This window comes from Chlorocebus sabaeus, chromosome 10 (genome assembly GCF_047675955.1).
Source record: "Chlorocebus sabaeus isolate Y175 chromosome 10, mChlSab1.0.hap1, whole genome shotgun sequence".
Classification (NCBI taxonomy): Eukaryota; Metazoa; Chordata; class Mammalia; order Primates; family Cercopithecidae; genus Chlorocebus; species Chlorocebus sabaeus.
Genome location: NC_132913.1, coordinates 126,442,741 through 126,942,399, shown reverse-complemented (window position 1 = coordinate 126,942,399; position 499,659 = coordinate 126,442,741). Strand labels below are relative to the sequence as shown.

Genomic DNA, 499,659 nt, shown 5'->3' with positions numbered 1-499,659 from the left:
ATCAGATCTCAAGACACTTGCTCACTATCACAAGAACAGCATGGGAAAGACCGACTCCGGTGATTCAGCTACCTCCCACAGCATGTGGAAACAGTGGGTGCCACAATTCAAGGTGAGATTTGGGTGGGGACACAGCCAAACCATATCACTGGGTCATATATATGGTAGGTGGATGTTGATCAATGGGAAAAAACTGCAACACAATCCTTTTTTTTTTGGATTGGCTGCACCACCTTGCGTTCCCATCAGCCAGGTGTGAGAACTGCAGCTGTTCTGCGTCCCCATCAGCATCATAGTCTCCACCGTGTTTTCTTTCCAGCCAAGCAGATAGGTGTGAAGCGGCAGCACATTGTGGTTTGAATTTGCATTTCCCCAATGGCTAATGATATTGAACAGTGATGTCGAATTTGTTAATATTTTCCTTTATGGCTTATGGCTTCTGTGTGCTATAAAAGAAATCCTTTCACAGGACGTAAAACTATTCCTACCCCATTTCCTTCTAAGACGCTGCAGTTTTACTTTTTCATATATAGATTATTTTTCTGCCAGGTTTATGTGTTTGATGGGAAATAGTAACTTTATTTTTCTTTTGTTTAATAGGGAGAACCCATTGTCCAAGTATCAATGATCAAAGACGACTGTCTTTCTCCTCTGCTCCGTAATGCAATCTCTGTCATAGATCAAGTTTCCATACATACATGTGCTGCTCGCCTGGACCCTGTGCTGTTACGCCGCTCTATTTGTCTATCGCCCGTGCCAAGGCCATGTGGCACAATTCCTAAAGCTTAGAATAGATCTTGACATTTGGTTAAAACACCTCCCCTCCACCACCCATGTTATTTATCAAAATTGCCTTGCCTATTCTCAGCTCTTTGCTATTTAATGATCTTCAGAAGTGACTTGCCAGAAATTGCATTGAGATTTTCAAATGCATCAGAGAGAATTGTCATTTTTACAGTTTTCAGCTTTTCTATCCATGGATATGGTATTCATTTAATTGAATCCAAGATGCTATCAAGTAAAAGATGCACCATTATTTTATGTGCTATGAGGAGACAGAAAGTGTTGCCAATTGATCTACAACACGAAACTATGACACAGTTAATTTTAAGACATATTTGATTTCTGAGATGTTAAAAATGTGAAAAAATGCATGTTTCGGAATTGATGAAATTCGGTGTATACCATCAGTTATTTGGTTCCATTTAAAATATATTTCAGTAAGTTTCACAACTGTTTCCGTAAATATCTTTTACAAGTTTTGTTAGATCTATCCCTAGGCATCATGAAGGTTTTGCGTTGTAAATGGCGTCTTTAGAATTCTGAGTGTTTCTGTGTATAGAAATACGATGAATTTTGATGTATGGATCTTACGTCTGGAAAACTTCCTGAGCTTCCCTATCAGGTCAAATAGTTTGCCTATAGATTCTCTCGATGTCATCTTTTTTGCCATTGATTTCTAGCCCTATCACAGTTTGGTAAAAGAAGATATTCTGTACGATATCGATTCTTTGAAACGTGTTGAGATTTGCTTTGTGGCCTAGTGTGTAACCTTGGCCAGTGTTTATATGTTCCATGAATGCCTGAAAAAAAAGGTGCTTCCTCACTTAGGAGTGTAGGGTTCTTTTTGATATGGGGACATTAGTATAACCATGTTAATTAATTCAAATCTTGTATATATCAGTTACCAAATGAATAGTATTCTCCAGTATTATGGATTTATAAATTTCTCCTTAGAACTTTTAAATTTTTTGTTTTATATTATTTTGGGGCTAAATCACTAAATGCAAAAAGCTTAAATTGATTTATCTTCCTGGTAAATTGTCCCTCTTACCATTATGCAGTGGCCACCTTTATCTCCAAAAATGCTTTCTTTCCTTTGGGTCAATTTTGACTGATATTACAACAGCAGATACTTCTTGTGATTAGTGTTGGCTAAAAACATCATTTTTTCCCCCTCCCAGACTATTAGCTTTGCAGAATTTTCATATTTCATGCTATCACTTATTAAAAAAAAATAGGGAGATGGATTTTATTTTTAAGCCCAACCTGGCAATCTGTTTTTAACTGGCAAATTTAGTCCATTTACATTCATCGTGAATATTGATATATTTGGACGTATTTTCCGATTTCACTTTTGGTTTTACCCTACTCTTTCTATGCCTTTTTTCTTCTTCCCTGTTTGGATTGATTGATCTTCCCACTTCTTTTTCTCCCTTCTTTTTTTCTGTCCCCTATGCTGCTTTGGAAGTTATATATTTTATTTCAAGTGGTTTAGTATTTTCTTTAAAAATTTGAACAAACATTTTTTGCTTAACAAAATATAAATGTATACTTCCCACCAATACTAGGAATGTAGAAAGCTTCAGCTGCAGCATCCCTTCATGTCTTATAAGCTGTATTATTGTACGCCAGACACCACCCATCCCCTTGTGTTATATCATGTGTGCTATAGCTCATGCCTGCTTCGATTTACTCACAGTATCTCTTTGCACTCCATTTTCTTGCAACTGATTTACTGTCTTGTCCAGGGCAGGGGTCCAGAGAGCAGGGAGGCCACTTCAAAGACTTATGCTGGGCCATTCCTACCATGACCCTTGTTGCCCAACAGGTGAAGGCTCTGCAATCTACTAAGTACATCCATCCTAAACTTAAACTGATGTTTACATATCACAATAATTTTGGCTGGGTGTGGTGACTCATGCTTGTAATCCCAGCACTTTGGGAGGCCAAGGCAGGCGGATCATGTGAGGTCAGGATTTTGAGAACAGCCTGGCCAACATGGTGAAACCTTGTCTCTACTAAAAATTACAAAAATTAGCTGTGCATGGTGGTGTGTGCCTGTAGTCCCAGCTACTTGGAAGGCTGAGTCAGGAGAATCTCTCAAACCCGGGAAGCGGAGGTTGCAGTGAGCAGAGATTGTGCCACTGCACTCCAGCCTGGGCAACAGAGCGAGACTCCATCTCGAAAATAATAATAATAATAATAATAATAATAATAATTTTGCACTTCTAAATTAGGAAACGCATTCTTTTCAGGCATACATGAAACATTGATAAACACTGATGATGACCATACATTAGGTCACAAAAAAATTATTAACATGTACCAGTGAATCAGTACCACATACAGTCAAGGGCTAGAGAAGTGGGCACAGGGAGGTCTGCAAATCCTTTAGACCCACTGGGACAGACGTGGTGTGGGCAGGAGAATTCTTTGAGGGCACCAAGATTCTTGCCCGTAGTGACGGGTGGCAGGATTTGCGAATATGATGGGCTATCCCTCCCACAATTATGCAACCGTAGGAGAGGCAACCCTTTACTTCGACCTCTTAGGGTTCTCAGGTAGGCCTGAGAATTCACTTGGCATAAGACAGATTAACAGGAGAAAAGCATATTGATTTATTTAATCTAAATTTTATGTAACACAGGAAACCTCATTAGGAAATAAACAGAAACACCTGGCAAAAACAAACGTATTTCTATACTTTCTTGAGCAAAAAGAGGCAATTGCAGGAAAGTAACTAAATTATGTGGGATGCCAAGGGAAGATAAGAATTATTTTAACAAGATCCATTTGTACAGCACTTTCTCAGCTCCGACTTCCACTGAAGAACATTTCTTCTGCTGCTGGGACAAGGGAGGGCATCTTTCACACAGATTTTATCTCCTGTTTTCAGGACTCAGTGGAGAGGTCAGAGCACCCTTCCTGTGTCTGCTGTTTTTCAGGTGCCTTTAGCTCGAAATGATCCTTTACCAAAGTGACATATTTGGGGGTGGCACAGTCTGCAACCCTTCATTACCTTGTATGTCAGAAAGGATACTGCAGGTGTCATTAACATCCCTAAGCAGTGGACTTTGAGACAGTCAAAGGGAGATTGTCCTGGGTGACACTGAACTAATCGAGTGAACTCAAAAGACATCAGAGGGATGCTGAGCTAGAGGGAGCCTCCTCCTGGCCAGGCAGAAGCAGACTGCTTTGTTGTGGAGGGGACAGGTGGCAAAGAATGGCAAGTGGCCTGTAAGAGCTCAGAACAGGCCCTGCCTGACAGCCAGCAAGAAAGCAGGAGCTTCAGTCCTGCAACCACAAGGAATCAAATGCTACCATCACGAGTGAACTTGGAAGAGGACCCCAAGTCTTAGCTGAGAACTCAGTCCTGGCCGACGCCTTGATTTCAGCCTGGTGAGACTGCACAGAGGACCCAGACTCCTGGCCCACAGACACGAAAGAGATCATTCATGAGGGTTATTTCAAGCTGTTGAGTTTGTTATGCAGCCATAGATAACTCACACAGCAAGACCCACATACCACCTGCACTGTGTGTGCCCTTCTCGAACAAGGATTGTAGGGGCATCTCTGATTTCAGTGTCAGCTCAATCCTGTATGCAGCAGTTCTCCCCAGGCCTGGGTCTTCCCTGCTCCCCAGGGGACACTTACTCTGAATGGCTGGAGGTCCTGTGAGGAAGCATGGGGAAAAAAGCTAGTCTATCAGCTGGTTGTGGCACCTCAGGACCTTCATAACTGGACTGGTGATTGAGAACTGGCTCAGGTCCGAACGTCGGGTGAGGGGTTGTGATTTTCCTTGTGGCAGCTGACACCAGCCTCTGTCCACCCACTACCAGCCTTTATTGATTCTATATTAGAAAGTAGTGCCCCCATTGGCTGCTGTCTCTAGGCCCCCCAGGACCTCCCTGGTCTGTTGGCATCACCACCAACACCTGTGAATTGAGCACCTTGTCTGCTGTCCTGGTTTGCTGCCCGTCACGGAAATTACGCGCACCTTGCCCCAGATGGTGAACTGCCACTGCCCCTGCGGTTCAGGATCCTGCCACCCGCAAGAACACGCGAGGACTCATTTTCATCAAGGCCCCCCCTTCTTCCGCCCTGTCCTACTGACGACAGACACCTCCAGCTTTCTCAATGATGCTCATGCCTCTCCTAAAATTTCTTTTCTTGCCACCCGAATGCAGGGAGAGTCCTGTGTTCCTTATGGGAACTTCATGTGATCCATCTACCTCACTGCGTCCACCCCTTGGACTTCCTGACCCCTTCCTTACTGACCCCCAAGGCAGGCCTGGCGGCTCCCCTCCACCACTGTTGGCCATTGTCTCCATGCTTCTAGGAACATTCTGGCAACCCACCAGTTCTTGTTCGCTGATGGGGTGTGAAATCCTGAGTCACAGAGAGGGACCTGCGTGACTACATCTTCTCTCTCCCGGGTCTGTGCTGCTCCCATCGGCACCATCGGGATCTGTGCTCCTGTTCCTGCCCGTGTTATATCTGTCAGCTCCCAAGGTTCTGTTGAATAATCCCTTTCTTCCTGTAACTGGGGCTGTAAGCCTCCTGCCTGATCCAGAGGAGCTGACAGTCGCCCTAGAAACAATGAGGGAAGGTAGCTCCTCACCTTGGGAGGCACTGTCTGAGCCAAGGCTTTGCAACCCTATAGGTGCTGAGCGAGTTTCTGCTCTGGCATGGGGAAGACCACTTGTGCTGACCCAGGGCCCATAGGAGAGTCTGTAGGTTCCAGGACCTCACAAGCATCCTCTGAAATGTTCCTCTCCTACATCTAGGATCCCACTCTTTCCCCACCAAAGACCCTACACTTGACCTTAATACCAGAAGCTCGCTGGAGTATGAAGTCAGCCTCTATCACTTTGTAATCCAAGCTTGGGCCTAATTTTCAACACAGTTTGCTCTCTAACTGCAGAAGCTACTAAAAATAAGAATTAAAAAATTAGCCAAGCATGGTGGTGTGTGCCTGTAGTCCCAGCTATTTGGGAGGGTGATGAGGTGGGAGGATCACTTAAGCCCAAGAGTTCAAGGCTGCAGCGAGCCATGACTGGGCCATTGTACTTCAGCCTTGGTGTCAGAGTGAGATTATGTCTCAAAAAAAAAAAAAAAAAACCCAAAAAGCAAATAGTCTGCCATCAGTCCAGTGATCATTCCTCAGGTGGCCACCTGCTATTTCTTTGTGGCTGCTTTTAGGAAAGCTTTCTTTGCATTGGCATTCGGCAGTGTCGTTACAATAGGTCCAGTGTATCATTATGTTACTTACCATCCTCAGGGCTTGCAGGACTTCCTGAGCCTGAGGATCTCCCTCCTTCAGTAATGCTAAGAACTTCTCAGCCATTATCTCGCTCCTCCTCCATTCTCTCCTCCTGGAACGCCTTGTTCTAGATCAGATACCCAAGAGGCTGAGCATGAGGTGAGGGCTCCTACACAAATGCTTTCTTGAGGATTACTCGCAGGAGGACCCTGCCAGGAAGTGAGGGGAGGATGGCAGGGCAGGGAGTAGGGCCAGAGGAAGGACTGTGCACAGCAGGGGTGGCGGGAAGTTAGGAAAGGTCCTGATTTAGGCTCAAGCCAGCCAAGGCTCAGCCTGAGCCCATGGGAAGCTCAGGAGCATGACTTGCTGCACGGGGAGCTGGGCTTCCTATCCCTAGGGGTCAGACATGGGCCATCCCGGAGCAGAGAGAGGTAACCTCCCAAGCATTCCCAGGTGAGGTGACTCCCCTTTGACCAATGACAGCTCTCTGGAAAAGTACATACAGCTGTAAGTCATTCACAGGCCACACCTCCAGGTAATGGAGATCTATCCCAAACACCCATATGGCCACCACTCTCCCAGTAAAAAAGAGGTGCTTCCATGTCTTTTATCTTGTGGTCTGCATTTGGATAAATTCCTTGGTCTCATTTTCCAAGTTGCTAATAAGGTTTTCTAAGATGCTTTTTATTTTATCCACCAAATGTTTAATTTTAATGACTACATTTTTCATGTACAGGTATTTTACGTGGTTCCTTGAAAAATTCCACTCTCCTTTTTCCTAGTGTCTTATTCTTTGGTTCATAGTCAATGTAACTTCCCTGATGCCTTTAGCAATTTCTAACATTTATTTTTAAGCTCTCTTATAATCTCAGTGCCTTGGCTGGAGGCATCATCCTGTTCTTCATCTGCTGACTCTTGCTCATGGTAAATTGCTTCCTTTGGGTTTTATAAACTTATATAATATTTTATATGTTTATATAAAATCTTTACGTCCTGTCATTTTCGGTTGTGAGCTCATTTCCCGTGAGGCTCTATTCCTGGGAATCTTGTGTACCCTAGGCTGAGGGTGTTTCCCTCATTGCCACTGTTGCTTCTGCCAGAAGTTCTAAGAGTATCCCACAACTGGACTACTTTTCATGTTATTTTTGGGGCCTGAGAGTTGCTGGATTGTGCAGGTAGCATGTATCAAACCCAAGTGAGGGTAGACCCTGCTACAAATTTGCAAGAAACCTGTTCCCAGAACCAAGGTGGAAACAGATGCTCTTCCTTGTTGTCTCTGTGTTCCACTTGGCAGATTTTTTTCTAATCTGTCCTTTCAGTAAGGATATAGAATTCAAACCTTAGTCCCTGAGTTAGTGGTATCAGGAATGGCTTTTCCCTAAGGCATCAGTTTAGGAGATTTCTTGTCTTGACGGAGTTCCCTTACTTGCTTGTATATACTCAGCCATGTGTTCTTCAAAACGCAGCCTTTTAGGCAGCACTCCTAGGTCCTTTGTAATGAGAATGCTTTCAGGTAAGCGAGTCAGCCCCCTTGCCAGGATCCTGAGCTTTGTCCTCTCCCCTACCGCTGAAATCTTAAGCTGAAAATAATAATGTCTTTCCACAAGTCTCTGGGCTCCAGCTACTCAGCCCGGGCACTGAGCTCACTGGAACCTCCATGTCCTCACCCCTGCCCTTTTCCCATCCAACTCTGCCCTTTTGCCCTTCCCATCCTCTGTGGCCTGGACCCCACAGTGAATCAGGCCCACCACCATAGGTAGTACTCCTAGGGCTTTGCTCCATTTTCTTTCAGCCCTACCACCAACCTTGCATCTATCCAACAATACAAGATTTTTGCAGCTGGCCTTCTCAGTGCTACCAGAAAAGATAAATGACCCCGGCGCCATTACAAACACTGCATTTGACTGGGTGGGCCCTCAGCACCACTCAGCAATGCTTTTTTTTTTTTTTTTTTTGAGACCAAGTCTCGCCCTGTCACCCAGGCTGGAGTGCAGTGGCGCGATCTCAGCTCACTGCAAGCTCTGCCTCCTGGGTTCACGCCATTCTCCTGCCTCAGCCTCCAAGTAGCTGGGACTACAGATGCCCGCCACCACGCCTGGCTAATTTTTTGTATTTTCGGTAGAGATGGAGTTTCGCCGTGTTAGCCAGGATGGTCTTGATCTCCTGACCTCGTGATCCGCCCACCTTGGCCTCCCAAAGTGCTGGGATTACAGGCATGAGTCACTGCCTGCTCAGCTCTCTCTTCAATACCCTGCCAATGCCACTCCAGCAGTGCCTGGCTCATAGCAAGCACATAACATGTTGATTATTGCTGTCATCACCCTATCTCTACTCCTGGGTCTCAGCTCAGGACCATATCTATTATAAACATAAGGCTGCCATCCTCAGCCTCCAGCCCCCACCTGTAGACTCATCTCTGTTCATTCTCACCACCTCCCCTTTCCTTCAGAGGCCCCCTCCTGTTTGAGGATTTTCCTGCTTGGGGTTTTCAGAGCCTGTCTGAGACCTGAGCACGAGGGCCCTGACCTGGCCTCCTGCTCCAGGACCCATGCTATCGAAGGCGGCTATCCGGCCCCTCCAGGGTATCTTTCTGTCGAACTTCCCCCTCCTTCCCAAAGATGAATAGTCTGGCCAACTGCACATCACAGCCCAGGACTGGCTGCCCTTCCTTTCCTGTCCCATCTCCAGCCCCCAGATCTGTCACTTCTGCCTCCTGGGGCCTCCTCCCAAATCCAGGCTGCACCTATGTCCTTGTTTCAGGTTCTGCTTTTGGACCCGAGCTAAGACAGCTGGCACTTAAATTCCTCAAATAGCAATCACGTGCAAACTGACTTCCCTGAACAGCAAAGGCCTTGTCCAGAGGACTTTTTCCCAGTCCCCCAGCCTCCAGTCTCTCAGCTCTCGGCCTCTTGTCTCTTCTCCTCCTGGACTCCACTGCTGCTGCCATTTCTACCCGCTCCCTACCTGGCCTTACCCCCTCTAGTGACTTCAGCTCCTCCTTACGTGCTAATGACCCCAAGATTTTATCTCAAAAAACATAAACTAAAGCAAAAATCTCAAGCGAACGTTGGTAGCTTCTAAATGTGTGTGCTTGGTCAAGGTCACTTCCATCGAATCAGTCACCCAAGACTGAAAGCTGGGCAAGGGGAGCCAGGGGAGCGTCCGTTAGCAGCTATTTTGTTGGTCTCTCGCTACTTATTTCAATGACCTGGTTGAGTCATCCGTATCTGGAGTGGGTCTTGGGATAAAGTGTTGGAGGGCAGAGGGTCCACTGAAACATGTGGATGAAGCTGGAAGAGTTGAAAGTCTTAGGACTGTGATTTTCTGTTCTTGCGATAGCTTGCTCAGAATGATGGTTTCCAGTTTCATCCATGTCCCTACAAAGGACACGAACACATCCTTTTTTACGGCTGCATAGTATTCCATGGTGTATATGTGCCACATTTTCTTAATCTAGTCTATCATTGATGGACATTTGGGTTGGTTCCAAGTCTTTGCCATTGTGAATAGTGCTGCATCACTCATAGGTGAGAACTGAACAATGAGAACACTTGGACGCAGGGTGGGGAATATCACACACCGGGGCCTATAGTGAGGTAGGGGGAAGGGGGAGGGATGGCCTCAGGAGATACACCTAATGTAAATGATGAGTTAACGGGTGCAGCACACCAACATGGCACATGTATACATATGTAACAAACCTGCACGTTGTGCACGTGTACCTTAGAACTTAAAGTATATATACATAAAAAAAGAAAACAAAAAGTCTTGGGGCTGTGAGATGAGCCCTGAACTACCCCACCCCTGCTCCCTCCACTGCAGCCCAGGCTGCACCTCCCGCATCCGTCCTACAGCCCCCCAGGTCCTGCCCGCTTGACAGAGGCTCTCAGACCTTGCAGTGTCCTTAGTGAACTTCATGTCCTTCTTGAATTTTTTAAAAGAATTATCTTTACAAAAGTAAAACATGTTCACTGAAGAATTAAGAAAACAGGTGAGCAAAAGAAAACAAGAATCTCTCATTTTCCACTTAGGACACATATTTTACCTCATTGTTTTTGTGTCTATAAATGTTTTCATTTGTAAAAATTACATCACATTGTAATGAGGTCTTCTTGTCTTTCTTTCCCCTTGAAACTATAAAGTGAATTTCTTTCCATGATATAAAACCCCTTATTTTTGGTGATTTATGCACACATACTCATCCCAACCAACCATTGTTTCTGTGGACCTTTGAGCTAAATGTTTACCAGCATCCATGTTTGTCTCTTTGAATGAGGTTCTAAAATTGAAATCACTAGGTGAAAGAAGGTGCAAATTTTGAGGGTTTTATTTATGAGTGTGGTTAAGCAGCTGTCTGAAAGTTTCTATCAGTTGACACTCAGTTGCTGTATTATAGTGTTTATTTCCACACATTCTCTTTTATCAAAGCATTGCACTTCTCTTATTACAGAACATCCTGTCACGTTTATGGGCGTTTCTTCTTCTGTATTTGCCTGTCCTTGTCCCTGCCTGCTTTACTTACAGGCTGCTCTGCTCTGAAAGCCCTCCTGCCTGGGAAGATCAGCCCCTACGAATCCCATACAAATGCTTTCCCCACTCGTCTTAATTTTATTGTGTTCTGAAGCACCAAGTCTCCCTTTTCCCGCCAAACTGGGGCAGCCACTGCCTTCAGTATTTTTTTCTTCTGAATTAAAATCTTCCTGAGAAAGGCACAACTCTTAAATTCAATGAGTTTTGGTCAGTACGTACCCCTATGCGATCTACACCCCAGAGAGAAAGTATATTATCTCCATTGACCAGGAAGGTTCTCGTGTCCTTCCCAGTCCACCCTCTGTAGGCCCCCAATCTGCAGAGAACTATTCTGATCTCTACCCCATATTTGGCTGAATTTTGTATTAACAGAGTCATACAGTGTAAACCCTTTTGTATCTGACATCTTTTACGATGTTCTTGACATTCAACCATCTATAACAGTTCATTCTTTTTCATAGATGAGGAATATTCCCTTGTATTTTGCAATTGGGGTTTATCCATTTTCCCACTGATTGCACACTAAATTTTAATAACAACATAGCTAAATTCTCAATTATTTCCCTTGATGACTGTTGATGATATTATTTATATTCCACAACCCTATAGAGATGTCCAGAGTTTTTCCTTAGTACTTTTTTTTTTAAACTTAAATCTTTACTCCATTTGATGAGTAAGGATTTCAACTTTAATCTCTTCTCTTCAAATGATTAGCAGGTACGCTACCATATTGCTTTCTCACTGATTTGAAAAGCCACTTTCATTGTATTTTAAATCCCTACAGGGGTGGTATTAAAACTAGTCGATAGTTGGTAAGGCACAGACACTGACCGGCCTGCACAACTGCCCATCAGAGCAGCTGGAGCACACTGGTCATGCACATACTGGCTGGGTATCAGCCTGGAGTCAGTACATTTGCTTGGGGCAATTTCTTTACTTTCTATTATTTTGCATTGATCTGGGCCAATATCACGTTGTTTTCATTTCAGAGCCCAGATGATATGTTTTTATTTTCTGGGAGCACAGTTTCTCCCTCATTACTCTTCTTTTTGACTGCTCTTAAATCTTTATTCTTCAAGATGAACTATTTAACGATTTTCACAATTTCCCGGAAGTTCTGTTGGAACTCAGTGTTACATTTAGGTACTTAAAATGTTCTTTTGCTAATTGAGATTTTTTCCCTATTTTCTAACACATATAAAGTGCTTAGCACAATGCTCACCACATGCTGAATATGCAACAATTACTTAATTACTGATTGAATGTTACGAATCTGAAAGTTACTGTTATTTGTATATTTTATAATTGGCCAGCTTGCCGATCATAACCAGTCTAGGAGTTCTACCAATCTATTGGATCTACCAATCCTAGATTTTAAAATTTGAGTCTTTGGTGCTAGTTTCTTTCAATTGTGAGAACACTGAGATTCCTTTGACTTTGGGACTCTGTCAAATGCCTGTATGTGAAGTCCCAAGCGGATGCTCCCAGGCATTCGGGTCGTCACTCCCCCTTTCTCCTTATACACAGCTCACAGTATAGCGTGTTTGCTTTCACTGCACACTATCGTACTGAACTCCTCTGCATTGGCCGTGCACCGGTCTCCTTCAGACAGCCCCTCTTACACATAATGGCGGACACAGCCACCCACGCCAAGTTTCTCTTTTCCAGACATGGTGAGTGAGGTTCTTGCACCATCCACCCAACGTCTGCGTGGTGCCTCACGCTGCTGGACTGCCTCTCAGGACTCACGTGAGGTCTCAATGGCACGCGGCAATGGGGATACTCATTCCTTCTAATGGAAATCTACCTTTTAAAATTACCTCCGCCAAGCGATAGATCCCAGAGCTCCTTCACGTGACTTTTTGCTCAGGTACTTTTCTTTATCCGTGAAAAACTAACTTTGGTAGACTTATAGGCAGGTTTTAATATTTTCTCGTGATTGTATGTTTTTGATAATCCTGTCGAATGGTGTTGAATCTCATCTAGATGTTAGCTAGCTACAGACCCTGTTTCATTCTTTATGAAAATTTGATAGTGCACCGTTTCCATCAGCAGCCAGGTCGCCAAAACCCCATAATTGCTCTCCTTTTCTTCAGCTGTATCTTGTTTTAAAATCCTCTAATTCACCATTCCTTTCCTTCAAAGTTCAGCCATATCAGAGTAAGCACTTCTTACAATGACCAAAGTTTTCTAATTATTCGTTGAGATATTTAAAGAAATGCAAAATTGGCATTTTTATTTTGCTAACTGTATTTTTATCCACACAACTACAGTTTCCCCCCCAAGAATCAAAGGTCGAGAATGCTGTAAAAACGGATCCTTGCTCATCTAAGAGGAATGGCCCACAGTCGAAGCGAACAGTCATTTCCGCCAGGTCCGCGTCCCCGGGCCCACGCCATCAGGCCCCACGCACCGGCGCGCGCTGTCAAAGGCGCTTCCTCCCTGGAACGCGGGATTCCGGGGACAGTGTGTGCACCCAAGTTTAAAAGTTGTCACACTCTTGTTGGAAAGAAATGGAAACATCACCAGCAGGAGGGTGGCCACTGAAGACTCGCGCCCACACCAGCTGGCAACCAAAGGCGCTTGCGGGGATCTACGGGCCGACCTTTAACTCAACACAAGCCCCCCAAGCTCTGCGGCCTTAAAACAACACCCGCCCGGCCGGTGCGGAGTTCCCGCCACCTCCACGCCTGCCTGGCCCGTGACTCGAGACCCTGACGGCGGGCCGGGCTCCCTCCGCCTGAGCAGGGACCCGACGAGCGCATCCCACGACCCTCAGCAGCAGTTGCAGGCCTGGCCGACCTGCACCCCACGAACACCCAGACAGCCGCGTTCCCGCCGCGGGGCTGGGCGAGGCCCGCGGCGCCTGCGCACTCGGTGCCCGGGCCGCCCTGCGCCTCCGTGCGCACGCAGCACCACGTGACCCACTGCCAGTACCCAAGATGGAGGCAACGGCGAGGCCTGGCCAGCTCCCCGCCTCAACCTGCACCCCATTGTGTGCCCTCTAAGCGCGAATTAGGCTCGCAGACACGCGGTATTGACCGCTAGGTAGCCATGCGGGCTACCGAGTGGGACTAGACACGGCCGGGCCCGTGTTTACGGTCACTACTGGCTCCGGGTCTCTGCGCCTCCTCAACCGCGAAGCACCCAGCGGCTGGCGCCTGGAGCGTCTTTTGGTACGCCCCGCCCCCTAGAATTGGCAGCTCCAGGAGCCAATGAGGTCCAGGATGCCTGCGGGGAGGCGGGCAGGGGTGGAGCCTCTCCGCCGCTCACGGGGCGTCCGGCCCCGCGGTTGGGCAGCCCCTGGGCGAGGGGTGGGAGCAGACGGGCCGTGCGCAAGTTTCAACGGACCAATGGAAGGCCGGCCAGGCGCCCGGGGCGGGCGGGCGGGAGGCGGGGCCGAGCCGTAATTGACGAGCTCTTCATTAGAAACCAGGCGGGAGGGCGGGGCCCATATGGGGAGGTGACGCAAGGCTGCCGCAGCCAGTGGTTGCCGAGCCGCCGGCGGGCGGGGCGGGGCCGGGTCGGCTGACGGGCGTGCAGGGTGGCCTATCGCCGCCCGGCTCGACGCTGGAGGGGGGAGAAGCATCATGGTTCAACGTGGGTCAATTTTTTGTGAATGAGGAGGGGAGGTTGTGGGGCCGCCGCCGCGGAGCACCGTCCCCGCCGCCGCCCGAGCCCGAGCCCGAACCCGCGCGTCCGCCCCCGCCGCCGCCGCCGCCGCCCGAGCAGCCTCCCAGCCTGGGCCCCCGGCGGCGCCGCGGCCGCGTCCCGGCTGTCGCCGCCCGAGCCCGAGCCCGCGCGCCGGCGGGTGGCGGCGCAGGCTGAGGAGATGCGGCGCGGAGCGCCCGAGCAGGGCTAGAGCCGGCCGCCGCCGCCCGCCGCGGTAAGCGCAGCCCCGGCCCGGCGCCCGCGGGCCATTGTCCGCCGTCCGCCCTGCGCCCCGCGCAGCCTGCAGGCCTCGGAGCCCGCGGCAGGTGGACGCCGCCGGTCCACACCCGCCCCGCGCGCGGCCGTGGGAGGCGGGGGCCAGCGCGGGCCGCGCGCCGTGGGACCCGCCGGTCCCCAGGGCCGCCCGGCCCCTTCTGGACCTTTCCAGCCGCGCCGCGAGGCGGCCTCGCCCGCCGGGGCGGGGGCGCGGGGGTGGGCACGGCAGGCAGCGGCGCCGTCGCCCGGTGCGGGGCCCGCGCCCCCCGAGCAGGTGGGCTCCGGGCCGCCGGGAGTGAGGGCGGGGGCGGGCGGGCGCCGGGGCCGGGCGGGCGCCGTTTATGTAACTTTGTCAAATGCTGTGAGTTTGCAGAAAAACGTCCCTGCCGGGGTCCGCGGCCCCTCGCGTGTCGTCGCCGCTGCGAGCGCCTGGGGGGTCGCAGGAGGGCGGGGGGGCTGCCCGGGACCCCCTCGGCTGAGCCCGCAGGGCGCCCGCAGGCCGAGACGGGGCCCGGTCCAGCTCGAGGGTGGGATCCGCGTTTCCCCGCGTTGCGAAAACACACCACGGAATCATAAGCAAATTATCTCGTATTTACATTGAGCGTTGAATTATTTGACACTGTTATAGCAGGAGACCGTGCGTATCAGTTGGAAAGGCCGGGGGTGGAACCCAGTGTACTCGTTTAATGCACATCAAAAATTTGTAATAACTTGAGGCAGCTGATATGAGTGTTTTCTTTATTGCATGTTGTAAATTGACCTGCTGTGACACAATTTTCAAATAAAGCGTTGCAGAAATTAAACTTAAGTTATTTTAAAACTAATGACTTTCTTAACTAAATCCTAATTGCGTGACTGTAGAGACCTACCTAATTGCTTGCTGAGAGCAGTTCTGCTTGCTCTCCGTGAGGGAGGAAAGGGCCTGTGTAGTCACTTTGCCGCCCCGTTTTTCTCTATTCAGGCTTTTCTGTTTATTCCCACAAATCACCAAAGCAGTTAAGGCCTGGGAGTAAACCTGTAAACAGCCCTGGCCCAGCGCCAGCCCAGCAGGACTGGGGGGATACTGGCAGGTTTGCACCTTGACCTGGTTTCACTTTTTCTTTTGTAATATGATCGTGGTTGCCTGGAGTTTTAATTGCTTCTGATAATTCTGTGCATTATTTTCGGGACTGTCCAAAGAAGGCTGGTGTGGTTTCAGGACCCAGCCAGGAAAGGTGGTGGTGGTGACTGGGTAAAGGGAGGGTGGAAGGGAGGGAGATCGAATTAAGAAAACTCAGCTGCTTGTACACAAATATACACTACAGCAGTTACAAAGCAACAAAAGTTATTGCAGAATTTTGCAGTAACTATGGCAACACAATTACTCTATTATAATTGGAAATGCAGAATGCCACCCAGTTAGAAGTTTCATCAGAATGGAGTTTTGGATATCAAAAATATGTGAAATTTAATTTTTTTTCAGGTAGCTCCTGTGAATTCTAAAATCTGTGTTCAATTACCTATTTTTAAGACTGATCGAGCCTTCCCAGATATTCTACTCTCTGGGATCTGTGGCATCTTTCCCCAGAAGAACTCATATTTGTGTAGGAGGGAAGTATTTTCATGCCTTAAAAACACACACCCCAACACATTGTAAGACTTCTATAGCTTTCTGTGTTCTGGGCTTTTATTTTAGAGATCAGATCCCATCCTAAAGAGAGCAGTAATCAATTAGAAAAGAAGCCGGCTGTACTCAGCAGGCAGAGGCAACGCTGCCCTCTTTAGGGTTCTTTCTCCTGCAAGGGGAGCTGGCAGCAGGCATGCCCCCCCGGGGAGCCCTGGGCTAAGGGGCGGGGCAGAGGGAAGATGACTGGACTGCACATAGGCCTGGAAGGCCTAGGGACGAAGGACAGATGTGGCCTCGGAGCCCCGAACCAGGGAGAATGTTCTGTGTTCAGCAGCTTCCCAGCCATGCAAAATAAAAATCCCCAAATGCCATGTTCTCGGAGGCCTTGGGGGCTGTTGCTGTAGCAAGATGGGCAGTACACTGGCCACGTGCGGCTCAGGCAGCCCATCTGGACTCTGTGGCCAGAGACCTGCTTGGGAAGGATGCTCTATGGATGTTTACCAGGAGGGTTCTAGTGCTGGAAGTTTCCACACATTGTGGGGTTGCTGCATTTAATTTCGTTGTAACTCTTTCCTTTTAACTACTGCATATTTATGCCCAGTAATCGACTTCCATTCTCCAGCTTCATTGTGAGGTTTCAATGCAGCATGAATGGCTTTGAATTCCAATCCTTTGATGTTGGGGGTGGCACCAAAGGAAAGGCGACTTTATGCTGTCTTAATTGCCGGAGCAGAAGAAACATTTCATCACTCCTGTAGAATTCGTCCATACCGTTCTCTATTGAAAACGGCTGGGCTTTCATAGCTCAGAAGCTGCCATGAGTAATATATTAATACCTGATGTAGGGCGCGAAGGAGCCGCAGAGGTCGAGAGAACTGCCGCTGCTGACAGGCAGCGGGGCGACAGGCTGTGGCCGGGCTTTCCCTCCGAGGCTCAGAATTGTTGACTGTAGCTGGGGATGGCGGACATGAAGGGCAAAGGGGCCCAGTCTCCACCTAAACTTGTGGCTGTGGAACCGGGACTGAGCCCCTGCCCCGTTGTTTGCAGCCCCCAGTGTGTCCTGGGATAAGGAGTTGGAAAGGATGGATTTGGAGGGAGTGTTTGTTTTGATCTCAGATGGTCAGCACATGCCCTGCCGTGTGGTGGGCTCTGGGTGTTTGGCCCTGACATTAGAGGCGGGTACCGCACCTTCTGGTTCATGTCAGATGATGGGTGCCATGTCGAAAGTGATGCTACCTTTGAACAGACCTTAACTCATTCATAAGCGTTTCTGTGGGAACAAGTGTCACTGAGGTCATTAAGTTCTCTTTATACGGTCAGTTTTCTTCTCTTGGGCTTCTGCGAGTGGGAAGAGTGGGACCTGTTTCCGGGTGGCATGAGGGCTGTGGTGCCTGCAGCCTTAAATGGCCAGGTCCCCTTGCTGCGGCCTCGCTGACACACGTCCTACTCACTTCCTAGAAGGAAGGTCGGGGTTCTATATAGATTGGCTGCACCGTGACTCTCAGTGTCACTGTCGGGATGAGGATGTCTCCCAGAGCAAGGAGATGATGCCACGAGCAGCTGTCACACGCTCCCATAGCTGATGCCAGATGGGCACCTGCTTGGGGTTCGTGCTGTTTCATGCACTCACCGCATAGGTATCAGCACAGCCCTGCAGGTGGGCTCCACCTCTGGAGGAACTGGGGGTAGAATGAAATGGGCCATCTGCCTCCCCCTGCGTCTCCAGTCCCAAAGGCCAGTTCCTCTCCGTGCCTCTGCTTCTGGGCCGGTGGTGACCTTGACGCTGAAGTTCAGCTTGTCGAGGTGCTTGGGCCAACACAGCCTCTCAGAGAAGAGGACAGTTTGGAATACCTTTCTAGTTCAGTGTCGTTAGACTTTCTAGTGCTGTGTCGACTGTCCTTGGGGCTGTTACAGGCGTGTTTCACAGGGTCTGGGAAGTACTTCTGGCTTTCTCATGCTGTCTTAAGTCACGTGTGATGCTGCAGAACTGGAAGACATCGTGTTCTTCTCCTGCAAAGTCCCCAGGACGCCTGGAGGCAGGTGGGGGTGATGGAAGGGAGCCGGTGCTCCAAGTCCACTTCAGCCAGAGCAGCTTTTAGTGTTTGCTGTTCAGTCTGTTGATTACCTTGGAAGATGTTATTGGAAGAAAGCATTTGAGGACCAAGTTAATCTACTCTTACAATACCAACCCAGAAACCTTAAAGAAAATCTTGACAGATTTAATAGGATAAGAGATTTTTAAAAATCTCTTTGGCAAAAGACCCATTAAGCCGGGTTAAGAGACAACAAGAGAAAAAATATATAACACGTTATGCCTGTGTGAGCTTAATAGTCAATATATAAAGAGCTTGACAGACCAATAAGAGAGCATGAGATCACCATTGCAAGGTGAGCGGAGCATATGAATACTGAATCATCGTGGCTAATCAATTCGGTGTAAAGGAGATTCTCTTTATGCCTATCATATTGGCGAGTTTGATGATACCTGTTGCTGGTGATAATAATAATTCTGGTTCTGTAAGGTTTTTGCAGAGTTTAAGTTAATGTATGGAAATTGCCTTGAATAGGGCCTGGCATGGAGTAAAGCATGACATAAATGCTGGCTCTTATTTATTATCATTTGCTCTCTGGAGGGACCGATATGTATTATCATATAAAATATAATAGGGCTGGGCAAGGTGGCTTATGCCTGTAATCCCAGCACTTTGGGAGGCCAAGGTGAGAGGATCACTTGAGCCCAGGAGTTCAAGACCAGCCTGGGCAACATGGTGAGACCCCATCTCTACAAAAAATAAAAAAAAAATCAGGCACCCGTGGCGTGTGCCTGCAGTCGCCATTACTTGGGAGGCTGAGGCAGGAGAATCAGGTGAGCCTGGAAAGTCAAAGTTGTAGTGAGGTGTGATTGCGCCACTGCACTTCAGCCTGAGTGACATAGCGAGACCTGTGCTGTCCCCCCAAATTTATATATATGATGTATAAATATAAAATAGTAATTACTGAATTGCTTTCTAGAAAAGTCTTAGGTGTCAAAATCTTAAATGCCATTCCCCTTGTCCCCACAATTCTACATTTCGAAATCCATTCTAAGGAAGGAATATAAGTGTGTGGCTATCCAGATGTGTGTGGAGGTCGGGGCTGCATTATTTATAAAAGCAGTACTTGTTAAACCCGCTGGCATTTCTGCACTGTGGCATCCTCCATATGTAGACAGGCAGAAGTGTGCAGTTTAAGAGGGAAAGGCGGGGTCTGGAGCAGTCCCCCGGCCACTTCTTCTGGTTTTAAGTACTTGGGTCTCTAGGTAACCATCAGAGGTGAGGAAACGGGGTTCACTTTTCTTTTATGCGTGGTGGTATTGTAGAGATTTTCTTGGCAAGTGTGTATTACTTTTTTACAGTAGCAATTTGAAAAAATGTAGATATCTCCATTGGAAAGAAAAGTACTCTAAGTCCTTGGTAAGTTGATAAATATGCTTTGCAATAGAATAATTTAGGGGCATTTGTTTTTCTGACTCACATGTAAGCTCTTCAAGGTGGGGACTGACCCTCCGGGTCTGGGCGGACTCTGGTACAGCCCGTCCTGCAAACAGTCTCCTGGGTTTCCACCAGAAGCAGGTTTGTACTTCTCATTCCCTTGCTTGAAACCCTGGCATGACTTTCCCATATTCTTAGGATCCTAAGGTCTCAGGGCCCTGGAAGGCCTTCCTGATCCTGGCCTCTGTTTTACCAGCGTCATCTGATAGCACTTGCTCTGTTTGTGGAGTTTCAGCTGCCACCTGCTTTGCTTCCTAGCTCTTTCTAAGTCCCCTTTGACCCCAGGGCCTTTGCACACACTGTTCCCCTTCCTTGGAACGGCCTCCCTTTACCTCCCTCTTCTCCAGCCCCTCAATTCATGCTCATCCTCTCATCCTTTGTCCCCCTGTTAAACTTAACCTAACAGCTTCTTTCCTCCTTTCTAACAGCATCCCGTTGTGCAATTTCAAGAGTACATTGTGACCTTAGTTGTTTAATGCCACCTCTTCTACCAGCTGGGGCTCTGTAGGGTTGAGGGGCCCTGAGGGCCTCATGTCTGCTCTGTACCCTGTGCTTGGCAGTTTAGGTGCTCGAGGAGTGGAAGAAAATGAATGAGTGAATGAATGAATGAATAAGTAGCCAAGTGAATGGCACAGTGTGGGCCTTGGGTGGGAGAGCTGGGGTGAGGCCCCACCTCTGGCCTGGCCCCTCTGCGGGGTTCTTGCCAGTGCTCTGGAATTGCCTGTTTCCTGACACACCCTGCCCCCATCTGGGAACTTCTTGGTCCTGATTTTGGAGATTACATGCTCTTAATGAGATGTCATAAGTGCAAGTGAAGGGGACTCTGTGATGCAGAAAGGAATGGGAGGGAGAAGGGCCTTCAACACAGCTGTCAAGTGGCAAATGCGACTGTTGTGCCAAGGCCAAGGCAGGTGTGTGCAGCTTGTTCTCCAGCCACTTCGCCCAGGGCCCCAGCGCGCGAGGAGGCGGGTGGTGCTTTTATGAAGGAGTATTTCTCTGCTTGTTTTAAATTAGAATTAATGACATTATTTAATCACTTGTTATTTAGCATCATAATTTTAATGTGATACCTTAATATGTTTGCGTACATAAACATTTTGGAGTCTGCTCTGTTTAAAAACGTGAGTGTTGGGCTTCGTTAGTTTACTGTTGTTTATGAAGCGCTCCCTCTGTGTGAGCCAAGTGCTTTTGCTGGATTGATGTTTAAGCTTGAAACAATAAATCAGTTCTTACGACGTGAAAGTCTGAACCAGCGTTCCAAGCCGGAGTGTTGCTCAGGCAGTGATGGGATTGCATTTTCCCTTGGGAACGGCCCGTCATCTGGTTTATGTGTTGCTATTTGCTGGAGCGGTTCTGTTTTAAACTGAGGAAGAGAAGTTTTTGTGGTATCTCCACTGGCCTCCCTGGTGGTGGGGTTGGGGGTGGAGGGGTGGTGGTGCCTGGGGGCCATGTTCCCTAAGTATTTCTAATTGATTAGTTATTATTTTGCAAATTCTCATTCTACACCCCAGCCCAAGTGCTAGGTTTTACATGAGATGAGACTCAGTTGAACACATTCTCTGTGCCAGATGCAGTGGCCGGTCCCATGACCCCAGGCTTGGTCAGGAAAACTGGCCTCTGCCCACAAGAGGCTTTGGTGTTGGTAGGCACAGAGGAGAAGAAGGAGCTAAACAGGCAGGTGCACACAGGTCACCATCCTGAGCACCAGGGCTGTGGCTGGAGGGCTTGCTTGGTGGGGAGAGCTGTGGTGCAGGAGCCAGGCCCAGATGAGGAGGAGGGAGAGGAGGGTGGGTGGGTGGGAATGGGATGTGGTCCTTTTTAGCTAGAGCCAGGGTTTTGGGGCCACAGTAGGGTGAAAAGGGCCACTGAGGTCTCTGAGGCCAGAGCGCGTGAGCCAGCAATGAGCCGGGCCAACTGGCAGGCTGCCTGGGTGGGACAGAGGTGTGGCCTCCACAAAGGGCTTCCTTGCTTTTTCATGTATGTGTAGTCTTCTTGCATTTAATGGAGGGTTTGCTTCTGTTCTTTCTGTTTTGTGCATTGGTGCCTCGCTCCAGCTGGGTGATGGGCCTGATCTCTCTTGTTCTAACTTGGTCGAGGCAGGCCCGTTCAGATGCATCCCCAGGAGGCCTCCAGGTGGCCCATGGCGCGGCTAGACCTTCCCTGGGGCACCTGCTTGTTGGTGGTGCTATCGTGGGGGCCTCTGCATGAAAAGCAAGGGCAGCTCCCAAAACAAGGGCATCATAATTTTAATATGATCATAATTTTAATAATATGTTTGCGTACATAAACATTTTGGAGTCTGCCGGGGGTCCCAGCCCAGTGGCTCTGAGACGGGGGCCGCATCCAGAAGGGAGGGGGTTCCTTCCTTCCTTCCAGCGGTGCTGGTGAGAGCTTCCTCTGTGCCTAGGTCCAGGATTCTGTAGAGTAGCTGTTAGGACTGAAGCCTGCTGGGAGTTCGTGTAGAATCCGTGCTGGAGGGGACCCCCTGGAGGACCTGAGCTGGCACCCCAGTGCCACTGGTTTACACACCAGAATTCCGGCTGTGAGGCTGAGCCTAGCCTGGCCCATCTACAGGGGCCTTGCTGGCTGGCACTGTGCCATTTAAGTCGAGTGGCAGAAAGTGGGGCCCCGGCAGGTCAGCAGAGCATGGCCAAGGGCCTCTGAGCCCCAGTCCTCCTTGTGGCCTGGGGCTCATCCCAGCTGACTGTTGAGGACTTGCCCACCCCCAGGACTCATGTCCGAGCCCCGTAAGCTCGGGGGTTAGAGTGTGCTAAGGATGCTGACCCCCATTCCGCCTCTGGGGGTTGTGGACAAGAAGGGGAAGATGGCCTGTGGGTCCACACAAGTGGGGCGTGTCTTCATTAGTGATGCCAACTGTGCCTCTTTGCTCACAGGATGTGGGTGGCCCTCTCACCCTTTGGACCTTTAAAGGGAGCTGTAAAGAAACCACTGGGAGGTTCTGTCATGTTAAACCCCCTCTGCTCTGAAACTGACATCAGATTTTGCCCTGAAGAGATCCTCAGAGGTTGTCACAGTCCCCATTCTTTGGAGAACACTTGTTTGCCAGCTCAAGGGCTCTGTGTTGGAATCTGCCCCTTGGCTCTCCATCAAAGGGTATGTCACTGGGGTGCCTCTGTCCTTCCTTTTGCCTCCTTTGGAGTGCCTACCCTGAAGCAGCTTGCTCTCCTTTGCCCCTGAGTGTGCAGTGCAGCCCAGCGTAGCTCGGTTGCCGGCTGGGGCAGCAGCTGACCTGCAGAGCCCTTCCGCGCATGCCCGCTGCCATCAAGGGTAGCAGCTGGGCTGGGCCGTCCCAGCCTTGCCTGCCATGGTGGCCCTGGGCAGGATGGGGCCTGGTGTGGGAGCATCCAGCTCACCTCCCAAGCTGGTGGGGATGTTGACCTTTTGGGCTTTGGAGTTTACAAGCAACCATGTGCAGTGCTTCTCTTGGTCCCTCCCTGAAGAAGAGTGTCTTTCCATGTCAGCGTGCCAGCTTCAGCACATGCGGGCTGACAAAGTTCTGTTTTCAGAATTCTCCTGGTTAAGCGGTGGCCAGAGCTGAGGAATGTGGGGGCTGCAGAGGGCCTCCTCTCTTGTTTCACGTGTTCTTCTCCTGGTTCCTTGGTGCTCTCGTGGGTGTGGGGTGAAGGGTCTGATTGGTGGATGGGCTCACTTCTGCTCACCACACTGCCAATGTGCCTGCAGTGGACAAGAGTGATTGGCAGTGATGTTCTGTGTTCCATGGCTCTGGGGTGTTGAGTAGGCATGGACTGAGGTCCCAGCTTCACTGTCATGACCCCATCACCTCAGTGAGTCCTTTGTCGTCTGCCGAATGAGTGTCTCTCCCACCGAGACTCAGCTTTCCTCTTCCTTCTCCCCCGGTGGCTCTGAGGACACGCAGCCCTCTCTGCTGGCACGTCTTGGGAGGACTGAGGAGTAGGGGATGTCCCCTGCCAGGGGCCTGCTGCCGACCAGGCCTTGGATGCACCTGCGGGACTTTCTGAGGCCCCTGCGCCCACTCAGGGCATCTCTGCGGCTGCTGGAGGTCATGGTGTGGTGGACGTCTCCCCAAAGGACCTTAGTACCATTTGAGAACAAGCTCTTACCTGCCTTTGTCCTTGCAGGGACTGTGTCGTAGTTTACAGGGATTAGACTCTTGAAAGCTCAGAAGCACCATGATGCTTCCCACGGACACGGTCAGCCCCCAGGGCATGCTGTGCTTGTCAGGGATCTGAAGGCCAGTGTCCTACCCAGTATGCGGAGCCCGGCTCGTGATGGTGGCTGAGCTGCTGTGGCATGTCCAGATTGTGCCTTGGCCACCGTGTGATTCGTATCGAGACCAGTGGTGCCGAGCCAGTCTGATGGACACTCTCTGCCACGGCTTTGCTGTCCATCGTGCTTCCCAGTGTGCTGGGAGAGGGAGCTGCCCTGAGACTGTGGCTGTGTGTGTAAATCCAGTCTGCCCCGCTTTCCCTCCCCTTGATTCTTCTGTCCCATCTTCACTGCCTCTGATTTGCATGAGCAGCGAGCCTGAAGGGCAGTGTGCATTTTGCCCGCTGCTTTCGTCAGAAGGCTACTGGGTATGGCTGCCGTGTCTCAAGGGAGGCTGCATGGCTGGGTGCTCGGGGCCAGGCTCTGGGCTCCAGGCATGTGGCAGCTCCTGGTAGCAAAGTGAGGGGTAGTGCCGCTGTGGAGGGCAGTGAAGGACGGAGAGATGGGAGAGGTCAGGGCTGGGGCTGTGGCCGTGTGATGCCACTGTGGGCACAGCTCCTCCCCAGGTGGAGGGTGGGAAAGGCACTCTAAGGGGATTTTGGGGGGTGGCTTCCAATATGTATATGTATATTTTTGAGACAGAGTCTTGCTTTGTTGCTCAGGCTGGAGTGTACTGGTACAATCACCACTCATTACAGTGCAATTTCCACTCACTGCAACCTCGATCTCCCAACTTAAGCAATTCTCTCGTCTCAGCCCCCTGATTAGCTGGGACCAAAGACGCATGCCACCATGGCTGGCTAATTTTTTGTATATTTTGTAGAGATGAGGTTTCGCCATGTTGCCCATGGCTGGTCTCAAACTCCTGGGCTCAAACAGTCTGCCCACCTCGGCCTACCAAAGTGCTGGGATTACAGGCATGAGGCACTGCCTGGCTGGCTTCCAGTATTGAGCAGGGAGGTATTTCTGGTAGCTCCCCATCAGGTAGGATCTCTCTATGGAAGGTACAGGTACTGTGGCCTCAGAGAATTGATTGGCTTGTTTTCCCAGAAAGTGCTGGAGAAGAAAGTATTCAGGCACGGTTTGATCCACCTCCTCCACTGTGTCATCTGGGGCTTCTTTGCCCTACCTTGGGAGAGTCAGCTTCATGGGATACATGGGCCCTGCCTGCTGCTCCCAGGGTTATACACTGGCTGGTTCACACCCATCAGGAAGGACAGCATCTTTGTCTTAGCAATTCTTGGATTCACTCTCCTTTGGTCTGGCTCCAGTCACGTATTGAACTCTAAACCAGTCACCGTGACCGGGGTGCAGAGTGCACTGACTCAGCCTGGGTGCTGGATGTGCCTCTTCCGCAAGCTGGCTGGGGTATGGAATTCACTGATGTCAGGAAGGAAAGGGGAAGCGGACAGATGCTGAGGAGGGAAGCTGCCAGTAGCGTCCTCAGTGAATTTTGCTTCTCGTGCCTCATGAATCCCAGCAGCAGTTCCAGAACAGCCTTGGTGTGGGCTCAGTGTGCATGGGCACTACACTGAACGTTCTGCGGACCTCGCCTCAGAATCCCGTAGCAGGCCTCTAGGAGGGAAGGGTGGGCCCCATCCTGTGTCCAGAGTTGGTTCCTTCCAGTGGGTTCTTGGTCTCGCTGACTTCAAGAATGAAGATGCGGACCTTCATGGTGAGTGTTACAGCTCTTGAAGGTGGTGTGTCCGAAGTTTGTTCCTTCAAGTGTGCCGGAGTTTCTTCTTTCCAGTGGGTTCATGGTCTTGCCGACTTCAAGAATGAAGCCGTGGACCTTTGTGACAAGTGTTAGGGCTCTTAAAGCTGGTGCGGACCCAAAGAGTGGACAGCAGCAGGATTTATTGTGAAGCGCGAAAGAACAAAGCTTCCACAGCGTGGAAGGGGACCAGAGCTGGTTGCTGCTGTGGTGGCCAGCTTTTATTCCATTGTTTGTCCCCGCCCACGTCCTGCTGATTGGTCCATTTTACAGAGTGCTGATTGGTGCATTTACAATCCTTTAGCTAGGCACAGAGTGCTGACTGGTTTTTTTTAACAGAGTGCTGATTGGTGTATTTACAATCCTTTAGCTAGACACGGAGCACTGATTGGTGCGATTTTACAGAGTGCTGATTGATGCATTTACAATCCTTTAGCTAGAACAGAGCACTGATTGGTGCATTTTTACAGAGTGCTGATTGGTGCATTTATAATCCTTTAGCTAGCCACAGAGCACTGATTGGTGTGTTTACAATCCTCTAGCTAGACAGAAAAGTTCTCCAAGTCCCCACCTGACCCAGAAGTCCAGCTGGCTTCACCTCTCAATCCCAGAGGCGGATAGGGGGCTCCCAGGGCTTGTGGTTTCGAAGGCCTCGGCAGGGTTCTCTGGCAGTGGAGACTGACACACAGTGGCCTCCCTGTGTCTCTGCTGCTTCCTGGGAAAACCTGGGGTCCTGGAAGTCAGAGCCTGAGTGTGCTAAAATGGCCAATGGGAAAGGTGGGTAGAAGTAATGGTAGCTCAGCAGGGAGATTCCTCCACGCACTCCCTCCACTGATGGCTGACTGGATGCAGAGAAGCCTGGGGCCCTTAGAGTGGGGAGTGGGGGCCGGGAAGGGAGGAGGCTGTGTGGCAGAGTCCCTGCAGCTGCAGCCCAGTGACCCCGAGGGGCAGGGCGGGGGCTGCAACCCACAGGATGGTGGAGGACAGATCAGGGTCACGGCTGCCAAAGTGGGGACCAGAGGGTGGTCCTTCTAGCTGTCTGGTCCAGCTGCCCTCTGGGGCCAGGCACCCAGGTCATCCAGAGGACCAAGGCTCTGCTGGTCATCTGAGGATGCTCCGGAGAGGGGTTGAGCCATGCTGGCTCATCTGCCCTGTGCAGGGGTGGGCAGGTGCCTGAGAAGGCAGATGCAAACGTGGCCCAGGCCCAGATAGTTCTGGAAGCCCCACTGACCGCATCTGCCTCCCTGCGGGTGAGGGGTGTGTGAGAAGGAATGTGCTTTGGGATCAGGCAGATGAGCTTCGAAGTCCAAGCTCGTGGCCCTCCAGCGAGCGGAGAGCCACAGTGGTCAGTTTGCAGCCTGCCTCATCCAGGTCCACCCAGCTGCAAAGCAGACGTCAGGGTTTCCTCCTTGGAGGATTGTTGTGAGGATAAGCAACACAGGAGGTCAACGGCCCAGCCTTTCCCCAGCCACAACTAGGTGGCATGAGGTGAATGAACTCGCGGCCTCCCTCAGCTTCAGGGAGGACCTGCCCGGCCGCCTCCTGCCATGTTTCTGCAGTGGGCGTCTTCTGCGTGCTGGGCCCAGTGTTAGGACATGTGATCTGTTAGTCCCTGCACACCTGTGGCGAGGATACCCTTCCTCCTGTCTGATGCTTGTGGCCGCTGCGGCCCCAAGCAAGAGCGGTGGGGTGGGGGTGTGGATCCGACCTGGCCACTGCTCCTGAGCCCATGCCTTCCGCTCTTCTCAGTGCCCGCTGCAATGCGCTGTGGAACCATCTGCCCCAGGCGGGGGGTGCGGCTCCTCCAGGCGTGCACTCTTGTTGGAAAGTAGAGTGAGGAGGGGCTCGGCTTTTTAGGGCCCAGGTGCATCCCGGTGGAGCCGCGTTCCAGCTGCTCTGGTGCCACTGGCCCAACCACTCTAAGCCTCGCTTTTCTTCTCCACACAATCAGAATTGCAGTATCCCTGCCCTGGCTGAGTTGTTTTGGGTATAAAGCATATTGTCCCTGTCAGCTGGGGCACAAGGCTGGCACAGATGCTGCCTGAAGACAGGCTGGAACTATCTCTGCTCACAGAGTGCTGTGCCTTGTCCTGTCTCTAGGCTGGAGGGAGAGGCAGATAACATCCAACCCGCACACCTCTACAGAGGAGGTTTCTTCCGGGCTAAGGTGGGGCGTTTTTGTAAAGTAAGGGGTGGGAGGCTCTCCTGGGCATGGCGTTGGTGGCGGCCGGCCCTGTGGTCCTGGCCAGGCACACAGCGGCGGGACTGAGGCTAGAAGTGGCCTCCTGTCCTGGGCGCACAGGGGGATCTTCTGGCCACTCTCCAGCCCCTGCTGCAGGAATGCTGGTGCTTGTGGGCCCGCGGCTGCTTCAGTGGGTGACCCCATCCAGGCCACTTGTGGGCAGTCCCCTCTTCCCTCTGTCTTCAGCTCCCACTGAAGTTCTAGGATTACAGCCCTGGTGAGTGTTCTTCCTCCTTAACACACATGTACATGCATGTTTGTGCACATGCCGCACACAGCAAGCATTCCCACCCACACACTCGTGTACTCTGGACACGCACACACGCACATGCAGATACACGCATGGACAGACATGTGCACACGTCATACACTGGAGTCGTATGCAGTCTGGCTCCTCTGGTGTGATTCCTGGTGAACCGAGAACAGCCACTCACCTCTGATCGCGGCCACCTAATGAGGAAGGGTGGAGTTTCTATAAAATGGGTACATCTGATGGTGGCGAGGTGGCGCCCTCCCTCATGCGTGGCTCTCACCTAGCTTCTCTTCTCTCCAGGGAGACCGCTGTGTTTTAACTGTTAGAGTTGTTTTAACTGTTAGAGTTGGGCTGTCTCTGGACAAGGGCCAGCCTTGTTCCAAGCGGAAGTTCTCGGTGTTGTCTCGACAAAGGGTCTGGGGGATCAGAAGCCAGGACGCATGCGGCCATCCTTCCCGGGCCCTGGGACGTGGCTGTTGCTCCTCTGGGTGGTGACTACATTGTTTATGAAAGTCAAGCTGTTCCACCTAAAGCTGCTGCTCATGGGATTTCCGTACGGTGTTAGTAGTCTTAGTTTCCCAGCATTACGTTGTTAAATTCCAGGCTCAGACGTGGTCTGGTGGCTTGTCTAGAACACACAGTGGTGCTCCAAGCATGGATCTGCACGGACACTTCACCTGCCAATATCTGTGGTCTCCAGCCTGTGGGCCCGCAGGAGTCATCTGGGCTCCAGAGGCCTCACACCCTCCCTGGCCGGCCACCCCAGGTTGCCCCTAGGACCTGCACCCTTAGCTGATGCTCCTCTTGGGAAGATGGCTTTGAACCTGTGTCATGTGGTGCCTCCCGTGGCCAGGACACACTGTCATCTGCCTCTGGTGTGACCCGTCTTTCTTTGGTCTTTCCTCGTCCCTCTGGTGCCACCTATGTTCATACAGAACCTGAGGAGGGCTCTGATTCCCTGTCTGAGCATTTGAGTCTCAGCGTCTGTGACCTTGACTCCCACTGTGTGGCCGCCCCAGCCCCAGCAGTGCAGTCAGGGCTGGGACCTGATTGTCGCTCTGAACCTCCGAGACACAGGCCCCGCCTCTCTTCCCTGTGCTCCGGATTGTCAGCCTTTCTCCTCTGCCCTCGTCCTGGCATCCGGCGGCTCACCATTGTCTAGAGTAAAACGCAGGCCCCTCTGCCATGCCTGCAGCGTCTTGCAGGGTTTGACCCAGCCACCGCGACCCAGATTCCTTCTCCGCATCTTTGGGTCTGGCCACATTGCTTAGACCTTGTTTAGGGCACACCTGAGCTTTCCTGTCCCTGGGCCTGTGTTCACCTTGTCTCCAGGGCTTGTTTGGGGCTCCCAGGGCAGAGCTGTAGGAGACTGTCTTAGACTGCTTTCAGGGCCAGGTGGCCTCTTTTTGATTCTGTAGCAGCAAGAAGGGTCATCATAGCCTCTGGGCTTCCTCGGCACTCACTGTGGCTTCCCTGGCCTCCTGTCCCCTTTGTGAGTTTTAGTGAGTAATAGATGAGGCTGCAGTCAGGCTCCTTGTGTCCTGTTGTGTCACATGGTCCTTCTGGGGCTCCCAGGGTGGCGTCTGTAGAATCAGGGACAGGCGTTCGCGTGTTCTTTATCACAGGCTGGCTTTGCCCGCTGGTGGGCTGTGCTTATCACAGGCTGGCTTTGCCCGCTGGTGGGCTGTGCTTATCACAGGCTGGCTTTGCCCGCTGGTGGGCTGTGCTGCATACCTGAAGCTGCACGGGCTCTGGCACAGGCAGGCGGGAGGCTTGAGGCTGAGACTTCAGAGGGAACAGGGGACCCTGTGGTCACTCATTTCCATGCTCTAGCTCTGCCTTCTGGCTCTGGCCACCAACAGGGAGCCGGGTGGAGGCAGAGCTTCCCTGCTCCTGAGCTGGGCAGAGTTGTGGGCCAGGAGCCTCATTTTCTTCCTTCCTCAGAGGTGGCCCGGAGGCCCCTGGAACCTCCTGCCACTGCCAGCCAGTGCTTCCTGCTGCTGAGGGCAGCCAGCCCGCTGTGTACCCCCAGGTACTGAGCTCCAAGGCTGTCGCCTCTGGCTAAGGGAAACTGAGGGCAAGGCTTCTTCTTGAGGCTTGGGGGAGGCCATTTACCTGAGGTGCTGGGGAGAGGGCCTCCACTCTAAGCAGTCAGGGGCTGTGGGCCTCCCTTCGTGCCAGTCCTGTGGAGGCAGCTGGGAAGCAAGCTGCCCTGCTCGGGAGAGAGAGTCAAGATGGAAGGGAAGGGATGGGAAGGGCTCTTCCATGGAAGCCTTGTCCCTGTGCCTGTGCGCAGAATGTCCACAGTGCTGTTCTGCATCCTGACTCGCTGGAGCCCTTGGGTGTGAGCCTCCCCATCAGTTTCTGGACGTTGGGGGTGCAGAGAGGAGCCCTGAGCCTCTCAGGGCCTGTGTGTGTCACACCTTCTTGGTGCTTGGTTGAGGGCGGATGCATTTGGAAGTTTTGTTTAGGCTGTTGTATTGTTAAAATGTCATCTTTGTATGTGTTTGAATACAAATCGGCATTTTAGGGTCAGAAGCAGGGGAGAGAGCCGTGGGGTATATGGTGCTGGGGCCGTGTCCACTGAAACAAACCAGACTCATCGATACCGCCTAGGACCCATTCCTTCGGATGCAGGGCAATTTGCCTCTCTCCTTCTTCTGTTTCCGTTGCCTTTTTCTGAGATAGAGCCTTGCTCTGTTGCCCAGGCTGGAGTGCAGTGGGACAATCATGGCTCACTGCCTCCTTGACCTCCTGGGCTCTATCCATCTGCCCACCTCAGCCTCCTGAGTAGCTAGGGCTACAGGCATGCACCAGCACATCTGGCTATTTTTTTTTGTAGAGACAGGGGTCTCGCCATGTTGTCCAGGCTGGTCTTGAGCTCCTGGCTTCAAGGGATTAGGCCACCCAAAGTGCTGGGATTACAGGTGTGAGCCACCATGCCTAGCCTCAGTTTTCTTTTTCATTAAACATTTCCATATGATAGAGAGAGGTGCTAAAATATGTCATTTTGAATGTGGCTTTAGGGAGTTCATGGATCTTTTCAGCCCGCGCAGGTATCCCAGATTACGAACACCTGATACAGAGGACCTGCGATACGGGCAGCCCCTAATATTAGCCTGGGCATCTTTCCCATCGCCGTGGTGTACAGCCAGATCCCCCTGGGTTTTCTGCCTTTGCAGAGCACGATGGAGGGTTGCCCACAAGCTGCTTCCCTGTCTGTGTCCGGGCTGTTGCTGGCTTCCCATTAGAGGTGAGAGTGGACTGCACCCCGTTACTCACGTTAGTGAGCCTCTTGCACGGTGCCCAGGTGCCAGCAATGGCAGCTCTTCCAGCCATCCTGCCCTCCGGTAGCTCTCACATCTGTTCTCGTCTGGCCTTGTTGGCAGGGCCGAGGCTGTCTGGGGCGCTCTATGGGACTGTGTGGATGAGCTTCTTCCTGCCTGCGTCCTGTTTCCACTTTGTATCATTTTTCTCACTTTCCAGTCTCTGTTGTCCATTCCTGCCCCGGCCATCGTTGAGGGAGGGGCCGTCAGCTGGCCTGAGGCACTGCTCTATCCCCCACCCTGTGCCTTCGAGTGAGAGCTGCCAACGCGGTGTCCTTGCCGCACTCTCCTACCGGGAACAGAGAGGGAATACATGGTAATGGAGTGATCGGGCACTCTTTGAGCGTATTGGGTTTGGAAAACTAACTCTTCCTTGTTGCTTCATCGTAGCCCAGACTGCACTTGCCGTGGGTTTCTCTGTGGCGCTCAGAGGAGCCAGGTGAGGAGGCACCTGTTCTGGCTGAGTGCTTAAGAAGCCGACCTCTGCCACCCCTGCCCCTGCCGCCCACGTGTCATCACATCTGTTTCCAAGCCCTGCTCCGTCTCCTGAGAGGCAGCTTTATCCTTCTTTCGGATTCTGAACTCACAGACGCTGACGTTTGTCCAACCTCCAAGCAAGGGTCTGCTCAGCGGTCGTGCACTTTCCGGGAAGACGCAGGGCTCAGAGCAGTGTCAGGGCCTCCTGCTGGCGAGGGGCATCATGGTGGAGGATTCCCCCTGCGGGCTGGAGCCAGAGTCAGGGGTGGCCATAGGAAACAAGCGCATCTTCCTGGACACTGGGAGCCTTGGGTGAACGCGGCGAGGTCCGTGAACTGGCCTGTGAGACCACGATGGAGAATGCTGGGTATTAAGCCAACCATGCCTGTAGCGTGGATAGTTACACAGTGAAATGAACACTTCACGTGAGTTTTTAGAAAGTGTAGGCTGTGGCTCACGCCTGTGATCCCAGCACTTTGGGAGGCCGAGGCGGGTGGATCCCCTGAGGTCAGGAGTTCACGACCAGCTTGGTCAACGTGCTGAAACCCCATCTCTACTAAAAAAAAATACGAAAAAGTTAGCCAGTCGTGGTGGCACATGCCTGTAATCCCAGCTACTCAGGAGGCTGAGGCAGGAGAATTGCTTGAACCTGGAAGGCAGAGGTTGCAGTGAGCCCAGACTGCACCATTGCACTCCAGCCTGGGCAACAAGAACCAAACTGTGTCTAGAAAGAAAAAAAAAAAGAAAAAAGAAAGAAATACACAGTGTAAGCTGTTAAAGAAAGCTCCCATCCCGGTGGGCTGGCTTTTCCTGGCCTGGCCCTACCCACAGGAGCCCTGGGCTGTTTCTCCCCTTTGTGGGGAGGAGTCAGGGAGGCCCTGTGTGGGGGCCCATGTAGAAGGCAGAGCACTGTGGCTCTGGGGTTCAGCTTCTGTGATGTGGCCCATCTGGGTCACTCTGGGTGGTCCTACCCATTACATGATCAGAAAGGCACAAAGTAGCAAATGTGTATCTTGTATTGCCTGAGAGTTTTATTAAAGCATTTCCAGTATCATTAATATTAGAGGAACTAAATTGGTAGAATAGATCAGCAATACAAATAAGCAGTTACTGTAATTGGGAAAAATACTAATGATTTAATTTGCATATGTGGCAGGAGCAACGTTTTATGATTGCTTTGATAATAAAAGACAGGCTGAGTATCACCAATGCAAGCAAATAAAGAATCCATTAATTCTATTCATTTAAAAAAATGGTATTCCCAGCTTCTGCAGTGACAGTTTAATAATTAGGGTGCCTAATTTTAATCTGTTACGTGGGTGCAGGCCCTGACTAACTTGGGAAGGCAGCTCCTGCTGGCGTGAGTCTGTGCTGTCGTTGATTGCCCTGAGGAATATGGAGATCCCAGCCCTCAGCGAAAGCAGAGCCCTTGGCCCTGGGGAGCTGTGTGTGATCTGCCGACTTTGGGGTCCTGAGCAACTGGGACTGTGTTGCCCCGGCCCCCAAAGCCCAGTGAGCAGTCTCAGCTGATGGAGTGTGTGTGTGTGACGTGGAACTGGGGGGTGGTGACTTAAGTCTCTCTGGCTTGAGTCTATTTTAGGGGATCTCTTGCCTAGGAGGTTTTGCACCCTCCTCCCCCAGGGGACATTTGGCAATGTCTGGAGACAGTTTTGGTTGTCACATCTGGGGGCGTGGTACTACTGGCCTGTAGTAGTTTGAAGCCAGGGTTGCCACTGAACATTCTACAGCATATGGGACAATGAATTTTACGTCCCAAGATGTCATTGGTACCTAGGGTGAGAAGCCCTCTTGTCATCCAGTCCGGAAGATGAGCATTTATTTAGCATTAGAAGTAAATGACACTGCATTTGCCCAGTATGGATTTTGTTCCACTGTACAGTCATAGAACTTAAATAATCATTTTGAAAACTCTTGGGGCAAGTTACATACATCATTTACCAGCTTGGGGGTGAGGAAATGAAACCAGCTTTCATTTACATTTTTTTTGCATGTGAATAACATGTACCTTTATCCTCTCCTTTTCCTTTCTTTTCATTTCTCCATCTCTTTCAGATTTGAAAAATGGGTTTCGATTCCCCAGAACTTACATTTTCCTAGCCGGAGCGTGTTTTGCATGCAGATGTAGTTTGAGATAACAAAGAGGCATGTTTGTGTTGTAGTGACTACATAAAAAGAAAGGATATTGCTGAATTGTAAATTGCATTTTTAGAATATGCTAAAACGAAGCACTGAGAGTCATTTGTCTTCACTGCAGCTCAGCTCGCTGCGTGTTTTCATTGTAGTGATTGAGGAAGGCGGTCGCGGGAGGCAGCTCCGTGACTCCTGGCTCCTAGACGGTTTCCTTCCTCAGAGCATCGCGTGTATGTCACGTGTTCAGGTGACAGCTCAGTCACCATAAATACACTTTAAACATCCTGATGTGTGTGTTGTGTGTGGGATGCTGTTGTTTCAGTCACTGCCAGTCATTTTCTCAGCTATCAGGACGTGAACCTGTGTTGGCTCCTCACATCCGGGAGGCGCTGCCGAGGGGTGACCTCGATCCGCAGGAAGTGTGCGCTGTGGACAGGGACGTTTAAACCAGGCGTCCCTCGTGTTCTGAGATGGGACGTGAAGGCCGACTGGAGCTGGGTAGGCAGCGATGCCTCTGAAGTTGGGGACAAAGCAGGAAAGAATCCATGTGAACAAGCAGTTTGGGCAATTTATTTGATTGTGTGTGTGTTTCCAGCTTTTAAATATTAAAAAAAAATTTCAGTTGTGGTAAGAAACACCTAACAAAATTTACCATCTTAACCCTTTGTTAGTGTACAGTTCAGTAGTGTTAATTATATTCACATGGTTGTGCACCCAATTTCTGGAGTTTTTTCATCTTGCAAAACTGAAACCATTAATCTATACCCATCAAATAGCTATTCGATTAGAGTTTTTAAAGGCAGGTGGTTCTTCCAAAACACAAGGTTACTGTCAATCCCGTGGTGAACTCAAATGTTTGTTGACTATAGAGGGAAAGATGGGAAAAAACAAATGTTTATACATACAATAACTAGAGATACACATATATAAAATATGTATGTATTTTACCAATACAGAATACATAGTAAATGTGTATTTATAACACATATGTACAATTTAATATAAATGCGTATTAAATATGCATTAATTATATAAGTTAAATGTGTGCATAGATGTGTGTGTGCATATGCACATCCTTGATTTACCCAAACACGCAGGTCACTGCAGAGCGCGTGCATTCCTCAGTAGTATTTCTTCTTACCCTGGTCCAGATCTCCAGCACCGACTGTGCTGTTTTCTTTCTCTGAATGAATCAAGCCTCATGAGGGCCCTCTTGGCTCTAGACCCATGGGCCCATGCCGCGTCCCCGACCCCAGGTCCCATCCCCTTTTTTGTGCACGCCATCCCAGCCCAGTGGAGTCTTGGTGCCCCCGGCCGGACAGCAGGCTGGCCACGCCCCACCACCGGCCAGATGGAGCCTGCAGTCTGCATCCTCTTCTCCCGGAGTCACCCTGCAGCCCGGTCTGGAGTGTTCCACTGTCTCCTTATCCCATTGTTGGTGTCTGCGTGCAGGCGCTGAGCCTTGCTGGGTGTTCTTCTCTCCTTTGTTTCCTGTGACCCTGTGGTGAGGCAGGGGCTGCTGTCTGGCCTTCCCAGTGGAGAGGATGAGCAAGGGGCCCCAGCAGCCGAGGGGGACTTGGAGAAAGGGCGCTTACCCCAGCCTGGGGCTCCTCGGGGCTGCTGGGGGTATGGTGCCCAGCCTGGGTCTAAAGTTAGGTTAAGATGACTGGGCCACCAAGATGGGGGCTCTGGGGAGCACCAGAGAGGTCCTGCCAGGAGTTGGTGCCCTGAGAGCAGGGTGGGCGCTGGGCTAGCTCAGGCCGAGGGGACCTGCCAGACCCCTCCTGGGAGCTTGGACTTCCTTGGGTAAGAAGGAGCAAACCTTGACGGGGCTGGGCTGGGGCTGTGCTTGAGGGACTGGAGGGTGACAGGCAGAAGCGGGCAGTGGCTCCACAACAGGTGGATGGGGTGAGTCTTGGTGTTTGTCAGTGATTGCCAGCATGCCCAGCGTCATCACACACTCTGCTTTCTCCTGGCACCCACCTGGCACATTTCCCTGGAGCCCGCTTACCTGCACGGGAGCCAGCACTTGCAGAGGCCCACCTTCCTGGGTTGGTCACCTGTCTTCCTTCCTTCCCACCCCCAGCGCCCACTGGCCTCTGGCTGGACTCTCCCTCTGTCCTCAGAGGAGCAGCTTTTCTTGGCCTCCGCCCCCAGCTCCTGCCTTCCCGGAGTGACTTGCCCCTGGGCTCCCTGTCACTTCTAAATCCCTTGGCCCGAGGTGTGTTTCTTCCCTTTGTGTCTCCTTTTCCCTACGGCACTTCCTCTTTGCCTTCCTGTCCTGCCCCTGCGGCGGACACCGAAGATTCTGCCGTGTGCCAGTGAGCCAGCGGGCCCAGCATGGGGCACTTTTCCTTGGAAATGAGGGGAAAGAGGGCTACTTCCTGGGGAACTAGACAGAGCTTGGCAGTCTGCGAGGAGGCCTGTTTGTGTCCTCTTTGTTTGAAAGACTATTTTGCCTCAGGCCAAATTGTCCAAGTCTGCCAAGGCAGGAAGGAGAGGAGGAGATCCGTGGATCCCTCAAGTGAACAAAGGAAGAGCCCAGGACGTGCCTGGGTCGTTGGTTCCCAGGGTCGTTGGTTCCTGGGGTCGTTGGTTCCCGGGGTCGTTGGTTCTTGGGGTTGTTGGTTCCTGGGGTCATCGTTTCAGGCCCCTCTGGTTCCTGAGAGCCAGGGGAGCCCACGGAGGCCTGTAAAGGAGAGTGGGAGGTGAGGACAGGGACCTCTGGATGTGGCCCTTATCAGTACGATGGTCCTTGTGATGCTGCCATCTGGGTGGTGCACGTTCAGTGTGGGTGCCAGCCTGGGCGCGTGTTAGGACAGCTGTGCTCACGTTGAGCCTGTGACTTGGCTCTTCGTTCCCCAGGGCCCACGACTTCCCTCTTCCAGTCCATCATCGTGTGGACCCCAACTGCCAACTCCATCTCCATCCAGGACTCTGCTTTAGTGTCCTCCCTGCCCTCGTCACCCCTGGATGTTATATGCCTGGGTGCTCATCTCCCCCAGGAAGGAAGGACGTCCCCAAGCTGTCATGGATGCCCACTGGGCTGCTCTTCCACAGACGCCTCAGGGTCCAAGGGGCGTCTCCCGGGCCAGATCCATGTGCACAGGGCACGCCCTCAGGCTGAGAAGGGCACCCACCTGCTGCTGGTGTTCCCCGGATGTTGGCTGAGTGGAGGGGCACTGCGTGTTGCTGGTCAGAGGGGCTGCCTCAGGATGCAACGTCTCCCCCAGGGGACCATGGCCTCCTTATTCTTTTTGAAAACCAGGCATTTGGATGTCCATAGGACTCCTATTTCAGGGAAAATTAGAGGTCCTTGAGGTGGGTGTAAAGCCAAGCAGGTGGGGTGCTCCCCCTGTGGCATTTGGAGACAATCCCAGCAGAAAGTGGCGGCGGCCGAGCTCAGCACGGCAATCAGTCTTGGGCCTGGGCTTGTCTGCCTGGACGTGCCCATTTGTGTCTGAGGTGTCCGCCCTGGGCCCTGGCAGGTGCTCTAGGGTCCTGGGGGTCTCTTCACCCCGTTGGGTCTCTGCACAGAATACTGGGTCCAGCCGGGACTAGCTGTCAGCCCTGCCCCTTGTGAGAAGACAGTGGTGAGACTGTGGCCTTGGGGCCTCCTGCCCATGCCTTGGCTGCTCCAGGTTTGTGGTCTGGGCGAAGTGAGGCAGGATGCATCGTAGGTCCCTTTTGGGGAAGAGAGTCTCGTGCTCCCTCTCTTGTGGTGACACACTGAGAGGTGTGGAGATCTCCATAGAAGACAGGGCCTCCAGCAGGGTCCAGAGAGACCCACTGGTAGCGGGGAGGATGCCGGCGTCGGGGCAGCCCTTGGGACAGGTGCTGTGTTGCAGCCTGGAGCAGACCTCTCATGTTGCCAACACGCGGACTCATGGAGTCAGGGGCCCTGGACATCTTGGGGCCTCCAGAGGCACACATGGCCTGTGAGCCAGCACCTGTGTGGACAGTGTCCTGGCAGTGGCTTCGGTTAATGGACGGCTTTGTAACCTGCGGTGGCAACGCCTCCTGGGCAGGGGTAGCCCGATGCCTGGGGCACTGCTTTTGGTTTCAAGTTCAGAGTCAGAGTGAGCAGAGGTAGCCTTTGTGCTGCCATCGAGGCGCGCAGCCCATCTCGGCCTTGGGAGCACAGCATCTGGGCACTGAGGGCAGAGGCCTCGCAGGCTGGGGGTGTCTCTGGAGCATGCTCACAGGTCAGGTGTTGGTTTCAAGTGACCGTGTCTGGCAGGGCAGGGGTGTGAGTAAGGAAGTGGTCTATGTCCAGGAGGGACAGGCGTGGAATAGCTCCCTTTCCAGTAAGGACTTGCACTTAAAGCCACTTATTGAAGCTTACTGTCATCGTGCAACCCCATTTTGTGCCGTAGTTGTCATCAGTGTGTCAGAAACATTTTGTGCTGCGCTTACTCATGGAGTCAGGTTCCGCTAAGACCCTGCCACCCAGCCGTATGCCTGCATTATGAGGATTTGTCATAGCAGTGGCATGTTCTGTTGAACACTGTGGCTTTTTAATTGTTCCTTAAGTGTGGCCACTCAGGCTGTATTCAGGAACGCACAGTCTGAATTCACAAGAAAGAACTAGGGGTCCCAGGCAATCTGTGACTGGATGGCGTTTGTCACTTCCCCCTGGGGTAGGTGTTGTGCTCCTGGCAGGTGGTGTGTGTGGTGTGGCCAGGAAGCCGTGTTACTGATGGGGGTAGACACATGCCCTCGGGCCAGGGCGGTTGACAGAGTCTGTTTCCCACCTCTAATGGCGTGGTGGTGACATCCGGGGCACCATCAGGAGGGTTCTGAGCACCCAGCACCTTCCTTAGTTTTTGGATGGTGGAACATCGTTGCCCAGAACCTGCCAGCCCTGTTTTAGGTACCGTCGAAGGACACACTGAAGCAGAGTCAGACAAGGCTGGCCCCAGGGCGTCCAGCAGGCTGTGGACAGGATGTGACGTGGTCCAGGTGACACTCGCAGTCGGGCAGGGTGACTTCCAGGCACCCCCCTCTTCTCCAACACCCTCCCCTGTGAGGGCCGGCAAGAGGCCTGGGCTGGGCAAGGTCGTCTGCAGTCAGGTGGGCACTCACTGGTTGAGGGAGCCCAGACTCCTCAGGCCTCCTGGGGGCCGCGGAGGAAACGCCCGTGCAGAGCACCTGGCAGTGGGTGCTCCATGGCAAGCAGTGTCCCCATGCGACCTTCCACCCCAGACTGCCCTTCCACTGCACCACTGGAGCCTGTGCTTGATAGAGTCGGCAGGACCTTCCCCTGCGGTCATCCTGGGAGGCTGCGATGGCCTGTAGCGTCCGTGGTGTCTGTGTGCCAGGTAGGCGTGAGTGCCATCCTGTGGACGCTGTGAGGCGTCACCGCTTGCTGAGGTCAGCAGCGTTGCTCTGGCGGGGCTGAACCTGCATGGAGGGTGCTCAGGCCTGAGGCAGGGGCTTCACTTCATACATCCTCACGGTGGGATCGGGCTGGTCGTGGGCCACCAGGCGTCCTCGCTGGCCCTGTGAGGACAAGCGAGTGGACGGTCCATGGCCTGGCACCAGACTCGGAGCAGGTGTTCAGGGAACGTTTAGGGACATGCGTGGATGGGAGGGTGGGTGAGCAGAGTCCCCAGGCCTGCAGGAGAGCAGAGAGACCAAGCTGGCTCTGGCACCTCCCAGGGCACCCTCCGCTCCTCTGGTTCCCAGACCCTGGCTCTGCTGACTTCTTCCTATCTGGCTGCCTTACCCCAGGCACCTCTGGGCGTTCCTGCTGCCTGGTTCCCAATGTCAGTGTTCTTCACAGCTCTGTGGACCCTGCCTGGCTCTGCGTGTTCTCCCAGCGGACCCGTCAGACCCCTGCAGCTGCCCTTCCTGCCCGCAGCAGACAACTCCTGAGTTTGTCTAGCTCACACCCACCCCTCCAGGTACCCTGGTGGCGTTTCCCCTCACCTGGGTCTTCAGGCCGTGAGCCTCAGGGACCGTCCCTCTCCCTAGATCGGGGCTCTGATTTATGCAGGGTGCCCAATTTGCACGCCGCCCTTCATGTACCGCCAGCGTGGGCCTGTGCAGCTGACAGGGAACTGAGGACAGCTTGGCTCCTGCTCAGTTTTAGGTGTCTTATTTTCATTTTATCTGAAATTTGAGATCTTCTGTTTATCTTTGATACTGTGAAATTTAAAATTGGTCCCAGTTAGCACATGAGTTAACTGAATTTTTAAAGCCTTGTTTTCTGTGCATCTGGGGAGGGTTCCTCATCTCCTGGTCACCCTCATCACCCTTGTCAGCGTGCTTGTCATTTCCCTGCAGCACCTGTGGCCCGCGTTTTCCTTTGGCAGGATTCCTGTGAATGCCGTTTTGGCTACTGGTTTATTTCTCTGATATTTACTCCGTGTGATCTCCCAGGTCGTCTGTGCAGTTTTGTTGTGCTGTTCACCGGCTGATGTTCCAGGGGCTCTTTCCTGCTGCCAGTGGCTTCTGCTTTGCCTCCGTTGGTGCCTGTTGTGGACGCCATAGCATCACTGTTCTCTCTGTCACTCCTCAGAGGGGCTTGAATTACCTCTTTGTCTTCCAGGCTCAGTTTTTCCTCGTATCTTGGTCATTCTTTTTCTTGCTTCAACTTTTTAAGTGGCTGGTAAATTGTTCATATCTAAATATGAGGGGAAGATACGTTTCAGATGGATTCAAGGCTTAACGGTAAAAAGTGAAAAGCAAGAGAAATCTCCAAAGACAGTTGGGACATCAGGGACCCGTCCTCATTGACCCAGGATCTCTAGAAGCGGAAAAACACGCAATTGACAGAATAAAAGTGGCAACTTTTGAGTGGGTATATTAATATATTAGCAACAAAGTCCATGAAGAAATGAGAGTTGTGGAAAAATATGTGTAACATTTGACAAAGCTGAGGCTGGCAGATCACCTGAGGTCAGGAGTTCAAGATCAGCCTGGCCTGCATGCTGAAACCCCATCTCTACCAAAAATACAAAAATTAGCCGGGCGTGGTGGTGCACACCTGTAATCCCAGCTACTTGGTTGGCTGAGGTGAGAGAATCGCTTGAACCTGGGAGGTGGAGGTTGAACCGAGATTGCACCACTGCACTCCAGCCTGGGCAACAGAGTGAGACTCTGTCTCAGCAAACAAACAAACAAAAAACCCATCTACTATGGAGAGTTCTCTTACAAACTGGAGAGAAAGACCAATATTAGAAAATGAACGGTCAGTGTGACTGGGCAGCCCAGGGAAGAGGGGTTGGCGCAGACGTGCTCAGACTCCCCAGCGCCCAGGGAGATACCCAGAAAAGTCAGCACAGATGGTGCTTTTTACCCAGCTTGGCAGAAGATGGAAAGAGAGATGGTGTCCATTGCAAGGGAGGATGTAGAGGCCGCAGCAACATTGGGCATGGCTGGAGGAGGTGCGCATGGCTGCAGCCTCTTTAGAAGTCATTCTGCTCACACGTCCTGACGTGAGCAATACGCAGACACTTCACTCAGCCCCCACTCTCAGGGCTGTGCTCCACAGGGGCACAGACCCCAGGACATGAGGCTGTTTGCACCCAGCAGTCTCTTGCCGTGTTGTGGTGAGAGTCAAACGCTTGGAGGAAAGTCTGTGCCCGTGAGTAGGAGAATGCTTGGCTAAATGTTGGCACAGCCACGTGGCGGACTCCTCCGAGAGGTGGTATTGAATGAGAAAAGGAAGATGCTGAGAAGACTATAGGATACAGTTTCATTTTGGAGGCAGTGACCACTTGTGAGTGTGTGTGCGTGCGTGTGTATGGAATGGAGAGAAGTGTGGACAGCAACCATGCAAAGGTTTCTGTTGGGTGTTTGATGGTGGAGAGAGCAGGAAAGAGAGAAAGAAGCTATTGCTCTGAACATGAAGCGGTGTGTCTGTTCTGTCCCTGTGTGTAAACTGCTTGCTTGTGCGCATTGCCGCATACCCTGTAGAGAGGGGGATCCGAGCTCCTGGTGCACTGGGAGGCTGGGATGTAGGAGTGGGAGCTGCAGAGCAGCGTGTGGGGTGTGAGTCTCTGGGCACCCACAGAAGCGAAGCCCATCTGTGTGTGTGTGCATGCACGTGCAGGAGCCCAGCCTGAGGAAGGACCCTGGTGGCCTTGGCAGGGGAGCCAGGGACAGAGATCACCTGTGTGTGTCTTTGTGTGGTGGTGTTACACGTGTGGTAACAAGTGCTTTTGTAAATAGAAATACGTGGCTGAGACATTGCTTCTTAAAGGCAGGAGTAAGGAGGGCCCAGGGATGGGGAGCAGTGGGGCGAGTAGGTGGGCCCTTCCAGTGCCGGCTTGAGGGCCTTTCCTCTGGGACAGAAACTCCCCGCCTGCTGCCTCGAGCAGTGGGTTCTGTTCTGGTTCTGCAGAGGAGAGTCCGGGGGCCCACTGTCCAGGAGTTCCTGAGACAGAGACCCTCAGGGAGACTCCTCATCATGCATCATGTTCCTGTGCGTTCTTGCTTCACGCTGCTACCCTCGTTGGAGAGGCCCCCAGCAGCCTGGGGCCTTGGGGATGCCTCTGGTCCAGCAGCCACCCCCGCTCCCTGCCCTGGTCTGCTTTGCAGCTCTGTGGGTGCAGCTACTCCCGTCTGCCAGCTGCTGGACGTTCGTGGGGCGTTGTTGAAATCTCTGATGGATGCTGCCCCCTGCCCCTCTGTGGGCTCTTCACTGTTTTGGGTCCATGCCTGTGCTGTCACTCGATTCTGATTTAATGAGACAGGTGAATGAGGCGGGGCCGGACGCACAGGCCCAGATCCTCATCTTTGTGCAAAAGCTTTGAGGAACCACAGGTAAAGGCGTGGGCCACGCCGAGACCAGGGGCTCTGGTCTCCTTCCTGCTTTTGCGGCCATGCCTGAGCCAGGTCCCCTGTGCTGTTGCCACACACGTGTGTGTGAGAGTAAGTCCATATGTATGAGGTTATATGAGTGCATTTGTGAGTGTGAATATGTTTGTGTGTGGATGTATTAAACTGTGAGTGAGCATGAGTGTGTGTTTGCGTGAATGTGATTGTGTAAGGTGTGTGAGCATGAGTGCATGTTTGCGTGTTTGTTTTAGCGTATAAATGAGTGCATGGGTGTGAGTGTGCAAGTGTGAGTTTGAGGTTGTGTGTGTAAGTGCATGCTTGTGTTTGTATTAGTGTATAAATGTTAGTATATGAGTGCATGGGTTTGAGTGTGCATGTTTGAGTGTGTTTTGTGATTGTGAGTTTGTGGTTATGTGAGAGTGTGTGGGTGTGTAAAGGTGTGTGTATGTGATTGTGTGAGTTTGAGGTCATGTGTGAGTGAGTTTGTGTTTATATGTTAGACTCCTTGTTGGGGCCTGGCCTAAATGGACGGGGCCCCCCGTGGTGCAGGCCAGAACAGGTGTCTGCACAAGGTGGCCTGAGGCGCAGGGTTCCTGCCTGGGCGAAGGTGGAGCTCTGTCCTAGGTGATTCCCTGTCCCAGCTGGGGCCTGCCCTGTGGCTGCCAGGAGCTGAGGGTGACTGACTCTGGGGGCCACAGGCTGTGGGAAGCCCTGTGGTGTGGACAGCAGCTGCATGTCACTTTATTGGTGGCTCCAAAGGGCAGAGAGTTAGAGCAATTGCCCTAGATGGCAGCTGTCATCGACCATCAAACTAGGAGATGAGGGGCATGTTGGCCCTTCACCTTTATGACTTATCTCACTCTCTGTAATTCATCCCAGGAACATTCTTAAAGCAATCGTAATCATTTTATAAAGACCCAGCATGATGCAGGGATTAGCTGCGAAGACAGGATTTGAAGCCTAGGTCCAACGCGTGCTCAGCCAGCTCCTCTGCTCGGCTCCTCCAGGTGCTGCAAGGCTGCAGGTGCACCAGCCTTTCCACCAGGTGCCTGGCCGGCACAGGAGTCCTGCTCTTCTGGAGGCCGCTGTGCAGGATCAGCTCTGCACTGTCTGTTGCCGTTAATCGCACAGTGCATGACCTCCTGAAAAACACCAGACACACTTCACAGGCCCCAGGGCTGGTGAGGCAGGCAGCAGGGAGGCCTGGATTCAGGTGGGAGCTGCGGGTAGTCCAGAGTGCCCTTGCTGACTGGGTTTGGTCTGTCTCTGGGCGAATCCAGTTTTACAAGTCTGCTAAGTGGCGGTCTTTTAAAATTGCATCTTGGTTGCTGTGTCACCTGTCTCTTGCCTGCGAGGACCATACCTGCTCTTACTCTACCCTTTAACAGGAGAGCCCCGAGCCGCGTCTTCCAGTGGGATCAAGGGAGCTGGAACATTCCAGAACCGTCGGGTGCCTCCTCAGCGCAGCATTTTCAGCCTCCAGCAGCACTCTCTGATGGCTGTTGGTGGCCTGTGGCTGAGGGTTGCATGGTTGTCTTTGCATTTGTAAACTCTGTTTGACCCGCAGAGCCGCTTGGGAAAGGTTGGGATGCCAACCTTACTGACCTGCCAGTCCCGGGGACACAGGGCAGATGGCCTGCCTGCCCATACAGGGCCCCGTGCGTCTGGGCATGCTTTTCTCTGCCTCATGAAGTGTGTAGCCAGTCATGCTGCAATTGTCTGTTCTTTCAGAGAAAGAAAAGTGGAGATGCCAGGATGAGGCGGTCCTGTGATTCTCTCTGCCCACCGGGGAGGAACGGGAAGTTCCCATGGGGACATAACACCACTTTCAGTGCACGCCTTCGGGCGTCATCTGTGCCACTTCCTTTCACGCACCCCGCACTGTCCTCAGCGTCTTTGAGCTTTTCATTTCTGTTGTTCTCTGTGAAAGGTGGCTACGATTCTGTGAGTCCTGCTTGAGAGAAGGTGGCCCAGGCCTGCTGAGATGTCATGGGCCGTGCCATCCAGCAACCTGGCTTCCAAGGTGCTGTGTTGAACACATCGTGACTTCATGAGATTATAAGTACTTCATGCCCGGCTACACCGCATACTCTGAAATGAGAGCAGGGCTTGACCTGTCTCTTGATTATCTGCAGCAATTTTAATTTGTTTTAAAATAGAAATAGCTTTGCTTTTTACATCAAAATAAAAATGCTTTTTGTAAACAATTGCAACAATGAAGAAACTTAGAAAGTAGGAGTTTAACGAACGTCTGGGTTTCACTCACACACCTGGGAAACCAACCGGGTTAGCAGTGGGACTGTAGCTTGGAGTCATTGCAGCCTACACGGCTGTCTCTGGGGAGCCCTGTGGCTCCCGGGCTGCCCACCCCACCAGGCAGTCTGCTTGCTGCCATCAGCAGGTGTGAGCTGTGACCATAGACATGCTGTTGCTCCAGACGTCCATTTGTTGGGACCAAAAGCTCAGAACTGTGGGCAATTCAGACCTGGAAAGATGAAAGGGGACTGGCGGGGGACGGGCTGTGTTGCTGTCTACTGTCCCGCTTGTTGGCATCGGTCCAAGCCTTCTCTCCTTTCTTGGAGACTGTCACCAGAGAGGGCCTGTCTGCATCTTGTCAAACAGAGAGGATTCCTGCCCGCCGGCGAGCCCGTCCACTGCCTGTGTGTGCAGGTCCTTTGTCACCTTCCAGTAGCTTCCCTGGGGTCACCAGGGGAGTGGTGTGCCGCCCGTGGGGTGGGCATTCACCTCTTCCCAGGTGAGGGCTCTCTGACGTCCGTGAGTAACCAGAGCAGTGGTACCGCGATTGTCTGTGGGTTCCCATCTGCAGGGCAGCCTCAGCTGCCGATGCCAACCCTGATGGTTTTGAGTACAGTTGGGGAGGAACTTGGGCCATCACCTGGAACCAAAGCACATTTACTGCTTTGATCCCAAAGAACTCGGTACTTAGGAGGGTCCACTCCAGCAGTGATGAGCACCTCACCTGCGGAACAGGGAGGGCTGCCTGCCCGGGTCTCCCACCTCACCTGAGCAGAAGAGGCACCTGCAACTTGAGACTGGCATGGAGAGGACGGTCCTGACTGCCATGGAGTGTCTATGTCTGGAGGAAACAGCCTGTGTCCCTCTCCTCAGGAAGGAGGCCCTTCACTTTCCCCCTGATGACCCCCCAGTGGAGAAGGAAGTGGGTGGGCAGCTGGGACATGGCAGTTTCCAGTTTTTCTTGGCACCTGTCAATCTTGAGTTTGTTTCAAGAAGCTCTTCTGTTGCGTTGATGAGACCTGCTCCACGTGAGGAAAGGTGAAGTGCAGCAGCGCCGGCCGCGCCAGACGGTGCTGTGCTTTGGACCGGTGCTTTCCAGGGTCTTCTCATTGCCTCCTTTGCTAGTCCCTGAATCCCTCACAGCCAAGTTCCTGTGTCTCTGCGGGCCTCACATCCCTCCCATCTGACATTCAGGGCCCTCCTGTGTCTCCGAAGGAAGAGGGTTGGAACACACCTGCAGAGCCACGGTTCTCAGACTCAGGAGCCCTTCACGCTCCTGCAAATTAGCCTGGACTCCAAAGAGCTTTTGCTTAAATGACTTAGATGCACAGGCTGACTGTCCTTCTGACGTGTTTGGAACCAGAAGTGTTTAGGCTTTTAGAGTTTGTGGATTTTGAAGTATTTGCATATACATAATGAGATATTTTGGGGATGGGACCTGAGTCTAAACAAGAAATAAATAAATAAATAAATTTATTTATTTAGAGACAGAGTCTTACTCTGTCGCCCAGGCTCGAGTGCAGTAGCGTGGTCTCGGCTCACTGCCACCTCCGCCTCCCAGGTTCGAGCAATTCTACTGCCTCAGCCTCCCTCCTGAGTAACGAATTGCATACACCACCATGACTGGCTAATTTTTGTATTTTTAGTAGAGATGGGGTTTCACCATGTTGACCAGGCTTACCACAGGTGATCCACCGGCCTCAGCCTCCCAAAGTGCTGGGATTACAGGCTGAGCCACCACACCCAGCCTAAACATGAAATTTGTTTTTCACGTTCACCTTATATACATAATGTGAAGGTAATTTCATATAGTATTTTTAATAATTTTGTTTGCAAAACAGTTTTGACTGTGACCCATCGCATGAGGTCAGGAATGGAATTTTCCACTTGGGGCTTCATGTTGGTGCTCAGAAAATTTCAGATTTTGGATCATTTTGGTTTGTGGATTCTTAGATTAGGGATACTCAACCTGTATTGGTATTTATTGTATTAGAAACTAACACACATCTAAAAAATGTTCTTACTCATTTAAAACTAAACCCATTACATGTTAAATAGATAGGTAACATTTTTAATGAAAAATAACTGTTTGGTAAAACACAAAGTATCATGAGAAGAGAGGCATCATTTTACCCTTTGCCAGTCTCTGGAAGGTATGGTTTAACAGCCACAGCATTTCTGCTTCTCACACCGGCTCTCATTCATTCCATTTCACGTGGCCTCTGGAAAACTCCGCTGTACTCCCATGAGAGAAGGGCACATGACATTTTTCTATTATGAACAAAGATTTGACTTCACACACCCCTTGTGAGGGTCTCGGGGACCCTCTGGGACCCCAAATCGCATTATGAGGACCACTGTTTTAGAAAAGGGTTTCTGGGCCGGGCGCGGTGGCTCAAGCCTGTAATCCCAGCACTTTGGGAGGCCGAGACGGGCGGATCATGAGGTCAGGAGATCGAGACCATCCTGGCTAACACGATGAAACCCCGTCTCTACTAAAAAAAATACAAAAAACTAGCCGGGCGAGGTGGTGGGTGCCTGTAGTCCCAGCTACTCGGGAGGCCGAGGCAGGAGAATGTCGTGAACCCGGGAGGCGGAGCTTGCAGTGAGCTGAGATCCAGCCACTGCACTCCAGCCTGGGCCACAGAGCGAGACTCCGTCTCAAAAAAAAAAAAAAAAAAGAAAAGGGTTTCTGTGTGGCTGAGGCCTGGGGGCTGATCACTCATTTGACTGATAGTGTCTTTTGTCAAAGGGCTATTTTCCATCCTCAAGTGCCTGTCAGTGATGGAGGCTTTCAGGCATGCTGTTGGTGGAGCTATGTGTGCTTGCGTTAATGGTGGTTATGGCGGAAGATATCTTTCCTTACTGAGTCTGGTACTGACATAAGGTTCTGGGGCTGTTTGTCACCTGCCCCGGGGGTGCCCTGTGTAGGGCAGGGATAAGTCATGTGTCCTTTGTGGGGTTGCAGTCATCTGCCTGGGACCCCGCTGGCCTTTTGCTCTCTCGGGGGGTTCGTGGCGGTTGATGTTTAATGATCCATTGAGCCCAGTGTTGCATACTGTAAGTCGACTCCCTGGGCCTCCTGTGTGTCTGTCTGAATCTTTTTCTCTGAAATTCTTTTATTTCACAGCGAACGGAAGCAAGTCTTGTTTTAGCTGGATGCCTTCTCCATTTGGACTCTTCATCTCCAGAGTTTATTTTACCAATAAGTTTGTACATGCTAGAGATCGTAGGCCAGAATGTGGATCTTTATCTGCCCTTACGCTTATGCAGGCTGGCAGTAAACACACCTGGGTGTCTGCAAAAGGGCCTCAGTGCTGACATCTGTTTTCCTCCATGGAGAAAGTTCAGTGCTGACGTCTGTTTTCCTCTATGGAGAAAGTTGATGCTCTGTTGCTGCTAATGGACAGTCGTTCTTATGTGTTCATCTGTGTGTCTGTGTCTGCCAATGCCATGTGCATGACCCTGACGACCCTGCTTTATGCACGAGTGTCCGTATGTGTCCCCCGGTGCCACGCGCATGACCCTGACGACCCTGGCCTGTGCTGCCTGTCCGTGTGTGTCCCCCGGTGCCACACGCATGACCCTGACGACCCTGGCCTGTGCGTGCGTGTCCATGTGTGTCCCCCGGTGCCACGCGGATGACCCTGACGACCCTGGCCTGTGCTGCCTGTCCGTGTGTGTCCCCCGGTGCCACACGCATGACCCTGACGACCCTGGCCTGTGCGTGCGTGTCCGTGTGTGTCCCCCGGTGCCACGCGCATGACCCTGACGACCCTGGCCTGTGCGTGCGTGTCCGTGTGTGTCCCCCGGTGCCATGCGCAGCATGACCCTGACGACGCTGGCCTGTGCGTGTGTGTCTGTCTGTGTCCCCCGGTGCCACGCGCATGACCCTGACGACCCTGGCCTGTGCATGCGTGTCTGTGTGTGTCCCCCGGTGTCATGCGCATGGCTCTGATGACCTAGCCTTACTGGCTCCCATGGCCCCTCCTCTTTTTCCTCTTGGCCTCCGATCTTCTGAATGTTCCAGGTTGGGTGGAGGGAGTCAGAGCCTCAGATGGAATGGTGGCCTCAGCTCAGCAGAGCCTGTTTTGCCTTGTTCAGCATAAGCCTGTGGATTGTGTGAAATGCTTCCTATCTTATTCCTGTTACAACACGGCGAAGTGGAATTTTATTACTTTCAAGTGTAGAGTCCATTATGAAACTAAAGTATAAATCTGTCCCAACAAATTATGGGGGAAAAATAGCTGAAGCCTTGTGCCATGTGGCCGTGTATCATAAAATGACACTCTTATAAAACCCAATAGCCAGACCTTGCACTCCGCATTTCACTCAGGAAAACAGTGCTTATTAAACTCACTGTACAGACAGGAGTCAGAAATGTCATATAGCAACAGTTCGCTTTCTAAAGCTTAAAATTTATTTCAGTTTTACTTACACTAAATTCAAATTAAATTAATCATTTAATTACACAAATTAAAATGATTTCATTTATATTTTGTCTGATAAAGCTGACTTAGTACCTCTTAGGGAATTCCCTGTTTTTTTCTCCGTTTAAAATCTGCACTCTGTGTTTGTACCCTCGTGGATTCTGAAATAATTCTTTTCTGTTTCTGTGAGGTTTCTTTTAAGAATAGTATGGCAACTATTGCTCCTACATGTGCTGATTGTAAGAAAATGGTGGCAAGAACTATAAAATACTTCCTCACTGTCCAGAAAGTCCAGGTAAGATCATGCAAGTTGAATGGACCAGTCAGTTGGGTGTTACTATTTGGATCTTTCTTGGTGCAAGATGGCTTTGAGTCATTGGTCTGCACCAGTTTTTTATCGAATTATAAAATATATGAATTATAAAATTATAAAATACATGAGAAAAGTACACAAGCCAGGAGGAGTATGCGGGTGCTGACTTTCCACAAGTGAAGGCTCTGGCTCCTCTTCCACGGATCAAGGAGCAGGCGTTCCAGCCCCCCACCGCTCCCTTGTTCTTCCTTCAGTGGCCATCCCCCACCCCTCCCAGGGGAACCGGTCTGGACGTCTCCCACCGTGGAATAGTGTTGCCTGTTTTCACATTTTATGCACATGGAGCCGTACAGTAGGTGCTGCTGCGTGTGTCTGCTTTTTCTCAACATGATGTTTGTGTGATTTATCTGTATCACTGCATATAGGTGTAGTTTGTTTATTTTTACTGCTGTATGGTGTTCTGTGGTGTGATGATATCATAGCGTATTTATTCATGCAGCTCTTGGCATGTTTGGGAGGTTTCTAGTTTTTGACTATTACAGATAATGCTGCCGTGTCGTTGTAGATGTCTTTCTGTTGGGTAGATGCTAGGGGTGGCGTTGCTGGGGCATGGCACTTGTATGTTTGGCTGTAGTACCTGCCACTGAGGGGTTTCCCACAGGATATGTGCCATTCACTGTTTTGTGGCCCCGTGTGCAAGTGCCAGCCAGCCACACCCTTACCAACACATAGTATCTTTTCATTTATAGAGTTTAGTCATTTTGAAGGGTATGGAGTGTTCCATCGTGGCTTTGTTGCATTTCCCTGCGGTCACAGATGGCGGAGGACCTTGTATGTGTTGATTGACCACTTGGAATCCTGTCTTGTAAAGTACCTGTTGATGTGTTTCGCTTATTTTTCATTCAGGTTGTCTGCCTTTTTTTCCCTTGTGATTTGTAGGAATTATTTACATATTGTGAATATCCGTCCCTTGCTGGGTGTATGTGTGACAGGATCTCTTCTATTTTGTGGCTTGCCTTTTCTGTCTTCTGCATCTTTTGATAAACCGATGTTCTTAATTTATCATTTTCTTTCCTTTATGGTCAGTACCTTTTTAACATCTGTCTATCTTTGCCCACCTGAAGATATTTTTTGTTGTTGTCTTTTAGACCAGGCTTCATTGCCTACCTTTAACATTTAGGTCGGTGATCCAGCTCACACTAATTTCCAGCATGGCGGGCTGTATGGGCTGCGGTTCATTTAGCATAAAAGAGCAGTTGACACAAGCACTGCATCTTGAAAAGACCCTGTTTTCCCTATGGATTTGGGGTGGAATCTTCACTATAATCAGATGACTCTGTGTTGGTCTCATCCTGGCATGTTCGCCTTGGTTTCCTTTAATTACACAGGTTTAGAAGAAGTCTTGATATTTGGTAGTGTGTGTCCCCCAAGCTTGTTTCTCTTCCAGATTGCTATTTCAGGTTCTTTGTGCTTCCATTTAAAATGTAAAATTGTCAGTTTTCAAAAAAATTCTGCTGGGATTTTGGTTGCGATTGCATTGACTGCCGATTACTTGGCAAAACATTGACATCTGAATCTCACTGGGTTTTCCAGTCCATGCACGTGGTATATTCCTCCATGTATCGAGATCTCTAATTTCACTTACGTTTTATAGTTTTCTATGTAAAATTCTTGCATGTCTCTTGATAGATTTAGTCCTCGATATTTGCCAATGTTGTATGCTATTATACATGTTATCTTGTTTTCAAAGCTTATTTTGTATTTGCTTATTGCCACTATATAGAAATACAATAGCTTTTAATTTTGGTACATCATTAACCTTTTACTCAGCAATCCTGTAAAATTCACTTGGTTATTTTAGTAGTTATTGGTAGATGGTTTTGAGTTTTCTGTGTATACACTGTATCATCTGTGAAGAGTGACATTTTCTTTTCTAATCTTTTTGCTTTCTTTTCTTTTCTTGCCTTACTGCCCCGGCTAGGATCTCTGCCAGGGTGTTGAGCGGAAGTGATGAGAGTGGGTATCCTGGCCTCACTCCCTGTTTGGGGAAGGCTCTCTGTTGCCAGGAGATGGTCTGTATTTGCCGTTGTGGACTGGGTTCTGCAGGCTGCTCTCCTTTGTGTGCCTCTGGGTTCTCCTTTTGGTTCTCTAGCGCTTGCCGTTCCTTCACCAGCATGGCAGGCTGAGGCCATGGTGAGCACTTTGAACCACAGTCCCTGCCTGTGAAATGGGGCGGGGAGGATCTGTGGTAAGGGACCAGACTGGCCCTCCCCGCGCTGTCACGTTTCTTTGTGGTAGCTTGGTAAGATTTTTTAGAATGTTCTCTGATGGATTTATAGCTTCTAAGAGTTTTGCTCTTTGGAAGGTTTATGCCTTATTCCATGAAAGTAAGTCAACTAAAATTTCAAAATTTCCAAGCTGCAGGAGGGAGGAACCATAGGTAACCTTAGACTCCAAGTGTTTGGTGAAGGAAATACACCCACACTTAAGCATTGGTGATGCATTTGCTTTCATTTATTCTGTGTGGAGCAGAAATGAAAATAAAGAGACGTCTTTATATAAATAGATGCCCAGTGTCAGAAACTGCTCACTTGGCAGAGTGACCATGCCCGTCTTGCTAAAGGTGCTTGTAAATTAATATCACAGGCTCTGAGGCTCAATGTGGACTTTTAGTGCATCTGGTAAGTTAGGGTAAAATACAGTCATGAAAGCCATTGTGTTTGAAAGTTGTAGTATGTCTACATTCGTCTATTATTTATTAGAATGTATTTTAGTTAGGGATGTGCAGATACATACATTTCAAACGTCCTTCAGAAACAAATGGATTCTTGAGATCTTAGTAGCATGTGCTTTCCATGTGTTTTCTTAGAAAAGTGATCATCGTAGTTGTCTAATCTGGTTAGTGAAGTTATCATTAGACACATACGTCAAGATAAAAAGAACTAGATCATGCTTCAGTCTTATTAAACCATTTAATTTGTAGTACGTTTTTATGTTGTGAGTGTTGCATTGGGTTGTTCAAAGACACACCACCTAAGGGGAAGGTGACGGAACGGGCACACAGCGGAGAGGTATGACTAAGCTAGGCAGACAGCTGACTGACGGGTTTCATCCCAGATCCAATAGAAAAGACTCTGCTTTCCTCGTGGGCTCGAGATAGCACTGCTTTCTTTATGAGGGGTTTCATTTAGTTTTCAGCTGTAGAATTGTTTGTTCTTAACTCCTTAATTTTTCTCCTCTCTGCCCTGATCTTCATGAAGATGTATGTGAAGTTTTTCTTTTAACCCAGATATTCTGAGGGCCAACAGCAGTTCCCTGCATTGTATGTGCCTCTGGTTTTCTCATGGCAGCCCTCTGCAGGCTCTCAGAGGCTTGGGAGTCCTGAGGCTTAAAGTACCACCAACTTGTGAATTCCTGGAATCCTTGATACCAGATCCTTAAAACTTAACTCTAGCCCCCAGAAGGCAGAAAACGGTTTCTTTTGCCATTTGTTTTCAACTTCAGCCCCGCTGTGAGGTCGTTTCTGAGGGGAATCCAGGAAGACCTTAAAAACGTTCATCCAGTTCACAGTTTTGTTGTGTGCCTACTGTGTGCCTTGTGTCAGGGATTCAGCAGGAGGTCACATTCCAGCCAGGGACAGGCAGAGGGGCCGACAGACAATGAGAAAAGAAACAACTACTTAATGTCAACATAGAATGAAATATCAGAAAAAGGAAAGAACTTGGAAGGGCAAGAAAGTAGGGTGACAGGAGTGAGCGTCTGGGGCGGGGCGGTCAGGAGCAGCTTCTGGGAGGTGGGACATGTGGGTGTGGAGGTGGAGAGAGAGGGGCCTTTCCTGGGCTCACCTGTAGCCTCTCAGCCATCTGGAGAACTTCCATTTCCCAGACAGCATGGCCCCAGAGCCTTTTTCCTACAGCACACCAGGGATGCTGATAACTCCAACCCAGTACTTAGGTGGGGAGAAGAGAATCAGGCTCAGGGGTGACAAGGAACTGGTCCAGGGTGCAAGAGCCCTCTGGGGTAGTGCCGGGGCCAGGTGGAGCTCAGGCGTCCCCGCTCCCTGTCCAGTGCTCTTTCTCGAGGGACCAGGTGGAGCTCGGGCGTCCCCGCTCCCTGTGCAGTGCTCTTTTCCAAGCCAGGGTCCGGGGGTGCGAAGAGACGGTCCGGGGGTGCGAAGAGACGCATGTCCTCGTTTGCTCTTAGCAGAACTTGCAGCCAGGCACGGGGCAGGTGCTCATCAGATAAGCCAGCACATGGGTCACAACAGACCCAGCCAGAGCCAGAACAGCTTGGAGTCCTGCTGCAGGAAGGCGGGGCACCTAGGCAGACCCTGATGGTCCTGTCTGTGGCTACTTTTTTAGCCCAACTGAGCATCATGACTGCTGACTCAGTCTCCCCAGCTATAACACGGGAGCCGGGGTCTCCAGGTCCCCTTGCGACTCTCTGGCATCTGTCTGCCTGGTCATGTTTCCCCCTCTGGTAACAACACTTTAGCTTTCCTTCGAGGAATGACCCTTGTTCCCACTGGACTCACCTTGGTGGCGCTATCTGTCAGGGTGTCCTGGCCTCCCCAGTCAAGGGGTGTGGCTCAGTGCAGGCCATCAAGTGTGGCTGGACAGTGTTCTGAAGGGATTCTCTGTCAATTCCTGCCTCTGGGTCCCTCCACCTGTTTTGCCAGCTACCCCGTTCCCTCCCAGGAGCTTCCTCTGTTTGCCTAGACTATCCAAAGTCCATTTCTATTGCTTGCAGCCGTGAACTCCTAACAGGTGTCCCTTCGGTGCAGCATGCCTGCTCTGTAAAACCTGAGTTCTCACTTCCTTTGGCTCAAGCACTCTGTGTTCTCACCGGTGTCCAGAAGGAAGGGTTCACAGACCGTGGGCATTGATGTTCTGCCCAGCAGGTTCTGGAGCTGGCTTCTTAGCCTCCTCATGTCAGATGTACTGGTCTGCAGAGTTCCCCAGTCTTCGGCTTCCTCTCTGAATCTCAGCTCCCACTGGCTTCCTCCCAGGAGGCTGTGGGTGGGCCCTGGTGACCCGGCTCTCAGTGAGCCTTCACCAGAGGCACCAGGGAACGACCATTTCTGGCTGAAAAGGAGACTCGGAGGCTGAGTATGTGACCCAGTGGTGGGGATTGTTCTCCAAGCACTCCCCAGTGGCTAGAGCCCCTACCTGCCAGCTCTGGGAAGGGGTCCCCGCCCAAGCTGCTTCTGTCATCTCAGCCCAGCCCCACATCCTCTGTCCTGCTCAGAAGCCTGCAGTGGCTTCTGCTTCCCTCAGCGCAGAGGACACACGATTCCGAGAAGCCCTCTTGTTTATGACACAGCCGGATTGTGGACACATCATGCCGTCAACCGTATTTCTCATTAGCTTGGCTGTGCATTTAAACGTAAGGAAAAACTCACCTAGTAATAGGGTTGCACGGGTATACCCATTTTCAAAATGGTGCGGTTAACTTGGACATTTCAGTGTAGGTGGAAGGAGGCACCGATGGAGCGTGAATGCCAAGGTGTTGGCTGGCGTCGAAGCTAGGGGCTGTGGGCTGTAACACAGTTCTCTTTACTTCGTGTGTGTTTGAAGTTTTCATAATATAAAAGCTTTTTTTTTGTTTTTAAAGGGAAATTCATGTTAAAACCTGTGAAATCTTAAATTGCAAATATCAATATCAACACGTTTTTTACTTAAAATATTTATACTTTTTACATATCCAAAATATAAACAAATGACTAAAACTAACCAGTATGTGGGGGACCCAAAATGAAATACATATACTAACCAAGGAATTTAACTCTCTTGCAAATGCACTCAGCTGATAACTCTGGAAACCAGCGCCTTACCTGGATACGGTAAGGCTGAGAACGAGAATTGTCTATAAATGGTGGTCTCATGAATGTGTTTCTCATGTGTACAGGTTAGCCGTTCTGAAATGACTTTATGTGTGGACCAGAATTGAACAAATGAGAAAAGATACTGTAGCTAATAGGAACCAGGTTTCCCACTGTTAGAAAGACAGTTAATAAAAACAAGGAAAGGGGAAGACTAAAATCCACCTTGTAATGCTGGCATCTGAGGTCTCAGTATAGACTCGTGATTGTTCAAGTGTAAACTCGTACGGAAATACTGAGGTGTGAGTGAGTACCTACACGCACCGCCTGCTAAGAGGGCCCTGCGCGTTCTGTCGCCCAGCAGCAGTGAGCACATCTAGCACTAGATTGGGTCTGAACACAGTCCTCCCAAACAAGGAGCCAGGGTTCCCTGGAGAAGCCATTGATTCTGGGGCTGTGACAGGGACATCTTGTAAAATCAGAAGGTAAGCAAATGCTCCAAAAAAAAAAAAAAAAAAAAAGACTGGAGTGGAGGCTTGCCAGAAAAACATATGAGCTGGCTTGCAGGAGCTCCCAATGGCCGGCGCTTCAGCAGCAACACAAATGGGGACAGTATTGGACTAATAACACAGGATAACGTAACTGTCTGTGAGTCTATACGAACGGAAGTAGATTACTGAGTCACTGGAAAGATGGAGCAGTGAAAACTCATCCTTGCATTGGAATTCTAAGTAATAAGTGCAGAAAAAAGGAGGTGATTTGGATGTCAAACATCGTGACAGTGAGTGTCACGGGCCGGCCACCCTGATGGATCCAGGCCCACGAAGACGTGTGTTGATGTCGTGTCTGTCTCTCAAATGAGCTTTGGTAGCTTGGGTTTTTCAAGGCATTTGTTTATTTCATCTAAGTTGTCAAATTTATTGGCATAAAGTTTTTCTTAATATTCCCCATTGTCCTTTTAATATGTATGCAATCTATAGTCAATTCCCACTCTTGTTCTTTTTTTTTTTTTTTTTTTTTTTGGGGACAGAGTCTTGCTCTGTCACCCAGGCTGGGTACAGTGGCGTGATCTTGGCTCACTGCAACCTTGACCTCCTGGGTTCAAGTGATCCTCCCACCTCAGCCTCCTGAGTAGCTGGAACTGCAGGCATGCGCCACCACACCTGGCTTGTTGTTTTTATTTTTTGTAGAGACGGGGTTTCACAATGTTGCCCAGGCTGGTCTTGAACTCCTGAGCTCAAGCAAGCCACCCACCTTGGCCTCCCAAAATGCTACGATTACAGGTGTGAGCCACCACACCTGGCCCCCTCTCTCATTCTCAATGTTGTTAATCTTTGTCTTTTCTCTTTATCAGCTCGGCTAGAGGTTTATCAATTTTATAGTCTCAAAGAATCAGCTTTTAGTTTCATTGATTTTTCTCTTTTCTGTTACATTGATTTCTTCTGTTATTTTTTTCTTCTTCTTATTTTGAGTTTAATTTGTTCTTTTTCTAATTTTTTAAAGTGAAATCTAAGGTCATTGAATCGAAGCCTTCTTTTCTAACACAGGCATTTGGTGCTTACATGTCCTCCTCAGCACTGCAGATTTTTATATGTTGTATTTTCATTTTTATTAATTTCAAAATGCTTTCTAATTTCTTTTAAATTTTTTCTTTGACCTGTGATGTGTTAGTTTGCAAATACTTAGGATTTTCAGATATCTTTGTTATTGATTTCTAGTTTAATTTCAGTTTTGTCAGAGAACATACTTTATATGACTTGACTTGTGTCCTTTTAAATTTGAGACTGGTTTTATGGCCCAGAAGATGTTCTGTCTTGGTAAATGTTCTGTGCATGTTTTCAAAATAAGAATGTGAATCACATGTATTCAGCTGTTGTTTATGGAGTGTTCCATGAATGTCATTTTGGTCAAGTTGGGTGGTAGTGGTCGAGTCTTCTCTGTTCTTACTTATTTTCTGTCTACTTGTTCTAACAGTTACTAAGGGCAGGGTGTGAAAATTCGTAGTTATAATTGTAGATTTGTCCATTTCTTCTTAGGCTTTTATTATTTTATATTTTATTATTATTTTATTTTTATACCTTGTGATGTTGGGATCTGAGGTCTCAGTATAGACTCATGATTGTTGAAATGTAAACGCGTATGGAAATATCGAGGTGTGAGTGAATACCTGCGCACACTGTTTGCGTCAAGTATGAAGCTCTGCTAGCAGGTGCATGAATGTTTAGGACTGTGTGTCCACTTGGCGAACCAACCCCGCTATCACTATGAAGTGGTCTTCTGTATTGCTGGTAATGTTCTTTCTTTAAAATTTACTTCAATATAAATATAACCATTACCGCTTCCTTTTGATTAGTTATATGATATACATTTGTCCATCTTTTAATCTGTTTGTGTATTTGAAACATAACTTGAGATAGATTCCTTGTGAGCAGCACATAGTTGGGTGTATTGTGTTTGGGGAAGAGTGATTGTACCTTGTAAAACACATAGCCTCCTCTCTCCAAGTGCTTTTTAGTCCTCCTCACAAGATTCCTCTTTATACTCTGGGAAAGTGGGATTTTGCTTTTTTATCCAGTCTGACAACCCCTGCCCTTTAAATGGGGTGTTCAGACAGTTTGATATGCTCACTGATATAGTTGGGTTTAGCTGTCCCTGATTCTGTAACTTAGATGCTTTAATTCTTCCTTTTATTGTTCCATCAAACTGTTTTCACCTTTTTAAAAGGTAAATTTCTAAGTTTACTGGATGTTTATTAGGACTATTAGATAGATAGATAGGTAGATAGATAGATTTTTAAACTGTGTCATGTTTTTCTTGAGTTATTAATTTTTGTAATACCTTGGTGATGAAATAGCATAGTTTTGAATAGTCTACTGCAACTTTTCTGTTTTTTTAGATAAGCCCTTGTGTTTTTCGTATACAGTTTTGCAAGAGCATGAGGTTCTTCCAGAACGTTTCTATTATAGTGGAAACGCCTGTGTTCTGTTGAATCCGCAGTTGGGAGAAGAATCCGTCTCTAGCTGTCAGTGCGATGTTAGGTGAAACCTTGCTAGACACTGGACATTTGGCTGGGAACTGTGCATGTCAGCTTGCCAGAACAGTAGCTTTGAGGAGCATAATTGACCAGTGTTAAAGTGAACACAGAACAGAGTAGGAGTGAGCACACATAGGCTCTTGGCAATCCTCAGGTCTGGACTAGAGCTTATTCTTATTTGAGGATAAATAAACAGAAATAAACCTCACCTTTAGACCTGTCAAAAAAAAAAAAAAAAAAGGTATCCCAGAATGTGTGGGAGAGGGAAATATTCTGAAGTGCAGAAGAATATGCCTCTGAAAATGAAATTAAATCAGGAAAAAATATTTTCAAAAGACTTTGGCTAAAAGAAGACCTGGCTTAACAGAGAGGCAGAAGGTGATGCATGAGGAGGGACTAGGCTGAGTGAGAAGATGATGGGATGAGTTCAAAGGGAAGTGGTTGAGAACAAAGAGTTCATGGCTTAGTTAAAATCTGTATTTGAAACCATAAGTAGTAAAATGGATATTGTGGAAAATAGCAGCAGTGAAGTGAAGGACATACTTGAGAGGCTGCCTGGGAATGCAGAATAAACAACAGATGTGTCACCGGTGAAAGAGGCCAGATCTGATGGGGAGACTTCAGCCAAATAGCATAGGAACTCTGAAGAAGCCAGAACAAGTTTAACAGAAATAATAATCAATGATGTAATTGAAGAGCATTTTCCTGAGCAGAAAGAAGACCTATATTTGTTGAAAGAGTCATGTTTTGAACAAAATAAAAGACTCTTACTTATGTATCTTCTGACAACATTTTTGAATTTTAAGATTCAAGAAAAAAATGCTAGTAGATTCTAGGTGGAAGGAAATGGCAACAATCACAACATCAAGACTCGGCCCCCAAAGTTTTACCTGGAAAGAAGCTGTGGTTGAGCTGGACTTAAACTTCTCTACAATGTTGAGGGGGGAATGACATCCAAAGATTTCGAGGGGGACATATTTCTGATATAAGATTTTTATACCCAGCCAAGGTGTTTTTTGTGTGAAGGATACTGTTATCTGAGATTTGTGAGGATTTGCAAAATATGCCATCTACATTCCCTTAAAGAAAATGTCTCTTTCTGACCAAGAGATGAATAAACATTCTGACCCTGAAGACAAATAAGTCATTGTTGTTCCTAAGGAGATAACCAGATACAGAACAACAGTCATGAAGATATTAATCAGAGTTGTAGATACAATGAACATAAAATTGGAAAGCATCTAGATAGCCAGCCTTGGGAGCTGGGGTGATTCTTTATATGATGAATTGGTTAGAGTTCTTTGGTTATAAGCAATTAGTTGGCAAAAAAAAAAAATGTTCTAGACTAATTAAGAAAAGGAATTTGTCACTTTTTTAAAGAAAGATGAACACAGAAGCACTTGAGCTGGGATCAGCCAGGGACTCTCGGTGGTGGGAGTTCTGAGACTTGTCTCTTTTGGGTTCATCTAGTGACTGATCTATTGAAGGGGTAGGCCTTGGAAAGGGAGCTGGACGAGCTCAGCTGGTACCACATGCCACTCTTTGGCCTGACACTTCCTTGGGAGCATCAGGCTCATCCGAAGCTCCTGAAGTGGGACGGGGCAGCTGTCTATCACACATGGGATAGGAAACAGCCCTTCAGAGTGAAGCTTACCAGGTATTGTTAATGCCATTGGAAAACGCCTGGCTTTAATATCAGCCCAGAGAACATGGCAGACAACCGTATCACTAGAGGTTCGTATGGGCAAAAGGCAAAGAAAAACAACGGCAAGGAAGCACGTCAGAATGTTACCGAGGGCTTGTCTCTGTGTGATGGCATCATGAATGGCTTTTTAAATACTTGCCTGTGATGAGCATGTATTGTTTTTATAATCAGAAAATGAAAAAGAAAACGGTCATTACGAAGACAGAAGCATGAGGGAACTATTTTAGGTTATCATGTTACGTGAGGAAAGCGGACTTTAGAATTAAATTCTGTGATTACACAGACATTGTGAATATGAATGTCTATGGATCGAGGCTGATGCAAGCGTGCAGTAATGACATTCTGTGGTGGGAATGTGCTGAAAGTGAGTTTTCTTTTAAAACATTTTATTTCATATTTATTTCATAAGCTAATATAACTTAGAATAAATTTATATTAGTTGGAAGATACTCTGCTTCCTCTCAAAAGCCTAATGTTGGGGAAACTTCTGGAATGAGTAAGGAAGCTGTCTCTAGATCAGAGATTTTGAACCAGGGGATGATATTGTCCCCAAGAGGACCTTTGGCACTCCCTGGGGACATTTTTGGTTGTCATGACTTGGAAGATGCTACTGGCATCTGGTGTGTGGAGGCCCAGGATCCTGCTAAATGTTTTATAACGTGTATGGCAGCCCTAAACCCCAACAACTAAATACGCAAACCAAAATCCCAGTGGTGCCGAGGCTGAGAAACCCGACTCTCCGGAGACGTTTTTACACGTCTGTGATTTACTAACAAAAATCCCAACTGCTCGTATTTGTAGAAATGATTCCATATGAACTGTTCTATCAGTCCTTGGTCAGAACAAGGATAAAGAAGGAAGCTGGTGGGGCACGGTGGCTCATGCCTGTAATCCCAGCACTTTGGGAGGCCGAGGTGGGTGGATCACTTGAGGTCAGGAGTTCAAGACCAGCCTGGCCAACATGGTGAAACCCCGTTTCCACTAAAAATACAAAAATTAGCTATGCCTGGTGGCATGCACCTGTGATCGCAGCTACTCGGGAGGCTGGGGCAGGAGAATTGCTTGAACCCAGTGTTGTGGGGGTGGTGGAGGTTGCAGTGAGCCCAGATCGTGCCACTGCACTGCCGCCTGGGCGACAGAGCAAGACTGTCTCAAAAAAAAAAAAAAAAAGGAAGTCATCTTTTCCCTAGTTGGATGTTATTTTCCAAATCGGAACTTCCATGTTGTAACTCCAGTCTCTTTTCTCCGAACCTTGCAGGTTCATCTGCAGAAGCCAGCAGACGCCTCTGCTCTCCCTGTGGGTTACCTGGCTCATGAGACCTTGCCGGCGAGGCTCTGCGCTTGAACGTCTGTGACCCAGCCCTGACTGTCCCGGTACTTGTATGTGTTGGTGGGAGTTCGGAGCTCGCTGGAGCTGTCGTTTCTGTGGAAATTTTGAGCCATTTCGAATCACTTAAAGGAGTGGACGTTGCCAGCAATGAGCTCCCAAAGCCATCCAGGTAAGGCCTGGTCCTTTCTTCTCTGGGCACACAGCGGGGCTTTCTTTTCCCAAAGTAGACTTTCTTGTGGCTGCAGCTTGCTTTCTGAATTCGAGACTTTTGTTTTTCTTGATAGTGGTCACTGTTGGTTTTTGACAGCACACAGTGCAGAATGGATGGTTTGTTCTTCCTCTTGGTGAAAGAAGAATGATAAAACCTGGGAGGATCTGGAGTCAAGTCTGCGGCCCTGGTTTGCAGGCTGACTTGAGTGGCACACAGGTTTCGTCGCTGGCAGGAGAGAAGTGCTTTTTGACGAGGGTGATGTTTAAAGGTTAGGTTGTGATGTGGAGAGCTGGTTTCTTGCCCAGTGTCTTTGTTGTTTTATGAGGGGTTGTGTGAGGGGTGGGAGTGCTCCTCCGACCGCGCGTCTGGGCTGCCTGGGAAGAAGCTCACGTTCCCATTCAGGTGGTGGCCATGGTTGCTCCTGGTGTTTGAGTGCCTCTGTGAGAGGCTGCGCTCAGCATTTTACATATAATTCTATATGCATTTAGTACAGCCCCAGATCATCTCAGGCCTGGAGGGAAGAAGTAACTTACCTGAGGTCACAGAGCTGGCAGGTGGGGGACCCACAGGATTGGGAGGCAAGCCTGTCCTGCTCTGAGCTTCAGAAGCATGTCATGGGCTCATGTATTTACGACTTCACACCGTCCATCCTCGGAAAGTCACCGAAGCACGTCATGGGCCCATCCTTTTACGACTTCACACTCTCCGTCCTCGGAAAGTCACCGAAGCATGTCATGGGCTTATCCATTTATGACTTCACACTGTCTGTCCTCGGAAAGTCACCGAAGCATGTCATGGGCTCATCCATTTATGACTTCACACTGTCCGTCCTCGGAAAGTCACCGAAGCATGTCATGGGCTCATCCATTTACGACTTCACACTCTCCGTCCTTGGAAAGTCACCGAGCGTGCGCCATAACGAAACCTTGCGGCCCACCACCGACCTGCCTGAGTGTGGGGCTCCTACACAGCCACTCCTTTGCTGCCCAGCCTCCTGCCACTTCCAGCGCACCGTGGCCTTCAAGGGCACTTAGCCATCGACTTCTGTCTTGCGTCCACCTGAGAGAGAAGACGGTGGCCACTGGACAGATGCTTGGACAGGCACCTGAGGCTCTGTTAGCTTTGGCTGTGGGTCCAGCTCCTTAGAGCAGAGGCAGAGGCTCAGGGTCTGGGTCACTCTCTTTGAGATTGCCTGGAACGCTTACACACGTCTTTCCCTGAGTGGAATCGGCTTTGTCTGAAAATTCCAGAGGGCAGGATTCTGGGTTTTTTTAGACATGGAAGTTTTATTGAGTTACATTGTTTGTGTATTGACTGATGTAAAGAAATGGTTTATGATGATTCCAAGACAAAATTAAGCGCTGTGGATCAAGGCGTCTAAACAGACGTTGAGTGGAGCTGGCTCTCCCCCTCCTGCACTGGGCGGCTGTTGGGTGAGAGCGTGTCTTTTTTCTGTGTCTAAACATAGTGTTGTGTGTGTGAGCATTTTCATAGAGTATAATTCTATATGCAAGGCCCTGTGTTTTACATTCTGTCCATTTTAATGTGTTATAAGCATCTTTTGGTATCAGTATGTGTGTAACTGTAACTTGCTCTTTTTGATCCCTTGCGAATGGATATTTATGTGGTTGTAGCAGTGTTTATACCAATCCCAAATTGGCATCAAACAATTATTATACATATATTTTGTAAACTTCTAAGTATCACTACTAGACAAGTTCCAGGAAGTGGAAGCTGGGTCAGCGGGCCCATGCACTTAAAAACAGCATTAGGTTTACTGTCGGATTGCTCCAGAAGCCTCGTTCCAGCTGATCTTCCTAATTCCAGTGTAAGAGGATGCATGTTTTTCATTTGTGCTGTACCAGCACCAGGCAGGTTCAGTCTCTTTCATTTTTGTCCGTGTGCTAGGGGAAAATTATTGTTTGAGTTTTCTTGATTATTTTAATGGGGGTGCATATTTTTGTATGGCTTGGTGTACACATAATCATAACTTGTACATGCTCTGCAGGCATTTGAAGAGAAAGTATGCTTTTATGATTTTGTTTTAGCCTAAAGACATCTATATGTATATATCAATGTTGTATTTAAAGTTCTTGGCTGGGCGCGGTGGCCCACACCTGTAATCCCAGCACTTTGGGAGGTCAAGGTGGGCGGATCACGAGGTCAAGAGATCGAGACCATCCTGGCTAACATGGTGAAACCCCGTCTCTACTAAAAATACAAAAATTAGCTGGGTATGGTGGTGTGTGCCTGTAGTCCCAGCTACCCAGGAGGCTGAGGCGGGAGAATTGCTTGAACCCAGGAGGCAGAGGTTGCAGCGAGCCAAGATGGCGCCACTGTACTCCAGCCTGGAGACAGAGCGAGACTCCGTCTCAAAAAAAAAAAAAAATTCTCTCATTTATATATATTTTACTTATATGTAGGAGAATATGTATGCTTTATATGTTATTTTGTTTCTATATTAACTCGTTATTTAAATCAGTATAGCTTTACTTATTTTTTTCTGTCCGATTTCTTGGAAAAGTGTGTTTTTCTACTGTGATTATAGTTTTGTAATGTTCTTTTTACATTAATAACCTTTTTTTTGCTTTATATAGTTCAATGTTTTCTTCAATGCTTAAAAATTAATGACTGTTCTTTTGGTATATCAGCTCTCTTATCAAAATACAATATATTTCTCTTGGTTTAATGTTTCTTTGACCAAGAGCTTACAGTGTTTCATGAGGTATTTCTACCCTTGGTTTCTTTTGGCTAACAAATATTTCTCCATCCACTTGTCTCTAACCTTTTCAGGCTGTGTTCTTTGAGGCTCAGCTCTGGAAACCGCAGGGTGCTGGGTTTGGCCTTTTCTGTGGGAATTTCAGTCGCTGCAGTTCAGTTTGATCACCGGCCTGCCCGGGCCTGTCCTGCCCCTGTGAGTTGGGTTGTGTGCGCCTCGTTGCCACCCACGACCTCTCCATTCTCTGTCTCAGTGGGTCAGAGGCTGAAGACAGGCCGCGCTGGCGAGGGCAGTGCCCCTCCGCCCAGCCCATTCTCTGCTCTCCGTCTGTGGGGAGGGTGCAGCTGGGGTGGTTTGCCTGGGGCCTGAAGTCCGCTGGCTGCCTCCTCTGCCCTGTCCACTATCATCTTTCCCTGACGTGTCTGCCCTTCCTCCCAGAGGACCCTGGGCGGCAGGACCCCCTGTGCCAAAACACGCGCGTGCCACCACACGCACACACCGGCTGGTGGCCCAGCGGCCTGTGTCCACGTCTCGGGCTGGGGATGGGGCTTGCCCGGATCTGTGTCCCCCCTACCATGCGAGGCCCACTTGCTGATGTGGCTTCCCCGGCAGCTCCATCCCCAGAGAACTCTAGTTTCGGGAAGTTCCTCTGCGTTTCTTGTCAGCTGATGCACCTGTTCGTCCACTGCCAGGCATTGCTGGAAGTGCTTTCCAATCTTGTCTTTCATCATTTTAGTGGGTTTTGGGAAGAAGAGAAATCATTAATACTGAAGGATTCAGTCTGCCGTCTTGAGCGGGAAATTTCTAGGTGTGTCAGAGCACAGCCACGGAACCACTGTTCCTTTTCCTTGAGTCAAGGAGCCGGGTCCTGGGCTGCCTTGCCATCACCGGGCAACGCGGTGCTCGGGGCCTGCCTGGCCGTACCTCCCCTCCCTCTATGCGTCTCTTGTGCCGTCCTCTGCTGGCTGGCCCTGTCCTTTGCCCTGCCTACCCGGCTCACTCTTGCCTGCCTGGCTCACCCTTGCCCACCCACCTGGCGTGGGGCTCTGCTCCTGTGTGGCCTGGTGTGGGTGACCATGCTGCCCCTCACTCCCTGGGCAGGCCGGGCTGGGGGAGTCCAGCTGCCCGTGGGCCCCCTCTCACATTTGGAGTGTGACTTGGCTTTGCCCTGAGGATGAAGTGCCCTTCTAGTGCGGTGTGCATGGCTTTCCTCTCCCTGTGTTCTGTGAAAGTCGTCTGCTGCTGGGTGAGTTTTGTGTTATGGTTTTATTGCTGTTCCCGCTGAACTTTGCCAGAGCCAGGCCCTGGTTCTCTGACGTCAAAGCTGCTTAACTGTTGGGATTTTATTGCTCTAAATAACGATTTCTAATGATGTGAGCGGCCTGAGGGAAGAACCTGGATTGACTTAGCCTAGAAGAGCTCTCCTTTGAAAGGAGGCCCTGGAGCCTTACGCCCCTTGCCCGGCCAGCCCTCCCTGTGGGGATGCGCCATGCAGGGCACAGAGCCTCTGCCCTGAAGCCGAGTCTCCGGCATGAAACCAGGAGCGTGGACGGGAAACCTACAGGGGCCTGCTGGCAGGACAAGCCAAGGCTCCTTTTTCCTCCCATTCGCTTGTTTTCCTCCAAGGACAGTTCCCCAAGTAACTGTCCTTGTCTTTCCTTGTGGTTAAGGGCTTAGGATACTGGCGATTTGACTGGCTAGCAGCAAAGGCAGACGTTGTTACTTGGCCACCCACTTAACACTACCCTGTCCCTCCAGTGTCATTTACTTTCCCTTCTGGAACGTTTGTGCCCAGAGAAAGTCTTGCCCAGAAATGTTCTCAGTGTCAAGGAGCCCCGCAGCGGATTTGCCGGGACGTGTTTGTGTCACCTGGATGATGCTCTCGATAGGAAGCTGGTTGAGCAGGCAGTGGTGGGTAATTTGAGTATCCTCTCGCTCCTGGAATCTTGGTGCGAGGTACGGATAATGTTGAGTTCAAGACAAAATAAGTGGCCAGGCACGGTGGCTCAAACCTGTAATCCTGGTACTTTGGGAGGCCGAGGTGGGCAGATCATTTGAGGTCAGCAGTTCACGACCAGCCTGGTTAACATGGTGAAATCCTGTCTCTGCTAAAAATGCAACAATTAGCCAGGCGTGGTGGTGCGCACCTGTCGTCCCAGCTACTTGGGAGGCCGAGGCAGGAGAATCGCTGGAATCTGGGAGGCAAGGTTGCAGGGAGCCGAGATGGTGCCACTGCACTGTAGCCTGGCTGACAGAGCAAGACTCTGTCTCAAAAAAAGTAAAAAATAATAAAAAAAAGGATGTTGTGGGAAACTTGTGTAATTTAAGATCAGTGTTTTAATTTGGGCCATTCTATGACTTCTTAATATTCTGTTCAGTCTGAACTACCCCATCCACACAAAAGCAGCTAAAAAGTCTCTGTCAACAATAACTTGGTGATTAGTGAGTTCCTGGTAATCCAATTGCTTCAAACCACTGTTAAGTGTTAATCCTGTGAGTCCCAGGGAGAAGGCTCTTGCTCTGGGGGTGCTTCCAGTCCTCATGTCCTGCTCTAACTTTATGTGATCTTGAATCTGTTTATTTTAACCATTGTGGCTGCCAAGATTATTATATTTTAATATAATAATTTTAATATATAAAAAATAGTATCAATTTTAATATAGAAATGATCTCATAAAGATGCATTTTTATGGCATTCAATGCTCTGCAGTGGTGGAATGTTTCAGGAATACCGCAAAGTGTGTGTGTGTGTGTGTGTGTGTTAGGGTGTTTTTGTGTTTTAGACACAATGTGTATGTGTTAGGGTGTGTGTGTGTTTTGGACAGGTTATGTGTGTGTGTTTTAGACAGGGTGTCTATGAGATAGGATGTGTGTGTGTTTGGGTGTGTGTGTTTTAGATAGGGTGTGTGTTTTAGGGTGTGTGTGAGACAGAGTGTGTTAGGGTGTGTGTGTGTGTTTTAGACAGGGTGTGTGTGTTTTAGGGTGTGTGTGTTTTACACACTGTGTGTGTATGTGTTAGGATATGTGTGTGTTTTAGGGTATGTCTGGTGGTTTTAGACAGGCCGTTTGTGTGTGTGTTAGGGCGTGTGTTTAGACGGTGTGTGTGTCAGGGTCTGTGTGTGTTTTAGAGTGTGTGTGTGAGGGTATGTGTGTTAGGGTGTGTGTGTTTTAGACGGGTGTGTGTGTGCATGCGTGTGTGTTTTAGGGTGTGTGTGTGTTTCAGACTGTGTGTTAAGGTTTGGGTATTTAGACAGGATATGTGTGTGTTAAGGTGTGTGTGTATGTGTGTTTTAGACGGGTGTGTGTGTTATGGTCTGTGTGTGTGTGTGTGTGTTAGGGTGTGTTTGTGTGTTTTAGGGTGTGGTGTGTGTGTTAGGGTGTGTGTGTTAGACTGTTAAAGTATGGGTGTGTGTTTTAGACAGGATGTGTGTGTTAAGGTGTGTGTGTATGTGTGTTTTAGACTGTGTTTTAGGCAGGGTGTGTATGTGTGTGTGTGTTTGGTGAGTGCATGAGACGGGTGTGTGTTTGAGGCAGTGTGTACGTGTGTGTGTTAGGGTGTGTGTGTGTGAGGGTGAGTGCACGTGTGTGAGACGGAGGTGTGTGTGTTTTAGACAGGGAGTGTGTGTGTTTTTTAGACAGGGTTGAGAGTGTTGTGTTTTGCACAGGGTGTGCGTTGGATGTGTGTGTGTGTGTTGGGGTCTTGCTGTCGCCCAGGCTGGAGTGTGGTGGTGATGTGTGTGTGTGTGTTAGGGTCTTGCTGTCGCCCAGGCTGGAGTGTGGTGGTGATTGTGTGTGTGTGTGTGTGTGTGTTAGGGTCTTGCTGTCGCCCAGGCTGGAGTGTGGTGGTGATGTGTGTGTGTGTGTGTGTGTTGGGGTCTTACTGTCGCCCAGGCTGGAATGTGGTGGTGATGTGTGTGTTAGGGTCTTGCTGTCACCCAGGCTGGAGTGTGGTGATGTGTGTGTGTGTGTTAGGGTCTTGCTGTCGCCCAGGCTGGAGTGTGGTGGTGATGTGTGTGTGTGTGTTAGGGTCTTGCTGTCGCCCAGGCTGGAGTGTGGTGGTGATTTGTGTGTGTGTGTGTGTGTGTGTGTGTTAGGGTCTTGCTGTCGCCCAGGCTGGAGTGTGGTGGTGATGTGTGTGTTAGGGTCTTGCTGTCGCCCAGGCTGGAGTGTGGTGGTATGCAGTGCAGCCTCAGCTTCCTGGGCTTCAGCGATCCTGCTACCTCAGGCTCCCTAGTAGCTGGGATCACAGGTGCCTGCCACCACTCCCAGCTAACTTTTACAATTTTTTGTAGAGACTGGGTCTCACCATGTTGTCCAGGCTCGTCCCCAACTCCTGGACTCAAGCAATCCTGCCCCCCTCGGCCTCCCAAAGTGCTGGATTACAGGTATGAGCCATTGTACCCGGCTAGCAATACTACAAAGTTTTAAGAGGCAGAAAAGGAATTTTGAAGACCTGCAGTTAACCCAAGACATTGATTCTGAACTTCTGGTCGCAGGTGGGTTGCAGATTCTGAGCATGGCCCTTGCTCAGAAACACGGTGGCGGGAGGTAATGAGAAAGCCTGGGAGCTGAGAGTGGCTTTGCGGGAGGCCCAAGAGGGCTCCCAGGAGGAGGGGGTGTGCAGGCAGCAGGTGCAGCCAGCTGGCAGGAGTCCAGGGGAGCTCGGACACGGAGACAGGGCCTGAGAGCACGCCTGGTGCCAGCTGGAGAAGAGCGTCTTCATGGCCCCTGCAATGGGCAGCCCTGGGGGTTCTGGGTAGGAGGGAGTGAGATTGAGCCCTGAGAACATGGGAGAGTAGACCAGCCCTGCATCAACTGGAGGTTTTAGAGAAGGACAGCGGCAATGCCTTCATGGTCCAGGCTGATGTTGGGGTGAGAAATGCTTTAGAGAAGGACAGCGGAAATGCCTTGATGGTTCAGGCTGATGTTGGGGTGAGAAATACTTTTGATCCCCATGTACTGCTTGCTTCCGCTTTCTAAAGGAAAGGTTTCAAAAATACTTGTGTACGTTTTCTGACGCACAGCCCCGCCTGTCTGAATGTGCGTCCTCCCAGCCACCCGGCACGGGGCGTCTGCAGCTCTCAGATTGTCACTAGCCTGGATTCTCCATGCCATCATTATCTGGGATCTTAATCAGTCAAGGTTTGTTCTGGAAATCATGTAGTCAAGGACTTATTTTTCAACCTACTTTTTTTTTTTGATCCTCAAATTGTGTTTTATCTTTTAAAAATCACGAGTACTCAGTCATTCTGAAGAGCTCAGAAAATTCACTGTCAATGGAGCATTGATGGTTTGTTTTGGCAATTCTCTGGAAATTCTTACACAGTTTGTGGAACATTTGCATTTGTGTCCCTTTTTCAAAGCCACTATTGTAGAAATGCAAATTTCTGAGTTCTGAGATGCTGAATGTTGGATGATTAATGATATTGAAATTTAAGAATGAACTCCCGGTATGTATTTGACATAGAAAACTCGGTGTGAGAATCATTAGAAACCATTGAGCACAGCTTGGCGGGGAACAGAAAGGCTGTGATTGAGGCACCCGGTGGTGGGGGCAGGTTGCACGTGGACAGGTGTGCAGGTGCGTGGCTGCCTCCGGGTGCCAGGCTGTGTGAGGCAGGAGCTACTGCTGTCAAAGGTCTGGCTCTCCTAGACCATAGGTATTCAAAACTCATCATAATAATACATCAGCCTTGATGACTTGCTTGCTCCAAGTCAACCCCTCTGCGCGTTTAAGAGAATGCAATGAACAGCAGGTTTGTTCTGAGGTTTGCTTTGCTGCTACTTCATTTGTGCTTGCATATAGCCTATGACATGAGCTGGACACGTTATTTCTGTTTTGTAGATGAGGAAACCAGTGTTACTGCTATTGAGTGCTTAGGTAGGCTGAGGCTGGGCAGCACATCAGAGGCCAATCTGGCAACGCTAGAATTGGTCACCTGCCCTCAAGGAGCACACGCCTCTCTGCGGCAGAACGCTGGGCGCCTGGGACCTGGGAGGCATCGAGCCTCTCTGCTTGTGTGAGCTCCCTGGCCAGGGCAAGCAGGGCAGCAGGCATCCTGGTCCAGTGTGGTTCATGCCGTGAGAGGGCTGGGCTGGGCATGGAAACCCCATGAGGGATGTGGAGGCCAAGGGAGGCTGTTCCCCAGAAAGTTGCTGAGGCTGAAACAGCCCTGCGAGGAGGGTTGGTGGGCCTCCCGCCGGTCCGGCCCTGCCGTCTGGGGCCCTGTCCTGCAACGCAGGCTTTGTATCACAGTTGGTTTCGACGAGCATGGGTTTTGCCATCAGGGAACTTTATCTGTCTGTCCTCTGTCTTTTTGTGAACTTTCTCTGAGCTGTCTTTGCCAGTCCTTAGAATGTTGGGACTGAAGGAGTGACTGGGTGATTGGCATAACCAAGCGAACTCTGAGATTTGGGCTGAAGCTTTCATGTTGTGGTCACTTATCATCCTTCCCTTTGTTTATTTCATGAGAACATGGCAAAAAATGGGCACTTTGGGAAAAATTATAATGAAAATTACAGTTAATTTTAAGAAATTAAAATTAAGACAAAAATCAACTGAGGCATATACCTAAACTTTTTTGAATTATATCTGACCTTGAGTTTTTAAACTGGTTTGCTTTCAGCCACCTAATCAATAAGACACTGGGAGTGCTGGCTCTTTAGGAGTGATACGCAGTGGTGGGGACGGAGGCCTTGGGGCATAATTTTCATGTTTGCTTCTCTCTCCGTCCCCCTTTTTAGGAAAACAAATACAAATAGAAAAGACAAATTCTGCCTCTCAGGGAGCTAGGCACAGCTGATTTGGAGACCGAAGCGCATAGGCCAGGCCTTTAGGAGTCCCCTGGAGAGCATAGGCGGCTGTTTCCCTCCAAGATGGTGCTGGGCCTGCGGGCTCTTGGTTGTCTGTGAGGGTCCTGAGCCCGGCTGGCTCATGGTGGCTTTGTTCACACTGGAGCCCAGGCTCCCTCGACTCCCTCAGCCCTCACTGTACTCTCCTCCATCTCTGCCCCCCCGTCCCCTTGCTGCCTTTCCTTCAGTGCTACAACCCCGACTCAGGACCCAGTGTGGTTCCGTGCTGACACACAGCTGTAGAGCTCCTGGGATTTTACCTTGAGACACAGTACTCAAGATGACTATCATTTCCTAGCTTTCACCAAGACTCTGTACGTTCAAAAGGAGTAGTAAAACTTACTGTAGCATATTTGTTTTTTACAAAATACATAACTGACCTAAATGTACTTATTTTTGTTCCATTTGAAATAGCATTTATAAAGAATGAGATAAAGTTGGTCTACGTGTCTTAATGTTCATTTTTTAGTGATGGTCATTAACTGGGGGAGTTTTTTTCTGTATATAACTACATTCTCAAAGGTTCAAATTAACTTTTTGAGTTTGTATCCACTTGAGATATCAGGGTTTGTTATTGTGAAGCCATTGTCTTCAGAGCTTTTCCCTAAAAGAAGTTTTGTGATTGGGGCCAGTTTTTAAAAAAATTTTAAATTTTAAATGCTTAGACCGTTTTCTTAGAAGACTGCATCCATAATCTGGTTGTTTAGGTGATGTCTGCGTTCGTTCAGCCTGCTATCATAAAATACTTTAGGGTGGATGATATGTAAATAACAGAAATTTCTTGCTCACAGTTCTAGGCGCTGGGAAGTCCAAGATCAAGGTGCTAGCAGACTTGGTGTCTGGTGAGGGCTGCTCTCTGCTTCATACATGATGTCTTCTTGCTGTGTCCTCACCTGTTGGAAGGGGTGAGGGGTCTCACTTGAACCTCTTTAATAAGGGCACTAATCCTATTCCTGAGAGTCCATAACTTAATTGCTCCCCAGAGGCCCCACCTCCTAATACTATCACATTGGGTATTAGATTTTAGTTCATGAATTTTGGGGGAGACACCAACATTCAGACCACAGCAGCTGCTAAAGCCAAGAGAATACGTTTCGTTATAAGAGCTAATGGTTTTCTTTCAATTAGTTTGCATTCATAGCCAAGGATATTCCTTTTTAAATATCTATGAGTTAGCCTAGGAAATATGTAGAAATTGGATGTTTTTTAGCACTGTGTTTCTCAGTGACCTGTTGTTTCAGTAGGGTTTGTGAAATGCTGTCAGAGTGTCAGGCAAGGCTGTGGAGTCTGTTCTGAGTACACTTAGGGTTTCCGTGTGTTGTCCTGAAGCCTTTCTCACCTCTTCACATCTAGGGTAAGGCCGTATTGACGGGAATTCCTTCCTCCCTATTAGGTAGTGTGATGCAGAATTCTTGATGCTCTTCGTTTTCACATGGACTGAATCCAAATCAGTTGGGGCTGATTCTTCCAGCCCTGTCTTCTCATCCTGGTCTGACACCGCACAACGCACACCTTCCTGCCGCAGGCTTGCCGAGGTGCTGCCTGGCCCTGTCTTTGCCGGAACACCTGCAGTCTCCATGTGGCTGTGCAGGAGCAAAGGCAGCGTTCGCCCCACATCTCTCTCATGTGCTTCCACAGCACTGCCTTGTTTTCGTGAAAGGATCGGGGAGGGAGGAAGGCAAGGTTAATTTTTTCTTTCTGATGTACTAGTGGATAAAAAGAGTTTTGGAACATTTGAGGAGGTCCTAGGGGAAACTGGAGACATGGAAAGCAGAGGTTTTCACTGGTAAACCAGAGAGATGAGGAGTTTTAGTTTTTGTAGTGCCTGATGCATTGTACATGTTGAAAGCTGAGTCCTTGATGGTAACAGTGGCTCTGATGATGGTGGAGATGGGAGGTTAGGATCCTGTTAGAGATGTTTAGTGGGTGCTGCAGTGAGCCCAGTTTTCTGAGTGACAGGGACTAGGGTATGACTGCTGAAGGGGGAGTCAGATCTTCAGTGCCCTTTATCTCTGGTGGGCTTTTCATCCTTGGTCTTGCAGCATCAGGACGGGGCCAGAGTGCCTGGCCTGGAGCGGGGGTGGGCTTGGGCCGAGGACTGCAGGGCGCAGGTGTCCTCTCACTGTGGCCCTCAGCACGGGGAGCCCTGTGGCTTTGAGGCAGATGCTTCATTCAAGGCAGGTGGTTCTTTTCTGAATGCAAACATACACGTGAGCATCCCCAAAGGCTGCTTTTGAGAGATGATATCTGTCTCCATGTCCAGCCTGTTGCAACGGGATGATAAGACGCAGAGGCTGTCTGACAGCTGGAAGGGTGCAGAGGCATCTCTAAGCAGCAGCACCGGTGGAGGACCCAGCCTGGAAGTGCTGACACCCCGCCATGGTCCTCCTCTGTCCCATGCAGCCCAGCCTTCAGGAGATGCACCATCAGGCATTTGGGTGGCAGGCTGGAGCTCAGTGGGGCTGTCCCCACTGGGGCCCCTCTCTAGCTTCAGAGAACAGTTGAATTGTCTCTCTGCTTTTACATCTGTCTGTGATTTGTTTTATTTTGTTCTTCTCCAGTCCTCAGTAAGGTTTGGTAAAACGTAATTTCTCGATGGTTCAGGAAGACGGGTGGGGCTATGTCCATGCTTGCACAGCCTAGTGTGAACAGCTGAGCTCACTGCTCTGTGACTGGCTTGCTGCAGCCGAGGTTCAGGGAAGAGCTGGGGTGTCCTGGGGTGAGGGAGCAGCAGCACCAGCAGGACCCCATGCCCCAACCACTGTAGGGACCATCCTGGCCCGAATGTGTTAGAAACTAGGAGGGTATCTGGGGTGGGGACACATCCCACCCTTCTCGCTTTGTGTTCAGGCCCCCAGCCTCTTTTTGTCATGACGTCTTGATGTCTCCCTATTCAGCTGCCAGCACTTCTGCTGAGGGAAGCAGTCACAAGGCCCGGTGGCCCTGGCCTGAGCATGGGTGTGGCTTTCTTGGTTCTTGGCTGCGGTTTCCTTGAACTCTCCGTGTCTGTAAGACCTGATGCATGAGAATCACATGTGGGAAGGGTGTTTCTCGTGTTTATCAGTGTTTCTGTTTCTTTGGAAGTTACATGGATGCTGTTATGAGTGGATTTGGTGGACTGATTTGCATGGGCGTGGCCTCAAGGATTGCATTTTCTAAGGAGATGGTGTTTTTAATGCCTTAGCCAGGAGATTGCAGGGAGCCCTGGGCCACGTGTGTGGTTCTCTGGGATGATTCTGCTCTGGAGCTCTGCTGAGGGGTGTTATTTCAGACTTCAGTACTGTCTTCAAGAAAAAAAGAACAATGTAGGTCTCCGTTGAGTTGCTCACGTCACCCGAGAGAGCATGGCTTCAGTGCTCCTTACCCATGTCCAGATCAGAGCATTTAGGCTTCACCTGGGGAGTGGGCAGGGGCAGGAGCTTGGAGATCACCGCCCAGGGGTGGCTCTGTGCCCAGGGGTGACCCGGACTGGGCCCATTGCCTCCTGGGGCTAGGGTTGCTTCCTTTTATCAGGCCCTGTTTCTTTAGAAAGATACTTGGCTTTGGCTTTTGCCTTTTGGCGGCACCTGGCCCTGCAGCTGATGGAAATTGGCAGAGCAGAGGACTTCACTGGGACAGTGAGCAATGGGGTAGCCCTGTGTTTACAGGCAAAGCCCAGACCCTCTTATGACGGAAGGGTAGGGCAGGGCAGCCGGCCTTCACCTGGACAGCAACAGCAGGTAGCTGATGTATCTGAGTTGGTATATTCATTCAGAGACATTGGTTAAAATTACTTGTCAGTATAACATCTTTACCATTGTTTTCTTCAAAGCTAGATTCTGTATTTTCTGCTTTTATGTAAACTAAATATATAGTTTTCTTAAATACAGATGACCTCTGCGTTCACAGTTTATTTGGATACCTTTCAAGTCAGTTTTACACATCTCTGGAAACAAAACTCAGCCACTGGGGAACCGAACCTATGCTTTTGGTAGAATCTCAGCCTTGGGTGGGAGCCTGGAGGCCCTGGACCCCGTGTGACACCTGCTCCAGAATCTTCCACCAGTGACTTTTGAAATGTGGTTAATGGCTGAATCTCACTTCTGCCTTGGATGCTTATGGAATCAGCTGGTGGCATGGACCAAACCAGCTGGGAGTGGAGTTGTCTCTGTGTGCTTGTCTGGAGTACCTGCCTGTGCTCTCTGAGCAGCCTCTGCACCTGGCTGGTGGGCGGGGCTGAGCCTCACCTCCAAGGCTGCAGATTCTCTGGCTTTGGGTGTGCTGGGAGGTGTCTTCTGCATGGCCTGGCTTTCCTGGGATTTCCAGACCAGATCCACCTCTTTCTCCCCTTTTTCTGTGTCTTTCTACCCGCCAAGAGATAGCAGTGTACAAAAACAAGCCAGCCTTTCTTGTTCTCTTGCTATTTGTAACCTGTCCTGAGCCTGGACTGGGTTCAGTCCGCTCATTTATTCTGCCAGGGCCCAGTCTGCAGATCTCAGCCGAAGCCGTTGTCCTGCCTGGCTCACTCTGTTCCTGGAAAGCTTTGTCACGCACAGCCAGGGGCCGCTTTGGGTGCATCCTGTCTCCCCCGTCACCGTATGTTTGGGAGCAGAAGTTGGCTCTGGTCAGATATGTGGATGTGCTGTTAATTTATCCTCATTCTTGGAAGCAAGTTGGGAGCTCAGAGGAAAGGAAGAGCCACAAAATGTCAAACCCAGCAGTGGCCATCTGACTCGGTTGCTCATCGCTACAATATGTGATTAAGATGGAAGTGTTTGATTTCCTCACTTGCCAGATTTAGGCCTCATTTTGTTTACTCCCTTGAGTCCTGATTTCTTCCTGTTAAGGGAGGAAGTTTGCAGCGATAACCAGCTTGCAGTGGGGTTTTCTGTGAATGGAGCTTGTATTGGTGAGATGGGTGGCGTGGGAGTCCCCTGCCAGTTAGTGGCTTATGCAGGGTGTAAGTTTCTCTCAAAGTGGACATTTTCCGCCTTCCTGGAGCCAAAGCGTTTATTTTGCCGGTGAGTACAGCTGAGTCTCACATGCACCTGACAGCAGTGTCTCTGAGCCTTGCCATTTCCTCCACTCCCTCCCTTGGAGCCATTTGTGTGACAACCTGCTGTTCAGTAAAACCAGTTTAGTGGAGTGGGTGTGTGTTAATTCTAGTCCATGTGTTTAAAAATAAATTCATATGATGATAGTGGCACTTTACCCCGTGGTCTTCCTCTCAGTAACCCATAACCCCAGTCCAACCATGTGAGAAACATCAGACAAATTCCAGTAGACACGCATCCGACAATCTACTCTTGCGAGGCCCATTTGATATGCCAAGGTCATCAGAAACAAGCATCTTCTGAGAAACTGTCCACCAGAAGGGGTCTCGGGAAATGTGACACCTAAGTGTGATGTGGAATTCCTGGATGGGATCCTGGATGGGATCCTGGATGGGATCCTGGAATAGAGTAAAAGACATTTGTGGGAAACTTCAGGAAATCCTAAACTCTAGAATTTTAGTTAATGACAGTAATGTCAGCATTGGTTCCCAGTTGTGACTAACGTACCATAGTAAGGTAGGATGCTAATAATAGCGGGGACTGTGCGGGTGGTATCGGTAGGGTATATGGCAGCTCTCTCTACTGTCTACTCAAGTTTTAATAAAATTTGTCAAGAATTTTGAGTTCACAAAATGAAGTACATTTATAGATACTCTCTTTTGCTTAATGTTTGCTCATGAATGGTTGTATACTGTAGTTACTTTAGCACCTAGCTTTTATAGTTTTTCCTTTGGGGATTCTTTTTTTATGGTTGTGCATGGATGTGATAGATTAACTTAACAAGTCATTGTTGGTGGACAGGGAGTTTGTTTTCAGCCTTTCCATTGTTGTTACTATAAACATATGGCCTTGAAGAGCGCCCATGTGTAAGTGGACTTTTTAACTGAAATATCATAGGCATCCAGGAAAGTGCAGGAATCATGACTGCTTAGCTTGATGAACTCTCCCAAAAGGAAGATGCCTGTAACTGCTACCCAGATTGTGAAATGGGACATCCCAGCACACAGAAGCCCGTATGTGTCCTCTCTCAGTTACTGTACCCTCACTCTCACACCCTCTAGATACCACTTCTCTAGCTTGTAACATGAGTTTCTCCTGGTTTTGAATATCATGTAAATCATATAATACTTATTTTTATTGTCTGGATTATTTCACTTGACAGTATGTTAGATTTGTTGATATTGTGGCTTATAGTAGTAGTTTCTTCATTTAATGGATGTGTAATATTTCATTGTATGAACATATCACAAATTACTTAATTGGTTCAATTGGTGATGACATTTTGGTACTTTCCAGTTTGGAATTGCGTATAATGCTACTGTAACATTCTTGTATATATCAATTGGTTCATATAAGTATGCATTTCTTTTGATAAGGTGTATGTGTGCCAAACAGTCTTCAAATTGATTGTACCAATTTACACTCTGACCTATAGAATGTTGCTCTGTTCATGCAAATACATGGTATTATAATTCTTTTTCATTTTAAGTATTATAGTTTCATTTGTATTTCCCAAATTACTAAAAATGTTGAGTACTTTTTCATATGTGTATTGACCAACTAGAGGTCCTCTTTGGTAGGTAAGTTTCTATTCATTTAAGAAATTGGTTTGTTTTTATTTTTCTTACTGAGTTGTAGGAGCTCTTTCTATAGACTGGATATGAGTGAGCTTTTTGTTGTTTGTTGCTATTTTCTATCAGTCTGTGTGCAGCCTTTTCCCTTTCTTAATGGTGTTTTTTTTTTTTTTGGCTGAACAGATGTTCTTGAATTTTAATAGTACAATTTAATAGTTTTATCTATGCCTATTTGAAGATCATGAAGATTTTCTATATTATTTTTGAGAAACATCATTGTTCTATCACTCATTTAGATCTATGATCCACTGGGAATGTCTCTCTTTTTTTAAATATGGTGTGAGGTAGGGATTGAGAGTTACTTTTTCCATTTGGAAATTCAGTTGGCCTAACAGTATTTATTTAAAAGAGTCATCCTTTCTTCTCTGCTATCCAATGCAACTTTGTCATAAGTCAAATAAATTATGTAAATGGATCTGTTTTTGTACTTTATTCTAGTTTATTGGTCTATTTGCATATCTGTGTACCAATACAACACTGTCTTAACTAACTAATAGATTTACAGTTAACCTTAGTATCTAATAATGTGGGTCTTTCCACTTTTTAAAACTTTTCAAAGCTTGTCTTGGTTCCTTTTAGCCCTTTTCATTTCCATATGAATTTCAAAATAAGCTTTTCAATTTCAGCAGAATACCTGCTGTGGTCTCAATTAGCATCCATTGATTTGCATATGAAATCAGTTTATTAGGAGTCTTCTAATCTATGAATATGCTACATCTTTCTGTTTATTTTGAGCATCTGTAATTTCTTTCAATCGTATTTTGTAATTTTCAGTATAGAGGTCTTAGTTTTTTTGTTTATTTTTGTTTTTTTGTTTGTTTGTTTTGAGATGGAGTCTTGCTCTATTGCCCAGACTGGAGTGCAGTGGCACAATCTCAACTTACTGCAACCTCCGCCTCCCAGGCTCAAGCAGTTCTTCTGCCTCAGCCTCCTCAGTACCTGAGATTACAGGCACATGCCACGATGCCTGGCTAGTGTTTTCTATTTTTTGTAGAGATGGGGCTTCACCATGTTGATCAGGCTGGTCTCGAACTCCTGACCTCAAGCAATGCGTCTGCCCTCAGCCTCCCAAAGTGTTGGGATTACAGGCATGAGCCACCATGCCTGGCCTAGAGGTCTTTTATTTCCTTTGTTAGATTTACTTCTAGGTTTTTGGTGAGTTGGGGGGTTATGCTGTTTTGTTTTTAAAATTTTATTTTTGTAATGATGTTTAGAAGCACAATTACTTTTTGTATATTTTTCCTGTCTCCAGATACCTTGCACAGTGTTTATTATTATACTAGTTATCTGTATATTCTTTTGGGGTTTTAATGCATATTGTCTGTGGTTGGTGAATGTTTCATTTCTTCTTTACTAATTTTTAAACCTTTTATGTCTTTCTTGCTTTGCTGCACTGCCTAGGACCTTCAGTCAAATAGTAATAGTAGGTATCTATGTCAATCATTAGTAATAGTAGGCATCTATGTCTTATTCCAATATCAAGAGAAAAACTTTTGGTATTTCATCATTATATATAAAATTTGCTATAAGTTCTGTGTAGTCTATGAGATTAATGCAGTTTACTTTTGTTCTTAGTTTGCTGAGTTTTTCTCATAAGCAGGTGTTAAAATGTTTGATGGAGTCATGTGAAATTGCACATATTTGATCATTTTCAGTCTATAAAAATGGTGTTTTCATTTGGTTCAACTTAATATATTATACTTTTTCTGCATCTGTTAATAATCTTATTTTTTTTCTTTATTTTATTGTGATGAATTTTCTGATTGACTTGAATGTTAAGTCAACCTTACACTTCTGTAATAATTATTATAATGTTTTATTGTTTTTATATACTGTTGAATTTACATTGCTTATAGTCAGTTTAATGAGATTTACATGTGCTTTTTTTTTTGAAATGCTTTGTCACATTTTAATATTAAAGTTATACTAACCTCTTAAAATGTGAAGTTGCTTTCTTTTTCTATTCCTAGGATTGCCAAAATTTTTCTGTAGAGAATTAGTAAATAATTCATGCTTTGTGGACCACATATGGTATCTATTTCATGTTTCTCTCTCTCTCTCTCTCTCTCTCTCTTGCTCTCTCTCTTTCTTTCTTTCTACCACTTAATGTAAAATCCCATCTTATTTTTCAGGTTGTATAAAATCAAGCCACAGATTGTACTTGGTTCGTGGGCCATAGTTTGCTGACTTGTTTGATTCTCTTGAAGCGTTTATGTAGGAAGGATGCTATTTCTTTCTTAAGTTGGGATGGATTTGCTTATGAACCTATCTTGGAGTTTTCTTTGTGGAAAGATTTGTAAATTATACCTGCAACTCATGTAGGACTATTTAGATTTTTAAGATTTTCTTGTGTCAGTTTTTTTGTGTTTAGTTTTTCTTGGAATTTTTTACATTCCATCTGCATCTTCAGATGTATTGAAATAAAGTTGTTTAAATACCTTCTCATTATCTTTGTAATGACTGTAGGATTTGTAGCGTCATCCCCTTTTAAATTCCTGATATTGTTTATTCTCTCATTTTTCCTTCATTGGACTTGCTAGGAGCTGATTTATTATATTAATAAAGAACCACGTTTGGTTTTCTTGATTTTTAAAAATTGAATTAAATAAATTTCTACTGTTATTGCTATTATTTATTTTTGTTTTTGGGATTTAATTTGCTGGGATGGTTGTTTTTACTGATTAAGGTAAATATTTAGATCATTGATTTTTTTTTCAGACTTTCTTCTGTAATACACTTGCTTAAAACTATAAATTTCCACCTATGTATGGCTTTCGCTAGATTATGTGAGCTTTTTAATGTCATTTTAATTATAATTTGGTTTAGAATATAATCCCGTTTCTCTTTTTGACTCGTGTTAATTAGCAATATATTTCTTTATTACAATGCTTTATGGATTTGCTAGTATTTTGCTTTCATTTTGTTATTGATTTCTAGTTTAATTTTACTGTGGTCACTCATGTAATTTCTGTTTTTAGAAATTCTTTGAATTTTGCTTTATTGATTATATGGTCAATTTTGTCAACATTTTATGTATACTTGAAGATAAGAAGTCAGCCGTGGAGATTTGCTGGTTCTACATGTCCATTTAATCAAATTAATCACTGTGCTCAGATCTCCTGTTATCTTTACTAATTTTATTGTCTGCTTTTCTCTCAGATAGTGGGAATGGAATATTAAAATCCCCTGATGTAATCTTGGATTGGCATTGTTTCTCTTTTTAGCTCTGTCAGGTTTAGCTTTTATTTATTTTGAAGCTATTTTAAGCCTAGGCGGATTTAGAATTTTATGCATTCTTGTTGGAATAACTGCCTTTTTGCTACTGTGAAATGTCCACCCTTCCTTCTTGTATCCCTTCTTACGCTCAAGTCTGACTGTGGATTCTGTGAGGACTGGTCGGGTCCGCGTTGCCCTTGCTTCTGGCACAGGGCTCTCCTCACCCCCATGCTCAGTCTGACGTTCGTTTCCCAAGGTCCGAACCGTTCGGTGCTGCTCCACTCCTCAGCCTCGAGAGGAAACATGGGCCGAGTGTGCCCTCTTTCCACCTCCCTTCTCTCCCAGGCCTGAGCTCCTCGTGCTTCCTCATGTTTTAGATTGCATCCTGTCCTCTGTGTTCCTGGCTGGAGGGTTAGTATGGGAGAACCTGGCCTGCTGCAGCCCAGAGCGGAAGCTGAGGTTTACTTGTCAGGCCCCGCATGGTGGGTCCAGTGCAGCCGTGGCAACGGGTCATTGCAGTTCGCTCACCTGGCCCCTGTGTGTGCTTCCTGAAGGTTTCCCCCGTGGAACTCACTATCTGGGCGGCTTAGTTCATGAGTCCCAGGTTGCTTTCCAGGCTTGCATTCATCTTTATGTTGCAGTAAAATAACTGCTGGGCATATTTTAAAGTGGACTGAAATATATCTGCAGCCTTGAGCAGCTCTTATAGCACTTTTATTCAGATATTTTATGAGGTGATTTATGTCGCACCTTATAAATGCTCTAAAATCTCCCTGACCAGAAATGCAGTGGGCAGGACCACCCCACCCCTTCTTGCTTGTCTTCCCTCCCCAACCCAGCCTCCTTCTCATGGCTTTTACCATTTTCCTCTTGAATATGAAGGAAGAATTCATTCCGGATTTAGCTTGAGGAATCATGTGCAGGACGTTGCGTTTTGTACCATCAATGTCACGATGGTGCTGGCTGCGCTTTGCTTCAATGACCCGTCAGCCCCGCGTGCCTCCTGGGCAGACTGAGAGCTTCACTTAGCCGCTCTGGGTCTCACTATGTCCTCTGGGCTGTATTCAGGGATATCTGCCTTCCTCCCCACCCCGCATTTCGGGCAGCCAAGGCCAGGCAGGTTGGGAATGCGCCCGCACAGGGCAGCAGGTCAGTATGTCAGGAGCGTGGCATGTGGGGCTGTGATGGCAGCACAGCCTGTCTTCTTCAGTGGCCTTTTCGGGATGGAGAAGGCTGAGGGCGAGATCTCTTTTGCTACATTAAACCAAAGTGGTTGGGTTACAAATACCACGTTTAGTGTACGACATTTAAGAGTATATTTTATTCAGTATAATTGCTCACTTAAAACGTTTAAAGATAAATATACTTGTATTGACACATTGAATTACAGATAGCCTAGTAAGGAAGCCAGCGATTTTTCTTCCTGTAGAAGGCCAGGCTTCGTGACCAGGGTATCAGCATTATGGAGAAGCAGTTATTTTGTTTGTCAGAATCAGCATCCTCCTCCGAGATGAGAAAACAGTGTGAAGGTTGGCTGGCCTGTGCCACTTCTGCCACGTGGCTGCCTTCAGCCACTGTGCCGGGTCACTGACAGCCTGTTTGGTTGGTAGAGAAGAGCTTCTTGGAGCAGAAACCCAGACCAGTGTTCGGTGGGGCCGGAGTTCGGGTGTCCTGGGTGAGCCACGCTCCTTCCAGTTGCCCTCTTGCAGTCCTGATTGCCAGGTTGCCGGCTGCAGTCCCCAGGGGCGCTGGCTTAGGCCTTTGGAACCAGGCAGGGTTAGCAGCTGCCACTCCCTCGTGGGGTCTCCTGCGAGGCATCTCTTCCTTTGGCACAGGGTCCCCCTAGGGCCTGGTTGGACCTCCCCTTTCCGGTGCTCCTGTGGAAAGCTGGCAGTGGGGCCACTTGGCACCACTCCCAGTGTCCCTCTGGCTCTCCCGTGGCTCTCCTGTGGCTCTCCAGGCAGCTGCACCCGGCCTGCGTGCTGCCTCCAGCCATCAGCTCTATGGCCGCTGATCCAGGCCCCTCTGTGTGACCGTGGCAGCCTCCCACTAGGCTTCTGCTCCCTTCTCTGAGAAATGGGGCTCCTAAGAGACTTCACCTTATAGGGTTGTCGTGAGAATCAAGTGAGGCAGGCATGGAGCCCAGCGCCTGCTCCTGCCCAGAGATGTCAGCTGCTGTCCTCCTCTTGGGATCCAGAACCCTCTGTAGCCCAGGCGAGGAGGCCCTGAGTGTCTGGCAAGGTTTAGTTTAGTCAACCTTGTCAGACTCATGCCCTTTTTGATAAATATAAATAACCTGTGTCCTTCAGTGTTTGAAATTTCAGAATAACTTGGACATCAGATCACAAAACAAATGGAGCACGGGTGTCTGTGTGGTGCCAGCCTCCCTCCCCCAGCCGACAGCACCTGGCAGTCTGGCAGCACCCCCGCTTGATGCTGCTGCCCAGGGCACAGGCGGAGCAGGAATGGGGGAGTGAGGAGGAGCGGTGCCCCGGTGGGAGGAGGGGTGCACAGGAAGCTGGAGAGGAGCTGCTGGCCCTCCCTGGCCCCTGCCCTCCCAAGCCAAGCTGCTGCTACAGAGGCTGCGCCTGTCTCACTGAGATGACGGGGCAGAATCAAACTTGCATGTTTTCCTTGTTTTTCTCTTTTGGTGATGAGTGATTGTAAACCATAAAACTCAACTCCTGAGAAAGGAATTTTACTAGCAGATAACAGAGAGTTCCTGTCATTCCAATAGGAGGACCCGCCTTTGGGGTCTGCACAGCTGGTGGGGTCCCCATGGACCCCTTCTGAGTCCTTCTGGGAGTGGACTGCCCCAGGATTGGCTAGTGGGGAGGTGGCTGCACTGGGGGGGATGTGGGGGGTTGGCATTGCAGGACCTTCCATGCCGCCTGCCTCCATCTGGGGCCAGGAGTTGGCCCTGGGCTCTGCCTGTGGGTCCTGGGTGTGCTGCCGCTGCCTGGTGGCCTGGGCCTGGAGGAAGGAGCTCAGCTTACACTCCCAGCCTTTCAGGCAGATTCGCAGCAGCCAAGTGGTTTCTTAAAAAGAATTCCTCCTCCCTTGATTAATTTCTGGCATGCGGCTTCGGGGAGCTCTTGCGTCAGTAAATCGTCATAAACCCCCAGTTGTCTGGATCAGACATAAACACCAAGCCCAGCTCCACCGCTCCTGACTCTCGGCCAGGGCTGGCCTGCCCTCTGAGCTCCGGGCTCGGCTGCTGGAGATAAAGAGGGCCAGCGGGCGCCCGAGAGGTCAGGCACGTGGCTGCGCCTGACAAAGTCCTTTTCTCAGAGGTGCCGAGCCTGGCGGATCGGATGTGTGCTGTGCTCGCTGGGGGAGGATGCTGGGCACAGATGTGATTTATTTCCTGAAATGTTTGGTGTTTCTTTTTCCTCCCCCACCAGCTCCCCACTCATGGATAGGATGTTTTCCTCGTCGGGAGTGTTTGCCTCCTTCCAGTGGGCATTCTGTAGGGGTTAAGAAAGATCCCTGTGTGTGAGGCTTGCACAGTGTTACATTCAGGTCTGGGAAACTCAGGGACTGGACAGCAAGGACCTCACTGTCCAGATCTCAAGGACAGAATGCCTTACAGAATGCTTCCTGTTGCCCACAGCAAACCTCCTCGTAAGGCCTTTTCAGCAGCGTGTGAGATCCTCAGGAGGTCCCTGGACTGCATTCGTCCTGCCCTAGTTTTTGTAGAACATTTTTCATCTGGGATATCCTTGAAGAGGCCAGAAGCCTGGGAGCTGGGCTCCCCGCAGTCCTGGGTGACTGAGGAGCACACTTGGGCCAGCGCCAGGGCTCCTCCAGGGTGACTGGAAGAAAGAACCTGGGCCTCCAGTTTTTTCAGGGCTGATTCAGGCATTTGCCAGGTATTGATTGAGCCCCTGCTATAGGTGGATGGTGCAAACGTGTGGCTCTCAGGGTGTCATTCAGCTTACACTGCTCAGGGTGGGGACCAGCTGCTGGCAGATGTGGAGGGATGGCAGTGAGGGGTCTTGTGGATGGGGCCTGGCATGGGCCTGTGCAGACCTTCAGAAGAAATGGCAGCCACCCCAGGCGCCTGGATGGCGTGCATGTGGGGACAGCATGGGAAGGAAGCCTGTCCGGAGACTGTCCGGGGCCTCTGCTGGATGGTAGCTTGCAGGGAGCAGTACGGCCAGGAACCGGGCAGGGCTCGGCCACGCCCATGAACTTGGCCAGAGCCTCTCTAGGCTTGCTCTGGGTTTCCGAGGGCCTGCAGGGCACAGGCCTGCTTTGGGGAGGGTGTCAGGCCCTGGTTCTGAGTCCCATCCTGTGCAGGCAGTCTCTCTCGGAAAGCCCTGTGGGCAGAAGGGCAGTCCCAGGCCAAGTCTGGGCTGGCTGGCTGGGGGCTAGCATCTGATTTCGAGATTTCAATTTTGACTTGTTTTCTGCCTATGCACACAAACTGTGGTATGAACCAAATTTAAGGGAATTTCATAAATGAAAAAATGTCCAGGCTGTCTACGATACTAACTTTGTGTGTAAAATTGAGAAAAGACTTCCCCTATTGTAGTTGAGGGGCAGAGCAACTGAGTTTCACTCCCTGGACACCTGGGCTCTGCAGAGCAGGTTCTGAGGGCAGGGGACCGGGCCCCAGTTTCTGAGCTGCATGGGGGTGCCCCCTCTCCCCTGGGGAAGGGGAGGAATGTTCATCGGGCCCGGGCTTGCCTCATTCATGCCATTGGCTCAGCCGAACCCTGGGCCACTCCGTGGGAAAGGCACCTCCCTCACAGGTGAGTACAGCCAGCCTCCCAGGGCGAAGCTGGGTGCCCCAGGAAACCCAGCTGCAATAGAGCCGGGCGAGGCCGCTGCCTTCTGAACCCCGGCTCTTGCGGCTTCCTTAGGGCTCTGCTACTCAGATTCTGAAACATTTGTTCAGTGAAGGCAGTTGGTGAATCATCCTAGTCAGGGTTTTTTTCCCAGAAACAGGTGCACCGCCAGTGAGTGATGTGGTCTCGCTCAGGCTGTGCCTCTCGTGCCCGCACGCATGTCCTAGGAAGGTCACACCCCTGGGCCCGTTTTGCACTTCTCTTTAGCAGTATGACGGGTGACTTCTGTGTGCTTGGGGGCAGCGTGTGAACTGCCCCACGGGCGCCTGCCAGCATTCAGGGAGGCCTCAGGTGCGGTGGATGTGGGGGTCTCGGACCAGAGAGGAAGCCAGCTGCTGGCTCGCTGGGATGCCCATGGCCCCAGAACTCTCTAGCAAATCATGGAGAGTTTAAAACATACTGCCATCTGTTGTTTTCTTTCAACTCCTTGCTTTGCCATTTATTATGCCTTGAAGATCATTTCATATCAGTTAATAAAGCAATCCCTGATTCCTTTAATAAATAATGTATTTCTTTTTAATTCTTGAAATAACACTTGGGTGTTGTTTCAGTCTATCTACCAACGTGTATATTAATTTCTTTGTTCATCATGCTTTTTTATAGTGGTAAAATATACATAACATAAAATTTACAGTTCTAGGCATTTTTAAGCACACAGTTCAGTGGCAGTAAATATTTTCCCATTGTTGGGCAACCATCACCACCATCCGTTCCCAGAACTTTTTCATCTTCCCAAACAGAAACTCCATACCTAGTAAACAGTCCCCTATTCCCTCCCACGAGCTGCGGCACCCACCGTTCTGCTTTCTCTGCGAATCTGGCTCCTCTAGGGCCCTGCTGCGAATGGAACTGTATCGTATTTGTCCTTTCTGTCCTTTTGAGTGTGGCTGCTGTCGCTTGGCATCATGTGTCAGGGTTCACTCGTGTTGTGGCATGGTCAGAATTGGGTTCCTGAAGCTTCTAAGGATGAGTAATCCGTTGTGTGCACACACCACATTTTGTTGATGCATCTCTTGATGGACCTTTGGACCGTCTTAACTTTTGGGCCGTTGTGACTAACGCTGCTGCGAACACATGTGCACATGCCTCTGAGTCCCTGCTTTGGCATCTTTTGGGTATATACCTTGGAGCAGAAGTGTTGAATCCTGTGGTAATTTTGTGTTTAATTTATTGTTACTATTTTTTTCCTTAAGATGGAGTCCACCCTGTCGCCTAGGCTGGAGTACAGTGGTGCAATCTCAGCTCACTGCAGCCTCTGCCCGCAGGGTTCAAGTGATTCTTGTGCTTTAGCCTCCTGAGTAGCTAGGACTACAGGTGCCCGCCACCACGCCCAGTTAATTTTTGTATTTTTAGTAGAGATGGGGTTTTGCCATGTTGACCAGGCTGGCCTCGAACTCCTGACCACAGGTGATCCACCCGCCTCAGCCTCCCAAAGTGCTGGGATTACAGGCGTGAGCCACTGTGCCCAGCCCTGTGTTTAAGTTTTTAGAAACCACCAAAGTGTTTTCCACAATGCTGCACCATTTTATGTTCCCGCCCACCATGTACGAGGGTTCCAATTTCTTCACATCCTCACCAATATTTTTTTATTTTCCGATTTTGAAATAATAGTCATCCTAGTGAGTGTGAATGGTATCTTATTGTGGTTTTGATTTGCATTTGCCTAATAATTAGTGATGTTGAACATCTTTTCATGTACTTACTGGCCGCTGGCATATTTTCTTTGGATAAATGTCTGTTCACGTCTTTTGCCCATATTTGAATTGGGTTGTTTGTTTTTGTTGTTGTGTTGTAGGGGTACTTCATATGTTATGGATATATAATTTGCAAATATCTCCTTCTATTCTGTAGGTTGTCATTTCATTCCCTTGACGGTGTCCTGTGGTGCACAGAAGTTTTTCATTTTGATGAAGTGCAGTTAATCTGTTTTTTGTTGCTTGGCCTTTGATATCATATCTAAGAAGCCACTGCCAAATCCAAGGTCATAAAGATTTCCCTCCTGTGTTTTCTTCTGAGTTTTATGGTTTTAGTTCTTATATTTAGATCATTGGTCTATTCTGCCTTAAGTTTTGCATATGGTATGAAGTAGGGGTTCAACTTCATACCTTTGCCTGTAGCGATATGATGGTTCCGCACCATTTGTTGAAGAGCATGTTGCTTGCCTTTAGCTGCCATGAGAGAGCATGTGTCTTAGAGGAAAGATCTTGCTCATTTCTAAAGTTGTGCTTTGGAAGTGTCTGAGCTGCAGTTGTTCTTCCTTCCCAGGTCAGTGTAGATTCTGCTCTTCCTAAGCCAGGGCGATGCAGCCATATTCACAGTCTCTTGTTCACTGGCTCCCATCCCTGCTGCTGCGTCCCTACAGCAGCACCTCGCCCACGCCCCCTTCTGTTATGGCCTCCTCTCCAAAGGATGGCGAGCCTAAGAACAACTGACCAGGGTTTCCACAGGAGACAGAGAACAGGCTGTCTGCAGCATGGGTTCCCAGTTGTGCTGACTATGAGCTGTGGTGCCTCGTGAGTGGGGCTCTCCCGACCACCCTGTCACCACTTGCATCAGAGTCCTGCGTGGCATCTGCCTGGGGGTCCTGAGTGCGCTGGCTGCTGCACTGAAGCAGGTGGGCTGCTGAGCAGGAAGCCACAGCGTGACACGCAGGCACTTTGGCCTTGCTTGGCCCCTGGAGAGCAAACACATAATGACAATAGGCTTTACAGGGATTAGGATTTATTTATTTTATCTGAAGGAGTTTAAAAATTGCTCTTGTTCTCTTGCTTTTAATTTTCACTCTCACCAGCCCTTCTGTCCGGGATACTGTGTGGTGAGGACCTCTTTCTCCATGTTAAGTTCACGTGGCTGAGTTGTGGCAGGATTGGTTTTCTCGTAGGATGGCTCAGGGCTGTGTTTCTTTCAGCTAATTGTGACTACATTTTTGCCTTTGCGTGTCCAATTTGGGTTTCAAATTCAGGATTATCTAAGTACTTTATGTTTGAAAATATTTTCCAGAGACCCCAAATTTCTTATTTATGTGCAGTGACTACTTTTTAATTTTTTCAGCTGCCTTCTAGTTTCACACCTTCAATTGTGCTAATCTTTTGCATTTTAAAAGTTACACTAGCCTGTGTCAGTGTCTTATCAGTGCGTACCATAGTGCATGTGTCCCCATTCAGATGCACTTTCCGTGCCCTGGATTCTAGGGGGAGTGATAGAGGATATATTTCATTCTGAAATTCGTACTGTTTCTTTTTTAAGTTAAATATTTCAACAGCAATGGATGTTCTTGTCTTTTTTTAGAAAACATAAAAATGAATGTTTTTGTGGCACTTCTGCCTGGTCGAGTGGCGGTGTTTTTTCCCTGTGCAGGCCCCCAGGTGTGTGTGACTGGCTGACCCGGGGCCCCGTGACAGGGGATGCTTTCTGAGCTCTCACTGGCATCTTCCTCCACAAATCCAGGTTGGCCAGAGACATGAATTCAGCATTACCTCTCCCATGTCCATGCATGAAGAAGCACTTTCCAGGCACACACACCTAAGTCGTTGGCCGCAAGTTCTTGGAGGGCGTGGCCTCCCAGATGCCTCCTCTCTCGCCTAGCACTGCACAGTGTCTTCCACACACAGGCTCGCCAGGGATCTACCCGACTTACTGCTTTGATTTTGTTGGATGAAAGCAGTTTATTAAATAAATGAGAAAATACTCCCCTTCCCCAGTTTTAAAAGTTAAGATGTAGTCTTATCTTTACTTAACATCCAACAATGCTGAAAGATGAAAGGAAGGAGAATGCCCTCTTTGCCCCGCCAGACCACAGTTAGCCAGGAGGTACACAATTCCGAGAAGGTCGTCGGTGACTTTTTGTAGATTCTCGAGCAGGGGCTCTCTTTCTTTTTCTCTCTTTCCCTCTCTGTCTCCCCATGTCCATACCCGTACCTATTACATACATGATAGAACAGCAATGGGATTTTTTTGTAGCTCCATAATATTTCAGTACTTAAAAATCCTCTATTAATGGGACTTAAATTTTTTGTATAGTAAGTAACACCTCAGTGAGCATTGTTGCACACGTGTCTTTATGTTTGGGGCTGATTGTTCTTATCATTATTGTTTTGTTAGGATAAAGTCCCAGAAACAGAATTGTGGGGACAAGGGGCATGCGTGAGTCACCCTCATCATCAAGAGTGAGCTGTTTGTGGCACGTGCACCCACCCACTATGGCGAGATGCCTCCACACACCCTGCAGCCGTGCTGGGTTTTGTCTCAGTGACTGCAGTTCTTTTGGGCTTCCTGAGAAGGAAGGGCCACAAGAGTCTGCCCAGGTGCTGGGGCAGGCATTGGTGACATCGCTTATCGAAGCCAGGAGTGGGGCCCTGGGTGTGGGGCTGAGTGACAGACCCAGGTTACCCACAGTTGGGCAGGATGAAGAGTCTGAAGAGTGCTTTCCTTAGGCTGGTTCCAGTCCACACACCAGCACTCAGCCAGTCAAGACGCCTCTTGTGAGCATCTCCTACATGCAAGGCTGCTGTAAGCACTGGGGTCTACCGGTGAGCCACACAGGAAAACCCCCCACCCGTTGCCACACCCGGTGCCAGGGGGAAAGTCAAACAGTAGATGGGTAAATAAACAGCTGCATAATGGTAAATATGGCTGGCAGTGGTGGAGTCTGCTCTGCAGAGGCACTTTCCAAAGTGTTTTTACATATTTACAGCTGTAATCCTTATAACAGCCTAGGGATGGGTCCTGCTAACCTTACATCATCCGTATTTTACAGATGAGAAAACAGAGGCATTGAGAAAGGAAGTCGCTGGCCCAAGGAGCTGTGCCAAGCAATTGACTCTTAACCAGCAAGCTCTGAAGTGTAAGGCTTTACTCCCCTAAACTGGTCATTGCAAGGCAGGAGAATAGGATCTGGAGACAGGGATCCGTCACTTCAGCATCTGATTGGTTGAAGGCTGAGCCTTCACTTCAGCCACTGATTGGTTGTAGGCCAAGTCTTCATTTGCATAAGGTATAACTTCACTTTGGCCTCTGATTGGTCACAAGCCAAGTCTTCATTTACATAGGGTGTAACCAATAGGGTTCTTAAACCCCAGAAGATTTTGCAACTGGGGCTCCTGAGCTGCTTGCTGTAGTGCCTGCTGCTGTTCTGTGGAGTGTATTTTCACTTAAACGAATGTGTGTTTTCATTGCTTCATTCTTTCATTGCTTTGTTTGTGTGTTTTGTCCAATTCTTTAATATGTCAAGAACCTGGACGACTCGCAGGGAAGACCCTCCCCCGTAACAACCGCATGTGCTGTCAGGGATAGATGCTGCCCTGAGAATGATGAAGCCAGTGTCTAGGGGAAGTCCTGGTGTGGGTGGAAGCTGTGATGTTCTGTGCCCTATGGCAAGGCTTTGGAGGGGTTTGACCGGGCCAGAACAAGTAACTATAAAATGTCAGAACTTAGAAGAAAAGCGTCGTATACTCTGACAAGAAGAAGCATGTCATTAAAAGGAAGTTGTCACTAAGAGGAAGAACTTCTGAGAACTCCACAAAGGACCCAGTTAGGTAATTCTTGAAAGCAGCTGCTCCTTCAGGGATAATGTAATATTTTTCCAACATTTACACACATTCACCTTATTTAAGAATTACCTCAAAACACAGAAAAATGCAAGCTAATCTTATGAAGCTCAGAGTATCTTGATTTTAGAATCTGTAAGAGACAATAATAAAGCAAACGTTCTAAGCATATTTTGTTTGTAAACATAGGTTTAAAACCCTAAATAGAATATTGAGGAAAAGAAAATAACAGTACGTTACAGTTATTCATTATCAAAGGTTTTATTACAGGACAGTTTGTTATACTAGGAAAGCAGTATAAATCATGTAAATATGAGAGAATGTTTGGAAAAATAAAGGTAAAATATTTCAGTTTTCATAACTGATTTTAAAATACCTAAGTTGGAGAGAATATGTAGTTCTTACAAGTTGGGGATCATTTGAAAGAAAAAATGAATCTTTTTCATGGCTGGAAAACTCTAGAGGCCTTGTCTTAAGAGCTGTGTTCTGAGGTTGACCTGACGGTAGCACATGTGTTCAGTATGGCTTGAGATAGCAGTTTCATTAAGATGGGAAGAACCAAAATAAATCACATAAAAAGACTCAAAAAGATTCAGAAAATTTTATAGGTTATCAGAAACCCACTAGAATCAGCGTATTTTGTATTTGCCAATATTTAATAGCTAGAAAAGTTCAACAACAAAATAGTTTTGATTAAAATACATATTTTTACATAACAAAAGAGTCCTACGAATTTCCTTATTTCTGTGTTTGGCAAATTTAAATTTATCTATGTCATTTGTCACAGGCTGGTGGAGTTCAGCGTTCCATTCTCTGTAATTCCTTCTAAATTTATTTTTTTTTCATTTGATTTATGACTTTTTTTTTTTTTTTTTTTTTTGAGACGAAGTCTTGCTGTTGTTCCCCAGGCTGGAGGGCAATGGTGCTGTCTTGGCTCACTGCAACCTCTGCCTCCCAGGTTCAAGCAATTCTCCTGCCTCAGCCTCCCGAGTAGCTGGGATTACAGGCGCCTCCCAGCCCGCCTGGCTAATTTTTGTATTTTAAGTAGAGACGGGGTTTCACCATGTTGGCCAGGCTGGTCTCAAACTTCTGACCTCGGGTGATCCGCCTGCCTTGGCCTCCCAAAGTGCTGGGATTACAGGTGATTTATCACTTTCTCAGCTCCCTTAGTCATTTTCTTTTTATCCTCTACACACGCATTTATTTTAAATTTTAATTATAAATCTCTGATTAAAGAATTAAACAATACATAGACCTTATCTGCATCATTTAAAGAAAAACAATAGCAGTGACGGTGTGCACTGTGAGACAGAGACCACTGCAAGGACATTTACGTGTTTGCTTTTCATTGTGTTGTTTCCAAAAAAAGTTTTATCATACATGCACATGTTCCTAAACAACATGATTTTAGTTTTCTGTTTCTGAACTTTATGTCAGTGGAATTCTACTCTATGTTTTCTATTTCGTGGGTTCTTTTTCAGGCAGGACTGGTTTCGAGAGCCATGTTTCTGCATGGAGCTCTAGGGAACTGGTGTTCATTAGTGTCTTGCATTCAATTTTGTGAATTTTCACAACTTTGACTCGTGTTCAGATGTGGCTGCTCTCAAACAGGGTGTCGTGGACATTGTTTTGTGTGTTTTCTGGCACATGCAGACTTGGGCCTTTGCCAGGTCCCTGCCTGGGGATGGGAGTGCCGGGTCACGGGTAAGCCACTTTTCACTCTGTGTGGCCTCCAGCACGGCCACGCCGTCTTACACATAGTGCCAGTGTCCTCAGACTGACCAGGGCGCCTTGCTACTCGGTCCCGGGAGGTGACCCTCGCCTGACCTGTACCTGACCTCCAGCCTGCTGTGCCAGCCGTCAGTGTCTTCTGACACGGGGCACCCATTTTTCTGTTAGTTGTTGGTTTTGTTTTCTTAATCATTTGCAGAATTGATGTATCTGGGTGTGTGTGGCTTCCTTCCAGCAGCTAACGGGAGGCTGCGGCTGGCTGTGTGCTGCCTTCATTATCACAGCTTCCTATGGCCACTGCTCCTTAAACTTTCCTGTATGTGGATATTACTTGTTTGCTGTTTCTTGTTGAATATCAGATATCCTGGGTTTTTTTTTCTTTTTTTTTTTTTGCTTTTACTTTTCTTCTGGAAGTAACATCCTTTAGAAATTCCTGCAGAAGTTCCGTTTTTTGGTCGTATGAAAGTTGCCTCCTTTCCCCTTCATTGTTGAATGATGCCTCACAGAAGACAGTGCTGGGGAGGCAGCTCCTCTTCCCCAGGGCTCTGAGGATGTGATTGGTTCACTCAGTTCCACTGTGGCTGTTCTCTTCCTTGGTAGGAATCTGTTGTGTGTCTCTGGGTGTCTTGTGGTCCTAGTGTTCTACATTTTTGGTAGTTTTCACTTACCCCTGTTGATATTTTTTTAGACTTCCTCAATCTGAAGATTAGTGTCTTCCCGTAATAATGGGGAATTTTATTCCTTAACTTTTTTCTTTTTAACTTTTAATTTTGCTATAATTTCAAACTTACAGAAAATCAGCAAAAAATAGTCCAAAGAATTACTGTTTATTTGTATTCATCCTTTGTTTATTTTCAGAATCATTTGAAAGTTAGTGGTAGATGTGATGCCTTCCTCCAACTAATCCAGGCCATGTTGCCTCAGATAAGCGTGGTCGCTCTTCAACTACGTACAGGGAATAGAGTTGGAAAATAACAGCGATCCGGCGTTGTTCTCTCATCTGTAGGCCTTATTTATGTTTTGCTGATGGTCTATTGATGTCTTGTCATCAACAGGAAATGACAGGCCCTGCAGAGCATCCAATTCTCATGTCCTCCCTAATCTCCTTTGCTCCGGGACAGTCTCCTCGTCATCTTTATGTTTCATGACATTCACGTTTTAGAAGCACAGGGGCGGCTGTTTTGTAAAATGCTTCTCAGCTTGGGATTTCGGCAGTTTCCTTGTGATTGGAGTCCAGCGATGTCACTGGCCTTGGAGGCCGGCCACCGCAGTGGTGCTCAGTGAGACTGATATTTCGCTGCTGCTGCTGCCTGGAACCTCTCAGTGAAGGTGGTGCTGGCCGGTGTTTCCCCTGTGAAGTTACATTGTTTCCTGCCTAATTAGCAGGTATCTGGTAGGGAGATAATCTGGGACTGTGCAGACAGCCTGCTACTCCCTGAGCACTGACCCGCAAGTCTCAGCCTCTTCCATGGTTCTTGCCTGAGTCTGTTACTGCCCTGGTGGCGGCTACTGGTCATCTGGTGCCACCATTCTTATGTTCAGGACGGGAAGCCCTCATTAACCTCAAGAGGTTCTTGGAAACTGTGACTTTTAAGTGAAATAATACAGAAGAAAACCAAGGTTTTTTTTTTTTTTTTTCTCACGTGTTACAATCAAATGACTGCTGAGGGACTGGCATTGTTTGAGGACCCTCTGTTGTTGGCTTCAAGTTGCAGTTTCCAAGAACCTATAGATGACGTGAAATGTGGACTCACGTAGTTAACTTTCTACTGTAAAGAGCATTCCTTTCCTCCTGATTTATGTTTTTCCTTATTGTTTACTTACATTAGTTTGATCTTGTAGATTCCTAACTTATTAACTGGGTTATAACCTTTTATTATCAATATCTGTTCTGCTGCCCAAATTGTTCCAGTTTGGCCAGTGAGAGCCCCTTCATGCTGGTGTTTCTGGCAGGTCCCCCCATTTTGGGGCCCTTCTTTACCCTCTTGGATACACAGAATGTCCTGCTCTTTCCTGTACTTTCCCTGCCCTGGCCTGGAATCAGCTGTTTCTCAAGGCGGCCTGGTTCCTTTCTCGGGGAATGCTATTTAGAAACCAGCTCTCGGCAGCCGGAGCTGTGAATAGATGTGTGTAGATCCACCCCTGCACCCACACACACCGGCCCCACCCATACACATGGCACTTCAGTTCCAGCCCAGCCTCACAAAGGCCGTCAGCCGCCCTTCTCCTTTCACATTTGTTACTCCCTCCTCTGACAACGAGACACGGAGCTCTCAGAATCCATAATGTACTTCCTTATTCGTTCAGTCTCAATCCCAGAATATTCAGAGATTATTAAACTATGCCTCTGTGAAAAAGAAACCCCCAGCTAGAGTCCAGCAGTCACTGAAGGCGTATGGTCCAGATACCGGGTCTAAGCGCCACTTTGGCAAGTTCTTATGCACACCCCACCCTGCCCCAGCATGGTTATGTTACTCATTTGAAATGGGGTTTGGTTATTTGTTTCTGTTTGTATTTCATTTTAGAATTTCCCCCCCCTTGGTACTTTTTGATTGTATTAATTTTCACTTTTTGATTATGTGAAACCCAATTGCAGTTTCAAAAGCCAGAACTGTATAGGAGCCAGACCCAGAGAAGTGGGTCCCCTACCCCTGCTGTTCCCCTGTCCTTTCCACCCTGTCCCCACGAGCTACCCTCTCTTTCCTGGGTGGCCTTGTGTGCTTTAATTTGCCCCCTTTCTTGCACAGAAAGAATGTCCTGTAGGGAACTCCTCTTCCCTACAGCGTGTCCTGGAAGCCACAGCATGTCTGTCCACAGGCTCCTGCTCATTCTTGAGGACAGCCACGTACGCTCGGGAATTCGTCCAGCCACTCTCTTACACAGGGACAATTGGTGTACTGTACAGGGCAGTGGTACGATCACGGCTCACTGCAGCCTCCACCTCGTGGGTTCAAGCAATTCTCCCGCCTCAGCCTCCCAAGGAGCTGGGACTACAGGCCCATGCCACCATGCCTAGGTAATTTTTTATCTTTTATTTTTTGTAGACATGGGGTCTTGCTGTGTAGCTCAGGCTGGTCTCAAACTCCTGGGCTCAAGCAGTCTTCCCACCTTGGCCCCCCAAAGTGCTGGGATTTACAGGTGTGAGTCACTGGGCCTGCCATCTGAGTTGTATCTTCACAGTTGGCTTATGGAGTGATTTCTATCAAAAGATAAGCAGATATATCATTTTGTTAGCTTTTTTCCTCAACATTTCCTGTAGGAAACTTACATCAATTTGCATTTCCGCCAGTGGTGTCTGAGCGAGCCTGTTCCCACAGGGCTTTGGAGTGGAGCGTATTACTTATTTGCTCATTTGGTACATGAAGGATATTTCAGTTTGTAGGGGCCTTTTTTCTGTCTTTGCCTTTGGCTTTTCTGTTAGGCTTTTGGTCTCTGTTCTCACAGTTTGTGAGAGATCTACTGATGTAAGGGGTTTTGGCCTTTATCTTTCATGTGTATTGCAAGTAACTGCTCGCGGTTTGTCCACTGTATTTTGACATTCTTTCTCATGCTGCTTTGGCCCGTAAAAGGTTTTTCCTCCATGTATCAACCTTACTGTTTTTTTAAATTGCATCTGGATTTTCAGTCCTAGTTAGAAAGCCTTCCTTGAATTCCAGAAGATGTTTTCTTCGAGTGCTTGTATGGTTTCGTTTTTCACATTTGCATCCCCGATTCGTTTGGAGTTTACCCTTGTGTATGGCGTTAGGTTTGGATTTACTGTTAGCTTTTCCCAGACGGTGGCCCAGTTGTCCCAGCACCATTTATTAAAACATCCCTGTTTGTCCCAGTGGTTGAGATGGCACCTTTATCCTGCCCTGGAGTTTCGTCTGTCCTTCGTCTGCGTCTGGACTTTCTCACCGTCACCTGGTCTGCTGGGTTGATGGTGGCTGTTGTGCTCTCTGAAGTGTAGGGGCTTTGAGGCATGTTTTAGCATGTGATTGGGCATGCTGGGTTTCGTTTTGAATGTTTCTCTAGCGTTCGTGCATCGGCATTGCCCGTTGCTGTCCCATCATCTCTCTTCTTTCTGTCTGGGATTCTGATTAGGTGTGTAAACCAAAAGTATCTGAGACAGGTCTCACTCAATTTTAAAAGTTTGTTTAGCCAAGCTTAAGGACGTGCCTGTGACACAGCCTCAGGAGGTCCTGACAACATGTGCCCGAGGTGGTCGGGGAACAGCTTGGTTTCATACATTTTAGGGAGACAGGAGACATGAGACACCAGTCAGTATGCGGAAGATGAACATTGGTCCAGCCCAGAAAGGCGGGACAACTCGAAGTGTGAGGCTTTCAGATTATAGGTAGATTTTAAAATGTTCTGATTGACAGTTTGTTGAAAGAGTTACTATCAACACAAAGGAATGTCTGGATTATGATAAGGGGTTGTGGAGACCAAGGATTTACCATGCAGACGAAGCCTCGGGGCAGCAGGCGTCAGAGAGAATAGACTGAAATGTTTCTCATCAGACTTAAGAGAGTCTGTTCTATCAGCAATTCCAAAAAGGAAGAGGGTATCATGAGGCATATCTGGCTCCCCCTCCCCGTCACAACCTGAACTAATTTTTCAGGTTAACGTTGGAATGCCCTTGGCTGAGAGGAGGGGTCCATTCAGATGGTCGGGAGCTTAGATTTTTATTTTTCGTTTACAGATGTGTGTTACCATGTCTTCCTCTGTCTTTCCAGTCCCCTAACCTCTCCTGCTTTTTATCTCTTTACCTTTTTGTGCTGCATCCTGGGTCATTTCTTCAGTGCTATTTTACTGTTCACTAATTCTCTCTTCAGCTCTATCTATTAATACTTGATTAGTTAACTCACTCATTTAGTTTTAAATTTTAATGATGACAGTTTTGTTTCTTCAAGTTCCATTTGGATCATTCAGATCCATGTGACACTTCTGATAGTTATTAATAATAACAGCTGAGACATCTGTCTCCTTTCTTCCTTACCCTTGTTCTAGGGAGAGTGTGGGCTTTTCTAATGCCTCTTTGGCAGATGGGAAGCTAAGGCACAGGGAGGTTGAGGAAGCCACCAGGGTTGTACAGTCACTAAGTGACAGGACCTGGTGGCCACTAGCTCCAGCCTGACCCTGGATGACCTCTCTTGTTTCTTCAAGTGTCCTTCACATGTGTTTTGGGTCAGTACCTGATTTTCCTACAATTGAGGTCTTTCTGGGACTTACTCTCGCTACCCATGGTCCTTGATTGTGACTTGATGTCCATCCTTCTTGTGGATGTTATTTTGAGGTTCATAGCGTGTTTCTCTAGAGAAGGTTTCTGCTGGTTTCTGCCTGGTGCTGGGAGGTGCTGCCTGGGACACGTCTGTGTTTGCAGGTGCCCGGGATGCTCGTCAGGCCTCATGGGTTGTCTGAGTTCTCCCCAAACCATTGCGAGGGGTCTGTGATTATGAGTTTTGAGGAGCGTCCTCTCTCGATTTGACCCCTTCTAGCCAACATCAAGCCCAGGCCCGGACATGTCCCTTGCAGGCCTGTCTTCTGGCTTCCCCTGCCAAGGGAGCTACAGCCGCTCCCACACACGCTCACAGGGACAGTGCAGTGGGTACATGGCAGTGCAGGTGGCTGTCCCCAGGACAGGCCCTGGGCTCCAGGCTGCCTTTCGTGTTCGATTCGCCCTGCCTTGAATTCCTGTCTTTGGAGTATATTCCTCACTCTTCAGCCAGCTCAGCCCTGAGTATAATTAGACGTCTCTAAAAGTGCGTGTACCATATTGCCAGGCGTGAAGGCTTTTCTGAATCTTCCTGTCACCAGTGCTGTACATTGGCTTTCTTTTGAGGCCGTTATTTTCATAAGAAACTTTCTGTGTCCGTAACTTCCAGCAAAGAATCTGGGATATCTGGGGGTCCGGAAGTGCTAAGGACCTGACCAGCTGTGTTTGCGAAGTGGCTTGGAAAACTGGGATGATTCCTGTCATCCTAACCTCTCGTGAGGTTAGGAAGAGTCCAGCCTTCGATATCAGTGCTCAGTGGGACGGCCAGCCCCCGACTGGAGGAGCAGGCTTGTGGGCAGCGTGGGGATGCTTGGTTCTAATCCAGATCTTCACACTCTTTGGGGAGGAGGCCGTTTCCAGCAAGTGAGCGTCTCTTGGGTTTCTCCTCAAAGCCCCTCTAAAATTAGTCCCTGGCTGCTGCAGGGACATTTACATCAGCGCATTTTCTCAAGTACTGTTGTTGCTTTCCATTAAGAGCATATTTAAAAATATGAAATGAATTCAGGCAGAAGCCAGTCTGTGCCGCTGAGAACATCTGTGTGCTGGTGAGAGGCAGAGACTGGGCAGTGGATAGCAGGCCACAGCTTCCTCCTCTGCCACCTCGGAACGCCCCCAGGGAGGCACGGGACAGAGCCCAAGCCTGAGTGAAGCTCCCTGGCTGGGGGCACACCCTGCGCCAGGCTGGCCACCTTGACTCCTTGCTCTGCAGGCTGCACCCCACACCTCATCTGCCTCCTGTCGGCAGCCAGTGAGAGGAGCGTGGGGCCTGACGCATTGCCTGCCTCCTGACTGGCCGCCCCCACAGTGCCGAGCTGCGGCGGTCTTCAGAGGCTCTGGGTCTCCCTCTGCAGATGAAGACATTGGGGGAACGTGGCCTGCCCACAGTCAGCAGGCTCCCCTCTCCGTGTACCAGGCTAGTCTGCCGGTGCCATGGCAGCTGGGCCACTACCACATTCTGCCCTCAGTGCTGTGGTGCCGTCGAAGGGCATGCCTTGGAGGACCCACAGGAAGACCAACTTCATATCCATGGGACACGCTGTCAGCAATGCCACGGACCTTGTTCTGGATGCAGTTTTCCGTTTTTATGAAGGCAAGCGTGGATGTTTTCATTTCCTTGGACGCACAGAGGAAAGGAGACGAGTTCTCTGTAGCCCAGCAGCCCATTCTTAGTGTTTGCTTTAGAATGGAGGACAGTGAGGGACATTTTCCTCGTGAATTTCACCATCTGGCTTTGGCCTTCTTTCCAACAATTGAGGAATAAAGGGCCTAATGTGGAACTATGTGCGTGCGTGTCCTGCGTGTGGGCTCCTGAGCCACCGTGGATGGTGGTACTGGCAGCACCACTGCCATGCAGTTGGGGGTGGGCAACAGGCCTCTTGGCAGCGGCTAGTGTCCTTCTCATCTTCCCTGTCAGGCACTAGGAGCCCTGGCACCAAGGCTGTGGTGATGGTACCGGAGTCTCTCAGTTGGGAGGGGCTGCATTTCCTCTGCAGCACAGGTGGCTGGCTGGCCTGGTGTCATGCCCTGCCCAGGGGTGCCCCCACCCACCCCTCCTCCCGGGTTGCAGTGTGGTAGGTGGCACCTTGGTGTCCAGTGCTTTGTGATGGTGACAGTGATGTCAACGCCGAGGTTCCTCAAATCTAAACTGAGATGATCTGGTGTGATTTTTCTTGGCTTTCAATTTTTGGGTAAGGCTTTTAGTGGGCATTCTTCTCTGTCTCCTTTTCCTCATGTTAGTCTAGGGCCCCAGGGAACCGCAGAGCCCCTGCTCTGGGAGGAGCCTTTAGAGGAACCCTTTCTGAGCTCTTCCTTTCACAGGGGAGCGCTCAGAGCCACCGCGTGGGCTGCCCAAGGCCTCTTAGGTCAAGGACCCTCCTGGCTCCAGTCCACACTTCTCCCTGCCATGTCCCCGTGAGGAGGCACCGCCCCATCACTATTCCATGGTCATTGTAACACCTGCCGTTGAAAAGCATGGGAGCTTCGTGTCAGAATGTAGTTTAACACGTATTGTAACGTTTGCTTAGAACAGAAACTTGAAGTTCTCTAAGAAACGGAGTCCCCCGTGTGTGACTTTGGAGGGGCTGAGCTGTCGTTTCCTGTCATGGATCACAGTGCCCCCTTCCCCCTCACCTATGAAATCATGACAGCGGCCTCCATTCCTACAAAGTCCTCAGTCGCGGATGCTGTTTTATATCGTAAATCTGTCATCTGCAACTGGATGGTGTAACGCTCGGATTCTACATTTCCCGGATGCTCAGAAAGAAGTGCCAGGAGCTATGTGTTCTGCGGATCAGGACAGCTGACGCCGGCTGAGGACACTTCATCCACTGTTTGCACGGGCTTGACAAATACTGCCCAGTCTAAGGGTCCGGGTCGGGTGTCTCTGGGCTTGGTGCCTGCTTGTGCCACATATCTCGAAGCCAGGCAGGACCAGCGTGCCGGTGACACAGCAGGGGACATGCGGAGTTCAGGCTGCTGCGAGCTCGGAAGGGGCCAGGCCGCCCCCCTGGCCCTAAGGCTGCAAGGCTCTGCCCTGGGGCTGCAGAGCGGCCACCTCACTCTGTGGGGTTGTAAAGTGGAACTGATGCTGCTTGACCCCACGAAAGCTCACAGGCCTTTAAGGTGCCTGGTAACGCTGGAACAAAACCACAGGTAGCCAAGAAGACCTGCCTGTCACACTGTGACTGCGCAGATCTCAGCAGAGTGTTTAAAAGGCGCTCTTTGCACGCGGTTTTGGAATTGTGGTGCTGCTCTGGCTTAACGTTAGGGCTCAAGCAGGTTAACGTCAGGGTTCTTTTTCTTAAATGGCCAGTGGCCGTGGTGGTGTCGGTCGTGGCTAACCTGGCACAGGGCAGCAGAGATCCAGGTGTCAGGCCAGTGAAAGGTTGAAGCCTCTCACCAGCGCGTCTGTTTTGGAGGGAAGTGTTGGGCATTGCGTGAGGCCCCTCTGCACTCAGCGACCCTGCCCTGTGCTCCTGGGCCCAGTTTTGGGTCTGCTTGGTTGGCATCAGGGTCCTGGCCCTGTCTGTGTTTTGGGGCCTCTGTTTGCTTATCATATTTGCATCATTGCCTTTACTCCCCGGGGGGGAAAGGAGGGAGGTCCTGAAGCCATTCAGCCCTGCCAACCTGGGGCCGCCCTTGTGCCTGTGCTGGACTCTTTCTGCTGGGCAGTCCTGCCCTATGCAGTCTCATGGAGGTAGGGCTCATGGGAGGGCCTTCCCTCGGCCCCAGCCGTCCTCCCGGAACATCACACTGTCTCACAGACACACTGTGACCATTTTCTGTTGAACCTACTCTGTGAAACATTCTCTATCCTTGCTTCAGGTGGGAGAGCGAAATCCAGAATCTGCTAAACACCAATGCTGTCACTCAGAGTTGGTGTGTCTGCTGCCTGCGGAGCCCTGGACCAGGCTTGAGGGACACCTGGGGCTTCCACCCACATCCAGGGCAAACCTGACCCCCAAGTCACTGAGATGTCGGTTTTTCTACTAATCACGTTGGCTTTGGCCATTCTGTGTGCTAATAAGAAGTATTGTGTTCTCACCTGCACTTGGGCAGAACGGTTCACCCCAAGGCTGAATGACTGCTGTGGACCATTCCCCCAGCAGAGCATCCTGGGGTTTAGTGGTTTGATTCTGAGCACCTTCACGTGCAGAGCCCCTTAGTGGGTTCCCTAACTGGACGGCTGATGCTGCTGTGGAATCTGACTTTTTCTGGACTGAAGAGGATGGGCTGCTCTGGAGAAACTCCTTGGGCCTTGTGCCTGATGCTGGTTCGGGCTGCCCTGGCCACCCTCCCTCCATGCCCCATGGGACCAGGTGGCAGCATGGGAGGGGGCAGCTTCCAGAACACACTTCTGCTAGAGGCTCCTGGCCTCCATGCTGGCATGGCCACGTCCATGGCCTGAGTGTGCGATTGGAATGTTTTATCAACACCAGTCCTCACAGCTTCCCTAGATGAGCAAAGGAGAAGGGGATGGTGTGTGGGGGGATTGCCTCCCGTGAGGCCCCCCAGCTCCCAGGATGCTTGCTGGCGGAGCTCTGCCCGCGGTGGGGGCCATATGACTTGACCTCCGTCTTCTCCCTGGGCCCCACACTGGTCCTTGCCGGCAGGAGCTCCTGCCCGTCTACAAGGCCAAAACCTCCTTCCAGGTGCAGAAGTAAATGCAGGCCAGAGATAAGTTGTACTTCCCTCTAACTTGGATGTGGAGTGACAGGAAGGAAGCAGGAGTGGAGCTGAGTGTTAGCGAGAGGTGGCTGAGCAGGCGGGGTCCTGCTTCTTGCTTCCTCGGGCATTTGCTCTAAGTGCTGGGTTTCAGCCTGGAGTGATACGGCCTCTGCACTAAATTTGGTTTGGTGAACGTTCATGGCTCTGAATATAAACAGTGTTCTGGGCGTTCTTTGCGACTCTTGAGCCGAAACACTGTGGTGATCTCTCGTATCATCTGCTTGTTATGTAATGTGACAACATGGATATGAAATAGAAACCAGATGTCAGGGTGGAGCGGCTGAATTCTTCCTCAGCGAGCACCGCCGGGAGAGCAGGACTTGGGTTTCTCCTGAGTTACGGCGCCGAACGCCCTCAGAAAAACGCTTTTGGAGCGGTTTCTGGGATTAAGCGCAAGTCTAGGCTGAAGGTAAAGTACCAAGTCAGTACGATTAACTCTTTTTTAAGAAACTTGTAAGGGATTTTCTGTGCTGTTATGTAACTGCTCAGTGTCTTCCAGTGAGCTGGCGGCTTGTTATCCAGAATTCACTTAGAATGTTTGAACTCAGCCTCTGGGGGAGCTGGGAGCATTGTGCCACCTCCAGGTGCCTGCAACGCGCTTCCGAGGGCTTGGGTGTAGAGGAAAGGGAAATCACCTTTCGCCTGCGACAGCCTTGCCCTTGGGTCCGGAAGCAATGAGGACTCGGAATGTGAGCGCCCTGCCACAGGTACAGGCCCCGGGGGAGTGAAGGCGCTGGCGGACAGCAGTCTTGGCACTTTGTGTGAGCAGATTCAGAGTTTCTGCAGCGGCTGAACCCCTGCACTGGGCTGGAAGTGGGGACACCCGGAGGCCTGTTAACCACACTGTGCCTGGATTACACCATGAACATAGATCTTTGTGCTTTTGAAATACAGGTAGCGAGCTCACCTGGATGCGAAGTGTAGTTCTGGAAGCAGTATCTGGCTGTGGATAGAGGTTATGTATTCCACCAACAGTATCTTCATTATTGTTATTTTCCTTTGGTGGCTGATCTTTCAGAGAGATCTGCAGATTCCTCACTTGGCTAAGACCCTCTGGAAACAGGGAGCTAAGTAACTCCTCACTCCCGGGTTGATTATAGCCTCATGGAAGTGTGGAATTCTTATTAGGAAAGACTGTTGCTGAGTGCCAAGCAGGTTATCCTCTTGTCCCGTGTCACTAGGGGGCCAGCTTGATCAGGGAGAAGGTGAGCGTGGCTCCCTCGCATCCCCAAGGCAGTGGACTCCCCCCGGTCTCTAGCTCTCTTGTCCCTAAGCTGATAGCTCATGGTCATGGAGGGCTTCCTGCATGCTGACCACCCCCAGCTCACAGATGAGGACGCTGGGACCCAGGGAGGGTGAGTGATGAGGTGCAGGAAGGACGAGTGCCAAGGCCCAGGGAGGGCGTGTGACGGGCCCGGCTCTCACTGTTGGGGGTGGGATGGGCCATCCTTGGCTCCTGGCGGCTCATTGCTTTGCAGCAGCTTGTTGCTGTGTGGCCACTGACTTTGGGGGGAGGGCGACACTTTGCTGGGCGTTGCTGCTGGGCCTTGTGTTCCATTTTCAGGTGGGGTCAGGAATTCCGAGAGAGTGAGTGGCTAAGTGTGATGTGGTTCGGGGTGTGCGGAGATGTGTGTGACAGTCCCCAAATCCGCAGTGGCCGTGGGGTGGCATTTCAGGCCGGTGGAAACGCCTCTGGAAAGAAAGCACGAAACACTCCAACATCCTCATTGCGTTTTGCTTGTTCTAAAAGAGAACATGAAGAAAATCATCCCAGCAGCATTCGCTTAGGCCGAGTGCGGTCACGAGAACATTGTCTGAGTGAGGAGGGCTCCTCTCACGTGCGTTTTCTTGAGCAGGAGTTGTCGTTTGGCTATTTGGAAAACCATGTTTAGGGTCTCTAGTGAGTCTGCGAGGTCCAGGAGGCAGGGACACTCTCTTTTTCTAGGCGAGAGGATGGAGCTGATGGAGCTGCAGAGACAGGCCTTAGTGACCACTGGGCCCTCGTATCTCTGGCAGGTCCCCAACTGGTGGTGGGAGGGGAGTTCCTTTTTGTGGCTACTTGGTCCTTTGACGACTTGGGGTACCCACCCTTCAAACCCCTCCCTCCTGGGGCCCAGTGGTCACATCTGGGCATCACGGGGAGCCACTCTTGTGTCAGGGTCTCCAGCTCCTCAGTGCTCTGCTTCTAAACAGAACACCCTCTTGTTTCTAAAAGTAGCCCATGGTCTCCCGAGGGTCCTGGGCACAGCCCCCACTCAGCTGAGGATGACCACTGGGGCACGGACCCTACCCCAGGCCCTGGGCTTTGTGCCCAGGGCTCTCTTCTCCTTCCCTGTCAGGGTTTCTAGACCCTTCGTGGTCACCCAGGGTGGAAGGCAGGCACAGAGCTGGAGGGTGTGGCCTGAGATGGGCCATCTGGATGACTCGGGCCTCTGGGCTCACCAGAGTACTGAAGTCCAGAGGGCGAGTGTGGGAACGATGGCATCACCCACCCTGCCAGTGGCCCCTGTGGTCCTGCGGCTCCTGCTGCTTCCGGGTCACCCTGGGCCCGGGGTGCAGGGCCCGCTTGGGGAGGTGCACTCTGGAGGCTCAGGCCCTCCTTGGACGCTCCTGAATGCCCCTGTGCACCCCTGCAGCTCCTCGCAGAAGGTTCTCTCCGTCCTCTCTGGCTCCCTGGGGGTGTGTGGGAAACCAGGCCAGGGTCTCCCGGTTGTTGACTGAGGTGGGGTCCTGCCTTCGCCCCTTAGCATTCACCCCCTACCCCTTATCACCATGTAAAACCCTGTGGGCCCTGGGCCCTGGCTGCTCTGCCATCACCTGGGCAGTGTGGGGGGTACATAGGGGGCACGTGGGGCGCCTGTCGTAGCCCGTGTGTTTGACCTTGTTTAGGTGAAGAGCACCCTTTCCAGCTCACGTTTTGCATCATGACTGGGAAAGGTATGAAGCGAGTGTGTCGGGGCCTGGATGATTTGATGGCTCTATGGACCGAATATGGGACACATGATAGCTTGGCCCCGGGTCAGGTATTAGTCAGTCCTTGCTGGCACCTGGGCAGGAACACATCCATGGATGGGGCCTGGCCAGATGGCCTCTGAGGTCCTCTGTTGCAGTCACTGACTTGCTGGACCTGGGTGGGGGCTCACCCACCATGGATGGGCCAGGTAGCTTCTGGAATCACTAGAGAGAGAAACTTCTTTTGCCTTCTAAATGGATGAAAAGATGGAAAATGATAGGAAAATAAGGGGAAGTCAGATCTATTCAGGAAAATGACTTCCCAGGGAAGAGCTGGGGTCCCTCCAAACCCAGAACCTTCGGTTTCTAGAAGCAAGGCGGACCGAGGTCGGCAGCATTCTTTGAGACCTTGAGTGATGAAGTAGTTACTTAGAGACAGTGTTTCTCATATAAAGCCAGGCAGTCTAGGGCACTAGGAATCATTTCAGCGTTGGGGAGACGCAGACGTTGCGCTTGCCCACGGCACTGCATTCATCTGAAATGCTGGTGGCTACACAGCTCTTTATTGCTGTTCCTGAGTGGTCTCCTTGAACGCTGTCAGGTTAAGGGCCCGTGTGGGCAGCAGCACCCTCGTTCGCAGGCGTGTTTAGGGAATGGGGTCAGAGAGCACTTGCTAAAGCTTCCTGTGTGCACATGGAATTGTGTGTGCATGTGTGTTAAATAAATGTATTTCAACTTGAAAGACAAGTTTCATGGCCATGAGTCTAGGGATGGCTAGAATTTAGTCACTAAATGAAACTAAGCCACACCATCACAAATAATGTGAACATGATTGGAAAACAAACTCAGTTCTTATTCATTTACCTACAAGTCTGGAAACTTCTAGAACTTATTTCAGCATTAAAATAAATAGTTTTTTCTTTTTTTTAAATATACAAATATACAAAAATAAGGAAAAGTTTGAAAGCCTCTTGCCCTCTGTCCCAGACCTGACAGAGTGGCTTCCACAAAGAAAGGGGCAGAAGCCGGGGCCGTCAGTGCCTGCAGGACATTGTTGGCCTCACAGATGACCCAGACTCCCCAGTAATGAAGCCGCAGACCCACAGCGAGCCACACACACCAGGCTCAGCCAAGCTGACGGGCCAGAGGAGTAAGGAATGTTCCCTACCATTGTCCAGAAAATGTAACGAGGGTGAAGGTGTGCCAAACAGACTCCCCGTGTCAGCCCCGAGGCGCCTGCCATCGCTTTCAGAAACCTGACTACCAACCTAGATCAAAACTGACTGCTTGGTCATGGCCATGCAGTTAGAAATCACAGCAGCAATCTTCAGATGAGTGTGACCATATTCATGTTACTCAAGTTGCTTTATCATCTGCATTTGAAGGAATGTGGTGAGCCTCCTGTGTGTGTCCACGTGGCAGTGGGCACCTCTGCCCCCCACAAAGGCTAAGAACACAGAGCCTGCAGCACAGGCCCTGCCTCCTGACATGCCCCAGGCCGGCTGGAAGAAAGTGTGGGACTGTCCTGTTGACATGGGGAGGGGACGGCTGGACTGTGACACTCACTGTGTGTTCTCTGCTGGGCCGTGTGGCTCCCTACAGAGACTCTGGGTGCCCAGTATTCACCTTCTCCTATGTGTGTGTATATATATTATATATACATGTATTTACTAACTTAGCCCCCGAAGGGGCCTTGTTTCTGCTTGACAGCATCCACAGCATGTCATTCCTAAGCCCCACTGAGGAGATTCAGAAGCAACCAGTTACCCCCGGAGCCTGCACGCTGGGCACAAGGGTCACAGCTTCGTTGGCAGCTCCTGACCCCAGGAGCCGAGGGCTGGGCATGGTAGGGCCTGGCAAAGGGGCACTGCCTTGTGTGTGAGGTGTTTTCGCCAGTCAGTCCCTTTTAAAAACAGCATATCTTTTGAAGAACAGGGAGTTTACGCAGGCATAAACAACTTACTTTGCGCACAAAGCTTTTAGGACGTTTCATGTCTGTTACGTTATAGCCTCTGTCCTCATGGGGGCTCTGAGTTCAGCAGCGCCTGAGCTGTTCATCTGCTTTTTCAAATTATTAATAATGAAAGTAACACCATGCCACCACCTGGTATCATTTCATGCTTTCTGTGTGCCTGGTGTTTACACGGCTTATCTCATTTAATCCTCCCAGCATGTAACAAAAATACTTGCAACAGGTACTGCTCCTGTGTGGACTCCTACCCCCAGCTCACACTGATCGAGGCCTTCCTAGCTCGGGGCTTTGTGAAGATCCTGCTTTTATCCTCATTTGTAGGGAAGGAAGCTGACTCAGAGAGGTTAAGCAGCTGGTGCTGGGCCTGCACCCAGGGGTCTGATGCAGAGCTGGTCCTACCTGCTTTATAAGCTGTGGCTCAGAGGGCGCTCCGGGGGCGTGAGAGGACCTGGCGGTCTGAGATGAAGACTGGTGAGGCCTGGGAGGCAGGCGCTTGACTGAGGAAGGAAGTGGGACCTTGGGGCCGAGTGTTCCCAGGGCCGTGGGGCGGGCCTGTGGGGTCTGGTGGGTGTCTGGGGTCCCCGAGAAGAAGCCGTTGTCACGGGGCTTCACGAGAGCATCGGCGAGCGCCGCGCCCTGCAGTTGAGCGCAGGGGATGCAGCTGTTGCAGCCGCTGTTGAAGAGTGAGGGTGAGGCCTGCAGTTGCTGCCCGATGTTGTTGACAAGTGAGCAGTTTTTCCAGAAAACATGGACAGCGTCAGGGCTGACTTGAATTTTTTACTTGAGGCAACAGCTCAACCAGTTGCTTTCCGCAATTGTGAGTTAAAAAAAAAAAAACAAAAAAAGAAAGCTACCAATGTAACATCGATGAGAGGATTTTTAAGGGAGAGCAAGCCACAGGCCGTCCTGAGAAAGGAGCAGGGAGACCGAGGAAACGCGCTGCTGTGTCTTGTTCGTGGGGTGCTTGTGATGCTCTCACAGGACGCCCTGCGGACCACATCTTGGGTGCTCGGTGGCAACTGCAGAAGGGTGAGGTATGTTCCCCCTAACACCAGACGGCGGATCTCGATGGCGGAGGAACCAGGCATCAGAGGAGGACAAGTCAATCCAGGAGCGTCGATAAAAAGGAATAGAAACTTATCTCACATTGGCAAGCTGTTGGGGCTTCCAGGGACCTTGTCCTCTAGGCCTGTCCCTGTGCCCTCCTGTCCCCAGGCCTGAGAAGCCAGGTGGGGGGCGGGAGCAGGCCAGGACCAGGTGCTTCGCGCCCTGAGGCTCGAGTCAGGCTCTGTGGCCACTTTGAATCCAGGAGCCCGCCCTGAACTCTGAGCTGGTCTCCTGTTCAGTATGCGGAGGTGATGACCTCTCCCACCCAGGGGCATTTGAGGACTCATGAGGTGGCAGCAGTGATGCCCAGCCCAGCATGCAGAGTGCCCAGGCAGTGCCCACCCCTTTCCTCTCCCTGCCAAGGCGTCCTGGGCCTGAGCCCGCATGGCCCCCTGCTTGGGGCTATCACCACAACGCCATTCCTCGCACGCCCCGCGAGTCCCTTCTGTGGGTGAGAGCCTGACTTGAGAGACTATTTTGGGGAGGAGTAAGATGACCTGCCCTTCTCAAGAGTGAGCGGTTCTTAGATGACTACCTTGAGCAGTGATGGTGCTTCCTGCAGGGGTGTGCCCACGAAACGCTCTGCACGAAGCACATTGCTGCCTTGCTCAGGCGCAGGGAGAGTGGAGGGTGCTGTGCTCTTGGGCTGGGTCCTGGCTCAAGGGTTTGGGGCTGGAGCACGTCCACCAGAAAGTCACTGGTGGCGGGGCTGCTTCCGCTGTGTTGCTGGAAGAGGGGCAGCACCTGCTGCGGTGTTTGCAGTGCTTGGTCACGGCCCCGCGTGGATTCTCCTTCCTGGTGGAAGCTCTTCCGTCCCCAGGTTTTCAGCTAACCTGTCTGAGTTTTGATGAAGAGAGCAAGGGGTTTTGCTAATCTGGATTCCTGTGGAGGGGCCTCCTCTCTCTGCTCCTATTTTCTAGCTTGGCAACTCTAGTGCTAGTTCTGCAATATTTGAATTTGAGTAGCCAGAAGAATTTGCTGCCAGGGTGGCCTTGCCCTTGACTTTGAAATGAACTCACCCGAGAATTCAGCTTGATGCCTCCTTTGGCTGATGCTGGGTTCTGGGCTCTGGCCGCTGCCTGCCTGTCCATCACAAAGGACCATGTTCTCCAATCAGGATGGAGTTCTAAGCGTTTCACAATAAAGCCTGCAGGAGTTAGGTTTTCTGTTCTGGACAGCCTGAGAATGATACTAAGCATGTTTTCTGATTGATTTGGTGAGCTGTCTGTTTAGAACGTCATTAGAGATGATTTTCCATGACTAGGAATTATTCTTGACCTCACAGTAAAGGACTCTGAAGCCCCCATCCTCTGCCTGTTTTTTGTTGTTGTTGTTGTTTGTTTTTATTATTGTTGTTGTTGTTGTTTTAAGAAAAGACTTGTAGCATCAGTCTTAGGCGTACTCTCCTTGGCAGTAGTGGTGGGCAAGGCACCTGATGCAGAAACAAAGCGTGGTGAGGTTTTTACCATTCAGGAATCATACCACAGTAGCCCTGTAGTATTTCATCACAATTTACTCTTTACTTTTTTTCATAAAGAAACAAATAGGCCTACAGTGACTCTCACCTGTAATCCCAGCACTCTGGGAGGCTGAGGCAGAAGGAGTGCTTGAGGCCAGAAGTTTGAGACCAATCTGGACAACATAGGGACACCTCTTCTCTACAAAAAAAATTAAAAACATTAGCTAGGCATGGTAGTACGCATCTGTAGTCCCAGCTGTTCAGGAGGCTGAGGTGGGAGGATCCTTTGAGCTGGGAAGTTGAGGCTGCAGTGAGCCATGTCAAGCTGCTGCACTCCAGCCTGGGTGACAGAGGGAGACCCTGTTTCAAGAGAGAGAGAGAAAAAAAAAAAGCACCAGCAGAATTTAGAAATGTGGGCCAGTGTGGGAGCCTCACCTGGCATCACTGGCCTCGGGCTGCTGCTCTTGCCCTGGAGCTGTTACTTTGAGAGCAGATCAAGGACTCAGCAGGCAGGAGGAATATTCATGGCAGCGGCAGTCGTCGCGCTGCACACGCACACCACGGCCCCACCATCGCCCCCATCATGGCTGGGATGGGAGACAGACTTTAGAAGCAGAGCCTGGGCAGAGGGAGATACCCCCTTCCAGAAGGGACCTCCTGCTGCTGAGTAAGGGGGTGGCGCCCGGCTGGCTCAATGAAGGGCATGAGGAGTGCTGGCTGCGCTTGGCCTGAAGGGGTTCCTGCAGGAAGGCCTTGCTCCCCGATGGGGCTGAGGGACCCAGCTGAGCAGGAGCAGCAGGAGGAATGGGCAGTGCTCTTGGAGCCCAGAGGAGGGGGCAGGGCTTGTCCTTCTGGATGGGCAGCCCCAGGAAAAGAGAAGCCCAGAGCCAAGGGCCCTTGTCCCAGGGAAGGGTCCCACGTGGACCCCGAAGGCGCTTCTCTCTGCAACCTTTCCTGACACAGTGTGGACATGATGGATGGAATGAGGAAAATGAGCTGCTTCTTTCCCTTCTCTCTCGCTTCTCCCTCCCGTCACGCAGCATGCAATTATGGAAGAGGAGAAAGAAGGAAAGAGCAGTTGGAAAAATTCTGTAAGAACTGGAGAGGGGAGGATCGGGTGTTTTTACAGCTCCTGGGGTTCTCCGGGGAACGAAGGTGTGCTGTGTCCACTGCTGCTGGGGTTCTCCGGGGAATGAAGGTGTGCTGTGTCCACTGGTGCTGGGGCTCTCTGGGGAACGAAGGTGTGCTGTGTCCACTGCTGCGTCTTCATTCCTGTTCTGCAGGAAAGCCCAGCCTGGCTTCATCCACATGGATGGAGCAGAGTCAGGTTCAGTTGGGATTTTTTTTTTCCTGCTCATTTGGAAAAAGAGGAAAAGACACTGGGATACAAAGAGGTCTTTATAAAGAAGAGTTCTCCTTGGTCTTCCTCTCCAGGACTCTCTGCGATGGTGGAAAGGGTCCATAGCGGCAATGCCTGTCAGGGCAGCCACTGGTCATGCCTGGCTGTTGAGCTCATCAGTGGCCACATCAACACGTGGATGGTGTGACCAAGGAACTGGATTTCAAATTAAATTAAATTAAATTTCAATTTAAGTAACCACATGTGACCAGTAGCCATCTACACCGCACTCTCAGGAAGGCTCTAGACGGAGGGTTTGAGAATCATCCTTTATCAGTGATTTGAATGGATGAGGCTTAATCTGTTTAAATTTCCCAGTTGGGGTAAAAAGAGGGAATGCTTGTACTGGAATGGGAGTAGGTTCACAGTGCACGGCCTGGGCCAGCATCAGTGTGTTGCTGAATTTATGCTCCTTCCCAAGGTTGTTCAGGAGACTGCAAGAGACGTTCTGTGTTAGAGAGAGGGATGCGCTGACTGTGCTGGGGGAGTTCACTTCGTCGCAAGGAGCAGAAATGCCCTTGGTGGCATGGATTGAAAGGCACTTATGGACGGAATTCAGGAGAAATTCGTGGAGCGCTGCAGGGAGTCCTCTGATGGGGCCTCTCTGCCTTCTCCATCTCCCCTGCCTCCCAAGCCCCAGGACTCCCCGTCTTCCATCTGCTTGGTCCCCAGCTGCATCCCCACAGGCTCTCTGCTCTGTTGCTGGTTTGACTCGTCTGGTGTGTGCCTCCCCTGTGACATGCTGGGAGCAGAGCGGAGCAGCTGTGCCAGTCCCTGGGCTGCAGCTGGGCTGTGCTAGGTCCAGGGTCTATGAGAGCTGCTGGGAGGCCACCAGTGCAGGTGGGCGGGACCTTGCTTCATGATTCCACCCATGACGCTTCTCACTCAAGGAATTTGCTTTTGTTTCCATGCATACTATTGAAAATCACTTAGCCAGTAAGCAAATGTTGGCCCTTAGCCTATTAAACATTAGTACAAATAAGCACGTGCTGCTACCCTCCCGTTGTGCAGCTGTGATAAACATCACTTGCCCTGCCTCGTGTGCCTGTCTCTTCTGGTGTCGGCGCCCCAGTGCCATGGTCGTGCGAAGGGATCAGAACATCTGCTTGAGATTAGACCATGTCAGCATTTTATTGGGGTTAGTCACCTCCATCCTGGTCATTGCACCACGCTCTGTCCCTCTACTGAAATAATCTCTACTTGGTAGTCACCTTTCTGCATTTAAAACAAAGCGAATAAACCTATTGTATAGGATGAACCAGTCATGAGGCATTTTCACTCTGACGTTGGCAGTGGATGTGTTGACGCCGAGAGGATATTCATGGTGGCAGGCTGTCCCCAGTTCCAGGTTTTGGATATTTGGAATAAGGTAGGCTGTGACGGGCCGGGCGCGGTGGCTCACGCCTGGAATCCCAGCACTTTGGGAGGCCAAGGCAGGCGGATCATGAGATCAGGAGATCGAGACCATCCTGGCTAACACGGTGAAACCCCATCTCTACTAAAAATACAAAAAATTAGCTGGGCACGGTGGCGGGCGCCTGTAGTCCCAGCTACTCAGGAGGCTGAGGCAGGAGAATGTCGTGAACCCGGGAGGTGGAGCTTGCAGTAAGCCAAGATCGCACCACTGCACTCCAGTCTGGGTGACAGAGTGAGACTCCATCTCAAAAAAAAAAAAAAAAAAGGTACTCTATGGTGATGAAGGGATGCTTCCAGACTCAGTACATTTTGGAGGAAATAGTGTTGTTCATCATATGACACAGTTAAGTCTCTGAGAGATAATTAAATGAAAATCATTCTAAATGTTTGATTAATGCCTTTCTAGCCTAGCCCCTGTAGGTGGAGTGTCATGATTTCCACGTTGTTGGGTCCTGGATAAATGATTTAGCCACAGTCTCACAGCTCTGTAAAGAGTGGCCGGCTGTTCCTATCGCTGCTGATCCTGTGTGGGCTGCGCACCAGATGTGGGTGGAATGAGGCTGCAGGGGCACCTGCCTCCCCAGTGGCTATGATGACTAAATGAGGAGGCCCCTGTAGAGTGCACAGCATTCACCCGGTGATGGTGTGATTGTAACAGCTGGGGTTGCTGGGACCCAGAGTATCCACGGTGTGCATGCACTTGAACTTCAGGATTCCCTATTTCCCTCTCAGGTGCAAGAGCTCTGGCGAGTCTGGATCCCTACACATGTGTGTCAGGTTCTGGAAACATCTTCTCTCATCTCCCCGTGATGCCCAGGGGCTCCCCCAGCTTCTAGAAGCCATTGCTTGTCCAGGGCGCCAGCAGGACAAGCTGTTGTCAAGCCTGGATTTGATCCTAGGTCTGGTTGCTTCCAGAATGCCCAGACGGGCCTCTGCTGTTCCCTGAGCTTGCTGTCAGCAAATGTTTGGTGATGAGAATTATTTGGTTTGGAATTTCTTGTTTATGTTTTTGTCCATTAATTTTTTATCATGTGAGATATGTTTTATTTTAGCAAACCTAAAGACCCATGACACACAGATATCTCTTCCATATTGTGCTAATTCCTGCCTTTTTTCGATGTCTTCTCATCTCAGCATCAGTAGTGGTGGCCGTGTGGGGACAGAGGCACTTAGCAGCAGCGGCACCGGGAATAATGATTTGACGTGAGGGATCTGTGGAAGAGGCACACGTTGCTGCTTGAATTCCAAGAACGCTATTTACCTTTTTGTTTTGAAAGTTCACTTTCAAGGCCTCAGTTTTCTCAAAAGTTCTAAAGTGATAAACATAGTTTTTCTAAGATTTTCTTTTTGAATTGGGGCCTTTGATGTGGCGTAGCCCTGTGTCAGGTGGGGCTGAGCCCAGAGGGTGCTGAGGGGATGGGGCTCACGGTGACAGCATGGCATGATCCCGAGACAGGACATTGGTGCTGTGATGGGCGCTGCCAGTGGGGCATGGCATCCCCAGGCCTCGTTAGCCGGCAGTGACCCCGGGTCATAGGCATTCTCACACCCTGCTTCAGCTTCCCTCAGTTAAGGAAACCGCAGCACAGCATGGCTCCACAGCAGCTCACGGCTGGGCAGCCGGGGAGGTGCAGAGTCTGGACTTGACCTGTGCACCCCCATCTCAACCCTGTGCTGTCACACTAGTGTCTGAGTTAAATGGCAGTGCAAAGCTCTGGGTCCCATCTTCTAGTGGGATCTTTGTGGCTTGCCCACAGGTTGGTGGCACGGAGCGCTGCTCTCTGGGGCAGCGTTGGACCCTTTCTGGAGTGGCGTCTGCTTTGGAGGCCCTGGTCGGTGTCTGACGGAGCTGTGGGCCTGCCTTGTCCTCCGGCCGAGGTTTGAGCAAGTGCTGGCTGCTTGTGGGAAGGTTGGGGGCTCAGGCGCCTTCGTGATTGCCTTGTCCTCAGTCCCTACTTCTGTCAGAACTTACGCAGAGCAGCACGTGGGGTCCAGTGGCTTCTGGGGAGCCACCCATGCCCCTGACCTGAGGATACGCAGGCCAGCCCTTGTAGGAAGCAGCGTAAGACTTAATTCCTTTTTTTTTTTTTTTTTTGAAACATGAAAACAAACAGAAATGGGAGTTTTATTTGTTCCCTGCAGCCCCGCGAACATCTTTTGGAACCAGCTAGAGAATTGATCATTTTTTTGGTGGGGACAATCAAACATTGAATGTTGAGGGAAAGTAGGGCAAATGGCTCCAGGATTGTCCATTTTTGACAGACCTGGTGAGTGAGTTTAATCATTAATCATTAATCCACACTTTCTAAATTTATCTGCTCCGAAGAATCTCCCGGGCAGAGGTGAAAGTCCTGGTTCCCATGCTCCCTTGACCCGACTGAAGCACAGCTCCGGGGCCTGGCAGTGGACACGCACCCCGTTTCATCCCTGTCCAGAGACACATGTAAGCAGTGCTGCCTCGGTTTGTTATTGAGTGACTTATTTTCAAGGAAAAAGAGCCAGAAATGATTAGATAAATGCAAAGTCCTAAAAAAGAAAACAGCGCTGTTTCTCTTAAATGCCAGCCAGCATTGTGACCCTGATCTGCCGAGGCCTTGCAAGGTAGTTGAGGCCGCAGGAAATGTCATGGGGTGACCTTTAGAATTAGAGTGTCAGCACTCAGCTGGCTGCCTGCATCTGAAAAAGGAGACATTGTAGCCAGTGAAATGGGGAAAAAAACAGAAAACCAGCTGGGCCAGGGCGCTGCAGGACTGGCTATGACCACCCTGTGCCACTGTCTGCAGAGTCCCTGGTCCAGGCGGGTATTGGCCTCCTTCTGGGCAGAGTGCTGGTGTCCAAGCCCAGGGCACACATACGGCCGAGCACGTCCTCTGTGTGCGTGCATGTGTGCGTGCATGTGTGCATACCTGCACACGTGCATGTGCGTGTGCTTTTGAGAGTGGTGGCTTTCTGATTGAACAAGCAGAGTGGTCAAGGACATGGCTGCAGGTCAGCCCGTGCAGGGTCTAGTTTGGTGCTGCCCTTTTCTTGCTGGATTAACTTTGGACCGTCCCTGAGCCTCTCTGTGCCTCAGTGTCCTCATGTGTAAAATGGGGGTGACAGCATCCTCAGCTCTGTCCTGCTTCTGTGAAGACGAAGAGTCCCTCTGTAGATACGCACATTGCCTGGTAGCTCTGATGACTGGCTCTTCCTTCAGCGCCCTGTAAGAAGCTGTTGCAAATGAAGTGTGAGTTGGTGACAGAGCAGTGCAGAGGCTGAGGAAGATAGTGAAGGGCTCTGGGGCACTTGTGATGTGGTTTGGAAAGACAGCTGCCCTAGAACTCACACGGGTGGCCTGCTTCTCTGGTCTGTTTGTGCAGAAGTCATTGGTAGTGATTTTGTTGGTGGTGGTGGTTTTGGTGAGGATGTCCATTTAAGAAATAAAATGAAGCTGAACGGGAATGGTAAACGAGACACAAAACAGAATGAAAAGCCTTCCAGAGGCTGAGCATGAAAGGAAACAGCAAATTACAAAGTGAGAATGCCAAGAGCTTTCTCCTTTAACAAACCAGGGTGCATTGTTCTCCTTTCTAATGGTAAGGGAGGTCCTGTTTGCTCTGGGAAGTTTTAGAAAGGGCAGAGGCATATATATGAAGGGGAGAATCTCTCTGACTCCTCCTACTCCTGTCACCCTGGGTTCGACTGTGAACATTTTCATGTGTTTCCTTCAGGCTCCTGTCTTGTCTCGTTCTCGTTGATTTGTATGTCGCTAGCTTTTGGATGAATAAAAATCTGCTCTTTTGCTTCTCACCCTTGACAGTTTACTGTAGTCATATTTTCACATTATTAAAAAACCCTTAGCAGCTGTTCCCTGGCAGTAAAAGTCTTATCAGACAGGCGTTGTCCCGAAGCCGTTGGACAGAGTCTTTCCTGGGCCTCCCTGGCCTCCACACACCTGCCCCCTGACTCAGAGCAGAGGCCTAGCTTCTGTGGCCCTCTGTCCTGTCCTGAGAGCACATAGTCCTGACCTGGATGACACTTACATGACCTGAGGGAGGCCTGACATGGCCCCATTTTACAGATGAAGAAGCTGAGACACTGAGCTCCTGGCCTGGGTGGGCTGTGCTGCCTCCGAGGCCTCTGAGGCAGGCTCACCTGCTCCCCTTCCTTCCAGCTCCCTGTTCTGGCACCAGCTCTGCTTGCTATCCTGAGCCTCAGCCATGAGGAATTCTGGGGTGCCCACAAATACCTCTCTGTGTGCCCCAGCTGTTCCCACTACTGTTGTCCCTTCCCAGAAAGAGAGAGCCCCACCCACTCAGAAGCCTAGGTCCGACAGAGCTCTTCCCTCCTTTCCACCTTCAACGTGGACTCAGTTTCCGAAACACAGTGGCCAACCTCCTTGCAGTCTCTTTACTCTCTCTTTTTTTCCATCTCTGCCCTAGGAGCCGAGTAGCCTCCAGACTCCTTGTGAGCCTATCCACAGCTTTCAGAACCTTTCCAAAGTGCAGATCTGATCAGTCAGGCCTCTGCCAAGGCCCACCAGGATCTGCCAGTGTCCACGTCCCCATAGCGAAGGGACAGCCTCACTGAGTGCTCTGTGCCCAGGTTCAGAAGGGGCTGCCCCTGCCTGGTGATTGCGGTCCTTGTCTGAGTCACTGTGAGGTGATAGAGGTAGATCATGGGGCACTTCTATTTTAGCATAAATGTGACACTTCAGTGACCGTGCACTGCACGGAGCATCCACGAGCTTTCTGCCTGACTTGTGAGAATGAGCTGCTCTTCCTCCCATAGGCAGCAGAGGGTGGGCTGGGAGACGATGGGCAGGTATTTGCGTGGCCCAGTTCTCTCTAGAAATGTCTCTGTCAAATTAACAAGTGGTAGTTAGTAAATTGCAAGTGGATGATTTAAAGTCCTTCTGTTACTTTTAGAGTTCTAGGGGCCTAGCAGGTGCTTAGCAAATACTTGTTAAATGTTTTCCCACTAGAAAGGTTTTCTAAGGAGGAAGGAGGCTGGTGTTCTCACTGTCAGGCTTTTTACGCCATCCGCTGAGTGCAGGTGTTTTGGGAGCACCTAAACTGTATGTCCAGGTGATACAGGTTAGCTTCCCAGTATAGGGTGCGATGGACCCAAAACACAGGAAAACCACGTGGCCAGGCACAGCAGCTGGAGGCGCAGTGGCTGGAGGAAGCCCAGAGATGTCTTGTGCGTAGCCGCTGCTACGCTCCAGGAAGCCTGGAGGTGCCCTGTGTGTTGGTCTGGGGATCCCTGTGTCCACAAGCAGGTGGGCCTCAGGCTCCAACTCTCAGCTTCTGCCAGGCTCTTGACCCCTTACCACCTCTTGGTAGCAAGAATTTGACCTTTCTCCCATGCTCCTTCCCTGCTCTCTGCCCTTGTTAATGTTCCGCCCCTGCTGGGGTAGATTTTATCCCCCTTTGATTGTAGAGGGCAGGGCCCTTCTCAAATAGGGTTTTCTGGGACCCTGCGGTTTTGCAAGGTGTTTAAAGTTTTTCACCATAAAACTGAGGGCAGGGGGGCAGGCCCTGTTCAAACCTCTTTGGGGGAAGCTCAGAGAAATTAAGAAGGCAATTGGTACACTCAAGCTCTGGGAAGCTCCCAAGTAGAGAAGCCAGCGGGGCCCTGCCGAGAAGAGCCTTTTCCAGTTTATGTATCATGGACCTCCTGGCCCCTCACGGGATGCCCTTTGGGAAAAGCCTTCTGAGGACTGACCCAGCTGGAGCAGGTACCTGGGAAGGAAAGTCATTTCCAAGGGATTCTGGGCTACGGGGAGCTGGCCGCTGGCCTCACACCTGAACCTGAAGGCCAGGAGGGTGGTCTCATTTCATGTCCATAGGGACATTCAGCTGTATTTTTTAAGTAAAACTGTATCTAATGAAGCATGCTGTTTTTTGAGTGATAACTTCCGATCGGAAATGTTCTTTTTCCCACTGAAAGGCCTGAGCAAGGTTTGCGCTTAGTGTTGCTGGGTACCTGCCTCCCCCCAGCTTTTAGTCCCTTGTCGTTTCTATTTGGCTGTTAAAAGCACGATCTAGGTCCACGTGAGAGACGCGGTGAAAGAGAGCCTCCTTGGCTTCTGGTAATGAACTTCCATCACCCCCCTTCCAAATAAAGAAACAAAAAAGAAATAGGATCCTCTCGACCCAGCCTCCCGCCTTAGTCTGCTAGTTCATGACTGTGGATCATGCCTTATTTGACCTAACTCACTACTTGGCTTGAGTTCCCGGACAGGATACTTTGACTTGATTTTCTGGAATTAAAGAGATGCATTTTAGATGCGGGTTGGTGGGTCTGTATTTTCTGGGCCCTGCCAAGTGTGCCCACAGGGGTACTGGTTTCTTGCTGGAGTGGTGGGGTCACTGCCAGCCTGTCAGATTTGCTTGGCTGTGGACTCCAGATGGACAGCGGGACTCAGCCTCCACTGCCCATCTCAGTGCAGAAGCTCTCCAAGGTCTTTTTGTCACACATCTAACAAACAGCCAGTGCTGGAAAGGGGTTTATGCTCTAACGCAGAGAACAGTGAGCGAGGCCATCTTGTCTTCTGCCGTACCAGGTGGAGGGGACCTCAGGGTCCCCTGGGACTGCTTCTGCAGGTGCTCTGGGAGCCAGGGCATTGCAGCACCCGTCCGGCTGGGAGTCCCTGTGGCCTGTGCCTGCCACAGTCTGACAAAACACCGGAACACCTGGGGCCTCACCCACCATCCTGGCCGTCCCCTGCCTGCCCTGCCACGGTGGGCAATCACAGCCCCTGGTGTGGCCATCCTGAGCTGGGCTGTGTGCACAGCCTTTGGTGTGTCCATCCTGAGTTGGGCTGTGCGTGCAGCTCCTGGTGTGGCTGTCCTGAGCTGGGCTGTGTGCACAGTCCCTGGTGTGGCTGTCCTGAGCTGGGCTGAGCTGGGCTGTGCGTGCAGCCCCTGGCATGGCTGTCCTGAGCTGGGCTGTGCGTGCAGCCCCTGGCATGGCTGTCCTGAGCTGGGCTGTGTGCACAGTCCCTGGTGTGGCTGTCCTGAGCTGGGCTGAGCTGGGCTGTGTGTGCAGCCCCTGGCATGGCTGTCCTGAGCTGGGCTGTGTGCACAGTCCCTGGTGTGGCCGTCCTGAGCTGGGCTGAGCTGGGCTGTGCGTGCAGCCCCTGGTGTGGCTGTCCTGAGCTGGGCTGTGTGCACACACCAGCATCCTGCCCCATCAGTTGCTGTGCTACAGACAAAGGAGAGATCCACTGGAGCGGGAACTCTTGTGAACAAAGGTTCTATTTTCATGCAAATGTAATCGACAGCTCCCAGGGAGAAGGCCCAGCTATCGCCAAGTGCCTCTTGGCGATGGTGGACATTTGAAATCTTCTTTAAGAATATCTAATATGTGTGGACTTAGAGGAACCAAATAAAAAGCTCTCACATAGATATCGCCCTTCCCCCGACCTGCCAGCTAGGGCTGTAAGTAGAAATTAACCTAAATTAGGAAGATAATTGTTCCTGTGTTAATTGTAGGTTGTCTTTTAAAGCTGTTTTCATTTTCCAGGCCTGAGCAGCAGGCTGGCTTCGGGCCCTACCATGGGTTGCTGCATTGACACCCATGAAAACCAAAGTTCCAGAGGGCGATCTAGCGGCTTGCCTGCTTTCCAGAGCTCCAGGGTCTCTAGATGATGACGTTTCTTTGAAAATCCACTGCAGCTCTTTCTGTGTGCCTTGCGTCCCCCTGCCACCCAGGGGACCCCTCTTTGAGGGCGATCAGGCTCTCAGCCCAGGCCACGTAAACAAACACCGGCTATTTTCAGCAAGCCCTTGGTGTCGCAGCTGGCCTGGCTTGTGCACAGTGGCTGGCAAGGCCCATCCCCAGTGTGCACTTGGCCCTGGCCAGCCTGGGCCAGCCCTGGCAGGCAAGCGATGCCTTGGAACGTTCTTACCCGCCATGCTTTTCAGTTTTCTCATAACGCCCCCTGGCACTCGACAGAAGCGTCACAGTTAAAAGGGAACTGAACAAGTACCCCAGAGACTATTGTATTTGGCGTTTTCTTTGTTGGGAACTTGGATTTCTGTTTGAAAGTGCTTGGTAAAACCTGCCGTCTTCCCTGTCCCAGGCGCGCACCAGCAGGTGGAGGCAGGCGCTGCCTTCTGAACGGCTCTTTCCTTTTGTCCTCGGTTTTCTTGAGGCCTGGCTCACTTATTCCATTAGTCATGATTAGATAAAGCTTTTAAAGAAAAATCCCCACCCCTTGCCTTACTGTGCCGTGAACAATTCCTGAGTGAATGAGTGAAGCCACCCACTTCATAGGAGCCCTGGAGGCTGCCTTTCACATGGATTTTCAGGTGGGCCAGGCCCTTTATAGAACCCCGGCCCTCCCCACAGTGCCCTCGAAACACACTAAACATGGGTGTGTGTGTGTGAGTGCATGTGCGTGTGTACGTGAGTGCGTGTGTGTGCATGTGCGTGTGTACTGAGTGCATGCATGCACGTGTGTGCATACATGAGTGCATGTGTGTGCTTGTGTGTGTGTGTATGCGTGTGTGTGTGTGTGCCTGCTCCCATTTCAGGAGCTTGCCCTGCCTGTTTGATTTTTCTAAAGATTGACACTCCAAATCCTCTTTCCCTCCAAAACTCACTCTGGCTGATATGGAAGGCTCCTAGGGTCTCCAGTTTTACCACATTCTCCCTAATCCACACAGAAGGTGTCCTTCAGCCACATAAAATGGGCCACTCATCGGTGCTGGACGTCCTCACGCCATTGGTGCTGGTGTCCCCATGTCGCTGGTGCTTCAGGTCACGTGTCATTGGTTCTGGGTGTCCCCACAGCCTGGCCTTAGAGTGCTCTGTTTCTTTATAGTTAAGGAATTAGCTCAGCTGACAGGGAACTAGGTAAGGGTAAAGTCTGATAACATGGAAAATGTTAGTGCACATTTGAAAAAAAAATTAAATGTAGTAAAAATGTTGATATATTTTAAGTTTGAATGACAAGACTTGAGTGAATTTTTGCTGGTTAATGTTGTGTCTTTTGATTAAGCCATTTCAATGGAGTGTATATTTATATTAACTCTTGATGACTTTTTTATTTGCAATAATTGAATTAGAAAATAAGATACATTTTCTATAGTCAATAGAACCTTATTTATTTTATTCTCTCGTTTGTTTTCCCTAACTCAAAAATGGTGAGTGAAGATCACGATGCTTTTTTAAAGTTGAGGAAGTGGTGAGCCATCAAGAGGATAAGGTTAGGTGTAATTTGTAGGACGATTATGCAGTGAGGGTTTATGCAGATTTGTGCACTAGTGTTTACAGTAGGGAAACTGAGGGTTATAACCAGGGCATTCTCAGAGTTTGGGCAGGATCAGGCAGTGGGCAGACCCCTGGTGCCCCATCAGGCGGGGACTTTGGGGGGTGGTCTCCGCTCCCCGTGGGCTCCCACATCAGATGAGCCAGGTGGCTGGGAGGAGGCCTGCGTGCTCAGCACAGTGGCCGAGGGGCTGCTGCTCCTGCCCCGTGACGTGTGCTCTCTCCCCAGCCTGGATTTCCAGGGTCCAGAAGAGAAGACGTCTGCTCCTCCTGTTTTTTTATTCCTTATTGGCGTGGTGCTGGGCACTTAGTTGGAATTCAGTAAAGGCTTGGTGAGTGAAGAAGGAAAAAATGTTACTTAGAAGTGTTTTACTCGACTTCCTTGATCTGGAAACACGTACATATTATAACACAAGAAAAGTTATATGCAAAAACAGTTCTTAAATGACACCTCGACTAAGCCAAAAAGCAGACCTTTTCTTTTGTGGTTAGTGTTTTTTTGTATTTTATTTAAAAACAAAACAACCCCAAGAAAACCTTCCCTACCTCAAGGCCAACAAGATAACCTTGTATATTTTCTCTTAAGGCCTTTGACGTTTTGTCTTTCGTACTGAAGCCTTCGGTTTTTGTGTGGGGTGCAGGGTCGGGATCAGTTTCATTTTCTTTGCTCATTTTGAGAACCATAATGTTTGGCACTTTACACCCTTTCTCTGGGATAGCTGTGTGGCCAGCTCATCCTCCAAGTTCAGTCTGTTTTGGACCCTCCCTGTGCTCAGCTGCTGCAGAGCCTGTCCTGGGGCCAGCAGGGCTCTGTCTCCTTGAGAGGCTCTGCAGCCTCACTCCGTGTCTCAGCCCCTCCCTGAGACTTTCCCAGCTCCTCCTAAGCTGTGACTTATCTGGAGACAAGTTCCTGTAAAAAGCCAAGCCTGAAACTTGATTAGAGTTGCACTGACTCTGTGGATGGATTTGAAGGGAGGGTTGACATCTTGATAGTATATTTGTGTGTGTGGCTTCTCTTTCCCTCGATTAGGTCTTCTTTACTGTGTGTTTTCCAATAGATTTTTATAGTTTTCTCCATACAGGTCTTGCACGTGTCCAGTTAGATTTATTCTTTATTCTTTGGTAGATTGTAGTTGTTTTGTTTTTCTGCTGCAGACAATATATTTTTTTTTCCTAATTAAATTTTTCCTTGCTAGTTTTTGGAAATGCAGTTGATTTTTGTATTTTATTTTTATATCCAGTCATCTTATTAAAATCTTATACATTCTAAAATTTTTTTCTGTAGATTCTTCAGGGTTTCTAAGACAAAGACTGTCAATGTAATGATGCTACCTTAGTGTCTTTCTCTCTAATTCCTGTGTTTGTTTTCCTTGTCTTACTGTGCTAGCTAGGAATTCCAGTTCAGTTTTGAATAAGAGCAGAAATACTGGGCTTCCTTCCGTCGTCCTTGACATTAAAGAGAAGGTTTTTAACATTTCCCCAGTTTAAGCGTGATGTTTGACATAGGTTATTTTAGATTCCGTTTTTCGAGTGAAAGTTCGTGGATAGCCGTGTTCCATTAGCCGAATGCTTTTACTCCGTCTGTTGTGATGATTGTATGGTGCGAATTTTCTTTAAACTTCCCTGATCTCTTCCCGTGGATTCAGCTTGTTTGTGATAAATCTTGCCATTTCATACTTTGCTAGTGCTTCAGGATTCTTCATCTCTGTTCTTGAATTGGAGGGGACGGTAATTTTCCTTTTTTAATGTCTTTTTTTTTTTTTTTTTTTTACTTTCAGGGATAGTTTATTTAAGATTAGAATTAATTATTCCTTGAAAGTTTGTAAAAATTAACCTCAAACTATTTGGGGTTCATATTTCCTTGGTGGTTTGATGTTTTAACTACTGATTTAACATTTTTAATGGTTACTAATAACCTGACCTTTTAATTCCTGTCATACAGATTGAAAAGAAAGTTTTTAGGAGTTCTACTTAATCTAAGTTTTCAATTTTATTGTCATGGATTTGCTTCTGGTGTTTCAATCTTTGCTGGATTTGTCTCTGTGTACCCTTTTTCATTTCCAACATGACTCAGCCCCTTCTTGATTAATCTGTATTCACTGTTTTGAGTCACTCTGGCTTTGTGGATTCCCTTAGTTTAAGTCAGCTTTCAGTGTTTTAAATGCCTTCTCTTATCTTCCTGGTACTTTCTGTGGCTGGCTGCACCCGGTGTTCTCTTTCTCCCAAGGTTGGATGTGCAGCTCACATTAGTTCTTAACCTTCCTTCTGTTATAAGCTACACATTTCCCTTGAAGTAGGCATTGGGTGCATACAACAGGTTTTGACACTTAGCGTTTTCATTTCCATCCTAAGTTTTTAAAAGGTCATGTCAACAGCACAGCTTTGAGATGATGTAAGGAGGTGCCACTTAGTCTCTGTGACCTTTCTCCCAAAAACATACAACCCCATCTGGTCATGACGACATCAAACAAATTCTAATTAAGGGACATTCTAGGGAACACTCAATCAAGTACTTGAAACTGTCAAGGTCATTAAAAACAAGGCAAGTCTGAGAAACTGTCGCAGCCAAAGGAACCTCAGGAATCATGAAGATAAAGGAGGGACTGTGGGGTCCTGGGTGGGGCCCCGGAACAGGAGGACCACAGGGAAAACAAGAAATCCAGCACGGCCGCAGTTCATGCTGATGGATCACTATTGGCTCGTGAAGTGTGACACTTGCCCGTCGTGCTATAGATGTGACCAAAAGCCTCGTATTGTCCAAGAGACATTCTGCCCTGGCCAGTGTCCAGCTCCCTGTGCACTTGTGCTTCCTGCTTGCATCAGACACCCTCCTGCGGGGTCACGTTCTCTTTTCCTGATGAACACATACCCCTTAGGAGTAGCTTTAGTAGACCTCTTGGTGATACAGTCGGTGCGCGTGTATGTTTGTCTGATCAGAAGATGTCTCTCTTTGACCAACATGCCTGAGTGACTGTTAGGCAAAACTTGGAGGTGAGTTTTCTTTTTCTCCTTTCATCACGTTTAGTGTACTCTTCTCATCCTTGGCTGGCCTACCTCAGCACAGCACCCACCCCTTCCTTGTCTGTCTGTGTCTCCCTGGCTGCTCGTCACATTTTTCTTTTGTCCTTGGGGCTTCCAGGTTTGTCAGGGTGTGTTTGGGTGTGGAGCACCCTGTTCTCTTGGTATATGTTTGCCTCTTTGTGAGTTTGTGTCTTTTATCAGTTCTGGAAATCTGCAGCAGTGCCCCTTTAAATACGTCTCCATTGTCTTCCTTCCTACCTTCCCTTGCTTCCCAGTCCTGCAGAGTCAGCTGTCACACCTCCTTAGGTGGCACTTCTGGGTTTTCAACTATCCTTGGACTTTTACTTTGAGAATACAAAATACAGGATTTGGGCTCTCCTACATTTTTGTATTTTGATTCCCTCTGCTCAGCTGATTTCTTCGTCAGGATCTTGTCATTCACCTAATCTCCTTTTCAGTTTTGCATGGCATTTATTGCTTAAGTCATTCATTGAGGGTTTTCTTTTTTTAAATGCATCAATTATACTTCTTATTTTTGAAAGTCTACTTTGTTCTTTTCCTAAAATGATTAATTTTGACAATTCTGTTGCTTCCTCTTTTTCATTACTTAAAATTTTTCAAGTATTTTCGTAAACTTTGTATTTAATCAAAACACATGGGAAAATGATAGTGGATAAAACATTAATAGATTCTTCAAAAGTTTCAGAAACAGTAATCGTACAGTTTCTAATGATATGAGTAACTGAAGAACTTGACTGTCTTTTGATGTGTTTGCTGCCTTTTTTTCACTTCTTTCTGTGTTGGCTTGTGTTTGCTTGGGAGCGTATGTCTCTCTGGTCCTACTGTTTGGAAACAGAGGGATTGGAGTGAGGAGGCCGTTCTCCGATGGCCATGCCGCGTGCATTTCCTGGGAGCTGCCCTGGACTCCAGCCCCAGCATCCTGAACCCTGCGGCTCTGGGCTCGCCTTGGCCTTGACCCTGGTGCAGTCCTCCACCTGCTGCCCTCAACTCTGCTGTCAGCATAACTTGAGTTGCTTTCATTTCTCTTAATTATATATTTCTGGCTTGTTGGAGGGTTTCCTTACTGCCGGTGAGCCCAGCAGTGTGACAGAAGGTGTATTTTATGCAGAACCTGGGGTTTCCACAGCACAAGAGCCTGTAAGATGACTTGTCTGCCACCTCCCCAGAAGAGGAAGTTTCTAGTACTTCAAAAGCCCAACCTTTAGGCAACTTTGTCTCAGCCCCTTTTACCCTGCTTCGTTTCCTCCCCCGCCAGCTGGGTGACAGGTTCCGCAGTGGAGACACTTGCTGGCAGCCGCTGCTGCTTCTCTACCTCCACGCGCACCTAGCGAAGTCCCAGCCTCGGTGGAACCGCTTGCTGTCAGGCTTCTCCTTCCTTATAGGAAGTGCAGGATGCAGGGAAGAGCACCGGCTCAGGGTTCTGGCTGCACCGCACAGCCGTGAGCATGGAGCCCGGCCGCGTGTTCTCCACTGCCAGCGGGGCTCCGTCCCCTGACACCCCAGCGTGGCTGTGTTCCTCCTTAGCGTGGCTCCGTCTCCCTCCAGCATAGCTCAGCCTCCCTCTGTGGGGTCCGTCCCCTCACACCCCCAGCGTGGCTCCGTCCCCCTCCAGCATAGCTCAGCCTCCCTCTGTGGGGTCCGTCCCCTCACACCCCCAGCGTGGCTCCATCCCCCTCCAGCATAGCTCAGCCTCCCTCTGTGGGGTCCGTCCCCTCACACCCCCAGTGTGGCTCCGTCCCCCTCCAGCATAGCTCTGCCTCCCTCTGTGGGGTCCGTCCCCTCACACCCCCAGTGTGGCTCCGTCCCCCTCCAGCATAGCTCTGCCTCCCTCTGTGGGGTCCGTCCCCTCACACCCCCAGCGTGGCTCCGTCCCCCTCCAGCATAGCTCTGCCTCCCTCTGTGGGGTCCGTCCCCTCACACCCCCAGCATGGCTCTGTCCCCCTCCAGCGTGGCTCTGCCTCCCTCTGTGGGGTCCGTCCCCTCACACCCCCAGCATGGCTCTGTCCCCCTCCAGCGTGGCTCTGCCTCCCTCTGTGGGGTCCGTCCCCTCACACCCCCAGCATGGCTCTGTCCCCCTCCAGCGTGGCTCTGGCCCCCTCCAGCATGGCTCTGGCCCCCTCCAGCGTGGCTCTGTCCCCATCCAGTGTGGCTCTGTCCCCCTCCAGCGTGGCTCTGTGCTCATCCAGCTGCCTGCTTTCTTGCTGTGTAACGCTTTCTCTGTACCATCTGCAGTATTTGAACTTTGAACTTTGAACCTGGCCTTCCAGGTTGCCATGAAGGTAGATTGTCTAGCTGTGGGGGTGGGATGTGTTTTACTTGATGGCTTGGTAGACTGATGGATGCATTTAGATGAATCGTCCCTGGGCTTCCTTCATGCTTTTGACCCCACCTCTCCTTCATCATGAATATCCTCTCATTTTCCTGATGTCTCTGACTTCCTTTCTGAGCCTCTAAATATATTCTAATTACTTACATTAAGAAACACAATAAAACAAAACTTTCCCGATCCTGAGTCTCCCCAGTCTGCAGCCCAGACTCTCCTCAGCTTCCTGTGGGAGAGCTGCTTGTGTGTTTAATTTTGAACGAGGACACGGGTCTCCAGGACACTGGAGAGTGGAAGGGCCTCTGGCTCTGGGGCGTGGGCACTCGCCGTCCGGTGCCCTTGCCCCCTGTAGATCCTCAAGGCCCTGACTCCCACCCAGTCCCTACTGTGGTGGCCTGCTCTGTGTGTGCTGGGACCATCTTCATGCAGGGGCATCTTGCCTTTCACCTGCCTCTGCCTCTCTCGGCACCGGACGCCCAGGGGCACCTGATGGGCTTTCATGCGTGTCACCTAGCATGTGTGGAAGCTGTTCCCAGGATCACCCCGACCATGAGGGCCAGGGGCCAGTGGAGGCGTCTCTGCACCCATTCCTCAGGGAGGCAGCTCTGCGATGCTCCCCGAGGCTCTGCGGAGGGTCCCCATGATGGAGCATGCTGTTGGCCATCACTGGGTCAGCATGGTGGCTCGGCACTGCCCCTGTGCGTTGGCTCACTCTGCCCATTTCCTGGCCTGCTCCCTCTGTCCCTCACCCAGGGGCCCAAACCCCATTTATCAGGAGCACAGCCAGTCCTGCTGTCGGTGTCCTCGGCTCCTCTGTGCTCAGCTCCCTGAAGCTGGGCTCAGGACCCGCACTCTCCTGGTGGGCAGTCCTGCTTCAGACACCTCTTGGGTTCCTCTCAGTGTGTCTGTGGCCTGTGATGGGCAGCAGGTGAGTGTCACAAGGAGGCCGCGGCATGGACTTCACAGTTTTCAGAGGCCCTGGGTGCAGACGCAGGAACTGTGACTGGCTGGGGGCCCCTGCTCCAGTGCCCTCGGCGCCTTTGGGGCCTCACTGCCGCAGATCCAGAGGCAGCGCTACTGCCCCAGCATAGTTGGAACTGCTTCCCGCTTCTCCCCGGCACTGCATGGCCCCTCTGGTCAGCCCAGGCATTCAAGCCAGAAGCTAGCAAATGTATTTTGCTTTTCTTTTCCTGACTCCCGGCAGCCTGCCCATCATCCCTTTGTGACAGCACTTCCTCCAAAATGCCCCGAAGGCCGCCTGATCCTCTACCAACTCCAGGACCGCCTGTGGTGGCCGGCACTGCTGCTACCGCTCGCGGAAGTGGGTTGCCAAACACGGCCATTATGAAAATGAAATGAGCTAAACTTACAGCTAAATAAGTCACCTTAAAACAGATGCAGGCAGTGCTTACCACTGTGCCTTCCCGATTTCTTTACCGCAGGGCTCTCTTACTGGCTAGCAGGGCTTTTGTGTTCTTATGATAGACACGCCCAGGTGTGGTGAGGCCCCTTCCAGCCTCTGCCGGCAGTGATGTCCCAGGCCTCTCACGGTGGCCAGCCCGACGCTCGCTGCAGCCTGGTGGGCACTGATCCTGCTCATGGGGGGTGGTAGCCATGAAACCAGGCTTTCTGCTCTTTGAGGAGCCCCACAGCGCCTGTGCCTCAGGCCCGCACCCCGGCCACTTCTGTTGCCTGGAGCCCCTTCCTCCGGATCTCAGGGGCCCAGCATCATTCAGAGTTTTCTAGCTTCAGCCTCAGTTCCTCAGAGAGGCCTTGCCAGCCAACGCGACTCGCCAGCCCCTGCCCTCATGGTCCTCTGCAGGCCAGACCAGCGGTGCCCTCTTGTAGAGCGCACGCTTCCACTGACTGTCAGGCTCGCTCTGCGCCCTCGGCCTCAGCACTGCACCTGCACGCGTGGCTGACTGTGGGTGAGCGAATCCTAGAACATCACGTTTTGTTTGTAGAGTGGTGTGTACATTGTTTGTGAGTGGTGTACATGGTGTATACACGTGTGTGCATAGGGACAAGACTTGGACGACGTTTGCCGTCACCTGTTAACAGCGGACAGTTCCAGATGTTGCATCACGTCTTTGTTGTGCCTGGTGTCTTCCTCATGCAGGAGAGAGTCCCCTGAGCCTCCTGGCAGAGGCCACAAGGCACCTGCTCCCCGGGGCCTTGTTTTCCTCACCCTTTTTAAGTTGCTCGAAGGCTTCAGCATTTGGGACCAGGTGGAGGCGCGCAATGCCTGGGTCACCTGCCTGCCTTCTGTGCCCCTGGCTGGCCCGTCAGAGGGAGCAGTGGGCACGGCTGAGTCATGCCGACTCAGAATGTTTCATACATTCTGGCTTCCCAGAATGTCTCAGGAGTACGAGGCACTCGCACCTCAGCTTTGCCCCCACTCTCGGGTTGCTGGCATCATTACAAACAGGAGAATATAAGGTAGAAATTTCCAGATGCCTTTTTTTTTTCTCTTTGACCAACATGTTTTCAGGGTTGATGCCACAAGAACCAGCTCGTGTCTCAAGTGGCATATTTTGTCAGCATGGCCAGGTTCTTAGCTGACGAGCTGGAGTTCCAGGGCGCTAGGAAACACAGGCACTTTGGGGTTGGGGGGCAGCGTCCTCTTCCACAGAAGTGGAGGGGATGAGATGCTCCCGAGAGATGGGATCTGCACTTTCTGGGGACCAGTTACTGATCCTAGAATTCCGAGAGGGAAACGTCAGACGGGCCGCTCACGGTTTGTGGCCTCGTTGGAAGCATTGGGGAAGGGTCCTGGGGAAGGCATGGAGAAGCCCAGCGAGAGTTGGCCATTCATCCTGAGGGCGCGATTTCCACCCAGACCTCGTGGTGAGGGTAGGGGACACTCCTCACTCAGTCGCCTCCATCTCATGCCTCCTGCGGGCCTGGCCTGGTGTGGCTGGTTCTCGTCCCCAGGTCCCCTCCTCTCGGGAGGCCTTCATTTATGGGAGGCATGGTGGGGGCTGCAGGAGATTTCTGGCTTCTGCTGCTGCTGGAGCTGTCCCAGCTCGCTCCACCCTGGGCTGCTCCGACCCCTGCCCTTCTGCTCCACACCCCTACAGCATCCTCTCTAGGGAGAGGCTTTCTGCTGGGACGGTGGAGAGAGGACAGACTCAGAGGCAGCGAGATGGGTCTGAACCCCAGCTTTTCTGCCTAGATAGTGGGAGCATTACTTAGTTTCTTCGAACCTTGATTTTCTCATCTGTAAGATGGACGTAGTAGAACTACCTCATGAGTTTATTATAAGGCTGAGCAGATCAAGTGTGAATTTAGTGCCTGGTGCCAGTTTGTTCATGGATCCCTCTAATGAGTCATTTATTCAGTCACTGTTTTTGGCTTAGAAACGTGAGCATCTCCTGGTCAGGCACAGACCTCAGGCTTTGCCTTCTAGCAGCCCAGAGTCTCCTGGGAGAAACAGCAAATCAGGGACTTTGCTTTTGCAAGCAAAAGCTATTATGAAATTTGAGTTTGCAGATGCCCTGGAATCGTGAGGGGAGCCCTCTGGCCTGTGGGCCTTGCTGCCCCGTTACCTCCAGCCCCTTTCCCCTCCGGGGGCCGAATGTGGCCCCACAGCAGCTCCACTTTTGTTTCTTTCTGGTTTTTCACTCCTCCCGGCAGCGTAGCTGCTTTGTTAGTTTGTGTGTGTGTTTGTTTGTTTGGAAGAGATGGGGTCTGACGCTATTGCCCAGGCTGGCCTCGAGCTCTTGGGCTCCAGGCGTCCTCCTGAGTAGCTGGGACTGCAGGTCCACACCGCTGCGCCCGGCTTCTGGAGTGTGGTCTTCCTGGCCCCAGCAGTCCTCGTGTTTAAAGAGGAAGAGAGCTGCACTGATGGGCAGGAAAGCCGTTTCTTGAGGGAAGGTCCAAAGCCGCCTTAGAAGGTGAATTAAAGCAAACCACAGCCTTCGGCCACTTATTTTGACTGATATGTGGCACAAAACACGTTTTTTGTTTTTATTGAGACAGTCTCCCTGTGTCACCCAGGCTGGAGTGCGGTGACATGATCTCGGCTCACTGCTGCCTCTGTCTCCTGAGCTCAGACGATCCTTCTGCTGCAGCCTCCTGAGGAGCTGGGACTACAGTTGTTCATCACCATGCCCGGCTAATTTTTGTCTTTTAGTGGAGGTGGGGTCTTGCCATGTTGGCCAGGCTGGTCTCGAACTCCTGGGCTCAAGCAGTCTGCCTGCCTCGGCCTCTCAGAATGCTGAGATTATAGGCGTGAGCCACTGTCCTGGCCCAAAATATGTTTTTATATTTAAAAATTTTCCTTTTCTTTACAAATTATAATTGTCAATTTTTTTTTTTCTTAAACCAGAACAAATGCTTTCTGTGACCTTGTAGAAAATACTGGTTGGCAGGCATCTCTTCTTGGAAGACTCCCACTGGAGGGGTCCTCAGAGTGAAGTCACCCCACCTTGGCTTGACGCTCTATTAGCAGTCTCTTTTTCTTTCTTTTTTTTCTCTGATGTCTGTGGTGGGGTAATTTGAAAACTCAACCCTCTCCAGCCAATGGTGAGCACCTGTTCACTTCTCAGACTCCCTGGGCCTCCAGGTGGTGTCCACCAGCGGGGAGCCGAGTGTGCGGCTGGAGTGTGTGGCTGGGGTGTGTGGTTGGAGTGTGTGGCTGGGGCCTGCTTAGCAGAGACGGAGAGCCGAGTGTGTGGCTGGAGTGTGTGGCTGGGGTGTGTGGCTGGGGCCTGCTGAGCGGAGAGTATTTTCAGTTGTTTGTTTCCAGCAGATCTGAGAACCTGAGTAGTAGGAACTGCTTTAGGCCTGGGTCCTGGCCCGGATGGAGTTGCTGTAGAATGCAGGTGTTTTCTGTGTGAGTTGCTAAGTGCTGTTGGGAGCTCTGGAAGTGTCTTTCCAAAGCAGACATTATCAAGCCAGGGCCCTGGTGGCCGCACCAGGCTGGGTGGCTGTGTTACCCGTTTAGGCAGCTAGAACTGGCCTCATTGGTTCCGGGGGTGCGTACGGTGCGAGTGGGCACATGGCTGGTGAGCGTGCGGAAGTGCCCCGAGACCCAGGTCCCTGCTCCGGAGTACAGAACGTGTGATGATCAGCGACGGGCCGCAGTGGCGTGACTCGCGCCAGCGGCGCAGGGACCATAAACATATTCCTTCCTGCTGGCAGCCCGTCCTCCCAGGGTGGTGGCCCAGGGCCTGTCCACCTGGGTCGGTCTGCGCTTCTGGGCTTCCCTGTCCTTTCTCCAGCTTCCCCTCCAGTACCGAGCTTGGTGCTCCTCCTCTTCTCCCCACCTGTCACCCCCGTGCCTTCGGTAAGGCCTTACTAGACAGACTGGGGACAAGAGGGAATCTGCTGTTTCTGGGGGCGTCAGAAGCTGAGCTCACTGGACTCGGCTCTGGAAGCGTGGTTGTCCTCCGAATACGTGTTTTCTTCTTTTACTGATCCTTCTGCTAAGCTTGAGACCCCACTATACCAGGTGCTGGGTGCACTGAGGTGAGCACGGCCCAGTCCCTGCTTTCAAGAATGATTAAGAGAATTGCAAAATATTAGTGCCATGCAGAGTCCCAGGCGCCACCAGCAGGGGCAAATGCAGGCCCGGGAGGGCGCGGCGGTGGAAGACGGGCTGCACAGAGCAGGGGAGGCTCCACAGCTGACTCTCGAATGGTCTTCCCCAAGGGCTGGAGCGAAGGGGCTCAGGGTTGGGGAATTTTGTGGCACGGTGACAGACAGTGTTGCAAGAAGAATGAACTCGTACACAGACCTGATCACTTGGTGGCTTCACCCTAGAGCGTGTTGTCAAGCCCCCGGCCTCTCTCTGCCCTCCGGCCTCCCCTGGCTCTGCTGCTCTGCTGGTCTCTGCAGCCGGCCTTTGGGCAGCAGGCAGTGTCTGGCAGTGGCCTGTGTCCAGGCAGTGGCAGTGTCCGGGAGTGAGCAGTGTCTGTGGAGTGGCCGGTGTCCAGGCAGCGAGCAGTGTCCAGGGAGCAGGCAGTATCCAAGCAGCAGGCAGTGTCCAGGGAGTGGCCTGTGTCCGGGCAGCAGTCAGTGTCCATCCAGGCAGCAGGCAGTGTTTAGGCAGCAGGCAGTGTCCAGCCAGTGGGCAGTGTCTAGGGGGTGGCCTGTGCCTGGGCAACAGTGTCCAGGCAGCAGGCAGTATCCAGGCAGCAGGCAGTGTCCGGGCAGCAAGTAATGTCCATCCAGGCAGCGAGCGGTGTCCAGGCAGCGGGCAGTATCCAGGCAGGGGGCAGTGTCTGGGCAGCAGGCAGTGTCTGAGGAGCAGGCAGTGTCCAGGTATCGGGCATTGTCCAGGTACTGGGCAGTGTCCAGGAAGTGGACAGTATCTGGGCAACGGGCAGTGTCCGGGCAGCGGGCAGTGTCTGGGCAGTGAGCAGTGTCCAGGCAGCAGGCAGTGTACATCCAGGCAGCGGGCAGTGTCCAGGCAGTGGGCAGTGTCTGAGGAACGGGCAGTGTCCAGGCAGTGGGCAGTGTCTGAGGAATGGGCAGTGTCTAGGCAGTGGGCAGTGTCTGAGGAATGGGCAGTGTCCAGGCAGTGGGCAGTGTCTGAGGAATGGGCAGTGTCTGAGGAATGGGCAGTGTCCAGGCAGTGGGCAGTGTCTGAGGAATGGGCAGTGTCTGAGGAATGGGCAGTGTCCAGGCAGTGGGCAGTGTCTGAGGAACGGGCAGTGTCCAGGCAGTGGGCAGTGTCTGAGGAATGGGCAGTGTCTGAGGAATGGGCAGTGTCCAGGCAGTGGGCAGTGTCCAGGCAGCGGCCTGTGTCTGGAGAGCAGATGGTGTCTGGGGCGTACTGGTGTCTCATCTCCAGCTGGAGGGACTTAGGTCCCCATGACTTGTGAAGCCGTTTCAGGAACAGCACTGATGACCACATGGAGCACTCTCCGGCCTACTTGGGAGGTCCATCAGGGCTGCTGTGAAGGCGGCACAGGCCATACATGCAGAACCCGGGTGCCTGTCCCACTCCTGCCCCTGTCCTGTGGCCCAGGGTCCAGACACATGGAGCTGGAGGCAGAGGGGCTGCTGAGCCGCTGGACAGGTCTCTCTGTTGACGGGACCACAACTTGACACCTTCTCCCCTCGACACTTCCAAGGCATACTTGCCAAGGGTCCGCACCCGGTCTGTGGTTCGAGGCCGGTGCAGCTGCTCTAACTGGTCTGCCATCTGCAGGTTCTCTGTTGCCACCAGAGTGACCTTGCTGGTGTTGGGGTCGGTGTCTGCCGTGAGTCAGGTCCCTGCACAGCCCTCCCTGGCAGTGGAGGAACACTGGTTCTTTGCATGGCCCCAGGGCGGTCCCAGCCTCTGTCCCCGGCCTGCGCTGGCTCGGAGCATGCCGGCCATCTGCTTGGGCGGAGCCTGCCCATCACCGCCTGGTGCCTTCCCGCCCGTCCTTTTAAGGCCTCTCCTCCTCTGGGAAGCTTTCCCAGATGAGGCAGGCGATGGAGAAGCTGCGTCTTCCCCACCACCATACCCTCAGGGTGGCACTTGGCACCGTGAGGAGCTATCTGGGGCTCCTCTGGGTGTTTTCCCCTCCCTGTGAGCTCCTGGAAGGCAGGGGTCCTGGCATTCCATCTTGCCTCCTCGCGTCATGGGCGTGCCTGGCAGCCTGAGGGGCGGGGAGTGGGACCAGGCACTGCAGAGGCCCCCAGCCTGGGTCTGAGGCTGGAGCTGGAGTCACAGGGTGGCAGTGCCGAACCCAGGCATGCCACTGGCACACACCCAGGCTGTGCAGACAAGGGCGGTGGCCGCTGTTCTTCCACGCATGTCCTCCTCGTGGCAGCCCGGTGCTGCTGCCTGTGGTAGGGTTAGGGTCTGCTGTCGCTCCTTGGGCCATGACATCGCCACTACCATCACATTTGCGGAGCTCCGTGGGCATCCTTGGGAGCGTCCGGACCAGCAGCGCCTCCGGTACACAAGGCTGTTTCTTGGTGAATCAGCAAGTCTGGGCTCCTGCCGTTTCTGGGTGAGCCCTGTGCTTGGACAGTTATGAATCATTTGCTTGCCTCTTGATTTGCGTCAATCAAACCACATGTGAAGAAAGCGGCAGTGAGCGGCGCTCTGCCGGCAGCCTGGCTCCAGCGCGGGGTGGCTTGCCAGGGACAGCCTCAGGAGGCCAGCCTGCGCGGCCTGGTGGTCTGGGCTGCGGGCCTGGGGTGGCCTCAGCGCGAGGGGCTTCCGGCTGGCCCCCGCCCTTTCTTCCCCCAGTCCCCGTCAGCTGCGGGAGATGGGTGAGATGGTAATGATAGCCTGGCGTGTGCTGGCTTCCTACGTGTAATCCTGTGGCCAGGGGCACATATTCGCAGCTCTGGGAATGTTTACAGTTGGAAGCTCATCCGCTGATCTGTTCTTCCCTGTCACACAAAATCACTCCAGGACAGGGCTCTTTGCAAAGATTCCTTGTAAGAAAGGCTTAATTAAAAAGGGATGTCACCATACCCCTCCCCTCCTTCAAACCAAGAGGAGCAGCAGAGGGGGGAGTGGCCCAGGATCGGAAGGACAGCCGGGAGGAGCGTGGGCACCAGGCCAGGCCTAGGGAAGGTCCGTCCACCCGGGACTTCTGAGCCTTTTCTTTTCTGGAGCAGCTTTGGGGATGAGCCTTGCCCCCCGTTGAGTCACTGTGACAGCTCTGCACTGTGCTGGGCTGAGAGAGCCCCGCCGTGGAGGGCCAGCTGGGAAACTAGGGTTCCCAGGGGACCCCTGCTTCAATGGCTTGCTGTGCTTTGGTTATTTTCGAGGTAAGCAAATTAGGTTCTCGTTTTTGCTGTGAAGGTTACTTTTATTGTTGTTGAATTAGCTGTTGAATAGTAGCTGTTGTCCTAGTTTCCTGGTTAGTCATGGCTGTGGCTCGTGCCTTAGAGACCAGCAGCACCCTGGCTCATTCCCGTCTCTTGGTGGGGTCCATACATAATTTGCCCTTAAAACTGGGAGGGGACGCCAGGGTGCACTGGGTTTGTGCTGCCTTTTGGTAAAATAATCAGAAGTGGGGTTTGTGCTGCCTTTTGGTAATGATCAGAAGTGGGGTTTGTGCTGCCTTTTGGTAATGATCAGAAGTGTGTTTAGATGTGCCTGATCCAGGGAATCGTGGAAACTTAGTGGTCATGACGTCCTCTGGCTCTGAAATTTCTCACTGAATGGGCTGGGAGGGTGTAACCTTCCACAAGTGTGAGCCCAGGTTTATGTTTGCAACAAATAATAAACAGCAAGACAGAACAGAGTGACACCCCTGTCCAAATCTAGCACCTTCACTGGCTATCTTTCATTTTTTATTACAGAAAATTTCAAACATTTACGAAAGTGAAAAGACAATAAGGAGCAGACTAGGCTGCTGCCCCCACCTTCAGAGATGGCTGAGCAGGGCCAGGCGTGCCTCACTGTATTGTTTCAAAGCAGTTCTACTGTCATGCAAGTGTCTTCTGAACAGGCAACCGTAATACCATTATCACAGCTTTAACACGTTAATACGTTAATACCATCAGATAATCAGTCATTTAAAATCCCCATTGTCTCAACAAGTGTTCATTCTCTTTTCTTTTCGTATGTGACTGTTGTTCAAATAAGTGTTAAGTAAGGTTCGTGGGTTCTGATGGGCCACTGTCACTTGTGATGGACACAGCCGTTCCCTGCCTGTTGCCCTCCAGTCTGTTTGTTGGGGAGCTCGGCTTGTTGTGCTGTTGCATGGCCACAGCGGAACTCTCACTGCCTGTGTCTGTGTGGCGTGTTGAGCAGGTTCCTCCCCACTCTCTTTCTGGTGACCTGGTGGTCGCAGCTGGAGCCTGTGCCGGACTGGGGCTCGTCGGCGAGACTGTGGCATGGGAGTGTAGGCGTTCTGCTGGGTGATGAGCAGGTCCTGAAGGTCGCTGTCTAGCTTCATTCCCTCCTTCCTGGGGGCTGCAGAGTGATAATCCAAGAGGCTTATTCTTGACTCAGGTAAAATACTTCTGCAGAGAGGAAGTGCCCTCATCAGCTCTTTGGCTCACAGAGGAAACACTTTCTTTCTTTACCATCTTTCAGAGGAATGAGCTCGTTGCTTTACATCATCTGAAGGTAACTAGTGAGTTTTGTTGTTTGTTTTTGTGTGTAATTGTGAGCTCGTGGATTTAAGTGTATTCCATGTCTTTTAGGCCTTTGCTGTTGTTATTCTTATTGATGTTCACCTTGTCCTCCTTGATACACGAGGTCCTGTGGAGTTGGCCCTTGAGTCTTTTGGACATAACCCTTGCAGTCTTTGATTGCTTCCTTGCTCTGCTGTGACAAGACACCTTGTCACCTTGTATAATTCCTGTCCCCGGAATTTATCTGATAATCCCTCCTCTCAGTATCCTTAAACACATGTGTAAAGTCCGTTTGAACATCTGAGGTAATGTGTTTCCAGGTTCCGGGAATGAGGATGTAGACCCTGTGCGGAGTATCGTTTATCCTTCCTGTGCTCAGCCCTCAGACCCGCAGGTCTGGTCTCTGACTCTGCCACTCATTGTAGGCAACTCTCTGGCCAGATCGCTAGGGAGGGAAGAAACCGTTGCAGGAATGCAGGGACAGCTTGGGATGAGAGGGCCAGGGTAGATGCCCATCTAAGGGTCTAGGAAGGCACAGAGGTGAGCCCCTCTACTGCTCTTGTCCCCTGCAGCTGCCTGCCCTGCTCTGCCAGGGTCAGAGGGCATCACCTGGGGCGCCCACAGCAGCAGGGCAGGGGTGCCTTAGGGGTGAGTGCAGATGACTGGCTGCGAGAGGTTCCAGTGCTGGGTTTGACGGTCAGGGTGGTCTTGGTATCTTTTTGATTCTGGCCATCCTTGTGGATAGAAAGTGACATCTCATTGTGATTTTGATTTACATTTTCCTGAGGTTAACAACTAATGATGGCAAGCGTCTTTTCACATGTTCGTGGGCCATTGTACATCTTTGGAGAAATGTCTGTTTAAATCCTTTGCTCATTTTAAAATTAGGTTATTTGCCTTTTTATTGTTGAGTTGTCGAGGCCCTTTATATTCTAGGTGCAGCTTCTTGATCAGCTATATGGTTTGCAAATATTCTTTTCCATTCTGTAGGTTGCCTTTCTGGATGGTGTCCTTTGAAGCTCGGAAGATTTTTATTTTGATGGTATCCTGTTTAGCTATTTTTTCCTTTTGCTGCCTGTGTTTTGGTAACCTATCAGAGACATTTATTGAACTCAGATTGGATTGGCATGGTGATGTGGGCCCCCTCTTGGGGCTCCTGGCTTTTGGCTTCTGTTGGCTGTAAATGCTAAAAGGCTTATCTGGGCTGTTCGGAGACACAGATTTGATTGCCCAGCCAGCTTCTGCAGCGTCTAATGGCTGGATTCGCTTTTCCCACAGTTGTTTTTAATTGAATGTCCATGGGAAAGTGGCCAAGTAAATGGAAGGTTTCACAGAGAGAGCTGGGTTTCTTTGTTGATTTTTTTTGGAAACTGTGCTTTTTTGTCATTATTGTGCAGAGTTTGTTGGAATCTGGCGCCAGGTCGTGAATGTCTGCTGAGATTTGTGTTGGTCTTGTTGAGTATGGCAGCATGATAGTGGCTTTTCCCCCACTCTAAACACAAGTTCCAGGAAATTTCGAGGCTCTGTGTGACTTCCAGGTGGACATCTTCCCTATTGAGAGATTAATTCTGGGACATGGAGCCATCAGGGACTCTGAATGTGGGACACACAGCCTGAGGGGAGAGGCCGCGTCGTGGAAGGATGAAGGGCAGCCTGTCTTCGGGGTCCAGAACTGAACTCTCACTCAGCAGCTGTGCCGGCCTTAGCCACCCAGGCTTTGTGTCGGTAAAATGGGGATGACGACGGCGCCTACCCGAGAATCCGGAGAGCCACGTTGGGGGATGGAGAGCTCTAGGGAGGATGCCGGCAGATTTGGCTCTCATAGTCCTGAACACAATCACCAAGAGGAACTGTTGACTTCATGTGAACTGAGTATTCCTCACTATTCCAAACACAGCAGCACTGAAAACTTAGAATGTGTAAACAAAAAACACACTAAGCTGACCGAGCGTGGTGGCTCACACCTGTAATCCCAACACTTTGGGAGGCCACGGTGAACGGATTGCTTGAGCTCAGAAGTTCAAGTCTGGGCAACACGGCAAAACCCCTTCTCAAACCCCTTCTCTACTAAAAGTATAAAAATTAGGCAGGTCTGGTGGCGTGCACCTGTGATCCCAGCTACTCGGGATTCTGAGATGGGAGGATCGCCTGAGCCCAGGAAGTCAAGGCTGCAGTGAACCATTATTGCACCACTGCATTCCAGCCTGGGCAACCGGAGTGAGACGCCATTTCAAAACAAACACCGAAAAACACACTAAGCCCCAACCTTTTTACTAGTTTTACATTCTGAATCTTGCATTTCCTTCAGCTCCAAACTAATGAGGAAAGTGAAGGTTGTGTGTCTATCGGATAAACCCAGTCCTTTGAGTTGTAAGTATTTTGGGAGATTTGTAACTAATTAGGATATATTTAATATTAGTGCACATATTTGCCATGTTTCTGAATGAGGAACGGACACTGTATTTTCCTTGCCAAAAGCTAGCCTACCAGTGTATAATTTACTCTGTATTTGAGGTTTTTTGGAGATCTGTGCGTATATTGGTTTGAACTAAGAGCCACTTAAGTCTGCACGTGCCGCTCACAGTAACACTCACATCTGTTGCTTCCGTCAACAGGTTGTCTTACTCCTTTCCATTAAGTAGATGGTTTAATGATCTCAGAAATGTCAAATAGTTCCCCATTAGTGCATGTAAGAAATTATATAAACGTTGAATGCAAGTAGCACGTCTTTGTTTGGAACAAGGGAGTGGTCCTGTTCCCAGGAGACTGGAAAGCATTGTAATATTCCCGATTAGGTTATAAATGTCTAGGTTTTTTAGCCCCCGGACTATTTCAGCTTATTCTGGATTCTCATTTTTAAAGGCCTCTTTTTCTCTATCGCCTGCTTCGCCGTGTCTCACCGCGAGATTTCCTGTTTTTCTGCATGTCGCCGGCTCTGCCCTTTCTCCTTTCCAGTTGAACACATTGGGGGACAGCTAATGAGCATCCCATTGAGGCCACAGCAGGTTCCTTGGGCTTGCTCAGAATTTCCCTCTCCACGGTGTCACCAACAGTGCTTCTCTATTTCCATCATCCATTTATTTTTACACATACAGTTGTGGACAGGCCGCAGGGTCCACACAGCTGCTGCAGTGCAGCCTGAGACAGAGCTGATGGGGCAACCTCCAGGACTTTGGGTCCTCACCTGCTGCCTTGAGAGTAGTCAGGCTGCTGAAAGGCTGGTGACATCCTGAGCTCATCCAGAGAGTAGGCTCTGGGACCTCAAGGGCCACCTGTGTGCAGTTGACTCTCTCCCAGAGTTGCCTGTTGTGTTTTGTGTAAGGACATCATTTGAGGGGGGCGGTAAGTCAGGTCCACTCACCACTGTTGTCTACGAAGCCCTGACACATGATAATGTGCAATTAACAAAGTGCTGGGATGAGATTTGAGCCAGCCTTGGGTCGTAAGAACCAAACCCATCATCGCTGGCCTTGTAATTACACTGTTGTGTGTGGACAGTTTGTACTTTTCCCCTTTCGAGCAACTTGGAAGATTTGCTGTGTCTTGAAGTTGAAATGACTTGAGTCATCTTCCTTTAGAAGCCTTCTGTGTAGAAACTCAGCCTCTGAACGCGTGGTGAGCCGGCAGTCCTGGCCACAGGGTGACCAGTGCTTGATATTTGTCTTTTTAGGAAAGTGCACAGGGGCTCGCAGTGGCCAGCCCACTGGGGCGAGTGTAAGGACCCTCCTCCTCCGGGAGACCAGCAGAGCATCATGCTTCTCATTCAGTGGGGAAAACTGAGGTTCTGAAGAATGGAGCTTGCAGATAATTCCTGCAAACTGGGATGGAGTTTGGCACTGAGCTAAAAGGTGTTGAGGTGATGCCTGCAGGAGTTACCTGGCCAGTGCTAGGAAGTCAGACCCCACCCTTCCTTGGGCACATAGACAACGTACAGTATTTGCTAGGTGCATATGTGCATCACATGTATGTAGACGTATGAATGTATGTATGTCTGAATGATGGGGGTGCTTGGACGGCTTCCATCTGCTGGTAAATTAGGTCTTAGTGAGCACATTAAGAATGTCTTCTAATTGAGCGTTTCCAGTGGTAGCTGCCTAGAATCAAGCCACTGGAAGCTCAGCTATGGAAGTGATGGGTCCTTGAGATTTCTTGCCAGTGCGATGAGCCTTTCTTTAAAAGCCAGCTCAATTCCATTCTTCTATGTAGCTGTTTCCTTGTTTCTTTCCATTTTGTGGGGTAGGGAGCCTGGCACCATCCACCTGGTGCCCCAAGGTCTCCTGGTAGGCTTCCGCACAGAAGCTTGCCTGCGTGACCCTGTTCTTGGTTAACGACTGACGAAAAGGCTAAGAGAAGTTCGGTTCCCGCACCTGGGTCTCTGCAGTTTCCTGGGGAGTCCTCTTCCATTTTCTCTGTCAGTCCCTCGTGAGGGGCTGTGTCCCTGACTGGAAATGGGTGGTCCCCTGGGATCACCCTGTCTTCCTGGGCCCGCAGGCCTCCTAGTCACAGGGCAGGTTCTCCTGTCCCTCCAGGCGGTCATGAGCACCAAACTGAGTGTACTGTGGAAATGCTGGGTCAAAGCCAGTACCGAGGAAGTATGTTGATTCCTTTTTGTGGTAAGTCAGAACTCAGGGAGAAATTTGTTTACTTTCATGATGGATGTCTTTATCCTTGACATGTGGCTTATTTACTCAGCGTCTTTTCAAAATCACACTTTATCCTGAGAAAATCTAGACGCAAGTCTAATCTCTGATCTCTTGGCTCACTCTTTGCAGTGCGGAGTGGGCCCTGCTCCTTCCAGGACGGGCCTGCCTAGGGCTGTCAGTGGGGCCTGGCTCCCCAGGGCCACCGTCCTGGCCACCAGCCCGAGCCTGGGAGCGGCCAGCGCTGTTGGCATTCCCCGTTTGCTGAGGACCACGCTCACTTCCTCCAGCACCCATTCCTACTTCCTAAGGAGAAAGCTCAACAGCGAGAATGGGATGAACTGAGCAAATAAATTACAACCAAGTGAATTTAAACTCCTCTCAAAACATTTTCTGATGATTTTGATAACTCTTTGACCTAATTTGGACAACAGTGAGGAAAATTCTGATTTATGCCTGGAATTCAAGTATAGCCTGTAGCTTGGCGTGTGTGTTTTAAGTGCTTGATATTTGTCTTTTTAGGAAAGTGCACTCATTCTTAGACGAGACGGTATTTGAAAGACAAGACTGTGTTTGGAATGTGCGGAATTACTGTGTAAGACTCAGAAGCTGGGAGCAATGGCAAGCGGCTAGCTTTGTGTGGAAACTGACCAGCTGGCTGGAGCAGTCTCTGTCCTTGTGGGTGGAGAAGCCTGCGAGGGGATGCAGAGGGCCTGCCCCAGGGCAGAGCTCTTCTTGATTTTAGTCTCCCTTGCCGTGTAGAAGGGCTCAGGGCCCCGGGCACAGGCCTCTTCTGCGGAGCGCTCCAGGTCCGCCTTGGCTCGGGGCTCCGCCTCCTCGTGAGGAAATGTCATGGAGCTGTGGTTTGACGTTTCCGGTTTGTGGCTAGTTTCTTGTGTGTACAAGTCTCTATAGCTGTGCCGAGCCCTTCCGGGAGCAGTTGTAGATTTTTACTGCCTTCAGCACGTCCTCAAGGGTTCAGGGAGTCCTTTCTGTCCACCGTTGTATCCGGCGACCCTGGGCAGCTGCTGAGTGGTGCCATGGGCCCTGGTGCTCCGCTGGGAACTGTTGGTCACTGGTGCTCTTCAGACTCCATCGGCTTCCTTTCGAGGGTCTGTATCAGAGGCCGTCTGTCTGGTGTGATAGGGGCGGGTGTGGTATGCTTGTCCATGGTCACGGACTAGGGTAATTATTATAGGTGCAGTGGATGGGAACTTTCTGTGGGCTGGGCACTGCCCTAGACCCTGGACGGTGGTAGGTTCCACTGTCTCCCAGGTGATAGATGGCAACCCCAGAGGTCAAGTAATGTGTCCAGTGCCACAGGAGTGGTAGGTGGTCAGGTGGCACCCCCCATGCAGTGTACAGCTGCCACGGAGACCATGTGGGCCCTTACTCTCCCTCTGTACATCTGTGAGCACCAGCCGTGCATAGCCACTGTGCCAGGATGCCCAGGGTAGTGTCCTGAGAGATTACCAGTAGCCTTGCCTTGTCCCCTGTGGCTTAGGGGACCTCCAGTGGTTAGGGCTGGGGGAGATGAACCTAATGACCTGGTGTCCCCGGGGGAGGCCGCAGCACCTGGGTGTGGGGTGGAGCAGGAGTCCCAGGAGCTGTAGAGGCCAAGGGGGGGTGCCTTATAGGCACCGTCAGCGCTGGCTAAGTGAAGGAAGAGCCTCTTCCACTTTATAAGCTCACAGTCCCCTTTGGGCTACCTGGAAATGGTGACACTGGGAGGGCCCCAGGGGGCAGATGTGGAATGAGAAGACAGAGGGAAAGAGGGTGGGGTGTGAGCTGTGAGCTGCAACACTTGCCTTTGGGTGTGTGGAAGCCATGATGATTTCTTGGCCAGTGGCTTATAATTTCCCAGAGGGAGCAAAGCTGTGTGTCATGAAATCGTGGACTCTTGCCTCGGGACAGCTGGTCTATGTCCTCAGCAGCCCTGGCGGCACCTCTGGAACAGGTTGGGTAGCATGGCCAGCACAGGGCCAGGTGCCCCTGGGCAGGTGCGTGGTGAATCTGTGCTGCAGGTAGGATGGCCGTGCGGTCATGGAGGGCTGGGTGGGCCAAATCAGTGGCTTGCAGTGGGGGACAGTGAGGATGGTCAGAATCTCAGTGTGGGCTCCTGGGACTAGGGTCCGGGCCTATGGAGAGTCAGGGGCACGTTTTCTACCTAGCGGCTCTGCTATAGGAGGTAGGCCTGCCTGGAGCGTGGGCTCCCTGCCCTGGGCACTGTGCTGGGATGCCAGCCGGAGGCTATGGCAGTGTAGTGGGCTCCGGCTGGCCTGGCCCCTTGGCCTTGTGGTTCACCTCTGGTCTCAGCAGTCTTCGCTGGCTGGCAGCCCCTCTGGATGCCATAGCAGCCTCTGTGCAGGCGTAGGGGCCCCTGCGTCCCTGTCCCTGTCCTTGGAGGGGGAGCTGGGCAAGGCAGGCCACGCTCCTGCCATACGGTTGGTGTATGAGGGTGGACAGGCAGCTCGCTGTGGCCTCACCTCATCCCACCAGGCCCAGGAGGTCAGTACACAGGCCTGATCGGGGCACTGCGCACTCAGCGGCAGCCAACCCGTGGCATGGTTCCCACATGCCCGTTCACCCTCAGGACCTAGCAAAATGCTTGAGCTCATGCACAACTTTGAAATGGTCTTTGGAAGTTCCAAGAAGCCCGTGGTCCCTGACACTTGTTTGGGATCCTGCAGAGCTGGCCGACCTTGAGCCTGCGCCCAGCCTGGTGACTGTGTCTTTGTGGGGTGCCTGTGTTGGTGCCGGCGCTGTGGCCTAGTGGGCATTGGCATCACCTTGCATAGCTACTCTGTCCTTTGTGCCCCAAGGCTCTATGGAGCAGGAGAGTCTGGGCAAAGGGAGGGCCTGCGTCCCCGCCCCACCGCACCTCCCCCGGGAGAGCTCTTCACCTGCCCCACAGGCAGTGTTCAGAAAGCGCCGAGGGTGGTACCAGGAGGCCACCAGCAGTGGGGCTTTTCTTTGATTTTGGAAGTGCTGTTTCTGAGTGGGAGGCCTTGGCTTCGCTGGAGGAGTGATTTGTTTTGAAACCACACCCATGCTGGGCTAAGATTGACTTCCTGATATGAAAGTCTGTGGCGGTGTTTGCTGAGAAGTCACACGTTTGAAGGGAAGGGTTTTATGACTTCATCTGTGACGCCTGTGGAGCAGTGTCAGAGGCTGTGATTTTTCCTGAGTGTGCCGGACCCATCCTGGGGTCGGCACACATGTGGGAGCCCTGCTTGTCACCTGAGGGTTAGGGTGACCCGGAGCAGCAAGTTCTCCCCTGGGGCGGGTTCAGAGTGGCTCAAGGGAGGTGGGAGAGCCCCAGGGCTGGCCCCTGGCTCTTTGACCCCCATCAGCTGCTCTCCAGCCCCTGTCAGGCCCTGCCCGCTTCTGCCCGCATTGGGCCTGCCCTGCTGTGCAGGGGGAGGGGCAGGAGAGTCCATCTTCGGGGCTCTCTGAGCTGGACAGTTCTGAGAGGCAGCTTCCAGCTCGTGGTAAAAAGAAAGCCCAGTGCCACACCGCCAGCAGCATATGGGGGCCTTCAGGTCCCTGGAACACCGAGGAGGAGGGAAGGGGCGGGATCCTCCGACGGGGCAGCAATGGGGCTGGGTGTCCCTGCGCAGTGTTTACACCCTGGGACCTGCCACAAGGCATGGCTTTCAGGAGAGCCTCCCCCAAGAAACACTAAGGACAGGACGGGGCTTCCAGAGACCTTGGCTTCCACCCAGGAAGGCTGATCTGTTCTCTGACTGTTGCATCAGCTTCCTCACCCTCTGCAGGTTTCAGGGTACGAGCCCTAGGGAGCATCATTCAGAGCGCCCTGTTGGCCACTTAGGATCAGGAGGGCCTCGGCTCACCCGGGCCGTCTCCCTCTGGTCGCATGTGGTTGGCCGTCCTGTCAGAGCCGTGGGCAGCCACACTTCTTTTTCCAAGATAAACCGCTGCATCTGCCCGGCGACCTTCATGCGTAGTCTTACATTAGCACATTCTTAACAGACATTTAAAAACCAACCAAACAAAATCCAGTTTCCTGCCCCCACGCTCTCTCGCTCTTTTGCCACACTCACAAATGTGAGCTGCATTTGGAAATGCCTGTGCTTCCATTTGCAAACCAAAGCTGAATGGAACCTGGCAGGCACATCTGCTCCCCCGCGGTGGAGGCTGGGGCGGCCCGAGTGGAAAGAGGTGAACCCTGTGCCTGCTGGGAGTCCCCGAGCAGCAGCAACCCCGGTGTCTGGGATGGCCTTTGGGGTGTGACCTTAGGCTGAGGCCAGAGCCCATCTCCCCGCAAGCTCCCCGTCTGGCCTGGGGAAGTCAGCCCCCTCGTTTCCAGGACTGCTTCTTTCCCCTTTTGTTTTCGGTCATTGAGCCCCCGCTCGGGGACGGCCCCCACCCCAAAGGTCCTGTGTGCCCTGAGTAAGCTGCTGGCTCTCAGAGGTGCCCACATAACCTTCCTTTCGGATCTGATGGGAGCCGTGGCCAGACGGGGCTCTGCCCTCACAGAGCTTCCCCTCTGCAGAGAAGGGGCAGAGTGGTGTCACTGGGCAGCCAGCTTAGATCGAGCAGCAGGAGGTAAGGCTCAGCTGAGTCAGACGGCTGGGACCAGGCCGGGGGCTTGCTCTGCATGCCAGGACAGCAGCATTGGGCTCTGTCCCCCCGTCGGTGCCCCTGTGTCTCTCAGGAACCCCTTCAGATGTAGTTAACACCTCCAACTTGGAGGCCTTGCCTGACTGTCCTGACCCTGTTTATTCTCCTCTCCCATGTCCTTCTAGAACATACTCTCAGGCAAGACATGAACATGCTGCCGTGTGTGGAGCCTCACTTCCCTGCCCTTGCCCCTGTCCTTGACAGCAGCTGTCGGGGCGGCTGATGTGCAGTTGCAGTGGCCGGTGCCCTTGGACTGGGTCTGACCTCTGGGGCAGAAGCTAGGGTGCGACACAGCAGACATGAAGGAGGGTAGCATTTTCATGTCTTCTAGCAGTGATTGTAGTGGCATATATGTGCCTGTGTCACCGCCGTAGCGGATGCGGGGATCTTCTCTTGGCCCTGAGTGTTTGGGGCAGGGTCCCCATCCTTCATTCTCTCCTGTCTTCATCATCGTAATGGGCCCTCCCTGGGGCTCGGCTTCCCCGGGCTTCACGCGTAGATCTTTCGTGAAACATGGAAGCTTCCAGGCTGTCTCAGTGGTGCCCTGACCTTCCAGTGAGGGATCCACTCCTTAGATCTTCACGCTGTCCTGCTCACCAGGGCACCAGCTTTTCCAGGGACTGCTGGGTGGATTCCAGAACCGTCCCTCCTTGTCCTTAGTGCCTGAGCACAGGCCTCCTCGCCCGTGTTCTTGGGCTGTGAGTGTGGCCCACCGAGCGCCCTCTGCCCATGGCACCTTCAGCCGTGTGCACCCTTGGGGGTGTCCTGCTTGTGGTGCCTGCCCACCCCTGCGCTGGCCCAGGTCTCACTGGCCACACTCTTGCCCAGAAAATGAAGCCACACTCCTGCACAGAAAGTGAGGCCAGGCCGAGGATGGGGACATTTGGCCAAAAGTGTCAGAGCCAGGCTCTGGCCCCTCAGAGTAGAGATCAATCCTAATGGCATTACCTTATCTTGGACCTGGGCAAACAAGGCAAGGGTGATTTGAGAAGATCCTCATCTGTTTCTAATTAAATTTCTATCTCTGCTTTCACAAAAGCTTCTCTTTTGTCTCTTCCTCCTAATTATTTTTAAAATCTCAAGGAAAATACATCCCTTCCACTTACAGTTCCACAGAGAACCAAATTGCTACTCTGTTTCTAAAGTGTGTTATTGTGGTCTCTGATACTAAGCCAGGGTTTCTGTAATCCCACTAAAATTTTATTTCACATCACAGAAATTTAGGATTCCCTCAAGGAGACACCACAGGAGGAAATACTAGCTTCTAAAAAGCCACGTGGATACCCTGTCTTGGGTCTCAGTGGACCATGGCTCCTCCTTGGGCCTTGGGGTAAGCACGGCCCGGCGTCACTGCAGGTGGTGCTGGTGTGGTTGGGAGGGTCCCTCAGGGCTTTCCCCTGGAGTGACAAGGGGGCAGATGCCACCCTGCTGACTCCCACCTAGGGCCTCTGTGTCTGGGGCCTTCAGGGGAAGAGGCCAACCGGTAGGGGCCCGGGGCTCACAAAAGCAGTGCTTTCATGGTGCCAGGCAACCCAAGGACCCTCCAACACAGGCTTTTCCAGACTCCTCAGTCGCCCTGGGCAGTTGGCAGCAGAACCTGCTGGCCGGGCTGGGTGGAGGGTGTCCCTGCTGGGGCTTCTGCCACTGTTAAGGAGCGAGGGAGGACTCTGGTGTGGTTTCAGTTGGAAACCTTGCCTTCTAAGAGTGGACCAGCCCACTGCTGCACCTTCCTCCCTGTGGGCCTGGGCCACCGTCCCACCAGGCACTCTTAGGACGCTGACTTCTGCTTTTCTTCAGCAGGGAGACCCCTTGCCCAGCCTGTGTCTAGCCCGTGGGTTGTGGCGGAGCCAGAAGGCTCCCGCTCTGTGGCCCCGAGTCTCCAGCGTGGGAAGTCTACATGCTGGCTGGCAGGCTAGTACGGTGCCTGTCCCTGGCAACAGTTGAAACGTGTTTCATCATGTCCTAGGATGCCCCATGGATGCACCTAACAGGGTCCCCCGGGCCTGCCCGCCTCCCAGAGCCCAGGCCTGCCACGGTGTGCTTCCGTCTGTGCAGAGCCCGGCTGGCTGTGGCCACGCTCCATCTCAGCACACGGCTGCTGCTGGGGTGGGGTTCTGGACTTGGTGCCTTCTGTAGGCCTCGTTAGTCTCGTTTCTAGCATGTTACCTGGGTTCGTGTACACTCTGCTGGATTTAGTTCCTAAAGTGCATTTCGGCCTCGGCAGTACCTGTCTCTCCTGCATGCTTCTTGCTTTTCTGTTGGCCTTTACAGAGTGGGCCAGCTGGGCTCAGTCTCATCTCTAGCACCACCCCGACCACCCCTGCCTCAGGAGGCTGAGGCTTCAACCCAGCCCGGGCAGTGTAGCAGGATCCTGTCTCTACAAAAACACACAGAACATCCAGAATGTCCACTGAAACCTTAGTGGCGCATTGAATTTAGGTGTGTGTACCTGCAGGGAGCAGAGACTGCCTCTCCAGCCGCTCCCAGGCTGGCTTCTGTCTCGGCCCCAGTGCCCTGGCCTCGTCCTCTTCCACGTAGGAAGCTGGACTTTCTTGGTGGCTGCTGACAGGATAGGCTTCCATGCCTCCTTCTCAGGCTCAAGATGTGAGTCACCAGCCCAGAAAAGACAGAGCCATTTGCACGATGCCGGTGAGCCGCCTTCCTGCCCTCCATGGGAAAGGGAGGCAGCGCTCCGGCCCCAGGTGGAAGGCGTGCCCTGGGGGAGGCTGGGCGTGAGAACTCTATGGCAGGAGGACCTCACGTGCAACCTTGCAGGCTGCAGGAGCAGAGCTGGAGGCCACAGGCCACACAGCAGAGCCACGGAGAAGTGGTCCTCCCAGGAATGAGCAGCCTGATAGGCATTTGATAGAGACACCTGGGGCCACAGTGTTGGGATTACTGGAGGGAAGAGAGATGAGGCCAACAGGCCGGTTTAGGGCATTCTGTACCATGACGAAGGATGATAGAAACTGAGCATGTTTATTGGACAACAAGCAGACCCTACTGCAGACCCGTTATTTGTACCTCTTGGTTAATACTCATATCAGCACCCTGAGATCCAAGTGTTGTCCTTCCCATTTTATGATGAAGAAACTGGGACATATAAAACTTGCCTAAGATCTGACAACTAGTGAGTGAGGGAGTCTGGTTTGAATGGCACGTCTGGCTTCAGAGTCCACGGTCTTACCCACCATGCGATGCTGCTGCATGAGTGTGTGTGTGCGCACGTGTGCAAGAGAGCCGTCACAGGGCACCCACAGACAGTCTGGACACACAGTCCGCAGAGGGGCTTCCATTGGATGGGAACCCCAACCTCTGTCTTTCAGCTGAAGTTCACCAAAATGAATTGCTCAGCTTCCAGAGGTGGCGGCCTGGCATGGAGTTAGGAAATCAATCAAAGCGTTGGGGGTGGAAGGCGAGGGAGTGGTGTCATTTGGCTCCTTGAGTCTTCAGCCTTCCTTCCTGGGCTCTGACATGAGCTTCACCCTTAGATCCAGTTCTCCTTAGCTGGCTGTCAGATGCCCTCTGAGTGACTCTGACAAAGGACGGCTCACTGTGTCACTTCTGTCTTCCTCTCCTGCCCCCACAAGGCCGTATTGCCCACTTACAGGCTGTGATCTAGGGACCAGGGCTCACGCCGTCCCACAGGCTCTGGGCTGAGGAGAAATTACTTTTTTCTTTAACATTGTCAGCAGAGATCTTTCCTCTTCATTTGTCTTTTTAAACAACCAGGTTTTGGTTTTGTCACTTCTGTCTGTATCTCTTTTCTGTTTCAGTAAGTTCTGTTCTTTTTTACTTTCTTTCACTTTTATGAGTTTAATTTCTGTTCATTTCTAAGCCTTTGACATGGAACCCGAATATGAGGATATTAAAACCATTTTCCTCTATTCATGGCTTTTGCTGCTTTGCAGAAAATTTAATGTGTGCTATTACCCAGTTGCCCTTTGGCATATAGGTAATTTATAAGTGTTTTTTTGGTGGTGGTTGTTTTCTTGTTGTTTTGTTTTCGAGACGAGGTCTTGCTCTGTCACTCAGGCTGGAGTGCAGTGGTGTGATCTCAGCTCACTGCAGCCTCCGCCTTCCAGGCTCAGGCAATCCTCCCACCTCAGCCACCTGAGTAGCTGTGACCACAGTTCCACCACGCCCGGCTAATTTTTTGTATTCTTGGTAGAGACAGGGTTTCACCTTGTTGCCCAGGCTGGTCTTCAACTCCTGAGCTCAAGTGATCCGCCCCCCTCAGCCTCCCAAAGTGTTGGGGGTTACAGGCGTGAGCCACTGCGCCTGGCCAAGTGTATTTTAAGGTTTTCTTAGTTCTTTTTTGTTATTGATTTTTAGTTTAGTTGCATTATATTCAAAAAATGGGGTGATATGCTGTCAAAGTCAAGAATCAGTACCTTTATTAAAGTCTACTTTGTCTGACATTAATATTGCTATGCCAACTTTCCTTTGGTTGTTATATGCAAGGTACATATTTTTCCAAATGTTTTATTTTCATACTTTGCATAGCTGTATGTTTTAGATATTTCCTTGTGAATAGCACGTGTTTGGGAATTTTTTTAGTTTACATTCTTCTGTGCATTCTGGCCGTCTTTGCTTCGGAGTAGAGCCTCCAGTTTGTTTACATAGAACGTGATGGCCTAGAATGTCGGTGTGCCCGTCTGCCATTTCACTGTGCCTTTACTCCTTTGTCCTGTCTCTTCTGTGGCCTTGTTTTGCATACTATATTATTTGTCAATATTCATTTCCATATATCCACACGTGTAAACCCTTTTCATTGTTCTTTATATTGGTGTTCATTTTCATCTTCCCTCTGAGATCAGTTGTGAGAATGTTTTCTGGTGTCAGATGATCAGTTTTTGTTGGAAAATGACTCTTTGAAAACGCCCGTGCTGGTTAGAGGATTCTAGTTGGACAGTGACCATCTTCTAGTACTTTTAAGCAGGCCTTCTGCACTGTGAAAGATATTACTGTTTTCTGGTTTACGTGTTTCCGTTGAGAAATCACCAGTCATCCTCACCGCTCTTCTTTGTAGGTGATCCCCCTTCCCCCTCCACAGCCGTTTTTGTTTTCAGCAATTTTACCTACTGTCTTTTAGCCATTTGGGGTAGTTCTTGGCCGGGGTCCTTTCAGACGTGCTTTTGACCCGTTCAGTGTCTCCTTTCCTGTGTCTGCCTGCACGTTCTGTCTCGGCGCCTTCTGTTTCTCCAACTTCCTGCCCTTGACTTTTGAGATCATCCTGGAAATTTCCTTCTGGCCCACCTTCCTACTCACGAATTCACTGTAACTGTGTCTAATCTGTTAGATGATGGAGTCCTTAATTTCACTTTTTGCATTTTTCAGCTCTAGAAATTCTCTTTTCAAGTTTCCAATTCATCTTCTTAAACATAGAAATCATCATTTCTTTAAAATATATTATCTAAAACTGCCACAGGATCTTAAATTGCATTCGCCTCTTTTATCGTCACTAGAACACTATTGCGATTCCTCCTTCAAAGCTATTGTTTATGGGTCATGGTATACAGCAAATAAGTAACAAAGTCTCTTTCTCTTTAATTCTGTTATCTGGAGCACCTGAGGGTCTTTTTTCTATTGTTCGTTGTTTCTGTTGGTTTTTTTCTCGTTGGGTTTTCTTTTCCTCTACCTGATATGTGAATGTGTGAGTGTGTGTGTTGGAGATATTATTTGCAAAATCTGTTGAGACTATTTGAGGCCTAGAATGATGACATCTTCCTCCTTAGTAGACTGAAGTTTGTTTCTGCCTGGTGCTCGGGGCCCCTAGCAATGAGTCATCACTTCAGTTCAGTTTCAAGGATTGCAGAGTCATTAGAAGCAGAGCTGCAGTTGTTGAGGGTCCATTTATTGTGGAGTCTCTTCTTTCCCCAGGAGGTGCTTCCAGATCCCAACCCACATTTCCCTCCGTCTCTCCTGCCCTTCAGTCCCTGGAGTTCTTCTCCTAAACCTAGTATCTGCAAGAGGTGGTGTCAAAAGTACTAAAGATTCTTAGATGGCTGTGGGCTCTGCAAATACCAACAGGGGAAAATCAGCCCCAAATGCCATCCTCACCCCCTGGCCTTTGTCTGGTCCTATAATTCTTCACTGTTTTTTTATCTTAGTAATGTCATCAAGAAGATGTGTTTACATTTGTCCAGATTTTGTGATTTTTCTCTCTGCTACGACTGGACCACATGACCTATTTCACCTTTTTTCTTCTTTTTGCACTTGTGTTTTTTGAAGCAGTCATGTTTATTAAATATCGATATTCAGAGATTTTTGTCAAAACCAAAATTCTTCTATAAGCTGATTAGCAGTATATATAAAAGATTAGGCAATCTGAAATGAAGTTAATAACTAAGTTAATTATCAAAGGGGTTATATGAGTGCTTATTCTGTTATTTACCCAGAGTTATTTGTCTACATGGATATTTTAGAGTTTTAACAGCAAGTTTATGTGAGAGCAGGTGCTTCTGATGAGGGACATCTGAAAATACCCAGGTTCTTCTCTCTTCGCAGGCTATTCCGCATGGATTCTTGGTCTAGTGGATCCAGTTGGCAGTGTATCTGCAGTCCACACAAACGGAGTGGTAAAGTTAGTATTATTAGCGTGTTGAGGTCAAACTGTTTCCAGGTACTCTTGCTTGGGTAGAGATTTGGAAGTCGACTGCATTTGAAATCTGAAGAGTGACAGGTCAGTGTTTCTCCACATTATCTGTTTTCCCATAGGCAGCTTGATTTATTCATCCAGTCATCCACCCATCCAGTCTCTACTGCTGCTGAACTAGTCATTGCTTCAGGGTCGTGGACACAGAACCTGACAAGGTTCTGCCCCTCTTTGGACCTCTCCATCTGGTGGCAGGCACAGAACAGTATCAGTGGAGCGATCTGAGGAAGCCAGTGTTGGCAGGGAGCCTTCTAGATGGCCAACATCTTCTATGAAAGGAGGAGGATGCGGCTGGGCTGAGGTCCTGGCCTTCTGGGAGGGGCTGGAACCTGCCTTGGCGCTGGGTCTGTGCTCTGGGTGGTAGCCTGGCCCCAACCAGCCAGTCCTTCCCCACATGTGGTGTTCCAAGTCTCTTTCTCCTGCAACGGAATTCATAGAAAAAGCAATCCTAATTTTCTCCTTAGTCAAAACTATTAAAAAAGAAAAATCCCACAAATAAAGCCAAACCTCAGCAGAAGTAAATTCGGGAATTCATTCTTGGATTTGTTTCTCTCCTGCCTTAAAAGAGAAAGAAGCCTTCTAGTAGGAGCCCCACTGAACTTGTTTGCTTTCTGTTTTCTTCAGTGAACTGCTTTCTGTGGCTCTGCCTCTCTGAGAATCTGTTTCAAACTCTGAAACGCAGCTGGAACACACTTGAGATGTTCCACACAGACTACAAAGTGATGGCATGGACTGTGCAGAACAGATGCTGTTTGCATTAAAATAAAAGACAAACATAATATTTGCATTAATCGAGAACCTTTGCAGGAGTATTTGCATAGAGTGGTTTATCCTTTTCCAAGAGCTGGTTACTCCTAACTACTCTCTGAGTGTAGAAAGGATAAGCAATCTTTTGCTGATTATTTCTCACAAAGAGTTGCTTTTGCCCAAGTGTGTAGCTGTTTCCAAAGACGGGCTCTCCGCCATGCAAATGTGATGTTGAGTGCAGCACAGGAAGAATAGCCCATGTGCATGGCAGTGATTGCTGTCAGTCATGCTCTTGGGAGCTTTTTGTGTTTCAGAGTAGGATTGCTGAGCTCGTACCCTGCTTTTAGTGGTACTGAACTTTGTTTCAGCAGAGTTGTGCAGAGTTACTCACACTAGGCCGTATTTCAGTAACCTCCTCTTCCTCCTTATGACGAGAAGAAGCCAAGGCCATGGCACGCTGGTGTGTCGAGTGCTTTGGTGCCTGTGGGTACAATTTCAGGAACTCAATTCTTATTTTGTTAATGAAGGCTGTGTAAGAATAAAGACAAAGGAATCAGAGAAAAGAAAAAATGACGGTCTCTCAAAGAGAAGTAGAGCGCAGAAATGCATGTCATAAACCCTGCATAATTGGCTCTGAGTTTCCTAGCTGTCAGAGTAAAAAGGGAAGCCCTTTAATTTTAAGGTTTATGTTGTTCTTAAGAGGAAACCTACCAGGTGTTTTAAACCGTGACTTTGAAGCGCGTGCACACACACACACACACACACACAGAGTGAGAAAACAAGATTACACATAGTCTTGGTATCTAAGTGAAACTTTGTATTAATTGAATATTCAGTAGTTACTAATGTGTACTTACATGATTTACTAGTGTTTTTGGTGCCTTACCATTGCTTCTGTCATCTTAGTCTTTCACTTGGGATATGATTTTCTTCTTTCTGAAATAATCCCTTGTTAGTTTAGCAATGGTTTCTGAATGGTAAGTACTCACGTTTTGTTTATGTGAAAATGTTTTTATTTTCCCTTTTACTCGAATGATAGTTTAGATGGGTGTAGAATTGCAGGTTACTGTATCTTTCAGCGGTTTGAAGACATTTCATTATCTTTTGGCTATTTTTGTTGTTATTGAAACATTAACTCTCAATCCACTGTTCTTAGATCATCTAACTTCCCTACCTTGGTGCTTTTAAGATCTTTTTCCATGTTTAGTGTTTGAATGTTTTATTGCACTGTGTCTAGATGTCAGTTCACACTTATTTATCCTAATTGAGACTTAGCATGCTTTTTAAATCTAAGGACTCTTACGTCTGAATTCTGGAATATTCTCATTTATTATCTGTTTTAATACGCATTTGTACGTTTCTTCCATTCTTTAGGAACTCATACTAGGTCTGTGTTGGACCATCTTATTCTTTTATCCCTGCCTCCCTCCTTTATCTATTCCTCTCTTTGTGCTGCATTCTGGTGAGTTATCTAGATCTAGTTTTATCTTTATATCTAATTTGCTGTTTTTTCTTTAGATCTAATCTGTTCTTCTCAATTATAGAAAATTCATTTTATTCTTTTTAAAAACTTCTCATCTCCCATTTCCAGGTTTTTTTCCTTCATCAGTTTCTTTTCTTCATTTAACTTTTTTTTTTTTTTTTTTGGTGCAGCTTGTTGTCTTTTCTGCATTGTTTTAACATTTGTGGACATTTTGGAGTCATTTGTCGGTTTTGTTGTTCTTGCTGATTCCGACGTGGTGGGTTGTCTCCATCTATCATTCCTGATGTTCAGTTTGCATGGTGAACTCTTCAGCAGGGTACTTGCCTCCCTCCCTCCCTCGCATCCTTCTTTGTGTGTTTTGTGTGCTGTGGATTGTGGGGGTAGCCCTAAGGAGCTATTTTCTTTGTCTTCTTGGGGCGACAGGGTTTCCCAGGTTCTAGACTAGTTTTGCCCTTATTTCTAGACTTGAGATTCCAGAACTACTCAAAGAATATGAATCTGGAGGCCACATCCACAGGGACCCAGGTTTAGGGTTTAAGATTCTCACCGAAGCGTCTTCCCAGCAACCCTCTATTGCTTCCCTGGCCTGTCGGGTGGAGTTTTCCAGTTCTCTTTTCATAGACCAGATGGCCGTCCAAGAGTTCTGTCCGGACACAGGGTCTCATTTCCAGTTCTGTGTCCAAGCCAGGCTCATGGCCACCTCTCCTGCCCACCCAGAGATGCAGACCCCCACCGGGTCCCTGGTGCCTGTCTCCAGTTCTGATGACTCTTGGGCCCCAGGAACAGGGAGCTGGGCCTTAGTGCACCTGCTCGGAGCGCCTTTTGCTTTCTTTCCTTTCTGGTAATTGGGGTCTTCTCTTGAGCTCAACTCTGCCTATAATGTTAGGGTGAGATTTTATTCTATCTTCATAACTGTGTCTCCGTTCTTACAGTGGGAAGTGAGGGATCCTCATCGAGTCAGTGCAGTAAGGTTTGGGAACCTAAAGCTCTGGTTAACGTGCTGTGTTCTGTAGCTCTGTGTTGTGGACATGAGGAGGCTCTGTGTTTTTCGAAGTGTAAAACTGGCTTTTACTACAGGCGCGTGTTAATTCAGAGTGTCAAAGCAAGGCGTGCACATTCAGCCACCGCTGTTCTCCAGTTCCTCTTTTCGTGTAATTGAGTTAAAAGGCGTGCCCTTCTTTCTAGTTGTCTGAATATTAAACATGACATCAGTCATAATAGCATATAGGGGTGTTCATTTTAATTCAAGATTGCCTTCATGCCCGAGTGTGGGACTTTATGGGTATAAAACCAAAGCAATTTGCTTTAGATTAAGAAAGCTGCATCTTTGTTTTGTTTTGATATAATTTCTATGTTTTCTTTGCCGTATAATTCTGATTTTTACCACTCTAACGTAGTGGTACAAGATTTATCATCTGAGTTGCACGTTGAGTGATAGGAAGTGAATTTGTTTCCAGGACTCTCATATCTCAGGAGAAGATGAAAATATGTCGTGAACTTAATGCCGCGTATGAAGTGTGATGGGAATGTGTGTTGTGCCTCTGCTCTGCCGGGCACACTGCCAGCTGCACAGGAAGCTTGCTGGGAAGCGTGCGGTGCAGGCGGCTGCGGCCAGCGGGCTCTCCATGGCAAAACCGGCGGCCGGCAAAGCGCAGGCGGTGTGTTCCTGGTGGAGAACAGTCTGGGTCCTAAGGGTGTGCGTGTCCGGCAGGGAGGAGAGGAATGATCGGATTTCTACTTCTTCAAAATTCAAAAATAACTTTATTAAACAGAAGATAAGAGATTATGTTTTAAATTTTTGGATAGCTCTGTTCTTAGAACTACGAAGCATTTGAAAACTTGGAAAATTGTTTAAGAAAACATTTTAACCTACTGACTGGTAAGTCGACTGTCCTCTGGTTTGGTGCAGTGTTTGTCTTTTGGCGGAGAAGCAAGGGGAGGAGGTGGCGGGCACAGACCCATCTTCCCATCCTCAGGAGGGAACTTCTGTGGGACATGAGAGCTCTTGGAGGCAACGGCTTCCTTTTTGTTCTGCTCTTTCCCTTGTGCCTTTTGATTTTTCTCTTTAACTTTCTGCTAAAACCTGAGAAATGCTCTTGGCCAACCTGCTGATGGAGGGGAAAGTCAGAGGACTTGCTCCCACAACGTGGGCTGTGTTCGTGGCGACGTGGGCCGTGTCCGTGGCAGGGTGGGCCGTGTCTGTGGCATAGGCTGTGTCTGTGGCCCTGCGGCTTGTGGGTGCATTTATGGGTGCTTAGTCCAGTCCTTTCAGCCCTGCAGCGTGGAGAGCATCCTGTCACCCATTTGACGGCTGTAGACAGGGAGGCCCACACTGGTCGGCTGGCTCATGTGGCATCACAGGCTCCTGGGAGTGGATCCCGGCTTTGATGCCAGGCAATCCTGCTCCCACACTCCTGGCCAGAATCCTGGAGCCACCATGACAAACGTCATGTGGAAACCACAAGCTGGAAAGTCTGGAAGGGGCAGAAATCCATATCCTGTCGGTGACATTAGCATAGTGAACACCCAACAGCAAGTTGCTTCTCCTGGTGGTAGCTCTATTTTTAGAAGATTAAAATAGAAGGCAATACAAAGAAATCACTGTATATTTAGAAACTGAAGTTTCTGTTGTGTGAAAGGGAATGATGATGAGATTAAGTCAGTCTTGGTATAGGGGAAGTTGTGATGTGCAGAGTGTGTTCATACTGGGCATAACAGAAATGTAATAGTGATTTCTGCAGATGGTACACCTGCTTCTTAGAGGATCCAGAAAAGCTGGTTTTGTTGGAGGGAGGGGTGTGCTGGAGTACTATTGGATTAAATAATAATGATGTGATTATCTTGAATGTACATTTATACCATTCAATAATGAGCCTTGCGCAGTGGGAGAGCATGTCCTAGAATACACCGAAGTAGATTGCAGCATCTCAAGCAGGAGCTAGGACTGCAGGCACTGTGTGGTTACAGCTGGGGTCAGTGCCTGGAGAATGGAAATCTTTTTATTTTTATTTTTTATTTTTGTTTTTATTTTTTATTTTTATTTTTGGAGGCAGTTCTTGCTGTGTCACCCAGGCTGTAGTGCAGTGGTGTGATCTTGCTCAAGAGATCCTCGTTCCTCAGCCTCCCGAATAGCTGGGGGCTACAGTCGCGCCCCCATACCTGGCTGATTTTCTTGTATTGTTGGTAGGGACAGGGTCTCATTACGTTACCGAGGCTGGTCTTGAATCCTGACCTCAAGCAATATTCCCACCTCATTCTTCCCAAAGTGTTGGGATTACAGGCGTGAGCCACTGCACCTGGCTGGGAATGGAGTCTTTACCCATATCACTTGCAACGCTAGTGCTGTGGCATTTGTGTGTCTCCCCCACCTTCACTTTTCAGAAATAAAATTGTATTTGAAAACATTTAGGAAATAGATATTAAAACAAAACTGCGTGCTGTATATTATTAGGTAGTACCAAAATTAAGGAGAATAAAACTTCTTGAAATCTTTTAAAATTGAGGACATGGAAACCACTCATGTGGAAAGGCCCTTTCCACCCCACGTCATTGTCTAAGGGAGCTGACGGCACCCACAGGGCTTGGTGCCAGCTGACGAGTCTCTTTCCAGATGTGCTGGCTGCACCTGTAAGTTGGTGCCGGTCTCGAGGTGAACTAGGTGCGTGGCGGGGGCATGTGAACACACGTGGGCAGGTTCTTCGTGTCTGCAGAGGGGAGGATCCCACCGAGGGTGAGGGAAACCCGCCCCAAGTCCCATCTCCAGCAGCTCTTCTGCTGGGGAGGTCCATGAGCCAGTCCACTGTCGTCCCCCTTTGCTGTGGCCTCTGGCAGTGGGCTTCTGCTGGGACACAGCCGTCCACAGTCAGGCCACTGAAAATCATCCTTTCTGTTCAGGTCCTAGGGAGGCAGTGCCTCTTCTGGCCCCTTCTCCTTGGAGAGGCCAAGATGTTCCTCTAAAGGAGGTCCGATGTCCGTCTCACCACTGCCAGTGCATGCTGAACCCATAGCAGCTTCTGGATGCTTCCAGAGAGTGGCCTGCAGTATGAGCCAGTGCTTGATTTTTTGTACCCGCTATGTCTGCTCCAAGATGAGCTGCTGGAGGCTCGAGCCACTGGCAGCCCCAGTGGCAGGAAGGCATGTGGAGCCGACTGCCTGGAGCTGGGCCATGCGGGGCCCCGGACTATCCGAGTCTCGTGTCACATTTTCCCAGCCTGCAATTCCTTGTTCTTCCCCACTGGTTCTGGCGAGGTGGCCCCAGGGCCTCTGGGGAGCCACCCGCAGGGTTGGAGACCGGTACTGAAGACACAATGATATTATCACCTGGACCGCTCCTCTCGGACCCCTGGGGGCCGACTCTGTGTCTTCATCACCTGGGTTCTCAGCACCTAAGGTGATGTCTGGACCACACCTGTCTCCTTTTAGTGCTTGTCAGAGACATGGAATAAAAGCAGGTGCTTTATTGAACCAGAGGACATCCGTGCATCATCAGAGCAGACACGGAGCAGGGTATTCCCTGCACTTCCGACGGGAGAGGCTGTGGTGGCCATCATGGAAGATGCTCCACTGGGCAGCAGTGCACGACCTCCTTCCAGAGGCGGGAGGCCCCGAAGCAGAGCGTCCCCGTGGATGACGCGTCGCAGCAGGAAGGAGCACAGCTGTCGCCGGGTGAGAGACGGTGGAACCAGTGTGGAGCAGCCAGCTGACACATTAAACGCGTGTTCACTTCTTATGTATATTTTGTGCACATTCTTCCCTGACACAAGAGTTTTGAGTGCAGTGTGTGTCACTTAATATTCAGCCCCTTATTTTTTTTTTCTTTAGTAGCTCAGCTAAAGGAATGAATAAATATTTGAGAAGACTAGAGCCCCTCCCAGGATGGGGTGGTGTTTGGATAGTGAGATTTCAGGTAGAGTAAAGGATGCTGCTGAAATACATGTTGTAGAATATGGAGAACTTGAATTTTGAACCATTGACACAAAATCTGGACATTTTGGATTTTTTTTTTTCCTGAGAAAGTCACAAAGTAATGACTCAAAGGGGGTTTAGATGTACTGTTTGCTCTTCAAAACGGTGAATGGCTCTCTTAAAATCAGCAGGTTCCATCAAATCTACGTTTTGGATTTCCAGCTCGCTTCTCCCCACGCAAGCCTGTCTGTCTTTCCCACCTGGGTGAGTGCAGCACACCTGTGCCGAGTCCATCGCAGAGTCCTGATGGATCCCATTCCCCATCTCTCCCAGCTCCCCCCCCGCCTCCCCGGCCTTCCGCAGCCCCTCCCCGCCCTGGGTGACACTCTGCAGGGTGGCTGGAGTCGGAATGGAAGGTCCTCACTGAAGCCTTCGGACCTGAGGCCGTGTCTCCTCTGCCTGCCCCATGGGAACCCCCCAGGCTTGTTCCCCTCCCAGGCCTTGCCCTTGCTGTTTGCTCCACCTCATGTGCACATCCTTGGGATCGTTGACCCCACACGTCCTTCAGGTGTCTGCTCAAACGCCACCACCTCGCGGGGCCCTCTTTTCCAGCATGTGATCCCACACGGTCTGTTGATTTACGTGTCATCCCCTCTTCTCTAGTGGAAGCCTGGGGTGCAGGGACTTACAACACTGTGTCCCCAAAATTGTGACGGCCACTTAATAGCTAGTTCAGGAAAACTTGAATGAATGAGCCAGTGATGGGACGTTGACCTTGAGGCTTGAATGAGTCCGTGTGGAGAGGCAGAACAGCAGAGTGGGGTCAGTTTGCTTTTGAAAGTTGGTCCCAACCTTGATCAGGATGGCCTTTATTCTCTCCCCGGCTTCTTTAAAATGCGGACCATAATAGTATCTGTGCGAGTGATTTCCCTGGTGAGAACCACGAGTACCACTTCTGTGAATGAAACCCGGAGACAAGTGCCTGACCATCCTCAGCTCCCACAAGGAGTTATTTAGCTGTTATCGTTTCTCATTTAGAATGTAAGCAGGATGTTATGTTTAGTTCTAGCAAGATACAACAAGAACAATAGTTTAGAAAATGTAATACATTTTCAGTGAATTGAGGCAAATATTGTCCTAAAAAAGTGCTAGAGGTGGCCAGGCGCAGTGGCTCACTCCTGTAATCCCAGCACTTTGGGAGGCCGAGGCGGGTGGATCATGAGGTCAGGAAATGGAGACCATCCTGGCTAACACGGTAAAACCCCGTCTCTGCTAAAAATACAGAAAAATTAGCCAGGCGTGGTGGCGGGTGCCTGTAGTCCCAGCTACTCGGGAGGCTGAGGCAGGAGAACTGCTTGAACCCGGGAGGTGGAGGTTGCAGTGAGCTGAGATTGTGCCACTGCACTCCAGCCTGGACGAAAGAACAAGAATTCCGTCTTAAAAAAAAAAAAAAAAAGTGCCAGAGGAGTAAGTCTTTCAACCCAAGGGGCCTGCTGGCTGAAGAGCCCTTGGAACAGACTTTCGCTGGGTGAGGCCACCAGCCTGTCACTTGGGCAGCTGCTGGTGGGGTCCGCCTGACTTGCACAGAACATCACCGAGTCTTCTGGGCGCTGGGGGAGCCCCAGCCTCACTCTCTCCCCATCTCACTGGCCATTGACCACAGATTGGTCGCTTACGAAATGCTGCTTTAAAGTTGGCGTCACAGGATCCATTTTCTGCACAGAGAATGAGCAGTGCTTGCAAGTCTGTTTTGGTGGAGAGGAGGAGAGTGTGTGGTCCACGCCCTCCGTTTTCCGCCTTGCTCCAGGGATGGATCCCTGCTTTGATGCTCCCAGCCGCGCAGTTAATGTGCCTGCCTAGACTTTCCGCAAATGGCCACTTTGGGTTTATTGTTCTGAATTAGTGACTCATTTTTCGTGAGCTACTTATTAACATGCACCTATTTTCCAGCTTCCTGCCACCTAACCACAAGCACCTTTAGTGAGTTTGTGATGTTCAGCCGTGTGGAAAATATTCTGGGAGGATGGTTCGTCTGTAAGTGTTTTTTGTTGCTGGGTCACGTTTGGTGAGCAGCTGGTTTGGCTCAGATGCCATGCCGTGGAGGGCCCAGGCCCTGGCTGCGGCACTGAAGCGAAGGTGAAGCGGGAGGAGCAAAGGGAGTCTCTCGCCCCGCACGCACTGTGTGCCTCCTTCTTTATCTGTATTCATTTATTCACTCCTCATGTCAACCTTGTCTCCACTCGACAGGGGAGATATTCCACCCCAAACCCTGCAGGACCGCCTCCCACCCGGGGTCTATGTCCAGGTGGAGGGTAGATTCAGGAATTGTATGATATTTGTTAGACCTCTTGGGAGTGAAGAGGTGTTAGTTTAGAAAGTAGGTTGCCTGCGGGGAAACAGAAGCAGTGGGTACAGCATGAAAAAGTGGGCATTTCGGCTTGCCCGGCCGTGCGAGTGGCCCAGCCGCGAGGGAGCACGGTTATCCACGAGCAGACCGCAGAGCTAGTCTCCAGCCATTGCCGATAGCTGCATCACCTTTCATCATTAGCTTAATTGAAGAGAACCTATCCAGAAAACCATCCTACATTAGCCGTGGAGATGCCGTTTGTGTGTTTTGCAGTGTTCCTATTTAACGTCTGTTGTGTGTGGCTCCTCCCACTGGCTGTGGATCACCTAGCAGATGCCAGGCGGCTCTGGGGAACCTGCACAGGATGCATGCCAGGTGATCCTCTTTGCAGGTTCCCAGTGCTGTACAGAGCAGCTGTGCGGTGACTCGCCCACGTGTGCCCTCACCACTGGGCAGTGGACATCCTCTCAGGAGCAGAGACGGTGCTGTTTTCTGAGGCAGGCAAGGACATTTTCTCCTGATTTGCTAAATCGCTTGTGAACACTCGAGCTGGCCAGTGCCACTTGGTAGGCAGGGACAGCTGAGAGCTGTCTCTTCGTGTTGTCTTACTTAGGGAGGAAGCAGCATGGCCACGCCAGGCCCTGCAGAACTGTCTAGGAGAGGCCCTGAGATACTCCCTCCAGGAAACGCTGTTCTCCAGCCCGTATAGCACAGAGCAGGGCCTTGCGGAGCAGCAGCAGCAGCTTGTTTTCACTCCTCCCGGCGCCGTGGCCATCACCTGCTCAGCCAGCGCCTGGCCGGACCCCGCCCACACACCTGGCTCTGTGCTCGGTGCCAGGACCTGCGGGGACAGGACAGCCCCATTCAGCCCCCGGGCAGCCCCTTTTCCACACTGATTCCTGACACCGCTCTTTGCGCCCTGTAGCCCGTGACTCCCCCGTGCTTCTCCGGCTGCCACGCCTCCTGGGTACGTGGATCGTTTCTCAAACAGCAGCGGGTAGCAAGGCGGCATTTTTCCACTGCCACATTTTCCCTGGGAAAATCCCCGAGTAACCTGCTGTTCCCTTTTCTCCGTGGCTCACTCCTGCCCGCGTTCGCCTCCCCACCAGGCTCCGTCTGCCTGCTGAGTCTGCGTGTCCAGCGGGCTCAGTTTGCACCTTTTGTCCCCATCACCCGACTAAGCTGCAGGTGTTAGCAAGCCTTGCCTGGCACGTGAGAGCAGCTGGGTGCCCCCTGCACTTTCCTCTGGCCCGTGTCTGCGCAGGTGCTGGCACCAGGCAGAACCCGTAGCGGGGCTGGACGCAGGCAGACCCCGTAGGGGGACTGGACGCAGGCAGCAGGTGTGGGTCCCGTGCTGGCACCAGGCGGACCCCGTAGCGGGGCTGGACGCAGGCGGCAGGTGTGGGTCCCGTGCTGGCACCAGGCAGACCCCGTAGCGGAGCTGGACGCAGGCAGCAGGTGTGGGTCCCGTGCTGGCACCAGGCGGACCCCGTAGCGGGGCTGGACGCAGGCAGCCCATGTGGGTCCCGTGCTGGCACCAGGCAGAGCCCGTAGCGGGGCTGGACGCAGGCGGCCGGTGTGGGTCCCCGGTTCTGCTGTTCTCTCACGTTCCCAGGCGCTCAGGGCCTGCTCGCTGAGCTGTGAACCAGACGTGTGTGCCTGCTTGAACACAGGGGCTGGGGGTGAACTGAAGACTGTCGGGATATTGGTGAAGGAACAAGTTAGGTAGATCACCTAGCAGAAGACCAACTGTGTTGAATAGAAGGTGGGGGCAGGCTTGTCTTTATTCCTGGCGTCTCTTGAAAAATTGTTACGAAAAGTTTCAAACACGTATGAAAGGAAAGAGACCAGTGCGTAGAGTGAATGCCCACAGCCACCTCCCCCTAGGAAGTCCCTGAGGCTGTCCATCATGACCCCTTCATCTACCACACTGTTAGTTTCTGGAGAATTTAAAACTGATCTCAGAGGCCATAGCACCATCCCTTATATACTTGAATGTGTATTTCTAACAGATCCAACCCCATTATCACACTCAACAGAATGAATCATGATTCCTAAATATCATCTTATACCCAAGCGATGTTTAATTTTTATTGGTTGTCTTAAAAACTGTCTTTTTACAGCCAGTTGCTCAAATCCAGACCAAAACGTCGGGACTGATGGGCATATCTGAAATCTTCCCCCACCCCCTGTCCGCCTCACTGAGTCCTTTGTCCTGGGATTTTCTGTTTCAAGACTTGACTGATCATAGCCAATCCAGGGTCCTTTAGCAGGTACTGCCAAACCCACATTTCCTGTAAGCCGGCAGCTACAGCTAGTTTTCATTCTTAGTGGAGAGACAACAAGAATACTTCTTAGGTTATCCTTGACATTTTAAAAGACTGCCTGATTACCCTGAAGGAAAAATACTGCTTAGGGAAAGAATCTTTTTCCATTTTCATTTTCTCTAATAAATATACATAAACTATGTTGGACATGCCTGAGGAATTCACAACACTTACTCATTAAAGTTTAATTTCTATTAATGGGCAGATGCAAGCACTGTTACGGAACTTTGGTAATTTTCAGTAACCTGCACAGTGGGGAAAAGCAGAATCTAGTGGCCTGGGATGCTCGAGGCTATGAGCAGGGCTCCCAGGGAGGGCTGGTTGGGCGGGCACGAGTTTATGGAGCACCAAGCCTATGCCTAGTATCCGCCAGGTCCAGGGGTAGTGCCAGGGTGTGGGCCACACAGTGGAGGGAGGATGGGCTGATGGCAGGGCTGGGGGCTGCTGGGGTCACTCAGCAAAGCAGGAGGCTGAGCCGGGAGGAGGCTAGCACAGGTGCAGGTCCTGCTTGGGGTGGCAGATGGAGATCCCTTTGGGGGTTCAGGTCAGGGGAAGGACCTAGGGGGAATTTGAGTATTTGGCTGACCTTGTAGATCATTTTGTCTCCAAGCCATGACATTTCAGCCCACTGAACTCCCTTTTATAATTTAATTGAACAAAGGCATCAAAGTGCCAGTAAAATACTACCACTGGTCACGCAGGTTAGAGGCCTGAGGGGATGGCATTATGGCCCCAAGCCCAGATAGATATCCACTTCATTCCACACTGACTGATACGCCGTGTGGAGGGGAGGTTTGTATGTGAGTGTGCACCGCACCACGCCCTCCGGGAGGTGCAGGTCTTGGTGGGCCACGTGAGCCCACGAGCAGGGCTTTCTCACAGACACCTACCAGTTCGGTGCAGGCCAGGAGGCTGTTTTCCTCATGGCCAATCCTCCCAGCAGAAGGAGTTTTCCGTCCCTCTTTATTCAGGCAAAAGACAAGTCCTTTTGCCCCAGACACGAGAACCAAGTGGTTTCTTTTGTCTTTGCTTTAAGGCTAACTAAGCTCTTTCCTTAAACCATGGAAACTCTGCCGTTCCCCTTGAAGTTCGGTTTGAAGGTATCGGGGCTTCTCTGGTCTGACGTCAGCCCTTGCTAGGTGTTCACGCAGCTCAGTCCCTGGAGTTCCAGTGAGGCCCTGGGACAAACCCCAGTTGAGGCATATTCTGTAAAATACCCAAGCAGGATTGCTGAAAGCTGTCAAGGTCGTCAGAAACAAGAAAGGTCTGAGATACTGTCGCAGCCAAGAGAGATAGGACCCTGGATGAGTGCTGGGACAGAGAAGGGATACCAGGGAAAAACATGAAATCTGAATCAAGTCCGGGCTTTTCCTTTAATGACACCTAAGCACAGCATCCTAATGGAAGAGGTTAGTGATAGGGCATGGAGGGTGCAGAGTAAAGGGTAAGTCTCTACTAGCTTTAATTTTTCTATAAGCTCATAGCTGTTCTAAAACAAAACCTTTGTTTGAAAAATATGAAAGGATGGGGAGATTGGCTATAATGAAGACTGAGTCATTACTGTTTCCCAGTAGCCCTAAGCTTCCATTCCCCTGTGTCTGAAAAGCAGCTCTGTTAGCACAGTGAGGTGCACAGTGAGGTGTGACCTACACTACTCCGGGTCACAGCGGTTTCGGTGTTTTCATCTATGTCGGCAACCCCCCACCAAACACACTAGAATGTCAGTTTATCCAATTCTCCTTTTATGCTCATAACAAAATATTGAAGTGAGATGCTAAGGCTGAAATGTAGGACTGAGGTCTCCGAGTCTTCAGAATCAAGCGTGGAAAAGAGTTTAGGTATACCTCAGGTCCCCACGTGTGTGGAGCTCTTGCTGCTCTCCTTTTCCCGAAAACTCCCTGGGCCTGACCACGCTAGTTTGTCTCAGGAATGCAAAGTTAGTTTGATGTGAGAAAAAGAATTTCACCATGTTATCAGATGGATGGGGAAATTGTTTAATAAGCTGAATTAATGCAGAAAAGTTTAATACAGTTAAGCAAACATATATGATTTAAAAATATGTCTTGGCAATCTAGGAGTAGATGGGAACTTCCTTAATCTGATAGTTACCTGTTGGACAGCTGCAGCAAGCAATACGCTTTCCAGTAAAACATTGGAAACATCCTTCCTAAGATCAGAAACAGGACCAAGCTGTCTTTTTATCACCATTTCTCTTCAGTTACTATACTGTAGGACTGAGCCAGCAGAATAAAGAAGAAGAAAAGGCATGAGGTCTGGAAGGTGGAATCAACTGTTGTTATTTATATGTGACATGATTCTGTATGTAGAAAATACACAATAACTACAGAAAAATGATTGGAATGAATAGTCTACAATACAGAACCAATATGTAAAAATTAATTGTATTTCCATATGCGAGCAAGCAGAAATTGAAATGGAAACCAAATATCAAATACCTAGTAATAAATCTAGATGTTCAAGACTGCAACACTGACAATTCTGAAACATTTCTGAGAGAAATGAAATGAGTTAATAGCCCATATTCATGGATGGGAAGATGCAATACTATAAAGATTATCTTCTCCCCAAATGATAGATGCAGTGCAATCCTAGGCACTGTTCATCTGCCTCCCTCCCTTTCCCCCTTCTTCTCTCTTCGTCTCTCTTTCTCTCCCTTTCCCTCTTTCTCTCCCTTTCCTTCCCCTTCCCCTTCCCCTTCCCTTCCCCTTCCCCTTCCCCTTCCCCTTCCGCCTCCCCTCCCCTCCCTTCCCTTCCCCTCCCCTCCCCTCCCCTCCCTTGCCTTCTTTCTTGTCTTGTCTTATCTTTCTTTCTTTCTTTCTGTGGAACTTGACAAGTTAATTTTAAAATTTATGTGGCAGAGTAAAGGGCCAGTTTTGCCCCAGATGATCTGAAAGAAAAAAGTAGGGTTTTTTGCCTTGCCAATATTAAGAATTATTGTACAGTTATGGTGGTTAAGACAGTGTGATTATTGGCAAAACCATAAACAAGTTGGCCAATAGGATTGAGATTTGGCTTACAAGGGAACTAATGTTGCCGATCCATGGTGAAGGATAAGATCTCTCAGTACCACTGAGGGGACGTTTGGCTGTTCTCATAGGAAACCGTAACCCAAACCCCCGTCCCATAGCATATACAAACATCGGTGCCGGTAGATGAGAGACTTACATATAAAAGGGAACAGTGCAAAGTTTCAGGGTAAAAATATGTTGAAATATCTCTGCAGCCTCCAGGAAGAGAAGAGTTTCTTGAACCTGACATAAAAGCAGAAGCTTTGAACGATTGAGAAATAGGACCTTTGAGAAGATATCTGCAGCATTTAATTGACAGAGGACTAATGTTCAGAATTTGTAAAGAATTCCTCTGAATCAGTAAGAAAAAGACAACCCAACCGGGGGAAAAAAACGGGTCAAAAAGACATGAATCCAAAATAGCCAATGAAAAAGCCAATAAACATATAAGAAGATGGTCAGTGCCATTGGTCATCTGGAAAAGGCTAGTGAAACCTTCAAGAGACACCCTTTCACCCCAACCTGGGCAGGACTAGGTGGTCCCAGGCAGTTCCCAAGGGTGAAACCACACTTCCTCCCCACTCCCTTCCCCTCTCAGTTCAGGAGCCTGTGCGTGGGGCTTTCACATACTGTCTTTATTGGCTCAAGACACCTCCTTTCTTGTGTGGCAGTGTCGTGAGGAGGGCACTGGTCTTGGTGGGCACCTGTTAGCTCAAGGTCCAGCTTCAGACAAGCCGCTGGTTTGGTTGAATGAACTGGGTTCTGGCTGGTGCCCACTCCATGATCCTGGGAAACTGCACAACCTGTGAGGCCATTTCCCCACATGTGAAGTGGGGGGCCTGGGCCCTCCGGGTGAAAGTGAGGTTCCTTTGGCTCCGGAAGGCCAGGTTTCTGGTTAGACACACCTACCTGCCTGACGCGAGGCGGGTTCTGAAAAGCAAAAGCCCTGTCTGTCTCAGCCCTGCTCCTCCCATGGGCAGACCCCGAGTCTCAAACAGTGCTCAGTTCGCGCTGGGTCCAGTCGGCACCAACGGGACTCCTTGCAAGACTGATGTGGTCACTGCAGTCGACCGTGGGCGCGTGGAGCGCGCTGGGGCACATCACCTGCTGGTGAGGACACGGAGGTACCCGCACTCCCCAGCCTCCCTCTCAGTGTGCGTCTGGTCTGCAGCCCCAGCGCCGATTAAATGCCGTTTCAGGACACTCAGTACTATCGTCCCCATCCCGCAGCGTTTCCAAAAATAGGTTCTCAAGCGGAGACAGAGGCAACCTGCTTGCCGCAGGTGTGTGATGAGGAAGTGGTACTTTGATTCCCATCTTAATTATTTTCCAGCTTGTCAATGTTAGGTTCTTAGCACCACTTTCTCCTTAGCCTGAGAAATTTCAGCCCAGAGGCAGATAAATATGGAAATTCCACCTCTCATCACTAATTTCATTTTAACTCGCTCTGGAATATGACATCTGAAAAAACACAGCGTTAAGAATCTATTCTGTGCACATTCACGGATGCCGTCCCGGATGCCATCCTGCCTTCCAGCTGACCGTGTCCCGTAGCTTGTCTGTTTCACCCTGGTGACGGATATCCTTTGCCTCATTGGCCGCGCTTTGTTTAGGTCCATTGCAAAGCTGTCTTTCCCAGGCGTGGTGGCCCCTGCGCCTTCAAAGTGCACTCTCACCCCCACTGCTCTGCCCCCAGGATCGCATTCCACCAGCCACCTCTGGCAAAACGTTTGCCTTTAGTGTTTGACTTCTTGATCATGGCTGCTGCCCTGAGCCCCCGCCTTTCATAATGAGGGACGTGGCATCTGTCATGCTGTCCAGGTGGACGACCAAGGACGGCTCAGGCCAGGATCTTGTCTTAAAGAGATTGCGGCCATTTTTCCAGCTGGCTGGGGCTCATGGGGCCTCCACATGTGGGGTTAGCGTCCGGCACTGAGAGCCATGTCTGTGCCGCCTCCTCCAAGGCCCCTGTGTGCTTGAGACACTCCTGCTGTTTTCTGATAGTTCCACATGGCTGCCTCTTTCCGTGAGAGGCAGGCGCTTCCTATTAACCCAGTGCTGCATCAGAACAGCTTTCCCTTTAAGCATTTCCATGTCATTCTACAAAGATGTGAACATGGCAGTTTTGGGGGTTTGAATTTACAGGTTGTTATGAGGCCAGCCAGTGGCACAGTGAGAACAAGCAGCATCTCTGTGTGGTGGAAGAAAAAGCCTGTCTGGTCTTTGTCCTCATTCCCGGCAGGGAGCTCTTAGGATCCCGGAGGTTCCTGAGTGTCAGGCGAGCCTTTCATTATTCGGAGGAGCTTCTTATGGGCTTCTGAATTTATGCTAATGAAGTGACTTAGGGCAGGACCCCTGGGTAGCCTCAGGATGGGGCCGGTCATCAGGACCCAGAGACGAGAGGGACAGAATGTTGAGCTACACCTGCTCACCCCAGTGGTACTGAGACAGAGGCTCCTGCACACAGCACCCCTCCAGACCCTGCCTTCGTGTTGCTGTTTATTTGCGTCTTTTACAATAAACCCGTCAACATGGTAAAGTGTTTTTCTGAGTTTTGTGAGCCCTTCTAGCAAATTCCAGAACCTGAGAGGGGCTTGTGGGAACTCCTGATTTATAGCTGATCTTTAGAAGTCCAGGAGGCCCAGGACTTGTGTCTGACCTGGGGGCAGTCTTGTCGACCTGAGCCCCTCAGCTGTGGCGTGTGTGCTAGCTCTGGGTGGTTACTGTCAGAGTGGAGCTGGATCATCGGACACCCAGTTGGTACCGGTTGGCTGGTGTCAGAAACCACCCCACCCGTCAGTGTACAGGACGGGACATGTGAAGTTCAAGGTCTGGTTTCCGCAGATGTTATCGAACGGCATTCTCCTTGGTGTGCCAGCTGGTGCAAGCGCACGATCAATGTCGTCTTGAAGGGTAGGTGGGACCCGGCCCAGCCCACTGCCCAGAAATGTAGGTGAGCCAAGACCCACTAAGCTGCACCTTGATCTGATACACACGAGTGATGCTTGTGGATACAGGAACACCACATATCGTGACTTACAAGTCGAATCGGTTGCACTGAGGTCTGATGTGTCTTCCTGCTTCAGCGTAGTAAAAGTAACTTGTAATTAGGCCTTATTTATGAACTTGGTGCTGGAGGGATTCGCCTTTTGGGCTCAGGGATAAGCGGTTCACTTCTAAACTCAAGAAGGAGCTTCATGTGAGCTGGGACTCTGGCCCCACCGCTGCTGCTCACCACTGGGGGCCTTCTTGGTTTCCAAACTTTCTGGTTCCAGGGCTTTTGCTGAGCTGGAAGCTAAGGGTGGGCATTGGACTGACTACAGGGGAAGCGGTTCTGGGGACAGGCATTGGTTCCTAGGAACTGGTGTCCACCCAAGCACCCTCCTCTTGACCCCTTCCCATTGGAAAACTACAGCTACACTGAGATCTTCAAAAGGGCCTTCTGCTGTTTCTGAAAGTATTTATAGCAGGATTTGGGTTAAATACACACACATACACACATACATATACACACATACGTACGTACAGGCACTTTTTTGAATTTATTTTTTTCTACAATGAGCATTTATTGATTTTTAGGGAAAAAAGGCTTGAAAAGTACTTTCCACCACTATCTGGGGTCTCTTTCTGAGTTGCAGTGAAGGTTCTCGTGAGACATGGCATCATGTTTACAATTCAGCATCCAGGCCATCTCCCAGGCGGCCGTGTTCTTTGAGAAAGCCCTGGAATGTGTGAAGGCTTGGGGTGATTGCTTAGGTCTGGTGGCTGCTTCTAAGGTGTAACTGTGACCTGCCGGTCTCTTGACCCAGGGAAGCAGAACTGTTTTGCCCCCAAATATGCCCAGTGTCTTACTTCTGTTTTGAAACCTTAAGAGTTGCTGAGACTTGGGAGGAGCTGCTGGTTGGCTGGAGAGGTACCCATGGTTTTTTGTTGTTGTCTTCAGTTTAATTTTTAGCTCTGGCACCCACATTTGATCTCTGCATTACCCAAGAGCAGCCTCACCTGCTGAGCTCCTGCAGGTCCATGCTGGCCTCACACTTTCCCAGCTCCACCTTAGGGTGGACTTCAGATCTCAAGAGTGTGCCCTCCAGTCTCCTGGCACCCTGGTTTCCATTCTTGGATACTGAACATCTCCAAGGACATGCAGGGGTTGGCGATGCTAGGAATTATCTATTTTGGATAAAAAGTGGGGGTTTTTTTGCAGTCATTTGACCCGATGTTAGTCATTTTTGTCCTGTTTTAAAACTTGTATCTACAGAGTTCCATGGCTGTCCTGTGAAACTGGTGCTCTCCTCCTTCGCTTAGTAAGGAAAATGACCTCTGTGTGCAAGTCTGTAATGATATGCACATTATTGCAGGGCATTTTACACCACTTGTCAGAAGCTAATTTTAAAAGAAAAGTGTGATTCCTGGAAATCTTGCCAGAGTTTTCTTTCCTTTCTGCTTGGGAGAATATAGAAAAATCCCAGGCAGTCTAAATCCAGCCTGCGCCAGGTTTAGGTGGTGGGTGGGTTCCAGTCTCATTTTTGCAGTGAGTCTGAATAGATAGAAACAGCTCCTGAATACAGTTTAAACGTGGATTTAAAAGAAAGGTCTCTGTACCTTGAGAACACCTGGTGAAGCGTTCTCCATGCCTGTTTGAGGCCGGAGTGGCCTCAGCTCGCCTCCTTCCCTGTCCGCACACCCGGCAGGTTTGGAGTGCTCCCTGTGCTGTGTTTCTGTGAGTGTCCAGACCATTTGTCACTATCTGGGAAGAAGAGCTGCTCTTCTCTTTTCATTATCTTAATGCTTGTGGTCTGCAGAAAAGCCAACTTCTGATCAGCACGAGTGGGTATAATGTGGTTGCTGAACAGAAGTAAACCCAAATTGCTAAGCCAGGGGCTCTTAGGCCAGAAACGGGCGTTTGCCATGTCTCAGTAGGAGGCTATTTTGATTATTCTACAAAGGATCTGTGATTTTCTTTGGCAAATACAAATAATCTATGACAAAGCTGAAAGTGTCCCCCTTTAAAAGTAGAAAGGACACATGCATTTCATTGTTTGGGGAGTTACTCCCTGCAGACTCCCAGCGTAAAGTATGTTGGCTGAAATGCACGCAGTTTCTGAAGCCAATGCCTTCTCTCTTCTCCAGATGGACTTTCTGGCCGAGACCAGCCAGTGGAGCTGCTGAATCCTGCCCGCGTGAACCACATGCCCAGCACGGGTAAGTCTGCCCACTCCTGCCCTGTCCGGCTGGCCCTGCGCTGAACCAGAGGTGTTCAAAGGCTCTGCCTTACTGGAGGAGTGCGGAGAAGGCGACGGGGGAGGTGTGGGTTATCAGTCTCACTGAATTTGGGTGCTCTTCCTGATAGTAAACGAGGCCATCCTTTTTGGAAATGAAATGGCTCCATGACATGTGAATGGTAGAGAAACGCTGATCTTTTGTGTTTTTTGTTTTTTGTTTTTTGTTTCCTCTCTGGTGCTAAAGGATGTGTTCTTCCCAAAGGCACCGACTGCTTGGTCTGGGTGTAAGCCCTGGCCCTGATCCCCGTGAGGACCTGTAGGAAAGACCTCTGAGCTTGCAGTGGGCGGGGCTGGGTCCCACTGGTCATGCGACCATGGACAGACCACGCCTTGTCCATTGCCACCAGCTTTTGTTGGTTAAATGAGTCAGTGGCATCCTCTGTCTTCCAAGCACCTCTCAGCTCTTTAACAAAAAAAGTACCGGTAGTGATCAGAAATACTTCATTCCATAGGTAATATTTATTTATTTATTTATTTATTTATTGATGGATTTGTTTATTTGGAGATGGAGTCTCACTCTGTCGCCCAGGCTGGAGTGCAGTGGCGTAATCTCGGCTGACTGCAGCCTTCACCTCCCGGGTTCAAGCAATTCTCCTGCCTCAGTCTCCCAAGTAGCTGGGATTACAGGCGTGTGCCACTACACCTGGCTCATTTTGTATTTTTAGTAGAGACGGGGTTTCACCATGTTGGTGAGGCTGGTCTTGAACTCCTGACCTCAAGTGATCTGCCTGCCTCGGCCTCCCAAAGTGCTGGAGTTACAGGTGTGAGCCACTGCGCCTGGCCTCGTAGGTAACATTTTAAAGTACTCCAAGTCTGTAGGCCATGGAAACAGACTTTTCCCGCTTTTCTTTGTCTGTAAGACCCGTTTCCATGTAGAATCCTCCAGGGTTTAAACTCCTTGTGAGGTTACCATTCTTCCCAGGCACGCGGCCTCTCCGAGAATAAAACCCGAACCTCCTGAGGCGTGGGCCTGAGGGAACCAGCGTCCGTTCCACACGCGTCCTGCAGGGCAGTGTGGCCGCGCCTGAGGGAACCAGCGTCCGTTCCACACGCGTCCTGCAGGGCAGTGTGGCCGCGCCTGAGGGAACCAGCGTCCGTTCCACACGCGTCCTGCACGGCAGTGTGGCCGCGCCTGAGGGAAGCAGCGTCCGTTCCACACGCGTCCTGCAGGGCAGTGTGGCCGCGCCTGAGGGAACCAGCGTCCGTTCCACACGCGTCCTGCAGGGCAGTGTGGCCGCGCCTGGCAGGGACTGCGTCCTGAGGCCTGGGTCTCTGGTCTTGGCTCAGCTGTGCCTTTCTTGACAGTCAGCCTTTGCTGCCACCTGTGCCCTCTGGTGCCCCAGTGAGACCCACTCATCACCCCTGAAAGGAAGTTGAAGCCAGCTTGGAGCCAGGCCGAACATTTCCAAGAAGACATTTCCTTCTTTGCGTTGCAATTTTCCCAGGTCGGCCAGGTTTTCTGTCATTTTCCGAACCCGGCATTCTGGAGGTGTCTTTGCCCTGCTCTGGGGAGGCTCTCCGTGTCTGTGGGGTATGGTGCCCTGGCCTCTTGGGGGGTCCTCGGGGCACTCTTTTCTGTTTTTTACACCTTGATTTTACTCTGCATTATTACTGATCGAGCAGCTTATTTCTTACCCCCGCACACTGGAGCCTGGGGGAGTGGTGGGGAGTTTTAAATACCAGATGCAGATGCACAATTTTAAACTTTTGGCTTATGTCAACCGTTCTGGCTTTCACTTTCTCTCAAGTTCACTTTGCCAGGATTGTTTTCATGTAAACACAATCCTGTGGCTGGGGCATTTTTGAGACAACTTGCTTGTGTTTAACCAGGCGTGGCATGAGGTTAAGAGGATTTTCTGATAGCTTGATGGGCTGGGAAAAGATGGTAAACATGCATAGTTTCCAAGTGAACCAAAAACGGTGGACTTCAAATTAATTTTCTGGCTTGGGAAGCACGCATTGCCTGTTGAGACCTGCTGTGGGATCCCAGCCTGGTGTGAGGACAGGCCGGGGCTTCAGCCTCCCACAGAGGGCACCTGGGCCCGCCTCTGCGGCCCGTTTGCGTGGGAGCTTAGGCGAGTTGCTGAATAGCTCAGTTTTGTTTTCTCGTTTCTTAGCTGGGGATGATAATGCCTCTCTCCAGAGTTCTCATAAAGATGAAACGTATGTGTCAGCTTTTTAGTAGTTCCTCAATAAATGTCATCTCAGTGTCCCGTTGACTAGTACTGAGGAATGTGTGTGATGTAGCCTTCACATCCCTGTTCAAGGCCTGGACCTCTCCTGCAGCCTGTCACCCTCATTCTCTTCCTTTGGGGTGAACCACCGGACTGGAGAGGCGGCATGTGGGGAAGGCTGCCCCGTGAAACTGACGCTGGCCATTTACCTCCCTCACAACCCGGTTCCCATTGGTCTGAGTCAAAGAGGGTGCCGTGTCTCCTGGCATTTATTGCATATTCGTGCACGGGCTGGTGGGCATGGTGGGAGTGTTTGCAGAGTAATTTTAAATAACGTAGCAGCGATGCCCAGGAACAGTGGGCAGAGAAAGGATGCATGCGTGTGCAGCAGTCCTGTGTGACCTCCGTCACTGAGCCTGCACAGTGGCCTGTGCCTTAGAAGCCTCTCAGGTGAAGCGTGTTCTTTCAAACTGTGTTTTTTGGCCAGGCGCGGTGGCTCAAGCCTGTAATCCCAGCACTTTGGGAGGCCGAGACGGGCGGATCACGAGGTCAGGAGATCGAGACCATCCTGGCTAACACGGTGAAACCCCGTCTCTACTAAAAAATACAAAAAAACTAGCCGGGCGTGGTGGCGGCGCCTGTAGTCCCAGCTACTCGGGAGGCTGAGGCAGGAGAATGGCGTAAACCCGGGAGGCGGAGCTTGCAGTGAGCTGAGATCCGGCCACTGCACTCCAGCCTGGGCGACAGAGCCAGACTCCGTCTCAAAAAAAAAAAAAAAAAAAACAAAAAACAAAAAACAAAAAAAAAACAAACTGTGTTTTGGTCATTTCAACCCACTGAAAAATACTACAAAGAAATATTCATCTCAGGTTAGGTGAGAACTTGAAAATTGATAGGAAAATGTCTTTAAAGCCACATTTTTATGATATGGGAGAGTAAACATTTTTGGGTATATTTTTATGTCAATCCCCAATTGCTGTTATACATTTCCTAATGATTGAATTTAATCTTAACTATTCTTTTGACGTTTTGACATTTGACAGTGTGGAAACAGACTAATACACACACACACACACACACACACACACACACGTATCAGGAATGACTCCAGCATTCACCGTGAGAGCTCGTTCCCTTTGAACAGATGAGCGTGTACTCAGAGCAGGAAGAGCGCCTGGGCAGCCCTCCCCACTGTTGATCTGTCCCGTGTCCTGACCATTCCCTCGTGTGGATGCTGTTATGCCCAACACAGTCTTTTAATGATTATGGTTCTTTTTCAATACACTTAGTCCTCATAAATCCCCACTTCAAACAGAAAAGCATTATTCATACCATGTGTTCGTGTGCCAGCTTGAGATTTCAGAAACGTCAGGTGAGCGTGTCACGTGCTTTGGGAAAGTCTATACCGGTTGAGTATCTCTTATCTGAAATGCTTGGAAGCAAAAGTGTTTTGGATTTGGGAATTTTTTTTTTTTTTTTTTTTGATTTTGGAATATTTGCATTATACTTACTGGTTGAGCATCCTAAGTCTAAAAATTCAAAATCAGAAATCCTCCAGTGAGCATTGCCTTTGAGTGTCACCGAGAAAAGGTTTTGGATTTGGAGGCATTTTGGATTTTGGTTTTTGGGTCTGGGATATTGTCACCTGTATTGGAGGAGGAAAAAGCCAAAATGCCATTTGTCTTAGATCAGCTTTGATTTCTTCAACTTCCCTCATAACTTTTTATCTGTAGACTTTGCTCTTTCTTTTTGAAAATGTTTTAAAAATTTTAATTGTAAAGTAGCTCTATCATAAAAGAAAACACATAACCATTTGCCTGCCTCTAAGATGTAACAGACATGTTGTTAGTAGTATTCCATCTTTGCCTCCTATTTCTTTGCGTTTTAAGTAAGTGGACTGTCACAGTTGTGGACGTGGCTTTGCTCTTCCCCCTTCCTGACAGTTATTGTCCGTTTGGTGAGGGGAAGGGCCACCCTTGGAGGAGACTTGACACAGAGGCAGATCCCAGGTGGAGACATGGTGGCAGGGTGGGGTGGGGGCGGGAGCTCGTGACCCCTGGTTCTCTGCCAGAGCTTTGTGTTTTCCCATGGAGAGAGCAAGCAGAGTCATTGACTAAGAATTAGGCTGGGGAGATGTTGCAGTTTGAAGACAGAGGAGAAGGTATGGAATTAGTCAACCAGGAGAGACCAGCAAAATGTCATACAGGATTACAAACCCAACTGTGCCCAAGGGCTGAATTATGGCGAACTTGAACACTATTACTACTCAGTCATTCCTTTCAGAATCATTGTAATTAAAGCTCCGCCCCCGCCCCCCTCCCCACCTTCCTGATTATAAAAGGAGTGCGTGTTTATTGTAGAAAAAAAGTCACTTGCACTAAAGTGGTGGGTATTGGGTTCCAGGGCTGGAGGTTGAGCTGGCTCCCAGCCAGGCCTTGCAGCTGCTCCACAACCTCGATGGAGGAGAGGGGTGCTTTGGGGAGGATACCCACCTCAGGCATCCAGGAGCAAACTGGAGGCAAACAAAAAAACGTCCTAACAACAGGAAGTGTGGATGAAGGACTTACTGTTACCCAGATGGCATGCTGAGGGCTTATGGCCCTCACAGCGCTGCTCTCCACTGGGACCGAGTGCCCCGGCTCCTGTACCCTCTCCTGCTCCTGCAGAAGGAAAGCCAGAGCCTCGGATCCCGTGGCCGCTGTCGAGGGTCGCTCAGCATACACATCATAGGGCAGGAGACACGTCTGCCCTGAGGGCTGTGCTACTGGGAGAAAGACATCCTCAGAAAATGCCATGCCCCTCCATCGGCCTAAAGGGGAGGTACAGGAACACTGGACTAAAGAGAAGCAGTTCCACAGTTTCCCGAGGCATAGGCTGGCACTTACATCACCCTCTGTACCTGTGTCCTGGGAAACGTGTATCTGTCAGAGTTAGGGAGGCTCTTTTTCACGTTGTATTTCAAAAGCACCATTTTTAAAAGAAAACTCTGGAACCTTAAAGGGGGTTAGCTAGAAACGGTAGAGAAACTCTCCAAAATAATGCAAAATTCACATTTGGCTTCAGCGTTGGATTCCCAGATCTAAGGGGGTGTTTGACCACCACACTGCCAAAGGGGCCATATTTCCAGACACTGCTCCTACATTTTGGAACAGGAAGTATTTGAGGTTGGCTGGTGCCTGGAGCTCACGCTGCCTCCTGGCTGTGTTTTGTGGTGGTGGTTGCGTTGTTTTGTTTGGTGAGAAGAAAGTGGAATCTGGTACAAATCTGCAAGCACATGTGACCTCAGGGAAGCTTCGAAAGTCTCCCTTTATTGGCACCGGAAGCTGTTAATTGCCTTCATACACGGAGCCCGTGGTAACAAAGTCCTTGGTTGTAATATTTCTGCGTGGTGCCCCTTTGTGAGTTTTTATCATAAAGTTGGCATTTCTGGGGTTTGGATAGGGTCCAGTGAAGGACCCATGGCCACCTCTGGTGGTTCCTTGAGTGGCCCCCATGGAAGGACCGGGCAGGAGTGGCAGGAAGAAGAGAGCCGGTGGTGGCCTCCTCCTGGTGACGCCTGCTGTGACCGTCTGGGTTGTTTTCCTCAAATCAGGGGAAGTGTATTTGAGGAATCAGCTTCGTCCAACCCGCAGACTCTGCTGCTCGCCAGCCACGGTCGAGGATTGGCCAGGACTGTCATGTCCACCGCTGAACATGTTGCCTACTGTGCTTTTTTTTTTCTTTTGTTTGCTTGCTTTGTTTTAATTTTTGGAGGTAAAATGAAGTGTAGAATGTAAAGACTTCAAAATAAAATTGTTTGTGTAAACCAAAAATAAAATTCTAAGTCCCCCAACCCAATGAATGGACCCCCTTCTTGGCCAAGGGATCCCAAAGAAACTTGAAAAATGAGTTCAGGCCATGATGGGAATAGGGGTTTGGACAGGCCTCCTTAGACCCTCCTCCTTTTGGCATTCGGGCCCAGCTGACCAGCATTAGCATTAAAACAGGGATCTCATGACTGATAAAACAGACACAGAAGTGCGATTCCTGGTTCCACCCTGACTCTGGGGTGAGCAGCAGGCGACAGAGAGCAGGCCCTGCAGGAAATAGAAGTCTTTTCCTCCAGGATCTATTCCTTCCACCTGTTTTGAGTGGCTGTAGAAAACTGCCTCTTGCCGGGGAAATTTGCACTCTGGAGAGAATTCCATCCCCAGGTCTCTTTTTCCTGATCCAGGAGAGATTTAACTACAAGTCACCTTTTAAGTTCCCATAAGAGACATTTACCATCTATTCTCTCTGAATCCTGCTTCCTGGAGGTTTCATTCATGTAACAAGAACCCCCCTTATCTTAACTCAAACATTTTTTTATGCTGACATCAATTCTTTAGTCAGAAAACCTTTCAGTCTGCCTAGGATCTGTGAGACCCTCACCCTACTTCTTCAAGATGTTCTGGGCCAAACCAATATATGCCTTACATGTGTTGCCTGTGTAACTTCTGTCTCCCTAAAACACACAAAGCCAACCTGTAATGGGACCGCCTCAGGCACAGACTTCCTGAGGCTGCGTCCTGGGCCATGGTCACTCATATTTGGCTTAAAATAAACCTCTTCAACTATTTTACAGAGTTGGGCTTTTTTCGTCAACATTTGAAGGATCTGAAAAGAATTCGCATGATTTGATTCTCTTAGTTCAAACCGATTTTGAGAGTTTGTCGACTACCCTCCATCACATTCACCTGAGGGCCTGTATGAATAGCCATGACTCAAAGGCCAGACGCAGGAGTCTGCCCCCCACGTAGCTTTAAAAGCTGACTGCGATATAGCGTCCTTCCTGGAGGTCATGCGTGTGTCGTGTACAATTATGAGCAATTTAGAAACGCTTTAAGAGTTACTTTTGGCAATTAGGCGAATTGGCCCCATTATATATTCTTTTTATTTTTATTTATTTTTTGAGACATAGAGTCTCACTGTATCGACTGGAGTGCAGTGGCAGGATCTCGGCTCAATGCAACCTCCGCCTCCCGGGTTCAAGCAGTTCTCCCGCCTCAGCCTCCTGAATAGCTGGGAGTACAGGTGCGCGTCACCACGCCCGGTTAGTTTTTGTATTTTTAGTAGAGACGAGGTTTTACCACATTGGCCAGGCTGGTCTCAAACTCCTGACCTCAAGTGATCTGCCTGCCTCAGCCTCCCAAATTTCTGGGATTACAAGTGTGAGCCACTGTGCCCAGCCCTTGTTATTTATAGTTGAGAATAGTTTTGGACCAGAAGCTGCGCCCTCCTGCATGGTAACTACCTTGTTCACTAGACGTGGTGTCGAGTAATCCTCAAGTTCCAATTCCCCTTCGATGGCTGAAGGCATAGTACCTCTTAAGAATTTCAAAAGGTGTTATTTTTCAGGGCCTGTTCATCTCGATGCCTCCTTCTCCAGTCCTTCCCAATGTCTCATCCCTATCCTCCCCTAAACTTTCAGATAGTCCTGTTTTTCTCTGATGCTGTTTGCTTTTTGCCACCTGGAGACAGTCACTTCTGGTTTCTGCTCTCATTCCCCTCAGATCTGTGAACTTCTATGAGCAGTAACGTCAGGCTTCTCTGGAAACACTGTGGGGCCAAGAACAGCACCTTTCAGGTGGTGTACAGAGCCTCTATTTCCACCACATTCACTTTCCTCCTAACTCTCACAGTGACAGCTCCCTCCTGCCATCCCACTTCGGGCTCAGTATTGACAGAGGCTAGTGAAGGATCAGGTCCTGGGCCCAGCTGAGTTGCTCTAAGGCCTGGGAGCCGGGCAGACATGGGGGCAGCACAGCCTTCCTGTCTCCTGTCGGCCACGTGGCCTCCAGCAGGCTGCTCCTCACCCGGCGTCCCGGGGCTGCTTGGTCCTGGGCCAGGGCGCAGGCAGCGAGGGCAAGTGTCTGGTGCAGCGTCCGGCACACAGGAGGGGTCTGTGTTCTCTTGCACGCTTGCTTCCTGGTGCCCTCTGGTCTGCCTGGACCCAGGTTCGTGGCTCTGCCCTTCCTGTAGCTCAACTACCGTCCCTTCCACCTTCCCATTCCTCTGTGGCAATGTCCCTAGGAGCGACCGTCTCAAGTGAGACCCAGCCCAGCGGATGCTAGGAAGCATAACAACAGGAGGGCTTGAATTGCGTTGAAAATGTGTCTTGAAAAGACTCCTGGTGGATGGAAGTGGCTGGGAGACCTAGCAGAGGGCCGGGGCCACCCTGCAGTGGCAGCGGCTGGACCTACAGCCGCGGGGCGCTGACTCTCATGAAGCTGCTAAGTTGTCATGTTTGCCTTCAGAGGGCCCTTCTGGCTTTTAATGGTGTTAGCCCCTCTGAGGCTTGGTTGCTCATTTGACTGGGCGGAGACTGTGTTCCTCAGCACCCAAGGCATGCCCTCCTGTCCTGGAGCTCCAGGGCTGCCTCCCGCTCCTGGCCACTGTCTTTGGAGGACCTGTCTTCCCTTCTCTCTGTTTCTCTGTCTGTCTGTATTTCCCCAAGGTGCTTGTTGTCTGTCTGTCCAGGCTCTGCTTTCTGTGATGACAGTCTTCCTGGCCTTTCTGGTGAGCACGGTTATCTGCCATCTGCAGCAGAGGGCACTGAGGCTGGCGGGACCTGCAGGGGCATGCATGGTGCTGACCACTGGGGGCTGCCCGGTTCTGCTTGGCAGTGGTGTCCAGCAGGCTGCTTGACCCCGTGACCTCACTGGGAGGGCCGAATGCTGCTTGCCCCCGTCCTGGGGCAGGAAGACCAGGACACCTCACGTGTAGCTGGCCAACTTCCACTGGGTCGCAGTTTTCAGTACTGTTCCATCTCCCTCTCCAGAGGGGAGTAGTCCCTGGGCTGCCAGCCACGTGGGGTAAGTGGTGGTTGGGTTCCTGCATTCCCTAAGCAGATATTTCATTCTCCTTCACCTCCAGTCCTGGTGCCACCAGTCCCTGTGCCCCGGAGGGCTGTGTGACCGAGACTGGTCTGCCCCTCCCTTGGCCCACCCTGGCTGATGGGTCAGCTTTGCTGTCTCTGATACCTTATTCACCCAGATGCTTTCTGACTTCCAGCATTTTGTGGCTGCTTTCTCATCTCCTGTATGTGTGCTGTGTTGGTGTGTCTTTCTAAACAATCCACACACTGTTTTAGCAGGATCTTGGAGCAGGACAACTTGATTGTGTTCACTCTGTTATTTTTTACCAGAAATGTCCCTGTGGCTCTGAAATGCCACCCCGTGGCTGGCGGGTGGGACCTGTGCCTCCCCACACAGCTGAGAACACTGCTCCCTGCCAGCCCCGCCCACAAGCCAGCCTCACTTTCCAACGGGTTCTTTCCCTGTCCCTGGCGCCTGAGGCAGAAAGATAGAAAGTTTCTCAATCCTGGGTGGACATTAGGGTGTTTGGGTTATTTACGTTGATCACAAGGTGTTCTGCCCCGTTACATTTTACATTGTTGTTGCTGTAGACCCAGAGTTCTGAAGAGCTTACTCTCTGCCTGTAGCAAGGAACACAGGTGGTAAGAAAGCAGACGGTTATTGGTTGGGGCATCGTGGAGAATTGGGGATGCGTCTGAGAAATATCCTCTGGGTGCTTTAAAACCGTCCACACATCCACACCAAACCCGGATGGGGTGGAGCTGCTGACTGGTTGTTTCTCTACTTTAGAGGGAGAAAGAAAGCTGTGTGGCAGTCCCAGCAGTGACCCTAAGGATTGTGTTGATACAGAATGCAGAGAAAGCTCACTAAGTGTCTCTGGGGGAAGATTCCACAGTTCTAAGTGATGATTGGTTGGAAGAAAGGATTTTTTTTTTTTTCCACTGCGAATTTGGTTTGGTTTGTGTATTCGGAGTGTCACTGGTGGCCAGAAGTATTATCCAGGAATGAATTTTTGCATCATGACATCATTTGTGGTTAAAGGGCTTTTTATCTTTTTTCTTTTATTACCAGCTTTGTGTGCTTTAAGGCTGTGGATTGTAAAATGTATCCAGAGCCCTCAGTGGCATCTCAAAGCCTGTGCCGCCAGGATGAGGGAGATGGCCCTTTGCCAACCCTTGTCTGTGTTAGGTGGTTGCAGTCCAGCTGAAAAGGTGTTCCTTCTCAGCGGCCGCATTTGACCCTAACGTCGTGTTTTCACCGTACCAACACCATGTCCCCTCCCGGAGGAACCTGCCCATCTTTTAAGGAAGGTTTCCATTTCTGGACCTCACAGCAAGATCACACAGTACACACTGTCATGTGTGATGCAGAACCAAACTCAGGCCCTCTGTGTTCCAACGAGGGGCTCCAAGGGGCCGTCAGAGCCAGTTGTCTGACCAGGTGAGGGAGGACTGGAGGTGTCCCTTGGGTAGCAGGTATGTGGCCACGGGTGAGGGGAAGAAATTGAAGGCGGTTCAGTCAGGCGCCTGAAGAAGGGGCTGGCACTTCTTTCAGTTCTACAGCAGTCTGCTGAGCACCCAGCCCCGCGTGGGCCTTCCCGGGCGGGCCTGCCTTCCCCAGCTTTCCCGGCTTCCCTCTCCTGCTCCTGAGCCCAGCCAGGCTCCACCCCTCCATCCAGGCTCCACCCCTCCGTCCAGGCTCCACCCCTCCGTCCAGGTGTTTCTCATTCCCCCTGGGGTGGGGGCAGCCCTGCAGGCCGTGGGAGTCCAGCTGTGTTTTACTCTCCCACAGACTGACTTCTGCCTTCGTGGATCTGCTCTTGTGAGTGTGTGTTTTCTATTTTATTAATTCCTGTTTTTATCGCTGTTCTCCTTTCTCTGCGTTTATTCGGATATGCTTGTTCTAACTTTCAGATTGAACGTTTCACTTGTTAATTTTTAGCCCTTCTTCCTTTCGGATGGAAGCAGTCAGGATTCTGTGCGGCGCTTCCCTCGGGGTTCAAATGGGGCTGCTTCGGTTAAGTTCTGATTTGTAGTGTTTAATTTGTAAAACGTATTACCTTAGCACTTCGTAAAGTCTTGCTGTTTCTCAAGAAAGTTATTTTGAAATTTGTTTTATGGTTCCTTTTTTTTTTTGAAAAAATGAAGTATTTAGAAGTGTTTTTTGATTTCTGAAAGTCTGAATTTTCCAAGTCATGCTTTTTGTTATTGATTTCCAATTTACTCCATTATGGTAAGAAATTACCCAGTCTTTGAATTTTACTGAGACTTGCTTTGTGGTCAATGTTTATGAATCTTTAATATATGTGTGAGAAGAGTTTGAATTCTCTAGTTGTTGGGTGCTGGATTCTAAATATGCTCATTAATTCAAGCTTATTGATTGTAAATTATCTACAATATAGAACATGTGAGAGGCAAGAATTGCTGTGAAGGAGGGTGAGCAGTCAAGGACAGAGGGGATTCAGGAGGGTGGATTTCTGCATTAAACTCATTCATTCATTCATTCACCCATTCATACTGATTGGGTCTTCTAATGCCAGCCCCTGTCCTTGGCATGTGGGATTCATGTATTTATGATTGACACAGAGACCCCTATTTCGTGGTGCTCGTGTTACCCTGGGAGGAAGAGAGGAAACTGGTAAAGGCCATGAGTAAACAGTAGAGCAGGGAAGGCAGAGCGGGGCTTAGAGTGGAGGGGCTGTGATTTTACACCCGCTGGTGAGGGCAGACCTCCTTAGAAGGTGAGCAGACATCTGCAGGCCAAAGACCTAGTCAGGAGAAGAGGGAGTGGACAGCGCAGGAGACTCAAAAGGCATGGCTTTGAGTGACATGGAGGCTCCTGGAGATTCTGAGCAGAGAAGCGACACCACGTGACCTATGCCATAGCGAATGCAGTGGCCACGTGGGGCAGGCATCGGAGGAGCAGGGAGACCCACCAGGGTCTGGGAACAGCCAGGCAGTGGATGGGGCTCAGTCCGGCTAGATGGAGTGGGAGTGTAGACAATGGTACCAACTCTAGAGATATTTGACATAGAGGGGATTTCCTTAGGTTGCAGACGGGCTGTGCAGGAAACAAAAGAGTCGAGGGTGACTTCAGGATTTTTGGCTTTAAGCACTGCTGATGGAGTTGCATGAATTCATGGGGAATGTGGGTGGAGCGGACCCTGCGCTGGGATGAGGATTAGTATGGATCTGTGCAGTGCTTTCAAAGGCACCCAGTTTGAGATGCTGAGTGGTGGGCGTTTGCGAGCCTGAGCTGAACTTGGGAGGGGCCTGCGCTGGTTGTTCACAGCAGAAAGATACATGGACATGGACTCTCCCAGGCAGTGCATCTCCTCCATGCAAGGTTCACAAAGTAGACTTTGTTTCTTTTCCTTTTTTTTTTTTTCCTTTAAACAATGTTTGCTTAGTGCTAGCATGCATCTTCTACCAAATCCTATTTTGTAAAGTGTTACTGCTGGCAAGAGAGTTACCGGCTCCAGGATCTTTGTTGGGCAGAGAGTGTGAGCACACAGCCTCCACAGCCAGCAGCAAGGTCCTGCTCAAAGTGGGATCTGCGGTTCCTGCTAATTACAGCAATGATGAGGACACTGATGGCCACAGGTCCCCTTACCAAGGCCACCCGTCCGTCACTCAGCTAAGTACTATGTGTTCATTGGCATTTAATGCCCCTGGGGATGTCACACAGTAGTTACTGGTTCAGGAACTGAGACTGGGAGGTGTAAGTCACTTTTTAACAAGCTTCCCAGGTGACTTTTCTGGACAGAAGTCTGAACCAGCCCCCTACCTTCTGCATTTCCACTTGCCTGCTGGATTATTCCACCCACAGTGCCCTTGAAAGCTGTAGCCCACACTGGTCTCCAGAAAGCCCAGGCGGAATGCACGTTGCTGCCTGGAAGAGGCTGGCTCACCCCACAGGAGAAGGGCTACCACCTTCAGGCCTCTTCCTTGGTGCCCTCTCATCTTCCCCAATGCCAAGTACAAGAAATGTTTTCTATTTTTAAATATTTCAACTGTTACTGTTAAGTAATAGTGGTTCCTACTTTGGCCCAGCTGTTAGGTGAAACATACAACCAAACGTTTGGAGGTTGCTAAGAAGGAAATTCTGAAATGTGTTCTTATGTAAACTTGACCTTACGTAACTGAGAAGGCAAGAACAACTGCAGTGGGGTTTGTAGACTTCCTAGACCACTGAAACTATTTTTAATTTTCAGACAATATATTTTTATCCGTTGGGTTTAGGGTATTTGGATAGCTTTCAGGAGTAACGTGTAACTTGTGCTGGTGTGAGCAGGCTAGAGAGACGGGCTGCAGTGGTTTCGGGGAGGTGGTGGTGTTCCAGGCGGTGTGACCAGTTTTGGATCTAGGTGACAATGCTTACTGGCTGCATCTGCCATCTGTGATACCCGGGTCCCCGCTGGGACCTGCTTCGGGGGCTGTGAGGACGAAAACCAAAGCAAAAACACTTTAAATTCGTGCTCAGTCCGGAAGCATTAGTCTTTTGTTATTGTTTCTATTCGATTGCTTTTGCACTGGAATTGTAGAGTCTTAGAACGATTTTCCAGGAATGCTTTGTCCATCACGTGATTGTAGCAGCATCTCAGACGGTGGCTCTGTCTGTTATTTCTGGAGGTCATGCTTGTCTTTAGTGGCTGCGCTTCTGTGTGAGAACTTAGAGCACATTTCGCCTTTTTTTTTTTTTTTTTTTTGGTATGGGGTAAGGCCTGGTTCTATTTATAGTTTCCAGGAAGTACATTTGTGCACTTCTTGAAAGCCACAGCTTACCAACTGCATGCCAGGTTTTTATTTTCAGCTCTTGCTCAATTTGAGCTTGCAAATATTTCCAAAAGATGTTTTTTTCTTCCTGAGATATAGAACAAATTAGAAACATTAAAAGGATTTTCTAAAGAGCTTTAAGGATAGTTCTGAAATAGGGAGCAGGGAAAAAATCTAACACTTGCGTTTCCATTAAATCAAGGAGCAAAAGCACACAGATGGTCTTGCTCCCTCCAGATAGAGCACTGGCTGGTACGGCCAGCACCCAGGGACTCTGCATGCAGAATTCCACGAGAATAACATCATGGGCTGCCGTAAAAGCCGGAGATGCGAAGCGAGACGTTTCTGGTACGTTTCTGGCCTCGCCGTGGCACGGGGTGTCTGCCCTTGGGTGGGAAGGGTCTTTGGAGCCCCTTATGGCAGCGAACTTACAGCCATATTTGGATTCAATGCTGGCAAGGAAGGACTATTTTCTGTTAGAATCAAATTTGGAATACGTTTTTGAGTAAAGCTTGCTGCATTGTTGATACAGCTTATTACTCAGAAGAAAAGAGCCATTTAAGTGACCTGTTAAGGAAAGTTTTATTTCCTCAAAGTTCATAATCGCTTCAATAGTTTCAGCTTGTCATTTGATAGAACCCTCTGAAAGAAATATTCAGCAGAAAAGAATCCCATCCAGCTGTGTGAGCTGTGAACGTGGCTCTCATCCACGAGGACTGGCTGGAAAATGAGATTTCTGAGTGTATTCTACATTCAGGGGGCCTCTAAGAATGTGGACAGATGTAGAAGTCGCCGGTCTTCAGTTGAAGGCTGTGTGTGTGTGTGTGCACGTGTGTGCGTGCGTGTGTGTGCACGCGTGTGTGCGTGTGCGCGTGTGTGCATGTGTGTGTGCGTGTGTGCATGTGTGTGTGCGTGTGTGCATGTGTGTGTGTCCCACTCTCAGCGCACTTTGAGGCACAACTCCAGGTGACTCATGTGACACAGTTGAGTCCAGGCCTTGCGGCGAGTGCTGAGGACACAAAGATGGGCATGGGCTGTCCTTCCCAGGTGGCCACTCTTAACCCCTAGGGAGGGTGACAGGGTCTCCGAAGCTCCTGCCACACCCCTGCCCTTTTTGTTCTGCTTTGCGTTTCAGTAGCCCCTGTGGGGTGACCAGATGCTCTTAGCTTTGTTGGTTGGAGCTGTGATTTTTTTTCCAGAGGGTTTCCCAGAATGCTCCCAACTCCTCCCCTGACGTGGTGTCAGGTGGCACCGTGGTGCATAGACCTTGGCTTTCCTCGGCAGTTTATGTCAGAGAACGGGCCAATGTCCGCTCCATCCCCTTCACTTCTCTTTTATTTTTCTAAATGGTGTTCGCAAGCACACTGATACCGTCTGACGGGGTTCTCCTTCACGTGGAGGCATCATTTAAGGCGACTGTAAACAGGGAAAGTAGAGAGAGACAGGGCGGGGAGGCCTCTGTGCTTCACTCAGCGGATCACACGTCACCGCCCGCAGCATGAGCTAAGTCCAAGGGCCGGCGGGAGGGGGTCTTCGTGGGGAGGGCGTACTCTGCCTTGGTCATGATGACAGCGTGGCACCAAGGTCGGTCCCCGGCTTTTTTGGCTACAGAAGGTGGAACCAGTGGGGGAAACCTTGTAGAAGGGTACCTGGAACCTCTCTAGACTTTCTTTGGAACTTCCTGTGAATCTATAATTAATTTTTAAATTCACAATATTAGTGTGAAAAACCTGTAATAAAATATATGACTCATTTCCCATCTGTTACCCATTTAAAGTTGAGATATGTCATTCCATGGGATTAGAAGTAAAGAAAAAGAGATGGATGTTCATAGATGAAGCTGAATGGCTAAGGTCGATCATTGTGGTAGCTGGATACGTGGGTGTTTATTACATTCCTCTCGCTAACTTTGCGTGTCGTTGAAGATTTTCATAAGGAAAGGCTGCTGACCAGTTCCTGAGAGTCTTCTGGCACCATCTTCTCCGAGGTCACTGTCTTGCCCTAAGAAGCACAAACTGTGCCCGCGTAGGCTTTATCACTTCTGCCTAGATCAGCAATCTGGCGGATTTCTTTCATCTTTATTATCTTCTTCCTCTTTTTCATTGCACAATGTATGCTTTAATTTTCTAGTTCTTCTTCTAACTTTGTGAGTCCAATGTTTTTATTTGTTTGGGTTCCTTTTGTAGTTACTTAAATGTAGGTAGCTATTCATTGTTCTCTGACCTCAATTTTAGGCAATTCCTACAATTTTCGATGTGTGATATCTTCATTACTTTATAAATTTGTATCACTTTCACTAGAATTTGAAGTGTTTAAGAGAAAGAGACTCACTTTTCCTGTGGTCGGATTTTTGTTTCCTGGTTTTATTTCTAGTTCTGTTGCTGTGTGTGGAAGTGTTTAGTCTACACTGTGTGTATTTGGAAGTTGTGTTCTTTACATGGCGTTGGTTTTTGTAAATGTTTCATGGGGACTTGCAACAAAAGGCATACATGGCTTAGTGGTAAGCGGTTCGAAACCTATCTGTTGGCTGAAGTAGGAATTGTACTATTCCCATCCTCTGTATGCACACCTCCTGTGTGTTTGCTCTGCCGTGAGTGTGCAAGGGCAAGTTCCTGTCTAGTGCTGAGCATGTGTGTCTGCATTCTGTGTGTTCTGTGTTTTCACTTGAAGGTACACATCGTGCGTGCCTTAGACAGTTCCATCCTCTTTGTAGATTGTATGCTTTATGCTTAGGAAATGGGCAGATCTGTTTGGTATTTCGTGTTGGATTTAATCTTTATGATATTGATATCTTGATTGCACATTTCAATTTGTTTCTGTTTGCCTTTTGGGGCTTTTTACCCATTGAATCTGAGCCTTACGCTGGATTTGTTTTTAATATAATGATTGTTCAGTTCTGTTTTTTATCCCGTCTGATAATTTTCATGTAACTGTGTTATTTATGAATGTTGATAAAATGGATATATTTCTCCCACAATTTTCATCCAATTTTATGTTCTGTTTTCTGTTTTTGTTTTTTGAGACGGCGCCTCACTCTGTCACCCAGGCTGGAGTACAGTGGCATGATCATGGCTCACTGCAGCCTCTACCTCCCAGGCTCAAGCAATCCTCCTGCCTTAGCCTTCCAAGTAGCTGGAACTACAGGCACGAGTCACCACTACTGGCTGACTTTTTAATTTTTTTGTAGAGATGGGGTCTTATGATGTTGTCCAGGCTGGTCTCAAACTCCTGGCCTCAAATGATCCTCCTCCCACCTTAGCCTCCCAAAGCACTGTGATTATAGGCATAAGCTCCTGTGCCCAACCCTGTTTTCTGTTGTGAAGGCTTCTTGTTTTGTTTTCTATTTGACTTATTGGATATGGGCTTTCTTACCTTTTATTTGGTCTGGTGTGTGTGGTTTCTTTTCCTTCTGGCGATGTAGAAGGCCGTGCTCTCTTTTTAGTTCTTACTGTGTGAACTCTTATAAGCTCATATGCTTTCCCTGAACTGTGCTTTCCTGTTCCAGCACCTTTGGACAATGTGTGCTGATGTCCCTGTGAGAGAGTAGCCCATCGGCACAGACACTTTCTGCCATCTCTTTATTTTGTTACTTGCAGTGTTATTTTTAGTTTTGGTGATTCTCTTTATAACATATAAATAATATGTTTAGACTGACATTTATCAAATTATTAGCCTTAAAATGGTTACTGATTCTGTCACTGAGAAAAATGAGAAAACAGTTACATTAAGTTTCTTCCCCCAAATTTTAGTTTCGTTACCATTTCCATTTAAAATGTGAGGAATTTTAGGTGAACCACTAGGTTTTGGAAAGTTGGGTTTGAAGGTCTGGTCGCTTGATTATCCACCATGAAGGGGAGTAGAAGGGCCTCTTGCTTTCCAAGAGCTTCTGGGGGCGATGCTGCCGGCTCCTGGAGACCCTGTTCCCGCCTGTGCTGTGTTCAGGCTCTGCCACCAGCGGCCCTTTGGAGCCCTGCAGAGGCATGTCCTCCTGTGCCCACCCTGAGGCCCAGTGCCCGCAGCCTGCCGTGGCCCAGGGTGTGAGAATGTCTGCAAGGGAGTCCTCTGTCTGCCAAGGAGCCTCCCTTTCCATAGGAGAGCTCTAAGGGGGTTCGGGGTTTGGGGTTACACTGGGGGAAGGGAAGGTGGCGTGAATGCAGTCACCTGTCTTTTGCTACTTACGTCTCTTCTGACAAACCAGGGACTGTGTCATTTAGAAATTGTTGAGAATAGTTCGAGGTGGCTTAGTCAGAGCTTCCTTCCTGTGCACATTCTGACTTGCCAAGAAAGACAGCCGAGTGCGGCGGGTGGAACCCCGGCGCGCCCACTTCTCTCCAGACTCCCATCCTGGTCCAGGGAAAGGGAAGGACACACACCCTTCCCAGTCAGTCCTGTTCCCAGGGGCCCAAGTAGCCCACAGGGGGAAGGCGTGCAGCGGGGTAGAGTGAAGGCGGAGGGTCTGGCAGGTGGAGCTTCACCCAGGGAAGGAGGCTGTGTTCCTGGAAGGACATTCAGTTCAAGAGGAAAGGCTCAGATGTTCATACCATAAATATTCAGCATCACATAAAATTTAAAACTCAGTTAAACAAAGCCTTCTCTTCTTCAGAAGGTTTTGGTTGTTAGTGGTCTGCAGCACAGCAGGTGTGGACAGTGAGCACCTATGTCCCCAGGTGTCCTGAGAGGGCAAGGTCAGGGCTGGTAGGGCACCCTCCTCATCCTCCTCCTTATCCCCAGTTGTCTTTCAGGTCGGAACATGAGAAGATCAGCTCTTAGTGCCAAGGTTTTTTGGAGACTTTTTCTTTTATATTTTTTTTCCTCTGGAAAGATGTATGAGAACATTTCATTTTTGTTCTTGAATGGAATCTTCCGCATAAATACTACATATATATGTACATATGTGAGTATGCATGAATATCTATGTGCATGTGTGTATATATATAAACGTGCGTTTTTATATTCATTGATGTGGAAAGTGTTCACAGTGATTACTAGGGGAAAAACATGCATAATATGGTCCTAATTAAAATGTAAAAGCCATATACAATGTAAGCACATGTCCATATGTATGCTGAAGAGTTTATTTGATTTTTTAAACAAATTAGGGTTTAATGTGTTAGAAGTACATATTATTTTAAAATAAATTTGGGTGCATTCTATGACTATATCGTAACTTTTATGAGTCTAGTCAAAGGCATAAATATTTACTTGGGGACTTTAACACGCGTTATCAAATTGCCTTCCAGAGAGGTTGCACCACTCATTATTTATTCAGGGTGATTTTTTAGGAACCAAGATTCGCAGACCCCCGATGCCTGTGCGGAGCTGATAACCACCTCCTCCAGGGAGCCCGGTGCAGAGGTGCTGGCGCAGACAGCTTTGCCAGTCCACACTTTCTTGCTTTGAAGTTTTTGTGTCTTCTTTCTGTTTTGGTTAGTGGGGAAGGAGTGTGTGCTGCCTGGAGATTAGAGAGAGGTCTGGCATTTCTTGCGGGGGTGTCTCCTAGTGTTGCCGCCGTTCATGTTGTTGACCAGAGAAGAGAGATGGACTCCAGGTGGTAGAACTCGAGCTCCCTGTGCCTTTAGCCGCCCCCGTCCTCAGCCCTTGCCTACTCCAGATGCGAGGAGGTTGGCGATGGTCTTTGGTGCCCTCGCTGCTGATTTCAGGTGAGATGAGGGACTTTGGCCTGCAGGGAGTCCAGGTTTCTGGGGTGTGGGCCCTGCTTCTCTGGGCTCCCAGCAGCTAGCCCCTGGTTTCGTGTCACCAATGACTCCCTGTTGCCAGCTTCCGTGCCCGGCCTCAGCCCACGGCCTCTCACCAGTGTTGACTTGGTGGAAGCACCTCTTCACCGCACCACGTGCTCCTGGTACCTTCCCCTGCCCTGGCCACCAGTCCTCGGGCGCCTTGGTGGGTTTTTCTTGTCTCTGCAGCATCTTCACATCCGAGTGCCCCAGGGCTCATCTCTGGCCCACTCCTCGTTTCCACTGAGTCATTCCCTTGGTGATCTCCTGGCCTCATCCCATCAAATCATAGATCACAACACCATCTTGATTCTGTCGCTCGAATGTTTGGCTCCAGCCTGGGTCTCACCTGCCTTCCAGGTCCTAGAGCCGCTTGCTCTCGATCCCCAGGTGGGCATTCTCAGACTCAGCAAGTCTGAAAGCAGGCTCCTGATCTTCCCCTGCAAACTTGCTTCTCCCGCGTCCTCCCCGAGTCAGGGCAACCACCAGGCTTAGGATCCTGAGAGTCCCCTTGACTCCTGTTTCTCTCCAGCCCCACGCGTGGCCTGGCAGCCAGCACTGGCAGCTGACCATTAAAGTGTGTGCAGAGGGAAGGGTCCCAGTCAAGTTTGAAAATGTTCTAAAAACTTGGTAAATCTAAAAGTTTGTTGGATTGTACATTTGAGAAGGGTGGAGTGTAAAATATACCTCCTTAAAGCTATCAACATGTGTGCTGAGCCTGGCCACTGCTCACAGCGCCAGCATTGCCACACGTGGCAAGCCACAGGTGTCACCCACGTGGCTGTTGCAGGTGCCTCCTCACCTGGCCCTGATTCTGTTCTTGCCCCTCTAGTCTGATCTCGGCCAAGGAGCCAGAGTGTGGTTGACAGAATAATGGAACCTCCGAAATGTCCCTCAGCTAATCCTCAGCCCCTGTGACTGGGTAACCTTATGCAGCCAAAGGAGCTCTGCAGATGGGGTTGTTACGAACCTGGAGATGAGGAGGTTATCCTGGATGATCAGGGTGGGCCCTTTGTCTTCACAAGGGTTCTTTAAAGAAGAAATCAAGAGGATTGGAGTCAGAGGAGGCATGCAGACAGAGCAGAGACAGGGCCACGCAGGTGCTGGCGTTGAGGAGAGAAGGGACCAGGAGCCAGGGGACATGGCTGCCTCCAGAAGCTGGAGAAGGCCAGGAGCAGATTCTGCCCTGGAGCCTGCAGAAGAGGCGCAGCCCTGCCGGCTTTCTGACTTTAGCTCCGTAAACCCCGTGTCAGACTCTGGCCTCTGGAACTGTAAGATAGTAGACATATGTTGTTTTAAGCCACTGAGTTTATACTAGTGTGTCACATGCATCAAACACAAGAAGCTAACACCCAGAGTGAGCCTGTCCACTTTACGTCAGCCAGACCCAGCTTTTCACTCCCATCCATGTGACCTAGGCAGGTTTCTCTACCTCCATGCCTCAGTTTTCCACATCTGTGAAATGGGGACTAGCAGGCAGTTAGGCACATGCTTTGCATAGCGTTCTGCTTTCTTGTGGGTCCCCCTCATCCAGCTGTGCACTCGTGGAGGGCAGGCCCTGCCCCGTGCACCGCAAGCGCTCCAGGGAGCTGGAGATGAAGGCTCACTCTGTCCCTGTCAGGCAGTGTGTGTTCCATGCTTTTATTTCAGTATGTGCTGAGTGTGGGCTGTCCTTTGCTTCTCCCCTTGGTTTTTCTCCTGGGAACCCTGATGCTGGGTTTTCCAGCGTAAGCACATCAGGAGTTTTGTTGCTGGAGTTGGGTAATGGCTCAGGCCACTCTGTGAACTGGAAAAACACATAGCTGCAGATACAGGCTTTTGGGGATAGACAATAGATGGACCTCCAGAACCCAAGTGAATTCCAGAGGCAGTAGCAGCAGTAGCAGGCTTGTCTGTGAATGTGTAGGGTCCCGATGTTTCTTCTGGAGAGCTCGATCCTCCAGTGAGTGGTTGAACTGGAGTAGCAGTCTTCAGCGAGCAGGGAATGAGGGGCGCCGGCACCACTGAGTTGTGCTGTTGGGTTTAAGGAAACCTGAGGGCCGTTGCTGAGTGCGTTCTCTTTCAGCATCCGCCACGGCTGACTCTTCAGCATTCCCGCTGGCTACCCAGCATCTGCCCTTGTGGCTGTGGCCCCGCCCGCCCCTCCCTGGTCCCTACTTTGCTGTTATGGGACTGGCGAGCTCTTGTCCTCCCTCCAGCGTCATGGCTGTCTCATAATCTGGGGACAGCTCTTGGTACTGGAGGGACCAGAGAGAGCAACCCAGACGCCACACCTCCTCCAGCTTTGCGTGTTCCTGGGCGATTGCAGGGAGGGGCAGACAGTAGAGAAGTGAACAAGTCAACAGGCTGGAACCCACGTGGGTACGGAGGCTAGAGGAGGCCTTTGTTTCAGTCTGCTTTTCTGTTTTTCAGATTAGAGTCTTTCCCAAATGTTTGGTGATCCTGACTGGCCAGCATCTAAGACTGAGTCTCTAACAAGCTGGGCAGGGCATGTTGACTGCTTATCTTGCTGGCCAGGTGGCAGGCAGGCAGGGACCTGACCACTTCCTGGTGGTCTTGGATGCCACTGCCTGTTGTCCTGTTCTCTTAGCCCAGAGAGGACCCTCTCAGCTCCTTCCTGGAGTCCAGGCCTGGCTCCCACAGCCTCGCCCCTTGGCATGTCAGCTCTCACTGCCCGTTTCCTGCCCATGCTGGCACTCCTGCCCTCAGCCTGATGGCACCAAGCCTGGGAATTCTGGGGGAATGGGATTGGTCCCTCCATGGGGTGCTGAAGGGATGAGGGGTCACATGCTCTTTGCAGATCAGCCTTCCCCAGGCTCTTCTGGCCTTCACACCAGCCTGGCTTCAGCAATCTGGTCAGCCAGCCCCCGACCGGCTTCCAGAATTCTATGGCTGCTGTCTGCTTGTCGGACCTGTGTTTTTGGAGAGATTTATATCTTTTTTCCTTTTTTTTTTTGACTGCTTTTAGAAAGGGGTTGAGGGAGTAGGGTCAGTGCCCTAGCCTGTGTTCTATACAGGAAGCAATTCTTTAAATGTCAAGAGGGAAAAGCCCCCCGCCCGCCCAGCTCAGCCAGGAGGCCGTGGGTAGAAAGATCCTTTCAACCAAGTCTCACAATTAAGGTTAGAGATGATTTTGGCTCCTAAGAATACTCTTAGAAATCTAAAGCATCCCAGTTCACATCACTTTTATCTGTTTCTATGTAAAAATACTTATCATTGGGTTTGCAGATTGAAATTTTAGTGAGACGAAGCATCATTTTCCCAACCTTCCCATCAGTCATGTTAAAGCAAAGTGTTTAAGAGCATTTTTCATACTTAAGGGATATTTTTTAAAAAGTGACCCTGTGCTTCTGATGAGATGGCTAAGGAGAATGGAACCCTTTGCACCTTCACGCTGAAGTCTCGATTCCGCGTCTGCAGAGCGTGAGACTGCTCTCGAGGAAGCCCCTCGGTGGCGCGGCGTGCCGCTGCCTCTGGTTTGTTTTTGGTTTTTTCGGGGCTTATTTTTGAAAGCATGATCAGTAGTAGCCGTCCTTGAAGACATTTTAAGATGCTGGATTCTGGGGAATATGTTATATGGCTGAAGAATGTCTGACAGCTCAGTGAAAGCAAAGTGGAAAAGTCACTGCCTGGGATTTAAAGCTGTGTCTGCAGCTTCAGCTTTTGAATCATTGGGTTTAGAAACCACAGCCCTTGCTTCAGACAAAGTCCCAAGAATTGGAGTCTGGTGTTGGCTGGCAACCATATCATTCACGTTAAGCCAAGTGAGGTGAGAAACTGATGGAATGGAAATTTCAAATGCAGATTCCTTTGATGTTTCTTTTATCTCAAGATAAAACTCAGTGCTGTGGATTTCTTCATCCTCATATGACTAAGCTGAGTCAAGTTGCGTGCAGGGGCCTGGACCAACCTGAGGACCATCACCATTAGCAACCAGGACTTTCAGCCCCCAGGAGAAGCATGGGGCAGGGCTCTCAGGAAGGGCAAAGCCTAATTCTTTCCAGCATTCTGGAAGCTGATTTTTATACTGCTTAGTGATTTTGTATTGTGAAGGCAACAATTCTGTTCATACTATTTAAAAAAACAGGATGAAAGAATGATATATTTCTTCTGTCAGACATTTTTATTTAAATTTTGAATAGGTCCGTTTAAAATGGAATGTAAGTGAATCTTTTTGTGAGAAAGTGATTTTAGCTGCATAAAAGCTAGGTGATTTTACCACGCAGTCATGATCCTGATTTGCAGGTATTGTAACATCTAAGATTGCTTCATCCAGCTTTCACATACTGTCCAATAAAGCAGGACAGGCCAACGTCCACCTTCTTTTAGGATGGCGTGTGTAAAGGACCCTCGGTGTTTGTGGAATGTGTTTTCTGTGATCAGGTTCATGCCACAAATCCTCTTTAAGAGCAGGCCGGCGAAGGAATAGTGCCTTTTCGTGCTTGTCCCTGGAAGTGCCCCAGGAGCTGGTTGGTTTTCACTGGAGAGGGTTCTAGTCTCATTCGCGTTCCAAGCGCACACCCCAAGTGGGTCATTGTATAAATGTTCTTATCCCACCTGTTGAGTGTCCTCTGTCACCAGGAATTCTGGATGGTAGCATTTTGTGCTGTCACTCTGTCACCTAAACTGGTGTTTCCTCCTTTATTATGATAATATAAAGGGACCTTATATCACAAATGAATCACTTTTGGTGGAAGAGGGGCAGGACATTTCCCTGTACTGGTTTAAGCAGGGCCAGGCTCCTCCAAGGGAGCCCCAAGCCCTTGTGCTCACAGACCAGGTAATAAATGCACGTATTTGTAGTAAAGCCATTCACGGCTCCCCAAAATGTAACATTGAGAATAGGGTTTATCACTGAGTTACTTTCTTTAAAAAACTAGCTTTGCCATGTAAGTATGCTTCCCCAATGAGCGTACGGTTTGGATTTGCTTTTCCAAGCTTTTAAAAATCGAAATCATACTGACATGGTTTTCTGCAGCTTACTTTTTTTTTTAATTCAACGTTGTTTCTAAGATTCATTTACGTCATTCCACATGGCTGGGATTCGTTCACTTTCACTGCCGGATACAATCCCACACTCTCAATATTCCACCGTTTATCTGTTGCTCTGTTGATACTTGGGCCGTTCATAGTTAACGCTGCTATAATGAATATCCTTGTACCATTCTCCTTGTGTAGACGTGCAGGAATTTTTCAAGGGTGGCTGTACCAAGGAGAGGGCTTGTTGCTGGGTCCTGAAAGCGAGATTCGGCTGTCTATGAGAAAGCCCACTGTTCTAGAAGGCTCCTCTCATTCATGCTGCTGCTGCTCCCACGCCCCCGCTCCCTGCCTCTCCACCCGCAGTTGGGTTGGTGGGTGTAAAGTGGGGTCTCCCAGGGTCTGATTTGCCTTTCCGGGCTCACTGACATGGTCCAGCATTTGATCCTTTGTTTCCCGTGCCGCCAGGGTCTTCTGTGAAAAGCCCATTCATACCTTCTGCAGTTCTTTGGAATCCTCTCCTTCTGGCGGCTTTATAGGAGTTACTTACATGTTACAGATACGGGTCCTTTGTCAGTTGATGTGTTAAAGCAGCTGCTCTGAGATTCAGTCTTTCACTTTTTAAGGCTGTCTAAGGAGCAGAAAATTTTAATCTAAATATAGTCAGAGGTAACAACGTCATATTTTGTCATAAGATGCACTTTTCACATCTTGAGTTTTCTGTTCCAAGGATGTTTTCCAATAGTGTCTGCTAAAAGTTTCAAGATTCTGCTTATCACATTTGAGTCTTAATCCACATGGAATCCGTTGTGTCCTGTGGTGTGAATAGGGATGAATCCCATCTTTTTTTTCCCCGTAGAATAGTAGGATAAGCGTTTGTCCCAGCTGCATTTGCGGAACACCCTGTTTTTCCACAGTAATCTGCAAAGGACCTGCATCTACCCTCTTTGGGACCACCTCAGCTGCTTCTCAGTTCTTCTTCCATGTAGTTTTATGATCAGCTTTGAAGATCATGAACTACCTTGCATTGGACCTGTAGCTCAGTTTGGAGAGAATCAGTATCTTCAGAATAGTAACCTTCCTGTCTTTGAATACGACTATCTTGCCATTTATTTAGACCATTTAAAAATGTCTTTCAGGGCCAGGCACAGCGGCTCACACCTCTGATCCTAGCAGTTTGGGAGGCTGGGGCAAGCGAGTTGCCCGAGCTCAGGAGTTCAAGACCAGTCTGAGCAATGTGGCAAAACCCCATCTTTAAAAAATAATAGGGGCCGGGTGCGGTGGCTCACGCCTGTAATCCCAGCACTTTGGGAGGCCAAGGCAGGCAGATCACGAGATCAGGAGATCGAGACCACGGTGAAACCCCGTCTCTACTAAAAATACAAAAAATTAGCCGGGCGTGGTGGCGGGTACCTGTAGTCCCAGCTACTCAGGAAGCTGAAGCAGGAGAATGGCATGAACCCAGGAGGCAGAGCTTGCAGTTAGCCGAGATTGTGCCACTGCACTCCAGCCTGGGCAACAGAGCGAGACTCCGTCTCTAAATAAATAAATAAACAAACGCAAACTAGCCATGCGTGGTGGTGCGCCTCTGTACTCCCAGCTGCTTGAGGGGCTAAAGTGGGAGGATGGCGCAGGAGGTGGAGACTGCGACGAGCCATGATCGAGCCACTGCACTCCAGCCTGGGTGACAGAGTGAGAACCTGTCTCAAACAAAGAAAAAAAGTCTTTGAATATATTTTATAACTTTTATCCATAAAGGTCTTTCTTGTTTTTTGTTAGATTTACTTCTAGGTGCCTTGCATTTTTTTTCTTTTTTAATATTAGGTTTTCTGCTTCTTGCAGTATATTGAAGTGGAATTGGATTTTTATGTTGATCTTACCTAACACGGTATTACATTTCCTCATTAGCTCTGTTAACTTCCCTGTCATTCTCTTTGCAGGTGGTGGGGGTGGGAGGAGCTCTGTATCAGCAGTCTCAGAGTCTGGATCAGGAGTTGCGTTCCCTTCCTTTGTGCCTGTATCATTACATCAGCTTTTTCAGGATTCACCATTAAATGCAGTGTTTGCTGGGGCCTTTTAATGGATACTCTTTTTTGGTTAAAGAAGTGCTCTTTTATTTCTAGTTTGTTAACAGCTTTTAGAATGAATAGTTGGATTTTATCATATACTTATTTTCATTCTGAAGATGATCATAATTAACAGTAAGTTGGATTTATAGGTGGTTTGTACATAGGTTGCTTTTCTTATGTTTTCTTGCTTTTCTTTTGTTAAAACACCATGTGTATTGGTCTGCTGTCTTTTGTATAGACTATTAGATTAAGCTTGCTTATAGTTTACTTGGGACTTTTGTGACTTTATTTATATATAAAAAATATATAATAATTATATATTTATATATTATATATAATTATAATTATATATAACACATGTTATATAATTATATATTATATAATTATATATTAATTATATATGTATCATATATATCATGTATAATATATAATACATTATATATTATATATTATAATATATTATATAATTATATATAAAAATTATAATATATAATGTATAACATAAAATATAATTTTTATATAATTATATATTATATATAAATTCTATATAAAAATTGCATATAAAAATTTTATAAATTATATGTAAATTATATATAATTTTTAATATAATATTTAATAATGTATTATATATAATTATATACACAATATATAATAATCATATATGCCTCACAGGCTGGTCTCAAACTCCTGGGCTCAAATGATCCACCTGCTTCGGCCTCCCAAAGTGTGGGATTGCAGGCATGAGCCACTGGGTGTGACCAACAGCCATATTAGTTATCCAACAAATTCATTCTTTCCTCTCCTTAAAATTCTTTCGGATGGATCCCGCCCCAATCTGACCGCTGCTTTGGAGGTGATGCGCTTTATTCCTGGCAGTTAAGGTGAAACATTACTGTATGAGCTTAGAATGTCTGAAGTTCCCATTTTATGTCCCTGACGTCTGCAACATGTGGGTTACAGACACTTTAACACTGAGCGCCCCTTCCCCACTCACCTCTTGCTGTTCTCCACTATTTAAATTGTCCTTTGCTTCAACCCCACAAGTTAGATGATCTTCTTCCTTCTTCCTTCTTTCTTCTCCCTCCTTCCTAGTCCTCCCCTCTTCCTCTCCCTCCTCTTCTTTCTTCTTTCTTCTTCCTGTGTTGTTCAGATGAAGTCTGTTTAGATTTCTTTCCATAGTCCCCAGTTCCTTGCTCATCTTTTCTTCCTCCCCTTTTTTCTGCCCACCTCCATGTTGTTGATCCTCCCCTGAAGGCTTCCTGGTGAGTTTTTTAAACTTCCTTAGTTTTCAGTCTGGTATATGTTTATATCCTGTGCTTTCTTGCAGAATAGCTTCCCTGTGAACACGATGCTAGCTTGGCAGTGGCTTTCTCTTAGTTCTCAGAGGCTCACTGGCCCTGGCTTCTGTGACTGCATTTCCTTTGTTGGATAATGTTGCCCATATTGCAGGGTCTTCTGAACTCCATCTCGTCAGTCTGCCATTTCACTTTGAAGTTGTCTTGATTCCATTTTGCTTTTTCATGCATGGTTGTGCTTTCTGTGTCTGTAGATGCATGTCTCCCACCAGTGCTGGAAAATTCTCAGCCTTCTATCTTCAAATATTGCCTTTCCAGAGTTCTGACGGTACATAGAGGTTTGCAGCTCAGAGCACCCACTCTGGAACCTGAGTCTCTGGCCTAAATGCAGGACTTGCCACCTGCCAGCCATGTGGGGTAGGGGGACCAGTCAGGAAGGATGAGTGCCTGTAGAAATTCAGTGCTGAGGGGCAGAGGCGGCTGGGGAACAGGGGAAGGTTGGGGAAGGCCCTTGCAGTCAGCTTTGATGACAGGTGAGGTAGGGAGGAGCACGGGCACTGTCCCTGTGACATTGAGTTAGCTCTTTGACCCAGGTAGCAGGGGTTAGCTCTGTTGGGGGCAGTGGTGACCCTAAGAGGCTTTGGTGTCTGAAAACGGAAGGTGGCTTCAGAGGCCCGTGTTCGGTCTCAGCACCTGCCCTGACAGGAGCTCTAGAGGACAGACTTGGGGTGGCCTCTGTCCTGGAGGGTTGGATGCAGGGTTGAAAGCTAACCCATTCCCACAGTCTGGCTGTTGAAGGGTGAGAAACGGCAGACTCTCCATGCCAGGCCCGGGATGCCTGGTCCATCCCTAAGCCCTTCCTGAGCACACATCAGTGGGGCAGCCCTCCATGGGCCTTCTCTTTCCTGAAAGCAGGGGTTCTTGGGTCCGCAGTGCAGATGGCAGACTGTAAGGGCCAGTTTCATTGGACGTGATCCGAATCAGAGCCCTCTGCTCATTTCCCTGGAGCCCATCGCAGCCTGCCTGCCAGGTACCTGCTGTTCCTGACATTCTGCCTGGGAAATCGTGTCTGTGTTCCAGAACCCTCCACAGTACAGACACCTTCCCCATGGAGCCCGGTGTATTCAGGCTGCCTTTTCTAATAAAGCCCAGACCGAGTCACTGCTGCCTGACCTGTGGGAGCCATGGCCCAGGCACAGGGGCTGCTGCATCGCGGTCAGCATTGTGGTCAGCTGTCTATCTGCAGTCACTACACTTGCACAGCATGGGGACGCCGGGACACAGGCTGCTAACACGGTGCCCTGCGCAGAGAGGAGCTCGCGGGTTCACAGAAGCCACTGGGATAGATGCTTAGAAATGAGGGACTCCTGCTTGACACAGGAATATGCAGTTTACCTAAATCTGCTTCGTTTTTCGAATTCTCTTCCCTTCGTTCTCCTACACTATGAAGAGCTTTTTATTTCTCTTGGAAGAGAGAGAGCTCGATGGGCGCATTGGACCCGAACTCCTAACCCGGAGCTGTGGGAAGGGCACTGAGGATATGAAAGCCAGTGTTTCTTTCTCTCTCTGCACTGGAGAACAAATCAGCTCCCATTTCCTTGGTGCTTTATGAAGCTGGAGTGTTTCTGAGTCCTATTCGAATCCCTTGAAGCTGATCATTCCATTTTAGTGTCACGTCTGTGTTAGTACCTCACAGTCCCTCATCTCTACTGCTTTGCACACAGGTTTTGCAGAATGCGGAAGCCCCGGCCAGGGCTGGGGGTGAGGGCTGGGGGCTGCAGTGAAGTCTTTCCCTGCTGGACTATGGGGCAGGGATGGGCAACTGTCTGTGGTCGCCTTGGCAGTCACCACACCCTCCTTTTACAGAAGACAGTCAGTCCGCGGACGTTCAGCTCATGCGTGTTTGTAGAACCCGAGTCTGCTTCAGTTACAGCGGTTCGCTTAGAGACCACAGGACTCGTGCTGGTTAGCGATCGTGGAGGGAGGGAAAGGCAGGTCCTTTGGTTTCCTTCTTATATCCTGAAAGTGTAATTTTTGTGTTTTCCAGTGAGCCTTCTTGGCTTCTAGTTAGAGTAAAAAATGGAATTTTCTAAATCTGAGCATTGTCAAACGTGTTTCTATCCTTGACTCGTGTGTGAAGCTGACATTGATTTTGCCAGAACAATTCTATTATTAAAAGGGGACAGGGAGGAGTCTTCCCAGGTGCACCTGTGTCCACCTTGTCTGTGCCGGGAGGGCGCCCACCTGCTGGGGGTTTGGAATCTCCAGGGCTGGGCGTCCACACTGGACTTGCTGAGCTCTTCCCTTGGTGTTCCCACTCTCGCTGGAACAGTGGACAGGTCAGGCCCTTGGCCTTCTTGTGGTAGCTTCTGCCTGCCACCCTGTGGCACAGGAGCCCTGCAGGGGTGTGTGCCTGTAGGGCTGAGGCTCTCCTCAGCACTGCCAGCATCCAGGAGTCTGGGCTTGCTGCCTGGGCTGCTCTGCGCCCCATAACCTACATCTGGGTACGGCGATCAGTCTGCTCCAGCTCGGGCGGCGTGGACGGGCCCTTCCTTTCTTGTCAGTGCTCTTTGCCTTCCTGGTGCTCAACTAATAGGACATGCCAAAACCTGCAGCCCTGCACCCTCCTGGACACACTCGTGGGCATCCTGATGACTGGGTTTATCATCCTGGGTGATGGAAAGCTTTTTCTGGGCCTGCTGTTTTGTCCCAGAAGTGTGTGGAGCTCATGAGGCCGGGGGTACAGCTCCACCGAGGAAGCCTTGCCCTGTCTCTCCTGGACGGTGATTCTCCACGTTGCATGGCCCTGTCACCGCCACTCCCACGCTGACGGTGCGTCCTGCTCCCGTGATGAAGGCCAAGCCGCACCCATGCCAGCCCTTCTCCCAGAGCTCCTGTTGCCCTGCAACAAGCAGGCATCCTGCCGTCGCCCCGACAGATGGAGACCAGGGTACCTTCCCCAGAGTCACCCTGCTGGGTCTGAACTCACACCCCACCCAAGTCTACACCTCGTCCACTGCCCCGCTCTGCCTGTCTCCAGGTGTTACCTGTATCTTCTCCTCGTGTCTGAAGTCCACCTTGGAAATTTGGAGCGACCAGGTCTTTCTATCTGAGTGTCCTGTGAGACAACCTAAAAGGAGATTCTGGGTGGAGATTACTCGGATGAGGCTTTCCTTGCAGATGCCATCCTACTGTCTGGTATTGGAGACTGCAGAGCTTCCCGATGTAGTAGTCCCCGTCTTACGCCAGTGTCCCCTCAGGCTGGTTCCAAGGTTGGTGGATGAGGTGAGGGCATGGGGACAGCCAGCCCTCCAGCAGCACTCTGCTCACCTTCTCCATCAGAATGTTCTCGAGTCCAGCAGACCTGGAGAAGGCCTGGGATGCTGGAGATGCCTGCAGCAGGGTGGAGGCTGGGGGAAGATCCTGCCAACTACAGGGACCACCCTTCTCGGTGGCACAGATTTGGGCTGAGTTCATACCTTATTATGCATGCATCTACTTAGACTTTTTCTGCCAGTAAGAAAGCAGCTTGAAAACGTAGATTGGGAAGGTGCTTTGAGTTTGGTAGAAGTGAAAGCCGATTTACGTAAAAACAAAAAAGAGACAGTGGAGTAAAATGCACACCTGGTATTAATTGTAGCTTTTTATTTTTAGCAGTGAAAATACTGTTTCAGGAACGTGTCGTTTCCGTCTCTGTGCTCAGCAGGCGGGGCTTGGCCAGGCTTCCCCTCTCCTCACCTGTTTTCCTGGTGCTGTTGGGAAGGGAGGTGGGGCCTGGCCGTGCCCCTGGGGCTGTGTCTCAGCCTTGAGCAGCTTTGCAGGAGCAGATCCTCGGTTGCTGCCACAGCCCCAGGAGCTTTTTAGGAAGAAGTGACTTTATTCATGGAGAGCTTTGGGCTGTAGGCTCTCAGTGAGTAGTAATTACGGGGAGGCCTGGCCTTTGGTCAGGAATGAAACCAAAGCCCAAGCCACACAGAAAGGGCCGAGGGGCCAGGCAGGCGCCCTGGTGCTGGCTTTGGAAGACCATCAACTCCAGAGCAGAAGTTCTCAGGCCTCAGGGGTGCCTGGGTCTCTACAGCAGGATAGGACCCAGGTCCTCTCATTGCTCCTGAATCCCTGTGTTGCTGACCACACCCAGCCTGAGGAACCCCCCTGGGTGACCTGTGAGCTCCCCACAACACTCCTTCAGCTCCTGATGTTTCCTGCAAGACCAGCCTCCTCTCGCTGCTCAGCCTCAAGTTAGGATGCCAGGGTTCTGGTTTGCTGTTCATTGATGTGTGGTCCTGGGCAAGTCACTTAAACTGTCTGTACTTCAGCTTCCCACACCTGTCAAGCGGGGTGTCCCTTAAATGAATTAATATGTCAGCACTGAAGGCCGTGGGCCAGAGTTCACCCCAGGCCCTGTGATTCCCTGGTAGTGAAGAGGACAAGGAAGCAGGGGAAGTTTCCTGCGTGGGCCCTCTCCCGCCTCCTGCTCGAGCGAGCAGTGTCCTCTGCTGCAGTTCTCAGAGAGCCTGAGGAGCTTCACCTCCCTTCTTTTCCAGAAGACTAAAGCGCGGCGCCGTGCAGGCCTGGCCATGTGCTGCAGCTGTCTTCATTCTAGAACTCCTCACCGGGAACGCAGCTCCGAGCACGGGTTAGAACGCAATCTGCCCGTGACGCATCTCTCTCCCGCCCAGCTCCGCACTGAGAAAGGCTCCTCTGTGCACATCCAGGAATACCACTGTGTCTTCTGTTTGTATTTATTTCTTTACATTTTGATTTCAATGGAAAGCAATACAAAACACCCTCTTCTTGAACCATAATATTTTTTATTTTTATTTTTCAAGCATAATTTAATTTATAGTGAATTGTTAACATAAGCTTTTGTCTTTGGCATTGCATATATACACCTAAATGAGATAAACAGAAGTGGCATATAAAAACTCACCCACATATGAAGCCCCAAGGTAGGGCCACTTAAGTTATCTATTTTATCTGCAGAATATTTTAAATCTTTACCTGAAAGAAAACTTCTACCTTCGCTACCTCGTCTCTACTTTGCATGCGTGCCCCTCCCCACCATGGTAAATAGAACAGTTGTAATTCAGTTAAGAACACTGTAGGGGAAAATGACATCGCATGTAAGTCAGTGTTTGGAATGGGCCTCAATTATGACGGTTCGGGCCTTTGAATATCAGTGTCAGCATGAGGTGCTCTCCATAGCTCCAAGGAGGGATGGCAGGTCAAACACACGTGTCCATCCCTCAGAAAATTCACAAAAACGCCAGTAAAGATCGATAGTTCATAAGTCCCAATCCAATAACAGCGCTTACCCCAATCTCCAGACTGTGGTCTCTAAGACTGTTTCCCACAAAAGGGACCTACACAGGGGTCAAGAAATGTACAGGAAGAGGACCAGGCACGGTGGCTTATGCCTGTAATCCCAACACTTTGGGAGGCCGAGGCGGGCGGGTCACAAGGTCAGGAGATCGAGACCATCCTGGCCAACACGGTGAAACCCCATCTTTACTAAAAGAAAATACAAAAAAAATTAGCCGGGCGTGGTGGCGGGTGCCTGTAGTCCCAGCTACTCAGGAGGCTGAGGCAGAAGAATGGCGTGAACCCTCGAGGCGGAGCTTGCAGTGAGCCGAGACCGCGCCACTGCACTCCAGCCTGGGGGACAGAGCAAGACTCTGTCTCAAAAAAAAAAAAAAAAAGAAGAAGAAGAAATGTACAGAAAGAGCCCAAAGCATCTCATAGCGGAGCCGGGCACTCCTCTCGGAGAGCACTCGTGGAGTCTGGAGGACTGCCTGGGCCAACCACGGGGCTCCTGCTCATCACGGACAGGACCGTGAGCATTCGTAAACAGTGACTGGAAAAACACAGCTTCCTCACTGCTCGCGTTTGGAGGACGCCGCGAGACCCACTCACGATTTTCGGACATGGGCAGATTGAGGAAGAGAATCAAGCATGACCCTGCCTTTCTCATAAGCACTGTTTATGAGAGTAACAAGATAGTTGATTTTGGATTCCTTCCCGTTATAGAAATGGTCCTGCTAACACATGGAGAGGGGCTGATGGGACTCGAAGAGCTCTGTTTTTAACCCTGATGAGAGGATCCAGGCAGTGATCATTTCGAGCCTTCGCAACACAAAAAAGCCACCCAGAGACCAGGGACTCGCCTTAGGTCTTGCTGGGAAATCTAAGCTGCCTCTGACCAGGCCTCCCAGTGAGCGCCCAGCTTTCAGAAGAGCAGGGGACAGAGCCTTGCTCATGCACACCAGGGTGTAATCAGCAAAGTGCAGATGGCCCAATGTCTTTGGCTAATAAATTATCGGGGGGAAAGGGGGGGCGGCAGGAAGCAGGAGGTTGGGGGAAGGGGTCTTAAAAGATATGTTAGCTAATTACAGTGTATTTGGATCTTGATTTGAACAAAATATTTAAAAATGTTTATGAAACTATGGGAACACTTTCTGGCTACTTCATAATATTATAGAATTGTCTGTTTATTTGGATGTGTTGATGGCATTTGATTTGGAAGTCTTCCTGAATAAGATGCTGTGATGACTGGAGCCTGCTTCCCTGTAATCTAGAAGGTGGGGAAGTGGTGGGTGAGCAGAGGACCTGAGATCGACTTGATTACACTATTCTTCATGCTTTTGTGTATTTTCGGAATTTCTCATGAAAGATAAAAATATATATTCCAGAGAAAGGTCATAAAGGTCACAAAGATGGGGAGAACAGAAGAGGGGAGATATGAATGAGAGTCTGGCAACTGACAGCAGGTGACAGAGTCACAGTGATTCAGCAGACCCAAAAAACAGATCTCAGCCAACCACGAGGAGCGCTGAGAACTCCCCAGATGGAAGCTGCACTGTCACAAAGGGGTGCTCTGCAGCGACTGTGACCCTGAGGGTCCCTGCGTGGGGACATGAGCAAACTGAGGATGTGGGTACTGTAGCAAGAACGGGGGGCTAGTCACTGTATCCACAGGGGCCCTAGTCACTGCCACAAAGGGGTGTTCTCCAGCGACTGTGATCCTGAGGGTCCCTGCGTGGGGACATGAGCAAGCTGAGGATGTGGGTACTGTAGCAAGAACAGGGGGGCTAGTCACTGTGTCCACAGCAGACACTGAGTAGCGGGTCCCTCCCTTGGCGCACTGGAAGTCCAGCCCTCACCCTCCAGTCCCAGGATGGAAAGGCGCTTCTGGTGGACTGTAGGCCAGCCCTAGGGGAAGATTCTCTAGGCACTAAGCCAGGGGGTTCCTGATGATGCCTCCTTCAGTCACCCTCCGTGAAGCCTGGCGTTGAGAACCACACGGTGCCCATAGCTGACAGGTGGTTTTTGTGCCTCCACTCACACTCAGCAACACATAACCAGGGGCGACCAGGCACCTGAGGGGAGGCTTTTGCAGGGACAGTGGAGAGCAAACAGAGACTCCGCAGGGAAAAGAAAACTTGTCACCAGGCTTGGTGGCTCAGACCTTCCCAGCACTTTGGAAGGCCACAGCCGGAGGATCACCTGAGGTCGGGAGTTTGAGACCAGCCAGGCCAACAGGGAGGGAAGAGAGGGAGGGAGAGAAATTAGCTGGGCACGGTGGCGCACACCTGTAATCCCAGCTACTCAGGAGGCGAGGCATGAGAATCATTTGAACCCGGGGGGTGGAGGTTGTATTGAGCCAAGATCACACCGCTGCACTCTAGCCTGGATGACACACACACACACACACACACACACATACACACACACACACACACACATACACACACACACACGAAAACTTTTAGTAAGGTATCATTACTATCTTCAGAGACTAGATAAGATATTTTATCCAGGAAATACGAACAGGATGACATAAAAAAAAAAAGAATATCCAGGGTCCATTGTCCTCTGAAAATGGCTGTTTCATTTGTCAGAAACACAATAGCAGAGATCATGAAACCTCAATTAAAAGGTTAGAATATACATTTAAGGAGATAACATATGAAGAAGCGCGTAAGACAAAGACAAGGAAAACAGGGAGCATGGACAAGACCGCGTGTTGTTCCGGGAGATCTCCAACTCAGGGTAGAAGTTCCAGAAGGAGCGCATGGGAAAAGGGAACCCTCAGTGAAGTCCTTCAGGGAGGCCCCCCGACAGGAGGACGGGAGCTGCCGTCTCCAGAGGACCAGCCGGGCACCCAGAAGTGGGTTGAAAGGTCTCAGCAAACCACACGGCTCCAAAATTTCGGAACACTGGGGACCTGGAGAAGACCTTCTGATACCCGGAGAGAGACATCGAGTCACACACAAGATCCAGCATCGCGTGGCACCCATGTTCCTGACAATACTGGGACAGGAAGACAACAGAGCTCTGCATTCAGAATCCCGAAGGCGAAGGATGGTCTTCAAGCTGGAATTCTATACCCAGCCAAAGTCAGGACACATGAAGGGGAGAATCGATACGTTTTCAGACGTGCAGAACTTACTCCTATGCCTCCCTTTTTGAGACACAGCTGGAGCCTGAGTTCTGCAGAATGAGAAAATAAACCAAGGAAGAAGATGACTGGGACAAAGGAAATGGGAGACTTAAGGTAGGGCAGAGACAGAGGGAATCCCCTGGATGGGTCTGGGCCCATCCAGACCAGCAGCAGTGCACACAGGCGGTGTCTGGACCAGCCTCACCAGACTGCCTGCCTCGATGCCTAAATCTGAGGACGCAACACCCAGCCCCTAGTCTGTGCCGGACCTCTCTTGACCACGTGGCCCCACTGTCTTCTCCTCGCTCCACTGCCTCGATTCCCCAAGGTCACTCATTTCCCCCGGGGGGTCTTCTGCCCAGCTCACACCTGAGGGCTGGAGGTGGCCACTGTGGAGGGCAGCTCACCCCCCAGACCACACCTTCTGGCACCTGGTTCTGGTCCACATGCCTTCCCTCCCAGATGTTAGACGGGGTGCACTTGGTTTCCTGGGGGTCACCCATGGCTTCACCCCAGAAGGAGCTCTTGCCCCCGTCCCAGAAGCTGACGGCAGACTCGGTCTCAAGACTGTCCTGTCCTGGGAACCATCGTCAACCCCTCCTTCCACTGCACTGGTGCTGCTGCCTTCAGTCTTCAGAAAGATGTCATTATCGTAGCAAAGCAAGAGGACACTTAACCGAGTCAGGATGTTGCTCACGGTGCGTGTGGGTTTGAAGGGACGCAGAGGGTGACGTTTGGGCCTTGTCGGAGTGGAGGATGCACCGGTGTTGGTTTCGTTACTGTTCTTTTACTAAACATACTTGTTCTTCAGCATGGATGGCACACTGCACAATAAACAAAGGGTGAAGGACACTGTAGCTAAGTCATGCATTTCTAATGTGCTGTCTCCCTCCTCTTCTGTCCCATCCTCTCTCTTCCCCCCACCCCCACACACAGGCAAAATGTCAGTGTGAGAGGAAATCATGGTTACATAGTTGAAATATCTATTATTTTTCCCTTGATTTGAATGAGTCATTCTTTACTTGAAGAGACCCTAAACGTTGACTGTGTTTCCTAAAGAATAGTGCCTCTTTTTCTTCTGTATCTGTGTGATGGCATGAAATCGTGTCCTGAGAAGAGGACCTAAGCGTGTCATGGAAAACTAGTGTGCTTCTTTATGAACATTTATTTTAAAAGAGAGAGAGACTAACAGATTTTTCTGTTTGTGATTGAGAGTTCATTCACAGCACACTGACCATCTCCCATTGGACTCTGAATGCGGCCTTTGTGCTTTCACTGACGTCAGGAGTCTGATTGTCTTAACATGTTTCTCAAGGCACAACCTATAAAAGCCATTTTCTGTTCTACCATAGAATATTCATGAGAATACAGACTTTTTTGTTTTGATGCTGCATTCTTTAAGTAGAGAAGGTTTTATTGTTTTCTTCAGGGTGCTTTGGGTCAAAAGCACCAGCAGCTTCTGTTGGGAACTCGTGGCATTTTGAATGGTTTTTGATACAGAAATAGCATAAGTCACGTCTAACACAGCCGCCGGCGCACGAATGCGTGAATGGGATTGTGTTTCTCATCTCCGCAGCTGGTGTGTGGGGCCAGGCCTGGGACGGCTTGGGCCCCATCCCCACCCACCCGGCTCCCAGGGTCCTCATCAGGAAAGAGAAGCCCTCAGGAGCCCTGGGTAGGTCTCCTTGCCCTGTGAACATTGAATTTGTGTTTTTGAATCCAACATAAGCACAGGATTGTCTTCAGAGGTGAGCGATGGCCGTGGCTGGAGGTGCCGTATGGGATGCAGGCAACGTGCTGCTGTTGATTTTCTCTGCTCTGCTCTTAGCTTACTTTAGCAGAGAGTGCAGTTTCATGTGGCAGTCTGGTAAACCAAGGCAGTGTGAACGTCCCTTCCCCACACTGAGTGCAAATGCAGGAAGTGCGGTGGTGAGAACAGCGACGGCATTCTGCTCAGTGGTGCGCCCGACCCCCCAGCCTCGGCACCCACCGAAGCCCCCTCTGGCTGTACCGTGCCAGCGAGTCCAGGCTCCTTCTCAGCAGAAGGCGGCTGTTCTGCAGGGCCCCTCGCCTCCCTGCTTCTCAGCGGACCCGCACTCTTCGGTGTCCATATGGAGACACACATCGAGCTGGAGACACAGATCTGCGAGGAGTGACTCGCCTCTCACCAGCACTGCCAGGGGCGGATAAGCACCAGCAGCTTCCAGCCTGCGTTCAACTGCTGGAGAAGCCGGAGTGGCTGGAAGGAGCCCTGCCTGCCTGCCCTCCTCCTCCTCAGTTGCTGGCCTTGGCAGCTCTAGGGTGACCCAGCAGGGGCCTGGAGAAGTAAGAAGCAGCTTCCCAGCTGAAGGCTGCATCATCCTCTCTGTGCTCTCACAGAATGGAAGGTTTTAGCAAAAAAAGGAGTTTGTAAGTGACATTCAGAAGATTTGGGCAGCAGTTTCATCCCCCATAGGGTCCTGTCTTTTGGGAGTGGGGAGTACTGGGCTAGGCTGCGCACTGGCTGTTTCACAGGTGGTGGAATTTAAGAGCAGACCTGGGCTGAGCTGTGACCTGTCAGGTGATGCACGCACAGGAGGTTCAGCTGTGTGCCTGTGAGGAGGGCAGGAGCGTCACCCAAGCCTCAGAAGAGAGTTCCCCGGCAGCGGCGTGGTGTTCAGCATGTTCCACGTCTGGCTGGTTCATTGTCTCTCAGTCCAGTTGACAGATTCCTTTTAAGATGAAATTTGAATCAGTTTGCAGAACTTGTACAAATCTCCAAGAAAACAGCTTAAAGAACAGATTAAAGAATGAATGCCTTAGGAATTAAAGCATTTATAGGTCTTGAGTAGACTGGATGCAAAGATGAGTTGTACAAAAAAAAAAAAAAAAACGAGCAGCCCCCTCCATCCCACCAGTACCGTGTAGGTTGTCCAGATGAGGCGACATCCAGGGAGCGGTTCTCACCTTCAGAGGGCACTGCCTGTCATCCTTGGCATCCAAGTGAGCGCATCTCCTCCACGCTCAATGGTGAATGCTGGCCAGCATCCCTGTGAAGAACCTTGTGATCATTTTCCATTTCTGAAAACTCCCAGGTGGTGGGGGCCCTTGGCCCACACCAGCATTGACCTGCCGGGCTCGGATCTGGCTAGGTGCCTGCGCTGTAATGGGAATTTCAGTACATTGAATTTTGCCTCTGACCCTAATGAAATAGCTTCGGTGGCATTTGCATCAAGATCACATTAGTGTCATCTCTGTTAGATGCTTGGGAGCAAACATGAACTTAGGTTTCCTTTTAAGATGTCCTGTGATTCCAGATTCAGAGGAATCTGAGAAAAGTTTAAAGAAAGAAAATTCCACTCGGCCAGCAAACCGTGGGTGTGCAGAGCCTGCCCTGCCTTCCCCACTTCGTCCTGAGAAACTGGGTCTTCCCCAGCACCAGAGTTGCTGCTGCTTCCCCTTGCACCCTCGGCTGCTCTCCCAGTCCCAAGGCTGAGTGACACTCCAAGATTGCAGATGGCGGGCTGGTCTCTGGGCTCCCCCGTCCCCATGACCCTCTACCTGCACCCGGACCTCTGGGTCCTTGCTCAGGCAGTCCCTGCCCTCAGTGAGATGCAGCCCACTGTGGGCCCTTCCCTAGGCCTGCCATCAGCTCCTCTGTTCCTCGGGGCCCCAGCAGCTGCCCCGGGTCCGTACCCACAGCACCTGGCACAGAGCAGGAGCCGTTAATGTTCTTTCAGGAACTGAATGAGAAGTAGATACACAGGCATGTCGTGTTTTTGAAGTTAATAAAAACAATCCCTTAAAGGTTGTTTTATGTTCGGTTTTTAAAGAGATTAACACCAGACATTTGCAACGCTGCCCCCTCCCTCCATCTGTGAGAAATTAGAAACGGAGGGGAGACACACTAAAGCCAGCAGCGGGTCAGGCTTATGCCCAGCGCCTGTGGTGGGACCCTGTTTCTACGTGAGACCTTGGGTCACAGCGGCACATCTTATAAGCAGGGGTCCCACCCAGGCCCCCACACAGGGCCAGCTGAGGCGAGGTGTGGCAATAACCCAGCTTCTAAGATGCAACGCCACGCAGTTACTTATTCCCTGTGCTTATTTGTTCAAGCTAAAACGTCTCTGTTTAACCAAAAAGAATATGCGAGAGACCAATTTCACCTGCAAATATAGACACCAGCATTCTAAATAACATGGTCGTTGTTCATGTTATTTTGTTTTTCTAATTTTATCCCTTCCTAGAGATAAATGCAACGTTGTTCTTCTAAATTATGCAAGTATATGCATTCACTGATGAATTCACCGTGGATGTTGACTATGTAACTTAAAAGAACAAAGTTGTGTTTATCCCTGGAAAGCACAGGCCAGCTCACCTGAGGCGCTCTAGGAAGTCACTCTGCAGGGCACTGGTCCCAGGAGAACCACATGCCAATCACAGCCATGAACGCGGAAGAGGGAACCGGAACCTAACAGTCATTCACGAGACTGTGTTTTCAGGAAAGTGTTTAGCACCGCCGTGCTTGTGAGAGTCGGACCCATAGCCCCCAGTGCCCGCAGCAGGGAGCCCGCCAGCTGAGTCTTTTTCAAGAAGCTGGGCCCCGTTCTCTTTTCTCTGAGTTTGCGAGTTTGCTGACTTGGCTCTCCTCCCTGCCTTTCATATATTTTATTCCTTAAAAGAAAGTCTGAAGCAAATGTAGGTGAACACTGGTGTTTCATAAAACTGGCATTGCTTGCACAGTTTTTCCATTTTGCTGTATTTTGTCATAAAAATGATCAGAAAAGGGAAGAAAGGAAATGAATAGGGTCCAGTCCTCACCCACGTGTAGGGTTGGGGGGTAGACCCCTGCTCCCTGCTCCTGCACATAGAATAGTCCTCACCCACGTGTGGGGTGGTGGGGGATGGACCCCTGCTCCCTGCTGCACATAGAACAGTCCTCGTCCACATGTGGGGTGGGGGGGTGGACCCCCGCTCCCTGCTGCACATAGAACAGTCCTCGTCCACGTGTGGGGTGGGGGGGTGGACCCCTGCTCCCTGCTGCACATAGAACACACAGTTTATGTGTGTAGATTCTTCTCACATAATAGCAAATGAAAACCTTTTACTGTGTCAAAGTTGACACCCAATTAAAAACTAAATACATGCATTTTAAAAGTTGGGGGTTGCACCAGGAGCTCAGGTGACTGCAGCTTCCGTGGCTAAGCGGCAGCCCGGGGGATCAGAACCCCAAGCTCCGGCCAGTGCCCAGGCCTCCCCCAAAGCATTTCCCACCCTTTTCTCAGGAGAAGGCTGAGTCCTGGGACCAGGACCTCCAGTGGTTTGGAGACAAAGACAGTGTGGGACCTGCTGCCTGGGCAGTGACTGTGGAAATGCTTTGCACTGAGGGGCAGCTGCCACCTATGGGCTGTTTCACCCAAATCGGTGGCTTTGAGACTGTAGAGTGCAGGTTTTCCTAGGAACTGAGTTACAGACAAGGCCTGGTCTTAGGCCGGTCCAGAGACAGGCTGAGTGTCAGGGTGAGTGTGGATGGGCTGCTGTCAGGGAGGCACCCGGACAAGGTCATGCCCAAAGGTGCTGACCCTGAGGGGCGAGGAGCTATTTTCTCAGCAGACCTCTTGTTGGCTCAGACACCCCTCTGAGCTTGAGACCCTCCTAGAGGGCAAGGCCCAGCTTTCCACTTGGCCCAGGTCACATGAATGTTGGTTATGGGGAACCCTGAGGGGTGGGCCTATGGGAGGGGAGCAGGCAGGCTGGGCTCTCACTTAACTCTCAGTGAAGTTTTCGGCAGAGCCGCGTGTCTGCGAAGCGACAGTAGGATGTCCCTGGGCTGTGCCAGGAGCAGTGCTGGCTCCGAGTGAGTGCCCGCACACATTGCATGCTTTCAGAATAGGGACCTGCCGTAAAAGGGGTACGCACGTAGGGCTGTTTGTGATCATTGTAATTTACACCTACCCTTCTTCCTGTGTTACTTTTCTTACTTTCATTTGGTATTGATTTGTAAGTGATGAAATTGATTCAGCTTCTGTTCCTCATCAAAATTACTTGTAGCCTTTTCTCAATAGCACATTAGTACAGGGCAGAAAATCCATTTCTTTGCGAGGTGCAGAAACGCATGCCCAGAGGAACGCATTTGTGCCAAGAGCCAGGAGCACGTCTTGTTGGCTGTGTCTGGTAAACATGTTTTCCAAGGGGGCACTTGTCTCGCCATGGAAACGGGCTCCGGGTCTCGAGCGTCTGTCTGGACCACTTCTGGGGCACACACTGTTCTTGTGGCTCTCACAGAGCAGCGCAGTGGCTTCGATAGGAGAGGAGGAAGAGGAGCAGAACAGGCAGTCTTCCTAGCTGAGGGCTGGTGCCCGCTCTTTTCCTTGGCCAGCCAGAACCTTTTTCTTTATTTTTCTCGTTACTGACTTCTAGGAATGACGTCAGCAAGGCTCTGGGCCTGAAGCGGGGTCCTCTGAGAGCCAGCCTCCCGGGGAGGGTGGAAGAAGGAACAGGGATTGTGGAGTGTGTCCTGGTCTGACCTTCCAGAGGCTTTTGTGGTTTTTGTCCTTGAGGAGTGGGCCCCAGAGGCCTCTGAGTCTTGCATTTTGAGTTTGTTGGGCCAGAGGGGGAAAGGGGTAGAGGGGTATCTAATCCTCACATGTCCACAGGCCCCCCCATGAAGGTGGCTAGTGTGTTGGTCAGGGGCTCTGGGGTCCGGGGACAGCTGAGGGTGGCAGTGACCGGCTCTCCTGCTTGTTCTTCTCACAGTGGATGTGGCCACGGCGCTGCCTCTACAAGTGGCCCCCTCGGCAGTGCCCATGGACCTGCGCCTGGACCACCAGTTCTCGCTGCCTGTGGCAGAGCCCGCCCTGCGGGAGCAGCAGCTACAGCAGGAGCTCCTGGCGCTCAAGCAGAAGCAGCAGATCCAGAGGCAGATCCTCATCGCCGAGTTCCAGAGGCAGCACGAGCAGCTCTCCCGGCAGCACGAGGCGCAGCTCCACGAACACATCAAGGTGAGGCGCGGCACGCGTGGGTGCGGGTGGGCCCGGCCTCCGGCACCCTGAACTCCCGTGACTCCAGGCCTCTGCCTCTGCAGAGTGTGCCGGGGCCCCAGGCATGATGCGAGGTTCCTGCAGGAGGCGACAAACCGCGGGCAGCACTTCCGTGTATTACATGGGATGTGGTGCTGAGTGGGAACAGCAGTCTCAAGTCATTGTGTGGAAGCATATTCCAAATAGGAAAAATGCTTATCACCTAATTTCATCTGAAACGTGCCCAGATATAGAAAACCTAGCAAAGGGAAGAAGCACCAGAACCTTAATGATCGTTGCTGGGAGCTGTATTGACAAATCTGTGTGTTTTCTTTTTCTTAGGACTTTTCTATATTTTTTGTTTTCTCTACTAACCTTTTATAACTAGAAAAAGATAATATTTTATTTTAATTTAAATACGGTAAGGAAAAAACGAAGACTTTTTTGGTACTTACTCTCTACAAATATTTAATCTGATACCATATTTTAAAATTAAATCAATTGGAAATATGTACTAGTGATATGTAGCAAAGTTATGTTATGTAGTTGGCAGGCTAGTTATGATATCTGTGATTATAATATGCTGTCACTGCATTTAAAACCATTTAGAGCAACACTGTCTAATAGAAATATACATGAGTATATTAAAATTCCACCAGTAATTTTAAATATTCTAGGGGTCACATTAAACAAAGTGAAAAATCTCACAAAACCAGATTAAGTCATGTATATCTGTGTAATAAAATTACTCCAACACTTAGCAGTTTAAAATAGCAAGCTTGCGTTATCTTGCTCTGTGGGTCAGGAATCCTAGAGCAGCTTAGCTGATGGGGTTTCCCATTATGTTGCTGTTAAGATGTCAGACAGGGCTATGGTCTCATCTGCAGGGCTGACTGGACTGAGGCGGGAGGAGCTCCATTCAGGCTCGCTCACATGGCCGCAGGCAAGAGGCCTGAGGTCCTTGTCCACAGGGCTGCTCACAGCATAGCAGCTGGCTTCCCAGAGGGAGCAACCCGAGAGGAAACCTGGCCAACATGGAAGCCACAGGGTCTCTCATGGCCTGATCTGGGAGGTGGCAGGCTGCCACCAACACGGCTGCCGTTGTTGTTCTTGCTAAGTCTTGGCAAGTCACTGGGGTCTAGACACAGAGCATGTCTCCATTCGAGCCAGCTGCGTTTTGAGCCACACGTGGTTCATGGCACCTGTTGGACAGCACAGATGTAGAGCATCAAAAGCCTATGACCATATGCTACCTGGTGCTTCTGAGATGCTCACGTGGTCCGTGGGTAGAAGTTGTTCAGCTGAGGTCTTGGCTACCTGGCGTTAGCCCACATGCAGATATTACTGTGTCCACCTCGTATGCAGAGAAGCTTAGGGGTGCGTCCTTCTGTTTCTGCCCTAGCTGGTAATTCTCTTGACCACAGGATCCCAGTTTCCCTTCCTTTATATGTAAGACACTTTGTTCAGTGTCTTTATTTCATAATCACTGTGGAGAAATGGAAGTAAAGTAGTATCAGTTGTCTGTAGACTTAGTGGCAGATTGCAGGGGAGGCTGCATCCCAAAGCTGGGCTGGCCCTGGAGGACAGGCTCAGGGACAGCTCCGTGTCCCCTCTCATGGGTGCCAAACCATTCTGTGAGTGCCTGTGCTTCAAGGGTGAGCCCTGAGAGCTCTGTCCGCGGCCCCCTCTGGCCTTGAGGGAACAGCGGCTGGGAGGTTTCTGGCTGAACCCTGAGGGGCTGCTTGGGGGCTCTGGGTCTTTGGACTTTGCACCATTGCCTTGACATTTGTTGGCTTGGGAGTTGTTGCTGCTGCTTTTTCCCGACACACTGGCCTGCTAATGTCAGTGTTCGACAAACCAAGGAGAGGACACTTTCCTGAGCTCTTTCAGTCCATGCTTTATCGTTTTTGTCTTCAGAATTCAGAGCAACCTAGCAGCCGTGTGTAACAAACACGTCACTTGTCCCTGTGGAGATTGGCCCACCAGCCTCCACTGGGACCCTGTCCACTTTAACAAGCCCACTCGAGTTTAGGGTGGAGCAGTTGAGAGCTCCACAAGCACCACACCCTTCGGGATCCCTGTGATCCCGACATTCCTGGCAGGCGGGACACGAGAGAGGACTCAGTCTTCACTTTACTGATGGCGCCGCTCTGTGCTGTGGACAGGCCAGGCTTGCCTCCCTCACAGCCCTGACCATGGGCAACTGCAACTGGCTGCTGTTTTTCAAGCCTGGGAGAAGAGTTTTCAAGCTGGCTGCAGGAAACAGGTGCGTGCCAGGCAGATGGCGCGGGTCAGGGGGAGTCACTGCGGGCAATCTCTGCAGCCCGCCCAGGGCTTCAGCTCACCGGCCTTTCTGTGACCGGCCAAGAGCAGCCCTCAAGAGGCCACTCGTATTATTTTGTTTTTGCACCATAGGCTCACATTCCATGACTCCTAGAAATAATTTTTTAAGACGAGTATCGTAGCTCCTTTGTATTCTGCATGTTGGCGACCCCATGTCAAGCCTGAGGACTCCCCAACAACAGTCTTGACCGACCCAGGCCCTGCCCTGTACCTCTCAGAAGCCCCCATCGGCCGCCGGTCCCGCCTGCCTGGGGGACATGAGGACCGCTCGCTCACTCCAGCTTCCCTGCATTCCTGCAGCCCAACACAGTTCCTGGCTGAGGATGGCCTCAGGGGCTCCTGCTGAATTCCATTTTTCCTGTTGTCACTGTGCCCTGGTGAGCCCTGCAGTCCTCGCCGTTGATCCAGCTGCAGCATTCACAGCGCGTGATTAGGAGACCACGCCAAAGCTGCCCCGGGTGTCGGTGCAGAGCGAGGTTAAGGAGATGGGATTGTTGATGTCTCATTCCATGCTGGTTGCATGTGTAGCTTTTACAAGAAGAAGACGTAGATGAGAAGCTGAGAAGTAAGCCTAAGCCCTGTGTGTTTGACCGGGGCTCCTCACGGTAGTCCTAGGAGGCCAAAAGAAATAAAGAAGACACTTGAGTTGGGGTCAGTGCTGCCACCTCAGGGCGAGGCCAGGTCCCACCTCCAGAACCCTTCTGCCCCTCCTCTCCTGGTGCCCCAGGAGCTGGCTTCACTGCTTGGAAGAAAGCACCCTGAGCCCAGTCCTCACGTCGCTCCTACAGGCCAGGCCTTCAGGCCATGCTCCTCATTCCTGGAGGGGTCCCTGGGAGAGCCCACCCCACCACCCCCAGTGGCAGACCCTCTGAAAGATGGCTGGAGACCCCAGAACCATGACTCTGGAGCCAGTCTCTGGGCCAGGGTCTCAAAAGCACAGAAAGAAGTTCAAGGTTGCCTTTCTCTTTGCATTTTTATCATTTATTTCTTCATTGAAACAGAGGTTATAAAAGCCATTTGAACTACATAGTGTTTTCATTACTTTAGGAGGCTTTTGTTTGGATGATTTAAACTCTTTATAAGCCATCATATTGTTAGTGACATTTGGCAATGGTGTTTGTCAGACAGATTTCTTGAACACAAAATCTAATTAGTGTCATTAAATCATCAGTGAATTTGAATAGAGTTTTATAATTGAAAAGGGAATCATTTTAAAAATATAACTTAAATTATTAATGTTGGGTAAATAGGATCTTTTAGCAGAGTTTTAGTGCTCGTGGTCCCCGTGGACTTTCCTGTTTCCTGGCTCTTTGTGGTGGTTTAGACCCAGCCTCGCCTCTCTTTCTCGGACAGTGCTTTTACACCTAGAAGCAGATCCCAGATGAGCATGGAAGTTTCTCTCTTGTACTTCTGTGTTTTTGTTTGTTTGTTTTTTGAAGCAGTCTTGCTCAGCTGTCACCCAGGCTGGAGTGCAGTGGTGCCATCTCAGCTCACTGCAATCTTCTCCTCCCAGGTTCAAGCGATTCTCATGCCTCAGCCTCCTGAGTGGCTGGGATTACCAGCATGCACCACCACACCTGGCTGCTAATTTTTGTATTTTTGGTAGAGACAGGGTTTTCCCATGTTGGCCAGGCTGGGCTCAAACTCCTGACCTCAAGTGATTTGCCTGCCTCGGCCTCCCAAAGTGCTGGGTTTACAGGCGTGAGCCACCACGCCTGGCCTGTCTCTTGCATTTCTGGTCAATGCCTCCCAGAAGTGTATGGAGAGGGAGAATACAAACATAGGTACCCAGAGAGGGTCCAAGGACAGGCCACAATGCTATGGCTAGAGCATGCCCCAGGCCAGTGAGTAACAGAGCAGGGGCATGTGGGAGACCCCAAGCACAAGCCTGGGCCCCAGCACCCCTCGCAGGGCGCACCTCCCCCCAGGAAACATGGGGCACCCCCTGCAGGGCGCATCTCTCCCCAGGAGGCACGTGGCACCCCCAGAGGGCACACCTCTCCCCAGGAGTTAGGGTACACCTCTCCCCAGGGGGCATGGGGCACCCCCTGCAGGCCGCACTTCTCCCCCAGAGACACGGGGCACCCCTCATTGGGCAGACCTCTCCCCAGGAGATACAGGGCATCTCCTGTAGGGCATTCCTCTCCCCAGAAGACACTGGGGCACCTCTATAGGGCACATCTCTCCCTAGTAGATACAGGGCACCCCCCATGGGGTGCACCTCTCCCCAGAAGGCACTGGGGCTCCCTTCTTATAGGGCACAGCTTCCAGGATAGACACTGAGGGCCCCCCCCCACCATAGGGCACAGCCTCCAGGGCAGACACTGAGGGCCCCCCCACCATAGGGCACAGCCTCCAGACACTGAGGGCCCCCCCCACCATAGGGCACAGCCTCCAGGGGAGACACTGAGGGCCCCCCCACCATAGGGCACAGCCTCCAGACACTGAGGGCCCCCCCCCACCATAGGGCACAGCCTCCAGGGCAGACACTGAGGGCCCCCCCCACCATAGGGCACAGCCTCCAGGGCAGACACTGAGGGCCCCCCCACCATAGGGCACAGCCTCCAGGGCATGTACAGGGCACGTTTTGTATGTAGGTTGCACATTGCCCTCCTGCAAGGCTCACGCTTTCTCCCTGCAGTGGTGGAAGGCGTGCCTTTTCTTCCCTAACTTCAGAGTATTCCCAGTTGAATGCACGAAAAATAAAAATCATTTACACACTGTTTTAGTGTGCATGTCTTTTTTTTTACTAGCAAGGCTGGCCTCTTTTTCATGTGTGCGTGTGCGTGTGTGTGGTGTGTGTGTGTGTCCGTGTGACTTGTGCTGTGGAGAGCACAGTGGGTAGGAGAGAGTTTTCAGAGCTGTTTAGTTGATAATGTGACTCTTCCTTTCAGGGAGGGACTAACATGGAAAGGAACCTAGTTTTCTGGCACTGGGAGCGTGGGCCATGATCCTTATTCTCTTTAATATCTGGCAGAGGAAGCTGAAGAGATGTTGCCCAGGCCCAGCTTTCCGGTCACCTGAGGCAGCCGTCAGTGAGCATCAGAGCTCACCTGGGCTGTGCTGAATACCTGATCCAGGGCTCTATGCCAGGACAGGGGTGCGGTGGGGAGGCGGGGGTGGGAGCTCACCCTTGGTTTAGAGCAGAGTCCCTCTGTGGTGCCTCTGGGTGAGGGTTAAGAATAGATGGGAAGACTTTGTGCGCACCTTTGCTTAGCATGAGCTGCCTCCCAAGCTAAGCAGAGGCACACACATGTGGCAGTGGGGTCTGTCAACCCATGGGGCACATGGGCACACACCTGGAGAGCCATGGGTGCTGCGGCTGGTCTGCGCCTGGTGTTCCCATCCATGGGTGGCAGCTTACCATCCGTGGTGTCCACTCTTCTGCCCTTTCCTCCTGGCGCCTGCCGCTGTATGTGGGTGCAGCGTCTCCGTACTCTGGGGCTGTTCCCCTGGCAAGTTGAAAAAGAGACACAAGAAACTCAGAAGTTTACTTTTTAAAGTGAAAATCTTTTTGGGTTACCCCTTGAATATTTGTATATTAAATTCTGAAGTCAGAGTCAAAGCAGCTAAATTCTAGGGCTCCTATATTTGGTTCAGAGTTCAGTGTATGCTTCAAGTAGAGTTAAAGTCTGGTTAGAGTAATAGGATCAGCTACGATTGGTTTTGTTTTTGCTTTTGTTAGAAGAACGAGGTCGTAGTCATCTTATTTTAAATTGATCATCATAGTTTCAGTCTGCAAAAAATTGCTTCCCAACAGCCCTTCCCCCACGGAGTAGTCTAACGTGAAATGTTAGTGAGGGATTAGTTGCAGACAATTTTAGCTCACTTAAAAATAAGCGCATCTCGAAGTCCTGTTTTTCGAAGCCTGAATTCGGTACTCCAGTGATGCACCTGCCCTCCGGAAACCAACTGAGGGTGCCCCACGAAGAATAAGTACCTATTCACGATGCCAGGCTGTGGGGCGGGAGTGAAGAAGCGTGAAATGGCCACCTTCCCTTGTGGTTCGTCAGCATTTTCCAAGAGCGCCAAGAGCACAGGGTCCCTGTGTCAGAAGATGAAGAAACAGGCCTGACGTCTGAGGTTGTGCTGTAAACAAGGAGTGTTGAAATCCAGTTTGTCCTGACGGCTTTCACTTTGCAGGCTTTGCTCTGCAGATAATCTGTTATAAATCTAATAAGGTGGAATGCCTCCCTGCACAAGCGAAGCGTGAGATCACACAACGTTGCCGGGGGCAGTTAGGGAATCAGTCACCGTTTGTGACTGCTGGTTTCATTAAAACTCCACCACAGTCGTGCTTCTGGGAGTTCTGCCTTCCTGTGAATTTTAATCCCCAGCAGCCATGGTTGTTGTTTTCATTCTTTTTGAAATGATGGTGGAAAGAGCTCACTTTCCTTCTGGGTTCTGGCTGACAAGTAGATACTGTGGGACTGCATTAGGCTGCATCTGTCCGCTCTGTTTCCACCCTGAGTGAGCTCTGAGCAGCAGGAGGGAGGGAGCCAAGGGGCCCTGTGCAGGTGACAGCCAGAGGGGAGGGGCTTGCCATAACGAGGAGATCAGTTCAACAAAGGATTGTGTTTGTTTTCTGAGCTGAGAAGCGCCCCAAGCCCTGTGGGTTGTACGTTTATAGGTTAATCTGCCGGTGGCATTCCCAATCTGCATGGCCCAGGGACGCCCTCAGGGCACCTTTACCTGTGTACACAGTTCTGGCACCCCAAGGCAGAGTCCTGAATCTGTACATGCCCAGATGTTTGTCCTGGTAGAGGGACTTTGCTTGCCTGTGGTGCGAGGAACACTGTGTTAGGAAGGTGTGCTCCGGGTAGTATCTCCCTAGTCTTGAGGGGGCCTGATTTTACCTTAGGATAACATCTAGTGTCTGTAGGAAGTCGGCCTCTCTAGGCGACATCTTTTGAAAGTGACGGTTTGATGACGACCAGGCCGCACGGAGGCGAGCCCAGGCCAGCTCTTCTGAGCGTTCTCCCCATGCCACCTCTTCCAGTCCTCACAGGAACCGCTGGGCAGGTCCCACGTTTAACCCAGCACGGAGAGCTTAAATATTTAGGTGGAAGTGTACTGGCAGCGAGCAGGCGGGCGGAGCAGGGTTTCTTGGCCAGGCAGCCTGCCCTCCAGCCAGCATGCTGCAGACCACCTGTGAGTCTTCAGAGGCCAGCGCTGCCCAGATGAAGGACATGGCAAGAGCTTGCTTATGTTTATCCCACCATCCCCCAGAAGTTCATTTAAGTTGGTTGTTCGGAATTCAGTTTTTGCCGTGGGAAAGATACAGGTGAGATGCTTGGCGTGTGCAGCCCAGCCCCAACGGCCCTCCCCGCCCCTCCTGCACGCGCTGCTGCCAGGCATGGTGGGAGCCCCCTCTCCCTCAGCCCACTCAGGCCTCCTGCCTTGCCTGTGCCCGCACATCTGCCAGGAGCAGCACTCATGCTGGAAAGCAGCCCGCGGATGCACCTGCCTGGGTAGGGTCGTGCCTCAGCCCCTCCCCTTCTCCCTCTTTCCCTGGGTGTGGGCCTACCTCCCGCCACCTCTCCAGCTCTTCTACCCCCGTGCTCCTGGCTGGAATTGAGTCCCACCCCCTTTGTGAGGGCTGTAGGTGGGTGGGTGTGTTTGTGAACAGGGCTTTTTGTCTGTGGGGAGAGCAGGCAGGTCCTGTCCCCAATGTCTGGATGCTGACCTGCTCTCTCTGTTGCCATAAATTCTCGCTGTGTGTGACCACAAGTGTGACTGGACAGCCCTACCTAAAGCCCGAGGTCCCACTGCCCTGGACCCAACGCGATTCCTGTGGGGCTCTGCCATCCAGGCCACTTGTGCCACCATGGGGCAGTGGGGAGGGAGGCTGGCCGTGGGCTGCAGGCTGCAATGGCCCAGCCCAGGTGGGCCAGGAAAGACCAGCACTGTGGTCTCTATCCTGGAGGCTGGGGCGGCCTCACTCCAGAGCTGTCTGCCGGGGGCACTGCAATGGGGCAGGCGGTTTCTGCCTGGGGACCCTTCCTCAGGGTGGGCCATGGAGGGCAGCAGCCCAGGACACCCTTCCATCCACATGGGGCACTCATGAGAGGCAGTCATGTTCATTTTGCTTGTTCACTGTCACCGCAAGTTTGAGGTTGCTGAATGCCATCTGGTTGGCCAGCGCATGTCTCTGTCCCTTGTCTGGGCTGGGGGCTTTACTTACAGAATGGAAGAATGAGGAGTTTTACCTTACAAAATTATACAGTCGATGTTACATTTAACATTGTGGACATGATGTGATTCGAATTTCACACAAGTCACAGACACGCGGGGTGACTGGCGTGTCTCATCTTGAGTAGGAAGAGGTTGTGAGCAAACCGAAATCCTTTCTTCCCCATTTACAAGTGGCTCTGGGTGGTCATGGAAACTGGCTGAGTCCTCAGCGGTGGGAAGCGAGGCCCAGGAAGGGGACTGATGTCCCTGGTGGGGCCATCCCCCTCCCCCGCACCACCTGTGACCATAAAAGGGCTTCGGCCAGGCTGTTTTTGCAGCCTGGATCTTCCCAGAAGCCTAGGGGTCTGAAAGGTGTGTGTGCCGGGTGCCTGGGGGCTGAGCTGGACCTCCAGGCTCTCGCAGGACAGGGTGTGGTAGCCACCTGGGAGCTGGGTCTGCAGGGGCAGCAAGGGTGTGGAGCTCGCCAGTCCGCTCCGGCCTCTCATGTGAAGAAGGACCCAGCAAGATGCCAGAGATGTTCCCGGACACACACTGCCCGCCCCCATCACCTTGCCGATGCCACTGAGGTTCACCGCCCACAGAGAAGGGCGGTGTCCTTGCACACTCACAGGCACCTGGAGCACACGTGCTCACTCCCATGCACGCACACTCACATTCAGAACACACACTTGTGTGCACAAGCACGTTGATGTGCATGTCTCTCCGTGCAAGGCCCTGTAGCTGAAGGCTCGTGCCGCCTCCCGCCTCCCACCCTGAGCACACTCGTGGTGGGTTCTCAGGCTGTGGCGTCTCAGGGACCCAGGCCCCCGCCCCTGCTGGCCCAACTCTGTCAGGGTTGCCTCTGCCCGTCTTTGTAATCCTTTTCACCTGCTTTCCCACCCCTCAGCCACTGTCATTTTCTTTTGTTATCACCTCTTGCTCTGAAGTGATGTACATCTGTTGTAGGGCAGCAGTCGGCCCCGACCTTTTTGGCACCAGGACTCTGGTTTCATGGAAGGCGGTTTTTTCCATGGACAGGGGTGGGGGGTGCAAGAGGATGGTTTTGGGATGAAACTTCCACCACCTCAGATCATCAGGCTTTAGAGTCTCATAAGGAGCGTGCATCCTGGATCCCCCCCACACACAGTTCACAACAGGGTCACACTCCTGTGAGAATCTGATGCCGCCGCTGATCCCGCAGGAGCTCGAGCTCCGGTGGGAATGCTCCCTAGGCTGCCGCTTACCTCCTGCTTTGTGGCCCACTTCCTAACAGGCCAAGGACTGCCACCCATCCACGGCCATAGAGGGATTGAAGAATACACAGGGACGGCAGTGTGGCACGGGTGGCATCCCGTGGGCGCCAGTCCTGCTGTGCCAGCATGGTCACTCATGGAGCACAGGCGTCCAGTGGCTGCCTCGACACACACCCCACTCTATGCCTTGCTCATCCTTTCCCTGGCCTGAGCCTTATCCTCCAGGCAGAACCACCAGCTGGTAGAAGCCCCACTCTGGAGCCAGCCCAGAGCCCCTGATTCACTAAGTTTCCTCCACAGAAAGTTCCTTGGGCCACTCTGGTTGCCAGGATGCCTGCTCAGCCCGAACCCTCTCACCATCCCCTCTCCCTCCATAAGCGGAGCAAGACCAACAAAAAGCATCCCAACAGTGGCCGGGTGAGGCAGCTCACGCCCCTCATCCCAGAGCTTCGGGAAGCTAAGGTGGGAGGATCACTTGAGCCCAGGAGTTTGAGACCAGTCCCCGCAACAGAGCAATACCTTGTTTCGTCAAAAAAGAAAAATACGTGTCTGGGTGCGGTGGTGTGCACCTGTAGGCCCAGCTACTCAGGAGGCTGAGGTGGGAGAATGGCTTGAGCCCAGGAGTTCGAGACCAGCCTGGGCAACATAGTAGGACCCATTTGCTACAATTTTTTTTTTTTAATTAACTGCCATCTATTTGGGAGTCTGAGGTAGGAGGATCACTTGAGCCCAAGAGGTCAACATTACAGTGAGCTGTGATTGTGCCACTGCACTCCAGCCTGGGCAACAGAGCGAGACCCTGTGTCTAAAATAAAAAAAGACAATGGGACAAGAGACAACTGGTAACTGAGCAAGTACTGGGGACAGCAGACAGACCATGAGGGAGACACGTGCAGGCCACAGAGGGTAGCGGAGAGGCTCTCCCCGGCAGGCAGTTGGCAGAGCTCCTCACACCTGTGGAGGCCTGGCACTTCCCCTGGGCTGGCCTAGGGGCTTGTGTGGAAACTGAGGAAACTGTGTGCAGACAGAACCCTGGAGTGTGCGAACAAGAGCAGAACTGTCTTGGAGGAGCGGGAGGATGTGCGGGAGCCCCGGAGCGTGGGCTGGGTCCCAGGACAGAGGTACCCTGGGGTTGCAGGAGCCCCTCTCAGGGCGTCTGATCAGTTGCACCTTCCCACGCTCACCAGCGCCAGGCCAAATTGTTCCTTTTCACCTTTTCTAATACCGTGAGTGACATGGGAAATGTTCACTAGCGATCTTGAACATTTGTCCCCATTTATCTTTAAACAGTTCTGTGCATCTCCTGTTCTTTTTTGCCCAACTTTTCAGTGGGCTGCCTGTCATATTCTCATTAATGTATAACAACCATTTATGTAAAATTTATCTGTATGTCATAAATACTGCAGTTTTTATTTTACCTTCTACCCTTTGTTATTAAGACAAACATTTTTATGTCTATGTCAGTTTTTGAAATATGAAATATAATTTATACTCAGCAGAATGCCAGCCCTTAAGGGTGCTGTTGGGTGACTGTGCCCTCCCCTGTGGACACTCGACAGGTCGGACACTCCATCCACTGGGGCGTCTCCTCCGGCCTCGGCCCCCGCCGCCCTCCCTCACCTCCTCAGAGCCAGCCTTCTTCTGATGTGTTTATCCTTGTGCGTTTTTTCTGTTTTAGAACTTCATGTGAATATAGTCAGCCCTCCATATTTTTGGGTTTCACCTCTACTCATTGAGCCCACGGAGGATCAGAGCCTGGAGACACTGAGGGCCAACCACCCGTATTTCCACGCCAGGCCATGGTGGAATGTGCAGAACTGGAGCTGCGAGTGCAGAGGCCCGGTGGAGGGTCTTCCAGTCTCGCCTCTTTGCTCTTTCACCCTCTGCCAACACCTGCTCTTTAGCAGTTCACCTGTGTTTTCTTGTGTACACGTAGGTTATTCTTTTTTATGGATAGGTGGTGTTCTCTTTAGTGAATACGTATCATTTGTCCAAGTGTCCACCTTTGAGGGAATGTGTGGGTTGCATCAAGGCTGGTGTGTGACCAAAAATCCCATGCACATTCTTGTACAGGCTTTCTGTGGGTGTGCTTCCGTGTTTCGGATAAATAGCTAGGAATGGGATTGCTGGGTCTCAGGGCAGATGTGTGTTTAACTTTATAAGAAAGTGCCCAGCAGTTTTCTGAAGTGGTTGTACCATTTCACGCTCTCTTCAATGGGATTGCTGGGTCTCAGGGCAGATGTGTGTTTAACTTTATAAGAAAGTGCCCAGCAGTTTTCTGACGTGGTTGTACCATTTCACGCTCTCTTCACTGTCTTTAAGTTGTTCTCAAAATAGCATTTCCAACTTGCAAGATAACATAACTCTTCTTGCATATTTTCTTCTAGCAAGCCAATGGCTTTTGCTTTTAATATTTTCCACTTAAAAGGTAAGACAATGCCCAGAGCCTGGAATGGCCCTGACTTCTTTTTTGGACTGAAATAGCAGCAGTGCAGGGCAGGGCCGTGCCCAGGGCCACACCAGGGCAGACACATGGGGCCTGGGCTGGTTTCTTGGGTCTTCATCGGGTCTCTGTGTGTGGAGCCTGGGCTCTGACCATCTGTCTGCTCCTTCTGCTTGCAGCAACAGCAGGAGATGCTGGCCATGAAGCACCAGCAGGAGCTGCTGGAACACCAGCGGAAGCTGGAGAGGCACCGCCAGGAGCAGGAGCTGGAGAAGCAGCACCGGGAGCAGAAGCTGCAGCAGCTCAAGAACAAGGAGAAGGGCAAAGAGAGTGAGTGCGGGCACGGAAGGCTGGGCAGAGGGAGGGAGGCTGAGTGCGGGTGCAGAAGGCTGGGCAGAGAGAGGGCGTGCGGGCGCGGAAGGCTGGGCAGAGGGAGGGAGTGGGGGCATGAACTCCGGAAGGTGGGGGGCAGAGGGAGGGAGTGTAGGAGGGTGCTGGGGCAGCACATGGGGAGTAGGGAAAGATCTAGGGGCAGCTGAGCCTCACTGTGGTGACTCTTGCCACTTCGTCTGTGCTGGGTTTCTAAGAAGCAGGCCAGGAATGGGACTCCCACCCCCTGACAGGGACAGTGAGTGTAGCGTGTGTGTCAGCCCACCCTTGGTTAGCTCCCCCGGTGAACCAGAGTCCAGGGATTTATCTTCATCCAGGGCTGCAGGATTCAATATTAACATCAAAGCAAGGGGCATTCAGCCTGACTTTTGGTTTGATTTAAACATTTTAAAGACTATTTGGCAGGATTCCTAATAGACTTAAAAATATTAAAAGCCATAAAGCATGCCAGATGCACAGTGAATTTCATCTGTGAGTTCTGCCCTGCATTTTTCAAAGTACTTTTCTTTCGGGAGCATTTTGTAAGTGCCTTAAAAGCAGGTGTTAGGTTGTAGAGCAACTCACAGCCCAGTGAGGGACAGGTGCTAGGTTGTAGAGTGACCCAGTGAGGGCCAGCAGCGTGCTTTTCCCATCTACTCCTTCCACTCTGAATTTTGCCTTCTGTGGGGACTGTGTTTGTACATCTGGAGACCAGCGTGGTCTGTTTTCTTCTAAGGAGAGCCCATACTTGATACTCTCCAGGAGAACATTCTATTTGCTGTTTCCCGCTTTGGAAAATGAGAGGGACACATCTACTGAGGAAAAGGTCACGGTGTCGCCCCTGCTGACTGCAGGCTGCTGGGCCAAGGACCCGTGGGCTCCTCTGCACGAGGACAGTGCCCAGTGTCACCAGCGTGTCTGAGCCCTGGCGTGTCCCCGGGGTGCAGAGTCCACCGTGGAGCTGAGTCTGCTCTGAGCATCCTCTCAGATCTTCGCTTAAAAGAGCCCTTGGCTCACTGTGTGTTTGTATCCCTTCTATGGACAACTTGTTGTTTTAAGTGACACAGACAGTCAGGATCTAATCACCAGAGTGAGGGGCTTTCATAGACACTCGGAGTTTCTGCCCTGGACTTCCGTGCTTAGTTGAACTTGTCTGTTCCTGGTAATACTGAAAATGAGCTGAGGTGTACATTTTCTTCAGGTAACAGAATTCCAGGTAAGGAGAGTAGAGCGATTTACTCTTGTAGGGCTGGCCCATAAGTGGGAAGAGAAGGCTTTATGCACTTCCCCCTTCCCCAAAGATAACTCCTCTCCTGACATTTAACGTGGAAGATTAATTTGCCTGCTTTTGAAATGTATGTAAATGGAACCCTTAATATGTAGGATTTTTGTGTTTTGCTTCTTTCTCTGGACATTATGCTTGTGAAATTCATCCCCATTTTGCATTCAGCAAGAGGTCATTCATTATCTATTATATATTGCTGTGTGGTGTCCCATTTATAAATGCACCAATGTAGTCATTTCTTCTAAAGTCGTTAGATACTTGGCTTGTTTCCTAACCAGAGCTATTAAAAGCAATGCTGCTGTGTGCATTCTTGGACATGTTTCTTGGTACATATGGCCAAATGTGAAGTGGAGTTGTTGAACGTTGGGGCATGCATGTTGTCAGTATTCATATGTGATGCCTAAAAGTTTTCAAAGTGGTGTACCACTTTACACTCCTACCAGCCACGTACAGGGGTTCCTGTGGCTCCATGTCCTTGTCAACACTTGCTGCTGTCAGTCACTTTAATTTCAGCTCCTCCTCATGCCCTCAGCTGCATTTCTTTGATTACCAATAAGATAAAGTTTATTTTCATAAGTTTTTTGGCCAAATGAATATTCCTCTCTTTGTGAAGTGCTTGTTCAAGTCTCTTGCCCATTTTTCTGATGGGGGAGTCTCCCTTTTTCTTGATTTGGAGTTGTTCTTTCTATATTATGGAATCAAGCCTTTGGCGAGTTGTACATGCTGTAAATCTCCTCTTCCGCTCTGCACTTTGCCTGTTCACTCTCTTAATGTTATCTTTCAGGCACAGAAATTCTCCCTTCTAATACAGTTTCAGTCTTTTCCTTTAGATGATTTTGTGCCTCGAGAAATCTTTCCCTTCTTCAAAATCTTGGGTACATCCTCTTTAATTATCTCTTAGGAGCTGATTCTACCTGGAATTGATACCAGTGGGGTTTTGTTTGTGGCTGCATTGACTCTGTGGTTCAAATTAGGAAGACTTGATATTTTTACAACATTGATTATTTACCTTCTTTAATTTTTCTTAATATTTTCTTAATAGTTCTATGTTAAGGAGGCGTGCATGTATTTTGATTAAATATATTTCAAGCCATTTGATGGCTTTGGTTGCTATTGTGAATGGCTTGGTTTTTATAATTTTGAAAAGCAGTCAGTTTTTGACTGTTGACTTTGTGTCCAGCAACCCTGTTAAATTCAAATATCCTAATCATTAATAGATTGTTTTGAATTTTCAACATTTAGAATCCTGTCATCTATAAATAATGACAAGATTGCCTCCTTTCTGATTGGAATACCTTTTGTATATTTTACTTGCTTATTGTGTAGAATGGACTGAGATTGCCAGTAGAGTATTGAATTGTGGTCATGATACGAGGCAGGCACACTTGTCTGGTTCCCAGTTTCCTGTTAAGTGCCATGTTTTCTGTGGGGGCTTTGTTTGTATTGTTTACTCATTTGTCTACTTGTTTTTGATAGGTGCTATTTATCAGATTATGGAAGTTTCCTTTCCATTCCTTGTTTGCTCAGGGTTTCAGTACGAATGGATATTGATTTTTATCAGGTGCTGTTTCAGCATCTTTTGAGATGTTTGTATGATTTTTTGGCTTTACTTGGTTAATGAAGTAAAGCATATGGATTTATCTGAATATAAATTCTAACTGGCGTTTTTAAAATGACCCCAGTCAACTTGATTGTAATACATTATCTTCTATGTAGTGAAAACTTGGATTTGCTAATATTTTATTTTGTATGATTGCAACTGTGTTCATGAGGGAGATTGCCAAGCAGTTTCCTTTCTCATAATGCCCTTGTCACGTTTTGGTGTCATGACTATGCTGGCCTCAGAATGAGTTAAGCATCATTCCTCTCTCCTTTTGTATTCTCTGGCAAAGTTTATTTAACGTGGATATTATTTTTTTCCTTAAATATCTTGTGAAACTTACTGTTAAAGCCATCTAACCCTAAGGTTTTCTTTGTGCAAAGGTTTTTGATTACTTATTCAATTTTTAAAATAGTTAATGGGACATTTTTCCCCCTGGATCACTTTAGCTAAGTTGTATTTTTTTTTTAAAGAAATATATGCCTTTGTTATACATTTTTGAATTTTTGGCTTAGTGGTGTTTGGTGTCATATCCTTTTCTGGTGTTTTTGACGTCTGTCAGACCTTTAGTGATGTCCTCTGTTACACTCCAGATATTGGTGGTTTGTGCTTTTTCTCTTTATTGCTGCTGTTTTGTTTTGCTTTTGTTTTCCTTGGTCATTCTCTCCAGAAGTTTATCAGTTATTCTTTTCAAAGACTGGCTTTTGACTTTATGGATATTGTTTGTTGAATATCAATTTGATTAATTTCTACTATTTTTATTATTTTTCTATGTTCTATTTTCTTAGGTTGTATTGTGGCTTTTGTAGCTTTTTGATGTAGATACATAGAGCATTGATTTCAGCCCTCTCTTCTAATGTGTGCTTATATAGCTATACATTTTCCTCTAAATGCAACTTTATCTGCATCCCTTTATCTAAATCCAACTTTATCTGCAAAACTGCATACAAAGTTTTGATTTGTAGTTTGACAGTCTTTGTCTTTCAATTAGTTTGGCCCATTTACATTTAATGTTATTATTGATGCATTTATGCTTAAATCTATCATTGTACAATATGAATTCTAATTATCTCAACTATTCTAATTTGCTTTTCTTGGTTTTAATGTATGTTTTTAGTGATATATATGTGTGTGTGTATATATATATATTTTTTTTTCCACCAGCTTGGTAGTCACTATTTTGCTGTTTCTTTACTGATTATTGACAACTTTATCTAAATTAATACTTTTGCCAATTCTGACAAAGTGAGGGTCTGGAATACTTTCACTCTTAACTTATATACTATTTTAACCTGTATTTAACTCTCAACTTACCTTTAACATCACAAGACATTGTTGTTGTTATTTTATAATAGTCAAAATTTACTCATAAATTTATCCTTTCCACTTTTATTCATTTCTTCATGTCTGACCTTTCATCTGTGATATTCTTTATTTACCTTAATGCAGATCTGATGGCGATGAATTTTCTTTCTGTTCAAAATGTGATTTCAGGTTAATCTTTGAAGGTTATTTTTGCTGAGTATAGAATTCTAGGTTTGTATTTATTTTCTTTCAGCACTTTGAGAATGCCATTCCATTCTCTTCTGCCATCTATTGTTAATCTCCAGAAATCAGCTATCCATCCTATTGTTCCTTCTTTGGAAATACTCTTTTTTCCCAGGCTATTTTTAAGATTTTGTCTTTGATTTTTTTGAAGTTCTTTTTTAATGTGCTTAACTGTAGTTTTTTTCATTTTAATTTCTTCTATTTGGGATTTGTAGTTCCTAAATCTGTTGTTTTATACAGTTGTGAATTCTTAGACCTGATTATTCTCAAACTTCACCACAACAAGTAATGACTTTGCCCCAGTCTCTCCATTTAATCTATCTGGGACTGTAGTTATATACCTGTGTTGGATTAGCTTTCAGTATCCCCTAAGTTTCTTAAGTTATTTTTGTGTCTGTGTTTCCCTTTTCTTTTCTTCAGTGTGGGTATTTTCTTCCAGTTTATCATCCGCTTCCCTAATTTGCGCTTTACCTGCACAGTAATCTGCTGCTAAACTCATCCATTGGATTTTACCTTTATCTGGTTTTCAGTTCTAGGATTTTCATTTGGCCCTTTTTCGTAGTTTTCCATAGACTTTCTTGATCTTATTTTTTTTCTGCACGTAGTGCAGTTTTTTGGAGTCTGACTGGTAACACTCTCTGGCCCTGTGGCAAGGCTTTCCTGCCTGTTGTTTCTCTCTCTCTCTCTCTCTTTTTTTTTTGGTCAGATCGTGTTTCTTTCTACACTTGGATGTTTTAGGTTGCATGTCTGACTTTGTGCTGTTGTGATGACGGGAGACCTGGGGGGGTGACGCATTCTTTTCGAGTGGACTTTGTTTTCCTTCTTGTAGTTGACCAGAAGTGGCCAAGCTTCTTAAACATCTGAGTGTAGTCAGGTCTGGAGCTGATTCTGAGTGCGGTTTCAGGCCTCCCAAGGGCTGGTGGATTTCTGGCCATCGTTACTCATAAGGCATAGCCCTTTGAGGTCCTACCCACAAGCCCGTGAGGTTTACTGGGGTCCTTTCATTTTCCTCAGTTTTTGTGACCCTATCAAGGTCCCCTTCGGAAACCCACTGCCGACTCTAGAAAACGGGCTGCCCGAGGGTGGGGTCCCACTTCCCGCAGCCCCAGTCTCTGACCTCGGCCCTGGTGTTCCACACTGCCCTAGTTGCTCTCTCTGCCTTCAGACGGAAGGCTCGGGTGCTTTGTCCAGATCTTCTGACCATTTCCCGTAGTTTTAATTGAATTACCTGAATACAAATTCTTGAAGTTGTATTATTGAAAACACAATGTGCTTGGAGTACTCCAGGTTTCCTAAGCTGTTCTTCTTTATACTGTTTATGTTCTTCATTTTGTCTGGAGTGAAAGGATATGTTAATATTTGGTTTGGTGATTCGCCTTTATATAATTTTTAGATTGTGAAATTGGCATTTTGCTTTTAATTAATCTGCACTAAATTTGAAGTTTTTCCAAATAGGACATTTTCGTTCATTTGTTTGTATTTGAAATCCTTGTGTTCTAAAAAGAATTAAATAACTATTCAGTAAATTCAGTTTGTAAGTTTATTTTTAATGTAATGAATGTTATTATAACAAACTAATGCTAAATTAGAATTGGGATATGATCTAAACTGTATTATTATGACTATATTACTTGGTACATTTTTATAAATATTTGCTATTTCAAACTAGATATATTTTTCCTAAGAGTACATAGCTAATGCACTCTCTGAGTTTTTAGTTTATTTCTCTATTTAGCTATTTCCAAGTTCTTAGTAATTGTTTTTGTCCATAAAACTAACACTTTTATCAATTATCACAGCATTTTACTCTTGAAATAATAAATGCACTTTCAATGTTTTTTCATTTTAACTGGTAGAATTTCAAAGTAGAAGAGGCCTCTGAGGAGGGTTTCTATTCCATTTGAGGCCTAATTTTTGCATCAGGATTTGAAAGTGAGTACTAAATCTGCATGATGGCCCTGGCTCCTGTCACACTGATTAGATAAGATGGTGACTTATTCCCCAGGGATTGCCCACAGGGGAGAAGCTTCTAGACATGGATGCAGAGGCCCTGAGGAGAAGGACCCTGCAGACGGGGCTGCACGCATGCTTGGTCTTCGCATGCAGATCTGGGCCCTCTCGGTAGCGGAAGGCTGTGCTGTGGGTCTCTGTTCACTCCAGGGTGTTCTGCTGAACTGATCCCGAGTGGAACCCGGCTGGCAGTGTTCTCGCGTCTGAAACTGCTGGAGTGACCCTAGTGTGTTGCCTGGGTTGAGGACCAGGAGTCCAGCTGAATCCTCTGGCTTCACGTGTGAGGAATCTGAGTAGAGGCTCCATGGCCTGACAGGCAGGGCCCACCCTGTGGGGTTGCATTCCACTTTAGAAAGTTGCCTTCCATAGACAACAGCACATGGTCCCCCTGGGAGCCCTGTGCGCGGGGTTTTGACGTGTCTGGCCTGTGCTGGTGACACCGCAGTGCAGAAGGCGTGCATTGGACCCACATCGCAGGGGCGTGTGCCACAGCCCGAAGCACTGGGGCCTCCACCGGGGGTCTGGCCTCCTCTCCACGGTTCTGTGGTTCGCCAGTAGCCCAGTGTGTATCCTATGTATTTTTCTTTGGAGTAGGGAAAATAGTTGCTTATCAGAGAATTGAAGTTTAAAATTTAAATATCAGCTGGTTGATTTGTGCCACAACTAACCAACAAATAAGTTTTTCAGATTGCTAAAAAGCAGCTTGGTCTAAATTACTTCCTCAGAGTTTACCAGACTCTTCCAATAAAAATACCATCTTGAGGCTCACAGAATATGAAAAGACTTCACTTCAGAAAACATTTTGGATCTGTTTTCCAGCCCAAAACAATCCCTGCACTGCATCCAAAGCGCCGTCCACCCTTAACTGGAGCTCTGGAATGTTCCTGCTCCGCTCTAGCCCCGTCATAGGCGGCAGTCCCGGTGGATTTCACTGTGGATTTGGGTGGTCAGGTTTTATTATTAATAATAAACTGTGTACAGTTGGGTACTTGGCAAGCTTGTGTCGACTCTGCAGCCCTCAGAGTGTGGTCTTGTGGTGGGGACACAGGGCCGCAGGTCCCTGTGGTGGACGCCACTCGGGGGCTCTTATGTAAGCGGGGCCCAGGGGCCGTCGTCTTCCCCCATGAAAGAGGTTCTTGTTTGTGCAGGCTGGAGGAGCAGTGGCCGCCGGCGCAGAGGACACGAAGCATCTCCAGCGTTTAAGCATTTGAAAACACAGTGTGCAGCATCTGTTTATTCTCCTGGGTTTTTTTTTTTAAGTGAATTTCTTATTGAGTATTTAATAAATATCGTTACACTTGTAAATATTTACATTACTTTTTATTTTAAATAATTCTTCACTTTTATTCATTGATACCAAGTAATGCGATTCATTTGACAGAATGGTGGCAGTTTTCATCACATTGAGCAAGAACACACTGTCTTTAACCAGCTAGGTTTTGATTTAGATTAACGGCACTTGGGAAGCTAAGACACACACCTCTTCACATCAGCTCGGGGAAGGAGCAGGAGCAGGGTGGACTCTGCCCGAGCAGTGCGGAGCGAACACAGCCCCGCTTTCTCTCACTGCCGTTCACACACACAGCCCCGCGGGGAATGGAGCGAGGTCACTGAGCAAGTCCTTTGCTTTGTGTAAAAATGACGTGAAAGGCTGCCCCTGAAAGTCATTAGGTGTCCGTTCTGTGAAGTTGTGCCTTTTTCAGAGGCAAGGGGGTGGGGAGAAAAAGGAGCCCTTTCAGGCAGAAGCCAAGCGCAACCTGCCACAGCTCCGTCGTCTGGACTCACCAGGTCCGGGCCCTGGCCCTCCGGGAGCACAGCCGTCCCTCCCCACCTGCCCCGCCCCACCCAGAGCTGCTGTCCTCCTCTGTCTGCCCCACTCAGCTGTTCCTCGCTCGCTTGTTCCTTAGGTCTCGGGCACACTCTCTGCCCCCTGGTATGGGAAGAACTTGGCCTCTTATCCACCACTTCATCTCTGCTGGCCAGAGCGGGCTGGTGCCTCATAGAGCCTCTATAGAAACCTCCGTCCAGGGGATGAGTGATACTCAGTGTGAATTAAGGAAAAAAAAAAAGTAGAAGTAAAAATTAGGGAGGTCTGCTCTCCATTTATTGAATGGGGTTTTTCATTCTAGGACTTTAAGTGAGAAACCCGTTGACAGATGAGCGTGTGTATAACCAGAAGTGCAGAAACAGGGTGGGGGGTCAGAATCAGCCCCTCATTTTGAATACTCTCCTAGTAAAGTCTAAAAGATCAAAAGAAGATTCCTTGGTGGTTAGAAAGGTCCTGAATCGATGACTTATGTTCCTCATGTTTCCTGCTGGCCAGGCCTGTACTGGGCGTGGGTGGGGCATGGATGCCAGTCATGCCCACCACCCAGCCCTGCAGAGAGGAAGCCAGGCAGGACCCAGGCTTGTGGCCAAGTCACCCTTTGCCACCAAATGGTGTTTGCAGAAGCAGGGAGAGAGTATGGGCTATAAAGTGGGGTCTGCTGGCCCTGTTCCTGGAGTGCACCCCTCCCCCGTGGAGGGCCCGTGAATCCACAGTAACAGCTGTCCCTGGCAGCCGGTGTTTTGAGGAGGTAAGGCTGACTACACTGAGTTTGGGTCTGCTGGAAAGTGTTGAGGGCATTCTCATCCTGCACACCGAGAACCTGCTTCTTGTCCTGCTCTGCTGCTTCCACTCAAAGATGGCCGTGTAGAGGGACCTGCAGGGCCATCCCCTCCAACTGGCCATCTGGGTCCTCATCCTCACTGTCGCTATCACCAGCATCATTGTGCGGTTTGACTACTTCCCTGCACCTTCAGCAGCATGGGTAGTACCCCCCAAAAATGTTATCAGTGTAAAGACAAAAACTTGAAGTTACCCATTTCACTTTTTATTTCTTTTATCAGTAAAGTTAAGCTGATTTAACATACTCATTGGCAAATTTGCCTTCTCCTTTTGAAATTGGTCTTCTGTGTTCTCTGCTCACTTGTCTTCCCCACCACCCGGCCTTTCCTTTTATTCCTGGTTGTGGAGGCGGTTTGTATATTTACGGGGTTAACTCTCTGGTTTATGTCTGGGTCTGTTTTTCCGAAGTTAGCAGCCTGTTGCTGATAATCTTTTAGGAATTCCAGTGATCACATGCCTGGGAATGGTAGAAGCGAATGGTTCCCATAAGTGTATGATCTTCTGACAAGTCCCCTTACAGAAAGACAGTTCGGCTAAAAGTGCTTATCAGTGACGTTCAAGTCTAACGGTGGGTGCCCTGAAGAAGCAGAAGCATCCCTCCTGTCCCCCTACCCCCACCCTACCTGGGGCAGCGCTCACCACAGTCACGACTTAGGTGATGAGACCATCTTCAGCAGCATGAGCTGGGGGACGTCATGGGCACAGCTCGACTCGGGCAATGGCGTTATTTTCTCAGACCGTGAGAGAGCACCAAGCCTGAAGCCTCATGCATCACGGTGGGGCCTTCCCGGACCCATGCTGGTGGCCGTGTACTTAACGTCTTTGTGTGTCCCTGGCTAGGCTAGTGCAGCCCCCACCACAGCCTGGGTGGACCCTGTTTCCAGGGCTCTCGTTGCTGACTGACCCTTGACCAGCCATTGAAGTTCCACGTTGATGTAACGGGAGTGGGGTTCTGCCGTCAGGAATTCAGAATGCGCCTAACTAACAAAAACTCCATTTGTGAGGGGCAGCAGAGGCATTTGGTATGTAATGAAGGTGGCAAGGAAAAGACATCTTTCTAATGATATTAATAGTTTCTCAGCAGTTGGTCAAAATATCCATAGAGCCTTATATGCCAAAATCCATTTCTGAGCCATCAGAGTGAGTCATGAAAAAATTTAGCAAATAACCAAATGAATGAAAACTCAACACCAGAACCAAGGATAAAATTAAAATGATTGCCTATTAAACCATTGAAAGGAAGAACAATTGCGAAGTTTTAAGGAAAAGGAAAACTCACAAAGGAAAAACTAAAATAGACTTTATAAAAACAAGCGTTTTAACATTTTACCCCAATTGTAAAAGGAAACCAGAGGCAGGGTAAATGTGTGCGCACGCACACGGAGCAGCTGAGCGCCACGAACCGGGGCGTCTGTGAGACTTGGTAACTGAGCTGACCTCACCTGAGGCGCACCTGGCCACCTTTGTGTTCTTCCTCCACAGCTGGGGCATGAGAATATCTATCTATAGCTCTCATGTGGGGCTGAACCAGACCAGGGCTGGCATATACTAGGCTCTCAATATAGCCGTTATCGTAAGAAACCCACATGACTCCAGTGGATACAACTGTGAAACATACACACACACACACAGACCCACAACAGCGCCGTGCACATCACAGAAAGATTCCTAAGAACACGTAAGCCAAGGACATGAATTATCTCGCAAGAGAGGAAATCAGTGCGTGTGCGGTGGTGCTCAGGGAGGCCTCACGGTGATGCCTGCTGGCTTCGTGGCTTTGGGTACGTGGTGATTGGACCAGCAGGAGGAGCAGCTGCCCCCGCTGCAGGTGGATGGGTGGTTCAGGGGGGTCAGTGTGCAGCGACGTTTTGTTTTTGTTTTGTTTTTTTTCTTTTGAGACAGGGTCTCACTCTCACTGCCCAGGGTGCAGTGCAGTGGCACAGTCTTGGCTCACTGTAGCCTGGACTTCCCGGGCTCAGGTGATTCTCCCACCTCAGCCTCCCAAGTAGCTGGAACTACAGGCACATGCTACCACACTTGGCTAATTTTTGTATTTTTAGTAGACACAGGGTATTGCCATGTTGTCCAGGCTGGTCTCGAGCCCCTGTGGTCAAGCAATCTGCCCTCCTCAGCCTCCCAAAGTGCCGGGATTCCAGGTGTGAGCCTTCGGGTCTGGCCTATGTGTAGGGATATTTTGGACAGCAATTTTAGCAAGATGTGCCAAGGGTTAGAATAGTAAGTTTGTCAGATGTAGTCACTTTGCCAACCTGACCTAAGCAAGTAATTCTAAAGATGGTCAGTGTTACCCACTCATAAATGTTCACTGCAGCGTGGTTTCTAACAACCAAAACTGCCTCCCAGTCAGGAAGTGGTTTTGTAAACATGCTTCACTCACCTCACGGTGTGTTTTTGACCATTACAAACGCTATCTGAATATTATGCAATACTAGGAAGATACTTAAGGTGCTGTAAGAAGGATAGAAGTACTGTGTGGTTAGATTGGAGATCTGAGGAGAGCAGGCTCCGTGCTAACAGGCCTTGTGTTCAGGGTGAGACTGGCCTTTTTTTGCCAGTTCCCTTTAATGAGGCTTTGAAAAAGAATCACCACCACAAAGAAAACCACAGTTTCGACTTCAGTCCCACTTGGTGCAGTCACTCTGCCTGAGTCTGAGCTGCCAGGCTGGAGAGGACAGGCGCTGCCCTTTGATGCTGTTGGAAGCAGAGCTGGCCGTCATGTCGGCACAGGTGTGGAAGCACGCCTTCCTGTGAGACTGGCTTTGTCCCTGCGTGATGCTTCCATTTGCACAAAGCCTTCTCTCTTAGATTCTGCCTCGCGGTAGCGAGAATGCACCTGCCACGCTGCCACTGCCTGATGCAGAGTGTTCTTTTGTATAAGAATGTTAAAACTTCCTTCAGAAGTGTTTGTGTTAGCTCACAATAAGTCTTTGGGATGATTAAATCTGCATTGTAAATAGAATGCAATTATGTAAAATATCGATGGGAAGAAGACCTCTTATTAAAACCCCTCCTGGCCTTGGTTCTTTGAGGCAGCGCTCAGGGGGCCACAGCGTCCTGAAGGTGCATAGCCGTCACCAGCCCTTCCCTCCCTCTGTGGCCCCGCTGCCCTGCATTGCTGCTGTAGGGCAGAGCTAGCTACACTTCAACGGCCGCTGTGCTTTCTCCCACACCAGGTGCTGTGGCCAGCACAGAAGTGAAGATGAAGTTACAAGAATTTGTCCTCAATAAAAAGAAGGCGCTGGCCCATCGGAATCTGAACCACTGCATTTCCAGCGACCCCCGCTACTGGTACGGGTAAGTGTGGGTGTGGGGAGCACCCCGGCCTCCTCTCTGAGGGCCCAGAGGACCGTCTGATCATTGGTAGATTTGCATGGACCCAGCTATGCAAGGAAGGAGGGTGAGGGATTGAAACCCCAAGCACAGTGGTGCTCGGACGTGGGTGACATGGTCTGGGGGTACACTCACACAGCGGCGGCTGTCCTCACGGGGTGGGCCCCTCCAGAGTGACGTGGTCTGGGGGTGCACTCGCGCGGTGGCCATCCTCATGGGGTGGGCCCTCCTCCAGAGTGACGTGGTCTGGGGATGCACTCACACAGCAGCCATGCTCATGGGGTGGGCCCCTCCAGAGTGATGTGATCTGGGGGTACACTCGCGCGGCAGCCATCCTCACGGAGTGGGCCCCTCCAGAGTGAAGTGGTCTGGGGGTACACTCACATGGCGGCCATCCTCACGGGGTGGGCCCCTCAAGAGTGACGTGGTCTGGGGGTACACTTGCGCGGCAGCCATCCTCATGGGGTGGGCCCCCCTCCACAGGGACCGAACAGTGCTCCGGGGGCTGGCGCCTGTCGTTATTCTTGGTAATGTTGTGCCATTTTTCAGCCACAATAAGAGCCACTTAAACTGGAACTCTTGTCGGATTCCTCTGTGCTCCTGTAGCGCTCCCACCTGATGTTTCAGTGATTCTTAGGCTAGTCAGGAGGCCCCTGTGGTACTTCTATTGTTTTATACTAAGAAACCCTGCCAGAGCCCATGCCATTGACAGCGACCACAAAAGACTTGTTCGTCTGAGGGCTGAAGAGATCCGGCATGCCATGCAAAAGACGGCCTTCGGAGGCGAGTTCACAGAGCCCAGTGCGAGCGAGTGGTGAGGTGACGCGGCTTTCAGCAGTGAGCAAGGGCAACAGGATCGCTTTGAAATGTAGTTTTCTGCTGCTCTCAAGGTTCATTTCATTTCTAGAAAAAAAATCCCATAAGGGAGTTTTTGTAAATCGAAATATCAGTAATTTCCTTGGGAAAAAAAATAGCTATTCTCAAGCCTCAAAATGGACAGCTATGTGTAGTGAAACCTCCCACAGCTCGGACGTGATGTCTCTTGTTTCCGTGGAGGCCGCCAGCTACCCTGACACATCCCAAAAGATGTTTCCAGTACAAGTGACCCACGCCCTCCGCTCCAGCAGCCGCTGTGCTTGCCAGGGGCACATAAGCTGCACTCACGGCAGACACACCGCCCGGATTTGGGTAACTCAACCAGGGACACAAAAACTCATAGGGAAGAGTAAGACCAGTGTCCGTGGGAGGCAGCACGTGACAGCAGTGAGCCATGGGGACCTGAGAGAGGAGGAGGCTTCCTGAGAATCGCTGGCGATCGGCACCTGGGAGCCCACTTTGAGGGGGGACCCTGATCTGTGCCCCCAAAGCCAGTCCACTGCCTGGACTGGTTGTAGAGAAACTCCATTATCCCACTGGCTGGGCTGGGGTGTGGGGTTGCAGGGCAGAAGGAGCAAGGGACAGGAGTGTGGATCGCGGTTCAGATGGTGCCCCTGGGGTCCAAGCTGGAAAGGGCAGGATGAGGAGCCAGGGGCAGGGTGGGCGGGGAACCTGGCAGAGGTTGGAGAGCTGGAGTGCGGAGCCTGCTGGGCCAGGGCAGAGCTGCCTTAGGTCCCTGTGTACAGGGAGGCTGTGAGCAGCCGAGCAAGGGAGCTTTGAGAAGACAGTGATGGGAGTGGGGCAAGCACAGGCAGCCCTTTCTGAAGAAGAGGACGGAGTCTGGGAGGCTGCAGCGGGAAGATGCAGGACCAGAGCAGTGGCCGCTGGGAAGCAGGGGTCACGGTGAGCACAGGGCAGCCCCCGGAGGGTGGCCACGGCAGCATGGAAGAAGGTGGGAGCCGGCGCCTCCTCGCCCAGGAGTGAGTGGAGAGCGGACGGGGGCAAGGCCGGCAGGAGTAGAAGCCAGGCAGTGACTTGGACCTGGACCTGAGGGGAGGACGGAGCAGCAGGCCCAGGGAAAGGCTGTACCTGCAGTCAGGGAGGCCACGGGAGAAGGGGTGGCCTGGGGCAGCCTCAGGGCGCTGGGGGACGTGCTGAGAGACGGGAGATAGGGGGCTTCCAGGGAGGAGGTGACAGAGTGGCTGGGGCTGGGAGGACTCACTTTTCATGGAACTCCCTGGGTGAGCTGGGTGCTCAAGGTGGGTGTCTTGGCCTGGACAAGGCCCGCTTGCCCTGGCTTTAATGGCAGGGGGCAGGGGTACCTCTTCTCAGAGGGTTCTGGGGACATTCAGGTTGGAGGGGGAAGGACTTGATCTCAAGTCAGCCAGAGGACAGGTTTGTTTCCATGGAGTCTGGTGGTTTTCTTGTTTTGCCATGTTTGAACCCTGAACTTAAACATCATGGAGTGGTGGCAGAAACTTTGTCAGAAAACCGGCTCTTCGTGGAGAAAGAACTGAAACCCTGACCCCAGCTTCACACCACGCATGATTAGTTCAGATGTCATAGACCTGAGCATAGACGCGGAACTGATCAAACTTCTGGAAGGAGACCTAGTAGAAACTTTCCCAACTTTGATGGGGAGTGAGAGGCAAGATTCCTTAGGTCGCCAGAATCATCGACTAGATACCGAAAACCCAAAACGGGATATTTCCGCAAACCGAAACACTTCTGCTCTTTGAAAGGCACCATTAAGAAAATTAAAAGGCAAGCTACGGAATGGAAGGAAATATTCACAATGCATGTATCTGACACACCGCTTGTATCCAAAATGTAGAGCTCGCTCCTATAACTCAACAGTAAAAAGACAAGCCGCCCACTTAAAAATGTGGGCAAAAGGTTTGAACAGGTACCTCACAAAAAAAGGCATAGGGATGGCCAGTAAGTGTGGAAAAAATGCTCAACATCGCTGGGCATCAGGTAAATGCAAATCAAAACCACGGCAGGCAGCCCCTTCATCCCTGTGGGGCTGGCCGGAGTTACACAGGCCGGGGGCTGGAGCAGAGGTGGTGTCCCTGGACCTCTGAGTGCTGCCTGTTGGAATCCGAATCATACCTGGGGAAACAGGCAGGCAGTTTCCTACAAAGACACACACCCACCAACCCTGTGACCCAGCGATGCCCCTTCTCCGTATTTGCCCAAGACATGTGAAAGCAAGCAACACGACGAGTCGCCTTCTTACAGTCACGGTCACCAAAGAATGGAAACAACCAAGCTCCCATCAACGGGAACGGCCGCGCAAACGGAGGCCCCTGCATGCACTGGAATGCTGCTCCGCAGTGACAAGGAACGGACCACTGGCGCCTGCGGCAGCTTGGGGGAGCCCCAGAGGCGTGGTTCCTAGACAAAGAGGCCACCCCCATGGTTCCACTGATGAGAAATTCAGAGTCAGCAAAGCGAATCGACTGTGAGAGAAAGCAGACCAGGGCTGGGAGGCTGCAGAGATGGGTGGTGCTGTGGCTTCATCAGGGCGTGGACTCCAAGGGTGTTTATGTGCATCAGCGTGTCCAGCTTTAAGACTGTTGTGATGAGGTGGCACTCTTCCGTGTAGCTGGCACAAGTCACACGTGGCTCCCGAGCACTTGAAACGTTGCTGGGTCTGCCAGGACATGCCGTTGATGCAGAGTGCGGGATTTCGGACACTCGGTCTGAAGGAAGGACCCACGGTGTCTTGTCAATATGTTTATATTGATTATAAGTTGAAAGGATGGCTTTTATAATGGTTTAATCGAATACTAAAATTCCATTCATTTATTTTTAAGCCACGTTAATGTGGCTACTAGGAAATTATAAATTTCGGATGCGGCTCCCATCATGTTCACTCTGCTAGCGTGTCCTGGCACGTGTGGTTCATCATTGTATTTCTTGGAAATCACTGGTACGAATCTGATGAAAGGGCAATGGTTTGGAATTGAAGTGGTTGGGTTTGTATGAAGCTTTATTCTACAGTCAAACCAGTGTTTAGAAGAAAACATTATTTGCTTTTCCATCTTTCTCCAGAAGACAAGGATTGCCTTTAGGTGCGGCACCGGGTTGGCCCCAGGGCCCCATGGGGGCTGCGCCTTGGCTCCTGGCCTGGCGTCTGTGTCCCATCCCCGGGCCTCGAGAAATGAACGGTTGAAAAATTGGAAGATAATTTCTAGTCAGGGTGAGGTAGAGGGAGCAGCTCTGCAGGTTCTGCCCTCTGGACTCTGCAGGGTGGCCAGTGTGACTGTGTGTGTGTGTGGAGTGTGGCCAGGGTGAGTGTGAGTGTGGGTGTGAGATTCCGGTGAGCTTAGTGTAGGGTGTGAATGTGGGATGTGGGTGTGTGGAGTGGGTGAGGTGAGTGTGGGGTATGAGTGTGAGGTGTGGGAAAGGTGACAGGTGTGAGTGTGAGATGCGGGTGTGTGTGTGGGAGGTGGGCGTGGGGTGTGGGTGGGTGTGAGGCATGAAGTGTGGGTGTGTGGGGTGTGGGTGGGATATGTGTGTAAGTGGGTGTGAGGTAGATGTGGGGTGTGAGTGGGATGTAGGCTTGAGTTTGCATAAGGTTAGGGGGCGTGGATGGGTATAGGTTGTGAGGGGGTGTGGGGTGTGGAATGTGGGTGTGAGTAATGTGCAGTGCAGGTATGAGTGTAGTTGGATGTGAGTAGTGTGCGGTGTGGGTGGGAGTAGTGTGCGGTGTGAGTGGGTGTGAGTAGTGTGCAGTGTGGGTGGGTGTGAGTAGTGTGCAGTGTGGGTGGGTGTGAGTAGTGTGCAGTGCAGGTATGAGTGTAGTTGGGTGTGACTAGTGTGCTGTGTGAGTGGGTGTCAGTAGTGTGTGGTGTGGGTAGGTGTGAGTAGTGTGCAGTGCAGGTATGAGTGTAGTTGGGTGTGAGTAGTGTGTGGTGTGGGTGGGTGTGTGTAGTGTGCAGTGTGGGTGGGTGTGTGTAGTGTGCAGTGTGGGTGGGTGCGAGTAGTGTGAGGTGTGGGTGGGAGTATGCGGTGTGAGTGGGTGTGAGTAGTGTGTGGTGTGAGTGGGTGTGTGTAGTGTGCGGTGTGGGTGGGTGTGTGTAGTGTGCGGTGTGGGTGGGTGCGAGTAGTGTGAGGTGTGGGTGGGAGTATGCGGTGTGAGTGGGTGTGAGTAGTGTGCAGTGTGAGTGGGTGTGTGTAGTGTGCGGTGTGGGTGTGTGTGGCTCATGTGCAGTGTGGGTGGGTGTGAGTAGTGTGCGGTGTGAGTGGGTGTGTGTAGTGTGCGGTGTGGGTGGGTGTGGCTAGTGTGCGGTGTGGGTGGGTGCGGGTAGTGTGAAGTGTGGGTGGGTGTGAGTAGTGTGCGGTGTGGGTGGGTGTGAGTAGTGTGCAGTGCAGGTATGAGTGTAGTTGGGTGTGAGTAGTGTGCAGCGTGGGTGGGTGTGTGTAGTGTGCAGTGTGTGTGGGTGTGTGTAGTGTGCAGTGTGGGTGGGTGCGAGTAGTGTGAGGTGTGGGTGGGAGTATGCGGTGTGAGTGGGTGTGAGTAGTGTGCGGTGTGAGTGGGTGTGTGTAGTGTGTGGTGTGAGTGGGTGTGTGTGGTGTGGGTGGGTGCGGCTAGTGTGTGGTGTGGGTGGGTGCGGGTAGTGTGAGGTGTGGGTGGGTGTGAGTAGTGTGCGGTGTGGGTGGGTGTGAGTAGTGTGCGGTGTGGGTGGGTGCGTGTAGTGTGCGGTGTGGGTGGGTGTGTAGTGTGCGGTGTGGGTGGGTGTGTAGTGTGAGGTGTGGGTGGGAGTGAGTAGTGCGAGGTGTGGGTGGGTGTGAGTAGTGCGAGGTGTGGGTGGGTGTGAGTAGTGTGCGGTGTGGGTGGGTGTGAGTAGTGTGCGGTGTCGGTGGGTGTGTAGTGTGCGGTGTCAGTGGGTGTGTAGTGTGCGGTGTCGGTGGGTGTGAGTAGCGCGAGGTGTGGGTGTGAGTAGCGCGAGGTGTGGGTGGGAGTGAGTAGTGTGAGGTGTGGGTGGGTGTGAGTAGTGTAAGGTGTGGGAGGATGTGAGTAGTGTGCGGTGTCGGTGGGTGTGTAGTGTGTGGTGTCGGTGGGTGTGTAGTGTGAGGTGTGAGTGGGTGTGAGTAGTGTGCGGTGTGGGTGGGTGTGTAGTGTGCGGTGTGGGTGGGTGTGAGTAGTGTGTGGTGTGGGTGGGTGTGAGTAGTGTGAGGTGTCGGTGGGTGTGAGTAGTGTGAGGTGTCGGTGGGTGTGAGTAGTGTGAAGTGTGGGGGGGTGTGAGTAGTGTACGGTGTCGGTGGGTGTGAGTAGTGTGCGGTGTCGGTGCGTGTGAGTAGTGTGAAGTGTCCGTGGGTGTGAGTAGTGTGAAGTGTCCGTGGGTGTGAGTAGTGTGAAGTGTGGGTGGGTGTGAGTAGTGTGCGGTGTTGGTGGGTGTGAGTAGTGTGAAGTGTGGGTGGGTGTGAGTAGTGTGAAGTGTGGGTGGGTGTGAGTAGTGTGTGGTGTCAGTGGGTGTGAGTAGTGTGAGGTGTGGGTGGGTGTGAGTAGTGTGCGGTGTGGGTGAGAGTATGCAGTGTGGGTGGGTGTGAGTAGTGTGCGGTGTGGGTGGGAGTAGTGTGAAGTGGTGGGTGTGAGTAGTGTGCAGTGTGGGTGGGTGTGAGTAGTGTGCTGTGTGGGTGGGTGTGAGTAGTGCACGGTGTGGGTGGGTGTGAGTAGTGCATGGTGTGGGTGGGTGTGAGTAGTGTGTGGTGTGGGTGGGTGCGTGTAGTGTGTGGTGTGGGTGGGCGTGTAGTGTGCGGTGTGGGTGGGTGTGTAGTGTGAGGTGTGGGTGGGAGTGAGTAGTGCGAGGTGTGGGTGGGTGTGAGTAGTGCGAGGTGTGGGTGGGTGTGAGTAGTGTGCGGTGTGGGTGGGTGTGAGTAGTGTGCGGTGTCGGTGGGTGAGTAGTGTGCGGTGTCGGTGGGTGTGTAGTGTGCGGTGTCGGTGGGTGTGAGTAGCGCGAGGTGTGGGTGGGAGTGAGTAGCGCGAGGTGTGGGTGGGAGTGAGTAGCGTGAGGTGTGGGTGGGAGTGAGTAGCGTGAGGTGTGGGTGGGTGTGAGTAGTGTGAGGTGTGGGTGGGTGTGAGTAGTGTGCGGTGTCGGTGGGTGTGTAGTGTGCGGTGTGGGTGTGAGTAGTGTGCGGTGTCGGGTGTGTAGTGTGAGGTGTGGGTGGGTGTGAGTAGTGTGTGGTGTGGGTGGGTGTGAGTAGTGTGAGGTGTCGGTGGGTGTGAGTAGTGTGAAGTGTGGGTGGGTGTGAGTAGTGTACGGTGTCGGTGGGTGTGAGTAGTGTGCGGTGTCGGTGCGTGTGAGTAGTGTGAAGTGTCCGTGGGTGTGAGTAGTGTGAGGTGTGGGTGGGTGTGAGTAGTGTGCGGTGTGGGTGAGAGTATGCGGTGTGGGTGGGTGTGAGTAGTGTGTGGTGTGGGTGGGAGTAGTGTGAAGTGGTGGGTGTGAGTAGTGTGCAGTGTGGGTGGGTGTGAGTAGTGTGCTGTGTGGGTGGGTGTGAGTAGTGTGAAGTGTGGGTGGGTGTGAGTAGTGTACGGTGTCGGTGGGTGTGAGTAGTGTGCGGTGTCAGTACGTGTGAGTAGTGTGAAGTGTCCGTGGGTGTGAGTAGTGTGCGGTGTTGGTGGGTGTGAGTAGTGTGAAGTGTGGGTGGGTGTGAGTAGTGTGTGGTGTCGGTGGGTGTGAGTAGTGTGAGGTGTGGGTGGGTGTGAGTAGTGTGCGGTGTGGGTGAGAGTATGCGGTGTGGGTGGGTGTGAGTAGTGTGTGGTGTGGGTGGGAGTAGTGTGAAGTGGTGGGTGTGAGTAGTGTGCAGTGTGGGTGGGTGTGAGTAGTGTGCTGTGTGGGTGGGTGTGAGTAGTGCACAGTGTGGGTGGGTGTGAGTAGTGTGAGGTGTGGGTGGGTGTGAGTAGTGTGCGGTGTGGGTGAGAGTATGCGGTGTGGGTGGGTGTGAGTAGTGTGCGGTGTGGGTGGGAGTAGTGTGAAGTGGTGGGTGTGAGTAGTGTGCAGTGTGGATGGGTGTGAGTAGTGTGCTGTGTGGGTGGGTGTGAGTAGTGCGTGGTGTGGGTGGGTGCGAGTAGTGCGCGGTGTGGGAGCCAGTAATAGTGTGATGCAGGTGTGAGTTGGGTGAGCTGCGGGTGTGAGTTGGGTGAGCTGCGGGTGTGAGTGTGTGTGTGACGTGTGGAGGTGAGTCGTGTGAGATGCAGATATGGGTATGGGTGAGGTGTGTGTGGGTGTGAATAGTGTGAGGTGCAGGTATGTGTGGGTGTGAGTAGTGTGAGGCATAGGTATGAGTAGTTGTGTGATGTGCGGATGTGAGTGGGTGTTACTAGTTCTGTGGTGTGCAGATGTGAGCGAGAGTAATTGTGTGCGGTGCGGGTGTGATTGCAGCAGGGATAGAGCTTCACTTCTGCTCACCCTGCTGGATGCTTCTTCACGGAGGGCACGCATGTGCGGTCTGGCCTGGGACCATGTGACCAGGGCTGGGCAGGTGTGACTGGCCCTGATGGTGAGGGCCGCCCTCTCCTGGTGTCTGAAGGGCAGACGCACCGTGGGGTGGACCCTGGCAGTGAACTGGGCTGTGCAGGAGGTGAGGTCGCTCCTGTGGGGTCTCTGGATCCATCCAGGTGGTCCAGCGGGACTGCACTGGCAGTTGGGGTCAGGGCTGAGCCCCTCCTGCACCTGCTGCTCTGCTTGTTTTAAGGTTTGACAAGAAAGTGGGGGTTTTAACACTGAAAGCTCCTCAAAAGATCAGAGCAGTAAGAGAAGGTCTGTTAGATCTTAAACCAGTGTAACTTTTGCAACTCCTGCTTCACTGTAAGCAAACCCTACCGTTCAAATATAATAATAATTTTATTCTATGTATTTACGTGATTTATTATTATGTAAATACTGATCTTTTTAACTCATGGGATGCATGTGCAAGTCACTCCGTGTTTCCTGTGAAGGGAAAAGTGAATGCAGACTTGGTCCCAGACTGTTACTTGGTGTTGAAGAAGTTTGGAATCAGCCAAGATCACATCCCCATAAGACGCAATCTGAAAACACTATTTGGTAGGAAAGAGTGTTGCCCCCAGACCTTTTCATGAGATTGTGAGAGGATGAGCAGAACTACAGGGAAGAGAAGGGAGGCTATCACAAGGCCGTGGTCCCACTTGGAGGCCACAGGCCCTGCACAGGTGCAGACAAGTGTGTCCCAGCCTGACTGCATGGTGGAATTCCCCGGGAAATAGCGAAAGGCTGCTTGGGGTTGGAGGTGTGCCCTGAGCAGTGGGTGGGGCTGGGTTGGGGCGTGGCCTGAAGCTGTGCAGTTTTCCGGAGCTCCCTGACTCCTCAGGTGATGCATGGCCCAGCACCCCATGGCCCAGCACCCCACAGCCCAGCACCCCACATTCCAGCACACCATGTTCCAGCACCCCACATTCCAGCACACCATGTTCCAGCACCCCACAGCTCAGCACCCCATGTTCCAGCACCCCATGGCCCAGCACTGCACAGCCTAGCACCCCACTTTCTAGCACCCCACATTCCAGCACCCCATGTTCCAGCACCCCACGGCCCAGCACCCCATGTTCCAGCACCCCACGGCCCAGCACTGCACGGCCCAGCACCCCACGGCCCAGCACCCCATGTTCCAGCACCCCACGGCCCAGCACCCCATGGCACAGCACTGCACGGCCCAGCACCCCATGTTCCAGCACCCCACGGCCCAGCACCCCACGGCCCAGCACCCCATGGCACAGCACTGCACGGCCCAGCACCCCACGGCCCAGCACCCCATGTTCCAGCACCCCACGGCCCAGCACCCCATGGCGCAGCACTGCACGGCCCAGCACCCCACGGCCCAGGCACCTGGGCTTGCGTCCTTGATTTTGTCTGTGAGTGCCCTTCTGCACATTCTTTGCACTGGTGTGCTCTCCGATATTTAAATATACACCTGTACCCATTTACAAGCTCCCATTCTTAATTCAAATAACTCCAGGTGCATTGCTGTGGCGTACTATGTATTCAAATAGTCTAACAGATTCCAAATAAGTAAGTTGGCAAATTTGTTTCTAGTCATTAAGCAGATTACACAGTTTAAAGACTCAGAATTTATTCCACTCAGCACAGTGTTTTGAGCAAGACTGAGCTGTCAGTGCCATCAAAAAAGGCCTTGCTGATGGTCATCTGGGTGGCAGCCTGCATCCCCGCTCCGGCCCAGGGCTCACCTCCTCCCATGTCCCTCCTCTGGCCATCGTCCTGGCAGACTACTCCTGTCTTGCCGCCTGGAGGGTGTGGAGTTGTACCCAGCTGTTCATACAGGAAGTCCCTTTCGTAGGTCAGCTCCCTGGGCACAGGGTATCAGTAGCTGCCATCCTGTTCCTCCCCCAGAGAGGGAGGTGACTCTGGTGAAGGCGCGGATGACGGGGGTGCCTTCTGCTGAGAGATGGCCCCATGGGCTCCTTCTCTTCAGGTGGCAGTGACAGCCCCAGACATAGCATTTGTTCTTAGACCGTTTTTTGGCCCGTCTCGGCTGCCTATGACCTGACCTTTGATTCCTTACGCCGCAGCCTACTGTCTTCCTCTGCCCCTCCCCACCAGGGACAGGCTCTCTGAGTGGCCAGTGGTGGCCCTGGTAGAGAACAGACCGGGCTGGAGCCATCTAAGAGGACAGGGCCAGGTGGAGAACGGCCACCAGGAAAACCGCCAGAGGTGCTGCCCATCCCAGCCCCGAGCACTGCCGGTCCCACAGAGGAGGATGTGGGCATTGGATGTTTCCTTGCTTGTTTAGCATCCTGTTTGTTTCCATTTAACTTCAGCTAGGGAAGAGGTGCGTCTGTTGAGGTGGGGCTGCGGTTTCAAGTGAAAGATCATCCTGTGTGTGGCTTCTCGGCTGCAGCGTGCCTGGGGCAGTGCCCTGGGCAAACTAAACCGTCTGTCTTTGCCTTCTCTCCAGGAAAACGCAGCACAGTTCCCTTGACCAGAGTTCTCCACCCCAGAGCGGAGTGTCGACCTCCTATAACCACCCAGTCCTGGGAATGTACGACGCCAAAGATGACTTCCCTCTTAGGAAAACAGGTCAGTGTCCCAGGCATGCTGTGGGCCGGGAGGCCTCCTGCACAGGCACCTTCCACGCCACAAGCCACGCAGGGCCCACTGCTGTCTTCCACTTAGAGAAGGAATCACCTGCAGATTTTTAAGTATTTGCTCCTTTCGTTAGAGCATCATTTTGAAAAGATGTCCCTAAGCATTTCCTTATTATTTATTCCTGAAGAAATGAACCTCACGCATGTACACCGCTGATGAAGACTCAGACTCACTTTGAAAGCGCACTCAGTTTAGTCTTCTTTCGGTGGTGTGTTAGACTTTGCCACACTGAGGGGCATCCCCACAGTGCTCACGGGGTGAAGCAGTTCCCGCTGGTGGGCCACGTGCCGTCTGCAAGCAGGTGAGCCTGTGGCCTTCAGGGATGGCTCTGGGCAGTGCCCGGGCAGCAGGGCCTTCCAGGACCCCAGAGTGGGAAGGAAATCTTTACGAGAAAGAAATTCACTGTGTCCTGCAGGGGATGTCCCAGCTGGGCTCAGAGTTACGTGCCACTGTTCTGTCCTAAGCCAGAGGGAGAAGGACATTTAGGCACAGGCAGGTGCCTGGACCATCTTCGAAGCAGGGAGAGGTGGCTGCAGCAGTGTCTGATAAGTCAGGATGAACCCTCTGGGGCTTTCTCAGGGGCCACGGAGGAAGCAGGCAGTGGCTTTAGATAATGGTTAAGGTGGCTGTGGGCAATGCGCTGGGGTAGCAAGAAGAGCAGAGGCCGGGGAGTGGCTTCCAGAGGCTCTGCCCAGAGAAGTGAGGGCAGGAGCCGCAGCAGGCGCTGAGGGCGGGCAGTGCCTCATCCCAGGTATGGCCAGTGGATCCCACAAACTGCAAGGCAGTGTAGGAAATCCCAAGGCATCCTCCCCAGGGGGCGGCTCTTGGAGATGAAATCCTAGGGGCACCACTTTTTCTTGCTAAACAGATTCTGTGTTATCCAAAGGTTTTGGCCAATTCTGGGCGGAAACAACGCACTCAGTCACACAAGGGCTTCTTCACTGGAGCAGTGAGGCTTTGCGAGGGGCTGCTGGGGGCCGTATCAGGCCAGCCACACCCGTGGAGCAGTGGGTCGTATCAGGCCAGCTGTGACCCTAGGGGAGTAGGCCATATCGGGCCAGCCACGTCCCAGGTGCAGTGGGCTGTATTGGGCCAGCTGTGACCCTAGAGGAGTGAGTTATATCAGGTTGGCCATGTCCCAGGTGGAGTGGGCCGTATTGGGCTAGCCATGTTCCCGGTGGAGTGGGCCCTGTTAGGGTGTATTTAGACGGTGGTGTCCCTGGAGCAGTGGGACGTATCAGGCCAGCTATGTCCAGGTGGAGTGGGTCATATCAGGCCGGCCATGATCTGGGTGGAGTGGGTCGTATTGGGTTGGCCGTGTCCCTGGAGGAGTGGGCCATAACAGGCCAGCCATGACCTCAGAGGAGGAGCTGTATTGGGATGGCGGAGACCCTGCTGGAGAAGGCCACCTCAGGATGGCCATGTCCTCTCCAAGTCAGAGGTACAAGAATCCTGCAAACATGGGTGCATTTCCATTTGGGCCATAAGCCTTTATTGGGAAAAGTGAACCTAGAGCTGCTGCTGCTTTGAGTTTCATGGGTGTGAGCCTGTGGTTCTTACTGATGCTTCTACTGACAATGGTCCTGGATTTCACCTGGAGAGCACCCTAAAGCTCGACAGAAAGAACCGATTTAGAGATCCGTATTTTTTCCAGAAAGATGTTCCCAGTAATATCAGGAGAGAATCTGTGGGCCGACTCTTGCAGATCGCCCTCCAGGTTCCCTTTCTGGGGACCGATGCTATTATTAATCAAATTCCATCAACAAAACCAAAGTCCACAGTGAGTGGTGGGCCCTGTGCTGGGAGAGAGACCCGGGGAATGGGGAGGCGAGGAACGTGCCTACCTGGAAGAACCCTGCGCCAGGAACTGGAGCGACACCGAGGGCGGAGGGTGGGAACCCGGAGGTGCTGCCGTCAAGCACTGTGGGTTGGATCTGTGCTCACTCACGTGATGGTTCTGTGTGCCCTGAAGCAAATGCCCTCCGTTCCCCTGGCCTCCATTTCCCCCTCAGCACAGCGGGTCTCCCCACACCCACATCCTCACGGCTGTGGTATGCACCCAGCCCCAGTGTCTCCTCTTGTCCTGGGAGTGATGGCTGTGGCACTGACTCCAGAGCCACAGACCCAGGAGGGAACGTCCGGCGAGAGCTTGGCCGCCAAGCCGAGCAAGTCGGTCTCACGTGGGGACGTGCTTTCCCAGAAACACCCCATCTGGTGCCCTCGCACCAAGGACCCCAGAGCAGTTCCCCAGCACCTCCACACCCCAGCTCGTAGTAGAGCAGCAGCGATGGGGGAGCCCTAGGAGCTGTTTGCACTGGCTCCTCCCCCATCCCAAACATCAGCACTACCTGGGGACCAGCCTCCTATTCTAAGAAACAGAACCTGGCGTGAATACTTCGTAGCAAGGAAGGCTAGCAGCATGGGGGATGGCACCCTGTCACAGCCCTGCCCTGCTGTTCGCCACCAGAGGCCTTTCTCCCATAGGCAGGGCCCCCGCCATCTCTCGCAGTTTCCGTGGCCGTTGGCTTCCTGTGCTGCCTTGTGTTTCTCTGGGGATGATACCGTCTACTGTGCTTCTAACCTTGTGATAGCACTACCCTCCAACTCCCCGCTTCCTTGAGAATGGAAGAGAAAATTCTCTTCTCACACTTCGGGAAATGTTATCTAGAATACATAGTGCTCCAGAAGAACTTAATTAAGATTTGATTGCATTATCAGTTTTTTAAAAAGACATCACTACCACATTCATAATATTAATAACATAAAGATTTCAGAGAAAATGTTTAAACCACTTAAGAGAATAGTTACACACCCTGTATTACCCTTGACATATCGGTCTACTTTCAAACACGTGACGTCACTCATTCTAAGTGATTTACATCTGTGCTTTTCTGCAGTAATTGGTAATATGAAACACGTCATTACATTTTAGTTACGAAGTTCCTTGAATGAATTGAAATGATAATCTTTAATAATTGTGATGTACACTTAAATAATTACATGATTTTAACTTTACATTACCTTATACTGACCTGGCACACAGTTTGCCCACTTCTCCATCTCTAAAGGGCTATTGTATGACCTGTGAGCATGTGAAAAGCTTTGCCCCTGTCTTGTGAATTTTATCATCACCCCATGCATTTTTTGCATGTCCTTTGCTGGCTCTGCTGACAGGTCACATCTGTACCAGCTCAAATGTCTAACCTCCCTGGTGAAAGCAATGCAGTGACTCCTATTCTGAGCTTGGGCATATTCCGGGCATTCACGTCGCCTGTGCCTGTGGGCAGGACCAGGTGCCTGAGTTTCTGCCCAGCTCCTTCTCTCGCCACCTTGGGACTTGGGGGAGCTCTTGAACCTCTCTGTGCCTCAGTTTCATCATCTGTGAAATGTACCTTTAATTTGCTTCTCTCCTGGGGCTGTCATGAGATGTGAATGAATTAATATTTGCAAAGTCTTTCGAGTAGGACCAGATCAGGGTGGTTTCTGCTCTTGTTTCTCTACACTGTTAGGGTGATTTTGATTTTTTTCTCCATCCAATGACTGGTAACTGCCGGACCCAGCATCCCCCCACCTCCTTCCCTCCGTACCCAAGTTCAGGTAGAAGCCAGCAGGAGCCACTTCCTCCACTTAGAGAAGGACCACAAGAATGGGAACACCAAGATTTATACCAAACATCTGGCCAGAAGGGTCCATCTTGCTCTGTTGGCTTTTCAGGGCTCATCTCGTTCCTGGCTTGCCTTCACCTGAGTGCCATCTCCCAGGAGCTCAGAACTAGGCTGGGCTCCAGAGTCAGACCCCTCTACCCAGGGCCTCAGGTCCAGCTCTTCCTGCCAGAGGCCCCGCCCCTTTCCTGGAAGATTGGCAGCAGGGGTGTCTCCACTTCAGAGGTCTTCACCTCCTGCCAGACTTCGGCCCAGGGTGAGGCGGTGCCTGGTCCCTTCCCATGTCTGTGCAGCCTCAAGAGTCGCCCTGACTCTGGGTTTCTGCAGACTCGTGAAGCTGCCAAATGTGTATTTTTAAATGTAGTCATAAGAGACAGAACTGTGTGGATCACTGTTACGGACATAGGATGCTGGATCTTTCCTGCACCGTGTGGGTGTTAGATGGGCTTCACCAGAAACTGCATTTAAGCAGAGCCTTCGAGTTCATGCTCACACTGAGGAATGGAGGCTTTTCCACTTCTAAAAGCAAGCAGCATTCTGTCATTTTGATGATGTTGAAGGATCTTATTTTTCCCCAGTAACATCTTCATCGTCCTAAAGATATTAGTCATCGTGTATTTTTTATAATGACTCTTAAATTTTCCCCTCATGTGACTTCTGATAGATGAAACAAGGCCAAAACAACTAACTGTTGTCCAGCCAGCACAGTTCTTTCCCATTTGTCAGCAGCTTCTTGGACCTGAACACTGAAAACCGTGCACTCCACAGAACGCCTTGTCCAGCATCCTCATGTGTCCCTGGGCACATGGTCCTAGCAGCAAACACTCTCCCCAGCACGTGTCAGGGCCCGGCTGCTGGCCTAGGCTGTGGCACTGCCGTGGATCATCCTGGCTCTTTTAAGGAAGCAAAACGCCAGAGCTCACGTTCAGTGAGACGGTGGCGACCTCAGCCTTGTTCCGGCATTCTCTAGCCTGCCTGGTGGGGTTGGTGCCCACAGTTGGGTGTGAATTGGGAGGGGGCTGGGCTGGTCCTAGGGATGGAGTTCTGATGACCCCTATATGGACCATGGATCTGGGCAGTCAGCCAAAGGTCCTGGGCTCCCCCTGCACTTGCCTCCGTGGTCAGCCTTGGAGAGTGTTCATCTAGCTCTGCCCTCCTCACCCGGGGCCTTCTGAAACCAGTCACTCAAGGTCACGGCTGCCCATGGGAAACATCCATCCGTTGCTTAGATGTGCAGATAAGGATGCATTTTCCTCCATTTTGCGGGGGAAGCTGTCCTGCTTGGTGAGGAAGAGCACAGGGCCTGTGGCCAGGCTGGCGCCCACAACGCTGTGTCCTGGGCAGATGAGACGACCTACTGTTGTGTCCACCGGTCTGCAAGGTGGGGCAGTGGGCGTCCCCTTCATGACTTCATGGCTCTTTCATCAGTCAAGCCCTACAGCTCGTCTATAGGCTGCTCATGGCTTTCTCCTGTGTACTAGTGACCTGAATAAAGTTACAGCTACTTTGTTCTTATCCATGTGTAGAGTAGGCTCAGGGTACTGTGAAATAGGACCAGAGTGTGTTTTCCACCCTGACAAACATCCCTGAGTTTGGGAAGGGGCTGTCTGTTTCACGCAGAGCCTCTGACCATTGCTTGCCGTCTCTTGTTCTAATGCAGTTTGCAGAAACTGCTGGAGAGAGGGGTGGGACGAGGCAGAAATGGGCAGTGCCCACACTTCTTGCTGCTGTGTGTAAAGGTGTGGTATATACCTCAGGAGGTGCAGCGTGGTGAGACTCCCTGCTGCTGTGTGTAAAGGTGTGGTATATACCTCAGGAGGTGCAGCGTGGTGAGACTCCCTGCTGCTGTGTGTAAAGGTGTGGTATATACCTCAGGAGGCGCGGCGTGGTGAGACTCCCTGCTGCTGTATGTAAAGGTGTGGTATATACCTCAGGAGGCGTGGCGTGGTGAGACTCCCTGCTGCTGTGTGTAAAGGTGTGCTATATACCTCAGGAGGCGTGGCGTGGTGAGACTCCCTGCTGCTGTGTGTAAAGGTGTGGTATATACCTCAGGAGGCGCAGCGTGGTGAGACTCCCTGCTGCTGTGTGTAAAGGTGTGGTATGTACCTCAGGAGGCGTGGTGTGGTGAGACTCCCTGCTGCTGTGTGTAAAGGTGTGGTATGTACCTCAGGAGGCGCGGCGTGGTGAGACTCCCTGCTGCTGTGTGTAAAGGTGTGGTATGTACCTCAGGAGGCGCGGCGTGGTGAGACTCCCTGCTGCTGTGTGTAAAGGTGTGGTATATACCTCAGGAGGCGTGGCGTGGTGAGACTCCCTGCTGCTGTGTGTAAAGGTGTGGTATATACCTCAGGAGGTGCGACGTGGTGAGACTCCCTGCTGCTGTGTGTAAAGGTGTGGTATATACCTCAGGAGGCGTGGCGTGGTGAGACTCCCTGCTGCTGTGTGTAAAGGTGTGGTATATACCTCAGGAAGTGCGGTGTGGTGAGACTCCCTGCTGCTGTGTGTAAAGGTGTGGTATATACCTCAGGAGGCGTGGTGTGGTGAGACTCCCTGCTGCTGTGTGTAAAGGTGTGGTATATACCTCAGGAGGCGTGGCGTGGTGAGATTCCCTGCTGCTGTGTGTAAAGGTGTGGTATATACCTCAGGAGGCGTGGCGTGGTGGGAGGCGCGGTGTGGTGAGATTCCCTGCTGCTGTGTGTAAAAGTGTGGTATATACCTCAGGAGGTGCGGCGTGGTGAGACTCCCTGCTGCTGTGTGTAAAGGTGTGGTATATACCTCAGGAGGCGCGGCGTGGTGAGACTCCCTGCTGCTGTGTGTAAAGGTGTGGTATATACCTCAGGAGGCGCGGTGTGGTGAGACTCCCTGCTGCTGTGTGTAAAGGTGTGGTATATACCTCAGGAGGCGCGGTGTGGTGAGACTCCCTGCTGCTGTGTGTAAAGGTGTGGTATGTACCTCAGGAGGCGCGGCGTGGTGAGACTCCCTGCTGCTGTGTGTAAAGGTGTGGTATATACCTCAGGAGGCGTGGTGTGGTGAGACTCCCTGCTGCTGTGTGTAAAGGTGTGGTATATACCTCAGGAGGCGCGGCGTGGTGAGACTCCCTGCTGCTGTGTGTAAAGGTGTGGTATATACCTCAGGAGGCGCGGCGTGGTGAGACTCCCTGCTGCTGTGTGTAAAGGTGTGGTATATACCTCAGGAGGCGTGGTGTGGTGAGACTCCCTGCTGCTGTGTGTAAAGGTGTGGTATATACCTCAGGAAGTGCGGTGTGGTGAGACTCCCTGCTGCTGTGTGTAAAGGTGTGGTATATACCTCAGGAGGCGTGGTGTGGTGAGACTCCCTGCTGCTGTGTGTAAAGGTGTGGTATATACCTCAGGAGGCGCGGCGTGGTGAGACTCCCTGCTGCTGTGTGTAAAGGTGTGGTATATACCTCAGGAGGCGCGACGTGGTGAGACTCCCTGCTGCTGTGTGTAAAGGTGTGGTATATACCTCAGGAAGTGCGGTGTGGTGAGACTCCCTGCTGCTGTGTGTAAAGGTGTGGTATATACCTCAGGAGGCGTGGTGTGGTGAGACTCCCTGCTGCTGTGTGTAAAGGTGTGGTATATACCTCAGGAGGCGTGGCGTGGTGAGATTCCCTGCTGCTGTGTGTAAAGGTGTGGTATATACCTCAGGAGGCGCGGCGTGGTGAGACTCCCTGCTGCTGTGTGTAAAGGTGTGGTATATACCTCAGGAGGCGCGGTGTGGTGAGACTCCCTGCTGCTGTGTGTAAAGGTGTGTGGTATATACCTCAGGAGGCGCAGCATGGTGAGTATCCCTTCAGCTGCCGCTCAGACGGTGGCTGGTGGAATCTCTTGTTCCTCGAGCTACCTTTGAGCAGACAGGAAGAGGGTTAATGTCTGTAATGCCGGCCAGAGCCAACTCAGCCAAGCTTCCTGCTACCAGGTAGGCAGCCTCCCACAGAGATTCAGGGGGTCTTGTGCCGTGCTGGGTCCTCCATCGATTTCATGTTCTTAAAAAGTGAGCGTGAGCATATTCCGAAGGTTCTGAAATAGGCTTTGTTGTGCCTTTCCAAAAAAAGTTAGAGGAATGGTGAGTTTGGTTAAATATTAGGCAGTTTCTGTGTGAGGAACAGTGGGCCACCAAGCGCTCTGTGCCCCATCCTTCCAACTTTGACATCCGTCAAGCCTGAACTCTTCCTAATGTGGAAAGTACTCCAGGAGCTCTTGAACTAATCGTTTTCAAATACATATTTTTTTCCACTGTTCAGTGGTAAAACTACACTGAGATTGACAGCAAATGAAGTATTTTCATTCAGAGGATTGAGGAAGAAAGAGTGTGGAGGAAAGCACGCCACCTGCACACATCACACACGGTACCTTCTTTAAAAGAAGCACAGACGTAATGCGTGCGTGTGATAAATTAAAACAAATTCAGTCCACACACTCTGAATCATACTTCCCAGAGATAGCTGCTGTTATTCGTTTGATATGTATCTGTCCAGATATCTTTCTCTGCCCATGTGTAGGGTGTGTATCTGTGTTTCAGTGTGTGTGTCTGTGTTTGTGTGTGGGGTGTGTATCTGTGTTTCTCTGTGTGTATCTGTGTTTCTGTGTGTCTGTGTTATCTATGTATTTCTGTATCTCTGTTTCTGTGTGTCTGTGTGTCTGTTTCTCTGTGTATATCTGTGTTTCTGTGTATCTGTGTGTATGTCTGTGTTTCTGTGTGTGTGTGTGTTTCTGTGTATCTGTATCTGTGTATGTGTCTGTGTTTCTGTGTGTGTGTATATATCTGTGATTCTGTGTATCTGTTTCTGTGTGTATCTGTGTTTCTGTGTATCTGTGTGTATATCTGTGTATGTATCTGTGTGTGTATCTGTGTTTCTGTGTGAGGGGTGTGCATCTGTGTGTCTGTTTCTGTGTGAGGGGTGTGTATCTGTGTTTCTGTATATCTGTGTGTGTGTTTCTGTGTGTATCTTGTGTTTCTGTGTATCTGTGTGTATATCTGTGTATGTACCTGTGTGTGTATCAGTGTATGTGTCTGTGTTTCTGTGTGAGGGGTGTGTATCTGTGTGTGTCTGTGTTTCTGAGGGGTGTGTATCTGTGTTTCTGTGTATGTGTGTGTGTGTTTCTGTGTATCTGTGTCTCTGTGTGTGTATCTGTTTGTGTGTGTATCTGTGTTTCTATGTATCTGTGTATGTATCTGTGTATGTACCTGTGTGTGTATCTGTTTCTGTGTGTGTATCTGTATGTCTGTGTATCTGTGTTTCTGTGTGTCTGTGTGTATCTGAGTTGTCTTGTTAACAAAAATACCCATTTTGCATTTTCTCCTCTACCTTTATTTTTAATTAATATTAGATTGTGGTCATTATTTCACTTCTACGTAGGAAGCTCAATGCCTTTCTCTCGAGTAGTCTAAGATATAGATGTAAGGTGGACTGTTCTCTAGTTACCATTTTGCCAGCAACTTTGAGCACCTTTCCTCACTGTACTAGTATTTCTGTAGGAAACGTTCTGAAAATGGAACTGCTGGTTCAGAGAGTATGTATATTCTAAAACACTGAGCAAATGGTACCCCCTCGCCAGCAGCCTGAGAGTCCATTGTCCCCACCCTCTCCACGAGCAGGACGGGATGGTGCTGCAGTTCATTCTACCGATTTGGCCGGTGACGAAGATGGCAAGCCTGTTGGTGTTTGAGTGAGCAGTGCCGTCACCATCAGTCAAAGGTGGGCATGCCTGTGTGCTTCCCCCTCCCCAGGATCACGTGAGCAACGTGCTTCAAGGTCGAGGGTGGCTGGTGCCCCGGAGCTGGGCGGCGGGGCCGCCCCGAGCAGGCCCTGTCTTTAGAGCCACCCTGTGCCCAGCATCTGGAACCATGCAGGGCACATGAGGCAGCTCCATCCATGCTGAATGGATGTTGTTTAGCGGCAGTTCGTTTACCTGTTCTTCTGTCAGGCGTTGTCTTTTCTTGTTCCTTTTTAAGTAATGTTTATATGTTGTTCTCAATCCTGTGTTTTCATGTATTATAGAAGTTAGATTCCAGTCTGTCATTTGTCTTCTTCGAATTATCTTTTTATTTATTTTATTGATTTATTTTTTTGAAATGGAACATCGCTCTGTTGCCCAGGCTGGACAACCTCTGCCTCCTGGGTTCAAGCGATTTTCCTGCTTCAGCTTCCCAAGTAGCTGGGACTACAGGTGCCACCACCACACCTGGCTAAGTTTTGTATTTTTAGTAGAGATGGGGTTTCACCATGTTGTTCGGGCTGGTCTCGAACTCCTGACCTCTGCCCGCCTCAGCCACCCAAAGTGCTGGGATTACAGGCGTGAGCCACCATGCCAGGTCAGAATTATCTTTTTATTTTTACCAAAGTAAATAAATGTACATTCACACAGACCCCCACGATGTTCATGACGGGAGAACGGCCGTCCCTGACTGCCTGTCCAGCCTGCGTTATTACAGCTTGTGTCAGGTTCACAGCAGAACCAGAGTCCACCTGGGCTGCATTCACCTTGTAGAAATTTGTCGGGAAGTTGATTGTTTTTTTTCATTTGCTTAGTTTCACACCTGCCTGTTATTCAGGCCCACATTTCAGCATACCTAGGAGACTCTCCTCCGCACAGCAGGCCGCCTGGTGCGTCTGGCCCCACTGCCCGGTGTGTCTGAATGGTCTGGTCTCCTGGCCTGGCCCCGGCCTCCTCTCCCGGGCTCCATGGCCTCCTTTCTGCAGCCTCCTTTGTGCTTACTTTCCTCTGCCATCTTGGTCATGCACGTCTTCCAGTGGCTCCTGGAGAAGTCGTGCATGGAGCATGAGTTTTTGAAGTCCTCGTTACTGGTAAATATCGTTATCCTGTTACACCCTTGGTTGATCATTTGTTTGGGGACGGAAGTTATTTCCTGCAGGGTTTTCAGGTCATCGTCTTGCCCTCGGTGTGGCTGTTGCCGAGTACAAAACTGTTCTCAAGGCCGAGCCTTTGTCCCCAGAGCTCTGAAGCAGTTTGGGATCCCGCAGGTGGGGGATTCTTGGCCTCCGTGTCCAGCTCCTCTTCAGCTGGAGAAGTAGTTCTGGAGTTTCTGCTCATGATTTTCTCCACCCAGCTGATTCTCTCCTCTCCTGGCGTTTTCAGCAATTTGTTGTAGGATCTTTGCACTCCCATTTTTCATCTTTTTATCCTTTTATTCCCCCTTCTGACAATTCTCAAGTTTTTCTCCAGCCCCTTCGTTCTGCACTTGCGTTTTTGTCCTCTTGTCTTTATCCTCTTTAATACTTCCTTTGGTGTCACTTTAGGATGTCAAGGCAGAGCAGCTGGAAGCAGTTACCTCCTCTCTGCAGCTCTGCCTGAGCACCCTGTCCCACAGCGATGTTCTGTGCATTCTCTGCTGCTAAATCAATGAGTTCTTTCCTCACTGGCTGCTGGACATTGCATCAGGCCCACAAAGATACCGCCCTCCACACTCGTGCCGTGTGCACGCATATCCCCTCTGTAAACCCGGCCGCTAAACAGTTAAAGCATTCCGGCTCTGAGAGCCGCTTCACCTGCAGCTGACTCTCAGGATGTTTCAGTTGGGAGGAGCGAGCCTGTGTCTCCATCAGAATTGCTTCTGGCAGAAGGATGAAGGCACCTGCTAGGCATTGGGCACTGTGTTGAATTTTAAGGTTGTGATTAGAATGTTGTGCCGCCTTAATTAGTCATTTACTTGATTGGCTTCAGGAGAAACGATCTCACCTGCTCCCCGTTCCCCAAGGAGCAGACACTGCATTTGGAAGTACAGTTGGCATCCTTCCTGCCCTCACCCATACGTGGTGGGAGCGACTTTTCCATGAGGCCTCTGGCCTGATACTTTGGTTCTGTCAGTGTACGTGCAGCCCTCTGAGGGGTGGGATCCAGTTCCTGCAGTTCCTCTGCCTGGCCACGTCGTGCCTGGAATGAGTGGAAGGCCCACGAGGGTGGTGAAGGGGCTGCTGCCCTGAGCCGGTGCACGTGCAGCCTCCACCCTCACCGTCACCAGGTACCGGCTTACCTGCATCTTCCACTTTGGCAGAATTATTGGAGTTCCAGGCATTGTGCAAGCTTTAAGACACATGCATTTAGGACTGAAATTGTAGGTCACTATGTCTTAAGTCAATCTATGAGACGCCCGGCCTGGAAGTAATGAGGGAGGGCAGGAAGCAGGAAGGCTGGCCACCCTGAAAGCAGGCAGTAAGCTGGTCCTCGTGGTGTGCAGCTCCCCCAGCTGCCTTCTGCCCCCTAGGCCTTCTCTGTTCTCCCCAGAAAGGCCACTTCATGTGCCCTGGGCAGGCTCCAGTGTCCCCCTTCTCTCCTGGTCCACGTGCTGCTGCTCAGTCCCCTCCCCCAGCCCTGCATCCGAAGCCCTGCTTGTCTGATAGGTTCTGGGGGCAAGTCAGAGTGCTGAATAGCCCACGGGGCAGGGAAGAGTGAAGGGCCCCAGCCTCACGCCATGCTGTCCTTGGCAGTGCTGGCGTGGTGTCCTGGAGCCTCCTGGTCAGCCGCAGCCACCCTGCAGGCAGAGCCAACCAGGGACGTGCAGTCAGCTAGAATCAGGGAGGCCAGGCAGGTGTGCAGGCTGGGAGGCAGAGGATAAACAGGTGAGGGGACAGAAGAATTCCAGGTGCTGAGAAGGCAGCTGGGAGGAAAACAGGGCAGTGGGGCTGTGGAGGATCAGGGCAGCCTTGGGAGGGGTGTGGAGCAGAGGCCTGAGGAAGGGGAGGGGAGGGGAGGGGTGGGGTGAAGCAGCCACCACAGGGCTGTCTTCAAGAGTCTCTTGCACAAGGAGTCTGGAGTGCCCGGCAGGGCTGCGGAGGATCTGCGACCCGACCGATGACCTGGGGGCAGCGTGGTGACCCCCACAGGGCCTGGGGGAGGCCGTGCACTGGGCTGCAGTAGCACAGCCAGTCCATGGTGGCCTGGAGTGACCATGTCACGCCTGCCTCCCGATGCCACGTGTCCCACTCCACGTGGCAGGGCAGCCACCGAGGAAGGCCTTTGACACAGGGCCGGGGACCCTGTGCTCTTCTGTGGGCACACACAGCCCCTGCCTCTCAGAAGTGGCTCCTGCCCACCATCAGTGGCTCCTGTCCCCGGCCCGGGGAATCCCTGCAGAGCCCATGTGGGTTTCAGGGGAGATGTGATGGTGGGAGAGGAGGTACCGTTTTCTTGCCTAGTCATCAGCTGGGTTTTTTGGCTTGGCTTTTTTTGTTGTGTTTTATTTTTTGAATAATGGCAAGAAACCCAGTGTGGAAATAGAAGTAGAGCATGTGAATCTATGTTTGCCTCAGTCGGTTGTGTTAGGCACAGAAGCGTGCCCTGGTCAGTAACCCATGGAGAGGCCGGCTTGTGGCTGAACCCGTCATCTGTCGTCATCTAGGTCCTCCGAGCCACAGCACAGAGGCCCCGCTCCCTGCAGAGCAGGCTGAGGCTCAGATTCTGGCACCTGCTCACAGCACCTCTGGTTTCTCTGGGAAGCCTGTTTTAGGGAGCTTGCTTCTCCCACATCCTTCTAAGACCTGCAGAAAAACTGACCCTGACTCAAAGCCTTTTCCAGAGTGGGAAGGTCCTGGGCTGCCCGCATGTCCCAAAGAGTGAAGTCACATGGGGCCGGGTCCCCGTCGCCCAGCCACATCAGTCCTGCTTCCAGGAGAAACTCCATCTCATTCCTGGTTGCTCTGGAAGCAGTGCACTTCCTGTTCCAGAAAGATTCAGAACAGCAGGAGTGCTGATTCTTTAAAAAGAGGTAAAATCTCCCAATTTGCAAATCTACAAGTGGTAGAACCTTGAAAGTAAAACCTCAGAACTCAAAGGCTTGTGTGGCACACGTCTCCACGGCAGTATTCTTGGCGCTGTTCTGGACTCTGAAAGCCCAATAACCTCTCCCGGGTGGGTTTGAGGATTTCTTTGCCTCCGGTTGCTGCCTTTACATCCCTGGTGCTTCCCAAGGCAGGCCCTGCCCCAGAGGTTTGGGTTCCAGATGCAGATGAGTTGGGAACCACCATGGGCTGGAAGATGCAGATTCACAAATGGCTCTGTCCGCACAGGCAGAGCTGTTCACAGAAACCGACCCACGCCCATTACCTTCACCCTGTGGTCAGATGAGAGGTGAAGCTGGCACAGGTGCTGGGATGGGCTTTGCTGAGCCTCACCAGGTGGGAGTGGGGATAGCAGCCTGACGCTCTGGAGGCCTCACTGACATAGCTGGGGCGATGCATAGGTGAGCAAAAAGTGTGCAACGTGGACACCATCCTCACATCCCTGGGCCCGGTGTCACATCCCTGTTTGTCAGTCTTTGTCTGGTTTTAGAGCAACACAGCTATAAAGATAGGGGTGTATTATCTAGAAGAGCATTAGTTACGAGACATCGCCATTAAGTGACTTCACACCTCAGCAACCCCCTGCCACGCCCAGAGAATCAGCTTGTCAGTCCTGTTTCCCATCTGCTGGAAAGCGCAGTCGTGGCCTGATTCTGTGAAGATGCTGCCAGCGCTTGCGTAATGCTGTGGTCACAGAAGTTTATCCAAAGCACCAGATACATTTTATTCATTATTTGGGACTGATGAATGGGGTTAGAATCCCCTGCTTCGTGAGTTCCCGTCGCTGTCCCCTGCAGCAACATGGCAGTGTTGAGCGAATATGTATTCCCCAGAGTGCATATTTTTAAAAAACCACCAACAGGATAACCTTGAGCCCAGTGGTATCTGCCTGGCTGTAATGACATCTCCTTTCCGTGCAGCTTCTGAACCGAATCTGAAATTACGGTCCAGGCTAAAGCAGAAAGTGGCCGAAAGACGGAGCAGCCCTCTGCTACGCAGGAAAGACGGGCCAGTGGTCACTGCTTTAAAAAAGCGTCCGTTGGATGTCACAGGTATGTCAGCTGAGCAGGTACACCTGCCCCACTGCCCTCTCTGCCAGGCCTTCCTGTCCTAGGCGGTTTCTCTCGGGAGCCTATGAAAACCCACGTGTCTGCCTGATGCTGTCAACCCCCAGTGTGGTCCTGTTCCCATGACGCTGGAAGTGCCAGGCCCAGGGGACGAGGCTTGATGACTCTAGGGTGTCTAAGCCAGGCCCCGCTCTCGGTGTTAGTGACTCAGAGCTGGTTCTAGTTGGGCTCAGGTACACGAGGGTGCCCCAGCTTGGCACTGTGGGAGATCCGTTCAGGAGCTTGAGTTGCGGCTTCTCTGAAGGTGGATCTTAACCAGTGCCGTCCTAGTAGTGCTGAATCGTGTTCCCTGCCCTGCTCTCCGCTGTCCCTGAGCGGTGTCTGAACCACCGGGACATTTTAACGTCTTCCCACACCGGAGCACCCATCAGCTGAGCAGGAGAGGGAAGCAAGGAGTGAAGTTGCTTCAGCCTGGCCCTAGTGACGTGTCACGGTTGGCCCCATCTAGTGGTGGATACGCGGAAGGACAAGACTGGGCAGAGCGCCATCCTGAAGGCTCAACCGTCCCTCTCGAGGGCATATCCCCGTCCAGAGCACCACCCACCCACAACCACCACCAGGGGACACCCCCTCACCCACTGCTCCTGAAATCACAGCACCAGGATAAAGGGGCTGCTTGGGGACAGCCTGGATAGAGGGGAGGCAGTGGACATGTTTGCACAACAGAAAGCGTTCGATTTGAAGGCCGAGGCTCATGGTAGCTGGTCTGTGAAAGGCATAGTTCCACTGAGCAGGCTGTTGGCCTAGGGAAGGCTGGGAGGGGGCTCCTGGTGCCATGCCCTGTGCGTGTGAGCGTTGGCATTGCACATGGACTCTGCTTCTGCAGTGAGGTGAGAGCCAGACCTCCCTGCTGAACACAGGGCCCTGCCTGTTTCTCGTGCCCTGTCCCCTGTCTACTTTAGGAGCTCTTAGCCCCAGTCTAAGGGTCTGGGTCTGGATATTTGTGGATTTCTATTAAAAAGTATCTGACAGCTTCATGCCCGGGGGAACTCCATATTTGTCATTTCTGATGTAGGTTTCTTTCCTCTGGCCATTGTAGTACACACAGACCTTGTCTACAGCCATCAAGAAATGTTATAATCTACAGTTTCACTATGTCTAACTGACTGGGGAAGATTCAGTTCCAATGAGGAATCATGTGAGTTAAAAGCTTGCAAACTCCAATGCAGCCTTTTTTCTGTGAGCAGTGCCTTGCTTGGCCAGCTCTAATGGACCCGTGAACCGTTGCATTTTGTTTTTTGTTTTAAGCGTGCAGTGGGTGAGACAGAGTCTTCAGCAAGCTTCTTCTGAGTGTTAAAGCTAGTGTTCCTGTTGTCACCCAGTGACTACCGAGAACTGTTTTTGAGTCAGCACTGGGCTTGGCACAAAAATAGTGAGACAGAGTCCTTGCTTGGAAGGAGCTTGTGATCTAATTTGAGCAAGCAGCACATCACACGTGAGACCGTCCAGGAGCCGTGAGTGACAGGGCCTGATCACTGCTGAGCTCACCCAGGAGTCATGCGTGACAGGGCGTGATCAGTGCTGAGCTCACCCAGGAGCCACGCGTGACAGGGCGTGATCAGTGCTGAGCTCACCCAGGAGCCACGCGTGACAGGGCGTGATCAGTGCTGAGCTCACCCAGGAGCCACGCGTGACAGGGCGTGATCAGTGCTGAGCTCACCCAGGAGTCATGCGTGACAGGGCGTGATCAGTGCTGAGCTCACCCAGGAGCCACACGTGACAGGGCCTGATCACTGCTGAGCTCACCCAGGAGTCATGCGTGACAGGGCGTGATCAGTGCTGAGCTCACCCAGGAGCCACGCGTGACAGGGCGTGATCAGTGCTGAGCTCACCCAGGAGCCACGCGTGACAGGGCGTGATCAGTGCTGAGCTCACCCAGGAGCCACACGTGACAGGGCGTGATCAGTGCTGAGCTCACCCAGGAGCCACGCGTGACAGGGCGTGATCAGTGCTGAGCTCACCCAGGAGTCACGCGTGACAGGGCGTGATCAGTGCTGAGCTCACCCAGGAGCCACATGTGACAGGGCCTGATCACTGCTGAGCTCACCCAGGAGTCATGCGTGACAGGGCGTGATCAGTGCTGAGCTCACCCAGGAGCCACGCATGACAGGGCGTGATCGGTGCTGACCTCACCCCAGAGTCATGTGTGACAGGACGTCATCAGTGCTGAGGTCACCCAGGAGTCATGCGTGACAGGGCGTGATCAGTGCTGAGCTCACCCAGGAGCCACACGTGACAGGGCCTGATCACTGCTGAGCTCACCCAGGAGTCATGCGTGACAGGGCGTGATCAGTGCTGAGCTCACCCAGGAGCCACGCGTGACAGGGCGTGATCGGTGCTGACCTCACCCCAGAGTCATGTGTGACAGGACGTCATCAGTGCTGAGCTCACCCAGGAGTCATGTGTGACAGGGCGTGATCACTGCTGAGCTCACCCAGGAGTCATGCGTGACAGGGTGTGATCAGTGCTGAGCTCACCCAGGAGCCATGTGTGACAGGGCGTGATCAGTGCTGAACTCACCCAGGAGTCATGTGTGACAGGGCATGGTCAGTGCTGAGCTCACCCAGGAGTCATGTGTGACAGGATGTGTTCAGTGCTGAGCTCACCCAGGAGTCATATGTGACAGGGCGTGTTCAGTGCTGAGCTCACCCAGGAGCCATGTGTGACAAGGCATGATCAGTGCTGAGCTCACCCAGGAGTCATACGTGACAGGGCGTGTTCAGTGCTGAGCTCACCCAGGAGTCATACGTGACAGGGCGTGTTCAGTGCTGAGCTCACCCAGGAGTCATACGTGACAGGGCGTGTTCAGTGCTGAGCTCACCCAGGAGCCATGTGTGACAAGGCATGATCAGTGCTGAGCTCACCCAGGAGTCATACGTGACAGGGCGTGTTCAGTGCTGAGCTCACCCAGGAGTCATATGTGACAGGGCGTGTTCAGTGCTGAGCTCACCCAGGAGTCATACGTGACAGGGCGTGTTCAGTGCTGAGCTGTGGCATAGAGAGAGCCCATGCCGAGGGACCTAGGGGCTGGGAGATCAGCACAAGCCACCCTGAGCCAGCAGAGCTCTGCAGAAGGTGGCATTTTCACTGGGACTTGGCGGGTGAGTGGGGCTGGGGCAGAGAGGCAGAGGGTTGTGCATCTCCTGGCCAGCACTGGCACCAGGGAGCTGCCACCGTGGGGAGGCGCTCTTGAGTGGAGCCGATTTTCAGAAGACAGGTATTAGGCAGGGTGGTCCCACACGGAGCAGCGGAGGCAGTCGCGGTTCTTGGCAGATAGAGAGCCAGGTGGATACTCTGCTTTTTCTCAGTCACTAATTAAATGGGTGTCTACTGTAGAGCACAAGGAAGAAAATGCATTCCCATACGCACTCTGTCCAGAGTGAATCCTGCTCACCCTGCACGCCCTGCCGCAGCCCGTGTTCTGCACCTTCCTCACCGCTGAGTTCTCACCACTTCCTGCCCCATCCTGCATCCTCCACTCAATTTCAGCCACACGCATTTTATGCACCTCCAGTGGTGTTCCTGTTTTGCTGATCTAAGTAATACTATGAAGATTATGCGTTTATATGAATTTTCTTAGACCTATTCAGGAAGTAGAATACAAAAAAAAAAAAAATTAACCTCATTGAGTTAAAAGTGGGTGGAAAGTTACACGTACAATTTTTACCATCCCCAAAAGTTGTCCGGAGTCCCCAGGCACACGTGTGAGGGTGTTTATCTGATGACACAGCTGGGAGGCGCCCATTTCAAGGAAGATCTGCTGGATCTTGGTGTGTAGCTGGAGACAGGTTAACATCAGAGAGCAGGGGTCTAGGGCGGGCCACAATGGGCTTCAGGTAGGGCAGAGGTGGGAGAGTTGGAGGGGACTAGAGAAGGCGGGTCCTGCTTTCTTGAGTGAAATGCAAACACTGGCTCAGCCCAGTTGGCATTCTCAGAATGCCCACTCACAGTGCAAATAACATGGCCTCGGCAGCCGGAGAGGCCTACCTCTGGAGTTAGTGTCTGGTGGAAGTGAGAGGGTGGGAGGACCAGGGAGAGAAAGAGGAGGGGACAGGGTCGGGACCCGGTCCTGTATTCATGCTCAGTGCCCGGGACCGTGAGCTGACCCCACACTCATTTGAGCTCCAAGAGCCATGGGGAGCAGCTGGTGTAGAGCTTCTGGGTGGACATAGTGGTTTGCCCTGGAGAGGTTTAGACTGCCCTGCTGTCAAGGGCAAGATGTACCCTGTGTGTTCCTGGGTGGGCAGCATGGTCAACAGAGGAGGCGCACCTTCACCGTCTAGCTGGGTTAACTCTGGTATGCAGACGCCCTTGATGGCTCCCTCAAGCCTTGTGGCCTGGGACGAGTGATGTCACTGCTCCGTGCCTCAATCTCCTCTTCCGTGAAACAGGGTCATAATGGCACCTTCCTCCAACAGTGACTGAGAGATGGATGAGCTGTGTTTGGAATCAGGTCTGCCAGGTTGGGGGAGCTGTGGGTGTCTTTTCCTGTCCCCCCACCCTCCTCATCCTCCTCACTGTGGCTCAGGGCTATATTTGCAGAGTCACCACCTCCAGCAGGCGTGGATACCATGTGAGTCAGCATGAGTGGGCGCCTGCATCCTCGTGGGCTCCGGGAGGACCCGGGCAGCAAGCAGACCGTGGAGGAGGCTTTGCTGGGGACGGCTCCTTTGAGGGGCTACTTGGGGAAAATGTCCCTTAACCTCCCCTCCACGACCCCACCATGCCCCTTCCTTCTGACCTGTATGCGCTGCGCGTATGGGTTGGAGCGAGATTCTGAGCACCCGGAGTCATTGCTGAACAGCAGACGCCTGGAGTTCTCGAGGCAAATAGGTCACGTTGTGTTTTCTTTGGAAAGCTTCAACCAGATGATGCCATTGTTAAAATGCCATTAAACTAAACATCATATGACAAGCCAAACAAATCCTTGCATGAATATCAAGAGCTGTAGTGGCCTCCCACGGTGGATGTGTGTGCCCGAAATAACAGCAGGCCCCTTCAGAGGTGAAGGGATCTTTGGATTGGACGTGGCTCCTTTTGGAAGTCACATTCAGTCAGAGCGGAATCTGGTCTCATTAACCAGGGTCAAGCCACGCAGATGGTTAAAGATCCTCTAAGACTGTCTGAGCGTGTGTTTTTCAGTAGCACTGATAGATCTCAGGAGACACTGGCTATATTTTCCCCTGGATGCTTGCTGCTATGTAGGGAAAATGAGAGGATTCAGCCCAGAGTCAACACTAATGGTAGGTTACTTTATTTTGAACGAAGCTTTTTATAGTGAGCACAGGAAAGCTGACCTTTTGCTTTTCAAAGTCACTTAGCTTCTGCATTTCCTGGTCTTCTGTTGTTAGGTTACTAATAAGTGTTTAAGGATTTATCTTTTTGGTGTGTAAAATGGTCTTGAAAATCAAACGAGGTATAAAATTGGCAACGTGCATGTCCTAGAAAAAGTGAAGTCAATGGCCAAACTAGAAAATCAGAAATCAGCATCATACTTTCTTTTTTGAAACCATGGCCATGTTCTTTTTGTTGGGACCCCTGCCTGTTGCAAGCTAACAAGCAGGTCCGTGGAAGGCACCGGGCATTCGGGCCACAGGTCAGCGCGGCCCTCCCTCCGCGTGGCCCTCCATCCACATGGAGTAACACTCACCAGGGTATTTCTGCCTCTGCAGATTCCGCGTGCAGCAGCGCCCCAGGCTCTGGACCCAGCTCACCCAACAACAGCTCCGGGAGCGTCAGCGCAGAGAACGGCATCGCGCCTGCCGTCCCCAGCATCCCGGCGGAGGTCAGTGCCAAGCGTTTGTCCTGTGTCCCATGGCGAGAGTCGGACTCGAGACAGATGGGCTCAAAATGACCCCACTTTGCACTTGCCCTTCACTCTTCACCTTCCAGTTTGGGGTGAGGGAAAGTGGCCTGTGAACCGTCCTGAAAAGGACGCAGTTGGAGGTTGCTTAACCCTCCTGCCTTCCTCTCATCACAGACATCTCCTTGCATTATGAACACACTCATTCCAGGCACGTCGGAGACAGCCCTGAGCCTGGTCCTTTCTCCTGACCTCTTCCAGAGCAGATGTCCCTAGATGGTGTCACAGCACAAGCCCACACGTGGCAGGCGCTCTAGGTAGACAGGACCCTGCTGCCCGGCTCACCGTGGTCGCCAGTGTCTGAGGGTGGCTGAGAGGCCATGGGCACGTGGGCATAGTTGCTAAGTGAGACTTAAAATTTTTTATTTCGTATTGAGAAATACACAATGCAATGTTGGCCAACAAACCATGTGTCAGGGCCGACTGGAGCGTCACTCGTGGTCAGCACGGCAGGGCCAGCCAAAGCCACAGAGCGGGGAGCTTTTCCAGGCATCATGGGAACCAGGCATCTCAGACCACAGAGCTCAGCACCCCTGGTCCCCTGCCTTCATCAGACCCCAAGTGGTTCTGGGAAGCACGTTGGCAAGCTAGAGGAGTCAGGGGACGCCTGGAGTCCCCGGGTGGGAAGGATGTCAGAGACGCAGGAGCCGAGCGGTGAGGCGGGGAGGAGTGTGCCCAGGCTGACAGAGTCACACCCTGACCACACCCAGAGGTTTTCCAGGGCAGCAGGTCCCAGGACCTCACTCCATGTATCTTGAGCTCCTTCGCACCCTCTGTCTTTATCCCACACGTGTCTGGAGCGCCTTGTGCCAGGCCCAGGGACGGAGCCAGGCAGGCGGCAAGGACCCGCCCCTCACTCCACACAATGCCCCACTGAGGAGGAGAGGCCACCTCCAGAGCGGGGGAGAAGAGAGAGGCACAGAGAGGCAGTCCGCGGGCTGAGTGGTGCCCTGGGCCTGGGTCAGCCTGACCATGGGGCAGGGTGGGAGCGGGACGCTTTGGCAGTGAGTTTTCTGATAAAGCTGGAAATGCTCTCTGCTTCACGGGGCACAGTTCTACTGAGTGGGAGGTTCCTTCTGAATTCTCTTCAACTTACAGAAGGCTATAATTTATTGAATATAGTTATTGACTTTCCTTCTTAAATATTTAGAAATGGATCCTGCCCTTCCAGAGGACTGGCAAATCTTAGCTGGGATACAGAGGCATGAGTGTTGAGCATTTTCATTTGAGATTTCAAGACCGTTTATGTATAAACATTTTTAGAGACTAGAATTACTGCTAGGAACGAATTTTGCACTTTGCCTCCAGGCTGCTTAATCCCCATTTTCTCTTATTCTTTTTACTTCATACATCGATTTCTTTTATTACCTGTCTTCAGCCTGCCAGCTTCAGTACTTATTTAGATGATTAGAAGTTTTAACAGTCTTCTGTATAGCTGTGGTCATAGCTGAGGTCTACCAGTAATAAGCCTGATAATGCAACCTAGAAATTACTTCCTGCCCTGTGAGGTTAACACTGGTTGCATCTTATTAATTGTGGTCCTAGATACACGTTTTTATTTAAAATGGGGCATTTGTGTACATGGTAGTTACTATTGGAACAGTACCTTGTTTGGGTGGGTCTGCGTCATTCCAGTTCTGTGTTAATTTTTACAAATCGTGATATGTAAATGAAACTACTGGAAATTAATAGAACGTGTAGAAGGAGTTGCAGGAAATACCGAGAGGTGCCATTGTCCATGTCCCACATCAGATGTTCATTAGAGTGGGCAGGGGCAGCCTTTGCATGTTGGATCACACCCAGGCGCCCTTTCTGGGTTTCAGTATCGCTAGAGTTGGACAGGTCTCTGAGAACACCCGTGCTTCACAGCCAGGGGCTGGTTCTCCGTTCCCACGTGGTGCAGAGGCTAGTGAGCCTGCCCATCAGAAGGGGCATCTTGAGTGGATGGGGGCATGGCAGGAGCAGGGTCCTGCCAGCCTGGCTCTCAGCACTGCCTTTTCTGTTCACCCTGGGGCCCCCAGAAACACTACTGTACCTTGAAGGCCCCCGGACCCAGGGAAGCCCAGTGTGCCAGGCATCTCCTCCTTTCCAGGGCCAGGGAAGCCCAGTGTGCTGGGCACCTCCTCCTTTCCAGGGCCAGGGAAGCCCCAGTGTGCCAGGCACCTCCTCCTCTACAGGGCCAGGGAAGCCCAGTGTGTCATCCAGGTACTTAAAGGGACAGCTCCTCTGTGGCCGCTGCTGCTGTTATTTACATGCGTGCCTCGATGCTCTGACTTCAGGCCCGCGGACTTTGCCTCTGAACACATCCTAAGGTGAGGTCCAGGGGGTTCCAGCCTCCCGCAGGGCTCGGCCCCAAGACAGAAGATGGCAGAGCGCCCTGCGATTTATCAAGTGGACCAGTCGGCATCTCCAAGGAACAAATTCTCAGAAGGCTCCTTTAGTTCCAGAAATGGGCTTAAAAAAAACCAAAAAAACAAACAAAAAAAAACCTTGCTTACAGAGGAAATAGAAACTTTGCAAACATTAGAACATCTCCTTATTTTGTTCCCAAATGATAATAACACAAGCACAGTTGTGCTTTCCTGGAAATCACAAGCATTTTCTCTACAGCATAACTTACTGATAATTCTTTACCTTTGACAAAGAAAAAATTGTCTAGGAAAAATGTTTTTCTCAGTAGCCCTTTAATCATTACTTACACAGTGTAATATGTGAGCAAATCTAAAGTGAGTTGCAGGGTTTCCTCTGGGGCAAGGTGCACTGCGAATTTGCTCCTAAGTGAGAAGGCTGGACTTTCTGTTCTGTAGGAACAACCTGAGTGTAAGTGTTTGTCAGGAGAAGCGTTTCTTCATGTCCCCACGGGCCACTCATGTGTCTTTTGGAAAATATCTCTTCAGATCCTTTGCCCACTTTTATATGGGCTGCTTTGGGTTTTGCTGGTGAGTTGCTGGAGTTCCCTGCATATTCTGAATACTCTTGCCTTGTCGGATGAATAACTTGCACGTTTCCCCCTTCCGCAGGTCGTCTCTTCACTCTGGTGATTTTTTTCCTTTGCTGTGCAGAAGCTTTTTAGTTGAGCAGAGTCCCGGTTGTCTGTGTACGTTTTTGTTGCCTGTGCTTTTGAGGCCTTAGTCATAAATCTTCCACAGTAGGCTAGAGGCAGAAACAACCTCAGTGTCCTTCAGTGGATGAATAGTCAGAGAAAATGTGGTGCTGTACACAGTGGAGTACTATGCAGCCATCAAAAAGGATGGAATCCTGACATTTGCAGCAACACAGATGGAACTAGAGGCCTTCATGTTAAGTGAACTAAGCCAGGGACAGAAAGACAAACATCACATTTTCTTATTCATATGGGGGAGCTAAAAAAGTTGCTGTCGTGGAAGTAGAGAGTATAATGGAATCTGTTTATTCATTGTTAATGTTAATTTCTGGCAAGGGGATTTCTATCTTCCAAACCCCACTAACTAGCGTGATTACAACAACATTTATTCATTCTCTGTTTGCCCATTCATTCAGCAGACATTCCTTGAGTAGCTACTGTATAGGGGATATAGTGGTGATAAACTATTGTCCTTTTTAGCAAAACACATTCATTCTACAAGCAAAAAGATGTTAAATATCACAGTAGTTCAAGTCCTTGGAGACTGTTGCTGCTGACCCTTCCTGTGTGGCCTTCTCATCTTTACTTCTGGCTTATGTTTGCTTTATCCAAGCCCATTCTTTAAAAGTTACATGATCTATAACCTGTTTTTCTAACTTAATGTATCATAAACAAGTGTCCACGTAATCACCCAAGATTGTTCCTAACCCCCAGAGTGTCCTGATGTGCAACGCCCCTCCATTCTGTTAAACCGAGGTGCTGGGGAAGCCACATTGCTCTGCCTTGCCTGCTGGGTGCTCAGCCCCACAGCCGAGGCTTCATGGGCCTCAGGCCTTCTCCTTATTTCTTAACGTTGCATCTGAGAGTGGAGCTCTAGGATCAAAGGTTAGACCGATTTTGAAGGCGTTTGCCGTAGACTGCCATATTGTCCTGCAGAAAGGATGCCACTAAGTGATTTGTAGTCCTCTCAACAGCGTTTGCGGTTCCTCTAGGCCAAGGTGGTATTATCATTTTTCAAAAATGTTTGCCAATTTTTTGGGTTTCAAAATACGTTTCCAGATGACCATAATGTGTTTTCCTGAACGTCTTCCACTCCCTGAGCTCTGCCGTCACTGGTCTTCACCGCATGCTTTTCTCACTGTTAGTTGTTTGATTTGCAAGCGCTCTGTGCTGACCCTCACCTGCCTCCTACGTGGTCGGTATTGTTGTCATCATTGCCTGCCCTTCATAGAAGCAGTTGTTTTATGATTTTCTTTTTATTTTTAATTTGTGTGGGTACATAATGTATATATTTATGGGGTACGTGAGATGTTTTGAGACAGGCCTGCAATGCGTAATTGTCACGTCATGCAGAGTGTGGGGTGCCCATCCTCTCAAGCATTTATCCTTTGTGTAACAATCCAATCATACCCTTATCGTTATTTTTAAATGTACAACTAAATTTTATTTCCTTTTTGGTTTCTGCTTTTCTTGTTGTCTGGAAAGACATGGCCACCTACAAAAAGGCATTGTAAAGTATATTATCCTAGAAACTGCAGAACGGCATTGAAAACTATATTTTCCTAGAAACTGCAGAACGGCATTGTAAAGTATATTATCCTAGAAACTGCAGAACGGCGTTGGAAACTATGTTATCCTAGATTTCCTTCTGACAATATTCTGTGGTAAATAATCAAACTGAGTTGAAATCAACACGCTGATGCTGGACAAGGTGACAGAAGAACTCGCATCGCAGGGAGGAAAGTGGATCCGTGCATTGGGCTTTCGCGTTGTGGTGCGTGTTGAAATCTCATGCTCTGGTTGCTGTATCATTTGCTAAATGTATGTTTGCACTCATATATCAGAACTCAGTGCAGGCTGCCACAGGTGTTTTCGTCGTTGTTTTTCTTGGTGTACATTGCTGATGTTTGGCCATGACAGACTGTGACACTCATCGTGTGTTCTGTCCCCAGGCGAGTTTGGCTCACAGACTTGTGGCGAGAGAAGGCTCGGCCGCTCCACTTCCCCTCTACACGTCGCCGTCCCTGCCCAACATCACGCTGGGCCTGCCTGCCACCGGCCCTGCTGCTGTAAGTCAGCCCCCGTGGGTCCGTGTGGCGTGGGGTGGCGGTGATGGGCCCTTCCACCCCAGCATCGCCGGCTGTGCTTTCCAGGGCACGGCGGGCCAGCAGGATGCCGAGAGACTCACCCTTCCCGCCCTCCAGCAGCGGCTCTCCCTTTTCCCCGGCACCCACCTCACTCCCTACCTGAGCACCTCGCCCTTGGAGCGGGACGGAGGGGCAGCGCACAGCCCTCTTCTGCAGCACATGGTCTTACTGGAGCAGCCGCCGGCACAAGCGCCCCTCGTCACAGGTGAGCACAGATGGGCCTGGGTGCAGCCAGGCTCTGAGGCTACCCGTGCTCTGGACGGTGCCCGGCCCTCGCCTGCCTTTGGAGGAGACGAAGGCACGCCTGTCCCACCCCCACAGCTCCCAAACACACATCCCCGTCACGTAATGTAGCTGCCGTGACTGCAGTGAAAATCCACGCCTCACTCCCAGAGTCAGGGAGATGGAGTGGAAGCGGAAGTCACTTCCCCTTTCTCACCTTTTGGGAGAGGCCACTGGCTCTTGCAGTTTGGGTTTCTGTCTGGACCAAGCTGAGCCAGCACTGGAAGCCCAGAACTGACTCTTGTGGTCAGTTGGTGTTAGCAGAACTTTTACAAATGTGCACTGTCTGGGGGTGTGGTTACATTTAGAAAAATACAATTTAGAGAAAAATGGGAACTTCCTTATGAAATTACATAGCAACAGCAGTGTGAAAGTGTAACTTCAGAAATGAGGGAGCACCGGCCGAGCATGGTGACTCACACCTGTAACCCCAGCAGTTTGGGAGGCCGAGGCAGGTGGATCACCTGAGGTCAGGAGTTCAAGACCAGCTGACTAACATGGTGAAACCCTGTCTTTACTAAACATACAAAAATTAGCTGGGCGTGGTGGTGCACACCTGTAATCCCAGCTACTCGGGAGGCTGAGGCAGGAGAATCGCTTGAAACCAGAAGGCAGAGGTTGCAGTGAGCCAAGATGGTGCCACTGCACTCCAGCCTGGGCGACAGAGCGAGACTCCGTCTCAAAAATAAATAAATAAATAAACAAAGAAACAAATAAATAAATGAGGGAGTCTCTACTACCCCCTTGCCATGCAGGTCATGATTATACATCTTCATAGCTTTGGGTTTGGCTTCCTGGAAATCTGTTGTTGCCAATGAAAAGCTGAAATACCCTCAGAGCTGCACGTGTGAAACTCTGGCGGGGAACTTGGTGAAAACTCAGGCGTGGCGTGTTGTAGGAGGCTGTGCTGCAGGATGCGTGGGACTGGGGGCTGGCTTGGGTGGGCTTGGGCCTCTGGCTTGGCTAGTCTGATGGATTTTGGTGTTTTCTTGTTTCGTGCTGCCCGTGTGTCTCTGTTTAGACAGAGAGGATTCCTTCTTATTCCTTCTTTGCCCAGAAGCCACATGGGGCAATCTTTGTTTTGTGTCTGAGCCCCTTTCTGTTTTTTTCTCCAGAAGCTTGAATTCGTGTCCCTGCCTGTCTAGAGCAAAGGAGCCCATGGTGTAACGAGGGAGGGGGCAACCCTCACAGTGCCTCTCTGAGCTCCGGCCACCGTGGCAGGCACGGGGATCTCTCTGGAGGAATGGATCTGAGATTGCGTCTGAGTCTCTTAGATGCTGTAGAGCAGCTAGCACGAGGGTGGGTAGTGAAGGACACCTGAGTTTCTCTCTTGTATCTTTTAAAAACGTAAAATATGCCTGATCCTTCAGGATTCCTGGGATTCATTTGGTCAGAGACATTTCTGTTTGTCACTCATCTTCTGTCCTTCTCTAAATCGGTTTATGATGCGCGATTAAGTAACGCGTAATCTTGTGTATCAGGTGTTTGGAAAACAGCCTTTTTGATAGAACCTGAATATTGAGTTTGCATGGATCTCACCTCTCTGAGAAACGTGCTGAACCCGGCATTGCTTCTTCCTTGTGTACAGTCAGTCCTCTTTTCCTCCCAGGTGCAACTTGCTCATTGCCATGGGGACCTGCCCCGGTGCCCTCCCCAGGCTCTGTAGTGCCAGGGGGCCCAAGCATGGCTGCCCAGCTTGCTCTGGCTTTGCTTTATACCTGTGCCCAGCAAGCGCCTCCAGTCCCGTGCCGCCACCTCCAAAACTCTGCAAGCCCCTTCTTCCTGCATGGCCTCCCCAGGTTGCCAGCGGCTCATCCTGCAAACCCCCTGGCTGGGAGCCTCCGAGCCAGTGTCACGTGTGCAGCGTAGTCCCAGCTTCCTCCTGCTCCATGACCCTGGGAAGCCACTCGTGCTCTGTGCGCCTCGTTTTCCCATCTGGGAAGCGAGGATACTCCGCGGTCTGCCCCCGTGCACCTGATGAGGGGAAGTGGGCTGTGCACTCATATGACCCTGCAGGTGTTGGCATCGTTGCCTTATTCTTCTTAACCTGCCACCTCCCATACTCTCTCACTGCCCCAGCCGGCCCCGTCTGTCCTTCTCAGGACCCTCCCCCAGCCCTGCCATGAGTAAGGCCCTCATTTGGAACCTGCTGGGATTGCCCCATCCTCTTGTGGGAAGAAGCCTCCTGCACAGGTTCCTGCCCCTCCAATCTGTCCTTCTGCAGCCACTGGACTCTCCTTGAAGGCCTGGAGGCCCCCACGCTGTCTAGAGCAGTACTGGCCAGGTCAGGAGCCACCAGCCACGGGGAGCTGCCAATAGAAAGTCAGAGTTAGAATTCAGTTGGCCAATAGAAAGTCAGAGAGAATTCAGTTGGCCGGGCGTGGTGGCTCACGCCTATAATCCCAGCAATTTGGGAGGCCAAGGCGGGCGGATCACAAGGTCAGGAGATCAAGACCATCCTGGCTAACACGATGAAACCCCGTCTCTACTAAAATTAAAAAAAAAAAAAAAAAAACCCGGGCGTGGTGGCAGGTGCCTGTAAGTCCCAGCTACTCCGGAGGCTGAGGTAGGAAAATGGCCTGAACCTGGGAGACAGAGGTTGCAGTGAGCCAAGATCATGCCACTGCACTCCAGCCTGGGTGACAGAGTGAGACTCCATCTCAAAAGAAAAAAAAAAAAAGAATTAGAATTCAGTTTCTCAGTCACGTGTGCACCACATCCAGTGCACGGCCACAGCTGCCCGCGAATGTTCTCATTGTCACAGAAGGTCCTGGCAGGGCGGCACTGGCCTGGAGTGAAGTCCCAGCTTGTGAGCAGGAACTCCAGCCTTGTTCTACAAGCCTCGTTTCTCTTCCCTAGTCCGGCACAGCAGCCAGGCCAGCCAGCTCAATGCTGGACCAGGCCGCAGCCGGCCCCCAGAGCCAAGGCTCTTTCCCAGGGCCCTTTTCTCCATCAGACATGGTTCGTCTGCCCCCTCGTCCCAGGCCTCCATCCCTGCCCCAGCCCTGCCTTGTTGCTCCTTCCCTGGACCACGCTGCATCTTTGTTTCCGTGTTCTGCCCTTTCCTGCAGTTGTTGATGAACTCCTGCTTGAGTTGGTCTCTGGACAGCAGTGCCTGTGTTTTCCTGGCCCACAGACAGACCCACCTTCTCGCGGGTAATCATGGTGCACAGGTGAATAGGATATCAAAGCTAGAACAGCCCTCCAGTCACCAATGCTTTGAAACAGAGGCCTCTGTGGGTGAGGTCACCAGTGGAAACCAGAGGGGTGATCCATGGTCCAGGGTGTCCTGGAGCTGCCTCCTACATGCCACATACCTCCAGTCAGCCCCTCTCCACACCGCTCCAGGCAGCTGCTCGCCAGTCACAGGCTTGGCGTGCCTCTTCTATATCCCTGTTTATGTGCTGCTCCCGTGGTCACTGTGGACTCAGATCTTTGCAGAGTGGCTGCTACATTCTCGGAGGTTAGTCTCTGCATAACCAGCTGAGGCGGGGAGTGGAGCTCAGGAGCCCATTCCTGGGTGAGGAGAGTGTGCAGAGCCCTATGCTGCTGCTTTAGTTGGACACAAAACTGTGGGCATGATCATTGCCTGGGCAGCCCAGCTAAGTCCTCTGTGGGGCCCGTGTGGCTGAGAAGCAGGACTTTGAGAACCGTGTAACCGTGTAACCTGCTGTCAGGACCCAAGAGACCCAGGAGGATCTTGGTAGTGCAGCATGTGGAGGAGAAGGCTGGAGACCAGGGCTGTGCCACCGGTGGGCCTAGGGAAGGTTTCCCGGAGAAGCGGCATCAGAGCTGAGATCTCAGTAGGAGCCTGCAGGCGGAGAGGGAAGGGCCCAGGTAGAGGGAGGTGTGTGTGCCTGCTGGAGGTGACCTTGTCACAGATCTTTCTAGTATCCTGGCCACACACTCAGAGCATGCCACCAGCGTCTTGAGGCTACTGCCTTCCTGAACTGGCAGTGGAGATCCACTGTCCCGCGGTCACACACTGAGTGGAGGGTGCCCCTGGTTTCTGTGTTAGCAATTGCGTGCTACCGTTTAGGCCTGATTTCCCCCAAAAACAGCAAGTCCCAGGAAGGGCTTGAGCACAGCTGGCCGTGGTTCATGTCCCATAACTGGCACGCGAGGCTGTGGTTCTCAGCCCTGGCCTGGCCTCAGCTCCGTCCCCAGAAGCTCAGACAGACGCTGATTGGTCCAAGTGGGTCCAGAGCACGCAGATTGTTCCTTGGGCGGCCAGGATTACAGACGGTGAGTCGGATCTAACTCTTGCCTGATTTACTTCTCAATGGAAGGATTTTAAAGAATTTCACAGAGAACAAGCAATGGAAATACACCAGATGGACTTTTAAGGACTCAGGCATCCTGAATTGTTCAACTCATGTGAATTCATCGCTTAAACAGATTCCAGTGTGTGAAGACCAACTCTTCAAATCTGGGTCTGGAACTTGAGAGTAACCCAGTCTTTCGCCTTCTTTTTTCTTAAATCCCCATACCTGGTGGGGTGTGTCTAAGTGATGCGTTTGCAAACTCACTAATTAGTTTGGGTATTGCTGAGCAGGGTGTGCTAAAACTTAGACCCTGGTTGACTGGGTACATTCCAGGGTGCTCCCTCAGGAACTGTCATTGCAGTTACTGTGATTGCGTGTTAGAGTGTGGACTTCCAGGGGAGCTGGCCACTGAGCACAGTTCAGGCTCAGCGCCAAGTCCCTCCAGGAGGAGCAGGAGCCAGCAGCCGTAGGGACATAGCCGTCCAGCACCAAGAACCAGGGTCAGCTGTTGCTCCTGCACTGGACACAGGGAGGGGCTTCTGCCAGTGCTCTGGGCAGAAGGAGCAGAAGCTGGGAAAACCCTGGCTAAGGTGCCCAGTGGAGGAGCCCAGAGCAAGGGGCCACTGGGACCACAAGAGCCAGGCTCTGCCCCACACCCCACCCAGCACCACACAGCCAGCCCCTGCAGTTGGGTCACCGACCACAGAATTGTATCCTGATGGACTAGGATTTTATGCTCGAAAGTCCCTGACAGTATATCCTGAAGACCACATCATGGTCTGTCATCAGAAGCTCTTGTTAATGATCTCAGGGATCCAAACTGGAAACCACCAAGCCAGCAAATCACATTGCTCTGCAGAGGCCAGGGCACCGCTTTTCAGGACACCCACGGGTAAGGTGTCCCCGTGTGTGGCGGCCCTGGGGTTTGCACCCTACAGGCAGCAGAGTGAAATTCTGAGTGGGTGAGATAGACTGAGAGAGAGGGAGGGGCTGGCCCCTGGGGAGTGCAACTGGAAAAGGAACAGGGCCAGTCTGCACAGGGGTCTCTGCTCACGCCAGTTCTGAAAGTGAAGCCCTGTTCCCATGGGGCATAGGCCTGTGTCCCAGAGTGAAGCTGGTGGCCTGGGAAATCCCTGGGCCCATGCAGAGGGTGGCGGGAGGCAGAGACGAAGAGGAGCTGGGGAGCGCTGTGCAGCCCCCAGTCACACTGCTGGCTCGAGTCACTTGTTCCTTATCATGTGTCACGCTGGAAAGCTGAATCCTATGAAATTGGCATGTCCTTCTCCTCCTCTGCAGAGCGTCAGGCCTGGGCAGGGGACTGTGTAGCTCATCACCGCCTCCACCCCTGAATGGCATGCACACTAAGGCTCTGGGGGAAAACAGTGCTAAGGAAAATGTCTTTCAGCTTCCTGTTGCTTTCTGAGAAGAGACCTTTTTAGCAGCTACGTAGCCTTGCGTCCCCTGAAGGCAGCTTCGTGTGACTGACTTCCTTATTTCTTCCATGAAATAGTGCAATCCCACGTAATACCCACATCAACAATTGATACATTCTGAAATGCCTTTTTTTTTCTTTTTCCTTTTTTTTTAAGACCGAGTCTCGTTCTGTCACCCAGGCTGTAGTGTATTGGCATGATCTGGGCTCACTGCAACCTTGCCTTCCAGGTTCAAGCGATTCTCCTGCCTCAGCCTCCTGAGTAGCTGGGATTGCAGGCGTGTGCCACCATGAGCAGCTAATTTTTGTATTTTTAGTAGAGACGGGGTTTCGCCATGTTGGCCAGGCTGACCTCAGGTGATCCACCCACCTCGGCCTCCCGAAGTGCTAGGATTACAGCCACCGCGCTCGGCCTCCCGAAGTGCTGGGATTACAGCCACCGCGCCCAGCCTGAAATGCTCTCTTTATGATGCTTCACTTTTTTCTTTTTTTAACCTTTTCAGGGAATAGTTCTGACATAATACCCATGTCAACAACTGATAATTCTGAAATACCTTCTTTAGGATGGTTTACCTTTTTCTTTTTTCTTAACGTTTTCAGGGAATGATTCTGAATGGATTTTTAGTCATTCACTTTAATTTAGTAGCCAGGCATTGATAATAAAATTTAAGATAATGTATCTTTCCAGAAAGTTGTGGGGTTGGGTGAAAAGGGATGGTGGGTTAGAGAACACTGGTGAATAACTTTTGAAAAGGTAGCGAAGAGCAGGCTTGCTGGGGTCTTGCTGGGGGTCTTGTTGGGGGTCTTGTTGGAGGTCTTGTTGGGGGTCTTGCTGGGGGTCTTATTGGGGGTCTTGTTGGGGGTCTTGCTGGGATCTTGTTGGGGGTCTTGTTGGGTGTCTTGCTGGGGTCTTGCTGGGGGTCTTGTTGGGGGTCTTATTGGGGGTCTTGCTGGGGTCTTGTTGGGGGTCTTGTTGGGTGTCTTGCTGGGGGTCTTGTTGGGGGTCTTGCTGGGGTCTTGCTGGGGGTCTTGTTGAGGGTCTTGCTGGGGTCTTGCTGGGGGTCTGGCTGGGGTCTTGCTGGGGGTCTGGCTGGGTTTAGTCTGGATGTGTCCTTTGTGTTTGCGTATCACATAGTATTTCTTAAATTTAGACAGCCCCTGCAAAGGGACTTGAGAAGCACTAAGCTGCATGCATGGCTCTCACTGGGAGGCCTGGGCTCCCCTAAACCTGATGACACACCCAGCTGCCCGGCGAGCGCCGACATCAGTGTCCTGGGGGAGGGACATGACAGGAGCTGCCACTTGCTGGCAGGCTACCTTGTATCCCTGGAGATCCCGTAGCCCTTGCAGCTGGCACGTAGCCCCACCTGGGGGCAGGAACAGCAGGCTGCCTCAGGCAGATGCCGAGTTCCAAAGAGTCCCCCACCAGGGCCTCCAAGAGCTGGTTTGGTCACTTCCTTTGTCATTTCACCCGGTCATGTGCCCTTGAGTGGGTCAGGGTCATTTTTACCCTGAGCAGCATTGTTTAGTGTTTACTCCCCTCAGGTTACCAGGGCAACACTTCACAGAGCAGGGCAGAGGGTTCATTAGGTCCTTTTGCCCAGAAAACCAAGGAAAAATGTTAAACTACCTAAACCAACAATTAGCAATATATACATATATCTCTCTCTTGATGAAAAGCATGCAGAAGGAAAAAGTGTACTTGACTAGGTCACGTTTTAAATCAAGATACAGATGCCAATTAAAGCAAGATCATCTCCTATCAAAATGGATTCTTTTAATCAAAAAAATACAGGGTTGGTGACGGTGTGGTGAAGTGGGTATCCTCCACTCAGCTGGCAGGGATTAGCCACATCTTTTCAGAAAGGGGTTTTGACAATATGCGTCAGGACTTTTCAAAGTGTTCATGCCATCTTTGTGTATAAAACCAGTGTTCAGAGAGACCTTAAAATGATGTCAACCCTAAGGACAATTACTTTTCTCACAACTCAGGCTGTCTTTGGAAATACCTGGAGGCTCCAGAACCGTGGCAGCCTTCCTCAGCACACTGGTGGCCCTCTCTCCCCTCCCACTGTGCTGTTCAGGCCGAACCCCACCTTTCTAGGGCCTGTGGCCCCCAGGAACAATTGTGTGGTAGCCACTTTTGGGAAGGGCTTCCTCTTTGAAACCTGCCACACAGGACTCCTGACGTTTCCTGTGTCGACCTGATTTTCCATAGAAAATTGCCTCCAAATTACGGTTCCTGTAGTTCCAAAGCACCAACTCATGGCCCCAGCGTCAGCTGGAAGGGGCCCAGTTAGCGAGCCAGCTCTGGGGCACCAGGGCAGAGCGCCTGGGCTGGCGGGCACAGGGTGCAGTTGTCTCCATCACTTACTCAATAGCCCTCTCTCCCTCCTCTCTTCTTCCTCTTCCCCTCTGCTGTTTCTTCCTCCAATTATCTTCAGACTGGTATCTTTCAGGCCTGGGAGCACTGCCCCTCCACGCACAGTCCTTGGTTGGTGCGGACCGGGTGTCCCCCTCCATCCACAAGCTGCGGCAGCACCGCCCGCTGGGGCGAACCCAGTCGGCCCCGCTGCCCCAGAACGCCCAGGCTCTGCAGCACCTGGTCATCCAGCAGCAGCATCAGCAGTTTCTGGAGAAACACAAGCAGCAGTTCCAGCAGCAGCAACTGCACATGAACAAGGTGGGTTTGCCGGCTAAGTGCTCCCGGGCCCCAGGGTGGCTGTGTGCTGCACGCTTCAGCCTCAGTCTTCAGCGCTGGCCCCTTTCTGACCTTGAGGGGGGGCATGAGGCAGAAAGAGGGAACTGGGGAGGCACATGCTCTGGCCCACGGCACAGAGCTGGGCAGGGGCAGAAGGGATGCTGCTGGGAGCTTGGGCTCAGGAACAGATCACCTGCAGCGGGACGCGCAGGGCCAGTGCCCTCTCCCAACAGCCCACATGAGTTCAGCTGGACCACGTCCCGCCCGTGGTGGCGCATCAGTGCCAGCGAATGGAATAGTCTACTTGGGCAACACTTTTTTCTTGGGTTTCCTAAGGCCATTTACTAAACATATCTTTAAATAAACCAGCAACCCACAGTGCCCATCTTCCAAGCCATCCAGCACTTGCAGACTGCCTGAGTGCATAAGCAGAGTGTACAGGGCCAGGGGGGCCCGGGTGGAGTTGTACAGGTGCAGAACTCCAGCAGGAAGTTGAAGGGACACTGTCAGAGCTGGTTCTGGGCCCGGGCCAGCCCACAGAGGTTTACGTAACCTACAGACATCTTGAAAGTCACTCAGATAAGTCCATTTTCAGGAGGAGTTAGTAAGCAAGGCTAGCGTTGCGATGCTGGTGAAGAGGAAAACTAACGTGCTGAAAATGTGTTGATCAAATGCTGGCATTTGAAATAGAGCAACTTTAAGATAAAGAGATGAGATGAGCTGCTGTGGACATAGTCCAGCAGTTCCTCAAAAGGTTGGACACAGCCACCACATGGCCCCACAGCTCTGCTTCCAGAGGTGAAAGCACACATCTACACGTAAACTCACTCGGACATTCACAGCAGCCTGAGTCCCTGTGTCAGGCCATTCCCGCACTGCTGTAGAGAAACACCTCAGACGGTGTGATTCATAAGAAAAGAGGTCTGATTGGCTCCTGGTTCTGCAGGCTGTAGAGGAAGCATGGTGCTGGCGTCTGTTTCTGGGGAGGCCTCAGTCGTAGCGGTAGGCAAAGGGGGAGCGGGCGCATCACTTGGCAAGAGCAGGAGCAAGGGGTGGGGAGAGGGGCCACACACTTCTAACCGACTGGACCTCACCAGAACCCACTCACCAGTGAGGACGGTGTTCAACCGTTCATGCCAAATCCACCCACGTGATCCGGCCACCTCCCGCCAGGTCCCACCTCCAGTATTGGGGGCTACGATTCAGCAGGAGATGTGGGCAGGGACCCAGATCCAAACCGTATCAACTGTAATAACTACAGATCCAAACCGTATCAGCTGTAATAACTATCAGTCGCAATAGCCACATTACATGGCAATAGCCCAGGTGTCCATCCTGTGATCCGCGGCCACACGCCGGCACACCGGAATGTCAGCCATAAAGCGGAATGACACTGACATGCTGCAGCACGGAAAAGCCTTGGAAGCAGGGTGCAGGCACAAGAGGCCGCGTGTGGTGTGAGGAAGCAGGGTGCAGGCACAAGAGGCCGCATGTGGTGTGAGGAAGCAGGGTGCAGGCACAAGAGGCCGCGTGTGGTGTGAGGAAGCAGGGTGCAGGCACAAGAGGCCGCATGTGGTGTGAGGAAGCAGGGTGCAGGCACAAGAGGCCGCGTGTGGTGTGATTTCATGCACATAAAACGTCCACAGCAGACAGACACACAGAGACAGGAAGCAGATTTGTAGGTGCCGGGCCTGGGATGCTGCGGGCAGATGGGGAGCATTGCCAGGGGAACAGCGTCTCTTTTTTAGGGATGTTGAAAATATTCCAAAATTGGACTATGGTGCAACTCTGTAAATATACTAAAAACAACAAGTGATATCATTTAAAAGCATGAATTGGATGGTATGTGAATTATATCCCAATAAAGCTGTTACAAGGAAGAAAGAGGATGAGTTGATGGGAGGGGAACGTCTGGGGTGATTTTCAGAAGAAATGTTGAGAAACCTGGGGCAGATTTGGAGAGACGGAATCGTTTCTCCGTTTATTGTCTCTCCTGTGAAAGTGCAGCCCCTGTGGCTTCCCTGGATTTCAGGACCAGTCCTGGGTTGTCCGCCTGTCCGGAGGCTCAGGGTCTTCTGTGGTTTCCCTGAGGGTGAAAAATTGGGGTTAGGATTGGGGAGGAGACAGACTTCCCTAGCACAGGTAGACGGGAGTTGGAAGGTGAAGTACCAGGATCCCCAGCAAGTGCAGAGGCAAAGCTATGGGGAGAGAGCCCTCCACCGCCAACACTGCTGCCTCTTCCAGCAGCCCTGACCTCCTGATATCATTAACCCCTCCCGCCTGCCTCGTCCCAATTTCCTTCTCTCAAGCCCCACGGTTCCAGCCTAGAAGAAGAGTCAGCTCAGCCCTGGCAGTGGTTGAAGGCTCTGATTGCGTGGTGTCCAGTCCAGTGGGGCTGATGTGGGGAAGGCCTCTGGGAGATGGCAGCTGGCTGCGGCCCAAATCCATCCTAGTGTGTGAGCCATCATGGGGCTGCAGGCTCAGGATTGAGGAGATGGGCCCCTTGGGGCCTTGCTCCAGGGTGGCAGCCGCGTCAGACCAGATGCCCAGCACAGGCCACAGCCTGGCCCCTGCTGCCCACTGGGCATCACAAAATAGGCTCGCCACCCCCACCCTACATGGCCGTCCCCCGCCAAGCGCTCATCACTGGACAGCAGGGAACACATCAGAAATGGGTGGGACACCCAGCAAATCCCCTCACTGGGACAGGAAAGGCACAGGCTGTGGGCATGCCGGGCACCTGCCAGGCATCTTTACTCCCAGGTGTCAAAAGCACTTTCACATCCGTCTTCCTAATGCCAACTTAGGTTTGTTAATTTTCTTATGTCATTATCTGAGCGACGGGGTAGGAGGTTTGAGGAAGACAGGAAGCACCTGTTGACATGCCTGACACTGTGAAGGATTCGGAAACCGGGCGCTCTCACTGGAGTTTGTTCTGTGATTGATTTCTGGGAGTGAATGACATTTGATTGAAACATTTAGACAGTGTTTTCCCGGGACGCCCAGGAAGACAAGGATCTTACCCAGGCTGCCTAACACTGACGTCCCCACCCTTCCTCTTGGAGGATGATGTCCCCAGGGGCTTGTTCCCTGAGGGCATCTGCCCAGCTCTGGCAGCCGTGAGCCCTCCTGTCCCACGGCGCTGCTGCAGCCTACATCAGGGTTGCAACTGGGCCCGGGTTGGTCTGCCCCTCCTTCAGCCTGTACCTTAGAGAGCAGTTGCTTTGGAAACATCACTCTGAATAAAAAAGAGAGAAAGAGAGGCAGCCTGCGCCTAGCCGTGGTGTTCCCCGCAGCCATATGCAGTCACTCTAGTTTTCCCGAGGCCCGCAGCCTGCAGAGCTGCCCATTTTGCCTGAGAAAACTCCACCAGGTGGACAGGATCGACCCCGAGCTGGCTCTGCTCTCCTCTCCCTGGCCTGTGGTCGGGATGGTGGCAGGTGATTTTCAACTGCGTCAGCTTCTATTACCCGTGCCTTGTACACAGTGGTGTTCAATAATGGTTTGCTGCATAAAGGAACTTTCTGGAGAACGCACGCCATCAGAGGGCGAGTGGAACGGAAACTCTGCAGGTGAAACTGGCCCTCCGTGTTCGCTGGCCATGTCCGGACCTGGCCTCAGTTATGTGTGGTTTGCGAGCAGTGGGTGATGTGTGTCCAGGTGAAGTACCTCTTTCTATTAAAAGAGGACATCGGAAGGCGTCCTCCACCCCTAGAGCGAGAAGCCTTACTGCTGAAGGTGGTTCTTCCAATGGTTTCTGGACTCCGCGCAAGAACCTGCCTCCTGCAGAGTGGAGGGCTCAGGGGTGTCTCCCTTTAACTTGACATCCTCAGTTTTGAATATGAAAACCGGGACTCGTATTTTGGGTGGTCTAATTATGAATGTGTCCAATTGTTTTAAAATACTGGCAGTTGACCAGTTCGATTTTGACCCTGAACTCCCACCTGACTTTTTAAAAATGTAATTCCAAATATGGAGGTGCATTTGTTCTTCCTGAATTGATGAAAGGGGGCTCTCAGTGTCCCCAAGGCCTTCGGACTGCACAGAGCTGCTTCAGTTATTTGCCTGCGTCCAGCTCACCTCCCAAAGGCAGCTCTGCAGTGCGGCCCCAGCCCACAGCCCAGCCAGTGAGACTCAGAACTGAATGTCAGAGGAGAGGGAGAGAGAGAAGCAGGCTTTGTTTGCGGCCGTGGCCCAGGGAGGTGACCCACAGGCGCCTGCGTCAGTGCCAAGGCACGGGGCCTGGCCTGCGTCACAGAGGGCTCTGACGTGGCGCCACTGCCAAAGTGATGTCCTCCTCATGCCCCGCCTGAGAGCCCGAGCCCCACGGTGTGGAGATGATCCCTCCTCCAGGCCGAGGGGCGTTCTGCAGCGGTGGACACTTCAGAGGCTTCATCCTTGTGAAAGGGAGGAAAAAGACCTGGGAATGTTGTCACTAAAGGACACTAAAGAGACGTGGCCCCTGGCAGCACACGCCATCTGCAGCCAGCCCGGAGAAGGGCCGTCCAGGAGCCCTCGGAACAGTGGGGAGGTCTGGTGATACACAGCACGGAAGACACAGCTGCCAAAAGCCTCCGGAGAGTAGATTGCAGTGGCCCCGGGGGCCCTGAAACAGCCCCCCAGGAAAAGAGGCTGACCCCCGCTACCTCCATCGCCATTCATATGTCCATAAGAGAAGGACGTGTGAGATTTTCTTACAAAGTTCTTGAAGTTTTTCTTCAGGTTTGGAATTTAAAGCTGGGCGTGGTGGCTCACACCTGTAATCCCAGCACTTTGGGAGGCCAAGGTGGGTGGATCACTTTGACTCAGGAGTTCAAGACCAGCCTGGGCAACGTGGTGAAATCCCTTCTCTACAAAAATTAGCCAGGCAAGGTGGTGCGTGCTTGTAGTCCTAGCTACTCAGGAGGCTGGGGTGGGAGGATTGCCTAAGCCCTGGTGACAGAGGTTGCAGTGAGCCCAGATTGCATGGCTGCACTCCAGCCTGAGCAACAGAGCAAGACCTGTCTCAAAAAAAAAAAAAAAAAAAAAGAAATTTAAAGGAAAGCATCAGAAGTAGTCCTGGAGCTTCTCTGTCCACTGAGTCCTCCCTGGGCCGCCTCCTTTAAAAAGCAAACAGGCAAACCCTTTTCCTCTGTCAGCCTGGCTTCCTGGGAGTGGCTGTTTGCTGCAGGAACCCCTCCCCTCCACCTTCAGCTGCTTTGTCCCCCATCCCACCCTAAAGAAGGGACCTGCCTCTGTGTCCCCCACAGGGTTGCTGCCCTCCATCACTTTTATCCACTTTAGAATGGCCCCTGGGCTGCTAAAGAAAGGCAGGCACACCATTTCCGGTCATTGCTGGGATGGGGCAGCCCCACAGGGTCCCCTCTAAGGTCCTAGCCTTCCTCCCCCACCCCTCCCCTTATTTCCCTTCCGCATCCCCCCATTTCCCTCCCCCACCATCCCCCATTTTCCTCCCCCACCCTTCCTCCTTCTCCCGTTGTCCTTTCCTGGCGTGGCACCCACTCTTCTGCTGGTCCTCTGGTCTCCTCTCCTTGTCTGTGTGTGTCTATGCCTATGTGTATTTATGTATCTGTGTATCTCTCTCTCCATGTGTATATGTATCTGTATGTCTGTGTGTGTATCTGTGCATCTGTCTATGGTTCTGTGTGTGTGTGTGTCTCTGTTTCTGGGTCCCTGTGTCTCTGTGTGTGTGTCTGTGTGTACCTCTGCATGTATGTGTATCTGTGTGCGTATGTATCTGCGTGTGAGCCTCTATGACCTCCCTGCCTCCCGACACCCTAACACTGGTCCCCTGAGGCCTCATCCCTGTTTCTTTGGCTCCCCAGCTCTGCGTAGCACCTCTGTGCTCCCAGCTTTGACTTTGTTCCACCTTCTTACTGCTCCAGTCCTGATCTGTCTCCCAAATCACAGACTTGAATCTGCACTTTCTTGCTGGATTTCTATGGGCCCCACTGGATGATGGGATTCAGCCTCTCTGGGCTGCCCTCTACCCACCTTCCCTCCCCGGGCAAGCGTGTCCTCTGTGGTGACCCTTCTCTGGTGCTTGGCCAGGAGTCCTGGTGCCTCCTGCTCACTCTCCTGTCCCCACTGACGCTGGACCCAGCCTCTGTGTCAGCCTCTGCCCAACCCTGCTGCCCCTGTGCAGTCACTTCTCTGCAGGCATTCCCCTGCCCTCGTGCTGACTCATTAGCACCTTCCTGTGTCGCAGGCAGGACCATGCACCCCTTGGAGAGACCCACAGCCTCTCCTGCCCGTCCACTGATGAGCAAAGCCCACACTGTGAGGAGCCCTCTGAGGCCCTGAACACCTCCTCAGCCCTGAGCTCCCATCCCCACATCCTCAGCCCTGAGCTCCGGTCCCCACGTCCTCAGCCCTGAGCTCCCATCCCCGCGCCCTCAGCCTTGAGCTCCGGTCCCCACGTCCTCAGCCCTGAGCTCCCATCCCTGTGCCCTTAGCCCTGAGCTCCAGTCCCCACATCCTCAGCCCTGAGCTCCCATCCCTGTGCCCTCACCTCTGAGCTCCGGTCCCCGTGTCCTCGGCCTGTGGTCTGAGGCCCTGTCTCCTCATCCTTAGACTGTTGCTTTTCCTTCCACACCTGCAGCCTCCAGGACATTCTTGCTTCCTGAAGGCCCGTCCTGGCTACTGCTCTCCCTCCTCCCTAATCCCTCCTGCTCCTCATCCAGGGTATTGTCCTCAGTGCTCTGTGCCACCTTCTTAGGGAATTGTTCTGCGTTCAGATTCTTTGTTCTTTGCTCTCCCTCCAGTGCACGGAGTAATAAGGGCCCCACTCTCAAGAAACCTCCCATACGCCACTCAGTCAGTCTCATCTCATTACCCATCAGACTGCGCCGGGCCCTGGGGGAGCTGCGGGAACTGAGCGCATGGGTGACCTCTTGATGAGTGTCCTGAAAGCCAAGCCTTGGATGCCATCTTTGAGGTCCCCTGTGAAACGGCGCAGCTTCACCCAGCACACCTGGTGCCCCTGCTCACAATGACCACGGTCCCACCGGGCTCCCTGTTCTCCCTGCCTTCACAGGGCCTCTCAGGCTCTCAGTGTGCAGGAAGAAGATGGGATTGAGAAATCACAAGCAATCCCAGACCTCAAAATCATCAAGTGAAATGAGTGTTGAAACACAGGCTTTTTTTGTAAACCACTGAGAAACCTGTCAGAGCAAATGGGGACGATGTTGGCAGATTCCTTACTTGTTTCTCCGCAGCTTTATGAAGCTAACTGAAAACAATCACCTGTATTTACAGCATACGGCGTGATTTGATTCTTGTATGCGTTGTGAAATGATTGCCACACAGGACCTCATTCATGCCCCCGTGCCCTCACGGGGCTCTCATTGTGTCTGTGGTGAGGTCCGTGAGTATCAGGGCCACCAAGCTGGGCATCAGGCCCTAGAACTTACTCCTCTCCCAATGGCACCCTCACCCGTGGACAGCACGTTCCTGTTCCCGACGCGCGGCCACCCACTGCTCCACGCTCGTCCCTGCGGGTCTGGCTTTCTGAAACTGAGTTCCTTACATGCCACGCCGCCCACCGGTTCCCGCACTGCCGATGGCCGGCCCGCCCTGCCACTGCGCTGCCTGCACCCTGGCTGGACCTGGCTCCCTTTCCCTGTACCAGGTCGAAACCTCTTCTGAAGACAAGCTGCCTTCGGTTTAGAGATAAACAATGGATCCGTGTTTTCTTCACTTGGCTCTTACTGCCATACTTTGAACTGCTCTTACAGAGAAAGTTAAGGGATGATCACGTAAAACAAACCCCCCACCTAATGTAAAGGCTCTGATGTTCCACAGCGAGGCACAGCAGGGGCTCTGCAAGCTGAAAACTCACCATGTGGTGTGTGTGTGTCTGCGTCTCAGCCCTGCTGCGTGGGGACCGGTGTCGTCTGATACGGCTGACCCCTGGAAGCAAGCGGACACTGAGTGCCCACCAATCCATCCCCCGTAGTTCAGGCAACCAGAGAGGCCGCCTCGCGTGAGTGTGGGGCAGGACGCAGTGTTCTGAGGGTGTTTAAATACAAGGGCTCAGGGGATTTCAGGTGTCAGTCTTCCTTGCACAACTCAGTTTCCTTCTGGAAACAGATGTGGTGCTAAGATCCATCCTCCATGCGCTGCAGCTCCTCTCTCTGCCAGGAACTCGGCTTGTCCCACCGTCCCTCAAATCTGCCCTTCAGCCTGTTCCCCGTGGGGACAGATGAATTGCGCATCCAGAGAGACCCCTCGATTTGGGGCTTTGGGATTGTGGGACGTTCTTTCACAGTCTGCAAAGGAACGCAGCTCAGTCAGTGCCTTCTTGTGAGAAACTGCGCCCTTCCTAGTCTAACTCCAGACCCCCACCTCCTCTCCTGAGCCTTTTTTTTTGCCAGTTCCCACGTCCCTCTCTCCCCTCTTGCTCTCATCTCCAGCCTTTGCTCTGCTCACATTCATCCCTCTTCTGGCTCCCTTGCCCAAACAGCTCCATTGCCCAAAACCAAGGAGTTGTCCTGGCCACTCTCTCTTCCCTCTCCATATGCAATCTGTCCCTGGGCCTGGAGCTGCTTCCTTTTTGCTGTCGCGGAAACCTGTCCTTTCTCCCATGCCTTAGCCAGACGTGGAGCCAGCCTCACCCTTTCAACCTCTGGCCGGCCTGCCTGCCACAGGGCATGCATCTAGAACATGCACCTGCTTGTCTTCAGCCCAGAGTGCCCTTCCCACAGCCCCACCTTGTCTCCGGCACCCTGCGTCCCTGCTGGCCTTCCATGCTGCAGCCCTGCTGGCTCCTCACAGCCCCTGGAGAGCCCTGAAGTCAGCCTTACACCCCGTTCCACTTTGCCCCACTACCTGGACACCCCTTGCATTTGCCCCATCCTTTTAGTGAATGTGCAATGAGTAATGCCTTTGCCACATGGATGAGTCAGAAGTGGTCCCTACCCTCCTGGGAACTGCAGACTGCAGGAAAGATGGATACATGAATGGCAACCACAGGAAAGCCAGAGGACTGTGGGGGGCTGGAGGAGGGCACATTGCACTATCAGGAAGATCAGCTGACCCTTCCTGGAAAAGGTAGCATGCACAGGAGGCCCACAGAGCCTCTCAGTGGCCGGAGGCCAAGGAGGAAGGGAGGCAGTGGGCTGGAGGCGAGTGTGGCACAAGGGACGCAGAGCCGCAGTGTGGTGGGGAGCAGGGTGGCAGGGAGAGAGAGAGGGAGGCTGCAGGGGCAACATGGTCAATTGGTGGAAGGGCTCTGCAGCAGAGGCAGGATGGCGGAAGAGCACTTGGGGGACGTTCAGCAGGGGAGTGACCAGGTCCACTGGCCCGTGTGAAAGCGCACCCTCACTGCTACATGAAGAAGATTGCAGAGAGTTGATGCTGGAGGTGGGGGCTTCCCGGGGGCCATGCTGCCATCCAGGCAGGAGAGGCCAGGTGGGACCAAAGCAGGAAAGGCAGGAGGTCGAGGCTGGAGAGAAGCAGCACCATCCAGAGGCGTTTCTCATGAGCAGTGCGCGGGCAGTGCTTGGCAGACGGAAGTGGGAGTTTGGGGTGTGACTGGACAGCTGGCCAGAGAGAGGTTCCAATAGCCAAGAGTGGGTCCTAGAGAAGGGAGAGGCTTGGAAGAAGCTCTCTGCGTTCGGCATTGGGCCTGCTGTGCTGGCCTGTGAGGTCTGACAGGAAAAGAGGTCAGGGAGCATCTAGGGAGTCCCACAGGAGAGAAGATGCCATGGTTCTTGGGGCCCCATAGCAGGGCAGGTCGTGCAGGACCCGTGGAATCCTGCAAGAAGGGAGGCCATGGTGTCCCCGAGATCCTGCAGAAGGGGAGGCCATGGCATCCCTGGGATTCAGCAGGAGGGGAGCTCATGGCATGTCAGTGGGATCCCACGGGAAGGGAGGTCACAGAGCGTCCATGGTATCCCAGGAGGGAGGCCGTGGCATCCCTGGGATTCAGCAGGAGAAGAGGTCATGGCACATCAATGGGATCCCATAAGAAGGGAGGTCACGGAGAGTCCATGGTATTCCAGGAGGGAATCCCTAGGATTCAGCAGGAAGGGAGGTCCTGGAGTGTTTCCAGGATCTGGCAGGAGGGAGGTCATGGCACATCGGTGGGATCCTGCAGGAGGGGAGGCCGTGGCATGTCAGTGGGCTCGGGCAGTGAGCATTGTGGACGTGGATGTCTTCCGCTGAGTGGGTGGTGGTTTCTCTCAGCAGTTGTGGCTGTGAGGTCAGCATTGGCCTCTCCCCTTCACACTCAAGCTCCCCTCTGCAGACTCGGTTGACACTTGCGGCTTCTTTTCTGTTTCTCGGTGCCTGACGCAGAGGAGATGCTTGGTAAACCCTAAATGTTAGTCAGCCTCCTTCCCTGGGCCAGGTCACCTTGACCCCGGGCTGGGGTCCTGATGGGCATTATTTTCTCAGCACCGTGGATAGCTCCCAAGTTGTGTGGGAAGATGAAGGCGCCTGCTGGCCTGTGGCAGGGCGATAAGGTGCCTTGAGTCCCTGATTGTCTGCCCCAGAGGGAGGTGGTTTGCAGCATCCTTCATCCTGTCTGATGAGCTCAGAGGTCCCGGCTCTCTGTGCTTCATGTATTTCCTCTGCCTTACAGATCATCCCGAAACCAAGCGAGCCAGCCCGGCAGCCGGAGAGTCACCCAGAGGAGACAGAGGAGGAGCTCCGTGAGCACCAGGCTCTGCTGGACGAGCCCTACCTGGACCGGCCGGCGCAGAAGGAGGCGCACGCACCGGCTGGCGTGCAGGTGAAGCAGGAGCCCATTGAGAGCGATGATGAAGAGGCAGAGCCCCCACGGGAGGTGGAGCCGGGCCAGCGCCAGCCCAGTGAGCAGGAGCTGCTCTTCAGACAGGTGACTGCAGGCAGGGAGGGCACCAGCAGGCTGGCACGCACAGCCACCCTCGGTCCCCGGGCGGCATCTTCTGTGTGGTGATCACGGGAGCTGCAGGGCATCCTTGCACTGTCGCTGTCCAGTGTCTCACCCGTCTTGTCCTGGCCAGTGAGGGAGGTTGATGTGGCTTCTGTTTTGTCCCAGCTGTTCCTAGGGATTCGAGATGTTTGCAGGTGGTTACGTAACTGCTTTCCAGCCATGCACAGGCCCCAGAGAATGGGTTTCCTTCCTGTTTGTAGGCTGTAAATGATCACAGAATCCACGTGTTAGTGAGATACAGCATGCTTTTTAAAGAAGTGAAGGAAATAGAGGTATTAATTGATCAAAAAGACAGGCAGGGTCTGATCAAAAGTCAAGACCTTTTGTGGCCCAGTGGTGCTAATGAGCAGCCCTGCAGATCCAGACAAGACGGGTACGATGGTGGTACCTAGAGCCAGTAAAGTACCCAGAACCAAATGCGCAAGAGCCTGATGAAGAAGGCCAGTGAATGATTGGTTCATTTCCAGTGAAACATAAAACTTCTGAGTCAACAGAAATACCTGAGGCATTTGGGCAGCCAGCTGGAGCCCCGTATCTGCAGCCAGAGTGTCCTCAGAAAGGTGGCTTCCTCCCTATAGGCAGGAAGCGAGCCTGAGGAACCACAGCTGTAGGATTTGATTCTATCCTCCAGCAGCAGAGCTGCTGCCTCGGCTGCAGGAGCCACTGGATCGTTCCCTCCCGTCTCTCTGGACTCCATGCTGGCCGTGCCACTGAGCACCTCCCCAGCTTCCTGACTGCCAGCTGTGTGGCCAGAGCTGCATCTCCACCCCCAGCAGCACCCTGGAAGCCAGGAGCAGGACGCCCTGCAGTAAACTGTTCCCTTTAATTCTCAGCTGCAGATCTTGGCACCGAATGAATCAGTGTGGGGCCTTGTACCTGGAGCACGTGGACCCAAGCCTGCCGCACGGGGATCAGGTCTCAGTGGTCTCCAGAGGCTTCTGGGCCAGGAGCCCTCCTCTACCGAGCTTCCCCCGGCGGCTGGCATTGGGTGCTATTTCTCCTTTTTGTTCCGAGGGCGGCCTCTCTCTAATTTCTGGGCTGTCTTAATTAGCACCCCGGGCACTAAACACTACATAGCCCAGCAGCCTGGCAAAGACAGAGAGAGAAAGCCCCGGGCCTGTCTGGCGCACACATGGTGCTTCGTGGTGAACACTCGTCCACAGGTCCCGTCTGACAGGTCCAGATTGGGGGCCTCTTCCTGTGGTCAGGCCTTGAAAGTCGATGGAGGTCTGAAATTCAGTGTGCTATTATTATGCGGATAAGAAGTGGGAAACTATTTACATTAATAATTTTTAGGACTAGTTTCTCATAGGTCAGCGTTTACTTTGAAAAAAGAGGCTTGTTATATTCCAAGTGTGAGACGATGATTAGAAACACTTAATTTCTGTTCTCTCTGGAGAGTAATAGGCAGAACTCCTTATCAGGGAAACTTGGTAGTACACGGAGCAATTTGCCGAGGTAAACCTAAGGCGGGGCACCTTCCAGCCGGTGTCCGGGAGGATTGCTTATTAACCGCTTAACCGCGTGGGGCCCACGGCAATCCCAGCTGAATTTGGTTAGCCGCAGACTGGGGGCCTGTGGGTGCTGGCTCCTACTCCAGCTCCTGCTCCAGCTCCTGCTCCAGCTCCTCCGCCTGTCTCGGGGCTCCCCTCTTCTCTGCTCCCTCCTGGCTCTGATTCCTTTTTTTTTTTTCTTTTTTTGAGACGTAGTCTCACTCTGTTGCCCAGGCTAGAGTGCAGTGGTGCCATCTTGGCTCACTGCAGCCTCCACCTTCTGGGTTCAAGTGATTCTTCCCCCTCAGCCTCCCGAGTAGCTGGGACTACAGGCACCTACCATCGTGCCTGGCTAAGTTTTTTTTTTCTTTTTTTTTTTTTTTGGTAAAGACAAGGTTTCACCATTTTGGCCAGGCTGGTCTCAAACTCCTTACCTCAGGTGATCCACCCACCTCGGCCTCCCAAAATGCTGGGATTACAGGCGTGAGCCACCCAGCCTGATTCCTAAAGACAGGACAGATCAGAGCCTGGCCAGGCAGCTCTGGCTTCCCCCAGTGCTGGCAGCACAGGGCTGGACTCCGCCTCTCATACAGGAGCTGAGATGTAGGTACCTGATTTTCCACGTTCACAGGATTTGTTCATCAAAACTAAGACAGGATTGGCGCAGAGCTCCCAGCGAGGAGGCGCCCGGCTTTCTTTGTGCCTCGGCCTGGGTGGCAGGTCACTGTGCTCTCCCTCAGCTGCTGTCTGGGGAGAGGCTGGGCAGTGGTGGCCTCATCTCTGCCCTGCTTCCTCCACTGCACTCTGCCTCGTATGAGGGTGTGCACCTCAGCCTGTTCCCAGAATCCCTTGGGGTGTCCCAGGCCCCTGCGTGAGTGGCCCCCTACACAGAGCCCAGCCCAGTCCCATCTCATCAGAGAGGCACATCCCCACCAGCAGGCCTGCTCCAGGCTCCAAGGGTCCTGGGTGCCTGGAAGCTGATGGGCTGTTTCTGCTTTTAGCCTGCATGAGGATGTGTGGAATGTGAGACCAGGGTGGGGAGCAGCTGCAAATGAAGCTGAGCTAGCACTTCCAAGTCTGAGAATCAAGGGTGCTTTCTCGCCCAAGTTTGGTGTGCAGATTCAGTGCTGTCGGTCAAAACTAAGACCCACAAACCCAACAAGGGGGCGAGGCTTCCTGCCCACTCACTGTACGTGTGTGGTGTGGCAGAGTGAGTGCTCTGGTCCCCACACCTGCATGGCCTTCGCGTATCTCCCAGTGAAACCAGCGAGGGCCAGGCTGCCGCCCCAGCAAGAGCCTCTCTCCACACCTGCCAGGCCCCACTTCCCTGCACCTGGTCCAGGCTGCTCCTGGCTCAGTACCTCCTCACAGAAGCCCTCCTTGATACCCCATACTGTCCAGGCCTCCCTGGGACCCCGTGACTCAGCCTGTGTTATCCTGTTGATGAAGCCCATGGCAGGATCCCATGTGGACAACCTGCCTTCCCTAGAGAGAGCCACATCCTGGGAGACAGAGCCCGTGCTGGCCTCATTCTCGGCTCTGGGCCCACTCGGGCTTCAGGGCACTCACAGGGAAGGCCTCTCCAGGCAGCTGGCCTCCCAGCGTCCTGTGGCCCGTGTGTGGCCTGTGCATGGACGGGAGGCTTGCAAGAGAGGGCAGCGCCAGCCCTGCAGCCCGCGGTGGGAGATGCCTGCAGCCGCCACCATGGCCGTTTCTTCCCCGCAGCAAGCCCTCCTGCTGGAGCAGCAGCGGATCCACCAGCTGAGGAACTACCAGGCGTCCATGGAGGCTGCCGGCATCCCCGTGTCGTTCGGCAGCCACAGGCCTCTGTCCCGGGCGCAGTCCTCACCAGCATCTGCCACCTTTCCCGTGTCTGTGCAGGAGCCCCCCACCAAGCCGAGGTTCACGACAGGTAACAGATGGCCTTTGTGCAGCCTGAGGATGTGACGCGGGCCACAGTGGGCACAGACCGGGGCGGGGGGTGCTCCGGGCCCAGCTCTGCAGAGGCTGAGGGGCTGGGCGGGCACGAGGGCAAGAACCACACAGGCCTCTCATGGAGGCCCTCTCCCCGCCCCACACCCCACACCCTCAGTTCTGTTATTCTGGGGGCCTGTCATGGGCTCACTTGCCCACCTTTCCTGTCCCAGAGACCCCTGGTCTCCTCCAAGAACAGTCCACAGCCCATGCCCGTGGGGCCATGAGAGCCTACAGCTTCTGGTCTGGCTTAGGAATCACGAGCCCACACTTCTCCACTTACTCCCTCACACTTCGCCCACGTCCACAACGTTGACTCTGAGGCTCCAGTGGCAGGACTGTGAATGACTGGTGGGGGGCCATGATTACACGAGAGCAGAGCCCGGGACCCTTGGGACATGCTGCAGGAGCCACACATCTTCTGTCTGTGGCATCCCTCATACCATCCTCACCCCAGGGAGGAGACCTGCCAGCAGGGGTCCTTGGTTTTCCCTCCACGGTACCTCACCAGAAGTCAGGAAGCAAGCGAGGTGTCCACCACGGCTGAGGAGGCAGGCGGGGCTGGGCCCTGGACTCGTCTGCCTGGAGCTGCCCAGAGCCAGGGAGGAGACTGTCCTGGGCCACCCCGCCGCCCACCCCGCCGCCCAGCCACCCCTGCAGGGGAGAGGCGGGAGGGAGGGCTGGCTTCTGGCAGGGCTTGCCTCTGAGACAAGCACGGAGGCAGGAGAGCTCTTCATATTGTTCTGATCTAGTATTTCTTGTTAATGACGCACTAAGAAAAAAGTTCTGTAAATACAGCATGGTTTCATTCTTCAGATAATTCTCATCACATGGCTTAGTGTGCTGCAGTCTGCGAAGTTCTCACTCTCAGGTCTTAGAAGGATGCTGTTCATATTCAGAGAAAAATTTCCGTAGTAGTAATCCAGCAAGTAAAACGCTGCTTCTCAGAAAGAAAAGCAGAAGGAAAACTGTGGAAGGTCACAGAAGCAGCCAGATGGCCCACTCCACAAGTCCTCAGCAGGTGACTGCAATAAGTGTGTTCTTGAAAGAACGCAGCTCAGACAAGAGGGACCCCAGTCACCGCCACCAAGGCGAGAATTCACCCACTAAGCTGGCCCATCATGACTGGTCCCAGGAGAATTCCAGAGAGTCCCACTTCGTCGTTGTCCTTTCTTAGTTTGTCTTTATTACTTTTTAAACAAATTTATAAAACAGTAGTGTTCATTGTAAAGAAACAAACATGATAGAAACCCACAGGCAATACCATTTGCCCGTAATCCCACTCCCCAGTGGTGGCAGCTTGTTAGTATTTGGTTTAAATCTTCCAGATCTATTTCTGTGCATAGCCAGATGGACAGATAGACACAAACATAATTTGTTTCACAGAGATGGGACTCTGTTGTGTCTGATGCTTTCTGTTAGTACCTCACACTCTCAGCCATCTTCCTGTGTCCGTGCACAGCGACGCAGCACGTTCCTTTAGCCACGTGGTCTCCTGGCTGGCTCTGCCACCCTCAGCTGTGTGGGTTTTGCTGCTTCTCCATCTCTCTGCGCTCCAGCTTTTCTGTCTGTAAAGGCAGTAAAGCGGGTGTCTGCCTCATAGGTTCCAGCCGTGTGCTTAGTAAATATTAGCACATGTGACCTTATCATGATGATTCCACTGAAGGGGCCGTCCCCATTCCTCGTATCCATGAGCAACTGGTTGTTTCTGCACACACACCTGTGTATTTCATGGCGCAGTGTCCGTCATTGCCTATGTGTCTATGTTGCCATTACAAACTCCCGAGCACACCCATGCCCACACACGGTGTACTGATTGTGAGTCCTAGATTCGTTGACTCCTGTAAGCCTGCACCTACCCTGTTGCTTTTTTTTTTTAACCAGAAGTCCTGTCCCCCAGCACTGTTTTGCAAGTACCCCCAGAATTCCTCAAGTGCAGGAGACTGACTCCTGTTAGTCTGACTCACAAGAGGCTGAGCCAGGAAGTATGGGCTAATATGCACCAAGAGCATCCTGTAGCTGGACCCTGCAAACACTGGACCACCTTGAATCTCAGCTCCCCTTGGCTAGGGATGCTGCCTCTGGTCCCAGTAATGGGAACATATGTGGGAAGGACCGCATCCTGGGCCAGCACACTGAAACACTAGAGCAGATCCGTCTGGGCAGCTTGCTCAGGCTCTTCACCATGTGCCCCACCCTTATCCACCTGGGTGAACCCACGTTAGCATAGGTGTCCCTAGATAGTGACCTGCCTGCTGAAGGCATCCATTCACCCAGCCTGGCCTTCCCTTTGTTAAGTCCTGGAAGACCAGGTGTGTGAGGCACAGACATGTCCCAGCAGGGCCTCGGGGCAGCCCTCCTGCCAGATGTCACTAGGCCTTGTGAAAAGGGGCCGTGGCAGAGCTGTGCCCCGGAGGGCCACCTGGCCTTCCCTCCCATTTCTAGCGTCTGCAGACAGGTCAAGTACTCTCCCCTTCACAGCAGCCCCACGTGTACTGAGACAGGGTGGCATCCAACACAGGTTCAGGCACATTGCCTTTCCTACTGCAGAGCCCCAGGCTGCCGGCCCACTTGGTTCTGGGGCTCCCGCCAGGAGCCTCTTCTGTGGCTGCTGCACCCTGGGGGCCCGTCCGTGCTGAGCTCAGTACTGTGGTGAGCACATGGCTGGCCTCTGTTCACAGTCAGAGGTTAAGTAGACCTGTGTACACAGGTTTTGCGTGTGTTTTCTAGCACACGTGTTCCAGTCGCTTTGGAAGTTTCTAAAAGCAGGGCCTGAATCTGGTGTTTCTTTGGAATCTCAAGTACCTTGGACAGTTCTCTGCCCAGCAGAATTGGAGTTAGAGGTTGGTCCAGGACCAGGCAGACTTTGAGGGTAGGGGGCTAGAGTCGCCTCCTTCTAGAAGTCAGCACCATCCTCCCCAGCACGATTCCCACATGGAGCTCACCCCTGCAAGGTGCAGCCACCCAGGGCAGGCCTTCTCATCACTGTTCTCTCCTCAAACTGCTGCAGCAGGGCAGCTGCGTGCGTCCCTGCCTGGGTCCTGGGGCACTACTGTGAGCATGAGTGACAGGCAGGCCTTCCCACCTGCCTGGCCTCTGCATTCGTCCACGTCCTCTGGGCCTGGCCAGTCGAGGGGTCTTGGCGAACATGGTATTTTTCTAAAGGACCATCCCAGCCTCCGTCTCCTTCTAGGGAAGTGTGGTCCTGCCACCGCCCGGGGCAGCCTGCTAGTGGTGGCTGGCTTGCCCCTGGATGTGCGCTGATCTTGGCCCCTCTGCCCCGCCCCAGGCCTCGTGTATGACACGCTGATGCTGAAGCACCAGTGCACCTGCGGGAGCAGCAGCAGCCACCCCGAGCACGCCGGGAGGATCCAGAGCATCTGGTCCCGCCTGCAGGAGACAGGCCTCCGGGGCAAATGCGAGGTAACGCCGGCCGGGGCCGCTGGGCAGCTGCGGCTTTGGAAACCACTAGAGGGGACCCTCATGGGCCTGCTTGATTCAGGGCGTTGGCTTTGCAGGTGGTTCTTTGGGCTTTACAGACCCAGGGGAAGGGCCATGAGCATCTTCACTGTCTGCCTCTTGGGCGAGCAGCCATCTGCTGAGAAGCCTGGAGCTGTCTCCGTGGAGTCCCGGGCAGGAAGCTGCTGCCTCTGTCTGTGCCCTTTTCTGACGTTTCACTCCCACCTCTCACCTAGCAGCCTCCTCCCGAGGTCCAGGGCTGCCGCTCCCTGCCTCCGGGTCACTTCCCCGAGGAAGCCAGTTCCCACCACGCTCCCCTTGGGCAGCCAGGAAGGAGCCACGGGGAGATCCGATTATATCTCAGATCAGGCCTGTTGGCTTTTTGTTAAAATAATTTTCTCTTTTATTAAGATTTTGAAAGCTTCTTCGAGAACATAGGGAGACCTCAGGCCCTTGGGGCCCTCCTCAGAGTTAAGGTGCTGGCGAGGCAGTGGGTCGTGAAGGGAATGGAGCTGCAGGCTGGGCCCTGGCCTGGTTTGAATTTAGCTCCCTTACACGGCTGAGTCACATGAGGAGGCTTCAGGGACGCTGCAGCTCTGGCTGGGCCTCAGTTTCCCTGGCCACCAGGGGTTGGCAGCGGCCTCACTTGTTCTCATACAAGCAGGGCCTAGCCCCACCTCCTGATAGGAACCAGAGCCCTGCCCCGAACCTGGCTGCAGTGGATCCCACACCCAAGAAGGTGGGAAGGATCAGCCAGTTAACGCTGGAGGACGGGACAGTGAGGCTGTCCCAGCTGGTGGGCTTTACCCTGGAGGCAGCTGTCACAGGGGATCTCGAGCTCTTCGATGGGGAGGAGGGTGTGGCCAGGCCCTGCTGACAGTGCAGGCAGGAAGAGAAGGGACTCCCGTCTGGGAACTGGCGACTTTGGACAAGTTTCCATTTCTTTGTCTGTAGAGAGGGGCTGGCAACACTGTGCAGGATCACACAAGGCGCCACCCATGCCAGGACCCACCAGTAGGGACCTGCTGTGTCCCCTCCCCACACCAGGATTCCCACCACCCTACAGTAGCTCACAGGGTGGACAGGAACCTCCATACCCACCCCTCCAACAGCCCTGGGCACCCAACAGCCCAGGGCCCGAGTGGCCGTGGCAGAGATGAGTGAGCACATGGAGCTGGCGTGGCGTGGCCTTTCTACGTGGGCACGGAGAGCCTCCAGTCTCCTGGCTTAGTTTCTGCAGGATTCCACTCTGCAGGTTCGCCTGCCCCTCCTTTAGAAACTGGGATATTTGGGAACTTTAGCCAATCTGTGCTTCATGTTACCCCCGTTTCCTTTACCAGTTTTATTGGTGATACATAATTCTCGGGGGAATTCTCCAAAAGTCAGGCCCAGGACCCTCTCCTGCAGTGCCCTCTGGGAGGAGGGAGGCGGGGAGGAGCCACTGTAGAGGCTCTTGGCAGCTGCTTCAGGGATCCAGTCGGGATGGCTGTGCCACTGGAGGGCAGCATTGCCCAGCGGACACTGGCTTCGGGAAACTCCTCCTTCCCCACGTCCGTTCCCTCCACAGGAGCAGACAGTTGTCCTGCTGCCCCTTCCGGGGACTGCCCAAGGCCTCCTGAGGCTTCCGAAGCTCCATGATCTGCTTCCCTGTCCCTCCCCTATGTGTGCCCCCACCTTCAGGGGGGGTCCCCTGAGGCCAGAGGATTGGGAGAGGGTCTCTCGGCCAGAATAGCAAAGCAAATGCAAGCAAGGGAGGAGTGAGAAAGCAAAGACCTTGGAAGAAACAGCCCACTCCTCCACCCGCCCTCGGCTCCTCTGCCCGCCCTCGGCTCCTCTGCCTGCCCTCGGCACCATGGGTGAAGGTGCCAGCCACAACTGGGCCAAGGGCTGGCAGAGGGTCCCCAGGTGTTGGGGCTGTGGGACAAGACCTGAGCCTGGCAGGATCTCAGGGAGAGGAGAGCTGGGGAAAGAAGGGTGACTGGGGGACAGCCACAGAGGCCGTGGAGGCCGTGCTCCCTGGACGGTGGTGCCTTGTTCCCACACGTGGGGCAGCTCTCCAGTGCGGGTACTCCCCAGGTTCAGAGCGAGCGATGTGCTAACTCAGCTTAGGGGGACGTGACGTCACCCACCAGGCTTTCAGTGCCAGCCAGCCGGGGTCACTGGCCTCCTGAGATGGCTGAGCAGAGGGCCCATGGGTATGGGGCCTGGTTCGCTAAGTGGGTACCTGATAGAAGAAGATGGGGTGGATGGGGCTGTGACTTCCCCAGTCCACAGACCACGTGGAGGCCACAGCAAGACTGAAGCCCAGGCCGGAGGGCAGGGCCTCGCAGGGCAGGGCCTCACGGTCAGCATCCCTCCTGTGGGGAGATGACTGCCTGGAGGCCTGGGGAGTGAGGCCCTCCCGTCACGCTGCTTCGTGTGGCGAGGAGGGATGGGAGTGGGCTGGGAGGTCTCTGTGAGCTTGGGACCGTGTAGATGCTGGCAGGCCGGCCCAGCAAGACGTGGACCCCGGTCCAGCTGTCTCGCTCCCTGCCTCACTCCAGAGCAGCCGGGCAGGCCTCGGGAAGCTGCCTCACACATTCTGAGCAGTCGGGGGGTCCTCTGAGTACAGCCACATGTGTGTGCGGGCCCCGCCCTCCTGCAGAGGCTTCCTGGGAGCCAGAGCAGCTCCTGGCCAATTCGCGTGCCCAGCTTGGTTTGTCCTGCCTCCAGGCATGGCGTCCGGGAAGGAGAGGAGAAGGGGGTGGGCTGGAAGTCAGATGTCACAGAGACCAGGGTCACAACTGGGGTTTGCACCCTGCCCCAAGCCTGTTTTCTGTAAGGAACAAAGACTCCTCCTGTCTTATCCCAGGAATTAAAGGGAGATGGAAATGACGAGGTCGGCCTCCCAAGAAAGTGGGAAGGGGCCACCATCACCACCGCTCCGAGAGTGGCTCTAGAAAAGCCTTCTCAAGTGCTGTCACGCAGGCTGAGCCATCTCAATGTCGTGGGCCTGCAGCCTGAACCGCCGCGGTGTCGCAGAGCTTTTGGGGCTTTGATCCTGTGTCTTTTCTGTCTCCATTTCATGTGTTTGTAGGCAGGGGGCTCTTCTACTTTTCTTCTTTGCCTTATTCTAAGATCAGCTTTAATCTGTGAATTTAATTTGTGGTCTAACATCAAGTCTCTCTTGCTGCAATTCAGGCTCGTATCCAGTGGGTCGCTTTTGAGTGAGGAGGACACACATGGCTGCCAGGGCCCTGCTGTTCTTTCACCAGAAGTTCACACTGCATGACCTGCCTCTTAGCACCACAGGGCACAACCCTGGTCCCCTACAGGGGCCTTCCCAAGCGTGGGCTGCCCAGGCCTGTCTGTCCAGAGGGAACTTGGCCCTGGCCACAGCTGCCTATGCCTGTGCACACATGGGGGCTTCCGGAAATCATTAGAAATGAGAAGCCCCAGCAGGGGCGTGGTGGCTCACTCCTATAACACCAGCACTTTGGGAGGCCATGGCGGGCAGATCACCTGAGGTCAGGAGTTCAAGACCAGCCTGGTCAACATGGTGAAACTCCATGTCTGCTGAAAATACAAAAATTAGCCAGGCGTGGTGGCGGACACCTGTAATCCCATCTACTCAGGAGGCTGAGGCAGGAGAATCGCTTGAACCCGGGAGATGGAGGTTGTAGTGAGTCAAGATTGCACCACTGCACTCCAGCCTGGGTGACAAGAGCGAACTCTGTCTCAAAAAAAAATAAAATAAAATAAATTAGAAGCCCCCGCAGCTGCCCGGGGCCCCAACTGCACCCTGACCCCTACCAGGGAGTGCGTCCCTCCTCCCTGGCCTTCCAGGGACGTTCAGCTTATGTCCCCAGAGTAGAAGCAGCCCTAGGTCGTGGTGGGACCGTAGAGTCGTGTTTTACCATTGGAAGCCGTGTCACATGTTGTCTTTGTTAAACCAGGGACCTTCATAGAGAAAGCCCGGTTTTGTGGAATTGTTGTTCATGAAGAGCGAACCTGCAGACCAGCCTCCCCTGCCCAGGGCACCTGCCCTCTGGAGGTCCCTCCCCTGTGGGCAGGGGCTGAGCTCTCCTGGCTCCACCCCTTCCTTCTCCGCCCTGCATGGACAGGACCCCCAGGTGTACTGCGTCCTGCAAGAAGGCTGTGTGCCATGGCTCCTGGTGGTCTGAGAGGAGCCCTAGGTGCTGGGCTGGCGTAGAGAGCCCCCGAGCTTCGCCCATCACACGTCTCACGCACAGGGTGGACAGCGAGGCCTGTAGGAGCTCAGTGGATGCCGGGGCAGGGCTGTGGTCAGGAGGGAGAGAGCAGATCCTGCTCCGGCCTGGGGGAAGCAGGTGACGGCCACAACCAGGGCCACCTGTGTGGCATCTGACTCATCCTGTGGTGGCCTGACCCTCTGAGAGCCGTTTCCATGTGAAATGTTAACTCGAATCTCATGTCCGAAGCCATCGTCCCCTTTAAAAGGCTAAATGAATGTAGCTCAGCTGAAGAACTCTCATTTTCCTGTGACTTTCTGAAGAAAATCTGAATTAGCCCAGGGATCTCGATCTGAGGAATTTCCAAACCACATAGAGACGCAGCCGGACGCCAGCTAGCCATGCAGGGCAGATGCCAGACTGGCGGCTGTGGCCCCAGGCGGTCCAAGGAAGGCTCAGAGACTCCGGGAGCATGGCTGGGGTTTTCCTCGAACGTGAGGGAAGCGCGGCAGCTCACCTCTATTTTAAGACCAGACCCTGGCAGTTGGAAAGCAAAGTAATAATTTGATGCCAAGTCATTTGTGCGACAGTGAAGGGTAATGCGTTGAAGGCTGGAATTATCTTTTAAAATGTTTTTTCAAAGCTATAATTAAGTGTAAGCCCTCTAAAATATTTCTTAAATATTTTAAAATATCATGTTGGGTGATGTTGCTTCTTATTTTGCAATAACCAAATAACGTGCTTGTTTGTGTATCAAATTAAGTTTCCTTGTGGGCAGTGGTTTCAGTTGGAGTTTCTGTCTGTGGAGCTGAAGCAGCAGCTTCTGCAGAACATATGAATGTCCTCTCGCCTGTCCCCACAGTGCATCCGCGGACGCAAGGCCACCCTGGAGGAGCTGCAGACGGTGCACTCGGAAGCCCACACCCTCCTGTACGGCACAAACCCCCTCAACCGGCAGAAACTGGACAGTAAGAAACTTCTAGGTATTTCAGGACCTTCCTTTCCTCCCATATTGGGTTTGAAGTCCCCCGAGGTTGTGTTTCCAGCTCTCAGCCCCTTGTGTCTGGGGTGCCTGTGGGTGTCGCCTGCCAGGTTATAAGGTAAAGGGCCTGGAAGGGAACCTTTCACCCTCTGTTCACAAGCCACTAGTTGTTGATGAATGTGCCAGGTAGCAGGTGTGTTTGTGTAAAAACTGGGCTGAGAGCCGCTGGTTTAGAAGCATCTTGAATCCCAGGGTTTCGGTTTGAGAGGCTTATTAGGAACACTCCCAGCGCGCTGCCTGCCCTGCCCTGTACTCCACTTTAAGGCCCATCAGGGCAAGACCAAGAGGAGACGCAGGGAGTGTCCACCACTTAGGGGTGAAAGGCTGCTGGTGTCTTAGCTCTGGCTGAAAGCACCTGCAAGTGTGGTGGAGGGAATTTTGGCCTCATGGAGAGAACTTTCTAATGGGCATCCTGTGCCGGGGAAACTGGTGAGAGGCTTTCTACAGGGATCTTCAGCAGAGGCAGGTGAACTCCCAGCCAGCTCCATGGGGCTCCCAGAGTTCCCAGCGCACAGAACCCAGACCCGGGGCCGGGGGCTTCCAGCGCACAGAACCCAGACCCGGGGCCGGGGGCTTCCAGTGCACAGAACCCAGACCCGGGGCCGGGGGCTTCCAGAACACAGAACCCAGACCCGGGGCCGGGGGCTTCCAGTGCACAGAACCCAGACCCGGGGCCGGGGGCTTCCAGGACACAGAACCCAGACCTGGGGCCCGGAGCTTCCAGGATATAGAACCCAGAACCAGGGCCCGGAGCTTCCAGGGTACAGAACATGGACCCAGAGCCGGGGGCTCCCAGGACACAGAACCCAGACCCGGGGCCCGGAGCTTCCAGGATATAGAACCCAGAACCGGGGCTGGGAGCTTCCAGGGCACAGAACATGGACCCAGAGCCGGGGGCTCCCAGGACACAGAACCCAGACCCGGGGATGGGGACTCCCAGGACATAGAACCCAGACCCGGGGCCAGGGGCTCCCAGGACACAGAACCCAGACCCGGGGCCAGGGGCTCCCAGGGCTGTCTTTGTTCCTCGGTAACGTCCTTCCCTGCCTCCTAGCCACCCTGAACCAGGACAGTCACTGCCCACTGGTTTTCTTCCCCATCTTTTGTGCCTTTGCCCATATGCTCTTCCCTGAGCGAGACCCTAGGAAGGCAGGGAGGGAGAACTAGGAACCATGAATGCAGGGGTTGCAGGGGCAAGGAGAGGGTGGGCTGTGCCTGGCTCGTTGACTGCGTTTGGTGGGGCACACATCACAGGAGGTATCCTCCATGCCAGGCCTGTGCCCAGCAGACTCAGCCTCACAGAGACCTGCACGCCTAGTCCTTCATGTGTTCTCTCATTCGCTCGCTCACGCCTTTACCCGCTCGCCGAGGGCACCTTCCGTACTGGATGCCCTGTAGGTACCGACAGGGTCGCAGACCATGGAGCCAGTGGGGCCGTGAGGACTGGCCTGGGGTGGCAGTCATGCTGCTTCCGGAGTCCCCCCTGCCCTGTGGTATGGAGGCTTCTAAAAGGACAGAAGCCTTGAGTTTAGGGAAAGTGGGAAGGGAGTGAACAGCAGTCGGAAGCAGGTGGGCCAGGGTGTGGCTGAGCAGGTTCATGAGGTGGGTCCTGAGCTAGCGCCGGGGACAAGGGCCACCAAGCCACCCCACAGACCCCAACAGCTCAGGGTCAGCAACTGCAGAGACGATGGACTCAGGGAGGCGCTCAGTCAAGGGCCTGGGCCAGAGCTGGTGGAAAGGTCTCTGGGCCCCGGCTACCTACACAGCTGCTTCACCTGCTGCTGCTCTGGAAGGGGCACAGCAGGGGCTTCCTGGCCTGGGGACAGCTGCTCTAGATGAGGGCATGGATGCCAAGCCCCCACCTCTCCCCACTGGGCTGCCAGCACACTGACCTTTGCCCTCCGAGCAGAAGACAGGAGGCCCCTCTGTGGATTTGACCCGCCCCAAAAAAGCTGACATCAGGGTTTCCAACAAATAGCCCCTGAGATCCCTTATATTGGTGCTCATGGCTAATCACCACCTGTGTGCCCAGAGCTTCCACCCAGGAAGTGTTGGCACTTCCCCCTTAGGAGAGGACAACCAAGGAGGACCCAGGGCCCGAAGAACGGCTCGGTAGGGACCTGGAGCCGGGGCCATGCAGGGGAAGGCGGCTGGGGGCAGACAGTGCAGGGCGCTAACCCAGCTGCCATTAGCACCCTCAGAGAGAAGACGCTGCGTCCACATGACGTGGACAAGTTCAGTGGAAAAGGGGAAAGCACAGGACGTTCAGAGAAGACAAAAATTAAACACATGACTGCAGAAAAAGAAAATCCTCAGACCGGAAGATATGGTGATGTCATCTCCCAGAAACCAGAGAAAACCATGACAGCACTGGGCAACTGGGAAGTGAGATGATAGAGAAGGCCAAAGCTCACTCCACTGTGCAGGGTCCAAACAGCAGGAGTCCCAGGGAGGGCAGAGGCCAGGAGGAGGTGTCTGTGGAATTCAGAAGGCCCCAGGCCAAAGGCGGGGCTGCAAGGACCCACCAGGGGTAAGAAAGACCCTCTTAGGGAGAACCAGCAGAGCCTCAAAATGCAGGGACAGAGGTGAGAGCCAGGGCGCTAGAGACAGCCAGGGCACCTGCGGACTCCACAGGGCCTGTGGCCATGCCAGTTCTAAGGGTGCGTCATTGCCCTCCTGAAGTCTGTGTCCTGCCAAATTGCCAGGTGAGGAGGAAGGTGGCACAGGGGCATTCCAGGCATGCAAGGGCCAGAGCTTTCACCTTCCAGCTCTTCTTTCTCAGGAAGCCACCAGAGGACATGCTGTCCTAGGGCAAAAGAACACTGGGAGGCCCATCATGGAGGCCGACCTGTACTGGATGGTCTGTGAGAGGGTGGTGGCCGGGAAGCCTGAGATCGCCCTGCAGAGAGTGAAGCTTATGCAGCTACTCCCGAGGAAGGGGGCACGTGCTCCTTGGGGAGAAGATGGCGCATGGATGGTGGGGTACCTAGCAGAGGCAGGGAGCACCGCTGGTGCCGGGGAAGGGAGCCCTAAAGGGCGAGGGCGGTGTGGACGGTGGAGAGGGCAGGCAGCCTTGTGTCCGGGAGCTGGGTGGCCAAAGGCTGGGAATGGAGGCACTGAGGCTGGAGTGTGCTGTCCCTCAGGATTCTCCAGTCCTTAACAGGCAACGTCACTGCCTCCGCCTGTGGCACCTCAGCTTCTGGCCGGGTTCTCCAGCACGGGAGAGGCTGCCTGTGGGCCCCATGAGGGAACAAGACCTTTGCCTCGATGTCGCCGGGGCTGCCACAGCAGGGGCTTTCAGTAGACGTGGGAGTTGCTGGGCAGCCTCAAGGCATCAGCTCATCAGGCCGTGTCCTGCACACACGCAGCTCCGTGCACCCACCTCCACGCCTTTCAGAATGGCGGCTGCTTCTGACACCTTCGTCCGTTTTCAAAGGACCAGCTGTCGGTCCATCCCCTGCCACCTTCAGTCTTCCAAACCTGTGGAATTCAGTGGGCAGAGGATGGAGGCAGGACCAGCTCCACCAGCAGGAGGATGAAGGCAGGCTTAGCTCCACCACCTTGCTTAGGTTTCTAAGCTAGTTTCAAACAAAGTTTAAGAGAGATGGTCAAAAAGGAAAGCAGAAAGTTGGATGTGTAGCATCCTTGGTGAGAAAGTCATGGACGGAGCGAGCTTGGAGCTCTCTTTCCTGCGATTACTGGTTACCCAATGGGCCCCTGGTCCTCAGTTCACAGCCCACATTAGGCCCTTGTAGACCCCTTTCTTGTTGCTGGTTTCTTTATTGAAGTATCTGCAGCATCCCTTTGCCGCATTCCTGTCCTCTGAAGGTAACTCTTCTAGCCAGCTTCTTTTGTTTACAGGAAGGTTGATCATTCTGTTTCCTGTTCTTTCCTGCAAAGCTTTGTGCTTTAAAATCTGTTCACACGTCTGTGAGGATATCTCACCCATTACGTTCGTACAACTCGAGATCGATTTTTGAATTTCCGACAATTGTCCTAACACAGAAACTTCATTATCATCAGTCTAAGTATTTCAGACACGGTAATAGCCGATGATTATCTTGAGTTTTGCTAACATAGCCCTAATGAGGTGTTTAAACACTACTGTATGATTTTTTCTTTCCTCTTTTAATGGAATCCACAAGCCGCTAAGCCGTGTGCAAGGGCCTTCATGTGTCCTTTCTGATGTGGTGAGACGCCACACATCAGGCGTGGCTGAATTGGATCGTGAGCCTGAGGCAGGCCGGCCGCTGCCGTACATGTCACTGAAAGTCCTGTGGCTCATCGGCTCAGGTCAGCTGGCAGGGCGCTGCATCCAGGCAGAGCTGGGCCCCTGGCGAGTGGGCACCAGTGATGCTCAGGGCAGGGTGCGGCAGGAAAATGACTTGGCACAGCAAGGGCCTCCTCCCAGCCAGGGAGCGGGAGCAGCGGCGAGAGGACGGCTGGAGCCTTCCCTTCCCTACCCCAGGCACAGAACACCTGTCTGCCAGCCTTTGGTAAACAGACAAGTAGTAAGCCTGGTCGTTTGCAGAGCTTCGGGCACTGTCACCAGGCTGGAACATTTCGTGGCCTGGGCTTGGTGATTGTGACTTCAAACCACAAGAGGCTGCTGGGCTCCTTACAGCTGTCACCAAAACTCTGCCTGTTACTCCATTCCTATACACGTGTATTTGGATGCATGATCGTGTGCTTTTTCTTTGTTGTTTTGGTCTTTGCTGGTAATGAGCAAACTCAAACAGGTGGATGACTTGTGGTTTTAATGTGGGCATGGTTGGCTATGATTTCAAAGAGATTCAGTCTCTTGCAGATACCTGGACACGTCTGTCTACTGTGAATTCGTAGAGCTGAGCGCGTGCATTATTTGGAAAACGAGCTCCCTAGTTTCTGGCAGTGTCTTTCCCATGCGTTGGAGTAGTCAGTGTTGGAAGGAGGTGGCCCACGGAGCCACTACCAGCCCCAGCTACTCAGCCACTCACCAAGGCCATGACCGCCCTTCCGAGGCAGCACCTGCCCACTGTGGTGAGGTTGGCATTAGGTGACTCCACTACAGATGACAGCAGTGAGTAGGACAGCAGGTGGCTTGGCACCCTGGCACCCATGCCCTCCTTTTTCAGTCTCGTTCCTCCTGCCCACCAGCTCTCTCGCCCACCACATCCCGCCAGCTCCTGCCCAGCCCCATCGCTTCTCAAAGGGGTCAGGCTTGCAGGCCGCTTCCCCACGTGGTCAACCTCACGTCCACTACTTGCTGCCACCAAGGCACAGAGGAGAGCAGGGCCAACATGCCTGTGGGGATGAGGGCTGGCTCTCATGAGGCTCAGGTGAGAAGTGTTAGCTGATGTCCCACATCCCACACTAACACGTGGACACAGGAACCAGGGTCAGGAGCCACGAGCCAGGCAGCGGCGGGTCCGTGAGCCATGGACGCGGAGGAAGTAGGCCCAGGACAATGCCCAGGAAGGGGAGGCATGCTGGTGCTGGTGCTGCTGCCCGCAGTGGGCATGAGGGCCTGGACCCAGAGGCTGAGGTGTGCCTGCTGAGCGCTGTGGCGAGAGCCAGGGCTGACCAAAGCCCCTGCTGGCTCAGTGCCTTGTACGGCCCAGGCAGGGAGGAGGGACGAGGTGGGCACAGACCCTGCCCTCAGAGCCAGGCCAGGTGGAAAGGAGCACAGGCTTCCTCTGATGCAGACTGGCCCCTCCCAGCACGAAGGGTTTTGTCTGGAAAACGTCACAGCATCTGCATGGCGCCTGCACCCGTCAGCTGGCCGGGCCTTCCTAGCAGGTGGGGGCCGGGCCTCTCCTTCCTTTGCCTAGGGGGCTTGGGAGCCTCTGAGCCCCTTCTGAAAGCAGCTGCAGCTGCTGCCCCCTGTCTCCTGCCTCCTGCCCTGCTCCCTGTTGGCGTGGCAGCCTCCCAGCCCCAGGACATGGCCATGTCCATTCTACAGGCCTCTGGCCTTGATGCAGATCCGCCACCTCCACAGAGTGGGGAGAGCCTGGGTCAGCTCTGCAGGTCGGGCCTCACACTAGGGCCTGGCTGTGGCCGTCTGTGGGACATGTGGGCGTCGGTGGGGGGTGCAGGTGTCCGTGGGGAGTGTGGGTGTCCATGGGGGCGGGGATGGGGGGCGGGCATCCATGGGGAGGGTGCAGTTGTCTGTGGTGGTGTGATGGGGGTGCAGGCATCTGTGGGGGGAGTGCAGGAGTCCGTGGGGGCATGCGGGCATCTGGGGGGGGATCCGGGCATCCGTGGAGGGTGCAGGCGTCCGTGGGCTAAGGCAGGCAGGCCTCTGTTTAGCTTCTCGTCTGTGCCAGCCACTCCCCTGCGGCTTGGGGCCATCACGGTTGCTCCCCCCAGCCAGGCATGCTGTGCCCTGGGGAAGGGTTCCTCTCACGCACACCCAGCTCATCAGGCCGGCAAGCCCTCCAGGCAAGAGGCAGGCAGGCCCTGATGGACCCATGGCCAACTCCTTCCTATGGCCCCCGGCAGCCGACCCTAGAAGCGTGGACCAGAGCACACAGAGTGGGGGCTGCTGTTCTGGAGTAGGCTGAGAATGGGAGAGGAGCCCCACAGTGGGGGGCACAGCCCAGCTGAGGCCAGAAAGCGGGGTCCCACGCTAGATAAAGGAGCCTGTTACATCCAGCCAGTCTCCCTGGAGCATGTGAAACGCCACCCCAGCTGCAGCCCAGGAAGGGGCCTGGGGCTGCGGAGAGCAAGGGGTTGGGGCCCAGGCAGCCGCTAGGAATGGCAGGCCCCGCCCCTGGTTAGTGGGGGTCTCTCGTCCTCCACAGATGGGTTTTAAGCTGGTGACATGCTTTCAGCCAGCACTGGGGTCAAACAGGAAAAAGACAGCACCCCTGTCCTGGGAGCACTTTCACTGCTGGAGCAGGCGTGGGCACCAGAGCAGTGGGGTGAGGGTTTCGAGGGCCCCGATTTCCATGGGAGGAGGCCTGGCGTGCAGCTGTGATGTCCTTGGAGCCCTCAGTCAGCTGTACATTTTCCGCCTGTGTCGCAGGGAGGGGCTGTCGCTGCATACATTCCCGAGGATCTCAGGGTCTAAGAGTCCTCATCACCCATGTTTAATCCGGGACCTATCCTGTTTGCCGTGGGAGGGGGCTGCTAGACAAGCCCTAGGAGCTCACTGAGGAGCCAGGCTCGGGGTCCTGGAGCAGGAGTTGCTGTTAGATACAGCAGGGGCACGGGCTGCAGGCAGATGCCCGCCAGGGATACCTCATGCTCCCCCGTGATTTAATGCCTCTCCGGGGCCCCTGACAGGCTGATGCCACAACAATTTGGGGTGTCCCCACCAGGATCTGTGACCCAGCTCAGCCCTCACAGGAGCCAGGGCACCTCAAAGGGCCAGACGCTGACTCCACAGCAGGGCCACAGGGTGTCACATGGGGGAGCAGTGGCCCCTCGGTGTCCCACAAATGCCCAAGCACCACTGAAGACCCCGGGGTGCTCCCAGGGCCTCGGCCTCATGCCCTTGGCCTCTCTGACTGTCTCCCTCCCCCCTACAGGCTCGCTCGCCTCCGTGTTCGTCCGGCTCCCCTGCGGTGGTGTTGGGGTAAGTGTTCCTTTAATGTGTAAATAATGTCCTGTTTCTTCTCGAGTCCCAGTGGTCACAGAAATCGCAGCCTTGCTTCCCTCAAAGTGAATAATTGCTGCCAGGTGTTTTCCACACACAGGGCCTGGCGGGCAGGGGCTGCCCATGTGCGGCTTCAAAGGCCGTGTGAGCCGAGAGCGTTTTGATCGCCGACTCGGGCACCTTTCTCTGGGGAAGGTCGTCTGGCGCTTGCGGCTGGGGCTCTGGGGTGCAGTGGCTCTCGCCTTAAGAGCTTGCGGCTGGGGCTCTGGGGTGCAGTGGCTCTCGCTTTAAGAAACAGGATCCTGTGTGCAGCCAGTGTCTCATCCCCTTCTAAGTCTGCGGCAGTAATCTGCTCCCAGCAGGCCACGAGTATGGTGCGGGTAGAATGCGTGCTGCTTTATTCTGTACCCAGTTTCCACTCGAAGCTACAGGCAGGGCTCCCGGTGCAGTGACCGTGATACTCATGGGCCAAGTGGAGTCTGTAGGGCTGCTTGCTGGGCTGTGCCGGCTTCTGCAAGCTGATGATACGGACCTGGCCTGGGCATATGAATCCCTGGGCTGTGCCGGCTTCTACGAGCTGATGCTATGGACCTGGCCTGGGTGCATGGGTTCGCAAGGACTTCCAGTCTGGGCATCTGCCCATCCGTCCACACAGGAAGGGTCAGGTCTTGCAATGAAATTTCTCAATAACAAAAGGGTTCTCCCCTGGTCCCTGACCTCCTTGATGCAGCCTGGGCAGGGGTGGCAACAGCGAGGGCGGCCATGAGAAGCTGAGGCAGAGCCTCCGAGCAGATCTGGGCCATCATTGTCCTGCAGCGCCACGAATCACCACAGACGGTTGCAGGCAGGGAGGATGGGAGCTAGTGGACAGCAGGAGCCACTACAGCCAAAACAGTGCAGTGTGTGTGTAATCACAGATCGCAGGGTGAAGCTCAAGGTCTGGATTCTGTTATGGAAATGAAACAAAATTGTTTTCTTCCTGAGTTTTTATAAAAATCACTGCTTTGAAAATTATCCTGTCAGAAAGAGAATAAATGGCATTTATTCATACCACCACCAAGCCCTCCTAGAGGTATTTTATTTTGTATTGTAAATAGGCTGCAATCTCTTAATTTGGGGCAAGTTTTTGGCCAGACTTGAAAAGAATTGAATTTGCACTGCCCTGCAGCCAGCACGCCTGTGCAAGGAAGAATTTATCATTTGCAAATGAAAGCTAAGTGCAGACTCAGAGCTGAGGGGGTGAGCCCAGCAGCCCCTCCCAAGTGTTAAATCCAGATCTGAGGCACAGCAGATGAGAGCTGCACCCTCACATCTGGGCACAGGCAGGCACTCGTGCGCAGATGCTGATGGAAAAGCTCTCCACGTGGACGTGGGCAGGGAGGGCAGAGAGGGTAACCTGTTGGCATGGGCAGGGAACAGTGCGGGTCGTGGGGCGTCCTCAGGTGCAGCCATCAGCAGGATGCGTTTTCTTCCCACTGTTTTCTAAAAGGAAGAAGACAGACAGGAGGCCTGTGCAGGCCCCTGCCCTGGCTGTGGGGTGCACTTGCTGTCGCTGGCACAGATGCAAATCTCCTGAGCCTCATGTCTCCAGATCTGTGAGGGGCCAGCCTCTTGGGGTGTCAGGAGGAGCAAAGTAGACCTCAGGAGCCACAATGTGGGCGCACAGGAGGTGCTCTTGTCAGGGAGGGCAGAGCCGGTGAGCAGAGCCGGCCACCTTTCCCAAAAGCAGCTGCAAACTCTGCTGGAGACGGAGCAGTGGGGCTTGGAACACTGAAAACTCACCCTTCCTCAACGCTGGGAAATGTGGGCTGTAAAGTGCTTTGACCTCTTTTTCAAACCAGATCAGCTCCTGCATTGTTTCTCTCCAGTGACCACAAGTTTCAACTAGGTGAGGAGCTGGTGTCCTTGCTCGGCCTCGCCCAGCACAGTCCCGGCCTCCTCTTGTGCGCCCGGCTCCCCACGGCTCCTCTGAGCTTCCCAAAGGCCTCCCAGCCCTGCCAGCCCTCGGTGTGTCTGTTCTAGACTCCATAGGATTCTCCATGGGAACCTTTCTCCATGTTTCCCCCCCCCACCCCCGCCATTTTCCTGTCTTTATCGTGAAAGAGAAAGAAAGAGAAAAGAAAGAGAAGAGGAGAGGAAGGGAGGGGAGGGGAGGGGAGAGGAGAGGAGAGAGGAAAAAAGAAAGCGAGAGAAAGAAGGAAAGAAAAGAAAAAAAGAAACTAAACGAAATGCAGAGTGAGCCATTTGCTCCTTCCTGCATTAAGTAGTTGTGGCCGCCTGCCCTGAGCCAGGCTGTTGCCCAGGGGTGGTGCTGCACACCTGAGCCAGGCTCCCTGCAAGAGCCCTGGAGCTCCTGGAACTCGGGGCTGGTCCCTGGGAGCTGGAGCCGTGGTCCTGAAGCAGACGAAGGAGGGTCTCTTGAGTTCTCTGGGGACTGGGGTCCTGCAGTTTGGCTGGGGCTCTATCCTTCACTCTGCAAGACATTCCAGAAGCTTCTGAACCCCAGGGTCCCATGGGAGGGGGCACAGACACAGGCACCTGGTAGACCGAGCAGCTCGTTTGCACCCCAGGTGTGCAGAATCCCCAGAAGACCCTTCAGAACATGGGAGGAATCCACCCTCCGCTCCCTGCAGTGTTGGCCTAATCCTAAAGCCCAGTTCATTGTGTGCTGGAGAGAAACCATCTCTGGGTACTGTCCCCACAGGGGCAGCCTCAGGGCCTGTCCTGCCTGGGACCCTGCCTCCCCTGGCTGACACAGAGCCGCTGGCAGAATCTTGCCCTGCCCAGCTCTCACTCCTGGGATGTCACCTTGGATTTTTTTTTTTTTCCTCTTTGCAGACAGAGCTTCAGTCTGTTACCCAGACTCGTGTGCAGTGATGCGTTCATGGCTAACTGCAGCCTCAACATCCTGGGCTCAAGTGATCTTCCCGCCTCAGCGTCCTGAGTTGTGGGGATTACAGGCCCAGGCCACCACATCTGGCTAATCTTTTTTTTTTTTTTTTTTGCAGAGATGGGGTCTCACTATGTTGCCCAGGCTGGTCTCTAACTCCTGGCCTCAAGTGATCCTCCCACCCCGGCCTCCCAAAGTGTTGGTATTATAGACATGAGCTGCCACACCCCTGCCACCTTTAATTTTAATGAATTGATTCTCCAGCTGAAGTCATCAACCCAGAATAGTCCTATTTATGTGGCTGCTTCCATGAAAAACAATATAGCATTACTTAGAGGAGAAGCCATTCATTGCAGGTTGAAGATTAAAGGAGGGTCAGTGAAGTAGAGTTATTTTGACATGGGGAAACCATTTAAAGAATGTAGAAGTTTGGTCATTGGAAAGAAAACCGTCACTGAATATGCTTCAGGAAATGTCTTCAGCCCCTTGAAAACGCATTTTAACTCACCTTGCTTTAATGACGAAGCTTTAAGACAGCTTGGAAAGAAATCCTCCCTCCCCATGTAGTGGGCGGTGTCTGTCAAGTGGCAAGTCTGCCTGGTGTGGACAGGAGCCCTCGAGGGCCTGGTCTGGGGAAGGGAGAGGCGGGGTGGACACACCTGGCTCCTGCTGAGGATCCCCACAGCACTCGGCGCTCAGAGGGGCTCAGTTTGAGAAGGAGGCGCCCTGCAATGGACCTGCAGTCGACCCAGTCAGCACCGTGTTGAAGCCGAGCAACTCTGATGATGCAGCTTCTAAGACCTCTGCCGGGCTGGGCACCCCCAAGTCCCCGGTGTGTTACCCCACAGAGTCTTGCAGGCAAAGGACACACTTGGGGACGGCTGCTCGGGTGCCATGGGGCCAGCCCAAGGGCTGTGTATTTCATCTTAACGCCTCCCTCCCCTGGCCAGACTCCCATAGGAGACTGCTCTGTGCAGAACTGGCTATCCAGGTCTCTGTCGACTTTCCTCCTGAAGTGAGCCAGGGCTGTAAGAAATTTCTAGTGTGCCTAAATAAATAAATGAGCCAACACACAATTGGGGATTGTTGACATGTTTGTGTGAAACACGTTTTCTGTCTGAAGTGGGAAAGGCCAGTGGGCTGACTTGCTGGTGCCTGGGCAGAGCCGTGTGCCATCAGCAGGACAGGGTGCCTGGGCAGAGCCGTGTGCCATCAGCAGGGTGCCTGGGCAGAGCCGTGTGCCATCAGCAGGGCAGGGTGCCTGGGCAGAGCCGTGTGCCATCAGCAGGGCAGAGCAGGGCAGCCCTCCTCACTCGCCCACACTCCCAGACCCACTTAACTACACTGGTCAACATGTGGAGCTTCCAGTTAAACTCGGCACAGGAGAAGGTCACAGTTGGAAGAGACTGGTCCTGATTCCCCTGACATTTCATTTTGCTGCTAATTGTTAGACAGGTTGACTATCCCTTATCCAAAATGCTTGGGGCCAGAAGTATTTCAGAGTTTGATGTTTTTCAGATTTTGGAATATTTGCATTATACTTACCAGTTCAGTATCCCTAATCCAAAAATCTGAAATCAAAAATGCTCCAGAGTGCATTTTCTTTGAGCATCACATAGGCACTCAAAAATTATTTTTTCATTTTTGGAGACAGAGCCTCACTGTGTTACCCAGACTGGAGTGCAGTGGTGCATTCATGGTGCCTTGACCTCCTGAGCTCCAGTGATCTTCCCGCCTCAGCCTACAAAATGCTTTTGTAGCATTTCAGAGTTCAGATTCTCAGATTAGAGATACTCAACCTGAATAACTCTCTTAACTACAGTTCCAGTTTTAAAAAAAAAAAAAAAAAAAGGAACTAGATCACCTTGGCATCATTACTTTTAGATCCAAGTATATTGGAGCAATTGAGGGAACAGAGGATGCCTCCGAACAGGTCAGGACACATGCATCTTATTTCTGGTAAATTCTCTTGTAGTTTCCTGTTTAAATTTTTTGGCATGTCTTAAAAAGATTGAAGCCTGAACGTGGGCTGAGGCTGCCCCGGCTCTGGTAGGCCCTGGGGTTTTAGAAGCGGAGCCCAGAGAGCCTGAGCTGCTCTGTCCAGCCAGGGCTGGTGATGACGGTGACCGGGGAGGGTGACCTCACTGTGGGGTGTTGTTTCCACAGGTGGACAGCGACACCATATGGAACGAGGTGCACTCAGCGGGGGCGGCCCGCCTGGCTGTGGGCTGCGTGGTGGAGCTGGTCTTCAAGGTGGCCACGGGGGAGCTGAAGGTCAGTCGGGGCCTGGGCAGCGGTGGCCCTCCAGGAGGCCTGCCACAGATTCCCGGTATGGGGAAGGGCTGCCCTCCGCATCTCCCTCTCATCAGGCCAGGAGGCAGCTGCAATGGGGAGGCGTGGACCCCACTCTGTCAGCATAGCCTCGCTGTGGAATCAGAGAGACATAGCCCACACTCGTGACAGGGTGTGTGCATAGTGCAGAGGTTCTCAATGATTTGGGTCGTAAGAACCCTTTATACTCTTAAAAATTTATACTCTTAAAAAACTATATATATGACTGGGTGCGGTGGCTCACGCCTGTAATCCCAGCACTTTGGGAGGCCGAGGCGGGTGGATCACGAGGTCAGGAGATCAAGACCATCCTGGCTAACACGGTGAAACCCCATCTCTACTAAAAATACAAAAAATTCGCCGTGCATGGTGGCGGGCACCTGTAGTCCCAATTACTCCCAAAGCTGAGGCAGGAGAACGGGGTGAACCCGGGAGGCGGAGCTTGCAGTGAGTGGAGATCACGCCACTGCACTCCAGCCTGGGCGACAGAGCGAGACTCCATCTCAAAAAAAATAAAATAAATAAACAGAAGCTCCAAAGAGCTTCTGTTTACATGAGTTATATCCGCAATATTGACTGCATTAGAGATTACAACTGAGAAATTTTCAAAATGTTTATTAATTTAAAAATAGCGACCAGGCACGGCAGCTCATGCCTGTAATCCCAACACTTTGGGAGGCCAAGGCGGGGGGATCACCTGAGGTCAGGAGTTCAAGAGCAGCCTGGCCAACATGGCGAAACTCCGTCTCTACTGAAAATACAAAAATTAGCTGGGCATGGTGGCGGGTGCCTGTAATCTCAGCTACTTGGGAGGCTGAGGCCAGCGAATCGCTTGAACCTGGGAGGTGGAGGTTGCAGTGAGCCAAGTCGCGCCATTGCACTCCAGCCTGGGTGACAGCGCGAAACTCTGTCTCAAAAAATTTAAAAAAAAAAAAAATTAAAAAGTAATAAAAAAATAAAAATAGCACTAACGTCTGGCCCTGTGGACAGCAACCGGGTTCTCACACCTGCCTGGCATCATTCTTGGGCCATGTCGAAGTACATGAAGGAATCCTGGCCCCACACAGATACGTAATTGGAAATGGGAGAAGGATTTTAATAGACTTTTCAGAGGTATTCTAATTATGGGTATTCTTTGACAGTATACCAAAAATTCAACAAGTGGTAGTGTCTTGAAAATTAGCTGCAGCGTGGATCTGAACTCAAATCATGGCCGCCTCCTCCTCCGTCTTGTTTAACCGAACCATTAGCCCTTCTTGGAGGTCAGATCAATCCCTCGTTCATGGGTGATTGGTAGCACCGTGCATTGGTCATTTGGAAATTTAACTTCACGGAGTTACACGGATCTTCCGTATTCTGACTCCTGCAGTATCAAAAAAGTCATTAAATTTTGAAACCATGAATATCACTCCCATCTCACCAGAAGTCTTGTGAGTAGTGGGAGAGCCAGCAGGCTTACAGAGGCAGAGCCATGCGTTCCAAACTTGTCATTTTCACTTGAAAGCTCAAATTTTCTCACACTTCCTTCCCATCTCTCTACTCGGGGTGTTAAAAGGACATGTTTGAGGGCGGAGATCTAATAAAATGTCTGAATACTGCTTCATCGAGCACATTGTTAAGGGAAGCTGCTCACACACACACACACGCCCTCGTGCTGTTCCCTGCCCGCCGTCTACCCTCCGGTGCTTCAGCACCACCTGCACAGGTGTCAGGGCAGTGAAAAGAGCACACAGAGCCTCGGGACTATGCCGACTACAGACCCTCAGCAGGGGTTGGGACCGCAGGGGTCTGCAGCCTGCACATGGAAGCACTGAGTGCAGAAACACAGGGAGGCCAGGGCCTCTTGAGAGCATTTTTGCCTGCCCCTCACTGGCTGCCCTCGCGCCGTCCTGGGCCTGGTCCCTGCGGCATCCGGCTCACCCCACCCACGGCCTGGTCACTCATGGTTGGCCGGCACTTTTGAGGCTCCATTACAGACCTTGACCACACAATGTCCTGTTGCTGCTGAGACCAAGAGAGGACTGTAATCCATTTTTATGGCGGCAGCTACAGAGGGGTTTGCAGATGGATTTTGGACGCAGAAGTGACGGGGCAGAGGACAGCTTTTCTGCCCTGCCTGAGAGGAGCTGCTTTGTGGGCTGCCCACTTGCCGGCCGTCCTGGGAGCTGAACCGCAGTAAGGACAGAGGCAGTCACGTGAAGGCCAAGCTGGGGCACAAAGCCTCTGCCCTGCGGCCAAGTCCCTGCGTGGGGCCCCTTCTGCTTCGTCTTCCTCCAGTGGCCACCTGGCTGGTCCTGGTCCCGAGCCAATGAGGAGCGAGCACCCCCGTTCCACCTCACCCCGACCCCTGCGCCGAGGGCACCACCCCTCACCGACAGAGCTGAGAGTGGGGCAGGGCACCCACCCGTTATCCCAGTGACTGCATTTCGGGGGAACAATTAGTAGCCCCCAGACCCCTGTAGGAAAAGGGCCCAGGCTTCTCGGAAAGGCTCATAACTGGCCCTGCATCCTCTCCCCATCATTGTGGCCAGGGTGCAGCGAGAAACTATCCTCCCATGTAGCCCAACTCTGCTAAAAGTTGAGTGTGCCACCATTTTCCCATGGCTACAAAGCGTGTCTTTTGTCGCTCTCTCCCGGCTGTCTGGTGTCACGTGCAGAATGGCTTTGCTGTGGTCCGCCCCCCTGGACACCACGCGGAGGAGAGCACACCCATGTGAGTACACGCCGCAGCTGCGCACTGCAGGGGAATCCGGGTCTCCCTTCCCTCCCTTAGGGCTGGGTGGGTGCCTGAGTGACCTCGGGGAGCTGGGCTGCTGTTTGCTGACCACCCAAGATATGCCGCATGCCGGCTTCAGCTCCTGGGTGTCGAGTGCAGATGCCGAGGTCTGCGAGCGTCACTGCTCGGTCGTGACGGAGACAGATCAGAGGAAAGGATGGGAAAGGGTGTGTGGAGATTAGTCCAGAGAAGCCTCTGGTTGTTGAGTAGTTGTCAACACTTGGGAGAGGAAATACCACTCCCCTTCAAGTGAGTCACTGCAGCCCTTGGTTGTCTAGAGGACTCAGGTCATTTTGCGCATGGCCTTTAACTGCCTGCTGACCGCCTGGTACTGATGCAGCAAGTCGCAGAGCCACGTCCATGCAGGCAGCTATCCAGGTGCTGTTTCGGGTCTTTCAGAGACCGCTGACAGTCCCACACAGCTGAGGATCTGGGCAGAGTGGCAACCCATCCCTGTGTGTGCAGAGCCAGTGGCAGGGCAGACCGGCAGCTGTGTGTGGAGTGCCTTGCGGCGTGGATGGTAAATGAGTGAGCTGTCCCATCAAAGAGCATGCTATCTCGTGGGACGGTAGCCACTCTAGTGAGGAGGGTTGGTGCTAGAAAGAGCAGCTCCCATGCTCTGGAGATGGAGAAGGGGTGCCTGATCTTGCCAGCTTTGGTGAGGAGACGGTGGCGTGGGGCTCTGCCTTGGAGAATTTGAGCAGCAGTTTGTCAGATGGGCAACCAAGAACAAGTGCAGATACAAGTTCATTATCAGGGCGTGGCCAGGAAGCAGTCAGAGCGAGACGGAACCGCAGGGGCCCAGGAAAGGGCCTCCCTGCCACCCTGGGAAGTCGGGCGTCAGCGGAGGGGCCAGCAGTGCCCTGTTTCACATCAGGTGAGATAGTCAGATCCGGATGTTAGAGCAGAATCTCCTTCATGCACAGAGAGGGGATTGTAACTGCCAGGGAGAGATGCCCGTTGGAACCTTTGTGGCTTTACCTGAAAACCACGTGGTTGCTCCACATCCCAGAACATGCCACTTGGGCACCAGGCTTCCTGTTCGTTTCACTTCTCTGAAGTTTCTTTTCTAATTTGAACCTGAGTTGTTGGATATTCCGAATAATAAACCTCAGAGTAGACAAACGAGTTGTCTTTGGTTGCAGCTCTTCGCTGTGCTCCCTGTGAGCCGCTGCGGGAGCTCAGCGTCTAGGATGTTCCGGGGTGTGTGCGCTTCCCATGCCAGCCTAGATTCCGAAAACAAAACAACTAGTGTGTCCCCGTCTCGGAGGCCATTCAGACAAAGGGAAATGGGGATTGAGAAGGTTTTCATTGTTATTTGAATCACTTCCATAGCTTGTTTTCTCGGTCTCTTGAGTAAGAGTCTCTAAAATTAAGGGTAATTTGCGTATTGGAATACAGAAAGGTCAGCAGTAAGCAACTGAGATGAACAGCTGCCGTGTCCGTGTGCCGTGGCGGCAGCTCCTGAGAGGAAGGGTTCCAGGCGAAGATGAGGGACATGCTGGTCACATGCGAAATAGGCTTCCCTACCAGAGGAGCATGGGGGACCTCCAAGCAGGAGAGTGTGTGTGTGTGTGTGTGTGTGTGTGTGTGTGTGTCTGTATGGAACTGTGGATATGTGTGATATGTATATGTTTATGTGTATATGTATGTATGTGCTTGTATGTATCTGTGGTTTCTGTATGTGTGTGAGTGTTTCTGTGTGGGGTGTTCATGTGTATCTGCATGTGCGTCTGGGGTGTGTGTCTGTGTGGGGTGTGTGTTTTTGTGGGGTATGTGTTTTTGTGGGGTGTGTGTGGTGTATGGGCGTATCTGTGGGGCATGTATGTGTGTAGGGCGTGTTGCATGATATGTGTGTGTCTCTGTGGGGTGTGTGTGTGTGGGGTGTGTATCTGTGTGGGGTGTGTGTTTTTGTGGAGTGTGTATCTGTGTGGGGTGTGTGTCTGTGGTGTATGGGCGTATCTGTGGGGCATGTATGTGTGTGTCTCTGTGGGGTGTGTGTGTGTGGGGTGTGTATCTGTGTGGGGTGTGTGTCTGTGGTGTATGGGCGTATCTGTGGGGCATGTATGTGTGTGTCTCTGTGGGGTGTGTGTCTGTGTGGGGTGTGTGTCTGTGTGGGGTGTGTGTTTTTGTGGAGTGTGTATCTGTGTGGGGTGTGTGTCTGTGGTGTATGGGCGTATCTGTGGGGCATGTATGTGTGTGTCTCTGTGGGGTGTGTGTCTGTGTGGGGTGTGTATCTGTGTGGGGTGTGTGTTTTTGTGGAGTGTGTATCTGTGTGGGGTGTGTGTCTGTGGTGTATGGGCGTATCTGTGGGGCATGTATGTGTGTGTCTCTGTGGGGTGTGTGTCTGTGTGGGGTGTGTATCTGTGTGGGGTGTGTGTTTTTGTGGAGTGTGTATCTGTGTGGGGTGTGTGTCTGTGGTGTATGGGCGTATCTGTGGGGCATGTATGTGTGTGTCTCTGTGGGGTGTGTGTCTATGTGGGGTGTGTATCTGTGTGGGGTGTGTATCTGTATGGGGTGTGTGTTTTTGTGGAGTGTGTATCTTTGTGGGGTGTGTGTGGTGTATGGGCGTATCTGTGGGGCATGTATGTGTGTGTCTCTGTGGGGTGTGTATCTGTGTGGGGTGTGTGTTTTTGTGGAGTGTGTATCTGTGTGGGGTGTGTGTGGTGTATGGGTGTATCTGTGGAGCATGTATGTGTGTGTCTCTGTGGGGTGTGTGTCTGTGTGGGGTGTGTATCTGTGTGGGGTGTGTGTCTGTGGTGTATGGGCGTATCTGTGGGGCATGTATGTGTGTGTCTCTGTGGGGTGTGTGTCTGTGTGGGGTGTGTATCTGTGTGGGGTGTGTGTTTTTGTGGAGTGTGTATCTGTGTGGGGTGTGTGTCTGTGGTGTATGGGCGTATCTGTGGGGCATGTATGTGTGTGTCTCTGTGGGGTGTGTGTCTGTGTGGGGTGTGTGTTTTTGTGGAGTGTGTATCTGTGTGGGGTGTGTGTCTGTGGTGTATGGGCGTATCTGTGGGGCATGTATGTGTGTGTCTCTGTGGGGTGTGTCTGTGTGGGGTGTGTATCTGTGTGGGGTGTGTGTGTGTGTGGGGTGTGTGTCTGTGTGGGGTGTGTATCTGTGTGGAGTGTGTATCTGTGTGGGGTGTGTGTGGTGTATGGGCGTATCTGTGGGGCATGTATGTGTGTGTCTCTGTGGGGTGTGTCTGTGTGGGGTGTGTATCTGTGTGGGGTGCGTGTGTGTGTGGGGTGTGTGTCTGTGTGGGGTGTGTGTTTTTGTGGGGTGTGTGTTTTTGTGGGGTGTGTGTCTGTGTGGGGTGTGTGTGGTGTATGGGTGTATCTGTGGAGCATGTATGTGTGTAGGGCGTGTTGCATGATATGTGTGTGTCTCTCTCTGTGGGGTGTGTGTCTGTGTGGGGTGTGTGCATGTCCATGTCGGTTAACCTACCCTATGGCATCAGCTAAGATTCCCCAGTGGCTTGTTTGGGAGCCGTGTGTGTGTGTGTGTGTGTGTGTGTGATGTGTATGTGTCTCTCTGTTAGCTGATTCTCCGGCATCACTGAAGGTTCCCTGCGGCATATTCAGGAGCTGTGCACTCACAGAGACCTCTTAGGTCTGCGTGGACCCCGAGTGGCTCTCCGGCGGGTTGTGGAAAAACTGGCCACCGCCCACCTGTGCTTTGTCTCCAGCGTTGGTTCTCTCCCGCAGGGGCTTTTGCTACTTCAACTCCGTGGCCGTGGCAGCCAAGCTTCTGCAGCAGAGGTTGAGCGTGAGCAAGATCCTCATCGTGGACTGGGTAAGCAGAGCCGCCTCAAGCACGGCTCAGGTTGCTGCTGTGTCCTCCCCGAGCAGACAGCAGCATGTGGAGAGAGGAGGTGGGCTCTTGGATTTGGGAAGCTTAGGTTTCTGGAAACGGTCTCAAAGATGCGGAGAATTAAAGCCCCAAACCTGCTACAAGTCATTCTATAGCTTCCATCAGCCGACCCTGGCGAATGGGGTCCTGGCGTGTCCAGAAATGTGCCTGTGGGTGAGGGCAGCAGCCAGGGCCACCCTTGGCGAGATCTTCTTGGAAGGCAGGTATTGGGGAGGAGGCTGTGTCCACATCGACTATGTGTGTGGCCTGGGAGCCTGGGAGGGCCCTGACCTGGCCGAAGGCGGCACTCTCCTCTCAGTCACCGCAGTGAAACCCGTGCCTTCCTGCTGCTGTGTGGGCATCTGGTCCTGCTGGAATGGGGCTGCCACTGCCCCAAAAGAGTCATCTCTTTTTAAATAATGCTATGTGGTCTGAATCTACATTCCACGAATAGGTATACTCATTCTTATACCAGAAATTAATGTTCAACGTGTTCATCTTACTACTCTTTTTAAAGCCAGATATATACATGTTTAGTGTTCTCTTTGGTATTTATGATTTGTTTCATAATTTTAAGGGGAAAAGCAGACCCTGTCAGGTCAGGTTATGATTTGAATTGGAAAAGTCCTTCTGAGTTTGGGTAAAGAAACAATGTGGCGCAGCCTGGACGGCCAGACAGCCCCCAGGCGGCCGTGCGCTTTCGGAGAGGCAGGTCAGGGGATGCGGCAGAGCAGCGGGTCCTCCACACCCAAGGACCTGCGAGCCGGGAGCCCTCCCTCAGCTCCTCCTGAGGGAGCAGGTAGGAGTGCCCAAGAAGAGGGCAATGTGAGGCTGCTGATGGCTAAAGACCGGGGACCCATCCCCAACACAGAGTGAAGCACTAGGGCACGCAGACAGGCTGTATAGACCCCGTGTGGCGTGCTCCCTGCACGCTGAGCTGTGATGTTGCAGAGTGAAGCACTAAGGCACGCAGACAGGCTGTGTAGACCCCGTGTGGCGTGCTCCCTGCACGCGGAGCTGTGATGTTGCAGAGTGAAGCGCTAGGGCACACAGACAGGCTGTGTAGACCCCATGTGGCGTGCTCCCTGCACGCGGAGCTGTGATGTTGCAGAGTGAAGCGCTAGGGCACACAGACAGGCTGTGTAGACCCCATGTGGCGTGATCCCTGCACGCGGAGCTGTGATGTTGTCCATGTACACACCACGCGGACAGGGGCATCTCAGTGGGAAGCTGCGCGTCGGGAAAGCCTCCATGTGCATTTTCATGGTGATTACCTGCTCTGTGGGACCGAAGGCACCTGTTCCATCGCTCCTCACCTGTGGCTGCCCTTCCACCTTTACTGTGATGAGCACAGATAACGGAGCAGCAAGTTCTCACCCTGGGGACATCAGGGCTGCCTGCTCTCTTCTCAGGCACACAGCTGCTCTCAGCAGGGCCACCCCCTCGCCCGCCCATCCTGGTGACCACCTGCCGTGTGGCCCAGGGCAGAACAGCCATGGTCAGTAAAGCCCCAGGCTGCCTCTCGTGTTGCCCTCTGGTGCATTTGACCTGTGGGTTTTGTGATTAAGAAACGGTGCTTGCCATTTGGGCACAGGGGCCTGGACCCCGTACTCTGTGTGCCTGTCACTCACAGACACCTGGGACTTGTCTCCTGCCAAACCCCCTGCCTGGCATGGGATTGGCACCTCCCGTGTGCCTGCAAGCGGGCAGGGCACAGCCAGTGACCTCCTTCCCGACAGAGGCTGAGGAAATTGCTCACTTGTCAGAGACACAGCAGGTGCAGGAAATTGATCAGATGGCTTCGTTTGGGAAATGGTGGCCTCCAGGCCCGGCTGAACTCCAGCCCCTCCGCTGCTGGAGTCAGGATTATGCCAAGGCTCTCAGGGCGAGGGAAACAGTGCTGCGGATGCGAACACTGGGCCTTAGAACCCCCGCAACCCTGCACCGCATAGCCCTGACCCACACGGCCCCAGACCCGCGTCCGCTGGGTGCGGCCCGGCTGGAGGGTAATGTCATTCCTGAGCAGGAGCCGTTGTTCACTAAGCGCAACTGGGGTGGGAGATGGCCCTGAGGGGAGGCCGCCCTCCAGGACCCATCTCAGCCCTGAGTTGGCTGTTCCTGCTCTTGCAGGACGTGCACCATGGAAACGGGACCCAGCAGGCTTTCTACAGCGACCCCAGCGTCCTGTACGTGTCCCTCCACCGCTACGACGATGGCAACTTCTTCCCGGGTAGCGGGGCTCCTGACGAGGTAGGTGGGGTGTGTAAGGGGGGCTGCGGGGAGCCGCTGTGTGGGCACGGGGCAGACGGTCCACAGCTGCCCGGCAGCAGCGAGTGAGGCCTTCACGCTCGCGTAAGCCCAGACGGTAACTTCAGCCAGACGTCAGCGTGCGTCGCGCCGCGTGTGCACAGGTGGCCTGTGTTTTGTCTAAAGTACAAATGAGAGGCTGGATATTGTTTCTGGTTCCCATCCAGGCAGACCGAGGTGTTTGTGAAGGAGGAGGTGAGCGGTGCCCATTTTCCTCCAGGCAGGGCCTGGCCCACTGTCTTCCACAGGACACCCTCCGGCAAGGGGCTCTGTCCACTGTCCTTTGCCCAGCGCAGGGCTGCGTGGCGGCCCCAGGAATGGCAGGCCCAGCGGCTCCTTGACAACGCCCCAGGTCCCCCTTCAGAGCCTGCCCACTCTGAACAGAGGCCCCAACAGCAGGGCTTTCATCCAGGCAAGACGCTCCGTCTGCCTCTGGATCTTTTTTTTTTAGAGGAAATAGAAAATGACAGGCTCATCAGAGACACTTTCTGCCCAGAGAGACCCAGGTCTGGTTCCCCGATGTCACATACGGCACACGACACAGGGCGGCGGGTCCACAGAAATGTCAGTACGGGGCCTTGGTGTGCCGAGGGCAGGGTCGGCGAGAGCCCTCAGCAGCCAGGAAAAGGGCCCCCTTGTTGATGTCAGTGCACCAGTGTGAGTGGGGGACTCCTTCGCGCACGTTTTAATGAATATGCACCAGGAGATCGGGACGCATGGGCTCTCCCCAGAGGCCCACCAAGGCTGAGCCCATCCCGGTGCCACCTGTGTCAGGCGTTCCTGTCAGACAGGTCCTGCTCAGGGTCTGTGATGTGTGTTTCTCTCCTTGTGGCAACAGGTGGGCACAGGGCCCGGCGTGGGTTTCAACGTCAACATGGCTTTCACTGGCGGCCTGGACCCTCCCATGGGAGATGCTGAGTACTTGGCGGCCTTCAGGTGAGTCTCCTGGCTTCACGTGACACCTGAAATAGCAGCTTTTCCTCTGTGCACACACTCCAGGAAGCACTTGTTGGAGATGAGCGTGTCTGAAACTGGTCTGTGGCTGAACGGGGCTGCAGGGGCCGTTGGAGCTGTCTCAGTTCATTCTTCAGTGCCAAGCGTGGAATCTTGGAGACTGTCTTCTTACCATCGGCTCTTAGTGCTCCCTTCTGTGCATGAAATAAAACCAGGAGCCCACTCTAGGTCCCGATGGTGAGAGAGTGATGGAGACAGTGGCAGGGATTTTTGTGCAGAGTGGAGTATGTTCATGAGAAACGAAGGCGAAGATCTTCAGGGTCTCATGATCTCCTCATTCTTCTTCCGCAAACCTCTTGTGATGCGATGTCCAATGGAAATAAGTATTTCTTCTTTATTCCTAAAAATCAAGAGGCAGTTGTCGCCCTTCCTCCCACTTCCTTCGTGGGACTCTGAGCCTTCAGAATTTAGCCTCAGGGAGCTGTTTAAAGGCGCAGTGTTTGCTTTTGTCATCAAGTGGTTGCTTCTCCTTTGATCTAGGCCAGATTGGAGTCATTCCTGTGACCCAGAACGGGCTGCGGAGCAGCACAGGTTTTCTTGTCCTCGTTTTAAAATGGCGGCTTTGCCTGCTGCGGTGCAGTGACGGGCTCCGGGGGAGCGGCCCCTGGCCTGCATCACTTCCCAGAGCCACGTGGGGAGAAGGGTTTTATTAGTGTGGCTGAACCTGACAGATCGTGTCTCTGTTAGAAAACACTGTCCATATGGCATCAAAGCCCCACACAGTCTTCAGCGTTTTTCTGTTTCTCTAACTCCATGGTTTTGTCCTGATTTACGTACATATAAACCACATGTGTGCAGATGTGTCTTTGTGACGTGTGTGCGTGTGTGTCTGTCTGGATGTGAGTGCATGTCTGCATATGTGCGTGTCCACCTGCGTGTGTGTGTGTGGGTGGGTGTTCATCTGTGTGCATGTTTCCCCATGCTTGTGCGGGCATCTGTAGCCATGCACATGTCTTCAGGTGTGTGTCCATGCCTATGTACTTACACACGTCTGTGTGGGTGTGGATGCATGTCTGTGTGCATGCAGGTATGCATGTGTGTGTGCACATCTCTGAGTACACACCCGTGTGCTTGTGTGTCTTTGCCTGCGTGTATCTGTGTGTGTATATCTCTGTGTGCACATCTAGGTATGAGTATACACCTGTGTGTCTGTGTGTCTTCACATGCATGTCTTTTTGTGTGTATATCTGTGTGTGCACGTCTGTGTATGAGTATACACATGTGTGCTTGTGTGTCTTTGCATGCCCATGTCTGTGTGTGCACCTGTGTGTGCACGTCTCTGGCAGGTGAGGCCCTACACAAGGATACATCTGTAAACGTTTTGTGTGGACTCTGCCACATTTCTGCGGATGGTGAATAAGTCACGAGGCCTCTCTCAGTGTCTGCTATTCTTCTCTAACTGGGGTCCATTGCTCCCCTTAGAAAGGTTGTTGAGATCTGGTGACATAAAGGCCTGGCCCAGGACATGTGGGCCCCCTCCCCAGGCCCTCAGTGGCTCCTAGAAGGAACAGACCCTGTCTGACAGCACCCAGGCTGCTCGGCTGCTCCAGCGTTGAGCCCGGGCTGTGCAGGAGGGAGTTCGTGAGCGCCTCAGCAGACCTGCTCTGATCTGTACCTGAACCACTTTTTCCCGATCTCATCGGTTGGATTTTGATGTCTCTTCTTACTCTTGATCAAGATTTAATGTAATGTTGACAGTTGTCCTGCCTAATTTAAAAGAGAAGGACTTCCCCCAATGTGTGCCACATCTGAAAATGAGCTCATATGAAATCGGACCCCTGGCGTGGGCGTGTCGCCGTCTGCTCATGGAATGCGCTCCCGCTGCCCCTCACTTGGTGGTCGCCCCAGAGAACTGGGCTCCCTCGGAGGCTTCTCTGAAAGTAAAGTCTCTGGCCACCATGAGAGGTGTAGATGCTGCCTGGTCGACTTCCTGCCTGAGTGAACACTGGTGCCGCCCGGGGAACCCAGGGCCCACTGTGGCCAAATTTCCATGCAGAGAGAGAAGGCAGGGTTTCCTGGTTTGCGGAGAGAAAGGAGGTGGTGCCCTCTTTCCGGTCAGTGGTCCCAGGCCAGGTTTTGATGGACCATCCTCACCACATGGGCATTTCTCAGTGGTGCCTTCGGCTCTTGGATCCTGGGGTGAAACCCTTACCCCATGGCATCCCTGCTGGTGGGCAAGCCCAGGCCCAAAGCAGTGATGGGCATTTGCCCTCAGGGTCACTCCCCCTCCCCAGGCCCCGGCCGGCCTGGCCAGCCTTTAGGATGAACGTGCCTTTCTGAGTTGGTCTTGACGTGTGCTTTAATCTCCTGCCAAGTGTGTACATGATAATACCTTATCAAGTGAACTTTTTAAAGCTTAAATAGCGTCTTTGAAAAGGAAAATTGTTTCAGGGTTTTTTTTTTTATTGATTTTAATGTAAAATAGCACTTTGAAGTTTACAATTTATGGTTCCCTGGGCATCCGATGATGGGGAAGAAGGGTCAGAAATTGGTTTTCCCCTTTCTTCTGCTCCTCTCCCCCGCCAGGGCCCCCGGGGACAATGCATGCCTTCCAGGCAGCACCTTGTTATTCAGACCCGTTGCCTGCCACGTTGCGTTTTCAGGGGATCAAGCCTAAGACAAAGAAAAGATAAGAAAATTGCCCCTAATGAAATCCAGAAGCAGCCGGCACTTTCTCCTCAGGCCCAGAGACTCACAGGAGAAAACGGAATCTTAATTCAAACCAGTCCCAGTGCCAGACACGGCTTTGAAGTTGCTGAGTAAAGTCGGAGCCGCCGGGGGAGGGGCGTGTAGGGAGAGGATGACGATGGTGACAGAGCTCCGTATCCCCTCCCTCACCTGTGTGTGGGGACATGGGGGGGGCGTGTAGGGAGAGGATGATGATGGTGATGGAGCTCCGTATCCCCTCCCTCACCTACGTGCGGGGACACGGGGAGGGCGTGTAGGGAGAGGATGACGATGGTGACGGAGCTCCGTATCCCCTCCCTCACCTGTGTGCGGGGACACGGGAGACTCTTCTGTCAGGGATGAGCGCCACATCCAGATGTTCGTGCTTCGTAGCTTAGATTCCACTGTGATATTACGACATTTATCAGAGATGTCTCTGAAACTGGATCTTCTCAAGCAGTTCCTGTAACATCCTAACAAACTGGCAGTAGTCTTGAAATTGAGCAACTGGGCAAAGCCGTTTCACTTTCTCCAACTTTTCAAGTGAGACGGGAAGGCCGAGGCTCTCAGCGCTTGTTCCTTCCATAAGCTGTGTTGCTGTGTTGCTGCCTTTTGTAGACAGGTGTGTTTTAGGAGTCACAGCACCTAATGACTGCTGTTTTCACCATTGCCGAGTGGCACCCACTGCACTCACCACGCTGGTCCCTGGGTTCCTTGCCTAAGGAAGTCAAGGCTGTGAAGAGGTTTCATACAGACCGTGCCACGTTCTTTTCTAAAAGCAATTTTGTATCTTAAATGCATCCAAGTATTTTCCTATGTAGAAATTTATCTGAGAAGCACAAAGAAGCAAAAGCATACAAGCTACAGCCTCGGAGCTGAGAGAGCTCGTCCTGACCCAGCCTTCGCTGTGCCTGCGGGGCCGGCCCTGTGAGATCGAACAGTGAGTCAGCACAGTGCCTGCCCTGGAGAGTAGCAGGGGACCGGGAGGACAAGCTCTAGGCAGGCCTGGTAAGACCTCAGGGGACCTGCCCACCTGGGGGGCCAAGGAAGCTTCTGGAGGAGGCAAGCCCCTGGCTGAGTCCTGGAGGAATGAGCCTGGCACGGGACGTTATGGGAGAAGGGCCTTCCTGAGGGAACAGAGCCCGATGGCGCAAACCCACCCATCCACAGAACCAGGCCTCGGTCCTGATGGCGGGGGCTCTGTCAGGGCCTCTGACTGGAATGAAGCATCACGGCCAGCTCTGCATGTTGGACAGGCCCATCTTGTGGCAGCTTAAGTGACAGACTTGGACCTGACAAACAGCAGTCCAGGGTAGGAGCTGGGGACCAGTGGACAAGCCCAGAAAACAGCAACAGAGATCATGACAGGGCCACAGGCTGGAGACGTAGGGCCATCTCAAAGACATTGAAGTGAGATGGGATCGAGGGGAGTAAGAGCTAATTTTGGCGGAGAGGGCACGTGGCAAGGTCTCAAGGTGCTGGCTTGGAGGAGGCTGACAGGTGCTGGGCAGAGACCCAGTGGGAGAAGGTTCGGGTGGGGGTGGATGAGGGTTGAGTGGGGTCGCTTTTGCTTCAGTCGATTTTCAGGAAGAGGTGAGAAAGTGGCTGGGAGCATCTCCCCCTGGAGGCCCCTTCGTAGAGAGCCAGCGAGGGCCAGTTTGTATGGACGATGCGCCAGGGCGTTTACTGGGGGCAGAAAGGCAGCCAGAGACTCCAGCATGGTGTGCCAGCCCTGAGCCCGTTTCCCACAGAGTCCCCAGAGGCTTTTGCCGGCTGTGGGTGGCCGCAGGGCTGCAGCCTGTTGGCCCCATAAGCTCGGTTTGCTCTGAGGCTTGTGTTGACGGAGGGCGTGGTGAGTGTTGTTTAGGGTCCTAGTGGGGGAATGAACTGGAAGGTCATTTCTTTCCAGATGTTGAAACCCAGCTGTAAAGTGAAATGTTGCATTTAGATGCCGTTGTGGCTTTTGAGGATGGTATGTACAGGCCATAATTTGATGGTATGCAGTGGTTTAGAGCTAGACATGCCCCGTGACATAGCCCCTTGCACAGAGCGCAGCTGGGAGGCTGCTCGAGCGATGGCCCTGCAAGGAAGCAGAATGGCCAGCACCCCGCCTGCTGTCCCAGCCCAGCTCTGTTCCCCAGGAAGCTGAGGAGAGTGGCCAGCACCCCGCCTGCTGTCCCGGCCCAGCTCTGTTCCTCAGGAAGCTGAGGAGAGTGGCCGGCACCCCACCTGCTGTCCTGGCCCAGCTCTGTTCCTCGGGAAGCTGAGGAGAGTGGCCGGCACCCCGCCTGCCTTCCCAGCCCAGCTGTGTTCCTTGGGAAGCTAAGGAGAATGGCCAGCACCCCACCTGCTGTCCCAATCCACCTCTGTTCCCCTGGGAAGCCAAGGGGAGTGGCCAACACCCGCCTGCTGTCCCAACCCAGCTGTGTCCCCCTGGGAAGCTGAGGAGAGTAGCCGCACCCGCCTGCTGTCCCAACCCAGCTCTGTCCCACTGGGAAGCCGAGGAGAGTGGCCGCACCTGCCTACTACTGCTATGCCAGCCCAACTCTGTTTCCCGGGAAGCCAAGGGGAGTGGCCAGCACCTGCCTGCTGTCATGACCCAGCTCTGTCCCCTTGGGAAGCTGAGGAGAGTGGCCGGCACCCGCCTGCTACTGCTGTCCCGACCCAGCTGTGTTCCCCGGGAAGCCAAGGGGAGACGTCGTCTTCAGCCTGCAGGTGCAGGTTGGCTGCTGACTGAGCAAAGGGTGCAGTGCTGTGTCGGTAACGAAGGCGCCAGAGAAGCCACACTGAGGCCGTGGGAAGGCGATGCGTAGCACCCCATGGCTTCACACGGGACCTCCCTAAATGCAGAGGCCACCACACAGAGAAGCCGCCCTCTCCCCTTAGCACCACGCTCCCCTCTGTACGTGCCTCATGGGCATAGGCATCCTCTGGGTGCCACAGTCATGGCTTCCCTGGGCTTGCCGGCCCCAGGGGTGCACCTTACGGGCATTTGCCAACCTTCTCTAAAGATCCCCTCTTTCCACCCATTTCTCTTGCCTCTTGAGCCCGCGGTCAGTGGGCCTGCCGCCTCGGGAAACTTCAAGCCCGCCCCTGTCTGCCCTCAGGTGGCCCCTGAGGCCAGGAGTGACCTCATGGAAATGGAAATACTCTCCGTAAAGTGATGGCCTGAGAGGCCAACGGCAGATACCTCAGTGTTATTGTTTTAGAGACTGAGTTCTTTTTTTTTTTTTTTTTTTTTTGAGACAGAGTCTCGCTCTGTCACCCAGGCTGGAGTGCAGTGGTGTGATCTCAGCTCACTGCAAGCTCCGCCTCCCGGGTTCACACCATTCTCCTGCCTCAGCCTCCCGAGTAGCTGGGACTACAGGCGCCCGCCACCACCCCCGGCTAATTTTTTGTATTTTTAGTAGAGACGGGGTGTCACCGTGTTAGCCAGGATAGTCTCGATCTCCTGACCTCGTGATCCACCCGCCTCAGCCTCCCAAAGTGCTGGGATTACAGGCGTGAGCCACCGCACCCAACCAAGACTGAGTTGTTTATTAAAAGTTTAATTCTGGGAATAAAATGTGAGTCCAGTTTCCCATTTTTTGCAGCATCTATTAAACAGGGACATTCCTTCAGCTTCCTCCTGTAGGAGGGTCACGGAGGGTGCAGCACAGCCCCAAAGACACAGGGAGTGCCGTGCTCAGCTTCCTTTTTACAGGCAAAGAAGTCACGTCCCATGGAGAAGGGACGTTTCTTAGTCTTTCCACAAACAGGTGCTGAAGCTGCACTCCTGCACCTCACATTCTGACCTTCTTATGTCTAGCGAGAGCTTGGGATCACAGCCTAGAGGGTGCTAAGCCCAGGAAAACGAAAATAGCGTGGGCGTGTGCATCCGACTGTGCCCCATGCAGCCTCACGCGTGGCCGACGTGCCAGTGCCCGTGAGCCTGGGTTCATCTTTCATATTTTGTTTTGATTGGCTCTGAGGCGACGCCACACACCAAGCCTAGACACCAGAGACTCTCTTGGTCTGAACTTCATTTAACGGCGATTTTCACAGGACTTCTTTTTGGAGGGGGATTAGAAGTAAACTGGCTCCGCAGCAGTTAAAAGCGGGGAAGTAAAGCCCTCCACGTGCGCTGGCTGCAGAGCAGCAGCCAGAGTGCTTCGCGAAGGACGTGGCACCTGCACAGAACGTCTGTGGTTTTCATTGAAAAACGTCTTGGCTTTAAAATCCACACCAAAAGCATGGCTGGAAATGTGTTTTTCTGTCCAAAGAAAAAGGTTTTATGACAAGAGCTTTATTAAAATAATTAGAAGCCAGTCTCCTTGGGATGATGTGGACAGTTGAAAGCAGAGGGTGGCCCCCCTGAGTTCTGCTGCCTGTTGGTCAGGTTGGTCAGAGCCGTGGAGGAAGCCTTGGAATGTCGGTCAGAAAGGACTGTGGGGCCAGTGCCTTCCAGCGTCCAGGGCAGGGCCCTGGGTCTGGCAAGAGTCACAGGACTCCTGGATTCCAAGGCATTCTCTCCATCCCACCACTGACTAGACTGATTTCTCCCCTCCCAGCCCTGCGGCGGGAGTGCCAGACACCCGCTCCACGCCCACTCTGAGGCCAGCGCCGTGTTTCCTGTGTCGTACACCATGTTTGCGAAATTGCCGTGCTTTGTGGTGAGGTCTGGGTAGGTGAGAAGAAACCTCTCAGTCTGGGAATGGAATCGCGCATGCAAGAATGTTACGGCAGTTGTATGGACAGGACCAGAGCAGAGGTTTGGGCAACTCCAGCTGGTGGGCCTAGTCCTGCCGCCTGTGCTCTTGGTACGATGTTATCAGGACACAGCGACGCTCGCACGCTGATGCACTGTCTGTTGTGTCTTGGACACCACAAGGGCTGCGTCACGTGGTCCCGGCGGAGACCGTATGGCCCACCGACTGAGGTCAGGTGCCTCCTGTCTGACCCATGGCAGGAAGCTTGCTGCCCCCAGTCTAGATTCACACATTGTTTCTTCGGCCCCTAACGATGGCCCTTGGGGCACAGTTCCTATGTCCTCGGAAAGCACTTTCTACAGCTGCTGCAGAGGCAGTTCTAGGGGAAATTGTGTGGACTGGGTCTCTTCAGAAGAAAGAACAGAAGTAGACTGCTCAGAAGCCACCCAGGGTCTCCTGTGACTCCCATCTGAGTTCCAGGAGTGAGTTTCTTGGTGGGCAAGGTGCCTAGGTGTGGATTTGATGCGTGTTTGAGGGCAGAGTTTGTCAGCACTGACTTGAGCAGGCTGAAGCCACACAGTCCCATGCATCACTCTTCTCCCATCTGAGCTCGGTCGTGGGACGCGGGGCACCAGGGTGAGGCACCTCGTGCACCCGACATTGAGATGGGTCCTCCTGCTGCCTTAGTGTCCCTGACGGTACTCATGACCCCTGGCCCTCTAGAGAGTAACCCGTGGGATCTTCACCTGGTGTTTAAGCCCTTGGGGGTTGTGTCACCTCCACCATCAGAAATCAGAGGAACTTTTCAACAACATTCTGCTCTGCGGTCATCCCTGAAAAGGGGTCACATTGAATTTTCAGCATTTTTGTTTCTTCCGGTCAAAGTTGATACTTTCACTGACATTAGTGGGGGATTTCATTTTGTAATAAAAGCTGAATGAAAAAGTTTTAGGGCCAGCCCTGCTGCCCTCTGCCGTGAGGTTTCAGGAAGGTCCTTGGTGGTGGGAAGGGACCCTGGGCCCGGTGAGTGCATTTTTGGCTGCCCCCAGGGAGGGGCCTCTGAAAATCCATACAAAGGGAGGCGCCCATCGGGTGAGGCACTTGGCCCACAGACCTGTGCGGGGGAGGCCGTAGGGACACAGAAGTGTGCTTCGGTGCAGGACAGGCTGGGCTGAGCAGCTCCAGAAAGCAGGCGTTGGTGAACCCCTAAAAACATGGACCTTCTCCCACAAGGGCATGGTGAGGGGTCCCCCAGAGCTCACGGCACACATGGGAATCGTGCAAACTAGGCTTCGTGGTGAAAATACCAGGAGACTTGTAAAAATTCATAGAAAATGCGTATTTTGAAAAAAACTGTGCATAGGTTTCAAAATGTTTTTGCACCAAAATAAATTCGCACTAACTTGTTATATCTGGACAGGATCTAGTTTGAGGCACTAAGGATAAAACATCAGTTTGAAAAGAGCCCTTCTCATGAAAAGAGCAACTTGAAATCTGCTAAAATTGAAGCCAGAACAAACAGCAGGTTTACAGTGAAGCTTGGGTGGAAGAATGGTGAAATTATTGATACTTTATGAGAAGTTTATGGGGACAATGCCCCAAAGAAATCAGCGGTTTACAAATGGACGACTCATTTTAAGAAGGAATGCAACGGTGTGGAAGACGAAGCCCACAGCTGCAGACCATCCACATCAATTAGTGGGGAAAAAATTCATCCTGTTCGTGCTGTAATTGTAGAGGACCCACAGTTAACAGCAGGAGCAACAGTTGACACCATGGGTGTCTCAACCGGCTCAGCTTACACAGCTCCGCCTGGAAAATTGAAGTTGAGCAGCATTTCCACTCAGTGCGTGCCAAAACCATCGCATCCAGATCAGCTGCCGACAGGAGCAGAGCTTTCGGTGGAAATGTTCAACAAGTGGACTCAGAGTCCTGAGAGTCACAACAGGAGATGGAGCACGGCTTTCCTAGGACCATCCTGAAGACAAGGCACAACCACAGTACTGGCTACCGAGAGCCAAGAGGTGGCCTAGTCACAGTAGAAGCAGGCTGGTCAAGCAGGAGTAAAGGTCACTACAGCAGGTTTGGGGAATGCCCAGGGCATTGTGCCTGTTCTGGAGGACCAAAGAATGAGAACGTCTGCTTATTGTGAGAGTGTTTTGAGAAAGTTCCTCAGCACTTTCGCAGAAAATCGCTGGGAGAGCTTCCTCTGACAGGCCTTTTTTTTTTTTTTTTTTTTTTTTTCCTGAGGTGGAGTTTCGCTCTTATCACCCAGGCTGGAGTATAATGGCGTGATCTCAACTCACTGCAACCTCTGCCTCCTGGGTTCAAGCGATTCTCTCACCTCAGCCTCCTGAGTAGCTGGGATTATAGGCACACACCAGCACACCCGGCTAATTTTTGTATTTTTAGTAGAGATAGGGTTTCACCATGTTAGCCAAACTGGTCTCAAACTCCTGACCTCGGGTGATCCACCCATCTCAGCCTCCCAAAGTGCTGGGATTACTGGCGTGAGCCACCATGCCCAGCACCCCGCCCTCCCCTGCCACCAAGAGTCCTTCTCCGAAACAGTGCTTCTGCTCACTCCTCATTAAACTAAGAAACCTTTGCAAGAGCTTTGAAGAAAAACTGTTAGGCATCCATCTTCCAGTCCTGAATTGGCTCCTTCTGGCTTCTTCTTGTTTCCTAATCTTAGAAAAATCTGTAAAGGGCACTTATTTTTCTTCATTTAATGTAAACAAACAAACAAAAAGACTGCATTGACTTGGTTAAATTCCCAGATTCCCAGGACCCTCAGTCCTTTCGGGAGGAACTAAATGGCTGCTGTCACCATTACAAAAGTGTCTTGGACTTGATGGAGCTTAAGTTGAGAAATAAAGTTTATATTTTTTGTCTTTTAATTCAATTTTTCCACAAACTTTTTGAAGTCCCCTTTTTAAAGGCTCCACTTCTGTTCCACTGTCCTCACCTGCACAGGCCCCTTGCACCTGGACCATTGCAGGAAGACACCAGACCACCTTTCTCATGGGGTCCTTGCTGTCCCCCAGGAAAGGGAGGCCATATTTCTGCTCCCCTCGCCCACAGAGAGAGTGCAGGAGACTCTGAAAGTCAGCGGTGATTATTAACTCAGAATCGAAGGTGGCAGCCCAAATGAGATGTGAAACTGCTGAACTTCCCCAGTCACTGATAGCACACACATGCATTCATAGCACACACATGAATCCATAGCACACTCATGCACTCATAGCACACACATGTATTCATAGCACACGCATTGATTCATGGCCCACGCATGCATTCATAGCACACACATGAATCCATAGCACACACATGCACTCATGGCACATGCATGGATTCATAGCACACGCATGGATTCATGGCACACGCATGCATTCATAGCACACGCATGCATTTATGGCACATGCATGGATTCATAGCACAAAAATGCACTCATAGCACACACATGCATTCATAGCACACACATGGATCCATAGCACACTCATGCACTCATAGCACACACGTATTCATAGCACACGCATTGATTCATGGCACACGCATGCATTCATAGCACACACATGCACTCATGGCACATGCATGGATTCATAGCACACGCATGGATTCATAGCACAAAAATGCACTCAGCACACGCATGCATTCATGCCACACGCATGCATTCATGGCACACGTATGCACTCATAGCACACACATGCATTCATAGCACACACATGGATTCATAGCACACACATGGATTCATAGCAAATGCTGATAAGATCAGTAGACTATGGATTGATAAGTTCTTTTGTGTTAAGGAGTGCTTTTTCCCCTTTCCAAATAGAATATTTTCCTTATTTCCCTAATATAACTTAAAGAATTTCTCAGTGGTTCTGTCTTTTCCAGTGAGTTCTTTTACATTTGTCATCAGTTTTCCCTTTAAAGATTCTTAAGCGTCTTAATTGCGTTGTAATTCCCCTTACAGCTGTGTGTGTTGGTGTTCTAGGGTGACTAAGGAACACGTGGGCTCCCCCAGCAGGGCTGGCAAGGGCTCTCGGCCCTTTCGGCCACACACAGTCCCAGCACTGGGGGCAGTGGGTGACTGCACATGTCTTCAGTGGGAGCTGTGGAAAGTGCATTGTAGCAGCAAGGGCAGCCTGATGGGGCAAGTGGAGCTAATCCAGTCTCAGAAGAGAGGATGGGCAGGGAGGACCTGGCCTGGGAGGACGGGGCAGGGAGGACGAGGCAAGGCCAGGGAGGGGTGTTGGCGGGACAGGGAGCTGGCTTCACTCCCCCAGGTTAATGCAGCTTTTGCCATGGGGGTTACAGAAATATGCAGAAAACAGCATATTAAGAAACAGCAATACTCTCACTAAGCAAGTATAGTGGGGCTTGTTGGCTTGCATTGTGAAGATGTGTGTGAAATGAGCCTGGATCACACGCAGGTTGATTCCCTTCTAATTAAGCGTGGGTCGCCAGATTCCAGCCTGCTGTGTGGAGCCCTCAGGCCGCCAATGGCCGAGGGGGTGCGGGGCAGGCATGATCAGTGCCAGAGGGAACCTTGGGGTTTCGTGACTGTCCCGTCCTTCTCTCAGCTGACCCAGTAACGCCTTCTCCTGCCCTTTGCAGAACGGTGGTCATGCCGATCGCCAGCGAGTTTGCCCCGGACGTGGTGTTGGTGTCATCGGGCTTCGACGCTGTGGAGGGCCACCCCACACCTCTCGGGGGCTACAACCTCTCCGCCAGATGTAAGTGGTTCTGCACATGACCGAGGAGCCGGCTCTGCTCATGTCCATGATCCACGGTGTTCCATGTGTCAGGTCTCCTTTTCAATAACAAGATAAGGAAAGGCACCTTTTTACTAATGACCAAGGTCCTGACCATACTGGGAACCAGTCCATTTGGTAGGCCCCAAAGAACTCAGAGTGGGCAGCGGGAGCTCAGACCCAGGCACCTCAGGCATTCTTTGCCCAGGAGGGGCCTAGGGCACACAAGGCTCCCTCTCTGGGATGCGGGTGCCCAGGAACCTGCAGGCCACCTCCAGGGGCAGGTCCTGGTCCCACCGAGAGCTGAGATGTGCCCTGTGCTGCTTCTCTGGCAGGCAGCGCTCCTTGGAAACGCAAAGGGAAGTTGCTGGGAGCACAGCCAAGTTCAGAGTTGGATGAGGAAGCCCAGGATGTGGGGGTCCTCTCGGGATCAGCGTTAGGGGGTGTGCTGTCAGGGTGGGAGGAGGGACTGCCCAGCAGTGCTCCCACTGTGCCTCAGTAACTCACAAGGAGATGAAAACCTCTTGGCATCAGCGCTCGGCACATACAAAGGCCTGGCCGCCTCCCCCACCCCGGAGTCCCCGAGGAACCTGGAGAACCTCTTGAGGCCCAGGGTTCCTGGGGCCTTGGTCCTAGCCCTGGTGACGCCCTCAAGGCCCCGGCGTCCATCGTGTGCGGCCTTCCCCACTCCTGTTGGCACAGGCAGCCAAGGAGGGGCCCATCTCTCAGGTCCTTGCATGGGGAGGGTGTGGCTCACCCAGGAGACCTGAGGCGGCCCTTGGTGGCCAGGCTTCTGTGGGGCCTTGCACAATCCACGTGTCCCCAGGCTGTGTGGCCTAGTGGCCAGCAAAGTGACCAGACGGAGGGCAAAGAGCTTCCACTGTGCCCAACGCCCCACAGCACCCGGCCCGGAGCGCCGCGGCCACCACATCCTCAGCTTCCTCCTCAGTCCGCACAGCTGCCTCGAAGCCCCTGTCACTGTTCCTATCAGACGGGATGAACCGAGGCTTTGGGAAGTTACAGCCTCGCCAGCCCATGATCGGGGCCACTAATCAGCGGCGCGTGGTTCCCGGCTCTCTAATCAGCACCAGCCTGGCCTGGCTGAGGGTGGTGATTACCCTCATCCAGCAGGCATTCCCTCCCGGGGTGAGTGATGTGGGTGCAGTGGCGGGACTGTGGCTCCTGATCAAAGCCAGACGCTCAGACCTGGACGTGGGAGAACCCTCCAGGAGGACATGCAGCCTGTGCACATGTGTACACATACATGTTCAGAACATATCAGATAACCAGAGCCCGCTGGGCTGTGGCCACAAGAGCATGGCCATAGCCCCTCTGAGGGGGCCAAAGGGCAGGTGGCCTGCGGCCTCTGGGTGGGGCTGGCTGCCCTCATCCCCTAGGGCAGATGATTTGCTGATTAAAAATCAAAGCATTGAAGCCATAATTCCTATTCTCAAACAGATCAAAGAGGAAATCCAAAGCCGAAACTCCTCAGCAAATTTATTAAACCAAACCCGGCCCGGCCATGTGTCTCGCCACCCCAGCCCCCAGTCTTCTTACAATGCCGTGAGATGCGTTTCTGGGCTGCACTGGTCGCGGCCCTCCCCTGTTCACACCGCAGTCTCCCGTTTCCCGTTGCAGGCTTTGGGTACCTGACGAAGCAGCTGATGGGCCTGGCTGGTGGCCGGATTGTCCTGGCCCTTGAAGGAGGCCACGACCTGACCGCCATTTGCGACGCCTCCGAAGCATGCGTTTCTGCCTTGCTGGGAAATGAGGTACGAAGACCCCAGAGACCCCATGGTACACTCCACACTGACAGGCTTGGGGTGTGGCCTGGCTGCCCGAGAGCCCCAGAGTGTGAAAGCCAGTGGGTCTCTGACCACATGGATGCCACTGCTCTGCCTTGCACCTGCCCCCAACCCCCGCGTAGCTCTACCTGTGGCAGAACTGTGATGATGGCTGGAAGAGGTGGGTGGGGCAGGACTGGAAGGGGCCCTTTCGTCGTGAGAAGATGGCTCAGGGTCCTCTGCGGTGCAGCTGCACCCTTCCAGTTCAGGGTCCCTCTGTCTATTACATGGAGCACATTGTGACCAGAGGTTTTCTGGTTCTCTCTTCATGTCCTCTGTGGACAGTCAGCTTCTCTAGGGAATCCTCATGTGGGTTTCGGTCAGTGGCCCCGAGGCGGGCTGGGGCTCTTCTGCCCAGCAGGCCTATCTGCTGCTCTGAGCCCCCAGGAACATGGCTCCCTGCTGTGTCCCTACCAACACCGGCGGAGGGAGTCAGAGACGCTGTGGTCTGTACAGCCGGGCCTCCGAGGCCTGGGCAGAGGAAAAGAACGTTCCAAGGGCTCGGGGTGAGAGCACCACCTGCAACGTTCCATTCTAGCGTGATGTTGGGGCCCGGGCCTCCCTGCTCCAGTGCAGGTCCTGAGAACAGCCACCCGAAGTGTGGGGGACTCGAGGGCCATGTGTCCGCATCACTTGACCACAGGAAGTGGAGAGCAGGGCAGTGCTGAGGCTCCAGCACACCGGATGCAGAGGCCTTGCTGGGGGGCCTGGTGGGAGTCTGCCTCCCGTGCCCTCTGGGACTGCTGTCCCCAGCCCAGCAGTCCTGAGGACAGTCTCAGAAGAGTCGAGGTGACAGGGCACTTAGTGGGGGTGTCCTGGTGCTCAGTGGTTTTCACCCCCATCGGATGCTCAGCCCCCACTCTGGGGGGCTTCTCTGGAAGCAGCATCCTCATTTTCAGCTCAAGGAAAGGGCAGCACTCTGCCATCCAACCTCACCTGTCTTTATAAAAAATCTCCCGTCCCTTCTGTTTGGGGAACCAGTGGAGCAGCAGCCGCTCAGACACCCTCAGGTCAGTGCTGGCTTTTGCCTGCCCGTGGGTGCCCCAGACCGAGGTGCTGGTCCCAGGCCCTCTGTTCATCAGATGGGCGGTCACAGAGTCACAGGTGCCCTGCACCCTGGACTCTGGTGTCTGATGGCTCCTACTGACAGGTGCTCTGGCCTGGCATTATGCGGGGGGGCAGAGGGACGACAGGGACTGCAGCCGTCCCAGGACACTCTCTGCACAAGCCTCCCCCGATGGAAAGCCGGCCCTGCTCACTCCAGGACGATCCGGGTGCTGTGCAGCTAGGGGCAGCACCCAGAGGCACTCGAGGTCACAAGCGGAGGGGAAATGTCAGGCCGCACAGGGGGCCATGGACCCCTGTAGTTAAGCACAGCTCTCGCGGGGTCTGGTGTGCAGGCATCGTTCGCCTTGTTCTGGAAAATGCAGAGGCAGGGTCTGCTCTCTGGCCCACTGTCTGTGGGTGGCCTCAGCGTGTGCGCTGGGCCTCGAGGTGGCCAACAGACAGGGCACCTTGCAGAGGACGCCTCATGCATGTGGGCGTGGGTGTTGGCATTCTCGTTGTGTTAGAACAAAAAGGGGTCTTCTTCCCCAGTGGAAACCCCATTATGAGAGGAACCCCACTGGTCACAGCCAGTTCCCACCTCACAACCTCTGCCCTCTGTCCCTGGGAAGCAGGTTGCTTTCCAAATGATCGGTGGCTTGCTGCTAACTGGGGGCCGCTGTAGCAGAGGAAGCCACGCATTCCTGACCTGGGTCTGCTTGTGAGAGCAGGGTCTTATTGTGAGCAGTCAAGACCCCCACCTTCCTAGGGCCCCAGGCCGCCGCAGCACCAGAACCTTCCTCCCTCCCCTTCTGTCGAGGCCAATGTGAGGGGCAGCATCAGAGACAGTGGAGAGGGGACCTGGGGCTGCAAGTTCTACCTCCAGCCAGGGCCTCCCCAGTCAGGGGTCTCCCCCTGCATCAGAAGTGGGAGCAGCAGAGGACATCCTCCGGCCCCTCCCCCCGCCCCCAGCAGCCTGTGCCAGAAGCGGGAGCCGCACAGAGCATCCTCCGGACCCCTCCCGCCCCTCAGCAGGCCTGCTTCCTTGGCTTTCCCAGAAAGGCCAGTTTTGTAATCCTAAATATTGAAAGATTCGCTCTGAGACAAACCTGCTTTATTTTCCAGGAAAGGTCTCATTCAGACACAGGCCTAAAGGCCAAGCACACCAGAAATATCTCCAGGTGACAGAAACTGCCCGGCCCAGCAAGGGGGCCTTTCCGGACTGGGGAAGCCAGGGTGGTGCACGTCAGCTGTGTGTTCCTCCAGCCCTTGCCTTAGGGGGTCCATCCGAGAGAGAGGGGCAGCTTCCTTAGAACCTGCAAGGCGCCGTCTCTCTGCAGTGACTCCTGATCTAAGGGCCATGGGTGAGGCCTGCAGATTGTTGGCGGGGCTCAGTGCCTTGCCCCAGTGACCATGTGAAGCCGCTGAGGGAGGGCCAGGACTGGCAGCGCTGAGCCTTGGCTCACCCAAAGGCTGCCACGGGGCCTGGACCCAGACTTGGGAAGCCAGGAAGCTGACGGTCAGGGAAGTGAGCACTGGCCAGCAGTCTCCCAGACAGGAGGGAGGTTCGGTGGCTTGAGGACGTAGAGGATGCCAAGGGCAGGGTGACCTTGGGGGTCAGTGAGAGCCCAGAGGTGCAGGCACCTCACGGGAGGACAGTTGGGGTCTCACAGAGGGCGTGGGGGAGGCTGGACTGGCCAAACCAAGAGCCCGAGGCAGAGGGGCCGGGCCAGAGGTGGTCTGTTGGGCCCCACTGGAACCCCTGGATCTTCTGAGGGGTGGGCACATATGTCCCCTTGCACAGCTCCACCAACAGCTGACAGTGCTGCCTTAAAGACTGCAGGACCACGGCCTGGCCTGGGAGGATGGGAACGGTGCCATGACCCACTACAGAGCGAGACCCCTGGGTGTGTGACCCCGGGCACAGCAGACCGGGCGTATGTGAGACCCCCTGGGTGCCAAACCCCAAGTACACAAGACTTAGCCAGGGGAGCAACAGCAGGCGATGGCCAAGGGCAGGGCCTTGAGGGGGAGGATCAGGACCTTGCATTGCCAAGGGGAACCCCATGGGACCTGCAGCCTAGGCCATCAGAGTGCCAGCCAGAGGGGTGCCGAGAGGGGACATGGGCAGTGGCCGCAGGTACCAGGACCTGCCCTTCCTTCTCCTGGCTGTCTTTGCTGGTCAGAGATGGTGTTCACGTTAACATAAATCACAAGTAGATCAAAGAACCAGGTGGCATCCCTGCAGCCGGCAAGCTGGCCAGCGACAGGCTGGATAAAATACCAGGCTGCTGTTTAAAACGTCCAAAGCACTTTACAGATGCTTTCTTCACATTAAACAGTCTTTTCCCCCTTTTTGCTCCAGTTAAAAGGCAACTGACGTATATATTCTACCATCCCGAAGCCTTATGGTTCTTCTGGCTAGTTATTTTAAATAACAATAGGGAACTTCGCTTTCAGCCACGGCCTGTTCTTGCTTCCTGATGAGAAAATGTTCTTTTACTTAAACACATCAGAAAGCAGGAAGCACTCATTTTATCAAGGTCTCTTTAATAGTCTCTTTAATGCACAAGAGTTGGCCTGGGCCCCGCTCCTCTGCCTGGCGGCCTTTGATGAAGGTTGATATACAGTGTGCCTGGCAATCTGGCACACACAGGCGGGGCCGCCAGCTGTGACGGCAGTGGCCTGCAGGGACGCTGCTGCAGCAGAAGTGGCTGAGTTATAGGGTGTGCAGGACAGGAAGCGCAGAGGGGCCTCGGTGTCCCCGCTCCCTATCAGAGCGACCCCTCTGTCTTCAGCTCGCACGTCTGGAGGCCGGTGCTGCTCCCAGCAACCATTTTATTTAATGGTTTCCATGTTCAGTTTTCTGCAACCGCCAGTGACCATGGACAGTGAAAAGTTCCCTACGAGTGTCGCACGTTGCAGCGTAGACGGGCCATGGAGTCGTGTGGGAGCAGCACCGAGTCGGGCCTCCAGCCAACTTCCATCAAAGACCCTGCACCAGACGGCCACGGGGATCTGTGGCCCAGGCCCGTGCCCCCGGGAGGTTGGGGAAGGACCACCTCTCCTGTCTGAGACTATGCCCCAGGCAGGTTTTTGCTTGGGCCAGTTTTCTACTTTAGTCATGGGGCATTTCAGGGTTAAAATGCCACCATCTCATTTATCCCACTCCGGGATTTGTGGAGGACATTCGTGGAGCAGGAGGGGGTGTTGTGTGGAAAAGGTTTTCCCCCGGAGTTTAGCTCGTTAGTTATGCCCTGATGCTTTGTGAAAGGTGTGGACCTGAAGCAGCTCTAACAGAGTAACAAAAACCAAGTGTGTGTGAGGGACTGAGTTGGATCCACCTGAGAGCTGGCTGCCTGCTGCTTCCAGCCACTCTTCCTCATCACACTCACACCCCACATGGGCACCCTCTTGTACACACACCACACATATGCGGACACACACGTACCACAGTTACACACGCACCCCACGCACATCCTCACACGCACACAAGCACCAGTCACACATGCACACACCACACACACACCCTCTTGTGCACACACACACCACACATACGCACACCCACACAGGCACCACAGTCTCACATGTGCACACACCACACACGCACACCCTCTCATGCACACACACACCACACATACGCACACCCACACAGGCACCACAGTCTCACATGTGCACACACCACATGCACACCCTCTTGTGCACACACACCACACATACGCACACACAGGCACCAGTCTCACATGTGCGCACACCACACATGCACACCCACACAAGCACCACAGTCACACATGCACACACGACATACACACCCTCTCGTGCACGCACACACCGCACACAGGCACCACACACACATCACATGCACCACACACACATGCCCTCTTGTACATGCACAAACCACACATAGGCACACCCACACAAGCACCACAGTCTCACATATCTGCACACTCATACCCTCGTAAATGCACACGAAGTCTCACACGTGCACACACAGGCACTACAGTCTCACACCGCACACGTGCACTCTCACATACCCCACAGGCTGTCACACACGCACATTCATGCACATGAATGCTCACACACACCACACTCACACTCAGTCACACTCCCCCCATGCCAACAGCAAACGTTTTATCTGCACGCGGCCACGTGTGGCACACACAGGATCCACGTCGTGTGTCCGGCTTGCTCCTCTTTCCATCTGGGCTGCCTAAGCCTTCCTGGCCAACTTTCAGCAAGGCGGAGCCCAGCCTGTGGCCTTCAGAGTTGAAGGAGCTGTGGCCACATGCAGCGGGGCTGTCCCTCTGGGCCCCGTCCCTCTGGGCCCCGTTACCTGGATGTTGGGATATGAGGGACATCTCAACGCTCCTCCTTCCTTGGGCCCCCTCGGTAAAGGAGCCTGTGCGCATCCCGCACGGGCCCGGACCGGGGCAGGTGTGGGCTGCTCCAGGTTTGCTTGTGATAGACAGAGTTGTGCTGAGCTTCCGGGCAAGTCCCGAGGACACCTAGGTGACCGTGTCTCCGGTAAACATCCAGGAGGGGAAGTGACGGGCCCAAGATGTGTTTGTTCACCTTTAGGAGGTAACATGAAGAGGCTTTTTAAGGGTTGAAACTGTCTTCAGCAGTGGCATGACCAGAGCTCAGCAGCACTTGGCATTGTTGCCCTTGACCTTTGCCAGCTGGATGGGGGTAAAACTGGCCCCCCTGCAGGGCTCCAGGGTCCCTCGTGGCCACCACAGCTGGGCAGCCCGGCAGCTGCCTCTTGGCCACTTGGGCTTTCCCCTCTTGTGAAGTTCATGTCTTTTGCCTGTTTTTCTATTGGATTGTTTTTTCCCCATTTGTTCCTAGTGGGGTGAATTAGACAGATGGACAGAGAGAGGGAAGGAGACAGAGAGAGAGGGAAGGAGACAGGGAGGGAGGGAGCGGTGGTGTGAAGCAGGTTCTCCACACATTGGTGACCAGCTTTTCTGAGTCCAGGGAGACAGAACACCCACACACACGTTCTGTGCAGCGGATTAACTACCTACAGACAGGCAGCAGGGGATGGCAGAAGCCCGGGGCACCGTGAGCCAGTCCCCCAGGGCTCAGAAAATGCCCCCGTGGATGGAGTCCTGTCTGCACGCTCCTCTAGGAAACAGCCTGTCCTGAATTTTGTACCCCGAGTGCCGTGTGACACGCTGAACTGAAGCACTGAAGGGTGGCCTGTTTCCACTGGTGGAGGACTGGGACAGAGCCAGGCTGGCCGGCCCATGTCCTCCGCATCTCAGGCTGTGTTCCCCAGCACAGTCCACCAGTCACTCTCAAGAACTATGAGTGTGAGGGACCTGGGTGGGTCCAAGGCACCCTGGAGAACTGTCCTGCAGGCGGGTGGGTGGGTCCCAGGCCCCCCGGAGAGCTGTCCTCCAGACTGGTGGGTGGGTCCAAGGCCCACCGGAGAACTGTCCTCCAGACTGGTGGGTAGGTCCAAGGCCCCCTGGAGAACTGTCCTCCAGACTGGTGGGTGGGTCCAAGGCCCCCCAGAGAACTGTCCTCCAGACTGGTGGGTAATAGCTGGGTCCGGACGAGTGTCTCCTCCCTGTCCTCTGGAGGAGTGGAGGTAGGATCAGAGTAATCTGTTCCTTGACTGGGAGGACTCCCCTAGGCCACAGGTTTACTTTGGGTGAAAATTTTAAATTACAGATTCAGTGACTTTAATAGGTCCATTTAAGTGTCCTATTCCTTCTTAATTTTGAGAAGTTAGTACATTTTACCAGAAATGTCTCCATTTCAACCAAAATTTCTTCAGATTTCTTGGCAAGAGTTAAGTGTCCCCAGTTTCCTGCCTTTTACATCTCTGCTCTGCCTGCAGCCGGGGCCCCTTTTCATCCCTGGGGTCGTCCCTGTGTGCCCCCTGAACTTGGGTTTCCTCCATCAGTCCTGCCTGCAGCTGGGGCCCCCTTTCATCCCTGGGGTCGTCCCTGTGTGCCCCCCGAACTTGGGTTTCCTCCGTCAGTCCTGCCTGCAGCCGGGGCCCCCTTTCATCCCTGGGGTCGTCCCTGTGTGCCCCCTGAACTTGGGTTTCCTCCATCAGTCCTGCCTGCAGCTGGGGCCCCCTTTCATCCCTGGGGTCGTCCCTGTGTACCCCCCGAACTTGGGTTTCCTCCGTCAGTCCTGCCGGAGCTTGTCAGTTTAATCAGGCACTTCCGAGAATCCATCTTCAGCTGCAGCATCCTTTTTTCTTCTCAGAATTTATTTGTCTGCTTTTCCATCTATTTTCTTTACTTCTTGCTTTAGGACCACTGTGTTCTCTTGCTAACTTCTAACATTGAATATTTAGTTTCAGTCTTTCCTGATGTGTGCAGTTAGGGCTGTAAATGGCTCCAGCATGGCATTCAGCCACGTCTCGCATTGTGATAGGTAGCGCTTTTCATTATTTTTTGGTTCTCAGCATTTCCTGATTTCTATTATGAGTTCTTCTTTGAGCCACGCGTTGGTGTGTTTTCTAATTTCCAAACATAAGGACTCATGGTTCTCTTTTTGCTATCGATTTCTAACAGATTGCACTGTGGTAAGAAAAGGAAGTGTGGTTGGCCTTCACTTTTTTGTGGAGACTTGCTTTACGGGCCAGTGCGTGGTCAGCCCACAGACATCCCACGTGTGTTTGGGATCATGTGTCTTCTCCGTGTGTTTCACAGAGTTCTATTTGTGTTCATTAAGCAGAGCTTGCTAATTGTATTGTTCACGTTTTGGTTTTCCTGACTGACGATTGTCTGCTGGATCTGAGAAAGACATGACGAAGTCTCCCTTGTCCTCTTTCCGTTGCACCCTTTTTAGACATTTTAAAGCTGCTTTACTAAATAGACATTTAACATCATTTTGCCCTTTTGTGATGAATTGAAGTTTTATCACAGTAACCTTCTGTGTATCCAGTAATGGCCTTTCCCTTACATCTTTTGTGCCAGATACTGGAGCTTTGACCCCAGCTGCCCTTTGGCCAGGTTTGCCTGCCTAGCATCAGTTTTCCTGTGTGACTTTCAGCCTTCCCCTGAAGTTTCAGATGTGTCTCCTGTAAACAGCAAAAGCCTGGGCAGTGTATTATTTTCATGTCCTGTCCAGTGGTCCGTGATTTAAGTGGAAACGTGGGTCATTTGCCGTTAGTTTGATCCATTTTTTCAGATGCCTTTGTACCATCTTACTTTATTCTTTGTTTGTCCCCATTTCCTGGAGCTCTTTCCTTTTTCTCTGGTCTCACCTTCTCTTGGGGTAATTGGGGGTTTCCTGCATTCCGTTTTTTCCTCTACTGAGTCCAAAGATATGCAACCTATTTGCTTGTTTTTCATTCGTCATTTTCAACAATTGGAACATGTATTCTCAACACAGTCAGCGTCCTGACTCCCGCCTCTATGCAAACCAAAGCCGGGACTGGGCCAGCCCCAATTAGGGTGCTAGGGTGCCAGGGTGCCAGAGTAGACACAGAGCACCCAGGTGGATATCCTTCCACTGCAAAACTACTTGTTTATCAGACATTGAAATTGAACCAGGGCCGTGAGTGGTTTTGTTTGTTTTTGTTTTACTAAATCTGGCAGCCCTAGCTCCAGTGCCCCATCCCAGGTTATATCACTGACTGGTATTTCATTTCCTTCTTTCTTTTGTTTGATTTCACTGATAAGACACCATTATTATTGCTCTGTGTCATCCCTCTTCATCCGGGCTCTATCTCCTGCACTTACATCATTTTCTTGGCTCATCGTTCCTTCTCATTTCTCACACTGTCTTCTAGGATTATTTTCATACGGCCTTAACTGTAATACATCCACTAGAGTGTCCCTTGCGAAAACACTCATGTGGTCAACTTCCCCAGCTCATGTTTGTGAGGAGGAAGTTCTTTATCTCACCCTTGTTCTTGGATGATAGTTTCACTAGATAAACAATTCTGGGTTGACAAGGATTTGCTCTTGACACATTGAAGATCTTAAGCCACTGTCTGCTTGTCTCCATTGCTGTTAAGGAGTTGGTGTGTGGCTAATGGCTACCCCTTTGAAGATTCTGTTTTCTCTAGCAGCTTTTATAATTTTCTTTTTGCTTTTGATGTTCTGCAGTTTTACTCTGATATGACTAGGTGTGCATTCCTGGTCTTTTTTTTCCCCCTGCTTGGGTCTCAAATCTTCCATGTTAGGTTCATAAATCTCTGGTTGTTCCATCATACAGAAATGTCATTTATTTTTAATACATACTCAGCATATTTACTTTTTATAATTTAGAACTGATAATTTCAATAACTGCAGTCTTTAAGGATCTAATCAACATTCTTAATAAACTTAATTTTTAGATAGTTTAAGATTTACAGAAACATTGTAGAGATTATGTACAAGTTCCTCATATCCCCCTCGGAAAAGGTCTTCTACTGCGAACCTCTTACCTCAATACGAGTCATTCATCACAACTTAGAAACCAACGCTGGGCCATGACTATTAACTCCAGAGTGTATTCGATGTCACCAGCTTTACCGCAGCTGCCCCTTTTCTATTCTAGGGTCCTGTCCGGGATCACACATCACATTTAGTCATTTCGTGTCTTTTGTCTCAGTCTTCCATGGCTTTTCAAGGAGCACTGGCCAGGGATTTTGCAGACTGTCCCTCAGTTTGTGTTTGAGTGTTTTCTCCTGGTTCTGTGCTTTGGGGAGGAAGATCACAGAATCACAATGCCGTTTGCCTGTCGGATGTGCTGCCAACATGGCTCACTGACCTTGATCATGTGCTGAGAGTGATGTTTGCCGGGTCCTTCCACCATTGGGTTACACTTTTACTGCCTTTCCAAATGTATTGTTTGGAAGAAAGTCACACTCAGCGCAGCACACACTCGGGGACAGAGTTGGGGAGACCTTAACTCCACCTCCTGGAGAGGGGAGTAGGTACGTGCGTTACTTGAAATGCTCAAGGATTTGTCTCTGCTCCCTGTGTATTTAGTTACTTGTTCTTATCCCGGTGAACTCCTGGGTATCTTACACTTTGGGTCATGCTTCAATACCGAGGTGTTTATTTGGCTGCTCAGCTGGTTCCTGCTCTGGCCCTGGGGCACCTTTCAGACTGGCCCTGCGTGTCCTGTGATGGACCCGTCCTTTGCCCTTCAGGCATGTCCTGATTTCCCAGCTCCACAAGGTGGTCCAGTATTTTCCCTGCCCCAGCCTTGGACTGAGCCATTGTCAAAGGAGCCCACTTCCCTTCATTGGAGAATGGGATTGGGAACTTCACTCGTCTCTGCAGACCCAGGCTCGTGCTGGCTTGCTTCTGTGTTGTTTGGGGTTTTTGTGTTTGGGAACTCATGCTTCCTGGAAGTTAACCGGCTGCACTCATTTGAAGCCTGCTGTGGGGATGTGGGCCTCCAAAGAGGCCCTGCAGTGGTTTCTGCCTGGCGTCCTGGCCTGGCGGAGCTGACACCGTCGATAGTAGCTGTCCACTCACAGTGTCTAGAGCCAAGCAAATTCTCAGGGCCACTTTGTCTTTTCTCCTCTACCCAGAAGCCAGAGTTAAAACCCAAACGCTCCTTCCGATGGCCTCTGTGGGACAAGTTGTTGTTTATCTGTCCTCGCTCACCCATCCTTTCCTGACAGTGGTCTTTCCAGGCCCAGCCTACACAGCCCAAGGCTGGCTCCACGACACCTGAGGACATGGGTGCTATGGCCCCCTGGAGCAGGTCCAGCTTTGCTCCAGACCCAGCAGGTTTTCCCTGGTTTTGTGGGCTTTTCCAGTTATTTAAATGTTCTTGAACTGTTGTATTTCTATATTTTTATAATCTATTTCAATCAACCTTTTTTTAAATGTTTATTTTGAGACAGGGTCTCACTCTGTTGCCTAGACAAGAGTGCAGTGGCACAATCTCGGCTCGCTGCAGCCTCCGCCTCCCAGATTCAAGGGATTCTCCTGCCTCAGCCTCCCGAGTAGCTGGGACTACAGGCGCACACCACCACGCCTGGCTACGTTTTGTATTTTTAGTACAGACGGAGTTTCACCACGTTGCCCAGGCTGGTATGGAACTCCTGACCTCAAGTGATCTACCTGCCTTGGCCTCCCAAAGTACTGGGATTACAGGCATGAGCCACCGCGCCTGGCCAGTCAACGATTTTTAATTGTTGTATTGCAAATGCTTTGCCCTGTTGCCCTGTCATTTACCTATAAACTTCTTCCCTGCTTCTATCTGCTGCCAGTACTTAGGGAAAAACTTGGTGTGAAGGATTCCCTCTGAGAGATCTGACTTCTTCTTCCATTTCATCTCCTCCAACCCCACCTTCCACTGCCCTGAAAGAAAACCAAGATCAGGGGATATGCAAACATTTTTATTTATTAATAAAAGACGAGGAAAAGGAAAGTGATGAAGTAAGCATCCCTCCCCCTAATGTAACCCTGTGGCATCGATGGCAGATGCCAAGCTCACGTGCTGGTGCCAGCCCACTCCTGGGGACCGTCTTTCTTCCTGCTACTTGTAGGAACCCACAAATATACCTTATAGTGCCCTAAAAAAATACCTACATAAATCCACTTTTACAAAAAAGTTATATAATAAATACCACAGCACATTTGACTTCTTAAAGTTATTTTTTTCTACTCTGTGGGCAAATGCACCCCACAAGGGACTCTGTGCTCAGGAAAGAGTTGCAGTCTCGGTACACCCCATCTAATGCACGTGTGGACTATATTGGCAGTCTTTATATTCTTATGTATTTTCTTCCAGCTTGATCCTCTCCCAGAAAAGGTTTTACAGCAAAGACCCAATGCAAACGCTGTCCGCTCCATGGAGAAAGTCATGGAAATCCACAGTAAGTTGCCTGGCCAGGTGCTCACAGGGGACACGCTCCTGGGGGCGGGACCCCACTGCCCCACATCCCTGTCCCCCTGTACCCCCAGCTCCTCCCCATCCCTCTGCCAGCTGCTTCCCCAGGCCTGCAGCAGGAGACCTTGCTTTCAGCTCCATTTCTTGAGCTGGTAGAGACTCACATTTAACTCCCACTGGATTTTCCCCAGCCTACTGGGATGGTTCCATCAGCCCATTTTGTAGGTCTAGAGAATCAAGGCCCAGACAGTCTCAGTGTGAAGTCACTTGCTCTAGGTCCCCAGCTAGCAGTGGGAGCCATGGCTATGAACCTGTACCCTGGGGACTCTGGCCTCTTCCCTGAACCAGAGAAGCCCACGTCCTTAGATCAAAGAACTCTTGGCCCTGCAAAGAGGCAAGATGTAGGCCCTCCGCGTTCTGGCACCGACCCTCAAGGAGCGGGTCCTGGGTGCAAGGGCGTGGCACGCAGCCTGTCTCAGAGGCACCTCCCACACCCTGTCATTGTCGCAAGCCCAGCTTGTCTTGCCTTTGAGATGACCCAGATGGTTGACTGTCTACACAAGCAGGTGTAGTCCAGAGTTTGACTCTCCATTTCCCTGCATGGGGGAGTCCTGGCCTCAGAGCCCTGAAGCTGACCCTGGGCCAGGCCCAGCCCTCCACATACACCCGCTTGTACCTGATGCCGGACCCCTCCACCCCCAGCCTCTGTGAGGGCCCAGGCAGAAGATCCCTCAGCCCCAGCAACAATCTACCAGCTCATCTTCTCCCAGAGATAGGAAGGCTCAACCCAGCAGGCTGGCAGCCCCCACTCCTGACCTCCCAGGGCAGAAAGGAGCGTGGAAAGCCAGGCCCACAGGAGCCTCTGTCTGCAGTCCTAGGCAGGCCTGCTCCTGGAGGGACTCGAGCCACTCATGATGGGGAAACATTTCCAGAGATTCTTGGTCTTCGCGAGTTTGTAGCCATGCAGTCTTCTGCTTCGCGTCTCTTCAAAGACGGGTGCTTTTAAAATCATAAGGGATCGATCTCGTTTGAGGCTCAGGGTCCCGCAGGACCCTCCCGGGCCGCCGTGCATCCTGCTAAGTTGTAGTCACTGAGCGACCTTCCTCACCCCACCCCAGGCAAGTACTGGCGCTGCCTGCAGCGTGCAACCTCCACGGCAGGGCGTTCTCTGATCGAGGCTCAGACTTGCGAGAACGAAGAAGCCGAGACGGTCACCGCCATGGCCTCGCTGTCCGTGGGCGTGAAGCCCGCCGAAAAGAGGTGAGCACCTGCCCTGCCGGCACCTGCCCTGCTGCCCACCTACAGGCTCACCCAGCCCCCCCGTGTCCAGGGACACTCTGTTCAGGGTCAGAACATTTATGGCACGTGCCATGCCAAACAGACTAGAGACAGGCCAGCGGGCCCCCTCCTTCTAGTGCCAAAGCCCCTTAGAGACGCATGAGGAACATTAGATACTGAACAGATGGACCCGGTGCCCCCGGGCCTGGGTAGGCTGGCGGGTGGGGCAGCGCACAGCCTTTAACCCACGTTCTGTTCTCTCCTCTCTGTGGTCCACCTGCCCCACGCCCTGTCTCTTTCTCTTGCGGGATCCACAGACCAGACGAGGAGCCCATGGAAGAGGAGCCGCCCCTGTAGCACTCCCTCGAAGCTGCTGTTCTCTTGTCTGTCTGTCTCTGTCTTGAAGCTCAGCCAAGAAACTTTCCCGTGTCACGCCTGCGTCCCACCATGGGGCTCTCTTGGAGCATCCAGGGACACCCAGCGTACAACAGCCACGGGAAGCCTTTCTGCCACCCAGGCCCACAGGTCTCAAGACGCACATGCACACCTGGGCGTGGCAGCCTCACAGGGAACACGGGACAGACGCCGGCGACGCGCAGACACACGGACACGCGCAAGCCAAGCACACTCTGGTGGGTCCCGCGAGGGGCGCCGTGGAGGAAAGATGCCTGTGGCAACAGGCGGCCGAGCTGCCGAATTCAGTTGACACGAGGCACAGAAAACGAATATCAAAGATCTAATAATACAAAACAAACTTGATTAAAACTGGTGCTTAAAGTTTGATTATTACCCACAACTCCACAGTCTCTGTGTAAACCACTCGACTCATCTTGTAGCTTATTTTTTTTTAAAGAGGACGTTTTCTACGGCTGTGGCCTGCCTCTGTGAACCATAGCGGTGTGCGGTGGGGGGTCTGCACCCGGGTGGGGGATGGAGTGACCTTTAAAGAAAACAAAACTGGACAGAAACAGGAATGTGAGCCTGGGGGAGCTGGCTTGAGTTTCTCAAAGCCATCGGAAGATGCGAGTTTGTGCCTTTTTTTTATTGCTCTGGTGGATTTTTGTGGCTGGGTTTTCTGAAGTCTGAGGAACAATGCCTTAAGAAAAAACAAACAGCAGGAATTGGTGGGACAGTTTCCTGTGGCCAGCCGAGTCTGGCAGTGCTGGCACCGCGAGCTGGCCTGACGCCCCAAGCACGGGCACCAGCCGTCATCTCCGGGGCCAGGGGCTGCAGCCCGGCGGTCCCTGTTTTGCTTTATCGCTGTTTAAGAAAAATGGAGGTAGTTTCAAAAAAGTGGCAAATCCCGTTGGAGGTTTTGAAGTCCAACAAATTTTAAACGAATCCAAAGTGTTCTCTTCTCACACATCACATAACGATTGAACATCTCCATCTGGTCGTGAAGCATGTGGTAGGCACACTTGCAGTGTTAACGATCGGAATGCTTTTTATTAAAAGCAAGTAGCATGAAGTATTGCTTAAATTTTAGGTATAAATAAATATATATATGTATAATATATATTCCAATGTATTCCAAGCTAAGAAACTTGATTCTTATGAAATCTTGATAAAATATTTATAATGCATTTATAGAAAAAGTATATATATATATAAAGTGAATGCAGATTGCTGAGGTCCCTGCGAATGGATGGCTCTCAAGGTGCTTATGGAAAGGGATCCTGATTGAAATTCATGTATTTTCAAGCTCCAGATTGGCTCGATTTCAGATCGCCAACACATTCGCCACTGGGCAACTACCCTACAAGTTTGTACTTTCATTTTAATTATTTTCTAACAGAACCCCTCCCGTCTCCAAGCCTTCATGCACATATGTACCTAATGAGTTTTTATAGCAAAGAATATAAATTTGCTGTTGATTTTTGTATGAATTTTTCACAAAAAGATCCTGAATAAGCATTGTTTTATGAATTTTACATTTTTTCTCACCATTTAGCGATTTTCTGAATGGTAATAATGTCTAAATCTTTTTCCTTTCTGAATTCTTGCTTGTACATTTTTTTAACTTTCAAAGGTTTTTAATTATTTTTGTTTTTATTTTTGTACAATGAGTTTTCTGCAGCATATGGAATTGTTGCCGTCAGAGTTTATTTTCAGAAAGTGAGAGGAGGGACCGTAGGTCTTTTTGGAGTGACACCAACGATTGTGTCTTTCCTAGTCTGTCCTAGGAGCTGTATAAAGAAGCCCAGGGGCTCTTTTTAACCTTCAACACTAGTAGTATTACGAGGGGTGGTGTATTTGTCCCCTCTGTGGCAAGGGCAGGGAGGGTCGCTTAGGATGCCCGGCCACCCTGGGAGGCTTGCCAGATGCCGGGGGCAGTCAGCATTAATGAAACTCATGTTTAAACTTTTCTGACCACATCGTCAGGATAGAATTCTAACTTCAGTTTTCCAAAGACCTTTTAAGCATGTCAGCAATGCATGGGGCACACGTGGGGCTCTTTACCCGTTTGGGTTTTTCCACTGCAGCCACATGGCCAGCCCTGGATTTTGGAGCCTGTGGCTGCAAGGAACCCAGGGACCCTTGTTGCCTGGTGAACCTGCAGGGAGGGTATGATTTCCTGACCAGGACAGCCAGTCTTTACTCTTTTTCTCTTCAACAGTAACTGACAGTCACGTTTTACTGGTAACATTTTCCAGCACATGAAGCCACCAGTTTCATTCCAAAGTGTATCGGGTTCAGACTTGTGGGCAGAAGTTCAGACACACCATGCTCAGGAGGGACCCAGAGCCGAGTTTCGGAGTTTGGTAAAGTTTACAGGGTAGCTTCTGAAATTAACTCAAACTTTTGACCAAGTGAGTGCAGATTCTTGGATTCACTTGGTCATTGGGCTGCTAACAGTCAGCTCTGAGACAGTGGTTTGAGAGCAGGCAGAACGGTCTTGGGACTTGTTTGACTTTCCCCTCCCTAGTGGCCACTCTTTGCTCTGAAGCCCAGATTGGCAAGAGGAGCTGGTCCATTCCCCATTCATGGCACAGAGCAGTGGCAGGGCCCAGCTAGCCGGCTCTTCTGGCCTCCTTGGCCTCATTCTCTCCACAGCCCTCTGGGGATCCTACCACCTGCCCTCTTACCCCGCCATGGCTTATGGGGAGGAATGCATCATCTCACTTTTTTTTTTTTAAGCAGATGATGGGATAACATGGACTGCTTAGTGGCCAGGTTATCAATGGGGGGACTAAATTCTAATCTCATTCAAATGGAGACATCCTCTGTGCAAAGACCTGGCAGGGGGAGGCACGTTTCATCTGTCAGCTCACTCCAGCTTCACAAATGTGCTGAGAGCATTACTGTGTAGCCTTTTCTTTGAAGACGCACTTGGCCCTTCTCCACAACAAGTGTCCGGGCAGATGGCAGAGGATCTGCCTCGGCATCTGCGGGCAGGACCCCATTAGGGAGGGTTCTTTCGTGTGCTCTCTCTGTGGGTCCTTGGACCTTTAGCCTTTTTCTTCCTTTGCAAAGGCCTTGGGGGCACTGGCTGGGAGTCAGCAAGCGAGCACTTTATATCCCTTTAAGGGAAACCCCAATGACGCCACTGGGCCTTTTGGCGTCTGCCCTGCCCTCGCGGCTTCCTGCCGTGCTGCAGCGTGCCCACGTGCCCACGCCCCACCAGCAGGCGGCTGTCCCGGAGGCCATGGCCCGCTGGGACTGGCCGCCCCTCCCCAGCGTCCCAGGGCTTCGGTTCTGGAGGGCCACTTTGTCAAGGTGTTTCAGTTTTTCTTTACTTCTTTTGAAAATCTGTTTGCAAGGGGAAGGACCATTTCGTAATGGTCTGACACAAAGCGAGTTTGATTTTTGCAGCACTAGCAATGGACTTTGTTGTTTTTCTTTTTGATCAGAACATTCCTTCTTTACTGGTCACAGCCATGTGCTCATTCCATTCTTCTTTTTGTAGACTTTGGGCCCACATGTTTTATGGGCATTGATACATATATAAATATATAGATATAAATATATATGAATATATTTTTTTAAGTTTCCTACACCTGGAGGTTGCATGGACTGTACGACCGGCATGTCTTTATATTGTATACAGATTTTGCACGCCAAACTCGGCAGCTTTGGGGAAGAAGAAAAATGCCTTTTTGTTCCCCTCTCATGACATTTGCAGATACAAAAGATGGAAATTTTTCTGTAAAACAAAACCTTGAAGGAGAGGGGGGGAGGTTTGCGTCTTATTGAACTTATTCTTAAGAAATTGTACTTTTTATTGTAAGAAAAATAAAAAGGACTACTTAAACATTTGTCATATTAAGAAAAAAAGTTTATCTAGCACTTGTGACATACCAATAATAGAGTTTATTGTATTTATGTGGAAACAGTGTTTTAGGGAAACTACTCAGAATTCAGAGTGAACTGCCTGTCTCTCTCTTGAGTTGATTTGGAGGAATTTTGTTCTGTTTTGTTTTGTTTGTCTCCTTTTATCTCCTTCCATGGGCCAGGCGAGCACCGCTCGCCCTCACTGGCCTTTTGACGGTTTATTCTGATTGAGAACTGGGCGGACTCGAAAGAGTCCCCTTTTCCGCACAGCTGTGTTGACTTTTTAATTACTTTTAGGTGATTTATGGCTAAGATTTCACTTTAAGCAGTCGTGAACTGTGCGAGCACTGTGGTTTAAAATTATACTTTGCATCGAAAGGAAACCATTTCTTCATTGTAACGAAGCTGAGCTTGTTCTTAGCTCGGCCTCACTTTGTCTCTGGCATTGATTAAAAGTCTCCTATTGAAAGAAAAAGAAAGCGAACAGTTTTTGTTTGTTTGGTTTTTTTGCTGTGTGTGCTCCATAGTGGAGGCGCTATTTTCCAATTGATGAGAATGACAAACATATATAATCTATCTATCTATCTATCTATCTATCTATCTATCTATCTATCTATCTATAAAGGGGGCTTGAACCTTACTCACCCAAGAGCTTCTTACGGAATGTGGTAGAAAAGCAAGTTGTAACGACACTGTAACCTACTTGATTCCTGTTCGCGCCCGGCGTGAGCTCCGCACTGGCCGTGGCCACTATTCACCTCTGTAATTTAATTCGTTTCTCTTGGATTGTCTGGACATGCCCGACGGTTCTTTCTTTTGCTCAGTGGAGTTGGAGGTTTTGTGTTTGGTTTTCTCATTCTTGTCTTGTTTTGTGTGGGTGGATTTTCACTGACCAATGATATCCTCTTCTGACAGTCAACTTCTTTCCACTTCACTGGAGTCCAGTATTCTGTACCACATCACGCAATGTGTTACTCTTGTGGTGTAAATAAAGACTGCGTTACTTGCCCTCCCAGCTCTGGTTTCTGCCCGTGCACTCTCTTCCTCATTGGCTCTCGCACGTCTGGGACCCTGTGGGCCGAATGGCCAGTGCCCTGGGTCCCATCCAGATGTTGCATGGGAATCACTGGACCCCATGGGGACGGCCCCTAGGCCCAGACCAGCGGCAGACCCGACCCCCTCTGCCTATATAATCAGGTCCCATAGGAGTGTCTTCGTTTTAAATGTCCAGTAATTTAAATCTTTGCATTATCTTCTCCCCCAAAACACTTACCAAGCCATGGTGAGCTGGAAATAATCTTGGAGAGAACAAGGCCAAAGAGAGAGGCCCAGGACCCACGCTTAGCCACCTGCCCACAGCCGGGCAAACACACTTCTGAGACTGGAGTCCAAACACCAGCCACAGCTCCTGACCCTCGGCAGCGCCCCTTCCCAGGCTCCCGCATCCAGTGACTAATCAGTTGGGTGCAGAGCAGTGTAAGCACCAGGCCATCTTGGCCCAACTTAAGACAACTCAAGACCTGCTGGCTTCCCGGAAGGTACCTGAGCCCCTCCCTAGGCTGATTGCCTTCCCTCCTCCCCTGTCACAGCTGCCAATCCAAGGACACCTTAACCACCTTGCACACCGAAGCCCACCCAGTCTGCTTCCCAGAAACCCAGCCCAGGCACCCAGGTTGCCCCTGAGCCCCCGAAAGAGGCCTCTGGAACAGAGGGCCCTGCTGGTCCCCAGGCACAGCCGTGTGGTAAGTGGGGCTCAGTCGGCTTCAGTATAAGAAGAGGTACTTGGAGCCTGAAGCCACTGAGGCTGGAGTGGTTTTGTTGTTGTTACTGATTCAATTGGCATGTTTACTGGTTATAGTATATTAGTTATCTATTGCTTGCAATAGATTCCCTCGAAATTTAACAGCTTCAAAGAGCAGACATTTATTACCTTGGAGTTTCTGAAGGTCCGAGTCTGGGTACATCTCAGCAGGGTCCCTGTCTCATCTTCCCTGGGGGTCTAGTCAAATGCTCAGCCAGGGTTCCTCTGGGGGCCCAGCTGCAGGGGGACCAGGCTGGGGGTTGGCCTCCAGGCACATCCCTGTGGCTGTGGGTGGCCACCTTCCCTGCCTGATGGGCCTCTCCACAGGGCTGCCTCGAGGCCTGGCCATCGGCGTCCCCCACGGCACGTGATCTAGGAGCAAGTGGAGGACACACCAGGAGACACAGCCAGTCTTTTAAAGAGCCTCATCGCCGTGGGCATAGAAACCAGTCCAGGAAGCCAGCCCACACTCATGGGTGAGGCTTTCTCTGCTCAAGGCCCAAGGACCCTCAGACTCAGATCCCGCTGCGCTTCCCTGGGTTCGTCCGTCTCACGTGCTAGAGTAGAGATTTGGAAACTGGTCTACTCCTCTAGCCCAAGAGATGAAGACATCATCGCTCCCCAATAAACAGGTGGAATGAAGGGTTCCAGGGTTGTCTTCTCCACCCATTTGTTTCATTACTGGGGCTGTGAACTAGAAAGCTTTATCTATTTTGGGATGCTAATCCTTTATCCATCATAAATGTGTAGTATGTTCTGGTCTTTAGATTCTCCTCTCTCTGTCTCTGAAGAAGTCAGACACATACAGAAGTGGGGGACTAGTTGAGGCCCTGTGTGCTCATCAACCTGCCTCAACAGCTGTAAACACTTCCAAATGTGTTTAGTCTACCCCCTCCTCACCCCAAACAGGATTGTTAGGAGGCAGAAGCAAATCCCAGACATCTTACCATTTCATCTGTAAATATCTCAGTAGATTTCTCTCAAAGATAAAGATTCTCAGACAACACAGTATCTTATCGCACTGCCAAAGTGGGCAGTTTCATATCATGATCATATTCAGCCAATGTTGAGATTTCCCCGTTGTTTCAGATTGTCTTGGTTTTTCATTGTTGTTGTTACTGTTGTTTTGTTTTGTTGTCTTACAATGCATTTGCAGAAGAAATCCAGCCATTTATGCATTCGTACATCCACTGTGCCCTAGCCCTTTCCCCTGGCAAGTATAGGAGGCAGGTGGGCCTAGAGCACTGGCCAATTCAGGCTCACACCCCTAGCAGAAGCCCCTCAGAGGTGGGGCCCACCCTTCTTTGACGTGGCCACTGGGCCCATTATTTCATTGGGGGTTTGAAGGCGGTGATGCTTTCTTGCCATTCCATTTTCACAAATGAGATACTTAAATGCATTCACATTCACAACAAGCAAGCAACTTTTATATCAAGTCTCTAGGCCCAACACCTTTGTTTAGAAAGAAGTAAACATGTAAAGGTTACAATTACAAATTGAAAAGGGTTTCCACTCAGCGTCCCATTGATTCGAGATCTTTTAGTCAATAATTTATGGATGGTAGTATTATTATTATTATTATTATTTTAGAGTCTCACCCTGTCGCCCAGGCTGGAGTGCAATGGCACAGTCTCGGCTCACTGCGACCTCCACCTCCTAGGTTCAAGTGATTCTCCTGCCTCAGCCTTGCAAGTAGCTGGGATTACAGGTGCCTGCCACCACGCCCGGCTTTTTTGTGTTTTTAGTAGAGACGGTATTCCACCATGTTGGCAAGGCTGGTCTCAAACTCCTTACCTCAGGTGATCTGCCCGTCTTGGCCCCCCAAAGTGCTGGGATTACAGGCATGAACCACTGCACCCAGCCAAGGATGGTAATATTATATGGTACTATATATATGAGACTTTAATATATATATACTTATACTATATATATGAGACTTGAATAATATATGAGACTTGAAGTTTTATTTTTAAATGCACTTAAAATTTCTATTTAAAAGGAACTCCCTGGCCAATTAAACTGTTTTGTTGATTTGATTTCAAATACAGTAACATTTTATTTCTCTGATAGTAATGGAAAATAAATTCATATAAAAATGTGGGAAAAAGGAAGTGTGGCATTGTAATTCATGCAAGTCTTGGGATTTATGCATGGAAACTAAAATGCTGCCGTGTTCTCAGTTTCTTATGCTGCTTAAAAGTTTTTGTCTGATATCTGAGTGTACAAAAAATGGAAACTCAGGTTTGCAACTAAATTGTGCTATAATTTCAACACATACTGTCTTTTACATCAGATTCTCAGGAAGTGCAGGTCATAATGCAGCATTAGAGGACCCAGGAAGTGGTTCCACTTAAACTTTTTGGGTGCAGTTTTAGGGAGTTGTATGTCCCTGACATACTCTTAATTTCACTCTGGATTCAGTTGCTCTTTGAAGTCACACTGAATCCCTAATGGGTACTTGGGGCCTCAGACTAATGTGTTATAATGTTGAAGTTATTAATAAAGCCGCTTTGGAAAGTAAACATCTCCCAGTAATAGGCAGTTAAATATATGACAAAATGACAGAGGATGGCAAAGCTAATGTCTGCGTGGGTGACACACATCTACCGAGCCCACCACAGATGTTCGCAGGGCCTGGGGCAAGGGTTCAAGTGGAGACAACCATATGCCCAAGTACGTAGACACAGATCAAGCTCCAAAAGTGTTGTACAGAAATATGGGCTCCTCGTCACCTTGACAAATCCACCTCCCTAAAGACGCAGGAGGCCGGGCTGGAGCTGTGGCTCTCAGCCCCAGGGGCCCTTGGTAGCCTCTGCCACCGCCTCCCTCTTCCTACTTCTGCTGGGGGGACCACAGTCCACCACCCCCTGCCTAGCTGCTTCTCGGGCCTTCTCACCTGGCACCAGAACTCAGAATGGCTCCTTAAGGGTTCTCCACAGATGCTGCACACAGCATTTCTGCCTAAGAGCCCCTGGGGCTCATGGCCACAGCAGCTGCAAGCAAGGCCGGGATGTGCAGTCCCCCACAGGTACCCATGTGTCCAGGTGGAAACGGCAGCTCTACTGTTAGAGAAGAAAGGGAGGGTGGGTACTGAGAGACACCAGAGTCTCTGCCACAGAACTAAGAACACCTGCAAACCTCACCAACACACGAGGAGCCACTGCACCCAGTACCCCACAACCCCAGGGCCTTCCTGTGAGGTCCACACTCTACCCGGAAGACATCTGTGCCAGTGGGAAGGCAGAAGGTCAGGGATGGTGCCGCCTGGACTCTCCGGGTGGGCACAACCAACTAATGATACCAGCGAAGGTGGCCAGCCCTTACAACCACATTCCAGCCAATCAGAGGCTCTCTTCTTTCCTAGAATCAATCGTGCGAGTCTTCTCCAGAGACAAAGGTGGTACACACAGGTCCAAGGTGAGTATCACGACCAGAAGGAAGTCATCAAACGATATCAGAACAGGAACTGGCACTGTGCTGTCTGGCCAGTGAATTACTGGGGGACTAAGGATAAAATTTGCACAGGTACCAGGACAATTCTACAAGTAATGGCTGCGTGCACAGCCGCAAAGCCGATGAGATGCTGTTCGAGCAATCACTGGAAATACAAAAAGACATTTCCAAGAGATGTTAGGCCAGGTGCATACAGGAGCATACAGCAGAAATAAAAAATAATCTCAAGGATGAACATCGCGGATTCTCCTGCAAGCTCCAGGTGGGAAGGGCTGCTGAAGAAGGAACAGATGAAGCGCCACAGTGGGCAGCTCTCTAGGCAGCACCTCTCTGACTTGGTCCCAGCTGGCAGCAACATGGCAGGAGGCACCAGGTGTGCCGCACGAAACCGGAGAGCTTCAGCCAGCCAAACCCAGAGGCCCTCATGCCTCGTTAGAAAGGCAAGAAGAAATGACAGATATTCCGTACGAGTCCGTTCTCACACTGCTATAAAGAAATACCTGAGACTCGGCAATTGATAAAGAAAAGAGGTTTAATTGGCTCATGTTCCCCAGGCTGTATAGGAAGCATGAGGCTGGCATCTGTTCAGCCTCTGGGGAGGCCTCAGGAAATGTCCAGTCATGGAGGAAGGGGAAGCAGGTATGTCTTCCACGACTGGAGCAGGAGCAAGAGAGGGGGAAGGGGCCACACACTTTTAAACAACCAGGTTCCTGAGAGCTCACTCATTCACTCCACAGCACTGAGTGGGGGCGGAGCCAAGCCATTCACGGAGCTCTGCCCCTGCGATCTGGTCACCTCCCACCAGGTCCCAGCTCCAACCGTGGAGATGACAATTCAACATGAGATTTGGTAGGACACAGATGCAAACCGTATTCTATTCACAAACCAGTTACCGGGAGATTCATTCTAAACCTAGACTTCCTCTCTGTCTTACCATCACAAAACCGAGTTTTAGTCAAAGCCAAGCGTGGTGGGCAGGTGGAGGAGGCTCCCATGATACTAGGAAGTTTGTTCCAGTAGTTCCAAGAACCGTGCAAATCAAAAAAGCTGCGACAGGAAAACAGGTTTGTTATATCGTCTGTTTTAGGAAGATGCGTCTTCGTGCAAAGTGTAAGCTCTGCAGGTACTGGCGGGTGGCTCCCCCCTTTCCAGCAATGATCATGAAGAAGGAACATCTGATTTGGTGCTAACGAACTCCTCACATCCAAAGAGCCCGGCACACTGATTTTGAAAAGGAACAAGGCCAAGGACATTCTTTTGCCATGAAAAGTGTATTTCCAAGGAAAATGTGGGGCCCGTTTGATTCTCTTTAAAGCACACATAGAAGTCGACTTTGTAGACAGCTTTGAGCCGCTACACCTGCGACCCGTTTGAGTGAGAATGTCCTCACGAGCCTGTTGGCTTCCACTATCCCACCTAGACAGCTTTCATGAAAAAGTTTAAAATCAAGGTTAATGGAGTGATTAAATTGAGATGTATTTTTTTCTAGCAGAGAGCACCCTCCAGAATCACTACACCTGGAGATGAGGCTAGTGACAGGCCCAACGCAGGGCCCGTATGGTGACAGGGGCGGTCTTACCACTACCTTCGGTGAGTGCTCACGTGTGGGGCCTGGCGTTGACATGACTCAAAGGTCAAGCTTCCCAGGTTGACATGACACTGGTGGGAGTGGGTGCCCTGAGGCTGGTGGAGGTGGGGAGGGCGGTTGACTTTATCACAGGATTCTGTCTCCTTCTGGGTATGTTTGAGATTTTCCATAATGAAAAGTTAAAAAGAAGCAACAGAAATAAGAAATCACAAAAGAAGAACGTTGATAAATGTGACTAAGTAGAAATGTGAAAACTTCTAAGGCAATTTAATAACCCCAGTCTCGATAAATGGAACTTACCACACCAACCAGGAAGCAAGACAGCCAGGGCCAATGTTGACAATCTGTGCACAGCTTGTAGAAATGTTTTAAAAACCATGGACAAATCCCAAAAGACGAGACACAACTGTGCGATAAACATACAGAAAACTAACAAGCCCTGTCTGTAGTTTTTAAAATTACAAGTAGCCGGGCGCGGTGGCTCATGCCTATAATCCCAGCACTTTGGGAGGCCAAACCGGGAGGATTGCTTTAGTCCAGGAGTTCAAGACCAGCCTGGGCAACATGGTGAGACTCTGTCTTACAAAAAAACTTGAAAAAAAAAAAATGAGCCAGGCACGGTGGTGCACACCTGTGGTCCCAGCTACTCGGGAGACTGAGGTGGGAGGATTGCTTGAGCCTAGAAAGTCAAGGCTGCAATGAGCTGTGATCACACCACTGCACTACAGCCCGGGCAACAGAGTGAGACCCTGTCTCAAAAAATAAATAAAATAAAATTTACAAGCAGAGGTAAAAGAGAAGGACGATTTGGGGCCTGTGTATATTTCAACAATCTATCCTGTTAAATGCTGGGGAGGGTGTGTGGACATGAACGGCCCTCAGGGCCACAGCCGGGGGACCATCACCATGAGAGGCTGCAGAGCCCTTCAGAGCCTCACAAACGACTGTGCCCTGACCTGATGATACTTCTGGGCATCTGTGCCCAGGACATAAACGTTACGGAAAACCTCTTATGCCCAAAGATGCTCATTTCAGCATAATTTAATGAACAACTGGAAACACCTGGGAATATTTAACAGCTGGGAACCGGGTGGTGCTTAGGTGCTCGGTGAGTGGGCAGCATCTGCAGCGGACGACTGACCAAGGCTGCCCTGTGAGGCGAGCCTCACGGAGGGCCGGCCGCCCACGGACCCTGCCTGTGTTAAGACAGCGTGAGGGAAAAGCAACCAAAAACCCACCATGCCCTCCAAGGAGGCTGCGGGGACGGGGGCTGAAATTTTTGCAGGATCCTCTTCGAGTTCTAGACTGCGGATCCCTAAGTTTCCCCTTTTCTGATGTCAGGAGTACACACCACCCTTAATTCATGGTATTTACATTTGTGAGAATCGGCTTTAAAGCTGCCCTTCCTGCCTCGGCCACAGAACATGGTTTCCTCAAGGAATTAATAGCTGCCCCAAAGAAAAAAGGTAAAATGCAGGGACAGTATTTTCTAGCACATTCCTCTTAGCTCTCTCACCCCAGTCCCAAAGGACATCCGGTCCCCATTCCCCCATGTGCAGAGCATGCCCAGCGGAGGCCTTGGCCTCAGTCAGGTGGGCAAAGTGTCTCCCTCCCTGGGGGGTGTGTCTGTCTGGCCAGGCCAGGCCAGCCAGGGCAGCCCTTGCCACCAGAGAGTCAGTAAAGCCACTTGGGTCAGGGCAGCCCTTGCCACCAGAGAGTCACTTGGAGCTTCCAGTCATCTACAGTAAGAATGCCAGGTCCCAGGCATGAGGGTGACGCAGGTGGGACCGTGTCACCTGACCTGCCACTCTTCCAGATGGGACTGTCCTGAGAATGGCATCAGGCTAAGTGCCAATAAAGGCACTTAGCTCAGTTTCTGGCCACAAATGGCTATTATCAATGTTGTTATGGACACCATAATGTCTGCTTTGTTCCACAAAGTCCTTGTTTGGAAGACAGTTAACAGTAGCTCTTGGGGGAGCCCTGGGGGCCGCTGAGATGCACCCCCAGCGCCCCTGCTGGACTGAAGCCACTTTCTACTTCCCAGCTCAGCCTCACACTCAGCCTCCAGCCCTTTCCAGAAACCGCCCTCAGCCTGAGAGAAAGGGGTGCCTTCAGGGTAGCCCACACTTTAGGAGCAGTCCACGTGGGATTACAGAGGGCAGGGCTGAGTCCACGGGGCTGGCTGAGGCCTCTGTTGAGACTGCGTCACAGCTCAGCACCTCTGCCCGGCCCTGCCACCTCCCTTCCTTCACATGGGAGGGGCTCACCGGTACCCCCAGTGAACCCGGGGTCTCAAAGCCGCCTGAGGAAGACCTAAACTGCACCACGAGAGAGGGAACAGAGGACACCCCTGTCCTTTCAGTGCCACAAATTCTAAGATAAATTTTAGAAAGGTGAAAACAAGAAAAGTTCACATTGTGGACAGAAGAGCAGAATTATGAGTTCTCAGCTCAGTCAAGCCTCTTCATTTACAAGGCCAGAAACCCCCTATGGCTGGGGCCAAGGAGGACGGGGCGCTGGAAGACCGGGCATCCTGTGGTCACGCCAGGCTGCCCCTCGCCCAGCTCCCCCTGCCTCTGCCAGCCCTCCCGCTCCTCTGCCCCGGGCTCCTGTGTTCCCCTCAGAACCTGGCAGAAACTGTTTCCCTTGCCCACATGCCACTGCCACCGAACTGCGAGTCCTGCCTCATGCCTTCTGCCCTCAAAAGAATCCGACTGGCATCTGTTCAGCTCTCGGCCCATGCAGACACAGAACACGTGCTTCCCACAAGTGGACCCGTGGCTGTCTTAGAGACCAGCATCACGCTGACCCCCAGCGTGGGAAAGCCAGCTCCATCCTGCCTGCTGGGCTCCTTGAATGCACAAACCAGTTTCTGCCTCCAGGCCTTTGCACAGGCTGTTCCCCTGCCTGGAATGCCCTTCCCCACCTGGTGACCTCCCCTTCATCCTGTGAGCCCGAAGGTCAATGGGGCCTCCCTTCTAAGCCTCCCTCCCCCAGACACTCTCATCTCCCATCAGCAGCATATGGGGAGGAGCAGGAAAGGCTTTCTCGGCCTCAAGAGACACAGAGATGGCCAGGGAGGCCTGGCCTGTCTGCAGAGACTCAGCGTGGCCTGTGCCTCCTCCAGACAGTGACCTCCAGCCCAAGTCCCGCCCTCCATTTTCCTCTGCAAGCTTCGTGCCGGCCTCTCTCAGGGTAGACTTGAGTATGGACGTTCATGAGGCCTCATGGCTGGTTCACTTCTCAGCAGGGGGAGATCAGCTATGGGTCCAGGAGGCTCTGTTTCCCGGATGACCAGAGATGGCTCCTGGTGCTCCGAGTCTGTAAGGGAGTAACCGGGAAGGTGATGGACGGGCAGGTGCTTCGAGGCCTGAGGCTCAGCCTGATGTTCCCCAAAGTTAGCAACATCCTTGTCCTGCCAAGGCCTCTTGCGGGGCTGAGCAGGGGGTGGGCACTGCCACCATGTGTCCAGAGCCCCGTCTCCCCTTCCTGCCATCCAGCCCCTTCTCACTGAGACGGGCACTTCTCACTGAATGGCAGCCTCTATCTAAAAGCTGTGTTCACATCCTACCGTGGGAAGCCGGTAAGTGAATTGATCCGGGAAAGCACCTGTGCGGAGGTAGTTACAGGTGAAGGGCTCTCCGGATGGGCTCAGCCTGGGTTATCCAGGGGGACCCTGAATCCAGCGCGAGGGTCCTTACTGGAGACAGAAGAGGAGATGCAGGGAGAAGGGAAGGGGCTCTTGGGAGATGGAGGGGCCTGGCGGGGATGCCGCCATGTGCCATGGTACTCGGGGCCACAGACGCTGGGGGAGGAAGGAAGGGCCCCCCTAGAGCCTCTGTAGGGGTCACAGCCCCCCGTGCACTTGGACCGCGGCCTTCTGGCTTCCAGAACTGTGAGAGAACAGACTTGCTGTTTGAATCCCCCAGTGCGTGGTCCTGGGTGCCCGTGAGCCAGGCAGCCCCGGTGCGGTGTCTTCTTGCTATTCAGGTGTGGTGAGGCTGACGGGGCAGAACACTGGCCTTGAGAAGACAGTTCGTGGCCCACCGTTCCCAGGAGGGGGCGTGGCACGCTGCACAGGGCCGGGGAACCCTAGGCGGTCAGAGGCCGAAGGATTGAGTGGGAGGTGTGGGAAGAGCCATTCTCGTGGTCCACACAGGAGAGGCAGGATTAGCAGGTCCCGGGGGCTGGGGCTGCTCTACATTGTCAGAGCCTGGCCCAGGCTGATCAGGGCAGGGGGTGATTAGAGCCCGAAGGGGGGGTCGGAGAGAGGAGGCGGCCAGGGGTCTGGATGGCTTGCACACGTACCACGCACATGCTCTGAGGGAATCAATGTTTATCCCTAGGAATCGGCCAGCCCTGTGAGGCAGTTCCTCCAGTCAGTGAGACCCCGGCTGCCAGGGCAGCACAAATGCAATGAACAGGAAAGACAGAGGATCCACAAGGCCTAGGCGAGCACCCCAGAGGGCACCCTCCACCTGCCGGCAGGTGGCCCATCACATCAGGGGCTCTGCATCTGGGGTGCCCCGACAGTCTGTGGGAGCTTCGGAGCTCTGGGAACCCCTGAACACTGTGTGCAAAGTTCTCTAGGGGGAGGGCATGGGGTCTTCGTCTGATCCCAAGGAGGTCAGATCCCTGCATCTCAGGATGATTCTGAAGCCCCAGCCTGTCCTCGACGTCCTGAGCCCCCTGCTCTGCCCTCGGTGGGGCTGGCTGTTGGGGCTGCCACCGCTCAGTTGGTTTTCCCCTCTCACCTGCAGGGCACCTGGGTTCAGGGACAGGTCTTGTTACCTGGGGCGGTCGGAGGTGCTCATGGAGTGTTCGGGGTACTCCCAAGGTCAGGGCCGAGTTACCAAGGTCAACACAGAAGAACAAGTGCAGGGTCTTGGATAGACCCCACCTGGCCTGGGAAGGCCCTGTGCTGCTGCTTCAGGGACGACGCTCTGTCCTGTGCAAAACCTGCACAGTTGGGACTGTGCCCAGCAGCCCAGCCTGGGAGACTGATGGGTGGAGGAGGCAGGGTCCTCCTGCCAGTCCTCCTTTGCGCTTTGGAGCGCAAAGGCAAAAGGGAAGCCAAGGAGAAAGCCCCCCAGAGGAGGGCTGGGCACCCTCCCCGGGCCTGCGTGCCAGATGCAACCAGGCAGGAAGCAGGAGGGGGGCGGGGCAGAGCAGGGCAGGGCAAGAGCAGGTTGGGGACTCCTAAGCAGCCTGGCCTGATTCCCTGGATCCTTCCTGTGGCTGCGCTGCTTTCCCCCGTCCCCACTGTGGTGCCTGTGAGCCTCTGCTGTGGGTCGCAGCAGGAAAACCCTCTTCCCCCAGCCCGCGGGGGCGCCAGGCAGAGCTGGGACTGCCGATTCACCAAGGATGCCTGCGTGACCCTGTCCAGAGATTCTTTCTGGCCAAAAGCCAGCTGCATCTCACCCATCACCACAGCGACGGTGATGCCTGGCCAGGCAGGGGCAATCAGGGGGTGGCACTCTGCCCTCTTGCACCTCTAAAATGTTCGGGCTGCTTGACAAAGGAGCTAAGACTCAGCGTGGCACACACTGCGCGTTTCACAACTGATTGACTGGGAGCCCCTGACCCCTCGCTGCCTCTCGCCTGGGGACCCCACCTCCCCCTGACCCCCGACCCTAACCCCTGGCTGCCTCCCCTGGGTTTCAGCATCACTGGCACCGAGCCCCTCTGCTCATCTCTGCCCCCACCCAAGGCCCTTCCCACAGCTGTTGTGGGGAACTGAGTTGCTCATTAGGCCTGGTGGAGATTAATGTCATCAACTCCAGGCGATTTTCACTGTCATTAACGGTGTCCAGTCCCCTCCACCAGGCGGGAGGACGCGCCCACTGAGGCCGACTCCGGAGGCCTCCCAAGGCCGCGGTGCCCACGCGTGGAACGCCCTCCAGACCCTGCCACAAGGAGGGAGAGGGGCACGGGGCCGCAGCCAGGGCCGCACGCGCCGGACGCCAGGCTGGCCCAGGATAGGACACTTGGCTCATGGGGCAGCCCGCAGGGGAGCCGGGCTGCTAGGCTGGGGGGTGGGCGCGCCGGGCGAGGACCCCCACCTGCCCTGCCCCGCCCCACCCCACCAGGCCGCTCCCACGCCCAGGCCCCGCTGGGGACGCCTGTGGACTCCATCGCCACCTGGTGGTACTGCCCGGAACCGCGGCCTCATCCGGAGGCCCCACCCCACCCGGTGCCCGCCAGCCCTGGTCCCAAACCCTGACCCCTGCCAATGATGGAGGTGGCAGTGGTGCGGCCTGCAGAAGCCAGGCGCCTCAAACCATTCCCCAATATTCTGTGGAGACATAAAACTGACAAAGTGAGACTCCCCCCTAGCCCCACGGGAGGCACAGGGCACTTTGGTGGACCTCCTCTGCGGTCTCCTCTGCCAGAAAACCCCAGGGCACAGCCCCTCGCCCCTTGGAGCAGCCCATTGCTTTCTGGGCAGTGAGGACCTGGGATGTCCTGCCTCATGCTGGGCTGGCATGGCTGCCCTGCACTCGCAGCTCCCACGTGGCCCTAAACACCTGCTTCACTCCTCACTGTCTACATGGGCTGCCAGGCACTGCCAGCTTCTCCAGGGGCTTTCATGGTGGGACAGAGAGCAGACATACAATGCCATACGTCAGGGTGCTGGGAGATGCGACAACTAGGAAGGTAGGACAGGGAGGTTGGGGGAGACGGAGGGGTGGGGCAGGGCAGGAGGTGACAGGTGGGTGGCCCAGGGAATGCAGGGAAGGGCTGCTGGGGACAGGCCAGATGGTGCAGAGGAGGCAGGAGGCTGGGGGGTGTGGAGCAGGGCAGGAGGGCCTCAGCTTTGGACAGGATGAGCCAAGTTCTTTGTTAGTTTATTTAGACCCTTGGATAGTTAAGCCTTGAGCTTGAGAGAAAGAAGCTTAGCTGGAAATAGAAACCTGAGCCTGTCAGCAGTTAGGTGGCATTTATGGCCACAACATGGAGCAAATAATCAGGGAGCACAATAACACAGAAGAGAGGAAAAACCGAGTCCCAGAAAAAAGAGGCTGGAGAGAAGAGGAGCCAGCAGGGGAGGCCAGGCAGGGTGAGCAGTGTGTGGGGCTCCAGCGATCAAGGCGTCAGCGGAGGGGAAGGTGCCATCCATTGACCGAGGAACAGCTGTTGCACGGAGCTGGGAGATTGAGCACCATGAGCACGCATCCCCTAACACCCCAGCTCCTCCATGCTGCACACACGCCCTCCGGGCACACCTGGGCACCTGCCGACCCGGTGTTCCACCGTGAGCACAACACTGGGAACGGGATACAACCGTCAGGATGTGGTTCTCCTAGAGCAATGGGCAGGCCTCACTGGTCAGAACTTTGTGTCTATTTCACCCTCATGATTGTAGTAAGACCTGCTGTTTATTGGGGCTTTATGATTCCCCGGAACTATACTATGTATTTAGATACTGACTCCATTCAAACTGACAACAGCCTGCCTTGAGAAGTAGGCATCACTCTTTATGGAAGAATAAACTGAGAGAATAAACTGAATAAAAGAATAAAAGAATAAACTGAATAAACTGAGGCTCATAGAGGCCCAGAAACTTGACCAAGTTTCAGCAACTGGTTTTCAGTAGGAGTGCCACCATTGGTGCCAGGCTTGCCTCCTGATTCCAAAGCCCCAGGTAGGTACCCGCCAGGTGGCCTCCAGCCCCAGCCATATTCCTGTTTGCATATTTGCACCTCATTAGCACATTCTTTCAAGCTAGAAGACCTGAAAAATGCTCAGGACATTTTCACATGGATTATTAGTAAAGACTTCAAATGGAATCATAGAACTTTAGGTCACTGGTGCCTCCCAAATAGGGACCCAGATGTGTGGCATTGAAGAGCCTGGGGCAGGAACATACCAACAGGTATTTACTGTTCTGAGCATGTCCACGTGTTCTTCTACAACCATAGGTTCTATTGTCTAAACTCCCTGTAGTAAGTTGAGGGGCACCCCCCAAAAAGATAGGTCCGTGTTCTATTCTCTGGAACTTGTGAATGTGTCTCTGTAGATGTTAAGCTCAGGATTTTTTTTTTTTTTTTTTTTTTTTTTTTAAGAGGGAGTCTCATTCTGTTACCCAGGCTGGAGTGCAGTGATGTGAACTTGGCTTACTGCAACCTCTGCCTCCCGGGTTCAAGCAATTCTCCTGCATCAGCCTCCTGAGTAGTTGGCACCACAGGTGTGTGCCACCATGCCCAGCTAATTTTTGTATTTTTAGTAGAGATGGGGTTTCATCATGTTAGCAGGGCTGGTCTCAAACTCCTGACCTCAGGTGATGTGCCAGCCTCGGCCTCCCAAAGTGCTGGGATTACATGCATGAGCCACCGTGCCTGGCCCTGGTTATTATTTTTGTAAATACAATAAAGTATTTTGAGAAAATATTGGCGACAAACGTGAATAAATGTTGATAGCTGAATATTCTTAGCGGTGAGAAAGAGTGTTTGTTATATTTATTTACTTACTATAGACTTAGAATTTATTTTAAAAACCTACTTTATACCACCAATATTATAACATTAAAGGAAATTACCAGAAAAGTTAAAATGGACTCATTATAGAAATAGACCTATAACAAGTATAAAAAATGAATCAGTAATTGAAGATCTTGCCACAAAAAAGCCCAGGCTCAGAATATTCACTGGTGAATTCTATCAAATATTTAACAAAACAGTACCAATTCTTCACAAACACAGGAAATAAATAAAGAGGCAACATTTATTCTCTGAGGCCAGTATTACTCCAGTACAAAAAATAAGTTACGACCAGAAAACTACAGACCAATATCATGCATGAACTTAGACCCCAAGACCCTTATCAAATATTAGCACACTGAATCCAGCAACATGTAAGGAGAATGATACACCACAACCAAGTGGGGTTTATCCCAGGAATGCAAGGTTGGTTTAACATTTTAATATCAATTAATTTAATACATCATGTTGATAGAATAGAGGTAAAATCCCACGTGGTCATGTTGATAGACACCGAAAGGAAAAAAAAAAAAACACTTAACAAAATCCAACACCCATTCACGAAAAGAATTTTCACCAAACTAGAAATCAACTGGAATGCCTTCATTTCTATTAAAGACATCTATAAAAATCCTGCAGCTAACATTATACTTAATGGTAAGAGACTGAATGCCTTCCACTTAGGATTGAGAAAAAGGCAAGGAGGTCCACCCTCTTCACATTCATTTAACGTTTACTGGAGATACTAGCTAATGAAATAAGGCAAGGAAAAACTAAGGCATGTAGACTGAAAAAGAAGTAAAACCCTCTTTATTGACAGATAAAAGAGAAAACCCTAAAGAACCCACAAAACTAATGAATTTAGTAAATGAGTTTAGCAAGATTACTGGATACAAGATCAAAATCAACATATAAAAATCAAGTGTACTTCTACATACTAGCAATGAATGATCAAAAAATGGAATTAAGAAAACACTTCCATTTGCAATAGTATTAATAAAGAATAAAAATATTTAGGAATGACACCAACAAAGGAAGTGCAAGACTTTAAAAGCTAGAAAACACTGCTGAGAGAAATTAGAGATCTAGATAATGGGGGAGGGGGGACATTCTGTGTTTATGGATTGAAAGACTTAATGTTGTCAAGATTGTAATTCTTCCAAAATTGATGTATAGAGTCAATGAAATCTTACTAAAATCCAGCAGGATTTTTGTGGTAGAAATAGGCAAACTGACCATAAAATTTGCTTAGAAATGCAAAGAAATTTAAATAGCCAAAACAATTTTGAAAAAGAACAAAATGAGAGCACTTCCACCACCAGATTTTAAAACATTCTGTAAAGCTATGGTAATCATGGCACACAGGTCAATGGGAGATGATTGAGAGTTCAGAAATAAACACATCTATGGTCTCCTGATTTTCAACAAAGCTTCTAAGACAGTCAGTAAAGAAAAGATGGTCCTTTCAACAAATGGTACTGGAGCAGTTAGATACCCAGACAAAAAGATGAATTAGACCTTTACTGCATGTAATACACAAAAATTCACTCAAAGTGACTCACAGACCTGACTTAAAACTATAAAACTCTGAGAAAGAAAACATAGGGGACAATCTTTGGGACCTGGGGTTAGGAAACAAGTTCTTAGATTTGATACTAAAAACATAATCCATAAAAATGATAAATTGGACTTCACTGAGATCGAAAGCTTTTATATATACATCGTAAGACATGATTAAGACAATGAAAGACAAGCTTCATACAGGGGAAAATGTTTTACAAATTATATATCTGGTGAAATATTTGAATCCAGGATATATAAAGAACTTTCATCATTCAATAACAAGATCAACAGCCTAATTAAAAATGGATAAAAATATAAACAGCTATTTCACCAAAGACGTACGAATGGCTAATACGCCAAAAAGATGCCCGATATCATTAGTCTTAGGGTTAATGCAAATCAGAGACACCATCTCACCCCACTGAAATGGCTGTCGTGAAAGAGACAATCACAAGTGTTGGTGAGGACGTGAAGCAATCAGAACCCTCGTTCACTGCTGGTAGGAGTTTGACATGGTGCAGCCACTTTGGAAAATAATTTTACCTTTTTTCTTCAAAATGCTAAACACAGAGTTATCTTGTTAGCCAGCATCCCATGCCTGGGTACATACCCAAGAGAAATGAAACATATCCAAGGACTTGTAGGAGAATGCTCACAACGGCATGATTCACAACAGCCGACTCAGATGCCCACTCGCTGGTGAATGGGTAAACAAACTGGGGTCTGCGTATACAGTAGAACATGACTCATCAATTACAAAGCACGGACACATGTTACAACAGGGATGTGTGTGAAGAACATCATGTTTAATGAAAGAAGTCAGATGCAAAAGACTTCACATTGTGAGATTCCACTGATTTGAAATGCTCAGAAAAGGCAAATCTATGGAGACAGAAGGCATTTCTGCAGGTGCCTGATAGGGCTGGGTATGGGAGCAGGGATTAACTGCAAATGGGCACAAGGGAACTTTTTGGTTTGGGGTGATGGAAAGGCTTGAAACGTGAAAATAAAACTGTGGTGACAGTTGCACAATGCTTGAAAATTACTAAAAATCACTGAATTGTCACAACAGGTGGATTGACTGGTACCTAAATGAACCTCAATATGAATAAATTATGTTAGAAATAAATCTTCTCTATAAGATCAGCATTCAAACAAAAATCACTGCCTTAGCTTTTCTAGGCTCTGTCATAGTCTGAGTGAATACTCAAATGGGTTCATTAGCAGATCTGATTTTATTGTTCACGGCTCCATGGGATTCCGCTTTACCAGGTCTGTCACAGTTGAAGGCAGGAAACCAAAATCACTCAAGGAATTTTGAGGAAGAAGAATGTCAGTGCATGGAATCAGATGCTTGTCATTGTTGAAAGGGCTGAAGTCACAGGTGCCCAGCTGGACCTCATGCTCGCCTCAGAGACAGCCCTGGAGTGACGCTGGTACCTGGTGGCCCCTCCTGAGCCCAGGGTGGCTGCCGTAGCGTCACCCTTAGCCTCTGTGCTGTGGGACCTCACTCAGGAATCGGGGAATGGTGATGAGAGTTTATGGATAAAGTCATTTTATTTGGGAAAAATGAATTCCTGGAAACATCAACAGAGTGTTCATTTACTCATTAAATACTTGCTTTTCTGTGGAAAGAAATGGTCTCTGTGCACCCCCAAATCCCTTTGGCACCTTCTAGAACGGAGCAGCCAGGGAAGGTGTGAGCAACATTCACTCAGTCTGTTCTCTGAGACGTCCGCGAAGACGGCCTCGCTGCACAGCCCTCGTAATGCTGGGGCTTCGTGTCTGCATTTAGGTTTTCAAATGTGGACTTTGAGAAGGTAGGTCCAGTCAGTGCTTCCCTAGTATTGTATTGTGTTCAAGGCTTTAACTACTGGCCGACCAGAACATTGTCTGTTTGGGTCAAATGTTCACTTGTATGTATCACTCGCCTCTCAGGGCCTGTTTCCCTGGCGTGGGGCTATGTTTGGCTGGTTATTGACGCTGTCATACTGTATGGACAGGGCACTGGCGCTACTGACATTTTCCAGTAGGATATAAACTTTATTTTCAGAGATTTACCAGGTGTTCACTTTTTTAGCTCCATATTCAAAGATGTCTTGGCCCTGACCTTCTCGTGCCGTTTCTGGCACCCCAAGTACGAGGCTCCCCTGGGTCCTCTAGGGCTGGCTTTGTCCCACACAGTCCTGCTGGCTGCAGGTGGCTATTCAGATGAGACCCAAATTCATTAAAGTGAAATTCAATGAGAAGTCCGGTTCCTCAGTCCCCCAGCCACATCTCGACGGTTTGATAGCCAGTGTGGCTCGTGGCTGCCGAAGCACACAACTCAGAGACAGGACACATCCACCACCGCAGAAGACGCCCGGCACCTTGCACACGGGCTCACAGCAGCAACCATGAGTCGTCTGCAGTTCCTTGTCTATTTCCCTTTGAGAAGTGACTTCTGAGGCGAGTGTGTCTTACCTTGGTGGGTTTGGAGCAGGTATTTGTCACCGATTCCCAAAGGCAGGGATGACTCAAGGGCCCTCGCACGGAGGAGGGCAAAAGTTGCCCTCAAAAGTTGCCAACATCAGGCTGGGCGTGGTGGCTCACGCCTGTAATCACTTTGGGAGGCCGAGGCAAATGGATCACCTGAGGTCAGAAGTTCGAGACCAGCCTGGCCAACATGGTGAAACCCTATCTCTACTAAAAATACAAAAATTCACTGGGCATGATGGCAGGTGCCTGTAGTCCCAGCTCCTCAGGAGGCTCAAGCAGGAGAATCGCTTGAACCCAGGAGGTGGAGGTTGCAGTGAGCCAAGATCACGCCACTGCACTCCAGCCTGGGCAACAAGAGTGAAACTGTCTCAAAAAAAAAAAAAAAAAAAAAAGTTGCCGACGTGGGTGAGAGGGCTCTGTGGCAGCAGGCAGCAACTGGAGCTGGAGAGAAGGATGAAGTTGGGATTTGATGAGAAAAGGGGGGCAGCTGGGATGGGCAGGATGCACTCGCTCTGTCAGCGCAGGCTGTCCCACCCCAGGGAACCTCTGCTGTGGTTTTTTTTTTTTTACCATGGACTGCCCCTTCTGTGGCACCTGTGTCCCAGGTGGGCCCATACCCCAAGGACAGCCTTCTGATGGGCTGGCCAGCAACCCTGACCCTCTGACCCTCAGGGCCTGGCTCCCAGCGACAACCTGGGTTGGGAATTTGACAGTGGCAGACCAAGGGCTGAGTCAGTCCCTGGGAAAGCTGAGATGAAAATCATGAGGCCAGTTTGGGGTTGGGAGGCTCCTGTGGCCACTGGGCAGGGTGCGGGACAGGGAGGGGCCAGGGCGAGAGGAGGGACAGAGCCCGGAAGCCAGGAGCAGAATCCCGAGGATGGAGCCGCTGGTGCCCTGGCCCGCCCAGCAGGATTCAAGCCCCATGCTGCGCCTGGGCCCACCTGAGCGTGGCTCTGTGCCTCGCGGTCAACATGCCGGGGGAGAACGAGGCATCGGCAGCGGGGCCTGGCTGTGCGGGCAGCATTGGCCACTGCGCCAGACAAAAGACGCAGCTCGGTTGGCTCAGCGGTGCTGTGTGTAGGACACGCCTTGGCCTGGCCCCTGTTTGGGGGAACATCTGGTTCTGATTGTGTCGTCCTAAAGATGAAAACTCTTCTGGGGAAGTGAGGGAAAGGGCTTGGTGGCCTGTAGTTATGGCGTCCCCTCCATAGGCATGCCGGCCCTCGGGAGCTGCTGAAGGCCACCTGCAGGGACCCATCATCCCGGCCACTTGCTTGGCAGGACCTCCTGGAGTGCAGCGGCCACTGCTGGGTGCCCTGTGGGAGATTTGCTGAGAAACTGAGAAATGTCAGATTCGCACCCGAGGCCGGGAGCTGAAATGGTGCTGACATGACGGATGGCAGGGCTGACGCATGGCATAGACACGCAGGCCTCGAAGCGGGTCCGTAACTCCTTCAGTTTCATTAGCTGTGGGGAGAACGTCCTCTTCTCACCCCGAGCATTCCCCGGCGCCATGCTCGCCCTGGGTACTTGGGCGGACGAGGCCAGGATCGTCAGGGGCTCTGCTGTGGCATCCAGTCCTCACACAGTACCAGGGAGGGACAGCGAGGGAGGGACAGCGATCCTGGGTGGCTCAGACCAGTTCTTTATTTTTCTATTATTTGTTGTCTAAACCCTCTGTTGCTTTTATTTTTTCCTACTTTTCTCAGTGTCCTAAAAACCCTGCCAATATTTTAGAAAACATCACCTTGACTCAGATCCAAACTCGCCCCGCAGCTCCCGTCAAGCTCAGCTCTGTGTCCTGGGGACAATAAAACCAGCTGGGAGTGCTGGCCCAGGATGGGCTGTGTCTGAGGCTCTCCACGCATGACATTCTCCTGCCTTGGTTCTCTGGAATCTGGGCCCTTCCTGCCTCCAGTGCCACGTTCCTGTTGCTGACAACTTCCAGAAACAACCCCCAGGAATGCACCGAGTGTGCTGACGGGGGAAACATGCTAAGTGTGGGCTGCGAGGAATCTTTTCTCATCATCTATTGAGCTGTCCACTCACTCTTCCTGTAACGCACGTCTAGTAACGTTCGCTCTGGACCGTTCCACTCAGGGAGGCTGAGGATTAGGCCAGGCGACCTGCAGGACTGCGCTGGCTGGGGTGGTGCTAGCATACTGAATGCTGTGACCGGGAAGATGCGCTCGGGGAAGAGCATCCTGTGTGGACGGATGACGCTGACGCTCTGGTTGCATAGACACAGATCTCATCCCTCTCTGCCCCCAGAATGTGCTGGTGGCTCCACTGTAGGCAGACACGGTCCCGGTGCTGCCTCACCTCTCACCTGGCCTCTTTCTGAGAAACGCGTTCCAAAAAGACCAGAAGAACTCATGCTTGGAACTACAAGGACATCTATCATCTCCCTGGGAAGCCTTTAAGGCCAAGTCATTTCAGCTAAAACAGCTTCTGTGCCACTAGGATCTGAGCCTCTTTATCACTGGGACCCGAGCGCCCTCTTTGCATCTCTGGGACCCAATCCCCTCCTGTGTAGCTGGGACCCGAGCGCCCTCTCAGCATCACCTGGACCTGACCCCCTCTCTGTGTAGCTGTGACCATGGTCCCCTCTCCATGTCACTGGGACCCGACCCCCTCTCTGTGTCAATGGGACCTGACCCCCTCTCTGTATCAATGGGACCCTAACCCCTCTCTACAATGAAGACAGAAAAACGCCTGTGCAGGTGGGAGGATCTCTGAATGTTCACTCTGAGTCTCAGGGGTCCACACGTTGCCCCAGGAGATCTCTGCAAGGTGACTCCTCAGGCCAGGGCCTCCCTGGCAGCCTGGAGCCTGAGGGAGATGGGGCCCTGGACAGGGTGGGCCACCTGTGGGGGCTTGCACACTGTTATTTATGAGTTTTCCTGGGGCTGCTAGAGTGAGAGGCACTCCTAGGGTCTGACCCCCTGCCCGGCTCTGCGCTGGAGGGATGGCCAGGGCGCAGCTGCAGCCACCCACAGAGGCAGCCACGTCCCAGCTGTGGGGGAGGCGAGCATGGGCAAAGCGGGGAGCATACTTCTGTCCTAAAATAGATTTTATCTCAAAAAGAAAACAGATGGGGATGGAGATGAATTTTTTCTTCTGAAAAGTGCAGGAAGCAGCACAGAGCTGCCGAGCAGCTCCCTCTCCCACCCAGATGCGCTCAGAAACTTCCAGAACCCACTTGGTGCCGAGCCCCCAGGACGACCTGGCCTGGGGGGGGGGGTTGGGGTGGGAGTGGCAGGTGGCCCGAGTGGGGCTGCTGCGGACCCTTCCTCTCCCCAACACTGCCATAGTGAAGGTGAAGCCATGTCAGCGGGGACAACGTGAGGGGCCCTGGTCCTGGTGGAACAGCAGAAGCGTGGATGCAGTCCCCACCCCCCGGATCCCTGCCACACCAGGACCATGGGTGTAGCAGGGACCATGTCTTGGGCAGGACCAGACACAGAGGGAGCCAGGCGGGCAGAGCTGAGTCTCCCTGGGAGACAGCACCCAGGCCAGTGTCTCCTACCCTAGACAGCACCTCCAGGCCAGCGTCTCCCTGGAGCAGACACACCGTTGGCTCTGCTGCTGGGGGTGGCTGAGCCACAAGGTTGGCAGAGGGACCAGCAAACCCTGCAGAATGCCACCACGGAGGAGTCTGGATGCAGGAGGCTGAGTTTCCTGGCTGCCTTTCCCACTTGCCTGTGAGTTTCTGTCTTGGGAACGCCCAAAAGTGTTAGCAGGTCTGTCTCATGATTAATGCTATCTGAGTAAAGTCTTGATTCAGCAAAATTCCTCTTGACTCAGTTTTCACCACATGACTCACTGTCTACCATGGAGGGGACAATCACAAAATTTTTCAGTGCAAACATCCCACTTATTCACAGCGAACCTGGGGAGACCCTGAGTGTGGGTCCTGACCATGATTCTCAGGTCCAGAGAAGGTTAGGATGAGATTTTATGACTGGGGATGATCAGAGATATGGGTTTCCTTCTACTCTATGGATTACAGATTTGTACCCAAGTTAAGGACACATTTCTTCTTTGACAGAGTACCCTGTGGGCCTAGAGACTGATGACTGCAAGGTGTGTATCTGCAGCAAGGGAGAGAGGACCACTGGGCATGCAGACCCCCCACTGCAGGAGGATCCCAAGGAATTCATGGACAATTCAAAAGCTTTGGTTTCCAAACAACACATGAAAAAGCAAATATTCTGAGCCTGGAGTTCTCACTCTGCAGGACAACTTTATGGAAACCCTCGGCGTCCTGAGCTCCCCAGTCACCAGAAAGCAGCTAGAAACATGAAGAACAAGAGGGAGTCCGAACCAGGAGAGTAGCTGACACCCTAATCATGGCCACCAAGGGCAGTGAGCATCTGCACACCCTCCTGTGGCCTCAGTGCCCTTCAGCGTGACCTGGTCAACTTTCCGGGGATGGCGGAGTCGTGAACCGCATTAGCGAGGGAGGCTGCCTCACCTGGAATGTGGGGCTGGTATGGGTTGGCTGTGTCCCCACCCAAATCTCCTCTTGAGATCCCCACGTGTCATGGGAGGGACCAGGTGGAGGTAATCGAATCATAGGGGTGGTTTCCTCCATCCTGTTCTCATGAAAGTGAATGAGTTCTCACGGGAGCTGATGGTTCCCCTCCTTCACTGGGCACTCATTCTCCTTCCTGCCGCCACATGAAGTAGGATTCATCTGCCTCCCGTTCAGCCACGATTGTAAGTTTCCTGAGGCTTCCCCAGCCCTGTGGAACTGTGAGTCAATTAAACCTCTTTCCTTTATAAATTACCTGGTCTCAGGTAGTTCTTTATAGCAGCGTGAGAATGAACTAATACAGAGGCTCACCTGGGGACCCTGCTCCAAGTCAGCTGAGAGAGGAGAGCTAAGGGTCACCATCCACAGAACAGCGGAGGTGGCTTCCAGACTTCCCACAGCCCCCCTGCAGGGCATGGGGCTTGGGGGAAGAGGACATGGTCCGGCTCCTGTTCTAAAGTTTCAATTCTTCTAGGGAGGACAGGGAGCACATGCAGGATCCGGGCTGCCCATAGGGCCCACGGCTGCTGTGGCAAGAGCTGTTAGAGTGGAGGAAAGGGTGGAGTTCCTGCCTAGCCACTGCCCTCTGCATGCAGCCAGCAACACCCTTTGGGTTTCTGTCTGCGGGGACGTTCACAAACACTGAGCATCCTCCGTCCTTGAATTGAACTCGGCTCCAGAAAGGCCCCATCCTTGTGCAGTGGGGGAGGGAAACCAAGGCAGCCCCTGGGTCCTGAGCAATCCCCCCACCCCCAGCCCCAGACTTTATGGCACTATCCATCAATGAGATAGACACCATGAGTGAAATTGGGGTGGAAGAAAAAAAAGAGGAAAAGAAATCAAGATGAAGCCAAGAATCAAAAGAGAACCCCAAATGCACACCAAGTGATGCTGTACAGTTGCTAGGGGTGGGTTGCAAATTAGGCTCTGAGTTTCCTAGCAGTCAGAGCAAAGAGGGAAACCAGCCTGACCTTAACATAACAACAAATATTTTTGCCCCAGTTCCCTAGAAGCCTCCAAAACAACCTGTGGAAGCCTCGGGGTTTTAGCTCATTGTTTTAAGGTTTGGGGTTTAAAATAAAGGACAGGGAGGGGAGAAATTACTTAACTTTAAAACAAGCTAACAGGCTGGGAAAGGACAGCATTTTATAATAATTTTGTACCCCACAGAGTCACAGCACTGTGTTGCACAAACAGGGAGTGATTCACGGTATTTCTGGAAGTAAATCTCTTCTATCTCCTCCATCACACCTCATCAGGGCCAGCATCATCCATCAGCTGTGTGTGTGTCTGTATGGACTCCCCACCGGCCCCATGTCTGCTGCCCTTCGACCCTTCTCCAGCCCCAGGAGTTACATCCCCAATGGGGACCTCACTACCCACAAACAGTGAGTGGCTCTGGCCTTTTTCCACCCAGGCCTCAGCTCAAATCCCCCTTCCTCAAGCTCCCCCCATGTATTTTTCTGGCTGTCTGCTTGTTCTGTTTATCCCCCTCCACTAGGAACTGATCTTGCCGGGACAGAGTCTGCCTGGGGCGAGTTCCTGGTGGCCAGTGCCAGGCACATGTTCCGGGTTGCTTCATCCTGAGTCCATTTGCCAACAGCCAATTTGATGATTGACTCAGTCGCCAATGGCCAAGTTACTCCAAACTGTCAGACAGGGTAGGCCCCTCTGACAGCTTGTCACAGCTGTTTTGCCATAAGGTTTGGGGAAGCAGTGAGAGCCGTGAGGATCTACCTCCCGGAAGGGACGATCCTGGGCTCACGCCTCCAGGAAGCACAGCACAGCCTGGTGCACGGCGGGGTACAACAGCCATTGACTTGTCTTCTGAGTCCCTGAAATATTCACATTTTTTAATCCAAGTTTCCAGTGTGTCTTTATAAATAATGATGGCAAAAACTAAGAGAAAGGCATTGTGTAATTTGAATCAGTGCCTACAGGGCTAAGTCTCCTAGAGGCTGGATCAGCGAGAGATGATCTGGACAAGACTTTTGCTGTGACACTCATCCAAGAGAGCTGTCCTGTGGGAGGACAAGCAGGGTGAGGGCAGTGAATATGATTATTATTGGATTTGATACTGGTGTTTCTTATAGTATTTCAGATACAAGCTTCTCAAACTCTCTGTAATAAGAACCAGCTTTTTAAAATGTCCAATCTACTGTGGACTGATACTTCCATAAAATTCAAGCAAAAATGCCCTGGCCACACCAAAGGACAGCAAAGTATCTACATGCTTGCTCTCAGTTTCTGCCCGGACTCAAGGGGTAGTTCCAACAGCCATGGCCTGCAGTGCTTGGGTGGAGTGTTCTTGACCCAGATGAGCTGCAGTGGGGCTTGTGCCTGGTGGACCATCCTCCTCACTCCCCTCCCAGCCACTGAAGGCCACGGGGTCACTGCTCAGAAGTGGATGTGGCTGTCGAGTCTTCACTGACCCTTCCTGCTGGTGGATGCCTGGACACACCTTGCTTCCCGACACTTGGGTCATTTTGTGGTGATGTCATTGGCCACAATAGTTGAAATCAAGCAGGTGGCACCAACTCTGATCACACATCGGCCAGTGTCCTCGAGGAAGCATGGCTCAAGCCGTAAATGGTAGCATTTCAGTCATTTTTTCTTCCCAAGTTTGACTGCTTTTCACCTCTGTGATGCACACACACAAAGGTAGAAACATTTGCATTGAGAATATTCTCCAGGGAGAGAGAACAAAGGGACAGCAGGAATACCCTCCAGGGCTCTGGGCGTGTCCCTGAGGAAAGACCTCTGCATGCAGCCAGTTTCACCATTTCAGTTTCCAACTGAGGGGATGTTTACAAACACTGAGCATCCCCAGTCCTTGAATTGAACTCAGCACCAGAGAGGCTTGTGGTGGGGGATGGAAGCCAAGGCAGACCCTGGATCCTGATCAATCTCCCCACCCCCAGCCTCAGACTTTATGGCACTACTGGCCAACAAGATGGACACTGTGAGTGAAATTGAGGTGAAGAAAAAAAAATAAGAGGAAAAGAAATCAAGATGAAATCAAGAATCAAAAGAGAACCCCAAATGCACACCAAGTGATCCTGTGCAGTTGCTAGGGGTGGGTTGCAAAATAGGCTCTGAGCTTCCTAGCAGTCAGAGCAAAGAGGGAAACCAGCTTGATCTTAAGATAACAACAAATATTTTTGCCCCAGTTCCCTAGAAGCCTTCATAGAGGAAAAACCTGGGTGCTGCGGGTTCCACCTTGGGAGAATCATCCCTCCTAGACAATCCCAGAGGCCCACCATGAGCAGGAACTGTCACTTCTGTGATGCAGAGGCCTGGCATGTGGTCAGAGCCAGCATGGGTGAGTTGCTTGGTCAGTGAGTGGCAGAGCAGGCTCCCAACACCTGCTGGTCACTGTCACTGCCCAGTGGTTTTCTGCACCTCTTTGTTTTCACAAGCAGCTCCGCAGACTGGATAGAAAATGCACGTCTGACTGATGCAGCTGTCTGAGGCCAGGAACAGGCTGCCCCAGAGGGAGGCAGGAGGAGGACGGTCTCCAGGAGGCTGCTTTAGGGGCCCAGATTTTCCTTTTGTTTGGTGGCCCTCAGGTCCCTGGGGCTCCGCTCACCTTCACCCCTAGCTTCAGTCCCTTCCTTGGGCACGAACTGACCTCCCTGATGCACCCTGCCTTAGAGCCTTGTTCTAGTCTGTGCGGGTTGCCGGCCAGTGACCACCACCTCCCATCCTTAGTGTGGCCTCGGAGCTTGGGTTTCCCGGGGCTCTTCTGTCTCACGTGGAGGTTGCCCTCCTTGCACAGGGCTCTTCCGTCTCACGTGGAGGCTGCCCTCCTTGCACCCATAGCTGGTCAACCATGATGGGATGCTGCCAAGCTGATCACTTCCACTCTTGTTTCTAGAAATTCCTCATCGTCCTTGAGATGGGGAGAGCCTGGTCTGTTTTCCAGCACAGTCAGGGACTGGTTCTTATGTTTCTTCTTATTCTTCTGTCATTTCACTGGGGCTCAGGGAGGAAGGACATCAACTTGGCTAACATTTTGAAGGGATGTCCCTGTTTTTACCCGTGAGGGCTCAAAGGGTGCTCTCTTCCTGAGTTTCCCCCTCAGCAGGGCCTTCACCCTGAGGCTGTACAGTGAAAATACAAGACTCCTAACTCTTTAAGAAAGCAAGAAAAAAACCCAAACTTCCCACCACATTAAGGTGTTCCAATCTTATCTCATGAATAGGACTTTTTTTTTTTTTTTTTAGGCAGAAGGACTGGAGAAAGTGGTCCAAGCCTAGAACTTTTTTGGAAGGAAGATGGAGGGCGTGGCAATTTCTACACTTAGAAAAGGTTGGAGATCGTTAACGAGGCGCACAACGCCTCCCAAGGATATTGATGGACTCTGTGTTTCTAATAGTTAAAGAATGGAGGCAGGTTAAATGCTCTCCAAAAAGGTCAGTTTATACAATCAGAATGTCTCGACGAGGCAGGACTAAAAAGTTAGTGATTTGTGTATTGACTACGTCTGAAAGTTTAATCAGCAAAATGTTACCAGCACTTATCTCTGTGTGGTGAGATGAAAATTATACTTATTTTCATTTTTGCTTATTTAAAATTGTGCTTTTCAACAAAAAATGCATATTGTTTTTTAATAAGAAAAAAGGTGGCCGGGCGCGGTGGCTCAAGCCTGTAATCCCAGCACTTTGGGAGGCCGAGATGGGCGGATCACGAGGTCAGGAGATCGAGACCATCCTGGCTAACACGGTGAAACCCCGTCTCTACTAAAAAAAAAACACAAAAAACTAGCCGGGCGAAGTGGCGGGCGCCTGTAGTCCCCGCTACTCGGGAGGCTGAGGCAGGAGAATGGCGTAAACCCGGGAGGCGGAGCTTGCAGTGAGCTGAGATCCGGCCACTGCACTCCAGCCCGGGCGACAGAGCAAGACTCCGTCTCAAAAAAAAAAAAAAAAAAAAAAAAAAAAAAGGTTATTAATTTAAATATAACAACCTGTGTTAAGACAAGGTGATGGCAGAGCCAAGGCTAGACCAAGTGCATGTGCACAATCCACAGCAGCGCATGACTGGGGCTGAGCATCTGTGTCTCCAAGTGGCTTTGGGGAGAAACCCTAGGGACGTTTCCCAGAAAGTTTCCCACCAGGTGATGGTGCTTTTGAGTGATGGGTACTCAGCAACAGCTATGAAGGGATAGAGGCAGTGCCTGCCTGCAGGATGCTTCCAGTCCAGTGAGGGACAGACAGGAGGGCCCAACCTGGAGCAAAGTTTAAGGTGGCCACCCTGTGGGAGACGAGTAGGCAGGGGCCAAGGGCACTCCCAGATGGAGACCAGATGCCTGAAGAGGTCAGGGCCACGTTGATCTCCAGGCCTAGCATCCAGGCTGAGCAGAAGGGGCTCTGGCCAGGTTTGCCACCTCACGTACCAACAGGCCCCTGCCCCTTCCTGCCCCCAGATGGGTGCCTGCCCAGGTGCAGCATGCACAGGAAGGGGACAGGGCTCATTGAGGGTGTGTGCAGGGGAACGTGGCAGGGCACGGTGCCCATGGTCCCTGGAGTCCCCTTGCTAGGTGTGTGCAGAGCCACCCTCAGCTCCTTGGGACCCTCTCTTATGAGGCCTCCTTCCCCAAGAGGGACCCCCCAGATGTGGCTTGGCAAGGAGCTGGGAAAGCACAGCCCATGGTGGAAAGGGGAAGATCTGACCCAACCTTGAACTTTTCTGGCAAGGAAGTAAAATCTGCGAGGAAATTCGGGGAGTCTGGGATTCTTCACTCTCTGCGGGATGTCTTGGGGGCGGTAAATCAGCGTGGGAAGGAGGCAGCAGGTGGGGAGGGCAGAGTGGGCGTGGGGACTTTGACTTAAAAAACTTTACTGTCTGGGAATGCTGGTGTTCTGAACAGTGTGTGTGTGAGTATATGGATGTGCACGTATGCATATGTATGCATATGTGCACATGTGCATAAGTGTGTCTGCATGTGTGTAAGTGCATGTGTGCATATGTTCAGGTGTGCACTTGTATGTGTGCATGCAGTTGTGACTTCTTTCACTCGCCTGCAGGACAGGTAGATTTGCCTCAAGGCTCTTACAGCTGGGAGAGTGGGGACATCCCCAAAAGGCAGCTCAGCTCCTCTAGGCTGTGGGTGTGGGTGCTGCAGACCTGTGCTCAAGAGCAGCCTGGGTCACCCTTGATGGGCACCGCATGGGACCTCACACCTGCAGCCAGGAGCCCTAGACAGGGGCCCAAGGAATTTGCTCTCTGGTGATAGAGGAGAGAAGGCAGTCATACATGCGTACCCACATGCTCAGACACACATACACTCACATGCATGTTCACATGCTCACACACATACACCCCCACATGCTTACACATACACATGTCCACCTGCTCTATCTCACATACACACACCTGCTCACAGAAATACACACATGCACATGCTTACATGCTCATACACACACAGAAACCCACCTGCTCACACAGATACACGTGTGTGCTCACATGCTCATATACACACAAACCCAAGTGCTCAAATACACGTGTGTGCTCACATGCTCATACACACACAAACCCACCTGCTCAAATACACATGTGCACTCACATGCTCATACACACACAAACCCACCTGCTTACACAAATACACATATGTGCTCACATGCTCATACACACACACAAACCCATCTGCTCACACAAATACATGTACATGCTCACATGCTCATACACACATACACACACACCCACCTGCTCACACAAATACACGTGTGTGCTCACATGCTCATACACACATACACACACACACCTGCTCACACAAATACACGTGTGTGCTCACATGCTCACACAAACCCACCTGCTCAAATACACATGCATGCTCACATGCTCACACATGCTCATACACAAATACACAAACCCACCTGCTCAAATACACGTGTGTGCTCACATGCTCTCACAAACCCACCTGGTCAAATACATATGTGTGCTCACATGCTCATACATACACACAAATGCACTTTCTCAAATACACGTGTGCTCACATGCTCACACACACAACCCACCTGCTCAAATACACGTGTGTGTTCACATGCTCATACACACAAACCCACCTGCTCAAATACACATGCATGCTCACATGCTCATACACAAATACACACACACACAAACCCACCTGCTGACACAAATACATGTGTGTGCTCACATGCTCATACACACAAACCCACCTGCTCAAATACGTGCGTACTCACATGCTCACAAACCCACCTGCTCAAATACATGTAATACACGTATGTGCTCACATGCTCGTACACACACACAAACCCATCTGCTCAAATACATGTGCATGCTCACATGCTCATACACACACACACAAACCCACCTGCTCAAATACCTGTGTGTGCTCACATGCTCATACACAAATACACACACAAACCCATCTGCTCACAAATACACGTGTGTGCTCACATGCTCACACACACAAACCCACCTGCTCAAATACATATGTGTGCTCACATGCTCATACATGCATACACACAAACCCACCTGCTCACATACATGTGCGTGCTCACATGCTCATACACACACAATCCACCTGCTCACACAAATACACGTGTGCTCACATGCTCATACACGCACACCCATCTGCTTAAATACACATGTGCTCACATGCTCATACATACCCACAAACCCACCTGCTCACACAAATGCATGTGTATGCTCACATGCTCATACACACATACACACACACACAAACCCACCTGCTCAAATACATGTGCGTGCTCACATGCTCATACACACATACACACACAAACCCACCTGCTCACACATGTGTGTGCTCACATGCTCATAGACACAAAAATCCACCTGCTCACACAAATACACGTGCGTGCTCACATGCTCATACACACACACACACTTGCACACACAGGCACACACACAGGGATCCCTTGTATTTCAGTCAAAGATGCTCTAAAGGGCTGGGATCATAAGTGATCAGAACAACAAACTTATAAATGAATACCTGCAGATCTGGAATTAGAACTTTCCCCATGCCTCCAAAACTGTTCTGTTTGCTTTCCTGGAAAGCCCAATCCATTTATTTTACCTCCCTGAATGCAAATGGACCCATCCTGGGCCAAGTTCTTCCTCACTCGGTGGTATAAGAAAATTAGCCCGAAGATCATACAAGGGAATGGCCAGGCTAAGTGATGCTGGGGCAGTGGGATCTCTGGTTCTTCTTTAAGGTCAATGGGATTCATTCAAATCCTTCATGGTTCCTGCAACCAACCTTGATGTCAGGGTAGTAGAGCGCACAGCAAAGAGCTGAATAAAGACTCTGCCCCATGGGAACATGGCAATTGGGGACATCCTGAGGCAACTGGGCAGGTGGAGACAATGCGGTGAAGTGTGACCAAAGGTGACCTTTGGGTTGTGCAAAGGTTCTGCAGGTGGGACTGGTGGGGCCAGGGGCAGATAGCCCATCATGGGCTACAGAGGGCCAGGACTTCCCTGTAGGAGCCATCTGAGGGCTCTTCTGAAAGGCACAGGGGCCTGTGTGGAGGGTGGTGGGCACCCCTGCCACCCTGCCTGTGGCAGGGCCCTCACTGCTGTTCCCTGTCCTCTGGGAGCTGCCCTGCAGTGGTGGTCCTCTTGCAGAAGGACCGCTTGACCTATTTAAAAAGGTCTTCCCTCAATCCTTTGTGATGTCCTGAAGTGTTTACAGGATCAATACCGGCAATTATCAGGCTCTGAGGCTGCTGACCAAGCAATGACGCCACAGCAAGAACAGATTCCAGCGTCCCATCCTGTGCAATGGCTCTGGAGGGATAAAGGGCAGTATCTGATTAGACAGGAATCTTGCACGGCTGTGGATAGATGGGAGGAGGTGGGTGTTGGGAGCAGGGATGCCTCCTGTGGCCAAAGCTCAGGGTCAAGCCACATATCTGTGGCCAGGATCCTCCTTTGTGGGCTGTTAGGTCCAGCAGACACTGGTGCCCAGAACACGAGGTCGCAGGGCTCAGCATCGGAGATAAAGCCAGATGCAGGGGTGCGATGGAATGCTGGCGTGGGCAGGGACGGGGATGGGGGAGGTTGCTGGGATTTCCAGCCAGATTTCTGACATCCTTGCAAAAAAGCGACAAACAAGACAACGGCCAAATTTCCTCCTAGGAGAGAGAGGATGGGGGAGAGGCGAGGGAAGGCACGGGAGGCCAAATGTGGCGGAACCAATGTGGTGTGTACGCGGGGCTCTTGGAGGCAGCTGTGTAGAAGGCTGCAGGGGCTCAGCCCGCTGGCCCTGGACTCTTTCACTTTGAGGAGAGGGAGGTCCATGGGAAGAAAGTGGGTGGAAAGAAATTTAGTGTGACTTTCACAAATCCTCATCAACTTGGGAGTGTGCTGCAGCTGCATGCCAGGGAGAGGGGCCATACACTGGCCCCACACAGGGTGGCCGACGTGGCTTCCCAGCCAGGTCCTGCAGGGCCATGAGCCAGAAGGCAAGGGGGGATGGTGCTCCCCGCCGGGGCCTCTTGTGCGTGTGAGCTGCACCCCTCCTTGGGGCACCACGCTCCCAGCTCTATTTTCCTTTGAAGAAGCAACAGAGCATCCTCGATGTCTGCTCAGTATGTGGCAGGCACCCAGCACAGCCCCAAATCATCGGGGATCTTTCCTCCATTTGTGTCCATGGTTGTCACAGTGACACAGGCAGTGACAGGGCTTTGGAGTGTGCCCCCATCACAGGAGGAGGCAAGTCCTGCAGGACCCCTCTGTCTTCCTAATGCGAACCCCTGATTCCAACTCCTGTTGGCGGGGACCTTGCAGCTCCCCAAGGTACCTCTCAGTTGCCAGAGGTCCCGGTTTAATATGAAACAAGGCCCCTCTCCGGTACTGTCCACCAGCGTTGTCCCTTCGCATCCCAGACAGCAAGAGCTTTTCCCTCCCAGGGATCTGCCACTCCTGTTCAAAGATGCCCAACCCATCTCCACTTCTCCAAGCTGCCCCCACACTGAGTCCTCATGTAAATTCTAGCCAAGTGCCCCCACACACTTGAGCCTGTGCTCGTAGCACTCAACAATCTCCCTCCTGCCTCCTGAAGAACACAAGCTCCAGGCAGCAGCCAAGGCCCTGGCCACACTGCCACGTGTGGTCCTGCCACGCTGTACCTGGGTCCCTGGACTCCAAGCTCAGTGCCTTTCCAGCCACACCAACAGATCTCAAAAATTATTTCCTCCCAGTGGTGGAACCATTCTGTAAAAAGGAGCCTTTGAACAAAAGCATGACGGGCACGGGTTGCTAAGGGGGATGGGGGACTGGCAGCCACAGGCCCTTGCCTCGCCCCTGCCCCACTAGGATTGTCCTCCCTGTGGTAGGCGTGGGTTGGGTAAGGGCCCATGGAACATGGACTGAAACCCCCGGGGGCTGTGAGGGTGGAGCAGGTAGGCAGCTCCCTTGGTTGGGCTGGAAAAGGCTGTGAATCCCATTGCTACCCCTCCCAGGTCCCTGCAGGGTGCACCCATTGGTATGGGAGCTGGGGGTCACCTAACAAAGCCAGCACAGGCTTTCCTGGGGAGGAATGGCACAGCTGGATCCCTCCAGGAGCTCCCCCATGGGTGGGCCTTGGGGAAAACTACTTAGAAGAGCCCGTTTTACTGCAGAATCAGAAGCAACTTTGATTACAGATTTGATAGCAATTGATCTCCTATTTCTTAAACAAAAAAACCCTACTTCATTCACTCATTTGGTATTAAATCGAATTTAAGACATTATAAAAATAAATTAAAGCAGGTTTCACTCAGAATCTCACCATCTAAACAGCATCCCAAGATAACAAGGTGGAAAGTGCCTGAGCCTGAATCTGCACTGGGCTGCCTGCCTTCGTGGCTGGAGCGCCTGACTCCCCAGCAAATGTGAGATATTGGTGCTGTGTATCTCATGTTTGTGTTTAACACATTCACAGTGCTTTTTACCTGGGTCTGGTAAATATATTTATTATTTTTAAGGACTGCCTAGCATTTTTTTTTGCACAGAGATCCCGCAATTTGTATTACTATCCCTGCAGCAATGAAAATTCAAATTGTTTATAGTTTCCTTTTTTTTTCTTTTAGCTTTTCATTGGAACTTTATATACATCTAAGTTTCCCATTATTTTTAAAAAGGGGCTTTAAAATCAGTCATATAAATGTCTGTTTTTGAGGAATAAAATGAAGCAACTTTGAGGTCACATCTAATCCTCCCCCATCCCAATTTTAGCAGAAAAATTATGTACGTTTGGATTTGCTTCCATAAGTCAAGTTCTTAATGCGTCGCTCTCCTTCGGAAGGGAGAGTCCTGTCACTTTTATGAATCATCCGAATCCCAAAGGTGGAAACCCTTCACTGAGCAGCTTACAATGACTTGAGATTAACGATGCATGTTGGCTGGGACGAGTGCTCCTAGGAGGGGGTGGTGCATAAGGGGCTGTCTCAGAACTGTGTCTGCAACTGAGCCATCTCATCCCCAGGGCAGGCAGGGTGGCCTGGTGGATAGCACACAGAATTTCTGTCCTGGCCTCCAGTTCACCCAGAGGTGCCTAACACAAGCTTGTCTCCCTGGGAGAGGCCTCGATGGATCACTCTATTCCTGGATCTGACTGTGGCTGAGCATGGCTCCGGAAGTTGAGCCCAGGCTCTGCAGCAAGGCAGGCTTCTCTGAACATTTGGTGCTGGGCTGAGCCTCGGTGAGTCCCCAGGGACATAGCTTGAGGGGTCTCCCAAACTTTTTGGCCAAGGCTCTGGCCTCCCCTACCACCCTCCGCACTTTTGGGGGAACATCCGCCAGCACCTCCCAGAGCAGCATGCCATGGGTCCTGGCCTAGGAGAGAATTGTCTGCAGTGCGTTTGCTAATGTCTCAGATGTGCCACCTTGAGAAGACACTACATGCAGGGCTTGACAACCCAGACGCCTGCAGAGGACAGGTCCCAGCCAATGGAACGGAGCTGCTTTTATTGGGGCCAAGCTTAACACCCTGCAGGTGTTACTTTTTAAATCACCTTGTGGACCAAAAGAAAATGACAGCTGACAGTACTTGGCTGCACCCAGCCATACCCATCAGTACCCAGCAGCACCTGGGAGTACCTAGCAGCACCCAGCAGCACCTGGCAGTACCCAGCAATACTCATCAGTACCCATCAGACTCCAGCAGCACCTGGCAGTACCCATCAGTAGCCAGTAGCACCCATCAGTACTCATCAGTACCTAATAGTATCCAGTCATACCCAGAAGTACCCAATACACCCAGCAGTATCCAGCAGAACCCGTCAGCACTCAGCAGTACCCAGCAGCACCAATAGTTTTAATCAGCACATGATAGTACCCAGCAGCACTCATCAGTACCCAGCAGCACCCAGCAGCACCCAGCAGCACCCACCAGCACCCAGCAGCATCCGACTCACCCTTGCTTAGTCTGCCAGGAGTGGCTGGTCTATGTCTTCCTGTTTTTCTCTACAGTTGGGAGGGAGGATGGCCCTGGACCAGCCTGGGCACTAGGTCCACAGTGGTTCCTGGTGTTCCTGGCGTCGTCTGGGAGAGGGTTGCCGCTTTCTTTGTGACCCCCTCTATTCTGGCTGCTTCTCAAGCCCTGGTGGAACCTGTGCTTGGATGTGGGAGGCCTGGTGCCCATGGTTGTCGGGTGGGGGCTGGTGAGTAGCTGCCTCCCAAGTTGGTCCTGGATTTTGGCTGCCCCGGGGCAGGTCTGCAGCGTTGTCTTCCCTGAGGCTTTGCTGCTTGAGCCCCATCCACTCCTCCTAAACCTGACTCCCCTCCAGCTGCCCAGGTCAGTCCACCTGGACCCTGGAAGAGCCCACGGGCTAGTCGGTCCGTGGCTCCATCCCCTGCACCTGTGCCTGCCCCTCTCTCACATGCCTCCTGCTAAAGCAGCACTGAAAGGGGAATCGTGGGGAAGTGCGAGCAACAGCTGGGCCCAAGGAATACTCAGAAATGACTGAGGATCATTTTCCTCATTGCTACTTTCTGACACAAATATCACACATTGCACGAAAAAGAAACCCTTCTTAAGGAAACCCACCAGTAAGCAACCAGACAAATCCACGTCCCTCCAAAGCAGCTGCTCCAACAGGAGCCTCAGAGTCGTTTGAAAGGTGAAGTTTGCCCTAAGGAACTCATATCTGGTTATATGGGACCCTAGAGAGCACAGGAATCTGAGATATGGGCAGCAGCTACAACCTCTCAGGCAGAAGCTGAGCGCCTGCCTACTAGGGTACCTCGAAATTCCGCTGGGAAGCGGCTTGCCAGGTCAGCAGCAGGACCAGGGTGACTACAGAGCTCACAGGAGTGGGGCTGCTGGAATCCCTGTGGAAGATACCCCTGGGTGCCGATGGAACCCGCTGGAAGCTGTCCTGTGGGGCCAGTGGAACTTGCTGGGGAGCCGCCCACATGGCAGTGCCCGTGATGCCCGCTGGGGTGAGCGTCCTGGGCGTCCCATGCCTTGACGGCTGCCATGCTGTAGGAACAAGCTGGGAGGGACATGGAACCTGGAGATAGGCCCCTTCCTCTGCCATGCCTGGTGGCACCCCCAGTACCCTCCATGGATGAAGCCTGGTGCTGCCAGCTTGCAAAGGAGCCACGTTCACAGACCAGCTCCCGCATCACAGGGAAGGTCCAAGGAGGGCAGAGTTGGAGCTGAATGGTAATAAGATGATACCAGCACACAGTGTTTGTTTATGATATATGTATACTACTGCACTACTGTACTAATGCGCCTTAGAAAAACACAAACCCAAGGGCTGGGTGCCATGGCTCATGCCTGTAGTCCCAGCAGTTTGGGAGGCAGAGACAGGCAGATCATTTGAGGTCGGGAGTTCAAGACTAGCCTGGCCAACATGGAGAAACTCCGTCTCTTCTAAAAATACAAAAATTAACCAGGTGTGGTGGCTAATTTTTGCACCTGTGGTCCCAGCTACTTGGGAGGCTGAGGCAGGACAATTGCTTGAACCTGGGGGAAGGAGGTTGCTGTGAGTCGAGCCTACGTCACTGCACTCCAGCCTGGGTGGGAGCGAGACTCCGTCTCAAAAAACAAAACAACAAAAAACACCAAAAATCAAACAAACAAAAACACGAACCAGAGAAATTTACCATTAGTGTGAGCAGCGTTGTTAATTATGACTGTTTTAATTCTTTGTGACATAGTGGTGCAAAGCTTTGTTTCTGGCTGGGCACGGTGGCTCACGCCTGTAATCCCAGCACTTTGGGAGGCAGAGGTGGGAGGATCGCTTGAGCCCAGGAGTTCAAGACTAGACTGGGCAACACGGTGAAACCCTGTCTCTACAAAAAGTTAAAAAATTAGCTGAGCATGGTGGCACACGCCTGTGGTCCTAGCTACTTGGAGGCTGAGGTGGGAGCATTGCTTGAGCCCAGAAAGTTGAGGCTGCAGTGAGCTGTGATCACACCACTGCACTACAGCCTGGGCGACAGAGCAAGATCCCGTCTCAAAATAAATGATAAAATAAAATAAAAAACCAAAAAACCCCCAAAATCCAAAGGTCTGTTTCTAAGTTCATTTTATTTTGTAACTTGGTTTTAATGACAATCATTGCTGGAAAGGAACTGTTTACAAAGTCATGTAGATCCAAATGAAAGAAGGCTGCGCTTATTAAATATGCTTTACCCTTTCACTTCCACCAATTACACAAAGGATTTTGTTCAAATTTTGTCTAGTCAGTGCCCATCTTCCCTGATGTTAATAATTTGCTCTTGCAAATTAATTGGGAGAAGTTGTATTTAAAGGTTTTTAACAAGCATATTTAAAACTCACTAGGATCCTTTATTTGGAAGATTTTCAAACAGACTGAAAAAAATTCTGTCCTTAAATTTTTAAAGTGTCCATACATGAGAATTTTTGTAGAAGACAAATTTTTTTAAGCCACAAAATTATATAACAGTGGAAAATTTTTTAAACCCTCTGTTTTTAAAGTGCAATCTCCATTGAATTGTTTTATTTAACACCACCTCCCCTCCATTTTCTCATTCTTTATTAAAATGCCAACTTTACCTTGAGGAGCAGACTGTGTTTATTTTTCCATAAAATATCTGTAAATAGCATAGACTGTCAGTCACCGGCCACTTAGAAAAGTCTGCAAACAGAAACCATGTGTATATTGTAAGGGAAGAGAGTGCCACGTCCTCCCAGTGGTGGAGAGGAAATTGGGAGGATGTCCAGGACGTGCCTGGGCCTGGAGAGTCCCCATCTCTTCTCCAGCTCCTCTGCGGAGCCATGGTACTGCTGCAGCCACTGGCTGAGTGGACACCAGACCTCCGGCCCTGTGGTGGGATGGTTCAGGGGCCACTGCCTCCAACCCTGAGTGGGAAGCTGGTCTGAGGAAGGGGATGTGAGGGCCACATGACCTCCCGGAGGGAGGCGAGTGGGCAGATCGAGTGTCTCCATCCTTGAGGGGACAACGAGAGTTCCTTAGGGGCCTCGGAGGGGCTGGAGAACCTTTAAGGGGGTGGGGGCGAATTCCTTTGTTGTTATTGTTATTTTTAACCTGTTGGGCATTAAGGACATTGCAGCAATAGACCTGTGCGCCAAATTACTGACAAAGGTGGGAAGAAAAGAACGTCCCATCTGGCTGGGTGGGGACAGAACAGGGGGGAGGGAGCGCCTGGGCATGCCAGGTGAGGAATGTCAGAGGGAGCCGTCCACCCACGTGGCCAGCGGAACGGAGCGTGGGAGGAGGCCCAGGAACACCTGAGATCAGAACCCACAGGGCACGTGAGAAGATCCAATTCCAGCGCGCAAAGGAACTCCAGGAGCTTCCAAACTCGCCCGCATCATGAAAACATCCAGCAGACGATTAAAGACGCGATCCTGGTGCAGACCCTGACCCGAGGAAGGAAAAGGGTGAGAAACAGGCAGACATAGCAGAGCGGGAAAGAGGCAGATGCGGACGGAAAGCGGGAGGCTTGGGGGTCGGGCCCAGGGGACCTGATCTGAGAGTAACAAGTTACAGGAGCGCGGAAAATCACAGATGGGGGAAGGGCAGTCATTAAATATTGGAACTCTCCCCTGAGCTGGGGGACGCCGGCAGACTAGGCATGGAAGGGCTCACGGAGTTCCAGGTTCAGCTGATGAGAAAAGATGTACTCTGCGCTATGTCATGGTAACAGCTTCCGAACTCTGCATACACACGGTATTCTTCCCTTCATATGAAACTCTAGAAACAACAGATTGCATCCACAGTGATGGAAATCAGACCAGTGGTTGTCAGGGGCCACCGAGTTGACTGGGACAGTGATGGAAATTTTAATGAATACACAGATGTATAAACATGTCAAAACATGTACTTTAAAAAATGGATCCATTTTATTATATGCAAATGTTGCTAAATAACTTTGAATGGAAAATTATAAGTGCTGTACTTTCTGCATTGAGAAAAAGAAAGCCAATCATTTTTCAATCAAAAGGAATATGTTACCTAAAAAAGCAAAACAATCGGAATGGTCTCAGGCTTCTCATCTACAACACTGCAAGCCAAAAACAGTGGAAGAGCAAAGACTGCAACCCAGGAGCCCCTGTTCCCAATAGATCGTTGAAGTGTTAGGAGCAGAAGGTGTTTGAAGATACATTAAAAACTCAGTGAGTTTATCGCCTAAGTGCCTCATCTAGGAAAACACCAGAGAAACAGTTCTAATCAAACAACAAACCCAGCAACGACATAGCAGAGACCTCCGGATGAAGGAGGATGGAGAGGAAGGACGCAGTGGCATTAGGAAGCTTCATCTGCTCGGAGGCATCCTGAGGGGCTCAGCGTTTGGGAGCAGCGGAGCGGCGCAAACCCTGCAGGGTGGCTGGGTCTGGTCTCCACAGGGGATGGCAGAAGCATAAGAGAAACTGAGGCCACGGTGTGAGTGGGAACCTGGTTGCAGTGGGTTATGGGATGAGAGAGACAGTGTGTGTTTGGTGCACATAAGTAATTGTCTTTTTCTTTTTTTTCTCACTCTGCCACCCAGGTTGGAGTGCAATCTAGGTTCACTGTAACCTCCACCTGGGTTCAAGCAATTCTTCCTGTCTCAGCCTCCTGAGTAGCTGGGATTACAAGTGCCCACCACCATGCCTGGCTAATTTTTTTTTTTTTTTTTTTTTTAGTAGAGACAGGATTTCAAATCCTCTTAAGGGCACGTTGATAAGTCTGGTTGAAAACAGGATTTGACTCATCCAAAGCAGGAAGAAGTGACTGCGATGAAGATGAAGGCACAGCCATGAAAGATTAATTATTCTGTAACTCAAGAGGGTCTGTCTAGGGCCCAGGGACCCATGTTTTCCTTATTAACCAAAAATAAGTAAGAAGGGTGATGATTGTGTCTGCACCCTGGGCGTCTGCGTGTTGATTTGGTGATGAATGGAGCACCATTGCCATGAGGTGGAAGTCCTTTCCTGACTGGAAGATGGTAACAGCCCGGCCCCATTTCCCCGCCGTATTTACACTGGACTTCAGAGAACTGTGAAAGCCCATCTGGAAACCAGTCAAGGCAGATGAGTGCCCCTCACACACCCTGTGGAGAGCACCACCCTTCCCTCCACCATCATCACGAGCAACAAACATTTGCTGCAACCCACGGTGTGCAAGGCAGAGGGCCCGGTGCTGCAGGGACAGAAAAAGGACTGAGGGACAAAAGGACATGACAGAAGAGAAAGGAAGGACGTCTCTGTTCTCCAGGGATTTGTCATCCACCTGGGTGCTGGTCTGATGTCCCTGAGTCGCTGAAGCAATGCCAGCAGCATTTTTATGGGCAGAAAGATCAATGCCCATAAATAGCAGTGCATCCTCCCTGTCAAAGGTGATCTAAGATTCTACTGGTTCAGGCTGGGCTCCGAGTCACCTATTTGTTCAAGTTATAATTACTGAGCTCCACTGCAGAGGCTGCTGGCCACACCCTTATTTCCTAGAAATGGAACTCTTTCTAGCAGCGTGTATGACTCTCTGGAATAAAACTACACCTCCCAGACTCTCCTGTATCTATGTTTGGCCACATAACTAGCATCCGCTTCGTGGGATGTAACTGGAAGTGCTGTGCCCGGAATCAACCCTCCTGCTTCTTGCTGTCTGACGTATGGATATACAGGTTAGATCTAAGCAGCCATCTCAAACTACGAGAACACTGGGATACAGTGGAGCAGAGAGTGGAAGGGGCCTGGATCCCCGCTGGCTGTGTGGAGCCGAACTGCCCATACCACTTGCACTGTCCACCTTTGCAGTTTCTGCTTGAGGGAACAAAATCCTGTGTGGTTGGGTCAATGGTAATTCAGGGTCTCTGTTCTTTGCTGCTGAACCTACTCCTGGTGGATATAAGCGCCTGCTGTGCTTCAGGACCCTGTGCTGAGGACTGGGACTTCGAGAGTGGATAAGAGAAAGACAACGCCTGCTCCCAGGGAGCTTAGAGTCGAGAGAGAGAGAGAGAGAGAGAGATCAAAGACATCAGGTCACCTGAAATAAACCAGGCACTGAAAGACACATTCTGCATGATCTCACCCACATGTAGAATCCAAAACTTCGATCTCATAGAAATAGAGAGTGGAACAGTGGTTCCCAGAGGCTGGAGGGGTGCGGGTAGGAGCTTGGTCAACGGGTGCAAAGTTCCAGTGAGATGGGAAAGACAGGTCTGGTGTGCTATGACACCGTGGGTTAATAAGAACATATTATATATTTCAAGAAAGCTGGCTAAGAGGATCTCAGTGTTATCACAACACAGAAATGATAAAGGTCTGAGGAGGTTGACATGCTAACTACCCTAATTTGATTATTATGCCACTTGTGCACGTGTGGAAACATCACGGTGAACCCCAGAAACATGTACAATTGTTACGTATCAATTCAAAACAAAATTTTTTTTAAAAAAGTAAGCTAATGAACACATTCACCCAAGCTGATAATTTAAATAAACTAAGGGAACGGCTGGCTTGCTAAGTTAGAGAATAATGGAGACAGACAGCAAATAGCAGCTAGAAAGGGCTTCTGAAGGAGGCGGGTTTTAGGGAAAGGTAGAAAGAGGAGTAAAGGGCATTACAAGAAATTGTCTCCTATTATTAATCTTGGCCAAAATTCAGAAATGGGAAGAGAGAGGCTGATCCATCTGCAGCCGACAAGGGCATTTGTACAGGGCAAGGACCCAACCCCACAGCAGGGAAGGGAGCTCCTCCCACGCCTGGGCAGGTGGTCCTGGGGTGTCCTCAGTGGGTCAAGCCCTGGGACTGTAGCTGGCTGCCGTCGGGTTGCATCCAGCTCAGGGAACACTCAGTCACTAGCCTGAGTCTCCAGACTGCCTGGGACACAACGGCTTTTTGCATGAATGCAGATTCCTGGGCCCTGCTCATTGGAGATTTCTGATTTTGTGGAATTAAATTGTATTGGTGAGATCTAAAAAGCTCAAGGAATAATGAACTTTCAAAAACTCAGATTGAAAAGGGGTTTCAGGTGGTCCGGCCCAAACACCCATAGGGCTGTGACCGCCTCTCACCTTTACCTGCCTGCACAGCTGCCAGCAGAGGCAGGTTCTGCCATTCCAGGGCTGCAGTCTTCTCCCTGTAGGGAATTGTATTGAAAGGAAATCTGTGCCGGGAGTGGTAGCTCACACCTGTAATCCCAGCACTTTGGGAGGCTGAAGCAGGTGGATCACTTGAGGTCAGGAGTTTGAGACCAGCCTGGCCAACATGGTGAAACCCTGTCTTTACTAAAAATACAAAAAGTAGCCGAGCATAGCGGTGGGCACCGGTCATCCCAGCTACTCAGTGGGCTGAGGCAGGAGAATCACTTGAACCTGGGAGGCAGAGGTTGCAGTGAGTTAAGATCGTGCCACTGCACTCCAGCCTAGGCGATAGAGCAAGACTCTATCTCTAAATAAATAGATAATGAAGAAAGGAGATCTGACCCCCCTTGCAGGGCTGCCTCTGGAACTACCGAAAATGAGATTAATCTCTTTTCCAAATGAGAAGCTTTCAACTATGTGGGGCCACTTACTACGGCCCTGGACATCTCCTCTTTCCTGGGCTAACTATCCTCACATCCCACAGCCATTTATCTTGTAAGCTTCACTGGCAGGACCCCAGTCCTCTGGTGCAGCAGCCTGGGAAGGGCGGCCTCCTCTCCGCTGGCCCGGAATCCAGAAAGAAGGGAGATGATGGAGATGGGAATATGTGTGCTACGTTCTTCGGAGGGATTCTACATCCAGGACCCCACTTCCTAGCTGTAGCCTGGAGATATCTGAAGAGGCTTCAAAATGATCTAGTTTAATCTCCTGAGTTAGTTTCCTAGGGCGTTACAACAAATGACCCCAAACTGTGTGGCTTCAGACAACAGAAATGTGTCCTCCCACAGTTCTGGAGGCCAGAAGTCCTACATCATGGTGGCAGGGCTGGTTTCTTCTGTGGCTGTGAGTGGGAGTCTCTCCGGGGCTCTCTGTAGCTTCTGGCAGGTGTGGGGAGGCCTGGCTGCTGGATGCATCACTCCAACCTCTGCCTCTGTCTCCACGTGGGCTCCTTCCCCGTGGCTCTGTGTCTTCTCCCCTTCTCTTCTCTTCTAAGGACTCTTGGCATTGTATTTAGGGCTTACCCTAAACCAGAATGATCTTATCTTGAGATTCTTATCTTAATTACATGCACAAAGGCCCTTGGGCCAACTAGGGGCACACTCTGATGTTCCTGTTGGAAGGAGGTGGCACCATTTAACCCAGCAGAACTCTTACTTTACAGATAAATGCCATGGGGGGCAAAAGGAGAGTGCTGTGCCCAAGAGCCCCTGCAGAGTTCGTGAGGAACCCGAGCCTTAACACCCCAGGTCTGCCCTCCCCACCCTCTCACATGGAGAACACAGAGACAACAGGACAGACGGCGGCACACACTGACCCGGCATTGCTGCAAAATGCGAGGCTTCCATGAAGTTCTCAAGTAATTGAAGCTTACCTCTTTGAGGACAAAATCATGTTTCAAATGCTCTTTTGATGGTAAGCGTTCTAAACCATAGAAACATACTCTCCCAATGTACTTCAGAGAATACAAGTTCGAAAAAGGCCGTCGGCATTTTGTTGGTAACTCAGGGCGGTTGCCGAGGGGCCATTCCGAGCCAGGGCTGGGCTGTGATCCTTCCAGTTCTGCTTGATTGGCTGGGCCGTGGTCCCTGCCTCAGGTGCCCCCGCATCGCTGGCTTCTGGACGCAGTGACTGCCAGCTGTTTCCCCTAAGAATTGGCCCTTCTCAGAATGGCAGCCCATTCATTCGCCAGCCCTTAATGGGATGTGTGACGGAATACACTTTGAGGGGGTGGGTGGAGATATTAATCTTTGTTTTGCTTTTCTTATTTCTCCCCCTCATCCCATTTCAAGCAGATCACCCGGCTCTTTGTAATTTTTTTGCCTCGGGGATTTTTTTTTCCAGGCAGAAAGCCAAAGCAGCTCAAAGCCAAAGGCTCTTTCTGTCTTTTGTAAAAACCTAAACCCATTTCATAAAAACCCAAACCCAGGAGGCGAGTGGGAGGGAGAGGGCAAGACTCACTGAGGCTGGGAAGAGGAGGAGGCTGGTGTCCCCAAGGGCCTAAGGTCTGAGCACAGCTCCAAGGCACAGCCTGGGAGGGTGGAGCACACTCGGCTGCCCATGTTGTGCCCCGAGGCTCTCATCCCTGGCAAGGATCCCCAGGCACCGGGCAGGACGCAGGAACGGCTGCCAGCCTGAGGGCAGCAGGACGTGGGTGAGAGTGGCTGCTGAGGCGGTGGTGACAGCTCCCAGCTCCCAGCCCTGCAGCTCTTCTGGGCACCATGGAAGCTTCTGGATCCTGGAGGGACTCTAGGACGGGAGAGAGATGCATTTTCTGCCAGCCCCACAGGGTGGGGCTCCAAGTTGGGTTTAAGTTGAATTAAGTAAACAAAGAAATGAACCTTCTGGATTTCTGGACAGCACGGCCCTACACGTTCATGCTCTGAGGCCTCTTCTCTGCTCCGAATATGCGGCAGCATTAGAGAAAACACATTTCAACAAAACAAGCCAAGCATCACAGACACCAAAAACAGAACAAAACCCGTGGGTGGGGTCTGAGATGGGGCTTCCGGTCCGGAACCAATGTGGGGGAAGCGCTGGCACCTGGTGCAGCACGCAGGGTTGGGAGCAGAGGCCAGCTGACTGCATAGAGTGACCCCCACCCCGGAGAGGGGACGGAAAGAAAATTCCAGCTGAGTGCTTCCTGGGCTTCAGCTTCCAAAGATTCGAGGACCAGGAGGTGGGAGGAAGCGGCCTCCTGTCTAGGACCCAGGTAAGGCACCACCAATGCCATTACTCCATTTGTGATTTAGCCGATGCTCTGTGGGACATGAAACCTGGTTCACGGAGGACATCCCTGAAGGCTGGGCAAAGACTGATGCAAACCCTCAGGGCAGACAGGGTTGAGTGTGTGTGAGGGGTGTGGACAGGGAGAGAAGGAGGAGGGTGGAGAGGGACACGGGAGAGAACCAGAGCAATAGGAAAATGACCTTAAAGTAAGTTTTTTAGCATCGTAAAGAGGAAAGACAAGAAATAGCCTAAAAAGAGTAATTAGCTGTACACAAAACTTGGCAGAAATGAAAAAGGTCGGAACTGATGGAAATGGAAAATATCTAATTAGTAAACCTGAAAATTAAAAAGATGCTCATTGAAATAAAAAAGAAACCAGCAAATGCAATCAAATCCTCAACAAATGGGTGAATTGGAAGATGGACATAAGGAATTCTCCAAGAACGCATCCCACAGCAACTGAGATTTAAAAAGAAAATCGCCCCAAAGGAGCAGGCAAGAGACCGGCAGAGTCGCCTGGGCACCTCTGGCTCGTCTTGGAGGAGGTCTGGGAAAGAGGAGCAGCAGGCGGGAGAATGAGATTGAACAGACAATGCCAAGAAGGTTCCCAAGCCCAGGAAAGATACAACCCTCGGGCCGGAAGCCACTGTGAGCAAGTCGACCAAACGTAAATCCCATCTCTGCATGTCGCTGGTCAAATGCGTCCATAGAGTACCCACTCGCTGTAAAAACACTATTCACCTTCGTGCATTTATAAACAATAACAATAACAAAGATAGGACAAGATACAGGAAATAACGTTCCTTGTTCAGAAAAAGGATGTAGATACTTTAGACTTCATTAGAAAAAACCCAGAGTTCCGAATATAGATTAAAAATGAAGGATAGTCACTGCCAAGAATAGAAACAAAAATCTACAGCCGCCAAATCATCTCGGGGGGAAAGAAAAATCCAAAAATGTTATCATACTTAGAAAACGCAGAAAAGATAAAGCAAAGGAAAATCATGGTAAATGAAATGTCACATACGATAATAGAAATAATTTTAATTACTTTAGTATTAACTATAACTGTAAAAGGATGAAGCTCATGTACAAAACCTGGAGACTACAGGATTAAACCAACATCCCCCAAATTCAGCTAGATGCTGCTCATAAATATACACATAAAACAAGGCAGAGACTTTGTTTTTGTTTTGTTTTGTTTTGTTTTTCTGAGAGAGTCTCGCCCTGTCACCCAGGTTGGAGTCCAGTGGCACGATCTTGGCTCACTACAATCTCCGCCTCCAGGGCTCAAGTGATTCTCGTACCTCAGCCTCCTGAGTAGCTGGGATTACAGGCATGCGCCATCACGCCTGGCTAATTTTTATATTTTTAGTAGAGATGGGGTTTCACCGTGTTGGCCAGGCTGGTCTCGAACTCCTGACCTCAGGTGATCCACCCACCTCAGCTTCCCAAAGTGCTGGAATTAATGGTATGAGCCACCTCATCCTGCCAGTTGCTTTTTTTCCTTTTTTTTTTTTTTTTTTTAAAGGATGAAAAACAGGAACATGCAGCAAATACAGATACAAGGAAGAGGATGTATCAGTAAGAAACTAGTTAGATTTATTGCAAAAACCTTCACAGGCTCTAAGGACTGACTGGGCTAAGTCATGCAGCAGGAACGATCCAATTCTCAGGGCTTACAACTACAGGGCGACTTCTCACTCCGCCGCCCATGGGCCGTGGCTCTGCTCCCTAACGTCCTGGCCAGGAGCGGCTCCACCTGGGACATTGCTGGGCTCATGCAGAGAGAGCAGGGAGACTTCCGGAACCACAGGCTGGCTCTCAGTGCTTCTGATGGGAAGTGTCCCACATCACTTGGCCCACACTTCCCTGGCCGAGAAGCCCTCCCAAGCTCAGTGGTGAGGACTGGATCTTCTCACCATGGGGAGGGGAATGCAAATCAGGGCAAACAGCGACAGCCCGCCCCATGTTGCGCAGAAATGCCACGCCGTAACAAACAGGCCAGGCCATCGCCATAAGCTTGCATGCATGTAAGAAACAAACATTTTATGCACAAGTAAGCTTTTTCACCAGTGTGGACTCAGCACCTCGGGAGGTTGTCTGCAGTTTCTATTTGCTATGGGCCGAACATTTGTGTCCCTCCAAAATTGACAGGTTAAAATCCTCACCTCCAGGTTGGTGGTATTAGGAGGCGGGGCCTTTAGGAAGTAACGAGGTCATGGGGGCGGAGTCCCCATAAATGGGATCAGTGCCCTTAAAAAAGAGGCCCCAGAGAACTCCCTCAGCCCTTCCACTGTGTGAGGGCACAGCAAGAAGGCACTGTCTGTGAACCAGGAAGTAGCCCCCGCCAGACACTGCAACTGCCTAGCTCTTGGACTTCCCAGTCTCCACAGCTATGAGAGACAGATCTTACTGTCTAGGAACCACCCGGTTCATGGCATTTTGTTACAGCAGCCTGAACGGACTGACACCTGTTCCTTCTGCTGATACTGAGGGTCATTTGGGACAAGATGGGGACTCATCAAAAATTATCAGAGGTGGCAGAGCTCAGTAGCTCAAGCCTGTAATCCCAGCACTTTGGAAGGCAGAGGCAGGAGGATTGCCTGAACTCAGGAGTTCGAGACCAGCCTGGGCAACATGGTGAGACCCCCATCTCTATAAAAATAAACATATTTTTATTTGTTATGCCTGTGGTCCCAGCTCCTTAGAAGACTGAGGCAGGAGAATTGCTTAGGCCTGGGAGGTCCAGGCTGCAGTGTGTCTTGATTGCACCACTGTACTCCAGCCTGGGTGGCAGAGTGAGGCCCTGTCTCAATAAAAAAAAAAAAAAAAGAGAGAGAGACTATTGGGGGAACTTGGCATCCATTGCTTTTGTCTCTGTTCCTACCACAGCCCCACTCTGCCTTCTGAGGAGGCTGCCTCTGTAATTGAGTCATGCTGGCCACAGCCAACTGGATGGACCGGGGCAGGAAACTGATCCCAGGCCACTTTTGGCAGACTGCCCAGTGGCCTGTGGCCTGGCCTGGCAGGAAAGCTCTGCTCCAGAAGCCCACTGTAAAGCAGCTCAGGACAGAGTGATTGGGTCTGGTGAGTCCAGCGTGGGGATTCGAGGCAGAAGCCAGGAGGGGCAGGAGGAAAACCGAGTGCTGAGACTGGAGAGAAGGGAAAAGGGCCAGCTGGCCTGGCCGGGGCCTGGAAGTGGAGTACCTGAGAGTCAGTGACGGACTTCGTGGCTGAGCAGTGACAAACAAACGTGTCCTGGGTAACATTCCTGCCCTCCCAAAGGCCTGCTCTGAGCTGGCAACGTTTCTCCCAGCTTCCTGCATCTCTCCAGCCCTCACCTCGTTAACCCCAGCAACTTGAGTACATCTCTGTTCCTTAGAACAGGATCGATCTGACAAACAAGTCTGTCGCACTCATAATCTTAATACGAGATTTAACACAACCCGTGGGATGTTGGGGTGGGGCCGCCTCTCCGGTAGATATTTTTACTGCCGCTCAGAGGGACTTTAAAATTTATTCTCCATTTCATGGCTGTATTTGAGATACTTAAGATTTCTGGAAGCCCAAGTGCTGCAGCAGAAAGAGCCCAGGGCTTGGAGGTGGAGGACTGGATTTTTATTCCTGGCTCGGTCAGTGTTCAGCCTGTGACCTTGAAAGAGATTTACACTCCCCAGGCTTTATTTTCTTCTTGGAATGCGAATATCTTCCCTGCCTACTTGATGAGTTCATATGTGTGCACGCACTAAGCAGACGCCAGTCCTGTGGGGCTGACTTTTTAATTGGGAAGCTGAGATGGTTCCAGAGATGTGCCCAGGTTCACCCACCTTTCCTGTGCATGGCTGTCAAATGGTGACGTTCTTTCTCCCCGGGCCCCTCCTTCCACACCCCACGTGCTTCTCAGAAAACAGCTGCAAACCTCAGATAGAGGCTTCTTCCCCACCAGATGTGAGCAGAAACAACATTTAAAAGGTGTATAGCCAGGCATGGTGGTTCACACCTGTAATCCCAGTGCTTTGGGAGGCCAAGGCAGGAGGATTACTTGAACCCAGGGGTTCGAGTCCAGCCTGGGCAGCATAACAAGACGTCAATGCTACAAAAAAAAAAAAAAAAGCCAGGTATGGTGGCATGTGCGTATAGTCCCAGCTGCTCAGGAGGCTGAGGCGGGAGGATCACTTGAGCCTGGGAGGTCCAGGCTGTAGTGAACTGGGACCATGCCACTGTGCTCCAGCCTGGGTGACAGGTTGAGATTAAGAAAGAAAGGAAGGAAAAGAAAGAAAGAAAGAAAGAAAGAAAGAAAGAAAGAAAGAAAGAAAGAAAGAAAGAGAAAGAAAGAAAGAAAGAAAGAAAGAAAGAAAGAAAGAAAGAAAGAAAAGGAAGGAAGAAAGAAAGAAAGAAAGAAAGGAGAGAGAGAGAAAGAAAGAAAGAAGAAGGAAAGGAAGGAAGGAAGGAAAGAAAGAAAGAAAGAAAGAAAGAAAGAAAGAAAGAAAGAAAGAAAGAAAGAAAGAAAGAAAGAAAGAAAGAAAGAAAGAAAGAAAAAAAGAAAGAAAGAGAGAAAGGGAGGGAGGGAGGAAGGAAGGAAGGAAAGAGAGAGGGAAAGAAAGAAAGAAGGAAAAAGGAAGAAAGGAAGAAAGGAAGGAAGGAAGTGAAGGAAGGAAGGAAAGAAGGAAGGAAGGAAAGAAAGAAAGAGAAAGAAAGAAAGAAAGTGAAAGAAAGAAATAAAGAATGAAAAAGAAAGAAAAGGAAGAAAGAAAGAAAGAGAAAGGGAGGGAGGGAGGGAGGAAGGAAGGAGGGAAAGAGAGAGGGAAAGAAAGGAAGGAAAAAGGAAGCAAGCAAGGAAGGAAGGAAGGGTACACTATTTAAATGTAAATCATCTATAATTTTGAAATATCTAGTTAAAAACGTAAATCTGAGTATTTCCTCTGGGTAGGAAATATTCAGGGTGGGTCCTCAGGGGGACTTGGGGGTATGTTTTGCTGCCTTTGCTGGGGAATCTGCAGATGCATACAGAGACTGGTCTTGCTTTGGGGGAGAGACCCCCCCAGGACTGCTGGGTCTACCTCTCCTCCCAATAGATGGGTCTGGACCTGGTACAATCAAGACAGGAAGGTGACCCAGGCACCTGCCGGTCCCCTGCATCGTGCCGAGGGAGCGTGGTTCACATCACCTCCTCCCCTAACTCACGGAGCTGCAGTTCTTTCCCATCCTGCCTTCATGGGAGGCTTTGCTGTTGAATGATGGGCATTTAGGGAGTGCCGTGCGTCTCTGGCATAAAGGTGCATCCCTTTACTGTCCGTTCTCGGGAGCTGCAGCCGTTCTGCCGGGGAGCGAGCAGGGTGGGGTGCCACAGGCTCTCATAAAGGGTCCTCGTAGCCTCATGAAATCAGTTGCTGTTTTCCTAAGTCTCTGGCCCTCTATTAATTACTCTTACTTTGTTGTTCTGGAGCCAAGAGCAACACTTCTGGGTCCAGGGTGGGATTAAAAGTTTTCATCTTTATGGTGTTACCAGGGAGCGTGAAGGGCACTGAATGGGCCAAGGGTCGTGCTTTCCCATTGCCCTTTTTCACCAAGAGGGACGAGAGGTCCAGCACCGAGGCCACGCTGGCCCCCAGGGCCTCTCCAGGAAAGCCGGCCCTTGGTTTGCTCCAGATCTAACCCCCAGTCCTTGGCAGAGAGACAAACTTAAGATTTTCAGGAGGGAGGAGAAAGGTAATATTTTAAGGAGCTTTCGAGCTTTCTGAGCGTTAATTTTAGGTCATACAAAGGTCAAGCAGGCCTTTCCAAAGCACTGAGAATGTGGTGAAACCTCTGTTGTGTGGGGTGGACGGCGGTGGCTGGTGCTGGAGTGCAGGCCTGGAGCGGTCCTTCGTGGGTTCACAACACTTTACTGTGAGCTGTGGGAACCCACATCTCCCTGCCCTCCCGAGCCAGCCAGGAAGCTGGCACAGTGTTCACCAGTGGCCCACACAAGCTGGAGGCCAGCACTTTGTCATATTGTATTTTTAGATTACATTTTTCCCTTTTCCCCCTTTTAAAGGAATTCAGCCTAGTGCCCAGAACAAGTTCTTGCTGGGCTGTGTGTGAAGGTGGGCCAAGGCAGAAGCCCGGGCAGCCAGGAGCCCACGGTCTTTCTTTGTCCCACAGCATGGCCGAGCCCACACTGAGCCTGCCCAACGTGGTGAAGGGGACACGGTTCCAGGCGACCAGCTGGCTCGAAGCCAGTGACAGCTGTCCCAGAGATGAGGCGTTCTAGGGAAAAGGATGCACGGGGCACTCCCTGCCCCCATGGAGGTGGGACTCCGGCCCCTCTGTGGGGATGCACAGGTCTGAGCAGCCTACCCTCCACAGGCGACCTGGGCAAAGCTGCGTCAGGTCTCTTGCAGAGGCTGGCGTTTGGCCAGAGCCCCGAGGAAAGGGCAGCCGAAGTTGCTCCTCCTGCAGCCCTGGGCTCTGCTCCTGGCTGCCCCCAGACCCTCCTAACCCCCAGGGACAGGGGAACCAGGGGCCACACTATGAAGGGGCCCTGCCTGCCGCTCAGATGCCCTCTCTGGCTCTACCTCGCCTGGCCTGGTGGGATGGAGGGAGCGGAGCCGGCTCCATCACCGCTGGTCAGATGTCTCCAGCTCGGGCCAACTTCTGCGGAAACCAGCCTCAGAGCTCCCGCTCCTTCCTGGTGGCTGAGGAGTCCTGGAGTTCAAGGACGCGAAGTTCCAGATGGAGGCACCTGTGCTCATCAGGGATGGAAGGAGCTGAGAGCCACGTGGTGGCTCTGAGGCTGGTGGATGCCCCTCTCCCAGCTCAGCTGCGTAGCCTCTGAGTGCCTAAAAAGCTGGGCAAGACCAAGCAGATCCAGGGCCTGGGTTGCCTGGAACATACAAAACTAAGTCACAGACATCATCACCTTTAAGCTCTGAAAGTTCAGTGCACACCTCCTAAAATAATACATAATAAAAATAATAATACATTCTCTAGCATGGCACAATAAAGTTATCAAATTCAGAAAATGTAACATTGATATAATACTATTATTGAAAAATGCAGTTTGCAAGCACATCTTGCCCATTGTCTTAATAACGTGCTTAGTAGCATCTCCACCCCCAACTCCCAATCCAGGATTACACAATGCTTTTGTTTGTCGTGTCTATTAATGTTCTTGAGCTTCCTTTTGTCTTGTTAAAAAAGCTTCTTTAATTGTGGTAAAAAACACATAATTTAACATTTGCCATCTTAACCATGTACATTCCAGTAGTGTTAGTCATGTGGATTCACATTGCCGTGCAACCATCGCCTCCGTTCATCTCCAGAACTTTTTCATCTTCCCAAACTGAACCTCTGTACTTATCAGACACTAACTCCCCATTCCTCCTCTCCCCAGCCTCTGGCAACCACCAATCTACTTTCTGTCTCTAGGACTTTGACAACTCTAGGTGCCTCATTAAAATGGAATCATATAATCTTTTGTGATTGGCTTATTTCACCCAAATAATGTCCTCAGTGTTCATCCATGTTGTAGCATGTGTCAGAGCTCTTTCCTTTTTAAGGCTGAATGATACAGCATTGTAGGTGTGTACTAGATTTTATCCATTTGCCTGTCAATGGACACTTGTGTTGCTTCAGCCTTTTGAGTGTTGTGAATAATGCCGCTATGAACATTGTGTGTCTTTTGTGTTTTAGCACATTTTTGAAGAGTACAGCCCACTTGTTTGGCACAATGCCCCTCAATTTGGATTTGTCTCATGGTTGCCTTATGATTTTATTTATGGTTGCATTTTTGGCAAGGACATGAAACAACTGATGTTGTGTCCTTCTCAGTGTACCATATCAGGAGGCACACAAAATCCCTTTGTCCCATGGTTAGAGATGTTACTTTGATCGCTCAGTTAAGGTGACGTTGCAGAGTCCTCCACTGTCAACATACATTTTTTTTGAAACTTTGAAACTGTAGAAACAAGCTGTTTCCTAATATACTTTGACTCATTGGTTTTAGTATCTGTTGATGATTCTTGCATGAATCATTTATTACTGTATTGGTTGCAAAATTATTATTTTCTAAGTCTTATCATTCCTTCCACATTTATTAGTTGATATTTATACTTAGAGTAGAAGACATTTCCTTCTCTTATGTTTCTTTCTAAAATAAATATGGACACATGGTCTTTCTCTCTTTTTAACAAATTTAATGCATTCTAGCCCATTGGCCTTACTATTCATCTTGATCCTCACATTGCCTTTGGTTTGGCCAGTGGGAGCCCCTTCCTTTTCATATGCTTACATCATATTTTGAGCATTTTTTTTTTTTGAGACGGAGTCTCGCTTTGTCACCTGGGCTGGAGTGCAGCAGTGCGATGTCTGCTCCCTGCAAGCTCCACCCCTGGGTTCATGCCATTCTCCTGCCTCAGCCTCCCAAGTAGCTGGGACTACAGGTGCCTGCCACCATGCCTGACTAATTTTTCTTTTGTATTTTTAGTAGAGACGAGGTTTCACCATGTTTGCCAGGATGGTCTCAATCTCCTGACCTCTTGATCTGCCTGCCTTGGCCTCCCGAAGTGCTGGGATTACAGGCGTGAGCAACTGTGCCTGGCCGCATTTTTTTTTTTTTTAACTTTATGGCAGAAACAAGACATTCTAGGCTTCTCTCACTTGCTTTGGTCCTGGACTCAACCACTTCTCCAAAGAACTCTGCTCTCTCTTAGTGAAGAATGGGATTTAGGGACCAAGTCTGGCCACTAGTGTGCTCACTGTTGATGGGTGTCACTGTTTCAGAGCCCTTTCCATGGACAGAGCCAGGATACCTATATAAATCTGAATACCACATGCACAAACATTTTCAAGCTTTTTGTGTGGTATTCATATTTATATAGGTATCTTGGCTATGAGTTCATCAAAACTGTTCTCAGGTTAGCCTAATGCTGCAAAGTCCTAACTTGTCTTCCACTATTCCACATTTGTTTCTCCTTTTCCTACATCTTTATAATTACTCATTTACACAATCATAGCACACACACAAAATAGTTTCAAAACTAACCATACTGAGTACAGTTCAAGATTTATACCCAGCAAAAGGATCTTTTTCTCTCTAGACTGGGGTTAGCCTCAAATGTTACTTTAATATGTTTTTTCCCCTTCTATGTGGTTACTGTTCTGGTCGTCTGTTGCCTTATAACACACTGCCAAACACTTAGAGGTGTAAAAACATTTCATTATCCTCACAATTTTGTGGTTGACTGTGTTCAGCTGATTGGTTCTTATTTGGGACGTCTCATGTGGGTGTAGCAGATAGTGTGAAGTCAGGCAAGGACTCAGCCTGGATGGATGTCTGAGATGGCTTCATCACTCATGTGGGGCCTCAGCACCCCCTCCACGACTCCCTTTCCAGCAGAGGAGCCTGAACTTCTTGTACAGAAACTCAAAGCTTCAAGAGAGGCAGTGAAGGCTGCTGGGCCAGTGAAGGCATGTTCCTGAAGCTGGCCCTAAATCATTTATTTCCACCCTATTCCGTTCATCCAACGAGGCACAGGGACTTCTTCAAGTTGAGGGAAAGAAGAAAAAGGTGCCCTTTTCCATGGAGGTATACCAAGGTCACGGTGCAGAAGAGTTAGTGGGGTGGGGGTTGTGGGCACAGTTGTCTTTGGGAATTACAGCAGTTATGTAGCCCTGTGAGATGCAGCTGGGTTCGTTTGTTTCTGTGTGTATATAGCTTTATGTTTTTCCCTTCCTTCCTTGTTGACTCAATTTTTTTGAATATGTAAAATATTAACTTGGTTCCGGGAATCAAAAACTATACAAAAGAGATATGGTGTACTCAGAGAAGTACCAATCCCTTCCTATCCCATCCATACCATTCCTACTAATTCCTCCAAACCTATTCCATGTCTGGTTTATTTTAGTTTCTTTTTTTAAGAATAAGTGTATGTACTTATTTCCTTTCCTTCCTTAAACAAAAGTTAACACTGTATATATACTTGTGTGCACTCACTTGTATCACTTAATATGGTGTCTTGACATGCCACGTGAGTTCGTAGCAGTCTTTCTCTCTCTTTCCACAGCTGCATAGTGCCCCACTCTGTGCACCATTAATTCAGCACATTTCCTGTGTGTGGGCATTCAATATTTTTTAATTATAAAAAATCCCTGCTATATTGGATACCTTTATTTATTTATTTATTTATTTATTTATTTATTTATTTATTTTACTAAGACGGAGTCTTGCTCTGTCACCCAGGCTGGAGTGCAGCAGCACGATCTCCGCTCATTGCAACCTCTACTTTCCGGGTTCAAGCAATTCTCCCTGCCTCAGCCTCCCAAGTAGCTGGGATTATAGGCGCCTGCCACCACGCGCCCAGCTAATTTCTGTATTTTTTTAGTAGAGATGGGGTTTCACCATGTTGGCCAGGCTGGTCTCGAACTCCTTACCTCAAGTGATCCACCCACCTCAGCCTCCCAAAGTGCTGAGATTGCAGGCGTGAGCCATGGCGCCCAACTGGATAACTTTATATACAGGTACTTTTGTATAGTGGGGTATATCTTTGGAGTAAATTCCTAGGAAAAAAAATTCCTTCAGGCAGAGCCTGGGGACCTGTGCTTTACCTGAAGTGCTAACAGGAGTTAGGAGTTTCTAGATTGTGGGATTCTAGTTGATGAGCAGCAGCAGGTTAGAGGTGGGCATGCTGGAAATAGCAGGGAATGACATCTGTCCAGCCTGACACCAAGACTTTTCTTGAAAGACAGGAAAAACTGTACAAAACAGGGGAAACAATTTTCAAGATTTTATGGTAGTAATTTCCACATATAATTTCCATCCTCTACTTACATAAAAGTAGAGATTACCAGAAACCTCTGTGTACCTATCAGCCAGCTTCAACGAACATCAGCACTTGGCTGCACTGTTTCAGAAATAAAAGAATTTACAAAGAATTTACAAAGCTCTCATTTAGAGGCATAGTCTCTGAGGTCTCCTGCAAACACGCACCTGTCGAGTCCTGGGATCCTCACTGTGGCCCATCTCAGTTCAAGAGAAGTCTCTGTTCATGTCAATGACCTTGAGTTTGTAGAGAAAAGAATACTGTTTAGTGTGGTTCTCTTAAGAGGTTGGAGAAGTGGTTAACTCCCCCCCCACCAAAAAAAAAAAGACTTCTACAGAAATGCTTTGAGGGTTTGATGCTGAAAGTGGTGGCTGCTCAGCTGCTTCGAACTCATCTCCACACAGAGGACTTCACAGTAACTGAGGCGTCCCGTGCTTCTTCCCTGCAGACACGGGGCCAGTTGTAGCTGCGGATTCCACTCTTCCGGCCTCTATGGTTTTTGGCATTAGTGCCAGTTTTCTGGGTTATTCTCTGACAAGCCTGAGGTTTGTATTTACAAAACAAAAAACACAAAACAACCCACCAGTGCCAAGCTGCTCAGTGCTGCTATGTGGGAGAATGACGCCCCCAGCCACAGAATGACAGCCGAGTGGCAAATGAGCTAAACCTTGTATTTCTTTTTGTGCAAAGAGCATTGTAACAATAATAGGCATTAAAAATGGAAAGCCCTCCCTTCAGGGTTTTCCTGTTTTCTACCAATCCACATGGGTTCATAACCTTTATGTAGTCACGGCCATCCTATAAATAAATACCACTTGGTAGGGAACATCATCTCTCTGGGCAGCGTCATACAGTCTGTGTCCAAATTGCTACGGAGTCTTCCATCCTTCACATCTATCACCTCCCTGTTACTCTCATGGCTTCTGGGCAGGGCAACCTACATTTCCAGCCAGTTTTCTCTAACACATGGGCTGCAATCCAGCCCCACAAGGGAACATGGTTGCAAAGAGAAATGGAAAGAGATTGCAGTCTAGTAAGAGCAGGTCAAGGAGATGATGGGAGAAGATGAGGTGGGTATATCCTTCCCTCTCAGGCAGTGGGACAATCCAGGGAAGAGAGGTGGAATGGTGGGGGCTAGATAAACTCAACCCCCAAAAGTCAGAGTGTCCGACACTTTTGCTGAAGAGGAAGATCCAAGTGTGGAGGAGGAGAGAGAGAGAAATGATTTAGTTTGATCCAAACAAGGTTAACCCTGGGTCCCATCCAGGTGAATGGAGTCGGGGAAGCCCAAGGATGTGAGGTCAGTGGAGGGTTGACGGCTGGGGTCTTGGAGGAGTTTGCTGTGTGGTGTCAACTCCACAGGGAGAGACAGGAAAAGAGCAAGGAAGAGGGGAGGAGGACTGGCCTGAGGCCTGTGTCTGGAGGTGGACACACACCAAGGAGCCATTGGCTTGCAGGTTCCCTGCGTGATGGTAAACCAAAAATAAAATCCTAAGCTCTGCAGCTGAATGAATGGACCCCCTTCTCAGTTAAGGGGATTCTAAAGAAACCTAAAAAATTAATTCAGGCCACAATGACCAAGAAGTGGTCAGACATGACTCATGCCTTCGTCCCTGCGGAGTTCAGGCACAGCTGACCAGCATTAGCATTAAAACAGAAATCTGAAGACTGACAAAGCAGACTCTTGGCCAGGTGGTTCATGCCTGTAATCCCAGCACTTTGGGAGGCTGAGGTGGGCAGATCACCTCAGGTCAGGAGTTTGAGACCTGCCTGGCCAGTGTGGTGAAACCCCGTCTCTACTAAAAATACAAAAAATTCACTGGGTGTGATGGTGCTTGCCTATAGTCCCAGCTATTCAGGAGGTTGAGGCAGGAGAATTGCTTGAGCCCAGGAGGCAGAGGTTGCAGTGAGCTGAGATAGAGCTACTGAACTCCAGCCTGGGTAACAGAACAAGACTCTGTCTCAAGAAAAAAAAAAAAGAAAGAAAGAAAGAAAAAAAAAGAGCAAACTTTTGGTAGCAATAAGACATCAAATTCCAGCATGACTCTACCACAGCATCACATGACACATAACAGGCCCTGAAGAAATATCAAAGTATTTTATCCCAAAATGTATTTTTGTTACATATTTTGAAATGGCCCTGCAAAGCTGTCTCTTGTGATAGAAATTTGTTTTGTATGGAGAATTCTCTTCCCTTTTCAGGTCTTTTTTCTGCTCCTGAAGAGATTAACTGATAGTCTAAAAGTCTCTATTTAGATACTTCTAAAAGTTAGAGACTTCTAAAAGTCTCTATTTCCTCTAAGGGTAGCCACCAAAGAGACTTCATCTATATAATAAAAACCTTGGATTCCACACCCCTTATCTTAACCTAGACATTCCTTTCTATTGATTCCAGGTCTCTAGATAATAACTTAACCCTTTTAACCAACTGCCAATCAGAAAATCTTTGACTCCACCTATGATCTGTAAGCCTCCACTTTACTCCAAGTTGTTCTGCCTTTCCGGACTGAACCAGTGCATACCTCACATACATGGGTTGATGTCTTACATCTCCCTAAAACATATAAAACTAAGTTGTAAATGAACCACCTTGGACACAGGTTCTCAGGACCTCCTGTGGCTGTGTCATGGGTCACGGTCCTCACATGTGGCTCAGAATAAAACTCTTCAAATATTTTACAGGATTTGGATTTTTTTCATCAACATGATGGTTAATATTCAGTGTCAACTTGACTGGATTGAGGGATGCCTAGAGGTGAGGGAAGCATTGTTCCTGGGTGTATCTGTGAGGGTGTTGCCAGAGGGAACTGACATTCTAATTGGCAGACTGGGAGAGGAAGGCCCACCCTCAGTGTGGGTGAGCACCATCCAATTGGCTGCCATTGCAGCTGGTACAAAGCAGGCAGAAGAATGGGGATAAGCAGCTTGCTGAGTCTCTGCATCTGAGTCTCTTCCCATGCCTGATGCTTGCATCTTCTCCTCCTGCCTTTGGACATCAGACTCCAGGTTCTCCAGCCTTTGGACTCGGGGGCTTGCACTAGCAGCCTCTCGGGGGCTCTTGGGCCTTTGACAGCAGACTGAGGGCTGCACTGTCAGCTTCCATGGCTTTGAGGCTTTTGGGCTTAGACTGAGCACACCACTCGCTTCTCTCTTTTCCCAGCTTGCAGACAGCCTATTGTGCGGCTTTGCCTTATAATTGTATGAGCCAATTCTCCCAATTAAACTCCCTTACATTTATTCTATTGGTTCTGTCCCTCTGGAGAGCCCTCACTAGTACAGCCAACCTCCATGTCTTTGCTACTCCCTCCTACTGGTAGCCCAAAGCTGTCTGCACAAACTGGTCCAAGACTGAGCCATCCGTATCATCCCAGGGACTGCCCCAGGGATGACATGTAGCTACACACCTGACCTGGGTAGGGCTCATCACAGACCCTCCTGCGTTTTCTGGCTGACACTGGTGAGAGGGCCCTGCGTCTCCAGCTAGGGGCCTCCCTGCTCTTGGTGGGCCCATGATCCTATAAGGCTGCTCTGGCTGACACTGAGTGCACTTGGACTCCAGCACTTGCCACCAGGGTCGTGCCCAAGCAGGTACCTGTTTACAGATGGGCCAAGAATGAGGCCTGTGTGAGTGAGCAGATGGGACAGGGCACGACCGCCCACCACTGCCTCCTCGGGGAGGGAGGGCGGTGGCAGAGACAGATGGAGAGGAATCACTGGGGAAGGCTGATGGCACTGGGGCTGCCACAAAGGACCATGACCTGGGTGCCTTCAACAACAGGAACTTACTCTCTCCCAGCTCTGGGAGCCAGAAGTCTAAAATCAAGGTGTGTCAGGTCTGTGCTTCCCCAAAGGGTATTGTGGAAAATACTCTCGTCTCTTCCACCTTCTGGTGGCTCCAACCTCTCCTCCATCTTTGCCTCCATCTCCGCATGGGCACAGCCCTTTCCTCTCCTTGTGTCTTCTCCTCTGTCTCTTAGGAGGACATCTGTCATTGGCTACTTAGGATCTACCCAGATCACCCAGGGTCATCTGGTCTGGAGATCCTTAATTTAATCACATCTGTAAAGGTCCTTGTTCCAAATAAGGAAACAGTCACAGGTTCTGGGACACGGGCCTATCTTTGGTGGAGGTCACCATTCAACCCACTACAGGTGTCGTGTGGAGTCGGGATGGGGACTTGGGTACAGTGACTACACGCGCCCACTGCAGTGCCTGACAACCTGCAGAGTCCGCCCCAGCTGCAGCCGTGCCCTGGGGGACCTGAGGCAAGGAAGGGCTGGGAGGATGCCTGGCCTATGTCAAGGAGAAAGTTAGTAAAATCGAAGGACAGCTGTGCAGGGCCTGAAGAGGGATGGTGAGGTGTAGCATTTACCCCCTTTGCCCCCCTGTCGGGGGATCTGTGAAGACCAGCATCAGCTGCTTAGCCCCTGGGATGCACTGACTTCTAAACAGATTGACACTCAGTTCCCAATCCAAGCAGCACGTGCCAAGGAGGCCATAAGGAATCTCCTGTTTTGAGTTACTTTTTCATAACACCTCTACCCCTCTTCTCATCCGGTTCACATAGTTTATTTTAAATTTGGCAGTTCCAGGGACTGCCCGCCCCAGGAGTAGATGCTGTGATTTCTTCTTTGAACCCCTACAACTCCTCAAGCCTGACTTAGAGCATCCTCAAGTCACAAGAGAGAACAAAGGACAGAAAGACACAGAGGACACTTGCTAGCTTTCTCTTTTAAACGCCTGGCTCACCACATCCCCGACTCTCTGGGCTGAGCCAGGGCCCCAGGCTGGCCCCAGGCACTGCCCAGAGCAGGAGGTAGAGCTCAGGCCTTGCATCCTGCCTGATGACAGACCTCAGAGAATTTCTGGGGCAGAGGAAAAGAGCATAATAAGCTTAATTTCAGCATTGTAAAGGTTATTATTATAATCATTTCCCTCTGAAGAATTGTAAATAATTCATTTGCAAAACTCTAGTTGAAGTCTCTAATTAGATTCTCATTGGGCTCTTACAAAGCTCCTTCCTTTTCCAGTTGCGAAATCTATTTAGTTTGCTTTTTGTTTTGTTTTGTTTTGTTTTGACCCTCTCTCCATTCAACATGCTAAGAAATCAGCCTCATATTTTTTTGTGTGTTCCCAAATTATGTTTCAATAGTGTGCCTTGCCTGTCCCCTCACCAGTGATGCTTGCGGGAGGGGAGGATGCTGGCGGGTGAGAAGGGCATCCTTGTTAGGCCACATTATGCTCCTCTCTCGGGGTTGTGAGGCTTCCCGGGAGTCAGATGCTCTGGTCCTTGCCTGCCCTCTGATCTCCAAGCCTGAACCAGGTGGAAGAGGGAGGGTCTCCTCAGGAGCCGGACAGAGCCTTTCACAGTGACCCAAGGCCTTACCGGATCTAAAATCCAGGGCTGTCTCTACTGGGGGCTAACGCAGGAGGCACGGGCCTCTGATGCGTCAGAAAATGGCCCTGCCTCCGTCTTCCTGGTCCTCCAGATCCTTCTCCTGAGACCACAAGTGAGCGTCCCCAGGTGCGCTTAGAGAGCGGCGGCAGGTGCCAGTGCAGACGGCAGGTGATGCTGCCCGAGGAAGAAGCGAGGGTTTCTCAGGGCGGCGTCCACCTCCACTGGTGGAGGGTCTGGGAGTGCGCAGGGCGTGGACTAGGAAGTGTCGGACTGGCCCTGTTTCCACCTGAAGAGGACAAATGTAGCTGCGCGGCGGCACAGGTGTCCAGCAGGGGCTCTTGGAGGGGTCTCTAGGGAACACTGACCCGGACTGTGTGTCCTTCCTGGAGCTCTGCGGTCGCCCCATGCACCTGGCCGCCGGGCCTGCCTGGTCCCGAGCCCCGCCGCGCCCCTAGACCCTGCCTGACCCGACCTGCCCTGAGCTTGGAGCCCTCCGCGCAAGGAGACAGCCCCGGGGGAGAGCGAGACTTGCTCCCCAAATGGTCGGGGATAGTTTTGAATTTAGGTGTCGGGTGTGTGTGTGTGTGTGTGTGTGTGTGTGTGTGTGTGTCAGCCAGGAAGAAGGTAACTTGTACACGTCCTGGGTCACCGCAAGGGTCCTGGGTCACCTAGAGGGTCCCAGTACCTGCATTTGGACCTTGGGGCCGTTGGTTGCTCAGGGCAGGTGCGGCCAGGGGCTTAGACCAGGGCCTGGATCCCAGCGAGCCAGGAAAGAGCAGGGCGGCCCCGCGCAGAGGCTGAGGCGCCTACCCTGGGGCTGGGGCCCTGCACACATCTCCCATCACCTGCAGCAGGGGTCCCACCATTCTGTGTGCGAGCCTGGGTTTTAGCCAGCCGACCCCTCCCTCGCACGTTCCCTCCTTGCTGTGGATCTGAGAGGACGCGCTGGCACAGGGAGCAGAAAGAGGCAGCCCGCGTGGAGAGGCAGGGGGGCCGGACCGCAGGGAGGGGACTTGGCTTGGAGGAAGGACGGGCATCATCCTTCGCTAGTGCCTTTGTTCTCACTGGGAAGGGGCTGGCTGGGAGCTGAAGGAAGGTTAGAGGGCGATGGAGAGGGTAGCAAGAGCCCCAGTGTGCCAGGCTATGATGGTGCGCGGGCCCGAAGCACCCCAGGAGGGTTGTCCAGCGGCCCCAACGGGCTGGCGTGCCGCCTTCCCTCCGCAGGCCTACGGCTGCCCCGCAAGAAGCACCGGGGCGCTGCCAGCCAGGGTGTAGCCTGGCCGAGGTCAGGGGGCGCTGGGGACTCTGCCTCCCAGCAGGAGAGGAAAGACCCTCCCTGAGGGGCCCACGTGGCCTTTGGCGTGCTCAGACTGAACACGTCCATCCTGGGTAACCTCTGGGGTAAATACTCAAACTCCCCGGGCCTCAACTCTATGGTGGGGCCTCCCGCTGAGAGCCCCAGGGGCCGGCAGCCCCCATCCCCACATTCCTGTTCAGTCTGCGTGTTGCGCCCCTGACATTTGTGCCTCTCCCAAGGCCCACCTCGCCTGTTTTTAGATGACTGGACGTGGGAAGGCCCATGCTTGGATGCTGGCTTTGTCTCTTTCTGGTACGAAGATAGCTGGCTTGCCAATTAGTAAACTTATAAACTTGGTCTTATAAACACTCGTCATTCCAAATGTGACATCACCTCTATGTACATACATCTTCTTAAACTCAAATACGCAAAAATACCTCCCAAGCAGCTGCCACATTGCAGAGAATTTAATTAAAGGAAAGGCCCCTTTTGGAAGTGTGTTTATTTTACCCTAAAAAGGGATGGAGTTGCCCTTTCTGGAAGTTTTTCTCTCTAATTAAGCTTAGCCCTGATTACCGCTCTGGAGGTGGCACCCGGAGGAGTCCTGGAGGGAACGTCTCTGGGCTGATAAAACCCAGGACAGTTCAATGAAAGCCAACACAAACGGACTCAAAAGCTGTGTGATGTTTACAAAAGAGAAGATGAAAGCTCTTTGATACAAATCAAAATATGTATTTTTTAAAATTATGGTTAAGCACATGCTCATTTACCTGGATTCTGCCAGCGTCATGCATGGTTCCTGTACTTCTGTAGGAAAAGCATCACCCCACCAACGACAAAAATGACTGCGTCGCGATACAGATGCACATGTTGAAGCTTTCTTCAATCAAGTCAGAGAACTTGAATGCTTATTTTTTCCTCAAATTTTGATATATATTATTTAACAATAGCTTATTTCTAAACAGAAATATTTACTCTTCAAATCATTCAGACCCTTTCTTGGAAGGTGAAACATTGAACAGGATCATTTAATATTGACCCTGCTCACAGCAGAGTTAGGTGGTGGATCCTGACTTAGTCTTACAGCTGAGAACAGAGAAGACAGGTTGGAAGCTGAGTGATCTCCATGCTTTCTTTAGTTACCTGCTGCAGAGTGAGAAGCTGACTACACAAATGGACAGTGGTCAGACCGTGTATAGAAACAGAGCGACCGGGCGTGGTGGCTCACACCTGTAATCCCAGCGCTTTGGGAGGCCGAGGCAGGCGAATCTCCTGAGGTCAGGAGTTCGAGACCAGCCTGGCCAACATGGTAAAACCTCATCTCTACTAAAAGTACAAAAGAAGTAGACAGGCATGGTGGCAGGCACCTGTAATCCCATCTACTGGGGAGACTGAGGCAGGAGAATTGCTTCATCCCAGGAGGCAGAGCTTGCAGGGAGCCAAGATTGCACCATTGCACTCCAGCCTGGGTGACAAAAGCGAGACTTCGTCTGAAAACAAACAAACAAACAAACAAAAACAGAGCTCTGGCCTGCAACCTATGGCAACCAGCCCCGGAAATCCATCCCTTTCCTACAGTGGCCAGCCCCGAGACCAGCTTGCTGTCAATAAGCCAGATGTGGAGGAAGGCAGGCCACCATCTCCAGCAACCTGTCCAGGAAGCCAAACAAGAGCCTTGTAACAACTGACCCCAAGTGGCCAGGATTCAATGAACAGCTGACATCTTCCCTAATTTATGTCCCTGTATCTAACATAGGACCAACTAGAGAAAGCCAAATACACCCGTAACCACCCACACGGGTATCCCGCTTTTAGTGAGCTGTGTTTTAGTGAGCCCTGACTATTCACAGATACTATAATTGTGTGCCTAGAAGTACATGAAGAATCTAAGTTAAATTTATTAGAATTAATAAGAATGTAATACAGTTGCTGGATACAAAATCAATATACAAAGATCAATTACATTTTAAATTCCAGAAACAACTAGGAAAAAACACCAGAAAAACAAATCATTTGTTAAAAAATGAAGTCCCTGGAAATAAGCTTGAACAAAATGCATAAGAATTCTATGATGGAAAAGGGAGAACTTTTAATAAAGATATTATTTATTTATTTATTGAGATGATCTTGCCCTGTACCTCAGGCTGGAGTGCAGCGGCATGATCTCAGTTCACTGCAACCTCCACCTCCTGGGTTCAAGCGATTCTTCTGCCTCAGCCTCCCAAATGGAAGAATACATTAAGTTCATGGATGAGAAACCGCTAATATATGAAGATGTAAATTCTTCCCAAATAGGTATGTAGATTTCATGTAATCCCAGTCAAAATGTCCATAGTTTTTAGTGCTTATACATTGTTGGTGGGAGTATAAATTAGTTCAATAGTTGTGGAAGACAGCATGGTAATTCCTCAAAGACCTGAAGACAGAGATACCATTCCACCCAGCAATCCCACAGGTATATACTCAAAGGAATAGAAATCAATCTGTTATAAAGACACATGCATGCGTATGGTCATTGCAACACTATTCACAATAGCAAAGACATGGAATCAACCTAAATGCCCATCAATGATAGACTGGATAAAGAAAATATGGTACATATACACCATGGAATTATGTAGTCATAAAAAAGAACGAGATCATGTCCTTTGCAGCAACACGGAGAGAGCTGGAGGCCATTATCCTTAGCAAACTAACACAGGAACAAAAAACAAATACCACAAGTTCTCACTTATAAGTGGGAGCTAAATGATGAGAACACATGGACACATAGAGGGGAACAACACACATTGGGGTCCATCGCAGGGTGGAGGGTGGAAGGAGGGAGAGGATCAGGAAAAATAATTAATGAGTACTAAGCTTAATACTTGGGTGATAAAATATCTGTATAACAAACCCTACGACACAAGCTTACCTATGTAGCAAGCTTACACATGCACCCCGTACTTAAAATAGAAGTTTTAAAAAAACTATATAAAACCCCAAAAAACAAAATGTCCATAGTTTTTTGTTTGTTTTTGTTTGTTTTCGGGGGGAAGGCAAGGGGTAGGGTGGAATTTGACACCAAATGACACTAAAATGTATATGAAAACACAAAGGGCCAGGGAGAATTAAGCCATTTTTGAAAAATAATCACAAAGCTTGGCCTTATTGTTTACGGGTAGTGGCGGCAGTAGGAGTCTTAGTATCTGACGCAGTTAAAATAATACAGGGAAGAGATCTTACTTGTGGACATCTCATGATGTAAATGACATACTCACTGCTAAAGGAGACTTGTGGCTGTCAGACAACTGTTTGCTTAAATATCAGGCTCTATTGCTCGAAGGGCCAGTGCTGCGACTGCACACTTGTGCAACTCTTAACCCAGCCACGTTTCTTCCAGACAATGAAGAAAAGATAAAACATAACGGTCAACAGGTGATTGCTCAAACCTACACCGCTCAAGGGGACCTTCTACAGGTTCCCTTGACTGATCCCGACCTCAACTTGTATACTGATGGAAGTTCCTTTGTAGAAAAAAGACTTCAAAAAGCGGGGTATGCAGTGGTCAGTGATAATGGAATACTTAAAAGGAATCCCCTCAGCCAGGCGCTGTGGTTCATGCCTGTAATCCCAGCACTTTGGGAGGCTGAGGCAGGTGGATCACAAGGTCAGGAGATTGAGACCATCCTGACGAACACGGTGAAGCCCCATCTCTACTAAAAATACAAAAAAAATTAACCAGATGTGGTGGCGGGCGCCTGTAGTCCCAGCTACTCAGTAGGCTGAGGCAGGAGAATGGCATGAGCCCAGGGGGCGGAGCTTGCAGTGAGCAGACATCGACCCACTGCGCTCCAGTCGGGCGACAGAGGGAGACTCTGTCTCAAAAAAAAAAAAAAAAAAAAAGTAATCCCCTCATTCCAGGAACTAGCGCTCAGCTGACAGAACTAATAGTCCTCACTTGGGCACTAGAATTAGGAAAAGGAAAAAGGGTAAATATATATATATATACAGACTCTAAGTATGCTTACCTAGTCCTCCATGCTCACACAGCAATATGGAGAGAAAGGGAATTCCTAACTTCTGAGGGAACACCTATCAAACATCAGGAAGCCATTAGGAGATTATTATTGGCTGTACAGAAACCTAAAGAGCTGGCAATCTTACACTGCCGGGGTCATCAGAAAGGAAAGGAAGGGGAAATAGAAGGGAAGCACCAAGAGGATATTGAAGCCAAAAGAGCCGCAAGGCAGGACCCTCCATTAGAAATGCTTATAAGAGGACCCCTAGTATGAGGTAATCCCCTCCAGGAAACCAAGCCCCAGTACTGAGCAAAAGAAATAGAATGGGGAACCTCACAAGGAAAAAGTTTCCTCTCCTCAGCATGGCTAGCCACCGAAGAAGGAAAAATACTTTTGCCTGCAACTAACCAATAGAAATTACTTAAAACCCTTCACCAAACCTTTCACTTAGCCATAGATAGCATCCATCAGGTGGCCAAATTATTATTGGATCAGGCCTTTACTGGACCAGGCCTTTTCAATACTATCAAGCAGATAGTCAGGGCCTGTGAAGTGTGCCAAAGAAATAATCCTGTGCACTTCAGGCCATACATTTCAATCCCTGTATCTTTAACCTCCTTGTTAAGTTTGTCTCTTCCAGAATCAAAACTATAAAACCACAAATCATTCTTCAAATGCAGTCCCAGATGCAGTCCATGACTAAGATCTACCACGGACCCCTGGACCTGCCTTTTAGCCCATGCTCCAATTTTAATGCCATCAAAAGCACCCCTCCTGAGGAAATCTCAACTGCACGACCCCTACTACACCCCAATTCAGCAGGAAGCAGTTAGAGCGGTTGTTGGCCAACCTCCCCAACAGCACTTGGGTTTTCCTGTTGAGAGTGGGGACTGAGAGACAGGACTAGCTGAATTTCCTAGGCCAACTAAGAATCCCTAAGCCTAACTGGGAAGGTGACCACTTCCACCTTTAAACACGGGGCTTGCAACTTAGCTCACCCCCGAACAATCAGGTAGTAAAGACAGCTCACTAAAATGCTAATTCGGCAGAAACAGGAGGTAAAGAAATAGCCAATCATCGATCGCCTGAGAGCACAGGGGGAGGGACAATGATTGGGACAGAAACCCAGGCATTCAAGCCGGCAATGGCTACCCACTTCGGGTCCCCTCCCATTTTATGGGAGCTCTGTTTTCACTCTATTAAATCTTGCAACTGAAAAAAAAAAAAAAAAGGAAAAATAACCACACTATATCACAATATGTACTTGACCTATGAGACATCTATACTTATTATAATGCTATAATACCTGAGAAAGTGTGACACTGGCCTAAGGATGGACTCATGGAACAATGGAACAGAAAACAACATCTTGAAACAGAAGCTCCCATATCCAGGACCTCGATATGTGTAAGCAGTGGCACTTCAGGCCAGTGAGAAAAGGATGAACATTTCCATAAGTAGTCGTGGGTAAATTGGACATCCATGTGGAAAAATGAAATTCGATGCCATGGTGTATTATATTTTTCAAAGATGACTGCACCTGTATACATCCCATCTCACAGACCTTTCAAGGTGACATTGACACTTCTCCATTGAGACCTGGGTCTGTGTTCTCTCCCCTTGTGCCAGGGCAGACCTTTACAAATACCTTGACCAACAGCATGCATAGAAGTGACTGCTGAGGCTAAGTCAAAAAGGGCAATAAAGCTTCCACCTGGCTCTCTCTCTCTCTCTATCTTTCCCACCTCTCTTAATGCTTGTCCTTGAAACCCAGCCGCTACACTGAGAGGAAGCCAAAACCAGACCATATGGAGAAACCGCCACCCCATGTGCAGAGAAACAGCTCCCCAGCTGACTGGCAGCATCAAGTGACAGATATGTGAGTGCATGAGATGGTTCTGGCCTTCAAAAGTTTCTCAGAACCCAGTTGTTGTGGACTTCAAACAATAAACAAACAGAAACTTCATTTTTGGGCCCTTTCTGAATTCCTCACCCACAAAATCTGTGAGTAAACTACATGGTTGTTTTATACAGCAAAGTTTTGGACTAATTTGTTACACAACTCTAATAACTGAGCAGACCCCTACCTCACATCACACACAAAACTCTATTTCAGGCAAGTCAAAACAAAAACTGAAAACAAAAGTCAAACTATAAAGCTTTCATAAGATATTGTAGGAATTTATCTTCATAACCATGGAGTAGAAAGGAATTTCATAAATGAGACACAGAAAGAATTAACCATTAAGGAAAAGATAGTCGTACTGGTCTACAATAAATGTAGCCCCCTCTAGATCATCAAAAGATATCATTGTGAAGGGAAAGACAAGCCACAAAATGAGAGATGATATTTGCCAAACGCATATCTTCTAAGAACTCATGTTATAGAATATATAAAGAATTCCTGGCTGGGCGCAGTGGCTCACACCTATAATCCCAGCACTTTGGGAAGCCAATGTGGACAGATCACTTGAGGTCAGAAGTTCGAGACTAGCCTGGCCAACATGATGAAAGCCTGTCTCTACTAAAAATACAAAAATTAGCCAGGTGTAGTGGTGGGCACCTGTCACCCTAACTACTTGGGAGGCTGAGGCGAGAGAATCGCTTGAACCCAGGAGGCAGAGGATGCAGTAAGCCAAGATCACACACAGAGAGAGACTCTGTCTAAAAAAAAAAAGAATTTGAATTCCCACAAAGTAATAATAAAAAACAGAGAACCCAATAGACAAAAATGGGCAAGAGATGTAAGCAACCCTTCATAAAAGCAGATATCCAAAAAGGCCAATAGACGAATGAAAATGTGCTACACCTCATCAGTGATCAGAGAAATGCAAATCAAACCGTAGCGTGATACCATCACACACCCACCAGATTGATAAATAAAAAGCCATGACAATGCAGAATGTTGCTGAGGGTGTGGCCCAATAGAAACTCATATACCGCTGTGGGAGTATGAACTGTTTCAACCCCTTTGGAAAACAGTGACATTTTCTAGTATATTTGAGGATGTGCATTCCTATGAATGAAATTTCACTCTCCGTGTGATCTAGGGAGACTTGTGCCAATGGGTCCTAGGGCAGTGCTCCATAATCCTCCCAGTAGCACTCCTTGTAATCATCCTAAGTGTCCTTACATGTACCATGGATAGATAGATCATGGTATATTTATTCAACGGGATGCTAGTCAAAATAGAAACTTAAGAACTATCCTCACATGCAACAATATAGGGTGAATTCACGTGTAGGACAAGCTAAAGATGCAAGATCCAAAAACCAACCATGGTGCAATTCCAGTAATATGAAGTTCAAAAAAGTTCAAAACTAGGTTAGCCTGTATATGTTTGGGGATAAATACAATCACTGCAAGGGTGCATTTGAGAGAAGAAAAGCAAGGAGTGATCATTATAAAAATTGAACAGTGGCCACCCTTAGGAGTGGGTAGGTAAGAGGTGGTTCTAACTAGGAAACTCTCCCAGAGGCTGATGTGCTATTTTTTAGCTACATGGGAATTGGCTTCACAGTTAATCATGTGTTGTTTTGTTTAAATTAGAAATAATCTTGTTTTTAAACAAAAGCAGTGTATTTCCATTTTAGAAAATCAGAACACAAAAACGATAGCAACATTATATTTGCATCACCTAAAAATTACCACTGTTAATAGTTTATATCCTTGCAGATCTTTTTCTAAATATATATAATACATAAGTGTATTTTCTACCAAAGTGACATCATACTGTATATAATGTTTTTACCCATTAAAGTGTACAATTCTGTGATTTTTGAGTGTATTCACAATGCTGTACAACCATTACCAGTATCTAATTCCAGAACAACTTTTTCACAAAACCTTATACCTCACGTTCATCTCCCCTTCCCCCCAGGCCCTGGCAACCACTAATCTAATTTTTGTCTCCATGAATTTTCCCATTCTGGATATTTTATACAAATGGAATCACACAATATGTGGCCTTCTATGTCTGGCTTATTTCATTTAGTATGTTTTCAAGGTTCATGCATATTGAAGCATATATTAGGACTTCATCCTTTTATGATTGAATAATATTCCATTGCATGGATCTATCACAATTTGTTTATCTATTCATCAGCTGATGGACAGTTGGGTTCTTTGGCTATTATGAATAATGTTGCTATGAACATATACGTACAAAGTTTTTGCATGTACATATATTTTTATTTATCATAGATATGTATCTATGAGTAGAATGGATCATATGGTGATACTGTGTTTAATATTTTGAAGAACTTCAAAACTGCTTTCTAAAGTGCCTGCACCATTTTGCATTTCCACCAGCAATGTAAAAAGTTTCCACTTGCTTTATATCCCTGTCAACACTTGCTATTGTCCATCTTTTTGACATGGCCATCTTAGTAGATGAGGTTTCCTAATGGCTTATGATGTTGAACATCTTTTTGTGTGTGTACTGGCCATTTGTGTATCTTCTTTGGAGAAATATCTATTCAAATCCTTTGCCCATTTTAAAGCTGGATTATTTGTCATTCTATTGTTGAGTTATAAGTATTCCTTATGTATTCTAGATACTAGTCCTTTATCAAATTTATGATTTGCTAATATTTTCTCCCATTATGTGGCTTGCTTTTTTTTACTTTTTCGATAATGTGCTTTAAGTTGTATAAGTTTTTAATTTTCATGAAGTCCAATTTGTCTATTTTTTTTGGTTGCTTATACTTTTGGTGTCATATGTCAGAAACCATTGCCCAACTCAAACTCATGAAGATATACACCTATTTTCTCTAAATATTTTATAGTTTTAGCTCTTACATTTAGGTTACTCTTTTTAATTAATTTTTGTATATGGTATGAGATGGGGTAAAACTTCATTTTTCGCATGTGGCTATCCAATTGTCTCAGCACCATTCATTGAAACAACTATTCCTTTCCCATTGAATTATCTTGGCACTTTTTCTGTACCTCTTACATCTTTTTTGTTTCTCTATTTTTGACTTTTTGGTGTTGAAAAGATATTTTCTAGCATACCATTTTAATTTCCTTGTTATGTCTTTTACTATATATTTTTGAGATATTTTGTTAGTGATGGTCCTGGAAATTACAATTACATCCTACTGTATAGCAGTCTAGGTGAGATGACTACAAATTTAATTTTAATAGTATATAAAAACTTCACCCTTATGTACTACCATTACTTTCTCCTTCCTTTCTGCTATTATTGTCATGCAAATTACATATTTATGCAGTGAAAAACTATCAACACAGATTTATAATTGCTGCTTTTTGCAGTTGCTTTTAAAAATCAGATAGAGAAAAATGAGTTTCAAACAATGATACCTGTATACCATCTTTTACATTTACCTATGTACTTACCTTTACAGATGCTCTGATTTTTCCATGTGAACTCAAGTTACTGTGTATTTCTTGTCATTTTAGCCTGAAATATTTCCTTCAGTGTTTCCTTTTTTTATTAAATTTTTTTAAATTTTAAATTTGTGTAGGTACATAGTAGGTGTATGCTTCTTGTAGTGCAGGACTGCTAGTGACAAATTCTCTTGGGTTTTTCTTTTAATCTGGAAATGTCTCAATTTCTGTTTCTCTTTGAGTGATAGTTTTGCTAAATATTAAATTTGTGATTGACAGTCTTTACAGCATGTCAGGAATGTTTTCCTACTGCCTTCTGGCATCTATAGCTTCTGGTGAGAAATTCGCTGTTAATCTCACTGAGGATACATGTATGTGATGAGTTGATTCTGGATGCTTTCAAGATTCCTCTTGGTCTTTGGCTTTTGGCAATTGATTATGAGGTGTCTACTTGTGGATCTCTTTCCATTTATTCTACTTGGAATTTATTAAGCTTCTTAGATGTGTAGATTAAGATTTTTCGTCACGTGTGGAAGTTTTGGTCATTGTTTTTTAAATGTTATTTCTGCCCCCTTTTCTTTCTCCTCCCTTCCAAGGAGTCCCATTATGCATTTGCTGGTAGGCCCACAGATCTCTGAGGCTTTGTTTATTTTTCCTCATTCTTTTTATTTTTGTTTTCTCAGACTGAAAAAACTCCATGGACCTATCTTCAAGCTTGTTTATTCTTTCTGCTGCCAGCTCAAATATGCCACTGACTGCCTCTAGTGAAGTTTTCATTTCAGTTACTATGCTTTTCCACTCTAGAATTTCTATGTGTTTTTTAAAGAAAAACCAATTTCTATCTCCTTATTAATCTCTATTTCATGAGACACAGTTCTCATATTTTCCTTCAGTTCTTTAGACATAGTTTCCTTATTTCTTTAAACATATTTAAATTAGCTGACTTAAATTCCTTGTTTAATAAATCCAACACCCGTGCTTTTGCTCTAATTCCCGTGACAGACCACACTTGCATGTTTCTTTGCTCACCTCCTAATTTTTTGTTGAAAACTGAACATGTAAAATAATATAATATGCCAACTCTGGAAATCAGATTCTCCTTCCCCTCAGGGTTTGTTGTTGTTCCTGCTATTTGCTTGTTGAGTGGCTTTCCCGAGCTATTTCTGTGTTCTTTGTCCTGTGTGGCCACTGAGGTCTGTACTCAGCATAGCTGGCAGATCATGACTGGATAATTTCCTTGACTACCTAGAACCAGTAAGTTTCACTGCCTTTGCTGAGGGACCCTGCCTCTGTGTGGGGCAATGCTTCAAGTCACAGGCAAGCAGCTTCCAACTGAGCATGATCTTCACTTCCTACTTTCACGGCACCTTGAGTGCAGCCAGTGGTGACGCCTCAGGCCCCATCAGGTTTTCCTGGTCATGCATGTGGCCTTCTGGAGTCCCACAAAAGTGTTGGAGTTTCTCAAAGCCTCCTTCTGGATATTTCTTTCCCAAACTTTTCCTTTTAGGTTTTTTCCATCATCTTGCTTACCTCTATTGTTTCATCACCTCAAGCTGCTATCATAATAAACAATTGCCAGAGAACTGGAATGAACAGGTTGAGGAACGGCAGCTCTCTGGAAATGGGGCTTTGGAGGAGCTCCGACTGAATTCCGCCCCCTAGCTTGTCTGCCAGGCTGCTGGCTTTCACTGCGATTGCAGGACCATTGACTTCTGTGGTTACTGCAGAGCTGGAGAGAGGGGTTGGGCTAGGGCAAGTTACAGTGCCACGAATCTCACGGTGCTTATGGCAATTCAGCCACTTTTCCTGAATAAATGCTCCCTGAATTGTTGCAAGCCTTTGGTTAATTTCCAGAGTTCTGGACAAATTTATTTTGATTTATTTATTATTTATTTTTTTGGTCAGTGTTTGCACTGCTTATATAAAAATGATTTTCAAAGGCACGTCCTCTGCATTTCCACTGACATTACCCAGTGATTATTCTTCATTTTATATATGGTTTATGTACTCATCTGTACTTATAAAAAAGAATAAAAAAAGCAAAATCAGCACTGTGTCCTTTGTGCCCAGCTGCAATAATCAACTGTGACTTTCTGTCTTTGGAACGTTTACAGTCATTCTCATATTGAGTCTGAGTCATCACAGGAAAGCTGATCCAAATTTCATTATTCAATATATGTGTAAATAACTAATCCAGACAGAAGAAAAGGTTTATGTGTTAGATTGGTCCAAAAGTTATTGCGGTTTTCGCCATTGAAAGTAATGGCAAAAACTGTAATTACTTGTGCACCAGCCTAATACATAGATGCCCATTACAACATTGGCCATACAAGGAAAAATTAGAATTAATCTCAAAATTCAAACAGGGTAAGGTGTAGGTAAATACTGTGCATTTTCTCACTGGAATGGTTGCACCCATTCTCTGAAATAATTATGAAGACCAAACAGTAATAAGGAGAATTTTTTTTAGGATGTGTTTATTGAAAAAAGCAAAATGCAAACTTCTACTTGCACCATGGTTATGCCTCTGGAACAATTACATATATGCATGTACAATAGCCAGAAAGGAAGAGAGAAAAGTGAACACAATTTGCTAGGGTGGAGAGAATTGTGGGTGTTTATAAATTAGATTTCCCCCCACCTTATTGTTATGCTATGAGTGCACTAAATTGAAAGTTAAAAAAAATAGGTCAACATGTCTAAAAGAAAGAAATCCTTCCCCGTATCCCCTACATGCTGGACTTGGCACTGGTCAGAGGCATCCTATGGCAGGGGCTGTAATAGCCCGGGGGCTTCCTCTGTAGTATGACCTGGGCACAGAGCTCTGCCTTTTCAGCAAGATGGACCCCAGGGATTGCGACGGGGATGGAATGCAGCTTTTTGCCAAGCTGCCTGGAGACAGGGAGGAGGAGGAAGAGGAGGAGGAGAAAGGCTCTCTCCCCTTCCCCTCCTCTTGGAGAAGATGTTTTTCCAATAAATAATTGTGAAGTCTCGAATGAAATATAAGCCTCATGAATTATCTTGGCGTTTTTGGGATCCAGGAATCTTTCAGTGTCTGGACAGGGTCATAAAGGCTCTTGATGGATGTCCCATCTCCCCTGGGGAGGGGTGGGTACCACCTTCCTGATGATAATGACAGGGCCACCCCTTCCACCCCTCCTCCCATGCCACTCCCTCCCCCTGGACTTGGGGTTTTAGTTTCACTCCATAATCCCGCAGCTCTTATCCTGCTTTTTAAAACATTTTAATTTCTTCCTCTTAAGCGTCTGAGGAAGGGAAGGGAGAGTTAAGCAGAGCGTGTTTTGGAAATCATTCATCAGAGCAGCTTTCCCAAAGCGGGTTTTGTGTAGGATGACCGACTGTCCTGGTTTGCCTGGGACTGAGGGGTTTCCAGGGGTGTGGAACTTCCACTGCTAAAACCAGGAAAGTCCCATGAAATTCCTGGGATGAGCTGGTCGCTTCAGTCCCATGAGTCTCTATTTGGTAAGATGCTAATAGGTATTACATGAAAATGGTTGGCAAAAACTAGATTAAATCAAGTCAGATATATTTGCTGCAGGCCTGGTCAGAGCCTCTGTATGCTAATCTGTTCTATGCTCACACATATTCAAAGCAGGGTGTCCTTGGTGTATTGGAGCTTAAATTCTCTATTTTTCTAAAATTAATTAATCTAAGAAATGTGAAGTTTAATGAAGCTAAGTAGGCTGTGCTGCTCAGGATACCCAGACAGTTTCTGGAAGAAGTGGATCAAGATGCTACTCTCAAATAGTTGAAACCTGCCAAGTGGTGGACGTGGTTCTCTCCCAGGTGCTATTAGAGGGGTGGAGGAAGTCCTGAGGTTCACTTTTGCAGAGCTGGGTGCTGGAACGGGTGTGTTTCCAGGTGTGTACAGCCCAGGGCTGTGTCCTGAACAACCCCTCTCAGTCCAACCCATTCAGCACAGGGAAAGGGCATCTTCCTGGTGACAGCAGGCAGATCCGGTTCCCGGGGGGCCGGGCTGGGAGGGGTAGTTTTCAAATGCTCATCATTCTGCAGCTGGCGCACTGGGGCATCCCTACTGAGACACACGCAGCTCCCTGGCCCCAGGCAGGTGGCATGCCTCACACCATCACTGTGGGGGCCCCAGAGTGGAGCAGTGAGGCACGGGCACAGGATCTGGGGCCACTCGACTGGCTGTGAGTTCTTGACGTCCCCACCCTATCTATCCATGGAAGGGCACATGGAGCCTTGTGTGGCACCAGCACAATGCATGTTTGCTCCTCTTTGGTCTGTTCCTGCAGCAGCTGGTGCACACACCAGAGGTGTGGGAATGGCAGAATCCCCGTGTGTCACAGCATCTGGGAGCAAGGCTGGGGTGAGGGGAACCTTCTCTGGACAGGCAGTCTAGCCATGCAAGTTACAGGGACTTCAGGCCCCCCTCGGGTGGCCATTACTGGGCAACCTCTGGACGCCTCCTGACCCTGACATCTCCCCCTGTCTGACGGGGGCCTGAAGGTGCCTGGAAGCTTCTCAGCCTGGGGCTTGTATGCTCCTCGGCTTGACTCCAGGCTCAGAGACATGGCGGTTGCTGGACATTAAAAGTCCACTAACAACCTCACACAAGACTCACGGTTCCAGCGAGGAAGCAGATTCTGGGGGCTTTGAGCATCCCTTTCTAGCCTGTGGGGACAGGAGCCAGGGGGCTACAGGTGAGCACCAGGATCTGCCCTGGGGGCCTCTGCCCAGGTGATGGGCTTCTTTCCACCTGCCTCCGGCCTTGGCAGCCTCCCAGCTGGGGGAAGACCTGCATCTGCCATGACCCCCATGGAACCCAGCCCTGGTAAGTGGCCAGAGACACCACCTGTTCTGGGGGAGGCTGCTGGAGCTGGAGTTCAGGTCCTACAAGGGAGGCAGAGGCCAGCATAAGCAGCCCTGCAGTGGGCATGGCTGGCCATGGTTGGCTGCACAGCCACCTGCCCCCACACACCAAGTGCCGTGCCAGGCTCTGTGGCCCCTCCAGGAATGAGCGGTGAGCTGCCAGCCCTAGTCAGATAAGAAGCATGTTGCTGCGCAGCAAGGACCACAGGCTCTCAAGGACTTGGAGGCAGCAGGGATTCTGTTCCCCTGAGGACTTGGCGGGCCTTGTACAACTGCGGGGGATGTCATCTTGGGTTGCTAATTGAAACTAAGATTTTTGAGTAAAGATGAAATGAAGGTCACTCTCTGCCTTTCTGGGCCCTTCCTGGGAGGATGGGGTTCCAAGAGGCACAAGTGTCCAATGGACCCTTGTGGGTAACTATAGGATGCTGTGACTCTGGGATGTGTGTGAGGCAGAGGCACCCAAGACTCCAGCCCAGCCCCAGGAACTTGCCTCCAAGTTGTTCAGCGGGCTGCCCTGACACTCAGCCAGGGCTGGATAGAAGGTGGCATGCTAGAGACCAAGCAGAGGGTGGCAAGAGCAAACAGATTGGACCGCTTGAAGCCAAGGACAGAGAGACCTCATCCCCCATCTGAACCCAGGGCTCAAACCCGGCTGCAGAAAAGCAGCACAGCCTCTGTGGGCAGCTACTGAGGTCAGCAATGCTGTCCATGTGGAGGGTGAGGAGAGGAGCCCCTAAGAGCATTCAGGGATCTGGAAGGGGCCACGTGGTCAGCCCGAGTCAGAAGTGCAAAGCCTGCGGCAGTTTCAGGGATCAGCCACCAGGTGGCAGAGGAGAGCTCAGCACAGCCTCGGGGCCTTAGGTCAGCCTGGCTGGCCACACCTGGCCTGGGGCCTCCTCAGGCAAGTGATTCAGAGAGAGGAGGAGGGAAAGCCTCCACCGATGGTCTACAGTGGGCATATGGGCTGCATGAGGCTGGGGTCTGCCCCATGTGAGGGTGGTGTGCCCAGCCTTGAAGGATGGCTAAGGGCTGGCTAAGCAGATGTGGGGGCAGGAATTCCAGGGAACTGGAAACTCCAGGGGCCAAGGTTCCAGAAATTCCAGGGAACAGGGAACTCCAGGGGCCAAGGTTCCAGAAATTCCAGGGAACTGGGAACTCCAGGGGCCAAGGTTCCAGAAATTCCAGGGAACTGGAAACTCCAGGGGCCAAGGTTCCAGAAATTCCAGGGAACTGGAAACTCCAGGGGCCGCGGTTCCAGAGATTCCAGGGAACTGGACACTCTGTGAGGAACTGATGCAGAGATTCGGAGACCCACCCCAGCATGGTGCTGTTGGGGAAAGAGCCCATCTGAACCTCAGCCTGCCAGCCCTGGGGTTGCAGGGGCAGGAAAGTCCTGCCTGGGTGTCCACCCACAAGGTTTGAGACCTGCCCTACCACCTCCTCCCTGCCAGCCTTTTGGGGGAACCCCCAACCCCCAACCCTCAGCCTGACACCCCCAAATCCTACTCTCCCCATGCCACACTCCAGATCACAGAGGCCCTCTACCTGAGGCACCCTCAGTGTGTTCTGTTGGCATCTGATCAGTTCTGGGTCCTGGCGTGACTGGGGCTGGGTACTGTTGAATGATGCTGGGGGGATGAGCCTTCTCCCTCCTCTCACATGGCACGGAGGCAGAGGAAGGGGTGGAGAAGCACCACTGAGTCCACAAAACCAAAGGGAAGAGAAAGAGGGAGGAAGAGGAGCGAGGTAGGACCCCCGTCTGGGGCTCGATGCTGTATGCACGCGTCCTCTGGCTGCTTGCGTCCTGCAGTATCCTTTCCGATTTTCCACATTATTCTAGGAGGTTATTAACCATTTTAATTTTTATCCAAGAAATGTGGCACATGTAGGCACGAATCCTACCCAGGCTCATCTTGCAGTGGAGTCATACATTGGACCACAGCACCGTGCGGCAAGGTCAAGTGTCCCATTGGATGGCTTGGGCAGGTCACAGACGCAAAGGACAGATCCCGATATTGCACATCACGCTCCTTTCCTCTCTCCCTCTCTTTCTCTTCTTCTGCAGGTCACCATGTCACTTAGGTGATCACATCTGCATGGGATCGCTGGGAGGCACTCTTCAGTCCTGCAGAATAATGGGTGATAAGATCAGGGGCACAACACCATCAGGGTCCTCAACACCCCAGACGAGGAAGCTCCCTCTCTTCTCCTTCCACTGGGCAGATCTTGGGCCTCGGGTGCAGGGCCACCTGGGCAGGTCGGGCACCTGAGAAAGACTCGCTTTGATGAGGGGAAGGTCTGGGAAGGAAAGGCCAGATCGCAGCCAGTGTCAGGATGGTGCAGGGGTGCAGGGAGGGGTGAAGGAGGCAGCTCCATAGAGGACCCCAAGTGGCCTGAGGTCTGGGGACTGGTGCCCACCCCTGCTTGTTCCTCCTGGCAGGCTTTAGGCTGCCGGTAACCCGAGCCTTATGCTGAGCCCCCCAACCACGACCTCCTGATGGAGCTGGGCACTCACCCTGTCATTAGGGCTGGGGTCAGCAGAGGTGGTGGGCGGGGCTTAAACAAACCCATCAGGGCCCTGACTCTTTCCTCTGGGGCCTGAAACATAAATTTTCATTGACTGCCACTGCATTTTCATCCAGGGAACTGTCAGGGATATTTTGAGAAGGAACTGGGGGTCAAATGGCAGCATGGCTGAGAGCTGGGGGTTGTACGATGTCAGACTGCAGAGACGGAGGGGCCCCCAGGCCACAGGGCTACTCCCTCCAGGGTTCCAGGAGCTCTAGCAGGCCCAGCCCCCAGGATGGCATTTGAGCCTCAGACCAAGTCTCAGGGCTGACCACACTGGGTAAAGAAACGATGACTGTGGTTCACTTTGGGGAATCAAAGCCGTCCTCACTGTCCTCTAAGTGTGCAAACACACGGAAGTAGGGAATTTAGGGCTCCAAAACCACCCGTCGTTCTTTTCTCTGAGATCTGCAGACGAAGCTTCATACTTGTAGGAACTTGCCCATTTTTGGGGCGTTCTCTCACACTTTAGCTTACGTGGCTATCACTCCACAGATGAAGTGGGACAGAAGTGAGTGTCCCCTTTACACAGATGAAAAGACTGAGGTTTCATGGAGCTGGGAGGCTGCCCAAGGCCACTGGACACAGAGGAGCCCGAAGCTTCTAGCTGCCCCTACGTCTATTTTACAAGAATCTCTTTAGCGTCATGGGCCCTATTAAGTCACGGTTTCATGTAGGTCATTAAAACCCTTGAGCAGCCCTCAGGCTTCGCCCATTTTATCCTCGAGGCAGGGAGACAGCCACAGCTCAGAGTGATGATGTCCTTTGTCCAATGTGACAAGAAGAGGGCCTGGAAATGTCTCCCAGCCCCAAAACCAGAGTCTGGGCTCCTCCCCTGAAGTCCTGCGAGCCCTAACACTCAGCCGAGCTTCTGCTTGTTTGCATTTGACCTTGGCGTCTGTACTTGGTCTTGAAAGTTGCCTTGAAAGTCAGCTCCAGGATTTCCAACCCAGAAGGGGGAGGCATGAGGGTTTCCAGGCCCTGTGACTCTCTGACAATAGCCTCTGCCACTGGGCAGCCCTGTCCCACACTTCTTCGGTATGAGAGATTACATTCACCAGCTCTCTGTGGAGATGAACACCCTTGAGCGGGCATCGGGCAGGGCTGGACGCTAAAGACTTTGTGGCCAGAGACAGGAGGCTGAGGGAGTTGGCCTGGCTGGTGAAGCTCAGGAGGACTTCATAGAGGAGGTGCCCCAGGAGTTGGGCCTTGAAGGGTGCATGGGCGGTGCTAGGCGAGTGGGCGGTGCTAGGCAGGTGGGCGGGCCTGGGCTGAGCTCAGCGCAGGGGCAGCCGCCCTGCGAAACTGTGTTTTTGTTGGCGGTGTTGCTGCTGGAGCCATTTTCCGTTTGGAAGGCTCCTGATAGGAGAACACGGGTCAGCGGGTTTAGAACAACAACACAGCCCTGGACACGTGTTTGTGCGAGTGTGTGAGGAGAGGGACTCATTGGCTGCTCTGAGTTGACGATTATAAAATCATCTCTGGTTAATAAAAGCGCCGCCATCTAGCAATTTTAGTTGTCCTGGTGGGGGATGGGAGATGGGCCAAAGAGGAAGTCTTGCAGAATGAATGTACTGACGGGAAGGTCAAAGGCCCAGCACACCCCGCCCCCACGAACAGCTCATGTTCAGGAATAACGGGGTGTCGATTCAGGACGCTCAGAGAAGGAAAACAGCCGTTGGTGAGACGATGGGAAGAGGAGAGTGGGTGGCTCCTGGGAGCACCGCGGGAGCTGCGAGTGGCGGACTGTGCCGGAGGCCACAGACCAGGCACGGGTCGACTAGAGAACTCAGTCACTGCCACTGAGAAGCACAGGGCCAGGGCACCTGCACGAAACACCGTGACAGACACACGTGGACCGCGCCTGTGGGTGACAAGCAGACACCTCCCGCTACAGGTAAAGACAGCGGCTTAACCACAAGCCACAGTCGCCCCCAGACAGAGGCACGAGCAGGATTGCAACTCTGGCGAACTTTCTCATTGTCTCTCAACTACAGGGGTGGCTCTAGAAACGCAAGCCAGGAACTGATGGCTTAAGCATCTTGGTGAGCTCCAGAACCAGGCCAGAGCCTTTGTTAAACCAAGAGGAAGACCCACAAATCACCCGGGTCGCCGGGGCGGAGGACAAGTTCCTGCTTGTGGCAGGACTCAGCACAGCCTCACATGTTATGGTCCTTGCAGGGGCTCTCGCCTGTGGGGTGCCTGGAAGACCCTGGGGCAGAACACAAGCGGAAGTCACTAGTTCAGGGATGGCAGGGGCTGACCAGGGCTTGGAACAATCAGGAGCCGGTGCCCACCTGGTCACTGGAGGGACGGGGAGCCACGTCCTGGCTGACCACTCACCACTGGGGTGGAGCCCTGGCCTCTGTGAACCCCTGTCCCCTCATTTCACATGGGGGTCATCACGTCTCCAGCTCAAACGCCAGCGAAGAGAAGCAGAGGTTGCAGGCCCAGCAGTTGGCACAGGGCCTGTGGCTTCCTCCTTCTCTCCCCTCTGCCGTCCCCTTTAAAAGCATTTCTTGGCTTCAGGTGGTAATGCAGTGGTGGGTAAGAAAAGCACCTTCCGGAATCACAGCAGAACAGCCCTGCGACGAAGTCACCTGGGTGGAAGTCCTGACCTCGCTTCCTCCACAGAGATAATTAACGGGACAGAGAGAGGAGCTGTGTGAACCAGGTCCCCACTCGCTGTGAACACCAACGATTTACAAGGCAGGATCTTGGCAACAAGAAGTCCTGGGGGCCGCTGCACTTGCAGTCAGCTGGCACGGACGCCAATCCCAGTCGACCCGTTATTTACTGAGAAAATACCACGGCTCCTCATCTGCTATTACACTTAATACTTGACCCTGATCCACACAAGGGTGTATTTGGTGACAGGGCAGGCTTTCCTCACACACCAGGAGCATCTGACCCAGTGTCTGTGCCTACAGGGATCTCATGGGGCTAGGGCTGCCTCCTCCTCCCCACAGGGGCTGGAGAGCCAGGAGCTCCGGTGCCAACCAGGGAAAGACCATCAGCCACCCCAGAAGCCAGTGCGACGAGACCTCTCCCCACCCAGCTGGCCGCACCATCAGCCCCGATCACCGAGCTGCCCTCCTTCCCTCGCGTACCCGCCCATGACAGCTGGCTCTTTGCCCTTGAACCTCTCATCTGTTCACGCACCAGCTCTTTCCCATGGTGCACTTGAGCTGTGCTTTACTCCAGGGTCTTGGGACAATGAGAGAAAAAACCAAAATACACCAAGACCTTTCCCTGGTGGGGTTCATGTTCAGGCAGGAAGGGAGGCAGCTGAACAGTGCTGAGGGCTCAAGACAAAGACAGGAGCAGGGAGCGGGAGGCAGAGGGGCTGCATTTTGGGCGGTGGGCAGCATAGGCCATGGAGGGAAGCAACTTGTGAGTGAGATCGGCAGGGAGGAAGGAGGCTGGTGGGGCTGCAGAACCAGCTGGTGAGAAGCATACATGAGAGGAGACATTGGCTGGGCACGGTGGAGGCAGGAGGGAGGAGGGAGGACAGACGAGGAAGGAGGAAGGAGGGAGGAGGTAGGAGGCAGAGGGAGGAGGAAATAAAAAAGAGGGAGGAGAGGGAGGGAGGAGGAAAGAGGAAGGAGGGAGAAAGCAGGAGGGAGGAAGAAGGAGGGAGGAGACGGGAGGGAGGAGGAAAGGGAAGTGAGGCAAGAGGGAAGAGGGAGGATGGAGGAGGGAGGAAGAAGGAGGGAGCAGGAAGGAGGCAAGAGGCAGGAGGGGAGAAAAAGGAGGGAGGAGGGGGAAGCAGGAGGGAGGAGGGAGAGGCAGGAGGGAGGAAGAAAGAGGAAGGAAGAAGGATGGGGAGGGAGGAGGGTGGAAGGAGGCCAGTGCAGCCGGAGCTAGTGAGGGAGGAGTTGAGATGGGGTGGGGAGGTAGGGCAAGACCACAGAGACTCCTGGGGCTGCAGTGACAAATGACCACCAACCAGGGGGCTTAAAACAACAGAAACGTATTTTCTCACAGTTCTGGAGGCCAGAGGTCCGAAATTCAAGTGTCAGCAGGGCCAAGACCCTGCAGGCTCTGAGAGAGGCCCCTCCTGGTTCCTCTCCGGCTCCTGGGCTGCCAGCAGCATTCTACCTTCCTTGATGCTTTTCTCTGGTCTCCGTCTCCATTCTCCCAGGCCTTCCTCTCTGCGTTTCTCCTCCATGTCCTCTCCTCTCTTTGTGAGGATGCTTGTCCATGCATTTAGGGCCCATCCAGCTAATCTAGAAGATCTCATCTCAAGATTCTTTACTTAGTTACAGCTGCAGAGATCTTTCCCCAGTATGGTCACATTCACAGGTACCAGGGCTTAGGACTTGGACACATCTTTCTGGGGCCACCATTCAACAGACAGCAGCCCCCAAGGCAGGATCTTTGGAGACAGGAGTGGTAAACTATGTCCTGGTTCGAGGTGCAGTGAGGCAAGAATATGGGATTTCTGGTAAAATTGGTGTTAGGATGGGGAGTGATTTGGTTGAGTTTGCTTCTTACTGGATCAGAAGCATGGGAATCCCAGGTCCTCAGAGGAGGAGACCCCCGAAGGTTCAAGTCCAAATTGGTACAAGGTGCCTTTTGGAGCCTGAAATTGGCTGGTCCTGGGTGTGAGGCCTGCTGTGGGTTCTTCCTAGCCGGGACGAGTGCAGTCAGGCAGTGGAGGAGGCTGTGAGCTCACCTCTTGTTTTCAGAGGACCCCAAGGCTTCATGCACTCAATAAACTCCAAACAAGACTTACCACGTGTGGGTCCTGCAGTTACAACATAGGACGGACAATGACAGGCCAGCAGAGGAAGCAGCTCCATCTCCACAGTGCTAGCCATGGAGATGGCTCAGAGCCAGGAGAAAAGCAGGATCCTGTTGGTTCTGTTTCTTTGGAGACCCCTGACTAGTAAGGAGGTGAAGGTCGAGGACTGTAGGGTCATGGGGGACCCGCCCACAGCTTGGGGCTGGATGGGCATAGTGTCCGGGCGGGGTGGCCGGCTGTGGGGCTGGAGGGTGGGCAGGACTGATCTGGGGAAGCTGGCCCGGCAGGATTGGGGCTGCACCCACCCTGGAGTCTGGGGTGGGCTTTAAGCTGGGGAGTGGTGTGGTCAAGTCTGCTTCTGCTGGACAGCCAGGAAGGAGTATGGAGGATGCATCTGGGGTTAAGAGCCCGGAGGAGGCTCTTCCCTGAGGTCTGAGGTCCACTCTCTATTTCAGAATTCTCACATCCCAAGTGCAGCTCGGCTGACTATCCACAGCGCTTCCCCACCCTGGTCTGACTTGGACTCCAAGACCACCCTGGGAGTGGGGGGCGCTTCCCTGCCTCTCCTGGTAAGGTAGGGGAGGAGGGACTGGTCATGGAAGAGTTTTCCTTTCCTTTCTCAGACACCAGGGCATCCTGAGGCTGGAATGGTGAAAAAGTTCTGAGTCCCATCCCTGGTTCCAGGCAAGTTCTCAGCAGAAAGTGAGGTCAGGAGGCTGCTGATGAGGCCCAGGGCCTGAAAGAATGTCTGGCACGTGGCCTTTCCTGGGAAAGTTGCAGATTTACATCCTAGGGGCAAGAAAAGAAAACATCAAGAGACAGAGAAGCAGAGGGTTACAGGTCGCTAAGCCGCACTAAGAATTAAGACTTTCATTCATCTTATTTGAAGCTGGGGACCAGGAGAATGAAGGTCTGTAATTGCACCCTCTTCTGTCAAGCCCTTTTTAGAATGTGACTGGATCATGTCCTTTCCGTTTCTCATGGGGAAGAAGTCAGTGAAATGATCGGGATGATACAATGACATTTTTCATTGGAACATCCAGTACCAGGTAGTGACCCACAATCTCATCTGCTGATTCAGTAAAACCTCAGGGCGGATAGTATTAGGCACTAGACTGTACCCGGGCCTGAATCCCGACTTTCCCATTTACTGGCAATAACATCTTGGGCAGTTCATCCATGAGATAGGACTAAAAGAGCGCTGACTTCTCAGGGTTGTTTTGAAGATAAAACAAGATAATGCATATAAAAGTCTTAACACGCTGTCTGGTAAGCACTGAACAATGGTTACTATTATTATTATTATTATTTACATGCCAGTCACTGTGTCAAGAATTTCAAGGATCAGCATGATCAGAACTTCCCTCAAGAGTGATTTTTTTTTTAATTTATTTTTTATTTCAATAGGTTTTTGGGGAGCAGGTGGTGTTTGGTTACATGAGTAAGTTCTTCAGTGGTGATTTCTGAGGTTTTGGTGCACCCATCACCCAAGCAGTATACACTGTACCCAATGTTAGTCCTTTATCCCTCACCGCCCTCCCACCCTTCTGCCTGAGTCCGCAAAGTCCATTGTGTCATTCTTTTGCCTTTTCATCCCTAAAATTTAGCTCTCACTTATGAGTGATAGCATATGATGTTTGGTTTTCCATTCCTGAGTTACTTGAGAATAATGATCTCCAATTCCATCCAGGTTGCTGTGAATGCCATTATTTTATTCCTTTTTATGGCTGAGTAGTATTCCATTGCATAGATAGATAGATAGATAGATAGATAGATAGATAGATAGATAGATGATAAAGAAAGTGTGAGAGATATATATTTCTTTATCTACTTGCTGATTGATGGGCATTTGGGCTGGTTCCATATTTTTATACTTGCAAATTGTGCTGCTATAAACATGCGTGTGCAAGTATCTTTTTTACATGGTGACTTGTTTTCCTCTGTATATATACCTAGTGTTGGGATTGATGAATCACATGGTACATCTACTTTTAGTTCTTCAAATAATCTCCACAATGTTTTCCATAGTGGTTGTATTAGTTTACATTCCTACCAACAGTGCAAAAAGTGTTCCCTTTTCATCACATCCATGTCAATATCTATTATTTTTTTATTTTTTGATTATGGCCATTCTTACAGGAGTGAGGTGGTATCGCATTGTGGTTATGATTTGCATTTCCCTGGTCATTAGCGATGACCATTGAGCATTTTTCCATATGCTTGTTGACCATTTGTATATCTTCTTTTGAGAATTGTCTATTCATGTCCTTTGCCCACTTTTTGATGGGATTGTTTTTTCTTGCTGATTTGTTTGAGTTATTTGTAGATTCTGGATATTAGTCCTTTTTCAGATGTATAGATTATGAAGATTTTTTCCCACTCTGTGGGTTGTCTGTTAACTCTGCTGATTATTTATTTTGCTGTGTAGAAGCTTTTTCATTCAATGAAATCCCATCTATTTATCTTTGTTTTTGCTGCATTTGCTTTTGTGTTCTTGGTCATGAAACCTTTGCCTAAACCAATATCTAGAAGAGTTTTTCTGATATTATCTTCTAGAATTTTTATTGTTTCAGGTCTTAGATTTAAGTCTTTGATCCATCTTGAGTTGATTTTTATATAGGGTAAGAGATGAGGATCCAGTTTCATTCTTCTACATGTGGCTTGCCAATTATCCCAGCACCATTTGTTGAATAGGATGTCCCTTTCCCGCTTTATGTTTTTGTTTGCTTTGTTGAAGATTAGTTGTCAAAGACCAGTTTTGCTTTATTTCTGGGATCTCTATTCTGTTCCATTGGTATGTGCCTATTTTTATACTAGTACCATGCTGTTTTGGTGACTATGATCTTATAGTATAGTTTGAAGTTGGGTAATGTGGTGCCTCCAGATTTATTCTTTTTGCTTAGTCTTGCTTTGGCTATATGGGCTCTTTTTTCTTGGTTTGATATAAAATTTACGATTTTTTTTTCTAGTTTGTGAAGAATGATGGTGGTATTTTGATGGGAATTGCATTGAATTTGTAGATTACTTTTGGCAGTATGATAATTTTCACAATATTGATTCTACCCATCCATTAGCATGGGATGTGTTTCCATTTGTTTATGTTGTCTATGATTTATTTCAGCAGTGTTTTATAGTTTTCCTTGTAGAGGTATTTCACTTCATTGGTTAGGTATATTCCTATATATTCACTTCACTGGTTAGGTATTATTTGCAGCTGTTGTAAAAGGGGTTGAGTTCTTGATTGGATTCTCAGCTTGATCGCTGTTGGTATATAGCAGAACTACTGACTTGTGTACATTAATTTTGTATCCTGAAACTTTGCTGAATTCATTTATCAATTCTAGGAGCTTTTTGAATGGGTCTTTAGGGTTTTCTAGGTATATGATCATATCATCAGCAAACAGTAATAGTTTGACTTCTTCTTTACGAATTTGGATGTCCTTGATTTCTTTTTCTTGTCTGATTGCTCTGGCTAGTACTTCTGGTACTATGTTGAATAGAAGTGGTGAAAGTGGGCATCCTTGTCTTGCTCCAGTTTTCAGGGGAAATGCTTTCAACCTTTCCCCATTCAGCATAATGTTGGCTGTGGGTTTGTCATAGATGGCTTTTATTACCTTAAGGTGTGTTTCTTCTATGCCAATTTGACAATGCTGGATTTTGTCAAATGCTCTTTCTGCATCTATTAAGGTAATCACATGATTTTTGTTTTTAATTCTGTTTATATGGTGTATCTATTGACTTGCATGTGTTAAACCATCCTTGCATCTCTGGTATGAAACCTACTTGATCATGTTGGATTATCTTTTTGATGTGCTCTTGGATTCGGTTAGCTAGTATTTTGTTGAGGATTTTTGCATCTATATTCATCAAGGATATTGGTCTGTAGTTTTCTTTTTTTGTTATGTCCTTCTCTGGTTTTGGTATTAGGGTGATAATAGCTTCATAGAACGATTTAGGGAGGATTCCCTCTTTCTGTATCCTGTGGAATAGGTCAATAAGATTGGTACCAACTCTTCTTTAAATGTCTGATATAATTCAGCTGTGAACCCATCTGTCCTGGACTTTTTTTTTTGGTTGACTTTTTTTTTTTGTATTGATGGTGTTTTGCTGTTGTTGCCCTGGCTGGAGTGCAGTGGCATGATCTTGGTTCACTGCATCCTCCACCTTCCGGGTTCAAGTGATTATCTTGCCTCAGCCTCCCAAGTAGCTGGGGTTATAGGCACCTGCCACCATGTCCAGCTGATTTTTGTATTTTTAGTAGAGACAGGGTTTAACCATGTTTTCCAGGCTGGTCTCAAACTCCTGAACTCAAGTGATCTGTCCACCTTGGCCTCCCAAAGTGCTGGGATTGTAGGCATGAGCCACTGTGCCTGGCCAGCGTTTTTTTTTTTTTTTAAATTACCATTTCAACCTTGCTGCTTGTTATTTGTCTGTTCAGAGTTTCTATATCTTCTTTGTTTAGTCTAGAAGAACTTATCCGTCTCCTCTAGGTTTTCTAGTTTATGCACATAACGATGTTCATTATTCATTGAATAATCTTTTGCATTTCTGTGGTATCAGTAGTAATACCTCCCATTTCATTTCAAATTGAGCTTATTTGGATCTTGTCTCTTATTTTCTTGGTTAATCTCGCTAATGGGCTATCAATTTTATTGGTCTTTTCAAAGAGCCAGCTTTTTGTTTTATTTATCATTTTTATTTTTTTGTTTGTTTGTTTCATTTAGTTCTGCTCTGATCTTCATTCTTTATTTTCTTCTTCTGGGTCTGGGTTTCGATTGTTCTTGTTTCTCCAGTTCCATGAGGTGTGACCTTAGATTGTCTATTTGTGCTCTTTCAGACATTTTGATGTAGGCACTTAATGCTGTGAACTTTCCTCTTAGCATTGCTTTTGCTGTATCCCAGAGGTTTCGATAGGTCATGTCACTATTATCATTCAGTTCAAATAATTTTTAAATTTCCATCTTGATTTAATTGTTGACCCAACAGTTGTTCAGGAACAGATTATTTAATTTCCATGTATTTGCATGGTTTTGAGGGTTCCTTTTAGAGTTGATGTCCAATGTTATTCCACTGTGGTCTGAGAGAATACTTGATATAATTTTGATTTTCTTAAATTTACTAAGACTTGTTTTGTGGCCTATGATATGGTCTGTCTTATAGAATGTTCCATGTGCTGATAAATAGATTGTATATTCTGCAATTGTTGGGCAGGATGTTCTGTAAATATCTGTTAAGTCCATTTGTTGTAGTGTATAGTTTAAGTCCATGGTTTCTTTGCTGACTTTCTGTCTTAATGATCTTTCTAGTACTGTCAGTAGAGTATTAAAATCCCTCACTACTGTGTTGCCATCGATCTCATTTCTTAGGTCTAGTAGTAATTGTTTTATAAATTTGGGAGCTCCAATATTAGGTGCATATATATTTAAGATTGTGATATTTTCCTGTTGGACTATTCCTTTTATCATTATATAATGTCCTTCTTTGTCTTTTTTAATTACCGTTGCTTTAAAGTTTCTTTTGTCTGATATAAGAATAGCTACCCCTGCTTGCTTTTGGTGTCCATGGACTATCTTTTTCCACCCCTTTACCTTAAGTTTTTATGAGTCCTTATGTGTTAGATGAATCTCCTGAAGAGAGTAGAAACTTGATTGGTGAATTCTTATCCATTTTGCCATTCTGTTTCTTTCACGTGGAGCATTTAGGTCATTTATGTTTAATGTTAGTAGTGAGATGTGAGGTACAATTCTATTCATCATGTTACTTGTTGCCTGAATACCTTTTTTCCCCATTGTGTTATTGTTATATAGGTCCTGTGAGATTTATGCTTTAAGGAGGTTCTATTTTGGTGTATTTTGAGGATTTCTTTCAAGATTTAGAGCTCCTTTTAGCAGTTCTTGTAGTGCTGGTTTGGTAGTGGCAAATTTCCTCACATTTGGTCTGGAAAAGACTACCTTTCCTTTCTTTATAAAGCTTAGTTTCACTGAATACAAAATTCTTGGCTGATAATTGCTTTGTTTAAGGAGGGTAGGACCCCAATCCCTTCTAGCTTGTAGGATTTCTGCTGAGAAATCTGCTGTTACTCTGACAGGTTTTCCTTAATTGGTTATCTGATGCCTTTGACTCCCAGCTCTTAAGATCCTTGCCTTCATCTTGACTTTAGATAACCTGATGACAGTGTGTCTAAGTGATGATCTTTTTGTGATGAATTTCCCAGATGTTCTTTGAGCTTGTGGTATTTGGATGTCTAGATCTCTAGCAAGGCTAGGGGAGTTTTCCTCAATTTTTCCCTCAAATATGTTTTCCAAACTTTTAGATTTTTCTTCTTCCTCAGGAATACCAATTATTCTTAAGTTTGGATGTTTAACATGGTCCCAAACTTCTTGGAGGCTTTGTTCTTTTTTAAAAAATTCTTTTTTTTTTTTTTTGTCTTTGATGGATTGGATTAAGTCGAAAGCCTTGTCTTCAAGCTCTGATGTTCTTTCTTGTACTTGTTCAGTTCTATTGTCGAGACTTTCCAGTGCATTCTCTATTTCTCTAAGTGTGTCCTTGATTTCCAGAAGTTGTTTTTTTTTTTTAATTTATGCTATCTCATTGAAGAATTTTCCCTTCATATCCTGTATCATGTTTTTTATTTTTTTAAGCTGGACTTCACCTTTCTCTTGTGCCTCCTTGACTAACTTAATAATCGACCTTCTGAATTCTTTTCTGGCAATTCAGAGATTTCATCTTGGTTTGGATCCATTGCTGGTAAGCTGGTGTGATCTTTTGGAGATGGTAAAGAACCCTGTTTTTTCATATTACCAGAATTGTTTTTCTGGTTCCTTCTCATCTGGATAGACTATGTCAGAGGGAAGATCTGGGACTCGAGTGCTTCTGTTCAGGTTCTTTTGCTCCACGGGGTGCTCCCTTGATGTGTGTTCTCCCCCTTCCCCTAGGGATGGGGCTTCCTGAGAGCCGAACTGCAATGATTGTTTTTGCTCTTCTGGGTCTAGCCACCCTGCGGAACTACTGGGCTCCGGGCTGGTTCTGGGGGTGTCTGCAAAGAGTCCTGTGATGTGATTGATCTTCAAGTCTTTCAGCTGTGGCTACCAGCACCTGCTGTGGTGGAGGAAGCAGGCGAGTGAAGAGGACCCTGTGAGGGTCCTTGGTTTGTATTTTTGTCTGGTACACTGATTTTGTGTTGGTTGGCCTCCATTCAGGAGGTGGCACTTTCGAGAGCACGTCAGCTGCAGAGGCTACAGGGAGGAAGCAAACTTGCCCTAGGGTCACCTGGTTAGGCTAATAGATACTCTAAAAAGGTAACAGTTTTACTTTTAAATCTGTTCTGGAAACTACAGACTTTGCAGCTTTCTAACACACATGATTAACATTTTTAGATGTAAACTTAAAATACATGAGGAGTAGAGAATTTTTCCAAATTCTTTCAGAGAAAAGTTTGAGGACCACTGGTCTAAAGCATGGCTGTCAGTGCCGGAGAGATGGCCCCAGCAGGCGAATCCTTTAGCCCATTCCCAAGCTTCATGTCCTGCCTTGAAGTTCACTCTGGCCTGGAGCCCTTGGAGAGGGAGAAGGAAGGAGTCCACAGACATTCTCAGCATCCCTGGCGGCCACCCCTGCCTTACGCCTCTCCTCCAACAGGCTCTGCCTCCCCTTCCACTGGAGATACATTCCTGGGTTTGGACGGCAAGCCCCTTCAGCCTGCACGAGACCTCTGCCTTCAGCCTGAGCTCCCATGACCTCATGTGACTGGCATGAAGAGTGAGACAATCATAAGAGTCTGCAAGCTATGAAGGAAAGAAAAGGCATACAGCCTCGAGATGAGGCAGAAGCTGATGGCGCAGGAAAGGTAGAAGCCAGTAAACAGAGGGGTGCAGCCCTGGGTGGATGGGGTTCCAAGGTGGCACCAAGACCTCCGCCTCCAGAACTCCTGGGAGCCTCTTGTCCCCCTCTCTCCAGTGTCCCATGCAATTGACTTTCTTAGAGAGGGACTCCTCTCTCGGGGCCCAGGAACACAAGAGCTCATGTAAGTTTGTGGAGTGTAGGATAGGTCATGCCCACCCCACCCCATTGATCAGAGCCAGTTACGTGGTCATGACCCAAGTCAGTAGGGTCTGCCTCTAAGGAAGCAGGGGTGAGTCATTGCAAACAACAATGTCATCTGCTGAAAACCTGTCTTAACAGCTTGGTCATCTTGGGAATCATTTCAGTTACATTTAAAAGAATCAGCATGGCTAATCTACACTTCCTTCCCTGTTCAAAGGTGCGGTTCCTTCCCACGAATGGCATACACTAGCTAACTGTTGTTGCCTAAATACATGAGGAAGCTAGTTTTAGCACCCAATATTCTTAGTGAGTTCTCTTGCTTTGCCCAGATTCTTTCTCAATTACAACACATTATTTGATAGTGATTGAGGGATGAGAGGAGCAAGGTCAGTAAACCAAAGCCATCATTATCCCTGCCACCCCATTCATAACACCCCCAATTACGCATTTCTATCCACACCGCACCCTTCACACAAGTATGCGTCCAGCTGGGAAATACTTGGTGCCTGAGGGGTTTATGGCTCCTTGATTGATTATTAAAGCAGGCTTCCTTCGGGAGGGAGGCCTGGACATCGTCCCGGCCGGGATGAGTGAGCCTCTGTTTTTATTTGTAAAGTGGGAAAATGGCTGTCGGGCTCGGCTTGCTGCAGGCAAATGCTTTTTAGTCTGAAGGCCTCTGCTCTAAGTCCTTCTGTCCTCATGGAAGAGCAAAGTCTGTCATGGTTGTGAGCCAGGCTCCTGGGAGAGGGACCATGCCTGCCTTCTGCTGCCTGCAGGAGAGGACAGGTCAGCTCCCGTCCGCACCCGTGCCAGCTCCTGGCCATTGCCTTCCAGTCTGCGGTTATCCGGAGGCCTTGCTGGCCTCTGCAGCCTGGGCCCTGGGCCCTGACTGTCTTTCCTGCAGATGCCTGCCTGATAGAAAACTGGGGCCCTTTTCTAGGTTCAGCTTCAATAGGTGGGACAATTGGCTCACATCACAGGGACCATCCTGACCACATTAGGGAGGGGAGGGTGCGGTGTCGGAGTGGGGCGATGAGGTTTACCGGGGCAGGAAAGGCAGGTGACAGGACACAGAAGAGCCACGTTTCAATCGCTGCAGAGAAAGCATCTGGCCAAATTCAGCAATGATGTATGATTTTTTAACCCTTTCCCGTTTAGGAAAAAAAATTCAGCTCATTGCCAGTACTCATTTAATTTTACATAAACATGCTCCTTGAGGCTGTAGCAAATCTGACAGATTTTCAACGTGAAAATAAAATATAAAAACTCTCCTTGAAACTAACATCAGAATTGTCTGAATCATCAGAATCGTCTGTTTTGGAAAAACTGGATTCATCCAATGAGTCTTTGGCCAAAAATTGTTCGAGAATGATGTTAGCATCATGGGTAGGAATCTTACATTTCCTAGGATTTGACATTTTCAGCAATCAAAAAGTACTCTACATTGTAAATGGAAATACCACTACTAAAAACAGAATCCTATAAATAGAATAATATCTTTTGTTCCCAAAGTTGATATCCTAGAGCAATGCGAAAATAATAATAAAAGCGAGATATTTAGTGGCAAACTTGTCTCAGGGTAAACGCTGTGGCTGCCAGTGCTGCCAGTGAGTATTCTCGGTGAAAACCGGAAAAGGGTTAAAAAAAAAAAAAAAAACTCCCAGAAACCAGGAGAAACAAAGGATTTTTCAACTCAACAAATTACATCTACTAAAAATCTACTGCTTACATAATTTATGTTAAGGAAGCAGAATGCGTTCTCTCTATGATCAGAAACAAGGCCAGGCTGTCTGCTCTCACTGCTTCTGTTGGACATTGTGCTGGAGGCACTGGCCAGGGCAATGGGGCAAGGGAAAGAAATGGAATTCATACAGGTTGAAAGGAGGAAATACAACTGTCTTAATTCACAGGTGACAAGATCATCTATAGAGAAAATCTGAAAAGATCTAGTAATAAGCTACGAGAGGAAATAAGTAAGTTTGGCAAGATTGAAGAAGAGCAGTTCAAGATTCAAAACTCGATTGTATTTCTATACACTAACAAGAATTAAATTGGAATTGAATTTTTTCAAAAACTATCATTTATAAGAACATAAAAATACAAAGTACCGTAAAATTAGCATAACAAAAAAACTACAAGACTAGTGCACTGAAAAAGAAGAAAAATACAAAGAAATTAAAGATTTATCTCAATCGAACATGATGTCATGTTCATGAATCAGAAGTCAATACCATTAAGATGTCAATTCTCCTCAAATTGATCCATGTTTAACGCAATCCTAAGAAAAATTCTAGCAGCTTTCTGTTTTGTAGAATTCAGCAAGCTGATTTTGTATTTATAGAGAAATCCAAAGGACTGGCAATAGTCTAAACATTTACTTCTTAAGTAAAAAGAACAAAGTTGGAAGACATATGCTACCTGATTTCAAGGCTTTGTATAAAACTACAGATATCAAGGCTTTGCAGCATTGGCATAAGGATAGCTGTGTAGATATATGGAACAGAACAGAGCCCAGAAAAACACTCAAGCATATATGGTCACTAGATTTTAACAGAGGTGCCAAGACAATTCACTGGAAGGAAGGACAGCCTTTCAGCAATAGTGCTGGAACCATGGGTATATCTGTGTAAAAGAAAAGAACCTCTACCCTTACCTCACACCACATACAAAAATTAACTTGAAGTGAACTGTAAACCTAAATATGAGAACTAAAACCCTAACATTTCCTGTAAGAAAACATAGGAGAAACAGATGATTAGGCAAAACTTTCTTATTTACGGCATGAATAAAGTAGGTCAGAAAAAAATTGATAGATTAGACTTTATGAAAACTAAAAAGTTTTGTTCCTTGAAAGGCACTGTTTATAACTTTAAGATGGATGATGCATTCTTCAAGAAAATATTTTCACATCTATCTGATTAAGGACTTACATCCAAACTATATGGGACTCTTACAAGTCCATATCATAAGGAGACAAACATTGTGATTAAATAAATGGGGAAAAGATTTAATGCACATTTTACTTAAGAAGGCATATGAATAGTTAATAAGCACATGAAAAGGCTCCCAACATCATCAGTCATTAGGGAAATGCAAACTAAAACCATAGTGGGATTCTGCAGTGTACTCACTAGAGAGACTGGAATTAAGCAGACAGACAATACCGAGCGTGGGTGAGACAGTGGAGCAACTCTCCCCTCCTGTGTTGCTGGTGGAAACACAGAGTGCTACAACCCACTTGGAACCACAGCTTGGCAGTTGCTTATTTTCCAAATGATCTGGCAACTTCACTTTTATGCACAAAAAGATATTTATGTGAATGTTTATAGCAGCTTTATTTCTAACAGCCGAGAGTTGGAAGCAACCAAAATGTCCACTGACATAGGAACAGATTAACAAATTGTGTTGTATTCGTACAATAGAATGCTGTTCAGAAACAAGAAAGAAACAATTATGGCTACGTGGAACATTGTGCATGAATCTCACAAGCATAAAGTGAATAGAGGAGTCTGATGCAAGAGAGGAAACAGTGCATGATTTCATTCTTAAAACTCTAGAAGAGGCACAACTACAGCACCAGGGAGAAGACCAATCGCCGCCAGGGCTGAGTGGAACAGGATTTGCTGCAAAGGAGGATGAAAGAACTTTCTGGAATCATGAAATTGTTCTGTATCTTGATTATGCCCAAGGCTATACTCCTTTAATTGTATATCTAAAATCAGCTAAATTCATTGCATGCAAATTATAACTCAATAAAATGGATTAAAAATACATCAAGGAAGGACTAAGACATATCAGACAAAACAAGGAAACATGAATTTGGAAAACTATAGAAAATAAAATGAAAGTCACAGTTAAAAATCATTAGATGGGTCCAAGGGAAACCTATATTGGTAATAAGAATCTTTAATGAAAACACTACCTGTTACACACTTTTTTGTATGAGCCTTGTATAAATCAAACACACTTAGAAATGCGAGAGCAAATTTTTATGACAAACTTTATTTTTATGACAATTTTTATGACAAACTTTAACACAGATCTTCTGACCGCGCGGGCAGATCAGGAGTAAGAAAGGGTGCACTTATTTCCAGAGATACGTTGTTCGGGTTGAGGAAAGCCGTGTGAAGCAGTGGTTCAGCACATGGGCATTTAAAACCAGACAGAAGGCCTGGTTTTAAATCCATGTTTGCCCTGATTTGGTGTGTGTCACTGGACAAGTTTCTTAACCTAAATCTCTGTCCCACAGGTGTTAAGTTCATGGAGTTAACTGAGAAGATTCATAAGAAGAGCCCTATTGAATAGCAGCTTCAGAAAGGCGTAGAATCTCACCCTTCTGATTCACTGCTGTATGCCTGGCACAACACAGGTGCTCAAATGTGTGTTGGACAAATGGGTGTGAACATCATCTTCCTGGCACCAAATAAACCCTCAATAAATTATACTCAGCATTATGCTTGATTAACAGATGTTTAACTTCGTGCCCTAAATTTTTTAAGCATTCATGGAATGCTTACCAACAAAATTCCCATACCACGGGAAAAGAAGCTTTAATTAAGTCCAAAAAATAGATTTTATAGCAACATATTTCACCATAACTCATTAAAAGAAAAAATTAGCAGTAAAGGAACAATCAAGAAGGAAATTAACAAAGCCTTAGTAATTATGAAAGTACTCTCCAATGATGTGTAAGAAGTTTCATTGAGTCTGGTATCTTATTTATCAATTCTTATTTTTAATTTGGATCTTTATTTCCTGTTATTTGAGCAAACGGTTTTCTTGTCATTTAAATCTCTGTTCTCTTGTTCATTTGAGACAGTTTCTCAGGTTTACTCTTCCCTCTCAGGATTTAAGTTTCTTTTCCTGCATTCATTCACTCAGCAAACACTGATGGAGGCTCCCTGCCCTGCCCAGTTCACACAACTTTCTTTGTGATCTTTGTTGTCCAGGGAGGAATTTAAATGGTGCCCTCGCCCTTTCTTTCTGGGGCTGCCTTCATTCTGCAGGGGCGGGTCCCGCTGTGTGCAAGCTCCACCGTATACACCGGAGCAAGGGCTGGCGGCAGAGCCCTGGTCTGGTGTCCGGGAGGTGAGACCTTGCTGGCTTCCAAGCTGGGGCCTTTGGTCTCTCCCCAGGGGTTGTGGAGAGGCTGAGATTCTTCTGCAAAGGAAGCTGTCCCTCCAGGCGCCCACCTCACAGCCCGTCCTAAAGTCATGTGATGCCCCAGGAGGGAAAAGCCCAGCTCCTTTGCTCAACCCAGGAGGGTCCAGGCTTTGGTGGTCCCTTGATGGACTGGGGGAGGATGGAAGGTCTGCACTGGGCAGCTGGGGGCCTCCCAGAGTGAGCAGCCAGTGGGGTGAGTGGGAGCTGCTCCTCTGTGCTCCGGCTCAGTATGCCGCCTGCAGTGTGCTCCGGCTCAGGATGACGGCTCAGCACATTCTGTTGATGGAAGAGTCAGCGTCTGTCCCATACTTTAGCAATTGGCTCTTCTACCAAGTGTTAGTGTGGTTGGCTGATTTTTGTGTTTTGGTAAATTTTCTTCAATGTTTTTTAACTGTAAGCAGGGGACAGCTCAATCTGGAGCTGTAGGCTCTCCTGAAGGGTAACCCTGGGCCTTGCCCCATCTCAGATGGACTCACTGAGGGCCAGAGGGGTTAATGAACTTTTCCAAAGCCAGAGCTGTTCTCCAGAGAAAGCCCACTCAGGCTCCCGATTTCTGCGTCCGAGGCCAGCGGGCTTCCCAGGAAGTCATTTTGCTCCAGCAGCCCTGAAGTTCAAAGACAGCCCCATGGGGGTTTATCGGAGGCCTCCTTCCAGAGTCCAGGCGGTGTCAGTGAGGGTGTCTGCTTACATGGTGGCCTCAGGAACCAAGGGCGCACCAAGCCTGCAATGGCTGAAGAAAGGAGTCCCCTCTGCTCTTCCAGGCAGTGGGCGTTTGGGGCCCAGGGGACCGAGGCAGATTCTGAAACGCTGGTCTCAGACACCGGCCGGAAGGACAGTTGGCAGCCTGCAGCATGGGGCTATTAAGATCCCATCTTGCAGCACCCCCAGACAGACAGGGCACCCCAGTAGCTCCAGTAAAGAGATCTTCACAACCCAGGCAGTTCAACTGCATCCCAAAGGCCACCACTTCCAGCGAACCCTCCAGGGACCCAAGTGATGCCTGCGGACACCACAGGCCTGGACGTGCCGGGAAGGGATGCCATGCTTAGAGTGGGTCTTTGGGAACTTCAGGAGCCAAAGAATCCAGTATAGTTTCCATGGTGAGAATTTAGGGCTGGGTTTTGATTTTGAATTTTTTCTTTTTAAGGAAGATACTTTTTTTACTCTATTGTTTGAACACCGAGTCAGCTGGGAACAAAAGAATGCAAGTCTGTCCTAAACAGCACTGTCTTCCATGGCAGGAAAAGGAGCCACAGGGTTTCAGCTGTGGGGGTGACCTCAGAGGAAAGAAAGACCGTGAGCCATGCTGGTGCAGAGCCAGGCTGGATGCAGAGCAGTGCCATCCCTGCCATGAAGCCACCTGGGAGACAGTGCTCCCTCACCCTGCAGGTGGTTTCCAGGGGGAGAATCTGCCCCCTTCAGAACGGCATGAGGATAGAATCCTGCATAGCACCAACAGTGACTAGCCTCAGGCACGGGTGCAGGGGTGAGCTAGCCTCATCCACACACAATGGTGAACTAGCCTCATCCATAGCTTCTACAGTGAGCTAGCCTCATCTGTAGCTCCAACAGTGGGCTAGCCTCATCTACACATTGATGGTGAGCTAGCCTCATCCACAGCACCAGCACCAACAGTGAACTAGCCTCATCAGTGGCTCCAACAGTGACTAGCTTCATCCACAGCTCCAGAAGTAAGCTAGCCTTATCCACACACTGAGGGTGAGCTAGCCTCATCTGCACATCAATGGTGAGCTAGCCTCATCCACAGCACCAATGATGAGCTAGTCTAATGTCATGCAAGTGTTCAGTCCGGACATTCTAATCCCTCCTCAGGGATGAGAAATGGAATACTGCATGTAACTTACAATGAAAAATCACCCAATTTTTAAAAATCAACAAAATTTTTAAGTGCTTTTAGTGGCCACATACAGAAAGAAACAGTTTCACAGCAAACCTGGCTCCAGGCTGCTGGGGTAAGGGATGGAGAGGTGGGAACAGGAGTGGAGGAGGGAGTGGGATGGCCCTAGGAGGGGAGGGGAAGCTGGGTCCGGCAACCCAGGATGTGGTCATGGTGTGACTGGTGCTGAGTAACTGGGAGGACTCAAGAGTGACGATGCTTGGACATCCTTCTATCTCTGACTCATGTCGTGAAGGTCTTTCAAATTCTTTTCATCTTGCAGAGAGGCAGAACATTCTGGAGACCAACGCTTCCTGGGCGGCACTCGGAGAGTGGGTGACTCTGCAGAGAGCACCTGCCCGGTGTGATCCGAGACTCAGAGTTCAATCTGCATTTAGCTGACAAGGAACTGCAAACTCTGAAAATGTTCACAGCCATGGAGAAGAGTCTGGAAATCCTCAGTCCATTGGGAAATAGTGTGGGTCAGGGAGTGTCACCAACAGCTGGACGTGAAGCCGGGACCAGTCTGTGAGGTTAACCACACCAGGGAAGAGGAAGGGAAACCAGTCAGGGCCAAAAAGGAGCTTTCGCCGATGTCTGAGTGGGCCTTGTCCATTCTGTTTGTGGATTTGGTTGTGTGTGCATGGGTATTAATTTCTTAGGGCCACTGTAACCACAAGCTGGATGGCATAAAATGACAGAAACTCTCTGTCTCACAGCTCTGGAGACCAGAAGTCCGAAGCTAAGCTGTGGGCCGGGCCGTGCTCCCTTGGAAGGCGTGGGGAGGCTCCTTCCTGCCTCTCCCAGCTTTGGGTGGCCCAGTCCCTTCTTGGCTGGTGCCTGCAGCACTCCATTCTCTGCCTTGTGCTGTGTCTTCACATGGCCTTCCCTCTGTGTCTGTGTCCTCTTCTCTTCTCATAAGGACAACAGTGATGAGATTTGGAGCCCACTCTGCATTCAGAAATCTGATCTCAAGATTATTACCTTAATTACACCTGTAAAGACCTTATTCCTAAATAAAGTTGCCTTCTGACATCTGGGTGGACATGAATTTGCAGGGCAGGATACTCTTCAACCTACTACGGTAAGTATCCAATTTGCTGCATATCCATTTTACCTATATTAGTACTGATGGCAGTGGCTGCGCCAGACGGCCTGCCACTGCCATCACACCAGCTGCAGCGGGGAAGTGAGCTGGGGTTGCACACTCCATGGAAGCAGAGGGAGCTGGGGACAAGCGAGAGTCCCACCCCTTCCAAGTTGGGGTGGGAGCTCCCCAGGTGCTGCTGCAGACTCTGTCCAAAGCACGGCTGCAGACCTGGGCCTCCTGCTTCACTGAGCAGGCAGGGGCCCTGCCCTCCTAAGAAGGGGTTGCAACCACCCAAACTGTGGCTTCAGATCTGGACCTCCTTCTCCACAGAGCAGGCAGCAGCCCCACCCCTGCGCTAGGCACAGCTGTAGCCACCCTAACTGGGGCTGCAGACCTAGCATCCCTGCACTCTTGAGGGAGCCTGGGAAGGTACCCTTGTCCTTGCAGGCTCAGTGGTTCCTGGTCCTGCTGCCTGGCCTCTTCCCACTCCTGGCACCCACTTTGATCTCAGAGTAGAGGTGGGACTGAGCCTAAGCACTGTCACAGTCCAACCAGGTGTGCACACACTTGGGACAGTGCTGACATGCCAGCCCCCTGCCACTTCAGCCCCCTTTGGACTCTGGACACTGAGGAGCATCGGAGGAGAAGTTGAAGGGGAGTTGAGGGCAGCTGGGGACTGGCCTGCAGGTGCCCCTTGATGCCAGCAACCTGGGTGCCATGAATGGCCACGAGAGGCAGACAGGCTCCTGGGCAGAAGGGGGAGGGTCTCCAGTGAAGCCCCATCTTCGGCCCAAGGCAGGCACAAAGCCTGGGGGCTGGGCTGCAAGTTCTGAGGACCAGGGGGGAAATCATGGTGCTTTCTCCTGGGCCCATCCATGTCTACCTATGGACCAATCGGCATGTACTTCCCCGCTCTGAGGCCCAGAAAAGCCCCAGGCTCAGCCAGAGCAGGACAGAGAACAGAGAGATGACAGAAACGATGGATGACTAGCTGCAAAGAGGAGCTACCCTCTCTGCTGATAGCAGGAGATGACAGGATGATCAGCTGCAGAGAGGAACCGCCCACTCCAAGGCCTCCTCTCTGCTGAGAACTGAACACTCAACAGAACGACCTGCCTACAGAGAGGAGCTACCCACTGTGGGTCTCCTCTGAGCTGTTCTAACACTTAATGTAACTCCTCTTCATCTTGTTTACTTTCCACTTGTCTGTAGACCTCATTCTTCCTGGACATGGGATAAGAACTCGGGCAAACGTACCACTGGCCACAGAGGTTTCTGGACGGAAGAGTGACACCCTAAAGATCCCGTAACAGACCAAGATGAAGAAAGTGGTATTTACTCCCATCTTTTCTTAGGGAACATCATTTATGAAGCTGGTGGGAACAGGATAACCAGATTGGGTGGGCGATGAGAACTTCGGGGACACACTCAGCAGCGGTAAGTAACTGGCAATAATAAGCTGCTGGTTTAACAGAGGCCAGCAGGGTTTTCTCCAAGGCTGGTGTGTTGCTGCTTGGGTTTTGCACGGCTGAGGTCACAGCCCTGTTACAGGGACAAGCAGTGAACCATGGCCAAGGAGGGAAGTGCAGAGTGAGGCCCGCCTGCTGGTGGCGCCAGAGAGCAAGGCAGGCTGGAAGGCATCTTCTGGGTAGGCTACAGGAGTCCTGTCCTCTGCCCTTCCCTATAAAACCTTAGGTGAAATCCAGACTTTGCACTAGTGCTTGGCAGAAAAGTGTTCTTCCCTGGAGAACTCTCTGAGACGTACCTCAAGGATAGAGGGAGGCAAGAACTGAATTTGCATGGAAAGAAAACCAACGACCAGGATGTCGGCCCAGCTCTCACTTACAAAAAACTCGAGCACTTGCAGCCAGGGTGGGGCTGTGGCCATGGTGCTGGGAGATCAGATCCTGTCAACCAGTAGCCCTTGCTGAAAAGTAAAATAGGTGGAAGGGGCTTTTGGCCTCTGGGAAGGTGAGTCCTCGAACTGTCTAGGCCGTGTAACATTTGGAATTTAGATTCTGGCAGGCATTGGGCTGGCAGCAACTGGTGGGGTCGGAAGACAGGTCTGGGTCTGTCCTTGTCCTGGAGTGTCCGTGATGTGGTCTCATGGATGACCAGATGTGCTTCTCACAACCACCACGTAAGAAGGGTGGGGTAGTGGCTGTTAACATTATCTCCGTGCCATGGTTTGGATATTTGTTCCTTTCAAAATTCTGTCAAAATTTAATCCCCAATGTGCCAGTATTGAGATGTGGGACATCTAAGAGGTGATTGAGTCATGAGGGCCTTCCCCTAGTAAATGGATTAATCCATCCAAGGATTAATGGATCAATTGGTTATCATAGGAGTAGGACTGGTGACTTTATAAGGCAAACCTGAGCTAGCACATGAGCACGCTCAGCCCCTTCGCCATGGGATGCCCTGTACCACCTCAGGACTCTGCAAAGAGTCCCCACCAGCAAGAAGGCCGTCACCAGATGCAGCCCATCAACCTTGGACTTCTCAGCTTCCATTACTGAAAAAAATTCCTTTTCTTTATAAACTACCCAGTTTCACGTGTTCTATTATAAGCAACAGAAAACAGAGTAAGACACTCAGCATTCTGAGGAAGAAACTGAGGCTCGGTGTTGGCCCCAAGATAGCCCAGCCATGAGGTAGCAGAGCCAGATTTCAAAGCCAGGTCATCAGGGATCTGCCATCTCTCGCCTTTGAATTCTCTGAATCTCAATCCAAAGCTTTTTCTAGTGCAATGTGTTTCCTCTACATCACATATGATGGGCAAGAGATCATGACTTATTTTATTTTATTTTATTTTATTTTATTTTATTTTATTTTTATTTTACAATTCTGTAGAGACACGGTCTCACTATGTTGTCCAGGCTGGTCTTGAATTCCTGACCTCAAGCCGTTCTTCTGCCTCAGCCTCCCAAAGTGCTGGGATTACAGGCATGAGCCACTGCACCTGGCCAAGATCATGACTTTTATTGGGAACACCCATTGGCTGCCTGTCTGTTTTGCCTTAGATGTGCCATATCTGTTAACTACCTCATAGTTCTCAGGGGAACAGGCCTTCCTGGCTCCCCTCCAACTTGCCACTCATTGCCACACTTGTGCCTACCTTGCGGCTGCTGGAGAAGTGCCATAGCTAGGTTCTAACATTCCAGGATTCTGTCATCTTCACTTCTGCCTGGGAGCCCACTTCTGCAATATCGTCCCCCCAACCTTCCCTGGCCTACAGAGGATGCACCCCACGGAGCTTCTCAGGGACACTGGCACCCACTCACTGGCATGTTCCTATGACTCCACAGCTCGGCGTGTGGCCCCTTCCTCCCCCTGCAGCCTTGCAGGCCTTGGTCGGGTGATGTTGCCCTTCAAGTCCACTTGTCTGGTGACCAGGAGGGGAGGTGGGGATTAATCCTTTGTGTGTGGTGTGTGTGGGGTGTGTGTGTGTGCGTGTGTGTGTGTGTGCTGTCTTGTAAGGCAGAGGCCTCTGTGTCTTTCCCCAGCAAGGACAGAGCCCTAGGTTTTAACCAGGGAGGAGGGGGCATGTCCACAGCTCCAGTGGGTCAGGGCATCCAGGGTTCCCACATTTTCACGTGCATGGACTTGGCTATTGCTAGTCCATATCTCAGCATCCCAGTCCTCTGTTCCAGTTGGGCCTTGACTTTGGTGGAGACTGGTAGGATGGCCTGGGCCTGAGCCCAATCAGACAGCCCAGTTGGGAGCAAGATCTGTGGTGGGACCCAGACGTAGCACGGCCTGATGAGAGGTGGCTGAGCGAACCGGGGAGGGCAGAGGGAGAGGGGCAGAGTCCTCTCCTTTGTCTGTGCCCCATTCCATAAAGTCTCATAAAATCTAAATGAGAATCACTGCTGGGGTAGAGCTAATAGACGGGTAGGGAAAATGAAACAGAATTCTCATAGAACAGGTCCCCAGACTGACCGTGTACCAGAACCCTGAGACACTGACAGACACACAGAGGCGCACAAGGCAGTAATATGCACATTACTGACAAACTTGCCAGCACTGTGCCCAAACCACCGGTCCTGAGAGAGACCTTCCTAGGAAACAGACAGATCAAGGAGGAAAGGAAGACCAGGAAACAATCACACTTCAAATCGAATTGAAATGATTAGGGTCACAACAGCACTTAAAAAGATTTCCAGGGCTTTGAATATCTTCTTTATCAAAATAAGAAAAGAGGCCGGGCGCGGTGGCTGAAGCCTGTAATCCCAGCACTTTGGGAGGCCAAGATGGGCAGATCATGAGGTCAGGAGATCGAGACCATCCTGGCTAACACGGTGAAACCCCGTCTCTACTAAAAAATCCAAAAAACTAGCTGGGCGAGGTGGCGGGCACCTGTAGTCCCAGCTACTGAGAAGGCTGAGGCAGGAGAATGGCGTAAACCCAGGAGGCGGAGCTTGCAGTGAGCTGAGATCCGGCCACTGCACTCCAGCCTTGGCAACAGAGCGAGACTCCATCTCAAAAAAAAAAAAAAAAAAAAAAAAAAAAAGAAAAGGATCAAACTGAGTCTTCAATCTATGATCTTAAGATCATAAGAAAATCTAAGAAAATTGGAGGGCAGCATAACAAGTAGAAATAGATGGATTTACATATGAGAAAAACTTAAATGAATCACTAAAACAAATAGCTTGTCCAAACGAAACAAATTAGAGGGGTATTTAGAATTAGCCCAGAGCAAGGTGTCTTGACCATGCACTGTGATGTTTCTAGCCGGCTCACATTGGTGTGCTAGGGGCCACCCTGCGCCCTGTGGGGTGCTCCACGCCTGCCCTGGCTCCTACCCACCAACAGCCACAAACGTTATTTTCCCCCGAGTCGTGACAACCAAAAATGTCCCCAGACTTTGCCAAATATCCCAAAGGAAAAAAAAGTCATTCCTGGTCGGGAATGACCGCCCTCAAATTTAAAACAGTGATCAGGAAACCCATTGTATCTGGTAGGTTATCTGACTGATCTTATCCTTTTAAGGAACAAGTCATTTTTATGGCATATAGTTTGTTTCTAGGCATTCTTTGAGATACATGTCATGTGATTAGAACACTTGAAAAAGATTTAAGATGCAAAATTATTTTTCTGGGGGTTTGGCAGTGAGCAGGGGATGGAGGAAGAGCAGAGACCAGCGGGAGACGTGGCTTCCTTAAGCAGGGCTTGGAAAGAGGTACCCAGGAGGATTAGTACCTTGTTGTTGGGTAGTGACAATAGAAGCTCTGATCACACAGCATCTTCTAGAATGATTACATTCTGGAGGAGAAGGACATAAAAATGTCACCCAACTATGGTCAGAAATGAGCAGCTCGTGGGCACCACGAGGGTCACCAATGCTGGGCCGTGCGAAGCTTCTCTGCTTCACCTGGCTTTGTGGGAAGAGCTGGCTCCTTTTAGGCATTGCCGAGGGGAGGCTCCCAGGCCACAGTACAGCCCGTCCATACAGGCGCCCTGGGGACTGCCCTCCACCTTGGTTGTCTTCTGCTCTGGCCCATTTGCTGTGTTCACCTCCTTCCCAGTAGCCAGAAGGGCCTCCCGGTTGCTCTGCTGGTGCTGTGCTAAGGAGAGTATCCATGCCTGTGTCCCAGGAGCTGCCTCCTGGGCTGCAAATCCCCAGGCCTCCGGATCAGAGCTGGGCCGTGTTCTAGGGGATCCTGTTCCTTGTCCGGCTTGAGTTGCTACAAGCTCCTGGGCTTCCTGGCCCCATGAACGTTCGCTGGGGAAGAAGGGCTCCTTTACCCAGCAACAGGAGCTCAGCCAAAAGCTTCTGCTTTCTGTGTTTTGCTCTGGGGACCCAGCCTGTGTTGTGCCGGTAACAGAGCCCTTCCAGGACGTACACGTCCACCCTTGCCCACTTCTGTGCAACTGCTCGAGCCAATGCCGGGGATTTGGTCTCACTTTTCAAAGTAAAGTTTGTTTTCTCAACAGTCCGCGGAGTTACTCTAACTCCACAGTGAGCAGATCATCTATTTACTCAGGGTGACCAAAAGGTAGGGGACATGCTTTCAGCCCAGGGCCATTGTCCCTGCATCATTGTTAATATCCTTTCATTTACAGAGGTGACCCAGGTTGGACAAAACCTCTGTGCTCACCCTGCAAATAGTGCAGGCACCTGGATGCTAGCGTGCTGGGGAATCCCTCTCAAGACACCTGGAAATCTAAATCCTTGCAAGCACTAAACCATACAGACAGTTGACGATTGTGGGTGGAAATCCTAGGGCCTCGTGGACTCTGCCTTCTTAAGGAGACTTCATGGCAGGGTCAGGTCCTTTCTTGATGACTCGGCACTCTCAGCCTTCCTCCGTTCTGCCCCGGCCCCTGGGACCTACCTGGGCCGCAGTCCGAATGCCTTTCTGCCTTCCAGTGCTCCATACCTTCCACTTCTTTTGTCCAGTGATCTTTGAAGAGCAGTTGGCATCGTGGCTGCAGCATTTTTCCTCGCTGGACGGGTCCATCCTGGTATATCACTGTCTTCTGGGGCCTGCTGGGGCTGAGGATGCAGGGATGGGCCAATGCAGTCCATACCTGGAAGGGCTTCAGTCCAATGGGAGAAAAGCATCCCATAATGGGGTCCATGTATAGATGAGCAGTACACGCATGGGCTGTAGATAAATGAGAGCCCACAGAGACCTGCCTGAGCTCAAGGAGGGCTTCCTGGAAGAGGAGTCTTGGAAGGTATAAAAAGTGACCACATGGGGGAAGCAGGAAAGTCATTCCAGTCACTGGGGCTGGGCTGAGCACAGGCATGGTAAAATCAAGATGTCTCGAGCACATCTAACGCAGGAAAGCTGGAGCGAGGCTGGAGGCCCAGCCACCGATGGTCAAGTGCACTGTCTGAGGGCATGGCTGGCACAAGCCACAGGAGGCCCTTGCTGCCCACTTTCTGGCCTCACGCCTCCATGTAAGGCCTTCTACAAAGCTGTCAATGCCCCTCAAAACACTTAGAGCCGGGGCTGGAGCCAGCCCATGCTGCATAGGAACGTCTACAGGGACTGGTGGGGGCCTCAGGGGAGGGGGTTCAGAGCTTTTGATGAGCTTCATGTCCCCGAGGAGTGCCAGGCATGCTGCATCTCAGAAGAAGCAGGACTTGTGTGGTGCAAAGTGTATGCAAATAAACAGATGACCCAGGTGAGAACCACAACCGTTTACTCAGAACCTGCCACCATCCTTTGTGTGTGGCGGAGACTGGGAGGCAGGCAGTGGAGAGAGCAAGCTTCACAGGGGAAAACAGGAGGCTCAGGTGTGCCCTGCCTGGAGGCTGTTGGCTGGGGGAGCTGGAGGCAGCTCACTAGAAGCAGGGATCCTATGTGATTGGTTAGGGGCATATTGGACTTTCTCTGATTGGTCCGAAGTTGGAAGTTGAGACAGAAATTAGGGAAGTGATCAGTTATTAATCAAGCCCTGGCCATCTGGTGCCCATTGTTACAGGGTGACTGCCTACCTTTCCAGATTAGCTGTAGAACAAGCAGGCTGGCCTCGGGCTGGGGACTGTGGGTGGTGGGGGGCTTCCGGGCTGGGGACTGTGGGTGGTGGGGGGCTTCCGGGCTGGGGACTGTGGGTGGTGGGGGGCTTCCGGGCTGGGGACTGTGGGTGGTGGGGGGCTTCCGGGCTGGGGACTGTGGGTGGTGGGGGGCTTCCGGGCTGGGGACTGTGGGTGGTGGGGGGCTTCCGGGCTGGGGACTGTGGGTGGTGGGGGGCTTCCGGGCTGGGGACTGTGGGTGGTGGGGGGCTTCCGGGCTGGGGACTGTGGGTGGTGGGGGGCTTCCGGGCTGGGGACTGTGGGTGGTGGGGAGCTTCTGGGCTGGGGACTGTGGGTGGTGGGGGGCTTCTGGGCTGGGGACTGTGGGTGGTGGGGGGGCTTCCCACGCTGGTGACCATGAGTGACGGGTGGGCTTCTCGGGCTTGTTGCTGCAAGTCATGGCTCGGGGTTCTGTTCTCAGTATGGCCTGGTCATTGTCCATTTGTCCATTCAGCCTCTTAAATGAAATGGGGGCTATCTGGGATGTGATGATCATCACACTAGAAACACCTCCCCAAGTAGCCCCCGTCGAGGCTGGAACACGAGCTCCAGATCCGCAGAGGGCGGGGGTCTCAGTGAGTGGTGGATGGAAACCTCTGCTCTGTATCTGGGGTGACCATGACCCAGGTGGCGCAGGGAGTGTGCAGACAGACAGGGCTGTGTCCCAGGAGAGGCCTTTGGCCAAGTCCTTCTGGGCCGCTGCGTTCCATGAGAACTGTTTTATTGAGAGGGATGGTATGTAGTGGATTGAGAAATTGCCATAGTTGGAAAAACAAGCATAAAAACTGCCAGAAAAACAATACTAAAGATGATAGTGCCAGATCCAGGGAGGAAGGCAAGTGTTAAGCATGTGGGAAATTGCAAATTAATTTTTTTAAAAAAAGTGAAAAAGAAGAGGAGGGAAGTCTCGAATTGTCCATGCGCCAGTGCTGGGGGATTTGGCCGGATGGTGGTTCTCACTGTGTTTCAAGTGTAAGATATACTTTGATTAATTTCTCTAGACTTCACCAGAGTTACACCAGTAACTCCCAGAACACTAATTAATGAGAAGAGGCGGACAGTGACTCATGCTGGACGGAACCCAACTGACGAAAACCCTCCCAGCCCTCAGAAAGCATCCCGGTCCTCATGCAATGGGAATCGCCTCAACCAAGGCAGCCTTGGCGGGAGGTCAGGGGGATGATAGAGGCGGGCCCTGATTAATGGGTGTGTGCATGCGTGTGTGTGGACACTCCTGCACAGGCTCTGGGTGTGTGTTCCCAGGAAGAGCTGGCAGGGACATCTGGCAGGCATGCTTCCTCATGGGGTCACCCCACTGGAGGCTGACAGACCCGCTGGGCCCTGCAGGGTTTAGATTCCCAGGAAAACAGCGGAAGCCTGAGCAGAGGGAGCTGTTGGGCTCCCCAGCTCAGCCACCACCCGGGTGGGAAGTCACCTCTTCCAGCTGGCCCCGACCACGCAAGGCCGTTTTGGCTGGCCCAGTTCTGCTTGAGAGCTTGGGTGGTAGAGAAGGAGCACAGAGAATCATTCACTTCCGCAACGCATTGGGGAAAGCGGACAAAACAGAAACTATTTGCATCCTGACCTAGACATGGCGTACGAGGATGGGAAGACACCCAGACGTATATTTTCTCTCCCCGTGCTGAGTGGCTTTGGGTCCTCCTGCCGTGTCTGGACACTGTGGCTGCAGAGCCGACTGCCACCTGGCTGGGGCCACAAGGACCCACACAGCTTGAGGCTCCTAGGGGAGTCGGGATTTAGGGGTGGAGCATCCCTTGTTCTCCATTTACAGTTAGAAGGAAGCACATTGCATTTCGTTGCAATGCATGTCCCACGTGCAGGCGTTCCAGCCAAGCTCCACAGAGGAAGCTTGTGGGTGTGCACAGGGACCCTCAGCCCTCCATTTGGGCCACAGAAGACGTATTAGCCTTGCACAAGGCAGCTTGTCTTCACCCAGGTTCCCCGTGGAATGGTTTGAGCACACAGAGCCAGCGTGCTGATCAGGAAGAAGTAGTATTCTCTTCCAAACCTGTGAACGACCAAATGGAAGCTGAATCTTTCAAAGCTGGGGGAGGTGAAAGTGCAACGAGCCAGGGGAAAATCAAGGCGGAAACACAGAGATCAAGAACAAGGACTTTCAGCCGGGCGCGGTGGCTCAAGCCTGTAATCCCAGCACTTTGGGAGGCCGAGACGGGTGGATCACGAGGTCAGGAGATCGAGACCATCCTGGCTAACACGGTGAAACCCCGTCTCTACTAAAGAAAAAAAAAAAAAAACTAGCCGGGTGAGTTGGCGGGCGCCTGTAATCCCAGCTACTCGGGAGGCTGAGGCAGGAGAATGGCGTAAACCCGGGAGGCGGAGCTTGCAGTGAGCTGAGATCCGGCCACTGCACTCCAGCCCGGGCGACAGAGCGAGACTCCGTCACAAAAAAAAAAAAAAAAAAAAAAAAAAAAAAAAAAAAAAAAAGAACAAGGACTTTCTGAGTCTCGCTTCTGCCAGTCATACAACTCCAGGCCAGGGAGCAGCCTGTGTGGGCCCCAGGTCTTCCACCCACAGACAATGCGGATGGTGACAGCACCAGCATAGAGGACTACGGAGTTAGCATAGAACAAGGCACTCAACAAGGCATAGCCCGCAGCAAACACCCAGGCATCCTTCCACAGCGCTTTTTCAGGATGGATTTGGTGGGCAGTGGCGTGACTTCTGAGGGCTGCAAGTTTTACCCTGCAGAGGGCACAAAGAGCCCACAGCGTGGCATGTCCCAAATGCCATCACCAAGGCACTGACCCGGGAATGGTAGGCATGACCATGCACCGACGCAGTCACAGAGACGTCTTAGACTCCTTACATGTAAGGAAATACTGTGGGAAATACAGGACTTTATCTCAGAACAGGGAAGGTAACTTGATGGGAAGGGAGCGGGAAGGGTTGACCCTCAAATTACAGGGAGCAGGGGCAGTCTGGGGCACAGAGTGTGACATGCACTTCTGTGTGCCTCTGGGACTCACTGCGCTCACCTGTGCATGTGCACTTTGCATTCACAGAACGCCTGTGTGCTGGGAGAGGTGGATGGATCTCGTGGCACAGTGACATTACTGTGGTTTACTGATTGATGGTGGGCCCGATGTGGTGGAACAAGCTGTGTATGCTGGAAACATGGACCAAATGCACACCTGTGCTGCAAACACACAGGGAGGCCTCATCAGCACTTGAGCCCTGGCCCAGGGAACGGCAGCACTCGCTGCTACACTGGACCAAGATAGACTTGCTATGGGTCTATGGATTCAGCACTTGATTGGGCAGATGCAACATGCTAAGCGCCACACTAGGAACCAGGGTCCAGCAGGGAACAAAAGAGACGGTGACCAGACCCTCACAGGGCTTGAGTTGCAGTGGGTAGAGACATGCAATTAGGCAGGAAGGCAAATTCCAGCTCTGCCCCCTCCTCTCTTGGTGTCTCATGAAGAGCATAGTGAGGAGGCATGGCTATGACTTTAACAAGTCAGGCACCCAGACCGTGCCTGCAACATGGAAGAAGAAAGCCGAGAGGGTCCTGGGGGCTCCTCTTCAAGTCTGGAGAGCTTTCATTTCTCACGTAGAAGGGTGATGCCAAGGACCAAGCAAAGGGCAGTGTTTAGCTAAAGGTTGTAGCTGCCACTAAACGTAGGACCCCACGCTGACCCTGGTAGGTCCCTGCTCTCACACAGTAACAAACAGAGGTAACTTCTTCACATAAAGAGTATCGTCTTTATAAAATTTTATTTTTATGTACTTTTGCTTGTTTTTAATCAACCTTTTTATCTTGTGATAATTGTAGATTCACATGCAGCCCTAGGAAATCAGACAGGGGGATCCGCACACGCTTCACTTGGTTCCTACCAATAGTAACATCTTAGAAAATGACAGTGCAGCCTCACAGTCAAACTGACACTGACATGGTCAGAATATGCCACCATTCCATTCTTCAACTGTCCCTTATCGTGGGGGTCCCTCACATTGTCATCTTATAGCCATACCCACTTTCCATTCTCCCCTCTAATTCCAAATTTTTTTTTTTTTTTTTTTTTTTTTTGAGATAGAGTTTCACTCTGTCACCCAGGCTGGAGTGCAGTGGTGCAATCTTGGCTCCACTGCAACCTCTACCTCCCGGGTTCAAGCAATTCTCCTGCCTCAGCCTCCCGAGTAGCTGGGATTTCAGGCATGTGCACCATACCTGGCTAATTTTATATATATATATATTTTTTAGTAGAGACGGGGTTTCTCCATGTTGGTCCGGCTGGTCTCAAAATCCCGACCTCAGGTGATCCTCTCGCCTGGGCCTCCTAAAGTGCTAGGATTACAGGCGTGAGCCACCATGCCCGGGCTCCCTCCCCACCCTTCTTTGCAACTGCTCATCTGTTCTCTATGTCTACAATTCTGCCATCTCAAGAACGTTATGTAAATGGAATGGTGTGGCATGCAATCTTTTGGATCTATTTTCACTCACCACAGTTCTCCGGAGGGTTGCCCTGGTTTCTGCATGTTCAATATATGCTACTTTTCATTGCCTCATAGTATTCCATGGCATGGATGAAGCACACACCCCTCATCTCACCATTCACCATTTGAAGAAAATCTCTGTTGTTTCCAATTTTTGGCCACTATGAAAAAAACTGCTGGGAACATTTATGTACAGGTTTTTGTGTGAATATAAGTTCTCATTTCTCTCTGATAAATGCTGCCCAAGAGTAAAATTGCTGGATCATATAGTATTGAATGTTTAGTTTTTTGTTTGTTTGTTTGTTTTTCAGATGGGAGTCTAGCTCTGTTGCCCAGACTGGAGTGCAGTGGTGCGATCTGAGCTCACTGAAACATCTGCCTCCCAGGTTCAAGTGATTCTCCTTCCTCAGCCTCCCATATAGCTGGGACTACAGGTGTGCACCACTACGTCTGGCCAATGTTTTTTGTATCTTAGTAGAGATGGAGTTTCACCATGTTGGTCAGGCTGGTCTTAAACTCCTGACCTCAAGTGATCTGCCCACCTCAGAATATTTAGTATTTTAACAAACTTCCAAACTGTTTTCCAGAGTGGCTGCATCATTTTATAATCCCAAGACATGTACAAATGATCCAGTTTCTCCACATTCCCATTAGCATTTAGGGTTGTCACTATTTTTACTTAGCCATTCTGGTACGTGTGAAATGATATCTCATTGTGGCTTCAATTTGTATTTCCCCAGTGGCTAATAATATTGACTATATTTTCACATACTTATTTGCAATCTGTAGATTATTTTCTGTAAAATATCTGTGCTTCTTCTTTGCCCATTTTCTATTTGAATTGCTTGATTTTTTTTTACTGTCAAGTGGTGAGTTCTTCACATAGTCTCGATACTTGTCTTCTTTCAAATATGTGGTTTGCAAATATTTTCTCCAGGTATGTAATTTGTTCATTCATCCTCTTAACAGAATCTTTCACAGAGAAAAAGTATTAAAATTTTGATGAGGTCCAGTTTATTAATCTTTCATTTTATAACTTGGATTTTTGGTGTCAAGTCTAAGAAGGTTTTGCCTAGCCCTAGACTCAAAGATTTTCTCTTCAGGTCCCCCAACTTCCCACTAAAAGTTTATAGTTTTGGGTTTTACATTTGAGTCCATGATCCATTTTGAGTTAATATTTTATAAGGAGTGAGACTTAGGCTGTGGTTCATGTTTTGCCTTTTGATGTCCAATTGCTCCAGCACGTATAGTGCAAGGCTATCTTTCCTTCCTAGAATTGCCTTTGTCCCTCTTTTAAAAATCAGTAGGGCCTATTGGTGTGGGTCTACTTCCAGGTCCTCTGTTCTGTTCCATTGATCTATGTGTCTCTCCCTTTGCTAATGTCATATACTCTTTATTACTTTGGCTGCACAATAAGTCTTGAAATTGGATGGACTGATTCCTTCCACTTTATTCTTTTGCAAATTGTTTTAGCTATTAATTTCTTTGCCTTTTCAGATAAATAGACAATAATCTTGTCTATTCCTACAAAAAAATCTTGCTGAGGTTTTCCAAAGTTTTGTTAAACCTGCACATCAGTTTCAGGAGAATCTACATCTTTACTATGCTGAGTCTTCTAATCCATGAACATGGTATGTCCCTCCATTTACATCAATCTCCTTTGTTTTCTGTCATCTGCACTGTGTGGTTTTAGCATACAAGTCCTGTACATTATTTATTAGAACCTAGGAATTTCCAGTTTTTGGAGCAATTGTAAATAGCATTGTATTTTTAATTTCAGCGTACACATGTTCGTTAGTAGTTTATATAAATACGATTGATTTTTGTATGTTTATCTTATACCTGTGAACTTGCTGAACTCACTAGATATAGAATTTTTTTTTAATAGGCTCCCTGGGATTTTCCATGTAGACAACCATGCCATTTGCAAATAGGGAGTTCCATTATTTCCTTTCCATTATATATGCACTTTATTTGTTTCCTTTTCTTTCTGCACATCCAGCAATATATTAGGTAAGAGTGGTGAAAGTCCACATCCTTTCCAAATTCCCAGTCTTAGAGGGAAAGCATTCAGTCTTTTTCCATCAAGTAGTGTGTAGCTAAGGTTTTTTGCATATACTTTTTATCAAGTTGAGTAAGTCCCCCTCTGTTCATATTTTTCTAAGAATCTTATTTTTTGTCATGAATGGGTATTGCCTATTTTAAAATACTTTTTGTGCAATTAATAAATTAATTGATTTCTTATTTAGCCTGTTAATATAATGAATCATATTTAAAATTTTCAAATAATGCAAAAGCCTTGCATCTCTGGAATAGATTCTACTTGGTCTTAGTATATAATTATTTCCACATATTGGTGAATTTAATTTGCCAATATTTTGTTAAGAATTTTTGCACTGATATTTATGAGAGATATTGGTCTATAGTATACTCTTTTATGTACTGTCTCTGTCTGGTTTTGGTATAAGGGTAATGTTAGCCTCAGAAAATAAATTGTTATCTCCTATTCTTTTTTTCCAGAAAAGATTGTGTAGAATTAATGTTAATTTCCATTTAAGTGTTTAGTAGAATTCTCAGTGAAATTATCTGGGCATAAAGATTTTTTTGTCTTAAAACTATGAATTTAATTTTTGTAATACATATATAGGCTATTCAAATGATCTATTTCATATTGGGTAAATTGTGGGTTTGTGTTTATTTTAAATTAAGAAATTGGTTCATTTCATCTTAGATGAAAAATTTATGTTGAGTTGTTCATAGTATTCCCCTCTATCCTTTTGATATCTGCAGAGTTTGTGGCGATATCACCTGTTTCATTACTGATATTGGTAATTTCTGCCTTCTCTCATTTTCTTTGTCAGTATTGCTAGAGGTCTGTCAATTTTATTGATCTTTTCAAAGTGCCACTCCCTTTGTTTCACTAATTTTTCCTATTGCTTTCTGTTTTCAATTTCAGTGATTTTCTTTCTTATCTTTATTTTCTTCTTTTTGTTGGCTCACACCTACAATCCCAGGACTTTGGGAGGCCAAGGTGGGCAGATCACCTTAGGTCAGGAGTTCGAGACCAGCCTGGCCAACATGGTGAAACCTTGTCTCTACTAAAAATGCAAAAATTATCCAGGTGTGGTGGTGCACACCTGTAATGCCAGCTACTCGGGAGGCTGAGGCAGAAGAATCGCTTGAACCAGGAGGTGGAAGTTGCTGCAGTGAGCCAAGATCGCACAACCACACTCCAGCTTGGGTGACAGAGCAAGACTCCATTAAGAAAAAAAAAATTTGTTGATTTGATAATTTTTATTTTGTAGTATATGCATTTGGTGTTATAAATTTCCCTCTTAGCACTGCTTTAGCTATGTCCTATGAATTTTAAGATGTTGTATATTCATTTTCCTTCAGTTCAATGTATTTTTAAAAATTTCCCTGAGATTTTCTCTTTGACCCATGTGTGGTTTTGGGGTTTTGTGAGGTTTTTTTGGTTTTCAGGTTTTTGGAGTTTTTCTATTATTGATTTCTGTTTGATTACACTGTGGCTGTAGCACACATTCTGCATGATTTTCATTCTTTTGAATTTTTTGAGATTTGTCTTATGGCTCAGGATGTGGTCTGTTTTAATACATGTTCTATTGGGATTTACAAAAAAAAATGTATTCTGATGTTCTTGGTTGGACTGTTCTAATAATATTGATCAGATACTATTGGTTGATGGTATTTTGAGCTCTTCTATATCCTTGATGATCTTTTGTCTAGTTCTATCAATGGTTGATAAAGGGGTTTGAAGTCTTCAGCTGTAATCATGGATTTGTCTATTTCCCCTTTCAGTTCTATTAATTTTTGCTTCCCATATTTTGCAGTTCTGTTGTTTGCTGCATACATATTTAGGATTGCTATATATTTTCATTGGATTAATCATTATTACTATATAATGTCTCCTCTCCGATTCTGGTCATCTTACTTGCTCTGTAGTCTACTTTATCAGATATCAACATAGCCACTTCTACTTTCTTTTGATTAATGTTTGCATAAAGTATCTTTTAAAAATCTTTTTACTTTCAATCTGCTTATATCATTACATTTGAAGTGAGTCTCTTGTAGACAGTGTGTACTTGAGAAATGTTTTAAATCCAACGTGTCAATTTCTATTGTTTATTGGTGTTTTAAGACCTTGCATTTAATGTAATTATTGATGCATTAAGACTTAAGTCTGTCATTTAATTTTTTTTGTTGTTGATTCTGTTTCATTTTTTCCATCTTTCTGAGGGTTACCTTAACATTTTTTAGAATTCCATTTTTGTTTTGATCACCAAAGGGATCTAAATATAGGGTGTGAATACGTGTCACAAGTAGGTTTTCCTCTGTATTTTGCTCAGTGCCTTGAAGGTACCTCTCCTTCAAGTCTCCTGGGTGTTGTATGGAGAATGTGGTGGTCCAGTTGGGGGAGATCTCAGATCAATGTGAAGAGGGTCTCTCATTAGACTCCCCATCTTGAGAGGTCTCTGCACCATGTAGACTAGCAAAGCTACTGCAGTCCAATTTTGTCTCGATCTTCAAATGTCCTTGTAGTACTATCAGCTTACATTCTTCATTTTTATCTGGACTCCACTTTTTTAAAAAATAGTTTAGCCTGTTTATTTCTTACTATCTTGTTTGCTCTTCATTGCTTTTAAGAATTAAAAACATTTTTCCAGCATTTTAATTTGTTTTCAGCAGGAATTTTATTTGAGTAACCTAGTTTGCTATGTTTCTGGAAGTAGAAGTTGCAAATGTTTTTTAAAAGACCTTCTAGATTGAGTTATTTTGGTTGCAAGTTCAAAATAAGAGCAATTCGTGGAAGTTCCCTCAACAACAGGGGTGCCATTGCTTATCTTCCCCCTCAAAGAAGACTCTGAGGCCACGTTTTTCTATAGATCACTTACTTTTTAATTTCCCAGGGGAAAAGGGACTAGGGGGCCTGGGCAAATGAAGGAGGGAGGAGAGAAAGCTGACCCAAGGCTGTGTCACAGAGCTATTTGCCACTGCTGGCAACAGGGCCTCAGTTATGCAGAGGACCCTCTGAGCAGTCATGGACAATGGGGTCAGAATAGTCCCCTTCTCTACAACGTAGAAGAGGGATATTTATCTTCCAGCTTCTGTCCCATGGATGGAGAGTTGCTCCCGGGTCTGTGAACCCTGTGCTGCCACTTATGGGCCCCAAAGAGATGAGTTCTGTCCCATGACAGGCATCCAGGAAGCCCTGGGCAGATGACAAGAAGCACCTGTGTCCTAGTGAAGCACCATCAGGACACAGGCAGGTCAAGAGGATGCGAGAGAGGCCCTAAAAGATGTCTGGACAAGGCTATGTACTGTGAAACAAAAGGTCTGGAAGGAGAGAGGCAATCAGGCATCAGGGAGACTCCCTGCTCCACCTGCTCCAGGGGCAGTGTGGTCATCTTGCTTCCTCCGTGGCTCCTCTGCCAGCCTGCTCCCTCTCTGTCCTCACAGGTCCTGGTCCCTCATCTCCCCAGCTTGCTCAAGGCTCACACACTGCAGCCTTCCCAGCCCCTGCTGCTGAATCCAGATAGGTAACCTCCTGGTCTCCGCTCTTGCAGCCAGTGAGCTCAGCCTCTGTGTTTCCCAATTCCCAGGAGGACTCCGCTTGGCCGGCTCATCTTTTTGATCCAGGCCACCCATGCCACGGCCCTTGGCAGCTTAGTGGTTGGCTGCCATCTGGTCCAGTGTTCACCCTGCTCAAATCAGCCAACGGGGAGGGACAGAGATTTGGCTGTTTACACAGAAGGGCTGTGGCAGGAAGACACTGTCAGCACAAAGGACATAAAAATGAAGGCAGGGAGCTTTGGTTTTGTTTTTTATTAAATCTTACGACTCCCAAGAATGGGCAGTGGGAGGAAGTGGGCCTGTGGGGTCAGCAGGACCATCTGACGAAAAGAATGTGCAACGTTTTCCAACGTGATTCGTTTTGTCTTTTTTTTTTTTTTTTTTAATCTGTGAATTGTTGAGTCAATTCCAACATGATAAAGAGCCACATTTGTTAATCTTGGCATCAAAATGATGTGTTTTCAAAATCCGAACAGAACTAAAGAAGTAACAAGTTTTACAGAGGCAAGACTAAGAAGTAAAGAAGTCACATCCTGTGTGGAAAGTCTGTTTCCAAAGAAAAAAGCACAGATGAGCAAAAACACTCTGCTGTGTGCTGAATAAAGACTTCCCCCACCCTTGTGGGAAGCTGGAGCATTCTGCTCTGATATGAGTGTTTGGGGATCCGGTTCCGGACCAGGACCTCCTCTGGGGCTTCCGCACGCTGCTCATTGGGCGTGCCTTGTTTAGGGCTCTGTTGAGGGCATTGTGGTGGCAGTGGCACCCACAGAACAAGAAGGGCATGGGCAGAGGTCTCGAGGGCCTTATCTCTCGTGTGTCCGTCAGAAATGAGCGTCCTCCCACCGGCCAGTCCAGGCACCCTGATGTGCAGGAAGTAGGCCGAGACACTCCAGCTTGAGGAGCCGGGGCTGAGCTCAGCTTCCAGTACCTTTCGGGAACTTCTCATCTCTGGACATCGAAAACATGGAACACCTACACAGCCCCCCGGCATGACAGCGAACACCTGGGTGGTCCTTTCTGCTCATTTATCAGCCCATTCCTTTCCCCAGTGGCGCTGCCGGTTCTATGTGGTTTCCACAGTTGCTTCCTTGCAGATGGAGACATGGAGGAAAACTCGGGCTATTTGCTGTTGTTTCTGTTGTTGTTTTGTTACGCTGTGTTTTTTCAAATCAGAAAACTCTCCGTTTGCTCTATTTCCAGCGGTGGGAATGGACTGTGCAGAGGCCACCCACACCTGGCAGGGGTCAAGATGAGCCCTAGGTCACCATGTTCGCTGGGACTCCTAGGATGGCACCTTCGCCGGGACTCCCAGGATGGCACGCCTGGCAGCAGTTCCTGTTTTCTTCGGTGTCATTGGAAACACTACTCTTTGGATGTGGGTTGTTGGGATGCCAATATATTAAGAAAGGTTTCCTTATTCTCCCTCCTGAAATTCTGCACAGACAACTGCTTTTAGCAACAGTGATGTAATTTCTATTTTCAGTGGCAATTTTGAGCACCCTGTCAGCTGGAACTTTTTGTGTTGTAAACAGACAGGAGCTCCAGCCCAAATGGAGGTAAGCAATAAGGACAGTGCACTCACCTGGGTGGAGAGGTCAAAGGTTCAGGGACCTTCAGGAGAAGTCTGATCCAGCCGCTCAGTGATGCAGCGGGGACCGAGTGCCCTGCTCCCTCCACATCCCCAGGAGCTCCCCGTGCTGGCCCGACAGCTCTGCAGAAGGCCACCCTAAAGAAAGGCAGCCGGTCCCAACTAGAGTCCCGGGGGTCATGCTGGCTGAGCCACCTTCTTGTTTCTTCCCCAACCCAGAGCTATTCTCACCTCCCTTGAAGGCCTTCCCAGGTGATGGGGGCCGTGGAGACTGCACTGGATGCCTCTATGCACTGGCCGTGAAGCACTTGCTTCAGGACTCCCTTAGAAACCCGAGGCCCTGAACGCCATGGGACCCCAGGCGGAAGCACGTGTCCAGCTAGCAGTGCCTCTCTGTGGTATGGAGATCATTCTGCTCAGACATTCCCGAGTGGGGGATTACAGCACAACTGGGTAACCTGTTGCTTCCAGCCCCTTGGGCCTGCAGACCCCCCACTAGAGATGGGCCCTCATGCCAGGCTTGTTACCTGGTGCAACTTAGCCTCCTGCTGCACTCCATCCACCAGCTTTGCCAGCACGAGAGGTCATCCCACACCCTCCTGCTTCCAGACCACCGGCTGTCTCCCACGCCGCCCATCTGTACCCTCTGGACTTTGCAGAGGCCCCTCTGCTCTCCCTAGGGTTACAGAGCTCTGCATCCCTCTGTTCCCCTCCCCTGCAGCTGTCCCCCATCCTGCACCCCACACAGAGCCTGGGGCTCCACACTCCCTCACCACTGACCACACCTGCCAGGTGCTGCCTGCGTCTCCACTCAGGCCACCTGCTCCTGCCCTCCACATTGGGGTCATGCAGCGAGTCTCCCAGGTTACTCTGCGCCTCCCTCTCCTTCGGTGTCCTGCCGCCTAGGCGGCCGTGCCACTGCAGCCCTTGCTCCAGAATGCCTGCCTGGAAACCTCATCCCGGCTCCCCAAATGCACTCCCTTCCCACAGGACATCCACCCAAGACCACATCCAAACCTCCAAATGCCTCCTGGATACTTCACCTAGAGGCCTTACCTGCCTGGTGGCTCACAGAGGCTGGCACCACCTCCTCTCCCCGCCACAACCAGGCTGGTCTGCTCCCCCTCCTCTTCACGTCCCCTCTCGGTGATCACCTGCTCCCCCATTTCCCGCCTCAAGCAGTGCCCCTCTGTGGCGTGGAGATCATTCTGCTCAGACATTCCTGAGTGGGAGCTTAGCAGCACAAGTGGGTAACCTGTTGCTTCCAGCCCCTTGGGCCTGCAGAGCCCCCACTAGAGACCCCCATTTCCCACCTCAAGGGCACCCTCCTCTGTGCCCCGCCCCTGGCTCCTACCTACGCAAGGCAGCAGCCTCCGGCCACCCTCCATGCCCAGCCGTGCAGAGCCTGGGAAACGACAGGACATGTGACTGCCCTTTCACAGCCCCTGTCACCTTCCCCAAGTCCAGCCAGAGCCGAGACGCCCCACGCTGTGGCCCCCTGGCACAAGGCCTTGATCCTTCTTGAGCGCAGGGTGGGGGCAGTTTTGTTCTGTGAAGTTCCTTGGCCTTGAGCTTAGCTGGACCCCGCTCCTGGAAAGCCTGAGAGACAGACATTCCTCTATGCAAAGCCCCGTCTGAGTATCTGCAAGGAGCACTCTGCCATTCTCACGCCTGGTTCAGGCTTTCATCTGCGTGGAGGGCCTTGTCTTCTGCGAGTCCCTGACTCAGCCTCACCTGACTCCCAGAAGGCTCTGCGAAGGTTTGCTGGGCTGTTCCCCAAGCAAGGGGTCACAGGAAGCTAGGGACTGCTGAGCGTGGGAGGCAGGGGACACTATGTGTGCCCTTTCTCTTCCCCACCTGGATCCTGACTTTGCCTCACTGGAGACCTGAGGATGGAGTGCAGTGGCTTAGCTAAGCTTCTGCTAACAGCATGTTCACTGTTTTGAAACAGCAATGAAAGAACATTTGGGAGTTGGGGTATGTGCAGAGAAAACATTTTCCTTGAATGTCTTTACTGAATGGGTGGGAATAGGTATGTGTGAAGGGGAAAAGTTCAGGGTACAGTGGTCTGGTCCTTGGGAGACGTCGGGGAGGGCTGTTTGGCCCTGCTCCTGAGGAGGGTGGGCCCAGGCTCATCCTATAGGCACGAGTCCCGAGCCTCACAATTAATCGAACGGCTGAAAACAAACATACAAAAAGCCCTCAGCGTTGTATTACTAGGGCAGCGGCGTGATGTCATCTGTTCATTCCAAGCTGTCACCCCGAGGCTGAGTGAAGTACGTGGTGAGGACAGGCAGATGGTGCCTTATGTGCATCGCGCAAATAAGGTTTGTGTAGAGTATTTTGCTCATGGACTGGAATTCATTGGTTATTTTATTTACTGCACGTTCAGCTCTGCAAAGCGTCTTCTGCCTACTTCGGAGCAGCGTGGTGCCATTTCCCTTCCTCCTTCAGACTTTCTTCTACGTGGAGGGCCCCGTCCTACACAGGTCCCAGTCTCAGCTGACACTCAGGCCCCGGGAGGCTCTGCGGAGATTTGCTGGGCCATTCCCTCGCACACGGGGCTACAACAAAGGTGGGCGCCACTGAAGGGCCTGGGAAGTGGAGGCATAAGAATCCATGGCATAGCCTGTTGCACACAGTCTAATTATTTGGCTCAAAATCAATAATCAGATCCTGTGCAAAACGTTTTCATGTAGATGATCTTATTCATTGTCACAAAAACCCACAAGAAAGGTAGGATGGAGGTTTCTGATCCCTATTTTATAGCTGAGGAAACCAAGACCCAAATTCCGTCTCCAGCAGTGGCTTTCTGCTTCTTGCAGGAACACAGCATAACACGTGCTGTGAACCTCGGCTGTGGGACAACGGAAGGAGAGACAACACTCAGCAAAAACAGAACCCGAACCACCCCCGTTTCTCTCAGCCCCTACTGCTCCACAGCCTGGGCTGCAGCAAACGTTTCCGCTGCGCTCAAAGGGAAGGCTTTGCTTTGGAGTCAGCATGAGAGCTCGCCTCGCCTCCCCTCCATGCCCCTCCTCACCTGGTTGGGTTTGGATCTCAGCTCCCCGGCTCCTCGCTCTAAGCCCAGGAATGCGAACCCCAAGGGCCAAACACCCCTGGACACCTTCCTGGCCTTGGCTGTCACAGCCCAGATGGAAGCAAAGAGAGCTCCCCTCTCCAAGGGTCGGCTGGTCCTGCTGCCCTGAGAGCAGGAACCCAGGCTCAGGCTCCGCACCGAGTTCCCCATCTACCTCTCCCTGGGCGGCAACGCAGAGGCCACCTGCCTCTCACTCTCTGGGTCCCACCTGCAGCCTGTCCCAGTGGATTCTGTAGGCTCCACAGTGATGCTGGGAAAAGACCAAAGGCCCAGACAAAGCACGTGGATGGCTGCCGATGCCAAAATTGCAGGAAGCAAGGGAAAGGCAGCTGACTGTGGCACTATGCCAACCATGTGCAACACTCCAAGTACCTAGAGGCAGCGAGGCGCTACTGAACTGGTTCCTGTCCATGCCTGCAGAGGCTGCTGTCGCAGAGGCAGGGCAGGGGTGCATGGCTGTGCCAAGTATCCTTCTGGGATGAGCTGATTCTCTTGTGCCAGGTCGGGCATGATGGAGAGGCCAGTTGTGTTTGAGTCGCAGTCATTGGGGGTTTGCAAAGGGCTGTGATTTCCTGGGCCTCCCATCTTACGCAGGCTCTGGGTTCTCCTTGGTTCCTCCCTTGGATCGGGGACCTGGCTTTGGAAGGCCCTGGATCTTTGCTGGTTTCTGCTGTTATCTTGCAGTGTGACCAAGGTCAAGTCCACACCCTCTTCCCAGGTTGTTTCCTCTGCAGTAAAATTGCCTTTCGGAACTGAGCCCTTCAAGGGGAGGTGGCTGAAACAGTGGGGGTGATGCTGCGTGCTAAGCCCCACCCCCTTCTCCTAAATGTCTACTTCTCTCCTTTTTGTCCTTTTTTACATATTGTTGGGTTCAACAGCCAAAAACCCTCTCTGAAACAGTGTATTGGCCCAAGCCCATCGGGGGCACTGTTGTGAGCCTCGATTTCTATGGATCTACGCCTGGAAAGCTTTTAGCATAGAATGCTTTAGGTAGAAGACCAGGACCCCAGAACAGGACCAGGACCCCAGAACAGGACCAGCACCCCAGAACAGGACCAAGACCATGAAATAGGAAGCAAGATACGTCCAGCACCCAGTTCAAAGAGAGGGCTGGGGATGCCGACACTTCACCTCCTTCCCAGCAAACTTGGAAGGCGCCAGGGCATCCCTGGAGCTGCTGCTGGCAGAGGAGAATCAGCGTCCACATGTGCAGCTCACGCTCGAGAAAGGGCAGGGGCAACGTGAGAGGCATGCTTTGCCCAGCACACACTTCTGGAACTGCCGGGATTTCAACCTTTAAGGTCTCAATTCCTTCTTCCTCCTCAGATCTTGGGATTTTGAAAATGATTCCTAAATGCCTTTCGATCTCAATTTTGCTCAAGGAGATGGACCTAATTTACTGCATTCCAACTGGAAACATTTTTGAGAGTAAAAATACCTGAAGACGTATTGGGCCTGGAGGTAGCAGACTCGAAATTAAAGCAGGGACCCCTCCGTCTCCTCCCCCGACCGCATTAAGCACAGCATGTTGGGGATCAGTAAGTTTCCATGGCCCTGCAATCAGACCTTTTGCTCTCTGAAATTTAGCCTTGATTTTGAAGCCCTGAGCTTAGTATACATAGATGAGCTGACGGGCCCAGGGAGTCACTCAGAAAGGCTGGAGGTCCTTCAGAGCTGCGTTAGATACAGCGGGAGGCGGTCAAATTGCTAATTTCATCTGCCCCCCAGCCCTGAAAATTCCCAAACAGCAGAGAACTTCTCAGAAGACTTGTGAAGTTGGGAGTCTGCAGGTGGGTGGGGGTGACGGTGTTCTACCCCAAGACAGCATTTTGAAGTTGAAGCTCAACTTAAAATACTTGTTCCTATTTTTGAGACAGGGTCTTGCTCTGTCACCCAGGCTGGAGTGCAATGGCACCACCTCAACTCACTGCAGCCTCGACCTCCCAGACTTCAGCAATCCTCCCACCTCAGCCTCCTGGGTAGCTGGGACTACAGGCATGCACCACCACACTTGGCTGGGGTGTGTGTGTGTGTGTGTGTGTGTGTGTGTGTGTGTGTAGAAATGGGGTTTTGCCCTGTTGCCCAGGCTGGTCTCAAACTCCTGAGCTCAAGCCATCTGCTCTCCTTGGCCTCCCAAAGTGCTGGGATTACAGATGTGTGTCACCGCACCCAGTCACCTTATGCTTTTTGGAGGGACATCACCAATCAGACAGTGGCCTGGGCTGGACACGGCATCCCTGAAAGACAGCCCCTCTCTAGGGTGTCATCTGCCATTAGCCAAGAACCCTCTTGTCTCTCCAGCTGCAAGTCTCCACAGAGGACGTGCTCAAAGTGAGGGTGCGTGGCCTTGCCCCCCGCTTCTCCTGCAGGCAGGTGGGGAGGCAAGCAGGTGGCAGGAGGAGGTGGCTGTCTGGGGCTGACCTCCTCTGTGCCTGTGCGTGATTTCACTCTATGCTGAGTGCCAGCAGGGACGATGGGAAACATTTCTGTCTGGTATCAAATGATCACCATCACTGGCCTCATGGCATCACCACTGTCTTCCTTGCTGGCACCTTCCCGTCCTCCCTCCAGCCAGGGAGGTCTGACCCAGGCACAGGCGAGAGGAACCGTCACTCTGCCTTAGGGGTTTGCAATCTTGGGACATCAAACAGGCCCACGGTGCCTTGCACCTCTGCTGTCACATCTCTGTACTGTTTTCCGTACTGTTCATGTGACTCTCAGAGCAGGCGTGGCCAGGGAGTGTGACAGCTTTGTATCCGTGTTCTGGAGCTGCAGCAACGAGGCACCAAGGGCAGCGGGCTCAGGCCTCAGAAACGGATCCTGTCCGGGCGGTGGAGGCTGAAGCCCAAGATCACAGTGTGGGCGGTGCTGGGTCCTTCCCAGGCTGTTCAGGGGGGCTCTGTCCCAGGCCTCTCTCCTGGGCATGCAGGCGCTAGCTCCGCCTGTGTCCTTCACCTCCCCTTCCCTCTACTTGTGTCTGCCTCTGTCCCCACATCTCCTCTTTATAAGGACATTGGCCCCGTTGGATCAGTGTCCTCTCTAATGACCTCATTTTAATTCAGTGACCTCCGTGGAGACCCTCTCTCCTGAGAAAGCCTCCTTCAGATAAAGCCTCCTTCAGAGAAAGCCTCCTTCAGATAAAACCTAAAGCACTGGTGGTCAGGACTTCAACGTGTGGATTTCAGGGGGACACACTTCAGCCCGTTACAGACCTGATGGCTTTTGCAGGACACCCATCCCATCCCATGGCTTATGGAGGAAGAAGCCAAGTGGAGAGGGGGAGGTGGTTGGGCCACCCCTTCCATAGCCAGCAGCAACTGCGCCCGTGTCTGGGCACTTCCTGGGTGCTGGACCCGTGCAGAACATATTCATGCCTTGCCCCAACTCGTCCTGGAGGAAGGTGCTGTGAGCCCCCATGCATCATCGAGACGGAGGCCGAGGCGAGGGCAGGCGGGAGCTGAGACCCATCTCAGGAGGTGGATATTTTTATCACTGGGTGTTTGTATTTTTCTTATTATAAGAGCCTTCGTCTCTTTCTTCTTGCACATCATTTGTTGCTTGCTTTTATTCTTATCTGGTTGTTTTCTGTATGGGTTATGGATCCCCAAGCCACCTTCTCTTGGTCCCAGCCCAGGTTGTGGCCCCCCTGTGTGCCTCCCAGACCCCAGGATAGACGTCAATCGTGTCCCCTTGTGGGTGCCTTCAGCTTAGCACCTGCCTGTCCCTTCCAGGGGCCTCTAATACAGGACTTATGTCTTCATGAAGACACTAACTGTGCTGGTTCGTGTTCTCCGGAGGAGCAGAACCCCTCAAGGTGTGCACATCAGAAGAGAGTGATTTTAAGGAACTGGCTCACACTGGCAAGTTCAAACTCTGCAGGGTGGGCCGGCAGGCTGGATACCTGGGAAGGAGCTCATGTCACAGTTCCAGGCCTAAGGCAGTCTGGGGGCGGAATTCCTTATTGCTCAGGGCAGGTCAATCTCTTTGTTCTAATCAGGCCTTCAACTGATTGGGTGAGGCCCGCCTCCTTGGATGAGGGCCACCTGCTTTACTCGAATGCTAATGTCATCTAGAAACACCTTCACAGGAGCATCCAGAGTAATGTCTGACCAAATATCTTAGCACCGTGGCCCAGACAAGCTGACCATAAATTAATCATCACACTGTCTAATGCCAAAATAATTCAAATCTTTTTTTAAGTGAAAACAAGTTTATTAAGAAAGTAAAGGAATAAAAGAATAGCCACTTTACAGGCAGAGCAGCCCCAGTAGTTCAAATCTTTACTGAAATCCCAAGATGCTTGTGGGAGGAAGGTGTACTCTGAACGTACGCAAAAATCTTAACATTTCTCTCTCCCTGGCCACTCTCTGCATTGCTTGCTATGACTCCCCCTAAACTGCTTCCCTCACTCTCAGCCCTGAACCCAGAGGTACCCCAGCCCCCAGCACTCCTGCACTTCCTTCTGCCTCCCGCTTTGCTCCTGTCCCGTTATTCCTTCTCCTTCACAGGTGACTCCCAGCCACTTCCAGTCCTCAAGCTGTCCCGACTTCTCCACCTTTGTCTCTTCACCAGCCCTGAGGCCTTGCCATGCAAGTCCAGGCACTGAGCCAGCAAAGGCAGAATCCACCACCCCCAGGTGGGGAAGGGGAGCAGAGAGCACAGGGCACTCTTCCTTCTGCACATTTCCTGGGCATTTCCACCCCATTGCTCGCGAAGTTTGGGCAGCTGGTAGCTTACGGATCCAAGACTCCTCCGAGCCCCTCAAGACTGCAGGCCCAGCCCTCCCAGCTCCCGTTCAGATTGGGGAGGAGAGAGTCACAGTGTTTGTGCTTCTCCAGCACCACTGTCCAAGGTGGAGATGATGTCAACAAAGGGGATACTGAAGCAGATGGAGTGGTGCAGATGGTGGGTCACTAAAACGCAGGTGGAAGGTACATGATGCCACAGGCTGAGACAAGAAGATGGGAAGGTGGGTCTCTCTGTTGGAATACCAATCCTTGGCCCCAGAATTCCTGGTGGAGAATCCTCCAGTAAGAATGCTTGCTGGGCACGCTGAGTTTGGGAGGAGTTAATCCAACAGGTCCTGTTTCTTTCATAAGGACCGAGGCCACTGTGGGAGCATGGGCTGCCTAATGCCGTCCCAGTTGTTGCTAGAGGAGTGGTGGGACCTGCCATGTAAATGTCTATCTGGTGCCTTTTCTACGATGTGTGTCCTCCTGGAATGGGGATTCTGGCTTCCTCAGTCCTGGAGGCCCAGAGGGATGTAGGTTGTGCCTTTTGGGAAGTGCTTCCAGTGACCTACATGTTACGTGCCTCTGTCCGTATTTTCAACAAGCTTTTCAGACCACAGTTTTAATGTCCACTAAGGAACTATCTCATTTGGCCAAGGGAGGCATACACATGTGGGTACTCTAAGATAACACAATTTGAAGAGATTTGATATGAAACTGTCAGACTGGGGTATGATCATTCTCACTGCAAGAGAAATACTTGATTAAAATGCATTGAAGACATATTTTAAATGTGACCCTCTCTCAGTGCATTTAAGACAGATGCATTTTACTTTCCAGGCTTTTCACGTCAAGTCATGCCTGCGCCCACAGACAGGGGAGGAGGAGACATGAGGCTCCGAGCTCTGGAGCCTTGGAAGTCAGGCAGGCCCTGCTGGAATCACAGCCCCGCTACTCCCAGGCAAGTCAGCTCGCCTCACCAGACCTCTGTGTGCTTCTCTGTGAATTGGGGATAAGGGAGAGAGTCCCTGTTACTTGCGTTTTCATGGGCTTAGTCCTCTCTGTCCAACGAATGTGTGAGAAAGCAAAGGTGACTGTGGCATAGACATGGTCACCAATGGACCGGCCGCTTACTGCGTCGTCCCCACTCAGACATTCCTGCCCCCTGACTCCTTGTGGCTCCTCCCATCTTCTCGGGCACGCCTAAGGAGTCAATCTCTCCTGACCGGTGGATGCAAGGACACAACTGAGACTGAGCACCGAGGGGACGTGGCGCTGGGAGCTTGTCCCGGGAGACGCAACTGAACTCTAGAAGGGCCCCATGGGAAAACTGATAAAGCCTGAAATGTGTGTGCAGACGTGGACCTTTTTATTACACACAACGACCATTACAATCTCTCCTGCTGTGGTGTAATTATTTTCCATAAATTATGGGGGTACTGGTGGTATCTGGTTACATGAGTAAGTTCTTCAGTGGTGATTTGGGAGATTTTGGTGCACCCATCACCCAAGCAGTATACACTGCACCCTGTTTGTAGTCTTTTATCCCTCACACCCCCCCACTCTTCCCCCAAAGTCCCCAAAATCCATTGTGTCATTCTTATGCCTTGGAATCCTCATAGCTTAGCCCCCACATATCAGTGAGAACATACGGTGTTTGGTTTTCCATTCCTGAGTTACTTCACTTAGAATGATAATCTCCAGTCTCATCCAGGTCACTGCAAATGCTGTTGATTCATTCCTTGTTATTGCTGCATAGTATTCCATCATATCTATCTATCTATCTACCTACCTGTCTGTCTATCTATCATCCATCTATCTATCTATCTATCTATCTATCTATCTATCTATCTATCTATCTACCTACCTACCTGTCTGTCTGCCTATCTATCTATCTATCTATCTATCTATCTATCTATCTATCTATCTATCTATCCATCCATCTATCTATCTCTATATCAGAGTTTTTTATCCACCCATTGATTGATGGGCATTTGTGTTGACTCCACGATTTTGCGGTTGTGAATTGTGCTGCTATAAACATGCGTGTGTAAGTATCTTTTGCATATAATGACCTCTTTTCCTCTGGGTAGATACGGTAGTGGGATTGCTGGATCAAATGGTAATTCTACTTTTAGTTCTTTAAGGAGTCTGCACACTGCTCTCCATAGCGGCTGTGTGAGTTTACATTCCCACCAGCAGCGTAGAAGTGTTCCCGGTTCACTATGGTGTAATTTTTAAGTTTACGCTTTTAATCTCAGATGAATCTATCTGTCTGCCTACCTACCTATCATCTGTCTACCTATTATCTATCTGTTCTAAAATATTAACAAGCTTACAATGGAAAAGAGCTCTTGTCTTCCTCCCTTTCACATCCCAGAGCCCCAGCGTTGGGAGGGTTCTTTCAGTGTTTTTATCCATTTCTTCTGGTATTGATCTCCATATTTAAAAATGACATGCTTAGGCTGTGAGTGCGGTGGTTCACGCCTGAATCCCAGCACCTTGGGAGGCCAAGGTAGGTGGATCACCTGAGACCAGGAGTTCAAGACCTGCCTAGCCAACATGGTGAAACCCTGTCTCTACTAAAAGATACAAAAAATTAGCCAGACGTGGTGGCAGGTGCCTGTAGTCCCAGCTACTTTGGAGGCTGAGGTAGGAGAATCTCTTGAACCCGGGAGGCAGAGGCTACAGTAAGCCCCGATTGTGCCATTGCACTCCAGCCTGGGTGACAAAGTGAGACTCTATCTCAAATAATAAAATACTAACAAGCTATTATTATTATTAAGAAGATATTATTATCTCTAATAATAATAATAATATAGCATATTTAGAATGTTCTTTATGAATTCTTCAGTTCTAGGCGTGATCTTCTGTCTTTCCACCCCGGGAGCCGAGGACTCAGCTCTTCAACATCCACCTTCCCACCTGTTTCTGCTCCTCGTGCGCCTCTCTAAATTAAGTCTTAATTAATAGTTGAATCTGTTTTACTGTTTCCATCGTTGTAGCTGTGATACAATCACAGTTCACAAAACGGAATCACATACTGCACTGCAATCCCACTTCTTTCCTTTTCAAACTTTTTGTTTTTCTTAAAGTTAATCATTGTTTGTTTCCTGTTTTCCCTTTTCTTTTTTTGGTGTGTGTGTGGCTTTTTATGAACTTTTCACTAATTCAGCCCCAAACTTTGCTAAAAAATAAACCAAACCAAAACAAACAAACAAACACACACACACACAAAGCACCCGGGGTCTCTCAGCGCCATTGCTTTCCTTGCAGACATTGCTTTGGTGACACACCCAGCACTGGGCTGCTTTGCCCGAGGCCACTCTGGAACCCTGCTCCGGATGTTGCTGTCCTCTAGGCGGGATCCTTTGCTTCCCAGATCTGCTGGTTTTCGCCCTAGTTTTGGGGGAGCTTGTTGAGCCAGGCCAGCAGGGAGGGGAGCTGACCTTTTCCCGTTTGCCCCAGAGATCCCTGCTCTGTACCCACCTGCTGTGTCTGTGGGCTCTGTGCCCTCTGGTTGGGGGTCAGTGGTGGCCTGTGGAAGGAGACTGGTGTGGGGGAGGAGGGCAGGCCAGAGTTTCTTCCCCAGCTCTGTCCCTCCCAGTCATGCGCAGCCCTCAGGAGCCTCCACAGAGTGTCCTGGGTTCCAGCGACCGCGCCTCCCCAGTGGCAGCTCACCGCCTGCTGCCACCCCAGCTGTGAGCGCCCCACATTCTGCCGCACCTCACACATAGCCCCGGCCAAACTTCCCTTAAACCACGGAATCTGGGCCCAGGCCTGGGGTCCTACAAGGTCCTGGCGGGGAGGCCTGGGGCTGCTGCTGATGTCTTCACTCTGCACTCACAGCTGACAGGGCACCTGGCTCCACACGCCGGGGGTCGAAGGCGTCACCCCACTGTCCCAGCACTGCTGTGGGGCTGTCCAATGTGGTTCCAATGGACAGGGCTTTGCTGAGGCCAGGGGGCCTGGCTTCTCCCCACTCCTGTTTCCACAATGGGGTCCCCCATAGTCTGTCTCCCATGGCTCTCTCTGTTCCAGCGTGGAGCAGTGATGTCCCTGGAGATTCAGAAAGACTCATGGGGTTCCTGCAGCCCACCCCACCTTCCTTCTAGTCCCAGAGCCTGGGTGGGTGGTCAAGGCAGTGGGTGTGGGTACCCCAGGCCAGGCCCACTGGGTTCCCAGAGATGGTCTTGACCTTGGCTGAGCCTCCACTGATTGTAAAGGTGACACTTAGCCCGCTCCCGCCTCTCTGTTGGTTTATTTTTCCAAATTGCTCAGAACCTGGGCAGGGGAGAGGGACGATAACTACTAGCTCCCTCGATCATCCCAGCACTGGTGCTTTGACATCAGCACTGTGTGCCGCTGCGGGCCGCGCTTCTTTCCCTCCCTCCTCTTTCTTTCCCTCCCTCCTCCTTCTTTCCCTCCCTCCTCCTTCTTTCCCTCCCTCCCCCTTCTTTCCCTCCCTCCTCCTTCTTTTCCTCCCTCCTTCTTCTTTCCTTCTTGGTGTAGGACATTCCTGTGGCCCTTTCAACCTGGAAACGCCTCTAAGCTCTGAATCCTGCTCCTCTCTGTTCTGTCTTTCTGAGACACCTCATTGGACTTCCTGGATTCGTGCTCTGCTCAAATCTTGTTTTGTTTTTTTTTTTCTTCTACTTCTTCTCTTTGTCTTTTTGCTCTGCTGCATATTATTTCCCTCATTTCATCTTCCCAAACTGCTACTAAAGTTTCCATTCAAAAAATGATTTTCCTAATTCACAGGAGATCTCTGGAATTCTCAGTTTTCTTTTTCATCAGTCGCTGTATCTCGGAGATATGGGAGCTTCTCTCCGGCAGCACCTCTGATGTGGTTCTCCCCCTTCCCTTGTGCTCTTTCTTCTGTGTATTTGTTCTGGCCTGTCTGTCCCGGGTGTCCATTTATAATGGAAGCTGAGAGGGGTTCTCCTGCCTCCAGCCTGGAGAGGCAAGGCTGGGCTTCCAGCAGCTGGTGCTGAGCAGGGGAGAAGTGGGGAGCCTCCTAGAGTCACCCCAAATCCTCCATTCCCACCTGTTCCACATGGCTGTGCTGGGGTTCAGACCCTTCCTGGACCCCTCCGCTGGCAGGAGTGGGGGAGAGTGGTCATCAACTCTGAGCTGGGAAGAGGGTCTCCCCATGCCTCTTGCAGACCATCAGCCAGTCCTGCGGCTTTAGCCCCATGCTCAACCTCAGAATTAGAGGTTTTGTCACCTGCCAGTCCCCAGTCCTTCTGGGACCAGCCTACTGGTCCAGCTTCCCAGACTCAGGCCTTCCTGCTGCATTTCCGCTTTCGAGGTTCAGCCGAGGAGCTGCCCACCCTTTCCCACTCGTCTTCCATGAGCCTGCCAAGGTCTCCTGTCTGAGGCTGCCCCCGTCCCTCTCTCCGGTGCATTCACAGGTCATTCCTTCTTTGATGTCACTTTCAGGGTCTGTATTCATTACCTGTGGCTGCTGCACCAAACAACCACAAGCTGATGGCTTCAGAAGTGGATTCTCCCAGAGTTCTGGGGTCAGACATTTGAACCGAGGTGTGGGTGGGGCTGGTTCCTTCTGGAGGCTCTGAGGGAGCACCGGCTCCAGGCTGCTCTCCAGCGTTCCTTACTTGTGGACACATCTCTCCCATCTCTGGCTCTGTCATCTCCCAGTGTTCTCTGAAATCTCCCACTTCCCTTCTGTTGTAAGGCTGGCCTTGGATTTAGGAGCCACCCCAAATCCCTATGGTCTCATCTCCAGATCCTTCACTTAATTACGTCTGCAAAGGCTGTTTCCAAGTAGGGTCCATTCACAGGTTCCAGGGGTGCAGATGTAAACATATCTTCTGGAGGA

General features: G+C 50.7%; 1 protein-coding gene, 1 long non-coding RNA gene and 1 pseudogene across 16 annotated transcripts; 2 read left to right on the top strand and 1 right to left on the bottom strand.

The window, feature by feature from the left end:
* The first annotated feature begins 13,504 nt into the window (after positions 1–13,504).
* Positions 13,505–366,434, top strand: HDAC4 (histone deacetylase 4). 15 transcript variants are annotated; one of them, XM_073020204.1, is made up of 27 exons: positions 13,505–13,752; positions 61,616–61,856; positions 174,347–174,418; positions 217,535–217,779; positions 230,190–230,340; positions 242,682–242,802; positions 253,654–253,775; positions 268,241–268,372; positions 274,120–274,232; positions 279,366–279,482; positions 279,567–279,765; positions 287,999–288,222; positions 298,826–299,080; positions 302,377–302,563; positions 305,915–306,048; positions 311,137–311,257; positions 318,828–318,874; positions 323,952–324,059; positions 326,774–326,829; positions 330,598–330,685; positions 332,873–332,992; positions 333,888–333,985; positions 346,039–346,157; positions 347,814–347,947; positions 359,771–359,855; positions 360,988–361,129; positions 361,465–366,434. In XM_073020204.1, exons 2-27 carry the CDS (start codon positions 61,835–61,837, stop codon positions 361,502–361,504), a joined length of 3,252 nt encoding a protein of 1,083 aa, XP_072876305.1. In that variant the 5' UTR covers positions 13,505–13,752; positions 61,616–61,834; the 3' UTR covers positions 361,505–366,434. The 15 variants fall into 15 exon arrangements, with proteins under 15 accessions (XP_072876305.1, XP_007965056.3, XP_007965055.3 ...); XM_007966865.3 differs by having other exon boundaries at positions 287,984–288,222; XM_007966864.3 differs by lacking the exon at positions 13,505–13,752 and adding an exon at positions 14,109–14,176 and having other exon boundaries at positions 287,984–288,222.
* LOC103218193 (uncharacterized) lies at positions 220,644–224,276 on the bottom strand. The gene is made up of 3 exons (XR_491476.3): positions 224,081–224,276; positions 223,440–223,592; positions 220,644–220,751 (listed from the first exon to the last, which is right to left on the bottom strand). It is a non-coding gene; the product is annotated as an uncharacterized lncRNA (long non-coding RNA).
* Positions 366,435–483,972: 117,538 nt separating the features above from the next.
* Positions 483,973–490,886, top strand: LOC119625260 (uncharacterized; annotated as a pseudogene).
* The last annotated feature ends 8,773 nt before the right edge of the window (positions 490,887–499,659 follow it).

What these genes read in the sequence shown, in the direction of transcription:
- HDAC4 (XM_007966865.3), top strand. Translation starts at nt 61,835, where the DNA reads ATGAGCTCCCAAAGCCATCCAG. An exon ending in CAAGGAGAAGGGCAAAGAGA is followed by an intron (nt 230,341 to 242,681) that starts GTGAGTGCGGGC and finishes CTCCCACACCAG; the next exon opens with GTGCTGTGGCCAGCACAGAA. An exon ending in CTGCCTTGCTGGGAAATGAG is followed by an intron (nt 347,948 to 359,770) that starts GTACGAAGACCC and finishes ATTTTCTTCCAG; the next exon opens with CTTGATCCTCTCCCAGAAAA.